This window comes from Plectrocnemia conspersa, unplaced genomic scaffold (assembly GCF_051122295.1).
Source record: "Plectrocnemia conspersa isolate PC_06_02 unplaced genomic scaffold, ASM5112229v1 ptg000013l, whole genome shotgun sequence".
Lineage (NCBI taxonomy): Eukaryota > Metazoa > Arthropoda > Insecta > Trichoptera > Polycentropodidae > Plectrocnemia > Plectrocnemia conspersa.
Genome location: NW_028277177.1, coordinates 28311606 through 28860380, shown reverse-complemented (window position 1 = coordinate 28860380; position 548775 = coordinate 28311606). Strand labels below are relative to the sequence as shown.

Genomic DNA, 548775 nt, shown 5'->3' with positions numbered 1-548775 from the left:
GCTGACGCACGACCATACGTCGTGACAGCCGAGGCGCCTTCAGGTTATTTATACACAAAAAACCACGCACGGCCATAACACACTTTTATTCGGCCATGCATAAATATATGTAAAATTGTCGGAACAATAATAATTAAACTAATAATAAAAATCAGTTTGATGTGTATATTAGTATAAAGAAAAAAATCTTTATTATGTACATTTGTCGCTATGATTGGTTAAAAGCATAATAAAACTAATTGCAATATTTATTTGTGGTAGAACAAGTATATTTGTCACGCCGGCATTATACAAGCATACGTGATCGCCTATTTAGGCGGATTAGGACCACTCGAAAATTCATATTTTAAACGGGTATATATGATACAAAAGACTGACGGGTATATATGATACAAAATAGCATCTGAATTTATTGCCAGTGAACCGCTAAGAAATCTTGTGCAACTTTATTTTTATCAAATTTATAACCAGCACGATACAACAGTGGTATAAGTCGGTTATTAACACCTGAAAAACCTGGGTTTGAATCCCATGTAGATCCTAGTGTTTTTAAATAATCTATCATATCTGATAAATCGAAATTTGATTTCAGTTTGTCGTCTCATTTCTAACTTAGTAGTTGTTAATTTAAAATTAATAAAATACCAATGGAAAACCATGGTATTGAATACAATATTTAATACAATATTTTTCAGTTTTCACAGATTATTTTGCTGGTGCGTGGCTGGTGCGTCGTATGTATTATCATAATTCTTATTTCCGCAGGGCCGAACTCGATTCAAATTGGCAAAATAAGGTCACAGGGTAAAAATGACGAAAGTGCGTCGTAAAAAATCGCGAAAATTACCGACGAGACTGGCGCTCTCTTTACGCCCTAGGACTTAATCGCAAAGCGTCGGATTCAGGGCGCCTTTCGCCCAATTTCGCCCCTCTGTAATAAAGTTAACACCTGTCCAAAGAGCTACTGCCAGCCACTCTTGGCTTCCTGGTTTACTGAAGTATGGATCTTTGTGCCTAAGAATTTATCTCCCCCTCGAGGCAGCGAGAGCCTCTCGTTTTTTCACGACCCGCCGTTTAAATTTAAGTCTCGAGCAAAATAATAATAAGGCAGCACTTGCTGCAATAACGAGATGAAGAAGCTTCTTTGAGGAAGCGCTTCGGAAAAAAATATTGCGCTTGTACATGATGAAAGTTTAAATGTATGAGCGAAAAATACGTGGAAGAAAACGTTCTTTATTAGAAAAATATAACGTCACAATTATTGTATATAATATGCTTTCATATGAATTCTTGAGCAAGATTTTGCTTAGTTTTTGTCTCAGTTCTAGAGAGCAGCGAAGATATTATTTCTAAGTACCTTAAAAATTTTGCAAAATCAACGATATCTAAAATAATATATTTAACCTTTTCGTGCAAACAACTTGTTGAATATTGTTATTAGATATTTTTAACAGCGTCTAAGACGTTACAATGATCCTTCATAAGACCTTTCTCTCAAACCTGTCGTTTCGGAAGAAATATTGCCGTTTTATGTTTTCTTTAGTTTATTCTGAAAATAACGATAAAAGTATATATTTATGTTGTTTGATCCATGAACAGAAAACAATAGTAAACCCACATTTTACTCAAATGCTTAATCCTCGTCGGACGTCGAAAGTCACGCAAGAAAAATAAGTGTGTGTTTCTTGTAAATCGTGAGTGAAATCTATGGTACATTACTTAAGCCTTTCGATATATTCAGTTAAACTAATGCAACTGATTGATTTGTTTTTAACATCTTGTTCCAAAAGTTAATCAATCTTCTTTTCATCTGCGCCGAGATATATGTCAAGCGCGATATGAGTTAAAAAGTCTGAATTAAAGTTTTATAAGATATTCAATACGCAATTACAGTATACAGATTGTCAAAAAATAAACGTTAAAATTCAATAAAAGCATATTGCAATACATGTTATATTTATTAAAAACATATAAATTGAAACACCAATTATGTTTCGAAAGCAATATACATCGGTTTTGAAAAGGCGTTTGATAAAGTCAATCACGATTAACTTGTGAGAAAATAATCTAATTTATTCTTAAATTACTTGATTAATAAATATTGTCAAGTATGAAAGCTCATTTTTTGAACGATACAATACCGCAAGGATTCAACTTGAGTTCATTACTATTTCTATTGTGCATAGAGATGCCATTAATGAAAAATACAAACAGCAATGAATCAATTTATTAAATATGCGAACGACTTGAATTTCTGATTCCCTAGATCTGCAGGTATACTTCAATTCTTTATGGAAGTAGGCTTTCGATAACCGATTGCCTTTCAGTGTTATAAATTGTTTTTATTACACAATTTTATTCTCAAGGGCATTTATGCAGGCGGAATACTCCTACCATCCCGGTGGATATATTATAGACAGGCCTTCCTTCACTTAAGACTTCAATGTGATGTTTGAGTAGCACTGTAAATTCAACCTGCACACTGGAAAGAGCCGCAGTAAAGCAATAAATTTAAGAAAACTTTAGTATTGTGCACTCTTTATGATGCCCTAGTCCACAGGACACTAGAAGCTGGCTCAATTGTATGTCAATGCAGTGAAATGTAAATCAAAATAGTGCAGTATTTTACTTGAAGAAATACGGATAATATCTAGGGATTTGGGGAGCGCTGTAATAGATTTCATTGTCAATGCTCAGAAGTGTTAATGTGACTGAAAAATTTTGGAAATTGTTCAGAAGAATAGTAGACAACCTTTCGGGGTTCCAGCAGGACATTGGAGGGCGTTCATTTTGCGTAAAAATCGCCTTACATACATCGTTGGTTGAATAATTAAGCAATGCAATTGGCCCACCAACATCCGCATCTGCTATTCGACAGAACTAACTCGAATCAAGGGTATTAAATATATTATTTACACATTGTACCATTGGCAGACGATCACACAACTTGAAACAAGCCATGCGCATATCAACTTTTACGAAATAAATATCAAGTTGCCTTATTAGTTTTAACTTTTAATGAATTATCAATAATTCTTTCGATGTTTACTAACAGGTAGCAATAGTAATGATGTTATTTAGTAACGGGATATTTTTTGTTCGTTATTTTCAATTATAAATCAACAATTGCAGTCGAGATAAAATAATCTCAGTTAAGCTTTATGAGTTTCAACTCGGTCATAATGCGACAAGAGCAGTTGAAAACATATGTAATGCAATGAGGATGGATTCCATTACATTTAGAATGTAGTTCTGAAAATGTCCATTCGGGAATTTTGACATTGTTAGTGAGTATATTAGAGCTGCTATTAAAGCAGGTGCGAGATTATTGATACGGAAGCTAGCACCTTAACATGCCATCTACACCAGTTCACAGACATTTAAAAATTTGTTAATTTGCAGAATATCGCATAAATTTTTTGCGGAAAACTTCGCGAAGCGAAACGCAATCTGCTAATAATTAATGATTTTAGAACAAAAAGGGTTATTTTTGAAGAATTAAGAAGTGGATTCTTTACTTTAACACGAAACCTAATAAACAGTGGTTGTATGCCAATCAACCCCTAATTAGGATTACATCCCAAAAAGATAATGCAGAGCATTTGGTGGGATATGAAGGGCATAATTCATTATAAGTTATTTGATTATAGACAGAAAATTACAACAGACATATAATGTGCTCAGATAATTTGTTTAAAAGCAACTCAGACCACAAAAGAAGGGTCATTTTACTGAAGTAGCTCGTCTGCATATCTAAGAGGACAATAGAAAAAAATCAATGGATTTTCTTTGGAACTCCTTTCTCACCCACCGTATTCTTCAGACATTGCTCCAAACGACTATCATCTATTTAGATCCCTGCAACAGTTTAAGTGAAAAAAATATTTTATAAAAACGTATATAAAAAACGTCATTAAAGAATTTATTGCTTTCAAAAATACATTATTCTTCGAATCAGATTGATTTACATGTAAAGAATAATTGTAAAAAAGATGGAGAATATATATTTAGATAAAAGTATTACACGTTTTAATTTTCAATTAATTTAACCCGCATCTTAAAAAAGGCAAAGACTTAAGAAACAACATGATATTGTATAGACAATATAGATTATAAAGAATGTTGTTAAGCACCCATAATTCATGGGGTAGATATTGCAATTTCTCTTTTCACTAGAGCGTATTTATCTCAATAAACTGTCACGAAATCGAATGCTTTTACGTATGCCATCGAGCAGAAGAACTGCACATCTAATATATCTACGTATGTATGTGTACTCGGCACTACCATGGGACCGCAATGTTTTACATTAAAATTCTGCATTTTCTTTGCGCAAGATTGATGTTCCACCAAGTGTTACGGAACCGGGAAGCCACTTGCAGCTCCTTCCCATTTTCTCCTTTTGCAGCTTTAACCACACCATCTATCTTTGTCCCTTTTTGCAGTGCAACAAAGTGACCGCGATGCTTTCCCGGAGCCGAAAGGTATTAACGTTGTTTCTTAACGAACGACCATTATTTATTTTCATTCAGTGAATTATTTTTGTGCGATGGGTGCATTTTCATGTTTTATCATGTACCACTTGGCTCGTTTGCGGATGAAAAATGAACGCATAAAAGCGCGAAAGCTCCACTCGGAGGAAGTCCTCTTCATATATTTGCCCTTAATATTGAAGATTTAATGTGAAGAGCTATCCCCTCTGACGTTTATAGTCACTTTTTTCTCCGCAACTGAAGCATTAGTGCGCAAGCTTTTACGGTTAATTTGATGTATTGCCAGTGTTTTTCTGATTCTATTAATAAATTATCAATATTTAAATAAAAGTGAAAATTGTCAAAACAAATCTAAACTGATTTAACCAATAATTAACCATTTTATCAAGGGATATATATATATATATAGCTAACTAGGCTTACTTTAAGCCAATGAAACTTTAAACCAGGACAGCTAAATAAAAGGTTATTTCGGATATTTTTACATTTTGAGATGTGCTAGGTTGGAATGCAGCTAAAAAAAGTAATTTATTTTAGGATTTTGAGGAAAAAAGTCTCGGGACAATCCCGATAAAACTGGAACCGACGGTGTGAAATCGGGACGTATGGTTAGCTTATATATACCACATCGTTACCATATATCGAACGACGTTTTCATATTGTAGATGCAAAAAATCACTCTTTAACTCTTTTAGAGCTAACAGAAAATTCAGCAAATATTTTTAATACTAATTTTTAACAGATAAGTATAGATACTGAGCTGCGATCGGATATTTTTTCATTTATAATATGTTCAGTTCAGTAGCATTTTTATTATTTATAATTATATTAGCCTATATTGAATAAATATCAAGAGGAAGTTTGGAAGCATTTCAAAAACTAGAAAAGGAGTCAGCTCAATGCAAAATAAAGGATTGAATACAAGTGGATTATTCGCTCAATGAAATTATCGCTTGGCTAGCTGCTGAAGATAGTTTGTCAATTGAAGCGATCACAAATAGTGCATTCATTCGAGAATCCATTGGGCAAAAGGGATACCATGAAATTTATTTAAATTTTTTATGATAAAAAAAGAGATTATTAGTCAAATAAATAATCTTAAGGAGTAGGGTGCTTCAATATATTCAATATTGTCATTCACTTTGAAAAAAATAAATTCACGACTATTTTTCATATCAGAAAGATATGATTTGATTGAAGAGCCGTTTGGAAGAATTCTGAATTGTGTTTAAAACCGAAATGATGGAGCAGTGTAATGAAAAAATTTGGACATGAGAATTTTGATGAAAATCAACTATACAAATTCATGTAATTCATCTAGTTTTATACCGGAAAAAGAATGAAAATTCCGATGAAGAAGATAATTAGAAAAGTGATTTTGAAAATATTGAAAGTACAGCAATTACAAATGCAAATCTGCGTTTGAAACCGATTTTAAAAACGCCTGAAATGCAACTCATAAAATTATAAGTCCCATGAAAAATTCAATTTCACAAAAAATTAAAATAAGAGTAAATTTAATATCGAACCTAATTAATGTTTAGATGTTAAGAAAAGGTAGAATTCCTTAGTAACAAAGAGCCAAAGATCAAAAAAATACGGAATTCCATTAAGAAATCTTTGATTGATCTTGATACTGTTCATATTTAGAATAAATCGAGCATTTGTGTATTGTAAAATATTACATAAAAATAGCAGTTAAAGCTCTGAGTTGTTGAGATGTCACTTTATTGACTTCTAAAATTATTGTTAATTTCCTGTTGAAAAAGTTGTTAGAAATCAATGCAAATTTAACGCAAGAAATGTTTTCAACTCTAAAAGCTCAAATAGAAGAAAGGGCACCCCGACAAAGCCGCGCAGGACAATCCCGCGCCGTCAAAACAAAATTAATTTTATAACATGGTTTTTATTTATTAATAATTACAAATATATATAGGAAAAGAGAGGCGTCTCGCTACCGCTCGCGCCGACTTTCACTGTAGAACCAAACAACCTAACCTTTTTTTAATGACATTGTATTGATTTATTTTCATTTCGGTATATTTTGTAACTGTCCAGCATCATACAATTTATGACTAACTGTTCAAAAAGCGAATCACTAGTGATAGAGCTGTCCACAAAACAAAATAATTAGAATTAAAAAAATTATTTACTTTAATTTTATTCAATTTTATAATTTTGATTTGCGTGGCAATGTTGGCGCGGCTTTATCGTCGCGGCAATGTCGGGGTTGTATTGCGCGGCTATGTCGGGGCGGCTTAGTCGGCGCGGGATTGTCCGGCGCGGCTTTGTCGGGTCCCCAGAAGAAAAACAAAACATGTAACTTATTGTTTTAATTTATTTGTTACAAAACTCTATTTACGTTATCAATGAAAACAATTTTTCAAGTTGTCCCAGAAAAGTATGTATAAAATATGGTAAAGAATTATTGAGACGATTTTTTTCCGGTGTAAGTTCAGATATATAAATAATCGAGGAAGAAGAAAGCACTGATGTCGATTAAAATATAATTAAATGAAAAATGAATACACTACCAAAATATTTATTTAGGACTAAAAAACAGTGTCTCGATTCCCGGGAATTTGAAAACCTCGAGACTTCTGAATCCATAAAACAGACTAGCTCCTCGCAGCTGATATAATAAAATAATATGCAATGCCAGCGTATTAAGGAGCTAGATGGCGACAAATATAGGCGAGTCGGCTTGTGCGGATAATAATTTAAAATAGAAAAGCATTACTAAAATGAAGTAAAATTATAATATACAAAAATATATGGTTTATATACAATAAATGATTGGCTCTTTATGTATCTTTTATAAAATAGCATATATATTTTAGAAGCCTGACTTTTATCTGCTATATTTTTAACATACTGATTATCCAGTTCACATTTTTTTGGGAAATATTTGTTAATAAATTACAATATTCTAAAGCTTGTTAAGAAAAATACTTCGGACAAATAAATATTCACACTATCCTAAATGTAATTGGGGATATATTTAAAAAATTCATGCTGCGCGGCTAAATTAATCTTTAATTAAAATATCTAGCAAATAGTCGTTCCTCCATGATTATTTAAGTAAAAAAAATTCATTATATTAAAATTTAAAAATAGTTGTTTTATGTCTTTACTTTGCAACTGGAATCTACAGAATCTAAATCAGATATGCAAGTACTTTTATTAGTTGAACTTTTATAAAAAAAAAATATCATGTATGTTGCAAATATATCATGTTCATAATTTATATTTAAAGAAGTACTTATATTTGTAAGCAACTATTTTATTGTATTAAGCATATAAAAAGTAGAATAAAAATAAATAGTTCAAAGATTTTCTAAAATATTTCTTCATCTATATTAACTACCAATAGCTATTACCAATATCAAATTAGATAGATGTATATACTATATACATACATGTGAATAATAAAAAATAGGCACAGTACTGTCATTAATATATTTTTCTTGTTAAATTAATCGTATTCCTTAGACAGAAATTTAGAATATGCCATGCGGTAAAAAATCGTACCGCTTAAGTGTTTTACTAAGTCACAAATGGATCTAATAGATACAAAACATATCTATAGATAGATATTTTCATATTTATATTATTAATAAATTCAAATATAGTTTAGACCTTTTTAGGGAAATGGCAATTACCGAAAGTGGTTAAGACAAATGGATATTAAACGTTTCGAGTTAAAATGTCGCGATAATTATCGCCATAAATCACTTGCGCAAAACGCTCAGAATTTTAATCGAGTGAACGATTGTCGTTATTTATATAAACATACATACATATTTATGTATATATTCAGAGTTCTATGTATACATGTATATAGGGATTAGTGTCGTGATTAAACAGAGAGTGTTCGATATCCATTAAACGGTGCGGAATTGGAGATTTATCGCGCGCCCCCGTTCGGGTCGGATGAAAACTTTTAATGCTAATTGTGAATAATGGCTAGAGCTTTGTTATAACTGTCCGGGGAGGTTTTAGCGGAGCTTTAAGCGCCAGTCCATTGGGAGCAATTTTATGGGGAATGGCCTCAGATTGACCGAGATGGCCACCGACGGGTGTCTTTCCGAGCGACCCGATCCCGCTACGGTTAACATACATTTTCATAATTAAATGAAGGTGTTTTGGGTCGCTTTGCAGTGTCTTTTGAATGGAGGTGTTATGTAGTAATGATCTATTTGAGATGTGGTGTTTATACAGATATATGTTGCATACTTACATGCAATAGTTCAATGTTTCGTATGCTTAAGAAATTAGTCACAAACACTACCATGACAACCGTATGACGGTTAATTATCTAAAATAAAATAATTTAATAGTAAACAAAACATATATTGATATTCATTTCTTTTATTAAATTATATTAAATAATTTATAAACATGACACATTTACACATACAACTATATACATATATAATACGACATAAAAACAGAAATTTATGTAATATGTGTGTACAAAACTGTTCAAGCAATAAAATGGAACCAAAAGTAAGTAAAACATTAAAATATTATTAAAATGATTGACATTGTTTTTGATCTACAATTTTTTCAAGATCCTCCTCCATCGAATATATTTCAACTCGAATGCAATTGTTGAGCCTTTCGTCACCATGACGATGTTCATCATTTTGAAAATAGTTGCTCACAGAGGTAAGTACTTACTATTTGCCTAACATGTTTACTTATCAACGGTATGCTTCCTGATTGTAAATAATATGTGTTAAAATCAAGGAGAACGACATTTTAAAATTTATTTTTTAATTCGGTTTTGCAACATCTACTTTAAAAGTATAATTTTCTCATAACACTTTGAACCAATAATCAAATTCTTATCCTTTGTATTTCTTCAGCATGTTTTCTTGTATTCAAACGTCTATTTTTTGTTCAAACCCATACTTAACATAAGTTCTAAAGCTAATTATAGTTTTAAAACATTCATTAGGTCAAGTCCAAAATATTTCCCCCAGGGAAAAATAAGCGTAAGAAGTACAGACAAATGTCGCATCTCGCATATTGCTTCAATGTTTTTCTGCACTTGGATATTACACTAGGTTTTAAGAATATGATAGTCATCCTTGATATGTGATATTACTACAGTGTTTTCAAACCAAATTTTGGTCAATAGGAGGGCGCAAAAACAATTATCACTTCTCAGAAGGCAAAAATTCACGTCAAAAGCAATAAAACCGTGTCGGCGCCGTCGCAGTGGGAACGCTCGGTAACGAGCGTTCCCACTGCGACGGCGACGGCACGATTTTATTGCTTTTGACGTGGATTTTTGCCTTCTGAGAAGGGATAAATGTTTTTGCGCCCTCCTATTGGTCAAAATTTGGTTTAAATGTGCTTTATTCGAATCTCACTCGTAATATTGTTATAAAAAGTCTTATTATAATCGAGGCGATAGGGAAATTTTTTTAACATTTGAGCTCGCCTTATTCTTGCTTACGTAATAAAAAAAGACACTCAGATAAAAAAATGTTAGTGCCAGGTGTTTAAAAATATGCACACTTTCTCGGAAGATCGAAAGTATTTGAATAATTAACAACTTTTTGCAATTTTCTATTACTCTAACCGGCCGGCGGTTTTATTTTTGCTTTGGTGATCTAAGAACCCGCTCTTGATTTGGGGCTATTATTATTTTTCGATAATCCAAAAACGTTTTTTTTTATATTGTTTTTGTGAAGTAGCAACAGCTATTATTGACAATGGTCTCACGATTATTATTGACAGCTGATAGGACTTTAAAATTGATGTTAAAACAATTGGAAAGTATAAATTCTGAGCTAAGCTCAAAATTTCAACAGACAATTAGAGAGAAAATATATAATTAGTCATCAATTAAATATTTGCAAAATCCAGAAGCTTTCACCAGTCAAAAACAGAATGACTTCCTTAGTTATTCCTCAAAAGCAGAAATATGTAAAATGGGGAAAGAAATTGAATTTATAAAAATTGCCAATTTGATGATTGATGTGACAAAATTTGACTTTTTATTAATATATTTTTTCAAACAAATTTTCCTGATGTAAAAGTAAATGAGAAACAATGATTTCTTGTTCTATAGTCTGCATCACATCCTTGACTAAAAGTCCCGATATTCATCGGTGTATTAGACATGGTTCTTGCTTTGTCTGTTGATAATCCAGCGATATTTTTTACTGGAATTATAAATCGGCAAAAAAACATATCAATTATTCATAAATATCTACTCAAGCGATATTTATTTTTAACGGAAGCAAGGATTCTAGTTCTTAGATTAAATTAGTACACAAAAATCAGCAAGTAGTGCTGTATCTCTAATGTCATGATTTTCATCTTAAGCTCGAGATTTAATTCTATATCATTTCGTCAATTCTTCTTACAACCGAGATAAACTAATTTCTGAGATCGTTTCTTTTTTGTCTGGGAAAGCATTATCTATCACGGATTTTAAACATCAAAAAATGGTTTCATTTTTTTTGTTATGCCTGAACTACACTCTCTGGAAGTTGGCCAAGGTCAGCCAAGGACGGAGAATATAGTGGGTTAATTTGGTCGAGTTAGGTTCTGCCCGCTCTAAAATCTCTCGGAAGTTGTCCGAGGTTACCGAGAACGGGAGTAAAGTGGGGTTAATTCAGTCGACTTTCGATTCTTTCCCTTTCACTCTCTGTGTTAAGTGACGAAAGTGAGAGAGATAATGATATGGTGTTTCGCAAACTGAGATAGAACGAGTAACTCGCTTCAATTTCAGTATGCGCGTAGGCGTCCTATGGTTAGCACGCATGTCGAGCGCTGCATCGTGGTCACGTGCTCAAGTTATAATACCACATGCTTATCGGGGACTTCAACAGACTCTTACTGACATCTTTGAATATTTTAGGGCACCAAAAGGGATTAATTATATTTTTGATAGTATATTCTTCTAACAGATATCGTTATTATATTTTTTTTCATATAAAATTAAATAATTAAAAAAAATAGTGGTACTTGATTTTGTTCAAAAAAATCGTTTCGAATATCCTAATGTATTTTCCTAGATCGGTTTATATAAATGTCACACCATAACGAATTCTTATTTAGAATCGATGGCGACAAATTCTAGGATAGTCACAGATGTGGTGTTCGTATTCTGAAGTATCATTTTTATGCCTTATGGCATTTTGCAAAAGCTGACAAAGATTTTGCGTAAATTGAATATTTACGACCGAAAAGTTTTCACTGATATTGTATTGGTGAGTACCCACACAAACTTTTATAATTTTCAGTAGCGTAATTTTAATAATATGACAATTTAAAAATTGCGATTATTTGGCACATTTTTCGATCGCGCGCAAATATGCCAGCTGTACATGACAGCAGCCGCCGTCCGGACAGCATATGAAATTTGTGGCAGTGTGGCCTCTACTCGGAAGTCGGCGAACTCGGCCGACATCCGTTGAACTTCGGTTCGGACAACTTTCAGAGAGTGTAGTTCAAGCATTACAATATAATTTTCATGAGCTGTCGTATCAAATGACAATGAGGCCATTTTGAATATATTTATTAATGAAATTACTGTAAAGGCTTTAAGGTAATTAATATTTTTGTCGTTAACGTTCTTTCTGTTGACTCTAATTAAAATGATGTAAAAAGAGTTTTTAGTTAGAAAATTTGTAGTGGAATAAAAAGATTCTTTCTTATATTTAAAAGATAATTTATAATCTCTTATTAATAATTTTTTGACCAATATAGAAAATATTCCCAATTATAAATTACAGAGCGAAGCCTTAAGAAAAAAGCTCGACAAGGAAACCATAAAAGCTAATAATTTTTATAAGTAAATAATTAATTGTTTTTTTTTTAATATGAACTTGTGCATTGTTATTATAGTATTATTAAAATAGATTTTATTTTACCACTCTTATTAAGTAAATTACTAAAATATGAGAACTTGTAAGCCATCTAAAATAGTATTTAACTTTTATTAATTTGAAACTTTAACAATATATCAATTACAAACTTATGGTTATTTTAAGACATGGACTAAACTTATTCTAAGCGTAAGCTTTTCTTTATATATATTTTAATATATTGTTGTGACCTTAAATTGATTTATATGTACTACATATTGTACTTGCAATTCTCTGTTATCATTATTAAATTTAACGCTTTAAATATATTTTCTATATATAACATCAACAGAATTAATAACTTATGAAAACTTATTTATTTAGACATTGTTCAAGCGTTAAAGTTCATGCTTAATAATATTTCAAATATGTGCGTTGATAAATGTAAGAGAAATGCTAATGAAAAATTAATAAAAATAAATACTGTTCTACAAGTTTTATACAAGGCATATATCAAGTGATTTGATATATTATGAAGATCTTAATACTTTCACATTAATCAAAATGTTCTAAGGAAGTAATTAAGATTATCATTTACTTTCATATTATATAACGACTAAATATTGATTAAAAAAAATTGAAGAGAGTCAAATTTAAGGATTATCTAGCCTCATTCAAATATCAAATCATTTGGCTAGCAGACCCTTTAAACGGAACCAGTTTCAAAACGATAATGGCGCGATAGATATCATCAGATGATATCCTTGTGAATTATTGATACACCTCAGAAATTGGCCGCTCCATTGTTAATTTGACACTTCAATTAACGTTTGGGACCGATTAGCGATCGTTTAGGCTTTGATTTAATCACGAGCTATAATACTATGTGATAATTAATCGTAATTTAGCGAATGGCCATTTAATGGCGTTTTATCGCCGTTAGTGAGAGTTAGTGTCAGAATCTAAAATAAAAAAATATAATATAATTAAAATTATTTTATTGAATAACTGTAGTGTTGTAAGCTCTTGCTAAATTGCTCGAAATAATTATCCATAGATAAGCCTTTAATCACTTTCGGTTTTGTAGGAGTTTTGTTGGATCAACAGCATGGGTACTACTAATTTCTGTCATAGGTTATTATTAAAAAAATGTTGTACTGAGCAACAATTTGTTGAATTATTATTATATTTAATTGCTAACTAGCGTTACTTATATGAACTTATTTCATATGTCGAGAGGTAAATCGTTTAAAAATATACAATAATGTATCAGAGTGAACTTCCATCGATGTAATTGGTTTCGTGGTTCACACACGAGTGCTTTCGATTGCGACACGTTATCGAACCTGTCAAACTTTGGACTTGTCAAGTCGAGCATTGGAAGTTGACGCGTTTGTTACAGCCGTATTTGAAGTTGGTAGTATATGTCAAACTGTCCCAACTTTTGAAGAATATCCAAATGTGCGACAGGGGGCCCGCTTTGAAATATCGGAATTTTTCATGCTGCTGTTTCCTGGGAAATTATTTACATTTAATCACGAGTGGAAGTTTTCCTTCATAACGGATCAGAAAGAAATGTTCAAACAGAAATAAATTTGACACGAACAATAATGTATAGCGAGAAAAAGTATACATTTTTCCGACCTTTCGTGGAAGTTGACTGTATTTATTATATATTATATACCGTTTTCTTCATGAAGAAAAATTATTTATTAGCCAATAAAATAAATAAAATAGAAAAATATTCTCGTCTTAAATGTGTATGAATTGCTATTGTTACTAAGCGTATTTATTTTTCTAATTAGTTTTCTATATTGTAAAGTGCTTTTTCGGTTAAAAAAATTGTTTAAGGGCCGCAATGGCAGCAAGCCCCTTGAACATAAGTTTCGCAATATGTTGAGTTTACGCTTGGAGTTATTTAATGAAGTTCCTTGTTAGCTTTTGATAAATGAAGGCAATGGTTTTCTGCTATTTTCATTCAATAAAATAATAATTATGGTTTTGTACTTTATTTAAGACCGTAAGAACTAGTTATGATGGTTGTGCCAATAACGAACCATGTCCCTGGAAAAACCCTAATTCAGGGCCTCATGACAAAAATGTCATTTTATATATTTTTTAACATCATAATATTTATTAAATAAATATTTTTAGGTACGAGTTAACTCTTTCTGCGCTAGAAATAAATATAAAAATTTGCCACCGTTGCGACATATATTTTGAAATGATATGCGAAATATTACCATTATGCATTTACCTGATAATTAGACGTGTTTCCTTTGCTACTCAATGCTGCCGTTTCTTGTTTCTAATTTCATCTAAAACTTTTGTAACTTAATACATATGGTAGGCGACTAAATTTAAAACGTTAAAAATAATTTTAAAATGCCAATATTCATTTTACAGGAATTGTCATCCTTTTTCCTGATATTTCGAGTGATCTAATTGTTTTTAAAATAAACATATCACTATACTTGGGGTACTAAGTTTAAAATAAGTGATAATTGAATGTGCATTCTCAGAAAAATTATCTCTTTTACCTCACATATTTAAAACTGCCTTTTATTATTAAAAAAAATAATTTTAATAATATAAAAAGTCACTTCTGAAAATATATATATTTATAATTTAAAACAATTAAAAAAAACACTAGCACTTGACATTGACGTCAAATGACGTCAGTAGCATCGAAAATACTTTGTTCCATAAAACGAATTGTTTGTGTATTTATTCAGGGATTTTTCTTCGCAAAGGATTTTGTCAAAGTAAAAGTAAAAAAAACACGATGAAGTTTACTTATTATTTTTTTTTTTTAATATGCTTAATTTCACTGGATTAAATATATATTTTAAGTATTTATATTATGATTATTGACAATATTGAAATAAAATGTTATTTAGAAAAATAATATATATTTGAACAAAAACCCACGTGGTTTTATGGAGCTCAGATTTGGGGTGTGACTTTCATATCGAATATCAACATTCTAGAGAGATTCCAGAATAAATTAAAAAAATAAAAAAAAAAAATAAAAAAAAAAATTCCAGTGTAAAAGAAACAATTACAAATATAAGTGAACTATATTTAAACATATTAAAAAGTCATCCCAATAATGTTATACATATATTTAATTAGCATAAGCATTATTAAGTCCACTAATAAAAGTATTACCATCTAACCTATAATAAAATAATATAGAGATTAAACTAAAATTTAACTTGATGGAACATTGTAATTTTATGTCAATTGTTCAAAGGAAGCCAGTGGGAGACTTTTTCTTCCCCAAGTGCTGTGAATAGTTGCTGTGAGATATATATATATATATATATATATATATATATATATATATATATATATATATATATATATATATATATATATATATATATATAAAATAAGAATTGCTTATTGTCCAAATGGTCATATTGAATTTTAATAAAGAAATAAATAAAATAAATTATATACATATATTGTATGATAATATCTCATTAGTTTTAAGTTGCCTTTTTGATGTAGTTTGCAATTCTTAAAATGAAGGCAGTATTCTATGTAATATTTTCTAATTAATTATTTATTTTCGTAATTAATAAATATCCTTTTATGTGGTATTATATAATATCTTTGTATAAATATATATTAATTAAAATCCTATATTAAAATTTACTAAAGCGTTATGTTCAATATGAATAAATATAATATTTAGTATTTTCAAACAAAATGTAATTATCGGGAATTAATCGCCAACTAATTATTTAGTTAATTATACTTTTCGCTAAAGGATTACCCGTTGTTTTATGTAATTAACATTTTAGACATAAAACATGTTCCATTAGTGATTACTTATTAAACAGAATCAGTTTTTCAATTATTAATATGCATTATTTATATAATGTCTGTAAAAACTTTAACGTATTACTTATAATATATAAAATAGTTATGTGTATTATTTTTAAATAAAGCAATACGTCAAAAATTTAATATAGAAATTATATTACTTAAAATTTTGCCATTGAATGTTTCGCAAATCCAGACACTTCAAATAAGCTCTAAAACGTAGTATAATAAATAAAATATTTTAAACTGGGCGTATTTAACTTTGAAGAACATAATTAAATATTTGCGAGAGGAGCAACTTCTTTATCATAATTGAAAATATTTCATTAAAATTAAAAGTTAGATCAGATTCATTCAAGATGTTATTTTTTATATACATATATATAAATATGTATTTAGTATAAACAGTAAACTTGAAATTGAACGGCGTAAAGTTTAATTTAATTTCGTAAAGCATGATGAAAACTTTTTTTCTTCAACCCTGAAATATATTGAAAATAATAAAACTGTCTGAAACCAACGATGCGTGATTGGTTATTTCAAATGGCTTTCCGATATTTTTCTCTTCGAAATAATATTCTATATAAGTGTTTTCAAACGAGAAACAGTATCGAAGCCAGTTTAACGACATCGGTTAACCTTGCTTCGATTTAACTGTCGGGTGAATCCGTTAACTGTGTGTTTCTAGTTTCTTTTTTTATCCGACTGCAAACCATTGGTCAGGGGGGTGAACAGGGCCGTAGAATTGCGGACTGTGCGATGAGAGACAAACCCTTTTAAAAAACGATTTTGTATCAGATTATCTTAAATATAAACAGCGTAAAAAACCTTAACATGAACAATAAGAGAAACACAAATTAAAGGTCTCAAAAACGGAATTATATGTTTATTTTTAAGACCAAATTTCTTGCTATTTAATTTTTGTTCAACAATTAAGATCGTCACGTATAGTTTGTATATATTAGTTATACGTAAAAATTTTCGCGGAACTCTGAATTCGAGTCGTTGAACTGGACTAGGTTATGCGAAGAGAGAAGCGGTGGTTTTTATGATCTTAAGTTTGCGTAAAAGTATGTTCAAGTGTGAATGTTAGTAGGAGTGTCAGAGAAGATCTTTAAGGGAATGTTGTCCGCGTTTCCATATTTATACCTATGGATTTTTCTTTAAAATTTTTGTTAGACTCTAGAGGTGGATTACGATGCATGTGCACCAATGCATTTCAATAGATATCTTTCTAATACCAGCATATACCAGCACGATAAACGAGTGGTATAAATTGCTGATTATTGATCTGAAAGACCTAGGTTCAAATCCCATATGGACCTTATTGTTTTTAAATTATATAATTATAATTTTGATAGGCTTACTCAAATTTTTTAATTTCACGGATATACATTTTAGTAATTGAATATATCTGCTTATAGACAAATTTTTTATGTATATTGTACAGTAATAAAATTCATAGCGCGTACTTTGACTTAATATTCAAAAATGTTTTCTCACGGTGGTGTCCCATTTTTGTAAAGAATCCCTATTTTTTTTTGTCTGAGACGTTTAAAATTCATCATTGTATATCGCATGCCGAACTTGGTGTTTTCAATGGTACGATTTATTAGCATAATATTTAAATTTTCAAGACTAAATATTGCTGAAAGCTTTTCGACCATTTGATTTAATCAATTGGTGGCTTAATTTTTAAATAATAGGGTAGTACAATTGACAAATATGACAATTTTAAATCATCTTTAACAAAGTAGGCGATAACCTAATTCGTTACAATGTGTTAAACATAGTCATTCTGGTTTCTCGATGTTTTCTAAATCACGGTAAATTAAAATTCTCATTTTCACTTCTTGATTTTTTCGAATTTAATTTATAAAATATTTGTAATAAATATATCTAAAAATCTATAAGAAAACACGCTTTGCATGGAAATCCGCAGATTCTAAAAATGTATGGGAGCCTTTCACAGAGTAACGCCATAAAATTTGCCTATTGGTAAACTGAAATCTCGTTTTCTCGTTAGAAATATGATAATATCATATAAAGTAGTAACAGCTTACATATTTAAGTATGAATACAAAAGCCCAAATTTTTTTTACACAACATTTAGTGTTGAGTAAAAAATTTTAAGATAAAAAACTTATTGTGATTATTAAATAAAGGAGATTTAATATTGCCTATAGGCAAATTTTATGGCGTAACTCTGTGGAAGGCTCCCATGCATTTTTGCAATCTGCTGATTTCCACGCAAAGCATTTTTTTTATATAGATTATTATATTAGCAAAGCAATAATAAAGCCTAATATAGTAGTTGAGAAAGTCGATAACAATTTTTTCCATTCAATTACTTCTAACCTCTAGCATATTTCAGACATATTTTAGACATCTGGCATAGATCCACCTTTTTATGCAGTGGTATAGAAAAAATGCAGCGGTTTTAAAAAATTCAAACAATCTTGCAAATTAAATTATTAGCTTAACAGCTCTTTTAAACTAGCAAAAGTCACCAGAAAGTAGCCAGAAGTTTGTTACAAGAATTGCAATAATCACGTATGAATTAAATATGTTTATAGCATTTAGTAAAATGCTTATAAATTCACAACAAATTGTCAAACCAAGATATAAATAAATTGGCAAAAATAATTCAGTTTAAAAATAGTAAAAAAAATTAAAATTGATATGCAAGCGAACGTTAAATCCACAAAGAGAAACTTTTTGATTTCGGTCCTTTGAATTCACATCGAACGGAAAGTTGCTTTTGATGTATGTATTTCGAACGTTAGTATATGTTTTGATATAATATGATATATTGCATATATTTCGCTATGAATACATAAAAAAAATAGTTAACTTTAAAGACGTGTAAAGTTCCAGCCATCTGCTTGTGGACGTATAAAGTCACTCGCGACATAAAAGTGCAATTTTGTATCACAATATCATAAGTTAACCATTTTACAGCGCCTTATATATGACAGGAATATAAAGCTGTGTCGTAAATAGTTATGGTAAATCGTAAAGGAAGTTTTAAGGAATATAATAAATTCTGATACATTTTATAAATTTGCTTTACTTAGGAGCAGGTTTCTTGTGGCCATCCGAACTTTCACAAGGGCAGCATCTGACACTATCGGAATGTCATTTGTAATCGATTTTCTTTATAAATAGCCTTAAAGCTTCTATATTGATAATTTATCTGTTTTATAAATTTACTGGACCATTATTTATTTATACAGATTAATTTATTATAGCAAACCTCGATTTTAATTTTCTTACGAATCGGTAACTAAACTATTTTTGTAATACATAATAATATTATATGTTTGTATATAAAGCTAGTAACAATATTTCATTACTTTTTCTTTAATATATAAAAACAAGTAGAATTGTGCATTTATTTGATTTAAGCGATAATATCAATTGCAGCACGTTCATTTTATTCAATTAACATAAAAGATGCAAAGAATTGTACACGATAAATTTATATTAGATAAATAAGATTTGTGTGAATTTTAATTGATTTATTTTTTTATGAATATAAATATATTTTTTATTATACTATAAATTGCAAAATTATTTTAGATTACTATGATATAGTATAGATTTATTAGTCTGTCATATTTTATTTTCAAAATAAAAATAATAAGCTGTAATGTTGTATTTTTAGATTTAGATTAGTAATCGATTCATAAAAAAATGTTTAGATATTTTCCTGACCTTCGGGGGTCAGATAGTTTATTCTTGTTAAGGCAAAGTTTGTTGTTATTGTTTTTATTTAATCAGAGGTTAGAGAGCTATAGAAGACGCCATGAACTCAAGTAGAAGTGTCGAAGCATCTGAGAGAAATGAAGTGATTCTTGGTTCCCGTATTTATATTTCTTTATAATGGGACAACCAATTACAGAAATGAATGAAGCCTGAATGCACGGTTATTTTTTCTAGTGTGTACCTAATGACTCAAGCTGTTAATAGGGTTTTCACGGTGGTGTCGCATTTAACCGAAGAATTTCCTTTTTAAAACGATTAAAATGCTCGTATCAAATTGACCTTCTTTATAATTGTATAACATAAGTATTGAATAGAAGAGACAATTTTATTAGTATGATGTTATTTTTATATAGTACAGAATATTTTATATTTAATCTCACGAGTGTACAAACTATAAAAAAACAGCTCATAAACAAGTCCTTAAATACTCATATATACATACATAGATAAAAGACGCGAAAAGACCTTAACGTGAGTGACGTCTATAGGTAGAAAGTTCTTTAAGCAATAAAATAAACCATCAATAAGTTAACCAATGAAAGCTGTTCTACAAATAGCTGTAGTTTAAGAATAGCTTTCTATATATTTTCGGTTTTATAATGGATGCAAAATATGTTTATTTTTTTAATAGAATTATATTTATTGAAATCGTTACGTACCGAAACAGGCAGACATTGGACTTTTATTGTATTATTTAAATATAAAATAGAGGTATCAAAAAATATTCCAAATTACAGAAACGGAACGTTCAACTAGCAGTCGCTTTTTCGATTTTAGCACACAGGGCAATTATGCAAGAGAAAGTTCGCAACAATTCCTACTGATTTCGTTATGACTCTCGAACTCGAGTGCACTCTGAAATTCAAATTTTGCCTACGTTTACAGCTTCATTATTCTGAACAAATGTTGACGGTGAATTTTAATGTGGACTTCGGTGGTGAATATGGATGCAGCGAATTATCAATTGAAAAAAATGTTCACACCGAAAGGCTCTATAAACTTGACCACAAAGTTTAAAAATAACACATGGAAAAATAATATTTAAGGAAGAGAGAAACAGGCTTTATTTTTTTTATGCTTTCGAACCCGCAACCTCAAAGTTACCAATCTGAGGTGTTACGCGATTCTGTCTTTAAAAAAAAATATTTTATCACAATATCTTCCTTTAAAGCGGTTCCGAAAAACACAGTTATAACTTATGGGTGGCAAACGGTCGCCACAATAAAAATTAAATAAAATCGTTAACGTCTCAAAACATCCGAATACCTCTGATTTTTTTTCTTTTGAAAATATATAGACTATGTTTTTACTAATTAAAAATTCAAAATGCTTTTCAATCACAAGTTTTAATATTATAATATTATTTCGCGATAGGTACCTATGAGAAAATGTGACAGGATATATTAGAAGAAATTTTTACGAGCGGTCAGCGTGAAAAGGGTACGAAGGGTGAAAAAAAATATGATAGGTTATGTTTGCATGTTTTCGCATTTTGGCGAAATTTATTTCAGTTGTAAGCGAACCCGCGGCCGCTTGTTTGGCCCAGGCGTGAAATTTATACATGTGTACTATAATATGTGTTATATATATTTTTCGCCGTGCATAAATATGATTTTTTTGCGGATTCGGAGAAAACTCGTAGGTTATGTAGGAAAATTTGATAAACTTTCAATAGTGTGAGAAAATCTAATCGAAGAGGGAGGCGAGCTTTTTATATAAAAAATATTAATATACAGCTTTGATTTTTTATATTTATATATAGCAATAAATAACACTATAACAATTCTTAACTTTTTATAAATGATTTCATGATTTCAGCTGAATTAGCATAATATTTTTTTTTAACACCTTAACAATGACATTTTTATAGTTGATTGTAGTGTATATTAAATTATTTAAAGTCGAGTTTTAAGCTTCGGACTAAAATTATAAATCTATATATATTTTTTCAGTTACAATCAGAAAATATTCGCGAGCAGATAGGTGAAAGAAAAACTTGCCTTTATATATTTAATGATTAATTATCTCGCCTTGCTGGGATATCACGCGATATTCTCTAGTAAGTGTACTAACATTTACTAACAGAAACACTAACGAACCAACTGCGCCTCGCAAGCAAGCAGCACATGATCATGTTAATTATTACGTCCAACTTTATCAGGCAACTGTGTGTATCAGCCAAAAGTCTAAACCGGTTAAGGATTTGTATAGTGTTCGGTTTACTTTGGCCCAGTATAATAAAGCACAGGTAAACTCGCTTGATTGGGCTTATTGTTGTCGAATTTGCAGTACGGCGAAATTCGCATGAACTACTGCGAAAAATGGTTCATGTTTATGGTATGTAAAATATCAATACTTGCACAAAGTATTATACATGCGAGCGCACCCGCCTTAGAGAATACCTTAAACTCCCAAGTCTCGAGTTTCCTCTTATAATTGGATTTCCTTCGTCAAGAATTACCCCCATCGCAAAGTTAGGGCCTTGATAAATCCTAGTTATAGTTTTAACAAGCCAATTTTCTCTAATTTGGATCACCCCACCAAGAAACGCGTGCGATCATAAATTTGCATGCATAAAATATCATATTTGTGTAATTAAGAAAATCTTTTAATTATTTTATTTTTGTGTATAAAATAATTAAAATAAAAAAATCACATGTAAAAATATGATAATGAATATCTGTGTTTATTTTTATTCATTTTTTACGTTACAGCAATCAATATTACAGTTTTATAATTTTGTTTTGTATTAATTTAGACATGATAGATACGTAACGAAGAGTCATTATAAAGCTCAAGTGAATGTTACAGTTTAGTTGAACTAAATCTGACGATCAAGATGGAAAGGACTTTAATAATGTCTGTCGTTTTAAAATACTGATTTGTATGTGGCAATTTGGCTTGAACTGAATGTAAATTAATACTATTTCTTTGTCTGTTTCTGTAAAGAGATGAGTTATCTCAAATGTATGCATTCCTTTTATTCTTAAAATACGTGTTAGGACAACAATAAAAACCTCTTTTGAAAGCATTAATTATCATTGAATTTTCGCCGTTTCTTTTATGCATTTGCGTCGGAAAAATATTATATTTATTATGTCGATTATATTTTCTTGACGGCTAATATCTTGTAAAATTAAATTACAACGATTGATGCTGATTATAATACGATGAAGGCCGTATAAATAAACAGTGCCTAAGAAGCATATATATTTTTTTTTAATTTTATCGATTAAGGCTTGAATTATATTGAACAGAGAACATTTATGTTTTTTAGCCTGTATTTACACACAAAATATTTACTATTATGTACTTGAAAATGAGGTATTGTTCTCATCCAACCGGGTAAAAAACACGACACCCTACTAATGTACGTAGTGGGGGCACAGCGAGCTTGCATTACAATGTACATATATAAAACGGTTTCTAAACCAGGCTAGACACACTCGACTTAATTATAGGGCGAATACGATCTGTAAGTTTTAATAAAAATAACTTTGATATACAAATAAACCCTTGACTGAGAGATCAGGAGAGAGCTAAATAAATTAATTATACCCAAAGACAGTATTTAAATTAAAATTGATTTTGATGTTATGTAAAAATCAAACATCTTTAAAATATGCGTAGACATTCTTTATATGTATAGCTAAAGTAGAAGAAATACTTATTAAATGGATTAAACGATATTGAAGAATAGTGAAGTAAATAAATTTCTAAAAGCCAATTGATTTTGGGTTCCTTCTTACATATATTCCGGAAATGAAGGCACACACTTGATAGATATTTAAAAAAAATCAATTTTATCCTTAATGACTAATAAAGAATCTGAACTATCGTAAAAAATAGCGACATATTTTTATACTGCGCAACTATTTATAATATAATATAACAATTTATTTACCAAAGATAGCGCTTTTTTAAATAAAATATTTATAATAATTAAAATATAATTAATAGTTTTTTTATTTCATACTAATTAAAAAAAATCTTTGTGTGAGATATTTTTAACTTTATTTAAAAAGTCTGCTGACACCTTCCTTGAAGTTGTCAGTAGATTTTTTTTAAAATATTAAATAAATATTTCATTTTTACTACATATATGAATATATAGGTAGTAAAGATAGAATATTTTTAATCATATTATATATTTAATTAGATAGAATATTTTTTTATCAGAAGGTCAACTTATCTTCAGACTAGCGCAAATTACAAAAGCCGCTGCTTCTCTCTTCGCTTCCATTGATTCAGCTTGACGTCCGGAATCCAGAGTTTAGCCCGCATTATAAACGTCTGAGCCTTACGGATGCACTCACGGACAAAACTTCTCAATTTTATAATAAAAATATTACAAATTTATGGAGATTAAAAATAAAAAAATAAAATTAGTGATTTGTTTAAGGGTTTTTAAAGAAATTTATAATAAATATGTTATAACAATGCCGATGATTTTATAAAAGCAACTTATTTTCTGTTTCGAATTTAGTCTGAAAATTAATTTTATTAACTTAATCCCATTCATAGATTCTAGAGTCGTAGTTCATTCGTTGGCAGCGCACATACCATAAACAAGGAGAAATGCTGCACTACACACCAAAAACAGAACGATAAAAATTTTAAAAAGCAATTGTGACACATAATGACTTCCTATAAACAATTATTATACTTCTGCGCTACACTTGCAACAACAAACTTCCGAGTCCATAAATTTCCCATTCTCCAAATCGACGTCCGCATTTGCGGCCACATTTCAAAATCCGAGGCTTTGAACCAAACCCGGCAGTACCCTACGGTACTGCAGTTACACTGTACAGTATATTGAAGCAATCTCTCACACAGAATTACCATAAACGTCCCACGATTCGACTCATGGCACCGTATTATCGTCGCCTAAATATAAATTATAGCGTCATATCCATGAAACAATGTTACTGAATGCACCCGCGAAGATATATTAAACGACCATCTGCAAGAGCGGTTCTCAAACTTTGCTCGGAAAAATTTGGCATGCTCCAATTGAACGAGATACACAGCAATTAGGATGGGATGTTTGGAAACAATTGCGACAGTATAGGATAAGAAACTGCATAAAGTGTTTGTTGCAGTTTGCAAAATTTATGCGGTTGTATTGGGTTGGGGGTGAAAATTTGCTGTTGCGAAATGTGTGCACATTGTGTTGAACCACAGGGTGGTTATGAAACGTGTTTCGTTCGATGTTGTGTGCGGAAAACATTGCGAAATGTATGAAATCACTGAGAATAATTAGATTGTTTTGTATAAATTTTGTGCAATATCTTAATAAGCCACTTCTGGACACGTGCGTTTTAAAATTAAACATTCTAAAATCGTATCTATTTTTATGAACGGTGTATAATAATATACATAAACAAAAGAAATTTAATTATAATTAATAAAAATATAAATAGAGTTTGTTCGATTGATTTCTGAATTCTGTTGTTTCGACCAATGAAAAATAAGCATTCAAATATAAAACAAGATGGCCGACGGTAACTTGACAACCGTTGTAAATAATTTTGCTACGCGACAATAATTTTCATTGTTTTGCCATGAACGTTGTTCGATTTGAATATAAATATTCGGATTGCAAATTAACCAGGTATGTTATAACTATGAAAATGAAATATATACATAGTGTATGTAAGGATTATAAGAATACATTAATTAACTAGATAAACAACCATAAAACAATCTCCGTAATGAAATCTTCAAATTTTGAATTCCTGTCGACGGGCTCCAAGGTCGATAAGTGAGTTTTTTCTTTTATAAATAATTGGATTGCAAATTAGCTAGGTGTGTTATAACTATGAAAATTAAATATATACATAATGTGTTTAGGATAAGAAGAATATATTGATTAAATTTGTTACACAAGGATAAAACAATCTTCGTAATGAAATCTTCAAATTTTGAATTCCCGTCGCCGGACTCCGGAGCCGAAAAGTGAGTTTTTATTTTTATATTACATAAATATTATCATTGCTTCCGATTTAATGTACATATACGTTAGATTTTAAGAATAGTAAATAAACCAGGTACGTTTTAAACGTGAACTTGTAATATATTCTGAGTATGTATGAGCATTGAAAGTTAATCTCGATCAAATCGGCGCTGTCGCAGTGGGAGCGCTATATATATCAGCCAACGGACAGCTTATATATGTGTAGTTTCTTGAATTTTATCTAATAAACGACCTTTTACAATGATTATAAATATGCGATTGCATACTTGAAATAATCGATAGCCAAAATATCTAAGAGTGGATTATTTTTAATTCTGATGTGGCAAAATATGTATACGTCATGGTTTTTATTCAATTTTTGTTCTGTGCCATCATTCTTATTTCGGAATAGCCGAATTCAATATATTCAGCTACATCAAACTTATGTAGTAGGTTTTTTATAAAAAGATAATACTTGCTGAGAGTGACTTCAACATGGGAAGATTCACTCTTTGTTTATATATACCAATTCTACGTTGCAGCCATATAGGTCATCAAATTGTTTCATCATTGCTTCTAAAAAATAATTAAAAACAATATGACATTTATCAAGAGTAAACATTGAGCACATTATTACTACTAATATAATGAATAAATTAAATTTAAACGACACCCGTAGAACAAAATTAACGGAAGTTACTGTAGACTCTACAGTAACTTCGTGTCTAATCCTCTACATTGTAGAGGATTAAACACGTAGATTGGCATCTCTTCTTCTTCTTCAATGTTGTCGCAATACATCATATTTTAATTGTTTGCTATTAGTTCTTTCATTGCTTCTGAAAATTAACTGTAAACGATACAGTGGGTAAAATGTAACTTTTTGCTTACACTAATATGAGATTTTTCATTATTATACCATTGTAATATGTTTAATTATCTTTAATTGCTAAATCACTGCTGTGTGTTTTTATTTATTTGATCCAAGAAAGCCAATAGTAATTTTGTTAGAATAACAATTTGCTGTAAAAGGATTTATAGTTTTTTCATATTGTACTTTGTGGGATAATGTACGTCGGAAAGCATTAATGATGAGTAACGGTCTTGAATTTTAACGTTAGTTGCTTGAAGGTATTCTTATTCGTAATGTTGAATATTATTTTTAATAAAAATATAAAAACATTAAAATGTTAGCATACATATTGTAACGGTCGGTGTATTTTTTTAAGGTTTCGCTACCTGCTTCTTGTAAGCGGTGAGCGGTGAGTGCTGACTTTGTTCTTTGAAACGTCTATTATGCGCGTAACAATAAAAATGTTTTTCTTTGTTTGCGATACATTTGATATTGAAAATTTATGTGCGTGGTCATATTGCGCTATTTTAAATCGAAAGCATTTCTTTATTTTAAGCATAAATTTCCTTTGGATTTCCTTTTTCAAGATATATACAGATTTTATTAGCATAAACAATATTTGCAATAAAATCTCAAAGATGTAGGGATTTGTCTTGCATCAATTAAAAAGCTCAAGGGAGTTGTGTGCCTTGTATAATTTGAAAATTAATAGTTGAGATCCATTCAAATTGAATTTTTGGCTGGATAGAAAATAATCATGCAATAAAGCAAGGATCTTACAAAAGACAAAAGAATTTCTCGCTAACAATTTATATAGAAATAGTGCAGAATACCCAGTATTGCACAATAACACCCATGACCATTGTGTTGAAACGCACGTCAAAGACAATAATGTCCAGTCTGTAAAGCCGTGAAATATATTTTATAAATTATTTTAACACTATACGCGATTTTATATTAATTTTTCCTCACGATATTCATGCAAGAAATTAGGAAAATCTAATGGCATTATAGAAAAAAATGTCTTTCATGTTTTATTTACAGCATTTATTGTACTGTTATGCTTTTAGAAAGATATTTATTATTATTTCACTCTTATTAGCAAATGTTAAAGGATCGATAATGTTAAGCTATTGGACTTTATACATATAATATACATATACATTTACAAAATTTCTTTAAATGTCGGTTGCGTATTAATAATTGCTTTGCCGCGAATCAGAGAGAACATTATTGAGTAAACAATTACAATTAGTTAAAACTCGCATACGTCATCAATAAAATTAGTGACGCCCCAGGGAGGCATTTCTGCGAACGCCACCAACGTCTTTTGTAATTGACGACAGTTTAAAACTACACTGCGACAAATTGCCCCCTAGGACATGTTGCAAATGTGAATATATCATATTAGTAGGCATTGTAAAATTAACTATTTAAAAACTGGCAAATTCTAGATAAACAACTATGATTTGAAATCAGTGTGCAAATGTTATTGCATGAAATTATATTTACATTTTATTAAATGTCATTTAAATGAAGTCATAAGAAATCATTTTTGGGTTGTTTCTTAAAGACAAGTTTATTAAATAAAAATAAAAATGTCGCTTTTGCTTTGGAAAATTAAACTAATACGAAATAAGCTAAAATAAGTAAAAATAAAAAAAAATATTTTTGACTCGCGCCATTTTTATTTTTGCTTAAAGACGTAACAGTATTTTAAAAAATATATTCATTGTACTGAAGTATGTAAAATTATTTTAATAGTCTTTGTCAAAGGGTCGTTTGATATTATACCGAAGGTGAATGAATCGGTATTGAGTTTACGAAGTAGTATGATTAAATATTTATTGTAATTGCTTAGAATATATTCTAATGTTAAGAATTTAATACAAGTTGAAAATACAAAAGCGTATTATTGTCTTAAGCATCGTCTAATAAATATATAAATTATAAATAAAAAATATTGCATGAGACCCGGTCAATGCTTGAAACTTGTTCTCAAACTTGTTGGATATATTCTGATATGTATTTCATGATCGGATGAAATATATATATAACGTAAGTCCTTTTTTGTTGATTTAATTGCCACTGCTGGGAGAAGATGTATTGTTCTGGGGAATGCAGCCAGATGTAAGTGCGGCTTCCTGTATAAAGTTTATACAATAGTGAAACTAAACTAAGGGTAGGTAGATTTATATCCATATGATTTATTTCCCACTTGATTTCGCTCTGTGTTTTGAGTATATTTTATTAATATATTGCAAATGTAGAAAATTTCGCTAAAAATACAAGGAGGTTTTATTGAATATCCATAGAAAACAAACCATTAAATCAAATTGTTTATCTGTTTTTTTAGGACAGAATAGCGTAGTCAGTAACGTCTCAGACTAGTAACTCTGAGGTTGCGGTTTCGAGCCCCTGCAGCAAAACTCGAATTTTTATTTTAATAAAAACTGCGCTTTTATTTAAAAAACATGCCCCACATGCAGTGACATCTATAGGTTGTAAATTATATTACACATTTATAATTATTAAAAATGTAGATGTCACCGATTCATAGACTTTCAATCTGGTGGTTAATACTTAATTGTAGGTATGTATTGATTATATCTGATTGACTCAATTGGTACAGAATTATCCCGTTGTAACGCATTGGGCTTACGCCTGTCAGGTTGTAACGGAAGATTTATTAAAATAAATAATGACAAAAATGGCATTTTATATATTTTTTAATATAATTTCTTAAATAAATAATATGTACAAGCTAACCCCTTCTATGCTACAAATAAATATAAAAATTAGCCACCGTTGCGACATATTTTCTGAAATCATATTTTATGCGAAAAATTTTAATTAGGCTATAAAAATAATAAAAATATTTACTCATAATATTTAGTGGTCTTTTCTTTGCTGCTCAGTGTTGCCATATAGTGTATTTCCAGTCCAGGTCAAAAGCAATAAAATCGTTCTACCGCGGTAAAAACGCCTTTTTATAACACTATTACATGTCAGAATCGAATAAAGCACATCTAAACCGAATTTTGACCAATAGGAGAGCGCAAAAAGCAATTATCCCTTCTCAGAAGTCAAAAATCCACGTCAAAAGCAATAAAATCGTGCCGTCGCCGTCGCCGACACGATTTTATTGCTTTTGACGTGAATTTTTGCCTTCTGAGAAGTGATAATTGTTTTTGCGCCCTCCTATTGACCAAAATTCGGTTTGAAAACACTTTAACCAATGCTCTGTAGTAATATCACTAATGATGACCATCATATTTTTAAAACCTAGTGTAATATTCAAGTGCAAGCAAACAATAGAGCAATATGTGGGATGTGATGTCTGTCTGTACTTAATTTTTTTGCTTATTTTACTTTGAGAGATGATTTGGCTTAATTTGTATTTTAGACTTCTAATTATAGTTCTAGAACTATAATTAGTTTTAGAATTTTTATTAGGTTAGGTTTGGGTTTGAACAGCAAATAGATGTTAGTCTGTCGCAATATGTAATATAATTAAAAAAAATCTTACTAGTTTCCATTTGCGTCTTACTGGGTGCGAAGTCACACACTTTTGAGGGTTACCGAACCTTAAACACTTATACATATACAGGCGGCCCTCGACTTTCGCACATACTTGGTTCCTGAAAATGTGTGAGAATGTTGAATGTACGAAAGTCGAGGGAAGTAAAAAAAAAAAGAAATTGTGTGTATTTTAAAATATTTATTTATCAAGTAAATATAAGAGGTTTAAGAGGCGTTTAAGACACACGTTTAAGTGGGGTTTTCCTTTGAAAAGTTATAAAGAGTTAACTGTTTTCCACTATTCTTTCTCTTTTCTTCATATAGTATTTTATAACATGCTATGTTTTTATTGATCGCCCCACGCACTTGAGATATGCGTTCTCCATTGGGATCACAATCTTCCGTAATATTTAAAAATTTGTCAATATGAGTGAAGGCTTCATTCATATTTTTCATTATTAAGGAGTTCTCCAAAATAAACCTGTCTCATCTACATTAAATATTTGGCTAGAGGAATATTCTACATCTTCAATAATTTTGGATAATTAGGAAATAAATTCTTTTGCAGCATCTTTATCCGCATCAGCCGATTCTCCAGTAAATTTAATATTATGAAAAGAATACCTCATTTTAAAATTGTAAAACCAACCGTTACTTGCTTGAAAAATCGTGTTAAAATATTTTTTTGAATCTATCCTTCCAATCTTTGTGCAAACTAAGAGCTTTTGCTTGAATAATTGAAATACTCAGAGGGACATCTTTTTGATGTTGGTCATCGATCTACGATGAAAAAGATTTTCCATTTCATCCATGTTTTTTTGGAAACATATCATTAAAGATTGTGGAAATATATCTTCATTTTCCACTATTTTGAACGTATCCTTTAATTATATTTTTATTTTGAAAAATTGAACATATCGTAGACCTGTTTGTGTCATACGAACGTCCGATTAAAGCAAAAGATTCACCGCTATCAGAACGTTTTTTAAAAAAAAATTAAATTAAGAAAAATGTTTTTTTTTTAAATGTGCGAAATAGCGAATTGTGCGAAAGTCGAACGTTCGAAAGTCGAGGGCTGCCTGTAATCACTTATTTCTTCAACATTATTATTTTGTCTATTGTTTCGAAACCTCTCTTGAATTCCAAGAAAACTGCTTCAATTATTTTGTTAATATTCTTAGCCAACAACCAATCACTTATCACTACTTGAATGTATTCGCAGTGGAATGATTTTTTCTGAATCCTAATTGTTGTTCACATGCTTTAAGATATATCGTAATCCTTAAATTGTGTGACTATTACTTCTTCCATTACATTTTCCATACAGAGCACCATGTTAATTGGTAACATGTTAATTATCAGATACAAAAAAATATATATTATATGTCGCTTTATAAATGTAGTATGCATTATCCCAGATTGCGTAGAATTCGCTTCTTGAATATGTATGGCTATATTTGTTTCTAAAAAAGGTTGCCCACCCCTGTCGCATACACGTTCGTACACATAAAATAAATACACGTTGAACGTTGTTCTACTGTCGGAGATGGGTCCATGAATAAAACGCGGCCGTGTTCTCGGCTCTTTTGAAATACGATTGCGGAGCGAAACGGACTCGGTATGAAAAAATAATACTATACATAATATACTACACAGTTTTTGTCCCGCGCTGGAAGTTTGCATTAGCGATGCACGGGGCGAGAAATTTACCGTTTTGATTTCGCCCCCTTAACGCGGCGCCACTGCGCGCTTAGTGAATGTTAAAAACGAGTTATGGACGCCGCGCGCTGTTTATGGGTCAGTTATGCCGGAGTGTATCGGCGGATGCGGAGTGGGCGTATTTCGAATAGGGTAGTTTTTAAAATGAGATTCGAAAAATATGGATGTTCGGGTGTTTATACAAGTTCTATGGTGTGATTTTACTTTGTCCGTTATGCATAGTATGTTCTATGAACCATTGACAATACTAGAAACTGTATTTCATTGACAGATTTGATCAAAGGCGTGTCCAATTATTACATTGTTTTATATGTCATATGTATAATGTTACAATTTGAGGGATAAGGGCATACTGATCGCATGCTCTTATCTCTCACTCACTCTCGTCGCTTAGCACGCGAGCGATCGAGAGGGAAAGTATCTCACCGCCCGCGCCTGATATGAACCAATATTGCAGTATATTCAAACTCATTATTTTAATAACTTAAGTATAAAGAAACATTAATTAAAGTTGCTTAAAAAATAATTTAATATTACATATACTCACATTTATATTGACGTTTGATTAAAAAGTTTAATATCTATATTTAATTTTGCTTTGGAATTACGACTTTTTTGAATTTAAAATGTGTTTTGCATTATCCCGAAATGCGATTTTGCAACGCATGAACGTGATGCGAAGCAAAAATTATAGCTTTAAGTCTAAATTAGCAATGTAAAATTTAACAAAAAAGTTAAAAAAAAAAATTATTTTATTTATTTCGTAAATATTTGTTTATAACTGAACATGAAATAGTAACTTATAATTACGATTCAATATAATCATTCTATGTATTAAACATATTTATAGTTCAACATATATGAAATTATCTTAAAATAAAAATATATGTATAATATATTAGTAAAAAACGAAATCAGCAAATTTATAATCGATATCTGATTAAGAAGTTTTCCAACTCCCTGAATGAAATATGTAACATTTTTTCCTTTAAGGGTGTATCAGATTTTTCAAAAAAGTGTTTAATAATAATATTAGGAATATTATACTATTATTTTTGTGAAATATTTGAAGGTTAATGGGTGATCGATTAGTAAATAATTATTCAAGGCGTCGATTGTTGAAGTTTTCCATTTAAAATATGAGTAAACTTTGACGTAACCGAAACTTTATATTATAACTTCTAGCAGTTAATCGGTAATATTTAGCTAATAAGCTGGTTATTACGCACGTATTAATAAATTACGCAAAACCCGCACATTATATAGGTTATCATTACATTATATAAATTTTCTAATACCCATAGATTACATTTAGTCGTGCTAGAGCTGGTTTATTTAGGATTGATGAGACAATATATTGTGTACTGATAGATTTAGTCGAATTATCTCATCGTTTGTTCTGGTCAATCAAGGAGATATTGATAATCATATTAAGTGAAATACGTAGCATAATAATACTAATGTATTGACAAATGTTAGATACAATGCATATTATCGAATGTATGGTTTTATTTTATTATATGTATATTCTGAGTGTTATTTTGGCTTTTAGTTGTATAATAGGATATATTTTGTATTGAATTGAAAATAAAGCAAATTTATACTAGGTCAGTTTGCCTTTCGGTTAAGCTTGCGTCGTTAACCATTGTTCGGCGCTGATGTATGCAAGTTACCGCCTCGGCGCGCCATTGAAACAAAGCCGTAAAGAATTTTAATGTCTTCAAGAGTATAGAAAATTTCTTTTGAAGCCAAAGAGCACGGCGGCCATTTAGTGAAAGAAAACAATACAAATTGTCAGGCCGCACAGAGCCATTCTCGGCTGGCATTAAAATGTATTAATACCGGGCGTCGGAACGCGTCCCTTCGGCGTCGTAGCTTTCTTTATTTTTTTCTTCTTTAAAGTCTCTTAGGGTCAAACGGCCGTTATATATGTTAACGAAAGTCAAGAGAGTGAAAAAAATAAAACGTGTTTATAGGATAAAGACGAAAAAAGACGCAGTGTGTTCGATAAATCGATTCTTTCGCGGGCTTTGTTTCTTGTCTCGGCAGTTGAAAGTTATATCATAGTACACACACATTGACTGTTCAAAAAGTTAACGAACTTTTAAGCGAGGTTTAGTTAGCCGCAGTCTTTGCAAGTATATCGTTACATAACATTTAAGCGGTAGTCCCTAAGATAAAATATTCGGACGATGCAAGACCGCCTTGCTAGTTTCAGTATTCATTCTGACCCATATCTAATAACGTCAACGGTCTAATTCCTTTTTTAAATATAAAAGATCTTGAATAATCAATTTTAAAACATAAAAAAATCAAAGAAAAAATTAATTTAAAACAGTATTGGAACATTTTTTACGGTTTTTAGACCGAAGCTGGTAACAGTTTATTTATTATAAACATATATAAATAATAATCATAATTTCACTGAAATGACCTATTTTAAAAAATATGTCGAGTCTGTTTTTTATAGAATTTCTTTTATAGATATACTGCGTATGACTTTGGTATTTTTAAGCCAGAAACAGGGGGGTTATTTCAGCCTTTTTCAGGGGGGAGGCAAATATTTTCTTAGTATTTTGATTTCAATAAAATTCATAGTATTTTAATAAATTACATGCATTTTTAATGCCAAATTCAAGAGGAGCAAATGCCTTCACCTGCCCCCCTTCCTAAATGACGTTTCCGTCTATGTAAAAAAATAATATTTAATGTATATTTATTATTTCAATTATATACTGATTATATTTCTTTAAAATATGTTTTTTTTAAAATTTTTTCATATCTGTATTATTATTTTATAAAATTAAGGTCTCTAATAATATTTAAAAAAATAAATAAAAATAAAATAAAATACCTATTTTAAATTAAGTTGAAAAACTTTAAAAACCAATAGTATCTAGAGTATTTCTAGTCTAATTTGAGTACTAATAAAATAAAGATAACCATCATTTTCCAAACAAACAAAAAATATATTCAAAAACGTTTCACTGAGCAGGTAGCGAAACCTACAAATATTCGAATACAATTCTTTAAAAATAGTCTTATAATATAATCATGAGATTCCAGTGCGGCATAAATATCCCATTATTCATAAAGAAAGCGCGGAAGAGGATAGTTGTTGATCTTCTTTCATTTCACAGCATGAAAATCACTTAAATTCCTGATCATTTCTTGTGTTTCTGACTCGCTACCAGTGCAGCTAACAATGCATCGACACAGATGATCAAGTAACGATAGGCATTTTAGTTTCACAATGCTTTGCTTTTCTTGAGAGTTCTAATTTTTATTTCTTGATTTTATCGAGAAGAAAATTTCAATATTATGATGATTTGATTATTGTAGATTTATTTTAATTATTGATGAAGATGAACAGAGAACTGATTTATCGTTTATGAGAATATAGTGAGATGATTTGCTCGCAAATAATTTAAGGAATAGAACGGATTGATAAATTACAAAGCGTAGAATTGCTATATATCTCTTTGGATTATTTAAAAAAACGATATTTATGTTCAATGACAAGAAAATTTTATAACGTAACTCTGAAAAGCTCCCATACATTTTTATAATCTGCCGATTTACACGCGGGAGGGTTCTTTTCTTATCTGATTATTATTTAAGTTTTTAGATTACAAACAAAATAATAAGGCCGATTAGAGTAGTTGAAAAAATCGTAAATATTTTTTTCATTCCATTCCAATACTTCTGACCTCTCATAAATGATTTCAAGAAAACATGCATATTTCCAAACATCTGGCACAGACCTATACTTTTTATGTAGTGGTAAAAAATGTTGTAGAGATTGTAAAACATTTAAAAATATTTGTGCATTTTTTAAACAAAAAAGGCTCAATGAAAATTTTTGAGACATCAGAAAATATATTATGAAATGAGAATTCTTGAGAAAAAACACGAAGTTTAAGTTCAGAAAAACATCACTTTTACTTCGATCTTCGATTTGATCACTTTTGATTTTATGATGCTATAGCCACAACCTGAAAGGAGTGTCAAATTTGCAACATATCTAGATATAATATAATAAAATTAAATTATTGACAAATTATTTTCATTTCTAATTTTTTCATTAAAATTTTCTTAGGTTTTCCCATCCCCTAGCTATCTAGTGACACCGTGCCGTTTTCAGATATTAATCAACGCCGTTTCATCTGTCGTATTTGTATTCTTTCAATGGCGGTCGCTTTATTTAAGTGATAGTATACGACAGACAGCAGCTGGCAAGGGAGAGGCAAATATTTGTGTCTAGTCGTGGTCGTCTCTCAAAATGGACCCGTAAATTATTAATCCGATGCCCGAAGTGGTGGGTCTAATGGAAACTCTTTTTTTTCTTTAGTTGAAAAGCGCTCGCTTTACACAACAAACATCTCGGCGACGAGCGTCAACAATACAGACAGTATTTAAAGCTTTGAATTGCCAATGTATTATCTGAAAGCACACATGTACACTTAAGGATTTTATAAATACTTTTGAACGTTCTGAAAATGTATGACTTCAATTCAGATGTCTACAATGTAGACAAATTATGTAAAAGACATATATTTTTACCATTGATTCAGTGCATTTTCGACTATTGTAATTATATGCTTGACTCACTGTTTCATAATTTTTGTAAAAATATAATATGCATTTATGAAATATTGATCATAGATCGTTTATGTTTTTAAAGGACATTTGATCTCTAATATATAAAAAAGATTTTTATGGGTAGCAGTAGTCTCAATAGGTGACCTGGTTAAACTTTTAAAATGTCTGTGCCTAATTAATATTGTCAAGAATTTTTTTATGTTTTTTAATTTACATGATTTTGTGGTAAAAATGTTGTGTATCTCTAAATTAACCTTATTTTTTATGGTATACTGTTTTTCACTCTTTAGTTTTAATTTTTGACATACGTTAATTTTTTAAATAATAATTGAAATGTTTTATTAACCCTTTTAGTAGTCAGTTAATTTATACACATTTGTTAATTTGTTAGTATACACCCGGGAGTGAGTTAATTTTACTTATTTTTCCATACTTATTTATATTGTTATTTATTTAATATTATTTTATTTCTATTAAATTATAAAAAAATCAGCGATTCTCAATGTTTTATTGCTTTGCTTTATTTTACAATTTTTTGTATTAGCATGTTAATTTATTTAAGCACTTTTCTATTATTCAATTTCATTAAATTATTTTATCATATTTTGAATATATTATTTGCCTTTCGTGGATTTTTTTATATAAATTTATAGGCTTTCAATATTTTTTATAAAGACGGAATAGCGTAGTCCGTTACGTCTCAGACTAATAACTCTGAGGTTACGGGTTCGAGCCCCGGCAGCAGCACTCGAATTTTAATTTATAAAAAATGCGCTATTATTAAAAAAATGGCAAAAACTTCAGTGACATCTATTGGTTGTTTTTAATTTTTATAATCATTAATATATAATAGATGTCACCGATTCCCAGACTTTCAGTCTGGTGGTTAATATTTGTAGGTATTCATTATATCTGATTGAAGTTACTCAGTTGGTACAGATTTATTCCTTTGTAAGGTATTGGGCTTACGCCTCAGGTTACAACGGAAGATTTGATAAAAATCATAAAAAAAATATATATAAAATATTAATATAAATTTATTTATTTCGTACTATAATTATTTTCTATAGAAATCTTTTACATTAAATTAAATTAAAAAAATATTTTATTATTATAATATTTATAATTAATTATCTTGGGTACCTCAAAACGGTGAAAGATCGCCACTGTACATGTACGGCGATACCACTTTAAGGAAAAAAATCATTTTAACCCTACAATAGAATCGAAATTATTACTTTCATGCTTTAATAATTACTTTACTTATTTATTGATTATATGAGACAGATGTTAATTGCGATGTTTTTGTTCAAGATTTTAATTAACGCTGAAATATAGTTATTTAGAAAATACATTTAAAAGTTTTTAAATTCTTTGAGCGCTTTTGTCCATTGCGCATTTGTCGGCGCTTTTTTGACGGTGCGCTTTTGTCTTACTCACTTTTTTGGGTCGCTCGTTAAAATGTAACAATTTATGAATAATTATTATTATTTCATTACCAGTTTGAGTAGAACAATGTTGAAATATATACCTAAATAATTTAAAGCAAATAATCTCAAGCAATAATATTTTTACAAAATTAGTTACAAATGTTTTATTAATACGTTAATTTGATGACTGTATTTTGTGTCTCTTTTATTATTATGTTAGCGTATGATATTTCTTTTTTTTTTAAGTTAAAACAGTATTCTTTAATGACGTATTATTTATTTTGGTAATTCTCAATTTAAATGGCTTCTGTATCAAACATGTCTTATTTTTATCTTATTAATCTTATTTTTGCTACTCTTTACAACAATTTTTTTTTTGCCTGTACCTGTGTTCAACAACGCATTTTTTAGTTAAAATTACAACATTTAAAATGTAGCTGTGCAAGTTGTGTAATAAAATGTATATTATGATATAAATATGACTTAAAGTCGACTCTAAGTTTAAATTTAACCCATGGAGAGGATCAATCTAAGTGGAAGTGTCTATTTTATATGCACTTATCTCTGTAAATTCAGTGAAAGCCATATGCAATAAAAGCCATGTCAAGCAAAGAAAATGTAAATATTATGTTAAATCTAGAAAGTTTTTATGGTAGTTATTTTTTACATTAAGACTTATAAACTCTATTAGTGACTAATCTGGATGACGATAAGCCGATAAATATGTTAAATTATGTTAAATACATAAGCCTATTCCATCTATTAAGCAAATAATTTTGTTTGGGTTTGCATTAATTTGGCAACAATAGAATTTGTGGTTCCGCTACCTGCTTGTCTTAAACGTTATTTTGGGGTGCACGTAATGTATCGTATCTAACTCACATTATAATATATACCGTTTTAGAACTTCGCTATTGTTCTATAGTCCTTCGTTATTTTGGGTAGTTCGCTGTTTTAACAGATAATGTACAAAATATTTTTAACGCGACTATTATTTCTACAATCTAACCCTCATTGTGCTGGTACTAAAATCGCATATTATATTTTATTTTTCATTCTTTATTCGAATCGAGTTTCCTAAAATATTTTAATATTTCATTACATAATTATGCATAGTACATATATTTTGATTATTCTATTTTTTATTGCAAATTTGATATACATTATATTAGCAATAAATATATATTTAAACATAAAAAACTGAATACAGTTGTGGTGCACACCTAAAATTGATGAGCACTATCCCATATATAGCCAAAACATCCATATGTTTGACGTGCTCGTAGAGAAGCATTCTCAAGCGCTGACGTCCTGGCCACAAAGGCCAAGAACAAGGGACGTGATCGCGACTCTAAGGTCGTCGAGCAGTGACGCGTTGTCAAAGTGCTTAATTAAGTAAATGCTACAAATGCAATAAATTGTATTCCAACGTTTTTAGCAAAGAGGCACTAAGATATAAATATTTTATTTGCTTTTAAGATACATATATAAAATTATATGTTTAATGTATTTATGTATAAGACACATTAACGTCAAGCTATTTTGATATATACAAAATAAGTTAGTAGCTGTCTGCCTCATATTGAGAGCGAAATCGCGAAAATTTGCTTAAAGTGGATACAGCAAGAAGAAAATATTGTGTTAGCGTAATTTTCAGTGTGTAAATCGCACTCTTTACGCCGTGGACCCCACATTCATTTAGCACCAGGAGCGATTTAATCCACTCTTATCCTAACCAAAGATCACCGTAATACACGTGATACATTACTGCGTGTAATATATTATGTAATATTTACGTTACATGTGTATATTTCGATACACTTTAGATATTGGCGCCCGCGGCGGCATATTCACAACCGTCGACAAAGATTCACTCGGTTAACACTGGCAAGATTACAATCTAACCATAATAACGCTAATCATCCCTCGCGCTTCCCGTAGGGTGGATTTGTCAAACCGCAGGGAGAAAAACTACCCCCCGGCCGGGTGAACGAGCTCGGCGTGTCATCTTAACTTGGCGTTGCGGGCGTAACATGCCTTGCTAATAAATTGTTTTATGATGTGTGCTAAAACAACCTGCTTAAAATTACGAGAATAACCGTATTAATAATAATAATAAAAAAAAATTCAATTAAATATTTATGATAAAAATGAGAAAAAAATATTCGATTATAAGTAACTTTTATATTGTGTCATGGGTGTCAATATCAGATGGCGGTGTTGAATGCGGAAGAATCAATTGATCCAAAAGAGTTTCTAGCTTCTGAGCTGGTCAACTCGTGGGTCGATCGGTATTTTTGAGTATCTGCGTTCTGAGTCTGGTCTTTGAGTACGTTGCTGTGTCACCCGGGTGACCTTTTATAATGGAAGTCATTATGGTCGCTTCCTGATATGGATGAATGATACGATTAAAGATACTTGAGAGGTACAATGAGTATTGTTCGACGCGTGCCTTGAATATCACAATACATGTAAAGGTAGTTAGTGTTTAACAATGATTATAACTACTTGCTTTTACCTTTGCGTGATTTTTAAATATAAATCCACTGAATTTTAGCATTAAAAATTGATGCATAAAAGGGCGTGCCGTACCAGATGTTTAAAAATATGCATGCATATTTTTAAAGGTCGGGAGTGTTTTAATGCCAAAAATATGTTTCCACTCCATTTTGGAAATTGGCACATTGCAAATATGTAAACTTCTTAACGAAAAAGTACAAATACGACCGATTCCATTTTATATGGTACATATTTTTTAAAATTTTAGAATAGTGTTATGATATACCTAATATTATGTATTATTAAATTATATATATTCAACATTCTTTAAATTCTTTTTTATGGTTTAGTAACCCAAAGGGGCGTGACTTCGTAGCCAGTGAGACACAGGTAGAAACTAGTTAGAATTTTATTACATATATTACGGCTACTATGGTGGGTGAGATCGTTATTCTCCGAGCGGTGGTGGAGAAGCTGACGCAGGGATGATGTCCGTGAAAGATCCTCGGGGGTCTTGTTAGTCTCTGCAGCGACAGTGTCTGGAGGCAGTTTCTCTTGTTTTGAAGTCTCACGTTTGTCGGTGGGGGCGCGTCTGCCAGGTGGGATCTGCGAGTGACTGCTTGTGACTTAAGTATCCAGAGCTGCAAAGCTTATTGACCAATCACAATCATGCGGAGATCATCCAGTCAATCGCTGCAGTCGCTTCTTAGAACAAAATATGTATACGCCTTTAGAAAGCGACATTTACTTGATGGTTATCTCCGAGGTGAATTGCGTATGTGTTTAAATGGTTTTATTCAATGCACCGAAGAATCCTTGCGTGTTATTTATGAAGGAACCCTTTAGTTCAGGTCGTAATAAGAGCTATTGTATAATCGCACTATTGTTAAATAGCAGTAATTTCGCGAATTTAAAGAAAGATCCTTTAAAAATGTCGACATATGTGTGGTTATTGTTTCTCTGGTTCTTTTTGTAATAAGGAAATATTCTTTCAATGACGGATAATATTTACAGTATGAACACTTGCGTGCTATTTATGTGATTCTTTCTGCTCGCAACGAAGGCTATTGTGTGGTCTAGAGTCTCCAATTACTCGAACCATCAACTACTCGAGTATCGAATATTACAATTTTAAAATACTCGAGTACTCGAGTACTTTCGAGTATTTACCAAATGTACCAAAATAGCTATTATTCAAATTCGTGCACATATAAATAAATAATTAAAATACTTAGTATGTTAATTTTTACAATTATTTTAACTTCACGAACATACTTTTTAAAAACAATAATGCAAAAAGTGTCTCGAATTTAATATTACTGCTAGCCTTTGGTTTTATTATTCCCGTTATGGAAAAAACCCTTTCCGTTGCTGTTGATGTTGGTCTTATTGTCATTAACGCGTTGGATAAGGCTTCTAATTTATATCTGTTCGCTTTTTATAGATATAAAATTTTTTGAACTCTCTTTTTATGTTCTTTTCTTTCATTCCCTTCTCTGCTTTTCTCTTATTTCCTTCGACTATTGACAAAATAGCATATTGTAATTCTTCTTGAATCGATTTTTTTCTTACCAATATACAATATTCTACTCCTTCTGATTAATGCGAAGAATTTAAATCTATATCCTTCGAAGATGTATTTGGGTGAATCCCTTTCACTCTAGAGCTAAACGGTTCGCAAAGAACTGACTTTACTTTAAATGCCTTTAAAACACACAATTGTTTTGATTTATATTTTAAGCTGAGGGATCAGTATAAACAATTTACAACACTTTACGCTACAACTGCACAGTCATAAAACCTAAAATTTTTTTTGTTGATATTTCATATTGTTCATTGCCATAAATTAGATAAGTCAGGACTGTCGAACAGAAAACACAAAAGAAATTTCTCCGTCGTACCCACTAACATAGCCGACGACCGGAACTATTCAACTATGAAACTATGAAAAAATTATACCTGATAGTAACCGCTCTAACTCGGGACTTCGGGCATAAACGCCAAATAAAAGCAAGACGTTAACCTTACGAGTTAAAGTTATTTTTGTTTCTGAAATATTTCAAATTTTTTTAATTTCGAGTATTAATCGAGTAATTTTCAAAATACTCGATTATCAAGTACTTGAAAAATAGACAAAAATACTCGAGTATCGAGTACTCGGTTACTCGAATTGGAGACTCTAGTGTGGTCCCATCCTTTACCATATTGTCTTGTTTTCTTGTTAATGTATGATCATTTTAGTCATAGTAAATTAACACGAGTTTTAGGAATAAAACCCTATACTTTTATATTTTAATTACTAATTTACCTGCTGAATATTGCCAAAAAATTATTGCAAAAATAAAAACAGCGAATATATTTTACATGTTATACTGTATATTTTTATTTATCAATTTTTTTAGAAGTTTTTTGAAATTATTATTCTATGTCTATTTTTACAAAACTCTATATATTGTCAGTGAAGTGTTGCTATTGATGTTTTTTCTATTGTATATGAGAGATCAATGAACGAGGCGCCGCCGGTCGTAGTCTTTCCGTCGGGGTCCGCCAAATAACGTGTTGCCTTCCGCCGCAGTCATGTCAGTTCGCGATAGTGAATAAATATTTATCCCACACGACCGATAAAAATAAAACCAACGATAACAAAAAAATAGTCTATAGGTAAAAGCTAATGTTTCAATAACAAATGTTATACTTTTAGTATTCATTTATATTAAATAAACATTATAACAATCACATGTCAATTTAGCTGTCCTTAGTTGTTCTATTATTGTTTTCAATTCACGATAAACATCATAATAAGCTAAAATTCTGAGAACCGTCTCATGCAACGCTTCACTAAACCTATAATTTACAGACACAATCTAAAATCTAAATCTAAATAACGCTTTTACACAAAACGTTCTATTTCGCATCAAACAAACGAAACAACACTTCGCGTGTAGTAAATATCATCATTACGAGATGATAATACACCGCGTTCTTTTAATACGTGCCGTATTTCACGGGTTTTAAAAACTGCCCCGTTTTAACGTAATATAATTTTTCTACCGTCTACATTTTTCACACACCCATTTGAAAAATTATCTGTATCACTCATAAAGCCCGAAAAAAACGCGCCTCTCCTCCGAGCGAAAATATTTGAGAATTTGCGTAATTTTCCTCGTGTAAATCGCGCTTTTTACGCCACAAAACTCTCATTCGAAATATGAATAATACTACTAACCATAGAAGCGATTTAATCCACTTTTATCAAGTCAAAGATCGCAGTAATAGACGTGATATATTAATGTGTGTAATATATAATAATAATATTAAAGTAGTGTGTCACTCATTGAATAATAAACGTCATAAACCAGTTTAATAAGTGCATATGCTTAACGCCATTGTGCTGATTTAAATTATACTGTTTTATTCATTGACTTATTGCTTAGATCTACAATCAATATTATTTGCAATCTGCATTTTTAATGTTTAGTACATAATTTTTGTTCCATCAGACTTTTTATTTTGATAGTGAATCAATGTATGATTTTAAGATACATAGCTTGTTTGTAGCTGTGTATTTTAATAATTAAAATTCAATCGACTTTCTGATAACAGCTTTAAAATTCTGCATTATTATTTACTATACAATGATATTCGTGCTGTTTATGCACTAATTTTTATGATATAAAACGGATTTTTAACTATCTGATCAAAATAAATGTAATGGACAATGGACTGTCGGTGTTTAAATGTTTAAATACGTCATAAAAAACCGTTTCGCTTTAGATCAACTATGATTAATTAAGGAGTTAGGTAAGAAAATCATTGATTTTCTCTTTTTTTTTTAAGAACATATAAAAGCCAAACCGCTGCCAGAGTAAAATCAGTTTAAGCAAACATTGAAATATTTAGTCCACTGCTCGCCACCAGCGAAACCCTCATAAAATCGACTCAGACGAACAGAAAAACAGTTTTTTCCACTTTGATCATCAGATTTAGTCCAGCCATGCAGATTTTTCATAATCATCAAGAGTTTATTGTAGATATTTTATATTATAATATTTGAATATTTTTAAAATTTTTATTTAAAATAAATTGGTGCCAAGCCTAAACAATATATTGTACCTCGTATAGTCTAGTATCATGTTAATAAAACGCCGTCCCAGTAATCCCACAAAGCTTGGTCACCCTCACACGCCCGTCATTCGGTACACGTCCATTTGTCATGTAGCTGTCGGTTTGCGGTGCATCGCAGCACAGTTGGCGCACACGGGCCGCTTTTTTCTATCCCTGGCCGCAACAAACGTTCATTTTTCATACTTAGCCCGGAGCAGACACGCGTGACAACTTACATTAATTGTGTGATGATAATTTGTCGCCCGACGATGACATATCGCAGGGCTGATCTCGCGTGACAAACCACTACTGGTCCGGATAGAAAAAATTGCGCTAATTACCACTAAAGTACCATTAGTGAAAGCATTAATAATTTCAATATACAAGGTTGTAAAAAATACAAAGTGATAACTCGTAAACCCTAATTGATATAAAAAAAAAACAGATTCTATTTATATTCAATGTCATTGGACTCAATGTTAATTTCGTTAACACTTTACCTACCGCCCACGCCAATTGGCGTCCTGAGTGTGCCGAAAGTTAAACACCGCAGACGCCAATTGGCGTCCTGTGTATGTTTTCGTTTCCATGTCGAATTAAAAATATATGTTTAGTGTTTTATTTTCTTTTTTTTAAGAGACGACTAAATAAATGTATGAATTTTCATTTTTTTTTTTTTTTTTTTTTTTTTTAATTATATTTAGACAAATGCGAAGGTTTTATAAATATATTTTATATTTCTTTCATCAGGCAGTTTCACTACCAGACAAACTTTTGTATCTTTTGATGTGGTCTGAATATTTTAACAAATTTTTCTAGACATGTTATAAATGTAACAATGCATGAATTCAAGCCATTATTAAGTGGTTCTCAACATGTGGCTCGCCGGAAATAGAAATTAATTATTACATTTCCTTATTATTAGATTTTAAAATTGATTGATGATTTTAAAATTATAAAAGCAAGTAATCTAGGAATTTAAATAAAAATAATTTAAATTGAGTTAACCAGCGGTTCTCAAACTTTTTCAAATTTTAAAAACTTTTATCCAGCACACTTTTTTTTCGGACGGTGTAAAAAAAGAAAAAACATGATATTTTATACACAAACATATAAATATGTATATTGAAAAATAATTTATTGGGTAAATGGGTTTATTTAGAAATAAAGTCAAATTACATAAAATTAAAAAATACGATGTACATATATAAAAAGTACAAGACACTAAAAATGTATCATATCATTAACCATTAGATAGTATTGGATTACTGAGAATCTCAAGATTGTCAGATTAGTAAGATTCTATTGTATTTTTTTCTATCCTGTTATAAGGAAATTCCAACATATTTTTTGTGAGTAAATATTATCTCCCGTCAGATAATACTGGCTTACTGGAAATACCGAATCTCAGTGACACATTATTTTAGAAAGTGGGAATTTTTTCGAGTTATTATTTTTGAATTATTAGCACGATACACATAAAAACTTATGGATAAGAATTAAGTTTAAGTTATACTATCGTGTGAAGTGCATCTGGTTTTCGTGTGCTCGAGTGAATATTCGAAAAATATTACGAACTGTTTATAAAACATTTTTTTTAGTTAGATACGAGTGTAGAATCTACGTGAAAATAATTACAGTTTATGTTATTTAATATAGTGTTAAATATATATAGATATTCCAAGTGACAATGAAAATTATAGTGATAGTAATTCAGACTTCTCTGTTCATGAAAGAAATCGTCCACATGCTATGATGCTCATGAGCAATGAGGAAGATGAACAAGAAAAATATTTAGAAGACACTTTACAAGACACAAAACTTTATTGAACTTGTTTCCCGTTATTGCAGAAGAAACGAATAGACACCATAATGAACACATCAACAGATACAAACTGCAAATAAAATCTAAAAAATGGGTGGATGTAACGGTACCAGAATTAAAAAATTGGTTTGAGTTGATATTGCTAATGGGCCTGGTAAAAAAAGGCTCATTACACCTGTATTAGACAATAAGTCCACTAATAGGAACCTTGATATTTAAAAAAACCATGAGTAGAAATAGGTTTTATCAAATATTACGTTACCTGCGTTTTTCCAATAATGAAAATGTTCCTGATAATGTAGGATTACTGTTCAAAGAACAAAAAATAATTGATTATTTCTCCGAAAGATTAAAAAAAATGTACAAACCAAGCCAAAACATATCTCTGGATGAGGGTATGATCCCATGGTGTGGAAGATTAAATTTTCACGTATACAACCCCAGTAAGCTGACAAAGTACGGTATAGTGATAAGAATGGTATGTGAATTAGTGTCAGGATACATATCGAAATTAAAAATATATTCAGGACCTGGAATTTCGTTACAAGATTCAATATCACATCTAACATCAGACAATAAATACAAATGGCATCATCTTTATATGGACGATTTTTATAACAGTGTTGAAATAGCAAAAAAAATATATATGAAAAATAATAGAATCTGTGGTACCATAAGGAAGAATCGGGTTTTACCAGAATATCTGAAAAATGCAAAATTACGAATATTTGAAACCAAATATAAACGATATGGGGTAATATTATTGCAATTGCGAAAAACAGTAAAACATCGAGACACTTTAAACTTTCATTATATAACTAGTTATTGTGAAAAGTGATTTACACGTGAAAGACAATGTAAATTATCTGTGTTTGTGCCTGGAAAATTTCACATTACGATGTAGTGAATTACAACGGTTAGTGAATATTTTATAGCAAATGAATTATATATCAGTAAACTCGTATTAGTAAAAATGTCACAATACAAAAGAAAAGTTTGCTTGAAAAAAGTTTTTACAAATTTAAAAAAGTTTGAGAACCGCTGGGTAACTCAATTTAAATTATTTTTAATAAAATTTCCAGGTTATTCGTTTTTATAATTTTAAAATCATGATAATCATTTTAAAAATCTAATAATAAGGAAAAGTAATAATTATTTTTTATTTCCGGCGAACCACATGTTGAGAATCATCTAATAATAACTTGAATTGATGCATTGATACATTTATAACATGTCTAGAAAAATTCAACGAAATATTTGGACCGTATCAAAAGATACATAAATTTAAATAAAAAAGGTAAAATTCGCGAAGTTTTGCGAAAAGGTGCCGGTATTTAGCGTAAGTCTGGTAGTGAAACTGCCGGTCTACTTGTGCTTAATTTTTTTGAAATAATAAAATGCGAAATATGATATAAAGGTCATGATCTTTGCTCAATAAATATTATCATTAAGCATTGTGTCTGACGCTTATCAATAAATTAAATACAATAGCAGATGTCATTGTTAAGCTTCTAAATTCAAGCAATTGTATGATTCATGATATAAAATATGAATAAAAGATTGGATATCATGATGCAATCTCTGTGACATTAAGAGTAAAAACATTTCGTTGGTTTAAAAATAAACTTATTATGTGTGCACTTCGAGCAAAAATATTTTTTCAATATTTCTACTATTCTCGTAATATATTTTACGTATATCCATCATACAGAAAAAGCTTTCTTATGGAAAACATCCCTATTTGCTTCTTTAAAAAAATGTGTTCAAACCTCATTATATCATTACATAATTGAAAGCCACGTGGAACTATGGCATTTAATTTTTTTTACGCGGTTTTTCGAGATACCATTGTCAGAACAATACTGGTATTATTAATATAAATTAGTTTTTATATAGTACGGAAATATATGTTTATTACATAAGCACTTAAATTGTTGTATTTTATATTGTGATGTATATTGATTGTTTAAAATTAACAAAATTGACGTTACTGATTTTAATGTTACTGGGTTTTATATATTTTAGTTTAGTGTGGTAAATGTCAAAGTCAGAATAGACTGGTAAACCAGAGGCTATGGGCTCGAACCACGGCAGCAGACTCAATTTTTTTTTTATAAAAATGCACTATTATTAATAATCGGCGTCATCGGCAAAGTGATCTATAATTATTTATATAGATGTCACTGATTCCCAGACTGAAAAGTCTGGTAGTTAGTTCATACATATATGTATTCATGATGTCGGATTGACTTACCCAGCTACTATAGATTTAACCCCTAATACCGCATTGGGCTTACGCCTGTCAGGTTACAACTGAAGATTAAATAAAACGGTGTTTACTTCGTCGTTATACATTAATCTAACGCCTGTCAATTTAACACATATGATTATTTTAATTCTCAAGTATTATTTGCTGGCACAAAATTAAATATCGAAATACTTGTATTATAGTAATATTAAATAGATAAATTATATTTTCTGTGTAGAACAAAAATAATATGATTATTGATTATATTAACTGCTTGTACGATTGTATTTTTAACCTTTTGCTAAATATTTGTTGAAAAATTAAATATTGATTTTCGTTATACCATAATTATATAAAGCAAACAGCTACGCAAAAACTTTCAATGATAATAAATTTTATTTTATATTAATACCTAATTTTATTATGTATTAATTTATTAAATAAATTGTAAACTAAGATTAGATTAATATAAATTACGTTAATAAAAATTATTAATGTAGATGTTAATCAAAATATAATTATTTAAAGTTAAATTCCATTAAAATAAAGACAAGGCAGTTAATAATTTAAGTTTGAGGCAACTTTAATTTAAATTGATATTTTACGATGTATTGAACCCTTTTTAAATTTCTTATATCATTGTTTTTCTCAAATTAAAACTAAAAATTCTATTTTATATAAAATTATAATATGGTAATAAATTTTTTTTTTATAGTTATATTAACATTATTTTTGTATTTAAAAATAATAATTATGCATTGTTTATAATGATTACCCGTCCCTTTTTTATATTTAATTACTATTATATATTTTAAGTACTGTGTTTTTGCCTTAAATAATATAATTAAAATTAATTCAAGTAGATCATTTGAATTTTTGTTTAAATCATTTTATTTGAATTAAAAAATATTTTTTAATAACATTTTGAAGCGATTTATACACAACACTATTTAAAAGACGCGCCAGACGCGCGTCTGTAGTACCGCGAACTGTGCCTATGAACCTAGCAGCTGTCCAGAAGAACGCTGCATTTCTACTACCCTCTCCAACGTTCGAAAGGGGTAGTAGAAATGTGGCTAAACACGCTAGAGACCAGTCATTATAGTGTGAGCTCCTTTCGAAGAGAAAAGGACTCTAGAGGGGGGTAAGCACAAGCTCATGAAGGTGCGTTTGTCTTTAGTTCTTTTACAAAAATGCTTGCTATTGATGCTCGGAAAATATACTAAGTAAAATTGTACTTCTGGATGTGAAAATCCAGATGCCCAGAATTGTAAGGCCTCAATACTAAAAATCTAGTAGAAATTCCTAAGTTGCGGCTAGCACGCTTTCTGGGCTTATGCCGGCTCTGGCAGTGGTGTTATGGATGCAAAAAGTAACCCATTGAAGCGCACGACGGTGTATATTACACGGTACAAAACCGGACGCTCGGACTATTACTTCTCCCTAGTTTCTTGTTTGAGCAATTACCTCCAGGACATACGCTTGAGAACAAGTACCATCGACTTCTAGAATGAACTATTGACGCAACCAAATATCTAATATCAAAGCGCTTCATTTTTATTAATTTAATTCAAATATTAAATAATTTAGATAATAATTATTGTATTGAAACATAATTTTAATTAAATAAAAAAAAACTTGATTAATTAAATTTTAATTATTAGTTAATGTAAAATTAACATTTAACACGTTTAATTAAATATTAAAAGTTAAACGCAAATGAAGCAAATTGTTTTCTAAGTAGAGTACGCTCGGGATAAGGATGCCGGTTTGTTATTGTGTGCGTGTATGTATATGAGAGGGAGAAGCGATGTAGCGTGTACTTCGTTGTCTCGCTTTCTCTTTTAAGGACAGTCGCTGATTCATCAACGCTGTATTCGTCATTAAAGTGCAGTGTGGCACAGAAGTTTGATCTTCTCTAGTGATTTATTTTAAACAATTTTGTGTTGATATTGGTTTAAAACCCAGATATGCCCACTGTCCCATGGGTGGGTCTCTAAATTAGTGTCAGTGTTTTTTATTTATAAATGAAATTTTAAGAGAACGAAATTTCTTGGGCATATCTGAGTTAATTGATATCAAGGCTTTAAATATACACTGTAAGTTATTCGTTCTCTTACCCGTGGATTAAAATATTTTTATTATTTCTCCATTAATCCGTACGTTGATGGTTTTTTTACACTATTCTCTGTAAGGCTTAAAAAAGTTATTATTCTTATCGTTGCGCCAATGATAATTTTTTAATTTATTCAATGGATTCTAATGATTTAATAGAGTCGTCGAGCCATTAAACAATCTGCGAATAATTTCTTTCCCCATTTTATATCTTTTTGCTTTTGAAGAATAGCTAAAGACTTCATTATTTTTTTGACTAGTGAAAGATTTTGAATTTTGCAAATATTTAATTAATGACATCAATGTCTGGTTTCTTCGATTATTAAATATATTTTTAATTGTCCGTTGAAATTTCCAACTTAGCTCAGATGTGTGTATGTTAAATAAACATATATTTTCTTTTAAAATAAAAAGAATTAATATTCTGAGCGAAATTGTTTTGAGCCACACAGTTCACGCACACAATAACAAATCGGAATCCCTATCCCGAGCGTACTCTACTGCTACTATTTAGTCGCAACGATTACGCTTGGTCCCGACAGCAGTATAATAATATTTAAATTTTTGCCACAGCAAAAAATTTTATTATTATTATACTGCTTATATAAAGTTTACAATAATATTATCACTATAATATGATTGTAAGCTTTACATAGTTAATTTGTTTTTATTTAATTTTCTGTATTCATAATTAAAATAGTGTTTTTTTTTTTATAAAATTAAATCTTAACATACAGTTTCAATTTGTTCTCCTCTCTAGCATGATTAATTAATATTTTGCTCTCTTCTTGCCGATATAATTTAAAGCGCAATCGCTTACAGAGATTTTTTAAATTTTTTACATGATTCAATGTTATAAAAGCAAAGATAAACAAATAAAATCGTAAAAGTAATTCGAAGTTGATGTTTTTGAAAGGCGCAAAGATGAGCGTCGAGGAAGCGGAAACCATTGAAAGAGTTTACCGACGGTGCGGTTTTCAATTAGCGTTCATCTGCTTTGTTTGCCAAGTGGATGGATGCTGCAGATGGGATATCTGTTCTAGGGATTACCGCGGTTTAGACATAGACATCTGAGTGCACGAGTTGTACGCTGCAACGCTGCTTATGAGCTTACTTATCCATTAAAAGTGTTCCAACAAGTAATTAGAAACATTAATCTTGGTAAACAAAATTCGTTATAATAATTATACGAACTGCCATAGAAATATCCATTATAATGAAAAGAAGCCACACTAAAACATTTGATAGCATGGCAAAAATAAAGGAGCACCTTAATATATTTTTTTAGAATATTTACTAAATAAAAAAATATTTTTATATAATTAATTTAAAGCAAACTTTCATTGCTTTTACTCACAACTAGAATCTTATATACACTAATGATTTAAATAGTCTAGTTTCAAGTAATGGAGTCCCACTTTCTTGACCCTTTTGCTCATAGCTTATGATGTATTAGCCCGTAATACTGCCGACCTATATTAAGAAATTAATATTTCTTAAATAACTGGAATCTGTGTATATCAGTATTCAGAATACCGGTTTTAAAAGCTCCACCAACGAGTTTGTGTTTAAGAATTTCGCTCATGAGAATTTTCGAGATTTTCCGACCCGGGGCGCGCGCGCCCCTTATTACAGCGATGAATCTCCGCCAGGGCCGGCAAGATGGATGTTAATACTGTTTTAATTTCGGAGGTGCTTTGCCTGCACAGACAATTCAATATGACGCCGTAATGGCGGCCATTCATCAGCCGCGAGATAACCGCGGGGGTAGCAATTTTTCCAAGTTTTCCGCCCCCAGCGGATAGGCCTCATTTGTTGCCCGGCTGCTGCCGCTCGGCTATAATGGCCGTGATGAAAACAAGTTCTCACCTAGAGAACACTCTCGGTTCAAATTAATTATAAACACTGTAACGAGTAGAACCAAACCCAATATCTTTCAGAACAGTGCTACTTAAACCACTGCCATTGCGGTTTCTAGTTAGGTTTTATCCGAAATCAAATTATCACATAAATACGTTCCTTGTCAATTTTAATTAAGTACAAGTTTCGTGACCTGAATGTTCATTATTAGTTAAAACATATTTTAATGTGTAGTATTTTTACAACAAGGTTTTTCATTAGCTACTTCTTCAGCGTTGCGATACAATTTATTGTATTTTCAGCGTAGCGTCTTTTCAATGAAGCACTTTTTAAAGTCATTTCGTCTTTATTTTGTTAATAATATATTTATTGGTTGTATCTACTATGACCGAAATATGCAGAATTCGTTCGTTGACAGAAGCAAAATTTTGCAGAGGCCCACTTTTTATTATCGTTTAACGCGTATCTCAAAAACAGGTGTGCGTCGCAAATTTTTGTAAATCTTGTTATGTTATGTTTTTATTTCATGGTATTTCATTGAATGATGTGCATTTTTCTGACAAAATTTAAGGAGGGTTAAATGTTCCCATCTGTCCCTCCTTCAAAGAACGTACCTTACAATTACTGGTACTGTACAAAATAATCTTAAACCAATAACAATGTTAAGAGTTGATTTATTTTATTTTGCAACTGTATGGGTAAAATATTTTTTATTTCAATATTTGCATCACACATTGATTTTAAATGTAATATTTCTTCAGATACCAGCTCACCAAGATTTTTCGTAGTTTTTTTGCCTTTTCCCGAATCTCATCATCATTTATTTATTTTTCTGCATAAAATATAGTTGTCAAATTACCGATAATACAATCTATAAAATTTAATTCAGCTGTGGTGTTTTTGCTTCTTTGTTATTTCTTGACTTCTTCCATTTTCAGTTCAAATATATAAATTTACTGTTACTTATTTATATTCGTTAGATATTTCTTCTCAACTAAGTCTAATATTTTATAAGGTTCAGAAAGCAATAAAATTGCAAACAAATTGTGACATAAACGGAGCCGCAAAAAAAATACACTTTGTTTCTTTGATTAATAATGCTTATAGTAAAAATACTTCCTAGAATGTGAGTGTTTTTGAAGGCAATGTTCCACACCTTTTATTTATTTTAGTATGTATAAAAAAGGCAAAAGAATCTTACACCTGAAATACATACATGGCAAATAACTAGTTTAATTTGGATTCGTTATATATATATATAACGATATAAGACCCCTACTGGAGTACCTCAAGGATCCAATTTGGGTCCATTGTTGTTTTTATTGTTCATTAATGACATAGAAACAGCAATAGAGCATTCAGATTTTTTATTATATGCAGATGACTTGAAAATTTACAAGAAAATGCATTCGATTTCTGATTCCCTCGACCTACAGGAGGATCTCAACTCTATATGGAAATGGGCTTGCTATAAACAATTGCCTTTCAGTGTAAAGAAATGTCACACAATTTCATTTTCAAGGTCGTTAACGCCGGCAAAATATTCATACCATCTAGGCGGATATTTTGTGGAAAGGTTTTCTTCAACTAAGGATTTAGGAGTGACTTTCGAAGAACGTTGGAAATTTAGCCAGCACATTGCAGAGACTTATAGAAAATTCTTAAAAATGCTCGGTTTTATCTTGAGAAATGCGCGCTACTTCAGGAATACTTTAGTATTGCGCACTCTTTATGATACTCTAGTCCGCAGCATACTAGAAACTAGCTCCATCATTTGGATCCCAGGCGTAGTGAATCAATGTAATGAATTGAAGCTGGAAAAAGTACAACGTATTAGGATTATTTTAGGAGCCTTGGGATACGTTTCTTTGTCGACTCGCAGAAGTGTTTATGTAATTAAACACTTCTGGAAATTGCTCAAGGGCATCGTAGACAATCCTTCAGTGCTCGAGTAGCTTCAAATGTGGGCTCCTGAAGGTGGTTATAATTCTCGGTCGCGTCCACTATTCTTGCCTGCTAAGTCTAGAACTGGAGCACTTGCCAACTCTTCTCTGGCCAAGGCTATTTATCTGCTCAATTCTGTCCATAGTAATATTGACATTTTTTCTTGCACATATGGAGCTTTGGTTCAGTTCGTATGGGACAATGCACACCTGTTGAGGTGATATGTGTCTGTTGTTTTGTCTTGTTTATATTTGTATGTATTATGATGTATTAGTAATTTTGACTATCGTGACGCATTGGGTTTGCCTGTCAGGTCACGATGGTTATAATTTTAATAAATAAATAAAATATATATATAAGATATGTGTGCTTATAAATATTATGTTAACAATTAATAATTTACAACTAACCATAATTCCATATCTGATTTTTTTATTATTATTTAAATTTAAAGCTCTATTAATAAATATTACTAATAGTTAAAAAAAACTGAGCTTAATTACTTTATATACTACTCAAATTCCTTCTTTTAACAACAGTATCGTAGGTAAACAAGACCGTTGAGCATTACTCTTTAATAATCAAAGTACACTGCCAAGTAAAATTTTACAATTGCATAGTTGCTTGTTATTATTTATTTTTTCTTCGCTTTCAACTGTAGCTCGCCATCTTTTGTAGACTACGTCCGCGAGTTAAAACTTATTCAAACAATTGCGTTAAGTATTTGAAGTCTTCTTAAAAAAGTCTGAAAGCAAATTCCTTCCCCTTCGTTTGCGCAGCTTCCTTTACTATACACAAGAGTGTGCCATTACCACTCGTTAAATCGACAGAACAAAACGGAGTAGCCGAGCGGAAAGGAAACGTTCTTGCTAAGTCATCTTAGGGAATTGTTGGGAAAAAGTTTACCTCGCAGATAGTGCCGTCGTCTGGGATGAGTAAATTTATTTACCCTCTCACAAATGTCTTGATTAACCCTCTTCTGTGTAAACTTTTCGCGAACACATCCTACACGCCGCACTGGTGTGTTTTTACAAGGGAAATTCTATTATGCCTCATGCAAAAAAAAACACACACACACACTTTGCGTATATGAGGTTGTGTAATAAGCGATAACTTAAAATGCTAGAAAAACTTAATTATCGGAAGTTGTCTTCAAGTAAACAAAAAAAATATATATATACTATTTTTTAATTATATGTTCCATAATACATTTATATTTTATTTTAAAGTCATAAATAACTCACTAAATTTTAAAAACATTGCAATTTACAAACAATTGACATTATTTATTTTTTATGCAATAGAAAAATTAAACTATGGGTACAAATCATTAGATTTTATTTAATTTCTTTTTGTATAATATAAATAATTTTACAGACATATTAATTAAATATAATACACATACATGTTACTGGTTTATAACAATTTACATGTTTACAATTATTAGCTGCAATTTGAAAAAATAAGAATATGAAACAAAACGTTTGTGGTTATAAATTAAGTGAAAAAAATAAAAAACATCTTACAATTTAAACGAATGAAAATATAAATTCGAAAAACAAAAGAAACAATAAATTTGAGTACATTTCAATTGATAACTGAAATTATTCTTATGTTGTCTTTAACCTTTAAAGCAATATGTGCTTTGACATTTTGTGCTTGTATTTACACAAGATTAGTGGGTTAGTGTGTTTTCGCGAGATAATTATAATGGTATGAAAATGACATTGTTTTTTTAATTATTGCTATTTGATTATTTAAGATTATTATATGCATTTTTTAAGATTAGTATAAAAGTGTGTAGAATATATTATTTTATTCCTTTATTATGAATGACTTGAATTTAGAAATAAAATATTACTAGTGTTACTCCACACCGGACAGGCATATGTTAAAATGGGTCTGATTAATTGTTTCTAGTGAAAAAAATTATAGATAGCGCACTTTTTTTTATTAGTGAATATCGATCTAAGGACTAATGGCAGCAAGCCAATTAAAGCGAAGTTGCAAAATATGTTTATTATATTTAAGTAAGCCCAGGTATTTAACGCTTGTTTTACATTTGACGTTATTGCTCATTTCATTAGTGAAAGGTGGTAGCAGAATTTATCTACGTTTTGTAAAAATAATTATTTCTATTTTAATTTTTCACCTCTCAAAATATTTCCAAAGATTTTCGTAATTTATTTGCAAATGGTTTAAGACCGTAAGCACTAGTTAAAATAAATAAAAGCATATTTTTATTTTTAGGATATCGTTCGTATACACAATCAAGAGGAACGGCCCGAGCAAATTTCCCTGAAGAACTCTAGCTGGAATTTTACGCGGGATCGAGTGTTCATTATTTAGAGCAACAACATAGCTTCTACTTTTCAGGTATGAGCGTTTTAAACATAACAGATAGTCAGGGGTTTTGTTTTTGTACGATTTAAGTATCAAACCGTCATGACATACTTTGTCGAAAGCTTTTTCTATGTCTAACATTAAAAGTCCCGTACTTTTTTTCAAATACAATTAAGCGCATATGTTCATTGTTAAACCATTTTCGCGGAAAACAAACTGTTCTTTAATAATTTTATACCCCAAATATTCTTTTAAACGCATATAATTTTTATATTTTTTTTAATAAATAACACTAATAACTAATCTGATTTGTAGTATCTTTATTATGTTCTTTTTCATTAAGTGAATTTTAGCGGTTTTCCAAACGGATAAAAAATACCCAAAAGATAGGTAGGCGTTAGACTTTTTTTAAGTAAAGAATGCAATGTGTTTAATTGACGTGATATGTAATCTATCTACTTCAGAACTTATTTTATTTTTCAAGTTCTTACTAAAATTAAAAATTTTCCGTGAGCTAATTTTGCAAATTAAATAAAATAGCTGGTTATAAAAATTGACAAGTCTTTGCTGGAGTGTCAAGTTGAATTATTTTCGGCTGTGATCTGCATTGTGTAAGCTTGCGATAATGCTTGACTATCCACTGATGTGCTTCGTGCTTTGAAAGTAAAACTTCTAGCTGACCACTTTCGGCGATCAATACCAAGGCGGTAAAGAACAATAGTCTTTTTGCGCAGGGTAGAATGCATTGTCTATCGTGCAACATTTTCACATTAAAGGGTAGATTTTTGAAGTACTTGTTTGTGATTGCGATTGAATACGTCTCAGGACGGATGGTCCGTAAAATAATAACAATTATTAACGCAATTGTTTAGTCCCAAGATCTTTCTTCCCTTTTTTTTTATTGTTAGACCTTACTTTCCAAAATGGTCGTAAAAATTAATTAAATTAATTTTGCGGGGGATTGGAATTTGTATCATTTTGCAATCTTGATGAATTTTTTAATGCAAAATTTGACAAAACAAAGAACCTGTAATTTTTCTTGAACCTTTCTGCGAGTCTTAAAGGCTAATACAGTTTTTATTTATTGCGATTTTAGTAACGAGTGTATGCGACAATTCATTTTCTCGCCGTTAACGCATATTTTAACTGGCATTCTATATGGCCAGGTAGTCCCCAAATTAATAGTAATTTACAATTTTTAGCATATACCCATTTGTACTTGAGCAAAAAAAATATTACAATAATTAATAAATTAATTTATATGTCTTTTAACCCTTTAAACGCCAGCGACTTTTTAATGAGTCACTTACTATTTTTATTCACATGTCAGTATCTCTTTCTAAAAATAAACACAAAATAATTGGTTTACTGATAAATGAAGCTAGTACTATATTTTTTATTAAAAAAAAAAATTGTAAATAATTAATTTATTTGTTGTGTAAAAATAATTAATAAGAGACTCACCAGTGAGTCGTTATTCTATTGAATGTGATATGTGAATATATGGATTTCTTGTTTGGCTGATATATCCATGGGCCCGATCCTTTGTATTTGGCACTGACCTTCTTGGCTTTGTTAAACTATTTTTTTCGAAATACTATATGTTTAATGGATGGCTCAGCAACGCAATGGTTTGTTTTACAAATCGTCTGCCGCAACGACCTTGGGTGAATGTCTTATATTTGGTAGAACGGTGCTGATAATCTTAATGAAATAATGAAAAGTTCTCTCGTTTTTTATAGGGAAAGAGTAAAGCAAATTAAGGTCCATTATATTATTATTATTTTATTTTATTATTTTATTAATTTATTTAGCTTAATAGCTAATCTTTACATCTAACAAATTTAGTAAACATATATAAAAATATATGAAAAAATACATAACAGAAAGAAAAAATAAAAATATACAATAATAAAGTCTTAATATTATAATTTATTTCTATATGTACGAAGGTGTTTTTTTATTCCATTTATGAAACCCGTTATATTTTTGCTGTTTCGAATTTCTCTTGGAAGACTATTATATAAATCAAAACCTCCGTACATAATTCCCCTAGCCGTACTCGTTTTCTTATACTTAATTATCTTTAAATTTTCTCTATTTCTAGTATTATATTTATGTACATCTTTATTTCTTATTAAATACTTATTAAAATATTCTGGTAACATATTATTTTCTAACTTATATATAAATACTAAAACATTCATACTCAATATTTCTTGAACATTCAACCATTCTAATCTATCAATCATACTTCTACAATTAGTTAATCTATTTTTATTTAAGATTACTCTCATTGCCCTATTTTGTAATTTTTGCAACATTTGTTTATCTAATTTATTTAACATATTTAATAGTGCTGCACAATAATTAAAATGGGGCAATATTATACTATTGTAAATTTTTTTTTTGTATTTATACTAAATATATTTCTTAATTTAGATAATAAACCTATTTTTCTACTAATTTTTTTTAATATGTAATTACAATGTTCTTTAAAATTTAATTTTGTATCAACAATTACTTCTAAATATTTTATATTATCCACTATTTCTATACTAGAGTTATTTTTTACTATTTTGGTACTATTATCTAACACATTTTTATAATTAATAAACATACATTTAGTTTTATTCTCATTTAATTTAAGTACATTATTCTTTAACCATATTTCTAATATACTTAATTCATTATTTAAATTATTTATAATTTCTTTAATGTTATCACCTATGCAATACATTAATGTGTCATCCGCAAATAGATGAATTTTACATTTTTTCGTTTGATTATAGTGATTAATGCTTAGCACAAACATAGATCCAACGATTATAGCTTTTCAAAAGTTTTGTGTTAGAAATTTCTGTTTTTTTTTAATTATAATAAAAAAATTGAGGATTTAAAATATATATTTAAATCAATAGTTTAGTAAAAATGTATTGAAAAAATATTTTTAAAAACTTTTCAAAGGCAAAAAACGAAAGTTTTCATTGATTTGAAATCGTTATCGAATAAAATGAGTTATTGTATCTTTGTGAAAAATTATTGATAGACTAATGACTATTGCTTATTTCTACAGAACGCATTTTTATATGTTACATATTACATGAAAAAATCACTTCTAGAGGAAATCAGTTTTTGTTGAGTGAATATTCCCGATTTATGAGTAATTAGCTTAGTAACTATACTTAGTTGTTTTCAATATTAACCGTATCCTATAGACATCGCTACCAAAGATTATTACGTCCTTGGCATTTACTTCAAAGAGGCGATGCGAAGAAATACTTTCAGGTCCGTTTAAGAACTGGAGAAATGGTATTTTACGCTGACATTCCATTCTCTTATATACATACATATATGTATAAACATTAACATAGAATTTTGAACGCAAACTTGGATTAATGCGTATAATCGCGGTAGGCTTTATTAAAAGTATCAAAAGCTCTTTACAGCGAAAAATATAAAAAAGCGATGTCGGAAGTCGACGCGAACAATATCACGCGTCGGAGCTTTTCCGTCAATTTTACGGAAAAGCTCTCTTTACGCATACTTTTTCCAGAGCCGTTTTAAAGCTGGTAATATACATACATTATATTTTCGTTAAACGTGAATATATTAGTGTATGTATGTGTAATATATATTATACATAGGCGTCGTACAATGGGTCCGACGGAATTAAAGGGATTCGTCAGTCGTTGTCATGTTTGAGCTCACAATGGATACTCTCGAGTGTGTATCTCTATTTGTATCGCAAAGGATAGTTGGTATTTGAATGGATTTCAGTCGTATCAGACTAACTTTGTGTGCTCATCCGCTTATTGAAGTATAATAGCCTCTTTGTTAAACATTCTTCGTCGAAAACACAATGTATGTATGTGCTGTGCCCGTTAGAGGTTTTGATTAGTAAATCGTGCGTTATGACGAAACTTAACTGGTAAGTTTGTGTGCTAATTTGGAAAATTTCAATTGCGAATATAATGCTGTTGACTATTGAGAAATATTTTGGGATGAAAGTAAGATAAACGCTGTTGAAACAATGGATTATGTTAAATGATTAATTTTATTGTTTGACTAAATTGTTTATTTACTATTTAAGCTTAAAAGATAAATGTTATTTACCTAGCTAAATTACAATAATTAATTATTTATTTATTCTGTTTACTTGTGTGGTTAATAATGGCTAATTATACGATAAAATATTTAATTTGTTTATCGAAAGGAGTTTGATCTTGTCAAATATATATATTTATATATATTTTTTTGATATTTCTGTTTTGTTAATAGATAAATTACGAATATTATTTATAGTATACATATTAAAAATTAATAAACTGTCTGATTTATAGAATATAGCAAAAATATTCCTACACGTCATGATTGATATAGTGGATTTTACGTTTCAAAAATATTTTTTGTTACTTCATTATTAAAGTTTTTTTATTTTTCGTATCGTAAACTCTAGATCCAGAATAAGGCTGTGTTAAAAAAATTAATTATTATTTGTAGATTTTTTCTCTCTGAGTTCATAAGAAAATCTCTAATTTTATGGATGCAGTATATTAATATATTTTTATAGATTTTGAATGATTTATTATAAATTATAACAAAGTATAAGTTAAAATTAATATTATTAAACATTTTTTTAGAATTTTTTCTTTTAAATATGCAACATAATACAGTGAAATCTCTTTGTAACGAATACCCAAATAACGAAATTCCCAGTGTAACGAATCTTTAATTTGTCCCCGAAAATCTTTCATACAAAAATATTTTATTGGCTTAAGATCTAAGTAATCAAAACAGTTCATGTACATGAAATGAAACTTATTTACGTATATTACATATGTATGTATATACAAAATTGCAGTTAGTAATTTAATTAGTAATTATTAAAAGCACGTATTTTTAGCAAGTTTTTTATTATAAAAGTATTTTAAAAGAAAAATTCCGTTCATCCCTAAGCTTAATCGTAGAAGTCGTTTTGAAAAATTCAAACCACACTTTAATTAGGTGCAGATATTTAACATAATTATATTCAACTTTCTGTTATGAATAAATTTAGCTGTTCTGGGAGGGACCTGCATTTAAAATCATAAATATTTTGACTGCTTTTAAGGAGTCTGTTAAGCGTTTTTAGCAGTAGCTTTAGTTTTAAAATTAATATTGAGAAAAAATGGAGTAGAATTAAAAAATAAAGTAATATATAAATAAATTAATGTATTAATCTCTAGAAAACAAGGAATACCAGCTATACTAAATAAATATGTTTTATTCTTTTAAATTACATTTACTTATTACTTACTTAATACATTTAAATCATTTTCCATGAAAGACACTTGTGAAAATAATCAGAATAGTGACAATGAAATTTACGATCTTGTAAATGCACCTTTTTAGAAGCGAAAGCAATTAAAAAATTCTAGCTAAAAGTAAATATATAATAGAAAAAAAAACTCTTAAAAATCGTTTAAATAATGATTAAATTAAATTTATTTATGCACATTTTAATAGAGCGCATAAACATATAGATATTAGTATTTTTTTTAATTTTATTTATTATTTATATATTAAGGTGTATTTTTATAATAAAATTTTAAATAATGATTATTAATATACACCCACATATAATATTTGTATGTATAATATATAAGAGCATCGTATTTTTTTCAACAACGTTGCAGATTTTGCACATTTTCAATGTTAAAAAAATATACTTATATATCTCAAACGTTATTAAGGGTGAAAATATACGCTGTAGTTGACTCAAATAGGGGAAAATTCAACCCCGACGTAGAGACCCGCTAGCTCAATTGGTAAGAGCAGCAGACTTTTGTAAAGGCTGTCGGCTAGAGGTTCGAATCCTCTGCGGGTCGATTTTTTTTTTATTTTTTCTTTATTTTTTATAAAATATATAATTGTTATGTAATTATGGTAATATTTTTTTGCACTTTTTTGCATAATTTATTTTTGCTTTTTAAAATTTTTTAAAATTAAGCAATTTATATTAATATATTTTATTGCAAATATCCAACACTATATAAAAAATAATATTTGCAATTTATTTATTATGTATTTATTTAATAAACAAATCTAATGTATGCAGTAAATATACAATTTATACCACGAATCTAATTAGAATTGATATATTCATTCGTATAAAATTTCGTTCGCTTAGTTCTGATACAATGTTATTTGCTTGCATCAGAAAAGAACTGTATTTATTCGTTGGCTTACTAATAATTTGCAATAAATAAAGAATTAATATTATGACAATAAAAAAAATTAATGAAAAAAAAATACACATAAAAAAAAATAGAAATGCTTTTTCAAAAAAATAATTTAATTAAATCCTTAAGACACTAACATACATAACATCACTTATCTGGATCCAATTTAAATAAAGATAACTACACTTTAATTATATTCAGCAATTTCAATTTCAAAATAAGAAAATACTAATTAAATATTTTCGTTATTTTTATCTTAATTTATATATAATATATTGTATACAATATATTTTATTAGTCTTTGTCAAAACATTGGAAATGTTATAAGTGACTTGACTATTTATCACTTTTTAGCAACTCTGAACTAATAACTTAAAAATTTTCATTTTGGTATAATCAATCAGCTTTGCAATTTTTATTTTTTTAAAATTTATATCATACGTCTCACTAATCAACATTAATATAATTATAAAGGTATTGTAAGACATCTAAAAAATATTTCTTATATCCGTAAGGCGACTTTAAATTCATTATAAAGTGCAGTACTATTCCACGCGAATGAATTATATAGTGCCATCTGCGCAGAGCAAATTTGCGTCTTGGCTGTAAAGTGATTCAACAGCAATGAATTTTTATTATCTGTGAATAGCATAACACATCTTCACTTAATGTTATCGCAATTTTAATGTCTATTTATCTTCATATTTTTTTTAATTTTGCAACAGCTAAAACTTTTTTCAATTGTCTGCAAAATATGGGTTTTAATTAGAGCAGCGGAATATGCCAACAATCTTAGGCATTTTTATTTTATTTTTAAAAAATACGTTAACCCCTTGCCGCGTGGATTTACTTTTCGTTGCGAAAAAATATGTGTTAACAAATTATAATATAGAACGCGTGCATGACACCCAATATTGCACAATAGCCACAATATACACAATATATTACCGCAGCCATGCAAATTTAAATACTTGAAAAATGCAAGAACGATACAGCACTGCAAAATGATACATTTTTGACAGCTCTATTTGTATATTCTAAAGATTTGCTGCATTTCCAAAAAAATATAATTGAATTTTTAAAAATTATTATTAAATAAATTATTTTAACTAATTGGTACTTTATTAAATAAATGGTTTTAACACGGAGTAATTTTGTCATAATCAAAATTTATCACCAAATCATCATAGAGCGACAAAATAACTGTCGCGCAGTTTCTCATTTCCGTAGCGAAATAAATATATCTCTCAATCTTTTACCGCCTTTGGAGCTCTTCTTCCGCTATCTGCAGCTACATCGGTCCATTTCCCCCGGTTGTCCCCCGTTCGGGAGTGGAACGGGCGCAATAAATTCCCGCCGGTCCCGGCCGGTTATTATTTAAACTCGGCTCGAATTTAAGGTTATTTTACAACAATACACGTAGCCGGGCGCGGCTATTACCGTCAGTAATCTGCGATAAGCAAAAATTAAGCTCAAAGTTTTACTGTTCGCTTCCCCCGCCCCTCGTTTCGTTCTTCATTAAAACTTGGGAGATACGACATGATATGTTAACTCGCTTATTGCCCGAATACCTCCTCTTTCAGCCCGTTATTAAACGAGAGACGCTTTCCTCAGTTGGCCGTTTATCTGCACTGTTTTGTTGAATAATGACGTTAACTTATTTTATGTGCTGTAATAATAATTAAATTTTTAATAGTAAGCTTTATGAGACAAAAGTTTCAGTCGATATAAAAATACGATCCAAGTTATTTGAATGCAAAAAAAAATTGATTTTATCTTAAATTACTTTTTATTAAATATTAAATGTCAATGTTGTATCATAGGCACTCGAGAATAATCTAATTAAACATTGATTTTTAATATAGAGAGCTACGATACGCGGAGAAAAATCATGTTTCTGATACAATAAGCCTGATCAGGCGCGTACGGTGAGATACATTTCCTTTCGCTCGCTCGCGTGCTAAGTGACGAGAGGGAGTGAGAAGAAGTGGGCGTGCGGAACGCTTGTAATGCACGCCCATGTATGTACCTAACCGTACGCGCCTGCTACAGACAAACTTATAAATAATAAATTGAACATTATTTTGTGACAATATTTACTAGCTCAATAATGAGTTATATGAAGCTTATTCGAAACTACATATCAAAAATATCCCTTGCTTGAAAAACTTTTAAAAAGTATGTTCTTCTTTATTTCGTAATTTTGTTTTTATTTAGTGCAAGGTCTGCTTTTCAAGCTTTCAAACTTTTCGATTTAAATAAACTCGGTCGGTAGTATCAAGCCGGGTCCGCGTATAATTGAAAGGTTATCTGGAAAGTCCGGACGGGTCTCTCCCTCGCGGGACAGTAACGAGCCGACTCGAGTTTGGCAAACACAAATAGCGGCTTGACCCTTTAATTAATTTAATAACTTTCGAAGAGGTCGATCGGCACACGCTGGACCCGATTTATCTCATAATTGACGGCGGGTCTAACTCGGAATGGAGCTCAGTTTCGGCCGACGGGTTAATAAGTTTGTTTCGCATTAACTAAGAGAGCTAATTTATGAATGATTTTACGTCTATATTGAGGATTGGAAGTATCTACAATTATTTTAACCAATGAGATAAACAGCTCTTAGCGTTTATTAGATAGGTTTCCAATTATAATTTCTGATTTAAGCTTTAGCAATTTTTTCCATTAGGTGTCATTTTTTGAAAGATGATTTAAAATATGTTTTTAACCCTAAGGGGTGTGACTTCGCAGCCAGTAAGACGCAGGTGAAAACTAGTGAGAATTTTATTTGATTATATTACATATTGCGACTATGATTGGCGAGATGTTTTCTCTGAACAGTGGTGGAGAAGCTGGCGCAGAGTTGATGTCCGTGAAAGATCCTCAGGGGTCTTGTAGGTGACAGTGACATATTCCAGAGGCAGTTCTTCTTGCTGCGATGATCGTGTTCGGGAGTCTCAGGTCACATGTTCGCGTCTGTTGGTGGGGGCGCGTCTGCCAGGCGGGTTGAATCTGCTAGTCTCTTTGAGTGTCTGCTGGAGTCTGCCCAGTGACTTCCTGGGGACTGACCTTTCCTTATTGAAGTCCAGGCTTAAGTATTCAGGGCTGCAAAGCTTGCTCACCAATCACAATCATGCATAATCATTGCACTCGCTTCTTAGAATAACGAAATAAACATACGCCTTTAAAAAATGACATTTGCTAGATGTATATTTCCAAGGTCAAATTTTATGGTCTTACGGTGCTATTTGTCTTCCAGTGATATATTGTTTTCTGTGACCGTTTCGTAACAAGGAAATGTTCATTCAATGCACCGGAGAATCCTTGCGTATTATTTATGTGAAACCCTTTAGTTCTAGTCGTAGCGAGGGCTTTGTTGAATCTATCCTTATTGATGAATGATTATTTTTGGACACAGATTTTATTGTGAGTTTTAAGAATAAGGTAAAAAAAATGCTCTTTGACTATACTAGCTTAAAAAACAAAGTCTTTTTCAGTTTTATTTTTAAATTGCTCAAGTTAATGAGATCGTGCCTCAATATTGACGTGCTTTTGAAGTCTTATTTTGTGTTTAGCAGAAAACGTTTATTAGCACGTCATCAACACCTGTCTTTATCGCGAACATATCATGGATCATTCACAATGATCCGTAGTACTTTACCACTTTTTTTGGCACATCCGCAGAGTTGTATGGCATATATCTAAACTGGTTTCAAGATTTGGTTGTATATCTTTATTTTGCGGTGAAGTTGTGGTCAGGTCCTGTAAATGGTTTTTGGAAGTTGGTATCTTTTTTGGCGTGTCGAGTTGTAATGTGGGACAGTTAAGATCTAGCATCATATGTTTTCGTGATTCTTGTGTTGATGCAGTTTCCTGGCTCGGCTCTGATGTTGTTACTCTGTGGCGTCTTCCCCTTCTGTGACCAATTGTCACATATTTTATAATGCTGGTTTGAGACAGCTAAGGCGTAAATACATTCGAGATATAGAAACGGTCCAGATGCTCACTCCAGTGATCGGTAGCCAAGAGTTGAAGAACAATAGTAATGTGAGCATGGTAGAGCGTATTGTATTATTATCGGCAAAACGGTTTTCAAAGCACATCACAGCCGACAATAATACAACTCGACACACCAGACTTGCAAGACCTGGTATTTCAATTCTATAGCATCTTAATTTCTTTATGAATGTAGTAATTTCTTTACGTGTAAATATTAAACACCTTCAGCCTCAAATCAAAAAATAAAATTTTTTCAATTGTATATAAAATTAGCATGTAATATTTAATATGAATATTTTATTTTTTTGCAAATTTCTTATTTAATTATACACATTTCGAAAACTAGGACATTTTCCTTTTTGAAAATGTTTGCGGATGTAAAACTTTCCTATACATTCTGAAGTTTGCATACGCTTTAGATGCAGCGTACGCTCTAAACGCGAAAGTTACCTTATCTAAAAACCGTTAGCTACGCCGTTTACAGTTTAATTTAACTGATGTTTTTGCGGGCGTTAATGTTTCATGACACATTTGAAGTAAGTCAGGTTGCTAAGTAAGTGCATTTAAATTAAAACAAGGTTGCACTTCTACAAATTATAATTTTAAATGCCTTTTCCTTCAGAGAAGGTTCAGCTCAAAATATATTTAAATAAATTTATGTGAAAACTTTTTTTTTACAAAATATATATAATTACCTGATTTATTTAAAAAGTTTTATTACATTTCAATATATATTTGTGTTCGTTTACAATAAAAACATTCGTGCATTAAAACGTCAAGCAAAAATGCGTTATAATAATTTTAGGGTATATATTTTGATGTTTTCCCTCAAAGTGTCATAAACAGTCAACCAATGACATAGTAACCAGAAATATTCGCAATTAAAATGAAAACACGCTATACAAATTCATATGAATGGAGAAAGAAGTCAGTATTCATCAGCGGTAGCTCTCGGGCGTTACAATTGCTAATTAATGCACATACAAATGCATGTACTTTATGCAATACATATGTGTTTATATTGTGCTTCTCAACAATATTTTAATTAATTTATTTTTAATCTTTAAACCCTGACTCTTGATCCTTGGATGTTTTTGCAAAATTCATAAGTATATATAAACATTAAATAGTAAACTTACCAATAAAACAATTTTTTGGTCGTGTTTTATTGACAATTAATAATGATAATAGTACCGGTATTGACTTTTTTATTTTTCAGTAATACCAGTATTATTACAATTGTGTTGTCTAGATAATCTTTTACTGGAGTTTTAGAAATTAAATTTATCAGTTTGTACATCATGCCTAAATTCGCATTGGAATTTTGTTCATTTTTTTTCGTATGTGACACATGTCAGCCGCCATAATAGCGTAACCACATTAATCCATTGATTTAATTAAATTAAATTACAACTATAAATTTTTTCTTTTATATATTGTAATAAATATCATATGGAAAACGATAAATATGTATTTTATTTAACCGACATTTCACAAACAAATATATAGCTTAGATTATTGCAGCTTATATTATAAGTTCAAAACTTAGCGTGGTACTATAAAATATTATACATATAATATAAATAAGCATTGTTAGTTTTTTTATAACATATATAAAGTTGTTTTAAATATAACGTAAATTCAGAAATTTATTATTAGTCTTTCAATAAGTCATATTTATTTTACTGTTGATTATTGGTTTAAATTGCAATAATTATGTATTATTGTTTCGTTTAATATCAGTAATATTAGCACATATTTGTGAGATTTAATTGGTTAGCAAAGTTTTACATTTAATTTATTAAGCCATACAGCATTTGTAAAATATTTTGCTTTATTTGAAGTTTTATTGGGTACTATACGATTGCTAATTGTGTATTCACAGACTAGAGCAGCATATAAAATTGCTTGTTTTAATCATGTTTTGTTAATTAGTCGTTTATTATAAAGTTATGTTTATTTTAATTATTTAACAATTATTTGAATATTTGCAATTGCAAATCTATTTTTTTAATTATAGTAAGTACAAACATTAAAAGTTTACTCATGTGTCAAAAGCTAATGTTTTTTTCTTCTACGAGAAAACAATTTATAAGAAACTAATTTCAAATACCATAATTAGTTTTAAATTTTTTATTCAGTCAAGTTGGGTCTAGTAAATTCGTTTAGATTGATAGATATGCAGGGGCGTAGCTATGGGGCTGGCGGGCCGACCCGGGCGGCACTTGCTTGGGGGCGGCATGTTCGCGATTGGATTGTCTAGTGGGGTTCCACGAATAACAAGAGCTTAATAAGAAGCAATTTATTATTTTAAGAAATGCTGATTTTATGACCATGCAAAAAATGTATGGGGGGGGGGGGCAAATTTAAGGATCGCCCTGGGCGGCACATACCCACTGTAGATATATGGCATAAAAGTAACAAATATGGATTGTATAAGCTTGCATTATTTACTTTTGCTTCAATTTGAGAAGCACAGGTTCGCTCAGCAGAACACGCAATCGTATTCAACACCCCGGGGCCTACCTTTGCAACGTTAACTCGAATTAGATATTGGTGTTTATGGCCGAATTAGGCACGCTCTCCGCAACGCGCAGTGCAACTGCTATTTTGTGGCTTTGATTGCAGGTGTCGACAACATTGGTCGACGTGCGTGTTACGTTTTTAGCGGTCAGTAATAAATTTATTACGCTGTTATTATTATTAATAGTGGAAGCCGATTTTGCTTTGAGCGCTTGATGAACGCCGATTGGTTATTGGTATTGCAATTATTGATATAATAAACAGAACTCAAATTATGTCAATATATTTTTACATGTTTGTATCTATTAATTTTATGTAATTATGACATTATTTAAATAGTCGTATTTCGTTAATTTGCTTATAAAATCAGTCATTTTTTTACATGCTTTATTATACAGTATAAATACCTTTGTATAAAATGTATTTATTTTACAATAAATTTATCAAAATACTGAGGTTTTAACATTTCAGTTGTTTAATGTTATGACCTTCAAATTAAAATACACCTTTCTCTCTTTAATTCATTTATTTCAGGAGTTTGAAATTACCGGGTTGTAAAGTGGATTTACGGTAGCAGATTGACCTTTGCCGTGCAAAAGAATTGGACCTATTCGATTGACTGTATTTTCAATTTATTTTCAATATATCTTAATTTTAATTTCGCTAGAATTCAAAAATTGTAATAAATTATACCGGGCAAACCATAAAACAGTCACTAAATTTTATTTTATTTTGCAAAATACGTTGAAAATTATTTTGTCCGACCGTTTTATGTTGTGGTAAAGGGTTCACAAACTTTCAATCAGAATTTTTATAGTCAAAGACAATTTTAGGAATAACCTCAATCTCATCCTCTATTGAAAAAACAGGAAGAGCCGGAATGCATATCTGAGATTTAAGCATTACCATTAATTAACGCAATATCTAAAATTGATGGCGTCATGCGATTGTGATTTTGGAAAGTTTAAAATCGTATCCGTGTCGTGCAACTAGTTAAAAAGAGTCATACCGTCATGTTGGAACAATTCTAATGCACGTGTCTAGATTTGAGATCATCGAATTCCCAAGACGAAACACTGCATCGAGATCGCAACAAGACAATTCACATCCTGGGGAACTATATAATATGCGACCGTGATATTTATTAAAGACAGAAATACATTAAGTTTTTTCTGCATGCAGATGATTTTTAATTGTTAAAATGCATTTGATCTTTTGCAAAAATTTTTTTTTTAATTATCTGTGGAGATTGGCTTCCATCTGTCTTTTGGATGTGCCATACTGTGTCAATTTCTCGATCCCGTTTATCGTTAGATTGTTCCTATGACATTTTGCATAGAAAAACTTCCACTGAAGATCTCGGAATCACTTTTGAGAGCAAGTGGAGATTCTTTTTAAGCGATAAATCTTATAAGATGCTCGGCTTTGTTATGAGAAATGCATTTTACTATTCATGTCCTCAACATTCTTGAATCGGGATTTAAAATTTGGAATCCTCTATTGGTTAATTTATTTGATAAAATGTTACTTCTCAATTAAAAAAGTTTTGGCATCCTAGAGCCTTTCGTTTAAGAGCGTTGGGATACGATTCGCTAAGTTTTTGCATAAAGTTATAAATCGCTAAGAATTTCTTTAAATTTTTAAAGTGTGTTGTCGACAATCAAACTGTTCTTAAAAAATTTAATTTATGGGTTCTGAAAATCACGATCGAGAATCACAATCGCGTCCTCTTTTGATGCACGTTAGAGCTAGGAAGTTTGCAATAGTTGGCTCTATTATGGCTGTCGCCATCCGGCTCCTTAATACGCTGACAATGTACATTGATATTTTTGGTATCATTTAATTTCAATATTTTTTTATTAGTTTATATTTTTTTACGATATGATTTACAGTGATCCAAATTTAATTTAAATCCTAAAGCTCAGCTATATTAAGAAGAGATCCTGATATAGACAATAATGTTTATAAAAAAACATTTAATTTTTAATTAGATTTTTAATTTTTTTTTAATGATCCATAGTTAATATTTTATTATTTTTTTAGTCCAGTGTTGTAATTAACTTTTTCTCTATAGTCGGTTTTATCAGGGAAAATGGAAAATGTACGTGAAGATTGTTTGCAATATAGCTAAACTCGACTTTAAATTAAAAAAAATATTAACCTTGTATAATACTTGGTGGCAAAAAACTTGTATAGTGTTATTTATGTACATTTTCACGTAATATTTTTTTTTAATAAAACTTCGCAGTATAATGTCTTGTAAAAAATAATATCATTTTCAGTGTAAATACGAATAAAAAATAAGTCCTTGAGAAGTACAATACAATTTGGAAGCAAGTATTCAATTTAATTTAAAATATTCTCATAATCGAAGGATGAGATCTGAAAATTTTAATATTACAATAATCAAAAATATCTTATTTACTTTTACAATCCAATAGTAATTGATAGCTAAATGTAGTAAATATAAAACTACATTCTGTATATAATATAATAGCTTTTAAAGTAGCTTTGCGAGGAGTCACTTGATATTCGTTAAAATAAATTAGATGTATACATTTAAAACACCTTTTAGTTTGACACATATACATGTACATAATATACAGCTAAAAAAGTGATGTAAAAAATATAAAACAATCCATAGAGAGACTAGGCAAATTTTATTCCATTTATTATTGCGAATACATTTTAAAAATAATCGCAGACATAACACAGTATTCAAGAGTAGAATGAAATAATAACCTTACATATATATTCTGTGACATTTTCAGGTTCAGGAAAATCCTTAAATTTCTACGAGTTTTCCTAATCGCCTTTCGGTTTATCGTACCGTGTCGTAATTTCCCGCATTATATGCTACAATTAACTGCACCTGATTTTACATTAAATGAACCGTTTATGACGCTCAACCGAGCCCTGTTTAACAATTCCATCACATTATCGAACAATCTCCGCAGATATCTTGTCTTAAGCCGAACGGTAGCAAACTGTCATTTTCCCAAAGCGGCACGTTATGGTGCTTTTCCGAGTTTTTTAGAGCTTTTCCGCATAACGCTAGCCGACTAGCGCTTATGCGTCATTTTGAACTAAAGAAAAAACGTTGTATAAACTGAAGTTAAGCGAGCGTGTGTTTAGCTTGATTAAAAATTATAATTATATGAGTATTGTGTGTGCGTGTAGTGTTTAAATTCATAAAAAGGGTATTTACGTGCATTCTTATGTACGTGATGTGAATGTGATAAAAAATATTGTTGATAAGAAGCAAGTAAGGTTAAATTTGTAAGTATATTAAACCATGATTACGGAAATTCAATGTAGCTAATTTTTTTAAATATATTAAAAAATAAATGTATTTATTTTTACTGTAGATGGTTTTAAAACATATATATTTATTTAGTAAATATATAATTAATAGCTTTCTTACGGTATTTTTATCATTATAGCTATTATTATGAATTTTTCCCAATACTTTGCTATATATTGTCTTTGATCTCCGATGTGAATATTTAAAGTCTGTGTCAGATGAAATGTCGAAGAGAAAATTCAATGATGGAAAGTAATCGGATGAAATGTCTGAGTAAAAGTGATTCCTGGGAGCAGGGTCCCAGTATTAATACTTCAAGCCCCTTTTTGGTAGACTTTGTGGTCCGCTAATTTTCAACGGAACGATTGGTGAATTTCTACGAATATAAATTTATGTTGGCCGATAAGACAGATTGATAGTTAATAATGGTTGTAATTTTTTATTCTCCATTACTTTTCGAAGCACTCTGCCTCACAAAATAATTAGTCTGTAGCCCCACTGGGTATGTTTATAATTAAAATTTTAATCTAATAACAGAATATTACAAAAATTGGTCCTACAAAAATACAGATCGTTATTTAAATTGTTGAAAAAAATGGTCAAAATCTGAATAAATAAAAGTAAAAGTCGATGACGTAAATTTCATGTTTTATGATATTATTGTAGTATGTTAAGATTTAAAAAGAGTTCTAAAATTTGATAAATTTAGGTAGATTACCGTTGTTTGGTTATAAGCCCCAAAATAATTTGGATTAATATTTTTTAGGAATTAAAAACAGTATAAAATTAGCAAACAACGTTTATCGAGTGTTGAATGATCTCGAAAGCATCTAATAAAAATAACTCAATTTGCTTTATGAAGAAAATTCCCTAACTAAAGATTAAAAATTATTTGTAGAATAATATATTTTAAAATTTTTATTTTTAGTTTTTCCAAATGCATGATATAGAAATATTTCATCAAAAATATTAAAACTATGTTGGTTTAGCTAAAAATACACATTGATCGATTGTTTGTTTTAATTGACACAAAATGACAGTGAGAAAAGGACTTGTCGCATATACGTGTTATAAAAAAGCCTCACCGACAAGTGCATTTGTACAATAGATTTCAAAGGATAAGCATACTTTACAAATGTTATTATATTGTATTGACAAGCGTAGAAGTGGAATATCTGTTGCCAAATTTTTATTTGGGATCTACTCAAATAGTCATACTATTATGATCATAAAAATCAACAAATTTATCTGCACTTAAAAATTTTCGTATTCTTCAGAAAATCCTTCTTCACAAGAGCAAACATATATAGGCGCATGCATACGCATATTGTTTACTTTCATTGTGATTATGCTTACTTCAGCATCAAAATGAACTAGTTTAGCTAAACTCTCACAAGTCGGAGGTCCGGGATTTAGAAAATCAAAAAAGCAGCCGCTTCCCTCTTCGCGTCAACTACGGTCCAGCTATAAAATCCAGAGTTCAATTAGATTTAAAATAATTTTCATTGATTTAGGTCAATGAAAATTATTTTATTTTATTTTATAAGAAGTACATTTTTGTTTATTTTTTTATTATTCTTTAATTTATAAAAGAAATCTTTTATAAATTCACACAATTTGTCATAAAAATAAGCAAGTTGATCACTAATGTTGAAATTGCAGTTTCTATATATCAATAAATTGTATAGTAATAATAAATAAAGGTGAAATATTAACAAAAAAACATTGAAGTAACAAAATATGTCATATTAAAATTATCGTTATGCTAATTATAAAAGACATTACTAATGAATTTTGTCAAACGCGATTAGATGACTGTAATGTCAGATGGCACAAGCGATGCACAGCGGATTATGTCAATCTTTTGCCCCACTCTAGACTACCGATCCACCTCGGTGTTGCCAGTGTAGCTCCATGGTTAGAAACTGCATCGAAAACCACTGATTTTTAAAGTGTATTCTATTTCGCTAGAATTGGATTCCCAAAATATAGAAAAACAATATAGTACTTAAGCGTTTTGTAAAAATGTTTAATTATTTAAACACATACAAGACAAAAAGCTTTTAAGATAAATCGAATTTCTGAATAGTACATTAATTTAGGAAGATTCATTACTTGCCTTTTCATCGATTATAATAATAAATATTGTTTTGTAGTACTGAGATTTCAATGTTATATGAAATATAAAGGACCATATATTTTCCATTTTTGCTCTTTTTATGTAAAATTCAAGGTTAAAATTTAAATACTCATTAATCAAAATCTCTTTTGTTAATTTTAATCTTTTGATGAAATGTTTATTATTATTTATATATTACGTATTATATTAATTTTTTTACACTGCTTATTAGCGATTATTCTTTGACTAAAATGTTATTAAAAGTACGAAATACTAATTAATTATTATATTGAAAATATGTAGCACACCATATTACATTGATTTAAATGTAGTTTTGCGTAGCATTGCGACACTTTGTAAATGCAAATTATGTACTATGAAAGCTTCGTAGCTACATACATATATTCAAGTTGTTAAAATCGTGAATTATACTCTAACTTTGTGTGAAACACATAGTGTGTAGATTTATTTGAAATAAAACAGGTTTTATTATCGAAAGCTATAAATTACTTTTTGACCGAGTGAACCCTATCAATTTCTATTTGTACTTAAATGGCCATCACTTTAAAGTTAATTCGGGCAATAGAAAGGCCTCGAAGGGAAACTAAAATTGATAGATGCTTAGTGATTATTCTTTAACGTATTTTTATCGATTCTTATACACAAGTAAATGTCAAAGTGCACGATATTCCTTATAAAAAAATATTTTTACGGGAAAACTCCATTAGCGGCCGTAACAAACGGCCACACGGTTCACGGCCGTAAAGTGTAGCGTTACCAATTATTTTCGCAGAGGCCTTTTCTCCTCGGAAAATGGACGCGAATTTAATAATTTGCATAATTTGGTTGGAAAGTTCGCGTGACAGACAGTGCGGCCCTCTTCGGGGAGCGTTTTAAAAGGAGAATCCTCGGATGAATAATATTAAAGCAACTTTGACATTGGCGGAATACTTTTTGCCGCTTGATGTGCAAATTTGAAATTTAAATCGCAACCTTAAACCTCCGACCCGACCGACCTTTCGGTTGACGAATACGCTTCCTGATATTTGGAAAGGGGATAGAGAAAGGAGCGGGTGATGACCGGATTTGTTAAAACGCTAACTCTCATTTTCACTTGTGAATTTTACTGACGAGAGTAACAGGTTAAGTTGCTGATACACTTAAGTGAATATTTGAAATTTTATAGGCTATTTTGTTTTAACAAAAAAATTAAAGCACCTTCGGCTGTCAATAATAATCGTAAGACAATTGTCCATAGCAGCTGTTGCTGCTTTACAAAAACAATATAAAAAACCCTTTTTGGATTATCGAAAAAGAAAAGTAGTCCTATAGTCAATTCCCATGCAAAATTTTGTCGTATCAGAACAGATTCTTAGATCACCAAAGCAAAGATAAAACCGCCGGCCGGTTAGAGTAATAAAATATCGCAAAAAATTGCTGGTCGTTCAAATAATTTCGATCTTCCGAGAAAATATACATATTTTCAAACATCTGGCACGAACACATTCGGAAAGATTTCTTATCTGAGTGTCTTCTTTTATTACTTAAGCAATAATAAGGCAAATTTGAGTGTTCAAAATTTGTTAACAATTTTGTGTCATTCCTTAACCCATAATAAAATCTTCAATAAATATGCATATTAGCCATAATTTACTTTATGCAGCGTTATAAAAAATGCAGTTGTTGTAAACCTTTTAAAAATATATGTACAAATTAAATTTTTTATAATAAAAAATACAAATAAAATGAGAATTCTGGACTTTACATTTTTCTCAAGAAATTCTCGAGAGTAAATATTTTTTTATATTGATTTAAATTCACTACTTTTACGGCAGTTAGACTAGTAAAAAATTACTGTTGCTCTAAAAAGCTTATTTTTGGTTGCTAATTTCTAATTAGAAAATGTTATTTATGTTTTTGTTTCGGTAGTTGATTGGTCAATACAATTAAATTATTAAAAACTGAGGATTAAGATTTGTGTATTGTTTAACCCTAAATTAGTTTTTATTAGAAATAAAATAAATATATCAAGTCTATGATTTATATACCTGCTTGTTTTATATAAAAGAAATTTAAATGATTGATTTCCTAATAATAATCAATATTGTTCTTATTAAAGATATATGTAAATAGACACTGATTTTATTAATTTTATAGTACAATTTAAGGTATGGCGATATAAGGGGTGAAAATAAATATATCTGCATTTTGTTCCGAATTAACAACTAGTAAAAAAATGATGTTGTTCTTATAAGTGTATTTTTAATTGCTTAATTGTGTATTAAATATGTTGTTTATGGTTTAGAAATTTCCGAATTTGTGTTACCTGTTATTAAACAACTTGTTGGACATGACTTTTATAATAGTAGGTTAGGGTGTCTATGATATGTTTGAATTAACTGAATTTACCGCAGTTATTTTAACGGTTAATTTATGGTGTCTAAAATTTGTTTGCATATTGTTTCGAATTCACTATTTTTAGTGAAGTTTGGCTTAAAAGTTAGTTTAGACTAGACTTTTACAGCAGTTAGGTTAGGGTGTGAAATATTTCTGGATTTTACAACTTTTACGAAAGTTAAACTAGTAAAAAAATATTAATTGCTAATTCGTAATTAGAATTTGTTATATATTTGTTTTGCTACTTGTTTGGTAATTGAATTAGTGAATACAATAAATTATTAAAAAACCCAATGATTAGGACTTTCATATTGTTAAACTCTGAATTAGTTTTTAATGTCCGCGGGTTAGAAATAAAAAAATAATGTAAGTTTATGATTTATGCTTGTTTTATATGATGATTAGTTAAATAATCGGTTCATAAAAATATTTTTTTTTTTACGAAAATATTTCAGTATTTTTTTCTATATTGTATAGTTTTTAAGATATGGATAATTTAATTATATGGCTTCTTTAAGAGTATGGCTTTTGCAAAATAAGTACTTTTATTGTAATACTGTATTTTATAGGACTGCTGTCTTGTGTCTCACAACTAAAACCTATACTTTTTCCGAATTACAAGTAAAAACGTTTTCTAAAATTAACACAAATTTGTTACTAGTAGCGTTTAGCGCTATTCTCAAAAATTAAAAAAAAAATATTTAGGTATTATTTTAATACTTTTTAAAAAAAACCTTTTGTTGAAATGACACTATTTTCGAAGTTATTCCTAAAATGTATATTTAAATAAATGGGAAGATTTATTAAAACGACTTTTTTCTAAATTATGTAATTTGGAATCCGAAACTATAGAATAGACGATTTTTGTACTAAAAATAATAAGCTTTATAGTGGCAATATTTTAAAATAATATTGCGAAATCATTTTTTTACGATTTCGGTTTCACTGCATATAAAGATTTTACACCTAAAATTTTATAGCAAGCTTATCCCCAACTTATTGCTGATTTATTTGCGATCAATGGCGTATCTGGGTTCAGATTATTTTTGAAAATGGCTAGTTTATTTTATTTAAAGAAACCAAGGAACACATAAATTTTTTATCGTTCTGTAGTCGAATTTTCTTGGAAGCATGTTTTAAAATAATCTTAAATGTAGTATTTCGACGAAAATGGTTGTCCACATTGTTTTGTAAATAATACACGGTTAACAGAGAATATGTCATAAGTAGGATTATTGAGATAAAAAAATATTATTATATATTAGCTAAATCTGTAATAATTTGCGGACTGTTTCGCGCCGCATTTAGAGACTATTAAACATTTGATAATATAGAAGAAGTAATTGTCTAGGTGGAACATATTTTGTTGTGATGGATTGTTCCTAACGGATTGTTAAGAGCAAATATCCGTATAATTAGTTCATTTTTAAGTTTGATCTCTTCTCATTAATCACTTCAAAGCGCACTTACTACTTTTAACTATGCTTCAGACTCGAGATGATCTGAAAATTCTATGACACAATTTATTTTAATGGCAAAAATGACAACTGCTGTAGGTTTAACATAGTAATATTAATTTTATCTTTAAACATATATTCCATAAATTAGTATCGCACATCTTAAATCTTTTGCTTTGGCAAAATATACAAAAACCATTTTTGAATAGAATATGTATGAATGTTCAAAATATATTAGAGTGCATGTTGTATGTTGTAAAACAAATAGTATATTTTAGTTATTGGAGTTATTAAAAATATTTTTTTTATGTATACTATTGTGAGTATAGAACTCTTAAATATGTATCCAATTAGTCGCTTAATATTTCCATATGAAGTGGATAAATAAAAATAAAAAATGATTTAATAGCGTGTCATGTGATTTCATTTATATAATTTTTAATGTTACCATGTCAATTAATGTCGCTAGTTAAGCTTTTAAAAAAAGTTTAAGTGTAATGGATTACTCTCAAGTCTCCCTCATAAATATTAAACAACATAATATAATTTTATTAGCGCGAATTAAAAAAATGTTGTGACATCATTATATATACAAAAAAATACGTTTTAATAGTGGGACATTAACGAGATTTGCCCCCCGGAGAACGTTATTATTTATCGCATTAATTACCAAATACCAGCATTTATTTTTTCTCTTTAATCTCGACAACCGATCTCCGTTTTTGTTCCCCAAATCCAAAAACACATTGTAAACACAATATATAATATTTATTTAGATACGCGAATGTAATGTTGCGCCGTTAAATTTGCATATAATATCTTTAATTGAATCGCAGCTGCTTGGAAACACAATGTTCGCGTTGCGAAAGTGCTTAACTTTGAAATTATACGACTTTTGCCATAATTAAAAAAATATATTAATCGGTCGATAGTATGGGCTTTCCGGCCGCGAAAGCTCTTTGATATTATCTTTTATGTTTGTTTTATAATGTTGTATTTCACGGCGGTAAAAATGCAAAACGCGACCAGGTTTTTGCCGAAATCGTCGCGTTTATGGCTGAGCATTATCCGATTTGCTTGGATTTTTTCTTCTTGATAAAATAAAAGTATAAGATGGAAAGAAAAAAGCTAAAATCCCCCCCGGCGGCAGTGAGGATTTGTTCCTTTGATAATTTTATAAGTAAAATGCGCGAGGCGGTAGAGAAAAGGGCAGAGAGTGAAAAATAAAATTAACAAGTCGGCTTTTATTGTTTTACTTTTAAGGCGTCAAAACATATTTTGTATTTATATTTTTCATTGATATAAAAAGGTTGAGTTTATAATCTCTCGTTTAATTCTGAGATTATTTTTATTACAGTCGTGGCTTAAGATCTAATTAATATGAATTCTAAACCGGTGGCAGATGACACTATATTATTTTTATCTTAAATTATTATTGACTTAATTATACTATAGTAAAAAAAATATACATTTTTTAATATGTACCGTTAAGTGTAAAAATATTTAAAATTGAATAAAATAAAATATGTTATATTAATTATACAATCAGTTCGTAAATCAAAGCTTAATAAAAGCTTACTTATTGTATCTAATTTGTATGCAATACAAGAGAGCCAAAGAATATTTACACACACAATTCAAAAAGTGGTTCTTTTGAAAGAGTCTTTGTTCAGAAATCACAGTCAGTAAGCAGAATTTACTGTTTTATCGACACTCGCATGTGCATATTTAAGAATACCGGTTATTAACAGATGCATTGTTGCTGTGTCAGGCTTTATAAAATATGTAAAAATGAAATATTGTAGTTCGTATGAAACTAGCAATTATTAAGCATTTAAAATTAGAAATATTTTAAGTATACTAAAAATAATATCTAGCTTGTTAAATATTTTTTACTCTCCTTTTATACTGTGGGTTATTTTTTATTTTTTTTGATTTTATTGTTGCATGTCTGGCATATTTAAAAAATATAAAATAAATTATAATCGATAATTACAAATGGGAATGTAGTATATACACTGTCACTGTTTTAAAAAAGTTCGAGTTGTGATAAAGCACTATAACCGTCTAAGAAACTATGTATTTTTTCATTAAAATAGGATACCACCGTGTAAAACATTTAACCAGATTAAGTCACAAAAAGTATTAAAATATCTGTCGGCTTGATAAAAGATTAAGCGTGCATTCGGGTTTGCCGTCGAAACAGCCATTCCTAATCTGTTTTATCAGGCAACGAGAATTAAAAAATCTGATCAGCCATTTAAAAAGGTGAGGTAAACCAAACCATTATGAAGGGGGCCATTGATATAAATATAGAAACGCAGACAACCACAAATCACCTACCCTCAGACACTTCGTCTGAGGACTTTCTCTAAGACACTACTACTCAGAGACTGACATTCACATTTGAACTTTCACTTCAGAGTTCAACGGCTCTCTAACCTGGACATTTCGCTTTCACTGATACACCTTGAGATCTAGACTCCCGCTTTGGAGACGCCTGCAGCCTGCGAACGCACTTAAAAAAACATTCTTCAATTGTTGCACTATGAATTAAATCATAAAAATAACAACAAACATTGTTTTAACAGAATATAATACCTGACCCGAAGATTTGGATAGCACTATGTATGTGCTTATATACGCTTGGTCTGACTGAGGTGAGGTTTCATGCTCGCTCACATTCGATAAGATGATTTAGAGGTGTAATAGTAGCTACTTATTTCAATCTGCTTTCAATTAAAAATTTTGCAACCTTGCAATTGTCATTTCACATTCAAAATGTCTGTCAATGTATTATATCAAAATTTTTTAAGCCCCAAAAGACCGCGATGAATGCTTTTAGCTACTTCACATAAAAAGTGCACTATGAAATTTGGAACGCAGGGTTGTAAAATGTAATATTATTTTTTTTATTTTAACTCTATAATGCAAGTTTTTTCTCATAGTCAATGCTTCAATTTCGATAAAAGCTTTATAGCTGACTAGATGATCTCAGAATTACAAATATTTTTTTATTAAAAAAATTGCAAAATATTAAAATATATATATTGTATATATGTATATAGTATGTGTAGACTTGTGCTGTAAAGTATAGGAGTGTTACCCAAATATTTGCTGCTCTTATAACGCTTAACACGTACATTGATTTTCCATTTTCATTATATAATAGTCTATTTTCTTTTTTTATGCAGTAAATAAAGGACAATGCAATTTATTTTTTTGAACCCTCTCCCCACATTTTTCGAGGAAAAAAATTTACTTTGGATTATAAAAGTGTAGCTAGTTTAAATGTATCAAAAAATTTATCTATAATTTCATTGCTTATTAATATTATGTTTCACGCCTCTGTAATGACATATTAGAACAGCATAATTTTACTAGTACCTGTTATAATTTTTTGCATTTAGTATTTATTAAAGATGTGTATTATTTAATTACATGTTATATTGAAATAATGATATGAAAAAATTGTAGACGAGGCGCCGCCGGTCGTAGTCTTCCTGTTGTGGTCCATCAAATAATGTGTCGCATTACGTCAATCTCACGTTAGTGTTACTAGTGCACCGCCTAGGGATCTGATATAATTTCATTAAAATGCAAGTGAAATCTACCGTCATTGTGACATATATTATTTTATTTTTTTAATTTCCTAGCATTGCTTAAATTATTAATTATCCAACTTTTAATGGGACAGGTGTTAGGTATAGTATGTACAAATATGTATGTATGTAAATATTATAATTTATTACATATGACTCATATTTATTATTCAATTTTATTTTAAATGGCAATTTATCATTAATATGTCATATTGAAAAGCAATTTAAAACAAACGGTCTTTGTGCAATGTTAGACAATATGAAAGAAATATTATATTGAATACGAATATAATAATAGAAGAAAGGGAAAACGTAAAAGGTATGACATACATACACATATTGTCACATTTTCATACGTACCAAAATAGTATCTTATTGAAAGGAAAACTCATATCTAGAAATTTATTTAGCAGTCAGTCTGGTATCATAAAATTTTCATTGTTTATGGTCTTAAAAAATAAATGAAAAACTGGAAATTTTATTATAAAATCATTTATTTCTTCCAATCATTCTGTACACATAAATTTTCATTATTTTTAAATTTATTTACAAAATTCGTAGAAATCATATGTATCCTTTCGCGTCTATAAAAAAAAATGATCAATTTAAAGAAAACATTCATACATACGTAAAAATAAAAACATATGGCTTAAATTGAATACATTAAAATTATATTATACGGTACAATTTTCGTATTTACAATATTTTCTTCATCCTTAATAAAATTGCGATTTTTTCAACTCTCGTTTAAAACTTGCGTACGTTTTTTTATACAGTAAACTGCAGCAGAGTTTATAATAATTATACATTTAATTATATTTTTTGATCCTCATATACCGACCGAAATTTTCAACGAAAGGACAAAAAGGACGGTATAAGCGAATCCTTTGATACGATCTTACGGGAAATCTGCCGCTGAGTGAAAATAACGAATCAGTCAGTCAACTTAACTTTAATTATTCATTAAATATCGCGAAATTACCATTGATTTGATCGTATTTGTGATGTATTAAATACATCGCAATGTACGACTTTTAAAATAATGAAAAATAAAATAACATGCGATGAGTTTTCATTCTCTTGAGACACTACATAAAATAAGCACATCTTAATACCTTATAATTACAATTGTAATCTATTTTTTTATACATCCATAATATATAATTATATAATCTTGATATGTATTCAGCGTTCTGAATTATTTTTAAATATATATATATTTAATGTATAAAAAAATGTAACGAGTATTAATGGACAATAGATTATTCAGTTAAAAAAGGCAACATACACAGAAAATACATATCACATTAAAAAAGGTGGGGGAAATTTGTTAACTTTCGTATTAAGTACATTAAAATAATGACGATATAAAAAAATATATATAAATTAAAAAATACAAGATGTGATTTTGTGCAAGTACCGCTTTTATGAGATCTATATAATATACGCATATCTTATTTATAAGTTACATGGACAAAATCTGAGAGAGTATCTATTATATATTTATATATATATTTTTATAATAATCTTTTAAATCTAATCTCGCAGAATTTGATCCAATCATACAAAAATATATTTAAAAATTTATATAGTTCGCGAAGAATACGATACGGTACTTGTACAAAAAATTTATATCATTAAACATATGTTTGAAATAATATTTACAGATTATAAATGGCGAAATAATTAATTAAAAAAATAATAAAAAACAGTAAGTACAAATGTATAAAAAAAATATTTACATAAAAATCGATTTGAATGATTTGGCACCAAATTTGTTGATAAAAATCATGTTTGTGAATAATATTTGTGATCATAATTGCTTATGAAACGAGTGCAAAATCAAATCGAAAAGTACAAAAATTAAGCTACTTAAAAATAATTAAGTGTTTATGTATATTATATACATTGTCGAAATTAAAATAAATACTAATTAAAAAAGTAGTACAAATTTGTGAACGAATTAAAAAAACAAACAACAACATAATCAACATTTGTGACGATCTGAAAATTTGCTAAATAGATAAACGCTGAAAATATTTCGCAAATTTGCGATCGTCACAAACACTTGTCAATCGCAAAAATATTAATCGCATATTCATTTCTAGAGCTTCTCAATCGCATCGAGAAGCTCTCGAACTTTTGCGATTTTTTTTGAACATAAAAGTAATTTCAGCACCAAAGGTACATAATACATAATCATATTTTATCGCATCATACCAAACGCCGCTTACTCCACTTACAATTAAATAATTCAGTTTGTTCACAGTCCGAAAAAATTATGGCATTTTTTTTCATCAACTTAAAAACTATTTTTTTTCATCATTCAATCAATAATTCGTCGAACGTTATTTATTTATTATATATATATAATTTATATTTTTATATATGATACTCGTACACGCGCGTTTCGATACATGCACACACACATATACAAAGGCATTATATATATATGTATATATATTCATTTTATAAACTATGGCAGTCTTCGGGGATTGCGCAATATAATGACCGGCACTCAAAAATTCCACTATGGTCACTTTTAAAACCTACAATAAAAATCAAATCACAGCGAATTTTCATTTCATTTATTCGTTCGTATTCGTAGATGTTTAAAAGCACTGGGAGGTCTATTCCGCGTCTTTTCGCGTATGTGTCTGTATATCCTCCACCACCAATGCGGCGGCTAGGGGGCGAGATTAAAGCCTGGTTCAGACAATGATCTCCCTGATGACCCTGCGCGTGCGAGAGTTTGGCGTCGAGTAACCGCTCTCTAAACTTTCGTCGTAACTTAACGACAGATGCTGGGGCGGCTTTTGTTCCTCAGTCTCCATCTGATCCATGTATGGGTCCGGCAAACCGCTGACGTCATGATAAGGCGATTCTAAAAATCATACAAAACAATCAAAATTACATAAATAAGAAATGACATGTATTATTCTTTCAGCGTTTCGTCGTACTAGCATAACTAGCTAGCAATATAATATCTATATGGTGGTCAATCTCTGCAAGACCTCAATTTTGGGGTTCTGAATAATTGATATTTAAGCGAATAAGTTTAAAAGTTATTATGCATTCATATCTTTTACGTAAATTTGAACATACATTGTGTTCAATACAGATATACTATATTATAAGCATTTTTAACACTACCTAAAATTTAATAATAATATTCTAAGATGTACGAAACATGACGACTGACACTTTTAATGACGCCAGAAGTTCACTAATGTAATAGAGATAATATTATAGCTTAAAATGTATAAAAATTCTACTCGACAAAGTTCTCAAAAAATAAAATAAATTTTTGTATTAGTGTATAAAAAAAATATTTTTTACATTATTTTATTATTATTTATATTTTTAATCTTAAGAGCTTAGGCGGAGTTACGATTTTTTTATGTATCATTTTAAATTATATTTTTAAATGATTTTTACCTATTTTTTTTCTCTAAGATCATTTCATATACTGAATATCCGGTATTTACAGTGTCTTCAAATTTCATTATATCTAGTGTTTTTTCTCGAGAATTTCTCGAGAAAAATGTCTTTGAATAATTGAATTTGTACAAATATTATTAAATATTTTATAACTACTGTGTTTTTATACAGTTGCATAAGAAAGAGTGAATCTGTGTCAGATGTTTTAAAATATGCATGCTTTCTTAGAAGCTTTTAAAAGGGTTCAGAAGTATTTTAATTTAAAAAATACTTTTTTTATATACGATTTTCTCCACTACTGTAATCGGCTTTATCTTTGCTTTACCGATCTAATACATATATTAAAATTTAGAGAATAAAAATCGCTCTGCGTGAGAATCAGCAGATTGCAAAAATGTATGGGAGCGTTCCAAAAAGTAACGCCATAAAAGTTGTCGGCAAACCTTTCTAATCCAAAGTGTTGCCTAAAGCATTTTGAATACATATATTTAATTAAATAATTTAATCAGCATTAAATATATTAAAAAAAATCTATATTATATAAAATAAAATATATTTTGGCAAATAATTTAAAAAAAATAAAATGTATTCATTAATTAATTTATTACTAAAATTAAATTTTTAGTTCATATTTTTTCATATACCAATATAAATCTTAGTTCATATACATATAAATCTTATTAGATTATGAAAGTTTATTATATATAAAATTTGTTTTATTAATTTATTCTTTTATTATATTATATAATATTCAAAATACGTTTTTTTAATTATTTAATTTATTATAGTATTATTAAAATATAATTTTAAATATCTTTAGGCAGAGAACTATAAAGGGTTAAATCTCGTTTTTACAATAAGCCAAAGAGATTTTTTTTATAATTATCTTGCTAGTACCATTCTTTAAAGTATTTTAAATTTTAATTACTATTAATAATATAATATATATTACATATATTATTTTATTTATCAAAATTTCTCGAGAAAATCTATAGGTAAAAATAAAAATTCCTATTTCATAAAAAAATAAAAAAAAATATAAAAATATAATCAAAATAAATGTAATAAAATACTTTTTGGTTTTTATTAAACGATATTTAAAAAAATAGTGGATTAGGTGGAAAAACGATTATTACAAGGTTTATTTTTTAAAAAATGAGTTGTGAGTTAAACCAACAAAAAGCGCAAAAATACGAGCGTAAAGCGCATACTTATAAGCACTTTACACTTGTATAAGCATCGATAACGAGCATCTAAAGCTAGCGTTATTATTTATTTGCTAAATAACGCCGGTAAACAGCAGCGCGAAATATTTTAAAGATTAGGATTTGAGCGTGCATTAAAAAAGAGATAGATATGCTTTGCTTTGCCTGAAAAGTAAATAACAATCCACGACTGTTTACAACTATTTAGATGTCAAACTGCCTTTGCAAATGAAAAATATTTGGCAATCAGGAGTAATAAGTCAATGTACGCATAAAATATATTGTATTTAGTTATGTACTCGTACAATAAAAACAATTGTTTAATAGTTTTTTTTTTACAAATATGACTATATGTGCTAATAGAAATATAATATGTTAAGCATGTTTCGTGACTTTCTAAGCATTTTTTGGGTCATTTCTCATTTTGAATCAGAAATGCAAAGCTTAAAGATAAGTAATATTTTTTTTAAATAATAAATATTGTATTTCAGGGATTAAAATATTCTTTAATATTTGTAGAAATATAATTGTATGTGGTAATAAAAAAACCATATGGTCATTTTTAGCACAGTTAAGATTTTTTTGTCGTATTTCTTATTTTAAAAATGCTGAAATGTTAAGTGTAACAAAAAAGCTTGAGAGCTTCTCTATTTATCATACATTTTTTTACTCTTTTATGGGAAGTTATATTAATTTCATAAGCATAAAACTTAACATAAAATATATGCTTATAAAGTTATTAAATTAAATCTTACAAAATGCAAAAAATTGTATGATAAACCCAGAGAAGCTCTCAAGCTTTTTTGTTACAATCAATATTTCAGCATTTTTTGCGGTGTTTTTATTCTGATTCAAAGTGAGAATTCCCACAAAAAATCTTAATAAATGACCATACGATATTTTTTTATTAGCGCATACAAGTATATTTGTACAAATATTAAAGCATATTTTTAATGCCTGTATTTAAAAAAAATAATACAAATATCTGTAAGCTTTAAATAAAATGTAAATAGAATATATTAAAATAAACCTTAAACATACTTGTATTATTTTTTTAGTAAATAAATATTGAATTACCGGCAATAAAAATATGTTTTATTATTTGTGGGCTTTTCTACATATATCGAATTGAAAAAGCCGTATCAGGATTATATAAATGTAATAATAGTATTTATTTTAGTAAAATATTATTGTATTAACTTATATGCTTTTAATGCGCCGCTTTGTTGTAATGCAAAAAGGCGGCGAAATTTAGCGTACGCACGAGGCAAACTAGTTAGCGTCAACCACTGGTGTGTTTATTCTTAAAAAAGCATACAGATTTGGCCTAAAAACTTTCTCTCTCATATAGCGAAGGTCGTGTCTAGATCTATAATAGATTATAAAAGAGCAGCTTACCAATGTGTTGGTCCATCCTTTTCTTCGGTTTGTGTACCGACGCGTAGGGATCTGTGCAGTACTCTTGCCTTGATGGATTCTGGCTGCCTCGCATGTTGTATTCGTCAGCCATGTTGGTCTGGCTGTTGTGGGTCATATGTGGGTACGGCGCATAGTCATCGATGGCGCCGTAGCCCCCGTGCGCTATGGGGTCGTAGCCGTAGGAATTTTGTCTGTCGATGATGGCGTGAGGGGCGTTCATGGTGCCGACGCCATTGTTGGCGGCGGCTGCCATCTTCATCTGCCATAAGGAGTCTTGCGAGTTGACGCTGCCTCCGTTGTTGGAATTGCTATAACTATTTTCCATATACCCCATATTCACCCCTAAAACAATAAAGCAACAAAAAAATATTATTTGAAAAACTACTTCAGATTCATTATCGGTGTGATGCAAAAGTGATTTATTAAATATTATTAAGCGAGAGATACACAAAAGTGACCCACAGTGTGGTATTTTAAGGCCGTTCTTTGACACATGGTTTAACTAGCATATTTATTACAATATATGTTTTGGATATGTAAGAAAAATAATGATAATCAGTGTCGAATGACTTTTGCATAACACCATATTTTAAAATGGCTGTGTTTGTAATATTTTATAACATCAGATTTTATATCAATGATTGAGAATCACTGACTCGAATTTATTATGTGTAAATATTGTATGTTATACATTTTGTGACAAACACACTCACAGTCATACATCGTCTCAAAAAGCTGCAAAAATACTATCTTTTACGAACTTTGTGAAAAAATCCAATACTATATTTTAAAACACATAAAGGACGTGACGCAACAATCTGTATTCGCATGCACAGAACGACAAAGCAACAATCATAATGAAATTACCTTTCATGTTATACCGACCAGCTAGTCCTTTTAGTGCAAGGCAATTGGAAAAAATATCAAAGTTACATTACAAAAATTTAAATTTAGCACTCTCGTTTACAATTCTTGCTCTCTCTATGTCAGTTAGTAGTACGTGACATTATCTTATAACATGACAATATGAAACTTACATTCGCCCCCGTTTATATTTTGACCCGGATGGCCTTGTACGTTGGGTGCCACGTGGTAACCGTAGCCGTTTTGCGTTGCGTATACAGCGTTCTTGGGATCCTCCATGGACATGGCCAGCTCCATGGAATGCTCCAGAGCTTTGTTCTCCAGCCCTGTCGTCGGATAGTAGGGAGGTGGAGCTTGATTTTGAGCCGCTACCATTGAAGGCCTGACCGATTCCATCTCATAGTCCTTGGCGTTCTGCTTCTTCGTCTGATTTCTCTTGCATCGGCAAAACATCAGCAACAGTCCAATGAACAATATAAACACTATGAAAGACACTATGATGGCTATCAAAGTCGGCGTTGTTATAACTGAAGCTTCTTTGATGTACGACGGTCCTACTGAAAATAAAATAAAAATTAAAATCAATTCAGCAATCATTCATAAGCTTGATTATTAAAGCACTTGATACTTACTATCGGCTTCTGTATATTCTCCGCAATGCTCATGATTGACCCTCAAGCACAATTTAACTCTGACTCTCGGATTCAATTCGTCCACTTGAGGCACGCCCGGATTATCGTTAGATTCATCTCCTAAAGATCTTCCTCCGTTTCTGCCCATTCTGTTCGATTGCGCCAGATGATCTATGACCATCTCTTTATAGGTAGGCCCGTTTCCAGAAACGTGCAGAGGAATCGTGTCTATGACTTGCCACGTGGCCATTGCGGTATGTCCATTGACTAACGATTCGACGACTCCGATCAATGCCAAACAAGTAGATCCGACACTGACCGATAAGGTCTTAGTGCTTGGATCAAAAGTGACTTGGTCGGGAAATGGTATTTTATCTACCTTCGTGGTTGTCGCTATTTCGTTCGAAAATTCGCTGCTGCCTTTAGCGTTGAATGCTTTCACCTAAAACACCAGAATTCCAAATTAGAAGAACGCTCATAATGCTCCAAAACATAAATATTCCAATATCCACACAGGTGCATGAGTTAAAAAAATGCGTGAAACAACAAACTAAAAAGGTTATTATTCATTAAAAATGAAATTTATAATAAGCGTTTCGTTAATTTATTTAATTCATTTGTAGTTCTTGTTCTCTGTTGGTTTACCTTGAAAACATAAGTCAGATGCTGTCGGTTGCAATAAAAAAATATGAATCGTATGAATCAATGGGAATTACATAAAAATCAATTATCTATTATATTAGATTATTGCACGTTATACATAATTAGTATGCATCAACCTAATACTATAGACAGAGATGATGGCAGCGATGTTTTAGTTGCCAATCTGTTTAATAATTACCTTGAATATGTAGTTTTGATGCTGATCTAAAGAAGTCACGTTGCAAGGTACGTTTCTCTGGCAGTCAAACTCCATCCATTCTCCGTTCCTGGACGTCATCATGGAGCAGTCTCCAGTAACAACTTCGTTATTTGGCATTGCCACTCTTCTGTACGATACGAAGAACTTCGTGTTTTGCAAGCCCCCGTCGAAACCAGGCTCCCAGAGTAGCGTGACGAAATTATGTCCGACTTCTGTGGTTTGTAAATTTCTGGGCTTTTCTGGTGAGCCTTTAGGTTGGAGTTTAATTTGGGCTTTCACAGAGCCGATCACGTTTATCACACGGCAGTAATAATCGCCGTAGTCTTGGTGCTTTATGTTCGACACCTTCAGAACGCTGGTGTACATGTCGTTGTTGTCGGTGGTCGTGTTTATTTCGTAATGGCCTTCAGACGACATGAAAAGGGGAGCCGTGTTCGTGCCAAAGGACCATTGGAACTCTGGTTTGGGGTAGGCTTGCATCTTGCACACGACTTCGGCCGTTTCGTGGAGATCATACGCCACTTTGTTGTACTGATGAAGAATTATGGGCACATCTAAAAATCATAAATAAGATGTTTAATGTAGGGGTGTTGCGTACGAAACGTCGGATTTTTAACGTTTGCTAAAATTTATTCCATCAATATAAAATTAAAAGTAATGCTTTTAAAATGTAGTATCTAATAATCTATTTTTTATTACAGACCACGTGACCTGACAGGCTAACCTAATGCGTCACGATTGCCAAACGTATAAAATATATTACAATTTTAAAATAAATATACACATAAGTAAAAATACGAAAACAAGACCTCAAAAGGCGTGCATTGTCCCACACGAATTGAACCAAAACCCACGAGAAAATATCAATATCTCGATGCATAGTATTAAGAAGACGAACGTCCTTTGCCAGAGAAGAGTTGGCAAGTGTTCCAGTTCTAGACTTTACAGGTAAGAACAGTGGACGCGATCGAGAACTATAACCACCTTCCGGAGCCCACATTTGGAGCTGCTCGAGCACCGAAGGAAGCCTTTGAGCAATTTCCAGAAGAATATAATTATATAAACACTTCTGCGAGTTGACAAGGAAACCCAGGGCTTCCAAAATAAAAGTACTGGGAAACAAGAACGGATAATAATTCAAGTATAAATATCGAAGAAATTTACGCTGTACTTCTTCCAACTTCAATTCATTACATTGACTCATTACGTTTGGACTCCAGATAATAGAGCTAGTTTCTAGTCTGCTGCGGACTAGAGCATCATAAAGAGTGCACAATACTCAAGTATTCCTGAATGAGCGCGCATTTCTTAAGATAAAACCGAGCATTTTTAAAGAGTCTCTGCTGGCTAAATTTCCAACGTTCTTCGAAAGTCACACCTAAATCTTTAGTAAAAGAAGACCTGTCTAGAATATATCCACCGAGATGGTAGGAATATTTTGCAGGCTTCAACGACCTTGAAAATTAAATTGTGTGACATTTCTTTACACTGAAAGGCAACTGGTTTATAGCAAGCTCACTTCCATAAAGAATTGAGATTCTCCTGCAGGTCGAGGGAATCCGAAATCGACTGCACTTTCTTTAAAATTTTCAAGTCAAGAATGATGCATTGCTATGTCATTAATGAACAATAGAAACAGCAACGGACCCAAGTTGGATCCTTGAGGTACTCCAGTTCTTATATCGTTTTATACTTGATGAACTGATATTTATTGGTCAAGTAATTTGAGAATAGGTTTATAAGACATTCAGAAAATCCGAAATTGAATAATTTTTTCATATGTAAAGCATGATTAAGTTTTTCGAATGCCTTTTCAAAATCTGTGTATATGACGTCTATGCAAAGATAAAGATTTTACCTAATATGGACAGACATAAATATATTAAATTACCTCGATCGATGAAGGAACAACGAAAAAGAAGGAAGAATAAACATAATTTATTAGGAACCATTTGAAATTATACATTTATAAACCATATCTAAATATATTTAATTGATCAACAGCATGGTTTCCGTGACTTGAAATCAGTAAAAACGAATCTGCTCTGCTTTTTCTAATTTTGTGATGAAAAATCTCGATATAAGCAATCGCGTAGATGTCATCTATACTGATTTCGAAAAGGCTTTAGATAAAGTTTGTTATGCCTTATTTTTTAAAAAATGAATAGGTTTAGGTTTTTTTTATTAAATGATTAAATTTTATGTTCAATTAGAAAAGTACATTAACCGGAGAGTTTATTTATTATTTAAAACCATGAAATGTCAGTTAATATATTAAATTTATTAGTTTGTCTGAAGCGATAAAGTAAGGATCTAGAACGATTCATCATTTTTTAAACTATTCTCGTTTTATCCTTTTTTTGTTTAAATATTTTTATTTTTTGAATTTACGACAAAATCTAAGCTTTAAATTTACTTAATAATAATGCAATGTAAAATAATTGTACATAATATTTAAATAATTATTTACGTAAGTAAATAAACAATTTTGCCAAATTTATAAATAAATAAACAACAGAGCAAACGTTTCAAGATATGGTACAGAAAAATAATTCGTTAAGATTTGTTCTAATAAATAAAGATTAATTTAAATATAAATGTAAATATAATAATAAATAAAACACATATTAAATTATTATATAAAAATATCTATAGATTAAAAAAATTAAATGTTATTATAATAATGAATTTATTAACGATGTTGAAAAAAAAACATTTTTATGAAACATATTTGAAATATGTATGAACTATTTAACATTTTAAAACCATCCCAATTGATTAAAGTCGTGAGAATAATATTGTTGTATGTTATAAAATAAGATATTATTTATTGATCTGCAAAAAATACTAAATAAATTTATTTGACTTTTAAAATATAGAAATTTTTATTAAAATAATCTAAAATGACATTTTATCAAACGTTAAAATTTCAAAATTATTATTAATAAGCAATTTTTACTTACGTTCGATTCTCAGATGCATGCTTGATTCGACTCTCTTAACTTCATTTTCAAAAACGCATGAATAAACACCCCTATCTTCTGGAAGCAATTTATTACCATCGCTCCTTGCTTTCCCACTAAATCTGAGCGTACTCTGGACGTTTACGACTGAATTCCTTCCGTCTGTGGCTTCGGTCCTAACTTCATACAAATTCGGCTCAGGTGTAATTTCAGCTCCGTCCTTCAACCATCTCACTGTAGGTTTAGGTTTTCCGTGAGCGCTGCAAGTCACTGAAAAATCTGCATCTCCAACCCTTCTGGTGGTATGGGGCTGTAGCTTAGTTTGGAATCTAGGTGGTTGATGTACTTCCAAGCTGATCGAAGCCATTTCTCCGTGTCCTAAAACGTTGGTAGCTTGGCAATGATAAGTTCCCTCGCTTCCTAAATGAGCGCTCGGAATCGAATATCTAGTTCCCATGGCTAGGACCACAGGTTGAGCTCCTTGAGCGTCACCGTCCCTGAACCATTTATATTGAGGAGCTGGCCAGCCAGGGGGACTTGCCGCACAAGTCAAAGTGACAGCAGATCCTTCTTGAGCTATAGGTCTATCAGGGCTGATTCTCGCCTTTCCTGGCTTATGCCTAACTAAAACAGCCACGGAAGAAGAGCCATATTTCTCAACCCTCTTACCACCAGCTGATGATATAATATTCTTGGCTTTGCAAATATACGTTCCGACTGAATCAGCGGTGACTCTGGGAAGTCTCAAAGTGTCACCGTTCTGTCTGAAATCAGGTTTATCTTCTCTCGTCCATTCTATGGATGAAGGTTCAGGGTTCGATGTCACGTTACACTTAATGCTGACCATTCCACCTTCTTCCGTCTCGTGAGTTTTAGATTCAATCACAACAGCTGGTGGGTATAAAACATCTAAGAACACTTCCTGTTCTCCCACTTTGCCTAAGCCGTTATCAGCTGAACATGTGTATTTTCCAGCATCTGAAGTCGATACTCTGTGCAGCGTGTGGGTGAAGGATGTAGATATGTATCTTCCGTCTTTGGTCCATCTGACGTTTGATACTTTGGGCTTAGCGTCTACTTTGCACTCCATTGTGATAGTGCCGTCTACTTCGACTCTCAATGGGTTTTCGGGTCCGACTTCGACTCTCGGGAAATCTGAAACAAAAATAAAATAACATTTTAGTTTTTTGAAACGTTTCCATTTGCAGGTTTGTTTGTTAGTGTTGGGTGAAAAAGATAAAAAGCGCCCGTTTTATATATCGTGATGGACTAGCTGAACTTGTATACTGTTTCATGGATGGTAGTGCATTAATGCTCGCTGGATGCAAGCTGTTTGCTTATTTCAGCGACGCCGACTCCGAAGCGTTGGGTATTCAGCAGAATGTGGCCATTCATACTAGGCGCTTTTTTGTGGAGTCGGAAAAAACGTTCTCATTAATTTCGTTCTTGACACATCAAAGGGGGACTGTTAGGTGTATATAAAAAAAATATGTAATTTCAAAAGGGCGCCCATGTGATGTGTTACGCTCGAGGTGCCTTTTGTGGCGTTCATGCTGTTTAAAAACTGATACAATAGTATATAAAAGTCGTAAACTCATTATTAATTGCCATTTGAACACATAATATTTTAAAGTATCGACAGGATATAAATATAGACCATCACACTGTTTTATTTTTTTTATAAAACATTTTTAATATTAAAGATTGAGAATGCATAGATAAAATAAAAATATGAACTCGTTTTTTTATATATACAAATTTAAATATAGTCAACTTGCAATTTACTAGTCTTATTTCATAGCCACTTTAGTTCATGCTGCGATCTTAAATTTGTATTTCGTAGAATTAAAAAGGCATAGTTCAATACACAATTTTCTCTCACAATTGTATTATAATATATCATTCAGTCACTATTTCCTCATTCTGTTTTTAATGAAATAGACCCTAGCTGCCCTTAAATGACTTCCCTGTTTAGAATCTACATCAAAAGCAATAAAATCGTATCGTGGCAGAAAAAATATATTTATTGTAAGCGTCTACTGCAACGTGACATACGTTGGCCAAATGCGTTACGACTAGATAAACACAACCAACAACTACTAAAGTAAGTAGTAAGACACGATATTAAAATCTATTTGATTAACTATAAACTAATAACATAGCTTACATACATCACGATATTTATCCGTGAGATAAGAAAAATCTAGGAAAACTTAATTTATGATGATCGGTCTAAATTATAATTATATAATAATCACTAAATCCGATCTCTCAGACACGACAATAAAATAAAAAAACATCAGTGCTATTAATCACATACTTGAGTAAATTAACATATATTTTCACTTCTTTCTAACCCTACAAGTTATAGTATTTCATTAAATGACATTCTAACTAAATACATTCCCTTTTTAAAATCCACGTCAAAAGCAATAAAATCGTGCCGTCGCCTTCAAAATTTTTAATAACAATACACGACTTACAATTAGTAAGAATAGCATACTAAACCGAATAAATCCTACTCAGAAGTAAAAAATTCATGTCAAAAGTTGTCAAAAGCAATAAAATCGTGCCGTCGCCATCGCAGTGGGAACGCTCTAGCGCTCATATAACGACTTTATAATAATATTATAAATTTAATGTAGCACATCTAAATCGAATTTTGCTCAATAGGAGAGCGCAAAAAACAATTATCCCTTCTCAGAAGTCAGAAATCCACGTCAAAAGCAATAAAATCGTGCAATCGCTGTCACAGTGGGAACGCTCGTTACCGAGTATTATTGCTTTTGACGTGAATTTTTGACTTCTGGGAAGTGATAATTATTTTTGCGCTCTCCTACTGACCAAAATTCAATTTGGATACACTTTGACTCTCATACCAAAAGTCCGTTATTAAGTTCGTAATTTAGAATTGACCTAATGAACCTATTAAAATTGTAAATTGTAAAATAAGTTTTTGAACTGTCATTAGGTCAAGTTGGATTTGGTTAATTCGTATAGGTTAGGTTTGGGTTTGTACAGCAAATTTACGTTTCGCAACTGGCAAATTGTTTTTTGTTTTAAAAAAAAGCATTTTATTGTTTGTTTTAAAAAAAAAAAAATTTAAAACAGCATATAGTTTCACTAGCGCCTATTAGTTAAAGTATATTATCGCTAGTAGAAATATATATCTACCAGTGAAAATGTATTTGGATTTCACTAGTGAAAATATAACTTCACTGAAAAATATATTATGTAAATAAATAATGATAAGTATGTAATTAAATTAAATTAAGACAGGTTACCCTAATGTGCCACGATGGTCGAAAACAATAATTGTATTATTTCAATACATATAAAGAAGCAAACAAAAAAATAATATATGAAAATTAAATTATATTATACGAACCAGACCAGCTCCTCGTAGCCGACATTAAACGGGTCAATGTGCAATGCCAGCGTATTTAGGAGTCGGATTGCTGTATTATGTGTATTACTACGTATGTAAAAGTTAAAAGCATATAATTTTACTAGCACCTGTCAGATAAATTATATTTTTACTGGTAAAAAATATATCGGCCGGTGAAAATGTATTCCGATATGATTTCATTAAAATTTTTTTGCGGAATAGATTCGTGACTGTTTTTTTTAGATTTTCTTTGAGGGATAACCTTAGAATTTCTGTTTTGGAATCAAGGACTTTATTTATGCTTTTTCCAGTGAGAGGGAGGAAAAAGTTGGCTAGTCAGTGATCGTTTTTTTTAATGGTTTGATATCATTTAAAATTTTAATATTACATTAAATGACACGCATTTTTCTGACCAAATTTAAGGAGGTGAGGCAAATGATTTTAGATCCTATTATAAATGTGCTGCAGCTACTGTACATTTCACATCACGTAAAAATTGTATTGCACTTTGAAAGAATCAATTTAAAAGATGATTCTAGATGGAAAAAAATGTTGAGTTTGCACTTTGGGTTCGCGCACTTTATTAAAACTATTGCCCTGAAGATACGATGTTCAGATGACATTTGGAGAGATGGAATTTAGGAACATGTCAATCAGACTACCACTAAACGAAAGAGAAATGATTCGTGGATTTCGCAAATGAATTTAATTTTTACCCTTACTGTAAAGATAAAAATATGATAAATTTTATTTAATTTTTTTATGCGCTTAAATGATATTTGAATATAATTTTCTTTAGTAAAAAGCTTGAAAAGAAGTGAGTTCCGTTTTTTTTTGTTCAAAAAAAGCTCTGATGTAGACATAACACATATATTCACACTATCTCTCGACATGCCAAAGCTATCCGATCGCGCTAATGCACGTTAATTTTTATGTTTCTGGATACCAAAGTATTTCGAGAAGTCTGGCGAGAGAATCGGTTTCAGATATAAAACCGGCGTTACTTCGCCATTCAATTAGGCACAAGCTCCGTAACAAACGATAGCCCATATGCCGGTCGGGCATTAAAAAGCTTATCTAAATGTGAAGTCAGCGGTGCTCAACACTCGAGAGCCATTCGTTATGGTCGACTTTAAACCCAGAGAAGCTTTCGCTGTCTAAACTCCTTGAAACACTTGCACGGTATTAATTCATAATAATAATACCACACGGTCGTTAAACCCAATCTGGATGAAATACTGAAACAGTGTTATGTGTATGATGGGAGATTGAAGAACCACTTGAAACACTTTCCCACGAGCGTCATGATTCTCATCGTTGGAGAAAAAATATATCCCACGTTGTGCGTTTCATTAGCACCCTCGATATAATCATGTTTTTAATTATAAATGGTCCGATATTATTCTTCAATAAATTAAAAAAAAATTAAAATATTATTTAAGGACTAAATAAAAATAATGACATTGTAGCAATGCAGGTAAAATAAGGGTTTAACAAAGTCTTGTCGTACAGTGTAATATACTTTGTGCTAGTAGGATGCTACTCAAATACGCCCAAGAATAAAGCAAACAAAACGTATTCACGTTTCTAAATCCATTCATGAGCCATGTGTGTTTTTCTTCCGACCTATTAAATCTCGTGTTTTGATTTACGACTGCAAACAATGAGGCCAGAAGGAGCTCGCATACTTTTGGGCATAGCAGCGAGCTTTGGGATTGTTTAATTGAATTTGGGCCCAACAAAGCACCGACGGAGGGTTTCTGGAGGGTGCTAAGTGCAATGCAAATTAACTCCGACCTGGAACTAATTAAGCGTACACATCCGTAAATCGGCTATTTATGAGGACACTCCGGGACCTTTGACTTTCTAGAAATTCCTCTAGCTGAGCAATTAATTATTAAAATGTGCATATGTGCAATGTGAACTACATACTCAAGAGTGAAACATATAGATTCTTATATAGTTCATCCCTCAAATATGTGCTTGGAATTTATGTAGGTAGGTGGATCAATAAACCGTGAAAGGATTTTTGTTATAAAATATATTTTATGTCTTATATATATTTTATATAGCTCATCTTTCAAATATCCCTAATTTATTCACTGTTTTTTTTTGCTAGATTATATAGGCTCCGAACTTAGACAATATTTTTTTAGTTATAAAGCTAGCTATAAAACACAATAACTCTTATTTTCCGTCAGCCAAAAGGGCAACGAATTCGCCCTAAAAATAAATATTAACAAGACAAAGTGGCTTGTTGTTAGCAAAGTGGGGGAGTGTCGGATACTTTGAAACTTTGAAACACGCAAATCGAGTTTCATCTTTCAAATATTTGGGATGCCTACTCAATGAAAGTTAAACGACATGAAGGAGAATCGATGCAGAGAGAAATAATATTTGCAGGGTGGATGGAAAAAAGCGTTTTGAATGGCATATATAAAAATAAAGCAAAAATGTTGCTTAAAAATTATTTAAGGTATAATTGATGTAATTTTTCGCCTTTTATATATTTAAATGTCGAGACGGATTGTTAATAGATGTTTGGTTGAAGCTGAATTTAAAACGCGAAACCCAACAAAAACACACAGCATTAAAATAATCGCCTTAAATAGGCAAAAGCTCATCGCCATTGGACCGTCGAAGATTGGAGAAGAGTGGTTTTCTCCGACGAATACAAATTTAATAAGTTTGGAGCAGATGTGATGATCTGGGGGTGAATGACAGATTATGGATTGTGCTTTGTAAATTTTGTCCAGGACACCATGAATGCAAAAATATATAAATTAGTTGTATAAAATGATTTTATTCCAATACTTGAAGAACTTTCCCAATATACTGCTGAACCCAATTTGCAAGACGATTCTGCACCATACCATCGAGCTCGTTCTGTGAGTCCAATTATAGTTTTTCACTCAAACTTTCACTAAATTAGATTACTCGAATTCCAAGGGGTTAATAGGAATCAGATCATTAACATGGCCAGAAAACAGCCCCGACCTGAATCTAATTGAAAATTTATAAGAAATCATAAAACAACAATTAATAAAAAACAATCAAAAAATTTAATCGAGCTGAAAAAATATATCATGGAAGCGTGGAAAGAGGAAATCGATCTTAAAATAATTAAAAATATGTATTTATCGATACCAGGCAGAATACAAAAAAATATTAAAAATAAAGGAGACTTTACATCAAAATAATTTTGTTAAGATGTTATAAAAGTGTTTGATCCTACAAGCTTTTAATTTTTAAATGACCCTAATATTGCTTTTTATGAAAAGAACAAAAAAGGTCCCGCGCACGTGTTGAGTTGGAGGCTCGCCATTATGCACTTGCTAGGACGACAAAAAAATACACCTTTCCCAGAATTGACGCAATTGTACAATTTGTATCAATTTTATAAAAAATATTGAGAGCTTCAATATTTTTTATAAAATTAACTATCTGGGGTACCACAAAACAGTGAAAGATCAACCACCGTACATGTACGGCGATAATGCACAAAGGGTTAAAATAGTTAAAAAAAATATTCTAGATAACACATTTCCAGTACCATTTTTATTATTTACGTCCCGGCACAATATGTCGGTCTTTCTAAGTACATTAATTATTCCCTAATTTATCTAAACTGTCTTTTAAAGGTTTGTCGCTAATATTTGGCTCTCAGTTGCTCCAAACTTTTATGAAAAAACATACTATTTTAGTTTTAATATTATATAATATGTACATATAATGAATTATTTAATTTTTTTAAGAGCAATTAACAAAGACGATCTTCGGCTTAATTAAATTATTATTAATAGTAGTTAAATTTTCGATAAATTATTATTAATAGGTTTTGATGCATATTTTTAATATATTTTTACGGCACTGACATATATTTTTTTCATTGAAAATATTAATAACTATTGTTTTTTACTATTGAATCATATGAAGGACAATCTAGCGAGATAATAGTGTAATTATATAATCTATATAATTGTATAATAACATCTGTTATTCTCACGATTCATAGTGTTTTTTTTGTATATACATTGCAACAAAAATACTTTCAAATATTTAAGATTTAAATTAAAACAATTTCTATAGAATTAAATATTATTTATCATGAATAATATGGAAAAATATTTGTTGATTTATTTAACAAATACATATAAAACTATAATGGTTTATCTTTTTACACGATTTTTAATCGTTGAATAAAAATATAACTTTTATTTTAATATCAGAAAGGTTTCACCCTATTTTTATTATTTTTTTTATTACCATATATATATTTTAATTGCTTATTATTATTATATACAATTACACCTATTAACAAAATTGTGACGTGCATTTATTACAACCGAACCAATTATACAATATCAATTTTCAATATTTAATATTCACTAAATCGCTTTTGACTCTTTCCACGTTTCGTCCAATTGATCCTTTGTCAAATCTGTGAAAATGTAGGTTGCCAATTAAGCGCTCTTTTGTATCGAAATACGTGAAAATTTAATAACAAAACACAAATTTCCTCCGGGCAAAAACGCCGAATCAATTACATGTCACGTGTCGTTGAAGTTTCCAATTTTCGTCCAATTTCAGAAATCCGGTACCACTCGATTCGGAGGCGAAAATCTTTATTAATCTCTCCCTCTCTCTGTTGTTATTATTATTTCACCTTTTTTCGTTATTAATTTTTCCACATCCAGACGAGGAATGTATTTTGTATACTGTGTTCTTTGGGAATGTCAAAGGCCTTTCGACAAAAGTCCCTTCCGTTTATTATTCGGCAGGGTTTTTTTTTTGGGACCTTAGATATTCCGGAAGAAATCCATTCGTCCATCCACTATACTAACACGAAAGACGGGTCTAATCTCAATTTTGAAAAGGAAACGCTTTTGATCCGCCGTCCGTCTTCTTTTGATATAAATCATTTTATTTTTCCTTTCAATTTGCAATGAAAATAAAACTCTTAAATATTAAACGCGCGGGATTGTAAATATACGCGAGCTATAGCAGCTTTCCAAATATTGTGAAACAAATTTTATTGGTCTCGTAAATGAAATATTATTTAAACTTCGAAATACATTTGTTGAGAGCTTTAACTGTAGAATTAGAAAACAATATATTAATAATATATAAAACAATAAAATATATCGGGCAGATATATAATTAGCAAAATGGAAAGATCTGGATTCGAATCCCATATGGACCTTAGTGCTATTTAATTTCTTCGTGTCTGGAAGATCCGAGTTAGTGATTATTATATAATTAATTCCAATCGATCATCGCAGATTAGGTTCACCAAAATTTTCCTAATCTTACAGATGAATAATTAAAATCGAGCTAGGTTGTACATAATTAGTTTTGAAAATTTTCTAATATTATGCTACTTCATAAAAATAACATCACAACATTTTTGTAATGAATATTTTATTACTATTCCTCCTTATTTAGTATCTTAAATATCTGTAAAACAATTCATTTTTAGAGACATTTGCTTTGTATCATCAATTAATTTTAAACAATATTTTTGGTGCTAGATTTTAAATATTGATTTTTATTGCAGAATTTTAAATGAAATTCTTAGTAGTACTATTTTTCCTAGTACTGTAATAAGTTTTTAATTGCATTTATAAATTATCAATAATACTTGAATAAATCATTGGCACGATTATCATTTAATTTCTATAATTTAATTCAAAATTAATCATTTTTCAACAGTTTTTCTTTCATTTAATTCTCATAAATAATCTTTAGCTGCGTTTCTATTATTAATTTATAATTTATGGCCTATATATTTCATTACATTCAAGTTGATCTTTGGGCTATAAATAAAAATTATGGAACGCTTATGATCCCATTTTATAAGATTATTTTAAATAGTATTTGTAAGTGGAAAGATTTTAATGCTACAAATTCGTACTTTTTACTAACATATTGATTTTAATAATTTTTAGAGTGTAACAAACACTAAACGTTTTTTTGTAAAAAATCAGTCACTACATCACTACGATAAAAAACATTTGGTTATGTAAAAATTAAGCAAATCTAGTAGCATGTTTACTTTTTAGAGCATAAAATAAGTTTTATATTTGTGTTAAATAGAAAACATACTTTTTTACATATTTACGTTTAAAAATACCCTGAATAAAAAACCATCGTTATTTTTACTACTTTTTTAATCACAGAAGCGTACATCTGGAAGATTTACTTTAAACATATTATGTTGGTGTTTCCAAGAAGCTATGCAATCGGCCAACTAACATCCACATCTGCGATTTGACAGAATTGTATTGAATCACCAATATAAAATATGTAACACTTGATTACAGAAGGGCAGATAGAAAAATGCAGACGGAAAAAGACGTCTTAGCACGTGGCACATCAGCGGATAGATACAAAACTTAAATCATTAATATGATGAAGGAAAATTCATATTAATTAATACAAGAGCGCAAGTACAGTTTACTAAACTATTTAATTAAATAAGCGCTTTTCACAGCCGTACATAAATTTCCGCGAAATTAATCAAAAACAACGCTAACTTTGAGCTTTCAGCCACCCCTAACCGGAAAATGCACCCCGTTACGGATAAATCGCCGGCCATTTTCGCGCGTTTCAGTCACGCGATCATCACTCTTTCTCGCCACCCCTGGCTTAATTTAATTTCAGCATCGGACCAAACAAGGTGAGCTCCTCTGTTGTTGTCTGGAGTCAGCCTCGTTATCTTGGCACGCCGAAGAATTTTCACCACCCACCATCGGGGGTTGACCGCTCCGGATAAAGCGCACTCGTAAATCCACCCGACCCCTACACTACCTATGTATGTATTTTACAGCGGCGATAAATTATAGTTGAAATTGTAAAATGGCTGCATTTTACCATGCAACCGACTCGGTTTCGGCTCACGAATGTGTTTGAAACTATTTCACAAAGTTTCCATAGTCATAACTCGGTTGGCGGTTCTTCAGCATTTGGATAATCTTTGAGATGGGAATTCATGTTTGTACATGTAATTTTTAATGCAATTTGATTTTATAATCTCTATCTTAATTATAAATTTTATTATGACCATCAGTAATAATAATAATATTGTACGAAAAAATGCGTAACGATTTAAATGGCTTTCAATACAAATATCACGGTATTCCAATCATTTGGAAATAATGGAAATAAAGGTACTTTGAAATTATTAATTTAACACACTTGATATATGGTGCATAAATATTATGAGAATTTAAGCTGTTAAATAACAAATAAATCTCAAGAGATTCCTGGAAAAAAGTAGTGTTTATAATTTATTATTAACATTAAAATATTATTATTGTTGTAATATACTAAAAAAACACCACAGTAGTGTATTAATCTAAATCATTAAAAAATTTCTGTTTACGCATATTTTCATTAAATTTTCACGAAACTGTAAAGGACAATCCATCGATCAACAAGCCTCACCGTTGGCATTATTCCATATAATTTGCATTTATGGCAATTCAATTAAACATAGGATAAGATCGAACACTATTTAGACTCGGAGCAGAGTGTTTGTTCACGAAAATGAATAATTGATTCCTTAGCCCGGGGCTGTCCCGTGTCTCCGCGGTTTCCGAGCCCCCGACCCCTAATTTTATAACAATGCCAGACCCTAAGGGGAGGATACAGGCTTCGCCCTCTTTGTTTCGGCACAAATCAAAACAATCGGAAGGAGTTATTGGTGCTGCGACGATATAATCGATCAGGGAGAACCTTCGCGTGTACTGTACAGAGAGAAAACTGCCAATGTACGTTTTAATTTAAACTTTGTTTTTGGCTTCGAGCTTTAGGCGATTTAACCCACGCAGATAATAAAGTTCGTAAATACAAGTGCGGAAAGTTTACCGACGAATTTGTTTTTGTGTACACAAATAGTACGTACAGTGTAATGTATATATAATATCATATATTTGTATATATAAAAGGTGTATTGTATATGAAATTAATAATGTTTTTTTAGCTATTATATAATATAAAATATATATAAATAAGATAATTGCAATATAAAAACATAATCAATTGGATTAAACAATATTCGGTTTTATTCCAGTAATATATACATTTTATTTGTTATTGTGCTAAAATTTTATGTTTTTATGGGTAATATGGAAAACTTTTAAATACAAATCATTTATTAGCGCATTTAAAATTCTTTATCTTATTACAAAATATTAAAATTGTTATATTTGTGTATAAGTTTAATTAAATAATATTTAATAACAGTAATAATATGTTACAATAAATATTTTTATATATTATATAATGAAGCATGAAGCTTTTTCTGCAACATTTTATTATATGCTATTATCGAGATACGTATATTCGTACGTATACACGAGAAAGCAAAAACATATCTACTATTACATATAATACTTTTAGGTCAATATCCTAATCTTTTTGAGTGAGAAATTTAATTAAAATACAAGATTTTGTTTAAAAGAGCATTAAGTATCGGAAGAGAACCTAAAATTGCACAATAGCCACGCAGACATTTTTCTCATAAGCATCGAATCTATAAAAAAACATTATTGTTCTCGTATTGAATAAACATTATAAGAACTACCCTTTGTCAGAACCATAATTTAATAAAAAAATTTGTTGGACATGGTTTCGTACATACTAAAATAATATTATTAAATAGAAACATAAAAAATATTTTATACTCAACGAAATATTAATTTTAATAATGCGTCACAAAATAATTATAATTTTTCATTTATACTTTTTCACTAAAAAGGATGATTTAGAGGTATAGCTAAAAATAAATGCGATTGGTTCTCGATTTGCTTCTTCTGCTATTAGCCCAAGCTTTTTATAAATACCATTATAAAATACGTGACAGTCTCTCATCAATATTGTGAGCAATTTGCGATAGATGCTTAAATCGTAAAACATGCAATAAAATGCTAAAATTGTAAATTTTTGAGAAAATCACGTTTTTTTACTTTTTTAATCATTTTTTTTAATGGAGATACATTGTTTTTTAAGCTCACTTTAATTTTGCATGCACGAAGCATGAAATCAAATTAAGAAAATTGAAAAAATAGATACTTAAAATAAGCGTCTTTACTTAATCACCAATTTAATCATCGACGACGACAGCGATGACTCTCTCAAGACTCCGCCGCTCGATATAGACATCAATATTTTTCTATACATATATTCGTTAAACTATGTAATTTGTACTACTAGCTAATATTGATTTATAAATTCACCAAAAATTTTGTCCTTTTTTATTTAAAAAAATTACTTTATTAAAAAAAATATTTTTTAAGACATATCTGTGATATAACTTTAAATCATATTGAATTGCTATATATTGAATTGCAAACGATTTTTATATAAAAATAATTATAAAAATCGTTTGCAATTCAATTTGAGTAAAAATTACGATACAATTGTCTATTATCTATTACGATATCTATAAGATTAATTGTTAATCTGTAGATTAGAACTAGCCATTGGTCTAATGACAAGAGAAAAAATAAATGCAATGAAACATGTTAAAAGTAAATATTGAGTGAAACTACGATTGTGATTAAGTGATAAGCGTAAAAAATTCGGTACAAACACCAGACTGTTTTTGGATAAAGAAATAGTGACACCCTTTGATGAGAGCTAAAAAATTTTAAATGGTTCAAATGGGGTGCAATACGTTCATGAAAAATGTGACAAAAGATGCAATGAAAAAAATCTCCAGGAAACTGTTTAGAATCTAAAGAGCAAAATAATCTGGAGGTGCTTCTTATATTTCAGAATGGAAGGTATCCACCTCATCGATGGAACAGTAATGGCAATGGATTAAAAATCTTTTCGATGGAAAAACACGTAGATTAAAATTTAAACTGCGCTCTTTTACCAATCTTACACGAAGTATGTTATATTTTTGTACGATATTGTACTTTATGCAGTAATTACAATGCTTTGCTTCCAGCATTTATATATAAATCCCACAAAAATCTTACATCGTTAAAAGGTTTTGTTAGAAAATGTTTAGCTACAGAAATCGATACTGAAAACATCTTAAAATAACAGAACATAAAGCGTACAATCGAAAATGACTAAATAAATACAGATTTAAATATTACTTCATTTCATTGAATAGTAAATCACTCTGTTAAAGATAAAACTTAACATTTACGAACAGCAATATACAATATTCCATATATTATTAATCTATTGATGCGGGAATCGAACGATCTCAAAATCGGTATCCTTAAAATAGATTCAGCTTTCGAAATGCGTCATCGATATCGTTAACCCGCTTTTTAATGAAGATAAATCCACACTTCCGGAATTCTAGCCGCAAGTTATAAATTAGGAATAATCGCTTTAGAATCGCTAGACGATTGTGTAGAGTAATAATGCAATCGTGTTATGTTTAACCGAAAAATTCCTAGAATGTTTGTCTATCCGAAATAGAGTTAAAAAGTAAACGCATAACGCGTCTGTGTAATAAAATTTACGAAAGTGGCCGAGTCGATCGCTAAAGCGTAATTTATTGCTATAATATAATATTATTTATAATATATAGTTGAAGGTTTAACGTTCGCTGGCGATCGTTTGATATATAATATGTACTTACTGTAATTTATGCTTTTTGTGCATATATTTGTTGAAAAACGATTTAAAAATAGATTTACCTTTTAGGGTATTATTTGACAAAAGCTCTCTCTACCGCGAAATCTGTTTGTGTATGTCCATTTTTAAAGGAGTATATTTATTCGAGTTGATAAAGTCAAATAGGTATTATGAAAAGCGATTCAAGTTAATTCATATTTTTTTTTTAAGTTAAAGAATAATATTTGAGCATCCTATATTAGGAATAAATATTATTACTAAGAAAAAGACACGTTATAAATATAATAAACAAATACTTTGCTTCTATGTTTATCATCATATAAAAGAAAGATTGTATTTAATTCGTGTAAATATTCGCTAAAAATATTGAAATGTAATATTGTCCAAAAAATAAATTCTAAATTACGCACAAATTTATGTAGTGACCTAAAATGCATGTATATGTATAAAAAAAATTCAGCGTTAAATCACGCGTTTAAATTTTTAACCGTATACTTTCAGTGTCAAAGCGTATAATTTAATGGAGTGAATTAACAGCTTAAAAACGAGGTACGTATCCTGCGGCGCTAAGCACTGGTTAATTACGACCTTAGTGTGATAAATTTCTCCGGTCCTGCGCGAATAAAAGAATATAAAGCTACGAAAAAAATATAAAACAACCAAAAAAAGGGGAAATTCGGCCACGGTCGCGCTTTTTACGATGTGGAGCTTATAATCTGGAGGCAAAGCTTCAAAAGCTCCGGCGTGTGAGGTAGATTTTAATCAAAGAAGCATTTGATTTAAAAGCTCGCCGCCGATTGCAAATTCATTGAGGTGACACGCAAATTAAATTTGGTTTAACATAAGTGCATTATTTATTTAATTTAAAGTACTAGTAAGTTTAAGAAACATTTTTATATAAATTGTTCTACGTCTTTTACTCCTTAAATTCACTTTAATATAATTAGCAATTTATTTTTGAAATAAACGAACCTCATACTTGGCAGTAATTTATAACATACATTGAAAGCACAACCTTGCTACAACTCTGCCAAGTCGCTTACAACTATTAAAATAAGATTTTTTGTTACTCTCAAGTATGCAACATAAAACGAAAAACAATATATCTTCCCAAGGCATAACTATAAATTATATTTTTTAAAATACAGAACCGCAGAAGAGAGAGATTGGCTCACATAATTTCTTTTATTGCTCATAATAATAACGTCGGCTTAAAGCACAAACATAAAGGTAATCCTTAAAAAGCATCGCGTATACATTTTCTGACTCCCATTTCGAGAACGGTATTTGGGCTTTAAGGCTTTCGATCCATATAACAATATCACCTGCGAGGCCTTGGACTAGTTTGATTCAAAGGGCCGTAAAACCTTCGATGGACATAATTTCGATTTCATACGCACAATACAAACCATCGCTCCAAGTTTTTTTTTTATAAAAAAAAACTTATTCTAATAGTAGGAATTAATACTATATTTTTGACACAAATGTAAAATATCTGAAGGCACACGAAAAGTGAATCATTAGCTTCAAAAAATTAAAAATTGGCATTTTTAAACATTTTTGTCCAAATAAATTTATAATTATATAAGATCAGAGTTTAAGTCACTACATTGTAAAAATTAAAAAATGATGTAATTATTTTTTTGTGTCATTTTTTACGTCTAATTGGGGCAAGGAACTATACGTATTATCCATGAATAAATTTGATTATATTTTTGCTACATAGAGTAAAATTTAATTATTAGTCCCTCTTATTTTTTATTTGTCTTTTACTAAAAAAAGTATTTCCTACCAATTTTAATTTAATTTTTACTCATTTATAAAAATCCTTATCTTTGATAATATAAAAAAGAACGATAGCAAAGTCGTGGGTTCAAATTCCACATGAAACTATAACGATTTTTATCTGAGAGATCGGAATTAGCGATTCTATATTACAGTTCCGATCGATCATCTAAGATTAAGTTCTTCTAACAACATAGATGAATATCTAATTGATAGTAATTAATTTAAATCGATAGTATGTTACAATGCTATTAAGTGCGATGCAAGAATAATAGTAAGCATAATAAAAAAATATGTTTCAGTCAATAGATGGCGAACAAAACACTACCCTAAAAAATCACTAGTTTTAGTATCGTAGAAGTCGATTAAGTATCCATTCCATAGTAAGATAATTAAGTGAATAGTAAGAATAAAAACTAATTTTTGATTAGTGACTTAATTTTATGCAAGCATGTGCATATTGAGAGTGAGTTAATTTAAAGAAAAAAAAAATATATAAAATAAAAATATAAAATAAAAATATTAAATCATTATTAAATTATGGAAGATAAAATCAGTGGCTGTTAAAATTTTATTGTAGGGAATCACGTATTTTTATTTTATTTTGCTTACACTGTTAACTAAAATTAAACAAATATATTGATCCTCAGTATTTATTATAAGATTTTTTCAATGCAATTTTTATTTATCATATAAAAATAAATAAATTATTTTTGTATGAATATGTGCTGTTTATAAATATTATTATTTGATTAAAAATTACGAACGCAACGTGTTAAATGTAATGTGGTCATTAGAGTGTCGCCGTACTGGTACGGCCGTACTGCTCAAAAAGTTACGAAGCCGCTGTTGCGGTATAAAAATGGAAAATGTGCCACGCCGAAATAAGTAAGCTAATAAAATGGGAATATTAAAATATAAATATTGCAGATTGAACGCTATAAAAAATATTCTTCATTAAAACTTTTCCCTATAGTCCCTTAAAGAATATTACAGGTACTAAATCCTAGGCGCGTGTGCTCAAAATATATATAATAAAATACATTCACGCAAAATTAACAATATATAAGCACATAGCTGGTAGTAGGTGAAGGCGATAACGCTTTGCTGGAGTGAATTTTGCGACTTTTATGCGCAAAGTTAAAAACGTTCGCATAATATAACAGTACACACACATATATACAATAAAAATTTACAAAATTTCCTCTCCGTCCCATGCCTTTATGGCTCTTTATGCTTCATTTTGTACTGGGGGCATTCATAAGTCTTTTGCTGCTATAGCACAACTTCTGACTAGCAAACAATCCGATGCAGTATAAAAAAAATATAACTACATATATACATATACGAACAATGCTCCTGGATAGGACCTAATAATGGGTCAGATTAATCTGCAGTTAGATTGCGGTTCAATCGATTTGACCAGTATGTGTTTTTGTGAATTTTAAAACTGATTTACTCACACTCTACATTAAGAGCAATACCATAAGTTCGAAAGCCAGTCGATTTTGATTGATATATATTTTTAAATGCAGCCCCTAAGAGCGGCATCTGTTCCGCGTTGAAATAGGGTGTTAAACCTCCCCACGAGAAAGTTTCTCTCCCGCCGATCAAACGATTTTCTGGTACAACTCCAGAAGAAAAGAACGGGCGTTGTTTTAATAAGACGGCTCGGAATTATATAGAAAGGGTGGTTTTCGCTTTTAAATCGACGCCTCACCCCAAATGTAATAAAGGAGTAACTTATTGTGAAATTCTCGGACGTTAACGACTTTTGAAAAATAAACCCTCAAAGTCAGACAAACAAACGTATAATACTGATTCGGAAACGTTGGAAATTGGAGAAATAAAAAAATGATGACAATAAAACTTACAGTTGACGTTGAACGTGACTGTTGATTCCAGCAGCATGTCTCTGGGTAAAGCTCTGTTCCAAACTGTGCATCTGTATTGTGCTCCATCGTCTTCCCTTCCTGGGAAAATGGTTAAAGTTGAGCTGCTGGCTTCGGATCTGGATGTAGCGTTGTAGATCATGGCGGTTTCTAAGGGCTGAGGCGATCCTTCTCGATACCATCTGAAATTTAAAAAAATATTGCTTAGAATGATATTTAAATCACATATCTAAATCTTAGCTATTGTTTAGACATTTTAATAGTATTAGTATATATTATAAAATATTCATAGTAACTTTTTAAAAAAAAGTCTTTTTACTTCGAATTACGATGTGTTTTATAACATACAACATTATTTTTAAGCAATATATTTTTGTTTATTTTATATATAACTTCGTTGGTTTTTCAATAAAAGCAGCTGTGAATTAATGCATTATCTTTCTTATTTAATAAATTTATAATTTAGACTGCATTGTCTATATAATAAAAAAATAAATAAAATAAATACATGGCGCAGTTAAAAATAGCTCAGAAATAAGACATATATAATATTATTAGTGCGTATCATATTTTTTGGCATTTTTCTTTGTATAAAACACAGTAATACATATTTATTTTAATATTAAGGCAAATATAATGTATTTTATAGTGATTTATTTATTATGAATATAATATATTAGGTTTTAACGCCCAAAAAGATTATCAGTTACAATTTTAATCTAAATAATTTAATGATTTTAGAGATTTATTTTTATTTTTAAAATACTGAATAAAATAATTCCGAGGGATTAACTAAAAGTATCCTCAACAACTGTTTTGGACCTTTGAAAAAAAAATTGTATTGTATTGCATTGACAAACGGAATGCAAAATAACAAGTGTAAGGTTGCCAAATCTGATAGTTACATCAAAGTTTGATAAATGTAATAACACTCGCAAATATTCGTAATTCCTACCGTCGTGTTGAAAATGGGCGATTAACACATATTTCCTTACACTCTTATATTCGGAATTTACTTCCGGCAAGAACTTCAATTCCACTTAAGGAACAAGTTTAAGTAAAGTCTATGCCAATCATCGACCACGATTAAGAATATAGAAAAATGCAGCCGCTTCCCTCTTCACGTTAAGTCTGGTCCATCTATGATCTAATCGTCAGTGATGAATGGATTCTTCAGAAGCAAGCAAGACTATGAGAACATCGTATATAAGTAATAATTATGCAAATTGTACGCGACTCAAAAAATTTTCTTATTAAAAATAATTTATAAATAAATGGCTTAAATTTACTATATAAAATAAACATATTTTTAAAGTTGTTTGTAATCACGTATTATATTGCATATATATTTATATATGTATATCAATTTAAATATATAAATAAGATTTATCAATATAAAATTTGTCGTTAGATTTTTTGTAATATTAAATTATATTATTTAAATAAATTTGTATCGTGTATAATATTAAACACCCATGGGTTTAAAATAAAGTTACCAAAAATTGCTTAGCTATTCTAAAATTATTAATATTTAATTAAAAAGCCGCAGTATTTACGTAACTAGTTAAAAAGACAAATGTTTTTAACAACGTATTCAAAATTATTTTAATCCTTTTAACGGTCAGTATTTTTTTTTATGTATTTTTCCCAATCTCAATATAAGCTCTTATACTCAAAGTATTTCCTAAAATGTCCGCTTCCTTTTCACACAAAGAGCTTTTAAAAAAAGACAATGCCCAAAGAAGCGTTGCGTTATTTGTTTTATGATCAAAGTCCGAGAAACGGTACCCATTTTATCTCCATCCGAAAATCTTCTAGGTGTTTGGCCTCGTGTCCTCTTCTTCCTGTGCTTTGAAGTACAAAAAAATAAGATATTTTTTAATTTCGTCCTACACGTGGCTTTCGCAGATCCTTCCGGTTCGACGCTTGGCATTGAAATTAAATATTCTTCCGGTGTTGATTAATTGCGGAAAAGGGCCTTCCCTTCGCTCGGCCCGGCGTCATTAATAAGAAAGTTTGTCAAGGCGGAACAATGCCTCTTGCGTAATTATTCATCCGAAATCGCTTATTTATTTTCGCATCAATCATGGCTCGGCTCGATACAGACCTTGTTGCTGTATGTATACATTAATGCTATGGGGATTCGAACGAATTAATTTTCTTGAGTTTGGTTTGTGGTCTGCCTTTAAATTGTCTTGGAGTTGTGTTATTTTGAGATTGAGACGTTTTGCTTTATCGATATAAGTGATTGAGTAAATTACATATTTTTGATGAATACGGTACATGCTATATTTAGATACAAAAATTAAGTACAAGTTTCATTGTCAAAGATCCAAAAAAAATATTATTATTATTAGTTAATTAAAAAGCGTAATAGAATACCAGACAACTATCAGGTGATTATGCAGCTTTTGAGTAATTATTCAAGATGCAACTTTAAAAGTCTTGATATTACCGTATAATATACGAGCAAAGTTAACCGTCTCACAGCTAATTAACTATAAAATATACCCATCGGTACACAAACCATGTTCGAAGATTTTTAACCAAAACTACTATTATTTGCAAGAGATCAGTTACAGAAAGACTATATATTAAAAGCCTTGAACCTATTACTTTACTAAGGGTTTATTTACTGACACTTCCCACAGTATTTAAATATTTAGATGCGCCCTAAGTTTTGAGTGTACAAAGCCATAACTGTATGTAGTTAATTCATTTCTGTTACGAAATCGAGCGTCGAATAGCAAAATTCGCTATTATTTCCACAGCCCTTTGTTCGAGCGTTTCCTTTGACGTGACGTCACTGTACTCCTTTTATGCGGGATGGACTCACTCGTACACGGAAGAGGGAGAAAGAGAGTTCCTTTGAGCGGTACACATTTTTGCCATTAGCCCTTCGGCTGAGGTCCCGGCGGAGGATTCTGGCGCTTGTCGCGTGCTTTATGACCTCCGAAAGGGAACTGTGTGTCATTGTGACCCCAGCTAAGAATTTACGATCATCATCGACCATTGTGGCGCGGCTGGATGCCACAAAAGGCGCAGGACCTTTAAAAAAGAGATAAAGATATTGTCGTAGGGTCTAAATAAATTTCGCGCAGGAGCATTAGGCAAATGTGTGTTTTTTATTACACAATTGTGAACTTACAATTAGCATATTATTACACATACAACTGCGACGATTTGTATACTGCTGATTCTTAACTGAAGCCGAGCAATAAAGTACGCGAAATCCATATAATGTGCGACATCTTGGCGTGTAATATATTCCCGTTTCCTTCGTCTCCGGCAGTCATGAATATGCATTTATTGCGAACGTTCAACTTTATTGCGACTACATTCCTGAAACTATCGCATAAATATTAATTTGGAGCGACAATCAAAGCGGGACGTGCGCTGAGATTTCTATAATCTCGAATTTTACCCTTAGGTATGCTTATTTTTTATGGATCATAAAATTACCATTAATATAGTAAACAAAAATCGATCGATTGTATCAAATTATTTGAGCAATGTATGAACATGGGAAAATGTGTTTTAATAAAACCTTTTATATCAGGGTGAGAAACGCGATGACTGACTTAATATATGTAAATTGCTGTTTTTTTTTTAATTTTTAAAGTTCACAAAAAAAATTATATAATGAGTTACACAAAAAAAAAACAAGGTTTAGAGTGCAAAGCGTAAGATTATGAGAAGTGCGAATTTATAAGCGCACAGCGCGAAGCGAACCCCAACAGAACTAGATCGGCGCTATCAAGAGCATGCACAAACGTCTTAATGTTTGATCTACATTATAATAAGTATAAACAAATAAATTAAAAGCACTTTTAAAAGAAGTTCAATTTTTTGAAGCTGTATTTATAATATACATATGTATGTATATGTAGTAAAAATACTGAAATAATCTAATTTGTCTAATTTTTATACTTTATCCGCGGGTTTCAGAAATTTTCATTCTTTTTTAGTCTATGCGTTACCATCTGGTTTTTGAATATTTTGAATATTCTGTGCTTTAAACTCATAATATTATTAGTGACATATTTTATTAAATGTAAATATATTTATTGAAGGGAAAAGATCACTTGCTCCACATATGTATCTTGTGCCGGTCTACTCCACAGAGGTATCCGTGCCGTTCGTTGATGAACTATTAAATACCATATTTATATCCATAAACTGTGTAAAAAAATACAATAAAAATATAAGTTATATTTTAAGGAATATTTTTGAATTATTAAGAGCAGATTTTTACATCTACGGATACTACAATAAATAGTGAATAAAATTGAATACAAAGCGCACCAAATCGCCAGCTATTAATCAAAAACTGTCGATTTGATTCTAGTTCGCAGTGTTAATTGGCAATTTACAAAAAAAATCTAAGAAAAAAAAATTAAACAAACAATTAAAAGTAGCTCTGATTTTCCGAAATGTAAATTTTAATACTAATATTGTATATGGAATTTATTTACAATTTTTAATTTAAAAATCATGTCATGGATCTTATTTTTGAAACTCGTGTTAATGAATGTGATTAAAAATAAATATTCATCGATAAGGATAAACTAGACAATAAATAACACGCAAGGAATCTCCTGTACATTGAATAAATATTTTTTTGTTACGAAACGGTCACGGGAAACAATATATCACCAGAAAACAATAAGCACCACAAGGTCACAACATTTCCGTTGCCGTTACATTCTCGCTTTCATGTTTATAATAAATAGAAACAATTTTATAAAATTAAAATATAAATAAATAATATTAATTAACAAATTACAATGAAAAATACTTTCGAGCATTTAAAATTAGCCATAGTTTTTTTTTAATATTTGATATTGAAACAATTTATAAAAACAGCATGGGAACAATACTGTTGTATTTTATGAAATCAGACAGATACACATTTAGTATCACTATATAATTTAGTTTTTTACACATAAAATATGAAGATATCTTTGAGTCTATATATATTTGTAAGCTAGCTTAAACATTTTTAAAACCACAGTTAAAAGTTTTCTTTTAACAATATTATATGATATTATTTTAGATAAAATATTTAAAAGCAGTTTTAAATCAATTTAAAAGCAATAAATTAAACTGTAAAAATTTAATGATCAAATAGCAAATTTAAATGAAAATTAACTTTGATAAACCATAATTTATTAATAAATATTTATAAAATGATTAAAGATATTAAAGGAATTAAAAAAAACAGTATAAGAACAAGATTGCTGTATTTTATAAAATCAGAGATACATATTTTATAATTATACACATAACTATCAATTTTTGAGCTACAATAATTAGAAAGTTCTTAAACCATAATTTTATACTAAAAAATATAATTTATTTAAGGGAATATTATTTAAGGGAACATATTCGAAAAATACCTGGAATGTTTATTGTAAATAAAAGCAATTTTAAAATATAATTAAAGCAATTAAATTTAATTCCGAAGTTATTGAACAGCAATTAACAAATTTAAGTGAAAAATAACTTCAAAGGCGCATTCAAAGTAGGATCAAGTATCTAAAATGTTTAATATAATAATAAAAAAACAGACTATAGCGTAAATAAATAAATTTATTTTTTATATATTGTTAAAAAAAATACTGTATATTTGAATGGAAAATTATTAATAATAAAGTAAAATAAAACTATTATATGTATATAAATACAAATAAATTCATACAAAAAATTGGCTATTGAATAGAACTATTTAAATAGCATATTTAAGTTAAAATTTAAAGCATCTAATAAATTTAATGGAATATTATGATAATTAAATACATTAAAACTTTCATGTTAACCAATATATTTTATAAATATTTAATATTATTTTTACATGTATATTACGCAATACTTAAAAGGCAAAATAAACAGCGTGACGTATCAATTATTAAAATTTATCTAGTAATAACAAATTATATTCTAAATAATCGTACGCCAGATAATAAGCAATAACAATAATATTTTATATTCAATAATTAAATTTGCATTATTCGAATATAGCCATAAACAATACAAATAGTCACGCAGAATATTAACAGTATTAACAATAAACATTCGACCCCTAGCAATAAAGCCACTATATCAAATTTCTAATGGCATTCGTTTCATTCCAGCTACATAAAGAAAGTGTATTTTTTTCCACCTAATCCATTGGCATTTGAACCGGCCGTTTCGGCTATTATACAAATTGGCCAGAATTGAAATTTACGATCTTGTATATTATGCAAATGAAGATAAGGCTGTCGATATCTGTGATTGCGGTTGTGGGATTAGAATCCGAGGGTTTGGGGTCTCTAGAGACCTCATGGGTCAATCGACGGTTTCTAAGATTTTCCGAGTGCAAACATAGGAATGGATGATATGTGTGCACAAACTACCCAACCCTTTTGTAATGTGACGTTGTATTAGATATACACAAATGCTACTGTAAACGTTTCAATTTTAGGATTTTTTAGTGTGTTACTTCTAAACACAAACATTTATTAAAAAAAATATATTATGTAATCCAAAATTAAAAAAAAATCAAAAACAAGAACGAATGTAAGGTGAATGAAAAGACAAACAGAAATATTGATTTCTTTCCGGTCCTCTTAATAAATTCGTCAAATATACATTTGTATGAATCAACCAGACGTTTTGCATGATGTCCAATTTTCAGTCGTCGCCGGTGGCGCAAATATTGAAATAAACCCGCAGAAAGAATTCTCAATGGGGGAGGAGTGAAATCGCGACGTAAAATTGATTTTCCGGCCGTGGGTCGTCGCGTTTTATGACTTATTCCGGCACATTTTCCGGGCGTTCCGTTTCCGCTTTTCCCTTTGGCCTTATCTCCGCGTTTGATTATGTATGGGCGAAAAATAAAAATGCAACTCTCACGTACGTATGTATATATTATATATCTGAGGAGAAATTCAATCTCATCATTGGCGTTGCGTCATTATTCGATGACGCGACGGGGGCCTTGGAGGCTGAGAATTCTTGAAGAGTGACGCAATCGGCGAAGGTTTACTTGGAATTAATTGGCAGAGAGAGGCGCCATATCAGAGTACGTGATCTTGTTAGATCGTTTTAGAGAATGTATTGAAGAATCACAGCGAACAATAGGTTCGTTGAGGAAAAAATGACGAGAACGAGAGATTTCTACATAGGCAATTTTCGATCAAAATTTGATTACTTAAAAATGATTAAATTACTAAGAATTGAAATACAGATATCTTTGTTGCATAAAATGGGATACTTTTAAGTGCGCCACTTAGGTATGTTTCACGGTAATAATTGGACTAGGAGTAATAACATTTTGAATACATAAAATACTAATTTGAACACTTTCAAAGTAACAAATCTTTGTGTTGTTTATCAAAAAATACAGCGTTAAATAATATTTTTTTATATAATATAATGATAAGATGTGTAAAATAATGTATTCATTATTAATTCTTTAAAAATATAGTTTAATATTTTAAATTTTGTTTTAAAAATTAATATATTTTCTCCAATAAGACATTTTTATTTTTTTGCTAAAATTTATCATTTTTCAACACATCTATGAAATATTTAAAATTAATTTTTAATTGCATTTTTCTTATCGATATTAATATATATAATAGTACGTATTGAATTATTTATAGATGAGATTTAGACTCTACATTACAATTATAATTAAACTAGCTGTCGGTATATCACGATTGTGAGGTACCGACTAGCGAGTGTGCGAATACCGGACCCTCAACTTTTTGGGTTTTAAATGTTATTTTTGCTTCGTTCTGATTTTTTAAAATATATTTTAAAATTTAATGGTACAAATTTTACATTATTATTTAGGATTTTCAATGATAGTCAAAATGGTTCAATCTATAAAAAACTACTTCAATTCATTTGAAAATAGGTTTACAACTTGACTAAATATTTCCAGAAGAAAACGACACGAAAACGTGAGCGATTATAAGTCATTGATTGTGTTTTAACGTATTTTAGGTGTTTGAGGGCCCGTTTTACCGCTGCATATTACACAATGTTATCATAAATTTAAATTTTAGTAATAAAAAAGTTTTTTGGTTACACCATAAGTTACTTTATAATTAAAATATGTTTTATGTGTAAATATAAAAGTCAGTTTTTAATTACATTTACTAATTAGAAAGAAACAATAAACTGAAAATATCAAGCACCTAATCTGTTACTTTAGACCAAAAGTGCGCTTTAAAAATATTAATAATTTTGAGTCTATTTTTTTTTAAATAAATGTTTTTTTCTGCGTAGTTTTCACTTTATTTAAAATAAATAATAAGCTTAACATATTTAAAATCTATAATAAATTAAGAATATTTAAAATCCATAATATAATAAAAAATATTTTTAAGGTTGAAAATATATTTTGAATAAATCTCAAACATTATTCTAAAACTTTAAAATTTAAAAAATATTTAAATTAGTGTTATACAATTTTGTGTAAATTCCTTTCAAAGGCGCCAGAAAGAGGGGTTTTTGCAATACTATGTGTTTAGTAGTTGGTTGGTAATGAATAGTACTTATTTTGAAGCTTTGCCCCTTTTTGTTGAAAATGTTTTTTCAAACGAAATTTTTAAAATTCTCTAAAAACTATTACTTTAAATTGCCAACCTTCGTTAAAATGTAAGTACATATTTTTTCTGTTAAGAGAAGCTAATACAAATCCACATTATTTATATTATATTTTAAATACATATAAACTAAACATATTTAAAAAAATATTTTTATTAGAATTTGATGATTTTTATACATATATTGATAAGTGTTTTACAATTTAAATCGATAAAATCAATTTCGTAGTTCGTTCTCAAGCGCGCCCATGAACCGGTATTTCCCCGGAATTGCTTACATGTGACAGTTCTTCTGTCATCAGTCAAGCGCGCGCCGGGATACAGCTTAGTGCGATTAAATAAACAGTGAAATATGTTATAATCACAGAATTTTTCTTACAAAGTTACAATTAAGATGATTCAAAGTGATTTAGCATTTGGAATAGACTATATAATCGAAACTATAAATTATGAGTGTGCCAGTAAGTGTTTGGTTATATGAATACTATATCATGGTTATACCATTGACTTTCCAGGATCTAATATTAAAAGACAAACAGCGGTGATTGGGCAATTAAAGGTATACATACCAAAGTTAATTAAACATATTACAATGCTAGTAATAATGAAAAATCTCGTATTGGTGTAGACAAAAAGTTATATTTTACTCACTATATAGTATCATTTACAGTTAATTTTCAGAAGCAATGATAGATCTAATAACATTTACATATGGCAAACAATTAATATATTACTTATTGCGACAATTTTGTAGAAGATGAAAAGATGTCAATCTACGCGTTTAATCCTCTACATTAACTTCCGTCGATTTTGTTCTTCGGTTGTCGTTTAAATTTAATTTATGGATTATATTAGTAGTAATAATGTGTTCAATGTTTACTCTTGATAAAAATCTTATTGTTTTTTAATTATTTTTCAGAAGCAATGATGGAACAATTTGATGACCTATATGGCTACAACGTAGAATTGGTATATATAAACAAAGAGTGAATCTTCTCATATTGAAGTCACTGTCAGCAAGTATTATCTTTTTATAAAAAACATACTATATAAGTTTGATGTAACTGAATATCTTGAATTTGGCTATTCTGAAAGAGGAATGTTGGCACAGAACAAAAATTGTACATATTTTGCCACATCGGAATTAAAAATAAGCCACTCTTAGATATTTTGGTTATCGATTATTCCAGGTATGCAATCACATATTTATAATCATTGTAAAATGTCGTCTGTTATATAACATCCAAGAAACTACACATTTATAAGTTGTCCATTGGCTGATATATATACCGTTCCGATGCGACAGCACCGATTTGATCGACATTAACTTTCAATCCTCATACATACTAAGGATATATTACACGTTCACGTTTAAAACATACCTGGTGTATTTACAATTCTTAAAATCTAACGTATATGTGCAATAACTCAAAAGCAATGATAATGTTTATGTAATATAAAAGGAAAAACTCACTTTTCGGCCTCGGAGCCGGGCGACGGGAATTCAAAATTTGAAGATTTCATTACGAAGATTGTTTTATGATTGTTTATTTAATTTAATCAATGTATTCTTCTTATCTTAAACACATTATGTATATGCTTAATTTTCATACTTATAACACACCTAGTTAATTTGCAATCTGATTATTTATATAATGAAAAACTCACTTTTCGGCCTCGGAGCCCGTCGCCGGAAATTCAAAATTTGAAGATTTCATTATGAAGATTGTTTTATGATTGTTTATCTAGTTTAATCAATGTATTCTTCTAATCCTCAACGCATTTTGTATATATTTAATTTTCATAGTTATAACACACCTAGTTAATTTGCAATCTGATTATTTATATTCAGTCAAATGACGAATTAATGAAAATTTTTGTCACGTAGCAAAATTTTGTAATTAAATAATAATTATTTAAAACTGTTGTCATGGTACTGTCAGCCATCTTGTTTTATATTTGAATGCTTATTTATTATTGGTCGAAACAACAGAACGCATTACCGGTGCCTCGGTAAGCAATGAATCAAATTTAATTTAAATTTTTATTATTATTATAATTAAATACATTTCCTTTGTTTACGTGTATTTATTATACACCTTTCATACAAAGATTTTTATTATCGATTGTGGAATATTATTTTATTAATTTATTTAGCTAATATTGCTATATATAGTTTGCATTGATATAATGTGCAAATTTAAGTGGTATAAAACAATTTTATTAAAATAGAAAAAATGAAATTATTTATAATATTTTATTTTTTGTGTTTAAATTATGCTTTTATAAAAATAATATAAAATCATTTTCATATAATTATGATATATAGTACAAATTGCATTAAATTAAAGATAAGATTTGACTCTAACAGGCAATTATGAATAACTTAGTAGACAAAGTGAAATCATTGGATATCTTAATATTTTTGTTAAAAGCAGTTATTTTTAATTATGATGTATAGTGCATTTTATTATACATTTAATTAATCGTTTTACAACACAATATATTATATAAAATCAATTGATCAATTATTGAATCCAACATATATTATATAATGCATTACTTTAAAGTGTTAAACTTAAGTTAAGTTAAATTTTTTTTAACTGAAAATATTATATTTTGATTTTTTCTGTAAAATTAATCTCTTCAGCACAATAAAAATAACTTTAAATAAATTATATAGTAGTGATATAGACTTTATGTATTATAATAATTAAGGCAGCTATTAAATATATTGATGAAATTTTATTTTTTGAAAGGCTTACTTGTGATTTTCTAGCTTTATTAAATATAAAATTTCGAAGCTATTCATAAGTGTTCTATTAATCTAAGAATGTCGTTTGACAGCTTATAATAAATTTAACTTATGTATTTCAGGGCTTTTATAACCATTATAAGAATAATAAAAAATGCTTGTTAAATAATATTAAAAGACACACGCACGTATTATTTACACAATTATCTTAACTTCTATTTACTTAACTTTCACAAATACGTTGACATCCTTAAAAGGAAATTACTGTGTATTTGACATACTTTTAAAATTTATACTGCTTGATGAGAATGACTAACAAATGGCGTCATTGTTTATAAATATTTTATTATAAAAACTATCATTGATTCACATCGAAAGAATTGTAGTTCAACAGTCCTACAATCTGAATAGAATAAGTTCAAGGCCAAGAGAGAAACTCGTTCGTTCGATACGGATTATAAATTTTCCGCGATTTTTCCGGTAGCGGTTCGTGAAGCATCTAGATCTGAGTCAGTGTCTAGGTCAGAGGTTTCGTTCTCGGAAAACGACATAAAGAGCATAGTCCCAGGAAAGAAAAAATCTAAAGCGTAACATAAAAGGCGCATTCTTTTTTGCATAATTACGCATCAAAGTGATTTACGACCCTTTGGCGGGGAAGAAAAAACTTTCAGAACAATACAGCGCCGGAATACCTAATGGGGAAATATTTAGCATATCGTTGAACTTTCACTCCGTTATAGTAATTTTCTTTTGTGGTGAATTTTATATGAAAAAAAACTTGTCGCTGTAATATGTTCTGCGCCAGAAAACGTACCTGTTGAATTTTGAACAGTTTTTTTCAATGTGTGTGTGTAGAAAACCCAATCGCTAAACTCCGTAGCCGCGTGATTTATGCGGCGTCGCGAAAATTGTTTCCTCGCGATATGATGAATGGGGGTGAAATCAGCCCTAGAAGCAGAAGGGATGGCGCCTGTGCGTCTTTTGGGGAAAAGCTGATTGCTCCCTCGACAAATACCCTTCCAATTTGCAATAAATAAATTTAAATCCTGTCGTTTGAAATTGGGTCAAAAGGGACAGGTACTTGAGGTTTTTTATAAAAATCTTGATATTTGACACTGGATTGAGTAGAAATCAGTGGCGTAACTTCAGTCGAAAGTATTTGACTATGAAAATAGACTGACAGTATATTACTATAGAAATAAAAATTAATATTTTTTTATTATTATATTTAGCATTCATAAAATATTTATCATATACATTTTGACACGAACACTAAAATTTTATTATAATTATCAAACTACCATTAAAGATTAAAATTGAGAAGTCAATCGTAATCGCTCACAGTGACGGCAATAAAACACCCTAATTATACACTAAACTAAATTTAAATACCCTACCTTATCACACGGCAAACAATACAGTCGTAATTTTGATTTAATGTATTAATTACTGCTGTGTATGGGCTCGTTTGAATACGTTCTTTATTACGCATAATTAACAAATTTTGCGTGCATAGTTCACATATATTATAAAAATGAGAGGACTCACTTCTTCCCATATATTATATTTTCTATAAGCAACAGGTATATTTTAAAAATGTTATACAAAATACAATAATGTACTCAAGGGTGAGATTTTGACGTTTGAATATATTAGTGAGGTGACACGCGTAAGGCGTTTTTATTTCGGTGACCTTTGTATGTGTACATTATTTTTGTATTTTGTATTATATGATACACGTTACACACACAGTTATATTTTGAAACGCGCCCTTTGACGGGACTATTTATTTTTGGTCTTTTATGCGATAACATTGGGACCCGAGTTCGAACACACGCACGACCAATATTGGGTTATTATTCGCGTTTCCAGCTATAATAATTTTATTTTTTGTATCGGGCCAAAGTATAGTAAATGGATTTTTTTATCTTTTAAGAGCAATATGATTGCGTTGGATTCGATTAATTGGAGTGATTTTGTGTACTTTTTTTGTACGAGCTTTCATAATCGCAGGGTTTGTGTGTATTTTTTAACGTCTGGAAATAATTAGTTTTCATTTTGTGGTATTAGAAAAAATGCTTTATTATTGGTTGTTAATTTGATCGACAACTTTTATGTGATTGTTAGCTAGCTTAATCTCGTAAGCTTTCAACTTGATAGACGTACAAACACGCACATGTATTATATGTAAATAAAACAATTGTTTTAGTACAATATATTCTTGTATTTTAGGGCTAAGCTAAGATAATAAAAGTAAGATCAAAAACGTGTAGTGCTATTTTAGAAATTTTTTACTCAGGAATTTTTGCAGAAAAATGCAAATTTAGTATTTTACAAAAAAAAATTGAATTCTAAATATTTTCTCTTGTGAAAAACTAAATTCATAAAAATATTTTTGTATTAACTGCAACTCAGAAAATACGCATTGGTTTAAATCCGCATAATGCACAGCTGAATTCAGAGCAGATAGTGAAAAAAGGGAAAGAGATTATCGACTAACACTCCAAAATATTGTTGGACATATTTTATGACCGACTAGGAATAACTATTACCGCTCATTTTATTTGGTCAATTCTGTGCTTATTTAAAAAAATTCTTATTAAGAAATTTTTGTAGAAAAATAATTATTAATCATTTTAAAAAAAAAATCTAAATATTTATTATTTTTATATTATTTACAATAATTGAAATTTAGAAAATGCGCAGTAAATTAAATCCGCATAATTTACAGCTACATTCAGAGCAGGTAGTGAAAAAAAAAGGGATAACGGATTAACACACTTAAAATATTGTTTGAAATTATAAGTTTTATGACCGACTCTATGAAGTACGATAAACGCTCATTTTATTTTACATCTTATCATCAACATAAAATTTAAAAAACAGGGATTTGAAAATAACGGAATATAATAGAGAGTTGTCAATAATATTGTATTTTGCGTTTAAATGTAGTTATAAACGTATGATTTAAAACGCGTAGTGTTTATATTCGAAAAATCTTACTCATGAATTTTTGGGGAGCAATGCTGATTTATTATTTTACAGAATAAATTCTAAATATTTATTATTTTTATATAGTTTACAACATCTGCAATTCAGAAAATGCGCAGTAATTTAAACCCGCTAAATTCACAGCTGTATTCAGAGCAGGTAGTGAAAAAAAAACAAGTGATTAGAGATTTAAATTCAAAAAATATTGTTTAACATAAGTTTTATGACTGACTCTAGGAATTACTATTAACAAACATTGCATTTTGACATCCTTTTACAAACAAAAAATTTAAATACAGGGATTTTAAAATAAAAAAATATATTAGAAAGTTATCAATAATCTTGAGTTTTGCGCCTAAGTATGATCGAAAACGTGTAGTGTTTATTTAAAAAAAAATTACTCAGAAATTTTTGTGTGTAAATTATGATTAGGCATTTTACAATTTTTCTTAAATATTTAATTTTTGTTAAAAACTTCGAATTTATGTTATTTACGACAATTGCAATTCAGAAAACACGCAGTAATTTAAATTTGCTAAGTAGAGCAAATAGTGAAAAAAGAAACGGGAATTACAAAAATATTGTTTGATAATATACATTTTATGACCGACTCTAGGAATTACGATTACCACAAATTTTGTATTGACATCACACGGTCAACTAAAAAGTAAAGGGATTATTGATTAAATATGATTATGTTAATGTCTTTAAAAAGGATTAGTTCAATGACTGAATAATAAAGTGTCAATGTTTTTATGTAAATAAAATATTATGTTGTCATGTTTTGCAAAATACGAGAGAAAATATTTAATTAAATATGCATTAAATATTTTATTTAGAATTTAAATAATATCTCATTTCAGAAATGTTTTATTAAATAATTTACTATTCTTCGCGTTTGTTTATATTTTAATTATTAATTAAAATATAATTTACATGCATAAATATTGAGTCAAGTTCTTGTAAGAAAAATAAAATAAATTACCCATATAAATATATATATATATACTGTAATAGTAAAAAATACATACTATAAACTGCATATATTTTTTTCATATGTCCTAATTTGTTGATAATTCTCAAATAAAAAAAAGAGAAATGAGACACTTGTCGCATTTATCGACAGAATAAACATTTTAGAATGATATTAAAAAACTATCTTATATATAATATTTTAATTAAAATAAAAATGTTTGTTTAAAATGCACTTTGCCACCGTCTTTGACTTCTTTGGAGAAGCACAAATTAACTTACATTTTTTTTAATATTATAAAAAAATAAATCCTTTTTTTATTATTTTAAATAATCAATACAAAAATCTTACTTTATGATGGGTTGAGGAGATCCTCCAACGCTCGAGCAAGTAATATTCAATTCTTTTCCTTCTGTGGCAGCGATCCTAGTGCTGGGTGAAATTCTCGGTGTTTGAGGCGTAGTAAGGACAGTCAAAGCATGCACTTGAGTATGCACGTCTTGGCCTGATCCTCCAGCTTTCACTCTACATTCAAATCTACCATTATCCCGTTCGTATGAAACGTTCGAGATAGTCAGATCGTAGCGACCTTCCGTAGGCGAATAATCGACCCTGAAACAAAAATAAAATAAAACGTTAGTTTACTCACATTGGTGACCCCGACTATATTTTTTGCGTTGCAGCATCCGATGCAGCATATGCAGCATTCGAGATATATTGCGATTGAATTTCGCGCACGTGCGACCGCAAAACAAGAGCATCGTAAAACGAGGAAGGCTCGTTTAAAATTTTCATCACCTTTTACCGATATCGGTCTGTGGTGTTTACGATACGAGTAAAGTTTTCACGATTACGACTATCGTAAAAGGCGCGCGATCGACTCTCTGGTCTAATGCGAACTCGGTTGGTAAGTGGGTACGCTGTTAATTTTCATGGCTTCATAATGGGTGATATTTATTTTTAATAATGCATATGGTTTAATATGGGTTTAAATGGCGTTCGTTACCATATTTTGCAACGCTAAGAAAAATTGTACAGTAAAATTAATTTTACAAATTAAACATTTAAGACTTACAAATATTTCAGGATTTTTTATATCTCAATTTAAATTGATCATTTTATTGTAATGGCATAACATATGGTCGATCCATATTTAAAAAAAATAACATACTTGATTTCAATATAAAACATAAAAGATGATTAAAATTATCAGTGTCGGTTTCTCGTTGTAACGAGGTACCGTAGTAAGTACATATACGCTTACCGATTTATCTAATGTGCGCGAAATTCTACTCTCACATAAGTGGTCTGCAAAATATAAATCTAGATTGCATATATCGACTTTGCAATAAAGCACTAAGATATTTAAATCGTAATAAATTTTCCTATTCTTAAACAAAATAAATTGCTTTCCGGTTCACATTTTTTATTTATACAAAAAAATGGTGGAGCTAATTTTTTGGCTTTGATTTTAAGCGAAATAAAAAAAGTATCCGTTTTTAGCAATCCGGTCACGTCACGTGACCCGCCCTTTTCGCCCTTCTTTCTAAAGAAAAAAACTTTTCACGCGGCATTCACACGCTTAAATTATTCTTCTTTTTTATCTTTCGAAGAGGCGTAAACAAAATATGTCCCTTTTGAGATTTTTTTTATTATTATTTTCTCATTCACAGCAAACGAGTACTACTACTGGCTTGATTCATAAACGGCCCTCCCATTATTCATCGCCATTCAGAGCGCTTTTTGCATCTAAGGGCCGATGGGGGTCAAGGTGACCCTGCGAATGAAAAATTACCCCCTTTCCTGGAATTATTTAAATAGGCGATAGTTATTCTTGAGCGCCGAGCAAAAAAAAACATACACACAGTACAGTAATTTAGATCCGCGATCGAGATTAGAGAATGGCGATTTTTCTACCGTGCCTAATGGGACAAGTGATTTTTTTTTACTCAAAGGCCGTGAAGGTGTTAGAATCGTGCTATTTCGTCGCGTCGTTAGCTTATCGTCGACGGGGAAAATTATACGCTATCGTTGTAAAGAAATTGAAATTAAACTAAAGTTTAATGTGCTTTTCGAAGAACTTTGCTTATCGACTAGATGCAATAATTATAATTTATTACTTTGTGGCCAGTTAGAGTAGAGCTTTTTGAACAGTTAACAAATGTACGAGTACAAATTAATTAGGCATATTATATTGATAGCGTCAAGCTCATTATTATTTACAATATGTTATAAGGAGCTTGAAAAAATATATATTTCTACAATTTTATAATGGTAATGTATTTAAAAATAAATTACTCTAGAAAAGATTAATAATAACAATAAAATATAAATTATTAGAAGTCACTAATATAGCAATAATAGTTGTTGATGATATTTTATGAATATTTGAGTTGGAAATTAGGATGATGATATAAGGATTCAATAAAGATGGATCAACCAATCGTTAAAGTTTGCTTGAACCTTGATTGTTTTTTATTTTTATAAAAAAAAATTTAACGCAGAACAGTAAAACCTCGGTTTAATTTAATTCGTTGCGGAAACATGCTCAAAAAAATTTCACAATAAGAAAATTAAATATATTAATTTTCTAAACTAGAATCACTAATAGCTCAATGAAATCATTTTCTTTACATATAAATTTTATTAAGAACTTATCCAATAACACTTGCTTTTGCCTTCTTTTGAGGATTTGGCGAAAATGTGACATTGCTTTTGCACTGTTTCCCACATTTTACAGATATGACTAATCTCATTTAAAAAGAGGGGTATCTGCTCTTTCTCTTCCTTCTTAGATAAGATCTTCTCTGTTGACTTATAAATTAAACAAAAAAAAAATAGGCTAATCCGCATGTATAAAATCGAGAGAAGAGAATTAGGTGAAGTTTTTGCCGTAATTCTTATTCAGGATTATGGGACCATTTTAAAATTATAAAAATATTAAGTTTTCTCAAACAGTTTACCTTTTTCCATTGTATTCTAAACTGGTACTTATTAAAGAAACAAAAAAATTTGCAAACAATAAGCAATTACCTCTAAAATTCTATAAATAGACTGTTTTATGAAAATTTAGTTTGTGTCAATGATAATAAAAAATTTGCGAAACAAAACAGTATAGGTTGTTTTTTGTTTATTGTAAAAACGAGCCATGTCCACTCCTTTGACTCAAAACGGGCGATGTCCACGTCAGTTTTTATTTTTAATTATTTTGATTGTACAATTGTTGTTATTTTTTTTAATCTTTTTATATATCATATTTTTAAATGTAAGCAATATCAAATAAATTATTTTTTTTAAATTTAAAAAAAATAATTTTTTTGCTCTCCTGTAAAAGTTTTAAGGACATCTAAATCCACTTTTTATAAGGAAATTTTTAATTGTCAAATTGAGTTTCATAGATATTTTGAAGTAGCATATAATTTCACTAGCGCTGTATTTTCGCTAGTAGAAATATATATCTACTAGTGAAAATGTATATGGACTGCTGAAGTTCAAAAACTTTCATTAGGTTAGGCTTAAGTTGAAAAGCAAATAGACGTTTCGCAACATTTTAGAGCAGCTTAAAATTTCATTAGCGCCTGTCAGTTATTATATTTGGCTAGTAGAAATATATATCAACGGGTGAAAATGTATTTGGACTAGTGATAATATTATATTACTTCACTGAAACATACACTAACATTTATACAGTGTTTGTGAATAAATAATGACAAGTACGTAAATATATATATTACTACGTATATATGTATAATTGAAAGCATTTAATTTTACTTACACCTGCCAGATCAATTTTCACTGATAAAAATATATAATTTCACTGTAATGACATATTTAAAAAAATATTTTTGGGATAGGTTTTTTAAGATGAGGATAACCCAAGAATTTATAGTTTAGAATCAGGGACATAATTTCAATTTTTCATGAGTTGGGGGGGGGAGGGGCTAAATTTGGCCAGTCATAGGTCGTTACTTTAATATTTCGATTTTATTAAAATTCATAGTATTTCATTTAATTGCATACATTTTTCTGGCTAAATTCAATGACACATTCAATAGAGCACATAAAAACCAACATACACCAAAGTATAGACGAGATACCTAAAAAGTACGATAAAATATTTGAAAATTACATTGAAAGAATCAGTTAATTTTTAATGGCTTTAAATTTGTGTTTTTTTTTAAATTAATCTGAAACTGAAATTGGATCACCTATATGATAGCATGAAAAATGTTTCTCAAAAATCTATCGTGCAACTGAAGGGCAACTATTGATTAAAATAAAATACTAAGCGCAATTTATCCTCATGACACAATAGACTATAGGACACAAAATAATAATTGATTTGTCAACACCAACTTGATGATTCGGAATTTAACCATTTGAGCGGTATGGCCGTACATGTACGGCGGTCGATCTTTCACTATTTTAAGGTACCCCAGAGAGTTATATATTTACATATATTACTGTAGATATAATAAATAAAAAACATTATGTTTATATATTATTTTTTAAATTTGATTTAATATAAATGATTTTTATTGAAAATAATAAACATGACAAAAAATATTCAGTTTTATTTATAAAAATATTAAGAGCTTCTGAATCGATATAAAAGCCGAATAATATATAAAAAATATTTTAAATAAATTATTGAAATTTAATAATATTTTTTTAAAAAAAGTAGTAAATACAATCGTAACAATTATTTACTATAAATGCAATATAAAATAATAATTAATAAAAAACATGGATAAATACATAATAATAACCCGCTCCAAGGTGTGTACAGACTAATTAACAAATGTGTATAAATTAACTCACTATTCAAAAGGTTAATGCTCTCAAAATATATTGTTTAAATATTGAGTTAAATTAAAAACAGTAATTTAAATTATTTAAAGAAAAATTGTATGTAAACGTAAAATATTTTTTTTAAGATTAGGAACCATGGATAACATTTTACACATATAGGTTTTAAGCGGTTGGTACAGATTGGGCAAAATATTATTTTCAAATTCCATCGATGGATTAACAGATTTTACGATTAATTGAATTTTAGTAATTTAACATTTCCAGGTAAAATGTTTAAGAATGAATATATATTTTTACTGCAATATATTGATAGAAGTATCGATGAATATCTAATGAAATAAAATACTGAAAATTAAAAAAAAATAGAAAATATATTGGACATACCTTTGGTCTTTTAAAGGTATAACATTTTACACAGGACGTACATCACAAGTTTGACGAAAGATCACTTACGATCATCTACGTCACGTCTCTCGCATTCATCACCCTTTCTGGTGTAATGGATCGTCATGCACGAGAGCAAAAAAACGTAATTTACTCGTGTGTGTTTTTAGAGGCTTGACATTTCCGACCACTAATCGCTTTTCCGAGTCGAACGGATTTTCCGGCGGAAAAGTTTCTTTGCCCGTTACGTTCAAAATTTAATTAAGAGCAAAGAAAAAGCCGGCTCGCTGCAATAATTCTTTATTCTCGGTTATAAAAGTAGAGCTTTCTGGGTGCCGGTGTGGGCTGGGGCCTTTGAATCGGGCAAGGGCTAGTACTACGTTTGAATTAAGAGCCATAATTTGGAGCGTTTGCTTAATTAGTCCAGCGAGAGGATTAGTTACTAAGTGAATTTCATACCGCAACCGCTGGGGGTTTCAAACAAAAATCCTATGTATAAGATCAAATCGTTTCAAAGGTATTATAATGATATAATATTATTATCACCTTTTGCTAAGAATATAATATCAGATTATAGCTGGTATTTTAATATATTATATAAGAGTTATTTTATTATTTTGGGGTTACTTTGAAATTATATAGATTTTAAATAGATTTTAAAGCAATTTGACAATTATGCATATTTTTTTCATTAGATCAATAATCATTGCATAATATGTGTTTATTACAGAATCATTTAATTTTCACTTATATTTTTTATTCAAATTGAATTTCGTGTCTTGACTTTGCGTCGATATCGTTTCGATCGCTTCGAATACATTCTTCACAAGAACGATTCAATTAGGCTTTCAGAAGTATTGTCGATTCTTTAATTTCATATCGCAAATTGCCCGTCTGTTTTTTAGATCTCTTCGAGGTCGGATCAGATTTTTCCGAAACAAGAAATACATCGCATTTTTCTCGACAAAGCATCGGCATTTTCTTATCGCTCGTTGTGTGAATTATTCTATTTTTTCGCCTCTAGAAGACACGTCTCGAATTGAAATCGAAATCAATTGATATGCGCCGGCGTCCCTTAAACGTCGCTCGCGAAAAGCCATTAAAAATTTCATTAGAATTTCCATAGCGACGAAAACTTCCCACCGCCGCAAAACCGTCTCCGTTTATAATAAAAGTCCCGCCGAACGAGTGTTGTTGATAATTCCGAGGACGAGCGCCGGGAATGGCAAATGAGCCAGTGGCGCCGCGTGCCGGGAATTCCTTGCGCCGAAATTCGATAATGAAAAATAAAAAAAAGGACCTCAGCCTCGCGAAACTCTCCTCTTACATATGAGGAGAATATGGGCTTTTATTACATTGTGGGATAAAATACACTTTGCATATAGTTTGAGGGGGAAGCGAGTCTTAGTTTAAGAGTCTGACAATGACCGCGGTAACCCAATTCTATATACAAATAATTTTATCTACTTTTAAAAAATCACAACATTAAATTGAACAATTATAGATCAATGATCGTCAACATGTACTATTCAGATATAATAAATGTCACAGGAGTTACAAATAATTTAGCGATATACTTTGAATCCGATTAAAACAATATCAGATTTCATCAAAATTTTTTAATGTTATATAACATATAGTATATGAAAAATATATTATCTAAATAACACAGAATATATTCAAGTGGGCAAAAAATCTGACTGTATATTGTAAATATGCCTACCTTTAGCTAAGCTTCTTCAGTGTATATAAAGGAAACTACGGTTACATCTGGCTCTATTTTCCAGAACAATACATCTCTAAATATATATTAATTTAGTAATAAATAAATTAGCAAAAGGAGTGCTATTAAAATTATCATAATTTCAAATTTTCTCAGGTATATATATATATTTAAAAATATAGTTTCGCAAATATATATTTAACTAAGCTTTCACCTGGTTATATAGCATCTAGATACTAGAGTCTAGACATTATTCAACGGAAGCACACTATTAAGCTGTAAAATATGTACTTTTTACAACTTGAACCACTCCAATTTAATTATACAACTGCAATAACTCATCTGGCCAAAGTCGCCGAACGTTTTACGGTCATTATTTCATCGAGCGTGCGTAGTACGTGAGAAACCGAAATATTTTAGGTGTAAATTAGGTCATTCGTAGGTACTGCGTTAAAATCGAAATACCCTCCCTTAAAGGGTCGAATTGCTCCGGCAATTCAGAGCCGTAACTCAATTTGAACACGTCTCTCCTTTGAGGTATTAAGCATACATAATAATAGTAACATATGTTTCGAGCAGAATAAAATAAAAATGTATCTTTGTATAGTAAGAGTGAAGATTGCTGCTTATTATCAGAAAGATTTTCTTGTTATAATTTTGATTAAAGCACCCCATAACACAATCAATCAAGCACTCGTTAACAACAGCCTTTCAGGCACGCAAAAATGAACCATAAAAGAAGAAAACTCCAGATCAATTATCAAAGGTACATTGTAGGTACAAAGTAGGGCGGGCGTTGGTTATATCATCGATCATTATGGAAATGCTAAAGGTTGTACAGTTTAACATTTCCAAAGAATGGACGCCTATACCTAAGTGCTCAGAATGCGTTCGCGAGATCTATAAATAAGAGGGGTCCCCAAATTGCCGGCCAAATGAAGCGTGTCGTCTGCCGATGGTAATTTAGATATATAGGTATTCGGGTACTTGAGAGGAGTGGATGTAGGTAGGTTTCGCAGATGACCTTTCGCGACACCTTCCGCCATAAATATTGAGCATAAACAGAATAATAACGAGGCGGCAGGTTGGTAATGCGATAAAGTGTTACGTGCAAAATGCAGTAAAAACAAACCCGATCGGGTGTAGCTGTGGCTAGAAATAATAGCGTTTGATCGATAATTGGTTGTTTGGGTAGAGTAAAGCGGCTTTGAAAGGGTTAAATGGCTTTTGAATAGCGTAAAGCGATGAAAATTGTTCAATTACATTAAAATAATTCCACTACGTAAGTGATCTTTCTATCATGTTCAATTTTTATATGTCAATGCATGATCACCGCTAGTAAATACAATCAAAATTTTTGTTATTAATAATTATTATGCAATAATGTACTCAAGTAAACATTGTATATTTTAGTTAAACTCGTAGTAAACTAGACCAGGATTGACGTGAAGAGAGAAGCAGCTGCTTCTTTGTCTTCGATGGATCTAAAATTGATCGTTTTACACTTAAATGAGTTTTTTAAAACTAAAAGAGATTTAGGGCTTATTCACTTTTGCTGCCCCAGCTAATTACTACTTGGGATCGATTGAAAGTTTTTTTAAGCGTCACAGAGAAGATTGAGAGAAAGACTGAAAAAACGTTTACTTCAAATAATATTGGGTATATCTTTTAAATGTGGGAAACATTGCAAAATTTCGTGGAAAAGCAGCACCCGAGTTATGTTCTATTTAAATGCGATATTTACGTCGGTTTTCAGATACTAGTTTTAAAAAAACGAAATATCGGTATTTCGGAATCTGAAGCTAAATCGAAATTTGATTGAATATAATAAATTTAATTATCGCAGTGTTAATTAATCGACGGATGGTTACTTCCTGCTGTAGGCGTATCGGCACGTGTCGATAATAGCTTCAGAAATAAATATAAACAAATAGCAAACGTGATCAAATTCGTAAAATATTATTAAAACGTAGAAAGATAGTGAAATTATTTAGCCATTAACAGTGTAAAAACCATTTCATATATTATTTATACTTGATCGCCAATAAAATTAAGCGTAGAAACTCTATGTATGTTGCAAAGAAGCAATTCTTTTGAAAGCAGATTCTAGACTGCTTTTTTTATTTAAAGAGTTGAAAAAACTGACTTATTCTATAAGCAATGACCCATTTAAATTATAGATTCAAGAGGGGCGAACTGACATTTTAGATGTATTCAGATGAAAACATTTAAGGACTTTAATCAATTCTCAGAAATATTTCAACCTATCACAAAATCAAAATTAATAAAAATAATCGTGAGCCTTCTCATTTAATCCACATTGTTGACGTAGATGGAGAAATAGGATTGTACCATCTGGATAGCTCTCTTTCATTATAAGATACATTATAAAAAACAATATTCGATGTGACTTCAGACAATAAAAAAACTTACTACATATTTTAATAAAATTGTTCGCCACGAGGAAAGTCTAAATTGAATCTAAAAAAATCGTGACAAATACTGAATAATTAACTAAATACTATTTACGAGGATAGAGCGAAACATTCTTTCTTTAGTCATTGCATTCTTGGGTGTATTTTTTTCAAGTAATGGTCCCAACATTTGGAACGGGTATACAGGTATACCCTAAATAAATATGTACTACCTGCACTAAACTCTCTGGAAGTTGACCAAGGTTGGCCAAGGACGCAGAATATAGTGGGTTACTTCAGGATTAATTCGGTCGAGTTCGGTTCTGCCCGCTCTAAAATCTTTCGAGGTTACGGGAGGAACGGGAGTTTCAGTCGACTTGGTCAGCTTCGAGCGCTTCCGAACATTGTCGGCAAAAGGACCGAAGTCGGAGCTGCTCTTTCGAGCGCGAGCGGTGAGATACTTCCCCTTTCGCTCTCTCGCGTGTTAAGTGACGAGAGTGAGAGAGATAATGATATGGTATTTCGCAAACTGAGATAGAACGAGTAGCTCGGTTTAATTTCAGTATGCGCGTAGGCGTCCTATGGTCAACACGCATGATGAGCGCTGCATCGTGGTCACGTGCTCAAGTTATTATTCCCCTTGCTTATCGGGGACTTAAACTGACTCTTACTGACATTTTTGAATATTTTAGGGCACCAAAAAGGATTATTTATATTTTTGATAGTATATATCGTTATTATATTTTTTTTCATATAAAATTAAAGAATTAAAAAATAATTAGTGGTACTTGATTTTGTTAAAAAAAATCGTTTCGAATATCCTTATGTATTTTCCTAGATCGGTTTATATAAATGTCACTCCATAACGAATTCTTATTTAGAATCGATGGCGACAAATTCCAGGATAGTCACAGATGTCGTGTTTGTATTCTGAAGTATCATTTTTATGCCTTATGGCATTTAGCAAAAGCCTACATAGATTTTGGGTAAATTGAATATTTACGACCGAAAAGTTTTCACTGTTATTGTATTGGTGAGTGCCCACACAAACTTTTATAATTATCAGTAGCGTAATTTTAATAATATGACAATTTAAAAATTGCGATTATTTGGTACATTTTTCGATCACGCGCAAATATGCCTGCTATACGTGACAGAAGCCGCCGTCCGGACGGCATATGAAATTTGCGACAGTGTGGTCGCTTACTCGAAGTTCAACTACTACTCAACTTCAGTTCAACTTAGGTTCGAACAACTTCCATAGAGTGTAGTGCAAGAATTTGACTTGCCAAAAGCAAAAAGGAATAATTACAAAAAAAAAAAAAATTTTTTTTTGATGAATTCATTCATAAAATCAAATCAATAAATAATACATATAATATATCCTTTACCATGATTTTTATTTTTTTATTTGTTCTTTTAAAAATTAATTATAAATATTTCAAATGTATTTTTTATATTTTTCTATATTTCTAGGCAGAAAACAAAACAGTTTTAACTTCGGTTCGGACAATTTCTAGAGAGTATAGTGCAAGCACAAAAAGCGCAGGGAATTCAATAATAAAAAAGTTTTTGTCCGGTTAAGGTTAACAAATATTTTCAAAGAAGAAGTAATATTCATTTTAAAATCATTTAAAAGTAACCCATGAAATTTAATTTTATTATAAAGTTTACTTTGTACATTTATGTATAAAAATTTAACCGAGATAATAAACGCACAGTTTAAATATAAACCGAAACAGATTTATATCACTAATTTGTCAAACGACAATCACGCAATCGTGAACCGCATACTGTAATAATAGTAAATCGATTAACGACATCCGGGAAAAAAGCAACAGTAACGGTGGCGCGATTAAAAGTAGCCCACGCTCGTTTTCCTTTGCAATTAACGATCGTTAGATATTTTTTTTTCATTCAGTCCAAACTACAATCGATTCACGGTAGATGGTTTTTGTATAACCGTTTGACTCTGAGTTAACTCCAATTACGCTCTTGCGGGTAATTAATCGGTAATTGTTAGTTGTCATTGGTGAAGATTGTCCCGGAGGCGAATCGAAACGATTCACCTGTCGCGGCCCGAACAACCGTTACGGCCGTCGATCAGTTATGAAATAGTGGCATCCCGGCCGGCTACCACGCAACAGGAAAGTGGCACATCGCCCATGCCACGCCATCGTGGCACTCTTGGCTTTACCGTTAAACCTCAGACGGCCATCGAGTTCTTCGGCTTCGGCGAGGTCAAAGTTGTAAGACGCAACACACGCACGTTAACCCATTGATGTTCGATGGCTTGGAAGTGCTTTTGGGTGTGTCGAGATAATGTAGTTGAATTTATGCATTTTAAACTTTGTACATTTAAACGATAAGGACATGGCTCTCTTATGGGGTAGGGATGGTAACCTTAGGTTCATAATAAGCAAATTTTTATATCCTTAATATCATATTTAGCTTACTTAACATAATACTAAATGAACCACTCTCATGTCTCTTAATCTCTTTAAATAATTCTTACCTCCCAGATACAATGTAAATTTAAAAACATTAGGTATTAGGTATTTAATAAATAAAGCACTCTTCTTAGGAGAAATGCCTGAAAATTTAAAGATTGCTACTATTGTACCTATACCTAAAATAAAAAATAGTAAAAAAGTTGAAGAAATGAGACCAATCAACATGCTACCGTGTATAGAAAAAATAATAGAAGAAGTAGTAATCAAACAATTTAAGGAATTTATTACTTCTCAAAACATAATATGTGAACAACAATCGGGATTCAGAGAAAAGCATTCCACTGAAACTGCATTACAAGTAGTGATAAATGATTGGCTGTTGGCTAAAGATACAAGCAAAATCATTGGAGCAGTTTTCTTGGATTTCAAGAGAGCCTTCGAAACAATAGACAGAAAAATAATGTTAAAGAAATTGGAGAGTATAGGTATAAGTGATATAGTTTTAAGATGGTTTAATAATTACTTATATAAAAGAAAACAAAAAGTTAAAATAAATAATGTATATTCTGAAGAGAAATTAGTGTCTTATGGAGTACCACAAGAGTCTAAATTGGGACCATTGTTATTTGTTTTGTATATTAATGATATAGTTAATAACGTGAAAAAATGTAAAATTCATCTATTTGCGGATGACACATTAATGTATTGCATAGGTGATAACATTAAAGAAATTGTAAATAATTTAAATAATGAATTAAGTATATTAGAAATATGGTTAAAGAATAATGTACTTAAATTAAATGAGAATAAAACTAAATGTATGTTTATTAATTATAAAAATGTGTTAGATAATAGTAGCAAAATAGTAATAAATAACTCTAGTATAGAAATAGTGGATAATATAAAATATTTAGGAGTAATTGTTGATACAAAATTAAATTTTAAAGAACATTGTAATTACATATTAAAAAAAATTAGTAGAAAAATAGGTTTATTATCTAGATTAAGAAATATATTAAGTATAAATACAAAAAAAAATAATTTATAATAGTATAATATTGCCCCATTTTAATTATTGTGCAACACTATTAAATATGTTAAATAAATTAGATAAACAAATGTTGCAAAAATTACAAAATAGGGCAATGAGAGTAATCTTAAATAAAAATAGATTAACTAATTGTAAAAGTATGATTGATAGATTAGAATGGTTGAATGTTCAAGAAATATTGAGTATGAATGTTTTAGTATTTATATATAAGTTAGAAAATAATATGTTACCAGAATATTTTAATAAGTATTTAATAAGAAATAAAGATGTACATAAATATAATACTAGAAATAGAGAAAATTTAAAGATAATTAAGTATAAGAAAACGAGTACGGCTAGGGGAATTATGTACGGAGGTTTTGATTTATATAATAGTCTTCCAAGAGAAATCCGAAACAGCAAAAATATAACGGGTTTCATAAATGGAATAAAAAAACACCTTCGTACATATAGAAATAAATTATAATATTAAGACTTTATTTTTGTATATTTTAATTTTTTCTTTCTGTTATGTATTTTTTATATATATTTATATAAGTTTACTAAATTTGTTAGATGTAAAGATTAGCTATTAAGCTAAATAAATTATTAAAATAATAAATAATAAATAAATAAATAATTAGTCATTAACTTATATGAAAGATCAGGCCCGCCTAGAGGGGGGGAAAGGGATTTGATTTCTATTTATTACTATTATTATTGATGTTTGTATTTAGTTCTACGCATAAATAGATGTTTATTTAATGCTAAATATTTTTTAATGCACACTTGTACCTATTATTATTATTATTATTTACTCAATAGATTTTATTATGATGTTAAATATACTAGTACTAATCATTTATTTAAGTAGATTGCGCTCGGGATAAGGATTCCGGTTTGTTATTGTGTGCGTGAACTGTGTGGCTCAAAACTATTTCGCTCAGAATATTTAATTTTTTTATTTTAAAAGAAAATATATGTTTATTTAACATACATACATCTGAGCTAAGTTGAAAATTTTAACGGACAATTAAAAATATATTATATAATCGAAGAAACCAGACATTGATGTCATTAATTAAATATTTGCAAAATTCAAAATCTTTCACTAGTCAAAAAAATAATGAAGTCCTTAGCTATTCTTCAAAAGAAAAAAGATATAAAACGGGGAAATAAATTATTAGCAGATTGTTTAATGGCTCGACGACTCTATTAAATTATTAGAATCCATAGAATAAATTAAAAAAATATCATTGGCGCAACGATAAGAATAACTTTTTTAAGCCTTACAGAGAATAGTGTAAAAAAACCAACAACGTACGGATTAATGGAAAAATAATTAAAATATTTTAATCCACGGGTAAGAGAACGAATAACTTACAGTGTATATTTAAAGCCTTGATATCAATTAACCCAGATATGCCCAAGAAATTATATTCTCTTAAAATTTCATTTGTAAATAAAAAAACAGTGGCACGAGTTTAGTGACCTACCCATGGGACAGTGGGCATATCTGGGTTAAACCAATATCAACACAAAATTATTTAAAATAAATCACTAGATAAGATCGAAGTTCTGTGCCACACTGCACTTTAATGACGAATACCAGCGTTGACGAATCAGCGACTGTCCTTAAAAGAGAACGCGAGACAACGAAGTACACGCTACATCGCTTCTCCCTCTCATATACATGTACACGCACACAATAACAAATTGGCATTCTTATCCCAAGCGTACTCTAGAATTAATAAACTATAATATAATTTATAAATATAGCACATATTATTAATTCGTTTTGATTTGTTACAATTTTGGACATAATATTACTTTACATTACACGAACTTATTATATGTATAGTTTAAGAGTTAACTTTCCCATTAAATCATTAACTAATTTAGTTATAAAACCATTTATAATTAATTAAAACGTAATAATACTTTAATTATTTTCAATTAACGATACAATAGCTGTAAATATTATATAATATAATGCCCATAAACAGCGTACAAACACACAGGTGTGTTGACAATGTCGTTATTGTGCCGTGGGTAAATTTGCATATCTACTCTCCAGCGATTATGCGGCATTTACATGTCTATAAAATCGTTTTTGCACTCTAATTTAATTAAATAATCAAAGTAACTTTGGTTTTATTGTAACAACATTCATTAGTTATTTTTATACATATACATCAAAAGTATACAGTCTGCTAACTTTGGCGAAAGTTTACAAATTAAACAATCCAGGGTCTTTATGATGGTCGAATAAAAGTACTTTCGAGGTTGACTATAAACTTTTATCGTCTGTCCGAGGGAAGATCCTCCTCGAGGATCGAAAACAATAAATACGTCATCCCTCGTCATATTCGCGTGCAGCTTTTTTTGGGGTCCGCCCATTTAGACCCCAAACCATTCGCCAGCGCCAGAAACTCCCGCGGGTCGTAAATGGTTAATGGGGTGAAAGTAGTTTAGTGTGCGTTACGGTGGTTGTGTATGATAATGGGGTGTTTCCACAGGAGTGGATATTATCGCTCGGTAAGAGGTGAGAATAGTCATGTGCGTATTAAGAAAATTATATGTTGTAAATTTAGCGGGCGTTCGAGGGGGCGCAGTTTTACAACGAGAGCGATTTGAGGGGCGAAACTATGTTTTATAGGACTTTAAGCTCCTAATTTACGATATTTTAAACGCTATTAATCAATTTTAATGAATTTCAAATTGCGTTAGATACATATTTTTTAGTGAAATTGATTTGATGTCAAGGATCAAAAAAATTATTTACAAAAGAGCTTTTTATAAATTGTCAATAAAAAAATACGATAATCGTCTTTATCATAAAATAATATAATCAGATGACAAATGATAAATGACTTAGGTCTAGATCCGAACACGATTATCCCCTTTGGCAATCATAAAAAAATCGTCACTGTATAATATATTACATTTATACACACGTATATATTAAAGGGGGGAGGACATATAAAGATTTTTTTCGGATATGAATCCTGTTATTCCGGATATGAGAAAAGACCGAGAATTGCCGTTCCAATTTATGTACTACGAATGACATATATAAAAAAAGATTAAAGTCACGCGACGTTTCTTTATGTCGCGGGGTATTATAGAGAATCGATTTCTTTGCCAGCAGCGGTTGAAAATGTCGCTTTTGATAAAAAATAATAATAATAGATCCAGGTTTCGGGGCAAAAACTTGGGGCTTTCTCTCGGCAGTGTTACGCTTCGAGACTTACACGCGGGGTATTCAAAGTTTCGGCCAACTTGCGGCCCGAGAGGTCAAATATTCCGATGAAATATGGTGAGGAGGTTTCGAATATTACTAAGACCCTTGCGGTTTTAGTTCGCAGGGGATAATTGTTACATCGATGCCTAACTATAATAAGATCCTAATTAAATGACAAACTTATAATAATTATTATTTTACTCGACTATTAATTTTCGTATTATAATTTAAATAAAAAAATGTCCAACTTGACATATTTCATTATGACATGGCGTGTAAAAAAACTGTACTCTTCTTCACCATAAAATATTATAAAATAATGTAGTAGACATGAAACTTAATAATAACAATAGTTATGCCATTCATTTTAATAAAAAAGAACATATATTCGTTTCAATTAAATAAAAAAATCAAATTAATTATTAAAATCAATTTCAAGATATATGTCAAGGAGAGAAAAATTAAGATATTCAATTATATTTTACGGAAAATAAAAAAAAATATGCGTAAATACTTTTAAAGTAAAGACTAAAAACATCTATATTATATTTAGAGCAAATACTTTTGAAACTATTTTTTGTGCCGTATACAAAAAGCAATTATTATAAGTCTGAAAGTTTCGTAGGCTATGACACATAATAAATATCAAGATTATTGTTATTAGTTTATATATGTATATATATACGAATTCGTGCTCACTCGCCGGGAGACATATCGAAGCTTTAAGCTCACGCGAAAGCTCGCCCAATTAAACAATTTTCGTGTTTGCGTCAAAACTTGTACTCGCTTACGTTTTGGTCCGAGGCAATATAATTTATTATATTGCCGCTTTGTTTAACCCATTAATCACCAAACACAATCGGACGAAGCAGATCTTGGTGTATTAGGCTCAACTTATTTTATATTTCGCACGCGAAATTTGTACTATAATACATATAGTATATAGCTATATTTTTAATAAAAGTCGTAAACACTGCGATTTCCTACATGTATAAAAATTGAATTAGTTTATATTTTTTTATAATATATTTTGATTAAACTTTTATTTAATTTACATTTATGGTGAGCTTTTTTTTTAGTGTTTAATGTTTTTGCTGTAAAGTTTTTATAATGTTCGATTAAATGTTGATTTTTAATTATTACAAAAGGCATTGAGAAAGAAACTAAATGGGTTTTATATGAAGTTTGAATGTCATAACTGACAATTAAAATTGATACAATTTTATATTATTTTTTTAATATAAAATAAAACTGTTGGGAAAATATAGAAGGTGCAGAAATTTTATTATAAAATATTTTTTAGCACTACTTGTATAATACATATTCTTAAGATACATATATTTTAAAAATATAATTATATATAAAATATATTTATAATTAAATAGAGTACTAAAATAAATTTATTTGAGATCGTGAGGAAAACGCAAATTCATATTTAATAAAAAAGAAGAACTTTAAATATGTATGCAATAAAATTAGTAAATATCATTAAATTATATTAACTAATTGTCGGCGTCACACTGTTGCGAGGCACCGCAGTACGTGAAAATCTTCAAAGCGTCACAATTTTCACAGAATTCAATAAGATATTCCTAAACTTTTTTGGTCATTTTTGATATAATAAGCGCTCTTAAATGTCTATTTTTTTAATGTCATATAATACATTTATTGCATTAGCAAAGTTACTGATATCGACCCATGCTAGTACACGCGCTACACACAGAATTGAACCGCAAATATTTGAGCATATCGATTATAACCCGCACATTTTGGCACACCATGATAGATACGATTTTCAGTCACGTTTTGCAGAGCGCAAATATTTGCATCCCGACCGAGTTTCGCCACCACTGTCATGCTTATATCATATTACATTACATAAGTATACACATACTTTGTGTATTGTATAATATACATCCGCGCGAAAAATCCTGAAGAGAAGAAACTCTCTTTCTCCCAGGACATAAATCATCCTTTATACTCGAACGCGCTTAATTTGTTTTTGATGACGGTCAAATAACAATAATATATGGAAGTGGTAGGAGTGTTGTCAATAATAATAAAAAACGCTCCATCTGAGCTTGTTTGTTTGCTGCCTGGATCGCCATTGGGGGTGGATTTTCTTTATATATAATATATAGCACCTTGATGGAAAGCGCCCTTAATGCTGTCGCGTTTCATAATTGATGACAAACACGAAAGTAATTAGGTAAATCTTGATAAATATACACTTTACGGGGGTGTCTTTTCGTGTCGCTCACCATGAATTCCGACGACGTGGTCCAATTATAACTTTTTTTTTCGACGGACGGGTCAGACGAATTATGGTGACACTTCATTTTCTTTTTCTTCGCATTGCGTGTTAATTCGCGTTGAGAGCTTATATGGTTAATGAATGAGCTTGCGGTTATTGACGAGATGAGTAGAAAGCGCTTCTTAGATGTGTGTGAAGATATGAGCTTCGTGTCATCGCTGAGTTTAATTTGTCTGCATTCCAACAATAAAAGTGGCAACGTCACACAATTATTAAATTATTTATATGCCTAGATCAATTTTGTATCAAATTATGTAGGTGTAAAAGAGCAATTTTTATTCAAAGATATGCAGCAATAAAAGGAGCAATAATGGAATTGTTGCTAGGATTAAATATACTACTCATTAAAAATAAAAATTTGTCGTGTAAATTACTGCTTTTGAGAGGTAACTGCGATTTCAGAAAAAGGTAAATAGGAGCAGTAGTGTAAAGATCAGAAATTTATGAAAAACAGTATTTTTTTTTGTCAAATGATTAAATTGTAACACAGTTATTAGTGCCTTAATAAAATTGTGAGATATTTAAAAGAAATATAAACTTAAATACTCTACTATTATTAGATTTTCATAATTCAGATAAATAGTCAATAATAAATTCCTGTGAAAAATAAAAATAAATGATTCTGTTATTGCGTAACGAATTAAATAGTACGCAATATATTTTAATCGATCATCGCCTTTTTGTATAATTATATAAAAATAATTACATTATACTGATAATTGTGGCGGCTACCATGTGTCACACAGACAGAAAAATATAACCGACACTTAGCAACATAATCCATCGATCTAAGTCGATGTAGTCTATACTGACTCAAAAATTATTCGACAAAATTTGTCATGAGCTTTTCGGAAGTCAAGCAAATTTGGTTTCTCGAATGGTCTGGTTTTATTATGTGAGATATAGTATTATATATTTTTCTCAATCTGGAGTACTACAGGGATCCAATCTGGGCACTCCGCTCTTTTTGCTTTTCTTCAACGACAAACACGCAACAGTTAAGAACTCAGAATATGTATTTTAAGGTTTGAGAATCCTAGGGGTGTGACTTCGTAGCCAGCGAGACAGACAAAAAATGGCGAGATGTTTTCTCCGAGCGGCGATGGAGAAGTTGGCGCAGAAATGATGTCCGTGGGAGGTGATCCCTCTTTGCTACGGTGGTGCTCATATAAAGAAGTTCCGCGGGCGGTGGACGTCTGCTGGTCTCTTCGAGTGGCTGTTTATGACTGCCTTCTCCTCATCAGAGTCCAGGCTCCAAAGCTTACTGAGCAATCATAATCATGCAGCGCTAATCCAGCCAATCGCTGTTTAGAACGACGAAATAAGTATACGCCTTTAGAAAGTTACATTCGCTTGATGTGCATTGTCCAAGGTCGTATTGTATTGCAACGGGAATATTTTGGAACCGGTGATTTGTTATATCCATGACCTTTTCGCAACTAAGAAATATTCTCTCAATTGCAGAAAATATTTACAATAAGAACCCTTGCGATTTATGCGTTTTTTCTGGTCGTAACGCAGGCTTTTGCGTGTGACATATCTTTTATGATACTATCTTGATTCCTTCTTGATGGATGATCATTTTGGTCACAGTAAATTAACGTAAGTTTTGAGAATTAGACCATTTCAAACAGTATTATATGCTGATGAGTTGCACAAAATCGATTGTCTATCAGTTGTCACATTTTCTAGATCTTGCCTCGCAGAATTTTAGTTAGGTTACATTTTTTTGTATTCGTGGCTTCGCGTTTATTCAATGAAGCACTTTTTTAAATTTCTATGGGGCATTGTCGATTTTAGTTGCGAGTCCCTGGAGAGTCCTGGTAATTTAGTGAAGTGGTTAAGATAGGAATTAAGAGTTGGGCCCGCCGTCTGAGCTTCGCCCTTGGCCGATCGCTCCTCTCTTTTTATCATTCCTGAGGCTGAAACTCCTAGAGCTGCACCAGAAAAACTAGGCCCAAAGAGGGCTTGCAAGGTAGAGAGCCACCATAATTATTTGTTTCAATATATGTATACTTTAAAAATTGCATTTTACTTGGCACTACACATCATAGTATCAGAAATATTGATCTAAGAACAAAGACATACGAGTAAAAAAATCTAATATAATGTAAATTTTACATTACCCCTTAATTATAGTGGGCGTTTTAATTTTTTTTAAATAATGACTACCCTAGTATACGTATAATAAATAAAGCTCTGCAGGTAAATTGACGTTTTGGCTCAGCACCAAGTTGATTAATATAATAAAAAAATAAAAGTGGACGCGCTATATAAAACAGTCGTTTCTGAGTACTGACGGACGGGCCCTTTGTGCCACGGGGGCCCCCGAAAGGTCCTCTCGCGACACAAAGGGTCCGAGAGACAAACATGCCAATCAAATACGTTAAGGCAAAGTTTCACACGCAGCACGCGTTTAAACAACAATCAGAGCGACTATGCGGAATTATTAATTTGCACGATGACAGTTTTTTTGAGCGAGGTAACATACAAATTTTGTGTCTGGGTTAATAATGTTTGGACGTTTTGTTATATATAAAACGGCCTTTCACTAAGGCTTTGACTTCACGTCAGTCAACTAAATACAAATTTGAAATAACAATTGTTTTAGTTTAACACAAGCGAAATTTAGTTATATAACTGGTGGGAAGGTATAATAAATCTAGCATAAATAGAACACAACTTCCCTCGAATATTGTTTAAATTTACTCGCTGACAAATTTTATTATCCAGAGGATTTTCAATGCCTTGTTAAACGTGAGGGTTAAAATGGGATCTTATGAATATTTTTTAATCGCGTATAGTTAAAAGCTCAAAAATAATATCAACGGGTAACAATTTAATTCTTGTGGCACTCCTTTGAGTTTACTCAACGAATCATTTAAAATAAAATTCAACAACTTGTTGATTAAGATTGAATGGTTCACATTTTAAGGGACGTTTCACCTCAAATAGAAGAACGCGTAAGGTTAACGGCCTATAGACTATTTTTTGTCCCCGACTTAAAAGCTGACCTTCGTGGAAAAAATATACAATAGTATCTTTTTGCTTCCTTTACATAAACAACTTCAGAATATTTGTATATTATATTAATAGATATTGAGAGTGAATTACAAGAAAGGGATAATATATTGTATGATAATTCAATATTCAAGGCCTCGACTCTATTTTGAGCTCTAAGCCCTGTTTTAAAATGTATCAAAATTCGCACAAATTTATAGATTGCTAATTTAATAATTACATTCCTTTATGGTTATTTACATGCAGCACACCCACGTCGTGCTGCAGCAATGGATTAACTTCCTAGTACCCACATCATTAAGTATACTACGTTGCCGCATTCTCAGCGTATAAAGTAATTTAATTGAACTTACGAATAGTTGGTGGCCAGCGGAATATTCCCGATGGCAACGTTGTCGTGCATTGTCGGGTTGTTCCGCACCCAGTAGTAGGTGAGGCTTTCTGGCGAAGGCGGTGGCTTGAATCGACATTTCAATGTCACGTTTTCTCCTTCCCGTGTGTCACGCTGATCTTCGCTGCAGAGACACGTCGACAGCAGCAAGATCACTAGAACAAAAAAATAAGACAAACTTCAGAAATATGCTAGTGAAATTCATTATTAAATTTTAAAACATATTGCCTCAAAAGTATGACAAAAAATCCAAGACAATTTTATAATCAACCGTCGATAAAATTGATACCCTCCATTCCGGAATGTATGAAGCAACCCCCGCTCACTTGCTTCACTCTGGATTTCGCACATTTCCTTAGAGATATTTTTCACTACCTTAATCTGAACAATAGAAACGTATTTTACTCGAATTATAAAGCGTCACTCTTCTTCAATCTATAACAGTCAATTGGTCAGAAGCATTTATTCGAGCAGTAACGGCGTTTTGGCAAGTATACAACTGCATACATTTCCTTTCCTCAGCCAAAGATTAGCTATATGTATTTCTTTATCAAAGATTACAAATAAATACTCACTGGAAATATTTACGGTTTAACGTAAATTCGATCTTGACTAAATATATAATATATATTTTTACACCTAACCCGCTGGCTATATACTTTTTTGCAAAATGGAAGCTAAATTTCATAGTATTATATATAAAAGTAGAAAGTTGAATATATCACAGTTCACTTAGAAATGACAGCTAGAATGACATATGCAAATGTCACATCGCTACCGTTTATAGTTTGGGAGGAGTTCTTGTGACAAACAGATTTTGACACATCTAGCGTCACTAAAATAATTCAAAATTTGATGGTGCACTTAAAATTTCTTTATTAATATATAACATCATAAATTGAAAATTAAAAAAAGTAAATAATAGTAATAAATTATGTAAGATAAGCAATTTTTAAATTTAGTAAAATAATCATAGATGCATTAGATTGAGTTAATGTTACAGTTTAGGAACATATTTAGTGTAATTAAAATAGTTTTAAATATGTAATGTGCTTAAAATTAATTCACAAGATAACAGTATGATTTGTGTTAACAAAACATTGTAGGTACTTTCTCGCTTTATAAATTTTGTCTTTAAAAGTTTTCAGGATTTACCTCAAGTGTCATTCAACGACAAAGTATACCAAAACAAAAGTAACCCGTACGATAATACTACGTCAAATAAGATTATTTTCACAAGTGCGAAACCATTGTATTACTAAATACAGCCGTTTGTGCAAAGTTTCAAACAATTGTCAGTCTTATAATGAATACAATCAAGAATGAACACTTCTACAAAAGGAGTGACCATTTATCCAGCAATTAGCTTACGGTTGTGCATCGTGGCCCGAATTAAAACCGCTCGAATTCCGAGGCTCAATTTCGAAATCTTTAATCGTCGCTCCGAATTCTACGCGCAGGGTACATGCACATTAACTTCTAAGAGGTACTGTGTACTTAACGAGAACTACCGACAACAGCCTCGGGTGGAGAGAGCATTCGAGTGCCACATTCCCTTCCATCAACAAAGCGGGAGGTCTTTCTGTACATACATACATACATGTATGACGTCACCAAACTCCGTGAAAGGTCCAATTATTGGGACACCTTTGGGGAAAACATGGGGTCAAAAATTAAAAATTTACACAAACGCATGTCCCGAAAACATGAAAAAAAAACACCAACAGGGGTCGGTCCGACATAGGGTTCGTTAAAATGAAGAATCGCTGAAATGTAAATTCGGATCTCCTGGCCAGTGGTGGCGGAGCGTGGCGCGCGAGCCGCGCAAAACTTTGCGGGTAATCAAAAGTTTCGCTCTATGCTTTATGGTTGTGCGACTTCAGCGTTTTTGATTTGATTTCGCATGGCGAATCCGAATAAGAGAGGCTTTACGGTTGGCTGTGAAAGAATAATGAAAAGTTTCAATGTTGGATGTGTCGAGATCGTGCTGGGTCGTTACCCTGTCCAATTTCATATTTTGCATCTTTGGTACGTGAGCTAAATATTATTTATAAGTTACTATTTTTTTTTAACAATTTATTGATTGCGTATTTTTACCATTTTCACTTTCATTTGCAAACTACATTAAATCAGGATTGAAAATAATTGAAAATAAGCATACAATTTTAACGATTTAAGAATATTCGGAAGAAGGTAATAAACTATTTTTTGTCTTGGATATTTTTTGGCAGCATGTGTGATTCTATGTATGACCTACTTTTAGTTCTTTATTAGCGAATTTAAAATATCATATTTCATTACAATATCGTCAGTGAGATTAAGAAAAGCTAGGAAAAACTTATCCTAGAAGATCAGAATTTAAATTATAAGATTAATTAATCCAAACTCGCAGATAAGATAAAAATTAAAAAATTCTGGGGTTTATTTGCAATCAAATAAATATATTAATTTATGTTTTTTTCGAGTTTTCGTCTCCAAAAGTTCGTCTCTGGAAAAATATTACATAATGGCGCAATTTAAAAGTAGCCCAAAAGAACATACATATAAAAAGCTTATCAATAATAGTTCAAAACTATATTATAATATTATATAAATAGTGATATAATATATTAAAAATACACTGTGGCAAGTAAATAAGTATTTCCGTACACAAAAACATTAACTGATTATAAAAACGAAGTGAGACCTTTTTCGCATTATAATAATAAATTCAGGATTTGTGGCTTATATTTAGAATTATTTGACCAATTTAAAACATTGAAAAATGACAATATAAACAGATTTTCTCAACATAAGAACTTTTTCGCATTATATATAAATAATAATGAATTCAAAGTGTGAAAAAGTAAAATGCATTTTTATATCTTGCACTTTACATTGTTAAATTATTAGTAAAACACAGTAGATTTTTGTACTCATTTCTATTGACTAGAAATGAGCGCAAAAGTGCAACGAATTAAAAATATAATATTTTATATGCTATAAAAAGCATTTGTATTCAATGATTATCAAAATATATAGATACATTTTTGATAATGAAGATTTTTACAATATTATTAATCATTACTGGGCAGTTAAAAGTAGCCCGCTGTATTAACATATGAACTTGTGCAAAATGAAGTAGGTTTTAAGACTTATTTCTAAAACCTAATCTAATCTAATGGCAATATTCTAGCAATATAATATAATACATTAAATTATGAAGTAGGTAGTTTTTCGCAAAGGAAGATTTTTGATTCAACAAATATAAAATATGGTATTAAAATGTAAACTTGGGTTATTTTTTGCTATATATATAATAATTAAAATTATGTTTTTGGGACTTTATCTATATAAATAAATTCCGAATCTAATCTAATAAAAATATTCTAAGATGTACGAAACACGACGCGCGACACTGAATCTCAATTGTTTTTTTATTCAAATCTTAATTCTTAAAAAAATAGTAATATTGTAATTAAATAATTAGGTGTCAATTAAAATAAAAAAAAAAAGTTTCAATCGTCAATCGCAAAATTATAACAGTTTAAAGTAGGGATAATTCACTAACAAATTTAAAATATAGAATATAATGAAATTATGTATTAGATACTTTTTGGCTAATGAAGATTTTTGACTCAATAAAACGTGTCAAAAGAGATATTTTTATTGCTATTTACAATAACTAAAAATAGGTTTATTTAAATAATGAGTTGTGAGTTTCTAACAAAAAAAGCTGGTTCTCAAGTAGATTATAATTATAAAGTACAGTGACAATTTACTACCAAATTTCATTGGCCAAAAATCTTGTTTACTAAAGTTAAATTTAAAGTGAGATTTTTGGGACTTATTTGTTTAAGTAAAATCATAATATAACCTACAAAATATATTCTAAAATGTACAACATTGATTTTTATCTAAGCATAACGTTTATCTGATTATTATATTACTATGATTTTTATTTGATAAAACTTTCCAGTTTCTTAAAAGTTTCACTAAAAATATACCAATAAATAAAAATAATTAGGTACCAAAAATCTTTAGTAGTCAATAACACTAATGAATATATTTGACTTAACAATTATAAAATATAGTATAAATATAAACTTGTGCCAAAAGGGATAGATTTTTTTATATATATTATAATTAAGGTGAGATTTTTGTGTAAGTAAAATCATAATCTAATCAACAAAATATATTCTAAAATGTACGAAACACGAAGCCCAATATTAATTCTTATCTGATTATTCTATTTTCGTGATTTTTATTCTATAACACTTACTAATTTCTTAAAAGTTTTACTAAAAAAATACTAATAAATAAAAATAATGGAGTAGCAAAAATCTTCATTAATCAATAAGATCAAATATTCTAAAATGTACAAAACAAGATTAACATTGATTATTTTCTAAGCGTGATTTTTATATGGTATTTTTTTCTATTATCCTAAAAACTTACTAAAAAGTAAGCAATAGATTTTTAATCATAAAACGCAGGAAAAAAAGTTTGGTATAATTCACCTATATAAAATATTTAAAAAAAAAAGATTTACGACAAAATTAAATAGGCATTTTTACGCTAATGACGTTTTTCGAATACAAAGTAATTTTGGGAGAACATTTAAAAGTAGCCTGTTGGATGATAACTGTGTGTCATAATAAAGTGGGTGTTTCTTTGCTCTAAATAAAATTTGGGGTTTGTGACTAATTTTTTAATGCAAGTTAAAATCTCCAAAAATTAATCTAAAAATAATAGTACTATAAAGTAATTATTATCCGAACGATAGATATAAATGTATACAAATTTAAGATGTTAATTAGAATGAAATAGGTTATTTTTTTTGGTATTCATTTATGGTTTTGGGACTTCTATATAAATGTAATAAAAAATAATAATTAAAATACCCCAATTCTTAGCTTAATTAGGGCCATAAAGTTATGAAATTAGTACGTTATATATTTTGATTATTTTTACGTGAACAAATTTATTTATTATATGATAAGGATTCCCAAATATAATCGTAAAAATCTATACATGCTATTGATATTTCCATTGTTGACCCAACAATGCCATAATGATGCATTTGATTATACAAAATAGGTCAGTCAATACGGTCCTTTGAAAAATACATAAAACATAATTATTCGCATTAACTAGTACTAAGAAGGATCACTATCACTATTGAATTTTTACGAGGTCCTAAGCCAAAAATGTCATAAAACGGACCTCGTTTCGTACGTTTTATAAGGCCGTATGGATACTGGCCAAGTCGCAATTAATACTATTTATTACCGACAATGATCGAAACACACTTTGGATATCGCTGACGATCCGTGAAACCTTTACGGTTCGTTTCAGGCGGCGACCTAATTCCGAATATCTCTGTCCCGGGGCTGAAAGTTGAATCTTTTCACAATTCAACTTGTGTACATTTACAGCACGCGTATCTTCCTCTATCAACATTATTCAAGAAATATACGTTTCTTTCTTGCTTTTATGAAATGCAAATATTGAAGTCTAACAACATCGTTAAATATGCTTTTGCATTATTTTTTTGATGACACAACCAAGGTTTATTTTGAATGCTCAGTAGCAGAATAAATTAAATTAAGAAGACACATGTATGCCTTTTAATATAAAAATTGCAGTATGATTTTGCACATATAATAATTAATACAATAATGTACTAGCATTAATTAAAACGTTAATTTCACTCGCTTGCCACTTGACGTGTCGCTAAATTGAATTTTTTGAATACTACTTGTGACCTCGTCGCTCCGCCATTGGGATGTGGGGACTAATTTTTTTTTACATTTTGACCCTTTTGTTACACGGCGGAAAATGTAGTGTCTCCTATGGGAGCGCGCCTCCTACACAAAATTTTCAATCCTTTCATAAAAATTAAACATAAAAAAAAACACCCACGCATAACAACTTAATGAAATTATCGACTTGAGCAAGCAGTAGCATAATAATTAAATATTACCGTCAGTGATTTAAGAAAACATTTAACTTTAATTACTTTCTCACCTTTCCAAACGATTGCGTGACAATGCTTCATGTAAAACGCGGTTCGACGACTGCCGTTAAGGCACGTTATCGGATCGTAAATGGTATATACCTAGTATATACTTAGGTATATGTGTGTTTGTGTCACACATACCATAAGCCGCTTTCAGCTCCTCATTTCGCTTAATTGCATAACATGCGGCGTGTATGCAAAGCGGCAGAAGTGGAAATTACACCTAGGATAACGACACTGCAAAAGTGCTGCTAAATATTTATGCGATTCTATTTTTAATGCTACTACGTGGGTAGAGAACCAGTAAAAACTTAATGAAATGCTACCTATTAACATCCCAGGATGATCAATATATATGCAATCTCGGATTTTTCGATGATCAGACGAGAATTTTTTGTATTTGCTTAGAAAATCTATGACAATGGGATGTTTATGATACGTATTTATTCGTTTCTCAAAAAAGTTTTTGACATGCTTTAAAGTGCCACAATAATTAAATTTTACTACATAGCTGCAGTTGTAACTTCAATTTTTTATTATACACTAACGAATTAAGTATATTTTTGGTTTAATTATTATTGCCATTATTTTATTTAAAACTGCGAAATACAGAATTATAATCCAAAGATTGCAAAATTTACTTTATTCTTTTAAATACATATGTAAAATTGCGTATTTAAAAATAGGCCGAAGTCAGAAAAAAATAGTATTTATTAATTTATATTTTTGATTGAAAAGAATTATATATTTTAATTTATTTAGGGGCTATATTTGAATGCACTATTATATTTTCTTAAAAAAAGTCCCATAAACATTTTTTTTTTTTTTAAATAAAAATTTATTAGTTTTATGTTGCTTTTATCATTTAGATTAGCAGTTATGAAAATCCTCTTCATTCAATTATAATTTTGCTCATTATAAGCACATCTAAACCTAATTTTGCCCAATAGGAGAGCGCGAAAAACAATTATCACTTCTCAGAAGTCAAAAATCCACATCAAAAGCAATAAAATCGTGCCGTCGCCGTCGCAGTGGGAACGCTCGTTACCGAGCGTTCCCACTGCGACCGCGCCGACACGATTTTATTGCTTTTGACGCGAATTTTTGACTTCTGAGAAGTGATAATTGTTTTTGCGCTCTCCCATTGACCAAAATTCGGTTTTAATATTCTTTGATCAGCCCTCTTATATTATAAGTCCATAGTAATATCGGTAAAAATAACTATTATATTTTTAGATCGCAGTGTAAAAACGAATTGCAGACAAACTATGGAACAATATGCAGAATGCGACGTCTGTCTATACTGTTTTATTAATTTTTCCTGAGAGTTGGGTTGGTTTAATTTGTATTTTGGACTTGGTAAAAGTTCTAAAATTGTAATTATTTGCTAATTTTACGATTTTATTGCTTTTGACGTGAATTTTTGACTTCTGAGATGTGTTAATTGTTTTTTCACTCTCTCATTGACCAAAATTCAGTTTGAATATAAGTAGATCATTGATCTTTGATCAGCCCTTTTATATTAGAAGTCCATAGTAATATCTGAAAGGATAGCTGTCATATTTCTAAAACATAGTGTAATATCGAAATGCAGACAAACTATGGAGTAATATTTGAGATGCAATGTACTTATTCTTCCACTTATTTTCCCCTAAGCTATGAATTGGCTAAGTTTGTATTTTGGACTTGATGAAAGTTTTAAAACTATAATTCATTTCAGAACTTTCATTAGGTTAGGTTTGGGTTTGAACAGCAAATAGACGTTTCACATCTGTCAAATTGAGCAGCATATTAGCGCCTATCAGTTAAATTATATTTTCGCTAGTAGAAATATATATCTACTGATGAAAATGTATTTGGACTTGACTAGTGAAAATATAACTTTATTAAAAAATACACATTTACTGTAACATTTATACATCAGATGTAAATAAATAGTGATTAATATGTAAATATATATAATACTACATATAGAAAGGTTGAAATCATATAATTGTACTAGCACCTGCCAGTTAATTTATATTTTCACTGGTAAAAATGTATTTCTACTGGTGAAAATTTATTTCGATATATTTTTACTGAAATTAAATATTTAAAAAAATATGTTCTTTTTGCATCGATTAGTAACTAAAGATAAAAAAATGCTTGTTCTTAACAATATGACATAAACCCAAGAAAAACTTCATTAATCAGCTCTAAAGCTGAAAGATTGCAAAGTTACTGTTTTTTTAAACGCACTCAAACGCTTGTTATTGATATCAATTATAAAAATTAAAAGGTTTATAGAAAGTGTTAGTTTTTCACCATTAAAAAAATGTAATTGAGATTCACTTCACTATAGACCTTGCACATTTTGATTGTTATTTATTTAAGGCATTAAAATTATTTTGGATAATAATAAAAAAGGGTAGGTAAAAAAATATCAATGACCAAATATTTTTTTTAATGCTATAAATGAGCTTATAAGATAGATGAGAAAACTATGAACACTGTAGTAAATTATTTAATTTAATAAATTGATTGTGAAGTTTGCAGAAAAAAGTATTTTTTTTTATGAACAAACGTCAAAACAATTTTATTAACCGAATAATATCGAATATTTAAAAAAATAAGATTTATCAATGTTACTTTGAAAGGAGCGTTAAAATTATTTTTATAAATTTGCAAAGCATAACAAGCGATATAAGATCGGTGTTTTTTTTTTAATTAAACATAAGATCATATAAAAAAAAAAATATTACTATTAAAATTCTGGTGTACTAATTCATTCAGAAGTAGAAGGCAAAATAAAAAAAATACTAAAGATATAATGCGAATAAAAAAATTAAATTTCTTGCAGAGAAACTCAATTTATCCATAATATTTTTTTAATTAATAATTGTTCTGATAGTGATCATAAATAAGAAGCTCTAAATAAAGAGTTTGGTGTATTTTAAACTACTGGTAAAAAGATAGACTTAAATAAAAAAAGGGATGCCATATTTACGATTAAGCCTATGTCCAATAAAAATGACTAAGATTTCTCGATTGCAAATGGTTTTAAAACTAAAAACTACTAGAATAAGCAACTCAATGTTAAATGCTTTGTTTTCTAAAACATTTATATTCTTAAAAAATAAAAATTCTAGAGCAAAAAATAAATATTATAAATACATTTTTTATAACACACATTCAGAGACAAACATCACAATTTTCACTGATATTTGCAATTGTCATTATTCTGACAAAACTAAAACATTCTGCATATAAAAATGTAATATTGTCTACTCCACCGAATATATTTAATCATTCACTCGGAAATGTAATATCGCGAACCTAAAAAAAGAAATAGTACAGATCGTAACAAAAACTTTTTCGAAACGTCAATAAAATGGTGAACAATACCAACGTACATACGTGTACGTGGTCGCATATGAATAATGTATGTAGAAATGCAACAAAGGATATACCGTCGAATCCATAGGTATTATGCACACACACACACACGCAATAGACGTTCAAAGAATAACAGGTAACCAATAATAATGGAATTCGTTCTATCCGTTTTCGACCTCCGGTAATAATTTCCATTTGATCGAGCGTTTCTGGTTTCTAGCAAACACAGAAATCACATTAAAGCATAGATATATAAGGGTAGGAAATAAAAGGATGTTGTAAAGGGGGTGGAAAACTTTTAACATATTGCCGTTATACGTGACAGGCCGTTCGGCCTCAAAGTTTAAGTGGCATCAAAAGTTTCTTCTTGCTATGTGAATTTTTTCTCATCTCTACTACTACTAATGGCAAAGTATTTGCACTGCGAAACTTTTCCGACACCTGTTACGAGCGCCGCAATGAGGCGAAATCGAATAATTGAAGGTCTGAACATTTTATTGTGTATTTATGTGTTTATATAATGTTATATACAATGTGAAGGGAGAAATTCGACAGATGCAACGATAATAACGAAGGCTTTATAGGGATTTTATGATGAATTTTAACGATTCTAAGATGTTATACGATCGTTTATAAACTAATCGTTTTATGTGAGAGCGTGGGTTAAATTGTTCGAAAATGGAAGCTCTCCTAATTAGTTATTTTAGAATATTTTTCAAAAGCGTATTAAAATACAATAATGCTTTGATTTAATGCGACTGTGCTATTTTATAAATTATAAATTAATACATTTTTGGTATTTAAGCTGAGTCGTAAATATTTTAAATCATATAATTTATAATTAAATATTTAAACTCTCACATAAGATTCTTTTGAAAAGAGTCATAAACGATAGTAAATATTGTAGCTTTAGAGTCACAATTATAAAAATATTATTTTTTAGATGAAAACTAACATGTATAATAAACTTATTTTATCACGTCATGCGCGTTTGAAAGTAGCTAAAAGTTTCACGAATTATAATGATGATATATTATTTCTTTGAGCAATAAAGCGTTTAGTATTTCGCCTCTGAGAAAAATAAATAAGATAAGTATCATAAGGCTACTTATTTTTAAGCGATCCATTAAATAAATATGCTTTGATAAAGCGCATATAAAAATTGTCTAGTCACACAAATAAAATTCACGCATTTAATTTCCATTAAAATGTTATATACTATTTTTTTAATGTGAATGTTTCAAGTATGTATCTTAAGCCGTCATAAATTGATTTTAAATGTTATTTTTAAAAGCCCCAGTTTGTTTGCTTAAAAATAAAAGCATTTAAAAATAGCACAAAGTAACGCAAATAATAATTTTTTTCTTCGGTCAAATACGATTTTAAATTGAAACGAATTATGTTGATATATTAAAAACATATTAAAATTTATCTAGAGGCTACTTTTAAACGCCCTCATATTTACCTTAAAAATGCGCATTTAAAAGACAAACAAATTCGGTCAAATAGTAGCATAAAGTAATTTTTCTTCGAGCAAATATGAATCATTATTTTTTACTATTAATTTTTGCAACGAAACGAATTATGTGGATATATTAAACATATTAAAATTCATTTAGCGGCTACTTTTAAGTGCGCCCCTGTGTTTACTTAAAAATTGCGCATTATTATTAATCATTTTTTTATTCGGTAAAACAGAAAAAAATAGTTATATTGATTTTACTTTTTAAATAGAAATGAATTATACAGATACATTAAGCGTATCAAAATTCATTTAGAGACCACTTTTAAGCGCCTCCATATTTATTTTAAAAAGGCGTATTTAAAAGTAGCCCGAAGTTAAAAAAAATAAAATAAAAAAATTCGGTCAAATAGTAGCCCAAAGTAACACAAATTATAATTAATTTTTCTTCGATAAAATAGAAACGTATTTTTGCTTTTACTTTTTAAATATAAACGAATTATGCAGATACATTAAACGTATTAAAATTCATTTAGAGGCTACTTTTAAGCGCCCCCATATATATTTTAAAAAGGCGCATTTAAAAGTAGCCCGAATTTAAAAAGAAAAAAACAAAAAAATCGGTCAAAGTAACAAATTATAATTTTTTTTTCTTCGGTAAAATAGAAAACTTTTTTTGCTTTTAATTTTTAAATATAAACGAATTATGCAGATGCATTAAACATATTTAAATTCATTTAAAGGCTACTTTTAAGCGCGTCTTTATGTTTCCTTAAAAATAGTGCATTTAAAAGTATCCCGAAGTCAGAAAAAAACATCAAAATAATTTCGGTTAAATATCATCGTTTAATTTTTAGCTTAAATTAACTATGCGAGTCTCAATAGTGTGGGGGAGAATTAAATTAAATTCAGAGGCTACTTTTTACATAGGCGATTACAAATTGATAAACTAAAATACACATATTTTCCTTTGAGCAAATAGGAATCATTAGCTTTTTTGCTTTTATTTTTGAGATAAAAACGAATTATGTAGATATATTAAACATTTAGAAGCAAATTTTGAGTGCGAAGTCAGAAAAAAAAATTTTGGTCAAAATATTTTTGATTGAAAAATAATATATATTGAAATTTATTTAGAGGCTACATTTGAGTGCACCATCATATTTTTAAAAAATGGCGCATTTCAAAATATGTAACTCAAATTCATATTTTCGATCAATTAGGATTTATTAGGTATTTATTGCTTTCATCGTTTAGATAGAAAATAAGTATGTACATATGTATCATTGGCAGTCTTGAATTAATTTTAGAGGCTAATTTTAAGCGCAATATTATGTTTGATTAGAAATGGGGCTTTCAAAAGTAGCCCCAAGTCATATAAATTCTAATTTATTAAAATAGCATTTATTAGTTAAGTGTTTCTTTCCTAGATTTTTTATTTAGAGATGATATTTTTGCCTATTTTTTAATATGTATTATAGCTAGCTTTAAATTTATTGTATAAGCTATTTTAAAGTGCGTCATTATATGGGGTTTCTTGGACAAAGCACTTTCTTTACTATTTATTTAACGTGTATTTATTATAATTTTTGTAAATTTATACGTAATACATATATAATTAAAATTATTGTAACGGCGGAATAAATTATTTTTCAATCATACAGAATTACAAAAATAAATAAAAAATATATATATATATATATTCCAATACTAATAAAAATAATATTTATTATAATTAACCTGCTGTTTAAATTTAGTTAAGTGCATAAATTAAGTCAAAAACTAAAAAATTAGATTAAATAGATTTTAATCTAGATTAATTCTTATCAAGATTTTTGAAATTGAAAACTAAATAACATTAAAGGTTACTTTAGAATGTGCAAGCTTGCACATTTTAATGTAACCTTCAATCAAAGTTTTTCGTATTGTGGTTTTATTGTATGCTATAATTTATATTTTAAACTTCTAATGAGCCTTTCTTAAACTATTATTTAACTTCAAGATTAAATAACGACATTTATATATTTTTATTTATTTATTTAGCATATATTTAAATTATCCAAGAAACGCCTAAAAGTTTTATACGCACTATAATATATCAACAGTAAAATAAAAACACACATAAAACCCCCATTACACATACACATTCGCGAAGAAAGAAAGTGTCTTTTTTCCCATGGCTATCGATATACTATACCACAGCTCGGCTGACAAGTATATTAGGTTTCTTTTATAGTTTCAGACCGTCTGTCCCGCGCAGCTAACAAATTGCCCGGGCAAAAGTTTATCCTGACCGATGGCACTTATGCTCTTAATTAAACGTCGAAGAAATATGGCACAATGTGTGTATGTGTATGTCCCGTTTATCGCCTTGTTTTACCGCCCCTTTGTGCCCGGATTTATAGGCCGAGACGTAAAAAGCGGCCCGCGGGCACCGGCCGGCTCTTTTTACGGCCCGCGGATTTGATGTTCATAAACTGGCGTGTTGTTAATTAAAGGTGCGCAAAACGCCTCTTCGAGCTGATAATGGACGAATCGAGGAAACCGGACTGGGTTTATGTGCTGTGTAACATTTAACTGTGCTTTATTGGGGTCTGACTGGCCAAGTTAACGTGAGTGCGGGTTTTGACTGGAGGAATAACTGCTCCAGGGTTTGCACGTATTTTTCGACCTGGCAATTGAATTTCGGACTAACGCTACTGGGAAATGTGTTTTATGACTGACGAAGACCTTCTGGAAATTACTGAAACCTTATTTATGAATTAGTATTGTTGAGTTTTTTAATAGAATAATTCTATATGAAAATGTATATATAAAAAAACAAATTAACTATATATCTTATCCAAGGAACATATTTTTTTTAAATATAATATAATAAAAACTGAAGCAGTGATTTATTTTAGGTAATAATATATTAATTTAATCGTTGTGGCAATTATATTGTTGTACGTTACAAAATATGTAGCAAGAATCATGTTAGATGACAGATAAAAGCGCTATTTATTTGCTTATTTCGCAAACGATTTCAATATCAAACGTCTCCGGATTGCTTTATGCACGAGTCACCCCTGCAATTTCCACAATAAGCTGTTAAGATTCCCGTGAATTGCACTTTTGCGGATGCATTACAATGCGCTATCCCTTTATGGCCGATTCGCGAGCTTTTCCGCCCGCTAAGTATTATTGCCCCCGGTGAAAAATCGTCCCTGGCGGGCGACTAGATTTACTTTTACACCTTTTGCTTTTGACACCATACCTATGTCGGATAAAGCAAAAATCGTTGCTATTCCTAGAAATGATGCGCTGCGAATTCAGGTTCTCCCATTGTCCGCATTACAAAAATGACGCGATATTAACAAAGAGTTATTACAACCTCGTGGGATTCTCTCACGAGAGTGAGACAGGAAGTGAAAAGGAGTTATTATGTATAAGCATACATTTTGTGTAAAATGTATAACAAAAAAAGATGCTGCAATGGTATATTATATCTTTCATATCTTCTCTGTTCAAGAATGAAAAAGTATTTTCCTTCTTCTTGATGAGCTAGCGTCCCGTTTATATTATCCCGCTTTTCGTAAGGTTGAAAGTGTTTTGCCATTGTGTGTTATTATGAATATGAATAGCCAAGTTTACATATAAGTAAATCGCATTGTTTGAATTGTAATAAAAAAATATATATTAATATTACTTAGAAGTGAAAGCATTGATTGCTATGTGTTGAAATTGAGTCATAAAACTTAATAACGTGAATTGGTTGCGTGATATATAATTTCATTCTTAATTAAATTTGGAAACAAAAGGAAATTGAGAAACATTTATATATTGTAATGGTTGTGAGAAGCTGTATGTAAAATATTATAATATCGTAGAACCTAGTTTTAAACTTTCTTTACAATCAAAATTAAACTCAATTCTAGCAAAACAATATTTTATGGTTGCTAAAGATACAGATATATGTATATATCAATATCCAAGTTATGTTATTGGTTAGTAACATATAATTTTAATAATTCAAGTAAATTACAACAATCATATTGAATATTAACAGCTTGGCTTAAAACTATTACAGGCCTTTTAACCCTTTGTAGTCCAAGTTCCAGTCATTTTGAATGAATATATTTAATTAAATTATTTATGAATATATTCAAGTAAATATATAAATATAATATAAATAGTATTTTATTTAAAAACACTTTTAAAAGAATAAATAAGAAAAATAAGAAGCATGTAAAATTAAAACAATTATATTACTACAATTGATAGCTTCATATGCAATATTTCACGAATTCTATTATTAAAATGTATTCTTTCCTAGAACTTATTCTAATGTATTTTTTTATGATCAAGTGCATCTATGGTAATAATTTACAAGATATTTTAACTTGAAAAGCCTTCTCAGTTGCACGTTAGTCTCGATTATGTAAAGACAAACCAAAAATCATGAAGAGATCGAAACAGATGTCGATCACAGTAAAATCTAAAATAATAGCATATCTCGAAGAAAGGGTTTTAATTCTAGCGATAGCGCGAAGAGTGGGGTTTAATGGTTATGTTATTCGAAAATGTATTAAAAAATATCGCGAAAAGGTGCAAGGGGATGATTGAAAGCGTTTGATTTCTGCTCGAGAAGACCGCAGAATAAAAATATCGATTCAAAACTGCATAATTGCAATCTACTTCAAACCCGAATTTTTCGAGACAGTAGACGTTTGGTTGAAGCTGGATTTAAAGCGCGAAACCCAGCAAAAAAACACTATTTACTGAGAAAATGAAAAATAATCGCTTTGAATAGGAACAAGTTCATCGCCATTGAACCGTTGAAGATTGGAGAAGAGTGGCTTTCTCCGACGAGTATAAATTTAATCAGTTTGGAGCAGATGGTAAGCGACTGTTTGCCGTAGAAAGAGCGAAAGATTTCATCCCTTGTGTATTAATCGATTCATCAAACACTCACCCTATGTGATGATTTGGGGGTGAATGACAGATTATGGACTGTGCTTTGTAAATGAATGCAAAAATATATAAATTCGTTGTATAAAATTACTTTATTCCAATACTTCCCAACATACTGCTGAGCCCAATTTACAAGACGATTCTGCGCCATGCAATCAAACTCGTTCTGTGAGTACAACTATAGTTTTTACATTCAAACTTTTACTAAATTAATCCTCTATTTATAGATCACACAATTCAAAGAATTCACGGGAATCACATCATTAACATGGCCCGACTTGAACTCAATTGAACATTTATAGGTAATCATAAAACAACAATTAAGAAAAATTTAGCCGAGCTGAAAAAACATATCATGGAAGTGTGGGAAGAGATCGATCTTAAAATATTTGAAAATCTGTGTTTATCGATGCCAGGCAGAATGCAAGAATTTATTAAAAATAAAGGTGAAATTACGTCAAAATGATATTGTTAAGATGTTATAAAAGTGTTTTATTCACAAGCTTATAATTTTAAATTTCCTAAATATTGCTTTCTATGAATAGAACAAAAAAAAATGTCGCGCGCACGTGTTGAGTTGGAGGCTCGCCATTATGCACTTGCTGGGACGACGAAAAAAATACACCTTTCCCAGAATTGACGCAATTAATTTTACAATACCCTACACTATTGCATATTGTTTGATTCACAGACTATAAATATAAACTATAATAAGACAACTGATAACCATTATTCATGAACGAGACTTCAATATTAACATTTTACCTACCGATCACATCAATTGGCGTCCTGAGCGTACCAAACGTTAAATACTGCGGACGCAAATTAGCGTCTTTTGTATATGGTTTTCACGGAAAATTAAAAATGTATATTTAGTATTAACCACATTTTATTTTGATAAAAAAATTATATTTAGACACAAAGGTCCATTTAAAAAATATGTATTCCCTCAATTTCAATATCATGACTAGAAAAAATCGAACCGTATCAAAAGATTCATACATTTAAATAAGAATGTAATATTTGCGCAATCTGCGAAAAAGTGCCGGTATTTAGCGTAAGTCTAATAGTGAAACTGCCGGTAGGTAAAGTGTTAATATAAATATTTTTGATCTATAAAAAATGCTTAAATATAACTCGACTGCTTTATTTTGAGTCGCACACTTATTATACAAACTTGCTGTCGATAAATCGGTCGGTTAATCGCGCGAACGAGTTTAACCATCCGATTAAAATTAACCCGGACGGATGTTCACTCGATCCTATTGGTTTTGCGAATCGATTTTTGGGTCAAGTTAATTACTACGCTCTTGACTTTTCCATCGAAAGATAGAGGATGTGATAGTTGTATATCGACCACACTAATCCGAAACTTCCTGTTATTATCCATCATTTTTATATTCCGGTAATAAATATTTTTACGGTAGCTCACCGTAACCCAAATAATACAAAGTTACGGTATAATTTTGCATACAAATATCGATTCGAATTAATACCATTCGCACGCCAAAAGAGAAACTCGATCTGACGGTTTAGCCTTTAATTATGTCGCATATTTCATAGTCCTACGTTAAATTTGTTTCGCGGCGTAAAAACGTGAATTATTTACGTGCAAATCTATTTATACAATAATATTATTATGGCATAGAGTATGACTGTGAACCGTTTTATATTTACGTTCGTAATATTTATTTTTGTATTGCAACGCTTACGTAAAAAACGTATATCGCACGCCATTTAACGTTTACGTGTAAGTTAAGCTTGAAAATCCGCGTTACGATTTCCTGCGTTAAATAATTTGCCCTAATCGCTTCCAACGTTTGACCCTCGAAAAAGTAAAAAAAAAAAAAGAAAACCCCCTTTTTGTCCTCAATCCGTTGCGTGCTTTTTATCGACAAACATCGCTCAAAGGAAGGCTTCAAAGGCTCGGTTTCCTTCCCAGATTCATTTCTAAGCTTTTGATGTAATATCATTTTTAATTTTTGTATAATTTATTTGTGCCACGATTATAAAAGTTTTTTATTTATATATAAATGGTATATGTTGCTTTGTGGATCAATATATAATTTATTTATAGTCGATCTTTCTTTTCAAAGTCAGGTTATTAAAAATATATATAAAAGAAGAATATTTACATTAAAGAAAAATATATAATTTTATGCTACATATAAACATATTATATGACTGTATTTGTTGAAAAAGTATAACCTTAAAATCCGAGCAATTTAATATCAATATAAATTATTTTTCTATGCATATTGTTTCACTTGTGACTAACTTCATGCGTTACTTACAGATTCATGTGTTTCATATATTAATATTCATGTATAAAATAAGTCGTGTATGATGTATTCATTCATTCATATTATACGGTACACACGTGAGAACAATTAAAAGCAACGAAATTTAATTACTGTTGGGCGTTGTCGGTCCGCTAATCGAATACCGTATCTCTGAATATGACCAAGCAGCACTAATGCGGCCAACTGAAACGAAGAGACCCCCTCGCATTCGAATACGGCCACAATTAATCGGATAAATATGTAGATATCTAACCCGTAGGCAATTTGGGTACGTCGGGTACGGCCCGTGAACTACTACAAGCTTTCAATTATCGCCCAGTATGACGGATAGCCGATTTCTAACTACTCGGAACAATAGGTTACAGAATCAATCAATACGTTAGATTGATTGATTCTGTAACCTATTATATATATTAGGTTAAAAACCATTGAAGAATAATGAAATTTAGTATTATCACTATTCTATTATTATACAAATACATTTCTACCAGTAGATATATATTTCTATAAATGACATGAGCAAGAGAAATTATATTCTGCTCTAAAATGACTATGAAACTCAATTTGACAGTTGCGAAACGTAAATTTGCAGTTCAAACTTGAATAAAACCCAAATACAAAGTTCTAAAATTACAGTGTCCAAAATATCAACTAAGCCAACCCAACATTCAGAGGAAAATAATAAAAAAATATAGACAGACATGACATTTGGCATATTGTTGCATAGTTTGTCTGTAATTGGATTTTACACCAAGTTTTAAAAATATGATAGCTATTCTTACTAATATTACTATGGACTTTTGATATGAGAGTATTGGTTATAATGTATTAAAACCGAATTTTGGTCAATATGAGGACACAAAATTAATTATCAGAAGTCAAAAATTTATGTCAAAAGCAATAAATTCGTATCGGCACCTACGGTGACGTCACAATTTTATTGCTTTTGACATTAATCAACGACAATATATCGACATTGACCGCCACAATATTTTTATTTATTAAAATTAAGATAATCGTAGCCTGACAGGTTAACTGAATGTGTCACTATAGCCGAAAATATAAAAAAAATAAGCAATTTAAAAATATATAAAATAAATAAATATGAAAGAAGGGCAGACACTAAACACTTTAATTGATGTGTATATGAAGTAAGCCATTTTCCCTTAAGTGCAATATATTGATTCATCATCGCCAGAGACGGTTTTGACAGTTCTTTATTCCTAGCCTTTACAGGCAAGAAAAGAGGACGTGACCAAAAACTATGACCGCTCACTAGAGCCCACATTTGGAACTGCTCGAGAACCGAAGGGCTGTAAACTATGCCTCTGATAAATTAGCAAAACAACGAAATGTAAAAAATAAAAGCACTGGAAAACAGAAATGAATAGTTCCCGTATTATTTCAAGTAAAAATACGCTGTTTTGAATCGCAATTCATTGCATTGGATCATTACATTAGGAATCCATATAATGGAGCTAGCTTCCAGGTTCTTTTCTAAGGACTAAGGCAGCGTAAAGAATGCGCAATACTATTCTTACATTTCCAAAGATACCGAACATCTTTATCTGTCTGTTATGTGGGGGGGTTCTTCTTCGTAAACTCGTGCGAAAAATCACCATAACCACGATAATTACAGGAATGAAAGTGACAATAGCGTAATATAAGCAAAGACTGTAACTGATCGAACCACCACAATAGATCTCATAATGTCCATATGAAAAAATGATCATTTGCACATAAATGTCTCGAAACGCAGACGAAAAAATATTTTAATGCATAACGATTGCATAAATAAAACGCCATCAGGCGACAAAAAGCACCGTTGCATGATTTGATCTTCGAAAATACCCATTAAGCAAATTTCAATGTCTATTTTTGAAATAAACTTTTATAAAATAAAAAAAATTTAGAGATATATTTCGTTGGTCGAATAAGCGAGGGCAACAATTGTTTAAATGATTTTTGCATAATGATTCGTTGGAGAGTATTCCAACCAACGATACATAAGACCGGTCTCTAAAGGACGATGAGTAGAAGGCAAATAATTTTGGAATAACTTTAATTATTTACAAAACTTCTTTAAAATTAAGGATATTTACGAGGTAATCATTTGATTGAAAATACTTTAATCTACAAGTTGTGGAACGGAGTGTCATCAAATGAAAATACAGTAGCTTTCATATAAACTAAGAGGACTTTTAAGCTTAATTTTATAACTAGATTTCAAACAGGCCAATTTGAGACTTGCAGAAGAGTTAACGCTCTTAATTGCTTGGTTTTGAAGATTTAAAACGCAATTTTAGTGTCGTGTAGAACTATTGAGCACACTTATACATTCTGTATGAACAAAAAAAAATATTTTTTTTACAAAATGGCGGCCAATGTAAAATTAAAATTGTCATAACTTTGCGAAATCCAATCTTACTGAAAAATGTGGTATGCAAAAAGAGTTTAAAAGCTTAATTTGCATTAAAAATTTTTTTTTTCAAACAAGTTTTATGGCAAATTGACCGGGCCCCCATACGAGCTTGAATTTTTGACACAAAATAGAGCTTTCGAATATATTTACGATACCGTTTAAAAAAATAAAAAAAAAAGTTTTTTTTCCAAAACACGGTTAGGCCGGTTTCACACGTGCCGGATGGATTCACCCGGCACCGGGCCGGCGCCGTTTACAAAGCTTTCACACGTGGCCGGTCTCTGGCCGGTTTCTTCCCAACCCGACCTATACCCCGTCAACTGGTGCCAGTAATTTAGGATTAACGGCTTCACATAAGTCCTTCCACATATTTCGCGTTATTTTTTTTATTTTTGTATGTATTCTACTAAGATAATTAAAAGAGATTACATTAATATAATTAAAATTTCGAGGTCTATTTCTTCCGCTATTGCCTAAACACGAGGAATATATTTAATAATTTTATTACAAGATACCACAATCACTGTCAACGGCCCGGTTCATGTTTGAGTTTTACCCCCACCACACTCAACTCGGTACCCGGCGCCGGACAGTTTAGTGAGCGCGGCCGGCGACAACCCGGCAGTCAGCGTCGGGCCGGCGCCGGGTAGATTTGTCCGGCACGTCTGAAATGATAGGTACTAGCCCATACAACACCATCCCCACTACACGGCGCCGGCCCGGTGCCGGGCAAATCCACCCGGCACGTGTGAAACCGGCCTTAGAGTCGATCGACCCACCATACATACGCTTATAAGACTTGCAATATAGTAAAGGTCAGTATAAGCTTATTTATACAGATTTAAAGTTGAATTTTGGTGACAGTGTAGAATTATTAAGCACCCTGTAAATGTTCGCTAGCAAAATACGATGTGTCAATTTTTTGCAAAATGGCGACAAGTATAATAACTTAAACACTCGTAACTCAGTAGGTTTAAATGTTAACACAAAGTCGCTATGCATGAAACGTTTAAAAGCTTAAACTTCATCTAAATAAAATATAAAAAATAGTTTTTTGCTTCAAAACAAGCGGTGTATCAGTTCGATCGGACCCACATACGAGCCATTTTGAGACTTGCAGAAGAGTTAACGCTCTTAACTACTTAGTTTTGAAGATTTAAAACTCAATTGTTAGTATCGTATAGAACTACTGAGCACCCCCTATACATTCTGTATGAAAAAAAAAAATTTTTTACCTAATTGCGGCCAATGTAAAAATTAAAAGTGTCATAACCTTGCGAAATCAAATACTATTGAAAAATGTTGAATGCAAAAAGTGTTAAGAAGCTTAATTTACATTAAAAAAAAATTAAATTTTTTTTTCTTGAAAGCAAGTTTTATGGTAAATTGACCGGGCTCCTATTATTGAGTAAACGATTTTATAGATATGAAATAAAAAATGTTTTTTTCTATAAGCTTTTGCCATAGGCGAATAAAACCATATGCTTAGCTTCGCAGTAAGAGCAGCATCTTATTGCAAGGACATGTTTTAAAGCAAAAACTAGACTTCAAACAGTATAGAAGAGCAATGCGAGATGATCCTCAATCTTGTCTGAACCTTTTGCCCTCCAGAGGATTTTTTAAGAGTTGAATTCAAAGCCAAATTAATATATTATATATTAATAATTTATCAGAACTTCCTCAGCGACATTTCCAAACCGATCGAAGGAGAGCGCTCTAACCGAGATTAGTTAATTTAACTTAAAACTCGATACGTCACGCGGCTTTGCCGCTCTAGAATTCACCTCGTATTAATTACTTTGGTGTCCATAAAAATCGTTCAAAATCTAGTCAGATAAGCCAAGACGACCCAGACGATCCTGAATTGTGTTACGCCCGACGAGACGCGAAAGAAAGCCGTAATCCTTTAATAATATATTTGTCACGGGATGGAAATATAAAAAAAATATGTAGTAGTAGTGAAAAGGATTACCGTGACAGATCGTTAATTAGTATTTTTCGTGGAGCGTAACATAATCCGTAATTAGTTCAGAGCCAACGGCCGTGACGTGCCGCGGTGACCGAAAAGGTAAGGGATTGACGAAAAAATGGATCATAGATTAACGTAGTTAAAATATTTTCGTTGCAAGGGATAGATGATAAGTATATATTATAGAAATTTGATTCAAATTAAACGATTGAGCGAGTTCTGGTTAAGATTTCAATAAAACTTAAAAGAACAGATTGAGATAATGCAGCGTAATAAGTCTCGGTATTCCAGTTCAACTTTAACGACATTTTTACTCGATTTCATCGATGAGTTATTTTAAACCGGATTAAACAATGATCGCGCAATTATTCTTAAATCAATGTTACGTTAATACTGAAACGTAAATAAAAATATATAAATAAGAATATCCCTGTATCGTCTAATAAATACATGAAAACCTAAAGATTTTTTTGTATTATGTAATAAATACTAAATCATAACTTATTGCTAAATTATTTAAATAAACTTAAAATAATGCAATTTTAGATATCTTTGATATTAAAAATATATTATAATAGCATTGAATTTTATCAAATCAATAAATTTTTCTTCATATAAAATGTACAATCATATTGATTGAAATTCATAAAAATAATATTATAAATTCAATTACAAAACAAAGTGTTACAGGTTATCTTTAATCTATGATTCTGTGATTTTTAAAGCAATCTTAGAAAATCTTAATTCGCACTGAAGCTTTAATCCGATCCGCCTTGCGTTTACTGCCATTAAAATATATTTTTCTCTCGGCTAGCAAGCTCAAACAACAAAAAAAGCTCTCCATCTCGAAACTTAACGGAAAAAGCTCGAGACTTTTGATATTACGTTATAAAATTAAAACGAACACTTTGAAGGCGTCGGTCGTTAGTGCGTTCGCAGATATCTTAATTAAATAAATCCGGTAACTTTCGGGACGCACGTTTGAATTTAATTAAGTCTATAATTAAAACGTCGTCCCCGTATAGGCGATTAACACGCCGTATAAGGTGGTATGATTAAACGTATTTCATGGAATCCTTTTAACCGTTAACCGGAGTGACTCCTTTCAGTCCGTCTCTAAATCTTCGTCTGATCCTCTTCTCTCTATTGCTTTGCAGGGATGGGGTAATTGAAAGGACATGATGTGTTATATATACCCTTTTTTAATATACATAGATAGTTATTAAGGGAACCTAATATATTACCAAAACATGTTGGTAATTTTCCTTTTAATGTTTTACATGAAAAATGAATTTTCAATACATCATTAGCATAATTCACAAATTTAGTAAAATAAGCGTTTATAAATAGTTTTATTATTTAAAGGTAAAAAGGTAGAGAGATATTTTAAAATAATTTATATATAAACACACATATTATCTAGATACTATTACACTTAAATCTTATAGGAGGAAAATATCGTTCATTTTAAAATACAAGAATATGTATTGAAATATAAAAATCAAAAAATAGTAAAAATAAAAACACTCAAGAGCTTAAATATATCCTAAATAAACTCTGTTTCGTGTGTTTAGAATGAATTTGTAACAATCTATTGGATTAAATAAATATAAAAAATCGTTGTATGAAAATTTCGAAAGCTTTAAAAAGCTCGAAAGATTTTTCAAATGAGCCAATTGTATTGTATTTAAAAAGATAATTTAATATTATAATAATTATTATTTTAAAATAATACTGCTAGAGATGTATTTCATAATTTAAAAGGGTTAAAATATAATATAAAGAATCGTTTTATTTTCATCACGAGTGCCAACTTATTCGTGGCTATTTAGAGGCACTCTTTTTCCCCATATCAAAAAGAAATTCACTGGAAGGCATAGAGTTCCGAGAAGGTCCTTTGTTCTCCTTTTTTAGGCGTGGGTACAATCTTATCCTATACCCGAAGTTTACGCATACAAAGGCTTGAATTTTTATAAATAAAAAAAATATAAAATAATAAAAAGGTCAACAGCCAAAACCATTAAGAACTCAACAATACAATACATATTTTAAATTATATTTATAAATATAATTTAATTTAGCACATTAAAAATCCTGACCACAAAAGGGTTAAATACCCACGGCAGGACATAAATTCGCCCTTAATGCAACACAAGAGCTCGGTTAGGTTTAAAAAGGTGTTATTTACATCTCCGCGTTTTGTTGAACATTTTAAAAATTCAGCGTCGCGATACGCGTATAACGTAAAAACGTATAGTTTTACGTTGCACGTAATATCTGGCCTAGAAGCCGTTTTCTTTACGGCTTAATGCCCGTAATGGTATTATAAATAGAGTCACAGGAGCATCTTAATGCGTTTAATACGATGCAGCGCATATTGCGCCACTTGGCTCAGGTAAATCGAGCACGTTTTCAACGAGTCATGGCACACGGCCGTAAATCACACCTGAGATAGAGTATAAAAAACTCTTGAAGAATATGCAAATAAGGTAGGAAGATGGCTTTATTCTATGTAGGATAAGATATTCCGATATTAACTAGCTAGTTGAAGGATAGATGCTGACCAAGCTAGATGGTTGTTGAACCGTGAGTGATAAAGCCTAGTTAATATGTAGGCTTTTAAAGGAAGGAATTCTAATCAGTGTAAAAATCTAATAGACATATAAATCAAATAATTGTTTTTTTATGGCAAAAAATGCACATAATATAAAAAGCCATTATAAATTATTACACTCAAGTTTTAAATAAATTTAATATGTATATTAAAATAAATTATATAATGCAAAAAAAAGGATTGGTACAGACGTTTTAAAAAAAAATAAACGGTATGTAAAAATAAGATTTTAAATACATAAAATAAAGGCCATAATGACAAATTGTGCCAAATACAGTGATATTTACATAGAATATAATACCAAAAGTTCTTCATTATGAGCCAGTCCTAGTTAGTTATTCATTTTAAAAAGTAATGGTAATATTTTTAATAAAGGTTTTTGGCAAATTTTCCTCTACTTAAAAAACAGATAGCATACTCAAAAACGTATCTATAACAAATTGCAAATTTATATAAATAAAGAAATAGTTTATACTAGACACTTGAATTTAATTGTATAATATGTATTTCAATTGCACCTATAAATAATATTATGTCAAATAAAGATATTTTTAATTTAATATAAGATTGCCAAACTCCGTTAAAATATTATTTAAAAAAAATATTTTAAAACACTTAACCTGCTGGTGTTTCGCTAAAATATTTCTAGTGCCTTCAGGGACATTATTATTGTCATTAATGGTTCATCAATAAATGACAATTATTAGAGCAGATACCTCTGTGGAGGAGAACGACACAGGATACATATTTTATTTGGTTTCACTGTGTTTTTTATGATCCGGAAAGTGATAAAAAAACTGCGACTGTTTATATTAAATAATATTTGATGAACGTGTGCTTCTTAATAATTTAACCAACATTTTGTTAATTCTGAAAATTCTGAAACACATTGTAAACGCGAAAACTTAATTTTTTATATTTCATAAAAAAATACTGTTAATTTAGAAGATCTTTAGTTAAATACTATATTTTTAAAAGCAGCGCATTTAAAATTAGCCCGGAAGGCATATTTAAAAATTTTATAGAGGAATTATAAAAAAGACTATTAAACATTATGTTATTACAGTATTTTTTTTAGAAAACTTGCGCATTTAAAAGTAGCCTAGAATACATAACGCACGGACACCCACAATTTGACCTAAATATTTAAAATTTTGTTAAAAACATTAAAGTATGATTGCGAGAGTATAAAGTAATTATAAAAATCACTATTTCAAATTAGGTTATTATAGTATTTTTTGTTAGAAAACATGCGCATTTAAAAGTAGCCCAGAATAAATATTTTTAAGAAAATGAAACGGACTGCCACAATATGACCGATATATTTTAAATTTTGTTATAAACAATATGATTGCGAGACTATATAAAGGAATTATAAAAATCACTATTTAAAATTAACATATTTTAGTATTTGTTTCAAAAAACTTTAGGTAAAAATCTATATTTTTGAAGACGGCGCATTTAAAGAAGCTCAAAATACGTATTTTTTTAAAAATAAATGGGGAGTACTGCTATATGACAAGTTATATTTTTTATTTTGTAATAAAATTAAAATATAAATAATCAATATTTTTTAGAGCATCGAATTAAAAAATAGCCATAAATACATAAAATTAAAATAAATACAAACTACCGCCACAATATGACAGAAATATATTTAAAATATATTTTCAAAACTACGTAAAAGAATCATAAAAATATATATTTTAAATTAATTTATTTTGATACTTGTTTTTAAATATTCAGTTAAAATAAATATTTTTTAGAGAAACGCATTTAAAAGTAGCCCTGAATTTTAATTTTTAGAAAAATGCAGTTTCGCCAAATATTTTTTTAGCAAACTTGTATTAATAAATAGCGCACAATTAAATTTTAAATTAACTTTTGAGTTATGTTGTTATCGAAACTTTTTTGAAAAAATCAGTTAAAGTTACTTCACAAATTGAAAAACTGTTTTATAAAATTAAATTAAAAATTTATAAGTTGACACACATTTTTAAGGAATATATGACATTTTAACTGCAAGTCATATAATGACAATAGCCCAGAATCCATATTTTTAGTGAAGCGTTTCAAAGGTTATTTAAAAAAAATAAGCAAACAATATATATTTGATTTAGTTAAGGATCAGCTGTAACAAAGTTGGAAAAGTACATTGAAAATATTTATTACTTTTTAGTTTTTAGCTCTAAGTGTCTAAGTATCAACAGATAATAAATATGTATAAACAGACTTAAGGTAATTAATTTATGTGTATTTAATTAAATGTTATGTTTTATTTTTATTACTTTTATTCTATCTTTTCATTTTTTTTAGTAAACTTATACTCAATTTTAATGTATTTTATATATACAAAAAAATAAATTCATAGCTCCGATTAAAAATCTATATTAATTCATATCATAAGTAAAGTTTTAAAATTGTTACGCACAACATATTTATTATTAAAAACTTACTATGCCCTAAAATATTTAACAGAAAATACAGTATGCACTACATATTACAGAAATCACGGTCTAAAAAGCTTGCAGACTTTGGGATCGATATTTAACAGGAAAAATAATATAATTATAGCAAATAAACATTTAATGAAAACGGTAATAACAAACCATAACCATAATCATTACCCAGTATATTATGCATTTTTATAATCGTACAGATTATAAATATACAAATATTACGCGAGACGATAATGAACCATTACATCTAAATTTAAATACACTCTAGAACTAGTTTTCTTAACCACAATGATTTAAAATATTTTTTAATGTATTAATTACTATTTTTAAATCAGATTTCTACCTCTACTAAAATAAATGCTTTAGCACCTCCACAGTATTTCTTAGCCGCTAATCATGCATAGCACGCGTGCATGTGAGTATATAAATCGCGGCACTTTTCAACTCAAGTTCGTATCGCCTGAACTGGATTCCGTTTTATTCCTGTCGGACACTTTACAAGGCATAATGACACGGGAATAAAACGAACCCCGTCCGCGGTGGTTACGGTTAGGATTTTCCGAAGTAGAGCTTGCACGACATCGCAAACGGCAATAAAGGGTAACGATACAAATATTGACGTTTTATTGCGCGGAACCCCTCGAATCACGGATCATCCGTTATTATTATTATTATTATTACTATATAGAGGTAAAATTGTGAATATTTCAGCGGTGGTGGGTTTTTATATGCCGATGCCTGGTTGGTCGGAGTTAATTCGAATGCCATTTACGTGTGCCGGTGCCTTTATGGGGCCGTTGAATTATTAGCGGTCGTTATTGGACCCAGTTGTCGCGTGACAGAACGCGATATTTGACTGTTGGCCTCGTTTTGGATTTTTCTTTAGCAAAAATGTTCACCCTGTGTAGATATTGGGACAAATTTTCGATGCGGAACATCCTTTGCTTGCTATAATAGATGAGGTGATTTGATTAGTCACGAATTTCACATATAGTCCATAGTAAAACATGTCTGCTATTCTCTTATATTACCAATATTTATAAATATATGGCTTGATGTAAGAGCAATCAATCACATTTTTAAATAGATTTGCCAGGATTTCAATCCTAATACTATCATTTAACAGAAGAAGCAAACGTAAAATACTAGAGTATACAACTGAACTTCTTATCAGCTAAAGAATATAGCAAAAGCTAATATATTATATAACAAGTATTTTTATTATGAACAAACTAATAAATTTTGAATGCCATTAATTAAAAAGACATTACTATAATGATATTAAAAAATACTTAAAATATTTGAAGTGTAATAAGAAAGCTTGAAAAGAAATTAAATAATATTTATCAAACCCTTTATAGGCATACATTCTTATTTCAGTAGGTTGAGTAAATAGAAATAAATTTCACTGAATAACTTAAAAATAATACAGTTCCATAGTCAAAATGAAAAATAGGAAAACAATATAACAAGAGACTATTTGAAGCGTTAAAAATATAAAGGGCGAATTCAACAAGATATTTATATATAATAATAATATTTATTAAACCTTTAAGAGTTGATAGTAAAAATTCGGTTTAAGAATATATTAAAGATTATAAAATAATAAATTATTTTGCATTGCATAAATATGAAAAACGATGTTTTTTAAAACCACTTATTATCATAATGAAAAATAGAAAAACAGTGTAATATGAAACCATTTGAGGCAATTAGAATATTAAGAGCAAGCGTAATAATGTATTTATTATTTCGCAATAATATTCCTTAGTAAAAATTTGTTTTAAAAATATAAGGTTTATGAGATAAGAAATAGTTTTGCACCACAGTTAAACTGTTTTTAAGTCTCGCGACTTAATCTTTAGAGTAATAGAAATCTATTAAAGTAAAGAAATATAATATATATTACTAAATAATTTATTAATATTACTATAAATAAAATAACACTGCCATAATCATACTGGAAAATAATAATAAAGAAACATGAAAAGTTACAATATTAAGAGCACACTTAACAGGCTGTTTTTATTTTTATTTTATAACCTTAAATAGTAACAATAAAAAATCAAATCCAGATAATTATTATTTCTAAATACATATGTATTATTTTATATAGAATAGTAAAAAAGGTGGGTTTTATTTAAATGTATGAGTTTAATTGGTCGTAATTATTTTTAGTTACAATGTAATGTTGATTATTGTATATATTTGCTCAATTTTAAATATTTGGTATATTTACACGAATTTTAAATATTAGGTATATTTACACGAATTTTAAAATCTATGAAATAATAATCAATATCTATATAAAGCTCATTTTCCTTCATATTTTTTAGTTGACATGATTTAGGTTTTTCTAGTAAAATTTTTAAAATACCTATGAAAAAAATGGATTAAAACTATTTATCCTAAATAGCTATAGTAAAAATAGATATTGTATATGTATAAAGTAAGATTGTGTAAATTTCATGTTTTGTTCCCTACAAAATCTATTCCTTAAATATTCTTGTATTTAAAAAAAAAGTAAAAATCCAAAGCAGTCTATAGCAGTGGCGTAGCTATGGGGAGGGGGGGCGGATGGGGCGGGTCGTCCCGGGCGGCACTTGCTTGGGGGCGGCATATTCACGATGCAAACGTCTAGTGTGGTTCTTAGCCCTGAATGCACTAAAACATATATAGATCCACGAATAACAAGAGCTTAATAATAACCAATTTATTATTTTAAGAAATGCTGATTTTATGACTCTGCAAAAAATGTATGGGGCGGCGGCAATTTTAAGGATCGCCCTGGGTGGCACATACCCTAGCTATGTCACTGGTCTATAGCATTAAAAAATTGAATATGTTTTTGTTCTTAAAAAATCTATAACATAAAACGAAGGCAATTTCCCAAATCTTCTTGATAAGTTGAGGAAATATCATAGACAAAACTATAACTATTAATACTACTGAGCTTTTAAAGAGACAGGTATATCAATACTAAAAAAACAGATTAAAATCTAGGGCAACCTATTGCATTTGTTGCAATTTACAGACTATTAGTTGTCATACAATGAAAAAGCTCGAAAAAATATTATAAATCACACGATTTTTTTTGAGAAAATATTATAGATAAGCCAATGACAACTATTAAGCCTACTAAGCTTTTAAAAAGAAACGTATGACAATACTAAGATAAAAAAATTAATGCAATCTACTGCATTTTTAGTAATTTACGGACTATTGGTTAATATGCACTAAAAAAGCTCTAGAAATTATTTCATAAACTACCTAGCAAAGTTATTATTTAATTAAAACATATTATACACCAATAACAACTTTTTAGCCTAGCTTTTAAGATAAGTATGTCAATGCTAAGATTATTCATACTAATAAAAAAATAAATTATATATAAATAAAACAAAACATCAAAAACTAAAATATTTGCTAGATTTTTTTTTTAAAAAATAAAGTTTTTGACATTGGTTGTTTTTGCATAGGCCTCATTTAGATTAAACCATATAAAAGCTCGGGGAACAAAAAAACAATATAAAACGCAACACTATCGAAAAATATGAAATTGCACCGTCTGTGTGTTTCGCATTCGCTCTCGGAGAAAATTAAATTAGTATATACACACAAAAAGCTCGCTTTCCGCTTGGGCTGAACGAGATATTAATTTCATTACAAGAAAATTGTGAAAACCTTCAATTTTCCACTCCTACACCAGACTACGCGTGTTTCCCTTCAATATTGAATGTGCAATCTGCCTCGTATTCTTTTTGTGCGTACAATATTATGTATTTATATCGAAAAAAAATGAGAAAAACAATGCATTTTATGTATGATACAAACATGAAGTTTGACGCTTGACCGTTCGTTATAATTGCTAAGAAATAATTTGTATAGATGCATTTGCTAACTTAATATACATAAGTACTGATTTAGTTTAATTAAATTTATAATAAATTATTGCAACGCTAATTTAATTAGCTAATAAATTATTCCTGTAACATTACTTCCAAAATTAGTTTAATCACTAATTATTAAATACTAAGAAAATTTCTCTGCATAATTTTGGGTCTTTAAAACAAATCGCCAATTATTAATATCATTTGTATATTGTATAAACATTTACGTTCACAATTAATGCATTCGAGGCAAACAATAATAAAGGCGAACGATTAAATTTAACAACCATTCGCCACGAAAGCTTCGTTCGTGTCTCGCCAAATATTTTTGCGCAATTTGACATTGGAAGATTCGACTGAAATTATTCAAAAAACGCATCTGGGAGTCGGAAAAATAAAAAAATAAAACGAACACGTTAACGTACACGTTTTAATTGCCGCCGTTGATTTACGATGTAGCTGCCGGTCCGTTAATTAAAACAATACAGGCACGGTTGAATTTTTCTGGTGTTTCGTCAGAGTTTATCTTTTTGACCGCCCTCTCGATGTTTCGCTATTGGAGCTTTTTTATTATTTAACAACACCACTTTGTTTTGACGCGAGCTTTTCTCCCCCGGCGCGCTATAATAACGCAGGGGTCATTTTGCGGCATATTTTCAGTCGTTATGTATTTTTTTTTTCTTCATAAAATGTAATGTGCAATTGCTTGTAATCAACACGTGAACGTTTGAGCTTAATTCGACTTAACGTAAGTTAGAATATGTTAAGCAAAGTTAAAACATAGAGGTCAGGGCTAAGAATTAAATAATTGCAATTTAATCTAGATTTTTTTAATAGCTAATACAATTATTTTTTATCGGAATATATATTATAGTATGTAAAATTATAGTATAATATATTAATATGAAGCAAAACATATATGTAGTGCATTTAAAAGCAATTAAACAATAGTAGTTAAATATCGTTTTAAAGCTACGATCATGATTCATAAATATGGATATTAAAAATATATTTTCCATCAAAATTATAACATGTTAATCATAGTATAAAAATAAATAATGATAGAAGTGAGAGACAAGCAAAGATAAACGACTAATTAAAAAAACGACATTCATTTCAGAATTACCTATTTTATAATTATTCTAATGCGTCAATATAATAATTAGGATTTTCTAGTTTTCTTTGCTCTTCTGTGAATGTGAGTGAATCTTCATGATTAAACTTCTTCAGTGGACAGAATGGAATGTTCATATTTTTTTCAAACGTTACATATAAAGACACTAATTGATCTCATTTTTATAATAATTGAATTACAAGAAGTATCCGTGTCCAGCGTAGGAAGAAGCGATGCGGAAAATTTGTTAGAAAAGTCGTTAAATGAATTTTACTTGCCGCGTTTCGCTTGCACAACGGAACCCCGGGGTTTTAATATTTCATGATTAATTTAACTTTTTTTCTGTCCCACGTGGACTCGAAAAGAAAAAGCTCTCGCAGAGAGAGCAAAAAAATCAGTAACGTTTCATTTCGAAACTTGAAAGAGAGCATAACCGCCTTTATGTAACTTTGGCCCTAATTCCGATGGAACGGGTCGAGCCCTTCGACTTTCGGGGGTTAAACATTTCCATTTAGTTAAAACAATTAAAGCTTTTGCCAAGTGGGAGAGAGGGGCCCGACCTTTCGTGCCCCATTTTTATTACCATAATATTTCGCAGCTTTTGTCACTCGGGCGACGGACCGGTGAAAGAATGGAGGTGACGAGCAAAAAAATCTCGATGAAAAATACAAGTTTTTTTAAAAAAAGAAGAAGTAAAATGAAATTGTACATTAAGAAGGAGAAAGGAGAAAAAGCTCGGGCGGGTATGAGATTTTCCTTAATTTTAATATATTTTTCTTCTCGGCTAGAGCCAAATTAAAAACGTCAGTCGAGTGACAGGTAGATGAAAGCGGAATGAAAATTTTTCGAACATTAATATTTGAAAGGGGCGTAATGAAACGGGCTATTAATGGGAATTTCAAACAATCGGATAAATCTCATAATTGATAATTCGATAATTTTACGAATATATATTTTTTATTTATTTTTTTCATAAATAATATCAATTGAAAATGTAGAAGCAACAATATTTTTATTTTAGGGCTATTTATATGAGGCTTCAGATGATGATGACTATTATATTAATATTTTCGAATATTCGAAGACGTTCCTGATGTAACTGACTATATTATACAATTATCCGCACCACATATAATATATCTCAATTCAGAGGAGAAAAATCCTAGAAATCGAGTTTAATGAGTTATGCAGTATCAAGTGATTTTTTTTATTAATCTTTTGTTATGTTTTAACCTAGCAACCGTAAGCCCAATGCGTTACAACAGGGTGAATCTGATGCATCTGCATAGTAAATCAGATATAATGAATAGATATATAGATAAGTATTAAAACCACCAGATTTTTCAGTTTGGGAAACGGTGACATCTGTATAATTAATTATAAATGATTGTGTATTATAATGTATATTCAATATATGTCATTTTGCAGCTGAACCCGGTTTTTAAAAGGCGCAAAATCGAGTTTACTGCTGTTGCTCGAACCCGCAGCCTCTGAATTACCAGTCAACGCTATTCCGAACTTAAATAATAATAATAATCCTGCTTTAATTTAGTTAAGCTCATTTCACCATCATGTGCAGATGTAACAAAGAATTAAAAATGTAATATATTTTTTAGTGGCATAAATAACACAGGTACAAATTTTTAGAAAAGCTCTGTGGATTTTTTTTTTGGAGTAATCGATTTATATGAATTAAAAATTATTAAATTGGAAAACTATTTGGCATAATTTGACAAATGTCACTTAAGCCTAAATGATCATAAATGTATCAATTTTTTAATAATATAAAGAGTCTAATATTGCTGAATGCATTTTTTGATAAAATATTTTATTCTCATACTGTTTTTTTATATCTAGAATTTATATTCAATAACAGATCTCGATAAGTATTTGAGAACAAGAACCACATAAATTACGACGAGATATGAGAAATAGCGTATTATTGCAAAGCTTGTAAAAAATATCTGGCTTGCTTTCAGGATATTAATATAAAAAGTTTCACTCTTAACGGAATTTAAAAAAAAATATATGTAAAAAAATGTCTCAATATGAACTATACAGTCATCATAATTTAAACACTATTTTATTTATATTAAAACCTGTTTTTTATTTTGTATTATTTTAAACATAATTATTGACAAATTCACTGAAAATGGTTTGGCGTTACTAGAAAACTTTTGAAAAAACCTCTGGAGTGTAAAGAGTTGAGAAATACCGAATTCATTTTTTTTGGTTTTTTAGCTATGATTTCAACTGTATTATATTTTTTTTTGTACCAAACATAATTATTGACAAATTCACTGAAAATATCTGGAGTGGCTGGAACACTTTTGAAAAAAACTTTTGGGTTAAGATATACAATATTAATTTTATTGACATTAATTTAATATATTTAATTATTTTAAAGCCCAGTTTTTGACTTTGAATTTAACTGTAATATAATTATTGCGTATTAAACATTAATATTGACAAATTTACTTAAAATGGCTTGGCGTTATTGGAAAACTTTTGAAAAAACCTCTGGAGTACAAAGAGTTAAGAAATACCGTATTAATTTTTTTTGGAATTTTTAGCTTGGAATTTTTTTGGAATTTTTAGTAATATATTTTTTTGTACCATACATAATAATTGTCAAATTCACTGAAAATAGATAGAGTAGCTGGAACACTTTTGAAAAACTTTTGGGTTAAGATATACAATATTAAATTTATTGACATTAATTTAATATATTTAATTATTTTAATGCCCAGTTTTTGGCTTTGAATTTACCTGTATTATAATTATTTTGAATTAAACATAATTATTGACAAATTTGCTGAAAATGAGTTGGCGTTACTGGAAAGCGTTTGAAAAAACCTCTGGAGTGTAAAGAGTTAAGAAATACCGTATTCATTTTTTTAGGAGTTTTTAGCTTTGAATTCAACTGTATTATATTTTTTTTGTACCAAACATAATTATTGACAAATTCACTGAAAATATATGGAGTTGCTGGAAAACGTTTGAAAACAATTTTGGGTTAAGATATACAATATTAAATTTATTGACATTAATTTAATATATTTAATTAATTTAAAGCCCGGTTCTTGGCTTTGAATTTACCTGTATTATAATTATTTTGTAATAAAAATAATTATTGACAAATTTATTAAAAATAGTTGGAGCTATTGGAACACTTTTGGAATGCAAAGGGTTAAGAAATACAATATTAAATTTATTGACATTAATTTAAAATATTTAATTATTTTAAAGCCCATTTTTTGGCTTTAAATTCGATTGTATTATATTTATTGTGTACCTCAAAAGTCATCTGTCATGCTTTGGATTTAAGATAAAATAAAATTCACATAATTTTAGTGTTTTAAAACATAAGGCACGTAAGCTAGTAATTACCATAGGTTATAAAGAAGATATATATATATATATATTTAGCTATCTGTTTATGATTAAAGGTAAACACCTCTTTACAATGCTGAACTTTAACGTTGTTAAAGTTTAAATATATGTGTTTTTAAAAATAATTTTAAGTAAGTAATGCAAATAAAAAGATACTTTATAAAATAAATATTTTAGCATATGTTAAGTTACGCATAATACTTGTACATTTGCATATGTTAACATTAAATATTGCTTTCGATTAAACGATATTTATATTAAAAAAAAAATTGATTCTGCGAATATTGAGTTTTAAGATAATGCTCTACAATTATATCAAACAAAAACACTCAATTTCTACCCACGTTCAACTTGATCTAAATGAAAAAATATAAATAACATGTTTATATTTATATTGAGTGTTATTATATTTTTTTAATATAAACATAGTCACTACTGTGTCACTTTGTGATTCAAAGTCGCAGGAAACACCTGCTTCCACCGTCGAACGAATCTCAAGGAGTCGACAGCTGCCAATCTGGTTCGACTCGCTACGTTTTCCTCCTCGTTTTTTTTTTACCAAGAAATTAATGACAAAAACTGCTGCACATCCAGTACAGATTTAGGTTTTTGCCGCATTGGCTAGCCGCAGCCATTCACGTTACAATTTCCGAACCAGTCGTTCAAGCATGGCATGTTCACTTTCGAACTTCGCCAATTAGTTTTGCGGACGTACGCTTCGTTCGATTCCAATTCTGCAGTTGTTCTATCATCTATCCAATTTAAAAATAATCCAAGTACACACTGATCGATTATGTATTTTTCTGAACGTCCTGTATCCTGTTTCGCACATTATGCGGGACTCTGTGGTCCAGATTGGATGTGTATAAATCGCGTTCGGTCTCTGGGTTAACCCATTCGATTCCAGAGCAGCGTTGTTATGACGTCCGAGAAATATTATCGGAGGCTTCATCGCGCATTTTTTGGGTCTGGAACGAGTGGGTCAGAGTCGTTGTCTTCTTTTTCAATCAGGAGCACTCATTCTGAGTAGTCTTTTGATAAGACTTGTTCTCTTTTATATTGATGAGAAAAAAAAACAAGAAGAGCTTTATAAATTTAAAATTAAATATTAAGTTTGAGTAGCGCATTTATTGTGCTTTTTACAATATTAAAATTATTGAAAATATCAACCCTATCCGATCGATCAAGTGATTTTGCCTGATATATACTTTAGTTTAACCGTGATATTAATGCAATAGTAACCATATCTAATAAATTTGTATCTCTATCGAATTCAATTAGTTAATTAAATATTAACATTGGTAACATTGAATGCGTCGCAGTGCTCGATATTAAATTAACATTATGAATATTTCATGTCATTAAACTATCGCATATATAAATGTGTATAGTGTATAGATCGTAAATCTAGTTATGTGTGTATATATTTATTTCTATTATACACATTAAGTATTGGAAGTCTTCGTCAGAGTGGCCGGGAGTGGAAACGGCACTCGAGAGATATTGGATTTATGTTGGGTCGACTCCAGAAGGATAATAGGACTTGTAAAATGGTATCGACGCCATTACTAATCAAGCGGCATTCGTATTCAGAATCTGTAAACCTTTTTATTGCCCTCCGACTAAAACATCGTCCCAGTAGGCCTAGGTGCTTTTGATTAAATTTACGCCGACCGCCATTATCGTTACACGATCTCTCATTCCGTCACAGTTTCCTGTGCGAGAACGAAAATGGAACCTATAGGACGATTTTTTTAAGAGTAATATGTATATGTATAGAATATACCGAAAAAGGGCCTTGTCGCGGAGTAAATCTTGTGGAAAAATCTCTCAATGTAATTTGCTTTCGATACGGTGAATCGAGAGAAATTATTATCATCGTGCAATGTCGACTCGCCTTAGAGGTTTATAAAAACAAACTGGAATATCTGGTTACTCGATGAGCCGTCTTTATCGGAAGAAACATTTTCTAAAAATAGTCGAATTGAAATCTTGATTGTTATGGTTATAAAATTGTATCGACGTGACTTAAAAACAGCTTTATGTTGCACATTCAAGAGTAATCCTTTAAATACACGAATGATTCTTCGGTATAATTATTTTTTCTATGCATGAAAGATTACTTAAAAACCAAGATATATAAAATGTTCCATAGACAAAAAATAAGTGAAGTAGAGTACGCTCGGGATAAGGATTCCGGTTTGTTATTGTGTGCGTGAACTGTGTGGCTCAAAAGAATTTCGCTCAGAACATTAAATTTTATTATTTTAAAAGAAAATATATGTTTATTTAACATACATACATCTGAGCTAAGTTGGAAATTTCAACGGACAATTAAAATATATTATATAATCGAAGAAACCAGACATTGATGTCATTAATTAAATATTTGTAAAATTCAAAATCTTTCACTAGTCAAAAAAATAATGAAGTCTTTAGTTATTCTTCAAAAGCAAAAAGATATAAAATGGGGAAAGAAATTATTCGCAGATTGTTTAATGGCTCGACGACTCTATTAAATCATTAGAGTCCATTGAATAAATTAAAAAAATATCATTGGCGCAACGATAAGAATAATAACTTTTTTAAGCCTTACAGAGAATAGTGTAAAAAAAACCAACAACGTACGGATTAATGGTAAAATAATTAAAATATTTTAATCCACGGGTAAGAGAACGAATAACTTGCAGTATATATTTGAAGCCTTGATATCAATTAACCCAGATATGCCCAAGAAATTTTGTTCTCTTAAAATTTCATTAATAAATAAAAAAACAGTGGCACGAATTAGTGACCTACCCATGGGACAGTGGGCATATCTGGGTTAAACCAATGTCAACACAAAATTATTTAAAATAAATCACTAGAGAAGATCGAACTTCTGTGCCACACTGCACTTTAATGACGAATCCAGCGTTGACGAATCAGCGACTGTCCTTAAAACAGAGAAAGCGAGACAACGAAGTACACGCTACATCGCTTCTCCCTCTCATATACATGTACACGCACACAATTACAAACCGGCATCCTTATCCCGAGCGTACTCTAATTTTTACATTATTTTCTATTCCATATAAATCGAATTCATTGATCAAATTTGTGACAAATCCACAAACACAAATTAAAATAAATTTTATTAAGAGACGCCTCTTAATAAATTCATTGCAGCATTTTAAATATTCTGTTTTATAAAATAAAGATAAACTGCAAAAGATCGACCCCTGAATCAAAATAATCTGTAATTTTTAATACCGATAAAAATAAACAGGGCCGCCAAAAGCGAACTCGGGACCTGGGAAAACAATGATTCCGGACCTCATGACAAAAATGGCAACATCGTAATTTAATTTCTTGAATAAATAATAATAGGTACGAGTTAACCCTTTCCATGCTACAAATAAATATAAAAACTAGCCACCGTTGCGATATATTTAATGCAAAATATTTTAATTATGCACTAAAAATATTTAACCATAATATTTATCTGATCATTAGTAGTGTTTACTTTACTGCTCAGTGTTGCCATATAGTGAATTTTCAGTCCATGTCAAAGATAATAAAATCGTGCCGCTTGATTATCAAGCGTTATAACAATATTATGAGTAAGAATCGAATAAAGCACATTTAAACCAAATTTTGTCCAATAGGAGAGCGCAAAAAACAATTATCACTTCTCAGAAGGCAAAAATTCACGTCAAAAGCAATAAAATCGTGTCGGTGCCGTCGCAGTGGGAACGCTCGGTAACGAGCGTTCCCACTGCGACGGCACCGACACGATTTTATTGCTTTTGACGTGAATTTTTGCCTTCTGAGAAGTGATAATTGTTTTTGCGCTCTCCTATTGACCAAAATTCGGTTTGAAAATACTTTGATCAGCTCTCTTATATCAGAAGTCCATAGTAATATCACTAAGAATAGCTATTATACTTTTAAAACACAGTGTAAAATCGAATTGCAGACAAACTATGGAGCAATATGCGAAATGCGACGTCTGTCTATACTTTTTTATTATTTTTCACTGAGAGTTGGGTTGGCTTAATTTGTATTTTGGACTTGACCTGATAAAAGTTCTAAAATTATTTGCTGAGTTGGGTTTTGTTTGGGTTTGAACAGCAAATTTACGTTTCGCAACTGTCAAATTAAGTTTCATGATCATTTGAGAGCAGAATATAATCAGTTAAATTATATTTTCGCTAGTAGAAATATATATCTACTGGTAAATATGTATTTAGACTTATTTATAACTTCACCGAAAATATAATAGAAAAGTAATTGCTAAATATCTGTATTTTTCATTGCAAAAAAAATGTTTTTACTCAATTGCAAATATCTCCTGTTCTATTTGGCCGATTGCAAAGTATTTTATATTAAATTGAAAGTATTTGAGCTTCTTATCAAATACGTGTACAAAACTTTCAAATCAGATTATTGGTTTAGTATATTTTTTAGCTAAATTTAAGAAATAAAATTGATTATACTGTGACCGATTCATAAAAAGTGACAGAACTACTTTTAAGCGCTCATAAAAATCAATCAGGCTATCCAGATTAACTATATTTAAAGGTGCATATAGAGAAATAAAATAAACACTAATTAAATATAAATTTAGCATAAATTATTAATTATATAGATCTCTAAATCTCATTTAAGATTAATTTTAAAAACACAGTTGAAACATATTCCACATAAATACATATTTGCAATATTAACTTGTGTTTTAAGATAAATATTATACTCAAAGGTGTAAATTTAATTTTTATTCAATCAATAAAACGCGATATTAAATTTATGATAATTTCAAAAATTATTTTATTTAATAATGTAGTAACTTGAGATTATTAAGATGATGTTAATTCGAATGAAAAATGTTTTACATTTTTTTGACTAATTCACAAAATTATGCGTCGTTTACAAAGCGCTATTTTACGTTAACACCTCATATTTTCGTTATGAAAATTACAATATCAATGGGAATATATTATAATTATAATTAAGCATAAATTATATTAATATTTAGGAAATCCCTTTAATAACAAAATTCTAAACGCGACATTTATATGCAGCAATAGCGCCGCTGATAAAAAGCAATTTAAATATGCATTTATGTAAATGTATACAGGGATAGACAAAAGCGAGGCGGCCAATAAAAAAACAATAAAATACACCGCATAAACAACACCCAATTAATATTTTGTGTATTACGTACATACAAACTTAATATTGTACGAATTTTATTTCATTTATACGACGTCGTATATAACTGAATTTCATAATAAACGCGTGAATAATTAGACGTGACATGCCACGTAAGTTATTAAAACGATAAAAAAACGTACGTATTTGTACTATATATTTTTACTTAAGTCGAAGAGTATTTTAATCAAGCTTTATAGCGACGTTAAATTAAAACTTGAAATATGTTAATAAAATTCACGACCGATATACTCACAAACTTGTTGTACGATTTAACTCGGCTTTTAATGGATTTAACTTGGCGTGTTTGGCTAATATCGATTTAACTATGTTTGTTAAATTTATGCACGAGAAATGTGTATGTTTAACTACTCCGTTAATGTTATCGCGATCAATTAGTTTGATGTAATTTTGTGGAGAAAATTTAATCGGACGGTAAAGCTTAACTGTCATCGCTCACATAGAATCAATCTAGAGCGCCGGAAAAATTCTTTAAAAGTTTAACGTGTAAACCAGCAAATTGCAGTTTAACTTTAAAAATGTGCATTAAAGAGAGCGCCTTTCGACTCTAAACAAGTTTACTCAACGAGTATTAAAAGATTGCAGAAAAGAAAACAGATGTTGAAAGTTTATAAGTTTAAAATTACCATAAATACCTGACCAAATGATTAGCTCCATGATTATACAGAAATGGGTCGTTTCTCACCTGAAATAAAATAAAAATACACGTTATAAATTATTGTGTCAGGCACATAAATAAAAAGGATGAAGGAAAATTGTGAAATTTATTCGATTTTCCTTTTGCGATATTTTTTCTTTGAAAAATACGTCGGAAACTAACCCATATTCGCAAGAATTGAAGCAATAAAATCAAAACGACCGGACGAAAGACACGACATGACAGTTTATTTAAATCTGACAAGAAAAATGATGTAATAAATTGTGGGTGATATACAAATATAATAAAAATACAATGAAAACGCATGTTAAAAATACTATTGTATAATGGCGATGAAATATACTTTATTAATATAAATTATTTTATAATAAAAATATACATTGATACTTCATATTGAATAAAAAAAACTCAAAATATTAAGAATCTAGGTTAAATTAAATATTAAAAGTTGATGATATATGTAGCTATTTATATGCTTAACCTAAAGTTGTCAGGAAAATAAAAAAAATCCAACGTTCTTGAAGATTTTTTTAAATTGTAAAATATTACAATAATTATTGTTTATATATGGCTATCATGACGCATTAGAAACACCTGTCAAGTCATGATTAATGTAATAAAAAATAAACTGACTTGTACAAAATATAAAATTCTACTACGAAGTTCTTGCATTTTGTATTAAAAATGTGCAGTTTAAAAATTTTTTTATTAAACTATTTAATTAAAAATATTTAAACTGCGTCTTTTTAATACAAAATGCAAGATATTCATAGTGGAATTTTATATTTTATTTTTTATTACATTAATCATGACTTGACAGGTGTTTCTAATGCGTCATGATGGCCATATACAAACAGTAATTATTGTATATCATATAATATAAAAAAAATATAATACAATTATAGTGCATACTTTATATAGATAAGTATCACTCCACTTATTTTTTTAAAACTTATTTGTGTTTGGTAAGCTCATTGAGAAGCCGGATGGCTCGAGTGCCGCATCGGCAAGATTAAGGGACGCGATCGTAACTTTATGGTACTATAAATATGTAATATTTCTGGTACTATTGCATATGACACTAAATGAGAAGCTTTTGTGAAATATATACATATATTGAAACAATTATGGTAGCCCTCTACTAGCGCCTTTCTTCAAGGGCGTATATGTGTTTTATTTTGTAGCAGTTCTAGAAGCTAATGGTCTCAGAGATTAATAAAATCTCCACTACAAATTTTTGTGGCTTACAGAGGAGAATCGACCGGCCAAGGGCGAAGCCCCGGCGGCAAGCTCAACTTTTAAATCTGCTCTTAACCATTTCAATGCCACTTTAAAGCTTGCCCCTGAAAGTTGACGAGCATTGTCGAATTGTCGACACCGCCCCTTAGCAACTTTCATTGAATATAATGAATTATATCATTTATCAAATGTAATGAATTGTATCCTTACGCTCTTTGCAAAAATTCAACAACAATAAGCACTTTGCTTATTTTGATTTTCAGACAATGAAGCTATATTAAAGGACGTATTCCATAGCGAAATGTACAGAACGCGAATCGGCAATAAGCTATTTAAGAGACACGCGCTCTTAAGTAATTATTTTTGGCCGGTAAGCAGAGTTATGACGTTTGTTGTAGGCACTGTCATATAGTATTCTGTACCATACGGTCTGCCAGGACACTGATAATATCGATTTTCTCCTGAGTCGTAGCAATAATATTTATTTTAATTTGTGTCAATAAGTTTTAAAAATAAATCTAGAAGTTGCAATCACCGAGAATTTAATTAAAATACCGCAAACCTTACTTGAATTCTTCAACGATAATAATATATATATATATATGATTTCATATAAGTCAGTAAAAACTAATCATCATTCATCCTATGTTAACAAAATAATGGATCAGATGGACGTAACTATTTTCGTTCATTCAAATGAACGATTCCTCGGACTACCACAACGCTGATTAAAGTGGAAATTTTGAACTTTTCCCATGGTCTATTTTCAGCGATCGATGCATTATCACGGGACAGGGCCAGGAGGAGCAGATGGCAAACAGGGAACTCAAATGGAATCCTGACTCTCACGGCACGTTGGACTTGGCGGTGTAATTTGCGAGTTAAGATTGAGTTTAAGCAGAGCCCGGATCGGCGGCGTTCCGGAGATAATCCGCGCGTGTTTGATTTGGGTCTTGCGACCGTTAAAACTTTGACATCTCGGACTGGCTGCAACCAAAAGGAATGCTCTCTCTACCACGCTGACTCTGTAGGGGCTCTGGTCGTTGATTACAAAAGGATTCTATTTGTTCGACGGAAAAACCAATTCCAAACTGCAACTGAGGACGCCAACACATACTAGAACTACGCGTATAGGATTTTATATAAATATTTTATATGCACTAAGGTGGCTTTTATCTGAATGAATTCCTATTAAAACTACAACTAACTTGATGATAAAATAAGACTTTTAAAGACAGACAAAAGTCAGTAATAACATATACATATTAATAAACAAGATATATTTATTATAAGCAATGTACGAAATACGACGACTGACATCGATTATTATCAGATTTCTGATTTTTTGAAAATTCTTACAGCTACATAAATAATTTAAGTTGGAAAATAATAATTTAAGTTGGAAATAAAAATAAATTATTTACTTTAAATTCGTAATCATGACATGAAATATTGAAATGTGTGTCTACCTCAATGAAATCCAGCTTTAAAACATATTTTACAAAATGTTTGTATGTTCATCTTATTTGATTTTTTACTATAATGTCTCAAATTTTAGATATAAACTATGATATATTAATAAAAAAATCAAGTTTAAAATTCCAAATTACATTTATGGATTTTAAAATATATTAAGTTAAATGTTTGATATTTTATATTGTTTTTTTTTGTATTGTACATGAAAAAAAAACAATATGAAATATTCGATGCTCACACGAAAGACACTATATATGAAAACTAAAATTTTGCCTATAATAATCTACCAAAACTAATAATGGTAACCAAGAGGGAAAATCGATTATATATACTAAATTAAAATTAAAATAAAAAATAGCTACAAAATTATGAAATTAAATCTGCCGATTATTAACATATCCCTCAAGTTTGGCACAACTGCTTTAAAATATATTGCATTTAAATCTTTTGCCTGCACTACACTCAAGGCAAACATTGGCCAAGGACGGAGAATATAGTGGGTTACTTGGGTCGAGTTCGGTTCAGCCCGCTCTAAAATCTCTCGGAAGTTGTCCGAGGTTACCGAGAACGGGAGGTAAAGTGGGGGTAATTCAGTCGACTTAGCCAACTTCGAGCGCTTCCGAACATTGTCGGCAAACGGACCGAAGTTAAAGAAACCGAAGTCGGAGCTGCTCTTTCGAGCGCGAGCGGTGAGATACTTCCCCTTTCGCTCTCTCGCGTGTTAAGTGACGAGAGTGAAAGAGATAATCATATGGTGTTTCGCAAACTGAGATAGAACGAATAACTCGGTTCAATTTCAGTATGCGCGTAGGCGTCCTATGGTTAACACGCACGTCGAGCGCTGCATCGTCGTAACGTGATCACATGCTTATCGGCTGACTCTTACTGACATCTTTGAATATTTTAGGGCACCAAAAGAGAATAATAATATTTTTGATAGTATGTTATTCTAACAGATATCGTTATTATATTTTTTTTCATATAAAATTAAATAATTAAAAAATAATTAGTGGTATTTGATTTTGTTAAAAAAAATCGTTTCGAATATCCTTATGTATTTTCCTAGATCGGTTTATATAAATGTCACACCATAACGAATTCTTATTTAGAATCGATGGCGACAAACTCCAGGATAGTCACAGATGTGGTGTTCATATTCTGAAGTATCATTTTTATGCCTTATGGCATTTTGCAAAAGCCGATAAAGATTTTGCGTAAATTTAATATTTACGACCGAAAAGTTTTCACTGATATTGTATTGGTGAGTGCCCACACAAACTTTTATAATTATCAGTAGCGTAATTTTAATAAGATGACAATTTAAAAACTGCGATTATTTGGCACATTTTTCGATCGCGCGCAAATATGCCAGTTGTACATGACAGCAGCCGCCATCCGGACGGCATATTAAATTTGCGACAGTGTGGTCGCTTACTCGAAGTTCAACTACTACTCGACTTCAGTTGAACTTAGGTTCAAACAACTTCCAAAGAGTGTAGTGCAAGCATTTGACTTGCCAAAAGCAAAAATGAATAATTACAAAGAAATTAAAAAATATTTTTTTAATGAATTCATTCATAAAATTAAGTCAATAAATAATACATATATCATTATATGATTTGGTTTTCCTTTACCAAGATTTTATTTTTTTATTTGTTCTTTTAAAAATTAATAATAAATATTTCAAGTCTATTTTTTATATTTTTCTATATTTCTAGGCAGAAAACAAAACTTTGCAAATATATAATGACACAATCGTGTTTGATTTTTTTTTAAGATTTGTCTAGAAAATTCTCTACCCTAAAAACAAACCCGCCGTTAATTGTTAGCAGCAAAGTTTTGTCGTTGAGCCAAAGTTTTTGTTTATCGCGTTACGCCCGCCAAAGGGCCGCTAAACTTTGGTCCGTCTTGAAAGACGGTCGTTTTTCGGGGTAATTTTACTTTACTTCATAATTTCATATGTTTAGTAGAATCGAGAGTATGACGGTGTACATTTAGGTGATCATATTGATTAAATTACACCTCACATAAATCGGACCAGCTCCTCATACATATCGCCGAAAACATATTTATGTAATATAATTTTAAAAAATCAAGACTTAATAAAAACGATTTTACTTGCATGTCGTGAGCACGCCACGTGATCGTTTTACGCCATTCTTTTTTAATGACTCAATGTAAAACGCTAGTTCGAATTTCAAACATACACGTTCGATAGCAAAGCTGGGGACACATTCCGCGAAACTAATTAAAACTTTTTCTCGGCCGTAAACCGTTGTTAAAATACGTTATCGGGTCCGATAAGACCTCACGTCGCGTGCAACAGTTCAAAAACGCTCATTGGTTTATCCACACAAACAACACCCTGTATGTTTAAAATCAATTCTTAAACGGTGTAAAATAAACCCGAGATGAACTGTAACTATGAACGACGGATTTTCATTATATACTATATATTAATCGAAGTAGATTTTTAGAGGTAGTAAGGAAACAATAAATCTTGAGCGCGTTAACGACGCGCGCCCGCATACGGTTCTCGCTCGACATAACTTCCACACAATGGTTCAACTTCTCACGTACATTTAACTTCCGCTTCATATTTATAATACCTAGTCGCTATTATTGTTGATGTATAAAAGACTAATAAATACAATGGGAAAAGAAAAAAATAAATTTAATACAAATTATCAATACGAGTAATGAGCATTTCTCACACAGACCATCATTTTGGACATGAATATCCATTCGATGGATATTATTCACAAAATCTCATTATGTATCAAGTTTAATTAAATGCCTCATTGGTTTGTAATGAGGCCGCATGTGTATAAATGCAATTAATAAACTATTACGATTGCAATTATTAAAATCGCATGTATATAATTAATAAAACTATTGATGTAATAAGTGTTAAGGCGATTATTTGATGTTCAAAGATATTGAGAAATCTAATTAATCGAATAAAAAAATCGACTGTCGCAACCACTTGTAGTTCAATTAATATCTACCATATTCCTTTTGTATAAATTTGCATAACTGTTCGCTTTGATATCTGACTAAAATCCGCTCCAAGTTTTGCTAATTAAATTACAAAACGAGGCAGCTCACTTTAACTATCAACTAATTGATTAATAATGAGTATTCATATGATGCAATTTTGCAGTAGGTTAATACTTTAGGATGTTGGCTCACACGCTCTGATTGTTCGCTGCAAATTACTGTTCGGAATGCTTCTAAAATTTGTATCGACTGGTATGCAAATAGACATGCATTCGTTGCATCCAGTACCTGTGTTACAAAACTCAACACGTAACCTTATACCAACGTCATAAACTTGCGGTTAAGCTAATATGGCGGTTTGGTTCGTTTGTAGGTGGGGCAAGTTCGGTACCCCAGCCAAGTTCCAATTCTTGCTGACGGGCCTTTGGCTCGGCTCCAGGGATATACCATGCGCCTTTTTGCTCCCAGCCCGTCCCAATCAGGAACAGTTTCTTTCCTCGAAACTGTGAAAACGTTTTCCATGTGAAAATTTCGCCACAGTGAAAATATTATATTTTTTTTAGAACGAATGAAAAATTGTCGGTGTGCTTCATAAAGTAACGAGGCACTTAAACCACTCGAAACATCAAACAAGCCGTACTGACAAAGTGGAAGAGAATAAAAGTTTGTGTAAGAATGACGTGGAAGGTCGAAAGCGGGCACTTTGAAGGAAAACTTCTGATTAATAGGCGAAAGAGGGTAACAAAAATATATAATAAATCATGACGTGCTTGTGTGTTTATAGCAACAGCGTAAAAAAACTTTTGTAGTGGATTCAGTACAGTGACTTGTAAAAAATGTATTATTGCAGTAAAACAGCAGTTTAATTTTAAGATTAACAAGCCCGTAATTAAATAAGCTAATTAATTTTAAATTGATAATAATTTTGTACTAAAAGTATGTGTTTCTTTGGTGACTAAGATAATTTATTTTTAAATGTATCATCTCAAAAATAAGACTATGTTTGTTTATTCTCAAAAATTTCATTTCAGAAATTCTCGAGAAAATTGTCAAATAAAAAAAATATTTCTCAAGAAATTTGCTGTTTTTTCGAGAATTTTCATAAGGCATTTTATATTAAAAATTACATTTGTACGAATATTTTTTAATATAAAAAAATAACTGCTGCATTTTTTATACCGCTGCATAAGAAAGGGTGGGCCTGTACCAGATGCTTAACCCTTTGCACTCGTAATCGTTTTCGTACTAGGTATGTCGCCAGCTCGGGAAAAATAAAAAATGTTAAATTCTTTTTAAAAATTAAAATTATATATTTAGAGCATAACTAGGAATAAACTAATATCAAAAACGAAGAAATCAGAACAAATACTTGCATTTCTCTAAATTATATTTTAATTTTTTTTGGTTCTCTCAAGTACCATTGGTTGGCAATCCATAACAATAAATTTACACAATAGGGTGACGACCCTTTTTAAAATATTTATGGGACCGAAAAATGTTTAAACCATAAATATACACAAATAACAATATGCCGCTCGGTTTTAGGTTTAGATATATCTACCTGCGAACGAAGCCAGCTTACATCGCTCGCAGAATTGCAAATTGTACGTTTTTTCCACAATTAAAGAAACCCACAAGATATCTATATTTATATAAACTAATATTAGTCTCATCGCCCCATCGAAGGGCAAATGGAACGTTGCAGTTAGTGGCATATTATTTTATATATTTCTTAATTAAAAATAGACAAAACTTTTATTAATGAATAGCTGTATGGTAAATATGTATTTGTTTGTAATTTTATACGACGACGACGGTCAATTGGGCGATGGTTTATTGGGCGACAGAAATTAAAAAAAACTTGCACGCCTTGCTTTATTGTAAATATTAATAAAATATACATTAACTATTTATAGGACACCTTGAACAAAGTGGTACATGTACATACCACCAAAATTAAGGTTTATTTTTCCTATGTTTTTTTTTTAATAATGAACCTAATGTTACAAGAGCACCCGTGATAACGTACATTGGTAGGTCAGTTTACCATTCAATATAAAGTTGACTTAATTTAGAATATTGCAGTCTAAAACGACAAATAAGATATTAATTCATTTTTAAAAAATGTAAATAAAACAAAAATATGTGTCCTATAAAGGGTTAAAACGAAAAATTATATTAGAAATTCCAAAAGATTGTTCTCACAGTAATTTATAATTCTCAAAATATAAAAAATCGCGTGAAGGGTAAAATCTGCGATAAGCACTTATCAGCGCTAGTTCTGGGTTATTATATTTATATATAACTACCCTATCCAGTTTAAAATAGATAACGGTAAAGTATGCGATTTTTGGAAATTCCAAAAGATTGTTCTCACAGTAATTTAAAAGTCTCAAAATATAAAAAAATCGCGTAAAGGGCGAAATCCACGATAAACACTTATCAGCGCTACTTCTGTGTTATTATATTTATATATAACAATCCTATCTAATTTAAAATAGATAACTGTAAAATATGCGATTTTCGGGAATTCCAAAAGTTTGTTCTCACAGTAGTTTCCAAGGCTCAAAACATAAAAAAAATTCGCGTAAGGTCCCACTATAAACATTTTTTTGGTAGGTATTTATAATAAAATTACCGACTTTAGCCTAAGTGTTTTATGATATCGAGTAACTCTTTTAAATTCTTGAATAAAAAAATCAAACTGTTGAAGTGATTAAATATGCACAAATGATAAGTGAATATACATATACATATATCTTATGTAGGTATATTATATTTTGCTTAGACCGAATAATGTTTTCATCTTTTAATTCTTTTCTAAAAAATATTACTTATATTTTCGTATGTATTTAATTACGTTAATTATTTAATTAATTATAAGATCATGATTTGCATCACATTTATTTGTAATGCATTATTATTGTATCGCCCAAAAGACCATCGCCCGTTTGTCTGTCGCCCATTTTGAATCGCCCATTTGACTGTTGCCCAATATACGATTATACACTATCATTACAAAACATATCTTCACAATCACTATATTTAGCCATAGCACTATTTTTTCACAATAATATTTAAAAAATAACTTTACAATAACTTCACAATAAAATTACAAAATAAGTAATTAAACAAAATTATCAGTCACTATATATAGTTTCACTTAGACACAAATTACGGACAACCGAGCCACTGTCGAAAACAGAATAGGTAATAAAAACGTCACCGACGCGTGTCAACCGAAAGGCGATCGCCAACTGTTGCCTTTGGGAGAAGCTACGGCAAATCTGCCGTTAAATTTAGTCATCAAAAAAACCCCGACTTATCCCGATAAATAAGCTCTCCCCGGCTTGATTCAGGTAAAAATTATATTTTTTTGATAAGGTATGACTCTTGAAACTCTTGTCTACAACACTGCAAAAACGCCATTCAAAACATGCACAGAAAATACCCGAAAATCGACGTTATATTTCATTAATTGAAATGGTGCGTCTGACGCGCCTGACGAGTAATATAGACCCAAGTACTGGTGCGTCTCACGCACCATACGAGCGGAAAGGGTTAAAACTATGAATATTCTTGTAAATTAAAAAACTCGTAAATATTTGAAAAAAAATATTAACGAATTTTTCAACTACTTTGCCATATCTTTACCACATTTACTACATTAATAATCAGATACTGAAAAACCGCTCTGTATGAGAATTATCAGATTGCAAAAATGTATGAGGGCCTTGAACAGATTTTTTTCCATTGAAAATTCACAACAAAAAAAGATTCCTCCTTAAAAAATATTTTAATAATGTAATAATGTACCTACTAATAAATGTTTTGCTATTTTTGATGTTTTTTTTACATAGATTAAGAATTCAACAATAAAAAGCTATATTAATATAGCATACAATATGTTACGTATATTTTTTGTTTATAAGAAATATCGAGAAGTAAAAATAAGTCCTTAAATTTATTTCTAAATAAAGGTATGTACATTATCGTACAAAAAACAATACGAATTTAAGATATATTTGTAATCCGTAGTTCCTGTAAGTTTTTATCACTCTTTTAGGGGTATGCCTATATTGTTTTTAAGTAGTTAACAAATCAATTGAAGTCACCTTTTGTGCTGAAAATATTTATAAAAAAAATAGTTGCAAATCGATATTATTGTGTATTCCTCAATTAGGTTATCGACAAGACAATTTTTACAGTTTGTAGGTTATAACTTTTAACCAATTTTTTATAATGAAATAAGTTGTATACAGTTGTATACGTGTCAAAAAAACGCAAGTTGAACTGTTTTGGATTGACTCGTATAAATAAATTTATCAAATCACTATGTTCAATGTCAAAGTGGCAAAAGATCTGGGGGTGCTTCTTATATTCCGGAATGGAAGTTATCAACTACGAAGTAGCAGTAAAAGCAGCGGATTTTTTGTATAAATATTGTTTAAATCTAAATATTATTCAAGCTCAAATACATATGTATGTACATAATATGTTATTCAATGTCGATTAATGGTACTCAATCATCATGTATCGCAGATATGTTCAGGAACAACAACAGGCAATATCTCGCCGGGGCTTACGTGTAACATTTATTAGGTTATTACGGCAATTTGTTACGTGCCAGAGTTAACTGAATACAAAGTCGATACTTTGCATATTCAAATTGCGCTACGGTGGGCAAAATTTTAAGTTTAACGACAATAAATATTCGGAGAGGGTGGGCGGGTGGTCGAAACGCACCGCCACCCTAAATATGGGCACCAACACGCAGGTGACATTCTACAGATGTAATAACGAATATTGGATCCTTCGGGAACGCCGGGTAATTGCAGAAGAAACGGTAGGTGAAGGAGAGAGGGAGAGAGAGAATTATTAGATGACGAGTCATTCGGAACGAAAATTTGTGGGATGAGGTGGTGGAGAAATTGGCATTTAGGCCGCTATTCTAAGCGATTGTTTCATGAAGCGTTCAAGCATGTACTTTCTAAGAAGAGTTCTTAAATTGAGCTTTAGAGACGGATAGTAAGGATTCGAGGGTAACGTGTTATCTTGCACTAAAAAAGACTATTATAGTTATATTATGCTAAAATTATTATCTCACAACAAGATCTTTGTCACAAAACAAGATCACTTCAAGCCTAATTTAGATGTAACAATAGCCTTTCAGAATAATGAACATTTTTTTTAGATATTATTAATGAAAAATATTTGCAAAATTCGTAAAAAAACATGTTAGTCATAAAATTTAAAAAATGATAAATATTACAAAGTTTATTTTGCTAAAAAATAATTCCGATCAAAAATATTAATAGCTATGAATCAACACTGATTCATAGCATAATCAACATACAGTATTTGAGGATACTTCTATATAAAAAATACTGTCTGTTATCAAATATTTCATATTTAATATGTTGAAAACTTTTTCCATTTTCAAAATAGCTTTAGCTATCAACCGTTAAAAACACTTTACCCATCAATATTTCATCCCGGCCTTATCTTACATTTTTATATAACACACGAACATAAAACGATAAACGAGCACAATGCAATATTTTAAAAAAACGCACCGCGGGGTCAAACAGACCCCACGAGTTACGTAATAGGCGATTGTCCGCGAACGGTAGCGCTTTTCGCACGTTCCGAATTTGCATACAATTGGAGAGAAGTCGGCGGTTAATGGGCATATTAATTAAATAAGAGATAAGATTAAAATTATTATTATAAAGGGTTAACCAGATCTGTATAGATATGATGAATATTATAATAAAAAAATAGATCAACTGAAAAAAAGTCCTTCATAAATCCGTATCCGTGTCAATTTATCCGCTCCGGGCATTATGGGCCCGGGTGTTATCCGGGCGGAAAACTTTATATAAGTAATTTGACAAATAAGATAACCTGACGCCGGGCCTGATTTTTCATAAGGCCCGAGAGAAAAGAGCCGGCCCTCGATACATCCGATTACGTATCCTAAATAAGCAAGCCGGATATTCTTTGCGATGATTGCATAGAGTTTCTCACGTGAGTGTATTATGACAGGGGTATGAAACCAGTGCTGTATAAAAACTTCATTTTATATGATGTTTTTTTAGTTACATAGCTATAATATATAGCAAGAAACTTTCTCTTGTATGAATATTTTTCTCCAATCAATCGCTTCTTAAATAAAATAAACATAAAGCTTATTTGAAGGTGAACTGTGTTTTTATTTTAACCATTTATCACCATTTAGAGGTCACCATAATAACCACTTGAACAACAAAAATAAATATTATAAACTCTCATGATCCCGTATCGAAAATTTAGACACATTACAACAACCACAAAATATTAGCAGCAACAATTTTAAATATTGCACGGGCCACCTATTATTACCGTTAAAAAATCTTTTTGTAAAAATAAAATCATATGCAGACCATTTTTATTAATTCTAAATATTGAATGTATGGATATTTATTCGTGAAATTTGTGATTTTTTAAACCGTTTCCTGATGTTTCTAATACAAAATAATTCTAAATAATTTTAAAAACAACTTGAAAAAAATATCTGGCCCGCCTCGAGATAAAAGAGTTCAAAGGATTCAGTTTTATCTTCACTTAAAAATAAAAAGGCGTTTCGGTAGATCTCTAAAATTAATCGAATAAGACTCCTTCCGTAAATTGATTCCTTATTTATTTAAACGTTTCTCTTGATTTGCGATAATATAAAAAGCAATAAGCTTTTCACCAATCTAGGTCAAAAGTTAAATTGAAATTCATACACAAAAAAGGGGAAATCGCATCAAAAGGTTTCTTTTCTACATAATAAAACATAATCAATTAATTTCTTTCATGGAAAAATCGACTCAGAACGGAGAAAAGTCGGGGCGTGGCTCTTCCGGCTTTCGACAAGCAAAAAAAGGCTTTTCCAGGGCCACACTCAGAGGAGGGGCAAAGACGACAAAAAAGGGCGACTCTCAAGACACGAAGGAATCGAGCGTTTGGAAACAACTTCCGGCCCGTGTCCCTTTGTCGGGCCGGATAAAAAAAAAGTTTGACAATCGACCCTTATTGACTACGCGCGATGCGACTGGATAAAATTGCCTGACATGCTCTCTTTCGGTGTAAGAGAAGATAGGTCGTGTCAGGTGTAGGAAATAAAACATCCATTTTATGGATATATCGAAAGATTCAATTCGAAACATATCGTTTGTGCGGCTAAGCGACGTTGAGTTCTACCTGTGATCTAGTTTTCTCTCCCCAAGTATATGTAGAAAAATTCTATTAAATAAAATAAATATTATCAAAATGCATTTTATAGTTAAAAAGTAAACGTGCAATACCTGAATATATTAAAGTAAAAGTCGCTAAAAGAGATTTTTGAATATCTTTCTCGCAGCTAGCAGTTCTTGAATAAATTTACAATGCATAAATGGAAAGTGTAAGACAAGCTTTAAGTATGCACATCGAAGTTTCGCAAGAAGTGTCGGTGATAAATAATTTTTCAATGTAATACGTACGACGCAGCGTTTTACTCGCGCAGCATAAGAATGAGGTTATATTGCTATATCCACATATCATCCACTAAATCATATGTTATGTTCCAGTCTCTGAGAAAAGCGTATGTGGAACTTTTCTGCATTTCGAATTTCACGCTCGGTCCAGCGGAAGAGCAATCGGAAAATGTGCTTGTTGTGCTTTCACGGATATGAGATGCCATTATCATGTGTACTTTTAATATTTGATTTGAATAGTAAAAGTTAGTTTAAAATTACGCAGTATATAGAGTTTTGATATTTAGAATTTAATCTATTAATTTAACTAAAACGCAGTGTTCTTCGCGCAGTTGATTCTGTAGATAGAGGTAGTTTTCTTAAAGTTTAATAAGTTTATTTACTTCAATCCACGGCACGTACCGACCCCATTATTCAAAATTTCCCGTAAAATCTCTTTGTTAAACGGAAACCTCAGTTCGGTGGTTTACAAGGGTAGGAAGTAATAGTCCCGTAGATCCTGCGAATTTCCTAGACCTTCAACTTCGTAACAACATTGTCAGCGGTTCAGATAAGGTCATTCGGGAAACTTTACCAAATTACGCGCGTTCCTTTTATAAGTGAATTATTATAATATATAATAATAATAAGAGAAAAACTCATTCAGTCCGACCCTGATTTGTCAGTTGTGATGTACGACAATTGAGCTTTCCATTAGCACAATAGTCTGATCCATTTATCATACGACCATCGTCGCGTTGATCGTAATTAATCGCGCAAATTAATTAAATCTGAGCTCTGGAGGGATAAGATGGAGAGAAAAAAAATAGAAGCGCACAAGATTGTATGAAGATGTTGGGATTTAATATTTTTTGGCACCGGGCCATAACGAGCTCCATCAGTTTGTTATTATGAGAGGGACATCCCGTCGACGATGGTGGGCGGTACAATAAAGAAAAATCGACGCCAATAACTTTTTTATTTAAAGTAATCAATTTGGGGTAATTTTGTTATGCCTAGAATTTTTGGGTGTGTATAATTCTAAAGCTAATGGCATTGCTAAATTTAAAATTGTAAAATAAATAAATACATTAATCACTCCTTTAAGAAAATGAGGTTTTACATGCTAAAGATATTTTATAATGGTACTTTGTATACAGAATCAATAAAAGCTATTCTCAAATTTATACTATTGGAATAAAATATTTAATTTACAACTCTGCATTCATTCTACATATTTTATTTACACCAATAGCAAAAATATTGGCGTGAAAATTGTATAAAGTCCATGCAATAACAACTTATGTCAATATTTTCCTAGAAACTTATAATGTGAATAGAGTTATTTCACAATTTTTTCAGTTTGCAATTTAATATTCTCAATTCAATATAATATAAATGTATCTAAAGACTGGAAATATAATGTAAAAGTAATCAGATTTATTTTTAAACGAAAGTTCCGGGTGCATTAAGGATTAAGAAATTGTAAGGGAGTAAAACTCATTTACATTTAAATAAAATGTAATACAAATTAAACTTTTACAGTTAAAAATATCATTTGAAAGTTCTATTTAGAGTTTACAAATATTCGTTATTTTAAACTATTCTAATATTAAATAATAAACGAATATATTTAGAAAGCTAAAAATATTTTTTAATAAAGAATTTGTATAATAGATACAGATTCAAACATACATATTTTTATGTTAACACTAAAAAGTATCAAGACTGTTTAATTAAATTATAAAAATAATAAAACATTGAACGTTTCAAAGTAACGAAATTTAATTATAATAATTACTGCACCAATATAACCAAAATCAAGAGCAACTAAATGAAGAGAAGAAGAGATTATTTTATTGCTAGTATTAGGAATGTTTCGTTTTAGTTTTTTAATGAATATATAAATAAAGACTCATTTAGTTGTTGATCTGGATTATATTATCAACAATGCGATACAGCAGCCAAAACTCAATATGTTAAAAAATACCACAATTAAGATTGATTTCGGAATTCGCTTCCGAAAAACTTGTACAAAAGCTCTTTAACTTGAAACATAATAATTCGTACGAGCTCGAAACTAGGTGAAACTACGGTGACCATTATCAAAGACGGAGAAGATTAAAAAAAGCAGCCGCTTCTCTCTTCGCGTCAACCCTGGCCCAGTTACAATGTCCGTAAAATAAAGTTCAAACCGAAGTTCTACACTATTGTTCAATAACATTTAAAACAAATTAACTTTATTTTGTATTAAAATAAAAACTACCTTGTACAAAATGAAACTTATCATTAAGAAATATGTTAATCTAGCGTTATCTACGCACGAGTGATAACAAATTTCTCAAGTGGGTCGATAAAGGCAATGGCCAAACTATTGTCATTTTTTTAAGCTATCCTTCTCACCCGTCTACGGCCATTAGTTTGGAAATAAACGCCTTTGATATTCCAAACGAATAAGCATTTCACATGCTAAAGGAGCGACGCTCTAGGTACCCCGTATAGTGGCATACAAATATGCGAAGGATACGGGGAAAGAGGAATCGGTGCCAAATAATAATGAAGGGAAAAAATACACACTAAAAAATAGATTTACCGGAAATAAAATACACCTATGTATGTTTATTATAAGCGACGTCGTTGGTAGGGAAAGATGTGTATGGCTATTTATCCATCAATCGATTACAAAAATATATTTCAGGTCAAAAAATACTACGTTCCACAAATTTAGGTATTGAATTTTAAGCATAGTTACATCGTATATAGCCTTGTATAATCACTTCAGGCGCAGTATCTGATGGATAAAATTAAAAAGAGGTTTCCTTAAATGTTTTTTTTTTATAAAAAAAATACAAACACAACCTATTCGTATTCCCCAAAAATAACGATAAAGATAAAAATAGCTAAAAACGCGTTAGTTTGAATACAATTGAAAAAGCTTTTGGTTGTATAATATTTAGAAGAACTTTATTTTTAAGTCTCGCCAGAATAGAAGCGTTCAAATTACTAAATATGCTTAAAATAATTAATTTATAAAGCAGAAGTAATAGATAACTTCCAAATAAGTATAACAATTAGTTTTTTAAACATTGTCGTAAAATATTTTGTAATTCTGTTTTTACAGATTTTTTATATTTTATTGCATTTTTTTTATATAAAGAAAGTCCATAACTAATGAATTTGTAGTGTGGAGGTAAATAATAAATATTTATATTCTGATTTAAAGTAGCTAAAAATTATTTTTCTTAGTCTATTGAACTACATACATATACTATAATATTCCGTAATATGTTTTATTATCGGTCTTAATCGATTTGGTGAATGTAAACCCTTTTAGTTCACCGATCTATCGGTCTTATCGAATATGCAAAGAATTTCACGCTTCAAATTTTTCAACTTATTTTTATGCTATATATTTTTGTGTAATCAGAAAAAATGTAAAAAATATAATAATGTATTTACTGTATTATGTGGTTGTAGTATCACTTCACAATTATTAAATTGTATTGTATTATGTGCTCGAAAAATATTACAGGGCGACCAGTTCAACGTTAGAGACCCAGTCAGATGAGCAAAAATAAAAATAGGTACACAGTCGGGAATGTGGTTAAATTTATATTTTTTCATGTTCTAAAATTTATTTATTTTATAGAAAATTAATTCAAAAAATAACAAGTTCATAATTACTATTATTTATGGTTCAAAAACAATTGTAATTATATTACAAAAAACATATTTATATAAACTCACAAACAACCTGTGTCTGTGGTGACCGTTTGCTATGCCATATGAGATAACACCGTTTCTCAGAACCACTTTCAAATTTGTTTTCAAGATAATGGCGAAATTTGTAAAAAATGGATAATGTATTTACTGTATTATGTGGTTGTAATATCACTTCAATTGTATTGTATTGTATCCGAAATATGTCACTGAGTGCGATTAGTCTAACGTTAGAGGCACCCGGCCAGATGAGCAAATGCAAAAGTAGGTAAAGTCGGGAATGTATTTTTTTTTTGAATTAGTTCAATTTAATTTTTTTTATTATTTCTAAAATTTATTTATTAAGTCAAGTCTATAATTATTATTTTTATGCTTCAAAAATAATTGAAATTAAATAACAAAAACATAAAAAAATATTAATAAATTAAATTTATATAAATTCACAAACAACTTGTGCCTGTGGCGACTGTTTGCTACGCCTAATAAGATAACGCCGCTTCTCAGAACCATATGAAAAAAATTCAAGATAGATAGAAAGTATAAATTGCCGAAAAATATTTTAGTGAGTCAGTTTTTGGTTCCGAGAAAATCCACCAGACGCCAGAAATATCAGCAGAATTTTTTTATCTTTTGATGTAAACTGATTAAATAAATCAGTACCAATTGGTTAATTCTATCAGACACAAGCAAATACTAACCACCTGACTAAAAGTCTGGGTATCAGCGTCAGCTATTAATTATTAATTATAAACAATTATGCATTATAATACACAAGCAATAAATGTAACATTGCAGGTGGTGCCGGTTTTTAACTTTTTTAGTGCCAAGCTAAATTAGGCGGTTTATGCCAAGAATGCTAAGCATTTTTTGGCATATTTTTATAAATATGTCTGATTGTTTTTGTTTGAACTTCTATTTATAATAGGAATAAAATAAAATCTAGTTTATATAAGTAAGTACCCAAAAAGTAGTAAAAAACAATATTTCATAATTTTGCAAAAAAAAAATACAAAACTAGGAACGGATATCAGCGTCTTAGCGACATTCATTAATAAATAATCGAGTCTGCTGCAGAGACTTGAACCCATAACTTGTATATTATTTGTCAAGGATTACGATATTCCGTTCCTTGACAAAGTTCTTACGTGTTTGGGCCGGACGCCAGAATTTTTGTCAAAGTTTATAGCAAGTCAGCACAGAAGTGAGCGGCAATCACAAAGCAATCTTAAAATCCTAAAAGCCTACAAAGCAAATGTTTATTACCTGAGTATATAACTGAACTATAAACTTCAATTGAATAAGCATTAAATTGCGCTTCAATCCATTGAGACCATAAGACCGATATTTAATAGGAAAAGTGCGGTCACAATTGAAATTTTCGGCTTCAATAATTGAACAACTCTTATATTCACAATTGGAGGGATTAGCTTATACTATTTACTACAAAAAACCCAGATAGTGTTTTAACCGATTAGGAAAAAATATTCGTTAATTTGCAAAAAAAAATCATTCCACATTTTTAACTTTCAAATAATACGAAAGCAATACAACGTTTTATTCTAAATTTCTTAACAGATGATTGATTTTAACTATTAAACAACACTGTCGTTACCACATCTCACTTATTAACCTGAACTATCACAACTACAGCAAAATTAAACTTGAATTTAAAAATAAATACAACATTGCTTAAACACAAATTTCAAAGCCCCAGGTCAGAACAATTAAATAAGTTAGATATTAGTTGATCTAAACTTAACTTTACAATATTGATTTTGTGTACTCTTTCTGTTTCAAGGTTTCGTGTTTAGTTCAATATAATTTCTGATATGAACTAATGAACTTTAAAATGATTTGCTACAAATTAATGCGTAAAACCTCTATTTAAATAATTTGTATATAGTCCAGTCAAATAAGGCGAAATAAAGGCTAAATCTCGGAATGAAAGATAACAAGCTGAAATTTTGCAAAGACCTTCGTTTTGATGTTCTAAGGACAGGGTGAAAAGTCTCATAAAATATCGTGTCTGCTAATCAAGATATCAAGGGTCAAGGGTCACAAAATTTGTTTTTTTTCAAATATCTCGCGTTTTATGCGTCGCACGTCATTAGATGCTTTACAAAACTTGTAAAGCATAAAATTTTCTACAAGTTTGGTTATAATATTTGTTTTGTATCATTAACCGTTTTTGAGATATAGCGCGAAGAGTGGGAGGCGTACATCCGTCTATAGAATCCAGCGAGTATTTCTACCTGCTTAACTTGGTATAAGCTTTGAAAAAGACAACAATCGTGAAAAAAGTGGTCTCGGCAAGTCGTTTGAACCATAATTTTATTACTTTCTTCATTGTATTATTAGGAATTAAGAATGAAATATTGCTCGACAAGAAATTTGTGCGAAAAAATTGAAAGAATTGAGAGATGTCCTTACGGAGTATGTACCAGATGATAAGAAAATCATTTCCAAATAAAGAGAAAAATATTCAACTGATATTATAATTACAACGAAGATTGGATCATTCCCTATTTTTTCTTTTCGCAATGCTCAAGCTTAAATTTTATCCATAGCTTGGTATGAAAATAAAAAAGGCACTTCGGAAGAAGAACACTTTCGCGTAGTGGAAGCTGCTGCGGCGATTATTAGAGAAGATATTCGATCTTCTATTGTTGAGACCAAGTCCTATCCGCCCCCGAGTAAAATATTAATGAAGAAATTCCGAAAACTTTATTACATTTTCTGTTATAAAGAACAGAAAAGGAAAGACGGGGCATTTTAAAACAAAATACACAGCTATAAGTCATGCTATAATGACTTCCATACGAAAACGGTCCTTTTCTTCGCAGTTATTAATAGGCCTATCTGTATTTCTTCATAGAAGAAATAAAGATAGGACAAACATCCAAAAAGACTTATGGATGTTTTGTCAAGTTTAGGTTTTTTCGCTTCATATAGTGATACTGTAAAATGTTAAATTTCAGCTGTTTATCACCCACAGCCTCGTAATCAACCATCAGAGTCAAGTGCCTTAGTACAGTATGCAGCGGATAATGCAGAAAATATTTATACTCTTGATGGCTATAATAATGTTCATATAATGGGAATGATAAAAATAATAACTCCAAAATCTGAAGTTATATCCGATGACCGCATAAAGAAATTTACATCAAAACCAAATGCAAAGGAGTTAGCAGCACTATCACATATACCCCTTCTAGTGTATGAAAATCATGTCGTACCCGGATTGAGCAAGAGATTCAAGTTCAAAAGTTTAATGATGTAGAACTAACCGAACAAATATTTAATGTAGTTGATTTGTTGTGGATGTACGGAAAGTGGAAAAATATCTCACCGTTGCCAGGGTGGAATGGATTTATTTAACAACTTACAAAAAACAATGAGAACTTTGTAACTTCTCGGATTCTGTTTCTTACTTTTATTCATCATCCTGCGAGTAATATGGACACAATTTACACCATATTACAGTGTGCTATAAACACTGCCAAGAAACATGAACAAAGAACATGCTTAATAACTTTTGATCAGCCGTTGTACATAAAAGCACGTGAAATCGTAGCAGCTTCAGATGCTAACTCAGACTTGTCCAGAGTAGTTGTGAAACTAGGAGGCTTTCATATGCTTATGTCTTTTATTGGATGCATAGGGTATATAATGAATGGAAGCGGAATCAAGGAAGCTTTCAATACAATTTATGCTTCGAATTCTGTCGACAAAATGTTGGATGGTCACGCTTTTGCAAGACGTATCAGAGGCCATACGCTATTACTTTTTGCATTATCGATGATGATTTTTGAAGATATGGAGATTGAAAGTTATAATGCTTCCACAGTTTCCTATGAAACTGTGGAAGAATGTGCAGGTAACTCTGGCTCCGTAGTTTACATAGCGTTATCCTATAAACGGATGCGCGCTTCCCACTCCCCGCGCTATATCTCGAAAACCATTAACCATACGAAGAAATAAATTATGACAAACTTGTAGAAAATTTTATTTTCTATAAGTTTTGTAAAACATCTAATGACATGCGACGCAAAGGAGGCGAGATATTTGCAAAAAAACGATTTTTATGACCTTTGACCTTTAATATCTTGATTAGCAGACACGATATCTTATGAGACTTTTCACCCTATCTTTAGAACGCCAAAACAAAGGTCTGTGCAAAATTTCAGCTTGTTATCTTTCATTCCGAGGTTAAACCTTTATTTGACTGGACTAATATTGATTTAAAAATTAAACACTAAAATACTACGATGTTACAACAATTTCAAGTCCCTTTTCTTTAAGTGATATTTCGCGACTTTATAGCAAAAATAATTGATTACCCACGTTCTTAACAAGAAAGTCAAGCAAAGTTATTCTTTGTATCAGACAAAATTCTGTGAAGAGTGTCTTTGCAACACCATCGATCGTAACGACCGTTATTTACGATTCAATATTCATATATCAGTGCGGTAAGAATGCGCATTGTGTCCGACGTTTATTGCGGTCGCGCATTTTAGCACACGGGTCATGTTTTGCGGAATCGACAAAGGGCTGGGTAATAAAGATTTAACGCGGGCGAACGAAAAAATCCCGGGAATTAACCCGGGGCCTAATTGTATTTATTCGGGGGGCGTGCAGGTGAGCGGGGCCGCTTGGGGCAGACCAGAGCCGGACTGTGATTTATTCGATTGCGATCTACGTGTTACGTTTGGGAAATCAAAATTCATACACACAAGCGGTTGTGAGGTCGGAGTGCACTATCGTAATGCCGATATGCTGTTCACGGATCGGACCTAACTAAATTAGTCTCATGCACTGCGCTAAACATCTGCGCTGCCGCGTTTTTGCATCACTGATGCGCTAATTGTGATGCGGATTTGATATGGCGTTACGCGTCACGTGAATCGGCCCGTGAACGTATACGGGATGTACTTGATATATAATTTGTTAATTCCTATCCCCTATTTAGATTCTTCAAATTAATAGGTGAATAGATCGTTTCTGTATATTTTATTTTCGGTTTACAACCACTAATGAGTAACATTTACGATGACCTTAAATTAATAATCGTCAATTACATAGAAAGATCTGCTAAATCACATACAATTTCATCTCTGAGATATGCGAACTAATGACGCAGTTATAAAATAGTATTAAGACGCTTTTATATGATTACTTGGAATTTTCACAGTAAAAATGTAATAAGAATGGTGAGAAAAAGAAGCATTAGTAAATAATCCGTATCTTAAATTAGATTTCATCAATTTATCAGTATATTTATAACATAACGGTATATACTTTTACGTAGTTATGTTATTATTAGCTATTATATGCATGACTCGTTAAATTTAGTTACATAGTATAATACGCATGACCCATTTTATTTATGTTTGAAAAATGAATTAATTAATAATGTAACAAACTCCGCATCGCCTAATTATTAACTGAATTATTGCAGTTCTATATAATAATTTGTGGCGACCACACATATAAGCACATTTAGAAGGGCGATTGTCTCATTGTTAATGACCGTGACCAAAAACTTTTATTATTTTAACTCGCTTTCGGAAATACACATCTGATTTCTCGAAATCTAAGAAGTCACTGCAGCGATTGGCTAGGAGATCGATGCACAATTGTGATTGGCCAGCTAGCGTGCATCCCCCAAAAGGATATAAGCCCAGATCCGACGAGAAGAGGGCAGACGGTCAAGAGACGATCGGAGGCACGATACGAGACGGCCCAGACAAGCAGAGAGCCAGCGACGCAGACTGCTTGGAGACAGCAGAGACGGGCACAGACGACCAGAGAGCCAAGATCTACCAGCAGTCATCCGGAGGAATCCAGTACAGACCAGTAGATCACTCCTGGAACTCCCGTACCACTCATCGCGAGAAACGTCGTCCATAGTCATAAATGTAATTATAACTTAATAAACAATCTAATAAGATTCACCGAAGAGTCTCATTGGCCGCTAGGTCAACCACCCTTATGGTTACGCCCCCTAAAATTTATAATTTTTTCACAAAATTTACAGTGGTATTAATTCTGAGTGGTAAGATCATGTATTTTGGTATTTATTAATATTGTACAACAATTTGAATCACGTTAACGTAGGGTTCAAATGTTTATATACACGTAAACTAAAACTAAATCCAGTTATCTCTAAAATGAGTTAAATCTCGTGTGAAGGGGGAAGCGGTTGCTCTTCAATATTATCCGTCATTTTAGAGACTATTTTTTAAATATTCGCTACTGTGAATCTAACGTTAAATTAAAAACCAAATTTAAATATATTTGTATATATAAAAGGGGGTTTAAATTAAGTAAACTCTTTAATAAATATATAAATTGAACATTTATTTGACAAATTAATTATTAAAATTAAGTGTGATACTTTTTTAAAGCAATCCCTTTAAAGAAAGCTGGATATTTTTTCACACACTTTGTAACAATACGTCGTTTCTTATCTTCCTTTGCGACTTTAGGGTTCTGGTTCTTTTTAAATATATATTCTAAAAAAAAATATTTTACCAAAAAATGCAATTTGGAACAAAAAGCCCGTAACCAAAAGGCTTCCATATTCGGAACATTAAATTTAAAAAAATTACTAATTTTAATATTTAATTAAGTAATAAATTATAAAATCATTGAAATGTAAGCGCAGTTTAAATAAGAATGTATTACTGCGGAAATACTGCGGAGCGATCTTAGGCAGACCATTTTTAATTAGTTCCAGATGTTGAATGAATAGGTATTTGGTCGTAATCATAAATTTGTCTCTTTCTAAACCATTACCTGATGTTTCCGAAATAAAAAAAATAAAAAAGTATATTTAAATTATTTATTAAACTGCTTGAAAAAAATGTCGAGCCCACCTTGACACTGAAGTTGCTGGTAAAACAACTAATGTCGAGTCCACCTCGACATAGAAGTTCAAAGGGTTGAAATAAATAGACTTTTTTGTAACAAGCAATTATCTGTATTTATTAATCAGATTGATTCTTCATAGCTTTAAGAATTTATAGTTTACTACTCGATATTCGAATAATGGAATATTCGACTTGAACATTTTAGTCGGGTACTCCTATTGGTTTCGAGTTTGGACAAACTTAAAAGTGCTGGTAAATCAGAGCTTGCAATTTGCAACAACAACAGGAGAGTACTGATGTTTTAGACCCTGAACAACCACATGGTTGTTCAGGGACCAAAACATAATTTATGAGATTTTGTGCTCATCTATTTTTTGCTCCAAAACTTTGCGTTACGTTTATTAAAACAGGTTACTTTATAGTTAGTATAGGTTTGGAATGTTATTGTGATGCATTTCAGAATTAAAAATTATTGGAAACCGACACTTGACAGTTAAAAAGATTTCGAATGGCTATTGTCACGTACGGTCTGTACTGAGCGCTAAGCGCTAGTGGCTGGAATGACAAAGTCTTTGTTTCTCAAGCTCCAAAGGCACCCAAAATTTACATTTAAACTGTTTGTTTCAATGTTACAGAAATAAATATTATTAGTAACATGTATCAGATATTTTATGAGAGTCAGACATTTGTTCTTTATATATTGATCGATTCAATTAGAGCTTGTATACATTTTTATGAGGCTCTCTGTACATATTAAACACACCTATAAAGATACAACGAACGGAAACGATGCGTTTCCGCTACGTTAATCCGATATACACCCGAATCAGAGATCGAAGCCCAAGATATAAAAATAAGGGTGGAAATGGGGTAGTATCGGTAGCCTGAATTCGAATTTCATGTGTAAAAATCGGTATTAGAAAGGGTCGTCATCGCACTATAACAACCTATAATGTGCCGACGAACGATTCGAGTGTGGAAATCGCCGAGTTACGATAATGGCTTGTTTGAATTTTCGACATTGAACAAAGGGAACATATCACTCTATACCCGGGGGCGTATGCATAAGAGATGATGATAAACGAAGCCGAGAGCATTCAATGGACCACTTGTGCAAAGAAGACGCATGAAAGGGCTTAATAGTGTAAGGCGTTTAATTATGGTTTCGAGTTAACTGAACTTGATTTGATTATAACGCTCGAGCGGTGATGTATGGTCGTATCGGGTTTTGCTTTGCTTCGATATTTTATTTTTTTGCAACTGAGAGATGTTTACTAAAGAAAATATCTGTTTTAAGCTCCCAAGTGCTACTGAAGTATAAAGAACATCGTTATTTTCTTAGTACAGCAAAGAAGAGTTTTAACTAAAATGATAATTTAAATCTATATTTAGTATAACTTTTTTTATTATCAATATACTCGTAGAGTAGAGTAGAACTAAAATACATATTAATACTATTTTTTGTTAAAAAGAAACACTATGAAAGTATCATACGCGTGTGTCAAACTTCTACTATAAATCTCTAATATATAATATAATGAAACACGCTTTATTTTTCACTTATTTAAGTTTGTAGGAGATATGAGGAACATTAAGGTTTCAATCGACTTTATCGTATCTTTATCTGACGGCAGATTGATTCTATGTTTACTATACTATAACTTATGTTATAGTGATAAGTGACTCAATTATTTAATCTATTGTAACCGAGGAGCAGGGTCGCTCTATGGTCGTAACCTAGTAACATCTTTCAAAGTCGATTTTAAATGCACCACAATGTAATTTATTTAACGAGCGTTATTATTATGCATTTAGTTGTTGAAGTGAAACAAAAAAAAAACACAATACCCTGCAAATCCAGTGGGTGGAATTAATTTCGCAGCGCATCTTTGCAACTCCTTGTAATGGATGCAATTATTTTCCGCTTCCATTATGCTTCATGGTGAGAGCAAAATGAAATGGAACAATTTCCTCGCAGTTTTATAATACTTATAATATATTATATCAGAGATGGAATTATGCGGCATTACGTGTAATTCAAGAGGGCAAAGCGCGATCGGGCTAATTTGCCACGCGAATATTGAATGCCCAAACGTTCGATAATATCTTAATATCCCACGTGGCCCGAATTCGTGGCCTCAGTTTGATTTGACCCCCCTCCCCCGAAAAAGGTTTTGTGGGGGTCAAATCTCATTAACGCTCGCGTTCAACTATAAACACTTTCATTAGCCGAGGTGGACGATAGGTATCGCAATAGTGGCTCGTATTTCATTCAAATGAGCACCTTTCTTTTTGAAACCCCCAGAGGCGCACCCTGTTCCTAATCCACAATCGGGGACCTCTGATTTTGATGTAAGTTTAAATATAGTAACTAATAATTTTATATAAGCCATTACCCACCTCACTATATTTTTTTATAAAAGTCAAAAGTATGAAAAAAAAAACCGGAAAATTCCCAACGTTTCAGTATTTTGATTTGCATATAAATTAAGATGTTTATGGATTCTCGACTTTTTTTTCAATATATAAATTTCAAAGCAGGATCCATTATGCAAAGAAACAAAGGACAAAGGAGAGCGCAGTCCCTTTCAATTACTTCCGAATAATCGCCCGTGGTTTTTTTTTTGCTAAGAGAAAGGGCGAAAAGAATTGCAAATTGAAAACGAAGAAAGAACAACACGACCGATTTGACTCGCCCCAAGGATTAATATATAAATGGAAAATGGACGTTCTCGCATAGAAATATGTACATTATCGAAACGATAAGGACTTTGATTAATTCGGCGATATGTATACAAAGACAGTAGTCTCGAAAATATTGATACAAAAATGTTTCACAAAATTTACATATGTATGTTTATAACTAATAAGCTCTGTTCAGAAATTACATATTTGAGAGTACAGATGTATTTAAATTCAATAAATATGATTTATCAAAAAATTTGTATAAAAGTAGCAATCATATGATAATAATAAATAAATAATATGTGCCCTGATAATGATTAAGTATAGTAGTAGTTCTTAAAATATAGGTTTAAAAATATTCTTTAATCACGCCGTTTATTTTTGTATTTCACGCAATGATAAGACTAAAAGGTTTCAAAAGAGAATTTAGAACATACGTATACTTTTACCCTAAAGCTTATTTATTTATAAATAATACAAATTAAATTAATTCTAAAAATTATAAACTTCAAACATATAAATTATACCAATAATTTAAAATTTATATATTGAATCTAGGGATGTAACCTACATATTTTATTACAAGTTATCATGTCTTTTAAATTTCAGGTTACCCTAACAATTTCAATCTCTCTATTCCTTACTAAAATGACAGCACTTCACTTGAATTTTCATACTAAAAAATTCGCTTTTTTACTAATATTTTTTGTGGAAAAAACATCAAACGTAATCCCATTATAATAATTCATTGAAAGCCGAAAAAATGATTTCATAAAAAAATATTAACCATTTTTTGATTGGCACAGAAAAAATATATTTAAAAATAACTTAAAAGCAAATATTAGCATTAAATTTGTTTTACTTTCACTACGTATCATATTTTAATCGAATTTTACTTTGGGAATCTTAAAAAAAACATTGATACATATTTTAATTTTACCGAAAGTTAAATTGCTTCATTTATATTTAAACAAAATTTCCAAGAAATCCTTTAAAATATTAATATTTACTTACAATTTTGAAGGTCAAAAATTTGCTTGACCAGTTTTATATATTAGACGCACCTGAAACAAATAAAAAAAAATAATTAAAATGAGTCATAAAAATATAATTGTTTTAAGATATTGAAAAAAATACTAAATCGCCGCTAGATGTCTATCTATTTAATTTTTCATATCAAGTAGAAACGGATCGTTAGATTATATTTTTTATTTATTCCTTGAAAAAATAGACTTACTTATTCAAAAATCAAAGTGATATTAAAAAATCTTAATCACAGAAAAATAAAAAAATGTAAGCAAGGGTTCATTGTTAAATTTGATAGAACTCGATAAAAAAATTTTCTATTCAATATCCATTTCTCGTATACTAAATTATTGGTGTTTCTTTTTTACCTCCATATAAATTTAATCTGTCCAAAAGCTGGAAAATTTACTTAGCAATTTTTTTTAAATAGCACGTTTAACATATTTTATTATTAAAAAAATATTATTGTAATTACTTTGCGTGTTTGTCTTTATATTATTCATTCTTGGAGTAAATGAACGTACGAATGAGTTTACATATGCATGTAGGTGTTAAACGTCTTTAGCATTTATGCCAGATTTGCGAGTTTGCATATCTAAAGCAGAAGTTTAAGTGTGTATGAAAAAGCCGCTGTCTACGACGATTTCTGGATACAATGGGCACGAGGGTGCGGCTGCAACACGGAGAGGTCTCAGACAAAAGGTACAAGCTGGTACCCACCTGAACGAGAAGAAAGGGGCTTCGTTAACGAAAACAATTAAATTATTATGCTGCAAGGCACTCACAACTATGCAGGCGCTTTGCTTTCGGATTCGTGACCCGACAAATCGCTGGGATTTATTCTTATGCCGGCATATTGTTGCCGGCTATTCCGTTTTGCGGAATTCAAAACCCTGCTAAAACCCTTGCTGTGTATATATCTTGCGCCGCTGCTGGATTTATTTTTTGGGTCAACATGGAAGGCCTAGATATACAATATAATGTTTTTTGTTAAAAAAATATATTTCATTATAAGAGGTGAATTGCATTTTATAACGAGAAGAAATGTACTATTTAGTGATTACTCATAATCTTTTAGAATAGGGAATAATAAATAAATAATCGAATGCCCTTCCTAGACTATCGATCGCGATCGTACATTTACTACATTGCTCTTCACTGTCATTCATTGTATTGAAAAGTCATTGAAAGTTTTTCTTAATTAGCTTTTTGGCACTTGTGATTTACAGCTGTGGCCAATTGAAAGTTGATATGGCGGTTTTTATGCCTGCACTACACTCTGGAAGTTGGCCAAGGTTGGCCAAGGACAGAGAATATAGTGGGTTACTTCTAGGTTACTACTGAATGTTTCTGAACATTGTCGGCAAGCGGACAGAAGTCAAAAAAACCGGAGTCGAAGCTGCTCTTTCGAGCGCGAACGGTGAGATACTTCCCCTTTCGCTCTCTCGCGTGTTAAGTGACGAGAGTGAGAGAGATAATGATATGATGTTTCGCAAACTGAGATACAACGAGTAGCTCGGTTCAATTTCAGTGTCCTATGGTTAACACGCATGACGAGCGCTGCATCGTGGTCACGTGGTCAAGTTATAATACCACATGCTTATCGGGGACTTCAACAGACTCTTACTGACATCTTTGAATATTTTAAGGCACCAAAAGGGATTAATTATATTTTTGATAGTATATTATTCTAACAGATATCGTTATTATATTTTTTTTCATATAAAATTAAATAATTAAAACATAATTAGTGGTGCTTGATTTTGTTAAAAAAAATCGTTTCGAATATTCTTATGTATTTTCCAAGATCACACCATAACGAATTCTTATTTAGAATCGATGGCGACAAATTCTAGGATAGTCACAGATGTGGTGTTTGTATTCTGAAGTATCATTTTTATGCCTTATGGCATTTTGCAAAAGCCGACAAAGATTTCGCGTAAATTGAATATTTACGACCGAAAAGTTTTCATTGATATTGTATTGGTGATTGCCCACACAAATTTTTATAATTATCAGTAGCGTAATTTTAATAATATGACAATTTAAAAATTGCGATTATTTGGCACATTTTTCGATCGCGCGCAAATATGCCAGCTGTACATGACAGCAGCCGCCGTGCGGACGTCATTCACGCATATGAAATTTGTGGCAGTGTTGCTGCTACTCGGAAGTTGGCGACCTCGGCCGACTTCAGTTGTAACTTCGGTTCGGACAACCTCCAGAGTGCAAGCATTATACGCATTTTGATTATTTAATCACATTTGATACACTTTTACACGTTTTTGAATTTTCTATAATATAATTGTTCTAATAGTAGATAATTATAATAACTTTCGTTTTCCGTTAATACTGTTAAAAAAATATGTACAAATACAATTCTGGAGAAGGTGCATTTTTTTCTTCGTCCCAGCAAGTGCATAATGGAGCTTTCTTTGAAACAATTTCAGATTTTATTTGATCAGAAACCACCTTCTTCTCTGCAGCGCAGTTTCAATTTGTCATTTTTTGAAAGTGGAATCTTTCTGTAGAGAATGAGAAGGGCTGATTAAACGAAGTCTGCAACTGTCTCAAAGAGAGGTGGAGGGCTAAACCGCGAAAGTGGTAAGAAGTCGCTTGAGAAAAACTTTCCATATGTTTGCACAATGAAAGCATTGTATGTTTGTGTGTACGTGCATAGATTTCTCGAATCCAATTACTTCAATTCGCGATGCTGCTTTTATTATGGCAGCGATTTAAATGTAGAATCGAGAGCTGTATTATTATACGCGAAAGGCAATCATCTGGTTTGGTTGAGTTGCATTTTCGAAACGTCGCTCTTTGGCAAAGACGACGACGTAAACGGATTCAGTCACAAATCAAGGCACAAGCGCTGCTCTCCAGTTCCATATAAGAAGAATATAAATATAAAACGCTGTGTGCATTTCGCATAAAAATGGAAAACTTGCCACAATCGCGAATATTGGTATGTTCGCATGGAGAAAATTGCTAACAGCGGTGAGTCCCCGGAAGAAAGCTCGATTTTTATTATTATTATTTATTTTATTAATTTATTTAGCTTAATAGCTAATCTTTACATCTAACAAATTTAGTAAACATATATAAAAATATATAAAAAATACATAACAGAAAGAAAAAATAAAAATATACAATAATAAAGTCTTAATATTATAATTTATTTCTATATGTACGAAGGTGTTTTTTTATTCCATTTATGAAACCCGTTTTATTTTTGCTGTTTCGGATTTCTCTTGGAAGACTATTATATAAATCAAAACCTCCGTACATAATTCCCCTAGCCGTACTCGTTTTCTTATACTTAATTATCTTTAAATTTTCTCTATTTCTAGTATTATATTTATGTACATCTTTATTTCTTATTAAATACTTATTAAAATATTTTGGTAATATATTATTTTCTAACTTATATATAAATACTTAAACATTTATACTCAATATTTCTTGAACATTCAACCATTCTAATCTATCAATCATACTTTTACAATTAGTTAATCTATTTTTATTTAAAATTACTCTCATTGCCCTATTTTGTAATTTTTGCAACATTCGTTTATCTAATTTATTTAACATATTTAATAGTGTTGCACAATTATTAAAATAGGGCAATATTATACTATTATAAATTATTTTTTTTGTATTTATACTTAATATATTTCTTAATCTAGATAATAAACCTATTTTTCTACTAATTTTTTTTAATATGTAATTACAATGTTCTTTAAAATTTAATTTTGTATCAACAATTACTCCTAAATATTTTATATTATCCACTATTTCTATACTAGAGTTATTTATTACTATTTTGCTACTATTATCTAAAACATTTTTATAATTAATAAACATACATTTAGTTTTATTCTCATTTAATTTAAGTACATTATTCTTTAACCATATTTCTAATATACTTAATTCATTATTTAAATTATTTACAATTTCTTTAATGTTATCACCAATGCAATACATTAATGTGTTATCCGCAAATAGATGAATTTTACATTTTTTCACGTTATTAACTATATCATTAATATACAAAACAAATAACAATGGTCCCAATTTAGACCCTTGTGGTACTCCATAAGACACTAATTTCTCTTCAGAATATACATTATTTATTTTAACTTTTTGTTTTCTTTTATATAAGTAATTATTAAACCATCTTAAAACTATATCACTTATACCTATACTCTCCAATTTCTTTAACATTATTTTTCTGTCTATTGTTTCGAAGGCTCTCTTGAAAAAAAAGCATATTTTTGTGAAATTGTATGTTAAAAATATGTGTTAAATACAAATGTACATTTTAAACTTAAGCTTTAAGTATAATCAGATTACGAGCATTGTCTCAGAAAAATCTAACTAATTATCTGGAAATTGGCTCTAAAGTTACATTGCCAAGATCGAACTTTAAGATTATTTTATCAAGCACGAAAATCCCGAATCTTTCGCTTCAAGATCATTAAACTTCCCACAAGAGTTTAAAAAACTTTCCTTTCCAACAAATTGAACTAATTATTAATTTAGGTAAATTAGTACAACTCGCAAGATCGCAAACGAATGCAATTATTCTTTGCATGTTTCGAAATAATAGGGCGCACTTCGCCTCTGTCGCAACTCTTCAATGATAAAAATGATTTATATATATTTTTATTTTGTATATATGTACATATATATACATAAATAAAAGTTTCAGATCCATTGAATAATCCGTCGCATGTGTAATTAATCTCACGTCAGATCCTTAACGCCCGGCGTCTAATTAGGTTAATCCATCACACAACTTTTTTATCGGCAAACTTGGTCCGAGAAAGATCTGATGGAGCGATATGTATACTACGTATGGATATAGAGCTAGGCTAGGGATATACCAGACGTACCAAATTGAAAATAAATGTCACGTTATCAAAGGAGAGAAGGAGCGGTGCGCTCGTACGTCTTGCGAAAGTGTTGAAGAAGCTCAGAGTTCCGAAAAGTTGGAACTGAACCAGACGTAGTGTAGGTAGAAGCAAAAAAGTTGAAATTCCGGCACCGGCGAGACTTATCGTAAGAAAAGTGGCTTTTATCTAGTGAAAGGGGTGTGAGGCATTAACGACTGTCAAATCATATATATACGATATCGGAGCGACTAATGGGTCTGATCCATTTCTAGCGAGACGTGAGCACTTAGACAATGAAGGGTTTTCGGCAATAAAACTTGTATTGTATTCAAGAAAAATGCATTATTCATGAATTGTCTCGAAATTAATCGCGCATAAATTTGTACCGTCTAATAATAACGAAATCGAGGTTATACGGCTCCGTCGTATAACCGTGACTGGTTAGATAAAACTGATACGTGCATCGTTTAACATAAGCAGTAAAGCGGCAATAACGCGGTTATATGTACTGTCATGCGAAGTTAATTAAATTATTTATTGAGAATTTTTAGTTTAGTGTTTCAATCAAGCAAATGACTAATTGTAAATACGCCATTCATGATTGAAAAAAATAAATTATATTTTTTATACATATGATATTCTCTAAAAAAAAAAACAAACAAATTGTAATGATCGATCGGAATTAGAATTGTATAATAATTGTGGGGGTTACAACCACCATTTGTTATAATTTAGAGGTCATTCTAACGACCATTTCGAACAAACTAAAAGAGAAATCAACATGCTTTAAAAGTAAGGCAACACACAGTATTTTTCGCAACAATGGATCACGTGAAACTAATTGGGAATATTGAACGGACCATCTAATATACGTTAATCGCCTATAAGCACCGCTGAAAAACTACTCTTTGTTTGGAAAGAACGTGCGCTAGCTAGATAATATATTCTATAATAAATATGTAGAAGAACCGAAAAGTAATCAACATTTTTCAACTGTTTATTTCAATACGCGGTCTAGTAATCACATGAGTTTTTATCATTATATTAAAGTAAAAACCGTAAATTTATGGTTTAAAATTTTACCCTTATGTAAAGGAATGTCAAGGCCAACAATTGATGAGATGCATTTGTGCCATTATATGCTGTTTTTGTTCGACCATGAAAGAAGGCTAACGAAGCAACACAAGTAATCAAAAATTTGGGTCCCGCATGAATTATCGAAAACAGCGCTCGACTAGCGCCGTAGAGTACGCTCGGGATAAGGATTCCGGTTTGTTATTGTGTGCGTGATTTATGTGGCTCAAAACAATTTCGCTCAGAATATTAAATTTTTGTATTTTAAAAGAAAATATATGATTATTTATCATACATACATATGAGCTAAGTTGGAAATTTCAACGGACAATTAAAAATATATTATATAATCGAAGAAACCAGACATTGATGTCATTAATTAAATATTTGTGAAATTCAAAATCTTTCACGAGTCAAAAAAATAATGAAGTCTTTAGCTATTCTTTAAAAGCAAAAATATATAAAATGGGGAAAGAAATTATTCGCAGATTGTTTAATGGCTCGACGACTCTATTAAATCATTAGAGTCCATTGAATAAATTAAAAAATTATCAATGGCGCAACGATAAGAATAATAACTTTTTTAAGCCTTACAGAGAATAGTGTAAAAAACCAACAACGTACGGATTAATGGAAAAATAATTAAAATATTTTAATCCACGGGTAAGAGAACGAATAACTTAGTGTATATTTGAAGCCTTGATATCAATTAACCCAGATATGCCCAAAAAATTTTGTCAACTTAAAATTTAATTTATAAATAAAAAAACAGTGGCACGAGTTTAGTGACCTACCCATGGGACAGTGGGCATACCTGGTTTAAACCAATATCAACACAAAATTATTTATAATAAATCACTAGAGAAGATCGAACTTCTGTGCCACACTGCACTTTAATGACGAATACCAGCGTTGACGAATCAGCGACTGTCCTTAAAAGAGAAAGCGAGACAACGAAGTACACGCTACATCGCTTCTCCCTCTCATATACATGTACACGCACACAATAACAAACCGGCATCCTTATCCCGAGCGTACTCTACGTATATTTACTATATAATAATCCTGTACGAAAAAACAATCGCTTTCTTCCGAGCAAGTACCTGTTCCAACCCCTCGACCACCCCTAACAATAAAGAAGGTATTTTTTGTGTATGATGGGATTTCTCTGGAGTGATACACTATGAGTTACTTTAACCTGGATAAACCGTTACAGCGATTGTGTATGACTTTTAAAGGAACAATCTGTTTTGATAAATAATAAGCCAAGAATTTTGCATCATGACAACGTATGCTGCAAAATTGACTCAAGAAAAAATAAGGGATGTTGAGTTGGAAGTTTCACCCCATCCCCCCAAATTCACCAGATTTCGCACTGTATGATAACCATCTATTTAGGTCAATAGAACTTTCTTTACGAAAAAAAATTAAAATGTAAGCGAAATAAAAAAAATTTAGAAATGTTTTTCATTTAAAAACCAAAAGAGTTCTGTAAAAAGGGAATTGAAAATTTGCCTACACGTTGTCAAAAGGTCATTAATAATGATGATTTTTTTTAAATTAGTATTTAATATGATCTTGTAAATAAATGTTTTCTGCAAGCAAACAATAATTTTAATTACTTCTTGGTCCACCTAATATAAGAGAGATTGTAAATGGGATTCAAAAAAAAAAATCCATAGAGACTGCCTTACAAGTAGTGATAAATGATTGTTGTTGGCCAAAAATACTCATTGGAGCAGTTTACTTGGATTTCAAGAGAGCTTTAGAAACAATAGAAGTACAATGTTTAAGAAATTAGAGAAAAAAGGCATAAGTGAAATACAATAGTTTTTGATTAATAATTATTTAGAAAAGAGAAAACAGAGTTTAAATAAATTATGCTTATTTCAAAGAGAAAATAATATCTCAGGGTGTACCACAGGGGTGCAAATTAAAACTTACAAAATATTACAAAAAAAATGATTTTAATACCTTATAAAAAAAATCTAAATGATTTTTTAGTAATTTGTCAAAGCAAGTATTAAAATATATAGTAGCGAAAAGTAATCAATCAATGACTCATTTTTATTTTGTAACTATAAATCGTAAAACAGAGAACCATCTGATTGATATATTTACTAATAAATTATTTCATCAACTTCGCATACAAATTATATGATTTTTTTACTAGAATTGTCAAATAATAGATCAATAGGATCAATTTGGGTTGTAAAAAGTTCAACTCAAACGTGTTAAGATACAATTGATGCGATAATAGTAAATATGTATATTATCTTGTACAGCATAATACACAATACAAACAACCTTTTGTGGTCGAATTTATTGATCCCATTGCAGCTTTTGTGGTCCACATTATTTTTAGCTCAGAAAATGTTTCATGGCTAATTATAGACATATTTTTAAATGCTTATTCCATCAACAATTTATTTTAAGAATTTTAACAAACACCGTGCTTATAATTAATTAACAATTTATTGATCGCGAAATTGTTGTCTAAAATTTTGTCAACGCCTTTATATAATTTATGTAAATAAAATTTGTCGCAAGATGATTTTTAAATATACAGAAAAAAAACACTGTTTTAATGTATATTGAGAATAAAAAAAACTATATAATTCGAGCCACATTATTGGCTTGAAAAATGTTCCAAAAAAACAGCATAGTTAGTTAAAAACGATTTAAATAAATCGATTGGCTCCATCAACTCTTTCATTGCCTATTCATTAGATGTGCTAGTATTTTTTTGGCTATCTAATAAATTATATTGGGAAAAAAATCCGTAGTAATTAATAGTATACAATTAAATTAACCACAGCGAAAGCATTATAATAAAATATTTTTATGTTAACATTTATAAATATAATTAATTTATTATATTATATAAAATATTGAATGTTTAAAAAATAAGACCTTAAAGGAAAACTTTTCGTATAGAAGTCGCGTGTTTCCATTGTCTGGTTAATTCTAAACTTTGGGGGACTTACAATGTCTTAAAAGAAATTCGATTCTAAATAAAGGTCTCCCTAATGGACTTGGCAGCCGAATGATAATAAGTGTGTATAATATATAATATAACATTCCATGTGTGCTAGCGGGAGACTGATGGCCATGACTCTGGGTCCATTACCCGGAGCCAGAGGCTGTAATCCGGCTTAAGATGGGATAATCGCAACGACCTAATTATAACAGTTGTTTGCCCCTTTCAGACAAAGTAAAACCACCGAATAAAGAGATCGATTAACAAGACAAACACTGTCCGTCTGTACTGACAAGTGGGTCACCGTTCGACCGTTAAGGAGATTAGCTGGAAAAGCGAAATGGATATCGTCACGCGTTCTTCTGGCAAATAAAAATATTTGACAATTTGATGGGAAATAGCGTTATGATTGTTTATACTGTTATTCTGAAAAATAAGAGATAATATCTTATTTTAAAACATGCTTTGTTTATAAATTATATACATAATAAAAACAACTATTCACAAAAATATTAACGATTCTTTATCTCTACGAGATTATTTAGATTTGTGATAGATATGGGATTCAGGAAACGCGCTTTGTAAATCAGGAATGTTGTAACGTTTTTTATAAAGCCTGCAAGATTTCCATACGATCTAAAATATAATAGATGTTTTTTTATTGAGATTCGCAGTTTAGGTCTCGGGTGATCAGTATTTGTAATAAAAAATATGAATCGATGTATGTAAAAAAATATGGATTAAAATCAGTCATTCCATTACGCTACATTATCGTGTGCTTGTATTATTCTTTGTTTAATAAATAACTTATAGGATTAATTCAAAATATATATTTTATGTCAACACTTTTTCAGAAAGGCGTCTAGGGACATAAGCTTTATTTATTATATACAAAATAATACGACACAGAAACGAGCACAATCCAAAATTGGCAATTGAATTATTGTGTTGTTATTAACAACATTATTAAAATTGCTGTTGACATTCACTTTTGTTATTACTGAAATTGGAGGATGAGCGCGAAAGCTCGGCTCGGCTCTTCCTTCCTTCCTTCCTCGTTCGTCTGCGTTGTTTGCTTTTAATTTGCAATTTTATATAATTAGATCTGTATTTGTACGAAGTGGAGGTGGTATTGTCGCGGAAAGTTAACAACATCTGAGGGAAATTCGCAGGCGAAAAACAGGCTCAGATAACGAGCGAGATCAAACGCTCGGCGCGACGCCAATCATACCATTGTTCCTTGGGAATCAATTCAAGTGCCTGTACCTGTATTAGGAATTATTGGAAATTAGCCATAAACGTGGACTATCAAAAGAAAAACGATGCCGCGCGGAACCCTTTGATGGGAGCCAATCAATATCGCAAATGTCCGAAAGAAGAGAACGGTTGTGTAATCGAAAGGTAGACTCGATGCTTTGCGATTTGGAGTGTATTAAGCGCCTACCTTAGATTTGTTGCTGTAATAATTGAGGCAATTTGTTTTTGTGTTTCTTTTTTTTCGTTCGTGGATGTGACTGTGATCGATGAAGCAATTGCCCTTAATAATATAAATAATACTAACTAAATCAACTGTATGAATTAAAGAAATGGGGTACAATATCACAACAATGTCTTTCTTTATCAAGTAATTCAAGTCTAAAAATATTTTTTATTATTTCAATATGAATACTAAAATACATGTACAATGTACAGCACTAAACCAATTAATTAAAATCAAGAAGTTGGTACGATGATTATTTAAAGAACCGTTGACATTTCTTCAATATACAGTAATGTGAAAAAAACGTATTACTTTTCTAAATCATAAAGAATTTATGATACAGTGTACGAATTGTTCGTTGATAATTAAAAAAAAAATTATTTAAAGAGCGTATTAAAATAATTTATCTGAAACTTTTGTTGATTGGAAAAGCAAAATAATCTAGATTATTTGAGTGGACTAAAATAAAAAAATCTTCCGTTTGATTGTTAAGATCAAAATGAGCTTTGAAGATTGGTTCAAAAACAAATAGGTTGCTAAATAAAGCAGTATTGCCAATATATTTTGTTGAAACTTAACTGGACTTCATCGACCAAAGGGGATTCGAATATAATGATGTAATCGTACCTGAATTTTAAAAATATTGTGGCGACCACACAAATAGGTCCAGATTTAAAAGGGTAATTGTCTCATTGTTGATGATTCATTAACAATGAGACAAATATCATGGCAAAAGAGGTATTTCTTTTGACCACACAACACGAGTCGTTAAGAGAATCTCTTTTGTGACAAAACGGTACGGACAACGCAATAAATCACCACATCGCAAACCCTTTCCAAAGAATTTGAAAGTGTGGACAAGCAAAAAACTTGCTTTCGAAAATGCAACATCCGATTTCTCGAGTTACAAAAAGCGACTGCAGCGACTGGCTAGAAGATCGATGCACAATCGCGATTGGCCAGCTAGCGTGAATCGCCCCAAAGGATATAAGCCTGGACTCCGATGAGGAGATGGCAGACGGACCGAGATACGAGACGGCTGAGGCAACAGACGAGAGACGGCCGGAGACAGCAGAGAGCCATCCGGAGGAAGCAGCTACGCGCCCTCACCGACAAACCTGAAGATCACACCTGACACTCGCCGCACGCAGCCACAAGAACCCTGAGAATCATCTACCGACATCACCACCTGCGCCACCTTTACCATCATCGCGAGAAACGTCACGTAATCGTCCATTTGTCACATGTAAATATCACAGGCCATTTAGATTCGCACAAGAGTCTCATTGACCGCGAGGTCAACCACCCCTTGGGCTACGCCCTATAAAATATTTTGAGATTCTCAAAAGCAAAGAAGAGGCAAATATTTTTTAATAAATAAAAATAATTATAATCTGTATTGTAATCCTTGGTTGGTATTTTTATCACTCATTTATGGGTATGTCTATTTTGTGTTTGAGCAGTTACATATCAGATTGACTGGCAACTTTCGTTGTAAAAATATTTATAAAAAATATAATTCTAAATCGTCCACAATTAGGTTTGAGTAAAAAAATTCGATATCAATGTCTATCCGTCAATTTCATCGAAAAGACAAATTGTATAGTCTGTCAGTTATAACCAATTTTTAGTTCAAAGAAAAAAATCAGATTATGATAATAATAACTACCGCTGGTGAAGATTGAGTGATACTACGAATGTGTTTATGTGATAGGCATAAAGCTACCGTGGATAATACGAAATTTACGAAACCCTTGATTTTATAAGAATAAATTGCAGTATTCAGTCGTACATTTGCTAAAAAAAACCGTTATTGCTCGTAAATGTCCAATAGACACAAACACTGAAATATTTTTAATTGAAGAAAAACGACCCTTACTCTCTAGATTTGAGCCTGTTATTTTTTTAGATTTTCTTTGAGGGATAACCCGGGGACTTCTGGCTTAAGATCAGCTTTTGTGGTGCTTCTTATATTCCGAAATGGAAGATATTCCCTTCATTGAAGGAACAGTGAAGGCACGCATTAAAATACTGTCCTGGAACTGTGTGCAACTTTATGCATGATTTTTTTAATTGGACTGTTTTAGATTGTAAAAGAGTGACGCTGACGGTGAGATACATTCCCTTTCGCTCGCTTGCGTGTTAAGTGACGAGAGTGAGTGAGAGATAAGGGTGTGCGTTACATGCGATCCGCAGGCCCACTTCTTCTCACTCGCTCTCGTCACTTAATACGTGAGCGAGCGAAAGGTAATGCATCAGATGTGGTAAACTAGGTTCGTCGTCAATGTGGCAAAAGATAGAGCGAAATATGTCTCCAGACAACTATGCGAAATCTAACGATTTAAAGGTGCTATTTAAATACCGCAAAATCCGTAATAAAAAAGAGTAAAGGCAGTGAATATGAAACTGTCATGGAATTTTTTTCATTCCAAAAGCACATGGACTGTTGTAGCAATACATCAGGCAAAAATCACGTTTTTTAATCAATTTAATCAATGAAGTAGATGTGTTTAAAAATAAATAGGAAAAAAATTGAAAGTCCTTAAAGAAAGCGATAAAATATCTTTGTAATCACTGAAGTTTACTACTATATAATTTATTTTAATAGTTTTTATTAGGAAAAAAATATATGTAATATTTTTATTAAGATTTAAAGAGTCTGAAAAAATATTGATTTATTAAAAATATAATATAATTTTAATTATATATGAAATATGATTATTTTGAAGGGCAAGCTTATTTCCACGCTAATAAATGTACAAGATTAATATAATTAGTAAATATAAATATTAAAGAGCTTACAGTAAATAGAACTTCCTTACGAAAACGACGGAATTTTTCACGGTAATTTAATACACAATTTAATTCACATGGTCTATATTATAAACATTAAATCAAAATTGCTAGTAGGTATTTATTATTTATTGTAAATAGCTTATGTCCTGAAATATTTTAATGATAAAATAGAGCTAAGATTCGTTTCAGCGAAATATAATATAATACACGGAAAAGTCGCGTAAAATGCAAACAATCTGTTTAAGAAATAATGGCAGAAACAGTATATAAAATTATTGATTAAAGTAGTCAGTTTAAATTTAAAGGAAGACACACTTTATTGATAAAAAGTATTTCTTGATTTTCTGTCTACGTGAAATCAAATTTGTCTTGAAATACAATTACTCTCAGAGTCGAAGGATATGCATAAACGAAAAGCTCGCGGTTATAAATAAGACTTTATTTCTCAATTCAATTTTGTTAGTTTACCGAAACCAAAGTCGCTCGTTTGTTTGTTTGTTTATTTCAAGAAAACTTGATAGAAACTCTCTCTCTCTCTCTCTCTCTCTTTCTGTGCTGTTAAAGTCGTTTTGGGATTTTAATTATTTGCGAGCATCTACAATGCCAATTGTAAAATATTATGACAATCCTTTTGATTTTCGACGCGGATAATTTTATTCCTTATATAAATACATACATAATTTACTTCTGTCTATAATCCGCGATTATTTTATTATTTAGAATTAAAAAAAAATATAAATAAGTAAATCATATTGTTTGATTACATAAAAACCTTTTTTTATTATTCACGCCCTTATCGCTACGAGCACGTGCCTTGACAAAATAAGGGCGTGGATGTTATGGGTACATAAAGGTGCTAAAAATCGTCAACAATTCATAATTTTACCGTTCGATGCGGTGGCGGGTGATTAAAGCTCTAGTTTTGTTTTATAGAGCAAATTACCCAAAAATATGGCAGCGTTCCGTTTACGACCCCATAAATGCTCTACGGTCGATCAATCATTTTTGAGGTCGTTCCTTTCGGAACTTTCGTGATGTCGCGATTGTTTAATTTGAGAAAAAATGTAGCGAGAAAATGCAAATTTATAATATTCAGAAGCAAATTGGAAATTTCAGAAAATTGCTCTATTTTCCAGTGCAAATGTATAATATATAATATTATATGATACAACAAGAAGTCTAATATTACAATTATTATACTGAACAATTTGGAATGAAGATATCTTATATAAATATTGAACTCAATTATAAAAGCGAGTAATTAACGTACATCAAAAAACACGCAAGGTTTTTAAATGGAAAAGGTAATTCGTAATTGTGTTGTTTTTGTGAGCTATTTTCTTACAAACTAATTTAGAATTATAATCGATTACATTGTTACATTTTTTATAGATTAAGCAAATAAAATTTCGATCTGCTACATTAAGGAAACGATAAAACCATGATTGACGATCAAGTATTAGTTTTACCTATAAATAAATATTAAATGTATGTACTATTTTAAAAAGATCATAAAATAAAGACGAAGCAATTATATATTAATAAAAACATTGCTTTTTATATCTCTCAACTGTTTATTGAGTGTAAGTTGAGCTTTAAATGTTGATACTATCATCCTGTGTAAATTTTATTAATTTACACTTTAATCTGTATTATATTTAAAACTGTGATATAGTGAAATTTTAAGTAAAAAATACTAAAGAAAAGAACATTACCAAAAACACAGCTAAAATAGTACGCGAGATCTTATTAAATCACTAAATTTCCGAATCATTGTCTATAAGAAGATCAAACTTATATTTAACCCTTTGAGGAGTATCGCCGTACATGTACGGCGGTCGATCTTTCACTGTTTTGAGGTTTCCCAGATAGTTAAATATTTACATATAAAAAACATTATAATAATAGAATATATTTTTTTGTAAATTATTTCTATACAAAATATTACCAATAAATTACCATAGCGAAAAATATTTAATATTTATTTTATAGAAACATATTGAAAACCTTCTTTTTCTAAAAAGAAAAAATACATTTGAATATAAAATTTTGTTTGAATTTCGAACAATATTCGAGAACGCTACGAACTAGCGTATCGTACAGAACGCGAACTAGCGTATCGTACAGAACGCGAATTAACAATAAATTATTGAAATGACACGCGTTCCTTATAACGAAGTCGAGCATCTTTAATGCATTATCGTAAATTTTAGCGATGTGCATACAAAAATTTAATCCTTGCTCGGACGTCCCTCCCAAGACATTAACAGAATTATTTATGCTTAAAACATATTTGCCTAAACTGTAAGAGAATTCAGACGGACATGGAGATAAGATAGTGACAGTTGTGAGCAATATCAGATAGTTGATCTTGGCAGTTTCATAGCGTACTCTTTTTTTGTGCCACCATTAAAGGCCTTATAACAGAAAAACGCTATAAAAGACTTGGTCCTAGACCGGCCGTCTGCACTGCAGACTCCGGAGCAAAGTTTGCGACATTTTTTAAAAATTTAATTTTTTTTAAAAAAAAATTATAAACATCAGTGAGAAATAGAAAAACTTCAGTGTTGATACGAATAAAAAGAAATCAAGGACTCACACGATTCGAGACAAAGATGGAAATTATTAGACGTTCTGATAGCGGTGAATCTTTTGCTTCAATCGGACGTTCGTATGATACAAACATGTCTACGATATGTTCAATTTTGCAAAATAAAAATATAATTAAGGAATACGTTTAAAATTGTGGAAATTAAAGATATCTTTCCACAATCTTTAAAGATATTTTTCCAAAAAAACACACAAAAAAAAAAACATGGATGAAATGGAAAATCTTTGTCATCGTGGATTGATGACCAACATCAAAAAGTTGTCCCTCTGAGTATTTCAATTATTCAATCAAAAGCTCTTAGTTTGCATAAAGATTGGAAGGATAGATTAAAAAAATATTTTAACACGATTTTTAAAGCAAGTAACGGTTGATTTTACAATTTTAAAATGAGGTATTCTTTTCATAATATTAAATTTACTGGAGAATCGGCTGATGCGGATAAAGATGCTGCAAAAGTATTTATTTCCTAATTATCCAAAATTATTGAAGATGGAGAATATTCCTCTAGCCAAATATTTAATGTAGATGAGACAGGTTTATTTTGGAAAACTCTTTAACAATGAAAAATATAAATGAAGCCTTCACGCACCTTGACAAATTTTTAAATATTATGGAAGATTGTGATCCCAATGGAGAACGCATATCTCAAGTGCGTAGGGCGATCAATAAAGACATAGCATGTTATAAAATACTATATGAAGAAAATAAAAAGAATAGTGGAAAACAGTTAACTCTTGATAACTTTTCAAAGGAAACACCCGCAAATCTCACTTACACATGTCTCTTAAACATCTTATATTTACTTGATAAATAAATATTTTAAATTACACACAATTTCAATTTTTTTTTTTACTTCCCTCGACTTTCGAACATTCAACATTCGCACACATTTCATGAACCAATTATGTGCGAAAGTCGAGGTTCCTCTTGTTTTTCCTTCTAAAAAAAAACATTCCATTTTTCCAATATTGCACTGGTTTACTAGGCAGTAATGGAATATGATTACACTACAATATATTTTCTAATATGACTGTTTTCAACAGATAAATAAATATCTTGATTTCAGCAAGAGATAACTCGAATACCTATATGTGATTTTCTATGGAAAATAATTAGATGTAGTCTTTATCCTGTTGCTTTTACTAGAAATATGATAATGTATTATTCGTAACCGCAAATTATATTATTTATTATGGAAATGGTAGACCACACGTGTTCGATCAACCATGATTATTCAATCAATTGTTTTGATAACAAGAATACGATCATGTTTTTGTTCGACCTACTTAAATTCAATCCACATATCTTTCACGATTATTTCCTCCATTATTATTATTATTATTTAACCGAAACGTAACACATTGGAACAAAGGAGGAAATATCACATTATGACACGTCCATTTGTTACAAGCGGTTGACAGAATTTGATACAACTGTATATTTAGCGGCGCGTGTTAGCGCCGGCCGGCACGTGGACGAACCGCCGGTTTATTACCCCTGATCGAGATATAGTTTACACCTACGAAGGTGTGACTGTGGAGGTATAATAATCGTCAAAGTGGCAATATATCCACGTTGTTGCAACAACGCGAACCGAAGCCACGAAACTGGTACACGATTATTGCGCAATCAGTGAGTGCTGTGCTTACTTTTTTTTTAATATGGTAATAAATTTTATTTATTATATGTATATATATATACATATATACACAATGAATTATGTGTGAAGCGTTTTCGGAAGCGAACAATAACGCTGTTAAACACGGGCATTTTGAAAGCAATCGAGGTACGCCTTGGATGTCGGCCAAGTTTGTATCTGGAGAATTTCTAGCAATATGTTTTGCATGATTGAAAATTTCGCATTGTATGCTTATACATGTGCGGAATATGGGTATAGGATTCATGAAAGGAAACTAGTGATATTGAGAACAGGGTTAAATGCAAGAACGTCTCTCTCCTTCACATATCTATTCGGGAAACTAACGAAAATCATTAAACTTATTATAATAAATTTCTATTCTCGAAAGCATTTTTTATATAATTTTTAAATTTAACCTACAACTATATATTTTAAAGTTTCTCAAGGTCTTTAAAGTGACATGCTTAATTTAAAAATAAAGACAGACGCTTTGTCTGTTATATTTTTTCATAGTTGAATGGTTAGATGTTGAAGATAAATGTATTTAAGTTAAAAAATACAGGCGGCCCTCGACTTTCGCACAATTCGCTATTTCGCACATTTAAAAAAAAAACATTTAAAAAAAAAAAAAAAAAATATGAGTGAGAAATGTAACCACTTCAGTGTTGATAGGAACAAAAAGAAATCAAGGACTCATAAACTTGGATGAAATAGAAAAATCTTTGTTATCATGGGTCGATGACCAACATCCTCTGAGGATTTCAATTATTCAAGCGAAAGCTTTTAGTTTGCACAAAGATTGGAAGGATTGATTAAAAAAATATTTTAACACAGTTTTTAAAGCAAGTAAGGGTTGGTTTTACAATTTTAAAATGAGTATTCTTTTCATAACGTTATATTTACTGGATAATCGGCTGATGCGGATAAAGATGCTGCAAAAGAATTTATTTCCTAATTATCCAAAATTATTGAAGATGGAGAATATTCCTCTAGCCAAATATTTAATGTAGATGAGACTAGTTTATTTTGGAAGACTCTTAAACAATGAAAAATATGAATGAAGCCATCACGCATCTTGACAAATTTTTAAATATTATGGAAGATTGTAATCCCAATGGAGAACGCATATCTCAAGTGCGTAGGGTGATCAATAAAGACATAGCATGCTATAAAATACTATATGAAGAAAAGAAAAAGAATAGTGGAAAAAAGTTAACTCTTGATAAATTTTCAAAGAAAATAACACTAAACATGTCTCTTAAACGCCTTTTAAACATCTCATATTTACTTGATTTTAAAATACACACAATTCCAAATTTTTTTTACTTTCCTCTACTTTCGAACATTCAACATTCGCACACATTTTCAGGAACCAATTATGTGCGAAAGTCGAAGGCCGCCTGTAATATGTTTTCAGAGTATTTTAATAAGTACAGAAAAGCCCCCTATAGCGTATTCGGGAGTCCTTCCTATAGCGTTCCCCCGTATAGCGTAGTTTTTGTTACTGTTTATCCTTTGACCTCGCTAGACGAAAGATGGCGCAGGCGAAACGCCGCCGCGCTATTACATTCCAGGTATATTCATTACAATACAGTAAGAAAATTTATTTTTTTGTAAGGCTATGAGAAAATTATGATCAAGCAAATCAATGTGCACGTTTTTTAATGCATTATGTATACACTTTTCAGGGGGTTTCAATCATTATATTTTTTTTATAATATTTAATCATGTAATACATATCTATTACAAAGTATTGATGAAACATAAAATATATTTTAATATATGATATAAGACATTCTATATCCAACATACAAATTTTAGTGCATTTAAAATAATACGTAGTCTTTCTAAACTTAGCTAATTTTTTATTTCAAAATTTAAATGCAAAGCCCATGTAAATATAATAATTTATTCAATACGATTGTTCCACAGAGCAATCTGCCGAATTAAAAAAACAATAAGAAAATTGTCAAGCGCCATATTATAAAATTCAAGAAGAAATGCAGACAAAAGATAATAAGGAAGTAACGATGCAATTAAGGTATTTTATTTGTGTTGAGAATTTAATTAAAAATAAGGTGTGAACATATAGCGGAAACGTTTGGTTTGATGACTTGTTGCTTTAACACTAAAATTATTATTAAATTCATTTAGGAATAAAAACAAATTGTAAGATAAGGATAAAGTGTATCTTCACTTAATTTGTCTTGGGTCTCTAATATTTTTTTTATACTATTAGAAGAATACTAGAAATGATTTGTCTTGGTTGACGCATTTTCGATGTAAAGTTTGCGCTTCAACGATCGGCAATAGATCGCAAAAAAGATCGACAGACGTAAAATTACTACGTGATTCCGTTCCGGTGAAGAGATTCGCGGCATCCAAAGTCAAAGTGCTCGAAGTTTGTCATCTCCCGAATGTCTGAATTTGTAATATCGATATAGGGTTTAATTAAACTGAGGTTCCAAACGGCGTCTGCGGTTTGCGTTATGGATTTCGCGAAACGAGTTTCAATTTGCGATCGTTTCGACGCTGATTGATTGCGGGAGTGAAATAGACTTCGGCGAATCTTCGCATTGTTCGAGAAAATGCTTATTTTATTATTTATAAATTGGAGACGGAAATGGTGAAAGACGACGTATTGAGCATTGAAGCCTGAAAGGGGAATTTTATTTCATGTGGAAATCTAATGTGTCGACTGTGCGTGTATTTTTAACTGGAAAATATTAGGTGTCGAAACGTTGGATAACACAAAATATCTATATAAAATATTTGCCTCTCACCTGCAATATAAATTTAATAAACGTTTTGTATTCCTTGTATTTTGAAAATCATCAGATTCAGTGAAAACGTATAAGTTATGCACAGATGTTTTAATAGTCTTTCTATATTTAATTTTTTTAATATACTTAACATCAATAAATTTCTCTATAAATACTAAAAAATGTCAACATTTTATTGAATCTATCCATAAAACTTTAATTAGATGACATATATATAGCTTGAAATATGAAACTGGCGTTGAAAAGGAATTCCTTATGAACTAAATTTAGTGCTATATATAATGCAAGTTCTAAATGAAGCTTTGGTTAATTACTATAAATTTAATTTATGTATGTGTACAATAAAATTACGTTTTAAAAGTATTTATTATATTAATAAATTTGATCTCATTAATTAATTAACGAAATAATTCATTTTACTTATGCAATTTTGAAGAGCAAGTAATTATTTCAACTTTAATTTTTTAAAGATAAAATCTGTTCTTATTAATTTTTGAGCTTTAATGCTTAATAATTTAATAAAATAAATTTACAATAATATGTTGATATTATATGTAAATAATTATTTAAAAAAATATTATTTTTTATGTAAAGCAATTTGTTAAAACAAATAGCGCTAAACTTAAAGCTCTTAAATAACCAAGTAATGTATATTTTTTAACTTTAATGAGCTGGAAAAATGTTAATAAATAAAAAACATTTTTTAGACGTGCACTTATGTATCAATCTGAGTTTAACCAGATGCTTTTCAAGAGTTAACCATTATCGAGCGCATTACGAGCGAACAGTCGCTTCACTGATTGCCCAAGAAATTTAATCTACTGTAATTTAAGTTAATACACAATACCCATATATAAATATATATTATTTATTTATATAATTAATCATGTGGATGCGTGTTTGCGCTATATAATTCATTTTTAACTCAGATTTACGTCACCCAGTTTTTTGTCATACACCGGGAAAAATTTGACGTTGACGTACCGTAATTGACTGAGGTTTGTTTCGTTATTTATTTACATCGTTGGGGTATAGACAGAAAGGGCGAAAGAGAGAGAACAAAAAGCTTATTCGAAAGCTTTCGATTCATTTAGCTCCGCAGCTAAAAAAAGCTCAGATCCAACGGGCAGATAGTTTATCAGGCCGTACAAATCCCCGATTCCACTTATTGAAATTACATTGAAATCGGTTTGTAAAAGCAAGATTGAGTGATAAAATCTGCTGGGTGTTGAGCGTGTGTGTATGTTTCTATACACGAACAGGCTCGTTCGTAGTATTTTTTAATTTGAAAAGTAAAAAAATTGGTAAACTCACTCTCGGTTCATTTTGCGCGACTCGGTTGAAAGTTTGGTTTGCTACATACCTGAAACAAATTAAAAATACATATCGTTAGTGGTGAATAAACATAGTATTACATATATTGTGTTTGTATTTCATCAACGATATATATAATAAATAAAGGGTGTACCCTTTAGGGAGTTTATTATATTATAATGCAGTTTGGTAAATATTTAAATTTGACAATGTTTGCATTATGCGTTGATCAAATATTTTAGTGCCTGCTCCAATGAAAGCGTGTAATTATATTTAGTACATTTATAATGATATATTATATATAAACTATCATTAATTATATTGTATTGATTAACTACATATATTATTTAAAAAATAAAAAAAATAATTGATTGAAAATAAATAAAGTTGTTCTTTAACATTTGTCAGAGGAGTTATAATGATGCTATTTTTTATAATAAAAACTAACTAAAGACAATCTAAAATAGCTCATTTGACTCATAAGGAAAAAATGAAACATATAAAGTGAGTCGAAATAGGTTTCTTTAGGCTTCAATTAAGTATTTTTTTAAAGAGCAAATTGCAGAATTTGATACTTTTTATTTAAAGCACCTGCTTAGCTGCTATCTTATTAAAATAATACATTGATAAAAATAAGTTGACTTAATCTTTATACGTGTTATTTTTTTTTTATTTGTATGAAAAATATGTTTATATATGCGTACATTTATAATACTATAAATAATTGGGATGGTTCATATTTATTGGAACTACTTTTTAACGCGCTTTTTCAGTTAAAGATCAAATAAAGATCTTATATTTGGATATTAAAAATTAAGATTTAAAAAAATTTGAGAGGCACTCTATAGCAAAATTTGACCCTCGATTCTATGTAATATATCTACAAATACATATGTATGTGTGACACATAGGTAAAGAGTATATTTACATGGTAAAGTTAATACACTTTGGCCACGCCGAACATCGTTATGTCATTAACAAGGAACCGTATACCCCAATGAAAAATTAATGAAACGTACACAGCAACGACATCGGTGATAAATGGCCGCAAATCAATCCGGCGCAGATAAAAATACACTTATGCGGCGATCCATCCTCCCGAGTCCGCCTCTGGCTCTCATACATAATGCCCGTAAATTAATTTTCGGAGGCCCTCTCATACGCGCACTCGCTCATACGAAAAACAAATTATCGTTTTTCACACGCCGAGGAAAAATTGGCCGAGCATCAATCCGGCGGAAAATGGTAGTCCGGCCCTGTCACGAAGACGTATGACTTAGAAAAAATGTGTTTATTTTTGTTTTTTGCCTTAGGTCCCTCTCTATTGTTTGCAATATGTCATGTCCTTTCTCGGGCAATATCCAGTCGGAGTCTCCTTTGTTGTGACATATTTTTCGAATGACGAAAATCTATTTTTTTAACCTATCCACTGCCGCGAGGATATTATAATTTAGCATCAATAGCTAAAGAAGAAAATATGTAAACATTGCGGTTAATATATGTTAAGACTGTGGAACGATATATGAATTTATATTCTTTATTTTTCCGGCTAATAAAACAATATTTATCACATCAATATATAAATATATATGAATGTATAAATACCATATAATAAAAATAAGCAATAAAATAAAAATCTATGTGCGATTATTAAGTACGAAACATACAAAATAATATCTTCTTTTTAAGAGTCGTATTGCTCTCGTTAATAGCTAATTTTATGCTTGTACTACAATATCTGAAAGTTGTCCGAACCGAAGTTCAACTGAAGTCGGCCGAGGTTGCCGACTTCCGAGTAGCGGCCACACTGCCACAAATTTCATATGCCGTCCGGACGGCGGTCGTGAATGATGTGCCAAATAATCGCAATTTTTAAATTGTCATATTATTAAAATTACGCTACTGATAACTATAAAATTTTGTGTGGGCACTCACCAATACAATATCAGTGAAAACTTTTCGGTCGTAAATATTAATGAAAAATGCCATAAAGCATAAAAATTCAGAATACGAACAACACATCTGTGACTATCCTATAATTTGTCGCACATCGATTCTAAATAAGAATTCATTATGGTGTGACATTTAAATAAACCGATCTAGGAAAATACATAAGGATATTCGAAACGATTTTTTTTAACAAAATCAAGTACCACTAATTATTTTTTAACTATTTAATTTTATATGAAAAAAATATAATAACGATATCTGTTAGAAGAATATACTATTAAAAATATAATTAATCCCTTTTGGTGCCCTAAAATATTCAAAGATGACAGTAAGAGTCTGTTCAAGTCCCCGATAAGCATGTGGTATTATAACTTGACCACGTGACTACGATGCAGCGCTCGACATACATGTTGACCATAGGACGCCTACGCGCATACTGAAATTGAACCGAATTACTTGTTCTATCTCAGTTTGCTAAAAAACATATCATTATCTCTCTCACTATCGTCACTTAACACGCGAGAGCAAAAGGGGAAGTATCTCACCGCTCGTGCTCGAAAGAGCAGCTCCGACTTCGGTTCCCTTGACTTCGATCCGTTTGCCGACAATGTTCGGAAGCACTCGAAGCTGGCCAAGCCGACTGAATTACCCCCACTTTACCTCCCGTTCTCGGTAACCTCGGACAACTTCCAAACTTACGCAATGATGGGTTAAAACAGAGTGCGAAAACACAACGCATGAGCGTGTTCTGCGGTAAAAAGCTACATTTTTGCAAAAATGTTTGATTACAAATGTATTAATACAATAAATAAATGCTAATTACATTCAACTAATATATATGTATATCTGAGAAAAGGAATTAGTGATAACTATATTATTATAATTTCAATCGATCATCACAGAATGCTTAGATTTTCTTAATTTCACGGATAGATATTTAATCAAATCAAGCTAGGTTGCATATACTATAAGCTAATTATAATTATTTTATAATGATCTATATAAGGACGGAATAGCGTAGTCCGTAACGTCTCAAATTAGTAACTCTGAGGTTGCGGGTTCGAGCCCCGGCAGTGGCACTGGAATTTTCTATTATAGAATAATATAAAATTGTATAACACATAATAATTTATAATTAATAATATATATGACATCAATTCACAGACGTTTAGTCTGATGATTTAATAAAAAATATCTAATATGTATTCAGCATAAAAACGTGCTCAGCAACCGACGCTTTAAAATTATTTTTGGATATATTGTTATAAATAAGGAATCCTTTGCTATGGAAGCATTTTTCAAATAAATTTTGTACCAATTGGTTAATCAAAAACCGTCTTAGTAGAGCTTTATTAAGACGGTGAGCTTTATAACACTACCCAATAAAATATAGATTGAAAAAGTATTCACATTCCCAATAAAATATTTACTATTATGTTTCATAATAAATAACATTTTTACGTATTTAAGATTCTATAATATCCATCAATATTATAATAAAGTATTTTTTCTTTTAATTTTAGTTATTGATTTCAATAGTTTTTTTAATTAGTCAAGCTATTTACTAATATTTAATCAGAGCAAGTGTTTGTAATTTTGAAACCATGTTATGACTTAATTTATTAATTTGGTTACACTACTCGTTTTAATATATTTAAAATACTTATAAGAAGTAGAAATGGTCTTCTCCAGAAGATTACTGATAGTAAGAGCGCAAAAATATAATGTAATATGTTTTACACAAATTTACGGGAAAGACAGTGCATGTTTTGAGAAGCTTCGCTCTTGAAGAAAATCCTTTATCAATTTCCTTCTAAAGAAAAGCCATTTTAACGTACAACCGCGTCGAATTTTATACAAAATTTATTAGCGTCCGCAGAGATAATAAAATAAATCGCTTCTTTAAACGGCGTGAAATTACCGCTCTCCTCCGCTACCGGTGTACGCATTTTCTTTTTCAGCGAAAAAAATGTTGCTTGACAAAAAAATGTACGAGAATTGAAAGCAAAAAGGAAAAAAATGTACATACAACATAACGACGATATTACGATTCGTGTAACGGTATACGAAGCGTAAAAAACGCGAGATGAACGGACAAAATGAACGCCTTCCGTTGCTGATCTTTCAAGAAGAAGAAAAAAACAATAACAAAATAAATAAACTATAATAAAAAAAAACGATGGCAACGAACTCACGAACTTTTCAAGAGTGAGTTTTTAACGGCGAAAATCGGCATCACGTAAAACATGAAAAAACTTCGATTATATCTTTCGGAGCTTTGTAATTGTTCGCATTTGAAAGCTTTCGTATAGAACAAAAGCTCGTGTTCCACGTCTTGGACCTATTTTTAAATGTCCTGATACATATTGAGGTCATATCCGCGTTCGTCTATTGCGAATAACGGATATTGCAGTTCTTCGAATTGTTCGCCATGTCACACAGATCCGTGTCATTCGAGAAAACAAGTCCTGTCTGCTTCCAGACTTAACTGGTTATCTAACGCCGTTAACCGAGCGAACGTATATTAACTGGAGAGAAAAAAATACGTTCTTTTTCATCATCATAAACGTTAGCGTAATAAAACCATCATTAAAAAATAATATTACTTTTCGGTACAAACAAAAAAAACTTATGCAATAGTCAAACACATTAATGGATAATTTAGTTGTCGAGGAGTTATTATTATATATAAAAAACTACAGTTAGAATACTTGGTTAAAAAAAATCTGTATTAAAAAAATGTTATCTGCAATATAAAAAATTGGCTAAATTTTGAAAACTGTGAAATGAATTCTGAAGTTTTTAATTGGAAATTTAGAGTTTAATAGTGCATTATTAAATACCCTAAAAAATAAGTAAAAAGCCTATTTTTCTTGATTAAATAAGAAAAAAAATTTTGTCCTGTAAATATTAAATATAATATTAACCTCTCAAGAAATAAAAATCTGGGTTTGATCTCTGATGGCGAATCGTTATGGAAAAAATAGTTTTAACTTAGATACTGTTAACATATCTTTTACATGCTCTGCTCGAATATTCTACACATGTTTCTATATGATGTAGGCAAATTATGGTTGTGTGCCGCGATATTTTTCACGAAATCGTGATTCTTTAGCGATCACGAAGGTCCGCGCGGTGTTGCGGAGTCGTTCAAAAGATACGTGATCGAAACAAGTGGTTTGTTTCTTTAGACAGAACGTGTCTCAAAAGTGGTTATTGCTTTTCATAGATAAATTGCCAACGATTCTCTTCTCAACAGTCGGTGTAATTTAGAAGTTTCCCAAAAAAGAACCAAAGCACGTCGAACGTGGTTTGAAAGAAAAAATCTCTGGAATGCGAGTCTTGAGATTTTACGAGGTTACATGTACTAAGTAAATGTGCTTCAGAATGCTTTAACGCTTTCTATTTTAAGATCAACTTGCTTATTTATATAAACAGCCCTTTGAACCCCTTGAAGGATTACATCATACTGTATTATGTATTTAAATGTAGCCCACAGCTATAGTTGACTTGAAACTAAAATACAGTATTGCTATAAAAAAAAAGCTTTGAAGTTAGCAAACAATTGTATAATAAATTAGACTATTGTATCTATTTTTTTGGATTTGGAATAATTTATATAATTGTGAAAAATATGTATATGTCATTATCATATATTGTTCATACTGAGTATTCGTTTTCCGATTTTAACGCTTTCATAAAAATCGAACAAAACTTTCGCCATCCACCCAGAGTCAATTCCGGCTTTGAAAAGGCCCTTTTAGTATACAAAAAGGACGGGGTTAAAAGTCGCACATAAACGTCAGAGTGCATTCCGAACGAAACATATATTTTCCAGCGTTTCCCAAACACACAAAATTTCGATGCATTGATAAAGCCCGAAAAATGCATTGTGGCGTAAAAAAAAGTCTCGCCAGTCCAACGAATTTTTGCGAGCTTTTCTCGTTGTTGTTGAAAGCTCGGCGCTTAATAAATCTCTTCTCTTTCATTGTGCTCTAAGCGAGTATATTTAGTATTTATACGTATATAAACTAAGTAAATATATACATATTTATATATGTTTGTACTTAAACACACATACACAAAGACCTCTTTGATCGTTTAACATAATGGATGCTACATTATGTCATGTTTATTATAAGCAAATAAATGTCGGTGACATGTGAAAGGGATGACAACTTATCAACATCTTTCGAATTTAATAACCCATCTTTTACGTAAAACGTTTTCATTCGTATGGCATTCGAATAAGCAATTCATTTTCATTGTATCTCATAAATATTTTTCGTTTATCGAATACGTATACCTTTTTATTGCCATACGTTTCGACGAAAGCAAGTCATAATTATAAAGGGCTTGCGTATGTATGTATAAGAGGCGCAAGTCTGAAGTTTCTACGACCGTAATTGTCTTCCATATTTAATCACTATTGTTATATAGTTCGGAGTCAAATACCCAGACGCATATAATCGTTTTTGACCTTAATTGTAACTAGCGCAATATAGAGAGAGTAAGGCACAAAGAGTTTCGGCACGAGTTTTGCGCTCTTTGTTCGGCGGACTTTTGTTTTCAAAAAGTGCTCAAGATAAAAGTCGAAGTTTCAGAGGGAAAGGGGTTGTAACGTTTCGGCCCGTTTCTTATCAATGGAGAAAAGGCTCTTAGGAGCTGGTAGAAAAAAGTTTATTTAAAACGAGCACATGAGAAAAGATACATTAGGTATCTGCTACCATATACACATATAATATAACCTATAAACTCAGACATATCAGATGAAAATATATAAAATTTTAAGAATATATTAAGTTAGTTAAAATTATAATCAAACCATATGTTCTTATTATATATTTTATATATCAAAAATTTCAATACGATAGTGTGAAAGCATCTTATACTTTTATGAAAGTTACAGATACAGATAATAGTTCTAAATTGTATGTCACTGGTTAAATTAAGAAAGTTTATAATGAAATTTATGAACGTAACAGAAGAAAAAAATATATAGTTCAGGTTATAAATTTTAATGCAATCCACATACGAACGTCGTTAAACTTAATATACAGCCTTCTATTTCCTGTGAAACAATTTCCAAGCCGGACAATTCCCCGTAACGACTCTATCAAAGTATCCACGGGAGATGGGGGTGTTCATAAATTTTTACGCCACAATATTTGTGTCGGCATTTAAGCCGCGGGAAGTTCCCGGAGCAATCCATTCACAACGAACTAGGTGTGGTGGGCGTTCTTGGCGCATCCGCACGTGGTATGGGGTGGTGGGAGGTAGGGAGGACTTTACACGTGGAAGGAACTTAACAAATGTCAGCGTACGCCACGTGGTCTACGGTCGCCAGGGGCGGTGCGCCATTTTACGGCGACGTTTATGGAACGCGACTAATTTCTGGCACCGCGGGGCATCATGCCTGAGATGTGTACTATACATATTATTTTGACACCGAACCTATAGATGGCTCCATCTATCCCAATTTTCTCGCAAAATATTTGTTGATTGGAATGTGCGGTTTATTCGAAAAATATGAAGGGTACAAAATCTATGTTGGTATTCTCGATAATAATACACGTTAAAGACATGATTAATATTTATTTCTAAATAAGTTCTTAACGCAAATATATTTTTATTTATAAAAAACAGGCAGACGCTACGTCAGTGTTGCCGGTGTGCCACCTAGTTCATAATCAACTAAATAAATCAAAATTCACAGTACTCCTACCCTAGCAATATAATTGCAAAATACATATAGAAAAAACAAAGACTTTGGTGGTTTTTTGTGACTAAATATTAACAATTTACGGTTCACAAACAGCGCAAACTTGTTTAATATTTTTTTTAATAAAAATAAAATTGGGGTAAGTGGAGCGTACAATTAAGATGTTTTACTTATTAACTGTTATTTTCTTACTGTAAGAAAATTTAAAAAAATGTAATAAAATATACACTTTTCTGCAAATAAAGATATTTATACGTCAAAACGAAGTAGACACTTCTTAGTATTAAAATAATAGATTAGGATTTTAGGACATCCTTTTTAATATAAATAAAATTATAATAGTAATTAAGAAACACAGTAAAAATTGACTTAACAACTTGAAAATATGATGTAAAATGCTATGTCACTAGATAATCTAATTCAAATATTCGAGCATTAAATATATTTACTATTTTTTTAACTATATGTTATTTGAATAATTGCTTAACTATTTATAAAGTATTTGGAAATATTTGTAGTGAAATATTAAAAAAATATATTTCTAAGCACATCAAAAATCGACCAACTATTGAGTTTGTATTTTAACAAAGCATATTCGTTATACGAATATTTGTCATATTTGTTTTATTTTTAAAAACATTAAAAAACCAAACAATTTTAAACAAAGTTGAGTGTTTATGAAATTCATAAACGCAGGTATTAAAGGTATCTTTTGCCCAAATGTGCCCTTTTTTGTTTAGTGAAATTTGTCTTTTTATCTTTGTTTCATTTATGACATATTTACGTAAGTATATTATATACAGTGTCAATGGCATTAGCAAATAATAGTCGACAAATAAAATAACAAAGAAAAAAACACTTTGTAACTGCGGAATTTTCAGATATTACTCATATTTCCAAGTTAATATTATGCAGCTGTGGACTTTTTCAATGACTGGTAATTATTAAGAACAATATGAATAATGTAGTAATTTATTTTGTTAATATTTTTTAAGCATGTTAAATAAAATCAATTTAAAAATTAAAAAAATTATTGCCCTAATATTTTTATATTTAAAATAAATAGTCCTGATAATTTTTTTTATGTATTTGACGAAAGTTCACATCTTAACATAAATGAAAAATATTCTCTAAAACCAATTTATTAATACTTAAGGTTAAGTCATTTTGGCACATTTAAGAGTAGCAAATAAAAGGATTTTAAAACTTATTTCTAAATATAAATAGTTAAATTGAATTGGGTGGAAAGTTAGGTTAGGATATTTTAATGTAATAACAATTTTGATACAATCTTAAACCATGTTTTATTTAAATTAAGAAATCTATAAATTATTTGTAAGCAAAAATATACATACATGTAGGAAAATATAATAAATATGTATACATTTACATATGTTTAATTTATTAAATAATTAATAAATTGAACTCATAGTTTATTGAACTATTATATGTAAAGTTGAATTACGTAAAACTTAAAATTTGAATATTTGGTTTGATGTCAAAACAATTTTTATACTAGCTTTTATGTCCATAAAAAAGTCTGTTGTCATTTTGGAGCAAAGTTTAAGAGAAGCCCAGAGGAAATTATTATATGTGCACTAAAAAATAAAGAGTTATATCCTTATTACAAGTAAGTGAAACAAAATAGAGTGATTTAGACCTTTAAAGCTTCACCAATATCTAAGAAAAAAAATTATTTGATTTTTTTTGAAGAAAAAATATATTATAATAAACTAAGTTATTTTATATATTTTACTTCTTTATTAGAACTATTAGTAAAATCCCTATATAACAATTCATAATATGTTTTTATTAATTCTGTTTTTTTGTTAATAGTAAAATTAATTATTTTTTAATAAACTGAATACAAAATTCTAATAATTTGCTGATTTTTTTTTATAGTAATGATATAATCTGACACTAAGAAAAACGTTCTAAGAAAATTTATTTATAGCAATAGTTACTATAATATTTTGATTTAAAAAAAACTGAGCAATCTATTTATAGTTATATTTTTGTACTAAATATTAGTATTTTTAATATTAAAAATACATAATTATTAACAAGACCCTAAAACTATTTTTTCAAAAGAATATTGCATACCTAAAAAAACCTAAATTTATTTATTTGCTCCAATTTTAGTTTTAATAAATATGGAATATAAATATATATTACAAGAACAATTAATCATAATTTTAAATAATCTATCTTTTTGTGGCGCTTCTAAAAGTAGCCCAAAGCAATTTTAAGCGCATTATTTATATTTTTGTAAATAACTACTGAAAAGCTCAATTTAAACAAAATTTACGTTCACTTACTATTTCGCCAATTTTCTCGGTTATTTTAATAAGTTAGACGCACCTGAAATAAATAAAAATAATATGTTTAGTACAATTTAATATTTTTAAAATAAAGATAATGATATATATATTCATACTTAATTTATTGTATGTATAATAGTAAGTTGATACAGATCCAAGTTACAAATATTTTAAAAAATTAATTCCATAGACACATCTGGTGGTCACTTAAAAATTTAATTGCACGTCAAACGTGTAACAAAAGTGAAATTCGTTACAAATAAATTGCTTCATGACTATTCACCACCTTTTTGATATTTTACATAAGTCAATGATGACGATTTGTAAAAAATATCTACATGTATGCGAACTTTAAAAAGGTCAATATAGTTCAGTTAAACTCTCGGTCTAGACAAATTATTATTTTCCATACACAATAAAAGGTTGGTTTGACATTTTTTTATTACTCTAGTGTACTATGTCGACATTTAAATTGTCACTTGAAAGAGGAGCAATCACGAGTCCCCATGGATTGGTGGGACGGCGTTGATATTTCTAAAAAAAAGAAGAACAGTATATTTTTCCTACCGGAGCATGTCTTTTTTAAACAAAAAAGCAGCTACATCGCACAGGGACGGATTTAATGGCGCCGTAGGGCGAGGGGGCGGTTAAAATTAATTGTCAACCCCCCGGCCTTAGATGGATACGCGCCGTATGTAAATGTTGACATGTGGGAAACGTTACGCAAGAGATACAACAGCCGAAACGTTTCCCGTGTTCATACATACGTACAAGAGTATATGTGTATGCATATCCAGGACGTGTTTGAACATACACACAGGAAAAGTCAAGGGGTGGTGAGCGTGTTAAAAAGTTAGGACGCGAAGAGGTCGAGAAATCGTGATGCCATCTGCGTGAGGAACGCGGACCGGAAAATATATTTCAGATTGATATTAATCGGTTTATTTTACTAAATTAATAATAACGTAACCGTGGAAACCAAAAACAAGTGTGATTTAAGAATAATTAATATTTAAAATAATAATATAATGTTGTATCTATTTATGTTTATATTATTATATACTACGTTTGCGTATATTCATAAATAAAATACTGGTCATAATATAAATAATAAAATTAAGTACTGAATTATCTAACTAATAGAAAGTGGAGAAATAGTACTAAAACTAAAGATTCCATCGTAACGCCAAATGTGTTTTGATATCGATCTTTATGATTCGCAGTAGCTCGTTTCGACTACAATAAAAATCTACGATCATTTATCTAAAACATTTCTATTAGACTAAAACATATATTACGTTTTTTACCCTACTTTATGACAATCTGGCTAGACGCATTTCAGAACCAACGACACGTGTGTAATATCACGTAAATAAAAAATCTGTCTTTCCAAATATTTTTTGGGTAACAATTGTAATTTCGAATGGAAAATATAATACATCAAACAACAGCGTGAATAATTCCGAAAGGCGGTATATTCAACTACCAATTTAACCAAGCGATCAAAACGTCAAAAACCGCAACGCCAATGGCTTTAATGAAAAGATGAATAAATAAAAGGGCTGAAACTACATTTCGGCGTGCGACATGTGCCGAAACCGGGACCGTTAACGCGTAACGTGAATAATTTATTAAACACATATAGAACACTACGTTACTGAGGCGGCGAAATGAAATCATAGCGGACGATTTTGACGGGACACGTCAAAAGGATTTTTGTAAGAAATGTAACGCAAAAAGGACCTTACATGTATATATAAAAATAGGTTGATCAAAAAGTTTCTGAACTTATAGCGCGATAGACCCTATTGTTTAGGTCGTCTTTGTATTGGCAATTTTTGCGATGATCGAGTTTCATGAACATTGTATAAAAGCAAATAGAGATGATAAAATAAGTTTTGATACTATAAAAAGAGTTTTTAAATAATTTACAGATAAGTATAAAATGGCATGTTTTACATACCTTAATGTTCTGAAACGTTTGTAATAAAATTACAGGAAAAACATTCAATTTGTGGAGAAGCAAAACTTTTTCTATCTATAAGACTCTAACCTTGACAATTATTTTTCAAAACTAAAATTTTCAATAAAAATATAAATAAAAATAAATGACTATTATATTAAAATATTTACATTGATTACATAGGTTAATAAAAATATAAAATAATCAATAAGTAAAATAAACACAAGTCCACATACAAAGGGAATCGAACGAATGTGAATGTATATAGTTCATACATATTTTTTCATTATTTCATTATATCGAACCAGGTAATTTACATACGTTCTTGATTAGAGAACACGAGCATGTTACGTTGTCATTTTTTCCACCGAGTAATTTCACATGGGTATAATAAAATGAAGTCTGTTCCGTATGTTTATTTTTACGAATGTGTAAAAATATACAGAAATTCACTCAAGCCGAGTGAAAAATCTCCCCTTGATTTGCATACATGTTAATGTTGAAAAAATAATACTAAAAATGAGAGTATATTATCAAAAACTCGCGAATGCACTCACTAACGATGATTGACAGGGATCCTAAAGGGGGAAGGATATATTTCATCAAGGATTAAAATATGGGGCGTTCCTACTCTTGAACGCCCTGCCCTGGCAAGCTTCTGCATAATATGGAATCATTAAATATATGTATTATTAACTAATTCAATTAAAATGACTTACGTCTAATTTAGGATATTGCTTAATAACAGTTTGTATTGTTATTAGAAAACATATAAATTAATATTTGTGTTCAACAGGAAATGTAGCATATGGTTGGTGTTCAAAGAGAAAAACGCAATGTAAATGCCATTGAGCAAAAGGAAATGTCCAAGGTTGTGTTATTCTATACAATTCTAATGACTTTCATGTCTTTATAAAAATAATACTCGTATATTATTATAATGTAATATACACAAGGCTCACCGATAGAATATTTTATAGTTAGTTATGGAACACAATATCCAGCGGTTTTTTTTAGACAGATGATATAGCTATAAATGTTGTCCTTGAGATGTTACATTTTTAGTAGAGCTTAAACTTTTCTAAGAAGCACCACAATATTGCTGTATTATTCCTATTATTATTAATATATTTGTATCGTAAATTAAGTTTTTATATATTTATTACTCATAAAAAATATTTATTGATCAATGTCGCTTGAAAATAATGTTGTTGTAATTTATAAAATGTGGCTTATTATAATAAAATTGTTGATTTAAAAACAATAAGTCAAAAAAAATATTTAAAAAAATAAGTCAATAAAAAAATGAAATTCTGAAATATCATTTAGTAAAAAAATATTTTTAACATAATAAACAGTAATTGTGTAAAGAATCATAATTTTGTTGCATTGTCTTTAAAATACGGTAAACCTATGAGTTTATGGTTTAATTCAATGTGGCAAACTCTTTCGATCACTTATATATTTTTTTTGATCGTTGAATAATGCAATCAATATTTATTTTGAACTATGGCACAAATATATTCTATCGGTTTAATTAAGAGCTATTTCAGTGTCATTTTATGTTCTGAAATATTTAAGAAAAGTAGTATTTATTAATAAGTACTACATATAAAAAAAGCATTACTAATAAATTGCATACATTGACAGTGTAAAGCCCATTGAAAGGGTGAAAAAAATCAAGGACAGTTTAATATCCACTGCCTTCACAGTTCCTTCCATTCCGAAATATAAGAAGCACCCCCATATAATATCAGGCTCTCTGATATTCGCAATCTTTCAGATATTTTTCAGTGTATTTTTCGTCACATTTATGACGAACTTAGGGCACCCCATCTGACACGTATAATTTTATTTTACTTTTATGAATTATTTAATCCATTATATATACTCCAATTTAATTTAAAAAAAAAATGCTTTTGTATCGATTTTTGTTTAACGTTCCAGGTGAGGAATTTATACACATTTTTTCCTGAGCCACAGTAAATTTTTTTAAAGCAGCTTAACACCTATCCGCAATAGCTAGATCTTAAACAAGGTTGTCATCTTTAGGACAGTTGCTTAAAGACATTTCGCTGTTTCTTTCGCTGCCTTGACGAAGAACCTTTTCCATTGCACGAATGAAAAAAAAAGTAGGACAGCTTAAAAATCCACCTCCACAAACATTAGACCGATATTTGTAAATAAAAAAACACGCTAGCTATAAAAATTAAAAAAAATATTAAGACCTATTTTCACCCATGCCTTTCCGGTGTGGAGTATTACTAATACTATTTTTTTAATTACAAGTGATTCAGTATAAAGCCATAAAATTAATATACATATAATACACCTTTTTAAAAAAAATATATAATTCCATATTAGACTTAAAATACCCACTATTAAAGACCACTGTAATTTTCATACCAAAAAAAGTAAAAATATTTGCGAAATCACACTAACCCACTAATCTAGTGTATCAGTGAATACGATAAAAATAACCTTATATTTCAATACAAGAACAAAATGTTAAAACACATATTGCTTTATAAGTTAAAGTAAAAATATCAATGGTTCTTTAGTAAAATGTACTCAAATTATCACCTAATTTACAATTTTTTTTCTCTTATATTTTTATTTCGCCTAATATTTACCGGATAAAAAAATTTGCGCCAATCATAAATTTTCTATTTCTTCAATGGATTATATTGATTAAATAGAGTTGCGAGGGTCCTCAAAATTTGTCGAGCCTTAAATTTTTTCCCCATTTTACATAATTCTGCTTTTGAATAATAACTAAAGAAGTCATTATTTTTTTGAGTGGTGAAAGATTTTGGATTATGCAAATATTTAATTAATGTCATCAATGTCTGAATCTCAGCTCAGAATTGATATTTTTTAATTATTTTAGCAACAACTTTAAGGACATTTCGGCTTTTAATAATAATCGTGAGACAATTGTCAATAACAGCTGTTCCAAATTTACAAAAAACAATACAAAAAATCCTTTTTGCATTATCGAAAAATAAAAATAACCATAAATCGTTTTGCAATCTCCCGATTTCCACACGTAATTTATTATATTCGGAGCGGGTTTTTAGATCACCAACGCAAAGATAAAGCCGCCGGCCGGTTAGAGTAATAGAAAATCGCAATCAAATACTTTCGATCGTACAAGGCATGAACCCGCTTTTACTTATGCAGCGTTATAAAAAGGCAGTGGTCTTAAACATTTAAAAAATATTCATACATGATATAAAAAATGCTCTATAAAATTTCTCGGAAAGAAACACTAATTAGTATGTTTGTAAAATTATTTAAATATATTGTTGAAATCAACGTATTAAAAAAAAATAGTTTTTTACACGCTATTATGAATAAAATATAATAAATACATTAAATATCATAATAACGTGTCTCCAAGATTTTTATAAAATATAACTACAGCATATTTTATAATATATAATCAATATGATACATATGAGTTATAAATATACCTTTCAATACATATACTCAAAATAGTGAGAATATCTGATATAATAATCACATGTGCACACGAGCTACAAGCATATGCTTAAATATACTTTCTCACGGTTCACATTATACATAGGTATTGTGGTTATATACGAATGCATGCTTTTTGCGTACGCATTGAATTTCATTCTCTCACGACTGAAGCATATATAAAAGCACGCATGATCGATTGCATTGCACAACTGCAACCTCACTGTTGCTTCTGTTAATATATTATATTGGCGATAAGTGCAATTCGGACTAACTGATGTTCAGTGGAAGATGTGAATAATATATTGTCGAGTAATCTGTATCTCAGTACCAATACGCTCTAACGGACTCAAATTGGAAAAAAAGGATCAAGCCGAGTTGTTAAGATTATACACAATCTATTTTATGATGTTGTAGTTATACTAAGGGTTTCGTGCTAGTGGGCGTTTTTCCGCCCACGGTCAGGGGCGCACCTACAGTGGGAATGATTGCTTAATAAGACGACCGGCGAGGAGGAAGTGGAAGAAGAAGGTGGAAAAGGCGGTGAAATAGTGCCGATTCGGAAAATGGAGCGACCCGGGCAAAAATGGCACCCGACGAAATGGGAAAGTTGTAATAACTTATGAGGGTTGGTTGGTCGACGAGAGAGAAAAAAAAAGAAGAGCCGATGCGAAATTTCGCCTGCCGAGGTTGGAAATTGGGTTCAATCTATTGGTGAGTTACTCAATCACCGAGGGGCGCCGCCTATTATATACGTTTTGAGGCACAACAAAGGGCGTAATTTTGGGCGAGGGAAATATGGAACCACACATACATACATATATACGTTCACACGTGAATCATCGATCAAAGAGAAATTTTCTATGAAAAAATCAGAATGCGATGTCAAAGGTCGGCGTTATTAACGCAAATAAATAGCGTCGAATATTTTTATTCAGATTTTATTACTCCATATAACTATTAATAATAATTATAATTATATGATATAAAATATTTTATATAATATAATAATTTTAAATGGAATCGTCGCGACGCATCTTGTTGTGTCGTCCTTAAAGCCCCAGGTTCTTTATAGCCATAACAATGCTAATTGTGTGAAAGTCAAAAGTCGCAAACAAAGACGAATTTCAACGCCCTTTTCCGATTCGCGCCGGTCATAGGGAAATCCAGGTGTCACCAACCGTCCCGCAAACGTATTATAGCGTGGAAATGAGCTACAGCCGACCGGATGTTGTGAGATAAGCCGTTCTGGCGAAGGAAATTGCTGCGTCAGTTAAATTCAGACACGTTAAATTTTACGTACGTATACCAACCCTCATTTCTATACATATATGGGTCACGCTTTCGAAGGGCTTAAATCCTCCGACGAAATTTCTCACGACATGTCCGACTTGCTGGCTCTTTTTTCTTCTTGAATAGGGATTTTCCGTGCCCAGGATTAGGATTGAGTGTGACGTTACAAGAAAAAACAAGGGGTTTTGTTCGAACGTCGATAGTACCGTCGCAGAATACTAATTTGATAATATTATGTATAATATGCCACCTCAACAAGGATTTAAATGGCCGCAAAAGGACTTACATTTTCGAATACAATAATGGTGTACATGTATCAATTTGTCTGCGGCACAAAGGTGGTCGTGCCGAATTAAGTTCGGTTCGGTTTATCTCCAGTAATTGAATCTAGTTTATCGGGATTCCGTCAACCTCTGATTAATCCCTGAATATACCCGCGGGACGTTCTCCAATTACGGGGAAGAACGACTAGATCGCTCATATGACGACGATCGAAATTAACTGTTAGCAATAATATGATACCGATAAAAGGATCAGACCCATGACACCGAATCGCAAGGGAGTAATTTTAAATATAATTAAAAAACTATTCAAAACAAATGTTAACAAACATTGTGCCATAAAATAAAAAAAATGCGGCGCAATTCTCAAACGTCTAAATCTCTCAAAATGGCATCGATGTCGTCCAATTTGTATCGAACGCGTCTGGCGTGTGTTCCATAATATATCACAGGAGCAAAGAGAGAAAACCAGGTCTGTGAAGGATCAAGCCTCTCCATTCCGCAGGTCCGGATTCGCAATGGGAAAATTGCTAATCGCCGTTCGTTGAAAAGACACGAAGCGAAACTTTTCAACGGCAATCGAAAGATAAATGGGAATCGCGCGAGCGGGACAACTCCGCCGGCGCTTTTTGTGTCGCTGCTGACTTTCTTTTCTCTTCCTTTTCATCTCATCCCAAAGGAGGAGAAGACGATACTCAAACCAAGTGGGAGACGAGAGAGGAAACGATCCGTGAAAACATCTTGTAGTGCTCAGAGTTCAGATGACGCAGATCGTGTGCGTAAAATTTGGACAATTAGTGAGATTATTATAAGGTGCTTCAAAACTGATAATATAGTACTTTATGGTATGAATATTGAATCAAAGATGGCGACGGTGGACAGGGAATTGAACTCGATGAACGTATTGATCAAACGAAGTGCCGCCGTCCAAAAACAGAAATAAATGTGATGAATTATAAACATGGATTATTTCTGTAATGCTATCTATATATATATATATATATATATATATATATATATATATATATATATATATAATTATTTATATATATATATACACTCATACAATTTAATATAATTGTAGTCCTATGTTATACGCTGAATGATAATATCAAATATGATATCAGCATATAAATGATTATTAAAAAAGCTTAAGAATCAGCTAATTTTTTTTAGTTTATTCGGATACTATAATATTATATCAAAGTTATCACATTATAACGTAATGGTTAATGTTTATTTAGTCAATATTGAAATTATGATAGTCAGAATTTTAAATAAATGGTCAGTATATATAGTATATTAAATAATATTGCATACTTAATATTTATATTAAATGGTTAGTTTTATTTTGATAGATGATCATGGTTATCTTTATAATTGTTTAGGTTCAACTCGGTTGACCTAATTGAAACCGATAGATAATAACACCAAAGATGGCTACCGAGACACTTATTACTAATTGTTAAAATATTTTATATGTGCTTTATTGTTTTATTTAAGACCTTGTAATTGAATTATAAAAACTGTTCCAAATGTATTGGTTTTATAATCAATTACATAAAATTAATTAAGGGTTATCATTATAAAAGTTTCAAGTTAAACTAAATAAATAAAAATAAGCTCCGATTGCAGATTGCAACAATAAAAACATAATTCAATTTATGATAGACATGCAACAACTCTGAGAATATGAACGTACAACGCAACGGTTTAAAAAATTAAGCTTGGAATGCAAACGGTCTTCGACTAAGACAGCATGAACTCATCATATAAACAAATTTTGCTAATTATAATCATATTTAAACGATAGTCTTATTGGAACTGAAGGTGAAACTGTGATATTAGTGAAGTCAAATATAAATCACAATGAAGTGATTGTATTAACATAGAAGTAGCAACGATAGAAATGCGAATTAATGCTAAATAATTATATAATATTTTTATTATTATTATATAGTGTTATATACATTTTAAAAACAAAACTTTTACAAACCCAGATATGCCCACTGTCCCATGGGTAGGTCACTAAAATCGTGCCACTGTTTTTTACAATTATGACGTTTTTATTACTTTTCCATGAGTCAGAACGTTATTGAACTCATAAAAAGAGTCTAATAATAGCTCCTAAACAATAAAAACTGGAATATTGTTAAGTCTAGTGTTGTTTGTCGTCTGGTGAAGTTGTGCTGTTTTTTTTTAATTTGAAAAGAGCAAAATTTCTTGGGCATATTAAAGAATACATACGACTCTAGTATTTTATAAATAGATATGTTACCAAAACATAAAATGCCATTTCGTACAGGTGACTTAAAAAAAATTATTAAAAGGAAAATAATTATTGTAATTTATTAATTATTAAAAAATATGATGCTTACAAGCGAAACTGAAGAATAAATAAAGCTGTGTAACAAATATTTTAGAAGTAGTTTTTCTATTATTAATATTTATTTCTTGCATAATATACAAATATTATTTTTAAAAACGAGCATTGTAAAATGGTTTGATACTTTTAATTGCGTCATCTGAATAAAACATTTTTTTTTTAGGTAATTGTTAAATCATATTTAAATAAAAATTATTTAAAAACGCAGAAGTGGTGCATTTAAATGTAGCCCCCAAATATTTTTTACTTTAAAAATGCTGAATAATATTATTTTTATAGTAATTTTCATCGACTGTGATTTAATATTTTTTAAAGGATATTTATAGGTCTTTCATTATTATTATTTAGAAAAACCTGATCATATCTATTAATATCAAAGTTTAAACAAAACAGTGATTACAAAATATTCATTTTTTTTATTTAATGTGAATTTTCCTTTGCAACATAACAGGCATAAGCTTGATGTATTACTAGCAGTTAAACACAATTAACAACCACTAAATTGAGAAACCAGAATGAAAACAAAAATATAAATCACTGATATCTATTTTATTAAAAATTAAAATGAATTGATGTAAGATGTAATAATAGTTTTTTAAAATTTTAAAATGTGATGTTCGTTTGGAATTATAATTATATAATAATCACTTCGATGTCCCACAATGGAAATTAAATAAAATTCAAGCCCAGGTATATTTTAACTTAATAAACTTGTCAGGCTTATATTACTTTTTTATATAACATAAAAATATATTTATATAATATAAAAATCGTTAGAATTTAGAGCAGGGCGAGTAATTGTTTTTAAATTACTTACTGATAGAATCATATACCAGTCGTAAACAGTGTAGCAGATTAAATTACCTGTAACAAAGAGAAAAATATATATTAATTAAACTCGCATAATACAGACGTAAAACCATCATAAGCGAATAAGTGGCGTTAAGTCGTCGTTCCGTAACAATTTAACAAACGACTTTGCAATTATCAAAAGCAGCAAAGGGTAAAATTCAGGTGGCGATTATGAAACGACAATAATCATTTGTTTAGTACCTACAACACAGCGGCGTCAGATTAAACGAGCGCCATCAAGCCGAGCGTGCGAGATAAATGGTCCAGATTCTCTGGATGCTGAACGGGCTGCAGAGCTAATTCCGCGATAGAGTTCGGACCGATACAAATAAAAAATCGATCCGACATTATTACGTACGTGGCTTCGAGAAAATAACAGATGGTTTCTATTAACTGCACACCTTCCAAACTGTATACATTTATTTATAAAGGCGTCGAATAGAAATTCTTAATAAGAAAATCCATTGATAACATAAACGATTTTATAATAGAGAAACTAAACCAAACTTTTAAATATGATATACACATATACTATTAATAATGAGAAAATATTTAAAGAATGTAAAAAATGTCGAAGCTAGAGAATAATGGCCTTAAAACTTATTAATCCCTTTATTGGGTGCTCCAATTGTTCGATGGAAGGTTAAATTAACGATTCGACGAACCGATTCAATTTAATATTCATTGTGTCAACGTATGTTCAAAACTAGAACAGAGAGAGTCAGTCGCCAAATGTCTAGTTAAGAAATAAGTAGTCTAACCAATGGTAACTGAACTAATGCGTTCTAGGAAACTAGAAATGTAATTTATATGTGCAACACGATTAGATGAAATGCTCTCCGTCTCGGATTTCTTAATGATTAGCATATCTAGAACAGTCAACGATCGAAACTATAGCATAGTCGTGACCGCGATGAATGATAAACTATCAAAGTGTGCCCAGAAGGGATCGACAATCAGTCCCTATTATTTTATAATGTATACGCACTGTGCACGTGTCTTATAATATCTTATTCGATAGATTCTTACGAATAACTGTGTATATATATATATATATATATATATATATATATATATATATATATATATATATATATATATATATATATATATATATATATATATATATATATATATATATATATATATATATATATATATATATATATATATATATATATATATATATATATATATATATATATATATATATATATATATATATATATATATATATATATATATATATATATATATATATATATATATATATATATATATATATATATATATATATATATATATATATATATATATATATATATATATATATATATATATATATATATATATATATATATATATATATATATATATATATATATATATATATATATATATATATATATATATATATATATATATATATATATATATATATATATATATATATATATATATATATATATATATATATATATATATATATATATATATATATATATATATATATATATATATATATATATATATATATATATATATATATATATATATATATATATATATATATATATATATATATATATATATATATATATATATATATATATATATATATATATATATATATATATATATATATATATATATATATATATATATATATATATATATATATATATATATATATATATATATATATATATATATATATATATATATATATATATATATATATATATATATATATATATATATATATATATATATATATATATATATATATATATATATATATATATATATATATATATATATATATATATATATATATATATATATATATATATATATATATATATATATATATATATATATATATATATATATATATATATATATATATATATATATATATATATATATATATATATATATATATATATATATATATATATATATATATATATATATATATATATATATATATATATATATATATATATATATATATATATATATATATATATATATATATATATATATATATATATATATATATATATATATATATATATATATATATATATATATATATATATATATATATATATATATAAAAGTATATAATTGGATTAAATTAGTGAATTGATAATAAAAATTGAGTATAGTCGGACCAGCTCCTCATAATTACCGCTCAAAATATGTATTAATTTAACTATCGCAATTTCATCTAAACATACGTTTACTGATTAGTAATGTATCTACTCTACTATTTACCAACGCGGTGCCATTCACACTATGTAAATATGGAATGTGTATATTTTACACAGTAGCCATAATATTGAAGTAGATTAGCATACTCGCGAGTTTAGTCGATATTGATTCACCACTTGAACTGAGTCTAATTCAACATTATCAACTAATAATTAAATAATTTCAAAATAGGCTTTTAATTAGTAAATGTCGCATAATAATAGACTATGACACATGGTTAAGTTTGAGAGGTCTAAAGAGATGATCCACCTAGAAACTGTTTAAGACAGTTTGTGTGGAAAAGTGTATCTCAAAAAGTGCTTGCAAAAATGCAATTTTTTTGAAGATCAGGCGTAAAAAAATTGACAAGTGTAAAAAAAATGAATAATATATAATTTATTAAAATTATTACACGTTTTATTTTTTGACTCATTTAATCTGCACCTTAAAAAATGTTCTCAGTTATATTTATATGGTTGTCAATGTCAAAATTTAATTTATGTATTAGGGCTTCTGTATTTTATTAAATGTGTGAGTAATTAGTTGTTTGTGTTGATTTAGTTTTAAAAATAAAAAAACACACCCTTCAAATGTTTTGTTCTTGTATAAAAATAAAGTTTTATGCCTCCACTACTCTCTGGAAGTTGGCCAAAGTTGGCCAAGGACAGAGAATATAGTGGGTTACTTCGGTCGAGTTCGGTTCTATCCGCTCTAAAATCTCTCGGAAGTTGTCCGAAGTTACCGAGAGCGGGAGGTAAAGTAGGGGTAATTCAGTCGACTTGGCCAGCTTCGAGGGCTTCAGAACATTGTCGGAAAAAGAACCGGAGTCAAAGGGACCGAAGTCGGAGCTGCTCTTTCGAGCGCGAGCGGTGAGATACTTTCCTTTTCGCTCTTTTACGTGACAAGAGTGAGAGAATGATATGGTGTTTCGCAAACAGAGATAGAACGAGTGACTCGCTTTAATTTCAGTATGCGCGTAGGCGTCCTATGGTTAACACGCATGTCGAGCGCTGCATCGTGGTCACGTCAATCTGCTTATCGGGGATTTCAACAGATTCTTACTAATATCTTTGAATATTTTAGGGCACCAAAAGGGATTAATTATATTTTTGATAGTATATTCTTCTAAGAGATATCGTTATTATAATTTTTTTTCATATAAAATTAAATAAATAAAAATAATTAGTGGTACTTGATTTTGTTAAAAAAAAATCGTTTCGAATATCCTTATGTATTTTCCTAGATCGGTTTATATAAATGTCACACCATAACGAATTCTTATTTAGAATCGATGGCGACAAATTCTAGGATAGTCACAGATGTGTTTTTCGTATTCTGAAGTAGCATTTTTATGACTTATGGCATTTTGCAAAAGCCTACAAAGATTTTGCGTAAATTGAATATTTACGACCGAAAAGTTTTCACTGATATTGTATTGGTGAGCGCCCACACAAACTTAAAAATTGCGATTATTTGGCACATTTTTCGATCACGCGCAAATATGCCAGCTGTACGTAACAGAAGCCTCAGTCCAGACGGCATATGAAATTTGCGGCAGTCGTAGGTCTCGGCCGACTTCAGTTGTAACTTCGGTTCGGACAATTTCCAGAGTGTGTAGTGGAGGCATTAGGTTGCTTATTTGCTTTAAACATTTTGCTTACTTAACATTGCTTATATTTAGTTGTCATCCCAGTTTAATAATAAACGTCGAGATGCCTCCTAGGCGTTTTTACACAAATATGTAAATCAGCTTGAACGTACGCCGCGAAGCGGATAAAAATGAAGATTATATTTTTGATTAGACGAATGTGTCCCGGGACTTTATCCCGCGGGACACAAACGAGATTTTTCCGGGACGATCTTGCGACAGCGTTCGAAAGGGGAAAATTGGATCGCGCTGTAAAAAAAATATGAAAATTCTCTGAATAATGCCTCGAGAAACCGTCAGGTCAGAGTGGCGATCAATCTGCGGCTTTGAGAAATTGATTAAGATTTCAAGACGCCTCTCCGGAGAGATATAGGAAGAAGAGGAGAGAGAGGATCGAATTAACTGTTCGCATAACTTACCCTTCGATTGTAAGACGGGGATATTGAATTGGAGAGTTTAACGAGCATTCCTCAGGTGACGAGAAGTTAAGGGTGTTGTCGATTATGTAATTCTGCCGAATTAGGACTCGAAAGGGAGAATGGCACGATGGAAGCCCTCGGGGGAAAGGAAATGGGTATTAAAAGGATTGTGCGTGCGTCGAGGGTCCGCATCCCAACATATTGAAGTCGTTTACGTAAACTTTAACAGTCTTCGCGTAATCACTGTCGGTTTTTCGGCTCAAGTCATTTGTGACTTGCCTCTCTCTTTGGTAGTGTCCTGGAAAGATAATGGAAGCAAAGCACGCGAGGACTATTGGATTAAATTGCGGAGGTGGTTTTATTGAACTACTTTAAAAAGAAAAATTGCACATTTTTCTTGATATTTATATTAGATTTTTGAAACGAATTTATGTATCATATTTGTGTATATATACTTAACCGTTTAGCATACTTCAATATAATGTTTATAAATATCAAATATTTACATTTTTCGTCTATTTTTGGCAAAAGAGCGAATAGATTATTTATTACACAAAAGCAAACACTTGCTGGTCAATAGCGCCGTCGAAAATATGGTTTTTGTGTTTATTATTATCAATTTGGATGGAAAAAGTAGGACGAGTATGTGCCGACGCTAGCGTCTTCCTCGCCGAAAGGACATTGGGTGTATAACTTTGGTATATGTGGCAGTCGTAAACACAACATATAGTTTATATGGTAGGCATTGTGCTAAAAAGGCACTTTTTGTGTCGACCGAACCGAATTCATATGCATCGACCGCTTTAATGGTAACTTTATTCCGCCGGGTCGAAATAAATAACGTAATAACGTATTATGCCAGACAAAGATAAGCAGGATGTAGGACAGTAGGGAATGGAGACATTCATTCATTGTGACAACAGAAAAAATACGGTGGGATAAAAAAATATTTTGTTGGAGGTTTAGATATTTGCATACCTTTCGGAGGATGGTTTCGCGAGAGTTTCTCGACGTTTCTGGACGTTTATAAATTAAATGATAATCAAAATATCTCTGTAGCTCTCATAAATAATATTTTATAAATTTTACAGTATTTAAAATGAAGTCATGTCAATTTACTTATATTGTTATTAATTTAATAATAGCTTGTTGAATTATTAAAAATTATATTTAAACATCTGAAACGATCATACTTGCTGCGGTACCTCACACCAGTGAAACACCAACAGCTAATAAGTAAAATTTTCTAAATTTTATATTAAATTTTATATCTCTGTAATTCACATAATTTTACAGTATTTAAAATAAAGTTATGTTAATTTACTTATAATGTTAATAATTTAATAATAGCTTGTTGAATTACTAAAAATTATATTTGAACATCTGAAACAATCATACTTGCTGCGGTACCTCGCACCAGTGAAGCACCAAGAGCTAATAATTAAAATTTTCAGATAAAATTATAAAGAACGATTAATTTGTACAGGTATTAAAAAAAATATCGAATTTTAGTATATTGAAATAATTTTATAAAATAATATTTCGTAATAATACACTGATTTTCCGTAAAAATGGAATCACACATTTTAACAAGAATGGTTTTTCTGCACTACAGAACTATATAAGATATTTGAGAATGCAAGGATGGATTTAATTGATAGTATGATACTTGATTCATAGTATCGAAACATATTATATGCAAACATGAAGTCATATATTTTGAAACGTAAACCATCAATAATTAACTTATTTTTTAAACATATACTAACTAATTGCTCTGTTAAACACAGACGATAAACAATCCCCGGTTTTGTTACCATTCCCTATTTAGGTATTCATACGTCGTAATTGGTTTGTAAATTTTTCAAAAGATCCTCGCTTTTAAAAAACACATACACAGAGACGTAACCCTTTCCATTGGCCCCTCCGCCATTGTAAGGGCTTCTGTATTAAAAAGGATATACGCACACATACGATCCCTGGCCGTATTATCCCGAGCGCATAATGAATCCTTAACGAGGATAATGAACCTTACACGCACTTTATGAATATTTGAACGCCTGTCTTGGCTTGGATTTCGTTTCGCCGCGATGATGCTGCATCTCTCTGGACGCCGGAAAAGGGTTAAGGGAATTTCGGCTTTGAGCGCCGTCGAGTGGAGAAAGTCGAAAGGAAATTCTTGACATTCTCGAATTTAATGTCAAAGAAATTGACTTTAATTTTGGACACTCGAGTCGGTTGCTCTTCGTTTTGTTTGAAGGTCGAGAGTTTTGCCCGGGCAGAATTTTAATGCCACATAACCTACCTTTTACGCTAAGAAAAATTCTTTATAAATATGACATATAATACATAAGACACCTGTAATCTCAAATGCGTATCAATTTTTTCTTGAGGTTTGTAATCATTTTGACAAAACTTAATATTTGGTTTAAAAGTTTGAGACTATGTACATAAATATATTCTAGAAAAATACAAATATAAATGAAAATACGATATAAAAATTATCTGAATTTTTTCTTGGAAAGTAAAATACACTGATTTTGTAATCGAATAAACGAGTATTCAAAAATAAGCTAAAAGCAATTTGTACAGAAATGTTATTTGGATTTACATACATACATACATATATCGTACAAAAAATGTGATAATTCAAAGTCGCTGAAAAATTTAAAATAAAAAGATTAATTTTAAATTTGGATCAAAGAAGTATTCGAAGAGTTGGAAAATCGCAAGAAAAATTTAATACCTATATTATATGCAAAAATCGCCCATTTTTAATTATTTGTTTCTTTGTAGTGAATATTTAAAATTTTTAGATACATATTTCGCTTATGTATTTTAAAAACGCAGGTTTATTTTTGTTCACAATGTACCGCTGCAGCATCAACAGCCTATTACGCCCTTTATCTGTCTTGCAAAATAGATTTTTTTATCTCTATGCTATTTATTACAGTCATAGCTATAATAGCTAAAGATCGACAAGCAAGCAGCATACGTAACAAATAAAGAAAAAAACACTGTAATTACCGAAATTTATTTCCGAGTAATTATTATGCAGTTGTAAAATTTAATAAGATTTATCTCGTTGTGTTGTTATAACACAACGAAAATAACAGCAGGAATAATTAAAATGGAGCATTTACTGATCTATTATTTTTAAAATAAAATAAAAAGTCTAGATACTTTTTATTGTAATAATATAAAATATTCGAATATTTAATCTTTTACTATTAGATATTAAAATAGTTTAATATAACGAATATTATAAAGTCACGATCTTCATAAATGAGGATACTTTAAGCCAGAAGTAGATAAAGATGCGATCTTTTACTAACTAGGGTTTATAATTTTGATGTCTTAAAGCAGGGAGTGAGGGTACTTAATTTTTTTATGGGAAAGCTTATTCGGATTTCTTTCGATTGTTACTTTCATTTTCATGTCGCGGTTTAAATCTACTAATCTCTAGAATCACAGTATAAACAAAAAAAGCCAGGCAAATAAATAGTTTTTATTAATCATCTTTATCTTATTTTTTTATTACTATTGGCCATATTTTTTTTGATTTCCTTAAACTAGAAAATGTTTATAAACAAGCAGCTTGTACTTTAATATACTGTATTATATTTATTATGTCATATCAAGATGTTTCGATAAAATCGAGAAGGGAAAATAAGAATTCTCATTTTTTCAGTAATAAAAATACATTTGTGGCTAAATAATACACTTATAGTATAATTATATATAGCACGTAATTTATGACTTGTAACTATAGACAATCCACAGTAACAAAAAAAATGCACACGCTTGCGAAAAAATTATATTTAATGGATTTTCTCACGTAGCTTTAGAAAAGTTCAAAATATTGTGTTAAAATGTAATTAAAAAACATTTTTGAGTGCTACATTGTTTAGTCAAAGCAATGCATTTTTCATACTGCTTAAAGATAATATCGATTTAATCCAAAAAATGAAACATTTTAGAGAAAAGAATCAATGAGTCATTCTACATAAAAATCGAATTTTTATCTTGATGGAAAAAATATTTATATACAGCGTGTTGTTTCATGCATTTTTATACTAGTTGTTCAACGAAAATAGAGGTTTAAAAATAACATTGTTTTAAGTAATATTAAAAATAGCTCGTGAGACAAAAAAATTCGAAAAGGACTATTTTTTCTTGATCCATCCTGCACAACTTCGGAACAACAAAAAAAAACTAATTAACAATCCTATGGGTTGGACGAATAAAACAAATAAAAACACCACCTAGAGATACATCCAACCAAATAGAGATACACGGTAAAGGTGTATTCTGTCGAAATTAACTCTGCTTTGGCGTGCACCGTCCCATCCATTTCTCATCAGGCTTACTGCCGTATATGTGGTCAAGTTTATTCCCCCCCCCCTCAGTTTCTTAGGTACTATACCTACACCGCCTAGATTTTATATACACTCGTTGATTATTTTTCCGTGCACGTACTGCGGCTTAGTGAAACAGGATACGTGATCCACGCGGGAGATCCTCGATTGGTTAAAGTGTGCGGTTGTTTCCCAACAGCCACCACCATCTCTTCAGAGAGACTTTGTCTCTTTTTTCTGCTCTCGTTCTATAGACCGAGCCGTCCGGCAAACTCTCGCCGAGTTTTACCTTTGGGGAGTTTTGTTCGGAGATCGAGTTTGAGAAACACGCCCGAGGAGATAGCGCTCCCAGATCAGATATCGCAGTCTGTTAAATGAGCATCTTCTGGGAATTTCGAGCTTTCGTCATCGTATTCTCCTCGCTGATAAAAATAAAAGATTTGCCAATCTCGATTTCACGACATTGCTATTTCGGGCTAATTAAATTCGTTGGGATAATCATACATACAACGTACTTTTATCCGGTTATTGTTTTTGCAGTAATTCGATATTTTGACAATCCGATACACGCTACGCAAAATCCTTGTAATAATAAGGATACAAAATTAAACCTTCGAGGAACTTCGAAACTTGGGAGAGCAAATAATGCGCGTTGTTGATAACACGCGTGTGCTGATTATCTGAATAAATTTGTTTCGGTATATAGTGCTTGTTTAGTATGCAGAGTGGGTCATGTATAATTGTATAACCTTTTAAAAGCCTGATAAGTTAATGGGTTATTTTTATAGAAATTTGATATAAAACAAACGTGAGTTTGACCGTGAGATTTATTACATCCATAAAACATATTAAAAGTATCACGATAGCATCGAAGCCCTGCAAATGGTTTTTATATTTGTATACGTACTTAATAGATGTTTCTTGTTATATTTTTATTAGGTTGTAGCATGTTTCATGGCACATATACATTTGATTAAACTCATAACTAAATAATTTTAAAATATTATGTTATAAACCCCTTAACTATATCTGAACATACTTTAAAGCAATATCATATCCAAAATTATTGTATGACATAAAATATAAAATTCTGTTAGTGACTATTATGAAGAAACTGAAACTTTTTTATCAATAAATAAAAGTCGTAGACTTTTATTTATTGATAAAAAAAATCCTGGTTTATCTCAATGCAATTGAGTAAATGTAAATGGTTGTAATTACATTCAGAAATAACGACTATTTTCTTAAAGCATGAACGAATTGAAACAAAAATACTACAATATTTTTTAAAGGCTATATTGAAAATATAAGTAGAAAAAGCAAACAACTACGCCAATATGAAAATTACGAGATAATCAATTTGCAAAAATTAGAAAGATAAGTAAAAGCGTTTTTCAGAGTTGATTTATTTATATCACATAAAATAATTTTGATAAAAAATATTTTTAAAACTATTTTAGAAAATCAATGATTTCTACAGATTTTTTTGAATATTACATTTAAAAAATAATTATGATTCAATCCAAATTTATAAGAGGATCACCAAGGATCCTTAATTTTGTATACAATACCGAAGAAATTGTTGTTGATGAACCGATTGTCAATTATAAAGGTAGAATATGCTTCACAGTGTTTATACTGTAAATATTCTCCGTCATTGAAAGAATATTTCTTTGTTGCGAAACGACAACGAGGAACAATAAACCACACGTTTTCAAAGAGTCTTATTTTCAAAACTCTTGATCAAAATAATCACTCATCAACAAGGAAACAAGACAATAGCGTGAAAGATTGGGACCACACAAGCCCTCGTTACGACCAGAAAAAAACATTCAACTAATATTTATTTGTTACGAAACGGTCAAGGATATAATAAATTACCAGATCCACAAGATTCTCGTTGCAGTATACGACCTTGGACAATGCCCATCAAGCAAATGTTGCTCTCTAAAGGCGTATACCTATTTCACTGTTCTAAGAAACGAGTACATATATTGGCTGGATGATCGCTGCATGATTGTAATTGGTCAGGATATTTAAGTTTAGACTCCGATGAGGAGAAGGCAGTCACTATCAGTCACTCGAAGAGAGCAGCAGACGCCCGCCGCCCGCGGATAACATACTGTCATGGGCGCTCACATTCCGAGAGGGACTCCTCCGTACGAGCATCACTCATCATCCTTCGTTATACTGTCGCTTCCACGCCATTTACAAGACATTTGAAGAACTTCCACGGACATCATCCCTGCGCCAGCTTCTCCACCACTGCTCGAAAAAAACATCTCGCTATTTATCGTCTATCACTCTATCGCATACTACAAAGCTACAAAGAGAGGTTACAAAACTTAAATTTGAAATAGTTGATAATAAATATATTTAGGAGTAATTGTAAATAAAAAAATAAATTTTAAGGCACATTGAACATAATAAAAAAAAGTATATTATCTATGATTAACTATAAATACAAAAAAATCTTTCAACAAAAAGACTTTCACAGAATGTAATGTAAAAAATATAACTTACTAAAAATGAACGTATACTAATATTATATTCAGTATTTGCATGAAAGGACAAGAAAATTGTCAAAAGTGTGCACTACGCGTGACGCGGTCCTATTCACATATATCAAATTTCTATATTATGTAAAAAAAAATGAGATTTTAAAAACATGTGATCGAAAATTGCTTCTAAGAATATCATACTATGTACAAATATAACCAAACATCAAATATATGGATATATGGAAGTAATTGTAAAATATTATAATAAAAAACATAAACTAGGTATCATTAAAAATGTATTGATAACCACTGGTGTTATGTAAATTATAATAGTGATCAATTAACTAAATACTACAATATATACGAGGCATAGAAATGCACATTTTTGTGTGTTTCTGCTAATGGTCCTAACATTTGTAAGAAAGCAAATTTTTGCGGTTAAATAAATTGAAGCGCAGTGGACTTGATGATATCAAAAACATTTTTGACCTCAAAGGGCTAAACTTTTTTAGTAGCTTAAAACCAATAGAATTGTTCTTTCTTCTTCTAACATATTTAATAGTATTTCTATATAAATTTTCTATACACGACGATCAAGGGTTTTAGTGGCTCAATTTGATTCCCAATGTCGCAATCGCGAATTATTAACATAACCACCTCATAATTCACGGCGTTTGACGTCACAAAACCACCAAATACGGTCTTCAATTATTCTTAATGGCCAACGTGAGTTCGGCGCAGTTTGACGTTAATATATAATTTATATCGCCATACCCATGTATGTTAGTAGTACGGTTTCGTATACCTACGTACACAAGAAGAAGACCCTTGGCAATAAACGGTTTTAAATTATCGCAGATGATTCCGTGACCGGCATAGGAGGACAATAATAATAATTTGAATCGATATCGAAACTTTGGGGACCCCGGAGAGGTCCCTTCCCACTGTCCCTGTTCTCGGACTTGTCCTCGCTTTGCGTGTCGTGACGCGGAATCCAATTCCATCGGAAATTGTCGAAATTGGTTTTCCGCCCGTTTAAACATGTACCTATCGGTACAGTGAATTAGGGGCATGTAAACACGCGGATTTCCCAAAAGACCCCAGAAACGCGACTCCCCGGAGACGCACTCCTCTTAGAGGTGAGGGTAAGCGACGCCTAAAACGGAAGTTTCTTGAATCGTGGCTATGAGAAGGTAAACGTATATATATGTGGCGTTATCAAAAGGAAAGACGTACATGTCATATAGTATTTTAAAAAAAAAATGAGATATTTCCAAGGGGCATTTATTATATATAGTATGTATGTGTTAAGTTGCTGGAAAGTTCTTCATGATATGACAATCAATTGAATGATATATGTGTACAACTCAACACAGTTTTAATTAGTAAAAGTGAAGGGTATACCTTACAATTTTCAACATTTAATGAATAAAGTATTTCAATCACGTGGCCTTATCTGATTTTCTTCTTGTGTGTATGCGTGCGTACATAATAATATATCAGATGTTGTTAACCACGCTTTAAACGATTTGTTGACGCTACACGCTTCACAATGTCCTGGGAGGAAATTAAACTTCGGGCCGCTTTTCAGTTTAAATGACCCAATTCGCTGATAACGCTGACCCAAAGCCTTTGCCCGTCGCGAAATGTATGAATTTTTTAACAATTCGTCGAAATGTTGCGTTCACAATGGGTTGAAAAAAATGGGTTTCAGAGCATTTATTAAACGGACATAATGATGTTACAGAAACGAAGCGTCGAATATAAATAGATATTGTAAAAAAAAACAAATAAATTTTGCAAATATTTTCTGGATTTATATTACATATTGTAATATATGTATTATTTTTTAATTAAGTAAAAATTTATGTAACTATAATAACATATAATAATGTGTATATCTTATACTCAACTATGTAATAAGCATTTACATTTAAGAAAAAAAACGAATTTCCATTGTAATATGTAAAACTACTTACTACGTGAAAAGTTGCAAATTTTCTTGTCTAGTTTGATAATCGAAATGTACCTGAAAAACAAATAAAATAAAATAATTAAAATTTGTCTATAAATAATAACGAAATGTATATATTATAATAAAAATATGCAATAATTTAGGGATTGAACTAAATTATACTAAAAAAATTAGAATAATGAAATAATGTTCCGATAATCGCAAAACTTAAAAACACAAAACAGTAATTCTGTTTTTAATATATTCATATTTATAAGTAAGTCACATATGACAAGCAGTAAGTGACATAATAAATGCAAATTATTTCTGTATTTCTTCTTGTGATTTAAAACTATTTTTTAATTATTACTAGACTCTTTTTCAATTTGTAAAAAGAGCGGAATTCACAAGTTGCGCATTTAAAAGTAGCCAAAATTAGGTGTTATACCTGCACTATACTATCTGGAAGATGTGCGAACTGAAGTTACAACTGAAGTCAGCCGAGACCCACGAATTCGAGTAAGCGACCATACTGTCGCAAATTACATACGCCGTCCGGACGGCGGCTTAGATAATTAAAAACTTTTGTGTAAGCACTCACTCACTTTTCGGTCGTAAATATTCAATTTACGCAAATCTTTGTCGGCTTTTGCAAAATGCCATAAGGCATAAAAATGATACTTCAGAATACGAACACCACATCTGTGACTATCCTAGAATTTGTCGCCATCGATTCGAAATAAGAATTCGTTATGGTGTGACATTTATGTAAACCGATCTAGGAAAATACATAAGGATATTCGAAACGATTTTTTTTAACAAAATCAAGTACCACTAATTATTTTTTAATTATTTGATTTTATATGAAAAAAAAATATAATAACGATATCTGTTAGAAGAATATACTATCAAAAATATAATTATCCCTTTTGGTGCTCTAAAATATTCAAAGATGTCAGTAAGAGTCTGTTCAAGTCCTCGATAAGCATGTGGTATTATAACTTGACCACGTGATTGCGATGCAGCGCTTGACATGCGTGTTGACCATAGGACGCCTACGCGCATACTGAAATTGAACCGAGTTACTCGTTCTATCACAGTTTGCGAAAAACCATATCATTATTTCTCTCACTCTTGTCACTTAGCACGCGAGAGAGCGAAAGGGGAAGTATCTCACCGCACGCGCTCAAAAGAGCAGCTACGACTTCGGTCGCTTTGACTCCGATCCTTTTGCCGACAATGTTCGGAAGCGCTCGAAGCTCCCGTTCTCGGTAACCTCGGACAACTTCCGAGAGATATTAGAGCGGACAGAACCAAACTCGACCGAAGTAACCCACTATATTCTCCGTTCTTGGCCAACTTGGCCAATTTCTAGAAAGTGTAGTGCAGGCATTATAGAATAATAAATTAAAATATAGTATCATATTATAGAAACAAACATTAAAACTGAAATAAAAAAATCGGTTGATAATTCTAAAATATGATAAGACATGATCTATAATGATTATTTAAATTAATTAGTAAGGCTACATTTAAATGCACTTTACCATCATTTTCACTCTTTATGTAGTTATTATTGTTATGAAGAAAAGTAATGTAAGTGATGTAAGAGTTTTGATTATAATTGTCATAAATCAATAAATATTAAAAAGTTACTTAAAATGTGGTACTTTCAATAGAAAATTAGGGGTTTTAAACCTGTGAAAACTAAAACCAGTTTTTCGGTCTTTTAAAAAAAATTAGAATCGACTTTTTTATTTAGTTAACCAATTTTTTATGATTATTTTAAAATTAAATAAAGAAACTTAATTTACAAAAATTATAAAAAACACGATGAAAACATGTCTTTGATTAGTGCATTAGAAAAGCTCTGCTAGATCTTATTGAGAAGATTTATATAATATAATGGTATTTATTTATTTTAGATAACGTGGTAGACGTTCTAAAACCATTTGAAATTGCCGTTAAAGAATTAAGTAAGAGTGATATTACAATTTTACAAGCGGAAGGAGTAATTAATTTTCTATTTGAACAGTTAAAAAAAATGCCGTAACTCATAGAATATTAGAACGACAAAATAAAAGTTTAATTTCCTTGCTACAATATTTACAAACTGCGATTGTTTATAAAACAGTAGTTAATCCAACGCAAATATGTATTTCCAAGGCTTCCATATTTTTTTTATGCAAATGATATTAAAATCACTTTTTTCAAAAGATAATAAAATTTTAATAGAAACAAGCTAATCATCTCGATCTCTATGTTCAAAAAAACTTACTGTTCAAAAAAAAAATCGATCTGTTCCAAAAAAAAATCTGTCGTCTGCTTGAGATTTTATGGAAAACTTTTAATTTTTTAGCTAATTTTAAATTCTCCACAGCTCAATTTTATTAGCATACTAAAGCAAAACTATCATAATCCATACAACTCTCGTTTCAAGCATCAGCATTAAATTATCATTGTAACTTTAACCTTTACACACCGGGCTGAATCGCTTTTACCGTTGCCTTATATCGATATCTTAACCGCGATATTCACCACCCTTAGTTATTTAAATATAATACACATGTATAAACATATCTAGATACAATACATTTGTATGTATATTTAGTCGACTTTTCGATTCGACACACTCGGAGTGCTTTTACGGTCGGTCCTAAAAACAAATGGACTTGCAAAATCGATTTATTCCACATAAGATTATGGTTATTTCACAGCCGAAAGTTAGACATTGTAAACTCGGAACACATCTCCGGGTCGTTTGTATCGGCTTCGATGGGACGTTTAAGGACACACTTTCGAAGGGACAGGGTCCGATGAGACTATTTTCTCATTCTCTTTACGCGCCGAGAGACGTGCGAGTCTCTTACTATATACACCTTTTCACGGTCCCTGGGGTCTAAAAAAAAGTAATATTGTTCGATAAATATGTATGAGATCAGACGATGCATAATTGAATGAAATTAAAATGGCTCAACTGCCCTTCGAATTGTGAAAGAATTTAGTATAAAGAATAAATCTGTTATTGGATTTAAAACAGCCTAAAGAGCTTTTATGATAATATTAAAATAACGGTGATTCATAATTGTCTGTATAAATAACCAATGGCGCATTTAAAAATAGCCCTTTTAATTAATTAAATTAATAAAAATATTCAAGTGGTTTTAATCTTAATCTGTTGCAATTTTAAATAGTATGAATTCTGCATACATACAGAGATTTTTACTCTTTCAAGATGTACTCGACATAGGTTTTTTACCATCAAACTCTTTTTAAAATAATTTAGAGCTATTTTGATATTTTTTAAATATTATAAAAATATTTTAAAGTTGTTGAAATTGGTCTAGAAACATAAAACTATTTTTTATAATAAGCCCGTCTAATAAAATATGAAAATAAAAATCTAACGCGTTTCAAAGTAAGCACATATACATATTTTTAATATAAGTTAACTAACATAATCCTATATAGCATATATATTATACTATATTATCCCATTACCAGAATCCCTAAAAATCATAACCGTGTACGCAATAAGTATTACGGCTGCCGTATTCCATAAAAATCGCACATAATAGTTTCGATATTACTATTCGATCCGATTCCAAACAATCATAACCGTTATTACACGCCAACCATTGTATAATGACTATTACGCCTTTATACACAAACGTCGATTTTTTAACCATTTTTTCCACCGCCAAACTAATAATCATAACCGTTTCACCTCCAGACAGCCGAGGCAGTTCGTTTCCAAATCGCGTGCCTAAATTCAATAATATTCCTTCGCCTAAACCCACAATTATTTCATCCGAGCCAAATGTTTAACTCTTACCACTCGGCTATCGAGCATAATAAATCGCATTAGCTAATAAAAATCTTATTACGCTCGCTTTGATTCGATTATCCTTGGGCGCCGCGTTCGATTATGGTTTCATTTCCATCCTTTTTGCGCCCTTTGAGTGTATGTTACATATTTTTTTGCCAAGTGTATAATTTAGATATCGGGCCCGGATTCCCGGAACCGAACGTGAAAACATCACGCGAACGAACGTAAAAACCCTTCATCTACGGATCGGATAATTATCAATTCCTGCGGGCCCTAGCGTTTAGTGGAAAAACTATATCCATTACGCACGTTAGGTAATTGCGTTTACGCGAGGAATTGTCTAATCGGATGCAATCAATCTGTTCATATAATTGTTTATATTACCGAATCGATTGCCTTCTCAATATCTAATTAGAGCACACCGCTGTTTTTCATGTGTTGTTTAATCTGAATATGTATGTAGCATATCGACTTAATAGTTTGATGGAGCATTTATGCGCTAATTTTAATATGAAAAATAGTACGGGCATTTAATATTAGATATCGAAAAAGCTTTTGACGCGGTTTTTTTCATAAACTATAAAAATACAAAACCACCGACTATCTGCTGACTAAGAAAAAGCTATTCTGTTTCACTAAATAATGAACACTCGATACCGTGCCATTTCTTTATATCTTGTTTATTAAAAATATCGAAAAAATACGCGTTTATTTATGTATGTTGACGCTACAGATATTTAAACGAGTGCTAATGGTCTTAACCGTTTCAGTGCCGTGCGAGACTTTTGACGCTTGATGCGGTCACGACGCTAAATTTTTTTTTATCGCAAAAAACTATTATTTAGGCTAAAAAAAAATATTGCAAGTCGTGTTGGGTTTATAGTGTCACTTATGAAGAAGCATTAAAAATTATGATAATTTGAATAGCGAGTTTTAGAACCACGAAAATATTTTTTGTTTCTTGAGCGTCGCCAGGGCTGTCAGTAAATTTATATATAATATGTCGTATGCAAATAAATATAAAATTAAGATCAAAAAAACACGTGCTTTCTAAACGTTTATGAGCTGTTTTTTTAATACACATTACGGCACCAAAAGGTTAAATAAATATGGCAAATAAATAAGAATAATCTTTCTACGCAATTTTATTACAAAACGTAGACAAACTTTGCCATCGCCTCTTCAAAGTGAAAAGGGGAGTAACCTCTTTCTGGAAATTAGCTATAAATGGCTTGCTGTCATTGCGGCCCTTAGACTAATAATTAATAAAAAGAGCGCGCTTACTACAAAAAATAAAATATTAATATTTAAAAAAAGTAACCAGACACATACGAACATATGCCAGTATGTGTTTTTTTTATAATTTGATAGAGATTCAAAATAAAGTTTTAAATTTAAATATAAACACATTTTGCATTAGATCAGGGCTATCCAACCCGCGGCCTATATTATTAAATATTAAATTAATAATAAAACTAAAATTTATTTTATTATTTTTAGCATGACTTCTACAAAAAAGTTATATATATAATTAACTAACAATAAAGTTTTTTTAAACATTCAACTAAAGCAACATATTAAAATGTCCAAAAATGTGGAATAAAAAAAGTGTTTTATACATAATCTATAATCTAATAACTATACTATTCACGAGTTTAATTCCTGTATTTATTTACCTAATGCTGATTCTTAAACTAATTCCAGTGTTGAATAAATCACTATAATAATTAGGCATACGAGCCATTGTTCTTTAAGTACACAAAAAAGTTGCTTCCTGCTTTACATCCAAAACCTATATTTTCCTCTCAGATAAAAAGAGCCTCTCTGTCAACGCCGCCGCTGACAATTGAAACTGTCGTGCATCAAGTGTCCGTAGAATCAGACACGGAGATTTTTTTCCTACTAGATAATAAGCGACAAAGAGATCCGACTCGGAAAAGTGTCTCAACGAAGAATAAGAAGCTGGGTCATTCGTCTCGGTTCGGGTGTTGGTTTCGTACCTTTCCGGTACATTTATCGGTGGCGACATTCATTGTCAGTGTCGTGATCGAGATCGTCTGAACAAACACGCGCGTGCCACAAAGCATGACGATCACTTCGTTAGTAACATGCGAAGAATGAACGGATTAAAAAGTATCCAAAACACGAGCCACGTGCAATTCATCAAAAGTCGTTTCGGAGATTAGATCGCATTAAATTAATGTTCGTTTTTCAGATAAAATATTATTCAAGGGATTATTTAACTGGAGCGGCAAAGGAACCGGAAGGGGTTAAAGCACTATAAAGAGATTTGTTCGTGGGGTTGACCGCGTGTGTGGAATATCTATGTATCCGTATTATATATGTTTATGTATCATAGATGTACACAGTCGCGAATAATCCCCGATTATGAGTTACACATGTTTGCTGAGTATTTTATTTAAAAACAGAGATGAACTATATTTAGAACATATATTTAACTATCCATAGCATATCTTTTACCTAAATTTAATATTACTTGACAATCACAATTTATTAGATATGACGTGCAATATTATTACCCATATGAAATCTGTATTTTGCATGAGATCCCCCGAAAACCTTTTGGAAAACGCATAGCTATTGCCAAAAGCCATTCATAAAAATTTTCGATAGACTCGTAAAACACACGATCTTCAGATAAATATCACTTTCCCGATTCACCTTTTACCTTTGGCGAGATTTTTTACAAATCCTCACCATCGAGGGTTCAAGCTTCCTTTGCGTAAATCACAGATTTGCGAAATGCGAGTTTGAATCACGGCTCATATCCATATCTCTTTCTAATAATATAAATCTACGTATTTACGTATTTTTTCTTCACGTAAACTTTCACTCGTGTGAATCTGCCCATCGATCTCTATTAAACTTTGCATGTTAAACCCTACCGACCGTAATCCAATTAGCCAATTAACTAATTACCACACAACATCCTCTACCTAGATAGCACCTTCTTAACTATTACGTAAACTTATTAGTTTTATTTTATAATATAATACATTATAGTCACTTTATATACTTTCCGTGAACGCTTCACCTTATCGATTCCAGCGTATATTATTTTTTTTGTGTATGTTTATTTTTTATACACTTATAAATATGTCTTCCGCTTGTCTTTCACGTGATACGACGTTCTATCCGCATTCATATTTAGAATAAATATATGTATATATACGTGACGTATAGATAGATATGTTAGTATGAAACAAACGTTTTTTTTTCTTTCACGTCGTTACGGTTCTTATCCAATTTATGGTATATCACAAGCGTATTTCACAAAACGCAATATGTATAAATTTTTTCCTTCATTGTTCTCAAGAATAATATATGAACATGTGGATACATTTAACGTTTATTACGCGTACGTACTTTTATTGTTATGATGGTGATAGTTATATCTGAAATTAATCTCAACGTTTGTTTTCCATAAAAATATTTAATTTTTATTACATATCTAAGTTTCACCAATTAGTTATGATGGTAATTATAGCAATAAATATTAAAAAAATATGATGCAAATAGATGAGCACCATCCCACATATTTTTCCAGCACCTCATAGCTATTGATTGGAAAACTGAATGACTCGAGCTAGAGAAGCGTTCTCGAGTGCTGAAGTCAGCTTTAATGGTGCAAAAATTGATCTTTGGTACTACCAGTATTACAAAATAAAATATCGGTAGAAGTAGAAAAATATGCCCATATTACTTAAAAGCAGAAGCGAAGACTAAAATGATTGTAGGAGATTAACCCAAGTAGTTTTATCGTGGTAGAGTATTAAAGTTGAATAATATTATAACTTTTAACCACCCAGATAGCCAAAATATTGGCTTACTATACCTATGTAAAAAATCTCATCAGCCGATATTTTGGCGCAAATTTTTAAAATCTACTTTAACATGATCGATATTATTGTACAATATAATAATACGCGACGCGTCAACATTTGCTTTATCTCAGGCAAGTCTAACAGTACCTAGCAGTTCCCAGTAATTTTGTTATGTAACAGAAAAACGACCGCGCCGCCGTGGCTTGCCGATCCATTTTTTATGATAGGGATGGCTGGCGAAGTGAAAACAAATGCAGGTACATATTGCATACATGAAATTCTTTATAATATTTGTACATTTTTATCACAAATAGGTGTTAGATATTAGCAATAAGTAAGTCTCAATATTTATAATTAAATAAAAAAAAACGTATTTGAAAAATTTTCGTAAAATGCATTTTCTAAAAAAACTTTTTTCATTGAAAAATATTGAAATATTATATGTTTTAGTGTTACTAGCTAAAGATAAAATTAAAATAAGTCATAATTTAAATGTGTTAACGTGTCCTTATACATCACACATTTTTTTAAAGTATATAATATGAAAAATATAACCTTTTTTGTTGTTGTTTTTATTACTTTACATAATTGAGAGCACCAAAAAGTTTTAAATTTTTAAAACACAATATTTAATTTTTGAAACATTGTACACAGCATAAATATTTTTATTAAAAAAAATGCAAATCAATGATTTATCAACAACAAAAAATCGTATATGTTAGGCTGAATTATTGAGACTGACTTATGCAGTATTTACGTATTTTTTATTCTATAATATTATATTTACTTTAACATTTATAACTGAAATGTAATCAATGTTACATTGAACATGAGTAGAATTAAATAAGAGATATTCTTAAATCAATATTCTTTAATCATTATTTAAGTTTTTTACATATTTTTTATAAATATTAAAATATTTGAAGTTCTTTTAGATAATCGTAACTGACAAAAAATAATGAGTTATATATTTTATTGGAAAAAATGGCTTTTAAAGACAATGTTGTCATAGATGTATTGTTTAAAAAGTATTATCCAAAAATATTTTTTATAATTTATGAAAGTGTAATTAAAATATTTAATATATCGAAACGATAGTTGCCAGGGTATTCGAATGCCTTAGTTTTGCTTATTTATAAACATGGTGAATCATGCGAGCGGTACTAGGACTATTTTTTCAGTCAATTAATTAAAATAATGTCAATACCGGTAATACCGGTATTGACTGTTTTTATTTGAAAACTAAAGTTACTTAAGTTATGAAGTAGTAGCTTATGACAAATGCTCGATATGTACTTTAAACAAAAGTAAATTAATATGTGTGTTACAGTGAATCTGTTTTACCACTGAAAATATATTTTCACTGGCTTTTTAGTGAAATCGTATCAGAATAAATTTTCACACAAATTTCTACTAGTGAAAATATAATTACACTGCTAGTGAAATAATATATTTTGCTCTTAACTGTTATTATACTACAATCTGATTTATTAAAGTCAAGTCAAGTGTTTGCGATATAAATGTTTTTTTTTATTTTTATTTTAACAATAAATTCTATAAAATGAAAATTATAAAACTAACTAAAGATTAACATAACACAGATAAAAATCGTTTTAAAAAATAGTTGTAAGCTAAAAAATAGGGGTTTGACTAATTCGTTTAGGTAAGGTTTAGATTTGAACAGAAACTGTCAAACTGAGTTTCATCACATAAATATAAGGGTCAAAATGAGCACTGAAATAATTTGGTCATTGATATTAAAAAGTTAAATTATATATCTACTATTGAAAATATAGTTTTACTAAATAATACACATTCACTGCAACATACATATGTATGTATATCCAAAAAAACTTTTAATAATTATACAACTTTATTTATGTAAATGTATGCTACTTCTCTACAATCTTAGTTATCACTAAAAAGTATCCTAATATATTGTAGTGTGTCAGTTTGTGATTGATCTATTAAATAATTGTTTAAAAATATATTCGAGTTCTATATATATACTACAGAAAATCAAATCCTAAAGAACACATTACACACAAGTTAAAAAACAGAGATTGGGTTTGCTTTATTTGATTCCGGCCCACTAATAAAATTGGTACTCATGACCTTTCGCTAGGTAAATGATGACTTAATTACTCAATTAAACAAAATAAAAGTATCAAACAAACTCTCGAAAGTTTCGCAATGCGGAAAATTCATATAATTAATTAGTAAGGGTTTCTCGCTAACGAGGTTTAGGCAACAGGTACCGCGTGTATTGTTTTGCTTTTTTCCTTCGCGGAAAATCCTGTATCCGAGACGAGGGTGCTTACTCTGTGATTACATCAACGTCAGAGCTCGAGGGGTTGGTGTGATTGTTGATTTTTTCACATACTACATATATATCCATCATCGTAAAACGTCAACAAGTCGGTGGAAGTGTCGGGGAGAATGATGCAGTCGATAAGCAACGTTGTAATTAATGATCGTTAGTGTTTCTATTTTTTTTAACTATAATTAATAACTAGCATTAAACACATATAGTAGATTGATATATCGACAAGAAAACTGGTATTCGAACGGGAAATTTCCATCAAATTACCATCACATCGTAAATTATACGTGAAGATTTAATAAATCTTAGATTTGCTAATAATACACCGCTCATCATAGTTCATTTCAATGCCAAGAAAAAGACGTTTGAGTAAATGTCAACCAAAAAACGTAATAGATTAAATAAAATGTCAATGTCAAATAAAAAAGTTAATTCATTCAATATAACAATAGATTTTTAGTATATTGCTTTTTAAATGGAATTGTTTCGAATAATCATTGATAGTAGTTATAATAACATACTGTATGATTTACAACAATGAAGTACAACAATATTATTCTTAGTGTATTATGTATTATGAATATTTTTATTAAATTTGGAAATAATTATGATTTTTTAATCAAAAATTGAATTAAAATAATTGGTATCAGCAATAGTTCTATTTAAGATAAAAATAGCGGCTTTAAGACAATTGCACAAATTTGACTGTATCTCGTTCCAAAAGTATACGAAATACACTCTGTTGGATTACATTTCAAAAAAATACTCATATATGAAAGAAGCCTCGTTTGAATAGGCATTTGTGTGTTTGTGCCAGTGTGCGTACGTGTAATTCCTCTTCATCTTACGTCAGGTGTTCTGGCAGCGGCTGCCTTATTGGAAACGGTGACATGTACGCAAAGGGAAATTTATGGTGAAATGAACGTCTAGCATTATTTTACCATAAAAAAGCAGCGCGGCCGTGGCCCGGGCCTTTGAGAGATTATATTTTTTACGCGCGTAAAACCCATGCATCATATCTCACCTGGACGGGGTCGCCAACCATGAAAAATTTATGCGATAAATAACGAGACGCATGTTGACCCCGTAATTTGTTTCATACTCACAAGACAAAACGCTAGATCATATTTTATGCATTGAATCAATTACTAAAATGGGTTTTACTAGACTGAAATCGTAAAAAAATGTACGAGATTTCAGTACTCGTATTATTTTTTAACCATAAGATAACTAAATAGGGTATTTAAACTATTTAAAAGCATGCAAATACTTTCTTACATAGTACATGATATTAACCGTACTATTTATTTTTAATTAAATGTAATAAGAATCAGATTCTTCGATGATAATTTTCTAGTTCATTTGAAAGTAGCTTAATAATATACTGGACATAAAAATAAGAAAATGATTTTAAAGTAAAAATAATATTTATATGTAAATAATAATGTTTTAACATAATAACATACTAAATATTTAAAAGTAATCTTGGAACAAATTGAGAATAAAATCTGAAGTTAATAGATTAAAATTTAGTATATATATTAAAAGTAATTGCATAGATTTTTTATTTTAATGGGTTTTGTGTAAAATGTTTAAATTTGGTAAGCGGCTCATTAATATGTAATATAAAGTTGTTATTGATTAATGGAGATTATAGTTTAAATTTGTATTAGTTTAACTCATAATATTAATTTTTAAAATACCATTAATTTGTATTTATTTAAAAGAAAAAATGCAATTTTAAACTATATTTTTTTATTGAGTAGCAAAATTATCTTTGAAACTAATAATTTTATAGCTCACTTAAAAGTAGCATGATAATATTGTTGGCTATTGTTTATTTACAAAAATAAGTTATATGCATATTAAAAATAGCCTAAAATAATTTCATATTGAAATTTGTTTGTAATAAAATTATTAAAACGTTTTTTATGCTTTTATATAATAACAATAAATTTAAATATAACCTGAGAATAGTTTTAGAATTAATTTCCAAAAAGAATAGATTAAAGTTAATTAAAAATGGTTAAATTAATCGTACAATAGGGTTTGGTTCATAATAATATTTTTTTGGGGGAAAAGTTTGAAATTTTGTAACCGGTGCAATCAGTAACATAGGATTTTTTTATTTTAATTTAATAACAGAAATAATGGAAATAAATATATGAGATTTGAGTTTAAGCTTGTATTAGTTTTTAAGCATAAGGTTACTTTTTAGGGTAAAAACGGTAATATGTATTTTATTTTCTCATAATTATTATTCAAAAATTAAAATAAAAAATACAAATATTTTTTTATTGAGCTTTAGTTAATCTTAAAATTTAATGATACTTTTATAGCTCACTTAAAAGTGTCCTGATAATATTAATGACTATTGTCAACTTACAAAAAAAAATTAATGGCGAATTTAAAATTCGCCTTATTGATTTTTATTTGTAAACAAAAATATTGGTCAAAAATATCAAAACGTTTTTTATGTTATATGTTAATATTATATTATAAAAATAAAAATAGTTTTAAATAAATAATTTTAAAATCAAAATATTTAAAACTAATATAAGGATAAATTTCGATTCAATTTTCGAAAAAAATAGGTTAGAATTTGGTGATGTTTTTTTTTTATAAATTTTGTTCTAAAATTAGGTTAATTTTTTTTAATAAGCGCATTTAAAAGTTTTGAAAAAAATTACGGGAAATTGGCTGTCAAAAAAAATAAACTCAATAATTTTTAATATATGATCAGTACTTTTCTCATAAATGATCCGTAACTTTATGATAAGCAGTCATTACAAATCTATGGCATCAGTAATAAAACTATAAAGTTATTACATACATAAGTAAACCATGCGATAAATCCAAGAATGAAATATGAATATTAGATTTATTTATTTAAAATTTTAAATTAGTATTAAATTAAATTTTAATTATATCTGCTGCTAAAAAAATATTACAATAATAAATAGCTCTAGCTAAACTTTAAATTAAAAATCGCAAAAACAAATAATACCAGCCATTAAGAAAGTCCACAACTGAACAATATTAACTCGGAAATATTAGTATTTTTTGAATTTTCGGCAATTAAAGTATTTTTTTAAATTATTTTGCTTGTTGACTGTTAGTTGTTTTAAAACCATGACTGATTTAACCCCGTAAGTGGATATGTCGTATATATCCGTCATGACAAAAGTACTTGCAAAGTGGGTATGACGGATATATCCGCATTTTGAAAATTTTAGCAAAATTCAATGGAAACGACGGATATGTCTAATAATCTAAATACTGGTGTGAAGACTGCAGCAGATCACCACTTTGCGCAGCTTCATGTCTTAAAATATATCACACCAAAAAATAATTTTTTGGTGTGTATATATCCTCTAGCAGCAAAAAGTTCATGTCACTGCGGATCACACTTTCAACAGTGAAGCATAACGTTGAAGGGGTTAATTAACATAAAAATAGATAAATTGTACAAAGCAGAAAAGGTACAATTGGACTGCAGATAATGTTGCGGTGCATTAAAAAGATATTTTTAGTGTCGGTTTTTGGTGCTCTTAGAAATTTAAGATTAACCAATATTTTACTACAAATATGAACCTATAAGTAACGAATAGCTGCAGAATTATTTAAATAAGAAATTTTTAAATATTCTGGCGATTTATTCGAATATTCGGATTGGAGTCTCTGATATGGCAGCCGGTCAAAACAGCGTGCGTCAAATGAGCGCGGTCATATAAGCGCTGCATTGTTAGCGCTGCGTCATAAGAGCGTTTACCAAAGTAGCGCTGTAACAAAATAGCGTGCGTCAAATGCGCAGACAGCCATATGAGCGTTTGACAAAAGAGAGCACGTCATAAGAGCGCAAAAATACTTAGAGAAAATCAAGTAATGAATATTTTAGGAATTAGGTATACAAAATATATGTAAATTGTGAGAAATTTCAAAAAAAAAAAATTCACGACATATAGGCGGTAAAAGTAGTATTTTATACAGCGCTACTTTGTTATACGCTCTTATGACGCAGCGCTTATAATGCAGCGCTCTTTTGACGCGCGCTCATTTGTGACGTTGCCCTCTAATATTTACACAACTATCAAGATTATAGGTGATTTTTATATAAGCATATTATTTATTATATTTTTATTTAATCCATATATAGCAACGCTTATTGTTTTAAAATACCAAACTTTGGTCAGAATATAAATAGACATTATTTTAAAAATAATTAGTAAATAAACACAATCCCATATATTATATAGGTAATAAATACACTACTGACCTGTTTACAACTGACTATTTAACAAACTACTGACAACCGTTTAATTTAATAACTGATAAAATTGCTAAGAAATTACAAATTGTTTTTTTTTTTGTAATGTTAATTTATATCAAAACTAAAATGTTTGCAAATAAAGTGCTATACGTACGAATTATTGTACATGTAACTATTTAAAATTAGCTTGACTAGAAAAACAGTTAAATATTTTGATAAAATCGGTTTAAATAGCTCAATGATAAACTTTTAAACTAACTTTCGTTTTTATTTAATATTAAAACTAAAATTTTCAATACCAAATTTTAAAAGGAAATAATAAAATTCATCCAAAAATATTCAAAATAAAATTGTGATACTAATAAAAAAAATTATCATACTAAACATAAATCTGATTCAGTACTTATCTAAATCACAAAAAGTTTAGCAAAAAAATTCTAATTTTGTAAATAGATATTCAATAAAATATTATGGTATATATATAAAATATGCATATAAGGCACTTACTTTGTCTCCAAATTTAATGAAAGTAAAAAGAGTAGATTGACATACCTGTAAAGAGAAAAAAAATATAATTAGTACAGTTACAAATACTGAATATTTTTATGATATATAAATATAGCAACGGTTGCGAATAACTATTTCTTTAGCCACAAAATTGAGATAAAATCAACGGTAACCGATTTGATATTATTCTAAAGGTCAAAACAATACCTCTAAGTGTAAACGTATCTTCATAACATAACGTCACACTTACGTTAAGTAGTCCGATTTACATTTCAAAATAGCTCAATATAACATAAAGGTGTTATTCTGTAATGTTGTAATATTTAATATCATAAGAGTTGACGATCGCTATCGATGTTTGTGACAATGAAACCGGCAGTGACCGTCGACCTTTTCCTTTCACGTTTGTAGACTCATACCAGTTTCTAACGATCGTACCGTTATTTTTCTGACACAACGCTTCGCCTTGCCTTCAAGTTTTTACGCTGTTATTAAATTTGTCAACATCGAAAATGTACATAGGCATGTACACAAGACCGGTGTGTCTCGTATTTTCTTGCAATTTCTCCGTTTTGCCCATTTTTAACGGCCGATTTTGGGCAAAATTAAGAAGAAGAAGAGAGAATGGAACGCACCCATAAACGACCGGTTCGCTAATTAATGTTACTTTTAATGTCCGCTTCTGGTAAACGCTTGAAGCACGCCGTTTTGTGTGATTCGCTTTCTAACGAGCCGTTTTGAAATATGGAAGAGGCTTCTTAATGAGACAGTAAATTGCTGATTTATATGCTGCACACGCTCGCAGTATATCGCGATCTGAATAAATCGCATTTTGGTTTATTAATCGCAAGAATGTTGAGAAATTTACGACAATTTGTCGAAAAGATACATTTAATTACTGTAAATGTTTATTTTTATTTTACTCAATTTAATTTGAGTAAAAAAATCGATAACATATTTTTTTTAAATTAACTGATCTTGAAATAAAAAATAGGTAGATCGTAAAATATTTATTTACTACCTAAATATTTTTTATTAAGAACGAATAATTTTAAGCAAATTAAAAAATTTAATATTCATTGTCATTATAAAAAAAAATATTTTAAATTGGGCCACTTTTAAATGCGCCACCAATTTCATCACAATAAAGTTAAAACGGTTCCCACATGTGGGCGACACACTTTCATTAGCGTCGTTTAGGTTTAACCAAGGTTATGGGAAAATTAAACATTTTTTTTCAGTCGTGCAAGTAAACATTTCATAAACCTTTTGAGGTCATAATTTGTACGACAAACATACTAACACCTTATTTAGTAAAATATATAAAATACTGAGCTACTTCTAAAAGAATAATTAAATATAATGACGCTTACAAAGACGTTCATTAATATAAGTATAGCTGACTAGTAATATTATATTTTCACGTGAATATTCAGGATTAGCTTTATACGTTTTAATTTAATTATATATTATTATTCATGAATTACTAAAAAATTATCAAAAGTTGAGAAGCTGATTTAAAATATAATAAAAGTAGTTAATTTATTTACCGAAGACTAAATCAAACTGAGAACTATAATTTTGTGTATTGAATTAGTCGCGACAAATCCAATGAAATCAAACCGTCTATTGGCATGAAGCGAATTTATGTCCCATGTCATTTTTTATTATCGTGGTTTCACACTATGGCCTGAGTTCGTTTTCCATTACAACCACCACAGAACCTTTTCTTATGTAAATTCTCCTCTTCAGGTTTTAGAATTGTGCTCATGTTTTTTTTAATACACGCACGCTCACAAAATATTGCGCCGTTCTTTATATCGTTGTTGTGTATTATCTACGTATATTTTTTTTATTATTTCGTCTGTCTTTTCATATCGTCCTTTACGCGCATAAAAACACTTAACGACAACGCGGCAAGCCGAGGGTTAAGTGTTACGATAACCGGGAAAGAATATATAAAAAGTAACATATTCGGATTATTTATGCCGAGATGGGTTAAGCGTTTTTAGATAACGCCGAGCATCATCTGCCGTCTGGCGAAATATAATATTTACATTATAGTGAAGTGAGCGTGTTAAAAGTTTGACATTCTTAGACTTGACCTTTCCTATAAACGGTACACATCGTTCAAAATATCGGGCAGATGTCGCGGATAACGTAGACTTATCTTATTCTAGTGAAATTTGAGTCTTATTCGCCGTAATTAAAAGTCTTTGAATGAATTGGCCTTGAAGTGGCAAAAGATGTTATTTGATAAGATAACTATCATTATTAACAATTTAGATTAGATTTGCAAAAATTGCACCAAATTTAATTGACATAATTTTTTTAATTTTGTAGATAAAAAAGGGTTTTAAAGAAATATGCTTCAATTACATTAAACAGCAATTTACACAAAAAAGGCAAAATTTTATGTAATATTATTTTTCTTAATTAATTTTTTGAAGGTGTGTATTGAAAGCAAATAATAGTTATGAATATAAAAATATAAAAAGTGACGCTTTCGATATAAGAATCATAATAAAAAATTATTTATTTTTGATATCCTACTAATCAATTTATTTATTGAAATAAATTTGTAGTATTTAATTTATTTATATTTTTATTTTAACCTATGTAACAAAATGTGTACTATAAGAATCTCATTTAGTTCCTGCAATTTTTTTTTTTATTATCTATTAGTATATATACATGACCTCATATATTATAAAGTGATTGCCATTTCAATATAATGTATATTATAGATATCATCAAATATATTTTAAAGAAAAAAATAAACAAGTTGAGAATTTGAGTTAAATGAATACAAAAAATGTAAAAAAGTGAGGTTACTATTTTTTTAATTGAATACGACTTCGAGTAAGCGCCCACGCTTCGCGGCGTGCATGACGTTCGGACGGCGGTTACTGTCACGTACAGCCGGCATATTTGCGCGCGATCGAAAAAAGTGCCAAATAATCGCAACTTTTAAATTGTCATATTATTAAAATTACACTACTGATAATTATAAAAGTTTGTGTGGGCACTCACCAATACAATATCAGTGAAAACTTTTCGGTCGTAAATATTCAATTTACGCAAAATCTTTGTCGGCTTTTGCAAAATGCCATAAGGCATAAAAATGATACTCCAGAATACGAAAAAAAAGCAAAAAAGCAACCTAATGCTTCCACTAAACTCTCTGGAAGTTGTCCGAACCGAAGTTACAACTGAAGTCGGCCGAGACCTACGACTGCCGCAAATTTCATATGCTGTCTGGACGGCGGCTTCTGTTACGTACAGCTGGCATATTTGCGCGTGATCGAAAAATGTGCGAAATAATCGCAATTTTTAAGTTTGTGTGGGCACTCACCAATACAATATCAGTGAAAACTTTTCGGTCGTAAATATTCAGTTTACGCAAAATCTTTGTCGGCTTTTGCAAAATGCCATAAGGCATAAAAATTTTACTTCAGAATACGAACAACACATCTGTGACTATCCTAAAATTTGTCGCCATCGATTCTAAATAAGAATTCGTAATGGTGTGACATTTATATAAATCGATCTAGGAAAATACATAAGGATATTCGAAACGATTTTTTTCAACAAAATCAAGTACCACTAATTATTTTTTAATTATTTAATTCTATATGAAAAAAAAATATAATAACGATATTTATTAGAAGAATATACTACCAAAAATATAATTAGTCCCTTTTGGTGCCCTAAAATATTCAAAGATGTCAGTAAGAGTCTGTTAAAGATCGAGTTTTATAAAAGTATGTGGTATTATAAATTGACCACGTGACCACGATGCAGCGCTTGTCATGCGTGTTAACCATAGGAAGCCTACGCGCATACTGAAATTGAAGCGAGTTACTCGTTCTATCTAAGTTTGCGAACCACCATATCATTATCTCTCTCACTCTCGTAGAAAGGGGAAGTATCTAACCGATCGCGATCGAAAGAGCAGCTTCGACTTCGGTCCCTTTGACTCAGAAAATATGCCGACAATGTTTGGAAGCGCTTGGTAAAAGCGACTGATTTACCCCCACTTAACCTTCCGTTCTCGGTAGCCTCGAACAACTACCGAGAGTTTTTAGAGCAGGCAGAACCGAACTAACCGAAGTAACCCACTATATTCTCCATCTTTGGCCAACCTTGGCTAACTTCCAGAGAGTGTAGTGCAGGCATAAGTTTTCATGATATTACTATTTTTATAAATTATATATACATAAAGGATTTTATTTAGGCCTGATGCAATTACTTTTATTTATAAATAATATAATCGCTATTTTTTTTTTTTTTATTAAATGTTTATTTCAAACATAATTTAGTTTTATACAAGTTATAAATTACATGTTTCTGGCTTTTAGCCATTATTATGCTTACAAGCGAAATTACAATAGTTTAAATAAAAATAGAGGCAACAATATGCAATATTTAATAAGTAAAATTTAAGGAGAAAATACTAAAACCTTTATACAATAAGAAAAAGAAAATAAAATAAATAAAATATAAGATACATAATTAAAAATAACACTTACGAACTGGGGCTCTTGAAGTCGTGGTTACAGATTTGCTATCAAAGCATTATGTGCTTAGGCATTTTATGTTTATACTTGAAATTTAGTGTGACTTTGTCATAGTTACCAATTTAATATAATCGCTATATTTAATAATGTACTTTTCGTCAACGATCTTAAAATTCACAAAGTAATTTACAATTCAGATGATTGTATATGTCTTCAACAAAATTTTAATCAGTTATCAAATTGGGGTTTACTTAATAATCTCAATCTCAATATAGTTAAATAATTACAGTTAAGAAAATAATTACTTTTAATTATTCATTGAATACTGTTAACTTCTTTACGATGTAGTAAATTCTTACTAAAATACATAGTATTTATTTTTAATAAATAATATTTATTCTATAATATATGTTTATATATTACAGTATGTATTTGTTTATTCACAACTTATTATTTAATATATTAATATTGATTAAGCATTAAAAATAATTTATTAATTTAAAATTATATCTAGATATGTATGTAGATGTTATAAGAACATAATGGTTACATATAAATGCGTAGCCGGGTTTTCATTTTGCTGTTCTAGTATCTAAATTATGTTTTAATAATATAGAAGGATTTTATGTAAATCATTATACTATGTAGAAGCTATTGAGTCAAACTAGATTTTATTCAGTGATTAATATAATTATACATATTAAAAAGTAAATACATACACATCAACATGCTGAGTTAATTGTGTGAATTTTTAGTTCATATACATATTTTTATGAAACTCATCCGAAAAAACCCTTCGTTTGATTGTATGCTAATTTTTATACTTAAATTAAAATGACTGAATTTTACAATATATATGTATATACATATATATAGTTAACGCCTTTTTTAAAAAAAAAATGCTGTTTCGACTGATGATACAACTTTTTTGCTATCAATCATAATACACACCCAATTCTAAATTGGCGGTTACAATACGATTTTTTGTCTCAGACACGCCATAAAGTTAACCGCCGAAATAACGAGCGGTTACTACTACGTACCCGATCGAGATTATCGCGAACTTCCAGCTGCGATCAACAAGCGGCACGCGTTACCCGGAACTTCCGGACCAACTTCCTATATAATATTCAAAGTTCAAACCCCGCTACTACAATATTTAAAACGATCGCCGAATTTTGCGGGGCAATTAACTCACCCCGTTGCCGATAATAATAATTGCCAGTTCGGTTCACGGCGACCAGTTAAACGGCATTCTCTAAGAATTCGTTCTCCTACATAGGTTAATTTTATATTATATGATATTATCGATAATATGTATTTTAATTATTTATACGCGAATTTAATTAACGTCTAGCGAGTTATGAATAAATAAAGTTATAAATTTGTCAACTTGAATCTAGTATACTGTCGAATGCGTGAGCATTTACCTATTTTATAATATATTCAGACCGCGTGCTGGTTTTGTGTTGTTGTGGTAATGTAGATAGAATGTATATAGACAAATTGGAAAACTATAAACCGCAAATTAATTTAATTCACGGTATATTAGCAATTATTAACGAATTTGTCGAATGCAGCGGCCATATAAACCAATGATAATTATTAATCAATAACTAATGCTCTGAAGCGCACCATGAAAATTTTAGTCACAAAAAATTTCATATAAAAATATGTTTGCCACAAAGATAAGATAATCATAGATATGTATAAAATAATATAAGAGTGTTTTATCTATAATATCTCATTGTTTAGATATATCTGTTGCTTTAACAAAATAATTAAAAATCAGTTCAGGTCATTTATTATATATTTTTTTTATATTGGATAAAGCAAAATTCTGTATTATGATTATTAACATCAAATATTTTTTGCATATGCATTACTAGCAAATTCGTGTTTTTATAGCATTTTTTCCCCCAAAAAAATAATGCTAATTTTAAGTGTTATTTTTTACTGGCACGTAGTTTACATAGTTGTCTCAAAAAATCTACATGTGCTAAAAATAAACTAATATATTAAATCCCTGCTTAATTAGATATTTAAATTTATTGAATCTCTGTCACAAAAATATTATCAGTGCAAGATTATTGCACCTCGTAATGTATATGTTATTGCATCTCAATTTTACCATCAGTCGCGCAGTTCTTTAATGTTCAATTAATTAATTCACATTTTAATTACACTTAAGAGCCAATCGTGCACAATTATGAATTCAAGGAATCACTTTAAAAAATCTGCATTTTCACCAGACGTCCTTTGAGGCACAAGATACACGGGTGGGTACATCAAAGTACGCTTCGTCGAAGTTTTTCTCCAAAAAATTTGCAATTCATCGGACGTAACGTCAATTTTAGGCGACGACGTGCCTCAATTAGTCCCGAATTACAACAAAGCGATTATGTTAATTTCAAGGCATCAATGAATTTACATGCAAAATTTACAACGTCAAGAGATTACATCAGTTCATTTTTGCCAGCAAATTGGTTCGTGAGTTTTGCTTTATGGTCAAATTTATGCTTCCAAGCTTGCGGCGACGACATGTAAACTAATGTCCACGTTTCGTGGTATATCGGAATCTGGCGTCGTGACTGGATATAATTGAGTTTTATAACAGCCTTTTATTCTAATGGTTTGCGTGCCGGCCAGGTGATGCCCAAGGATTTGCTGGACCTTTGTTAGCAAAATTAGAGACTGTGTAAACTGAGCCCCGAGGATGTGCGTGTTTTTCTTACACTTTCGGGTTACCTGCGTTCCTTTTTCACCTGACGCCGACAGCAGGTAGCAGGCCAAAAGTGTGCTTTTTGCAGTCTAAAATTGGCACTTATTCTTTAGAATAATAATAGATTGAAAAATAAATTTACATTAGCTCATTCATGATTGGAGTTAATTGAGAATGTTTGGCGCCGGAAGAGCGTCCCTTCAACTGTGCAGGAAACATTGTGGAGACAATGTTTGAGCCGGATATACCGTGATATGTGTATTTCCATATGTGCTATTCAATTCGATTAAATATACCGTAAATATATGAAATAGTGCATAAATTGTAGTAATAATTTCCTGGTAGAGAATCTGAACCATTGAATTTTAAATCCAACACGATTTTTACATATAGATTTGTATGGGATGCCTAATTATTTGCTACCCTAAAAAAATCTCACAATACATAGAGCAGTGTCTTCGAAAATTGCTTTGCTAAATACTGAATGTGGCAGTGAGATCATATGAGCATTTGAAACAATTAATGGTTAGTTGTGTCACGATAAAAATAAACCAATATGTGAGGAAAAAAATGTATATCGAAATTAATCGTTATATTAATTAAAAACATGCTGGAAATGTAAACATTGTATTCTAAAATCCATCATTAAAAACTTTCTACGTGGTGTAAAAAAAATCACTGGACTTATACATGATAATTGAAACTATCCTGTCATGATAATTATACAAGATGTGTTTGATTTATAGCAAAAACTTCTTAAAGCAAAAATAAAAACCAGATTTTTAAATTAAAAATTATTTATATACTACTTATTAATCTGAACTTTGGTTTAAAAATGTAAGTAACAATTATAAGTTAAAAGCCAACAGAAAAATCCCACGGTTGTGTTTTGAAAAAGATTGAATTTGCCGGAAAGATAAAAATGATTCTTTGAATCTTGAATATTTTTAAGACATTTGCGCTTGCTCATAAGATAATAAGGATATTTAATATATGGTACGAGTAGTTTCTTAATGAACTTAATGAAGACAGGAAAATGATATTAGGTATTATTAGGTAATTACTTTTAAATGCTAAAATATGTTCATGTCTTTAAAAGTACGTTAAGTGAAATGCAAAGTAACATATTCTTGTCATATTTTTTTTATTGTATCGAAACTTATTGAATAATAAATCAAAATATGAATTAATTTAAATTAAATATGATTTTACCGAAAAAGATCCTTCATAAAAAAATATTTTTCTACTGAGTTGTGTTTTTATTTTATTTTAAGAAGTAATTTAAAAGATTTACTTAAAAAAGTCGAATTTACCTCTAAGATACTTTTAGGGACTCACAGAGCTTAAAGACTGTAAGGATATTTAATATATGGTACGACTAGTTGCTTAAAGAAGAACAACCCAATTAAATGCTAATTAGCTGTAATATATGATTAAATACTAAAATGTTTTTTAGCCTTCAAAAGTATACTAAGTGAACTACAAAGTAGCATATTCTTATCAAAAATGTTTTTTTATTGTATTAAAACTTACTAGAGAAATAGTAGGAACATGCATTAATTTTATTTTACATATAAAAATATTTGTTTTCAATGAAATGAGTTTATTTTTTATTTAAAGAAGTTATTTTAATGCTTAACATTAAAAAAGTCAAATTTAACAGTAATATAATGATAATTATAAACATGTTGTATATCTATTAGATATTGGGGCTTTTTGATAGTTGCTTAATGAAGGGCGAAAAGACAATAAAATTAAAATTAGCTATAATACAGTATGTCTAAAATGTGTTCTAGTCTTTAAAAGTATTATAAGTGAACTACATAATAACATATTCTTGTTAGAATTGTATTTTTTGTATTGTATCGAAACTTATTAGAGAATTAGTAAGAACTTATTCTTTATTTAAAAACATATATTTTTGTACTGAAATGTGTTTCTATTTTATTTTAAGAAGTTATTTTAACGCATTTAGAATTTAACAATAAGATAATAAGAACCTGTTAGACTTTTAGACTTGCGAAGGACTCACAAAGCCTTAAGACAATAAGGATATTTAAGATATGTTACTTCCTAAAGAAGACATATTTTTTAAAAGTTGTTCAAAAATAACGATTTTAATTTCTTATTTTTTATGTAATGAATAAATATTGAAAAAACACATTTATATTATATTATAATAATAATAAAATTGAGCAATATAGATATTGATTCATAACACATAATTCCATCTATGAAAATAAATCCCAATTAAATTTAATTTGATTTTCAAAGATGGAATTAAGTATTATGACTTAACCGCATATGGACCCATCTATAAGAGGCGAACTACATATTTTTGCCATAAATGTGTTTGCAATTGTATCAAAAATTACCGGAGCATTAGTTAAGACATGCGTTAATTTAAATTAAATTTTATTTAACTAAAAATATAAGTTCCCGGTAAAAAATTTTTTTATTAATTTAAAAAAGTTGTGCCCATTAAACATAAGACTTAAAAAAATATTTACCTACAATAAATTGAAGGTAAAAATACATCAAATTTATGGGTTTTTTTCAATATAATTGGAATTTTGAAATATCTCAAAAATACATATATATCAATTAATTATTGCTTTTAAGTTAAATATTTATTACATCTGTTTATAATATATATTACTGATTTAATAAATAATGTGCAATACATAATACTTTATTTTATTGTATCAGTGATTAAAAAACTAAATAATGTTTAAGCACAATATAATTAGGGTTAAAGGACAGTGTATTTTAACTAAATACTTATAAAAGTATGATTATAACTTGTAAATGTTTGTTATAAAATAATATTTTAATAATTAAAAATTTACTATTATAGAATTTTTTTAATGCATTTAAAAATTGGTACAAAATAAGTATATAGTATAAAAATCATATTGCCTTAAAGAAACAGATTAAAGTATGTCGCAAAAGTGTTTTTTTTTTTAGTATATTTAATAATAACAATTATTAAAGATTTTCCCTTTTAAATATAATAAAAAAGTCAACTCTACTCTGCGAATACTTATTAGCGTTAACCAAGTTCCTCAAAGAATATTATACAATGATATTGGATCAGTTTTAAGATGAACTACTTATTGATTAATGAGAGGTTTGTCGTTGAAAAGAGCAAATATATTTCCATAACACAAGTGAAAGCTCAGTGCAAAATCAGCAAAACTGAACCATCTGCCCATCGATAGCAAAACCGGTACAAGTAACGTATGATTAAACATGAGGTTTTACAGTCCAGCAGCACCATCATCAGCCTGTTATTAAAAATTGAATTCCTAAGTCTTCGCAGCAACATATGGTGCATCTTCTGCAAAAACCTGACGCGCATCCTACGAAATCTGATATGGGTAAAACAAAAAAGCTGCAGCTGTTGCAAAGGCAGATGTTCGACTCTGGTATTAAAAAAATAAGCACACGGCGAACTTAGTTTTCGAATATGGCCATAAATAGTAATATTAAGGATGTTTAAAATTAACAATAATGATAAAATTGTGAGCGAATATGGCGACATCGGCCATTTTGTCGGCGAGCGGGTTTCTGCACTCTCCGCGCGTCGAAGTCGCCTGGAACTTGAAGCGAGAGAATGAGAGGGAAATAATGCAGTTACAAATCCAATATTTCCAGTTCATGGGAGAATGGTGGCTGATGAGCGAATCTGACCCGAAATGGAGAAGGAAACAATGGTCAGATTTGATTCGAGTCAAGATGCACTTAACCGCAAATGTGCCGGATAAAATGCCAGATATGAGTAAGTGTATGTATTAATTTTTATTATTCATTAAAATCATATTTATTAGCCCTTCACTCTCAACACATTCGGAGCATTTTAGCCTGTTACTCTCAAAACATTTGCGTATGTATATTCATATGAATACATGCATACGTTTACGTTTGGCAGGTAAACATTTACATACACACATGAGATAGGCAACAAAATTTACAATTCCTTTCAACGGTCTCTACATACACAGGCGCAGATAATAAGCATGCTGTTGATGCGTAAAAGAGATAGAAGCACGCACACACACTTACACCCGCGCAGAAGTCGCTGGAAGTCACGGGCGGCGCGTGCCTCGGTCATTTATTAATTTCAAAATAAAAAAATAGCAACAATAAATATTTCAAGTAAGAAAATATTCACCGTGCGTCGAAAACGCAAAGGCGGGTTATATTAAAAATAGCCGAATAAATCAAAGAGACAACTATTTGCATTTTTCCCGTGGCGTACCCGGAGAGAAAGCAATAAAACTGGGAGTTTCCATATCATTCGTATGTGTATGTACGTTTGTCGCGTGCGTGCTCTCAGAGGAAAAAAATACCGAGCGAATTGAACGGCGACAAACAAATGTATCACGGCAAAAAATCATATTTTTCACGTAGCCCCACGTGTATATACGTGTGCGCGAGTATAAACGGCGGGGGGATCGAAAACGTAGAAAGCAATTTTTGCGACTAGTGCATGCTAGAAGCCAGTCGAAAATACGTATTATTAACGATGACAAACGTTAACGGCAAATAGTACATATATAAATATTTTATGGAACGAAGGGGAAACACTACTTGTAAAAAATAAATGCATTGAATAATATTCTGGTATTTATTATAGTTAGTAAAGAAAAAATTCTCACTACGCGACTTTGATCTTGGAATTTTTGGACTATGAATTTAATTTTTATAATTTGTAATAATCATTATTGTATCTATGAAATGTATTTAAGAACTACTAGTTCTTAGTTGTATAACTTTCATTATGCCAAATTAGGTTTGAGCTTGAACAGCAAATATACGTTTCGCAACTGTTAAATTGAGTTTCAATGACAGTTTAAAGCATCGTATAATTATTTTATTAGCGCATATATTTTTACCGGTGAAAATGTATTCGGATATAGTTTCATTATAACGCATGTAAAATAGAACTTCACTGGTAATACAAATTACAATAACATATGTATATATATATACTTCAAACCAGAAACTCTCAAAAACTCATAATATTATAGAATATGTCTTGATGGACTAAGACGTCATTTGCCCTCTTTAAATTTGGCCAGAAAAATGTATGGCATAAAATGAAATACATGTATGTATGTTCAAAACTGTGGAAATTAAAGATATATTTCCACAATCTGATAGGTTTCCAAAAAAAACATGGATGAAATGGATGGATCGATGACCAACATCAAAAATATGTCACTCTGAGGATTTCAATTATTCAAGCAAAAGCTCTTAGTTGCACAAAGATTGGAAGGATACATAAAAAAAAAATTTTAACACGGTTTTTCAAGCAAGTAACGGTTGGTTTTACAATTTTAAAATGAGGTATTCTTTTCATAATATTAAGTTTACTGGAGAATCGGCTAATGCGGATATAGATGCTGCAAAAGAATTTATTTCCTAATTATCCAAAATTATTGAAGATAGAGAATATTCCTCTAGCCAAATATTTTATGTAGATGAGACAGGTTTATTTTAGAAAACTCTTTAACAATGAAAAATATGAATGAAGCCTTCACGCATCTTGACAAATTTTTAAATATTATGGAAGATTGTATTCCCAATGGCGAACGCATATCTCAAGTGCGTAGGGCGATCAATAAAGACATAGCATGTTATAAAATACTATATGAAAAAAAGAAAAAGAATATATGATAACTTTTCAAAGGAAACACCCACAAACCCAACTTAAACATGTCTCTTAAACGCCTCCTAAATATCTTATATTCACTTGATAAATAAATATTTTAAAATACACACAATTTCAAATTTTTTTAGTTCCCTCGACTTTCGAACATTCAACATTCGCACACATTTTTAGAAACCAATTATGTGCGAAAGTCGAGGGCCGCCTGTACTACGAATTTTAATAAAATAAAAATATTAAAAAAACGGTCACTGACGGAAAATTTAAGTATGGAACGTCTTTGAGTAGTTATTATTTGTATGAAATAGATTATAGGGGTCCACATAGTATTGCAGTTAACGCTAAGGACATTTTAACGACCATTTTAAACGTAAGAAAAATAAATAAAAGCTCGTTTGGATAAAAGGATAATATTAAATATCACAAGATAATGACCAGAAAAAACTACCCCTTTGTGCATAAATGATCCAATATACAATGCGTCCATCTAGAATAAAAACCATAATTGTGATATACCCCTTTGAAATGTGTTCATCTTGGTTGGATACACAAGCAATACAATATGTGATTTGCCAGAGACGTTTCAAATTAAGAAAATAAAAAAAATCTGACACTTTTCACATGTGTAGATGATCTTGCGATTCGAGACGAGAATGTCAGAGACAATCACACGCATCGAAAATAGATTAGTACACGATTCGAGACGGCAGATAACCACGAGAGACTGAATACATCTCTTATCTACCAACTTCTCCACTAGCGCTCAGTCTACAGACTATTTACAACTCAACAATATTTCGTTTTTGATAAAACCCGAAAGGATTAATTTAATAATCGTGATTTTATTGAAGTCTTAGCAATTTCCGCAAATGTATCGCTGAATTATAAAGAGATAAAACAGTAATAAAACATCATTTAAAGTTACTTCAACGTTAATAATTATAAACATGTACAGATTTAATAGTTGCTAAGAATGCTGACATTAAACCAAAAACGATAATAAATTTTAAAGGTTAATCTATGATGCGCTTTAATGAAAAATATGTTTGTATCAATTTACGACTACTAAATTATCTAAACAGGAATTGAAACAGTAATTTAAGAAAGGATGTACAATAAATCACTTAAAAAGTTTAAAACTGGTCCATCGGTAGGCAAAATTATTTTATTATTTTATTATCATGATTATAGCAAGTAAAATATTATAGGTTTAACAATAAGCAACATATAAAATTAATAGTTTCGTCGTTTTATGATGTATTTCAATATATCAATGAAAATGTGAAATTATTACTAACAGTAACAAAATTATAATATTAGTTCTTAAAACTTATGATATTTAACTTGAAATAATAAAATAATTGATAGTTTTTTTTAACGCAGAAACCTATTCTTTTTTCAATGGTAAAAAATCCTTTTATCTCGAGTAAAACTGGCCTTTTTTAGGATAATATGCGTTAATCCTTCCGTCTTATTATAGATTGATGAGTAGATCAGATGATGAACCCGACAATCCCTTTAGCTATCGTGTAGTATTCTTATCAATATAATCCCTACTTTGTACTAATTACTCCTTATGTATGATTTTAAGTAAATCTTTACCAGATTGATTTTCAGAACACATTCTCGTAACAATGGATCGTATTTTTTCAACATATGGACTAATTTCTAATAACATCTGTTTAGACTTTAGAGTTAATTTGGGCGTGATTATATTTAGCTATGAATCTTTCTAAATTATTAGTGCTTAAAACTTATGATATTTAACTTAAAATAGAAGATTAATTTCATGAAATTAACGTAAAAGTATATAGTAATGGAAATAGGTCATTTATACAAGATAATAGAAAAATATTGTTGTCACTACTATAATGTTTTATGACGATCCTTACGAACGGATTTAGACAAAAAAGTCGCTTTCAATCATTGAAAAGGGTAATTAAAATAGGTTAATTAAATTAGCATTTGAGCTTAATGATATGTTTATTTAGTATAATTTAAGTCTGTAAATCACTTGAATTTATTGAACCATATATTTAAAAAATATATAGCATTATGCCCCCCACATAATAATACATTACTAAATAGCACTCAAAAACAATTTTTACAGTTTACATTAATAAACGTATTTAACATGAGTAGGGTGGGGGAGTATGTCATGCAAGGTATTGTACAATTGCACATATATAAAATAAACTATATTCCTTTTGAAAAAAAATCGAAAAAAGCTCTGTGTATATGGTTAAATTTTAATGCGCTTTTACCAGCGCAAAAAGTTAAACTGAAACGATCAAAAGTTGGTCAATTCGGCGTGCCAAACTATCACATTATTCGATTGCGCAATCCGGGCGGACAATTTTGGTTTCGCGCCCATGCCAAATCGGCGAAAGTAAAGCGGATTTGGCGCATACCGCGAGCCGCCACTGGCTCCGCTGTAGCGGGCGAAGGCAGACACCGCGGGCCGCCTCAAGGTGCGCGCCAGGTAGTGAGTAGGTATATAGTAGGCCGTTGCGACGTTGCCTCTCCGAGCCGCTGTCAACAGCGGCAACGGAGCCAATGGCGCACGATGGAACGGCAGTCGGTTCAACAAACTGCAACCACCGCTGGCGCTGGGGTGAACAGAAAAGGACGATCTACAACCACAGGAAGAACTTTCAGAATGCGGGGATTGGATTGATGGATCCATGAGATGATGGAGCCATGAATAAATAACGATAAACTTCAACCAAAGTTGAAGAACGTAGAATTATATATGTGATAGTAGATCCAGATACTATTTTTTGCATCTTTTTGATTTTGCGGCATATCTTCAATTAAAGACAGAAGTTTAAGAAAGTAGAATTTGTATCTGAATTGAATTAAATGTTGGTAGAGATTTTTTTACCAGCTTCCGCTGGTCTAGCCGCTGAGTATTGAGGTTAAAGTCGGACGAGTTCGACACCTGCACCTGCTTTTCTTGCGCCAAACTTGAACTTGAGTGCTAAACCTTTTTTCATCTGAGTTAAAAATAATAATATATTCAAGTGGTGCGTTTATAAGTAGCTTGATTTTATATGTATTATATACATATATTAATAAGATATTTTTTTTATTTAAATTAAAATATTATTAAAAATGGCTACTTTAATCTAAAGGCGCGTTAAAAATAATCCTAGTGATTTTTACAGAATATGTATTCAATGCTAATTAATCCATTTTTGCCCAAACTGATTTTTTTTTCCAAAAAAATTATGAAAATTTAAATTAATCATAATGATACATGACACAACGAAATATTTTATTTTATTTGGTTATAAATGAGTTTTTCGAGATGTTCCTAAATTGTAACACTGGAAATACAATGAGATAAATATTAAGGAGCTAAAATAGGAAAATGTTTATTCAAACACAAACATTATGATATTAAATAAATATTAATATTATGAAGATAAAAATATATCACATAATATTCAGTGGTAAAAAAGTCTAAAATTATTTTGCAGGAACACAATTGGTTACATAAGTTGCTATTGTACCCATTAAAATAACTATAAAATCAAAACGTTAGAACTATCAATTAAGGTAATTTACACATACAACACGCATAAAGGATGGACGAATTTAATTTTTTCATATTATATACAAAATTTAGGCAGAATTGTTCGCTTCATATAGATAAATTTAGGCGCGTTTTTCTGAAATACTGCGAATGTTGAAAATAGAACGGATCATCCGTTCCTTTCTCAACGTTCGCAACATTTCAGAAAAAACGTATAATAATAGGTGAAATGCTAATACTTAAGAAAATATTTATAACGGTGTTGTTTTTAAGTCTTTTCCTAGAACAGCGTTCCGGAGAGTTTCAGTTTCATCCCTTATAATATCCAGTATTTAGGCTACTCTTAAATGCGCTGAATTAAATATAAAATAAATCTTATTATTGTCTACCAAAACTATAAAATTGTTTTGATAGATAATAATAATAAAAAGGTGTTTAAAATTAGAAAAGATATATTTTATATTTTACAAATAATTTTAAAATCAATTTTGCGAATTATTTGTAAAATATAATAATAAAATAAATACCATATTTAATATATATGAAATTAATCTAGAAGCGCAGTTAAAAGTAGCTTTATAATTAATGAGTTAAAGTTTTATTATTGAATAAGAAGATTTTTTAATAATAAATATTTTGTAAACACAAAAAAAACAGAATCGATTACCTTCTGTGTGACGCAGTTTTTAAAGGCACTAAATCAAAAATTGACAATTAAAATTGTAAATTAAAAAAAAATCATTTCACTTAACAGTGCATTTTAAAGTAGCCCAAAAAATCGTTTCAATTTCAAATAAGGCATTGAGTTTTTATTTTGGTTTACTGAAATATTTTGTATCATATCAGCATATATTAAATTGCGCGTTTAAACGTTAAGCGTGAGGGCTATTTTAAAATACTAATTTTTTTAATAATTATTTAAAGAATATTATAATATATAATGAGACGAGAAAAGCTCTAACAATTTTGGCGTAAATATGAATATGCGAAACTTTTTTATTTATAATTTAATTAAACGAATCGACAAGACAGCTTAAAGTAGCCGCCATGTCCCAGCAAATGATTTATACATTAATTTAATGGCTTAATTAAAAATAGCCCGTTAAAAGCATTTTTTTAAATATTTTTTATTAAAAACAAATTTGATTAGATATGTTTTACAGAAGTCGAAAAAACATCTGACATTAAAAAATGTATATTTAATTAGTATATGTGAAAAATCAATTTTCTAGCAAATATACAAATGCAAAAGTTTTTTATTTATAATTTAAATAAACAAATTGAACGAGACAGTTAAAAGTGATTAAAAAATGTTCCAATAAATTAACTATAAATGTATTAAATGACGCACTTAAAAGTAGTCCGACAAACGTGTCAGTTACAAATATCACTGTTTGTAAATTTTAAATTATACAAATATTATAAGAGAAATATTTTACAAAAGTCGAAAAAAACATTTGACATACATAAATATCTAACATTAAAATAAATGTATTAAATGGCGCATTTAAAAGTATCCCAGAGTTAATTTTTTTAATGTGTTGCATTTTCACCACATAATTATAAAATGTAAAAAACCTTAGCAAAATTAATTTCTTAGTAAATATATAAATGCAAAAACAATATTTATAATTTTAACAAATAAATTTAATGAGGCAGTTAAAAGTAGCCTATAATTTTCTAAATAAAATTGTAAGTGTATGTATTAATTGGCGCACTTGAAATCAGTTGTATTTATATTTTTGTAAAAAAAATTGTAAAACAAGAAATATTTATTAAGACTTGAAAAAAATGTGACATAAACCATCAAACATTGAAATAAATATATTGAATGCGCGCTTAAAAGTATCCCAGTACATATGTAAGGGTTTATTTTTTATTGTATTGCATCGTGATCTAATTATAAGATATGAAAAACCTTAGCCTACATTTGTGCAAAATTATTTTCTTGGAATGCATATACAAAACTTTTTTAATTTTTATTTTAATGAGACAGTTTAAAATAGCCAAAATTCGAAAGAAATTAACAATAAATATTTTAAATGGCGTATTTTATTAGTTCATTAAATACGTTATAAAAAATATCCTTGTTTTAAATAATGAATTAATAAAAAATATTTTAAAATAGAAGTTGACATAAAACGCTCAGCATATTTAGTAGGATTTCTATTTAAATGTTGAATTTTCAGGACCAATTTATCAGATGAAACACCTTAGCATATATTTGTGCAAAAGCATTTTTTTTATGTATTAAATATACATAGCTTATAAATTAATCCATACAACCAAATACTAAATGATATATGTATATGATAAAATATTGAGAAAAATCATATTACTGATATGTAAGTCCAATATTTATTAACCATAATCTGGAAGCTAGCGATTTTTATTTTTTTTTCTTGAACGGAAAGAGTGGACGGTTTTATGATTCATAAATTGGTTTATATACGATAGCGTGATAACTCGGTGATAAGTAGACTTTCTTTAAAACGGATCGTTTGATATTTACGGTGCTATTCCTTCTATTTTGTTACATATCCATTTATCTCTAGCTACAACATGAATACTCTCGATATAAAACTATAACTAGTTTCAGCGGTGTAACGTCGTTTTTAAAGGTTCTACTGGGTGTTTCGAGACAGTTTTAGTGTCGACACTTCGAAAGAAACTGCCCTCTTGGCATTTCAACTAGTTGCAATTGCAAGTAGTCGCTTCCGAGGAAACTAAAATAAACCATATGAAAACTACATCATAGTAAGTAAACCGAGAACTATCAATCTACGAATACGCGTCGCAATTCCGCGACATTAATATTCAGAATCTGATTTAAATTCACAAGGAAACACGTCTACGAATACTACAATACACCATGTGGTTTACAATGGATGTGTGTCGTGCCAGTTTCTATGTAGATTCCATAACAAAAATAGAACACAATAAACGCGCCAGATAATGGGTGTCATTCGGCCGCTGTTGTGGCATTTGGATCGAACTGAATAGTATGAGGATCAATGGTAGTTATATTTATATTAAAAAAATATTAATAATATGGCATAAGAACGTGAACCAATGGTTTAGTATAGCTGCTTCACCGAGAGGTTTCAAGCCGCAGATGGTCCTACAGATTCGAGAGGGGGAGAGATGATGATGATGATGGGGCGAAAGACTAAAAAAACATACACACCCAAACTCGGGATTGTTACACACGTGCATTTAAATTTAGTAATCACGATTTTAAATTGGAATATTTTTGGTGGGTGTAACTTTTTTTTTATGGACAACCCCGAGTACTTTGCTGCCAAATGTCATGCGAAGAACGAAGATTGAAGAACAATGTCGACATACCTGCAAAGAGACAAAGGGTCATTGTTAGTAAAAATTGATCGTTACAATAACAAATTGATGCAAATTAATGTAAATCGACTAATGAATAGGCAATTTGTAGAGGTATTATGTGCATTCAATTTGCATATTGACACATTATTATGAATCAAATAGCGGTCATTATGGAAGTTAATTGTATTAGATAGGTTCATACTTTAGGTTTTAACGTGGGATTCAATTGCAGATTTAAATTTGTAATTGGGAGAAAAATTAAAATAAAGACTCTTTATTGAATGCATGAGCAGTAGTATTTTTTTATATATATTATATAATAACAACTTTTAATAAATAGCAGTATATTCAATAAGAAACTATATAAATAAATCAGGTTATAGCATATCCATGACAAAAAAATTGCAATTAAATTTAAGCTTTATGAAGTAATAGACTTTTAATAATTACAATTACTTCGTTGTACACAACACAAGTATTAAAACATTTAATTGTAATAATTAATAAAATGATTTTTGAGGTTTCAATGTAACGAAGAGTGTTAAGAAACAATGAATTTGTCAGACTTTTTTGTAGCAATAATAGTATAAACTATTTCCTCAATTGGGTAAATGTACAATTTGTTATATGTGGTTATGTTTTTAAGTATGCTATCTGTATTTAAGTGGAAGAAAAGTTAGTAAAAGATTTCTATTGACAATGTAATAAAATTCTTGAGAGTGGAGGTATAATATATTACATTTGTGAAGTGTAATTATTGAGTTCACTTAATTTATAAATGTATATATATATACATATAATGATAATATAAAAATAATCATATCAATGATACTTAAATCTACCATAAAATATTAATCACTATGCCATTTTAATAATTATATTTAAATAAAATTATATTAAATTCCATTTCTAAAAACACAGCAACAAACGTTTACGATTCGTGTCATGTGCGCTTTGTTACCGTTTTCTTTTTGCCCACAACACTGATCAAGTGCATTTTGGCCCTCTTCCAAAACACCACATAACCTAATAACGGAAACGAAATACATTCTCTGTATGCCCTCGAACGTACCACCGCAACATCCATGTTTATTTATCAAATAACCAAAAAATAAATAAAAGTTATTCGACAACTCCGTTGACATTTCTATGGACTAAGCACTAAATCAGTCGTCGAGAGTTTCAACCATCCGCGGTTTATCTCGCGGGTTATCTTTGGGGTGTATGCAATAAATAAGCGTGAGGAATGTTAAGAAGTCACCCTTCTTATCTCTTTGTAGGCACTGAACCGAAATAGAAATTAACAAAAAATAATAATACATGGTCATTCGATTCATGTGCAACATGAATTACACACTGTTTGCGGATAAATGCATCCTTTGTTTGAGAATTGCTCACATCCTCTTGTGTTCTGAGAAGGAAGCGTCCTTTTTTGCATTCGCTGAACATGCCAACCATATGCCGATCGCATCCTGCTTCATATACACTTGCAACAACATTCCAATATGATCTAAAAATATGGAATATCATGCAAGTATACATTCTACTCATATGATCCAAAAACGTCATTTATAATATAATTAATCGTATTAAAAAACTGTTCTTTATTTTAAACATCTATTTCTAAACCATTTTGTAGATTAGTTTTTCAATATTCATTTGCAGTTTTATGTTCAAAATATTTGTTTCGCAACCATTATGGCCATTATATAATTATTATTTAAAAAAAATATAATGCACCCTTAAAATATATCTGTACCATCACATATAATTTTTTTCGTTTCCCGATACATATCGCTGAAAACATCCATTTGTTTTAAATTCTTATTGAGGAGCTGAATGACTCATGAATGAGGATGTTCTCAAGCGCTAAAGTCTTGGCCGCGACCGTAAGAATAAGGGACGCGATCGTGACCCTCTAGAGCGCAGCTGAAAATCGCCGAAAATTGACGGAATGTCGATATTGCCCCCTATCCCAAATGTATCTTAGATTTTTTTTAATTTTCTTTAAGATCAATGAGTACTTCTCTTGGAATTAAACTATAGAGCTATAATCAAAGACGCTACGAAGTAGCGTATTGTACAGAACGCAAATCGCCAATAAATTATTAAAGTAACTTTAATACAAAATTTTATGGAAGTATTTATACTTAAAATACCACCGCCTAAACAGTAAAAGAATTCCTCCGAGCAAAGGGATCTAGAAAATGTGACAATGTGACACTTCGTGATTTGATAAAAATCACTGTAATACACCAAAAAATTAAAAATGATTAATAAATACTATCAAATTATCCACAAATTGCCAATTACGAAGAATTATGATATGGGTGATAGTTTAGAAAGAGTTTAGAAAATAAAACGTAATTATTAAATCCGAATGTTTTGACAGAATCATAAATTGCTACAGACTCCTTTGTTCAATCTGTAACTGTATCTTATCCCTAACTTGTTGGTTATACATACATATATTCATTATTTTTTTATTAAAAATAATTGCTTACTAACAAGCTTAACATATTTTCATGCACAACATTTATTTCCTACATTAGATGCTGGCAAAATATGTGAAATGTTGAATTGGTCCAATTATTTTGTCACACCCCTGTATGGCTATTGAAAGTACTCAAATCAGAAGCATATGAAATAAGTTATATTATTTCCTAGATTGTGGCGACCGTTCGAAAACAAGATAACGGCGTTTCTAAGTAAATATATTTTTTAATTACTTTCCAACCTTTTTCAAAAGCACTTAAAATCTTTTACCGCACAATATTTATTTCCTATATTAATTGCTAGCAAAATAGCAAAATATGTGAAATGTTGAAGTGGTCCAATTATTTTGTCACACCTCTAAATGACATATTTTAAATAACAGTACATACACGAATAAATAAATATTGAATACTTTCATGGTCCTATTTAGTTAACCACATACTTCTATCTATTGAAAGTAATATCACATTACTCAGTCAAATCATAAGCATGTGAAATAAGTTATATACGATCGTTTTAAAGAAATCTAATGAAATTTTGATCAATCACTTCCGAAAGTTCTCTTCCTTCGCCAGATGCCAGGGATATCATTGGGTCAACCAGCATATAAAAGAGAGGGCATTTTATTTAATCCTAAACTTGTCAAGCTATTCGTTACATGTCTCTTGACAGGACAACACTGCAGCGTGCTATAATTTAAGACCTGACGCGAGCTCTTGACTTTGTCCGGTAGACCCTCATTAAAAGAATCTTCCAGAGAGAGGCTCTCATCTGAGACTGCAGCCTATATGAGTCTATGTTTACATTTATAGCATGAATTTCTTCAATTAAACTTTGAAAATTGCCACTTGTCATTTTATTTTATACTTCAGAGAGAAATATAAAATATATGCAAATGCAAAAATATTTATGCGTGCTGTGGTGTGAACCGGTGCATTTGTCGCGATGAAGCGGAGGGTCGTGTTTTTGAATGTTAAATAGAATACATAGGGTGTATTGATTAATTAAAATATATGTACGTTTGCATATATTAATATCGAAGCTCGGTGACCGAAGCGCCTGTCCTTCTCACCCTACGTTCCCGAGTCTATCCGCCGAAAGCCAAAGCCTAGCCGTGAATACTTAATGAACGAAAGCCCCGGCGTGTCAAAGCATCGTGTGTTTGTCAACACGTGAATAAATAGCGCCCGGGATGCGTTAAAGCTCAAAGCTCGCGGACGAAATTGACTCTGAAATCTTAATTTCAGCGACGAAGATTAAAGCGGTGTGCGGCGAACAGTCAAACGTTAAAAGGTTTCACGGGGACCTCAACCCCTTCGACACCTAACCCTTTAGAAGCGTTTCGCAAGAGATCGCCAATCAAATAGAGCCGAAGTAATGACGGCCAATCAGATAGAGTGAGTTGGAAGTAATCTTAAAACAAACAACGAGGACCATCACAACCTATCAAGCTATCCCTTCTTTAGGAACATGTGATGACTTTAATATATATATATAGAAGACAATGAGTGTTGTTATAACATTATATACACTTTTAATCTTTCATCGTAAACGTTGTGCATCAATCAATCTGATCAAATCCGCGCCTTTCAACGAAAACGACAGGCCATTTCTAGGGAAACGGCTCCAACAAATCGCCCACGAGTCACGGCTGGGCTGTCGCAATTTTGCACACATCATTTATATCTGGACCCTATGATATGACCCACCCCCGGCCGTTTCATTTCCGCAAGGCTCGTTTTCGGGAAGAGAGAGTGAGAGCAGAGAAAAAAGGCACGGGTCTGGACCTCGCGACCCGTGAACCGGAGATCTATAAATCAATCGAATCAACCATAAATCTACGAAAAAATGACCCCTCATGCGGCTCATTGGATGGCGACGCACCGACACGAATCGAACACGAAACATACTTTCATTATTATAAAGTCAATATTGCGATGACGTAACCAAAGATATGTTCCTCTAAGAAGTGCTTAATCATTGCAAAACAAATATGTAATTAAAATAGCAATAACATGAAAGCCATGAAATTCAACTGCTTGCGTAAGTATATTGTGATTAAAACAATGGATCATATCACAAAGTTTTAAAACAATATAACAATCTAAAAAGTATCCTTGCTTTTGTAAAATAAATATTGTTCGCACGTCCATTGGTATTGTTTTGCGTTTATCGGTTAATTTTAGTGTCTATTCAAACAATGTAAATTTACATTCGACTTCAATTAACTGACTAAATTGACTAAATTAACATCAAACCGTTTTTATTTGCTAGACTTTATCTGGTACAAATAACTCTACAATATACATTGGTTAATGTATTACTTAATGAGATTAATATCAGATATCGTTGATTTATGTATAAATGGCACATAAGATGTATTTCTCAAACTTTGCTTCAGTATTTTGAAAGCGAGAGTTGACTTTTAATCACACCATTACTTCTCGCCTGTCGCTTTGAAATTGAAACGTTTCGTATTAATTTTGACATTGTAGTATTTCGAGCGAGCTTATTAGATTAGAACAAAAAACACACATGTTTCGGTTGGATCAATCTTCAACAACGCGGAAAATCCAATGCATTTAAAATCTACTTATAAAGCATAATAGCTGTCATAAATTATGCCTTCTTGCGAATCGAGGTCGGGGTGAAGAGTGCTACCACCCCATGTAATTTTTGCAGCTGTTGACATAAACCCCCTCGATGATAAATATCAAATCGATGTACAATGGGCACTCTAGTGGGGTTGAGCTTATCTACAGCTGCTATACGAATTATCCGCCATGTTTACTTATATTTAAACTCACCGCAATATTTAATTTCGTCGGTCACGGTCGATTTTGAGTGGCCGCAATTAGCGAAATGCTCAAGTTATTCATGACTAGCAGAGCGGAATAGCATTGGTTTCGTTTTTCGGTTATATTAGGTAAAAAGTAAAAGTGTCGAGTCCAAATCTTTAGGAACATCTCTCAAGGATTTGTAAAGTGGTGCATAATGTTTCGCAACACCGGTCGGGTTGGCTCAATTGGCAATCAGATCAGGCAGGTGCGAGCGAAAATTAATTCAGACAGAGAGAGAGGTACATATATATATGAGAGTACATAGGAGACGATGTCCATGGAATGACTGATTGCCCTCGGACTCGTTTTCAGATCACAATGGAAGATTAATACACTCTGTGTATATTTTTATTAACCCTTTGTCCGCTCGTCCAGTATCGACACATTTCATAGCGTATGACACAAAAAACGATTTATAACGCGTGTTACCGGTCAAACAGTGCCAGGTGTGGTGCTGTACAGTAGATGGGTTTTTGCGCAGTGATGTAATGAAATTATCGGTATTTTTTTTTCATTCCAGTATTGTTCCAATTCGACCACGGTTCAGTTGATGTAGTAGCTCTTTTCCAAATTCGAAATTGCTCGACTGTGTCGCGGGTGAGGTTAACCAGCATTAATTCGTTTTGGCAAGTGTTGGACTATATCAGAGGCCTTCAATCTGTGTTCCACGAAACCCATGGGCTCTACAAAATATTATATTTCACTTTGTCGAAATAATAAATTGGCATTAACACATATATCAAATACCCAAAGTAGATGAATACTCATATCAACAACAGTTGAAGTGTTGAGATTGAAAAATCATTTTATATATCACATGATTATGGGCAATTTGGTCCATATCAAAGCTGCCAGTATAAATAATGAATGAGAAATATAAACATTCAAAAGTCGTTATTCTCATGAGCACGCGAATCCTCGTTTCGCGATACTTATCAGTTAAAAACGCGAGATGAAGACGAAATTTTTTTGTACAGCGATGTTGGAATTTCGCTCATGTGTTACAATTAGAGTAGGTAAATCTAGGAGAATTCAGAATTAAAATTATACAATAATAACTAATTACAATCTACCAGATACGATAGAAATAAAAAAACATAAAGCTTCATATGGGATTCGAACCGAGGTCTTTCAGATATTAATCAATGACTTAGCTATAGGTCTATCGTGATATATATTTTTTATTTAGCAAACGTAGGATAAATTGATTGATGAGCAGTTTGTATTTTTTGGTTCTGCAAAAAATATATTTGTAGAGCAAAATATACTGTTCATTTATTGTTTATTAAAATGCTGACAATTAAGTTATTTAAATATTACAAATTTATTTTAAGTTTTCTAGTTTCTAATTCTCGTCTAATATTAGGATATCTTTGCGAATAATCGTATAATGGCAGTATATGTTATGCCTGCACTACACTCTCTGGAAGTTGTCCGAACCGAAGTTACAACTGAAGTCAGCCGAGACCTACGACTTCGAGTAAGCGACCACACTGTCGCAAATTTCATATGCCGTCCAGACGGCAGCTTCTGTCACGTACAGTCGTCATATTTGCGCGCGATCGAAAAATGTGCCAAATAATCGCAATTTTAAATTGTCATATTATTAAAATTACGCTACTGATAATAATAAAAGTTTGTGTGGGCACTCACCAATTCAATATCAGTGAAAACTTTTCCGTCGTAAATATTCAATTTACGCAAAATCTTTGTCGGCTTTTGCAAAATGCCATAAGGCATAAAAATGATACTTCAGAATACGAACATCACATCTGTGACTTACCTAGAATTTGTCGCCATCGATTCTAAATAAGAATTCGTTATGGTGTGACATTTATATAAACCGATGTAGAAAAATACATAAGAATATTCGAAACGATTTTTTTGAACTAAATCAAGTACCACTAATTATTTAATTTTATATGAAAAAAAATATAATAACGATATCTGTTAGAAGAATATACCATCAAAAATATTAATAATCCCTTTTAGTGCCCTAAAATATTCAAAGATGTAAGTAAGAATCTGTTGAAGTCCCCGATAAGCATAACTTGACCACGTTACCACGATGCAGCACTCGTCATGCATGTTGACCATAGGACGCTTACGCGCATACTGAAATTGAACCGAGTTACTCGTTCTATCTCAGTTTGCGAAACACCATATCACTCTCGTCACTTAACACGCGAGAGAGCGAAATGGGAAGTATCTCACCGCTCGCGCTCGAAAGAGCAGCACCAACTTCGGTCCTTTTGCCGACAATGTTCGGAAGCGCTCGAAGCTGGCCAAGTCGACTGAATTACTCCCATTTTACCTCATGTTCTTGGTAACCTCGGACATCTTCCGAGAGATTTTAGAGCGGGCAGAATCGAACTCGACCGAAGTAACCCACTATATTCTCCGTCCTTGGCCACCCTTAACCAACTTCCAGAAAGTGTAGTTCAGGCATTAGAAAAAAATATTCGCAGCATAGAAAAAAAAAATCATATTTTGTATAGCATAATATTTATGTCCTGTAGGACATTTTCAAATATCATTCCGTACCACACGGTTCATCAAAACACTGATAATATCGAGTCACCCGAATCACAGTTAGCTCGTAGCAATAATTTTTGAAATGTTAATATAGGAATAATATTTAAATATAGATGAATTATGCATTAACATCTTAAAAACAAGTAGTTGAAAAGTGTACATAATTGAAAGACTCAAATGAGCATTATCAGAAAGCATTAAACAATCTCGTAGATATAATTATTTTATATCATGTCACTCAAGTTAATCAATAAACCTGAAAGCTAAGAAGAGCTACCGAGAGTTTTAATTAGAAGACCTCAAACCCATATCGAAACCTTCTACGACAACTTGAACCTGAAAGCTGAGAAGAGTCGTCAAGTTCAAATCGAATACTTCAGACCCTCCTCGAAACCTTTACAAACACTGGAATCGACACATTTACAACAATAGAAAATAAATCGTACTGTGCTGACAAATGTGTATCAAGATTTTCTTCAAATAAAAAATCGCAATGCGCAATCTCAAGGAAATGTATAAAATTCTGAAAAACACATCAAAATATATATTTCTATTAAGAAGCTCAAGCAAAACAAATCACATAGTAGCTCGATTCCGTTGTCTACAATCTTACTCTCAGCACAGTTGCCATGCACAAGCACAAAATAAATGCACGTACTCTACATGTATTACGTATGCTTAGCGGGTCAGGTTTTTTTTATATTCACACAAATGGGATAGCATCTAAACGAATGCCGAATGTATACGTCTCTTTGCTAGAAGAAAAACCTTGAATACTAAATAGACTGGCAGCATTGTTTTATGCTCCAACCGCCTGACAAGAATACTGAACTCTTCCTTAGAAGACCGTTTCTTCGTCCTCTGCGTTCATCCGCTTAGAAAACATAGGTATTACTGCTATATTTATTATAAATGATGTATGTCAACGATTAAAGACAATACTGTATTAGAAGCATTGAAGTATAGAATATATAAATCTATATTGAAATTGAACAATCAGTTACAGTAATTTGTATGTCTCCGGTGTATGAGAGAGAGCTTTGTAATATAATAATAATATTCGCTGTGTCGAACAGTAAAGCTCGAAGTTTGCGCTTCGTTCGCAAAGTTCGCGCGAAAGTAAGTCTGGCTTTGCGGAGATAAATCTTATGCAGTTGAACTTTTAACGAAAGCTCGCTGAAAACTAATAGACCACGGATTATCAAACAAGACTGGCGGCTGTGTATTTATTTCTTGCTTCAAAGTTTAAGCACATTGACACTTTTCTTAGTTTTACTTAATTATAAACAAGTAAACATGTTATTTGTATTACATATAAATATAATAAAGACGTATCTGAATTAAGTAAAATTATTAAAAAATATATATTAAGGATTAATTAAATATACGGATACAAAAAGAAAGTCGGTGTTAATTATTATTAAGTACAGGTGTTACAATATCGACTAGTGAATGGCGCTAATTTATTACAGCAATAAAATATGTTTAATGCTTTAATTAGATTGCATATAAAATAAAGATAAGATAAATTATCAATATCCACGAAAGCTCCTGTTTGGCGTCGAACGCTCATCTGTTATCCAGATTTAGGTCAGTTATCAGCCGATATGTGAGTTGCTAATTAATTAAAAAGTAAAATAGTGGAAGCTGCGCTTCCACAGTCTCTATAGACCCACTATTATTGATACATATGTACATAGATGAATCGAATTAGGTCATCTTGAGTTATAGTTCGGGCCCAAAATGCTTTATTACTCTCCTCGCTAAGTGCGCCCATATAACCATTATTAAAAAACTTGTTCGTAAACTCTCAGATAAAAAGACTTTCTCCAATCTATTCTTAATCCTCGTGGCGTATTAACAGTGCATCGGTCCGAGATTTATCGTGTTAGCTCAAACGTCCAACAAAAAAATGTGGTCAATTCGTCTGTATCCACCAGACCGCGTCTATCTGAGAGACGCCGATGAAGACTTTGGTCTATTATCGCCGGCTTATGTCACTCAACTCACCAATTCTCGGACATTAGCTTGGTATAATCCACCTTTTTTGTCGCCATTGTCTTTGTAGAGTTGAACCAACTCGCCATTCCCATGTGTGTATTATATATCCACACATCCACGATTCCCCTACTTCTTGCGGTGTTCTTCGTCTTCGTTGGATGCTCCGCGTGTGAAGCGAAACCGGTGCTTGTATAGGTGTATGCGTTGTTGTTGTATTTATTAATTTTATTATTCAGTAGCATCCGCTATGTACATTAGTCAGATCCCAGGCTTCCCACCTCACCTTCTCGAGTCATTGTGGGTGGGTTAGAGTTGAGAGGAAATCTTATGCGCCGAACACAATGTCTCTATCTATTTTAATGTCCAAGAAAGCTCCTCTATGACTAAATTGCCTTCGTGTGCTATGTAGCACTTAATGATTTAATAGTTATAAATACAACGTATATTTCCTATGCATTTTTAGAGACATCAAGATTGGCTCTTGTTTTCAAAGAATAGAACTCCATTGAAAAACTCAACTAAATGGCGCTAATTTCATTTCTTGCTTTCGCACAACTGCTTAGTTCGGTAGCGGAAATATGAGGCACAAGAACCCGTACTGCGGAGGTGAAGGAAGGGGGGATTTAATTTTTATATTGCAACGTTTTTTCCAATGCAAATTCTATAAATTCCACATGGTTTCAAATGCATATATTTTAATAGTTTAACATTAAGGCAAATTTAACTAACTCAGTTAAATTTAAAAGCTTTACGATAATTGATATGTTAGCTTTTTAACCTTTTAAACCGAAACTGAATCAAGCATATAATAATATATAATGATATTTTTTAATTATATGTTAATCTACAACAAATTAGGGAATAATTTTTTTTTCAAACACAGCTCTACTTTTTTTCATATAATGTAGGTATTAGAAAATCACGGAAAAGGATTTTCGGTCAAGAAAAAAACGGTTTATGTACAAAAAAAATATTAATTTTTAACATTTTTTTTCATCTATATATATATATATATATATATAGCAAATATTTGCTTAAACATAAAAATAATATATTTGAACTACATGGTGAAATTTTTCGCTAAGACTTGCTAAAAATTTATAAAACTAATTACTTTATTTGGACTTTCCGAGAAAGACTTTTTCTAAGCGTTAAAATCGGTCTGTATTACTTGCAAGCCAAATGGTCGGTGTAAAATACAAAGGAATGCGTTGTATAAGGCTTTCGAGGTTATACATTTCTCGTAAGTATATCTTCATATAAACTACATTGTTGCCGATTCTACTAATATAATGTTTATTACACAATAAAAAATAGTCTGTCTTAAATCATAGCATTGGTGAGATAATAAAGAACAAGAAAGGCGTTGGCAATGTATACAAAGTCAGAATTTGACACTGCCGTCACTTCGTTTCCAACTTCAGAAGAGCACCAGGAAAGCCAATTTTCTCTCTCACATAAGACCAGGTAGTGACTGGAATTTCAAGCGTGACAAAGCGGCAATAAAAAACACGAATTTATGTTATTTATTTATTGTAAGCCTTCCGTACAGAAATAACAGCGTTCCGTACAGCGTTCTCAAGCGCTGACACTAACGCTAAATATGAAAGCTATCTATCTTTATACGCATTGATCATGGTGCGACATCGATACTCGCGGTAAGGCTATCTTAACGAAACTTCGAAGGACCAGCGAAACACTGCAAAGCTGCCAATAGTAGCAAAATCAGGGCTGTTGGGCCGTTAAAAATTTTATCGACTACGATTTTAACAATTTTAATAAGATTATAATTTATCAGCATATTTTGATAGCAATAAAAATAATGTCAATTAGCACAAAAAATAAATTTAATAAGACAGATGAACAATTATCAGTCGTAAGCAAAATAAATAGCACATAACAATATATATTTATATGTATTTATTTAGGTTTATTATGGCCAAAACTTGGCAGCACTCTGGCAAGACTAGCATGACGGATTCTCTCGACTGGCAACCTCGGGCGCGTTCGCACGCTGCCGTTGTGGGGCCGCGTCCCGTAAAAACATTTATAAACAGCATGTAACTTCTTCTTTATCGCAATAAACATACTGCAGCGGCTCAATCTGTGTCTAATTGCCACCCGTCGCCAAAAATATATGATCCTAGCAGTATTCCAGAGAATTTGCAATGCTCAATTTTAAATAGATAAATTCTTGGATAATTCGAATCTTTCACTTTATCAAAAGTATTCTCGAAATCTGTATATTTTACATATATTTGAATATTAATTTCGAAATATTTTATCACATCTTTAATGAATTGAAAAATATTAATGAGAGTTTAGCGAATATAAACCCAAATTTTTTATTGAAGTACATGAGTTGAAAAAATTACTTAGTTTTATTTAATATTGGGTAGATTTACGATTATTTTATTTATTTAAGATTATTGTAAATAGTAGTATTTACATTAAATAAAATTATGGAGTAAATATATTTATTTTCGCACAGCTACTCAGTTCTATGTTGCTACTTTTCTTATTAGTACCCGAACAACCAAATTTGATTAAGTTCCCATTAACACCACAATAGAGATACTTTAATTTATGCGTTGCCTATCTCAACAAAGCTTTTTTTCTGTACAGCCTAGCAGTGCAACCCAAACCTCAATCATCGCGCGCTCGGAATCGACTCACGAGAGGCTATCCATCACAGCACGCAGCATCCAAAGAGCGGTAACCTCATAGGAAGGTAAGAAAAGGAAAATTGTTCCAGAAAGGGTCGTTATTATTAACACCTACCGTCCTATACGGACTCCGCCTATACGAAGCGAACAAAGGAGCAGGTCAACCGAGGCGAGCAGGCCAGAAACAACGCACGCCTATCACAATCAAAGGATGGAGAAGTTAATGGGGCTTTTTTACCCCTGGCAATAAAACGTGCTCGACCCATACACATACACACAGGTGTATTATATATACAAACTGACCTTTTTATCTCTTTTTTTTTAAACAAAACCAAAACGGGCAAGATTTTTGACTCGAAATGAATCAAGTTCGATAATTGCTTCCTTTGATTTAGGTGTGCACGCAGCCATTATTCACTTATATTTGGTTCTGAGATTCGCATGAATTCGAGACTGTTTTTATTGATTATAAATAGTTAAGATAGCAAGCTAGACGAGCTGGTGTTTTATATCTATTGAATTTTATCAATATTTTTTCAACTGATGCGTAATCAACTTTGCATATTTTTTTAATTTAAAATATAAATTTATATGAAAATCGTTTTAAAATTTCAACATGCAAAACTTTATGCATGCATGTACATATGTAATGACATTCGAAAAAGGAAACTCCAATGTGTGAACACACCTGCGCTTCCTTGTCCTCGAAGTCGGCGAACCAGAACGCCAACGGGCAAAAGTAGCATACATAGTACCTGCCATGAGGTAAGTAATAACGCTCTTGGATGTATCCATCAAGGGTCGTGCACTGTGAATACTAAAGCCGTCACAATGGTGAACCACCAATTTCAAGAACAACAACTGCCGGCAGTCACGTGCTAACCCTATTTCTCCGCAGAGAAGCAGAGAGCGAACGCTTCCACGTAATTCTTCACAATGCCTTATTTTTGACGCCGTGTTTTGATACTCGTCCGAGGACAAGATAACGTCGACTTATCTTAGAGAAACTGAGCGAGCGTTAAACGTTATCTGGACACAGAATCTCAGCGTTATGGACTTGCTCATTTAAATTTAAAACAAAAAATAGTAACACCAACCTCTGGAAACTTGGACTGTATTCTTAAATTTAAATACATATAAAAAACGCAGGGTAAGCGATACAGGCACAAAGGAAGGCTCATATGTATGCATGCCACCACCATCCATATTTTAAAAGGGTTGAACAGCGCAATAAAAAGTAAAGAGCGTCTTCCCCAACTCAAGTCAAATTTGACCGTACCTCGTTATCGTCATGATGACTGAATTAGAATATCCAAGAAGCGATAGATCGAAGTCAATCAAGACCTATCACGATTTTTACTCTCATTACAAATCTCTTCTGAGAAATGCCTTTTAGATTCGAAAGGTTACTTTTAAGTGTGATGCGTCACTATTGAAGTTATTGTCAATTAAGGCGCGACACATTTACGTTAATTCAATGAAGCAGTTTTTTGTTCTTGTTTTTATTTTAATGCAGACAATTCAAGAACACGACCTGATGCGTAGAATATGCAATTCTAATTCACACTGCCTTTAACCTTTACCGGACAAATACTTTTTTATTATTTAATCCACTGTGGTCCAATTTATTCAATCACAAAAATAAGGCTCCTTATCTATTATTTATATATAATTTATCTACCGTTCCAGATGTTGGAACCAGAATCTAAAAAAAACACCCAATACTGCAATGACAAAAGCACGTATGTTTCGCTCTATCCTTGAAAATAGTATTTAATTAATTAATTGTAAATAGTAATTAGCACAATTAATGCTTTTAATCGCACGGAATTTATGTTTTTTTTATAACCTTGATATATGAAACACTAAATATATTTATGTATGTACAATACATTACATACTTGAAGTTTGATTATATTTGTCCGTCATATAAAGATATGATTTTGAATTATGTTTTTAACACATTGAATACTGGGCATTATTCCTAAAAATGGAGCCGTGCGGCGGGGATTATTTGCGAAAATTAGGATACAAACTTATTTTTTTTAAAACATCGTAACTCTTTAATTAGTCAACGTTTTAACGTCAAATTTTAAAAACAGATTTATGATGATCGTTTTTTTGTATTCGCAATGATAAAATCAGTAGACGTCAAACTGTGGATCGCGTACTAATAAAATAAAATATAATTTTTAGTTTAGAATAACCAAATATATATATTTTTGAATAAAAACAATAAAGATAATAATAAAATGATGATAAAATACTGTTGTATATAATAAAAACCGAAAATATCTAATTTTGTGACCTATACAATCAAATCAAAATTTTTAACACTTGACGGTCAAGTTACGCAGCGATATTTGCACGACACCCAACTGTCCAATTTCGAACAAACGTAACGTTTGCCTATGGCTAAATGTAATATTTTATTGTTTATGTATTATTATTTTATATTTCTGTTATAATTTATGTATTATTTTTAGTATATTTAATATAATTAAAAATTATCAGTGATTCTAAACATTTTATTGCTTTAATATTATATATTTACCACTTTTTGTATTTTTACCACACGGTACGCAATGTGCTAAAATAATGAAAAACGCGCACTTACTGTATACTTCGCATCCAATAAAGACTCGAACCACCAATGTGCTTGGATAGTTACACAAATTAAAGTCCTAATTTTTGCAAATAATCCCCGCCGCACGCTCCATTTTTAGGAATAATGCCCGGTATTCAATGTGTTAATAATTGAAAACATGTTGAGAACAGTTTATTTAATTTGAACAGATCGGGATCATTTCAGGTCTAAATATTATAAAATATCACATTTGGGATTGATGAATCTGCATTTAAATGCCCACGATACCTCTACATACATATATATAACAGAAAATAATGATAAATAAAAAACATTATATTTTATATTATAAAATTTTGAATTTGATTTACTGTAATTTATTTCTTAGAAAATAGTATCAATAAATGAAGGAGTACGAAATAAATAAGCATTACAAAAATATATTGTAAACCTAACAAAATATAATAATGCAAAAAGTTGTAAAATAAATTAACGCAATTAAAAGTTGAGAATCACTGATTATTCTGTTATAATGGTTTGGGTTGATAATATGTACTTAGATATTAGGTCTGGCTCAGCATATCGTTTTTTTATGCGGTTACCTTTGAATATTTTGGGTTTCTTGTAATTTTGTAGAAAAGAATTTCAAGAAACATATCTCTAAAAAAATTACCATCTTTACCTGAATCAAACCGATAAGGTGGGGTTTTTCGGTAACATTTTTATAACAGCGTGCGTTTAGCCTAACGGAAACGTTACATTTGTTCGAAATTGGACGGTTGGGTGTCTTGCAAATATCGCCGCGTAAATCGACCGTTAAGTGTTAAAAATTAATTAAATATATTTATATATTATTGATACGTGATTCGCAATTTGGTGTTGAGTGATTTCACTATTTCTAATAAATAATATGTGAGATAATTCCATAGAAAAAAATTGTATATATACATGTAAACATACATCTTGAAACGAATTTATTTTACCCGAGTTTTGAGCCTCTGGAATTTAGAATTTCTACTTTTTTGAACTATTTTTAGTTAATATGATATTAGTAACATCTGTAGGTAAATCCCTAAATAAATACGTTACAGTAAATACGCAGTTTACGTGGGTTTTTTTCGTATGAAGTTAAAATGACGAAACGCACAAATTTGTGCACACCGATGCAACGGAAGGTTTCTGAAACGCACAAATTTGTGCACACCGTACGCAATGAGTTAAGCTTCTCTATATTTTTTTCCCGCCAATTTTTACATAATAAAAGAATTTAATATATGGGAATAGTACATATTTAAGAAACCATGCTTAAATCACATCGTGACGATTTTTTTATTATCGAGCGTTCCCACTGCGATACGATTTTATTGCTTTTGACGTGATTTTTTGACTTCTGAGAAGTCATAATTGTTTTTGCGCCCTCCTATTGACTAAAATTCGGTTTGAATATACTTTGATCAACACTCTTATATCAGAAATCAATATTATTATTAATAAGGATATCTATCATATTTTTGAAGCATAGTGTAATATCAAAGTGCAGAGAAACTATGAAGCAATATGTGAGATGCAACATCTTTTTGTATTTCTTCTATTATTTATTTTCTTCTGAGAGATATATTTTGTACTTTTAAAGTTTGGTTTGGGTTTGTACAGAAAGTGGACGTTTCGCAACTGTCAAATTGAGTTTCATACATTTTATACCGGCATATAATTTCACTAGCGCCTATCAATTAAATTATATTTTCGCTAGTAGAAATATATATCTATTGGTGAAAATGTATTTGGACTTCACTAGTGTAAATATAACTCTACTGAAAAATACATATACACTGTAAAATTTATACATTGCATGTAAATAAATAATGATTAGTATGTAAATGTATATATTACTTCGTATAAAAACGTTGAAATCATATAATTTTACAAGCATCTGCCCGATATATTATATTTTCACTAGTAAAAATATGTATAGCTTACGATGAAAATGTATGTCAGTGAAATGACATATTTTAAAAAATATTTTTGGTATAGATAAGGCACATAATTTAATGACAGGGGGCAAAAGTTGGACAGTCAATGGTCTTTTTTTGAATACTATTTCTTTACGATTAATAATATTTCATTAAAAAACATCCATTTTTTGGCAAAATTCAAGGAGGGGCTGCCAATATCATGCGATTTAGCGCCGTTGGAGCACCTAAAAACCAACATCCACCAAGTTATAGTCGAAATACCGCCCAAAATGTACGAAAAAGCATCGAAAATTACATCTAAAGAATCGGCTGCTGTAAAAATCCAGAAAAGTTCATTCAATTGATATTATTTTTCATAATTAATGAAATACATCATATGTTCGAATAATAAAAAAAAGTTCGGACACTGAAGTTGGATCATCCTTTATATATGATATGCTTCAACTGAATGACTACTCTTGATTAAAATAAAATATTCAGAGTAATTAATTCTCGCGACATTAAAGACCTAATATGGCACAAAATAATAAATATATGACATTGATTCGGCAACATCAATTTCACGATTCGGAATTTAATACCCACTAAATATTGAGTTGTGATTTATTTAAAGAAAATATATAAGTTAATGTAAAAACAAAACTTTTTAGATTAAGAACCATGGATACAAATTTACGCGTTTAGGTTTTGAGGAGTTGAAACAGACTGGTCAAAACATTGTTTCCAAAATCAATCGATGGATTAGCATATTTTACGACGAATTTTACTAATTTAACAATTATAGGTAAAATGGTTAGGAATTACTGAATATTTTTAACGTAATATTTCGATGAGTAATTAATGAGATAAAATACTGGAAATTCATAAAGTTATTTAAAATGGCTTTAAAAACAGAAAATATATTGGGCATGACACAGATGCCTTTGGACTTCTAAAGGTTATTTAGAACAACTGTGCCAAATAGATTATATATGTTGACATATAAATACAATAAATGTTGTTATTTGATGTACATTGAACAATTATTTTAATTAATAAAAGAGCCTAAAATTGATTATATACTATAAATTACAGTCTATCATAATAATTTTCGCGAGCTTGAAAAAAGCTTCAACTTAAACTAAAAAATCTATTTTATGTCAACTAATAACTAATAGCTTATAGTTCAAATTAATCTAACGAATAGTCTAAATAATAAAAATTTACTACTACAGATTAACGTAGAAAAACACAGTGCAAAAAAGTTTTACCCTCGTCTCCCAGTTTAACCAATAAGCGTTGCGAAACAAAGATTCTTGTCTCTCGTATACAGAGTTAAAAATGGATTCTATGTGTACAATTTTTACATATACATAAATCTTTGTGGCAAAACGGTATAATTTAAGTCAACCTGGTCCAATTACAACAATGCCCGATATACGTACATTATGCATAATTACCGTCATAACTTTATCACTGAATAGCACTTTTTACGCAGGGGATCCTGCGAATGCCTCCAAAATGCGGTCGCAGGTGCGAAAGCCGAGAAAGATCTATTAATAAATGAGGAAAAAGTACGGAATAATAAAAAAAAAATGAAGACGCCCCTCTCGCGAAATTGCCCAAATAATGAAAAATAAAAGCCGAAGCATTCCCTCCTCACGACGACGACCAATTCAGTTAGTATTTCCGAGTACAAAAAAAAACTTAATTGCCCTTATTATCAGTAGTCTTGGAAGCATCAATAAAATTTATAACCTTATTATTAGGTCGGTAATATTTATGCGCATCAAAATGAGAAATTGTAGTTGACCCTAACCCTGTTATATCGGCGCCTAGATCTGGTAACATCCCCGAGGCTATCCGATTGTTACATCGCCATTGTTACAAGGGCTCAATAACGTGGGCCGTAATTGGTACAGGCCAGCGGGATACGTGTATTTATACGTAGGTATATCACGACGGTATAAGAGAGAGAGAGGGCCATCTTCGGTCAAACAATCGTTTCCAATCATCACCAGGTAAGAATCTCCTAATCCGGGCTGTTATTAACCGACCGAACCAACATGGCTGCCTACCAAATTATCGGCTCCTAAATATAAACACAAAAAAACATGCATGTACCTCAGAAAGGAGAGAGTTATTGTATGACGATAACGACCCGCCACACCAAAAGGTGTTTTTAATTGAATGCGTTATGGGGTTTTCTGAATAAATAATAAGCACCCGAAGAGGGTTTTATTTTCCAAATTCCGATAAAACAGAGACCAGTATCTGCTGTCAGTAGGATATAAAGTCGATAGTAAAAATAGTATTTTATTGATTTGGTTTAAAGACGATTTCAAAATCGTGAGTTGTTTTGAAACGTCAAAGGTGAGAACGAGCATAACTTATTTTATACACGGTATTAGGGTTCTCTATAATAAAAACCTGGACTCTCGACAGTTTATAGTGTTTTTTGATAATTAAAAGCTCCACCTGATTATGACCCTTTTTTAATACGTTTATTTCACTAATACATATAATTTTACAAATATACTAATTATAATTCTATATAATATAAATTATTTTTATAAAATTTGATAAAAAAATAATAACATAAAATAAAACATTAGTGGTCGTAATTTAAGAAAAAAATCTAAGAAACCATTTACAATTTAAGCAAAAAAAAAGTGAAAATTTAAGTACATTTCACTGAAGATCTGATATGTGTTATAGCATTTTATGCTTCATGCTTTTTATGTGTTCATTATCAGTATTTAATTAAACAACATAGCTTCTACTTTTCAGGTATTAAGCGTAGCAGATAGTCAAGGGATTAGTATTTGTACAGTTTATGAATCAAACCGTCATGCAATACTGTGTCAAAAGCTTTTTCTATATCTAACGTTAAAAAGCCCGTTTGTCATTATATAAAATAAATGCTAACAAAAATCGCTGTAGACGTTATGATGCTCGAAAAAAATTGTGAGCTTGTTCCCCGTAAGTTTGACAATAGCATCAAACAGTTTCTGAATGAATTTAGTTACAATAATGTATAGGAAGAACCGATAGATATGAGAAAAATAATAATTTTCAAAAAACCGTTGGATTGAAAGGGTTAAATGCATTAAAAATTTTTTTTTTAAATATTACACTAAGAGATTTAGTCAATACATATATAGTAGCACCTGATTAGAACGCCAATAGTGTTTATGTTATTCCAATTAAAAAAATGTTTATTAAGATTAATCCACGATATTAAAGATCTCTATGAGTAAAGCCTAAAGTATTTTTTTCATAATTGTAGATCCACATGTTTAAAAATATGTTAAGATTTAGTCAAATCGCATCTTGCAGCTTGAAAAAGTTTGTTCATTTCTGAGATATTTATTTTGCAAATGTATGCGTTGACTTATACATATTCTAACACTAATGCGACTATTATTTTAAAATGATATAAAGAGCCTTATATTCTTAGCTACACAATGGAATTTAATTATTGTTATATTTGCATTATTTTTATTAAAATAATAGAATATTATGAATCGAATAAATAGTTTGTTCCATGATATTAGGGTTCTCTATAATCTAAGCCTAAATTCTGGACAACCTATATTACTTTTTTTTAAATGAAATGCATCTGAACACAAATTTGCTTTCTATGATTCTATTTAAGAACATAAATAAGTTATTAGTTTTGGCAATATAATACAGAATTATTTTTTAGCTACATAATGGATTTAATCATAGTTGCCTTCAATTTTATTGATTTACGGCAACGTATTTATTTAGCCATTTAGCTAAGGATGTCGCTAATAATATACTAACTAAAATTGAAAAAATCCTTTTGATACGCAATTTATTTTAAAGATCTTCTGAAATAATACTACGCAATGCACAGTTTAAGATTTAATGATTGTACAATTTGAAACACAATAAACAATCATTTAATAACAGAATAACAAAAAGCTTGTTACTAATTTATTGCAAAAAATTTACAGCTAATGGTCATCACTTTTTTATTGTTTTTGTGGCATTAATAGTGCGTAGATAAGATTAAAAAAATATAAATAAATAAATTGCGAATAAAGTATAAAAAACCGTATAAAAACCCGCCTATCTTAAAATTCCAGCGACGACAAAAGGAATTCCCTAAAAGTTAACGACATATTATACAAAATATTGTCGTTTAAAAAATACGGATCCGAAAATTGCATCATAAAAATGCCGCTTGCAGATAAGAGAAAGGGACGAAGAATACAAAAAAAGCGTTTTTCAACTTTTAGTAAATGTAATTTTTAACAAAGTGAATTTATTATACTCATTATTAGCAAAAATTGGTTGTAAAAAAGCATGAATAAGCAGAGCAAATGAGCCAATACTCAACAATGCAGTCAACAGAGAGCAGCAATAAATTTTATTTAATATATCAGTGGACCATCTGTCTACACAGAGTTTCAACAATTGCTTCAATAACAATATAAATAAAATTAGTCCAAAGTTTTTGAGACTAACTAAAATTAAAAACCGTTATACCAAAAGAAGTGTATGATAGATAAAATTATTACTCACTAATTCGACTATTGCAAATTTTGATAACATGGACATACCTGAAAATAAATAAAAATAAAATTATTAAGTATAGTATAAATATATGGTATATATGATATAACTTTAAAATAATATATATTGAAAGAAAATGGTACTAATTGGTTTTTATTCTATCTGGCTGGTATTTGATTATATATTTTTTCCTCGCAAATATTTCAGTCGTACTTATGAAAATGTTATTCTTGAGAAACCCGCCTCAAATCATGTATTCTAAAATACATTTTTTTGATATGTTATGGATCAAATACCCTATTGTGCAGCGTCGAGTTGAGATTGAACGAATTTGATATTTCAATTCGAGCTCAACAGCAATCACCGCCGAACGAAATAACCCTTTCATAACGGCGGCGTGCAAAAGCTCTCCTTGTTGCTCTTTTTGAGACTTTCTACAACCAGTCAGCGTGATTCTTGATATTTTATGTCCACTTTTTTATCTTATTCCTCCGTTGTGCGCCTTTCACTCGATACTGTATTTTGCCAAGTTCGACACGGCTGTGGTACAAATCGTGCCACCGTTTGAAAGGGCAGTTGCAGCGAACAAGACGCCATTGTGATTTTGTGATAACTTCGACGTGCAATTCCTTTGGCAAAGCCTTCCGCTTTTGCGAAACTTGCGACAAAGGAGCGATCAGCCAAACGATTTACTTTTGGAGCCATTAAACGTCTACCTCCCCCATCGAGAAACTTGACTGACTGCTAATCAAAGAAAGCTCAGAAATCCACAAGCACCGTAAAATGATAAATCATGTATTTATATATTTTACATAGCAAATAAATTATTCAATGGTAAAGTAAAATACGTCATTGTATAACACAAACGAGTTTATTTGTATTTTTTCTTTGGTATACATATTGCGGAACCCCTATTGTTTGCAAGTAAATAATAATAAAAATTCCTTTCCCTCAAGTCTTACGGGTAGCGGAGAGTAACCCATTCACTGCAAGAATGCAAATAGGTGCGTATCCAGTGCAAAAGGTTAACGTCCTAGGCATAGTTGACATTATCAATCCCCTTTGCTATTGTCTGATAATAAAGGTCATCTAGCCAGATGAAAAGGGTAGCTTATATTATATTTTTTAATGGCATATACCAGCATATGGTTAACGATGAAGTTACGTCAGTGCATTCCGCGACCGTTACTGCACTTCGCTCGAAACGAGGCTAAGCTGTTTTTGAAGTTCTATTGCAAATATTGCAATAATGTGCATTAATAATACCCATAAGTGTGTTTTTAAAGCTGTTTCATACGTGTTATGTCCACTCTTGATATGTTCAATAAAATAACTGAGTAGCAAAAAATATTTTAAATATAGAATCAAGTAAATAAGTACGTTTTATTAAAAACATAATCTTTGCAAGTAACAATAATTTTTGTATTATTAGTAAAACTGCCGATGGACACATTTAACAGTCATATCGGAATATATTTTCACTGTAAGATATATATTTTTACTAGTGAAAATAAAAATTATCTGGCAGGTGCTCGTAAAGTTATATGATTTCAACTTTTCCATACATAGTTATGTATACACACTTACAGTCCGTCCAAGATATGAACGCTCATCGTCACAGTATTGTTGAGAAAATATAATAGGGTGACCATGTGAAATTACAAGTGCAATTAATTTTTACTTTTTTAATTTAATTTGTTGAGGAAAGTGTAAAATATCACTTTCTTAGTTATTTTGTTTATTTATATACATATTTAACTCAAAACCATGAGAGCAGTTTTGGTATCACTCTCCAGGTTGAATATCTGCTCAATATAATATTTTTAATATTACTGAAATTGTTTTATTGATTACAAAATACCACAATATGACAATAATTTATAATAAAAATATAACACATTATTCTTTTTAATTCAATTTCCAACGTATAGTCACCCTACCATTAAAACAGCCCTGATTTAGTATTGGTAACGTTCTCCTATCGGTGTAAACAAATTCGCGGAAAACTGTGTATGTATGCATGCATGCGTACACGCACCCTTATTACCAACACAACGATGATGAGCGCTAATACAGTGCGATGTATACATTTTACAGTGAATGTGCATTTTTCAGTGAAGCTATAATTTACTAGTGAAGTCCAAATACATTTTCACCAGTAGATATATATTTCTACTAGCGAAAATATAATTATATAATATAACTGATGGGCGCTAGGGTACTTGCTGCTATAAAATGTATGAAACTCAATTTGACAGTTGCGAAACTACCATTTTCTGTTCAAACCCAAACCTAACCTAATTAGTTCTAAAACTAATTGTACTTTTAGAATGTCAAGTTTAAAAGATTTCTCTCAGGGGAAATTAAGCGGAAGAAATACAGAAAAAAGGCGCGTCTCGCACATTGCTCCATAGTTTGATTGCACTTCGATATTACACTATGTATTAAAAATATGATAGCTATCCTTACCGATATTACTACGCGATTCTGACATAAGAGTATTGGTTAAAGTATATTCAAACCGAATTTTGATCAATAGGAGAGCGCAAAAACAAATATCACTTCTCAGAAGTCAAAAATTCACACCAAAAGCAATAAAATCGTCACGATTATCATAGCATTTTGTTATAAAATTAAATTTGTACGAATATTTTTTAATGTTTTACAACGATTGCATAGGAAAGGGTGAATCCGTGTCATATGTTTTTGAGTAATTTAAAAAACAAATACTGTGAACGGGAAGTGGTTAATGATATATCATGAATTCTAATGAAATTAAAATATTAACCGCTTTTCTGCCACGGACGACGTACGAAGTTCTATTGAGTCGCGAACGTATTGCCACGAGCTTCCTAAGAAGCTCTCATAAAAATTCGCAATTATGGTTTGAAATGATATTATTTAAAATTAAATGTTTACTTTTAAACGTCGCCAGGGCTGTCACAGGCAACGTTTGTAATTTTTAATAACAATTACGCCAATGTACTTTGGCACATCTAGTCAAATTTTGCCCCATACTGAAATTCCTGCCGAAATATCATTGATTCGTTTCCAGCTGGTAGTAATATTATATTAGAGCTAGAAATAAACATAGCAAAGATGAATAGTAAACAAGATACAACCGTTGGATTTTAAATGATCTTTATCCAGATTCACCAGAATGGGTGGAATATAATGCGAAAGCTTCAACTACATTAACAAAGATCTTTCAAAGATGTCTGATTGTTTAACTGGATATATAAAAAGTCACTATTTAGGTCCAGATCGATGATAGATAATTCTGAAATGCATACATTGCCAAAAGGGAAGGAGATTTAGATGTATGTTTTATTGTACTGTTATTCCGAAACCGTGCAAGAAGATTTCATATCATAACTCAAGTAACCCTGTATCTCCCCTTTACGCCCGTTTTACCAATCGACTTTCCATCCAATCTGTCTCGCCCAGATGAACTTAAGGCCCGTAGACAATCTTATAAATCCATTGTCGGCGATAAATCCCAGCAGCATCCCGAAGGGAGAGAGACGGCACGAGCTCCGACAGAATTCAGCGGCCGATTTGCACTCGACTCGGCCGCAAGTTAACTTCGGCATCAGAGGGAGAGATGTGTGTTTGCAAACCGCTGGCGGCTTACCGGTGACAAATCTTACCGGTGGATGCAAGGGAACTCCGGAGCTAAATAATCGAGCATGTTACGCTGGCTTGAGCTTGGTTAAACACGGTGAATTAAAGCGTTAAACTCAGTTAAGTTTGCCGGATATGACGTGACAACTCCCGCGAAACTATACCCCAACACCCATTAGCAAGCTTAGCTTAGCGACTAATTTTAACTGGAGACAATAAAAATGAGCGTAACACTACGCAGAGCAGTTAAACGCTTGCTTGTAAAACTTTCTGGCGCACAAGAATGACTTTGCGACAGTTAATTTGCCGTTATGATCCTGAATGGCGAGAAACTATTTGAAATGTGTATCATACTTAATGTTTTAGGACAGCGATGATGGTAACACTTTTGAAAAATCAGTAAATTATAAATGCATCTTCATACAATGTTAAAATAAATCTACGATGTACTGACAGTTTGTCTACATAATAATAATAATAAAAAATCATTCCAACATTCTTCTAAATATATGGAACGGAAACTGCTATGGAAAAAAGAGAAACACGATAGATACACTTGAAATGTGATGCTGTTTACGTATGACGCACATCCTGTGGATTGCGATACTTATATAAATATCTCATCTTTGAGACTTGCATAGCAAAAACAAATATTAATGTAGTCGGATCTACATGACTGCTAATCAAAGGAACAGTTACTTCCATTATAGAACAATAAATAAATATTCATAATATAAAGTTTATAAATATTAACAATATTTTTGCCCACTTTTCCTTTACTAAAATATAGAGTGCATACTCAAAAGCATAATTGTACATTTACGTAATTAAGGAAATATTTTATATTAGACACTGAAGTAAAATTAGAGATCAAGAGCATCTGTAAGAAAATATTTATAGATAGCTATATGTCTATATTATAAAACAGATGTGTCACAAGAACAAATGGTGAACGACGTGACATTTGCACATGCCATTCTGGCTGCCATTTCTATGATATTTTCAACTTTCAACTTTTATTGATTAAAGACGATTATATGCTACTGCAATACGTACAATAAAATAGATAAATTTGTAATAACAGGATTAATAAAATTAATAAAGAATGAGTTTAAATCTATATTGGGCGAAGCTGTGTATTGTATATAAACTCTCAATGATGAGATATTTATCAGTTTATGTAACTCAATAGATTGTGCTTAAATCATGTATACATGGCAGTTAACATTGCTTCCACTTGAAGCTTATTCAGAAACAATGTTTTGGATGTGTTGTAATTGTAGAAACCATGTCGTTGATTTAAGCCATGCAATTCAGATGTCAAAAAAACATTTTTTTTTTTAAATTGTACCTCGTATAAATAAGTAAATTTGTGTGTACACTTCATAAATGAACGAAGCATCGTAGATGTCAGTCATTAGTAAAGTAAACATACACTAACCTGTTCAAGGTTTCAAACTGAATTAATGTTTACACGAACATCGATTTGCTCAACGTCTATTAATATATTATTTACAGAATATCCTAAACTAAAAAAATGTTTTTCAATTCAGTGACCCTGGCAGTGAACGACGAAAGACGAGCTCGTCAAAAGCACAAAGGAAGTGTTTGAGGAAACGATGAGTCACTCTACATATACAACGATGGTAATTAACACCAGGTGAGAGCCGAGTGCTTCCCGGAATCGTCTGAATTATAATAAATAACGATATCCTCGGATGGGGTACCCTAGTTTTGCATATCACGCGCGCGACAGGGCCGAACTGGAGCCGTGAGAAAAAGTGAAGATCCAGAGATAGTTAATTACGAGCCCTGGGGAGCTTTTAAGCTCCTTTCGTCGATCTCGTCAGTGAGCGGGAGCTTTCGGGTTTAATACCGGCAGATTTTGAAACAATGCTTCGGGAATTTTGCGAAACACACACTGCGAATTCTGCGTAGGTATTTAAGGGATTTAGTTCTCCATTGTCCGATTGCCAGATATTATTATTAAATTCAATGCGGCAGGATTTGGACAAAGTAAATAGCCACTTAGTCTGTGCGGCGCACGTTGTGTGAATAATTATCGGGTGATCGTTTTGTATCCTCGGGTATTTGCAGCGAAACTTTGTTATGTTGTGTTAAAGGGTTTGAGTTATTTTAGTCTATGAGAAAATGTTAAGCACTGAGTAAATAATTATAAATCGCTCCACATAATTCAAAGCAAGTTTATAATAATTCATTACGTGAAACTCTAGTTCAAAGCGCAAATAAATTAAAGGTCGTTTGCTTAGGTGTAAATATTATTTTTAATTAAAATGTATTCGACCGATCACTTTGATATTAGATAATGCTTTTCTAATCATATAATATAGATAATATATGAATGATATGAGCATTTTTTATCTAATTTACGGGGGCAATATGAGTTTTATGTAATAATTTATTCCGTGAATTGAATTATTTTGCGACTAGAGGTAGAAGATGTCTTATATCATGTTCTTCAAAGAATTTTCCAGCACCAGTCTCATCTCATCTCATTGGCAATCTTGGAAAAGCGAATAAACACGGAGGCCGTCGTGAAAAGTTTGACGTTTCTATCACAACGACAGAATAAATCTTTTTATTCTAGCGCCGTCGCCGAAAAGAGGTCAGCGTAATGGTTATCCATATATAAAATGTGACCCCATCCAGATTTTATATATTGTGCGCGATCCCGAGGATCGTCTCGTGTCTTTTTTGAATTTTGCCAATGCGAAAAGGGAGACACATTGGAAAATCGTTTCCGACACATACACGGCCGCAAAATACATATTTTTATATAAGCTATGCATACGTATAAGTTAGGATTCGGATACACCAAATCGTCCACGTTGCATATTTCAAAATATTTCGTCAGCGTGTGTTATCTTTTCAACGTCAAATATCACAATGGAGAATCGGAAGCGCGGTTTCATACTGAAACGTGTCACTTGAGAGTTGAAATCTCATATGCCAACCCAGATTTGACGTCCCCGTCTCTCTGTCGTAACAAACATATTTATATCTCTATAGAGAGCTTTTCGTATAACTAAAGTTCGTCTACATAGTTAAAAAGTTGGAATATTTACCAAACCATGTGAGAATTATTTATTATTTGCTGATTAAATACTAAACTTTTTTACATTGTAAATATACACTAAGACGATAAATTATATATGCATATTGATATGTATATATACATATATATAAATCATCGAGGTAATCTGTCATGTCATAATTGATAAATTTTAAATAAATAAATAAATTAAATAAAGATTGCAAATTTCACAAAAATACTAAAAATAAATTTGAACTCACTTAAGGCGAAGTTTTCGGCTTTAAAATATTATGATTATTTAAAGTATTGTAATTGTTTCATTTAGTAATATATTTGTTTCAAATTTAATCAATTTAACTGAAATTGAACTCGATTACATTATTTTACTACAACGATTATATATTTTAATTTAACAAAACTGTATTTATCTAAACCAATATTAATATACAAATTAACAAAAAATACATTTTCTATACAGTTTTTTCATAGATCGAATATAGCCTTATGCCTGCACTACAGTCTCTGGAAGTTGTCCGAACCGAAGTTACAACTGAAGTCGGCCGTGACCTACGACTTCGAGTAAGCGACCACACTGTCGCAAATTTCATTTGCCGTCCGGACGGTGGATTCTGTCACGTACAGCCGGCATATATGCGCGCGATCGAAAAATGTGCCAAGTAATCGCAATTTTTAAATTGTCATATTATTAAAATTACGCTACTGATAATTATAAAAAATTGTGTGGGCACTCACCAATACAATATCAGTGAAAACTTTTCGGACGTAAATATTCAATTTACACAAAATCTTTGTCGGCTTTTGCAAAATGCCATAATGCTTAAAAATTATACTTCAGAATACGAAAACCACATCTGTGACTATCCTAGAATTTGTCGCCATCGATTCTAAATAAGAATTCGTTATGGTGTGACATTTATATAAACCGAACTAGGAAAATACATAAGGATATTTGAAACGATTTTTTTTTAACAAAATCAAGTACCGCTAATTATTTTTTAATTATTTGATTCTATATGAAAAAAAATATAATAACGATATCTGTTAGAAGAATATACTATCAAACATATAATTAATCCTTTTTGGTGCCCTAAAATACTTAAAGATGTCAGTAAGAGTCTGTTCAAGTCCCCGATAAGCATTGACTACGTTACAACGATGCAGCGCTCGACATGCGTGTTGACCATAGGACGCACACGCGCATACTACAATTGAAGCGAGTTACTCATTCTATCTCAGTTTGCGAAGCACCACATCATTATCTCTCTCACTCTCGTCACTTAACATGCGAGAGAGCAAAAGGGGAAGTATCACACCGCTTACGCTCGAAAGAGCAGCTCCAACTTCGGTCCCTTTGACTTCGGTCCTTTCGTCGACAATGTTCGGAAGCGCTCGAAGCTGGCCAAGTCGACTGAATTACCCCTACTTTACCTCTCGTTCTCGGTAACTTCGGACAACTTCCAAAAGGTTTTAGAGCGGGCAGAACCGAACTCGACCGAAGTGACCCCGAAGTAACCCACTATATTCTCCGTCCTTGGCCAACCTTGGCCAATTTCCAGAGAGCAAAGCCTAATAAGGAAAATAATTTGATGGATTAAATACACGAACTTCTACTTTATAACTAAGTAAAATAGAAAACATCGGGTCATAAGTCTTTCATGGTAAAGAAATATCCATAAATGTATACATAAAACCTACCATAAATGGCAGTTTATTATCAAGTTTGTAATATTTGTATATGTATGCTATAAAAATCTTATATTTTACCTCAAAAGAAAAAATAACTAATATCTAAAAGCCCAAATTTAGCTATAAATCAAATAAATACGTATCAATTATAAAAATTTAATTAAATGTAATTTAAAAAAAAATGTAATAAAATCTACGATATATTAAATTGCAAGATCTTATATGAAAGTTAGTTATTTATTCTGAAAGCCAAATTATTAGATAGACTATTAAATACAGAATGCTTTAGTTCATTTTTAATAATAAAATAGAAGACATTAGGGCAATTCTAAGGTCTTGGTTTAGAAATATCTATAAATGGTGACTTGATTATTGCGCAAACAAAAATTACGCACAAGAAAATTGCACATTCTAATTGTCTGATATATTTTACTTTTGTTTTCAATTGCTTTTTTTTAAGTAGAAATTTGTGTAATTATAGGAATTGTAATACAAATTACTAATATAATTAAAAATATTTTTAATAAATGTTATTTGTGAATTAAAATTATAACAATATATTTTATATATACAGACATTATTATGTATATTGATTGACGTATTCTTAAACATATGCTGTGCGCAATAATCATCGAACCATAAAAATGTATAGTTAAAACCATTGATTTATTATTAATTTATTTTGTATATAAAAAATATTTCTCTACTATGAAAATTTACGATATATAATATATCAATAAAATGCCTGTTTACTCCCAACATTATATTATACATATAAGCAATAAAATCGTACAACTCGAATTAACATAATTATTAGCTAAAACCGAAAGGTTTTATAAATTAAACTGTATTTTAATCCATTATAAAAATGTAAGATAAGTTCTTATTAATTTAAAAAAAATACAATTAAACCGACGATATCTAAAATAAAAGTTAAAATTGTAATATTTGTAGCAAAGCCTGAAAATAAAGGACTCTAAATTATTTAGGGGATTAAAGACAGGATTCTTAAGTTGCTAATTACATATATAATAAAAGGCATTGGGGCAAAAGTAAGGTGTTTCATAATTCATATATATCAATAAATCTATAGTTTATCATAATTAAGATGTATCTATAAATCCATTGATGTAGAAAATATTATTTTTCCTACTTCAAAAATCTATATAACGATAAAATATATTAAATGCTTATTTACTACCAACATTATGATCGCAAAACAACATATTTATTATCTAGAAGCAAAAATTCAGCTTTAAATTTGTTAAATACGTATTAGGAATCATAAATTATCATAATCAAATATAAAAATGTATGTACATAATATGTAAACGTATTTTTTTTATATTTTAAAAATGTACGATATGTAAAATTACCAGAATTTATATCAAAGTTCTTAAGCAAAATTATTTGAGAGATAAAATAAAGGATTTTTCAGTTTTTAATCAAATGTAAAATAGCAAGATCTTTCTTGGTTAAAATATATCCATAAATGTATAAATAAAACTATAAATCAATCATAATTTTCTTTGAAATAAAACATTATTTTCACTATTAAAAAAATTAAATATTTATAAAAATAAATGCCAGTTATCTTTAATTTTAATTAAAGGTAAAATACAAAGCATTTACGTTTAATTAAAGGTAAAATACAAGGAATTGGGCCACAAGTAGGGTCTTTCTAAATTTAACTATATCTATAAATGTATAGGTAAAACCATTAACCTGTTATTAAATTATTTGGTAAGAAACATTTTTTTCCTACAATGGAATTAAATGCTAGTTTTACACACATATGCAATAAAATCAATCTTAAAAATTGTGAGATCTTATGTATATGAAAAAAAATAGTTTAATTTTTGTAGCAAAGCCTAGAATAAAGGACTCTTAAACCATATATAATTTGAAGGAATAAATATATAGCATTTGGCAATAAATTGAGTCTTTCTTGGTTTAGAAAAATCCATAAACGTACAGGTAAAACCATAAATCTATTACTATTTAATTGTACAAAGAACATTATTCAAATAAATGCCAGTTTACTGCCAAAATTATGTTATACATACACATATAAAATAAAAACCCACATCTTATAACAACATAATTTTCATTAAAAAATTAGTTAATCACACTTTATTATGATATATTATTGAATTGTAATTTAATGTCATGTTAATATACGATTTTCCTTTTTTTTTAAGTATCTAAAAATCAATGGTTTTTGTATTTTTTTTGGCATAAAAACTGGATCATCCAGTACCAAATTAATGGTAAAATTGAAGGTGTTGGGTCATAGAGTCATATATCGTATGTTTATATTTTACGACAGAGTAAGGTATTCGAAGAATAAAATATTATATTTAATAATAGTCCGTTTATATTACATGTATGTAGACTATCGATCAAGAACCTCCGCTGATCCGATCATACATGGGCCGCTTTTACATCGTCCCTCAAAGGGCGGTGCGAATTTTGCGGACGTCCGCAAAAAATCACGTCCGCCACGAAAATTTCTGCGCAAAAATGAAATAAGCCTTTGCGGAGATGGGTCTGGCGGCAAATCCAATCAACAATGTTGTCAGGATTCCGATCCTGGAATTGGGATCAATCGGACTGACGTCGTGTATCTCCCGCGGAACGATTTCTAATAAACTTTTGCCACTCAAAGGAATTTTGTGATTTACAACGGCATTCGTACGTAGACATACGTATAAATAATACCTCTAAGATTTTCCTCAAATACCCAAAGATAGGAACAACAAGATTAGACACAATTGAAAATATGTACTTAGTGTCAATTATATTGTATTGTATTACAAAAACTTACTTCTATCAGATTCAAGTAAAAACCTCTTTTCACAACTACATTTTTAATATTGCGTAACGTCAATCTCGAACACGTCTTATAGAGTCATAAAATGTTAATTAAAAAAATATTTCCTCATTCACGTCTCTTGCGTGGCGTTAATTACCTCGTCTAACGGTGATTTTATTATAATGCGATATATAATCAAAATCGAAGTTTTTTTCATTCAACGCGATTGTTCGTCGTAGTTTCTCATTATTGAAAAAAAATCTTATGCAAGTAGCGTGCCTCGTTTTTCACCTGTCGATGTGTGCGTTTTTTCCCATTGAGCGTTATTTTGCCGAACAATGCCATCGGCCGCTGGCAATTAACCGAGAGTCGTGAGCTGTTTCACGTGTGATAGACACGTATTGCAATTTTGCAACAACAACAACGGCAAAAAAGTGTGTAGTATGATATAAAACGACGTGTGAAACTGCGTTTTGATCGCGAAACGAATTGTATAATATAACGCGAAAAAGCTTTCTCAAAATTCAATTAATTTATCAAACTACAATGAAATTATTACAATTAGAAGATCAATTAATTTAAAATTTGTCATTGGTTATGTTTAGACAGTAAAAAAAATAATACGTGCTCAAAAGTACAGATATAAAACCAGCTCGTAATGTGCTATATTTTATCGTAGTCGTAAAAATACGAATAAAAACTGTACATGACATAAATAAAATATTTATAATATTACACTAATAAATCTATAATAATATAAATTATCATTTTGTAACAGAAATAAAAAATATTTTTATGATTGATTACATATCACGCTTTATGTTAAAACTGTCGTGTCCATCAATTGAACCACTGTTTCATTCAACAATTGGACCACACAATGAGAGATAGGATAATTTACTAGCGCGTGAATCTAAATAATTAAATCATAAGCCCCATAAAATACAAATATGTGGTTTAAACGTCTTAGGTAAAATGGGACACCACCGTGAGAAAATCTCTTTTCAAATTAAGTCAAAGTATCCGCCATCATATATAGAAAAAAATTCAATACAGAGAGTTATTTATCCTACTCTTTTTATTATGCATATATTCTGAAACCATATTCAAGGAATCGCTTCAGGGACAAAAACAAAAAAAAATCGGCGGTGAGATAATTAACAATATTCGTTATGCTGATGACATAGAAATATTTCCTGATATAATTGAAGACCATCAAATATTCTTTGATAATGTATAAAATAAGGGCTTACAAATAAACGTCGATAAAACAAAGTTAATGGTTAAAAGCAAGCTCCTTGTAAACCCGGTAAGCTGAACATTAAACGGAGATTGAATTGAGAGGGTAAAGCATTTCAATTACCTGGATAGTTGGGTAAGTGACGAAACGAACCTTAACGCCACATCGAAACTTTTAGATCTCACTAGTGTTATATCTGATTTTAAAATAAAATGGATAACTGGATTTTAAAAAATAATACAATTAATAGACTATAAGTACGTGGCTTTCTTTATGTATGCTAAAAACTGTTCTCTAAATGGCCGATTTATTTTCATGATGTTCTTCATACCTTAATAATAAGAACAATTATAGACAAGGAAAAAAAATGAAATGGTTGTGAAAGATACGTATATAGACAGATATGATAGTTAAATAAGTGAACACTCTATTATATTTCTCGCCAATACTGTGTCGATGAGCGTTCACATCTTGGACGGACTGTACACTGTGATGTACAAAAAGTCCCAGTGAAAATAAATCGAAAATGGCTACAAAAACAAGCAATAAATTATTGTGCATTGCATTATGCACTGGCTCTGAGGAGGTTAAGCCCGCAGAAGCTGCAGCTTCTCTCTTCGCATACTCTGGTCCGGAATTCAGAATTAAACTCACATCGAAGACGCCCGCGGCACGTATAACTAACATGTATAAACTATACGTAACGATTTAATTTTTTAGCAAAAAATTAAAATAAACACATTTGACACAAATGTCAGATAAAATAATGATGTTATTATTTATTCGATTGGTAAAAACAACGCATTTTCTTAGTATTCAAAATTATGATTCATAAACGCGATACAAAAATTGTCTCTACATTATATGTATAATATAATAATATATTTGATTAAAACATAATTACGAACAAATTTCTAAAACAAGCAGGCTACTCCGATAATGCTTACGTCGCCAGTGTATGTATGTATAATATATTAAATAGCAATACAATTTTAATCCTTCAAAAAATTCGTCAGTCGTAAATAATGACGTAATTGCTCGTTAAACGAAAACCGTCGCTCGGCGGATTCGCGACAATCGCCCCTTCGTAATTAAACCCCTAAATTGCGACAGGTATGTGTGTATTATACGCCATATACACGGGTATATGTTAGGTACATAAACGTCTCCTTCAGTCTGTATAGGGCGTCGCGATGATACACGCGAGACGCGTTATTTCGTATGTGATTAGCGGCGATTACGTACGTACGAGTTGCTGCTATGTAGGGCGCTCGTTTACAGGGCCGCTCACGTAATACATTCGCGCGCACATCTGACACGGAGGATGACATCTGATGAAAAACGTGGAACGTACCTGTAACAGAAGAAAATGGAAAATATGTTAATGAGGAACGCTATATGTTTGTAACAAATTATACGTTGGCGTGTGGGGAGGGCGAGAAGAAGCCGGTTTATACTGTTGTAAAATTTACATAAAACTATTAAACATACAAAAGTATTACCACATATGTACACGAATGTCATGTAAAATAAAAATAAATATTTAAATATATAAAAGGGTGCATACTATCTCATGTAATTTGTTGTAGCTCATCGTAGCTATTGCCAAAAACAGCATTGTATCTAAAAAGCTCGTTGAGAAGCCGGATGGTTCATGTAAGGTGAAAAATTTTGAGCGCTGATTGTTCTAGCAGCAATGTGTAAGAATAAGGGTTGCAATCGCGACTCTGTGTGGGATATAAAAACCGTCGATTATCGATGGATTGTCAACAGTACTTCCCATCAACATGATAAGCACAGGGAATGACATAGGACTCAAATTTGATCCCTAATTGGATACTACATAACGAAGAAAATACTTGTATGCCTGCACTACACGCGAGCGGTGAGATACTTCCCCTTTCGCTCTCTCGCGTGTTAAGTGACAAAAGTGAGAGAGATAATGATATATTGTTTCGCAAACTGAGAAAGAACGAGTATCTCGGTTCAATTTCAGTATGCGCGTAGGCGTCCTATGGTTAGCACGCATGTCGAGCGCTGCATCGTGGTCACTTGGTCAAGTTACAATTCAACATACTCTTACTGGCATCTTTAAATATTTTAGGGCACCAAAAGGGATTAATTATATTTTGATAGTATATTCTTTTAACAGATATCGTTATTATATTTATTTTTCAATTAAAATTTAATAATTAAAAAATAATTAGTGGTACTTGATTTTCTATAAAAAAAATCGTTTCGAATATTCTTATGTATTTTCCTAGATCGGTTTATGTAAATGTCACACCATAATGAATTCTTATTTAGAATCGATAGCGACAAATTCTAGGATAATCAGGGATGTGGTGTTCGTATTCTGAAGTATCATTTTTATGCCTTATGGCATTTTGCAAAAGCCGACAAAGATTTTGCGTAAATAGAATATTTACGACCGAAAAGTTTTCACTGATATTGTACTGGTGAGTGCCCACACAAACTTTTATAATTATCAGTAGCATAATTTTAATAATATGACAATTTGAAAATTGCGATTATTTGGCACATTTTTGAATCGCGCGCAAATATGCCAGCTGTACGTGACAGAAACTGCCGTCCGGACGTCATTCACGACCGCCATCCGGACGGCATATTTTTGAAAATTAATATATACTACATCGACTTGAATTTTGATATCCAAAGATTTTGCGAAGCGTAAGAGTAAGTGATAGTGAAGCGACGCAGACGAAAACCGTGTTGTTGATCAACTAAGGCCTGCTAGCAATGACCATAAATATTTGTGTAATACACGCTTTATCACCATTTTTGCTGATCAGAGCGATTTTCGTGCATCTACACGAATCAGGAAACAATAAAGATATTTAATCAATTAATCTATTTTTATGAACTATGTTAGCATTTATTTATATAAATCAAAAATAGAGTGTATTATATTCAAGTACAAGTATTGATTATTTATTATAAGCATAATTAAATACAAATATATTTTATGTAACTAATTGTTCATAACGGACTGAAGCAAAAATATAATAATACTTTATTTCAAATTAAATTGGGTGACGTCAACAGCTTCGTCAAACGGAATACTTAAATTTAATTATTTTTAGAAGTTCTTTTGTGAAATTAAATAAATAAAACTTGCGACTTTATAAGGTTTCTAATATATATCAAAACAATTTCACCGCAGATAAAATATATTACAATAAATGATGAAATATATGGCATTGATTTCAGTCTGGTGGCAAACTATTTACTTTGTAGTTAGTTTACCCCGTTGTAACGCATTGGGCTAACGCATCGGAAGATTTTATTATGATTTTATCAAAATGCAATATAATGGAGTCGCATATATACACGATAAGGCAAACTTAATCCACAAAAAGCTATTAGTGTAATATGAATATGCATTATTTTATTTACGTGTAGATAAATATATTGAATATAATTCGAAATACCGTTCCATATTAGGCGACATTCCCCGCGCTCGCGCGTGATATTGCGTTTCTGATCATTCCGAGACGAGGCACCTATACCACAATATTTTATTATAAAATCGCCATAAAATCGGCCGTTTCTCAAACGTAAAAAGATCCTCACAGACAACGGGGGCACGCCGTTCTCGTACAAATTGGGGGAATTTGTCAAATATTTCCACGTGCCGTCGTACGTTTGGCGAGGAAACAAGCCGCGCAACGAATACCCAATGAGCCGCCACAATTCAAATTTTGGGATTCACACAAATCCAAATCCAAAAGCGATCGCTTTGACAAAACAACGACCATAGACGAAGGCCGAGAAAAAAACTACCGGACTATTGAAATTGAAGAGCAAAGTAATTTTTTTCTTACAAAATTATTATAGCTATTAAAAAAATACCAATTGCCAGACTTTGATTATTTGTTCGAATTATTGTTACACACGCTGTATAATATATATTTTTTAAAAGCTCACGATAAGCTCGTAAATTAAACGATGCAGTGCAGAAATATATCACAACAAATTATTTAATTTAGGTATATCGCATTTTACCAGTTCAGAAATTTTTCTGCTTCATTCTTGTGATATATGCATACAAATGTGTGTCGTTTAGACAATCGAGGATTTACACAAAGTCAAAACTTTTGCACAAAGGCAGATTCGCTAAAAGACGGCCGTCCACGTCGTCGTCGTCGTCTTTTGACGTGTTCCAGTAAAGGCCAAAAGGCTTGAAGAGAAGGAGCATCTGCAGTATTGCCGCGGTTTCGTGACCGTGGTTATATATACATAGATACTATAATATATTTTTAGAACACGGCCTTAAAAGTTTTATCCTGGATAGCTGCTGCTAGCGAGCGGCATGGGTTGGTACGAGAACAAAGAGCTTTATACATACATTTTTTTGTGTGTTGAAGAAAATTTTTGCACTATGCGGTGAATGCGAAAGTAGTGTAAAGCAATAAATGCAAATGATATCAAAAATATTTCGAATAAAATTATGCTTTAAATATTTAACACATAAAGAGCGGCACTCGACGGTACAGATAGTAATTGAATTTTAATATACTTGAACATAGATTATTATTTAATATATTTTATAAAAAAAATAAAAATATACTAAGCTATAATATGAATAATTTGGGTAACTATTTCTGTGATATGCAGACGATTTACTTTTAAAAACAAGCTTACTAGGAAATTTAGTATTACAGCGTATTGTCTTACAAAGTTTCTCGCCAAATGTATTGATTCAATTATCATATGAAAAAGATATTTAAAATACGCTTCAACTTATCTAATTAGTAAATGCATTAAATACTTTTTGTACGCCCAATATTCTTGACTTTAAAAAAATTGTTTAAAGAACGAAAGGATTAATTTCATACAATCAATCACTGACTTGTACTGAATCAGCTTAAAAAATCGAACACATTAACGAAAATGTTAAAAGACTATTATTATGCAACTTTTAAATTCGTCATCGATATTCGGAGTACTATTTTTTCATAACAATATTCCAAGAATCAGATTTCACGCTATTCTGTACTACATCGTCATCATCAGTCTTGTGCAAATCTGATTCGGTAATTGACAACGGCAACACAGCGTGCAGATTGCGGGTCAACGACAGACAACGCCAAGACGGCCGCCATCTTGCTATAAAAACAAGACCAGTATCGCAAATCGACAACCTTTTTTAACCTATGATTTATTTTGCGCTTTAATGAAACTATAGTCCAAAATTAATATTATAAATAGGGCAAAAATAAGTTAGCATGTGTTGATTTTAATACATATTTCAGAGGCAAACATTATTGATTGGCGCAAAACGTGAGTTCAGGTGTTAAAACTGCCACATTGATATGCAAATGACAATGTTGAGTGTCAGGAGATTTTCTAAAAATATTTAGATTATGCGGATGGTATGCGCCATAACCTTAATTTATTGCATAATTAATGTTATGGAACGATGTTTTTTCATTATGTTTATTTTTAGAATAGGTAAAAATATTTTTAATTTGAATACCATTTATAACCTATTGAAATATATTATATAATATTAGGAGAGATAAGTTATGTTACTGAAACGAAAATTTTCTGCAGTAGTTCCTTTAAAAAAATAATGATATCACTAGTTTTGTACATTTTTTTTATTATTAAAGTTATATAGAATTAGTTGAAATATCATAAAAAAATAAGTAATGTTGATAATTAATTGACAATTATTTACTAATATTATTTTTATAATGCATATGTATGTTAAATGAAAAAATGCATAAGCTATTGCCATTACATCAAAGTAAATTAAATATATAATAAAATAATATTTGAGTATTGCTGCTATAAAATACTTTTTTTTATAAATAGATAGCAACAAATAATAAAATTATACAAAGTTTTAGTCGTATATCTTAAACGTACTATGACAATAAATTGAGATTAATCAAATAAATTAAAGGCTGAAATAAAGTAATAGAAAATCAAATACTATGATATTTTTTTCACTTGCAATGCAATATTAGGACCTATCTATTTTGATGGAAATTGACAAAATTATGTTTAAATCATGAATATAAGATAAGAACTAATAAAATATTTTTAAAAAAAATATGATTTTTTCATATTTTATGCTATTTTTGCGCTTTATAAAACGATATAAGGGTTTGTCTATTTTTATAGAAGTTGACAAAATTATGTCTTATTCACGAATATTAAAGTTTTTTAACAGTATTTACTAAGAGGACAATTGCAAGTAATTATTTCAATTAAATTAGAAAATAAAATAATATTTAGTAAAAACTAAGTTTTTTCCTATTTTAATGATATTTTTGCCGCTTTATAATACGATATAAAGATCTATTTATTTTGTTAAAATTTGACAAAATTGTGTATTATTCATAAATAATTTTTTTATTTTCTTAAAAGTATTTAATCATATTACAATTAAGTGTAATAATATAAATTAAAAAGTAATGTAAAATATTTTAATTTTTTTAATTTGTTTTGCAACTTTTGTAATTTTGTAACTTTACTTTAATTTTTTAGAAATAATTATCTACAAATATTAAAATTGTTAATTTTGCTACAAATCGATATAATTCGAAATGTACAATATTTGTTTTTTCTTTAAAAAAACTACAGAAATTAAAGGTAGCAAGACTTTTTATGAGCTGAAAATAAAAATACAAAAAAAAATATCTACAAATATTAAAATTGTCAATTTTGCAGTAATTTTTATAATTCCAAATGTATAATATTTGTCTTTTCTTTAAAGAACTACAGAAATCAAAGGTCACAAGTAGTTTAACAAGCTTAAAATAAAAATATGCTTTTATAAGTTATTTTTGTTATTTAGCTACAACCCAAATAACTATCAGCAAAAAAATATAATAATAATATATAATCATTAAAAAGATAAAAAAAGATGAGCTTTTAAGCAAAACATATTTTAAATGCAATTAAGTAGAGTAAGAGTCGAAATTTATATTTGGGAGAACTTTTTAAAACTTAATAAATTAGCAAAAATAATATCAATATTTATTGAGATATCATATATTAAAACTAATGTTTTAGTTTATTTTAATTCCTTTAATTAAGACATTAAATCATAACATACATATATACAAAAACTGAAAAGCGTTAGCCCAATGCGTTACAACGGGGTCAACAAAATCAACATCTACAGGTTAGTTCTACAAGTCAGTTAGTTAGTTCTACATCTACAAGTAGAGTTCGATTTCATATTGATCATTCATCACGTCATTTATACATAATATTAGGAAAATCTAAGAAAACCTAAACTGTGACGATTGATTGAGATTAAAATTAATTCCAATCTCTCAGATACGATAGAAATTAATTAATTTTTATTGTATATATGTAGTATGTAAATTCAAAAAGCTTTGAGTGAAAATATACAGCGATTATATATACATATATTATTCGAAATTAAATTTATTTAAGTGATTTTTTTAGTAAACATATACTTGATAATTATGAAATAAAATTGTGTACCTATATTTATATTTTTATTACAATATATAAAATGCAAATAAAATATATTCCACTCCATGATCCAGGTACTTTAGAGGCAAATTTAAAAATTTTGCTTCCACATTGCGTGCATTACACAAAGTGGCAATTTTGAGCCAGTACTTTATTGGCTATTATTATCCTGAGCTTAGCTAAAAGCATCGATATCTCACCTTAAGTGGGGCGATTTCCAAAGAATTCGTCTTTGGAGAATAGCTATCTGGCAGCAGATATAAAAGTAAGCTACTATATTCAGTATATCCAGCGAGGAATTGAACATTTTGGGATTTATCCCCGAAATTACTGGTTGATATGGCGAGATATTTTTTTGTGCTATATCCGCGCCAGTAAAAAACGATCCGTCATGGACCGTTTCGATTCGCCTCCGTAGTAATAAAGGCTTTGGCGTTTAGCTCGTGCCACGAAGAGCTCGTGCTGCTTGGCACATAATGTGCTGCAAAGCTCCGAGGCGGCGGGGGCAAGGTATACACAACAACCGGTGAGGCTGGTGGTAGTAGTAGTAGAAGTTAAGGACAAGACGTGCATCGAAGAAACTGGTTGGGCGAGTGGTTGACCGCTCGTGACGCGTAACAACTCCATGGAAGCGAATTGAGGCTTCTGAGTGCCGCCGCAGCCTGCGGAAACATTGAACTCGAAATTTCGAAATTTTGGACCCAATAACGATGTCAGAATTAAGAATTGTATATACGATTTGGATGAGAAGTTCTAAGAAAGCTACGTGAAATTTCGATCCTCAAAGTACTCAAATAGCATAAACAAGAGTAACGTTAAGCGGCTCATTAAAAAGTACGTCAGAGGGAAAGATGTTTTCAGAGATAGTTATGAGGAGCTGATCTAGGTAAAGAAGGATGTTATGTTTTATACATAAATTTAAATAAATCAAATGCAATACAACAAAATCATTGTGGGATAGATTTGAAATCAGAATATAAAAGAGATAATTATGCGACACGTTTAAAAAAACTACAATAATAAGCATCTTTTGCGGCATTGAGAATATTAAAGACGAATATAACGAAAGCATTTTTGGCGAATGGATGGCGACGGGTTGGTAATAGATGCAGGTTAGCCGTTGCAGAAGATTTGTTGTACGGTTAACATGTTAAATATTGATAGAATTTTTTCCGTTGCATCGCCAAAACTCCTCCCACCTCCGTGTTGCCAGTACAGAGTAATAAATAGCCAAATAAATCGCCCCCCACAGCACGTTTAGAAATATTTGATTTAAAAAGTATAAGACATTTTTTATTGGGGGCTAACATATAAGATCTAATTACTATTTATCAATATTCGTATTGAATTTTGCAAAATTATTTCGAATTTTATAAGACTAATTTTTACACATAACTAAAAAAATAGTTTTAATTATAGTTTTAATCTTTTAACATTAAAATGCATAATTATAGTTTGGAGCACAAAACTTGAAGTTTATAAAATATGTTCAAGAGAAACATACTAAATATTATTTTTACACGCAATAAATTTGATAAGATTAAGACAAAAAAATAATATAATAATTTTTGTACATAATTACAATTAAGGACACAATACTCAGCTAAAAATTAATACAGTACAAGAACAAATATAAATTTGTAAAAAAATGTTAAATAATTTTTTGTAATAAATTTAATACAAAAACTATAAATAATGTTACGATCATCAGCAAGAAAATTAAAAAATACATAGAGTACAGAAAAGTAGTTCCAGAATAATAAAACATATATAATATCTACCCTAAATTAGCACTTTACCTATCGGTCACACCAATTGGCATCTTGAGTGTGGTAAACGTTAAATGCCGCGGACGCTAACAGGCGTCTTTTGTATTTCAATTATTTTAGAATATGACTAAATATATGTATGAATTTTCATTTTAAACTACGCGTTTAGAACCACATAATAATTTAATCGATGCATTGATATATTTATAATATAATATATCTATAAAAATTCATTGAAATTTTCGGATCGTATCAAAAGATACAATAATAAAAAAAAATTCGCGCAATTTGTGAAAAAGTTTTGTTTGGTAAAGTGTTAATACAATATGTATTTATATCAAAGCAAAAATAAATATAAATTTTTATAAAAAATCTAAACTACTAAACTAAGCTTTTGTAAAAAAGTTTGATAATTTTCATATAAAAAATAAATAAATATTATTACGAAGAAACTTTAACTTTTTCTAATTTAAAAATACAAATGTAATTATAGCATATAGTACAAAAAAGTATCATAAGTATTAAAGTATCAAGTAATATAATCTGTAAGTATAACAAATCAAAAAGAAATATGACTTTGTATAAAAAAACTTTACTACAATAAAAATTGATATTTTGTAATGATTTTTATACAGAAAATATAATTGATTTATTAAACATTCAAGATTCAATAATTAATTATGACATACCTAGGGCTTTCTAATTTTTATCTCATTAATTTAAATCTATTCAATAATAATCACACGTGATTATATATATAATTAAAATAATTCCTCCTGTTTACAATATATTGAACTTAAGTATCTCACTGTACGGTTCAAATATTTGAGTGATCCCAGATTAAAAACTTTTTGACAGATTCAATTATATAAATATCAATCATATAATCCGAACATTTCAGAAAATCTTAGTTCTACGATCGAACATTTTTAATGACTTGAATAATCAAAATATCTTTCTGCTGCCTAAAAGTAAGGTGCGTGTCAAAAAATATTCATAAACCCTTTATTAACGTAACTCTGATGATAAGCTAATTATTTTATAAATACGTATGTATATAAATATGTATTTATTTTTAATAAAAGTAATGTGATAGCATAAAATTAAAATCAAATTAGACAATCATGCATGTTTCTAATTCGTTGATTTTAATAAATAATAAGATTGGTTTGGTTATTATTTAGGTATTTTTCATCGAAAGATAAAAATACGCTTCCGTCTTACGATTTACAAATAACTTATTTGCACTACTAATAGCCATTTTTCTGCCATAAATCTGAACAATACATACATAAATACAGCATTTGACATAAGCCATCCACGTTTACAGTTACGCAGGCTATAAAAGCGTGACGACATCTCACTTAGCGACTGTTTGTCCTGTCCCAACACAAAATATTATGCCGTGATTTATTCTTGGGAAGGGAAAATTCAGCAGGATCGTTCCATTAACTGTGTAAACATTGCCGCACGAAGCAATACAGTAAACAAAGGAGGCGTTTGTCTTAATAATTTGGCTGAAAAACGGGGAAAATAGTGAGCAGGGGAAAAAGGGAATCGAGCCCCATTGTGATGCTCGGGATTCCTAATCGCCAACAATGAAGGCGTGTTTTAACAAATATCTACGAACATTTAGATAAGAGCCTATGGGCTAGTTCATAAATTAGTGTGTCGTCATAAACCAAAAACATTTGTAGCTAATTCAGAATCAGACGCAGAAATTTTTCATTGGCTAATAAAAGCTGCATGATTCAAAGCATGCATGAAGTCAGATTAAAAAAAAATTAAAGACTCAAGAGAAGATTTGGTTGAAGAAGTTAGAGATAATCAATAATGGGTAAAAAAATTTACGCTTCGTGGGTATTATATTTACAGAAACTAACCCTTGTTTTTTTCAATAATAAAAGTTACCGACCACTTTTATATGTTTATGTGTACTGTCACTATGTGGACTTCTCACGGTTTTTTTAAATCGAGTAGACCGCAGTGCCCAAAAGTTTAGCCTTCCCTGTTTTATTTAGAAATATATCAGGAATAAAGTTGTTGTGACATACGGTCTATCCGTATATACTGTGCGTACAACGCCGCCGGGCTAATTACCTGGATTTTTATTAATTTCGTCAATTTAGCGTATGCCAATTTGGCCAGAGGCGGGTTTTTATTTTTTTCACCGCGGATAAAAGGATCGGGTATTTTTCGGTGCCTGAGCTGAGTCGACATAACCCTTTCGCGCACATAAAAAAGCAATTAACACTCCGCTCGATTGACACAGGTTTTATTTTATTTTTATTTTATCGCCGAGTTCTATACACGTCGCCAGGTACGTATTTTTTGAGCAATAATTAAAAATGGAAGCTTCGGGTTCAAACGATATTTACATGTTAGCATAAAGGGGCGCACACGTGGAAAGATTAAAATGAAGGGCGTCAAACGCAGATTTAATACGTACTCTTTATGTATAAGCTGTCGTATTAAAATGTATGTTTACATTAACTACTCGAATTGGAAAATGTGGTTTTAATAGGCTAGAAATAAGTAATAAGTATGTCAAACTTATGTACATTATAAAATTACTTTTGAAAAAGTCCACTGACACATAAAAATATAAGCTAGCCTCACCTTTAGGTTTTATAAGGTTAGATTCATATTTAATCTAACCTCACATATACACACATAAGTTATGCTATATGTTAGTTTAATTTTAAGCAAAGCTCACCTTCGGGATGTGATTAAATTAATTTGTAATCTAACTTCACCTTTTGAATGTGTTAGATTAGATACATTTTTAATCTAGCCTTACAAACATATAAAGGTTAGCTTATGTTACTTTCATTCTTAAGCTAACCTTATATTCACTTAACATATTATATCTTTATTTTTAAAAGCATTAATTTATTTTAAAATATAATGTATTGAAAGATAGTGTTGTGATTTTAAATTAACCTTAAGTTTAGATTCTGTAGTTTCATTTATTTTCAATATATTGCGGAAAGGTTTGGTTATTTACGTTAAATTTAAGCTAACCTCACGATTAGCTTAAATTGTATTGAAGTAAAAATTATGTTTAAAATTAGATTTTAAGTTAAATTGAAATCAGGGCAATATATAAACTAAATACATTATTTTACATATTGTTTTTGGATTAAAATAAAATATTTTAATAAATTATTAAAAAATATCCAAGGAAAAATATCAATTCGTTTTTTAACCATAGTTATACAATATAAGTTCGTTTATAGTTAGGGAAAATATTTAACCTTTTGAACGCGGAAATCGACTAAAGTCACCCAATTGATTTTTTTATTACTTTACGCAAAAATCAATAAAAAAAAATGCTTTTCAAGAAAAATTTTTTTTTTGTGAATAAACATAAAATATCATTTTAAATAAATAAATAACACAGTATCAAGGTGAAATTTGCATTTTTCAAAAAAAATAAAAAAATTTAATATTATTTTTGATTAACTAGTCCAAAGGGTTAAAACAAATATCTAGGGTTTGTTAGGTTAAATTATTTTTTAAATATGTATATATTTTAGATTGAAATATTTTTAATGAAATTAAGTTAATTTTTAAGTAAAAATTGTATTAGGATATGGTAAAATTATTTATGTAATATTTTTCATCATTATTTAATTAAGGTTAATATGAGGTTATGTTAATATTTTTTTAGATAAGGTTTAATTCATTATTGTTTTAATATCGTTTTTGGATTAAATTATTTTTTAAATAAATATTGTTTTAGGTTATGGTAAAATTATTAAATAAAATACATTGTTTAAGAATTAATTCGTTTTTTAACCATAATTATAAATAAATAATAAATTCACCTATATTTTAGTTTAGGTCAATATTTGTATTAAAAAGATATATAAGGTTATATTAGTTTTTATTTTAAAATAGGTTTAATTGTTTATTGTTGTATTATAATATCGATTTTAGATTGAATTAATTTTAATTGATTTTAAAATTATGCAAAAAAAACATTTCAGAATCAGTCTGTTTTCTAACCATAGAATAAGTTTTTTTATGTTTGACAAATATTTTAAGCAAATATATTTCTAGGTTAAATATATTTTAAAGATATATGAAATTATGTTTATTTATTTTAGATTAGGTTAAATTGTTTATTGTTGTATTAAATTATATTTAAATAAATATTGTATTAAGTTATAATAAAATTATTCAATAAAAAATATTTTTTTAGAATAAATTCGTTTTTTAACCATAACTATAAAAATATTACGTTCGCCTATATTTTTAAATTATTTATAAGATATATAAGGTTATGTGAGTTTTTATTTTAAAGTAGATTTAATTGTCTATTGTTGTATTATAATATCGATTTTAGATTGAATTAGTTTAAATTGCTTTAAAAATTATTTAAGAAAAAAACATTATTTTAGAATCAATCCGTTTTCTAGCCATAAATTTATGTTTTTTTATAGGTTAGACAAATATTTGAAGCAAGTACATTTCTAGGATTTGTTAGGCTAAAATTATTTTAAAGAAATATGAGATTATGTTAGAACTTAATTTAAATAAGTTTAGATTTGCTTTAATTATTTTTTAATAAATATTGTATTAGGTTGTGGTAAAATTATTTATTAAGAAAAAATGTTTTAGAATCAATTCGTTTACGAAGCAATTCTGTAAGAAATTTTAAGTTAAATATTCAAATAAAATGCATTTCTAAGATATAATAGGTTAAAATTATTTTTAAGGTATATTAAATTTTAATAGTGCTTATTTATATACAAAATGTTATGTTTAAATTTATCTAAAGTTATGCGACTATTTTTAAGAGATTAAGTTAAGTATGCTATAAACTATTTTTAATCAATTAATTAACTATATTTTGGTATGATTCATTAGGAAAAAAACATTGTTTTAAAAGCAAATTGCTTTCTAACTATAAATGTAAGTTATATAAAATTTGCCTATATTTTACATTAGAGCAAATATCTGGGATTTGTTAGGTTACAATTATTTTAAATATATATTAGGTTATAATTATTTTTTAAGTACTAAGTCAAATTATGTTGTGATGAATCGTGTTAATATTAAAATACATTGGATTGATCAACAATTAAAATACACTAATATATGTTAGCTTAGGGTAATATATTAACTAAATATACTTTTAAATTAAGATATTTATCATTTTGGTGAGCTCGCAATTAATTTTAAATAATAAGATGTAATGACTAGGCAAAGTGGCGATGGAACGATTTGAATTCGAAGGAATTCGGTTAAAAAATCCTAAATGATTTTCAGACAAATTCTTAATACACTCAAATAAATATATAAACACGCGGAACAACAATCGCGAATACCGCTAACGATTTCAAGCGGAAATTCCGGCAGAGTTGATGAAAATATAATGGGGTCGTTTAAATACCTGAGATGTGTTTTCGAGTTTCCGAATTGGGGTCTTGGAATTTCTGTACGTATTGTCGCAGATCGTTAATGTATAATTGCAAATAAAAAAAATATATACACTTATTCATACGAAACGTTGGCGCGGTATGTAATTAAGTAATTCGTCAGATTCTGGGCGATCGGACAAGAAATAATTTAAATAATTGTAGTGTGTTTTATAAATACGGCAATTTGGAACCATTTGAAAGCAGTTAAATAGTGTATGTGTAAATTATTTATTTTTAATTTTTATTTGTAACCCTTTTCACCCCATTCTCCCCGACCGTTTCGAATCACATTATCTTTCTGTCGAACGATAACGAAATTGAAAATTGGTCACTAATAGCCGACGATTAATAAAACGAAGCTTCGATAAAGTAATTGTCTTCTAATAACGTGCTTCCCAAATTGCGTCGTTATCCTCGGAGAGAGAGAACGGGCGTTAAAAATCGTTCAGAAATTAAAAAATGTAACCATGAAACGGTAATCAGCCGTTTTTAATACTCGAACCCTGGCCTGCGGGGTTAATAAAAATTCACAAGGGCTGTGTGCACAATACGATACAAAATAAGGGCAACGAGAAGATTATTTGAACAATGGATTGAGATAAAAAATACACGATCCCAAAAAGGATATACGGGGATTCGTTAATTGGAAGCAAATTGAAAACGAGACTTTGCCTTTGAGCGGTAGGAGCTTTAGTACCCCTGGTTCGATTGCATATGTATTGCATGCACACATATACCATAATAATGAAGGGCGATTATCGAATCTGGTTTCGCCGTGGAATTATACGCCAAAAAATTTTACCGCTAGGTATGGCGAAGTAATGATTCTTCAAAGATTTCGTATCCGCCCACTCTGAGTATCATTACGACATTTTGCCATTCAAAGCGTACGCATAATGACAGCACAGTAAAGACAATAACTGAAAAAAAAACGTAATGCTCATTGATCGATGGGTAGAATACCGAAAATGTCTACGAATCTATTCGAAGCATATAAAAAGGTTTCTTGCTAACATTCTATTATGCATTCGGTACTTCAGCATTTCAATATTACGAGAGAGTACCGGCGGAAAAATTTGCTTTTACTAAAATTAAACAGCACGACACAAAAGAAAAGCATCTTGGAAAAAACAGCAAAAACGTATCAAACGAAGCTCTTAGTATATAGCATTATACGTAATACGTTACATGCAAAATAAAATGCTGAAACGTCACAATTTAATTAAATCAAAGTATAATATGTTATCTTCTAAAATATATGAAACATTTATTGATATTATTAAGAATGTGTTTATCAACGCATTTTAAATGAGTATAGTTCTAGATATCGTCATGTTACATTTCAGGTAGTGTCAAATAGCTTTTGAAAGAAGAACCTATCGCTATGTATAATAATATAAAAATATGATATGCAAAATAAGTATGATTTTTAAACTATGTTTGTATACAAAAATATAAATGAAATTATAAGTTTTTTTTGTGGAACCCTTGAGTAATATTTCACCTACAATAAATTCTTTATCTGAATTTTTATCATGTCATTTTTTATAATTATGCACATAGGTCGTATATCGAGAGCTAAACGGAATACTTATGAATCAAATATATCATTTTTGCCCCAATTCATGAAACTGGTTCATCACAATAATTCGTATGCACAAATTGAAATTTATTTTTATATCTCCAAATTGTAGGCATATGCGCCTAGCACATAAATATTGTGAGTAACGGTCGTTATTTAAAAACGGTCGTTATATTCTAAACCTATTCGTTAGTCCAACGACGATACGACGACGTGTCGTAAACATAACTTTTGGACATAGAAAAAAATATCGCGCCAAAACCGGTAAAAAATCGATGTTTTTTTCTGGTCTGTCGTTTTTTGACTCGTGGCCAGTAGTCGTGTATTTTTTTGGCCGAGTACCTCGAGGCGCTTTTCCTGGTTCGAAACCAGTTTTGAAGAAGGCACGCGGCCATTTTGTCCATTAGCATAAAATGCGCGTAAAAACGACACATGTGCATGACTTGAGTCTTGAGATGTGTTCATTTTTGGACTTGGACTGCTCTTGGACTACAAATTATAAGTTGCGCCAAAATACAGGAAACAAGAGTAAAAATAGCCCGGATGGAATAAATATAAGTTTTGACAGATTTATGCCATATGCTCTGCTATGATCAAATACCATTAGCCACGAGAAAGTTTAAATAAGAATATTAATAAATTGTATGTGTCCAGTCTTCGATATGTTGTAAAATACACTTTTGATTTAAAATGTATAACATTGACGCCAAACGCCAAAATATAATTAAGAATCGATTATACTATTGTGATTATTATTTTTAATATAAACAAATATAGAAACAGAGTTATTTTTATGCCAAAATATGTAATATAATCTAAATACAAATACTTCTATAGATGATTGAAATAAAAAAGCCTAGAAAATAAAACGTGTTATTAATTTAGTATTCACTGCGAGAAAGACATTTAAATGTAATTAATTAGTGATTGATGCAAAGGCAACAAATATAAGGAACTAATATTTACAGATGATGTATTAGTATAAAAAATGCTCATTCAAAATAAAGCTATAAAAAATACGTAATACACCTTTTTATATTAATATTAAAAAATGCATATTAGCTTTAAAATACTAAAAATTAAAGAACATACCAAAACTAATATTCATATCGTAAAATATTATAATACAAAAGTATTTCGCGAATTCACAATAACCCAATAAACTCGTGTATCAGTGACTATGATAAAAACAACCTTAAATTTAAATACAGGCGCAAAATGTTATAGCACATATTGCTTTAGACATGTTTCCAGATCTTTAGTAAAATTATTACTTAATTTATTGGTTTTTTTCCTGTATTTTTATATTTTTCCTACTAAATATAGCTAATAACAATGAGAATGGTTGTAAACTAGTAGCATGTATAGTATATATAATAAGTATGTTTATAAAATTATTTATATTATTGAAATAAACGTATTAAAAAAAACATGTTTTTTACTTTAGTATTAAAAATAAATATTTAATATTTTTTTAGTACAAACTATTTTTTATATTGAAAAATGGTTTGTACTAAATACTTTGATACAAATGGTTTTACTATGTTAAGAAAATCTACAAAACATAATTTGGCAAAGGCCGCAAAAAATAGTATATATAAAAATATAATTGTAAGAAAGTATTTTATTTGTTAATTAAAATAGTACATATAAAAATATAATTTTCGGCTTCTTTTTTTTATTTATTTATGTTTTCAATTACCATTATAATTTTTTTATGCCTTTTTTTATTCTTTTTGCGTTAGAAATTCTTAACGAAATTAAGTAATTTTAATTTTTCCCCGCCATTTTGGAACAAGATGGCGGGGTTGGCGAAATTAAATTGGCTAATGAATTTATCTTAGATATTTAAAGCACTATGCTTAAAACAAATTTCATTCCGATATGATTCAAATTTTGTTATTTCCGATATGAATAGCATAAAAGTATTTATTTATTATAGTTTTCATTATAAAATGTTTTTTTCTCTAAGATATTTTTACCTTAGTTATTTTTTAAATAGCCACTAATTAAAAAGAAGACATTTTGAATATCTATTTTTAGAACAATTTTTATACGGCTATAATTGTAATCTGCAACAAAAAAAAAATACTTTTTTTCTTGCAAATTTTTTAAGGCAGTTACGATTTTTTAATTTTTGAACAGCCGCCATTTTAAAACAAGATGGCGGAACAGGCTAGCTAAAACATATAGCTGAGATATTTACAAAAAGTATCCTCAAATTTTGTTACATCTCACGTGAAATATTGTACAAAAATTAAACTATTTTTTTAATTTCCATTATAAAACGGTTTTACAAGATTTATTTAAAAAAAAGTTTTGTAGAAATCTACTGTAATAAAAGCTACTGTCCTCAGTTTTTAAGAAATTTACCTAAAATTGTCTTAACTCTATTGTAACAGAAATGAAAAATATCTATTTGAATAATTCAGATTAAAAAATAAAACTGATAATAAATTGATAAGAATTCCTATAAAAATAACATGAGATTTACATGTCATAACAAAAATTTTTGTCCTTCTCGTACAGTTGACAATTATTAACTTAAGAAATTTATATTAAGTCAATAATAACATATATAAAATTAACACTAAATCTCCTATTAAAATATGTAATAATTGTTCCTCATATTTTTCAAAGTTAAAAAAACTATAAAGCTTAAAATTATGCATTTAGCCAATTTACACAATAATCTCAAATAATCATTTAACTAAGATCTTCCTAACAATTTTCAGTCTGTCATTATATTGGTTTATCTTACTAAGAAAAAAATATCATAAACGTCGTTAAAATTATATATACTATATAGATTATTATTTGAAATTTTTGAGTAAACGCAAATATTTTAGAAAAATAAATTGAAAAAATAACACAGTTTTTGCTCCTTAATATATTCAATTTACAATTAGCTCGAATAATATCCCCTTTCAATATAATTTTCAATACTAAAACAAAACTAGCGAATTATATACTCAACGCAAATTTTTAGTTCAACCCTATTTTTTAACATACAATAAGATATTCGACTGAAACTGCATTACAAGTAGTGATAAATGATTGGCTGTTGGCTAAGGATACAAACAAAATCATTGGAGCAGTTTTCTTGGATTTCAAGAGAGCCTTCGAAACAATAGACAGAAAAATAATGTTAAAGAAATTGGAGAGTATAGGTATAAGTGATATAGTTTTAAGATGGTTTAATAATTACTTATATAAAAGAAAACAAAAAGTTAAAATAAATAATGTATATTCTGAAGAGAAATTAGTGTCTTATGGAGTACCACAAGGGTCTAAATTGGGACCATTGTTATTTGTTTTGTATATTAATGATATAGTTAATAACGTGAAAAAATGTAAAATTCATCTATTTGCGGATGACACATTAATGTATTGCATAGGTGATAACATTAAAGAAATTGTAAATAATTTAAATAATGAATTAAGTATATTAGAAATATGGTTAAAGAATAATGTACTTAAATTAAATGAGAATAAAACTAAATGTATGTTTATTAATTATAAAAATGTGTTAGATAATAGTACCAAAATAGTAATAAATAACTCTAGTATAGAAATAGTGGATAATATAAAATATTTAGGAGTAATTGTTGATACAAAATTAAATTTTAAAGGACATTGTAATTACATATTAAAAAAAATTAGTAGAAAAATAGGTTTATTATCTAGATTAAGAAATATATTAAGTATAAATACAAAAAAAATAATTTACAATAGTATAATATTGCCCCATTTTAATTATTGTGCAACACTATTAAATATGTTAAATAAATTAGATAAACAAATGTTGCAAAAATTACAAAATAGGGCAATGAGAGTAATCTTAAATAAAAATAGATTAACTAATTGTAAAAGTATGATTGATAGATTAGAATGGTTGAATGTTTAAGAAATATTGAGTATGAATGTTTTAGTATTTATATATAAGTTAGAAAATAATATGTTACCAAAATATTTTAATAAGTATTTAATAAGAAATAAAGATGTACATAAATATAATACTAGAAATAAAGAAAATTTAAAGATAATTAAGTATAAAAAAACGAGTACGGCTAGGGGAATTGTGTACGGAGGTTTTGATTTATATAATAGTCTTCCAAGAGAAATCCGAAACAGCAAAAATATAACGGGTTTCATAAATGGAATAAAAAAACACCTTCGTACATATAGAAATAAATTATAATATTAAGACTTTATTATTATATATTTTTATTTTTTCTTTCTGTTATGTATTTTTTATATATTTTTATATATGTTTACTAAATTTGTTAGATGTAAAGATTAGCTATTAAGCTAAATAAATTAATAAAATAAATAATAAATAAATAATTATTAAATTCTTTATTCCATAAGCATCTTAACTATAAACGGAACATCCGTTGAAGCAGCAAAATTTCTTATAGTAAACTATGACTATAAAATTTTAACAACTTATTATGTCTGAAATTCTCAAGTTAACCTAACTATTTTTAATACGTTCTATGAAACTTTAAAATATATAGTACACATTAAATGTATCCAAATTCTGGAAGCAGCATCATAAAATACAATCAGTTAAGAGTTTTCCATATTTTTTGATAAAATGTAATTTAAATAATTAAAAAATGACATATGTTATATAAAACTCGATTAAATAAATATCTAGATGATGCCTGATTGAGCTATTGAGTTATCACGTATTATATTAAAAAACTGACCCTATTACTTTGCTAAAAAAATTAGATTTATCCTGAGAGGGCGGAGACTATAATACAAGTGACTACGATTCAAGGATATACGAAATTACATATAATAATTTCTAAGATTGATAAATAATCGCTGAAGCATCTAAAAACGCTACCGCCAAATATTGATTGGATAATTTGATTCGGACTATTATTTTATATGTGAAAAAGTATTCCATCAGCGCTCACTTTTCTCAATTGAACATTAGAAGCCTGTCTGATGATTCAGGCATTAGGCGAATTATTTGTTCTTTTTTCTATGATTAGAAAGCATACACGTAAATTTTTGAAAGGCTCTCTAACGATCCATCTAGCTTAATTTTTGTTATTCCATCGGGCGGGTTAACGCTGAGCATGGGGTATTATAATATAACGAGAATTTTTATGATGATAAGCCACTTCTGTTTCTCGGCCATAAACCTTGATGGTTATCGAGAGAAATCAACTTTACACTCGCGCTTTCCGAAGTCGTGAAGCTGGAAAGTTTCGCTGAAAGGGCCTCATCAACACCCTTCGGTTTAATTAAGCAAACAAAAAGGGAATAAACATACAACGCTGGGTCCCTGATATAAAACATAAAAAAAAAATCAAACGCACAATTAGTATATTTTCACGAATGAATGTATACACCTTCATATACTATTTATAATCACCCTAGATTGGGAAAAGAGTGTCTATTCTACCCGTGTAACGAGAAAAAGAAATTAGAGGGCGGATGAGGTTAAATAAATTCGACATTAACACCGATCGGAGTTTAATGAAAAAGGGTCGAATATAGAGATGTTATCGTAGTACGGTAAAACCGTAACGGCCATACGCGCGTTAATTTAGCAAATTACAATTTATGAAATTTGACAGTACTGAAAACCGAAATAGGAAGTTTCAATTACTGCTTTAGGTACGAAACGCATTAGTGCTTATTTTGCCATGATTTACTAGAATCGGTATATCTCGTTACTGTTTGTTTTGCATGTATATTTGTATACGTGAATGTTGAAAAAGATAAGAGCTGTTTACAAAATTGTTATACTTCAGTGAGCAAATAATATTATAATATTTAATGATATAGGTTGAAAGATTTATTATAGTTAAACTTAACAACTTCATATTAAACTGAGTAAATGTAAGATAATTTAATTCAAGTAAAAATCTGGCAAAAACAAGAAATTTTTATTTTGTAAATATCATTCTCACTATAATACTCACTATTGGAATCTTGCAAATTTATTTGCTTAATTTGATAATTTGGACATACCTGAAACAAACAAAAATAAAGTTAATAAATATCAATAAAATTATGCATCGTTATTTTAAAAACATAGGACCATGTTGAAATTATAGATACCATCGATTTTTATATTCAACTTAACTGAAGCCTAAAAAAATATTATGCCATCACCAAATTGACACGAGAGTCTTCGCATAATCCGCACCCTGTGGCAGTTCTCCATTGAGAGCCTAATAATATTAAGAAAAAAACTCTAAACTCGCTTAGGCTTTCGCGGGTCTTTCCTAACAACGTTTGCTCCATGAACGCGCGTTTTTCTTCGTTATAAACTTTTTTACCGATGCTAACCATTGCGCCGATGCGAAATTCCTTTATACGGTTATACGCGCGAAGTACATATATACGAGTATATATGGTTTTAGAACCACCTTTACCTCCCTTCAAAAACACCTGAAACATCCACGGGAAAGGTGAGCACTCCATATTTCGGATTAATCAAATTTCTCCATATTGAACTTTGCGCCCTCGGCTCGTTTGTTTATTTATGCCCAGAGTATATAATATACACAGCGTGTGTGTGTATAATTTTGATACGCTTCCGAATCGATGCCTCACTTATTCCAAAAAGCACATTGAAATGATGAAAAAATTATAAAATTAATTTAGACGAGAACCACAAGGATGCGTATTGGGACCATTCGTGTCAAGAATCGTTGTATTTTAGTGGCATAATGGGTTTATGAATTGACAGAGCAAAACGAACAATGAAACGCTTAGACCACGAAATGTTGACGATTACTGCCAGCCGCGAATGCAAATGATTCATTGGTGTGGCAATTCTGAAAAACAACACAAACAGCTCTTCGGTATTTTGTCATACTTCTTTTGTGGCGAGCGAACAATGAGCGAGGATCATTGAATTTTTATACAATTATTACGCATACTTGTCTTACTTATTTCTAATGCTTATGCATCGTATTATTTATATATGTATTAAACTGTCAAATATTATGAACATTAAATCACATTTAAAAAAGATTTGACCCTTTCTATGTTTATTATAAATATTTTGAGTGCTCTTAAGAGTTGTCATGAACTTTTTTCATTATTTTGTAAATTAATACCAGCGATCCAACTTTTCGATGTACGTATGTATGTATTTATATTGAATTAAAAAAAAATGTTTGATAAACGTGGATCAGAAGGCACTAAATACGTATTATAGTCACTTCTCCACTTATGACTGAAAAAAAAAATATTTAAAAAACGTGAAAACTTCCATCAGAGAAAGCAAGTGCAGATTTAAATCTGCAGAAATTTTCAGAATGAAATTATCTATATGCAGGAATAAATTTTTAATGTAGATGAAACCACGCTGTATTGGAAAACATGCCGGACAAAACATACATTCAAAAATAAGCTAAATGCATGTTAGTTTTAAAGCGTTTAAAGATCATGCCTCCCTTTTGTTAAGTGGAAATGTAGCTGGTTATAAATTTAAGCTATTTATGATATTCATTCGCAAAATCCAAGAGCCTTGAATGAAAGTTTCAATAAGAAAGCATGGATGACACGATGTATTTTTAATGACTGGTTTAATAACTACTATATTCCAAAAGTAGAGAAATATTGTGATCAAAAAAACATTGCCTTTAAATTTGTTTTTGATTTTTAACGATGCTCCAGGCCATCCACCACATCCAAGCATAAAAGTAGTTTATTTACCTCCTGCACTCAAAAGAGCAAAAACTAGCTATTATATGTGGTGGTTTTATCTGTTTGGAAGATTTTTTTAAGAATGGACAGACAAAAAGCGCACACTCGTGCAAACGTGGTGCTCAAATCTGCCTGTCTTTATCCGATTTGTTCGTTTTGAGCACGGACAGCAGGCAGACGACGGACAGATAAATCAGTGTCTTTTCTCACCACACACGATTTGTCTACCAGGCACCCTCAACGGGCAGATCCGTCAGATGTGCCCGCGCGTGTATGGCCAGCAAATAAATACTATTAGAATTTTCAAACTGGTTAACAACTTTTTCGGTCATTAAAAAACGAAATATAAATAAATAATATTTTTTTTAAATTATAAATAACGCACAAAATCGATTAATAAATTCCTAAGCGATTTCTCTGAAAAACCGTTCCAAAGAGCGTTTCTTCGGGTCAAATTTTTTTATGAAATGCTCGGTGAGTACCTGTTGAGGTAACTATTAAAATAAGTAAGTCTCTACTACTTTTAAAATATATGAGTTTAAATATTTATTACGTACGGACGATTTTTAAAAAATATGCATATTCGTTTTTTTAGCAAATCAATGCAATGACGTGATTTTAATTATTTTGGAGAAAAAAAATCGTACAATCGCATTTTCACAAAATCTCTTTTGTGTCATTTTCAAGTTAAAAAATCGTTTAATTGTTCGTGGTATTTTTTAATAGTATTTATGTATTATAATATTTTGAATACATTTTCTCCAAAATTTGGCTTTGTATAAAATAAAAATCCATTAGTATTTTTCTTGTCAATAAATTACTTTTTGTCCATTAAAATGGATTTTATTCCAAAATTTATAATTTATTTTGTACATCTACTATGCAAACAAAAATAAAAATGTATGTATATTCGCAAATACAATATAATACATACTTTTTTTTGCATTTCATTATTCATTTCTGGTTATTTTACCACGAATATTATATAGAATATTTTTTTGCATAATTTTAAACAAATATTTACATATTTATTTTTTTAATACAGATTTAAAACATACGAAATATCTCAATTTTCCGAGGATTTTGAGTTGTAAAAAACCGAAAACCCGTGTTTTTGAGTGCATTATTTTATCACTTTTTGCTCAAGCAATTGCGGTAACAGAACAAAATTTTTGGAAAAATCATGACATTCTTCAAGCAATGAAGAATGTTATGATTTTTCAAAGGCATGGTGCAATGTGACGACGAAATGTATGAACAGCATATGGAAAAAATCCTTGAAAAGGTGACTAATATTATTATACAAATTGCTCAAAAACTCAAGCTGTAACTAGACAATGAAGATGAGAATCAAATTTTTGAAAATGATATGGAGGAACTCGCAAATCAAGACTTGTTTGAAATTGAAAAACAGAGTTGCAGGAAACATAAAATGAAGTTAAAGAACTCGATGAACACGAAGAAAACCATATATAAAATTTTTACTAAAAGAAATTGCTACACCCTTCTATCCAAATTAATGAAGCAATAAACATATGGACAAGACAATGATAGGAATTCAAAGGTATAACGCAATATTCACTTAGCACTCGCCTGTTATAATAATCTATAACGAAAAGAAACAACAAACTGTCCAAATAAAATTGGACATGTATATAAGCAGTATTTAATGCTATTAATAAAATTGCTCCTATTGCGAAAACTCGTAAGCCAATTCACTCTCACTCTGAGGTCTTACCGTATATGTTTATGAACAACGGTTTGAAATCTCTGCATTTTTATTGTTTGGCAAAAATTAAAAAATCATAAACAAATACCTAAATTTTACTAGAACTATGTATCAGGATCGTTAATATACACAATGTCTTGTAGTGTTTGTTAGTAATGTAAGAAAGGGTAGTGACGAAATACATATAATTTGTAGATTTTTTGACTCGCCCTGTTATTAATAAAAAAATGTGTTCTATTGTATTGAATCACAATGAACATAAGATGTAAGAGGCATACATACATTTTTACGATGTCTATCGAAGATCCGCAGAATCCGAGTCGAGTAATCGGATTAAGCTGTAACCTGATAACCGCTAACTGTTATCTATTGTCGAGATTCGCCATGAAATGGTTACAAGCTCAGCCTTCGGCCAGGGGAAGGGACAATCAATTCGTTCTTTCGCTATTCTCTCACCGACAAAAAGGAGCCAGAGAATAGTCGGCGCGTATTTTTACGTTGTTAGATTTAGGATGCTGCGCGGGAAATTCGCCCGCCCGTCCCCCCCTCCCTTGGTGCGTGGATTGTCTTAATAAAATTGCCCTACAGGGGCATGCGTTCCCTCCAATAGCCAATCTACATTTTGTATATATCGCAGCCAGGTCGCCGAGAGACTCTGGGAAAATTGTTTATTTTCCCTCCCGTTCAAAGGGAAGAAATTGAAGATTTATTATCCAGCGGCTTTCCATTTGTACGCGCCCTCTCTCTCTCTTTCTGCAAACAGTCGAAAAACCCCGAAGAGAATAAGCGATGATAAAGCTTATCCAACAAATATGCCCACTTTCGCGGTTAAGGCAATTCAGATTACAATCTCGACGGCTGTCGGGAGACCGCCCCGACGGGAATCTCTCGCGAAATCAGTATTTTGGTAAACGCTTTTCTGAAATATTAGGAGATTTGCGTACAAACGGACATTTCTATTAATTATATCAACCCTTTTGCCGATTAAACCATCGATTTAATAGTTATACACAAACTATTATGCTATAATAATATATAAGTAGGATACCCCTATTAATATACCAAAGATGCTTAGCTGTTATTTCCTTATAATATTAAATACACTTTTCATCGATATTTACTATATAAAAGGACATGCATATTTGTAACTTTTGACAAAGTAATGCAATGTTTCTAAATGTATTTTTACTGCTAAAAAATGGTTGAAAAGCAATAAACGTAGTTGTAACGATATTCATGCGTCAGTTTATGATCTTTGACAATCGATAGGAATTATAATTAAATAATACAATCAGCAGTCTTACCTCCCAGACAATATAGTAATTTAAAAATGAAAAGTCCATATGGGATTCGAACTACAATTTTTGTGCTGGTCAAATAATGATTTTTATAATTAATGGCGATTCGGTATTAATAAAAAAATATATTAAATTATAAAAAATTGTTTTTAGTGCCTATATATTAAAGACATATATACTATATACATTTTGCTAAATTAAGATACCTTCGTCCTTCAAAATTTACGAACCGAGCAAAGCTCTTCTGCGATATTAAATCCCAGAGTGGACATTCGGCCCATACGTGAACTCGTTCCGGACCCGCAGTCGGTCGCCAGAGGGTTAAAATCAAAGGGGTCACGGTCTGAAAACGCGAACATAAGGGGAATACAAAAAAAAAGAAGACCTCTGTCGCTAAATATGTACATATGCATGTAAAGGCCGGGGATTTTCGAGGCATCTTTTCGGGCATGTATCTTTAATAATAATTGCCTCCTAGATCCCTTTTAAAGTGGGGCAGTTGAAACAATCGGACTGGCTGTTGTGTGTATAGTATATTCAATATTAAATGATTCAGGGTGAATAGTTAGGGAAAGGCAGGGCCGGATTCGACGGAATGAGTAGCACAATAATTCTGGAGTTAATAAACTATTCACATTCACATTATACGTCCAAAAAAATATTTTCTGTTACAACTACGATTTATTTTTAAAATTTAATATTTATGAATATGTAAAATAAAATAACCCTTGCTCCGCTAGTAATTATAGAGAAGCTCATCGCAATTATTCAAAACTAAGCGCTCGCTTAAGGTTTAATTTAATTCCAATACAAATATCGATCTTTTTCACGCAGAATAAATTAGCAAGCTTTCCAGTTATAATACTCTGTATAATCCATCGTCGGTCTGGCAAATCACGATTCGTAAAATTCCCACAGTACCTATCACCTGAGCCCTTAACTTTAAGGTACGTGCCTAATCGCTGAACAATGTTATCTATTTCGGGAATCCCGAGATAAACTCTTTATTTACAACCTGTCGGGCTTATTTTGCAGTGGCAAAAAAAATATGTACCAGATTTGAGCATGAGAAATAAATTTACACTATTAATTAATAACTTAACATTTTGCTTCGGGGCAATGAACGCATTTTATTTGGTTGAAGCGAATTCGGCTTTTGATATATTGTATTAATCAAATTCACTCATCACATAACACACCTAAGTTAATAGAAACGCTTTCGGTATATATAATATCTACTTACTACGGGTGTGCAAAAATACTGCGCACCTAATGAAGTGTGCGAAAGCTTTCTTTACAAACACAGCTTTTCGACCCTCTAGTAACACTTGATACTTCCGCAAATGCGGGTCGAAGAAAGTAACCAAAATCGATCATAGATGGTGTATATATAATACATACATACATAGGGTGGCCCTTATTTCTTTTGAGACATCCCTTATTAATGCTACTAGCTAATAAAAGTTGAGCGCGTAAATTAAAAATTAAAAAATATTAAATGAGATGATTTTAGGATCAAATTGGAAGAACTTTAGGATTAATGAATGTGCGTACGAAGGTCGATAGATGGTGGAATTCTTCTTAGAAACTTGATATTTCATAAATTACTCAAGCGATTTTAGCAGCATTTTGTGTACATATTGTTACCGTTGAGTCTTTTATATGAAACGGTGGGATTCAAAATCGATTCGATGAATAATTCTTATCGATTAAATCTATTCATCATCGCCGTATATATAATCCATTGTTGGGTTTCTCACCTGCGAGCGAATAAATCAAAATAATTGACGATAGCTTTTCAACGGTTCCGTTCGTGCGTTTAAACGTTATGTTTATTGGCCGAAAATCGTGATACAGTGATAACGCGATAGGCGTTAATAAATTGAAAACGTGTATGTATATTTTATATAAATAATACTAAAATAAAAACGGTCCATATATTTACGCCCAGTTAAACACAAAATGCTATGGTGACAAACAAGCAGTTATTAATTTTAGAAAACAAACTATAATTGCAAAATGTATTACCAGCTAGAGATATTTAATCGTAAAACATTTTATAAAAAGTATTATGGTTTAATTAAGAGCACCTTCTATATATTATGATTCTATATGCTACTTGGAAGGACACATTATCATTGCTGAAATTGTTTTCCTTTCATTACATGTATTTCCAATTTTGTTGTAAAATTTCGCTTAACGCTTTAACATAAAATAACGAATAATATTGTTTTTATACAGATACGTTTAAATTTTGTTTTAAATGGTAACGAATGACGCAGCGAAAGATAACCCTTGAACGGATTGAAGATTTTAATTTTACAATAATAACTTTTAATTTCTTCATATTATTTTTAACCAATTTTTTTATTACTGCCAATTTTATTCGTTGATTCGAAAATATAATAGCGCATTTAAGAGTAGCTCGAAATAGTATTTATTTATTATTATAGAGGCAGGTGTCAAATTATAGCATCATTTTCACAATACCATGAGGCGGAATGAGGCGGAATGAATCGGATTCCCAAAGAGCGTTTAAAAACACATTCTACAATACACACTAGGTGCTCTTTTCACTTTTTACCACCGCTCGTATACTGTTATTTCGATTGCTTTCTATTTCCGAGTTTAATTACGCGTCCGCGGTCAATACAGCGTATACAATAGAACTCGACTTTCTTCTTCGTTCACCACTTCCTCTGGCAGCGGAAAGAGCTCATCTATGAAATGATAGATGGCTCAGAAGTTAATTATTTCGTACTACCAATGTATCTGCATTTTATTATCTTTTTCACGGTCTCAAGTCGGAGGAGCGCCCCAACAATGGGTTTCTTAATGAACCAAGTTCAATGTCTGCAAGGCATATTAAACCGTCTGGGACGAGAGCGCGTCGTCCAGCGTTCTAAAAATACTACTCAAATCCGAGAATATATTCAGGATTTCCTCGCGTTTTTTCCTGTTTTCTTTTTTGTGGCAAAGTGGGAATTTCGCGACGTCTGCGACGAAGGGTTTAAATTTAACTCTCGGGTTGGCGGAATTAAACGCTCGGAGGCAATCATGGGGCAAAATGGAATGTTTCCAATGTACTATGTATGGTAATGCTGCAAAGATACGACGGGTGGCGCGTTTAAAAATAGCCCGGTAAATTAATTGAAAATTGTCGTTTACTCATTCATAAGGAGTTTAACTAGATTTTACGCTATAATTTACCAAATTTTTGATTACTCGTATTAAGATTCCACATATACGGATTTTAAACTATCTCAGCAATGATACTTTTAGGTTTAAGCTTTTTACGATTTCTGTTTTTAAATATATTGGAGGTTCACTAATCACCGCAGTTAACGCTGAGGTCATTCAAACGACAATTTTGAACTTATGAAAAGTAAATAGCAACGCGTTTTGACAAAAGGCCTAATATGCGTAAATTAGAATTGCAACAATGGTGCTAACTAATACCATTTAATAAGAGATTTCACCATAAAAAACAACCCTTCTGTGCATAAAATACGCAATAGACAATGCTACTATCCAGTGTAAAAACCGCATTTTTAAATGTGTTCATCTTGCAGTTTTATTTATTAAGGGCGTGAACATATTTCGTTAAACAAATATATAAGCGATGCAATTGGCCAACCGATTTCTTCATCTCTGATTCGACAAAAACGACTCGAATCAAAAGTATAAAACAATGTTCTCAAAGTGGGCAATACTGGCTCCGGGGGGACTCTGGTGGGCGATGGAGAACTCACGGAGGGCGACGGAGAAGTGAGCAAAAAGTTGATTATTCAAAAAATAATGTTATGCGAAAATATTTTAGAGATTTTATATTTATAATAAGGTAAATATCTTTTGCATAAAATATAATGCTATTTAGGATCTTTTGAAAGTGTTCGATGTGATTTTTTTTTCAGGTGTTTACCTTACATATTTTAATTTTTATTAAATTGCAAATACTGTTTTTATGAAAATATATTCATATTTTAATAAGTAGCAAATATTATAAATATATAACATTTAAATTTTTTTACTTTAATCTAACTCGCTGTTTAAAATTGCATGAATATTTTGATGTAATTTAGAAAATATATAGTTATCGCTATGTTTGCAATTTTTTTGTATTTTATTTTCAACTATTTTTTTTTAATTATGTGAAAATTTGTAATATAAAATAAAATAAACCATATGCTTTTGGTTATGTTTTTTTTTATTAAAAAACACAAAAATAGTTTTTCAACACAAATTTAATAAAAAATGCAAAAAAATTAAGTCGAAACACGCGAGCGTCACTCGGGTTGGCGCGAACGCGAAAATTTATCTCATGTTCAAAAGCATAAAGTAGTTAAATGATACAGAAATATAGTTTTCCAAAAGTGGGGGATGAAAAATTTTGTCGTTGAAAAGTCGGAGATGAGTCAATTAAGTTTGATAATCTATGGTATAAAAGATCTGACACTGTCGCATCAGCATGATTCAATGATTACATGATTCAAGACGACAGACAACCAGACCGAGACCGAGAACAAACAACAACAACAAACCTCAGTGGATCATTAAAAATACATAAATTCTGTATCAACGCTCAGTCTACAAAATATTTACAACTCAACACTATTTCGCTTTGGTGAAGTATACCTAGCAATCAATTGTTACCAGTTTTTTCCGGCATCTAATTTGGCTCCAGTCATAGCAATTGTAACATAAAATCCGATTTTTTCCTAATATAAAGCTTTTATTTTGCTTCAGCATAAAAATAATATTTTCTTATAAGATGCATACATAGAATAAAGCAACAATTTTAATAAATAAAATGCCTGCATTATTTATATTAGCATTTACGTCCGGTTACTGATTTAACTACGTGTCGCATTTTTTTGCAAACAAAATTTACAAATCAAACATAATAAATTATAACTTCTATTTAACATATTCAATACCCGGATATCATTTTTTATCCAAATTAATTTGTGGATGACTTGGCATTATACTTTTTATGAATATTTCCACCACGAAGACATACAGTCAATTGGCTATGGAACCACTCAAAAACAGTACAGACATACCCCTAATTGACAGCTAAATGTTTCAAAAAAAAATCCAACCGAGAGTTAAGAATACAGTGTACTCTCAATCATCTGTGCTTGAAATTATTTTTTTAATTCATTAAAATATGAAATCATTTAAAGAGCGTATTAAAGTCATGTGTTGCGGAAATGCATCTGAAACTCTTAAAATTCAACTTTGGAAAAGCAAAAAAACCTAGATTATTTAAAAGGATTTCTGTTAATTATTATAACAAAAAATGAACATGGATAGATTAGTTCAAAATCTAATGAGTTAATAAGTGAATTTAAAAAAAATGGTTACTACAGAAAGCAGTATTGGTAATAAATAATGCTTTTGATCCAAATAATAGCATATTGAAACGAACGATGGTCTTATAGTCTCAAAAATTTTACAGCCTAGTGTCACAAGTTAAATTTAACTCATAGACCAAGGTGATAAATTATCAATGAAACAGCTTTACCGTGCTAGTATTCCCAATCTGGATGCACAATCTTGGTCAAAACTTCAAAAATAAAACATTCGATCTAAGAAGTTTGTTTATTATTGCGATCATAGATGATCAATATACACATAAGTATTTTAGTAATTTAGATTGGTAAAATGCTTTGAAAATGTCGATTGAGAAAACATTAAGGAGTGTTTCAAATGATTCAAATGATCCAGATTTTCAATGCTTCAATGATTTTAGTGTCATTTCTATTGTGACTTAAACAGAAGAGGAAGGAAGTGATAGTGAGTATACAAAAGAAGAAGATTACATTAGAAATTACATTAGTCACAAGACGGCACTGACTTATATTGAAACTTTACTGGACTTGATCGACAAAAGGGGATTCGAATATAACAATATTAAATCACTTAAAAAAATCGTACTGATATACAAAAAATATTGAGAGATTCTTAGAAGCATATGAGAATCACAGCTTTTCTTAATTAATAAAAAAAACTGATAACATATATTGCTTTCCAGCATCAGCCCAGATAGTCAAGAGTATATATACTGTATCGAATAAAGTTTTTTAAACAAATAAAGACATAGGGTTGTTGAAATTGATATTATTGATTCAAATTCATCCTTCAAAGTTACAGCATCCCAAATCATGACCTCATAAAACTCGCACAGAGCCTCGCAAATCTCAACAATTCACTCATGACCCGATCTTTTGACGAGCTCCATCCAATTTCTGCGAGGCAATATGATTCATGACGGCGGGTGTGTATACTATATATGTATTTTTCTATTATTGCCACCGAAAAAAAGGAGCAATTTGAAGATTGATCGCCGAGAGGAAGCGCCGCGGACTCATAACTCCGCCACGGCGTTCTTCTTCTTCTCCACTCCATCCACTAGGAGAGAGCCAGGATGGGGTTATAAACGAGTTCGCATTAAGAGATACTCCACCGGCGGTAAATTTTCCCTCAGACTTTGATACAAGCGCCCGTTTTTCTTCGGCGCCGCTCATTCGGAAGACGTCTTCCTCCTCTCGGCTGAGATCCCTCTCTCTAAATTACAACATTTGATATGCCGTAGGAGAGCGATTCTCCAACCGACCGACGAGTGCTCTCTCTTTATATAAACTAAGTTAACGTCGAAACGCTTGAACTCTACTCTGCATAGCGCAGAGAAAGAGAGATACGACCTTTGGAGAGCACAATGCATTCGAACCGGGATTAGCGAAGGTAGTTGTTCGTTGATGAGATGCAAGACAAACGAGTTTTAGAATATACGAACCTCGAAAAATAATAGATGGCATCTACAAAAACTGTTCAACTGCACTGCGTCAACGAAGCTGGACTTGTTCTTAATTAAAGTATATAAGACATAGTTCCACACACACACACACATACATTATCTTATGCTCGCTAAATGAGCTTCGTTTCTTGATCGAGAGGTAAAAAATGACCAGTGGGTGTTATAGGATGGCTTCAATGCCGTAAAAAGTCTGTCACGATGTTTCGGTCCAGGTTTAATTGAGAGCTCACGGATGACCAGTCGCGTGGTCATTCAGGGACACCTGATTCCGTGACCGACGAACGATCTGATCATAAAAGAACTTATTCTCAGAAGACAGTAGAAAGACGATTCTTTTAATTGATGGGTGGTCGTTAGTATTCATGAACGAAAGGGCCATATTTTACAATAAAATAGGGAACGCCCTATGAATGAGCGAAGCGAGACATAATAAATAATAAAAATGACATATTCGAGCTATTAAAATAGTTCTATGGTCTACAAACGACCGTTTAATTATCTGCGTTGCTGTGTGCTCATTAGCGCTTGCGCAAGAAAGGGGGACTTTATGTGTGTTCATTGTTAATTTTTGACTGTATGAGAGCGTGTTTTACTTTATAATTATGCCTATCGAATAACTTAGCAGTGGTATGTTAAATGCAAAGAATTTAGGCGAGAGAAATGATTTGAAAGATGAAAGACATACTGTGATCAGATTTTGCACATAACTCATATTGTAACATTTATAATATGATCTTATAGAAAATATTTTCTAAAGATAATATATGCTGTAGACAAATTAAAGGAGGTTTATAAGAATTAAGTAAAAAAAACTAATATTTAATTAGATAATAATTTTATATCTAATGCTTAAAAAATACCTATTGCTTTGCACATACATTTTTAATCTAACAGCTTAAATTTCACACGCACCTGACGCGGACGTTTCGCAACTGCAGTTTCTTTCATCCTCATGTCGCGACCTCTTCATTGTCCGAAGCGTGAAAAATTCTGTCAAAACCTCTACTCACGACTATTTTACACTGTTTACGCAAAACGTCAGCGTTGAGTAAGCTTAAACAAATGGGAACGCATTAATAATTCAAGCGCTTCATTCTGGGCTATTTTTTTTTTCAAAAATGCAATAATTGTTTTCTTGACACTTGGTGTACAATAAAAAAAAGTCCCCTAGATTTTGTAAGCGATAAATAATTGAATTAATCGAACGCGGTCACGACACGGTTAGAACGTGACTTTTGAATAATGCGCACGGGCGCGGCCGGTTAAATTTAACTGTGCTTTTATATCCATCTTTTAAAGGCATTGTAGTTGATTTTACGACACGTGTTTCTTTATGTAATATATAAATAGATGTTAGATTTATATATTTTCAACAAAGATATATATATTTTAGATATTTATAATCAAAAATTCATCTCGTCAAATATATATATATATATATAAGTTGAGCCAATCGGTCATACAATTAAATATATTTATAAATAGATAATAAAAGTAAACGCATGCATTTGCATTAGAATACAGTTATACTACTACTTTATCGATTGAGGAAACAAATAACTTTAGTCAACGATGCAAATACTAAAGATATAACTACCGCATTAGAACACGTTAACCACGGAAACTGTAACTCAATCACCAATTTATGCACATAAAGACTATTATATTTTCAATTTCATATTTACTGTTTTAACATTTACCACAGAAACGCGTATATAGACTTATAATCACTGAAATTCCGCCTGGATGACTCACACATATAATCTGTCCCTATCTATCATATAACAAAGAGAACAACATATCTTGCAAAACGTCACTTAATACACTACATTCTCACTTTAAATATAATATATGAATATAAATGTAGTAGATCTAATTTCATGCACACAGAAACACATTTTCACAGTGAAGAACATTGACACAGGCTTCTCAAATATTTTAGTACAAATCCAGATATTGCAAACAAAATTTTATTTAGAGATGAAACTCAAACAGCAGTGGTACCTACTACATTACCGAATTATTATTAAAACGCATACCTTTGAGTTTCTCCCCTCGATGTTAACGACTCGAGGCATTTATTATATTTTTATATAAAGACGGGAGGGGGCGCCGTTGCATTACATTTTTATGATACCTGGGGGTCGGTAAGCAGACACGCAGAAGGGCCCGCAAGAATTTAATCATCCATATAAAACAAAACTCCCTAATCGCCCAATATATAAATACGCACCATGATTAGAACATTTCGTGGGCTGCAATTTAATCACCTAAGAAACTTTTCTCTTAGAACATTTCGTTCTTACACTGATTACCGTCGAGTTAGTATGTGTTAACGGTTCAAATTATATGCTATTAAAAACTCGGTACAAGATTTTTTCCACCAAAATAATCATATATCAAGTAGTGATATAGAATTTCCAGATATTCTTTACTTTCAACTATTCGAATATATTCGTAAAGTTATGTAGAAGCAAAAAAATCGATTTGCATAACAAAGGTCCATACATAAATTATTCTAAGCTATAAAAAAACAATGATTTATTTTAATTTTAAAAATAAAATAGCATATAGCGTTTCAAACTTAAGATCAGTAAAAAGTTGCTTCGGAAAGACATATTTTAATAATAAAAACCATGCATTAAGAAAGTCCACAGCTTCACTCGAAAATATGAGTAATTTATGGAATTTCGGCAAGTATACAGGATTTTTTTTCATCATTATGACCGTGTATGTTATAAATAACATTAAGATAAATTTCGCAAAACAAACATAGGTACAAAAATGACCCAGAGATACTTCTATCACTATTTTTTTAAATATGTCAGTTTAGTGAAATTATATTGGAATACATTTGCATCAGTAGATATATATTTTTACCAGAGAAAATATAATTTATCTAGCAGGTAAGATAATATGATTCCAACTTTTCCATACGTCGTAATTAGTGTTTATTCTAGAGAATTATTTCTCGAAATAAATGGCAAATCGAAGCATTTTTTGTAATACTGTGGGGAGCATTTGAAGTTAAAAAAAGTTGAACCTCATTTAGAAGAGAAAACTAATAGATGGGGCTCAATGGAGGAGAGGCTAGACCGCTTTTTACGAATTAAGCAACATATTATAAATGCACTGAGTGACCTAAATTTCAATAGTATTTGATTATTGCCAAAGGGGTACTGAAAACAGTCAGCAAAGATCACTGCAAAGTACCTTAGTAGAGAAAGGTTACATTATTGACAGCCGAAGGGGCCCCCTTATTTTTTTTATTGAAACATTAATTGGAAAAATTTTAATTCTAAGCTTAGCTCGAAATTTCAACAGGCAATTAAAGAGAAATTAAATAATCGAAGAAACCTAGAGATCGTTGTGATTAATTAAATTAAAATATATGTATATATTTTTACTGGCGAAATATAATTTAACTGATAGGCGCTAGTGAAATTATATGTTTTTTTTAAATATCGATGAAACTTTATTTGCCACAAATATTTTAGTTCAAATCCAAAACTAGCCTAATGAAAGTTCTAAAACTAATTATAGTTTTAAAACTATCATTATGTCAAGTTCCAAATATATCTCTCAAAAAATAAGCGAAAAATAATTTTGAATAAAAATTAAGTTTTTAGTATCGTATAGAACTACTAAGCATCCCCTATAAGTTCTGTATGAAATAAAAATTTATTTTTTTTTACAAAATGGCGGCCAATGTAAATAATAAAAGTGTCATAACTTTGCAAAATGAAATCCTACTGAAAAATATTGTATCCAAAAAGTGTTCAGAAGTTTCATTTGCATTTTTTAATTTTAAAAAAAAAAAAAAAAACATATTACAAAAAATAGGGTAAATAAGTGAAAGAATAATTACAGACAAATGTCGCATCTCGCATATTGATCCGTAGTTCGTCTGCACTTCAATATTAGTGTCTTAAAAATATGGCAGCTATCCTTACTAACATTACTACGTACTTTTGATATGAGAATTGGTAAAAGTGTAATTAAATCGAATTTCGGTCAATGGGAGGGCGCAAAAACAATTATCACTTCTCAGAAGTCACGATTTTATTGCTTTTGGTTCGGATTTTTAACTTCTGAGAAGGGCTAATTGTTTTTTCGTTCTCCTATTGGTCAAAAATCGGTTTAGATGTGCCTCATTCGATTCTTATTTATTATAAGTTGTAGAGTACGCTCGGGATAAGGATTCCGGTTTGTTATTGTGTGCGTGAACTGTGTGGCTCAAAACAATTTCGCTCAGAATATTTAATTTTTTTTATTTTAAAAGAAAATATATGTTTATTTAACATACATACATCTGAGCTAAGTTGGAAATTTCAACGGACAATTAAAAATATATTATATAATCGAAGAAACCAGACATTGATGTAATTAATTAAATATTTGCAAAATTCAAAATCTTTCACTAGTCAAAAAAATAATGAAGCCTTTAGCTATTTTTCAAAAGCAAAAAGATATAAATATGAAAAGAGATTATTCGCAGATTGTTTAATGACTCGACGACTCTATTAAATCATTAGAATCCATTGAATAAATTAAAAAATTATCATTGGCGCAACGATATGAATAATAACTTTTTTAAGCCTTACAGAGAATAGTGTAAAAAACCAACAACATACGGATTAATGGAAAAATAATTAAAATATTTATGGGTAAACCAATATCAACACAAACTTATTTAAAATAAATCGAACTTCTGTGCCACACTGCACTTTAATGAGGAATACCAGCGTTGACGAATCAGCGACTGTCCTTAAAAGAGAAAGCGAGACAGCGAAGTACACGCTACATCGCTTCTCCCTCTCATATACATGTACACTCACACAATAACAAGCCGGCATCCTTATCCCGAGCGTACTCTAATATTGTTATAAAAAGTCTTAACTGCGATGGCACAATTTTATTTATTTTGACGTTTGAGGTAAGGCAGACTTGGACTTGCATCAAAACGCATGCACCCAAGCATAATCTGCGTCTGTTTCAGCTTAGGAAAAGAGTATAAAATTATTGTGTTGTCACAATTAATGAAGGAATTTAATATAACTAAAATCGACCAGGTAATCGCACGGAATGCGAAGGTACACTACAGTGTGTCTCGAGTGGTGGCACTCCGACGGATGACACTTGTCATTCTCGTGTCATATGATAATTTCGCATCATCGGCGGGGGTCCTCCAGACCCCGGGGACCGCACACCTGGCCGCATACGTAATCGCAAGAGCACATAATCCCAGGTAACAATGCCATCCCTCACGGAGCTGCGGTCTCGCAAAATGGCGTATTAGCGAGTCCTCGCTCCGTAGCCAAGACGCTTAATGCAAATAGATTACACACTCGCACACTCACACGGGTTTGCACTAAAGATATAATGTCTGGTACGTTGGTATAATACGATGGCGGAAGATGGCAATTGTATTTTGTCTCGCGGTAGTTTCTGGAGTTGACGGACAGGGATAGGCGCGAAACACCTTCATATAGTTTCATGGGGGCAAATATTTTTAATAAGACTAATAAGCTAAGGCTTGAAGAGTGTACGAGCTTATTTGATATTTAAAGTATAAATCTGTAAAAAAGTTGAGAGTAAAATATCATATACTCATTGCCTTCTACGCTCAAAATGTATAATATTTAGGGATAATTCAAGTTTCAATTTTAAAAACCACTGTTTATATTTTGTAAAAAAAGAAAATTTAATAAGAAAGCCAAGTAACCGAGTTTTTTTTATACATACACGTGCATATTTTTACATAAGCTAATGCAATGTTTTGTCACGTAAACGTTCTGCGTTATCGCGTAGCGAATCTTATAATACACGGAGCGTATTGAATAACAAACACCGGTGCAAATATATCTACATGTATGTATAATACATAACATATACTTTAAGTTATGATCCACAATCTTAGGCTACTGTCGTTTATTTGTAACAATATTTATAAACATACGTAATTGTGATCCATTGAAACATAAAAAATGTCGCTTCGGCTTCGACAAATATTTCAGATCAATAAGCAGTTTTATTGATTGATATTGACTTACAGTTGCTACTCAAACTTGAAACAAGCACGTTAGATTTAGGTTAAAATATTGTATGCAAATTTCCAAGTCGATACATAATATCAAATTTCATGCAACTTGATCCAGCTCGATCCATGTATTGCTTTTATCCGTACGAGCGTTGTTGGTCTATGCGCATACAAGGTTCAGATGTATTGAAGACAGTTACAAAACAAAAAAGCACGTCAACTAAAACGAGAGCAAACTACACAACACAGACAAACCCAACCGACCACTAAATGTACATCATAACACTTGGTGTTTCGCGTAACGACACCAGAGCATGGCGCTGAAAAATCTCTGAATTGTTTCGCAGCACCACGACTATACTAGGTAATTGTCTCTTCGCAAATTCAGACCGCTAAGTGTTTCTACTACACCCTCTCGTTTGGCGGCGGAGATCAGAGGAGGAGAGGAAAAAAACAGGAGGAAGAAAATAAATTAACAAACTTGGCGTCGGAGAACGCTCCAATAAAGTTGATCAGCCCGCGCGAAATAAATCAAGCAGGAAAGCCTCGAGCAAATAGTACAAAAAGAGGACCGATTAATAGGTCTAAAGGGGGTTGAAAGCTCGGAGACAGGCTCGAAGGCGGATGCTGCTCTAGGGGCTGGAAAATAATGTTTTTTTTTCACCTCTCGCAGTTCGAATTGCAGAGATGTAAGATACGATTAAATTTAATTTCAGCAATTCCGCAAGAATCCATGCGCAAAAAGGTGTACGTTAGAGACGCATTCTTTTGGAGCCATTTTAAATGTAATATTCGTAAAATTTGAATGTTATTCATAAAGCTGTAAAACTAAAAATATACAAGAAATTTTTAAATCTACTATATTTTTTGCAGATTTATAGTTGTAAAAGCTTCGATATTCAAAGTAAATCTCAAGCTATAAGCAATACATACAAAAGTCATTACAAATACTTTTAACAATATCACATATTTGCTATTATTTGAGTATTTTTTTCCCTTAATCGTTCAATAGTGATATTCTACTATATCGATATATAAAAAATGGCATTTAAAAAAACACAATTGCTGTTTTATCTGTAAATAATAATTTATATTCCTTCAATATATTCAATTCAATCAAAAACCATATGTGTTGAAATCTTTAGAAATCATTCATAAATTACAGAATGCATTTATAAAACACGATATTTATATTTTAATTGTAAAGAACAATTTATGTTTTTTTATATCTTTTTTTTACTAAAGCATTTTAATCAAAAACCTAAAAAAATTAGAATTTATTTAGCCATCACTTTATTTTTATAAATAAAATAATGAATTTAAAAGAAAACAATTCATGTTTTATTTATATGAAATAATTTATATTTCACTTAATTATTCTAAATAAAAACACAAAAAAATTGTGTCGAAATCTTTCCATAAATAACAGATTTTTTTTTAATTAAGCAACTCCCAAGCCATTTTCAGGGAATTTGACAATAACTATGTGTAAAATAAAAATGTTTTAATATACATATATGAAAGGGAATTTAAATTATGACAACTTTTTAATATTTACCATTATTTTTATAAATTCAAGAAAGTGTGATACTTTGAAACAATCCCCTGAAAAAGAAGAAAGACTGCATTTTTCACCCTTCGCGGTTTTTGCGGTTCTCATTCTTAAATCATTATCGTAATTTGTTATTGCCTATATATATATTGCAAATAAATTACATATAAATAATAGCAATATTTTTTTTTATGAAAAAAAAGCATTCATATTTAGAACATAAAGTATTCTCATATTTATAACTCCAAGAAATTATTTCGACTTTAGTGTTATTTAATATGTCAAGTACAGTTTTCCAGCTATATTTTTCAGAAATGTATTAAACAGCATTCCCATAAAAAAATCGAATCTGTAACATTAGTTTCAGTTGAAAAAATTAAACCAGGTTGATAATTGTCCTTATTTGTTACATGTGCATTTAATCAAGATTACATATACTAATATTGAAGCAGAATAATTATTATCTTCGCTGTCATTCACTATTAAACAAGGCCAGACGGCATACACGTGACGTCATCAAGAAGAGGTGAACCTATTCCACAATTTGTTTCTTAACACTTTGAACGAGAAATTGACCAAAGTCGCCCGATTGATTTTTTTAATCTCTTCGCAAAAATCAGTGAAAAAACGATTTTTAACCCATTAAACGCCAGCGACTTTTTATTTATTTCTTTTAACAGCACAGTATCTGTTTCTAAAAATAAATTTAAAATACTCGGTGTACTGATAAATGAAGCTAGTACAATATAATGTAATATAATTTGTAAAAAAATAATCAACAAATGTTTAAGTGGCTAAAAATAAAATTGGTTATTAAAAATAAAATATAATTTCAAATAAACAAAAATTAGAAAAATTCAAATAAATTTAAACTATATTTATAGTAATAGCTACGCTTGCCCTAATGCTTGTGACGTCACCACAAAGCTGCAGCTGAGCTGTTTGGCCTTTATATCCATAGTTTTCTAGGAATAATTGAACTTAAATTATTGTAAACTACTTTTACTATGGATTGAAATCCATCATATATGGTGTGGATAATAGTAAAGTAAAATCAGTTTCATGATGAATATTTCAAATTGTTTTAAAGCTTCGTCTAAAAAATCATATAATAGTCATCATCATCAGAACATATAAATTCATTTTTGATAATTAGAGACATTCTTCCGGCCTATAAATTTAAGAATAACACTCTAATTTTAATATATAACTAACTAGACACAAATTAAATTAATTACTGCAGATATACACAGGAAGTTTAAAGCGATACATCGCGACACAGACTATTGTATCAAGCACTTGCTACATTGGCCAAGCAACTCTCAGATTTTTAAATATCAGATGTTAAATGAATTGGCGTTTGATCGTAATTTCTTAATAAAAATTTGTTTCTTATTAAATCGTTAATTGATGTTTCAAATAAAAAAATAGTAAAACACCTCTAAATTGCTTTAAAAAAACAGCTTCAAAACAAGCGTTATTGAGTCCACCACGACATTGGAGTTAAAATATTTTAATTAAAAAAATAGTATAAGAAGCTATAAAGTTTAGAGTTTAAATATTAGCTTAAGGATTTTTTTTGTAGAAAATACTATTTTTTGAAAATTGGCAAGCAACATTTTTAGACTGAAACGTGGATTCATTTTCTTAATTTTGTACAATGATTTTATATAATAGTAAAAATAAGTGGCAGATCATCCGCGTTTGTGATGAACTTGAAGAAAAAATATTTAATAGACGATAGAATGTAAAAAAATACACAGAACTAATATTTATAAACGGTTACTGAATCTCTATCTCTACTAATTGAAACTAAGAATTTCTATCACAAGCTTGTCGAATGCTTTGAGATCCATACTAAATTGTGGATAAATAAATAAAGGTTCTCAAGTATTATAACGGTATTTAAACTCAATCTCAAAATAAATTTCTGTATAAATATTTTTAGACGTAACTTTTCGATAATAAATCATTTGCGATTTAATTGTAAAGTAAAGATTAGTTTTGTATTACTAATTTTTATTAAAAGAATGAAATAATAAATATACTTTTTTTTGGCATACTTCCTAATTTCTGGCAGTGTCGAGAGTACACCATAATTTTACACATTCATAAAGGAATATAGTACAAAAACAGTACCAATTAATACATATAGGGTCTGATGAAAACTGTGAATTCTCTCGGAAAAAATATATTTCTCTCGTTTCTTCCTTACATTTTGTAAATAGCCTTCTTTTTTCGCACTCAACACTTGGCCGTCGAGCTCTTATTTTAAGGAATTATTCCAACGTTTCCGAGAGCTGTGGGTGAAATAAATCTTGTGCTGATAAACACTCTCCGGAAGAGCGGAGAGGAAGAGAAAAAATAAACCAATACCCACAACCACATTATAAATATTTGGTGTTGCCACATAAATGATACGGTGTCAGTTAAAATACAATCACACGGCGAACGCGGTGGAAATAACAAATTGAAAGACTAAAACCAATCAAATTTCAATAGTGGCCGATGGTAAATTTTACAAAATAGATTGAGAGGTATCGGGTTTGAAATTGATTCGGGAGTGAAAATTCGATAAAACGCTAATCAAAATCGATGCTCGAGAGGATAGAACAGGTGGTTATGGCGACGTGGTGGTTCAAATCCCATTACCATTCGATTTTCATACAGTTAGACAAAGCCGACGATTCCCGTTCTACTTATCAAGTATCAAAGGTCTTGAGAACAAATCCAACTTCAAAATTATAAGATTTAAAGAAAAAAAAAAGTATTTATAATCAAAGAGTAATATTTCTTAAAATAAGGACCGTTCTAATATACAGTTATATAAAGTGGAATGTTTAGATATAAAAGTATACCAGGGGTGGGAAAAAACGATATCGATTAATTCGCAAAATTTCAGTGTTATGAATATGGCATACGATACACATAAAAAGGCGAGCACTAGCGAAATTTGATGTATCCCAAGGGTTAGATAAAAACGGGCACCGGACAGAAACGACACACGGACCTTTTATATTACGAGACTAAATCATATTCCAAAGGGCCGGGGCATGTGTCCGTCAAGGGCTCAGAAATCTGGTATTCATGACGTTTTCCCTATAAATCTCGCGCGTTTATCTAAGGACGGGTGCAGCGGTCCACGTGTTGCATCTACATACACAGAGACACCACTACTACCATATTTATTTCGACGGATAAAATATTCATGAATGATTCATCCCGGTGGTTGTGTGGTGGATAACCGAATGTGTAATGTGACATCTTTGGAAAATGGGAGTTTGGAAAAGTTCGGCCAAACGTGAAGCGGGCGTTCAGAATTCAAAGCTATCTTAAACATTTTCACGTATGTGACACTCTTGAGGATACTGGGAGACGGTGCAAGCACAGCGAATCTGATTTAAAACAATATCAATATTTTATTAAGATATGGATATAAATAAATAATTAAAAATAAAAACCGGTAATATATGTTCAACTTTAAAATAATATTAAAAAAGTTTAAGAAACCCTGGTTTAATATTTAACAAAACCGAAAAATTTATTACAATCAAATTACATTAAAATTTTCTGAATAGTCAAATCAAATAAATTAACAAGGCTACTTTTAAACGCCCTATCCATACAATATTTAAAAATAAATAAAACATCACTATACAATTGATTAATTAAAGGATCTCCTAAGTAACGTCTTTCAAGTAATTTAAATTAACCAAGGAGCTATTTTTAAATGCGCCACGAAAGTAAAAAATTATGATGATGATCTAAAAATAACTAATAAATTCACCAGGCTACTTTTAAATGACTCACTTTGAGCAATAAGTACGTATTTAAAAAAATTATTATCATAATAACTCGGGGTTTTATATAAAAATTACTGTTTTTTAAAATAAAAAATATAAATGCGCCTTTAACCCTTTGAGTAGTATTGCCGTACATGTACGGTGGTCGATCTATCACTGTTTTGAGGCACTGCAGATAGTTATAAATTTACTAAATAATAATTAAAAAGCATTATATTTATAATATATAATATTTTTTTAATGTAAATGATTTTCATATAAAATAATACCAAGTAAGAAATAAATGAACATAACAAAAACTATTTTATTTAATTTTATAAAAATATTGAGAGCCTCTGAATTGATATAAAAAAATCCACAAAAGCCAAATAATATGTAAAATAAAAATGAACGAAATTTATTAATAGAAAAGTGTTAAAATAAAGTATTAAAACATACTAACACAAAAATGTAGTAAAATAAATAAAAGCAATAAAATATATTTTATTATAATTTACTATAAATGCATTACAAAATAATAATAAATAAATATCAACAGAAAAACATAATTAGGGAAAAATAGTATACTAACAAATTAAAAATAGGTATGAATTAACTCACTACTTAAAGGGTTAACAATAATCCAAATAAACATATAAGTCCAAAATCAAACAGCAAAGTTATGTTATGCATATTTAGAATTAGCCTAAGAACATGTTTGACCCTTAGGGCTACTTTTAAATGCGCCATTTTAAACTCAAATCGCAATATTACGTAAAAATCAGTCGTAAAAGTTATGCTATACAAGTTTAGAATCAGCCTAAAAAATACGTTGGGTTACTTTTATATCGAATCATACCATATTTTTGAAGAAAAAATATTATCTTAGTGCGTCTTTAAAAATAACACATAGGGCTACTTTTAAATGCGCCACTCTAAACTCAAATCAAAATATTAGCAAAAAAAATTGCTATTAGCAATTTTTTTTGCTAATATTTTGATTTGAGTTTAGAGTGGCGCATTTAAAAGTATACATTTAAAAGTTAGAATCATACCTTATTTTTTGAGAAGAAAAAATCCAAATAAATGCACAGGGATACTTTTAAATGATTCATTCTAATCCCAAATTACAATATTACAAAAAAAATCAGAAAAGTAATTACAGAACAAAATGTGTCAAGACTACTTTTATATCGAATCATACAATATTTTTTGAAAATAATAAACACTACTCAAAAATAAAAATAACATAAATTAGCACATAGAGCTTCTTTTAAATGCACCACTCTAAACCCAAATCACTATATTACAAATATTAGCAATCATAAAATTATGTTATGGACATTTATAATCAGCATCACAAAATGTGTCGCACTACTTTTATATCGAATCATACAATATTTTTGAAAAATAAAATGTATAATTGAAATGCGCGATTCAATAACCCAAATAACCGGGTCACTTTTAAATGCGCAGCTCTAAACCCAAATCACAATATTACAAAAATCTACCAGAAAAATAATGCAATGAATATTTAAAATTAGCATAAAAAAAATATATTTTTGGAAAATAATAAATAATCAAGTGCGTCTTAAAAAATAATACAAATAAAAATACAAATAGGGCTACTTTTAAATGCGTCACTCTAAACCCAAATCACAATATTACAAATAAATATGAAAGTTGGTGTGCACATTTAGAATCAGCGCTACTTTTAACACGAATCATGTTTTTAAAAAATATGAAATATAACTCAAGTGAACTTTAAAAAACACTAAGGGCTACTTTTAAATGCGCCATTATATATTAGAAAAAATAGTAGTGAGTATATATGTTCATTCACAAAATGATTCGATCTACACCACATGGCATACATTTTATTTATTATATCATTGCATATTAATTTAGAATTTTGGCTTTCTTTCAACTATTTTAAGAGCAGTATATTAAATAAATAAATAAGTTATGGAATGCACAGTTTTTGCATTCGATCAATTTAAATCACTATTAAAATTAGATGACTTCGATTCTTATAAATGTTATGCCCTAAAGTAGGACAATCTCTTGATCTATCTAGGTTACGCGTCGAAGTCATTCCATTTCCATCTATCGAAGAATTCGTCATACAGAAAACCACAGCAAATGAAGAATTGTTTTAGTCATGGAACTTTGCGTCAGTTGCGGTGTGATTTGATGCCAATTCCACAACCGCAACTATACTCATCGATATATCTACGAATTTCTAGTTTAAATTAAATGAAAAATTCGACAAGCAAAGCAGGCGCAGGTATTTTTTCATTGTTATCTCGGAAATATAGAGTGGATGCGTTCCTTTGTGCACGAGACCCAGGTATACGTCCCTTTTTGGAGTTTATACACTCCGGGCGAATATGTGCGCAAATATCTACTTTTAGTGTGGTTGTAAATTGTAAGCGAATTGTAACACGATTCGTTTTGGCGCGATTCAATTTCCTGTGTTTGGATTGCAATATACTGGCAAAAACACATGCGGATCATATTTATACACACTGGAGAACGAATAAACACTTGCACGTGTATTTGTTTAGATTACGACAGTATGTTGATTCGATTAATCACTACCTCGAATTAGTCGAATGTGTGTTGACAATAAAAGAACTTCGCCATCGAATTCTTTATACGGCGATGACGAATCGAATCGGAATTGCAAATAATTTGTTTGTTAAAATTAAACCGATTTCTAATTGATGTATGTAGAATTATTTCTGATTTATCAATTTTTTCAATCAGTAGAAGCGTGTTTTAAATATTAAATAAATAGTTAGCGATTGTATTTTATTGATAGTTAAATAATTATAATTGCAAAGTTAGTATGAGTATGAAATACAAATTTAACGATCGAGCGCATTTTATACTCGTTGAAAATATCCAATGCAAAGCGTATTTAATTTTCCTTGATGCTTTAATATTTATGTTAAATTTATCACGAATATGGATGTAATAAACCAGTACTTAGTATTAAATAATAAGGTATGTATTTCTCTGAATTTATAAATAATGTAAAAAACCTTTTAAAAATAAATATCCATAAAAATTGTTTTTGAGATAAGTCAGTATTAAATATACTTAATAAATTTAAAATGTCGCTTTTAAAAGTAGTACGTAAAAATTCATATTCGAGTAAAATTTATAATAAAAACATGCAGTTGATAAATTTGATTTTAGAATTATTTTTGTATTTTTTTAATAGTAAAAGTCACACAGTTTAAACGCCTTTTTGTGAGGAAATGCGATAAGTAGAAATATAATAGGATGACGCATTTAAAAGTAGCCTGTTATTGTTGAATATTTTTTAGCTAACAAAACACATTTTTATATTTAATATAATTGATTAACGCACGATCGGCTATTGAAATTTCACAATAAAAACCACTCATCGGTATATCAAAAATTGCTGCGCTTTTAAACCACGCATTCTATTCAACCGTTAGGGACAATAATAGTTGCCATAGGGATGCGCAGCTGTCATCAAAAAATCAATAATATAAAATAAAATACGATAAGCCTTCGAATAAATATATCGGTATGCGTTCGAAAGTTTATTTTATAAGGCTTACTTTTACGGGAAAGTTTGAGTGTTGAGAGTGAAGGTCAACAACTAATTAACCTATTCCTTTCTAAGCGTTAAATATACAGTAATAATTAATATCAAAAATTACCGTTAAAAACAAATGAAAAATATTTTTACCTGTTAGTCTCAGCAGAAGAGCAGAAGCCTGCGAGCTCCCGCCTCTGACTCCCATGATGACAATCTTCGAAGGTAGAACGATTATATTTTATTATTCCAAATAAAATATAAACAACACTATATACTACTGAGTCGTCACCACACCATCGAAGTGGAGGGGGTACTTTTTAATGATAATATATTTTTTTCAAAATAAACACTCGTGGGGGGCACAAATATTATAACTGTCGCACTGAATTAATATGTCGTATCACTGTTCACACTGTATCCATGCTTTGTGGAGGTCGTCGTTTGGTTGTTTCGAGTTTCGCGCAGTTTCGCGCCCGGAAACTGTGGCCGTGAGCGACGCACGTCCCGCTCGCGCAACGGTCGCGTCGAGGCTGGCGAGTTGTCAGTGGCGACGCGTGGCGGCGCCACAGTCGAAGCACGCCGCTGCACGGGCAACGGCGCTAATTCGAAACGCGGCCGTTGCTGTTTGCTCTAAGATAAGATTGCGAATATGAACTCAACCCTTTGCACTCGCAATGTGAGCCAGAATCACCATTGCATTTTATTAATATACTAGCGGTCCCGGAAATTTTGAATATACATACATATATAAATTATATAAATTCATTTATTCAATTAAAATGATATGAATTAAATTGTGGAATATTTTTTTCTTCTGTTTTATTTTTGAAAGTATTTTTCTTCTTCAGCTTTAGCGCCATCTGGATACATATTTTATGAAATCAATAAAATATCAATTCAATATTAATTTTATTTGAATTAAATAAATTAAAATGAATGAATTATTTACTTTCAATATAATTACAATGCTCTGGGATATAGATGTTTTTGGTAATTCCATTTCTTGCATATACAAACAAATCGCTTGGTTTTCCTACACGGGAGCATGCAACGTATAATCGACTATGAGAAAAACACGGATTCTCCAAATTCAATCCACATACAGATGTGGCCAATTGAAAGTTGACATGGCGGTTTTGATTATTTTATCAACATGTTTTTGAAATTATAATAAATAATTATTATTGTTCACTTTTGTTTTCCGTTAATACCGTTAAAAAAATACGGGTATATTTTTGATAGTATATTCTTCTAACAGATATCGTTATTATAAATTTTTTCATATAAAATTAAATAATTGAAAAAATAATTAGTGGTACTTGATTTTGTTAAAAAAAATCGTTTCGAATATCCTTATGTATTTTCCTAGATCGGTTTATATAAATGCCACATCATAACGAATTCTTATTTAGAATCGATGGCGACAAATTGTAGGATAGTCACAGATGTAGCGTTCGTATTCTTAAGTATCATTTTTATGCCTTATGGCATTTTGCAAAAGCCGACAAAGATTTTGCGTAAATTGAATATTTACGACCGAAAAGTTTTCACTGATATTGTATTGGTGAGTGCCCACACAAACTTTTATAATTATCAGTAGCGTAATTTTATTAATATGATAATTTAAAAATTGCGATTATTTGGCACATTTAACGATCTCGCGCAAATATGCCAACTGTACATGACAACAGCCGCCGTGCGGACATCATTCACGCCGACTGTACATGACAGAAGCCCACCGTCCGGACGGCATATATATATATATATTGTGGCAGTGTGATCGTTACTCGGAAGTCGGCGACCTCGGCCGACTTCAGTTCAACTTCGGTTCGGACAACTTCCAGAGAGTGTAGTTCAAGCATTATACGCATTTTGATTATTTTATCACATTTGATACATTTTTTACACGTTTTTGAATTTATCTATAATATAATTGTTTTAATAATAGATATTTATAATTGTTAACTGTCGTTTTCCGTTAATGCTTTTAAAAAAATACGGATATTGTAAAATTAGGAATGTATAATTGCGTCAATTCTGGGAAAGGTGTATTTTTTCCGTCATCTTAGCAAGTGCATAATGGCGAGCCTTCAACTCAACACGTGCGCGCGACCTTTTTTTGGTTCTATTCATAGAAAGCAATATCGAGGACATTTAAAAATTAGAAGCTTGTACATAAAACACGCTTCGTTGTCAACTCGCAGAAGTGTTTATATAATTAAACACTATTGGAAATTGCTCAAAGTCATAATAGACAAACCTTAGGTGGTTATAGTTCTCGATCGCGACCACTGTTCTTGCATGTGAAGTCTAGAACTGGAGCACTTTCCAAATCTTTTCTGGCAAAGGCCGTCCGTCTGCACAATACTATACATATTGACATCTTCTCGTGTACATATGGGGACTTGGTTCAGTTCCTATGGGAAAATGCACACATGTTGAGGTGATTTGTATTTGTCCTTTTGTCATGTTTTTATGTTTTTATTTTATTTTGTATGTATATATGCAGATATTTGTAGTTTTGCTAATTTGATCACACATAAAGATACTTAAATATTTATATCAATTTTTATAATTATAAACTTAGGTTAGGTACTTAATATTTTAAAAACAGACTATCGGTTGTAAAAAATATATGTAAAGTTATTGATATTTTTTAAGACTTCTTAAATTCCTGGAAAATGTTCAAATGTGCTAAGTATATACCCGAGGGGCTTCTTATCTTCATAAGAAACGCTTATCTCCGAGTGGCGTATCAGTTATACGATTAAAATTCACAATATACCTCATTTTTATTAGCATAAATAATTTCATTTAAATTAAACAAATAGATAAAACAATAGTTTTACTTTATTTATTATAATCTAAATTAAAAATTACAAATAAATTTATCTGTTTTTTGTAAAATGTAAAGTTTGTTATAGTAAAAGTTTATTTTAAACTGTAAGATTAAATTTTAAAGTCTATCAATAATTAGGATTATACATATTCGATATAGCAATTCGAATTGAGAGCTTAATCAAAACATTTATAAAATATTTATTTGATCGTTGCTTTTTAAGTATACTGTCAAAATATTGAAAGGATATTACCTATAAATATTCTTCACCAAGATTTAAATACAATTTACCCTTTTCTACTATGCTTGAAAAATTAAATATGGTGTTAATTTAAATTCTTTAATAAACGTATTTTAAAGATAGTAATCGAAGTAAAAATATTATTATGGTTATCGTCAAAAACAATAAATAAAGTTTTTTTTATTATTTTTCTTTCATGCTTAAGTTTATCAGTCTTTAATTCTAATACATATGTTAAATATAAAATGTATTAAAAAATATAATAACAATAGTAATAATTTAATATTAAAATCGATATTGACATATTTTTATTTTTAGTTTAAAATATAGCGAGAAATAAAAATTAAAAAATAAGTTTCAAAATACGGAAAACCGAGCAAAATATTACTCCACACCAGGGGTTTTCAATACTTTTTAGTCCACGGCTTACAGTAACTCGCTTAGTTATGCTTTTTCCCTCCACACATATTTACAGAAATTTATATATTTCCTGCGACTGCCGAATAATCCCTTAAAATACTTTTTGGCCGCAGATAATGATACAAATTCGGAAATAATTCGCAGAAAATGATTCGGTAGCCAGCGTTAAATGACAAAGTATGTTTAGTGTATCAATATTACTCGATATAGAAAAATGCATGATGCACATTAGATAATTTTTAAAAATCTATGCACAATATTATTTTTGCTTAATAGTTGTTTTAATAATATATTTACACAAAGAAGCAAGAAAGTGTAGTGATTATTATGTTATATACAAGTCAAAAGACACGGCACACGGGCATCTGAAGTCCCGCTAGCGGTGCCTGCGGACCTACCTCTTCCTCGGATTATTCGCATGACGGTGTATATAACGCGGCACAAAACTGAGCTAGACACACTCGACTCCATTACGCCTCGCAGCTCGGACTACTAATTTTACTCAAAGGACTTATGCTTCCATGGCCTCGCCTCATCTTGAGCATCAAGCATTTGAAAATAAGTATCGACGATTTCAAGAAGGGCAACTACATACGATTGTAAACTTCCAAATCATCGACAATCAACCATTTAATTAATAAAATAAATGTATATTAAAATATGTAAACCATAGAACGACAAAATATATTTGACTTACTTTAAAACTTGTACGAGAATCGCATATAGATAAATTAATTCAAAAGGAGAAAGCTACTAGAGCGTAACTTCATCCTCTTTTCTGCCGTAAAATTAAATTAAATATTTAAAAGCAACTCCTTTTTAAAATATTAATAAATTTAAAATTCTATATTCTTCTCGCTTAGGGATGGATACGACGTTAAGAAAATACGTAAATATACTTCAAGCACAACAAAATATTTCACTTACAATGGCGAAAAATACATCGTGGTTTGTGCGCAATTCAATATTGAATACCGATCTTGGAGTGAAAACCACTTGAGAGATTAAATAAAAAGCGTCGTCTAAAGTTCAATTGACATAAAAAACGCACTGATTTTTTATTTGTTCTGGATCTAGTCCGGCTGACAAACATTGCTTGCATAATTGTGTGGTGTTTGGTAAGGGAATGTGATTATTTAGTTTCCCAATATATATATTAATTATTCATCTCAAATAATTGAGTAGATAAGAGACGAAACGTCTAAGTGTAACTACCAATAAATATATTAAATTGCTTTGCAGCAAATAGCAAATTTTTACGCAGTAAAATGAACCGCAATTGTAACATGTAGAAATAATTTATATTTTTGTAGATTTTTTTTGTTTCATGGATGAACACGTACGTTTTTTTCTTCAATACATAATGCATTATAATCGACAAAAGATTTACGTATCTTTTTTTGTACGAGTACAAACTGAAAAGAATTGCGGCGCAGGCTACGAGGTAAATCAATTTGGAATTTGGCGAAGGTACTGTTAGTCAAGGAACTACAAGCACCATATGCTGTTGATGAAGAAAGAGTGAGAAACAGTATTGAAGCTAAAACACAAATTTAACAATTTTATACATTTTTTATTTATTCGGAATAATAATTTCAATTACCAAAGTGATATTATAAATACATTTGACAACTTCACAACCTCTAAAAATAAGGATGTTTATAAATAATATATTCATCTATTGCTAAATCGATGGCAAAATCTAATTTCTGTAGATGGAGCATATTTTATTAATTAAATCATAAAAAATATATTTAAATGGTTATTATTAATAATAATTGAATACGAAAATAAATTACTATTATCATTCATTTGTTATATAACATTAATCGAAACGTAAGCTTTTTGAGTTTTGTTTACGATATAATTCTTTATACAAATGTGTTTTTCTAAATTAAATTAATAACGAATAAAAATTAAACTCAAGTGGAATTGGGGTAAGTGTTTATTGTCAATTTGTATCACACAAAACTGCGAGTACGAAAATTGTGGACAAAGATGATCGGGCACATATTTTATGATTCATTAAATTTAATAATAATTTATTATACATATACATATATATTTATTTGTACACAAAAAAAAAATATTTATTGTAAAACAGGGGTTTTCGATTCAGTTGTGTTTGAGAATCTAACTATTCATAATTTATTTATTGTACATATAAATTGCTAAAATAATTCATGGTACAATTCATTAGGGATAGTAGCTTTATCGCTTAAAAATAAGCACAAGCTGACGCTTTTTCTATAACGTTCGAACTCACTAAAACTTCAAATAAAGTAAATATATTGATAAGAAAAATATAACCTTTTGCGATGGATAAGGATTTAATTTGCAAAATAAGCTTAGGAGAAACTAATTATAAATTTTATTTAATTTAAAAAAATATGTTCTGGAATAAACAGATTAGTAAACACGATGATTTTTTAATTTATTTATTTATTTACGTAATTTCGCATGAGTAAGAAATAATTCATTCTGCTGCTACAAATTCATACATTATAATTATACATTTAATACGATTACATTTACAAAAATATTTATTATTCAATTTTAAAAGAATAAATAAGAAAAATAGGAAGCATCTTAAATGAAAATAAAAATAATAATTATATAGTTATATGATATATGTATTGTTAACCAACATAATTTTATTTAATTAAAGTTGCACGAACTAATTAAAAAAATATTTTTAAACTACTTTGCAATTATTCGTAGTTAATTTTGGTGAATCGTTAAATGTTTTAAATGCAACGTATTTTCAAGAATTTGTACTAAGCTTCACAGAAAATGCTTGAGAGATGTGTAAATCATTGGTAGATCTAATTTCTTAATTATGTAGCTCTTTCCTAAATTTTAATTTAGTATTTATAATCGATTTTGCTGTAGCATTATTTTGGTTACAATTATTAGTTCATATTTTGATAAAATAGTTATAGAAAAATGTCTTTTGTGTGAGCATCGAAAGGCAAATTTAACAATTTTTTATAGTACTATTTTGAATCCCCTGAAGTGATTTTAATTTAAATTTACTTGTAAATCCCCAAAAGCAAGACATATGTATGTATTATATGACTATGAATATGTGCATAATAAACGTTTAATCTAGTTTTATACAATACTATATTTTGAAACACGTAATAAATTTTTGAGGTTGATACTACTTCTTATATTTTAAAATCATTATGGTTATAAAAATTTATTCTCTTATCCAATTCTGGACCTAAGAATTTTATCACTTTTTGTAATTAGAGAATTATTTACAGTGAGTGTGATATAAAAAATATATAAATTATAAGAAATTATAGAAATAGATCAAATCACTCTGCATTTTTCTTTGCATTTCTTAGTATATTTTATATTATTTGCATTCATTATTTAACAAATATCTTTAACGCTTGCTTATTTTATGGGTTTCTCCCAACTATTTGGAAAACCACTAAAATATTTATTCTATATGGACCCCACAATTCTGATTAATTATTGTCCAATTAGTTAAATACCATCATTGAGTAAAATATTTTTAAAAAATATGCGTTTAAAAATTTTTTATGGGAAATAGTATTAATAGTGAACAGGTTGCTTACACAAAAATCACTCAACAATAGTTTAGTAGAAAAATAACTGAGCATATTTGCGCTAATTTTAATATTAAAAAGAGTACGGGTCTTTTAATGTTGGATATAGAAAAAGCTTTCGACACAGTATGGCATGACGGGTTGATTCATAAATTATACAAATACAAAAAAAATCGTAGCATGTAGAGTATATACAATAATATGTTTTTAAAATCATTTATATTGTTGAAATTTAAAAAGAAAATTGTGATAAAATTTAACTGCAAAAATTAATCATGTAAAATATTAGACACGCAATATATTTCATACTACAGTAATTTTACATTCTTTAGTAACCCTTTCACTGTGCATATAAAATTAATATTATATTAATGCGCAGAATTTTTGTGTTTGCAAACATCTATGTTCGGAATTTTCCCTGCTCACCATTTTCGCTTTATGCAGTAATCCGGTCTCTGTTTATTATAAATACTGAACAAATACACGTAAGTCATTATAAAATGCTTGATGATTGTATAAATTAATTTAACATTATAATAACATGTACCATATGGTTTAATAAATATTAATCACAAAATCAGCAGTAACTGCATCACCATGTATTAACTTTGAACTCTTCATTTTTTAGTGTATTATGCTTATTTTTTTTTTTATATATACATTATTATTATATTTTATTAGTTAGTAAGATGCAGTTGCATTTATTTTAATACATAAAGGAATACCATGCATACTGTATTTAATTGCTCTAATGACCGTTACATAGCATTGAATTGAGACTCCGAGACATATGTTTATGTTTTATTTTTATACTTTGGATAGGGGCCCTATAGGTATATCCGGTGTGAGGCAAATGGTGAGTAAGGGGCAATTACGGATATTATTCTCAAAGAAATGCAAGTGTATTGTAATACAATATGCATAGTAATTTGATGAAAAAACTGCAATATATTTTATAAAAAATATATCCATCAAGCATTTTCTGTAAATTTGTCACAATTTTTTAAAAAAAATATTGCATTTAAAACCTTTAACGATTCACCAAAATCAACTAGGAAGAATTACAAATAAATTATATTTTTAAAATAAGTTCAATAAATAATGCTATTTTATTTATTTATTTATTCTTATTTTTCTAATTTGTGTACTTATTATATTTTTCTATATGTATACGTATTATATTTATAATTTTAATAAGAATGAGTTATTTCTCACTCATGCGGAATTACGTAAATAAATTATTAATAAAAAAATATATTGATATAAAATAATTTATCTTTATATTTTAATCCTAATTTATTATCGGAAATATTTTTAACACATACATTAATCAAAGGTATTAATTTTAATTTATTTCCATATCAGAAAATTGTTATAATAGGTACTATCATACATTGATACCAGGTCTAGCTGCGATGCAGGTAAGGCTTGTTGTCCATTTGAGGTCTAGCTGCATCGCACTAAAAGTTAATCTATGGCACAATATAGGCTTTATGAACATATGACTAGCTGTCTATGCACATGGTCTTAGCTATACGTTCCTTGCTAGCTATATAGCTCATTGGCTATAAACGTGAGTGCCTCGTGGAGCCAACCCAGTTTGTCGGTTGGTTATCTTCAGAAAATAGGCTGACGGAATTCTGTGCCAAATAAGCGGTAATTGTGACCGTGTGGTTTATTGCTAATTAAGGAATGTTCAACCACAGGAGTGGTACGGTTATAAATATATTATATATACAAGCGACGTTCAAGGAAAGTTTAATAATTTTCTAGATAGATTTATATAGCAGTACTAGCGAGCACAACAAAAACATGGTTTAAAATCAAGTAAGCAATAGCCTATAATATATAATAATATACCTTAATTTTGTTTATTAAATCAATAGATTTAAGACATCTGACAATGAAATGTATAACAACATGCATAATCGCAGTGTTAATTGATTTGGGTATCCTATTTCAAGTGCACTACAGATTCCATCAGCATATAGAAAACATATGCAGTAAGGCCCAGATTTGCTTTGTGTACTTTGTAAAATCTTCTAATAGAAAAATTCCAATAAAGGTTTCTCAGTCATAAAGTAATATACATAAGAATGGATATCATTTTATTACATATTTAAAAAAATACTATTGTATTTAATCCTAGTGGAAAAAGTAGTTACGAATTATATTAGTGAGTGATTAATTTCAAGTTGTCTTTATATTAAAAATAATATATATTAGTATAATCTATCTTTCTAGAGAAGGCAAAGCTTACTTTTAATTAATTAATATTCATCATTATTTTATGAAATCATTAGGCACACTCAACATTAAAAAGGAAATGCTCCACATCAATATTTCACAGCGCGGATTTTTCGAACAACCCTCTTACAAACGCCATAAATATTATATTCCATCATTGTACCTACCACTCATCGTATCGGCAAACACGACTCCCCAAATCTCCCAAAACCCTGATTCTCCATCGGACGTTTACTCCCCCATTAAACATTAAAGTCAAGATTCACCAAACTGGGATTATGGCACTGACAATCGTCCGAAAAGGAGGCGGACTTCACGTACATACGTACAATACTCACATATATTTTTGGAAAAGTGCGGCTCTTTTCCAAAGAGCACGCGCTACAGATATCCCTTGCATTAATTATTTATTCCATATCCCAAGAGGAAAAGGGTGGGATCTCTTGCATACGACATATAAAGAGATGTTGTAAAATTCAACCATAAAATTTTGGCGTAAGCTATCATACACAATTTTGATATAAATCTTATATTCAAACACTAAAATACAATATATTTATTAGTTTTCGGTTAATGATTTGTGCTATGCGCTCATAAACACGCGCTTTGCGTTCATAGTTTCTCAAGAATTCCTGACAAATTTGAACATATAATAACGTATATGTAATAATGCAGTATGTATTTATATTATTAAAGTATTATTCTTTATATAATATTTAAAAAAAAATAACTGATTTTATTTACAATAATTTAGGTCAATATTTACTTAAATAGTAAAACATTTATTTATATATTATATAAGTACAAAATTATTAAATCTAAATAAAATTTTAATATGCTTATATTTACGACTAAAATATAAAATGCATGTCAATTTTACGGTATTTCCATTATAATATGACAATATAATATGATTTATATTAGAAACATTGACTCTTAGTTCTTTAATCTAAAAATCAAATCCCTGCCAATGACATTTTATTAAAATCATTTTTAAGTTAAAGATCCTTATATTTTTAATTTTATATTTACTTCCAAATGTTCAAGAAAGTCAAAATAAAATGTTTAATAATCGTAATTGTTATAGTTGGTCATAAAACTTATGCTTTCAAACAGCGTTTTCTGAATTAAAATCGGAAATTTCTGTTCATTTAAATGCGGTTGTTAATTAGATTGAAACCACTATATTTTTAAAAACCATTTTAAATTATTTGTATAAATTTAATTTTTACCAAAAAAAATTACTTCAAAAATAATTCTCGTGGAATGTGAAATTATAATTTTGCATTTTTCTCGAAAAATTCCTGAGAAATGATCCTCGAGAAGAAACACTTCTTGTAATAAATTCTTTTTTGTATTTATTATACATTCTTCCAACGTAATGTACCTTAAGAATTGAGCTTTCACGAAGATATGGATTTAAGTTGGATCTAAACATTAACATATTGGCTCTTAATTTGCTTACTCTTAGGCTTAGATATAACATTTACTGATATCACCCATCACTCCCAAAGTTGCTCACCGATCAATACCTATTTAATAGGTGGAATCTTTCGACAATTACGCGTTGAGCTTACTCTTGGACTCGCACTTCTTTCAAATTCGACTTAGCAAAAAGGCACGAAACCAAAGATCAGAGCCACTTGAATTTCACAACTACGAGGTCCTATAAAACAGCTCTTACGATTTATATTTCGCTAAAAAAATCATTCCACTCAGCCACTAATCTCTAAAATAATTTCACTTGAGACTAAATTAGAAGCATTCAAAACATATATGTGTGTTTAATATTATGGGATGCCAGTTTCACGCGGACAAATTTAGCGTACACACGGGTCGAAACAGTCGGCGTCTACCGTTCAAACGGAACGGTCAAATTCCTAAACACATATTTGCAATAAGCATTTTTTCAAACAATCCACGTATAATAATATTAAACATATAACTTAGCCCAGTTAAGTGGTCTCTCCATTGATTTTTAATCATATCATGTTTATATTTACATAAAAATTAATTCTAATTACAATCAACATGAAGCTTATTCTCATATTTGCATAAACAATTCGATTTCTCACACCAAAAAGGGATTGCTAATCCTAACAGCTCTCGCAAAATCTCTGCTAAGCTTCACATGTAGTTTCTATTGCCACCAACTCCTATTAGCATGACGTCTTCCGTAAATTTTACGGATTTTCATAACGCTAGCTCGTGTTTCGAATACACAAGATGGGCAAAATTTTCAATTAGCCGCCGGACACACGTCCAGACGATCCGGACATCCGAACATTAACTAATACGGAGCAATTATTTAATAAGCGATCCGGGATCTAATCTGGCCCGGGACTAATCGGCAAGTACCGGGACCTGGTGCCCGCCGTATTAGCGGCGAATTAATATATTTAAATCGTGTTATCCTAACGCATTACGCTCGCCAGAAATGTAAATATCCGAATGTTTCATGAATATTTCACGAGACACACGTACGCGCGTTTTAACGGATCTCATCCCTTTCCTTTCGGGATATGGAATAAATAATTGATGCAAGGGATAGCTCCGAAGCGCGTGCCTTTTGGCGCGAGACCGCACTTTTATAAAAAAAAGTTGACAGCCACTGGTTGAATTCTGACGATGTTTAAGATTATGTGAAGTAGGACAACTGCGTTTCTACCCCCATCAACGCCTTTGATCTATCCACCTTTTGGAACTGTAGATTTGGATTGAACCAAATGTAAAATCTCAAATGATCAGTTTTTATTGTTTCTCTATATTTTCCATTTTTCTAGCATTAAAAATTGATTCCAATTTCTCAAAAATTAATAATGTTAATCGGATATCCCTGTCCTTTTTCGTACTACCTGCTCTGAACGCAGCTGTGAATTGAGGCAATTAAAATCAGTATTTATTTTAAAAATTGTATACCATTTAAAAATATTTATATAAATTTAATTATAAACAAAAAATATTTTATGAGAATTCTCGAGAAATGAAAAATTATTATTTGGCATTTTTGTCGAGAAATATCTGGCAAAATTCTTTAATTGGACTCTAAAATATTCCCTAAAAAATGACCAAATTTTACGACTGTATGCAATATTCAATAACGACAAATCCATGCGTTTAAATTGTCAATAATATATTTGTGTATTTTAGATAAAATCTTGCATTCATAGTTTTTTATATTTTTTTTTTTAATTATTATATAGTATAGTTTTAGTATAGTATAATTGGTATTAAATATAAATTGTTATTTAATTTCTTACTAAACGTAAACACTCATAGATGTCAATAGTAGTGTACTTAAATAAATCTACAGATGCTCGTCGAAGGAATTCGCAATAAAAAGTCTTTTGCGAATCACTCTTAAAATCTTCCACATCGTTAAAGTCCACATTGTGACCTCTCCTTGGGGAAAAGGTGAACGGACAAAGGCCCACGGGACACTTTTGTTGAATTTCATGCAGGTAGAGGGACGTGTAAGCAATAAACGTGCACGGTATATAATATAATGCGCAAAACTCCAACTGGATAAAATATGTTACGGTCATCCCCTATTGTCACGGGGATGACATCCGCTGGGCAAACATCGAATGGCCATATTTAAGCCTTTATGAATTTTGCCGCTCGACCATAATATAATGGGATATAAACGTAAAGCATGCGCCGAATAGCTCGGACAGCAAAGAGGACGAATTTGTCAATCATTGAAAAGCACCAGATTGAGGACAAACTTTTGCAATTGTGATTGAAGGTAATTTTATGGTTAATTTATTTTTCTAATATTTAAATTGCAGTTTTGCCCAAATTTCATTAATATAAATGACGGCTTTCTAAGAAAATATTTTTAGTTAGAGTTTCTAGAGCCATGATAAAAATAATCTTGGTTAGTGGATTTTGTTTATTATTGCTATTTATTTATATAAAATTAATTTATAAAGGTTTGCTTTTTTAATCTGGTGACCCCTAATATTTATTGAAAATTATTTTTTATAAATTACATATTTTTACATAGCTTTCCAAGCCTTTAAAAATCGTTCAAATGTAAATAATAGATACACAAGGGTAAGATTATCTTTATAAAAAATCCTTATGTCAGTTATATAATATTTTTCATAAAAAAGTTTAAATTAATAATAAATCAATTTCTATTGATTCATAAGAATTTTTATGTTTTTGATTTTGTTATTTACTACAATTTAATAAAAATTAAAAAATATTTATTGTGATTTCAATTTTATTTATTTATTATTTTGGGTATCCCCTCACCACTTAGGTGGGAAAATACCCAAAGGATAAACAAGTTTGATATTTAAAACGTAATAAATGCGAATTATAAGTATGTATTAATTAATTTGTCAATTCAAGAGGATTTTTTATTTTTGAATTTTTAATGACATAAATTTCCCATGGGTTATCTTTGCAAATTTTTACTTTATTGTGATGAATATCTAGCAAAGTCAATGGACAAACAGTAATAAAAATTACGCTATATGGGGGAATGCTATAGCAGAAACAGTATAAGGGAGTTTTACTGTACTATTTAATGAAAAATAATACATTAATTATGATTTTTTCAATACACATTACATAATACGAGTCAAGTGATATGGCACATGCGCGTTTTAAGTCACGCGAACGGTGCCCGCGGATCTAGCAGTCGTCAAAAAGTACGCATCATTCTTACGATCCAATTTAACGTACCGAGTAGGGATAGTATATACTCGCATGTGGTAATCGTACAATTTTTGAGACGATGTTCGGCTAAAATTAGTGGTAAAATAAAATATATATGTCAATTTATCAATTTACAAATACGATAGTAGTAAACAAGACTCTCATATGAAGATTTCGAAACGAGAATTGGTGTTTATCGGAATTTAATAATACATAACAACACTGCTTCTATTAATTATTATTTATGTATAAGAGTTCAACTCCATTGACACGAACGAAGAACGCAAGCAATTCAATAAAGTTTCATACACTGAAAGTTATCATTGAATTAAAGGATCAAAGGTCTGCTTTGGCGAATGCAAATTAATTAGAGTTTAATATAATAAATAAATATTTAATATAATGAAAAATAAACGAAAGGCTAAAAATTTCGGTTTAATTTATAATTTATTATTTAAAGGATTTTTTGCGGTTTCGCTTAACTCCGTTGTAAGATTTTTTTAAAGAAACTTTTAATCAACGATATCGCTTTTCTTGTAAAGAAAATAAACTTTTTTTTATAAAAAAAAGGGTAATAAAAAAATCATGAAAGTAAATAAAAAAAACGATCAAGTATGAGAAGACTTTGAAATATATTGTTATAATATATTGTTTATTTACTCTAAATTACAAACATCCAAAATATTATATAAATGCTATCTTTGTATAGATAATATATTTTCAATTAAGTTTGCTAAGATTCAATCACTACTTTAAAAATAATAGATTACGTTATAAAGAAAAATCTGTTAATATTGATCTAAATAGCAAAAAAATAACACACTGAAAGTAAATAAGATATATTTGGTACAAGTCAGAGCATTGTATTGTCGACATTGGAATATTGATATTTGATATAAGGACACTTACTGTCACCATCAGGCTAACCCTTATGATAAAGGTAAAGATAAGTCTCGAGATGCCAACGGCAGTCTCATCACCTCCTTACCGTCGAAGATCCTCGCTAAATGAGCCTTTCGACGAACTAATTAAACAAGAATTAATATATCTTATGAAGCAATTCGAGTGCTGGGAAGAAGTGACAATTTAATATAATACTATAAATAATAATAATATAATAACAAACGTAAGTAGATACTTGAATGTAATACAAATTTATTTAAGCAAATATAATCAAAACCAAAAATAATAATATTTATTTAAATTAAAAAAAACACAGTATTTTCTTCATAATAAATCGTTTTTTAGATATGGTTAGATATAATAGATATAACGTAAATTTCCCCACAGAATCCCTTCAGAGAGCTGCTTTCTAATGTTACTTAAATGTTATACAAACCATAACACACATGCTGACCAAGTATATTATATTAAAAACATAATCCAAAGTTATAAATAGTAAATTATCAATGAATAACCCCGGAAGTTTGTGTCTATGCGTTTAAGAAGTCACGACACATAACGTGTTGACATTTATGCCGTTTTATCGCTTATTTCCAGGGTTTTATTACTCGTCCAGCGATGGCGAACCTTTCGATTTTAGTGTCGCGTTTACAGCGCCGATAAATAACGACTACTAGCCCAAGTTATTATTCACGGGTAGAAAAGATTTTCCGCTGATTTTTTTACGAAGCTCGTCGTAACGCTTTGACGAGACGAAGAAAAACATTTCGATCAGATATCTATTTATGATTTTATCTATTTATTGACGCCTTATTTTTCTTCGTCATATTTAGTATCAATAACGCTTGTGATCTGTTGGTACTAAATTTTCAGGAATATATTTTTTATCAATTACCATTATATTTTAGCTAATTTTCAGATGTAGGGGATGGTAATTTTTGTTATAACAAATAAGATCGTCACGTATGTACATTTTGTATTTGTGAGTTATACTTAAAGTTTTCAGTAGGTGCTTCTATAGACTTATATAGACTATTGTTGGACCAGTGGATGCGAAGAGAGAAGCGGCGGCGCACGGTGGGGTATTTGCTCGATCTAGGTGACCAAAAGTCGATTATGAAAATTTAAGCGCAGGTAAAAAAAAAAAATGCTCTGTAAAGCTGATAATTTTGCACATAATAATCAACAATTCCCCACTCCTTGCATAACGCTAGCGCCCCCACGATTGATCGGAAGTCAGTCATCCCTTCGAGTGCACTCATCGTTGTCTTGGCGTCGATTGCATACTCATACATTGGACAATTATTATTATTTTTTTTGAGTACAGTTAAAAATTCAAACCATTGATTGTGATAAAGCAGGTAAGTGTTTCTACGTTTCACAGCTCTTTGTTGCAGATGCTGTCATATTAAATACACAATATCGTTTTGAATAAGTACAATATTTTTTAGTACTTTTTCCTATTTTTTTTTCTAATTTTGAGTTCATTAGTTATATTTCCTACCACTTTTTAGTGTAGATTTTATATAAAATATAAAGCTTAGGTCTTTCTCTTATGATACATGTAAAATTGACTGCGGGTTTTTGCTGTTTTTAACACATTGCATACCATTATTCTTAAAAATGGGACGGGACTTAGTCGCGAAAGTTAGGACCTAAACGTTCTAAACTATTATAACTGTTTAATCAAGTGACGTGTTAACGTCAAATTTAAAATACAATTTTATAATGATTATGACTTTTTAATAATATGATCATCATGGTAAAATCAGTAAACCTCAAATTGTGGATCGCGTACTAATAAAATAAAATAAAAAATTATTTAGAATCGCCAAATATACATATATTTAAAAATGAAAACAATACTGAGTATGATAAAATACTAGTCAAATACTTTTTCTTGTTAAAAAACAGCAATATCAAACTTTGTGACATATAAATTTTGTGACATGGGATGCGAAGGGAGAAGCGGCGGCGTTTGCGATTAAATTAAAGATGTTTATATTATTATATAAACAGCAAATTTTGTAAGCAAATAACAGCTTAATAATTCTTTAGCATGCTTCTTTTATTCATTTTTTACTTTGGTAGTTCGAAATAATAAAATATATAGGAAAAAAAATAATAGAATTATGGCAAACTATAAGACTCAAAAAACTAAACTAAATCAGGCAACAAAAGTACTAAAAAAAATTACACCAGAAATCTATATATACAAGATTATCTGAAGCGACTAATACCCACAGATTACTGTATATTTGCTATGGAAGGACACTAAAATATGAAACAGCCTCAAATACATATTCTTACAGTTCTAAGGGAAAACGGAAAATGGTCTAGAAACAATAAAGAAAATGCAGATGTTTTTGCCACAAATGTGGCTAAACATTTTGATTATATTCCTATGGTTTTAATTTAAAAATACCGTGTATTAAAATTATTTTACAGTTATATTAGGTATTTAAATTGACATATCCTAAAATTACACAAATTTTAACTTTAAAATATATAAAAATATTAAGCAGTTAGAATTAAAAGTAAAATATTTATGACAATCAAACAATCACCTTTATTTAGAATTTTCGCTGTGTGAAATTTTCGTGTGAGCAATTTTCGCTTACGCAATAATTTCTACGATATTTTATACAATAAACGGTACGAGCAAGATTCGTGTCTTTCTAGTATCTTTTTTCTAGGGGCGTTGGGATGCATTTACATATTGACATATAGACGTCGCATTTCGCATATTGCTCCATAGTTTGTCTGCAATTCAATTTTACACTGTGTTTTAAAAATATAATAGCTATTCTTAGTTATATTACTATGGACTTATAATATAAGAGGGCTGATCAAAGTATTTTCAAACCGAATTTTGGTCAATAGGAGAGCGCAAAAACAATTATCACTTCTCAGAAGGCAAAAATTCACGTCAAAAGCAATAAAATCGTGTCGGTGCCGTCGCAGTGGGAACGCTCGGTAACGAGCGTTCCCACTTCGACGGCGACGGCACGATTTTATTACTTTTGACGTGAATTTTTGACTTCTGGGAAGTGATAATTGTTTTTTGCGCTCTCCTATTGGTCAAAATTTGGTTTATATGTTCTTGATTCGATTTTCACGCGTAGTATTGTCATAAAAAGTCTCAACATAAACGCTTGATAATGTAGCGTTTTCACTACAATTTTATTGCTTTTGAAATTGGACTATATGGCAACACTGAGCAGCAAAGAAAAGATTTTTTTAATAATCGTTAATACCTAATTGAAACATTTCGCATAAAATATGATTTAACAAAATGTTTCGCAATGGTGGCTAATTTTTATATTTATTTGTACCATAGAAGGGGTTATCTAGTAATTATTATTATTTATTCAAGAAAATATATTACTATCTTAAAAAATATATAAAATGCCATTTTTATCATGAGCCCCGTTATCATTGTTTTCCCAGGGCCCAAGTATATTAATCGTATTAAAATACAGACAAATATATAAAATTTTCTCGCAAAATTAACCATAACAAGTTTGAAAAAGACTCATTACTTTCCGATACCCCTAACATTATATTATGCAATTAATAATTCAATGCAAATACCATAAACGTTCACGGTACGTTACCGTAACGTGTACGTACCACGTACCATACATAGAATATCGAAAGCAATTATTTTGAAAAACAGCCAAGCGAAAAAAGCACATCCTCTGCTTGTAACGATATAGATTTTTTACGATTATGTATTTCTCTATATAATAGATACGATAACCCGAAAAGGAGACACGTTTACCGATGATAAATAATAGTATTTATTTATACCGTATTTTAGAAACCTCTGGAGACACGTGCGCCGAAATGATTCGCGGAGCGTAAAGCGTAATTCTTTCCGGACATTAATCGTACTTTGTGAACTTTTGCTAAAAAAATACTAAAAAAACAGCATACGCGTATAAAACGTGCAAATATTGGATTAATCTATAAGTATAATTTTTTTGACAAAAAGATATGCTTAAGGGACTAAACTGGTAATTATTAAAATAGATTTCATAAATCCTTAAACTGATTTCAGTCTGGTATCTTAATATTTTTGTCTTCATTGTAACGTATTAAGCTTACTCCTGACATGTTACAACAGAAAATAATTAGCCATAAAAATCGTAAGACATTGAAATAATAATTAGTTTGCTCGCAAAAATATTAAGATGAATCACAGATAACAGTCGATCATATCGAAGTTTTCCAAAGATACGTAATTGGATATTCAGATAGTACAATTTTGTATTAAAAACTAAATTATTGAGGTACCGATGCTTTAAAATATATTTTGATTAAATATAATTTTAATAGAGTATACAGTAATAAATAAATTAAAATCTAATCAAACAGAACATTATGTCCGATGATACTGTTAAGACAACAAAAGCGTCTGTCTCTCTCTCTCTCTCCAGAGTTGGCACCTCTGCAGTTTCCAATTTCATGAGAGGACGCTCTTTGGCTCTGTCGATTTTGTTCCAAATTGATGGGTCGCATCGAACCCATTGTATCAGTTATCATCTGGACGATAAGCCGCGGTGTACAATGCAATCGAGATGCTGCGAAAACTTCATCTACGAGACGTGTAATCTCGCGCCATTACATTGGCGCTGTCTTGTCCCGATCGCTTTTTTGTGTATCTAATAACGTATTTAAGGGAAAAAGTTTTCGGATCGACGAAGATACCAAGTAGAAAAGTTGTATGTTTGCAAAGTTTTATTTTTGATACAGTTGGGTTGTTTTTTTTATGACCCGTGACCACAAAAAAGTGTCTTGAGATCGTCAAAGTTCGAAAGTTCGCGGATTGACGTAAGTGCGGATTGGGGATTACTTTTTATCTCATGTTTTTTATTTAGTTATTTTATCTAGTGGGTCTTTTTAAGATAGCTAAAATTACTATTTTATATTTCTGTAAAAATAATTTAATTTTAGGCATATTTATAACAAGTAATTTTGTTATTTATTAACCCGTTTTCCCTCTAATAGATTCATTTAATTATATATGTATGTACATACATATATGATGAAATAATTAATTTAACGTACTTTTGTAATAAACGTCTTATTTAACTCTTAAGCAAACCACAGTTAATACGTTCAACATTTGTTAGATGAAACAACTCCTACCATGTTAAACTTGGATTTCATTCCAAATTGCCTAAGATTTTATATTTGTTTATTTCGCTTAAGTTATCAATTATAATTATAATTATTATTAATTATTTAATGTGTAAAAAAATATATTTTGTATTAATATAAAATCTGTATCGTGTTACTGTAAAACTAAAATGTAATCTTAAGTTACAATGTTTATATTTTAATTATTTATATGTAGTATTTTTACAATTTATTAAATTTAATATAACAAGCAATAATAATGTTTTATTTATTAAAAGTATTGTATATATTATCGTTTTATTTTACAGTCGTATTTTTTATATTGTAGCTAATAAAAAACTGTAAGCATGCAAGTGGTTATAAACCGGTAATTGTATATACGTATGAAAAAAATATAAGTATTATAACATTTTATATATACAATAATGTGCAAAAAAAGCAATACTTTTCGATTATTATTGGTTATATTTTTCAGTAGTTTTTATCACTTTTTTGTCATAATAAAATTTAATAAAAATATAATGCTGAATCAACCTAATTGTTATACTAAAAACATATTGAATGTATTGTAAATAAACATTTTTAAAGCATTTATACATTGTTTTAAATGTCCCTTAATATAACTTTATTGATTGAAAAAAATTGCAATAATTATTATTATCAATAAAAAATAAATAACATATTAGCAATATAATTAAGAAAAACATGTGATACTTATTATGCACAAAAACATATATTATGATAATTCAAAAGACTATGTCATTTTAATAAATTAAAATTATTAAAAAAAAACAAGTCTTTAATTGCTATGTATTGATTATTTTTATGTTATATTGCAGACTTATAAAGCAGTTTATATTGAAAGCAAAAACTTTAATTAGAACAAGAAAATATTTTTCAAAATAAAATAATAACTTATGGACCACCTTGTATAAAATTTCTAAATTTTAAACACAAGTTGAACTCGAATATTAAATATCAAGGTTTCGGTTTACGCTGTGTTTTTGCGAATTTTATGAAACTTGATAAATTTGTTCGGCGTTGTTTTTTAGCTTTAACATCTTATCTTTCAGTTGCGTAGTCAAATGTCACTGGAAGGTCTTACTATTATTTTTTTCTGGTTTTGTACTTTGAATTTTATCTTAGATAAAATTAAAAAGTAATTAAATAGCGCGAATATATAATAATAAAGTCAAACAAGCAAAATCTGTTTAATCGAATTTTTTAAATACTTTAATTATTCATTGGGGCGCATAATTGGCGAATGCTTTGACTAATATAAAGAATTTAATTATGCTTACAAATAACCACATCAATAAACTACTTATTAATTAAATAAAATATTACTATAAAAATCACAATCATGACCAGATTTGATTATATTATAAATGTACAAATTAAATGCTTTTGGACATTTCGGACACAACACAAAATCTGATGGCTCAGATGGATATATTACTCCTGCCACATTTATCATTCCCAACGTTTCTATTTACAGCTTCGCCTTTAAAGCTTGTTTTTCTCTATACAGTATTAAAAGCTAAACCGCTGCATAAAATTAGAGGCATCTGGGTCAAACGCGATGGAAACACATTATATTTAATTAAAACCCCCAGCTCTGTTCATATACGATCAACAGCTCTGGAAAGACAGCCGTTTGCTGTTTGCCACTGCGTTTGATCGGCTTCCGGAGAACATCATTCAAAATAGTGCTGAACGGAATAAATTGAATCTGTCGGTTAGTGCGGCGTGAAAACAACGAAAATTGAAATAAACCGAACGACCGATGGTCGGCCGTAAAGTTCGCGGATCGGTGTCAACCTTGTGCCAAGTTTGTTTTATTAAATCCTGACATACCACAGTCAAAAATAATAATTTAAAATATACATATAGTACTAAAACTCTGTTTTACACAATAATTTGTAGTATCAATAAACATGAAATATACGCATATTGAACTGTTTTATTTTACGATAAAGATTTTTTAGTTGAAAACACGCATAACAATTCCAAGTAATTAAAAAGTTCTAGAGCACTTAAAACAGCTAATAAATAATAATTGCAGTTTTTAACGCAAAAAAAGATCCATTTGTTAATCGCATGTGCGAAGAAAATTGCAACATTTGCAATAAAAAAGGTGGTATGCACAATGTTTAGACAAAAATAAAATTATGGTGGCTATTTGGTACATTTTTTCAATTCTAGCGAAAGCTATACAGATTGCGTATTTTTACTTAGACTTTTTAAGTTGCAACCGAAAATACATTTTAAGATTTACAGTGTCTAATATTTTTTTTTTCAGTTCCTGGCCAAAGCCATTTACCTGGGTATCTATTAATTGGTTCTCACTTTTATTTATTTATTTTTAGGGCAAAAAAAAAAGTAAAAAAAAAAAAAAAACTTTGTTTCTTATTACGTTGGCTAGCACTTTTTTTACAAATATTCATGTTACCTTATTAAGGTTTTTAACTAATGGGTTAGAATGATTTTTATTTCTGTCATGGTAATTTACTTTAAGTTTATCGAAATAATCGCGTAATTTTAAGATTTATCAACTCCAGAACTGAAATAAATAGTAAAACTTGTTACAAACGCAGTTTAGATTATTATCATATATTTTACCAATTATTCTAGATTATTTAAAGTCCAACTGTGAGTGTCCCATCTAGGGATTACAATAATACCGGTATTAGCGAGAGGAAAAACAGTCAATACCGGTATTATCGGTAATACTGGTACTGACATTGTTATTATTTTAATTAATTGTACGAAAAAATAATCAGAGTATCGCTCATAATGTTCACCATGTTTATTGATAGCAAAACCATAGCACTCCTTGCATCTATTGTTTTGATATCTTTAATATTTAGTTACAAATTATTTAAATTAAGGCAATTTTATTAATTAAAAAAAATATTTTCGTAAATTCGGGCGATAAATCTTTCTTATTTTGGAACAACAAATTTAGAACAACATCGTCGATCAGAGACGATATTTTATCAAAATGCTTTAAAGTTTGAAAACCCTAGGGGGTGTGACTTCGTAGCCAGTAAGACTCAGGTGGAATCTAGTTTGAATTTTATTAGATTAAATTTACATATGTTGCGACAGACAATAATCCTAATGATCTGAGGTAGTAAAAGGCAATAATATTTAATTGCTCATATATTTTTTATATTTACTTATTCAAAAAATATTAAATTAAATTATTAAAATATTTTAAAATAATAAATTATTAAAATATTTTAATTATATCGTCTAGTACAATGTTCCTTAACCTGGTGGTCCGCGGACCGCCAACGGTCCGCAAGAAATTATTGCCAGTCCGTGCAAACTTTCACCCGTTTCGGGGATACAAGATTCGGGGAATCTCCTACTGGTGCGACACAGCCGTTCCAGAATCCAAATGTTATGCCTGCACTACACTCTCTGGAAGTTGTCCGAACCGAAGTTACAACTAATGTCGGCCGAGACCTACGACTTCGAGTAAGCGACCACACTGCCCCAAATTTCATATGCCGTCCGGACGGCGGCTTCTGTCACGTACAGCTGGCATATTTGCGCGCGATCGAAAAATGTGCCAAATAATCGCAATTTTTAAATTGTCATATTAAAATTACGCTACTGATAATTATAAAAGTTTGTATGGGCACTCACCAATACAATATCAGTGAAAACTTTTCGGTCGTAAATATTCAATTTACAAAAAAAATCTTTGTCGGCTTTTGCAAAATGCCATAAGGCATAAAAATTATACTTCAGAATACGAACACCACATCTGTGACTATCCTAGAATTTGGCGCCATCGATTCTAAATAGGAATTCGTTATATGAAAAAAATATAATAACGATATCTGTTAGAATAATATACTATCAAAAATATAATTAATCCCTTTTGGTGCCCTAAAATATTCAAAGATATCAGTAAGAGTCTGTTGAAGTCCCCGATATGTATTATAACTTGACTACGTGAGCACGATGCAGCGCTCGACATGCGTGTTGACCATAGGACTCCTACGCGGATACTGAAATTGAACCGAGTTACTCGTTTTATCTCAGTTTGCGAAAAACCATATCATTATCTCTCTCACTGTCGTCACTTAACACGCGAGAGAGGGAAAGGGGAAGTTCGGAAATGCTCGAAGCTGTCCAAGTCAAGATCAACTTCATATTTGTTTGAAAATACTTTTTCATCTATGTCAATAAAAAAAAACAAATATAGGAATAGATTGGGTTTTAGTTCAGCACTTTGTCTCTCAGAAACAACGCTGCAACCACGTATATTAAATTTGCTTGCAAAAAAGCAGCAGCACTAACAAAAAATTGTAATTTTATAGCATTGAAATAAAATTATATCTGACATTGGTTTTTATTTTGGGTTGACGTCGGTCTGCGAAATATTTTTCCCAGTTTTGCCGAGCCGCGGATGTAAAAAGATTGAAGAGCACTGGTCTAGTACAAGCTATCTTTAATTGCCAACATAAAAGAGTACCATTGCATTATTGTATAAAAACTTTTTTTTCAAAAACATACATTATACGCAATTTCATAACATACGTTTTTATTTAAATATAATTATTAAGACTTAATCATTGCTAATATTTAACAACAAAGCTTATTTCCTGAACTATTAGGGCAAATTTGTTTGAATGGGCATAAAAATATACAAATAGAAAGAATTTCGTGTATGCAATAAATACCTGCTTTTGTTTTTACTTCGCCAGCCATCCCTATCATATTAAGAAATGCCCGATTAATTCTCTGTTACATAACAGAATTTCTGGGAACTGCTAGGTACTGTTAGATATGTCTGAAATATACAAAATGTATTCCTTTAATGGTGGTACGTCGCGCATATTAAAAAATACAAACATATCGAATATGTTAACAGCCTACTATCCGGGGTTTTTTTGCCGAATTTTTCTCCGTGGCCGAACGATTTCGCAAAATAATAGCAAACAATTATATGTTTTAGTAAATTCTCTATAACCTGTAAACCAATTATGATATTTTATTGAAATTTAATATGTAGCTTCCTTATGGTTTTTTGCATAAATATATTTAGACATACCTTTTGAAAATTCATTTATTAATGTATATGCTGCACCCCAAATTCGGGATTTTTGTTAATAATACAACAATTTCAAATAGTACAGATAGGCTGGTGAAAGTGAAAGCAAATCTTGATGACTATTCAGGCAAAATCGTTCCTTGGATGAGGTAATGATTCCATGGTTTGGTAGATTTATTTTTCGGGTGTTCATTCCTCAACCAAATATAGAATGTTGAATAGAATGCTTTACGAATCAGATACCTGTCATATTTTCATTATTAAATTATACACCGGAAATGCAAAAAGATTAGTAAACACGGTGATGAATGTACTAAACCCTTACCTGGCAAGTGGCGCTGTGTTTTTGGAACTGCCGACTTTGTGGAACAATCCAGAAAAATAGCAGCCAGATGATATACACAGGAAAGAAACCAGAACGACCGGTCTTACAATATATAAGCCTCAATTTATAATGAGCTGTAATTAACGTATGAAAGGTGTTGATAGTGCCGATCGCTATAGTTACCAAATATTTAAAAAAAAACAATGGAATAAACAAATGTTTTTTTTATTTATTTCAATGTGCATTGTTAAATTCGTTCCGTGTTAAAATCTGAATCGTAACAGCAAAATTAAATTCAGAGATTTTATTTTAAGTGAGGCTAAAGGATTCAGTGAAATCTATCGATTCTGAAGACAATTCATCAGATTCGACTACATCTTGCCATGTTGTCGATCCACCAGCAAGGCATTCGGATAAGCTGCAAAATCATCAGCCAATAAAAATAAAAAGTGGGAAGAAATATGTGAGAAGATGTGTGTGCTTTGCACGTGGAATACAGCATACATGTGCAGAAGTTGTGAAATTCATATTGACGAGTGTTTTTATACGTATCAAAATATATCGAAATAGATAAACAAGTGTTAATAATAAAATGATATAGTGTGGTTTATAAGTGTTATTAAAAAAATAAATATAAATAAAGATATAGTGTGGTTTATAAGTGTATTTATAAAAATAAATGTGTCAGTGACAGTTGTACGCAGAAAATGGACGCCGAAAAATTTGGTGAGTGCAAATTATATTATATTATAAATAGATATTTTTTTATTAATCGCTTATATAAACATTTATGGAATGGTTTAATCATATATATTATTAAAAAAACAAATTACTTGTTTGCAACTAGTGCAACCGTTTTCAATTTACAGAAAATATTAGGAACGAAAAAAACATATTTATTCGTTCATGATTTTATTCCTCAGATATTCTTTAAACGCAATAATATTTTTTTTTCAATATTTAACTCAGTGACGGCAATATCCTAATACGCTGATAATTTTTCCCCCTGGTTTCTTAATCTGTGAATCATTGCGGTTTCCAAATGTGAGGAAATTTCAAAATAACATTTTTGCTTACTGAATGCCACTTTATGCAACCTCCCTAGCTTAAACTATTTTTTTTAATTGTTATTCACATTATATACTTATATTAATTATGCAACCCCCCCCCCTCACATAAATTATGCTTGAGCGCTGACGTCTTGATTACAACAGTAAGAGCAAGGGACGCAATCGCGTTTTTTTTATGGCACTCTACAGCCGCAGCTAAAAATCATTGAGTATCAAAGTTCGAAGGATTGTAGATACCACCTCATTGCAATGTTAAAAGTGTCTTACTTTAAGATTACGTTGAATTGTATTCCAACGATCAAAGAAGCACTGGCAAACAAATACGGATACGAACCGTACTCTCACTTGTAATATATTTGAGAAATTTTCTTTTAATCCTCGCTAATATTAAAGTATACTTGGCTTCGCTGTGCTTCTAGACAATAGCGCAATATTTGCAGAGCATCTGCAACGCTTTTTCACAGACTTTAATAGTATCAAAGACGATTTAACTTATCAACAAAACGACGTTATCAAACATTATAAAATCATGTGATTTTTTTGTTAATAAATGTAGCTGAATCAATAGATTTCCATTTAATTTTGAATAGACGTATATTGGGGGTTGCGTATATATGTAACATCTTTATCCATAACTGATTTAAATGGTATACTGTATTGCTGAGAAGTAGTATAAAACACATACGCGCCGGGAAAAGTGCGCTTGTGAATATTAGAGATTCCGACCTATATAAAATATCTATGTAGGCAACACAACAGTATCCGGCTTGCTCGGAATGAAATTCTTGTAAAAACGTTCAGACGTCTAGATTATTGCGAGTCAGGATACATAGTGCTCGCCAGTCAGGATACTAGGGTACGTACCCACAGTTAACACCGAGTTGTAGCCCCGGGGAAATGATCGGCGCCTGAAAGCGGGCCTCGAGGGGTCGTATTCGCATTCGACGCCGGATTTTGACAGTAAAATAACTGGACCTGGTGCAACTATAATATTTTAGAGCTTTTTGTTTCATGAATATTATCAACATGGAAGCAATCTGATTTTTTTCTTTCAACGCATTGAAAAAAATGATATAATTTAAATGAATAATTTGTAGATACTAAGATTTTTCATACTGGTATCCCGATACTTATTAATGTCTTAAAACATGAAGTATTTCAGTAAATATGTATTCGTAATAAAAAAATCTGGGTAGATAATTTTTTAAATATTTTTTTTCTAAATGGAATTCAACGATGAATACCTAATTCGAAAATTTTACACAAATTAGCGTTTAGCACTACAAATTTACATAAAGTAAACAGCTGTACATAACTTTTTTAGGAATAACCATTACATTTTATTGCCCATTTCCGTGTTTTATAGACAGTATTATCTGTACAGTTTTGAAAAGTATAAAATAAATTTTATATTTATGTATATAGATATTTTTAAAATTATGTCAAACTGATTCTTCTATACTGAAAAATGATTAATCCAATAATAAAAAACGATGATTTTTGCCGTGGCTCTGCGTTGCAAAATCTCTTAGTTTCAAAACTTTTCGTCTCAAAACTTTTCGAAATTTGAAGAAAAAGGGTAAAGCGAAATATACAATTGCAGTGGAAAGACTTGGGTGTTTTTCTCCATACTTCGATAGTGTTGACTTGAAGGTCTAATTCGTTAATAAGCATCACTGGTAACGAGATCAGGGTCTAAGCTGTAAGTAAAATGAAAATTATTTTCTTGTCGCTCTTCTACCTAATTGGATATCTTTCATTTTCTTACGTGACTTTTTCTTTGCTCTTTAAGTTGTGCAATAGAATTTCAAGTAAACTTTTGACAACTCGAAGGCAACATGTTGGTCTAATATTTTTTGTAGTCTGTAGAAAATAGTTACTTAGATTTATCTTTTTATTTATACATATATAGTCATACATGCAAAGTTGTCATATGTCAATGTTTCGATTTATGAAGGAAAAACAAAATTTGAAACACCGGACAAAAACACCTACCACCCACTAGTGGGCGGTATAGACTTGTCTGTACAGGGCCGCTAAAAGTAAAATAATGAATCCGAGCTCCATGAAAAAAATTTAATTTTACGTTTTCTTATCCATCGTAAATTAATTCCTTTAATAAATAATAGTAGGTAGGAGTTAACCCTTTCCATGCTACAAATAAATATAAAAATTAGTCACCGTTGGGACATATTTTCTGTTGATTTTGTACAGATTTCTAGATGAAATCTCAATTTTTGAGCTACCTTATTAAAAATATATTTTAAATTCTTTGCATGTCAATTGAAGTATTTATTACAAATATCAAACCTTTAGTATTCGACAGTGCTAAAATACAAAGAAGCATGTAATTAATAAAGTACTGATTAATATACTCGTGACATATCTTTGCATCACTTCTATAAATTTTTATTTGCTCGTTAGGTTCTGCAATTGATTTTTTCCCTAATTTTCTCTCAAATAAATTCGATTTAATTACATACTACTTCAGGGCTCGCTAAATATTTTTTACATATTTTTATATATTCTAAAATATTTTATTTAAGTATTTTTTAAAATAAGAATATACTTGTATTTACTGCATCGATAAAATTTGCAAAAAAATATGTTCCTGACTAATTCTGCCTGATAACAGAATGTAAAAACATCCATGAAGTTGCAGTTTATATTTGAGCTTATGTGCTTTTTCATCAAAGGGATTAAAAAAATCCTGGAAAGTTATATAATTCACCGCTTTTGCTTTCATTAAAATTTGGAATCTAAAAAGGACTCTTAGATCACTTGGTTCTTGCCACTTTGACGATGATGATATTACATCATATAAATTTATTTTACACTCACCAGAGTGTCTCTTATCTTCTTTAATTCATAAAAGTTAAGATTGTCTGTCAATTGTTCTATTTCATGCATTATGGAGTAATTTATTCAATCAATAATAGACACTCCTTTCATTATTTTTAAATGCTTTGAAATACTCACTGGTAAGATCACTCAATATTAAGAGTATTTTAATTCAACCGATTTTTTACATCCATTTGTACAAGTTTTTGAACTGATGCTTGGTTATAACCGACATAATTTTTGTCAATAGCATAATTGAGGTATTTACATTAGCATCGATTTTTTTACATAAAGTAAATTGTAGACGATTTGGTATTATTTCATTAAATATTTTTATTACGAAAGCTGATTGGCTTGGTAACTACTTAAAATATTAAAAACAGCAACGTCACAAATAAGCGCGGACAAATGAGCGTGTGTCTAAAGAGCGCTGCATTATAAGCGCTGCGTCATAAAAGCGCTTACCAAAGTAGCGCTGTAACAAAATAGTGCGCGTCAAATACGCAGACAGTCATATGAGCGTCTGACAAAAGAAAGCACGTCATAAGAGCGCAAAAATACTTGAAGAAAATTAAATAATATATATTTTAGGAATGAGTTATATAAAATATAGGTAAATTGTGAAAAATTTACAAGGAATAAAAATTCACGAAACATAGGCGGTAAAATTAATATTTTATGTGCCAGAGCGTATTAACGATTAAAATGATTTGTCAATAAAAACATTATTATTTATGAATTATTACGTACATACGAAAGTATGGCTCCCCATTCCCATACGTACGATATACTTTTATAATTTGTACTAAAATGAAACGCTGATTTAAAATTTATCATTACATTTGTTCTATAATGTTTGATTAAATTGACAAATAATAATATTATTAATTAAATTATATATTATAAATAAAAATTTTAAATTATTAATAAAATATTATTATTTATCGACTCGACATTCAATGAATGCGTATAATAGGGCAGGTATACGGCCCCTCAGTAGTTAGATATAATTTCTATTACTATTACTATCACAGTAATAATCACACAGTTAATATCAAATTCATCGTCACTTTCTTAAACATCTATTATTATATCGTCATTCGTAATTATATGGATAATTTCTAAAAATAAATCAATATATGTATTTATAAATAATTAAAACCCAGATTACTAATTGTTAGTAATTTACTAGCTCGAAAAGACTAATATTATTATTTGAGTTGCCGCTAAAAATGTCGATACCCAGGTCGATAGTTGTCAATCGCTGATTTTAAGAAAGAGCGAAATAGCGAGCTCTGCTTGCATCTCGCTCTTTTTTTCTAATCGTTTTTATTTCATAACAGACACACAATACTAAGTAACAATTATGCACAATTAGGGCATATAATCCCGTTTCATCCCATATCATAAAAATATAGATACCTTTGAAGGAAAAAATCAGTTTAAGACCTATAATTAATAACTTAAAACTGTCAAGTAAGCGTTATGCGGTCTTAACACAGCTCGATTCGGCCATATTCCGATGAAAAATTTTACATTAAACTTACACTCGTAAATTTAAGATTATTGACTTATTTGCATAAGCTTAGAATTCAATATTACTTTACTGTGTCTACCAGAAGCTTTTTTACCATTAAAAATAGAAATTGGCAAATTTAGCTCCAACACAAAGCCAATAAATGCATTGAAAGTTTTGAGTGCAACGCTTGGAATACGATGTTGAGTTACTAGCACAAAGGGTTAACTATATGACACAGAAAATTCCAAAGACATTACCTTGTTAACCGCATGATGCCTAGAATTGTAAATATCGGCGTCAATCGGCGTCGCATCGGTTGCACGCTGTGGAAAAACACTGATGCAACGGTGCCTTGCATAGTAACAACATAAACACTAATTTGAATTATACACTGCTTAATTCTAACACATACACTATCACTTTATAATTAAAAACATCGAAACGGATATTATTATAAAAAAATATGAACGAGAACACTTATTCGAGAAAAATGTAACGAAACAATTTATTCGACCGTTTACGACCGAGGTCGCATATCTACTGGTCTTTTTTTTAAATATTTCTGGATGCATCCAGACAATTCAAGGTTATGCTTCATTAAAAATAACAAATATCATTCACCTCTTTGTCTATTTTTAAAATATTTATCTCTAATTCGAATTATTTTAATGCAAGTTGTTTGTTTATTTTTAAAATATCTATCTCTCGTTCGATTTATTTTAATGCGAGAGTGACACGAAGGTCACCTTTGTTGTTGACTTGTTGACCTTCTAAAAGTATAATGACGACGATTTCAAGTTTTATATTATTTAAATCTAATTTATATGTGCCAAATTTACGACATTTTCAAATGACGTTCTTTCGTTGAAAATAGTGAAAAATATATACTTTTATTACATATTGATAACATGAAGGTTAGGGGGGGCTGAACAATACTACATTTTGAAATTTATTTTCTTTATTTTATAAGCATATTATGTATTTATTTTTATTGAAAATTAATTTTATTCGACGCACCTTCTTACAAAAGTCAGCAATAACCGCATTATATAATCAGTATATTGTCTTTCTTTAATTTGTCTAAATGTTTTTTTTCGTTTGATATCAATGCAAGAGCTGACAATCTATTCTCACTTTTTTAATAATGTGTCTGATTCGCTTAGAAAATACAATAATTCAACATAGTTCATTTACGGTATTATTATTTTCAGAGTGTCCTCGAAAAGAAAGTTCTTGTTTAGATAAAAAACAAATCACGTCAATTAATTTGGAAATAATATATCTGTTTGCAGTAACTTTCTTATTATTAAATTTAACATTTGCCTTAAATTGAGCACTGAAGAAATCATCGATACGATTTTCATCGATACGAGGTTGAGAGCATTCGTACTTTTTACGAGCTTCACTTAAATTGTAATAAATTTAAAAATATATTCTTTATTCCCATTCCCCCTATTTTACGAGTTTCACCTAAATTGTAATAAATTTAAAAATATAGTTTTTGTTCCTATCCCCCCTAACCGCATGCCCTGTTTCAAAGCTATCGCACGACACTGATATGCATATATCGCATGTATGGAAATGGGGAGCTATACTTTCGTATGTACGTAAAAATTAATAAATAATAATATTTTTATTGTCTAATCATTTTAATCGTCATTGCGCTCTGGCACATAAAATACTAATTTTACCGCCTATATCTCGTGAATTTTAATTCTTAGTAAATTTCTCACAATTACTTATATTTTGTATACATAATTCCTAAAATATTCATTACTTGATGTATATCAAGTTGTTTTTGAGCTCTTAGGACGTGCTCTCTTTTTTTAAGCGCTCATATGACTCTCTGCGCAGTTGACGTACGCTATTTTGTGATAGCGCTACTTTGGTAAACGCTCTTATGACGCAGCGCTTATAATGCAGCGCTTATATGACGGCGCTCTTTTGACCGGCTGCCATTAAAAACATATCCTTAAATAAGTAATACTTCTCGAAATTATAAGAATAATCTTATAATTTCGAGAAGTAATGCGTTATTTTAATGCTATTGTGTGTTAACACATCTCAAACAATTAAGCAGAATATTCATGTTAAAATAATAAATTTGTAGCTAGAAAGTAGTGTTTTAATTATATGTTTTCTTATAACGTAACAACCAACAATATAATTTTACTTCTGGTACATAATAAAATTTAAAACATTATATTTTGCTAGATAAGTAAGACAGTGCATTTTCTGTTGGACATGACAACATTTCATGAAAATTATAAATGTCAACTACACTGTTTAAAGTTTTATCTTTTTAATCCTTTATGCATGGTTTTTTCTTCTTTGAAATTAATGTCATATTTTTCTTCTCTCTGAATATTTTTATCTTTACAGGCGTTTATAAACGTAAACGAATATAGCATTGCTCTTTATCGTATTAAGAGATCAATATTTCATTACTATATTGCTTAAAACGACAATATTCAAGACCCAATTAATATGTAATATGTCAACTTACACACAATAACACTATAATTATTACAATTTTTTTTTATTTAATTCGTAAGTATTTAAGTTGTGTAATTTACATTAAGTAGTGAATTTTGTTCAAACCCATATGTAGTATAATATATTTATTTACTATTAAAATATTTATTTTATTTCAGTCACGACTAGGGATTCCAATCCCGGGATCCCGAACGATTTTCAATACCCGATGAGTCCCGGGATTATAAAACATAATCCCGAATTTTTTGGATTGATTGATTTATCAAGCACAATCGAATTATTATTGACAAAATCGTTATATTTCGTATACAAACTTGCGCGAGTTGCACGTGTCATCTGTGAATCTTTGAGGCTGTGAGTCTGAACGTGCTTTTTCAGCTGCAGGCTGCTTAGGAACCAAAATCAGATCAAGGCTAAATGATGAAACGCTTGATGCTTTGATGTTACTTCGTGAGTTTTTTTCCAAAATAATGTTTTCCATTAATTGTGTCTATGAATGTACATATGTACAATCATTGTCAAAAGTTCATTTTTTATCTTCTCAAATAAATAAATAAGACCTTCCCTTTTTTATTTTTATTATATTATTTTCTATTTTAAGTCCAAGACTAAAATTATACGTACTTTATACATTGTACGTTATAAAAAACGGATGTAAAAAAATATTGTATTATTCATTTTAAATTATTTTTATTGATAAAATAACATGAAAATTATCCCGGGACTAGTCCCGGGATCCCGGGATCGACTAATTGCAATACCGAAATCCCGGGATCAAAATTTTGGCCCGGGATTGGAATCCCTAGTCACGACAGATTAGTTGCATTGCACATGAATTGTGATTTTTATTTAATTCACAATGCTTGAAATATTAAATGACACACTTGATTTGTTCAGAATATATCGTCTGTGATCTTTTTATTTTTAAGGTTTATTTAAGTTTACTATCAAAGATCAATCTGAACGAATCTATGTTAATTCGCTATTTTATAAAGTTTACCTTATTGTAATATTAAAGCAATCTGCACAGTTTGATTTCTTAGCTCAAAGAAACCTTCTAGTTATTTTCAAGCATATTAAAGCTTTCTGTGAAAAAATTCAACTTTATTTATTAAATAATATATATTTGAAAAATCAATCATCTTACAGAATTGCTGTAATATATATACTATATAGCTTTACTTGAACTTATATCTATGGAGGTATTTCTTAATATGTTAGCAAAGTATTTAATACTCGTATGACACGGCAACACTAAGACAAGCTTAGGAATTAATATGTTTCACAAAATCCCATAAGAGAGGCACCATAGTAAATTATTCAAAAGTATATAGCGTTAATTTCGCTTTGAATAGTGAGGTCATTGTATATAAAAATTCCATTAACGGTTTTAAAAAGTCTATTAACGAGCGTCAAATTCTTTCACAAAGTAATCTATTTCTATATATTAAAGCTTTGATTTTTTATTTTGTGCTCGATATATTGAAAAGTAAAAAACAAGAATTTGTATTGAATTTTTTTTTACTGTGTTTCAATATGCAGACACGAAACGAAGAGTACGTATCTTCAGATTGATCAGAGAATTGAAAAACTTTGACTTTACATGAATAAAATTTAAATGTATGCATAGAATTATTATTGTGTGTTATTTTTTATTTGTAAAAAAATAAAATTGGAAAATCAAATTATTTTACATAAGGTGGTTCATAAACCACGTGATCAAAAGGTGGTTTATACATTATGGGAGCAAAAAACCTATTCCATATTTCGGCATTATAATATATTTTCTTGGTATATGCCATTCAAATTAGATACCGTATCTTTTCTACGTATATTTTTTTCCAAATATTATTTTTAATGTAATCCAGGCACTAAAATGTACCTGTGAGAAAGCCTAGGTGAATTGAAATGGCATAGCAGGTCGTCTAGTTATTATTCCAAAAGTCGTGAATTTTGTTTTTTTACGATTTGGTTTATTATGACCAATTAGCAGTTTGCTCTACCTTTGTTCACTAAAGAACTTCCCTGTATTCTAACACGTGTGTTTTTGATATATTATCTTATAGCTTTAATGTATAAAAACGAGGTATGCACCTTGGAAGCATTGGAAGATACTATCGAGTAAATGTGTATATAAAATATGGATATGGATAAAGAATAATTATTAACGCACTATTATGATAGCAATCAATTAAAATATGTATAAAAATACATTAATTAGATCTCAAGTCACAAATGTCTTATATATTTAGCGGCCCTGGATGTTTCATAACAAACGAGAACTTTGCATCTAATAAATAATCTGAAAACGTTTGTATATAGAGCTAAATTTGCATGGGATGCTGTGAGGTCCGCTAGCTCAATTTGTTAGAGCAACAGACTAATGATACACAAGACTGTATTTTTATTTTATTATAAAATTAAAATATATTATTTGTCAATATTTATATTTTTTAATATTATGCATATTAATTTGTGACATGTATGATTGTTTTTTTAATAATGTATAACTACGTTTCTTAGAACTAAATTTTGAATTGCTTTCCAATGATTAGTAACACATTTACGAGTGCTTCCGAGAATCTGCTCCCTTTTCCAGGCGCCAGAAATATTAAGCCATGCAGGACAATTGATTTTGGGTTATCTATCGGAACAAAGTGGACAATAAACTTATTTTTCTTGGCTCATCAGTCATCACATCGAAGTACTTTTTGAAAGTATACACCAAAGTAAGTTTTTGTCCTTGGCCGTACGTCCCATTGAAGACTCCATCTCATTTGTGGGTTTACATTGAAGCTCTCTGAGACATCAGCCTCCACGCTGTCTTCGCCGTCACATCCACATTTATGACATTCTCTAGAGAGGAACACAAACTGCATTCTCATCTGAGCATACAGAGCTGTTTTCACGTAGTGAGGTCAGTCAGAAGTTTGCGCCACTTTATCTTCCTAAAAACGATAACTTTATCTGCGCGTCTGTATTTCGCGACATTGGGGGGCCGCGCCCCCGAATAATATGCTCAGTAACCCATGTCCACAGTAACGTTTCCTTATTATTTTGTTCTGTATATGTTCATTATAATGTAATTTTAAAATCTTAATTATTACAAGGTTCCCGTCTCCACAGATTTTTTTTTATAATTTAAAAAAATAATTTTATTTTTTTTGTATGTAAACCCAACATCTCGCGGTTGCTTTACAAAGAAGGTGTGCCTTAATTTTACACAGCATTACCTAGACTTAATTAATAAGCCGTACATATCGTTAGACAGTTAAATTAACGTCGTCTTTATTATATCCGACCGAGTTCGAGTGTGTTGTACGTGGCACATGAAATACGCGTACGAAAACGCTTATCTTTCTTATAATAAGGCAATTAATATCAAAGTAAAATATGTGTGTAACGGTTTAAATATGTATACGCATAATAAACAGGTTCTTCGAAGGAACATCCGCGGAAAATGAGTTTGTGCACAGTTTGGATTCCACCCCTCTCTCAGTACCTAAGCGAGAGATTATTATTTAATCAAGGAAACGAACGGCGACATTGTATTATGTATTATATAATACGAATGGGGTTGAAGACTGGTAAATTATAATTAAGACTCGCGTTTAAAACGATAAGAAAAACATTAAGGAAAATTAATATTTTTTAAATTTAAAAATTGATTAAAATACATTTGAGTAGGTGTATTGATATCTGATTATAAAGTGTATTGAGAATTCAATATTTATTAAAACACTTTGGGCATATATATTTTAAAATAAATAATCCCAAATGAGACGTTTAGGACATTAAGAGTTTATGGGTTTAATTAACAAACTTTAAGGTCAGGTTATTGAGTGGTTTATATTTATCTGAATTAATATAATATCTTAAACGTTATATTCTAAAATAAAATTTTCACTATGTTACTTATTGAGGTTTGAGGAATACTATTATAAAATAATTGATTTTTAGTTCACCGTCAATATTTTACGCATCAATGAGCAATTAAAATTAAAAGGGTGAGGTTAGTTATGAGGTTGTAAGTTTAACTTAAATTTTGAATACAATTTATTTGCATTACCTTCTATATAAATATTAATGTAATGATAATCGTTTTGCCGTAAGTATAAGGTTATTCGATTTACATGTAAAATTTTATTACTTTTTGGATTTAGGTAATTTTATTTTTGCATTTTTTATCATGCTTTTACATTTCAATAATCATATTTGTGTTGAATTTAATATATATTTATAGAAATATATGAGCTCCATCGATTATGGTTTCTAAATATCAACAAACACATTAGAATGTGGTTATAAATAATGAGGAATATATTCACTATTTACTGTGACAAAGCTTTTTTCAAGTCTATATATAAGACTGAAGTCTTATTTCGATCATTTAAGTTTTGTTGTATTTCATTTTTTAAATTAAAAGTTGCATATTTTGTATTGGTTTTGATTCTAAATCCGTATTGTTAGTGAGATAAAAAAATATGTTTTTTAAAAATTAATTTAATCTAATAGCTAAATTTTTTGATAGAACTGGAAAAACAGATATAGAGTGATATTTCCTTTTTCAAACATTTATTTAATAATTTTATCAAAATAGTAGCAATATTGCATTGATTGTTTTAACTGTTATGCCATTCGTACCAGGCGTTATTTATTAAATTAATTTATTTGTATATCTTGTGACTTCTTCTAATTTAATTTGAACCATATTTGTAATAATGCTCACATCATCAAAGTCAATTCGTATTTAATCTAATAATCCAATCTTTAATAAATTCATCAGCAATTTTTCTTGATTTGTTACAAAATTTCGATTAATATTAAGAATATTTTATTTTTATTTTCTGGACTATTTTTTATAATTGTATTGTATAAAATATTTTTCAATGTTTTAATTTGGTTATTATTAGCAGCATTAAATATTTTATTATAGTAACCTATTTTTATTTTTTCCGATAAGCAGTTATAGCATTTCAAGACTAAAAAATCTGGATTAAAATAATAATAGGTTCTAGTTTCCACTTATAATGACAAATATCTATATATTTAATTAAGATATTTAGATGCTCATCAATACATAATACGTAACCTATATTTTTATCATCTGAACTTTCTGTCAAGGTTTTATATCTACTTTTATTTGTAGCGGTTTTACTTTTATTTATAAAATTATTAAAGACTTAATTGACTTAATTGAATTAATTTTCTAATAATTTAAAATAAGAAGCTTTTATTATATTTTGTAGTTGCCCTTAACTATTCTACAAAAATATTAAAAAAAATGATAAGTCTAAATGGATAATTAATTATAAATACTAAACATAAATTTAGAAAACATCTTAATTATTATGAAATTAGATCATTTTCTGTGAAGCTTAGCACAAATTCTTTACAATATTTTGCATATAAAGTTCATAGTAAATTAGTAAAACCTTTATTGATTCACCAAAATCAACTAAAAATATTTTTTAAATAAATTAATGCAACTTTAATCAAATAAAATTAATTAGATAAATGACACAAATGTATGTATATATATATCGTATCATTATATAATTGTTTTCCTGTACCATTCTTTTTATTTGTCTTATTTGTTCCTTTAAAATTTAATAATAAGTATTTAAGATGTACTTATTATATTTTTTTAATATATTTATAATTTTAATGTATCAAATTGTAACGCAGAATGAGTTACAATTTTTAACATTAACAAAAAAAGCTTCTACTGAAAGTTTTGTTTTAAAATACATTTTTACACCAAAATACGTTTTTTTATGAATACTGTTTCACAAAAAAAAGTACCTAATCTGACTATGGTTCCAGATGATTAGGCCATATTCTTGAACCCATTAACTAATCTAAAAAGAAATTCAAGTGACATGAGGCTTACACACCGCAACAATTATTAATATCTATATGTATGCATGTCATTAATAGGGAATAATCTCCTTATTAATAATATAAATACATGTATGTATATCATTAATAAGGGGAACAATATCAGTGGACTCAAATTGAATCCTTGCGGTACTCCAGGACGAGCAAAACCGTTTAAGATGATATTGCTAATGTTTATAATTTAAATGAAATTGTTTTTATTTTGTATATATTATATATATATATATATATATATATATATATATATATATATATATATATATATATATATATATATATATGTGTGGTTGAATGCGTTTTCCGAACTCCGAATCCGAATCCGACTCCTAGAAATATTAACCATATATATATATATATATATATATATATATATATATATATATATATATATATATATATATATATATATATATATATATATATATATATATATATATATATATATATATATATATATATATATATATATATATATATATATACATATAATATATTAAGGTAATAATATTTTCTTTTAAAACATAAAAATAAAGTGCGTAATTTTTAATAAATTAAGTGTTTCGTAACTGCCAGTTCTGTATTACTTGTACACGTCAATTCAGTTGCCATGTCATTCGTTATTCATCACTTTTACGTGTTTGATTTTCGTACGATTTTCCTTTTCGCTTCGTATTTTTTCCCCGCTGAAAAATCCGAGAAAGCGCCCCCGCCTTTGTCGGCGCCCGCGGGAGTGTAAAAATAAATATTCCGAAGCAATGTTTACCTTCTTCGGGGAGTTTTTAAGAAGATTAAGAAACACTTTGATAAGTTTCTCGACGATGTAAAAGCGGGGTGGCTGACTGGCGGTGCTGCAACCCACTTGCTTTTTTCATATGCATCGCCCTTCGGGGAAGTTGAGCTCGAAATTTAATTAATATTAAATCGAACATACCTTTCTGCGTATTGAAATATTTTTTACACCCCTGTTATATGATGTTTTGAAAAGCCTAAGAATCGATCTTTGCGGGGTGTGTATTAATTTATATATGTACATGTTGCAGTAAATGTGTATTTTTTATAGAAATATAATTTTACTAACTAGGCCAGTGAAAATGTATCAAACAATTGATTTATAGTTTCACTGGTTTATACCAATAATATATAATATTTTAAATATTTTTTAAAACGAAATTCATCAGGATGATGGTAATCTAAAGTTAGTTTTATAATTTTCATCCCAAATGACATTGGTAAAATTGCATTGTCTGTGCATTAGTGTGATTCGTAAGAATAAAACAAAAAACATTTTATCAATTCATAAACACGGGTTCTTTTAAAACACGGTATTGTCGCCAGTTTAGAGCAGTATCTAATTGTCAGTGAAATTATATTTTCACTAGTATAAATAAATAGTTACTAGTGAAAAGTATTCCAATATGATTTTGAGAGACTAGTAAAAATATATTTTACTACATAGAATATCATTACATTACAGTAGTAGATGTTATTTTATTACTTTAATTTGTATTGGTTTGTTTGTTTCTAAATCACATAGTAAATACAAATACCGTTAATACCGATAGTAGTAATACCGGTATTGGGTCAAAAAATTGACTTTAGATTCTAATGGTATTCCTAAATATATTTTTTTTCAAATCCTTCCCCAATTTAATTAAATTCTTTAAAAACCATAATTAATCATCTCTGAAAAATTATCTGAAAAACTGAAAACCTCTTTCTAATAAATATATATGCCTACTAAATATTTATGCAAATATTATATTATATTTAAATATTTATTGCTATCTCATTTTATTGTTAGTGTGCGTGGGGTATCATATAAGTTTACAAAGTCCCTTGAATTAATAAAAAAATATTATATCTTGCGAGAGGATTTATAGAACGTATGCCTCGATATAAACTTACACAAGTATTACAAACTTGGCGTTGGAAAATTTCGCGTTTTTTCCAAAGATAGCTTATGGTGATGAGGTTATGTCAACAACACGCGTCTTTGAATTTTTGTTATAAGAGATTCTAGGTCGAGCGCGAGGGTGTGAATGATGATGAGGAAAAAAATGTTTTCGGCTCGGGAAAAGTGGCTGGGCAATTTTTCATGTATGAATTATTATATCCAGTGAACGATACGGATTCCAAATTGCTCTTTGGCATTTTAATAAATTAACCCTGTCGGATATATATATTTTGAATACACTAAATTATTTAATGTAATGCTTCTCAATATAATTGTTAAAGCATATTTACTTCTAAATATTTAATTCAATTATTTAACTTTCTTCTCGAAGTACCTGTCGTAGTTTCTTTCGTCCATCTACCTGACTTAACTTCTGCAAGGAATTTCTACGCCCGAGTACTTAAGTTTGTTCACCTGTATAAGCATTTTCCCTCGAATGATAATTTTGCAGCCCTCTTGACTTTCTCCGTTGTTTTACCAAAACATTAAAGGTATATAAATCAATGGCATAATTTAAAAGTAAATATTGAATTAAGCAGTAGTTTAATGATTTCACATAAAGAAAAACTATCGGAAAATGAAATCCATTTTTTTATTCAATATTTATGTAAATTTATTTATTGATTGTTTTTAGTTAAAGGCGTTTTTAGAATAGACAAATATACAGCGTGGGGCAATAAATAAATTGTATGGATATGGCTGAGAATTAACATATTATTATATATTCTGATAATATATTACCACTCAATTTTTCGTGGATCTGACATAAAATAAATTGTACGTGTATGATGTTTTATATGTAAAATATAGCAGCAGAAAAAAACTACATAAATCTTAAATATCTTGTTTCTTTATTTCAGTAAAAGGTAAACTACGCAGTTTTTGTCCTTCATGAAATTTCATCAATTATGGTACTGGACATTTACTTTTTAAAAGAGAAAATCTAAATATTCAATGTCAATTTTTCAGTTTTAAACTGTTTCACAGCTTTTTTGTAGCTTTATACAACAATTATTGTTTAAGATTAATCATTTATAACAGTAGAAGCTTTTTAAAATGTGCTCTATAAATAAAAATATTTTTATTATCAGTACAGTATTAATTCTATTTTTTTTATATTTCAATAATTTTATTTTAAAGTGAAGTACCAAATTTACACTTTGCCATTATTATTCTACAATAACATATCATAAATTAAATATTTATAAAGGTATATTATTTATTAATAACTTATATTCTTTCGGGTTTCGAGGGGAAAGGGGTGTAACTTTATAGCCAAAATAGACGGCGAAAAAAACTGGTAACAGCTTATTGTTGAGTACAATTTACAAAAACAAAACAGTGTTGAGTTGTAAATAATTTTTACAATTTACAAAAACAAAACAGTGTTGAATTGTAAGTAATTTGTAATTTGAGCGCTAATGTAAAAATGATGTTTTCTGTAAGTGGTCTCTCGTGATTGTTCTCGGTCTCGGTCTGGTTGTCTATCGTTTCAAATCATGTGATCGTCTTCTTATGCAAGTGTCATATATTTTATACTCTTGATTCGAAACGTTTCTGAAAAATTACAGATGCATAAATTGGTTGCAAAATTGCATCCCTTGCATATTCGATCAACGTTATATGTTTACGCCTTGAATAAGTGAAACTGTAAGGTGAATACACTTTTAAGTTCGTTAATGCAAGGGGTATATTACAATAAAAAAATTGTACGCATTGTCTATTGTATCATTTATACACAAAAAGTGTTGTTTTTTATGTTGCTTAGCATGCGGTTAACGGGAGGTGAATTTTATAATAATTATGGTATCTGTAAGTACCATTATTGCGATTGTGGTATTGAGTATTCTCTTATTGTTATTAAGCTTTATGTCAAAACGTGTTGTTATTTCCTTTTCATTAATTTAAAACTGTCGTTTGCATGAGCTTAGCGTTAACTAAATAGCTAAGCGGATCTTTCAGAATTCCTTGTACATATTTTCGTAATAAAATCATAACACGTCTAAATGCAGATCGCAAATATAGACATACATACATGCAAATTTCAATTTTATTAATAAGACGTATTAAGCAGAAGGTCTGAATCTGAATTAATTTATTAGAATTCTTTAATTAAAAGATAGGAGCCTCAAATCCTTATATTGGCAAAAATATTGTGAAATAAGAAGCTTACGAAAATTAACGTTATACTATATTTGCGTTAACACGGTCAGTTCGAGAGCTATCAATTTCATCAATATTCATAAAAGAGATTACAAGTTTGGGTTTAAAAGCACACTATACAAATAAACGATCGATATACTTTTCATTACTCCGATTAATTGATAAATATAAAAAAGGCTTAAGATTTTAATTTCTATAAATTAGCTCAAAATATGAACAGGAGTAATAATAAGTATATCGAACGTATATCCGTATCGTGTGCTTTAGAGCTAATAATAAAAGCGTGAACTCAAACTTGCCTTTTAATGATGAAGTGGGTAGCTCTCGAACTGACTATGTTAACGCAAATGGAGTATAGAGATCGACAGAACACCCAAAGTTTCAATATAATCGAAAACTTTTAATTAGCGTCTATACTACAAAGGCTCTTTTAACACTATTTTTAATCAAAAAACACAAATGGCATCGCATAAAATAATTACTGTTTGAATTATCCTTTGTAATTATCGAACGGTTGCCTTACGTTGAGGCTTGAAACCAGTTTTTAATGTACATTAAAAGTGTAAAATAATATTATTTATTTATTTTAAATATATACATATATGATATTTATATAAAAATCAATTGTTAATTTGAATTTCTTACACAAAACAAAAAGTTATACTAAAATATCAGTATTTTTTTAACAATCTGGTACTTTTAGGTAGGTTCATACCATCGAGACAAATAAGATTAACATAAAAGGTTACTAAACACTTACTCATCGAGCAAATAGATAGAATGTATATTTTGTCTTAAAAAAAGGATGAGACATGATACCAAACTTAAGAATCCAATTATATTTGTCCAACAAAATATTCCAATTAGATTAAAACCATCCCTCTTCACATTTATTTATTTTTCTCTTTTATAGAACGTAACTTGAATCTCTTTCTTCCCCCGCACTTCTTCACCCATTCACCATATTTATTCAGACCCTCGTATACACGGTATGGGCCCCGCATAGACAAGGCCCCGTTTGTAACCCTAGCCGCCCCCTGCATTGCCCAAATGCACAATGCTTTTAGTATTACACGCTCGGCAAACATCCAAACCAAATTCGTCTCGAGTATCACAATCTCGAATATAACAATGCCCCACTTCGGAGGATACCTTAAATACTGCGGCGGCGCTCTCACTCTGATACGGCGTTGTTCTCAAATGTTGCCGAGAACAAATGCAAAATTAATTAGCGCATTCAATTGGAGAGCTAATAGAATTAACAACACTGTGAATCAGGATGTATGTATATGTATTATAAATAGATATATTTATTTATTTATTAAAAATATGACCATCGTTACTAGATAGGTTTCCCTAAAACATATAATTTACGAACATATATTAATTGTAATTCACAAAAAAATCAAACGTTCAGACTTTTTAACAATGGTATTACGCCGCCCGACGTAATGCATAAATACCGTAGTCTTTAAAAAACAAAAAAAAATTGTTTTTGTTTGATGCGCCACATATCAACTAATAAGAGAGCGCGCGGGTTATTACACTATATTTCAACCCTAGATTCATAGCTGATACAATTAATTTATACAATTTAATGGAACATATTATAAATGGAATTGCATCATTTTTGTTTGGTATTAATTTAAAAAAAGTTGCAAATCTAATAATTTTTGCAAATGTATGTGGCGGAATGGATTAACAGATGTTGCGACGAATTTTATCAATTTAATAATTCCATGTAAAATGGTTATTAATTATGAAATATTTTTACCGTAATATATTGATAGAAGTATATCTGAGTAGCTAATGAAATAAAATACTATAAATGTTATTAATAAGTCATTTAAAATGGCTTCAAAAAAATAGAAAATATATTTGACATGACATAAATGCTTTTAGACTTCTAAAGGTTAAGTAGTCTTTATTTATATAAATATAATCGGGTTTATTGTCTGGTCCGTTGAGACTATAATACCTGAACTACACTCTCAGGAAGTTGGCCAAGGTTGGCCAAGGACGGAGAATATAGTGGGTTACTTTGGGGTTACTTCGGTCGAGTTCGGTTCTGTCCGCTCTAAAATCTCTCGGAAGTTGTCCGAGGTTACCGAGAACGGGAGGTAAAGTGTTGGTAATTCAGTCGACTTGGCCAGCTTCGAGCGCTTCTGAACATTGTCGGCAAAAGGACCGAAGTCAAAGGTACTGAAGTCGGAGCTACATAATAAATATCAATGAAACTTATATATTTTAATAGTAGTAGAGACTTAGTTATTTTGATAGTTACCTCAACAGGTATTTACCGAGCATTTCACAAAAAAATTTGACCCGAAGAAACGCTCTTTGGAACGGTTTTTCAGAGAAACGTCTTATCGCTTAGAAATTTATTCATCGATCTTGTGCATTATTTAAAATTTTTAATAAAAAATAATATTATTTATTTTAAAAATAATCGTGAAAATCCGGTTCGTTTTTTTAATGACCGAAAAAGTGGTTAACCGGTTTGAAAACCCTAATGCCTCTGTAAGTTGGCCAAGGACGGAGAATATAGTGGGTTATTTCGGTTTTGCCCGCTCTAAAATCTCTCGGAAGTTGTCCGAGGTTACCGAGAACGGGAGGATTAATTAATAAGTGGGGGTAATTCAGTCGATTTGGCTGGCTTCAAACGCTTCCGAATTTTGTCGGCAAATGGATCAAAGTCAAGGAAACCGAAGTCGGAGCTGCTCTTTCGAGTGCGAGCGGTGAGATACTTCCCCTTTCGCTCTCTCGCGTGTTAAGTGACGAGAATGAGAGAGATAATGATATGATGTTTCGCAAACTGAGATAGAACGAGAAACTCGGTTCAATTTCAGTATGCGCGTAGGCGTCCTATGGTTAACACGCATGTCGAGCGCTGCATCGTGGTCACGTGGTCAAGTTATAATACCACATGCTTATCGGGGACTTCAACAGACTCTTACTGACATCTTTGAATATTTTAGGGCACCAAAAGGAATTAATTATATTTTTGATGGTATATTCTTTTAACAGGTATCGTTATTATATTTTTTTTCGTATAAAATTAAATAATTAAAAAATATTTAGTGGTATTTGATTTTATTAAAAAAATCGTTTCAAATATCCTTATGTATTTTTCTAGATCAGTTTATATAAATGTCACACTATAACGAGTTTTTATTTAGAATCGATGGCGACAAGTTCTAGGATAATCACAGATGTGGTGTTCGTATTCTGAAGTATCATTTTTATGCCTTATGGCATTTTGCAAAAGCCGACAAAGATTTTGCGTAAATTGAATATTTACGACCGAAAAGTTTTCATCGATATTGTATTGGTGAGTGCCCACACAAACTTTCAAAATTATCAGTAGCGTAATTTTAGTAATATGACAATTTAAAAATTGCGATTATTTGGCACTTTTTTCGGTCGTGCGCAAATATGCCAGCTGTACGTGACAGAAACCGCCGTTCGGACGTTATTCACGATTGCTGTGCGACAGTGTGGTCCCTTACTCGAATTCGTAGGTCTCGACCGACTTCAGTTGTAACTTCGGTTCGGACAACAACCAGAGAGTGTAGTGCAGGCATAATATTTACAATCTGATCCTTCACAAAAATAGTTTTCTGACCACTGTTATAGACTAGCTATTAATTGAAATAACACATTTGCACAAATTTGAATAACAATTGACGCACGGCTTCAGAGTGTTAGTTTGCAATGCTATGCTATAATTCTTGAGGATTCTTTTGACCTTAGTAAGAATTCACCATTGTTCACATAAGATAAAATTTTTAATTTAGTATTTAAAAAAAGAAAATAAAAGAAATACAAAGAATATATTTTATTGTCAATGAAAGGTAAATCCTAATCCTAAAATTGTTACAGGCAGCTGTTTCTTTTTGAGTATTAGATGTGACGTTAATGAATGTGTCTAGAATATTATATAAATTGTTGTGGGTGGAAGGGAGAGAGGACGTGTAATCTACAAAGAGTAAGTAACTGGTGAGAGGATGACGTGTTTTTGCTGACAATGGTTACAGAATGTTACTCTATTTAGCTCTTTGGATCATTTTTATATTCTCTCTTCTAGAAATACATTTGATGTATAATATCAATAACAATTTTATTCTATTGAATCAATACCGGTCTTTTTAGATATAGTATCAAAATACTTGTATTTGGTTTAATAGCAATTAAACCCCTGATCTCATTAAAATTTAAGAAAATAATTTATATTAATATACTTATAAAATACAGCAATTAGTAAAATCATTATTAAAACAGTACACCATTTCACTTTTTTTTTCTGGTGTCCTCTCAGACTCTTCCACCTCCCCCAAATAATATATATGCTATGTTTATGTGAAATCGTCACATTCGTATCGCAATAATCGTTCGTTCATTTCATGAATGAAAACAATAAACACTTATTATTTTTTTATCTGAAATCTGGCACACGTGAGCGCCGAATTTATTCAAGATCGTGTTTGGCCGGTAATTCGGTTCGTGGAAATTTCGCTGTGGAAATTAAGCGCGACGCGGGAATTAAGGCGTGGGAAAACTTCGAACTGCACAAAGTCGCGCTGGATTTTCCGAATCTGGCGCTCGTTGTCATTCGCCTCACGTGCTTCGGCGGCGGACAGGGCCGTATTCGAACGGAATAATTATATATTTTACGCCGACCAACAATTATGTGCCAGTAAACTCGGATATAATTTATTATATCGCTCTCCCCGGCGGGTCGTTACAAAATAATTCAGCACGAGCGAAGAGCGTTTTTAATTGTGATGTAATATTCCTTTTTTTCGCAAATTGGGTCAAGATAGAACGTTAAAAATTGGTCTTATATAAGTTATATGTTTTAATCAACATTATACTATAAAAAAAGTAATTGCAATTAAATCATTTTCAGGATCACAATGTTTATTTTGTTGGAATCTCAATTCTATAAATCAGTAAAGTTTAGTATAAATAAGCTCATTCAAAATTTTGTAAGCACGAGAATAATGACTATTAGAAGTTACGAATCAAAATAATTGCATTAAGCACTGCTACTGCTTTATACTTTATTTATACTTGAGTAAAGCCGTTTTCTTTTAAATTTTGATGAGAAATCAGCTGTTTTGGTTTTATATATATAAATTTATATACAAAAATATATACATATGTATGTTATAGAATAGTAGAAGCTTTGGTTTTTTAAAACATAATTTTTATTTAGATATTTTATTTATTTTTTTCCAAAAATAAAATAAAAACCTCATTCATACTATTTATAATATAACAAAGTTATAAATTAGATTTTTAATTTTTTTTAAATATTAAATTTATAATTTATTAATTTTAATTATTTAATAATTTAAGATCAGCAACATTAAATTATGCAATAGCTCATTAATATTATTTATTCTAACCATAAAAATAAAAGGTGAAAATGAAATTTATTACTAAACATGAAAAGCTGAAAAGTTTATATTTTATTAAAAAGCAAAATATATTTATTGCATATTAACCATCAATTTTATTTAATTTAATTATTAATATATATAGTATTAATCCAAATACATAAGTATCATTTCATTTTGTTAATCACAGTTTTATGAATTATAGAGCTATCTGAAATAAATATATTGAGAAATACCCTATCATGTATTGCATGATATATTTATTATAACATATGCAGAAAATGTTCACCTTTTTGTGTTAACGCGATGCCACGATTTAAAAGTATTTAATATGCATATTTGTATTCATCTTTCCCCATTCTCATATGTATGTATCAATATCAGTTTATTTTTAAATTCAATTTAATCCTTTTATGTACTTGTTTTTATCTAAGGTTTACGGTTTGCGATTTAGCACTCGATCATCCCTTCCCCTCTTTTTCGTTATATCTTTATCACTTTTAAAATGTTTGCACACGCATCCAGGTATCCAGGGGGTATATATATACTATATACACGTGAGTAAAAATCCTGTTAGGAAAGCGTCACGTACGTTCATTCGATTTGCTGTTTTCCCTTATGCAAATTCTATAGGAACGGCAGAGTAGATGACTTCCCTTTGAATTCGTTCAACGTCATGGCGTGTGTAGCTAGCTAGAAGAGAAAAAAAATAAACACACTCGGCGAAAGGTTGGCGACCGCTGTTATGCAAAGTGCGCCGGCGATTGATTCCGAAACGGAATTGAAGTTCCTGTTTATCCGGCGAAGATGTTGAATGTTCATATTCAATCTTTCGAACCGAATGTTTCAGACGAGAACTCTTGAATGGGGAATTTATTGAAACCGATCCGCGTTTCCATCATGGCTACGGGTTCGATTTGGATATTAACAAATTTATAGAGATTTCTCAGACGCTGGAACTGAGCTCAAATCAAATTGATAATTTATTTAAAATATATAAATTGAAATACATCTATCAAAAGAGTGCAAGAGTAACATATTTTTTAGATGTTTATACTATTAAATAATGGTCTTTCTCTTAACTTACTATTAAAATTTTGAACAGTCAATATACTTAAAACATGTTTATGATATAATTTTTTTACTGTTGATGGGATTCGCACCCATATCTTTTAGTTATAAGTCGACTGTATATAGCACTGGTTATTAAATTATGGGGGCAGTTTTCATTTGTGCTTTTGATAGAATGTTTTATTAAACATATAATCATTTTTTTTAAGTTAAATTTTAATCGATTTATTTAACCAAGTTTTTCATATTATAAAATTAATAATATTTGAGTTTAAGGTCTGTCCCTTTAAATACTATTTTAGTATAATTGTTTTTAAGTAAAAATTAAATAGTTTATCTTTAATATAATTTATCAGAACATTCCTCCTAACACTTGGATGTTGATGCTGATGTGCCATCACAATCAATAACAAATTCACAATTTTTGATTGGTTGATTCCTATTTATAATTGATTATATGTCGGTTTTAATTTAAAAAGTAGTTGAATATTTATCTGAATCTAAACTTTTACACAGGAGAATTGAGTTTCAGTTAAATTTATCGTTCCGATATCTCTTTGTAGTTTAAATGGGATTTCAATGTTTTAAGAACGCGACTCACAATTTATAGCGATAAATTGTAATTGACATTTCAGTTTATTGTTATTTTTCGTAAAATTTGTATTGCTTTATTAAAAGATAAATAAATTAATAAGTGTTGGAAAAAATAATATAGAATAGTTAAATCGCAAACGGTTTAAATATTCTTTATTATTGTTACGGTAAAATAAAAGTATTTATTTTATCTTCCATAATAACCGACGAAAAAAATACTTTTTATTTTATAAGAAATTGTTTTTATTACATAATGATAGAAATAATGAATATTATTATAAAATAAAATACACTTTGTTGAGTTCGCTGTTAATTTCCTACACCTAGAAACATATTATGGTTTTACTTTACCATATGTAGTAAAAGTTCTTTTCAAGGTGCTTTACGAAATTATGAAATAAATATACTTTATAATTCATTAAAAATGTTTTGTCGCAACATTACCCAATGCTTTACAACGGGGTAACCACAAACAATATCTTCTAAATAAGCATTGAGACACTAGAGAATTTTTTTATCAACCAGTTGTTTGTGTTCATCGTATGTGCATGTGTCTGCCGTGCAATTAGCCAAGATTGTGGTAACCAACCCCTTTGGAGGTGAAAACCGGCAGATATTTGCGCGTAAGTAGCACAATTTAATAAATAGTATAAATAGATTGATTAATATAATATATAAATAGTATAAGATAGAAATAATTAGTATTGTTACATAAAAAAATGGCCGATAGCGGCGTGAATATAGAGGGCGTAATTACGCCAGAAAACAGAATAAAAGAAATGGATGAATTAAAAACAAAATTAAGTGTATTATTATCAAATGGTAATATTCTATCAAAAGAAAAAAAAACCATTATAACTAATACATTTGATATTATGTATAAACATTTATTAGATGTGTTAAAAAATAATAAGGACGATGTAAATAATAAAAATGAAAATAATAACTCAATATTTGAGTTGTTAAATGAAGTTAGAAAAGAAGTTTATAATATAAAGGATAAACTAAATTTAAATAACAACATTATTAAAAATAAAATGCAAAAAAAACATTATTCGGAAATCGTAAAAAAAGGAAAAGATATTGCGATAATTATACCTAAAAATTTGCAAAATATTGAGCAGACAAAAAAGGATTGCAAAAATTTAATTAAACCAACAGAATTAGAAGTTGGAATACAAAATATAAGACCAATAAGCAAAGGAGGTATAATAATTACATGTGATAGTAAAGAAGATGCATCGAAAATTACGACAGATGCAGTAAAAAAACTAGGAGATAAATATAATATAAAAGTAGGAAATTTAAAGAAACCAAAAATAAAAATAATTGGAATTTCTGAAGAATTAAAATATGATCAACTAAAAAAGTGTATAATGAAACAAAACACATGTGTAGAAGAAAACAAATGCTATTTAGAAGTAAAATATATTAAAAAAAACAAATTTAATAAGTATGATGCTATTATTGAAGTAGATGTTACGACATTTAAAAATATAATGGATGTAGGCAAATTAAATATTGAATGGGATAGGTGTAAAGTATATGAAGACATATTCATATACCGTTGTTATAACTGTTATGGTTATAATCACAAAGCCAGTGAATGTAAAAATAAAAAAAATTGTATAAAATGTGGTTCGGAAGAACATTTAATAAATCAATGCAACAAAAAAGAAAACTGTGTGAATTGCTGTAGAGCAAATAAATTACTAAATCTTAATTTGAATGTGGAACACAACTCCATGGATAGAAATTGTTCAATTTATAAAAGATACGAGCAAAATTACTATAATAAAATACAATATAATATAGTATAGCAATTAAAAAAATCAAGTTCATATGGGAAACAAGAATCAGTAACTGGGATATTAATCAATGCACAAGGTTATTTAAAACATAAAGAGGAAATAGAATTAATTACTGAAAAGGAATATCCAATATTTTTAGGGTTAACTGAAACCCATATCACAAATGACATTGAAGAATTTGAACTAAATATTGGCAATTATAATATAATTAGATGTGATTCTAATTCCAGACATACAGGAGGTGTTATACTGTATATTAGAAATGATATAAAATTCAATACTATATTTAAAAATAATCAAGATAAGACATACTGGTCTATCACAGTTAAGATTTTTATTGAAAAAATTCCCATAATATTATGTATAGCATACAGATCTCCAAATAGTAATCCGAATTTGTTCATAGAATTTATAAATAATATTGCAGAATGGAGTTTTGATCAAATTTTGGATACTGTTTTAATTGGAGATTGGAATTTTAATTGGAACAAATGTGAAGATTTTTACACAGCAAAATTAGAAAAAATATCAAATATATTTGGTTTAAGACAATGTGTCAAAGAAAATACAAGGACTAATAATAGATCGAGCACATTAATAGATTTAGTATTTACCAACAACAAAAAAATTTATTGTGAAGTAAAATCAACTCCAAGAATAACTGACCATTCAATTGTATATATTTATATAGAAAAACATAATGAACTTAAGTTTAAAAAAACAAAAAAAATTGATATAATTAAAAAAATTAATTTTAATAAATTAAGATTAGAATTACAAAAATGTGACTGGAATGTAGATAATATGGATGTTAATAGGATATGGAACAAAATTTATAAGAATATAGTAGATTGTAAAACAAAAAGTCAATATAATTTTAAAAAGGAATATCGTTACAACCCAAAACCGTGGTTTAATGATGATGTTAAAAATGCTATAAAGAAAAGAGATGAGTCATACAAAATTTTTCAAATATTAAAAACAGAACAAATAGAATATAAAGTCTTTAATGAAAAATGGAAAACATACACACAATGTAGAAATATGGCAGTCAAAGTATTAAGAATGGCTAAAAAGAAATGGTATGAAAAATTGATAGATGAAATACAAAATGATCCAAATAAGATGTGGAAATCAATAAAACAATTAATTAATCCAACTCAGAAAAACGACATAATAAAAATGGAAATTAATGGAAATATATATCAAGATCCTTATATAATGGCAGAAAAGATGAATACATATTACATTGAGAGCATAGAAGAAATTGTAAATTCAATACCAAGGATTAGTAATTTAGTACAATATAATAATAAAACATTAATTGTAAAATTTAGTAAATTTAAATCAGTATCATTAGATGAAATTCATAACATAATATGTAAATTTAAAAAAGGAACTAGTACTGATGAACTAGATATAAATATAATTAAAGAAACATGGGAAATAATAGGAACTAAATTAAATTATTTAATAAATAAAGCACTCTCATTAGGAGAAATGCCTGAAAATTTAAAGATTGCTACTATTGTACCTATACCTAAAATAAAAAATAGTAAAAAAGTTGAAGAAATGAGACCAATCAACATGCTACCGTGTATAGAAAAAATAATAGAAGAAGTAGTAATCAAACAATTAAAGGAATTTATTACTTCTCAAAACATAATATGTGAACAACAATCGGGATTCAGAGAAAAGCATTCCACTGAAACTGCATTACAAGTAGTGATAAATGATTGGCTGTTGGCTAAGGATACAAACAAAATCATTGGAGCAGTTTTCTTGGATTTCAAGAGAGCCTTCGAAACAATAGACAGAGAAATAATGATGAAGAAATTGGAGAGTATAGGTATAAGTGATATAGTTTTGAGATGGTTTAATAATTACTTATATAAAAGAAAACAAAAAGTTAAGATAAATAATGTATGTTCTGAAGAGAGGTTAGTGTATTATGGAGTACCACAAGGGTCTAAATTGGGACAATTGTTGTTTGTTTTATATATAAATGATATAGTTAATAACGTAAAAAAATGTAAAGTTCATCTATTTGCGGATGACACATTGATCTATTGCATGGGTGATAACATTGAAGAAGTTGTGAGTAATTTGAATGATGAATTAGGTGTATTAGAGATATGGTTAAAGAATAATGTACTTAAATTAAATGAGAATAAAACTAAATGTATGTTTATTAATTATAAAAATGTGTTAGATGATAGTACCAAAATAGTAATAAATAACTCTAATATAGAAATAGTGGATAATATAAAATATTTAGGAGTAATTGTTGATACAAAATTAAACTTTAAAGAACATTGTAATTACATATTAAAAAAAATTAGTAGAAAAATAGGTTTATTATCTAGATTAAGAAATATATTAAGTATAAATACAAAAAAATTAATTTACAATAGTATAATATTGCCCCATTTTAATTATTGTGCAACACTTTTAAATATGTTGAATAAATTAGATAAACAAATGTTGCAAAAGTTACAAAATAGGGCAATGAGAGTAATCTTAAATAAAAATAGATTAACTAATTGTAAAAGTATGATTGATAGATTAGAATGGTTGAATGTTCAAGAAATATTGAGTATGAATGTATTAGTATTTATATATAAGTTAGAAAATAATATGTTACCACACTATTTTAATAAGTATTTAATAAGAAATAAAGATGTACATAAATATAATACTAGAAATAAAGAAAATTTAAAAATAATTAAGTATAAGAAAACGAGTACGGCTAGGGGAATTATGTACGGAGGTTTTAATTTATATAATAGTCTTCCAAGAGAAATCCGAAACAGCAAAAATATAACGGGTTTTATAAATGGAATAAAAAAACACCTTCGTACATATAGAAATAAAATATTGTAATATTAAGTCTTTATTATTGTATATTTTTTCTTTCTGTTATGTATTTTTTATATATTTTTATATATGTTTACTAAATTTGTTAGATGTAAAGATTAGCTATTAAGCTAAATAAATTAATAAAATAAAATAAATAAATAAATAATTATTACAAATTACAATTAATTTATGTTATTATAGACGACAAAGCTTGATTTTATTTAAGTAATATATAAAAATAGTCATGATTGAGATTAGGAAAATATAGGAAAACCAAATCTGTGATGATATATTGTAATTTCAATTATATGATAATTATTTTGTGCCATCTCCTATACACGATATAGTCCATATGGTGTTGGAACCTAGGTCTTTCTGATATTAGTCGCTGACTTACACCGCTTCACTATCACTACATGATCTACATGATCAGTTCTTCTAGCATGTCATCACGATAAATAAATCTAATTAGCACGCCATTTAATAAGTCAAAGGTTAAAACATTAATTAAAAATGTAGTTCAAAAGATAACGGTTATTTGCATAGCAAAATGGACAAATATAATCACATTGAAATAATACCGCTCAGGTTAATAAGTGTGCATTCTATAGATATTATATAAAAAAAAATGTTGACATTAAAACGGGATTATTAAAAAAGTTGTGGCAGGTAGAAAAACCCAAAAAGTTTTTATTAACTTTCGTATTATTATATATTAATTATAAAAACTTTTTTTATACCATAAAAAAATATGGTACACACCTAAAATTAATGAGTATCAACCCACATCATAGCTATCTCCAAAAACATTATTGTAAAAAGCTGTATGGCCCGTGCAAGAGAAGCATTCTTAAGCGCTGACGTCCTGACCGCGACAGATAAGAATAAGGGACGCGATTGAGATTCTCAATTGCATTTTAAAGCTCGCAGTTAAAATTTGCAGTAAAAAATTGAACTAGGTCATTGGCCCACGACGTCCCTTAGATAGAAAATGGTAGTTCAGCACGCTGATGCTTGCTTATTCCACTAGGTTTGACCTTATTCCTGTTATATACTTTGTAGTATAATATTTATAATATATATTCAAACAATCTTAACCCATTTACTGTGAATATATTTACACACATGGCATTGCCTACTTCGATTCAAACTGATATCTCCTTTCACAACTTTCAGCATCTATTTCATATTTCTAAAAGTTTCACACATAAAATCTTTTTTCACCGGACCAGCAGCACGATAACTTTCCGAATCCCCAGCTGTATGTGCACTCGCGCTTTTTCGGGCGTCCTTTGTACCAGGGCCGCATCGGGCGCCGTATCAAAAGGTGCACTCGGCGGCGTTGAATTCTTGACGGTTCAATTTCGTTTTTTATAAAGTTGCGAAACGTAGCAACACAACCCCCCTTAGCTGGGGGAGACTCCTCGGGGGCGAAACCACTCAAATGTGACTGCAAACAAAGCCCGGCTGTTGCGGGGGATCCGTGTTTTTATTTGTGTAAGAATTTATACGTTTTTCAATATATTGTATGTATAAAAATTCGGAGCGTCTGAAAAGTTTTGCGAGTGTTATCTTATTTTTTTTTAAATTTAAAAGATATATCAGCTCAAGCTTTTTCTGTTGGAACTTAAACTCTCTCATGGGATTTAATAATTCATATTATTTTTAGAGTATGTAAATTTAAAATTAGATTTTCGGGATTAGTTGCCGAGTGACTTTTGCAGAAAAAGTGTGCAAACAAATTTAGATGTCAGTATCAGATGGCAGCGTCAAATCGGAAAGTCATAAGAGTTCATCGAATAGATTGGACGAATGAAAGATGAGGCAAAATTGAGAGATAATTAAATTAGTTTTTAGCTTTTACTCTATAATAATTAAAGAGGATAGTTATATAATAGCCACGAATAGCCACGCAGACTTTTGAACGTCTGCGTGGCTATTGTGCAATTCCGAGTGCTCTGCCGATCTATGTTTTGTTTGACGAAAAAATATTTTTTCAGCTTTTTAATGGTTATTGTTGAAACCCCCGACCCACAAAATGTAACAGCTTAATTGGCCATTATGACTTTTCAAATCATGATATATTTGTAAAAAACACGAAAATAAACAAAATATTTTCTTTCATAATATTTTAAAAGTAAATATTACTATTATATGTTTTGTGCCTTAAAATATTTGTAAAACTTACAATTTATACTTTAAATATTAAAATATAATATATATTTTTATTTTCGGTATTTAAAAAAAAAAATTATATAAAAAAAAATATATATTAATATATAAAATATTTAAAACATACAATATGTTTGTTGTTGATTTAATGCGCCGCTGCTGGTCTTTATGTGAAGGCAAAGTCAAGGGTAAAGCCCCGGTGTCAGGCCTCAAGCTGTTAGTTTTCTCTGTAGCGCGCGGTTCCTCTTTGACGTAGACCTTTACTGTGAAATTCACTGTAAACTGTCTGACGAAGGAAATAGATTATTGCAAGTAAAAGTTTTTAGATTTGGACAATTTCTTTCATGAAAGTCATTTAAATTCCTAATCAAATATGATTATTTTATTATATTACGAATGCTTTTAAAATAATTAATGTAGTTATAGAAAATATAATTATTCAATATTTTCCATTGGTAAATTTAATTAAATTATACTTATTATATAAATCTTTCAGACACGATAGAAATTGAAAAGCACAAAAGCTCATAAAGGATACATTTTTTTTAATATTAAAAAACTTATTATATTGTATTCTTAACTAAGCAATATTGTATACTATTCTTAATATAATTAACACTGAATAAGTTTAATTTGCGAAAGTTTATATGCAGTTCAAAGCAAAATCGATTTTTAAAATATAAGATTTTTTTGCTCTTAAAATTTAAATACAAAGTATTAATTTCTCAGATATTTAAGTATTAGATATTAGTGAAACATTTACAGAAAGGATGTGACTGATTTAATCACACTTTAAAGTAAATTTTAAGAAATAGTAAAGCACAAATTATTTAGATATATCTGATAATATAAATAAAAAGAAACGTTTTAATTGAATTAAAATAAAATATGTAGTGTATACACGAAATTCTAATGAAACCATTTTTAATGTTTAATATTTTATTTATTTTTTCATTATTTCATGGAAACTTTTTACATTGCTTTCGAATCAAATGTGGAGGTTTGAGCTTTTCAATTTAGGAATAGTAAGTAAATTATGCTGAAGTTCCAATGAAACGAAGTAATAAGGAAATAGTGGAAGAAGAGATATTTCTGTATGAATTGTCAAAGGATATATTTTTATAGAGCATTAGAATGTTTCTAAAATAATCTTAAAATGGATCACAAGCTCCATTTCCTGCTGTATATTTCTATTAAAATTCGCCTACTACCTGTAAAGGTTACTTCAACCAAAGAAAAATATTGATTCTAAGATCTTTTCAAACGTCCCTCGTAATATATGAAATGTATTGAAATATCGCGAGACGGGGGTAGGTCTTGAAGCACTTGAAGCAGGAGTGCGGGGTCCCTCCGGAAGCGTCTGGATGAATCCCAGGAAAGCGAACCCGTCGACTTATATAAAATTCATGCTTATCAAATCAATCGTTCTCGTTTGCTACGCACATGCCGTTACGAGATTTGTTCAATATTACGTACATATTATTATTAATATTATTTATGTATGTTTTGAATCGAGTCTAAAAGAGTTATCTTAAATAGAAATGGTACGCTTGACCTTTTTTGCTTTATAAAAGGGAAGTTTTGTATGCGTTGTATTATATTATAGATAGATTAATCTTAAAATAACCACTGAATTTTGAGGCTTATTAATTTAATCAATGCAATGATGTTTGTTATTTTGAAATATACACTTGTAATTTCATATTTTTCTCCTAATTGTACATGTATTTCTATTTCAATGAATTCATAAAAGTATGTTAAAGTATCGCATATCATGTACATATAAAAATAGATTATGATATAACACTGTTACGAACACAAAGAATTCATATATCGAATGCTCAATAGAAATATATCAACATACATTTAATTGAACCATATATATAAATATCAAATCTGAGGCGGTGGTTCTAACAATTGTTAGTTAAAATATCTATAAAAAAATAAGATAATGGTAGTTCATTAGTAAAATATCATATAATTCATTATGAAGTCAAGAGGAATTATTTTATAGTTACGTAGTCAAATGTATAAATAGCAAAAACAATAAACTATAACATATTTGTGGTCTTTGAGGTTAGCAATTTTTCTGCAAATTATTTATTCCTTGTAAAGGTAAATCGATTCTAAAAGTTTGCGTACCTTTGCAATATATCGCTTGGATACAGTAGCTTTAACTTAAGGATAAAGTTTAACATTGCAAAGGTTAATGTCACATAAACACTTGGTGACAAATGTGAATAGACTATTGCTATTATAACCATCGACAATAAATATCTTTTTAAAAAATATTTTATAATTCATAGTTTTATAAAAAAAAATATTGTTACGTAAATATTTTTAATTTATGTTCATAATATTTACTAAAACGTAAAACTATTACGCGTAACTCAACATTAAAAACGTTTAACTGTTATACTAACTTTTGTGAGTTATATCGCTTATCCTGGTTATTGCAGATCTAAGAATATAAATTAAACAGTTTTACAAAGCTGAATAATTAACCTAGATATTTTTTGGGTACATGTGAATTTGGAATTATTACAATAGTTAAAAGAGATGGGCTTCAATTTAATATCATTTAAAAGTTCGCACTGACGCGTTTTAGAGCTGATAGATAAAAAACGAGATAGTAACTGATTTTAATGGTCCTTAAACAGTAATAAATTCTGCGACAAGTACCTACTTTCACTACCCTAATAATTCCTTCCTTCGCAGATTTTATCTGACGGTCTTTCGTTTATAATCTCGAAATTGGCCCTAACTCATTTAAGTGCAGCGGAACAGAAAAACTTAACGGATCTATTATCCTACTTGAGTTTAGTCACAATAAAAGTTTAAACATAAGCTTATTTATTCCGTTATTTTAACTTGCTTTTAGCACTAGATGTATAAAAACAGTTTGACTACTTATTATATGAAAAGATTTCTGTCAAATAATGTGTATTATATATTGTATATTGATAATTAAACAGCATAATTTATTTTTTGTTGAATATATCTGATATTTAGGTAAACCTAATCAATGATTTTATTTATAAGAATCGCTAAGATAGAAATACAAATAATCATTGTGATTCATGTGAGTTTTAACCTTAGTATTTTAGATTAGCAAAGTTTATTAAAAATAGCATATTTTTACTTGTATGTTTTAACTGAGCTATTTAATAATTTGTACAAGTATAACCATTTCTCATTAGGTAAGTGATTATATCTGAAGAGCGAACTATCGATATTGCGATTGCTGTTCAAATTTATTAAGTGTTTGTTCTCTCCACATTTATCCGGCAAAGTAGTGGATATTGGAAAATTATGATATAAATTTAATTTCATGCTTAGTCGAGAATAAATAAAAACATTCTAATGGTACGCTTTTCTCGGACATAGTTGTATATATTAAATATATACAATATATATATTTAGTATTTTCGTCGCGAAACAAGACCATTTGTATTGTTGTTTGTCATGTCTGTTTTTATACACACAAATCCGGCGTGTGTACAGTGAAAAAGGTTACCGAAAATCTTTTTGAAGGATATGTTATATTCAATTTATTTTTAGATTCAGTTCAAGTATTTTTATCGAAACGTATGACAATAAGCAGCATATTTTTCAATGAAAAATATGCTGCTTACTGATTATTTTACAAATATGAGCCATCTAAAAGTAGACTTTTTTTTATTGAATACAAATAATGTATAGTAATTAATTTAATAAAATATTAAATATATCAGGGTCAGCAAACCTATATAAATACCAGTGTAATAATAATTTTTAAGACCGATTTTTTTAAGTTAAACTCCAGTTTTGAAATTTATTATATTGTATCAAAATCAAAAAATACTTATTAATAAGTATTAATGTTAAAAAAAATTGGACATCTTTAATCGGATACAAGTAGATTATTTAGAAATGGTTAAATATCATAAAAGTTTTGTTTGGATTTTTTTAGGAATTAAGAAGTTTTAGATAATTCATTTTGTAACTTTGTTCGGTAAAATTTACTGAAAATATATTTAAATGTGGTATTTTGTCTTTGATTTTATTGGACAGTGTCCAAAACTATACTTTTTTGAATAGATAAAATAATTAGTAAAATAAAACTTTTTTATCTGGGCTCATATTTCGAGAATTGAAAAATAGAAGAAAGGATAGAAAGTATTCTTCAAACAATTATTAAAAATAAACATACAAGATATCCTGTATTTAAAAAAAAATAATTTATAAAAAGTAGTTTTAGTATTAGGCGCTCGATTTCGAAAAATATGTTGTTAAAATATAATAATTTTGCTTCCAAATAAATTCAAACACAAAAAAACGAATTACGTGAGCAAAATATTTAGATGCTTTACTTAAAAATCATATAAATAGAAATGTATGTGAAGTAATAAGACCCTTGTATATATCAGAGCTTTTTTTACTAGTAACTGATATTTACGTAGTTCATTAATAGTTCAAAAATATTTTTCATAATTATACATTTGTGCCAATTTAATTTACGCCCTATCAGCTCCAGTATATAGAAAGTAATAGGTGTTTAACCAATTTGTAGCTCATTCAACCCATTTATGACAACAGCAAAATTAGTTTTTTCGGCAAAATAAATAATAAAAAATAAGCTTTGTACTTATTTAAAGCTTATAAACTGTATTTCAACAACGCATGTATTCAATTTAATTCTCTGATATACCGTTCCAGTATCTACAGCTATGCTATTTTTGTTATGCGAAATGTATATTCTAATCTTTATGTTATTTATACAAACCATGGTAGAATACAAATTAATAAAAAAAAAGTACACTTTTTAGTGCCGAAATTCCAGAAATTACTCATTTGTGGACTTTTTCAATTGCTATTATTAAATTTCCCTTCTAATTTAAAAAGAATGTAATATTTTTAGTATGACTTTTTATTAAAAGTCTGTATTAATCACAACAATAAACGGCTATTTGTAAAAAATACATTTACTAAATATATGTTAGAAAATTACAAATTTTAATTTTTTCTAAAATTTAGAATATAATTTTATTAATTATATATTTGTCTATAATTTATTAATTTGTATATATATCTATATTTGTATTCGAAATCTTCAAAAAATAAATTGAATTTTTTTTTATAATATTAAGATACAATTTATTAAAGACATTGAAAAATTAAACATTATTTAAAACACATTGCTTTTTAGCAATAGAAGTATTTTTAGTAATATTTTAAAAGTATTTTAAGAGTTTTCATATTTTGACAAATATATTCAAATACTATAAGTATATTATTGTGCAGTATTTAGTATTCAAATAGTTATTTAAAGAATATTTAGTAACCAAAGTTATGCCACTAAAACGAAGATTAGATAATGTTGATTAAACCATCTTAGAGAATGTTAGTTTCCTTACTGTTACGAAATGGTCCATTATAAATTTTAACCACTAAATAGTATGGGGCAAAAATATTTTCTTTTGCAAGTCCTTGCATTTTTCAACATTTTTCAATACCTATTAACACTTCACAATTTTAGCCAAAAACGACAATTCCTTGATGTCGTTTTTATATATTTTTCTATTCATGCAAATATGGAGAATAGTATAATAAAGATTCACAATCATAGGGGAGGAACGGGAAAAATAAAAAAATATATAAGAATATAAAAAATTATATTATTGATACAAATAACTGTAAAGAACTTGATAAAAAATACCTTAAAAACGCAGTCTTTAAATTAATTGGTTCTAGAAATAATGAAAATCTGAGAAAAAGTTTGTTCCTAAAAAACTTTAGAAAATAATAATCATATTTTTAGTCAATTAATCTTGATATTTATACCAATTCGTCAATGCTTAAAATATGTTACATAAGCAATTTCCATCGATTAATTTAACTAACACATATTGCAAATATATTTTGTAAACAAATATTTAGATTTTTTCAATTGTCATGTATATGTGTATTTTATTTGACACATTAATATTGTAACACTTATTTAAATAATAATACTATTTCTCTGAGAGTAGATAAATATATGCCATTAGATCTATTCATTTTAGCAATGTGAAAAAGGTTGACGATCGCCCATCACATCCACGATGCCATCAGTTGCGTATAATGGTTTCATTGTGCTAAGAAAGTGATACAAAACGGGCCTTTATGTATGCGAATAAAACGTGTTTTGTATCAATGCTATTGGGGAGGTCTAATAAATTAAAATAAGCATACAATAAGTACGCGTGCGTACAGTAAGGCGGAGACACAAAGAAACGCATTGTTAATAGAGACAGACAGACATATTAAATAACTGAAAACATATCAAGTTCTTAATTAAATTGATCCCTTGCCAGAGAGCGGGTCTCATAATTAAATTGGTTCGGTGGACCTTTTTAATTTAATTATTATCTGATACGGTGAAGTTCGAGTTTCTATGCATTTAATTCTATGCTATTTGGATACGTGACTGGTTCAAACAATTTATTACAAATAGAGTTAAAAACGAGAAATTTTCACAAATAGATAACAGTATCTTATTTCTGATTCATTAGAATAAATTTTATATTGTAATATATTATGCATACATAAATAGCTGTGTTTCAATATTCGAATTAAAATTTTATATTTACAAATTACTGCAGTTTGTATTATTTTAGCAAACACATTACATGGGTATCTAACAAAAATAGTGATAGCGATCTTTAATGAACTGCAACGTCATGTGGAACTTAGCGGAAATGACAGTGTTGGCAAACAATAATATACTTCGCTATATTATAACCAGCTTTGTATCTTTATTTTCCTAATATTAATAGTGGCTTTTTTATATGAATATTATAATATATCATAATAAACCACTTTTCTTTTCCCATTTATTAAAATTAACTATGAAAAATCGGTCTCAAGGAGCGTGACGAAAAATCAATTAGTTGTTGGCATTTTGATAGGGGTGAAAATGGCATATTTTTATTTCCAATCCACGCCTTTTTCCTTTCAATCACATGTCGTATATTAAAAGCATTTAAAATGCCAAATAAATGTACTTCATAGTATAAATGTAAAATAATATTTGTGTATAGGAGAGGCTCATATATACTTTATTAGACATACAAAAATATTTATATATGCATTTATAAACAGTTACTTTTGATTGTGTCGTTTGCCTTTTACTTTTGTATATTTTCGAATATGTAAACGATTCTTATAAAAAAATCTTACTCCACCCCAAATGTTTTTTAAAAATAATTTAATATAAATGTATCTGAAAATCGCTTTGGAACATTTTTTATAAAAAAAGTCTGTTTCAATATGAGGTAATCATATAATTTATTTATATATTGCTAAATATAACCTAGTGAATTATGCATATAAGATAAATCAAGAGACACGGTGCACGCGCGTCTGAAGTCCCACAAGCGTTGCCTGTTACCGATCACTACCAACGTACATAGTGGGGATACGGCGCACCCGCATGACGATGTATATAACGTGGCATAAAACCAGACTTGACACACTCGAATCCACTCGATGCTCTACTATTAATTCTCATCGCCTCGCTTTCTGTTGAGTATCACCTCCAGGATACGCGCTCGAGAACAAGTACCGTACATTTGCTGACGCTAGACTTTTGAAGCTACTACATATGACTTGTAAGCTTCATTTAGAAATGTAACACCCAAATCGAAGTGAAAGGAAGCTCTTTACTATGCATATAATAATCAAAACAAAGTGCTGTTTCTGAACTAGATTACTATTTTGGTAATTTATATTTCCTTCATATATAATGTTCCATTAAACAAGAGTATCACCGTTAAAGGATAATTATCGAGTGTCCGCGCGCGAACTCCATAATTAAAGCTCGAATGTGCCGAAATCTCCCGGAGCTTTCGATCGATCTGTTTACAATGTTTTTTCTCTTCTCCGAAGGGTAGGAAAACCACTTATCTTCGGTCAAACAATGCTTTTAGCCGCGCCAACGTCGAAACAATTAATCAAAGGCCGGGAAATAAGGTTTCGATTGGGAGCTTTCGGCAGGTGTTTGTAATTAATATCGCTTTCACGTGTGCGCTTCCGAGAGGTGGCCGCGTGAAAGCTTTCGCGTGTTATTTACGCTTTTCCCTCGCTCTCGAGGGTGTTAAGATTTTTTGGGATTCGCGAATGGATATTTTTCTCTTTCTCTCCCGCTAAATGCAAACTCCATTAATGCACTTTGATTATTTTTAAGAGCTTATTTTACGACTAAAAGTGATATGTACATGGAATATTTGTACCACTCTGACTGCTATTTTTTTATCAAAATCTGATTCAAGTCCCTTAATGTGCCCTAAACTCTTTATTTATTATATCGATATTATTAAATTTCTTAGACTCGTATCGAATACTTGTTTGTGCACTTGTATAAATGTATAATTATTGGTACATTTGTTAAGAGCACCAGTAGTAGAATTTTGTCTTTATTATTTATATAGGTACCACTTGAACAACAATTCAATTATCTATATATTTGTCAAGTATATATATTATAAAATATATCATAAAAAATAAAATGGTAATAAACATCACAATAAAAAAAAATCGGTCGATTTTTTTTCACACCCCAAATACCATACATAAATTTGTTCTTTGCCGTATGGTACTCTAGACAGAAAGCATATACTGCCAGATTGCGCAATCAGATCGTAATGACGTCATTCTGGCAGTGCATTAGAGCAACCTCTTTGCTACCAAAAGTGCAGTATGTGCAATGCAGTTGTCGAACTGGCCAGTTAAGCGGTGAATTACGGTTGGGAATTTGATCCGAACGGTATTTTATAAGTGACCATTATTTTTCTTGTGGCGCCCCCTGCCCGTGGCCGCCTACCTGGCTCTATCCCAACACGTTCGGCCGAAATCTTTTATGGCCGACGATGTGTCAAAGCTATGTGCGGACGAAACTTTTCGTATAACGGGGCTGAAACAGAAACGGACGAAATTTTCCGGGACGGTTTCGTGCGCTGAAAATTAAAAAATAGTGCAGTATTTTATCTCTTATGGTTTTAAATGTGTGTCGTTTGAGTTTTGGAAACAGTTATAATTGAGTGTAAAATTTAAATGTTCAAATTTTAGGTTAATGGAATAATTTTGTTAGTGTGATTCTTTTTGTGGATAGAGACGTAAAAGTTTTTACTGAAAAATGCCTACAGAACTATTAGTAAAACACGAAATTCGTGCCACTGTTTAATAGTTGTGTTATTATGGCGTTAGTCAAAATGTGAATGATCACGACATAATAATCTATAAAATAATTATTTATTAGATCTTTTTCAAGTTCAAGTTGTGCTTTTTTCGTATTGAAATTATTAAGGATTAGTCGTCTAACAGGAGTTATGTATTCAAAGATTATTGTAAGTCTAAACTAGTAGATTTTTATTATTGTTGTAAAATGCTGTACTACACATAGAACAATGAAAACAAGTTCTTAACTGTTATTTTTATTTTATTATTAAGGACAATGAATACACAAAATAGTATAATACTTAAAATTAATTTACAAAGAGTATAATTATAATTAATTAGTTCTCAAGATATTTTATTTTGTTAAATATAAATGAATATGCAATAATCTATAATTAATTATTTGCATCTAGGGCTATTTTTGTCTGAAGATGAACTGACAATTGGCAATTATTTAAACGAAATTACTAGTAATGATAATTTTTTATTTAGAAAGATTAAATATAAAAAAAATAAAAAATGATTGGAAAAAAATAATTACAACATAAATTTATAGAATAATCAAGTACGATACTTAAATAAATAAATAAGGATTTATGTTTTATTCAAGTCCATGAAAATTCTTAAAAAAGTTCTTAAAAGTTAAAATTTTCTTGGCATGTTTGGGTTAAAAAAACATTTAAGGATGTTTCAAATGAAAATTTTAAACGTGAGATAGCAATTTAAAACCATGCGCTATTATCCAGTTGATTATCAACAGTTTAATATGTAGTCTAAGAAGTATCTTATACACATAGGTAGCAGAATCTTTGACTAGTACAATAAAATGTCCATCGCACTAAAAGTATGCAATTTTTTATTATCTTCTATTATAACCTGACATGTGTAAGCCTATATAAATTATAACTAATTGGTGACCAGTGAATCAGTGACATTGTTACAATAACTATAAATTATTATTTGTATTATAATTAATAGTTTAGGCCGCATTTTAATAAATACAACATTAGTTTGATGCCGGGGCCAGAACCCGTGGCCTCTGGAATATCAGTCTAGATCTTATGGACTACGTTATTCTGACTATTATTACTGTACGTTCAACCTTTACAACAATTCATTATTTGTACTGCTTAAAAGGTTTAAGTGCAATGAAAAAATGCAGCAGACTGTGCACTAACACAAAATATTTTTTCTCAACCTTTTTAATAAAAATCAATTATTTATAAAAAGGTATAATTAGTGTTTCTGAGACATAAATGTTGTAGTATTGCTTTTTATTTTAAATGACATAATATAATAAATAGTATCACTATGAATATATTTGTGTTATGCAACCTTTTTTCTATATTTTTATGATAATGAAGCATTGTTTTTCTAAACTCAATGAGCTCCAGTTTTCTGCTCGGAAGTTCAGTGTTAAAAAATTAAGCACATAAATTGGGCAGGGATACTAGTTTAATTTTATTCATATTTTATTTTAAATAGTTTGCTTAGAAAGTCTCTCAGTATGAAATATGTTGCTTTATTTATTATTTATTTTATTTTATTAATTTATTTAGCTTAATAGCTAATCTTTACATCTAACAAATTTAGTAAATATATATAAAAATATATAAAAAATACATAACAGAAAGAAAAAATAAAAATATACAATAATAAAGTCTAAATATTATAATTTATTTCTATATGTACGAAGGTGTTTTTTTATTCCATTTATGAAACCCGTTATATTTTTGCTGTTTCGGATTTCTCTTGGAAGACTATTATATAAATCAAAACCTCCGTACATAATTCCCCTAGCCGTACTCGTTTTCTTATACTTAATTATCTTTAAATTTTCTCTATTTCTAGTATTATATTTATGTACATCTTTATTTCTTATTAAATACTTATTAAAATATTCTGGTAACATATTATTTTCTAACTTATATATAAATACTAAAACATTCATACTCAATATTTCTTGAACATTCAACCATTCTAATCTATCAATCATACTTTTACAATTAGTTAATCTATTTTTATTTAAGATTACTCTCATTGCAACATTTGTTTGTCTAATTTATTTAACATATTTATTAGTGTTGCACAATAATTAAAATGGGGCAATATTATACTATTGTAAATTTTTTTTTGTATTTATACTTAATATATTTCTTAATCTAGATAATAAACCTATTTTTCTACTAATTTTTTTTAATATGTAATTACAATGTTCTTTAAAATTTAATTTTGTATCAACAATTACTCCTAAATATTTTATATTATCCACTATTTCTATACTAGAGTTATTTATTACTATTTTGGTACTACTATCTAACACATTTTTATAATTAATAAACATACATTTAGTTTTATTCTCATTTAATTTAAGTACATTATTCTTTAACCATATTTCTAATATACTTAATTCATTATTTAAATTATTTACAATTTCTTTAATGTTATCACCTATGCAATACAATTATGTGTCATCCGCAAATAGATGAATTTTACATTTTTTCACGTTATTAACTATATCATTAATATACAAAACAAATAACAATGGTCCCAATTTAGACCCTTGTGGTACTCCATAAGACACTAATTTTTCTTCAGAATATACATTATTTATTTTAACTTTTTGTTTTCTTTTATATAAGTAATTATTAAACCATCTTAAAACTATATCACTTATACCTATACTCTCCAATTTCTTTAACATTATTTTTCTGTCTATTGTTTCGAAGGCTCTCTTGAAATCCAAGAAAACTGCTCCAATGATTTTGTTTGTATCCTTAGCCAACAGCCAATCATTTATCACTACTTGTAATGCAGTTTCAGTGGAATGCTTTTCTCTGAATCCCGATTGTTGTTCACATATTATGTTTTGAGAAGTAATAAATAATAATAAGTAATAAAGAAAAGTATTATTTAATACTTTGTAACTCAAAAGGCTGCTTATAAATTTGTATGCGTAAAAATAGATATTTTGCAAAAACGTATATCGTGATAGCAATATTTTCAGAAGAAGCTATCAACTCAGAGATATTATTTATATGTAAAATCAATGAAAGTTGAAGCAACAATGCACACATTTAATAAGATGAAGTACAATTCTTGGAACTTTATTTTTCTATGAAGCATACAATAATTCTCTGAATACAAGCTTGTTAAAGGTACGCTGATAATTTGGATATACACATGATGCATATTACACAAGAGACTATCGGAAGTTGTATATCAATATGTACAAATTGAATAAACAAGCACGGTTTTTAAAGCATCTGTATAATATAAATCAAAGTTTTCACCTCGACCATCCGTAACTTTTATTGTGACAATATTCTTATGATGTTTATTGAATATTACAAGTACAGCAAAAAAATAAATATATTTCGAATCAAATAAGGACATCGTTCAGGATACACACAAAGGAGGGAATGGGTGGCGGTGGTTTCGAAGAAGGCGTTTGGCAAAATAAACTTGAACTTTTTGGTGAAATTATCCTCTCGCCTGCAATGGGAAAAGCTTCCGTCTCTTTATTGCGAAACTTTACTTCACGACACCGCGGAGGCAAAGCAAATATTGCTTTGGTCGTATAAAACTATTTCATACTGCATCAAAATTGCTTCAACTCTAATAATTCTTTTATTGAATGCGCAAACAAATCTCTTTTCCCGCCGTTCACTACCGTGCGAGCGAGCTTTCATTGTCTGAGCTTAATTCGCTGCAGCTTTTAAAATGACTGCTTTCTTAAATGAATACCGTCGTGAATCCTAACGTTTCGCATGCGAAAATAACGAGTTATTTATATAAATATAACTGAGTATTATTTATTTATAATTTATTTATGTTGTGAATACACGAAAATTATTTGACATGATCATCATAACATTTTGACTATAAGAACGATTTTTATTATCAAAAGTTTATTAGTACTTAATGCTAATTTATAATAATTCCACGAAAACTCAATGAATAATATACAGGTGGAAGCTATATGTATAGAAAGGTATAAAATTATCTTTAGGTACATAAATATTTTTATCTGCATGAAAAATCATGGCCCAGTGATGAGAAATGTTACAAAGTAACAATTCAATTTTCCATTCTGCTTTTTCAATATATTTATTTTTAACTCTGAACTTATTTCTAGACCTCGGGCCATACCGAGTCCCAAAAAAGTTCTTTGTCGTTCAACGTGACGGATTTCGGCACGGTGGGCGTCATAATCTAAATTGATATCTTAATTGGATTTTGATTGATTACCTTATTTATATATATAAGTAAAACGGGAATGGCTTGTTTCTCGTGAAAGCCAAAAAATACGTTATACCACGCATAGTTCCTTCGTCAATAAATTTTATGGCGTAAAAATAATGGGCCTTGTTGGTAAAAAAACGCGTTAAATTTGTTTATATTTCTTTCCTTAATAATTAAAATAAGTTATTATACCATTGTTCGTTTTGTAAACTTCCGCAATCAGTTATAATAATCATTATTAATATGTTGGTAATCAACAATTATGTTACTGCGCTACTAAAAAAGTTATAAAACTTAAAGAATTTTAATGATACGACAATACAAATAAACATAATATAATAATAAACTCATTTACAAACAACTTTCAATGTGTCATCTTGATTTTTTATTTGTGACACATTGTAAAAAATATGACAATATTGTAACATTATTCAATTGAATTTGTACTAATATCAGGTATAAGTGTCTGGGAAAAACCTAATTAAAATTTAAATAAATACATAAAATGACTTGAATTTCAATAGAATGAGGTTTCAATTTAAATACATTTAAATTTACATAAATAAAAATATATATAAATTAAAAGTAATTTAAATAAATTTAACTTAAACTTTACTTTAATCTATCAATTCTGTTTTTTCATAATAATATAATTGTTTAATTATATTAAGTTTTCAGTAATAGCGAAGCTTGTGGTATTTTATTAAGAATTTATATAATAAATTATATCTCCTAATTTTTTCAACATATGTTTTTCTTTATATTATAGATTAATAATTAACTCTTAGATGCACAGGAAAACGCTATTCAAACCTTTTTAATTTTAAAGAAATACTTTTATTAAATTGAAAACTTAATTTTAATATATGTATATACCATATATACATATTACAAACCAACAGGGTTGTCATTTTATATTTTTTATGGTGAAGGGTGCAAAAGTTAGCTAGTCTGTAGACATTTTTTAATATTTCGATTTCATTAAGATTCAGAGGTGTGAAAATCCTGCCTCCCCTTGAATTAGCAAATTGAAAACAATGTTTATGTTACCGAAGAAGCTTTTTTTTGAAGCACGGTATTTGGGGGCACAGACCATTGGCAACGCGCCATCTAAATCTGTCGTTAGTGAAACGGGATTTAGGGTCTCATGAATACAAGGTAGTGCGGACTTATGGATGAGTCTCTAAAGCGAGTCTCACTCCTGATAATTGCAGTCTCTGGTGGCACAGATAGATTGTCTTAAATGTAGGCCTGGCCGGCCAACGACAAGCCATCTGAAACTTTTAATGAAGAGTTGAAAAGCCGACAGCAAAAACTATCCCATCAGGTCTAAGGGCGTAAGCTCTTGTCTTAAAAATCCACTGACTTTTCTAGGAAAATTTCTAGGAAAGCAGTTTTTATCTGATTCGAAAAAAAATCATTGTATCCTTCAGAAAACAGTGAATCTACTTTAAGTAATTGCGCTTATTTGCCTTCAAATTCTAAGGACAGTTCTCAAAATAAGTTTAATAAATATCTCATATTGAATTTACCATTACAATCATATCAAAAAATTAAAATACAATATCAGAGAAACTGGAAAAGAGGTGGAAAAATATTTATTGAATTTTTTTTTGAATGAAGAGATGAAAGGCAAATTTTTAGGATTTTTTATGAAAATATCATAATATCATTGTTTTCAATACAATTGTATATGAGTTATTTATTAATAAAAGGGTTGATAAACTGTGATTAAAAATAAATTGTATTTGTGTAAAATATTTAAAAAGTCAAATGATATGAATATATATTTTAGAGAAATTTATCACAAAAACATTGACAAAGAAGTAGCCAGATATCTTTAAACAGATAACAGGTATCTAGAATTCCATTGTTGCCAGAATAATACCAGACCCACCTTATTAATGACGTGTTGACAGAGATCTTTAATTGTTTTGAATTTGAAGGTCAATATGCATTTTTTAAAAAGACATATATAAAAAGGTGTTTTAAATATTATTTTATATATTTATTTGGAATAGCTTGCAATTTAAAAAAAATAGTATTACTAGTGTTGTTCTACATCAGGCAAGCATATGTTAAAATCAGTTTAATTAATTGTTTATAGATTAAAAAAAATACATAGTTAGCGCGCTCTTTCTATTAACTATAAGCTTAATGGACGCAATGGCGGCAAGCTCTTCAATATATGTTTATTAAATTTAAGCTTGGAGTCTAGGTGTAAACCCAAGTATTTAACTCTTGTTTTATAATTAACGCTACTGCCCTGTTCATTTTGAATAAATTGTGGCAAAATTAGTCGTTTTGTGAAAAAAGTTATTTCTGTTTTAATTCGCTTTATTTTAATTTTCCACCTCTCAAAATATGTATTTACGTATTTATAATTTATACGCGATTGGTTAAAGACCGTAGCGCAGTAACCTTAATTATACTTTTCTGGTCTTATTGGCCAATAATTAAACTAACTCACTTTCAATTGAAATGGTTTTTTACACGAAGTAATATTACGCATTTTTATTTTCTATAAAATTACTACAATATATGATGGGATATAATTTCTTTGAGTTGCATCAACGAGTGTACTTGGAAAAGGACTTATTTAAACTGGTTAATATTTAAGAGCTTAATTTCTGTGTACCAGCTAATTACCAGAGCTTGCGTTTCAAAGTGTAGTTTGAAGCGCATTCAAGATTATGATTTTTGCACTCCTTAATAAGCACAGATACGTCTTATGAAACATCTGTCAGATAGTATTGATTTGTTTTTATGTTTAAATTTACAGTGGTTTAGCCATTAATGTTTGTAGTAAATATTTTTTATTTTGTTAGATTGATAGCAATACAAATATTTTGACATGCTTTTAAAAAAGGTTTGTAGTCCCTTTTATAACACAAACAATCTAACACACCGCATGTGAAACGTCACTTTGATCACGTCCGTATCGCATTTCGCACCGACAACAACAGCAACGGTTCAACGCCGAATCCTTTTAAAATTGGTTTCTAAAAATCTCTCGCCATATACATGTTAGATTTCAATTGTTCTACGACTGCACATATCGTTGACGATTTTCAACAAAGTTGTCAATTTGTCAGGGAAGCTTTTATCTCGCGCTTCCTGGTCGGAGAAAAGAGAGAGAACCTTTCGTTTTTGAGAGCACTCAATCTTTGGAAGTTTGCAGAAACATTTTACTCGTAATGGAAGCAGAATCGACAATAATTCTCACACAGCAGGATGCAACCGTTGTTTTTCCTCTAGAATAATATTTATATTCTTGACGTACATAGGTTGTTCAAAAAGTTTCTAGACTTTTAAAATAAGTATATCTTAGCTATACGTCTTACGCCGCGTTTTAAAAAAATTGGTTCCATATAAAAACCTATACCGCAAAACTCGTCAAAATTAATTTGCGTATATTAAAATTAATTTAGTATTATAAAACAATAATATAAATATAAGTACAAAAAATTATTGAATAACTCGTGTACTGTGGATGTACATATACGCATAGATACGTATTTCAGGCGCGTCGGTTCGACTGAAAAGTCATTTATCATTTTTGAGCATCGATGAAGGATAACATCTGAAATTCTGATACATTCACGCCTTTCAAAATCTGTCTGTTCAACGAGAACCTTTCAAAGATGATCACAGTGTGCATTAAAGGCGGATGAAAAATAGATTCGTTTGTCAACCGTTTTGTAGACGTATGTGTTGGCGTCGCAAGATAAAGGAAATGGACTCACAATGATGTACACACACACGGGCCGTGTGCCAAACAAAATCACTTTGCGTGCACATACACACACTTATATATTAGAAAAATGGCGAATAAAAACGATTTGTTACGCGAGAACGCAATACATCAAATATCCATTTGCGAGCGGTAAAAAATCGGCTGAATATTTTAAGTTGGATCCGGGAAAATCCGTGTTTGGCAAGTGTATCGGTTTTTAACTCTCGATATATGCGCGAAGTTGTATAAATAGAAGTATTGTGATCGAATGAATAATTTACAAACGTATTTGTATCAAAATATAGAAAAAAGTGCGCACACTTCCATATTGAATCATCCTGACTTATTAGTGTCATAATTTAAAAAAAATAGTTGTTGAGTGTGCCTTTTTATTTTTCATATACTTGTCATATTGTAATTATTCATTCGTGAAATTAAGAAAATATGAGAAAAACTAATCTGTGACGATTAATTGAAAATATTTTTTTAAGGTTTGAGAACCCTTAGGATATGATTACTTTGTAGCTAGTGAGAGTCAGGGTGGAATCTAGTTAGAGTTTATTTTATTATATTTATATATGTTGCTACGTACGATAAATGGCGAGATGTTTTCTCCGAGCGGTGGTGGAGAAGCTGGCGGTGGGATGTGTGAATACATGATCGTATGTTATCTGCGGACGGTGGGCGAGTCTTTGAGTGGCTGTTGGTGACTACCTTCTCCTTATCAGAGTCCAGACTTAAGTATCTAGGGCAGCAAAGCTTGCTGACCAATCGTTATTATGCAGCGATTATCCAGCCAATCGCTGCAGTCGCTTCTTAGAACCGTGAAATATGATTACGCCTTTAGAAAGCAACGTTCGCTTGATGGGCATTGTTAAAATTAAATCCGGTGATTTATTGTATCTATGACTGTTTCGCAACAAAGAAATATTCTCTCAATGACGGAGAATATGTACAGTAACTCGTGTTATTTATGTAGTCTGGTCGTAACGAGGACTGTGTGGTCCAACTCTTTTACGCTATTGTATTGTTCCCTTATTGATGAATGATAATTTTGGTCACTATATAGTTTTGTAGACAAAGACCCTTTCAAACTATGTGTGGTCACCACATTTTTATAAAATATTTACTTATTTTTATCTTTCAAAAACGATAAAGGTCCAAATGGGATTTGAACCTATGTTTCTTAGGTATTAGTCACTTATTTATACTTAAACTTAAATATTTGTAGTGACTATCATACATTGACGTATATTAATTATTCTCAATATATATTTCTAAAACTAAGCAAATCATTGAATATATAATAATATACCATTCAAATTATATAACGGCTTTTGAAATGAGCCGCCGAAAGGATGAACGTGAAATTTGTGTTGATATTAAGCTTTTGAAATTATTGCTTAAAATAAATTTAAGGAACACAGAAATAAATGGACAAAGCATTTAAATCAGAATCAGAATCAAATTTTATAACATCCCCTTTGCGTTTTCACTTCCGCCTAGACAAAGTTCTTACAAACTCTTTAACAATTGGCGAACGGGTTTATCTCACTAAACATCCACTGTCATGGCGCGTGTGTATTTCTACAGGGTGAAAATATTTATTTTAAGTCAATTATGTGTTTGCACGGCCAGTACGAATAAGTTAAAATTCTTTTAATTTTTATTTTACATGATAAAATATCCCGGTAATAACTATATAGTATTGCAAACTTTTTGCAGCTCTTTTAGTGTTAATTCAACCAAAAATATATTTTCAGATAGAAAGTATAATCAAAAAATACTTATTTTTGATATATTTATAAGTAAGTAATAAATGCATGTTGTTGCACAAGTGATATTTCACAAACGATTATCTCCATATTTATACTAAGTTTCCCATCGACATATCTATATTTTTTTATGTATTATATACTATGTATGCACTACACTCTCTGGAAGTTGTCCAAACGGAAGTTACAACTGAAGTCGGCCGAGACCTACGACTTCGAGTAAGCGACCACACTGTCGCAAATTTCATATGCCATCCGGACGGCGGGTTTCTGTCACGTACAGCCGGCCAACTTCCAGAGAGTGTAGTGCAGGCATAAAGGTTTTTTACAAAATACAGGTAGAAACAAATTTTAGTTGTCAAATATAAACGAAAAGGACAACACGTTGCGACAATGTATATAATATAAAAAAATATCAAGGTGTGATAAAATTTTTGTAAAAAATGCGAAATTAAAGAACGCCATCTTGACGTACACAGTGATTTTTTAATTTTATATTTAAATATGTAATGTTGTAGTGAATATGTATTAAATAATTTGGTAATATTTAAAATTATTTTTTTATTAAAATTTGTAATAATCATTATCAGTATATTTATAAAATTGGCGTACTTTACCATTAATCTTTCAACAAAGAACTTCCACAGATTTTTAATAATATTTTCATCAGTTGGATAACAAGTTACCATTGAGGAAACCTCAATATTTTCGCCTGAAACCAATCTCTTCCGACACGGCTGCAATAAATTGGCACATTTGTTCTATAGAAATATCCAGTCGGAACCGTTCTTGAATTTCTAACTTTAAACTATCTATATAAGATTTTTCGAAATTAAATTTGAGCTCGTTCAGTCAAACTTTTAAATAAAACTTAAAGTATACACATATTACATCTGATATAAACAATACAATAATTGTATTGTATTTAAAATTTATTCATATTCCAATTACTCTACGTTGTTTAACGGTGTAACGATCGCATTGTGTTTATGGAATAATTACCTAATGAACTATTCATAGCTTCAAACGTCTATTGGTGTGTAATATTGTTTGTTATAGCAATCAATCCAAAGCACACTTACATGTGTGCATATGCGATGTATGTATGTACAATATATATACATCGAACTCCAATGGCAATAATTATTATCATCATCGTCAGTTTCGACAATAATGTGACAAATTCATTCAGCTTATAATCACGATGAAAGCTTTCGTTAAAAATAAGCTTTTACTCGTAGGGGAAAGGCAAGAAATTTTATACTGAATTTTCACGATAATCGAAAGGGAAACAATCGATCGCGAGTGTGAAAACACGTTTCCGTCATGCAAACAAAAGCCAACAAGTGATTGGAAAAATGGCCAAATGGTACGAACATAAGTGGTCATGGTTACGTGACCCAAAGGTTATGTTTCGATACTATATTATATATATATGGATATATAAAATATATATGTACATATACGTGACTTAATGTGCGTCGCGTGTGTAACGCTCGAAGCAAGAGTTTTTTTTTTAGAATATGGATTTATTATGTTAGATAGGACGGTGACTTTGGGATAGGTCCTTATAAGTTTATTTAATATTACATCGTACAAATTCAAAGAATTTTATGCTATGTACTCAATTACATTTCAATTTGTTTTTATTTTTAAAATTTAAAGATAAATATCGAGATCAGTTACATATATACTTATGATATACAACAAAAGCTACTTTAAAATACTGTTTAATGAATTTCATTTTAAATATGTACATGTATCTCTTTTATAGTCTCCTAAAATTTGATTCACTATTTAGTAACATTATATAATATTATATAAACAACTAGCTTAATGTACATCCATCATTTTCAATAGACAAACTTTGGAGCGCGAGCACCAACAACAAAAGTTTTTCATCGCTCTTTGTTGATATGGATATTGCACATTATACACAATAGTTATGTAGGTCAGATATTAAGACTCTCCCGCATCTTAACGATAAGCAGACATAAAAGCTCTAAAGTTGTAAATATTTTAACTTGCAGTATAAATATTAATTCTGACGCTACGCCAACACTTCTTCCTCGATGTTTTATAATGATAAGGATTGTGACAGTTACGGCCTAAAACTATTTATTAATTATTTTCTCCTATCGCCACATTATCTATCATATAAATATTTTACCACTACATAGAATGGGGAGTTTAAATTTATTAAATTATTTAATATGCTCCTAGTGAGTTACGAATTATTTTATTTTACATTTAAATTTGTAAAATTCATTAAGAAGTGTCATTTAAGCAAATATTTATATAAACATCTCCAGACATAGAAATTCACACACACGTTTGAAAACATAAAGATAGGACTATTTAAAAATACTTAATTTAATCATTGTGGTCAATATTTATGTTATATAATATTTATGTCACATCAATGCAATATAATTATCCTCGTTAATATTATTTTAAAATTGTCAGATAAATTATTTTATTATTATTTATTTGTAATAATACGTATTTATGGATTGGCACTCTATAAACCACAAACGCTCCGGATAACAGTAATTAAAAGCTAACGATCTAATATGTGGGTTGGTGCTCATCTATTTTAGGTGTGCACCATAACTTTTTTTTGTTATTATTTTTTGAAAATGTTTATTATTGCTAATCACCATTATGACACATTGGGAGAATCTATCTAGTCATAATGGTCTAATTTGTAATAAAAAAATAAATAAATATGAATATAAGTCATAGAAAATATATGTACATATGTGGTATTATTTATTTTAATTTTAATAATTTATTTAGCTAATATATAATAGCTAATTGTATATACACAATTTGTATTATATTATATTTCTTAATATAGCATGAAGGTGTTTTGTTATTCCAATAAGGAATATCACTACATTTTTATTTTTGCGGATTTTCTTGGGAATAATTATTATACAATTATTATACTTTTTTATACCCATCTATCTTAAAATTATCTATATTTTTAGTATTAAATCTATGTACATTTTTATTTGTTATTAAAATACTCTGGTAACATATTTTTTTTCAACTTATATATAAATACTAAAACATATCCAACCAATTCAAATTTTTCATCACACTTTTACAACTTGCAAATTTATTTTTACTTAAAACTAATCGCATTGTCATATTTTGTAATTTTTGCAACATAGTCTTATCTGATTTATAAGGCATATAAAATTGTTGCACAATAATTGCAATAGAGCAATATAATATTATTGTAGATAATTAGTTTTTGCGTTTATTCTAAGCATATAATTTATCCTGAATATAATAACTATTTTCTATTATTTTTTTAGTTATATATTTAAAATATGTTATAATATAGATATCTAGAAATATTTTTATAAAAATATCAAACATATATTTATAATTAATAATCATACATTTAGTTTTGTTCTTATTTAGTACTTTAAATTTTAAATTTTTAAGTACTTTAAATTTTAACCATCTCTCTATTATACATAATTCGTTATTTAAGTAATCTAAAATTTCTTTGTGTTTTAATTTTTCTTATATTATTTAATGCCACTAGAAGTAAAAAGAGCAATCTCAGTATTTCATAGTCTTACAGTACGGCGCTTTTCTGATTTGGGTATTTCTTCCGCTGGTTTACTATTCCTTTCTGTTATAATTATGAATAATATTAAGTGATCTACTAAGTTTCGTGTATAATATATGATCAGTTATTTTTCAAGGGCCTTATTTATTTTCAGTCTTTGTAGAATATTTTTTTTTAATATTTATACATATTTAAAGTGCGTAAATTGCACTTTAAATATGTATAAATAAGCTCACACTGACCTTAACTATATTGCAAGTCTTATGAGCGTATGTATGATGGGTCGATCGACTCATAATACTAAACGTGTTTTAGAAAAAAAAAAACATTTTTTTTTAATTTAATTTTTTTTTAAACAGTATCGTAAGTATATTTGAAAGCTCTATTTCGTATCAAAAATTTAAGTCTATATCTTTAATAGGAACCAAATAAGAGCGTTAACTATATGCCGAGTCGCATAAAAACTCGTTCGGGGGCCCGGTCAATATACCGTAAGACTCGGTTTTTATTAAAAAAATAATAATTAAAAACTGTTTTTAAATGCAAATTAAGTTTCTAAACACTTTTTGTTTACGACATTTTTCAGTAGGATTTTATTTTGCAAAGTTATGATACTTTAAATTTTTACATTAGCCGCCATTTTGTAAAAAAAAATTATATTTTTTTTTCATACAAAACGTATAGGGGGTGCATGGTAGTTCTATACGATACTAAAAATTTAATTCTAAATCTTTAAAATCAAGCAGTTTAGAGCGCTAACTCTTCTGAAAGTCTCTAAATGGCTAGTATGGGGGTCCGATCGAACTGATAAATCGCTTGTTTTGAAGCAAAAAACTATTTTTTTTTATATTTTATTTGGATGCAGGTTAGTTAGTAAACGTTTCATGTATAGCGATTTTATTGTTACCATTTAAACCTACTGAGTTATGAGTGTTTGAATTTTTATACTTGTCGCCATTTTGCAAAAAATTAACACATTGGATTTTGCTAACGAACATACACTAATAATTTTGGTCACGCAAAATATTTTGTGAAATAACATAATCAATTTTTTGTTTGATTACTACTTTTTCCAACACCTTTTATTAAAAGGCAACATGTTAATTGGTATCATTTCCTCAACCTTTATCCTATTTTTAATTTTAAGGTGTGATAGTAGCAATCTTCAAATTATCAGGTATTTCTATTTCCGAGATTGCTTTATTTAAATAATAATTTAATTTTTTAATTATATTCATATTTAATTCATCATTTTTTTTAATTTACAAAATATATTTTGAATTTCTACTAAAGATACTGATTTAAATTCTCAAAATATTACATTAAATGTTTCATTATTGTATTTTACTAATTTATTGAACTGAGGTATTGGATTCACAATCTCTTCTAATATTATATTATAAATAAACAATGCGGTAGTTTATTTTAATACGGTGGCGATTCAATAGTAATCAGCTCAATTAAAATCGCTAAACATAATTATTTATATCTGTATTAAATTTAATATTATTAAAAAATTATATCAGAATAGATGTCGCTAATTCATATTTTTTTAAAGTTTAATGCATTAAAAAAATGTAAAAATATTAGCAAATATTATATTTAAATATAGATAATTTAGTAATAAAATAAAAATAATGTTTATATTACATTATTAATAAATAAAAAAACGGCCCGCAGAGGATTCGAACCTCTATCCTACAGTCTTTTGATTATCAGTCTGTTGCTCTGACCAATTGAGCTAGCGGGCCTCGGCGCGTTTTGGGCAAATTTAGTTCTAATATACAAGTTTTTATAATTATATTAAGTGCAAAACTCATATATAATAAAATCAAATGCAAAACTCCTGGTTGTTGCAAAACGTTTTGCGGTGACAAAAAAGAGACAGGACTTAAATATTTGTATGTATGTAGTATGTATATATTTTCTTTCTTTTAGGTTTATTTATGATTATTTAACCCATAGATTGTTCATGTAAGACCGTATAAAATTATTTAAAAATAGTGTATGAATATTTATTAATATCTTAATTTTTTAATATGTTTCCTGTTATTATCGAAATTAAATACATAAAATTTAATTTAATACTACTGATTATTGTAAAACATTTAAAGGCGACAAAAAAAGGGACAATCCTTTTTTCATATTCTTTTATATTTTTTGTACGAATCTTGGGTGAATGTGATCATATTTTTTAATTCCCATTTTTACTTGTCGACATACGTTAAGTTGACTTAATGTTCCAAGCATTTTCTTCTAATGTATCCGAGATATTTGAAAATACTTTTTACATCTCTATCAGAAGCGGATAGATTACTAGCACGATTGACCAGTGGTACTGTTGGCGACTAATATTTGAAATACCTGGGTTCAAATCCTATATGAAATTTATGTTTATACATATATACAAAAAAAGAGTAGTCGATATCTTTGTGTTAATCACATTTGTAGTTGTACATTGCGGTATCGTAATTTTCCACTACTAACGAGCTTCAAATGCCTGCGTCCAAGAAATCCAGAATTCTATATAGTTAAGCCTCGTACTTTGCTGGGGAATAATTTCGGAAATTGTTACCGCGCTGCAATAATATTATGACGGTCGGTGCAAATGCAGCAGACTGGAATATTCGATGACAGTTAACTTGGTCGGTTTGCTGAGCAAGGATCGGATTGGGAAACGAGATGTTGCCAGCTGAAGCACATTCATCATCTTCCCATTCAATGGGCAAGGGGCTGTTGATATGATTGTGTTTCGCCCGATCGAATTCAGACACAGCACAGCTAATACCGCGGAGCTTTCGCGTGTGCAGTATTACGTGCGAAACACCTGATGAAAGCTCGAAACTGGATGTTGGATGCAGCAGCTTTAGGCGAGTGTATTATACAATATATGTATGATGTGTGTATGAATTTGCCCATAATTCTATTTTAGGATGGGGTAGTAATTCAAATTGGAATTACATTCAACAGATATGAGCTTATGGTCGGTCATTGCTGTTGTAATACGTATCCGATGTAATTTACAAGGTTCGGTAGGTCCTCGACAGCATCTACTTCACTACATTTGAATAACATATTAAATTAACAGTATTTAGAATAAGGTTATTTATTATATTATTATATTTTGTACATATACGCCTTAGTTTACCTTCAATGTACATAATAACAATAGGCTATGTGTATTTTTGAGTGAGTTTGAGGAAAAGTACTGAGTAAAAAAAAATCTTTAAATTATTTATAGGAGTGTTCACTTTAAATTGGCTCGGTATGTATCTAATCTAAGAAATGGTTATAGTATTGGATTTAATTTAGGTTTTTAGGCAAACTTGACTTTTACAAAATAAATTCTTTATTTGCACTATGCATTAAAAATTGTTTAATATAATTGTAAAAAAACAAAATTGTTGAATTTTATTTTTTTTACTATAATAAATTTGGACATTTATCAAATATGTAAAATTTCTTATTTTCAACATATATATATTATATATATATATATATATATATATATATATATATATATATATATATATATATATATATATATATATATATATATATATATATATATATATATATATATATATATATATATATATATATATATATATATATATATATATATATATATATATATATATATATATATATATATATATATATATATATATATATATATATATATATATATATATATATATATATATATATATATATATATATATATATATATATATATATATATGTAAAAAATAGTATGTATTTATATTATTTCAGTATAGTAGTTTATTTTTTGTATGTATAAAATCTTTTTGTTGATATCATTCAAAATAATTTGAGTCCATATTTATGCATGTGAATTGTTATGCTTGCAATACACTCTCTAGAAGTTGTCCGAACCGAAGTTCAACTGAACTCGGTCGAGGTCACCCGCTTCCGAGTAGCGGCCACACTGCCACAAATTTCATATGCCGTCCGCGCTGCGGCTGCTGGCATGTACAGCTGGCATATTTGCGCGCGATCAAAAAATGTGCCAAATAATCGCAATTTTTAATTGTCATATTATTAAAATTACGCTACTTATAATTATAAAAGTTTGTGTGGGCACTCACCAATACAATATCAATGAAAACTTTTCGGTCGTAAATATTCAATCTACGCAAAATCTTTTTCGGCTTTTGCAAGATGCCATAATGCATAAAAATGATACTTCAGAATACGAACACCACATCTGTGACTATCCTAGAATTTGTCTCCATTGATTCTAAATAAGAATTCGTTATGGTGTGACATTTATATAAACCGATTTAGGAAAATACATAAGAATATTCGAAACGATTTTTTTTAACAAAATCAATTTTAATTATTTAATTTTATATGAAAAAAAATATATTAACGATATCTGTTAGAAGAATATACTATCAAAAATATAATTAATTCCTTTTAGTGCTCTAAAATATTCAAAGATGTCAGTAAGAGCCTGTTGAAGTCCCCGATAAGCATGTGGTATTATAACTTGACCACGTGACCACGATGCAGCGCTCGACGTGCGTATTAACCATATGACGCCTACGCGCATACTGAAATTGAACCGAGCTACTCGTTCTATCTCAGTTCGCGAAAAACCATATCAATATATCTTAAAATACTTCCCCTTTCACAGCGAAAGGGGAAGTATTTCACCGCTCGCGCTCGAAAGATCAGCTCCGACTTCAATCTCTTTGACTTCGGTCCGTTTGCCGACAATTTTCGGGAGCGCTCGAAGCTGGCCAAGTCGACTGAATTACCCCCACTTTACCTCCCGTTCTCGGTAACCTCGGAGAATTTCCGAGAGATTTTAGAGCGGGAGGAACTGAGCTCGACCGAATTAACCCACTATATTCTTCGTCCTTGGCTAACCATGCCCTACTTCCAGAGAGTGTAGTGCAGGAATTATATATTTATTAATTAAAATATAAACAAACACGAAGAATTTGAAAACATTAATTAAACTATTGGAGTACATAAGTATTACAACATTATAATTTTTACTATAATATAAAATGCATGCTTAATTAACGGTCACTTTTCATCATATATTTTGCCAAGCATTGTGCAAAAATGACAACATCGTATGATTTATAACACTAAAATAAAAACTTTGACTTTTGTTTACTTTAGCCAAATAATATTATCATTTTTAATGCATTATTATTTTTTTGTTGACCGGAAAATGTCCAAGGAAGTCAAAACGAAATGTTTTTTAATCATAAAACGTTTAATCTCAAAGAATGTTTTGAAGTGTCAATCATAAATCTCTGTTCCTTTCTTTACGACCTGCATAAGATGCAGCTGAATAAAACCACTATTTATGCATAATTGCAGTAAAGATCTAACAAAAAAATATTTTATGAAAATTCTCGAGAAGTTATCGAAAAAAAAACCATTAGATAAAAATCCACACAGTTATCAAAGTAATTTTATTACTATTCATAATATAAAATAAATTATTTTACAAATATTTACTTTGAAAACATGATACAATTCGAAAATAAATTAAATTTAAATATTAACAATACTCTGAATTTAAAGGTTTCTATGTACATATGCGAAACAAGTTTTCATATGTAATTCGTAACTGGTAGAAATAAGCTTAGAAATATATTATTAAAATTATATGGCGTGTAAATTATTATTAACCCTTTCTGCTCGTAAGGTGCGTAGACGCACCAGCGTTTGGCTCTATATTACTCGTAGGGTGCGTCAGACGCACCATTTAAATTAATGAAATATAACGACGATTTTTGGGTATTTCCTGTACATGTTTTGAATGGCGTTTTTGCAGTGTTGTAGACAAGAGTTTCAAGAAGCATATCTTATCAAAAAAATATCATTTTTACTTGAATCAAGCCGGTGAGAGCTCATTTATCGCGATAAGTTGGGTTTTTTTCATGACTAAATTTAAATGCAGATGTGCCGTAGATTTCTCCCGAAAGCAATCGTTGGCGATCGTCCTTCGGTAGACACGCGTCGGTGACGTTTTTATTGCCTATTGGGTTTTTGACAGTGTCTCGGGTGTCCATAATTTGTGTCTAAATAAGACTATAATGATTAATAATTTTGTTTTAAATACTAATTTTTTAATTTTTTTTAATTTTATTGTAAAAAAAAACAGTGCTATCTATTATGCAAATTATTTGATACGTCTTCTAATATAATAAAAAAATATTTTTACTAGAAAATATTGCTGGAAATCTGAAATTGAACCGAGTTTTGAACATAAGTGCTGATTTAGATTCCTTGCAATTAAAAAATAATATATTTACATATATATTTGTGTTATAAATAAGGAATCAAATTTCATGCCTGAATTGCTGTATTTTAATTTGCCATAACTTTATTTATGTGTACTATATACTAAGTAGCATTTATAAAATTGTGATTGGGTCGTGTAAATGCTGTTAATTTAAAGCTTATGATATATATATTACATATGTTTATAGATGAACGTAATTTTTACTGGATGACCTTTAAATATTGCCCGAGATGTTCTTCCTATTTATGATAAAAAAAAATAGTTTCAGACTTATTGTAAATATTTTCATTTATTCATAAACATCATTGACATAAGTGACTTATTCTTTAGAGATTGATTCCTAGAGAGCTGAAATATTTTTGTAAAGAACTAGAAATCGCCAGCAATCTATGAGCGATGCACAACTGGTGTTCTGGTGTGACAAGGTTTATGCAGTAGTGTCACACAAATATTGAAAAAATAATTTATTGCCTTATTTTCATACATTTGGCTATCCTTAATATTATTTTAAGGCACTTGGAATAGATTTATCAAATTAAAATATTGTTTTAACATATATTATACATAACTACGCAGGTAGCTTTTTATTAAAATTTAACCGTATAGTTACTATTAGTTATATCGTGTTGATTTATTTGGTTTTGATTTTATGAATATTTTAAGCGTTATAATGGAACGGTAATGTTTTACATACGAATGTGGGGTGTTAACATATTACATTTACATACTAACTATATAAAGAATATATTTTTATACAATAATATACTATTTATTTACTTTGCTATTGAAGTAATATTCATAATAATATTAATTTTAAGTGCCCCACTCAACATTTATTCGGCTGTCATTCATGTATGTTTCGCAACCAAGACATATTTTTTCTGATCCAAAAGCTCATATTTCGGACCTCAAAGCATGTGTCAGAGGTACTCATTTAGTCTATGTAACTTTTAGCATATGCATATGAAGCCACATTTAAAACACTGAGCAGACATAGCAATTTAAGAATATAAAAATTTCGAAGAAATAGAAATTCTTTACGCTTTCAATTCTATCTCTATCTAATGATAAACTCACCGGATACACGAGGAGCTTGCTTTGGCCCTTTCTTAAACATTCTTTATTTACACTATCTAGAGATCTTTAAAGGTTGTCAATGGTATCAGAAAATATTTCCGTGTCATCAGTATAACGAATATTGTTAATTGTCTTCCTACTGATTTTTATTTAGTTTTGTGAATATGATTTTGAAGTATAAATTGCTAAGTAGGAGAAAGAACACATGTACTGAATTTTTTTCGGTTGATCTATCTCAATGCTTATTACCAGGTTTTTTTTCTTATGTAATGCGGTGGAACGGCGTTCCGGCACCCTTTTTTACGTTACTTTTGATGTTTAAAAACCGATTGACAATCTGCGTAACATTTTATTTCTTTATTTTTACATAAATATGACGTGTTCATTTTTATTTTATTATTTTTGAGTGTAAAAGTTTAATCCCAAGTTTAGCAATGAAAGAAAATTTTGGTTATTTCTCAATCGCCGGTTCCATTAAAAAAATACCATAATAATAACTGTAACGGAGACGGAAAATATGGTAATATTTGTATGATAAGAAGCTACGATTTAATTCACGATCTTTTTACAATATTACGATTTTCAATGAGTGATAATTAAATGAAGAACAACTAAACCAAATTTTGACCAATAGAAGAGCGCAAAAAATAATTATCTCTTCTCAGAAGTCAAAAATCCACGTCAAAAGCAATAAAATCGTGTCGGCGCCGTCGCAGTGGGAACGCTCGTTACCGAGCGTTCCCACTGCGACGGCGCCGACACGATTTTATTGCTTTTGACGTGACTTTTTGACTTCTGAGAAGTGATAATTATTTTTGCGCTCTCCTATTGACCAAAATTCGGTTTGAATACACTTTGACCAATACTCTTATAACAATAAATTTTAAAATAAATAAATCGCTCATTTTTTATGCGCTTCGTGGCATGGGAAAAGCTGCTTTAAATATAATTTTCTTTAATAAAATGCTTGACAAGAAGTGAGTTCCGGCACCTTTTGTGTTAAAAAAAGCCCTGCTTATTACTGCTGATTGATTTCAATACAGATTTTTGAGATTGAGATATGTTATCTCGCCCGAGATAACATAGGTCATCTATAAATTTATCATGTTTTATGCGATTGAATGCTCTCTCAAATATTAAGCAAATATAAACAGGTTTACGAACTTTTCTAAAGTAGCACTTGAATGAAGAGAAGCGCTTCTCGTGTACCTAGGACTTTCTTAAACCCAAATTTTTTCCTGCTATTAGCTTCTTAGGAACATGTGTAAATTTTTGCGAGTCATTATTTAAGTCACTGGACACGTTCAAATTACTTTTTTTTACTAAGGGAAAAAATGTCGATCGCAACCAGTTCTAAGCTATTTTTCTAGAGTAATATATTTTCTTAAGGAATTTCGATATTTCAATAAATTAAATATTAAAAAATATTCTAAAGTATTTATATAATTTTGTAAAAAATAATATATTGTAAACGTATTTATATACCCATATAAAAGTACTCAAATAGTTTTTTTACAACCAAACCCGGGGTCAACTAACGATTTAGTACACTATATACAATTTTTATAGCATACAATGTTAAAAGCTATACATCGTTGACCAGTTGACCCGTCCCACCTGACCGACCGCATCGGTAATTACTGTTCATCTGCATCTTCAATGAGCAGCACCTGTACGACCGGTCCAAACTGGTTCTCCTAGAAGCAAATGATAAGCTCACCTACATACCACAGAGGCTACAATTTAACTGGCAACAGTTAACACTTGCACTCGCCTACGTCTATGTCCTTCGTTACAACTCATCCTGTCCCGTCTGTAATTTCAACCCCACGTAAATTGCTCCAGCTTCCTGTCTTGCATAATAGGGACAATTATTACTTCATTTTGTTTTTGTTATTGTTGTTGTTATTATGTCGTACTCAGAGCATCCTTTTATCGAGATTAAGCCTAATTTGTGTAGCATCAAATATTCAATACCAAATTTACATACTGAAATATGAAGATTAAGCCTTTAAATATTTACGGGACACAAAAATAACGCGAAATTATTTCGTTTCGCGACTCGTGACACGTGCGCGTTATTTAATAAGATTATGCTCCTCACGTGCGTTTTTTTTATGTAACAAGAAAAATAAATGTATTGTGTATTGTCCAGAGCTTGTATTACTCTATTTAACTCTAAAGATTAAATTTATTTTTATATAAATATTAAGGCAAAATAAATTGTCCTCTCTTCGTAATTGCATTATTTTTTATTAAAATTTATTATTCGACAATACAGTATAATAGAAAATAAAAGTACGAAGAGAGGTCAAAGAAGTAAACCAATTTAAATTTTCGACAGTTCTCTTTCAAATGTAATATTATTATCAAAAAATATTATTTATGCCAACTACATTACATATGCTAGATTGTTTAACTTATAAATAATACGATTTTACAATAAAAATAATCAAATTTAACACATACGTCACTTAATCTCTAACATTGTAATAATAAGGAATGAGATGAATACCATTTTCTTTCTAGTTTAGTCTGCTTTATTCAAAAGTTTGATTCATTTTGTGTACTAGTATATACCAGACATCATAGTACAAAATATAAGAAAATGCGAATAAACCATTTGTTGATATAAATAAAGTAGATATTATAAATGAAATGGTGTTTAATTCATTTTCTGAAAAAGTGTACTTTAAGTTAATATCAATTACTGATTTTTTAGTACAGTTTTTTTAGCTTATAAAGAGACTATTTCATTAAGTCTTAAAATCCAAAATTAAGGATACTTCCGTTTCAAATACTTCCTTGACGTATTTCTACTAAATTTTATTGTTTTTACACTGTGAGTGGCGAAATAATTTAACTGTCTTTATATTTTTTTAATATTATTTTACGACTTTGATCGTTCGCTTTTTGTTTATATTTATTTATTAATGTATGATCATTATCATTGTAATCAAATTCTTAATATTATTATCGATCTCGTGTGGTATAATTATTATTTTTTTATTATCTCACCGATTAAACCTTTGTGTCATTCCTCCACACGTATTGTACATCTGTTTTTTATTGGCAGTTCCTATGTCCATAACTTCTGGACATTTAATTAAAATATATTATTTTTTATATAAATACTGCTGTATAATTTAATAAATAAATAAATAAATAAAATATTTTTTATAATCTAATAAGAATAATATTAGTACATTTCTTGAATTATTATCAATTAAATTCCAATCGATTAAAAAAAATATTAAAAAAATTAAATGTCTAGTAATAAATATAAGTATTTTTTTTATTATATACTATTTATATTATAAATACATAATTTAACTTTAAAATTTAATTCTGCCAAAATAAAATATTTATTTCATATAATGTACACCTATATAATATACATATGCAAAATAAATATTTTTTTACTTTTTATTATATTTAATGATCATTAAATTATTTAATTGAATATATTCATTCAAAATGGCTTGGAATTGTTGCAACACTTATTAAAAAAAATAAATGGACTACAAAGTTTGGACCATCAGTCGTGATAATCTGTTCTCTTGTGTATTTTTTTTCTACGAGTTCCACTTATTTTTCTGCAGGCATGGAACCGTGCAGTCAAGCAAGTCCAAGGTTGCAAAAATGTTTATTACTATACACATTTATACTTAAATAAGACGGTTTTTTATTGATGTCCACTCAGCAAAAGTCTTGACAGTCGAATTATTTTAATTTCATTTTTTCGCGATTTTTTTATTGAATGGTGATTTTGGTAAATTTATTATTCCTATAGCTATTATCCCATTATTAATTCTGATTTTACTTCAGTTTTAGATACATAAATACCGGTATCTGAAAAACGACTAAAATTCTACTCTAATAATAACAGCAAAGAAAGGAGTAGAGAATTGTTGTCGAACTTTGGAATTTACTATGAACATTTGTCTTAAATAAAATAAATTAAATTTATGTTATGTTTAATAAAATATTAATAAGATGTGAGTTTCGTCACATTTTTTTTAACAAAAAAACTGAGTAAATTAATCAAATACTTTTTTTATCTGTATTATAAACTTAATTAAAATTTTAAAAATTAAAATCATCATGTGTTAATTAGATTATATTTTATATCTAACCATATAAGCTTTTGTATATCTGACTAAAATACGTGACTGCAAATATTCATATAACATTATGACTCATATATGACGATGCAATACGCATTATGGTGAGATAAGAGTTAAATTTCCAATGCACTCCATGAGGTCCGCTAGCTCAATTGGTCAGAGCAACAGACTCCTAAATAAGACTGTCGGGTAGAGGTTCGAATCCTCTGCGGACCGGTTATGTTTTTTTAATTATTTTTTTATAATATTTTTATTTTAGTATTAAATTATATATATTTAAACAAAGTTTATAATAAATGTATTTTTAATTAAATAATATTATGTTTAAAATGTTTAACGACATCAATTATAAAATAATTTTTTAATCAATAATATTTTTTTTAGCACATTCAATTTGTTATTGTTATTTTTAACTTGTTTATGTTACAACTTAACTTAATTAATTTATTTTATTATTTGCTTATAACTTATATTTTTTATTCACACATACATAAAAATGTATGTTAATGCTCAATTGTTTATATACATTTTTGGAAGCTAATATTGAAAATAATCAAACGAGGCCAAAAATGTAATTTTTTTGCATATCAGAAAAATTATAAACTTGCTTTTTAAATACATATACAAATAAACAATATTCTTTATATCAATCTCTTATTGTATGTTTCTAATCTTTAAATGATTACAGTCATATAAAGTCATGGCTATATAAACCTTATGCTTCCTCTACACTCTCTGGAAGTTACCGAACCAAATGCTTCCTCCACACTCTCTGGAAGTAGGCCATGGTTGGGCAAGGACGGAAAATGTAATGTGTTAATTCGGGGCTACTTCAGTCGAGCTCGGGTCTGCCCGCTCTAATGTCTCGGCGACATCGACCATATTCGGTAGACCTTTGGTTCGGTAACTTCCAGAGAGTGTAGAGGAAGCAAAAGGTCTACCGAATACGGTCGAGGTCGCCGAGACATTAGAGCGGGCAGACCCGAGCTCGACCGAAGTAGCCCCGAATTAACACATTATATTTTCCGTCCTTCCGCCCAACCATGGCCTACTTCCAGAGAGTGTGGAGGAAGCATTACAATATTGACAACAATAGGGTTTTTTTATATTCTAAATATATTTGAAAGATTGAAGTAAAAGTTTTTAATGTACAACTAATTTTGTTATTTTTATTTAACTAATGCACTATTTAGATAAATCATTTATGTTATACTATAAAACTTAAGAATTAGCTTAAATTAATGTACACAATTTTTTTTTTCCGATTGTTAATTTAAACATAAGTAAATAATAAGTAAAACTGTCTCAACTTAAAATATATGATTCTAACCATTTCTACTGCTTGCGCTACACTCTCTGGAAGTTGTCCAAACCGAAGTTTAACTGAAGTCAGCCAAGGTCACCGACACTGCCACAAATTTTATAGGCGGGCGTGAATGACGTACGCACGGCGGCTGCTGTCATATTTGCGCGCGATAAAAAAATGCGTCAAATAATTGCAATTTTTAAATTGTCATATTATTAAAATTGCGCTACTGATAATAAAAAAAGTTTGTGTGGGCACTCACCAATACAATATCAGTGAAAACTTTTCGGTCGTAAATATTCAATTTACGCAAAATCTTTGTTGGCTTTTTCAAAATGCCATAAGGCATAAAAATGATATTTTAGAATACGAACACCACATCTGTGACTATCCTAGAATTTGTCGCCATCGATTCTAAATAAGAATTCGTTATGGTGTGACATTTATATAATATAAACCGATCTAGGAAAATACATAAGGATATTCGAAACGATTTTTTTTTTCAAAATCAAGTACCACTAATTATTTTTTAATTATTTAATTTTATATGAAAAAAAATTAATAACGATATCTTTTAGAGGAATATACTATCAAAAATATAATCAATCCTTTTGGTGCCCTAAAATATTCAAAGATGTCAGTAAGAGTCTGTTGAAGTCCCCGATAAGCATGTGGTATTATAACTTGACCACGTGCCCACGATGCAGCGCTCGACGTGCGTGTTAACCATAGGAGCATACTGAAATTGAACCGAGCTACTCGCTCTATCTCAGTTTGCGAAAAACCATATCATTATCTCTCTCACGTCGTCACTTAACACGCGAGAGAGCGAAAGGGAAAGTATCTCACTGCTTGTGCTTGAAAGAGCAGCTCCGACTTCGGTTTCTTTGACTTTGGTCCGTTTGCCGACAATGTTCGGAAGCGCTCGAAGCTGGCTAAGTCGACTGAATTACCCCCACTTTACCTCCCGTTCTTAGACCGAACTCGACCGAAGTAACCCACTATATTCTCTGTCCTTGGCCAACCTTGGCCAGCTTCCAGATAGTGTAGTACAGACATTACTATTAATGATTAATTATTCCTTTGTGTTATAATTATGAATAATATTAAGTGATCTACAAAGTTTCCTGAATAATACATAATCAGTTATTTTTAAAGTGCCTTATTTATTTTTAGTAATTGTGGAATATTTTTTTTAAATCTCTATTCATGGTCACGCAGAATATTTTGTGAAATAACATAATCCTTTTTTTGTTTGATTACTACTTTTTCCATCACCTCTTTTTTACAAGGCAACATGTTAATTGGTCTCATTTCTTCAACCTTTTTTAAGGTGTAATAGTAGCAATCTTCATATTATCAGGTATTTCTATTTCCGAGATTGCTTTATTTACTTGATAATTTATTTTTTTAATTATATTCATATTCAATTCATCATTTTTTTAATTTACATAATATATTTTGTATTTCTTCTAAAGATACTGATTTAAATTTTCAAAATATTACATTAAATGTTTCATTATTGTATTTTGCTAATTTATTGAACTGAGGTATTGGATTTACAATCTCTTCTAATAATTTATTATAAATAAACGTTACGGTAGTTTATTTTAATACGGTGGCGATTCAATAGAAATCAGTTCAATTAAAATCGCTAAACATAAATATTTATACATGTATTAAATTTAATATTATTAAGAAATTATATCAGTATAGATGTCGCTAATTCATATTTTTTTTAAGTTTAATGCATTAAAAAATGTAAAAATATTAGCAACTAATATATTTAAATATAGATAATTTAGTAATAAAATAAAAATATTGTTTATTTATATTATTAATAAATAAAAAAACGGCCCGCAGAGGATTCGAACCTCTATCCTACAGTCTTAATTATCATTAGTCTGTTGCTCTGACCAATTGAGCTAGCGGGCCTCACAGTGCATGTTGCAAACTATGGCCAACTTGCAGAGAGTGTAGTGCAGGCAAAAAAATATGAACGGTTATAATGTTTACATATATGAAAACACTATGCATATAATATTATAATATAATAAAATACATAATTTTCTTCATAGCTTATTTAAATGAATTTTAAATAATTATTTTATAAAATAAAATATTTATTTTAGCTTAAGCATAAAAAAAATTAGTCATTATCTTATTTTTTTTAATAATAAATAAAAAATATAATAATGCCATTTAGTTAGAAGTTTAATTCATAAATATTATATGAACATCCTTGAACATTTTTTTAATATATTTCTAAAGGTATTATACATAAATTATTGTCTATGAAATTTACGTTGTATACCCTCCCATTTAATCAAAGTCGAACGCAAAAAAAGTATTACATAACAACACAACAATAACGCCTCCATAAAATATGTATCGGTATAATTTAAAATAAGAATTATGCTTGTATACGTATATATGTATAATATATACAATATTTATTTTTTTGTATGGTGCGGGAGCTCGTCCCTTTTACGAGGCCGGCCGCTAAAGGGATCAACATTCCAAAGGGTATTATATTTTTAACACGTTAGGATTGGATCAACACCTGTACAGCTTCTGTGAGCAAGGGCTCTGGTAATGAAAGCATTATAAGGCATTAACGTTAACCCGAGGCAGAATAAAGGTTGCGACCAATGTTGACTAATTGCCGCGGTTTTTTATGGTTAATTGATAAAGGCGAAGTAAGTACTTATGTTTATTTTAACAATTTGCACTACATTTATTACAAGCATGTCGGACTTTTAATAAAAACATTGTTGAGTTATTGATAAGCAATGACAGTGAAACCTATTTTAGAAAATTAAATAGAAAATAATAAAATTCAATTGAATCAAATAAAACATATGCATATATGATACATTGTATATGTACATATATACAATTATGATTTATAAATAAATTAAAAACATAAAAAAACAGCATGCAAAAATGTTCAAATTGTCGGTCGTTTGTATTAAACATATTCATGATTTTTTACTCAATATTTAATCAAAAATATATGTAGTATTCATACTAAAAGTTTGTTTATGAGTTTATGGCTAATGGATTTCTGTGAAAACTATTAATAAATCCATAGATTCTATGAAACTCTTAATGGTTTTTATAAACCAATACTTGAAAATCTATACAAATCCACTTTAACCGCGACAATTAATTAAATGAACATCGATTTCCATATACACCACTAATGAGAAACGCGCCTGACTGGCAAAATCACATTAGCTGGTAAAGGAAATATACCCAACCGTGTGCGGTTACACATTGAGACGAAAGCCTTAAAGCCCGGATTACGCATTATTTAACTCATCGATCGGCAAAGGATTGCCAAATTGTTCAAATAAACATAAGTACTACACAATTATCAATTTAACTGTTAACCACGGCAATTAGTCGACTTGCGCTCGACCTTCATTCGTCCTGTCTAGGGTTAACATTATGCCTTAATATGCTTTCATTAAAAAAGTTTACTCATATAAGTTCTATGTGCTAGAAAAAGTAAATAATTTCTTTATTTAACATTATTTTTTAGGAGTGCTATTGCCATATAATTGAATTTAAGTGTCTAATATAAACTATTTCTTAAATGTACAATTAGTTATAGTTGTGTTTTTGTAAGCGGAGAAAAGTTTTTTTGACAATGTAGCTCTTATTGTTGATTCAATGAGATAAATATATGTTTTTATTAAGTAACGCTATAATGAAAAAATTGATACAAATTTGAAATAATTTTAGCTGTATCATTAGTTGTTATGGAAATTTTCGATTTTAGCTTTGCTTTGGGAAAATAAATAAAAATGTTTTTTTTTTTAAACAGGGAATTACTTTGAGAGATCTGTGCATTAAAATACATACTTTGTTCTAAAAAAAAATTACGTTAAGTAAATTTTAGCATTTTTTCTATTCATTAGGCCACTCGTACCTATTCTGTCCAACAGTAAATGCTGAAATAATTCGTCATTTGCAACAATTATTTTTCTCTTTAAAAACCAATGCCTATAATATTTTAAAAAAAACTAATAGTTGCTTCTTAAACTTGATTGAAAATTTTAGGTTTTATTTAATAAATTCTAGAAGTAAGTCGTTGGTCATTTAATTAGTATTATGATAAAAGTAGATTATTTAGAAGATACATGATACATGTTTATTATTAATCCGGACGACGATGGACAGTGATCTAGATAGTTTTCGTAGGAAATATTAAGTAGATTTATAGCAAAATTAAAAAATCGCGGCTATTAAAAAAAATTGTACTTCTAGTAAAAAAAAAATTAAAAAAGTATGATAAAAGTAGAAAACGTTTAAGAATGCATATTAAATTATTTATTTTTACAGATTTTTCGTTATTTATGTGGGATTTTGAACTCCCGTAGCTTTTATCATATCAACATTTTTTTTAAAACAAACCTCACAAAAAACTATGTTTGTAAGACAGTGTGATTTTAAGAAACACTAAAACAATCGTTCATTAAAAAAAGGGGGAAAACTATAAATAAATATATTTTTAATCCATTTTTCGGTTACTTAGGTGAGATTTTTATAAGACGAAAATTAGCGTAGATTTCATTATATTGGCATCAAACTTTTCTTAAAAATATCAGCCAATATTGTTAGCTGCTTGATCCGCCTTGTTTCAAAATAGCTATTATTTTATATAAAAGTTGTTACTTTTTAAGAAAAAGTCTTTGGGAAAATAGTAAATAGGTTTTTATTTAAATTTTTTACGTGTTTATAATTTTATGTGTTTATATTTGCCGTAGTTACTAATATCGTCATAGAACTTATTATAAATAGATGTTGAAATATTTCATAGGTTTGCTAAGCCATCAGCAAATGGCGGCTTTTAAAAACGCTACAACATAAACTAAATAAAAGGCAAAAACATTTACAATATAAATTAATTAAAAACTGTTTTTAATTTAAACTAAATATAAAAAATCTTAACTTCAAAAAAAAACCTTGAAGAAGAGTTTAAAAATATTATTTAAAAAAATTAACAATAAAAAAAATTTAAATTTAAAAAAAATTATTGTATAATTTAAGCATTTTTGAGAACACAATAAATGCTTTAGTTTTTTTTTATAAAAACGTCATGACACTTATTATAAAAACAGATCTTGTAAAGTTAGTTTGCCAGTCTGATTCGAAATATTTTTTTTTCAAAATATGAACTATTAAAAAAATTAAAAATCATAACTTGGTTAGAAAAAATCTTTAAAAAAAAATTAAAAAAATGTATTTTTTTTAAAAAGAACTTTTTAATAAAATAAATATTAAAAAATATATTTTATTTATTTTTTGTCATTTGTGTAGAATATAACAAAATTTTAGGACACGATTACTTTCATAGTTTTATCATTTTATTGACATGAACATTTGTTCTAAAAATAGCTCTTTTTAAATATCTCGTGTAAATTCGTTAGTAATCAACTATATAGTTTCAAAATGGCGAATAATAAAAAAATCAAAAAAGCGAAAAATATTTTTTTAAATATTTTTTTTTAATTAAAAAAATAAGCTTTATTAGAAAAAAATTCTTGATTTAAGATATAGAAAGTCAATATGTTTTACAACATATTATTTTACACACATTTATTTACAGAATTTTTTACTTGCGGCTTTTTGGACGGATTTTTTTGGTATATTATTATAGTTTCTTGCTATGGTTTATTTTATCTCACATAATTTTTTTTTAATTCAGTTATTTTTAAATATTACTGTAAAAAAGAAAACATGTCATATCAATTAGCACTGCAATAATTATTAATTTATTTATTTTAACAATATATTTCAAGCTCATTTTTTTGTTCCCATTTATTTTAAATTATTTTAAAAGAGCTGTTTAGAAAAAGCTTTGCAAATATTTTGAAAAATTGTTTAAAAAATATTTATCTACTTTAAAATTTATTTCAATCAAACGTTCACAAAAAAACATTCAAACTTATTCTGATTAACTTCAGAAATTCAGAACATTTTGCTTTAAAAAAATAACTAGCAGATACGTGAGATTATTAATTAATATGTGACGTAAAAAAGATCAATAACTTACTAGGAAGTTCGAAAACCCTAAACAGTAATTTTCATCTAAAATAAATATTGAGGCTTATTGCATAGTTATATCACTTCAGTGTGTAATAGCTTAAAGTAAATTGCGTTCATTATCCATTTTATTGTAGTACAAAATTTTAAACAATCAAGGAACATTTTTTTACTTTTACAAAGAACATTATTGAAATGCAAAACATAGTTGGCGAAACGCTGCACTAGGCGATAAATTCTTAAAAACATGTTATGTATAAATCAGATATTTTATTCTTTATAGTAAAATATGTTATAAAGTGTAATTCTAACGAAATAAAACATAAATTTATCCTTAAACTAATTTTTAAATTCCTAATTACAATCTAGAGCGCATAACTTATAATTTGAATTTATGTAAAAATAATGTTATTTATAGACTTTTTAGAAATAAAAATCATCTATTTCTTATGAAAAAAATCAATCTGTTACAATTAGCATGCATTTTACATATACTTCAGTTATTTTATCTGTACAGAAAAAGCATTTAAAATTTTATACTTTTAGTTATTATTTAAGAATTGATATGTTATGAATATCACAATGCGGATTTTGCTAGCTCTTGAACTATCAAGTTAAATAAATCCTTAAGTAAATATGGCTTTGTAAGACATTAAGTAATTTTTATTTTAATATTTTTATGCTCTTATGTATTGGGAATATATGGTTTTTAATGTACAAATAGGCTCTGTCTGGACTAGTTGTCCAACAATAATTCAGTCTAAAATAACATGACGTTTGGAGTGGCCTGTCGGGAATATTCCGTGAAATAATTGGTCGTAGCTAGTGCAATAACTCCGACATTATCGTGGCGTTCCGTGAAAACCGCTCAAATGTCAAAGCAGTAACTCTCGCGGTTAAATCGTAAACCCAACATTCAGCGTACGGTTAAAACGCTTTTTATTTACTTTTTCCAAAAAAATATTACACGTGCACAATGTAATGGCAAATTAAATTAAAAGAGTCATATTAAAAACATAGAAATTAATACTTTTTCGTAAATTTAGATAACCGTCTGACATTAGCAAAGGTTAATACATTGGTAGCTTGACCTTTTATGTAATAATAACGACGATTTGTTTAAATATGGTGGCGTTTTATTTACTCTGAACTCAATATTGCGACGAAACATGTTGCCAACTAATATAAACAACCTTCAGTTATATTAGAGAGTTGTATTTATCGAATTTATAAGCAACTCATCTGTTTTGTGTAGTTAAACTTTACTGCGAGGATTATGTTCGCGAATTATGTAAGTCAAAGTTTAGCTATTAATTGTTAACTATGAGGCATGTCATAGCATCATCATTGTTGTTAGAATCAACATGGATTGTTTGAAAATGAGCAGTTCACTTTAAAGTGTTGTTTATGTTATAATATAGAGCAAAAATTTATATGAAGCGTGAAAAATATTAGGGGCAATAATAATATTTCTTAAATCTCAAAGAGTAGCATAATAAAAAAAGTTGTGCTTAAACCGCTGATTACATTCAAAACAGATTTGCGAAATGTTTTTTATTCTGAACAAGCTCACAAGATATTTCACAGAAAATCCTGTATACTATAAACTTGAATGAAAGTTTATTTTTATATTAAAAGTGTGCTTGAATAATTAATAAAAATCTAAGGACACATATGTTTTAATTAAACCATAATGCATTTTTAAAACGTTAATGCAATTACGGTAATAAAATTGTCTTGCATGGTATAATCTTCGAGGGTGTAACGTTGATACCCATGTGCATAATTAATAAACACAGAGCACAACCGTGCGGTACATACGTGATATGGACAACAACCCGGTTTAAAACAACGTGTTGCAACACTTTTTAATTAAAAATATTAAAAGTACAGCAGCCAGAGCATAGCGAAGCTCTCAGTTTTAGAAAATAGCAAGACAAAGAACACGTCTGGCTGAGCACTTATCCGTGACCCGGTTGCCAGAAGCAGATCAAAATTTACGTAAGAAAAGCGCAGTAATTTGTCTTTAATTAAGCTACAATTATATAGACAGAAAGCGTGGGGGTCATTAGAGCTTTTCGACTTATCATTATGTAAAGGGAGTTTAAATGTTTCGAGCGTTAAATTTAAAGCATGGAGGTAATGTTTTGACTCACATTAAAAACTAACTGTCAAAGGAAATTCAGAAGGCAGGCTGAGTTTATCCAAGATAAAGTTTATTTCGAGCTCGATAAATGAAAGTTTTTTTGTAAGATGATTAATAAAGGACAAGAGGTGTATGTATGTATAGAGTATTTCTCAGATAAACATTACATGACATGAGACTTGAATCTTTCATAAACCAAAATAATTAAATGAACTAAATTTTCCACTGCTACCCAGTGGTTTTCGAAATTACTTTAATGCTGCTTTTTAAGAAAGATTTCTGGCGTATATACCATTAAGTATATTGTTCTTTTTAGCTCTTGATTCGGTGATCAATGTCGATGATTCAGAGCGGAACCAGATTTAATTTTTGGCAATATATAGCGTGTAAAAATAGGTAGAATAAAAATCTGTGTATTTGTCAATGTCGTCATCTTCTAAAGTGCCTTATCTGCGGATTCTATGTCTGTTACCTGTTTGTTAAAGATATATTTAAAACAAATCTTTAGGAACTTTTGATAGACTTTTATATGAATACGCTTTTAAAATACTTTATACGTCAGCTAAAAACTGCCAATTCTTATCAATACTAATTTAGACTATTTAGAATTTTTATTCAATCTTTTCTACAAAAATGATAATAAATATTTCACTCTACTAAATTTCACAATATCGATTCATACTATTGTAGGTAGCAATTCAATGTATGACTCGCAATTCGCATCACAAATCTCAGCTTTTTATAGCCTTATTAGAATATTGACTGAGAGTTAAAGTTCAAATTATTCTCATTAAACAAAATGCCGAGATACCCTTTTGAGAATAATTTTATTAAACTCTACAAGATATACAATTTGAAATAAATTCAGAGCTCAAGTGGGACTTGGGTTCAGGATTTTTATTTGGTGAACAATAGCTTGTGCTGGTTAAAATAAATTGTATTAAATAAATTATTTATATTCATATAAATTAGATGTAAAATATTTAAAATAAAATAATGTTAAAAATATACCATTAGCAGATTTATGACATGTTCACATATGTACTAGGAATTCTGTCTGAGTTTTCTCGATTGAGCTTTCACATGAAATATTTAAAAAAAATCTTTGTGCTTAAATTTTTTTATCGAATATATAACATATATTTCTTGAAAATATAATAAAAAGCAATTGTACTACAAGTAATGCTGAAAATTTCTATCGAATCATTAAATATTATGATATGCTATATATGTTCAAGGAAAATATTTTTTTATAATTTGCAATATAATTTATAACCCTAAACATATAATTTATTTATTTAGCTTAATAAACCTATTTTTTACATAACATATTTTTTAACTAAACATATAATAAATAATATTAAAAGCCTTCTTAATGCATGAAGGTGTTTCCTTTTTCAATTTAGGAAACCCGCTGCAGTTTTATTTTTGCGGATTGTACACATTCACACCTCCGTACATAATTCCCCTGGCTGTACTCGTTTTCTAATACCTGACTATGCTTAAATTGTCTTTATTTTTAGTATTAAATCTATGTAAAATACATATTTATTTCTTATTAAATACTCTGTTAACATATTTTTTTCTAACTTATATATATAATAAAACATTGATCTTTAATATTTTTAGTATATCCATTTTTATTGAATACTACTCTCATCGCTCTATTTTGTAATTTTTGCAAAATCAATTTATCTAATTTATTAAACATATCTAATATTGTTGCACAATAATTAAAATGGGGCAATAAGATACTTTTATATTTTTTTGTATGTTTATACTTTTTTTTAACATATTTGTCATTCTGTAAAATATACATATTTTTCTACTATTTTTTTAATAAGTAATTAAAATGTTCCTTAATTTTTTTTATCTACAATACAAACTATTTTTATAATATTATCTAACATATTTTTATAGTTAATAAACAAGTTATTCATAAAATATTATTTTATTTACTAAATCAAGATCTTTAGTTGACAAGTACTGACAATGCTACAATTTTTTTTGAAAAATACAAATTTTTATTCAGTGTTTTTACTTATTAGTAATGAAAATTTTAATATTGAGTTAAATTAATAAATAAAATTAAACGCCAAATAATGATACTAATCGCATAAAACGATTAAGTGTTTTTTCATATAAAATATATTAAAAATAGATACAATAATTTTTAAAAGGGTTTTTGTCAAAAAAATAAGCAGATATTAAAAAAATTAGTGAACCATATTATGAAATCTTATTAAATACAAAAGGGCTTAAGCTTTGAAAGCTTTCGTTTCATGTTTATTTATACATATCAATACAAATATTTATTATCTGATTTAGATAACCCCAAAGGGAATTTATAATCATGTATGTTTATAAAAAAATATAGAATCTCAGAAATTATTGTAATTTATAAAATATAGCAACTTAAAAAAATACATATTATCTTATTTTTTAAGAATGCTCCACCGATGGGAAATTATAAAATATCAGTGAAAAAGTGCCTTGGGAAAATTTTTCACCTGATAAAAAAATTAGAATTATATTGTACAATATATTCTTTATATTTTGCATAATACAAGAGATATTTGGAATGTAAATGAACATAGTCCAGAAAATATTAAGATGATTGAAATAGAATATTCCTTTATATATTTTTAACCCCAAATGCTTTAGAACAATTTCTCAAATCAAACGTCATAGAATATTATATGAAGAAAGTTATTTCTTTATTATGAACGTCACTTATTTCTCCTTTAAATTCAGATAACAATTTGCTATTTTTTCTCCGTATTTTCCATTAAGAGAAAAAAGTTTTAGCACTAGTATCACATTTCACAGAAAACAGGACTTTAAGTTGAGGATTTATCTAGTCATTTTATATTCATATACTTCGTATATTAATTCTCAATTTATCAACATAGGTGATGTTCTATTATAATAAATAGTTCATTATTTCATTGAATTATGTACAACAACACCGCTCGAACGTTGCATAATAAATATATATTTACACAATCGATTCTTCCACAAACAAAACGCCATAATACATTATACTGTTGGCGCTTTGAAATAAACTTCACATCAATTAACCAAGCCAATTTAATCTCTTGTGCGAAAGAATAGCAACAATGTAGTATTTTGCGACGATTACCATTTCAAAGAGAGTCTCTTGCACAGAATCTCTTCCACAGTCTATTGTGAACCTAGTGAGGTCGATTAAGCGAGACTCAAAAGGCGAGACACAACGATTGCTGAACGGTAATGACTGAAATTTAAGTACCGGGAGGAAACTCGCCCCTTTGGCACTACAGCGATTTACATAAGCCTAGAAATATTACGCAGAGGCGTTATTATGAACGAGGGTTTAGTACAACAGTGGCACTTTCTGTTATGCGTTTAGGATGTTGACTTGTTAGATGGACTATAGTTCATATATAAACCATTTTATATTGTAAAGTGTTTTTTTTTATTTACTTTAAGTTGAGGTACATATGTATATGCGGTCATTTTCATTTGCATTGCTCTGACCTACTCGTGTCTAGCAGTAGCATTTTTTATTAGTCTATATGGATGGTACTATGAAGTAATTTCGGATCAAGTTGAATTCTTGGAGGTTCACAGTAGTTTTTTGGCGAGAAAGGACTGTTAGTTTCACTTGATTTGTATATTCCAAATTTGAAGCGAAGTGAATGAAGTTCTATTTACCTATATACGATCGGAGAAAGGGGAGGCAAACAATGTCCATACTATTCCTTGATCCTTTGACTAATCTGGGTGCATTGACGCAAAACTAAAATCTTTATTTTTATTTGATAATAATTCTTTTTGACTATTTAAATAATTAGATCAAGAGTGTTTGATCTTTTTTGTGTAATTCAGCAACGGTAGATTTTTTACCTGATTCTTAGGAGACTTTGTATTGAATATAACGGTTGTGTTTAAAGACTGCACATTTTTTATTATTTTGTGTCGCGTAAATATATCTCGTTTTAGATTTTTTTTTTTTGAGGCAAGACTAGTGTCATTTCATTGCAAATGCAAGATCTTAATGAGGTCTATCTCCGGAAATTTCTCTAGATGAATTCAGTCGAAATATTAGTAAATGGTGGGGTCTTTTGATGAGGGCCCTGAGTAGCCAAGAATTAAAATAATTTTGGCGCTAGGCAAATTAAAATAAAGTGCGCTGTTCTCTGCTCAAAAATCAACTGTCTACGCCTTTAGAAAGCGACGTTCGCTCGTCACTATTGCATTTTCGAAACGGTCACGGATGTGGTGATTTATGATATCCGTGACCATTTGCCTCAAAGGGATTCTCTTAACGACTTAGAATAGTCTCTTGTTGTGCGGTCCTCAAATCCTTTTACGCCATTATGTTATTTGTCTCCATTGTTATTAAATTATCGTTTTTAGTCACAGTAATTAATGCGAGTTTAAGGGTTTGAGACAATGATCCTATCTGTGTATAGTGCTACATTAAATATTAAAATGAAATAATACAAACTGAACAAGATCCTCGTAGCTGATAATAAACAGAGCAATTTGCAACTTTGCGGAGAATCGCCGTACATGTACGGTGGTCCATCTTTCCCTGCGATATAATATTATTATTATATTTTATTTAACTTTATTTAATGTAAATAATTACTATATTATATTTGCGTTAACACAGTCAGTTTGAGATCTATCTATTTCATCATGATGGCAAGTTTGGGTTTACGTCTCTACTGTTAGCTCTAAAGCACATGATACGGATATATGTTCGATATACTTATCCTATATCGTTTTCGAGAAAATCGCCCTATTATTAACGGTGACTTATTTCACAGTGGCACTTTGTATTTACACAACCTGACTGTCGCTGCTGTAGGGGGGTGTTGGTTGGTCGTCGCGGACGTGGCAAGTTCACAAACGCTTGTAATGTGGCAATGTCCGTTGTTTTACTGCGACATTCGCCACGGACGGCGACATGGAATAATTGTGGTGTCTGTCCGAATGCACAGCACGGATATCACACCATGTAGGAAGATTTCAGTTTTACTGTTTTCCGGTTGCTGGACGCGATGTGACGATGTCGTGTGTGGAAACTTGGTCGTACAAGGGATGTTCCGTACATCCAACGTCTTACTAACAAGGTAATTTTAAACCAATGTTCGTAGCTAGCGACGCAAATATCTAGATATAAATTTAAAATCTATAGTTTTTAATTTCACATTTTTTATAACAAGTTCATAAAGGTATAAAATGTTCTAGTGAGCTTTATATTATTATTGTGTTTTGTATTTAGCTAATTAACATCTAATAATAAGCCAAATCAATTGATTGTAATAATCATGATTTTATAATTTAGAAAAATTATCGTAATTAAAATAATTACTATGTGTAATAAACATGACAAGTATTATTTTGAGTATAAGTACCGAGTTTTTGTAGTAGTGTTTAATTAAAAGCGTTTTATTCAAGTTAAATAAAAGTTAGTTAATTGCTGTTTTGAAGGTTAAATAAAACTACACTATAAGAGCGGAATATTGTTCTCATTGGACTCGTCTTAGATTGTTATCCTAAGAATCGATTAACCGTTCTCGGAGGGCAAAGTCATATAAATATAATGTAGTACTTTTGCGAAAAGTAAATGTATACAAACGTTTCAAACGATGCTGGGAAAAGGTTGTATATACATATAAACTCGACTAATTTAATAAATAAACATTTTTTTATCGTTCGTCAAAGTTGTAAAGGGCGAAACTTTTTGCGAAGAATCGTTCCGAATTAATTATTGTTCATTAGCATTGTGTTCGATTTCGGTTTGTGCGTCCGTTGTTTCGCAAACGTTCGAAATTTCATTGTCGTTCCGCACAAACACCTCGTTAAAAAGTTTCCCTTTGTCGGATACATGTCCAAAGTACGAAAAAGAGTATAACGAGCGTTCGTTTATTACAACAAACTGATACAAGTATACGTTTGTTATGTGTAGCGTATCGGGTCAAACTGCAAGGTTAAGCAAATTCTAGATTAATTTCGAATCTTATGTATGTTTTTTAAAATCAGAATTATAGTAAAAATAATTTGATACATAAACAAAAAAAGCTTTAATTCAAATTTAATGATTAGGTGAGAATGACGTTTCATTAAAAAAACTAGCAAAATCCTAAAAAATGCCTCAAAAAAAATTTACATCTTTATGTTGACTAAAGCAATGTTAAGGACCTCTTGCTTAATTTGTTACAATTCACCTTAATTAACATTTGAACAAATGTATCAGAGAGATTGAATCGACTCAAAAGTGGAGCCATACAATATATTCATAATGTGGCAATTATTGAGATCTCGTGTTCTCAATAATTGCCACATCCTTCTCGAGACATTAATCATTTTTATGTATTACTCTTTATTGGAAAGAACGCACGCTAAACAATACATTCTACCTTGCCTAAACTACCACTGTCCTTCGAATCTTCTGTTAAAAGTGTTTTTTTAAGGCATATGCATGTCTTGGTGGTATGTCAAAAAAGCGATGCAATTGATCCGCAAACATCCTCATCTGCAACTCGACAAAGCTGTCTCTAAAGTGAATGAAGACTACAATCTAAATATTTTAATATTCGGGTTGCATATTTTTAAGCTATTTGCTATTCAAATATTTGTCCAATTATGTATGCATATTTGTAGTGAAATATTTTTATTTTATTTTTAAAAACACTGCAAATCAACGAATGCTTAAAATACAGTTGTGTATTATTTCTTGCATTACAGCCACATAGCTAGTTATTTTTTTCTTTGATGTACAGTTGCATTATAAACAGCTCAATTGCGCTCTTTTTTTGTTTTTTAAAGTTTATCTTTCTATCTTTGTTATTTACAACAAAATTTTAGATGACAAACAAAATAATGATAGAATAAAAAAACACATTTTAATTGCTGAAATTCCAGAAATTACTCACATTTCCGATCTAATATTGTGCAGATGTGGACTTTCTCATTGAATAATATTTTTTTTGAAGTGTCCCTGTCAAACTATAGACTTGCAATGACAAATTCGCATAATTTTAAACATTTTGTTTTTCTAATATTTGTCCAAAAATTCGTGTTTTTTCTGAACTAGTGATTCCGAATTAAATATTAAAATATTAAAATACCAAATAAACTAGCATATTTTTTTCAAAATCTTATTCAAAAGTGTATTTAACTAATAATTTAAAATCAAAATTTCATATTATAATTTCAAAATAGTTTAATATTTTGAATTTCTAAAAACCGATCAACTCTAAAATTTTTGCATTTTCTATAGTTTAATTGTGCTATATTTTTAATTTTCAATCTTTATATTATTAACAATAGTATAAGTAATATTATTAACAATGAAAAATAAACACGTTTTTATTGCCGAAATTTCAGAAATTACTCATATTTTCAAGTTAATATTGAGCAGCTGTTTACTTTTTCATTGGTTAGTTATTTTTTCATATTTTTTAAATCAATACGAATAATAATTGATGTAAAGTCTATTGACTTTGATCTAATGTTAAAGTATTATGGTATTATTTCTTTTTGGCAAAAAGCATAATTAAAATTAAAATTTATATTTATTCAGATATAAACTTAATATTATCTAATTAAAATAATTGTCATAATACTTTTTTTGTATGTATTTTACGTTAGTTTTATAACTGTATTAATTATTCAAACTGTGTTTTCGATTCTAATTAATTATATGAATACATATTTGGAACTTTAAAAAATTAAAAGAGACTCAAAAATAAAGTCAAAACGAATGTTTAGTTGATTTTTGTAAACCTTAACATATTAAAGATCGTTCTACATAAGCTATTTAATATTTTTACGACATTTACCTTAAAAATAAGTAACCAAACTAGCAAAAAATATCTTTGTGATAAAAAAAAAACTATAATTTGTAACGCTTCTGAATTTATTTACGTATTTTAATTTATTTAATTTATAAAACTTTTATAAAAAAATATGTAGCTCAAGTAAAAGTAAATTTTTTGTAAATTAAATCGTCCATGAAAATTTTTCACTGAAACCATCGCAGAAAAATGTAATGAAATTATTTTACTGGAACCATCGCCTCAGACTTACCTATTACTATGTCACATTACATTACTATTAAATTATATACCAATGTGAAATGTTATTTTTTTAATACGAGATAGCGTCACACGCATAAATCTCCATTTAAATATTTATCACATCTTTTATACTAAACATATTGCGTTACGTTCCGTAAAATATGTGTTTACGTTATTACGTCTGAAGCGAAAGCTAAACGCCTCGGATTTTTCCGCGTCAAATTTGATTTCGCTTTATTTCTCTTCAGTGCTGGGTTGTTCCATTTTAATATTTCACCTTTCACATCTACGGTGACAATGCTGTGAATAAATAATTGCATTTTAATCGCCTCGACACATACCCATTGTGTCTTGCTGTGAACAAATTGTGTTACGGGAATAATCAACGGGTTAATTAATGCCGCGGCCGCTTAGAGGCATTATTACCAGGCTGTGTAATATGGTATAATACATCCAGGAAGAAAGCCTTTGTTCGTTTCTAAAATGCTACATAAAGATAAACATTACATTTGGAGTCTACTATAGTGTAAGTTCTGATGAAGGCGAAAAATAAATATTGATACTATAGGATGTGAATGAAAATCATCTCCGCCATTCAATTTGCTTACTTGATAAAGCTAGTTTTTATATTAAAGTTATATTTTCATGGAAGCATAAAGCAAAACTTGTAAAGAAGAATATCTTTTTTTCAAATATTAGAGATAATGATTTTATTACATTTAATTTTGATTATATTTTATGTAGTAATAAATTAAGATAAATATGAGTTTATTATAAATTTATTTTACAAAAAAAACAAGGATTTTGTTAATAAAACTTTTCAATTAGTCACTTTTTTGCAAGGGTGATTTTTTGTCAGATGCAACAAAGTCGAGGTTTGTCCCTTCTGTGTTTTTAGGGAGAGTTTGTCATCTCCAGAATTTTCCGGCGGGGTCCGAATAATAAATACTCTCATTGATAATTTACATAATGAGGAAGCGCCAGGATGTTTTTATATATTGTGTGTATGTATTATATAAAAATATACAACTTTCCCCTCCGGTAGCGTCATAGTAGGAATCCTTGAATGAGTAATGGAGAAAATTATCTACGTTGCGAATTTTCGTCAGTTTCCGGGACAACCGGGAAAAATCTTAAATTCAAATCGGATCAAGATAAATATTTCTTTATACTCTTGAAAGCAAATAAGAAGAAAACTCTTGCACGCATTATCGTTGGAAATCTTCTTTGCTTTATAATATTATATTAAGTTAATATAATAAATTTAGTAATAATTTTTAATTATATGCTACAAATTAAAAATTTAAAACATTTATTTCAAATGGGTCTAATATTTAATATTAATCTATGATATTTATTTAGAATATGCTTTAAATATATTTGATTTGATTAATTTGAAGCAACCCTTCAATCTGCCAATTCTTCACATTCCCCTCGTTTATATTGTATTCAATTCCAATATGTTATCGTATGCGCTTTTCGGTTTAACAACCGGAAAAGTCAATATGTACCATTTTTGTATTGCACAAGTATTGAAAATAGAGAATCGCGTCTAACGTCTTGCAGATAGAAGATACGTGGCACGTTAGTTAAGGGAGGGTTTGGGGGTGAAATGCGCCCGAGGTATACGATGCAACGCGTCGATTCCATCCCCGTCGATCCGGCATTGTTGCGTTATCGTAATTGCTTTCTGAACACGAGATGTCTCGTAAATTCACTTATGGGATATAAGTGAAACTAGAGGAGCAGCAAACCTTTGGTTGATAGAAAAATATAATTCAATTACATTTACTTAATATTAGGTAATCCCGGAATTAATGTCGTTTTTTTAATAGGCAACTTTGGCTTAGTATTTTTGGGTCCGATGAGCAGTGAAGACGTGCGTTGTAATTTTTTTCTTCTCTGTGATCCTTTGCCTTTCTTTTAAACAAAAAAAAACTTTTCTACCCCATTTACAAACAATGGCAGAGACGTGTCCTTCGGAAACACATTTAAGAAACTGTATGCTGTTTTCGTTTCATTAAAAAAAAACTGCGACAGAAGCAACAGAATGCATTTATGACATTTACGATGATATACTGGACAAAAGAAAGTGCCAAAGTGGGTTCAAAAAATTTCCAACGGGCAATCTCGATTTGAAGGACGAGCTTCGAAGTGGACGGCCCAGTCTAGTGGATAGTCTAGCTCTAAAGGCGGAAATCGAAGCAAATCCGATTATGACCATTGATGAATTATCGAAGAAAGTCGGCACATCACGGTCGAACACCCATCGTTATCTTGAGAAACTGCGAAAAGTTAAAAAATAAGGTATCTCGGTTCCTCACGCGCTCACCGACGCAACAAAGCTCAACGCCTCAACACATGCAAAATACTGCAAGAAAAGCAACATTTTTCCCCGTTTCTCCATGACTTTATCACCAGAGACGAAAAATGGGTTCTTTATCATGATATAAAAAAATAGAAACAATGGTTAAATCGAGGTCAAACCCCAATTCCAACACCAAAACCAGGACTACATCCTCGGAAAGCATTATTGTGTGTGTGGTGGGATTCGAAAGGTGTAATTTATTATGATGTTTTAAAACAAAGGCAAACTGTTACTGCAGCCCTCTATTGTGAACAGATGGACAAATTAAATACGACGTTACAAAAAATTAGACCTGCTCTTGTAAATAAAAGTAATGTCATTCTTCAACATGATAACGCCCAGCCGCATGTTGCCGATATTACCCGTAAAAAAATCCAGGACCTTAGCTGGGATGTTTTATTGCATCCACCCTATTCTCTGGACTTGGTACCGAGCAACTTTCACTTATTTCGCTTTTTAGAAACGCAATTAGGGAACAAAAAATTCGACAATTCGACAAAAACTGAAATCGGGTCTTTCGGAGTTCTTCGAATCTAAACCAAAAGCCTTTTATGAATAAGGAATTTTAGATCTAGTAACAAGATGGCAAAGAGTCGTAGATAACACTAGAAATTACTTTGTATTAAAAAAATATTAAATAATTGAAAAAAAAAATAAGTTTGAGTTTTAATAAAAAACGACATTAATTCCGGGATTACCTAATACAACAAATATGATTAATTAGTATAAGTAAAGATAAATCATCTCATGTAAAAACATATAAGATATCTAACAGTAAAAAGTGTGTAATATACGAGATATTAAACGTAAATTAGGTTACTATAAACATGAATTTTATCGAATGCGTTATTTTAATGGCATGTTATTATTTTTAAGTTATCTAGACCAATGCTAACAACCCCTGACTATTCCGCTGCTGCTCCTTTGGTGCTTGAACATATTTCTTATCGTCAACTGCAAGACGGGGAACTGTATTGAGGGAGATCTATTTAAAAATTGCACGTGTCAATCTCGGCTTCAGAAAGCGACGATGGTACATGTACATACATTTATAAGAACTGACTTCAGGGGAAGCGATGCACTAAATTTAAATTTCCTCCTGAATGTATAATTAAATCTGAAAAGTAACAACGATAAAATATGTCAGCGTACATAAATGTTGAACTATATTATATATTATAAGTGTAAGGCCCCAATACTGTTACAAAAATAAATCCAAGTATACCATTAGTGACTTCCATGTTTATACATGTATAGACCTAAATAATGAATTTTATTTTACACCCCTTTTGGTTGACCAGCCAATTAAAAAAAAGTGACAAATTTTTGGAGCGGATTATGAACAGTTGTTTGAAAAAGAATTAACAAATGCATGTGTTATAATCGCTTATGCCATTTGCGACAAATACTTTTATTTTTTAAATTTCATGGCAAATACTTTGACATAATTCTCAAAAAAGTTTTCTCACGGTGGTGTCCCAATTAACAAAAAATGCAATTTTTGTCTAAGTCGTTTTAAACAGGCATTTGTATAGTGTATTGTATACATATTGGCTGGCTTTATTGCGATTTTTATTGTTATAAAAGTCTTAATATAAACGGTTGATAATCGAGCGTTTTCACCACGAAGGCACGATTTTATTGCTATTCAATTTCATATGAAATTCACTATATGGCAACACTGAGCAGCAAGGAAAACACGGCTAATTATTAAATAAATATTATGAGTAGAATATTTTATTAATTTTTATTACCTAATTAAAATATTTCGTATAAAATATGATTTCAGAAAATATGTCGCAACGGTGGCTATTTTTTTATATTTATTTATAGCATAGAAAGGGTTAGCTCGTACCTATTATTATTTATTCAAGAAATTATAAAAAGTGCCATTTTTTCCATGAGGTCCTGCGGCCCTGACTAAATGAATGAATAGTTAAAATTTGGTTAGTGTAAAAATTAGCAATGTTAGTTAAATATATTAATAAATAAAAAATAAATAATTTTTGATCGGTAATTATTGCGCAAATAAAAATTGCGCAAACGAAAATTGCGCACATCGAAATTTCCGATCATATATGATCAATATATACATATATATAAATTTAATTTGAATTAAAAAATATGTTTTAAAAATATTTTATAATTATGTTAGCAATTTAGAATCACAATTACATTTTCTAAATTTACACAATGTTTTACTTAATTAAAAATTAAGAATAATTTAAAACAGTTTGAGTTAAAACTACAATATATTTGCCAATCGATGTTGTTGTTTGCGCAATAATCCGATCTCCATCGTCAACATATAGTTTGAGTTAAATATTACTTTTCTGATATTATTTAACTAAGCAGAAAAAAAGTTTTTTTTATCACATACATACTCCTAAATATTTTATTTTATGTATATATAGTATATACATACATGGTAGAAAGGTATAAAAAACTAAAAAGCCATACAAGCATTAACTCATCCATTAACTACGTTTTATTGGTTTACTAATATCTCCGTCGACATCTGTTGGATGCTGTAAATCAGATGGACAAAGTAGTTAGGATGACGCGCGTGGGACTACCATGACGTAGGAGGGCTCCTTTCATGACGTCCAACGTGGAGTACCAGCATCCGCTCATGTGTGTACGGGATGTTCACAAAAAAGGCATATGAATTGAAAAAAAATCATCTAGTTTCGAGTGGCCATTACACGTTAATATGCGTACCGAATATGAGGAGAGTTAACGCATGACTAAACGAATGCGGTTTTGGTTCTGGTTAACTTTTGATGATATAGTATGACAAAAAATGGTATACACGTGGTGTGGGTTTCTAATCTTAAAATAAATCTTTATATGATCCAATATATTTTTTAATAGTTTAATTATATTCTGAATAACTGATGCTTTTGTAATGCAATAAAAAAAATAACAGTTTACAATGGAACGTTTGATCCAATTCGTTTCAAGTTCTATTAAATTTATGTTTTTCAATTAGAGTTGAAATTGTTACACACCATCGTAATATAACTTGCGGTTATAATATGATTATGATATGAATAAGTAGATTTAGAGTAGAATAAATCTACTATTTTATTTTATTTTTACAATAGACATTTGTATCTCTATTTATTATTCAGAATCTTACCAAATCGTCACGAGATATTGACATTTAAAATGTAATTTTACTTATGAATTGGAAAATAATATAGACTAGATTTAGAGACACCTTTGTTATAGATCTAAAAAATTAAATGTGTATCGAACTAGCTACAGGACTTATGACAAAGCTAAATATATATAATTTAATACTTTGCTAAGATATTCATATATGTTTTAAAGTCGCTGATTATAAGATACTAAAGAAAATTCATGGTGAAATATAAAAAAGTCATATCTGTCAAATATCAGGAAAGCCAGAAAATAACCAATAATAAATGTGTGGGTTACTATCTTTGTCAAGTAGGTAATAGCGAATAATAGTACGTAGAATAAATATAAATAAACATAAAAAGTAATTTATTAATGTAGCAATAAATAAAGATACAAATATATTAAAGAGTGGTGTCTATTTTTTATGCAATAAAAAAATCGATGTCTGCGAACAAAGCTTTTGTCCCTCAAAGTCACTAGCTATATATTCGCTGTCATAAAATTTAATACAAAATTGTTACTACAATAGCTGGCAATATACCGAGATCATCTCTGCGGATATACCTCTAAAGTTGGCTGGCAATAAAAATCGCTCGGCGGATCGGTCTAATGGCGTCTGGCGGGACAAAATAAGAAATCCGCTCACTATGCAAAGCCTTTGTCCACGGCCAGTTGTTCTCAATCTTTACGGTGTACCTTTACGGTGTTGCCATAACAGGCTGTCCCCTTCCGAGCCATTTAGCCGGAGGGCGGGGATGAGCTTCCGCCCAGGAAGCGACCGGAAGTGGACCGGAGCGACCTCGTGGAAAAGCTCTACTACTTGCCAGTAGGATGTATGCTCGTGATGAAGGGTTCACGAAAATTGCTTTTTGCCCGTTGATCCAATGCAATTAGTCGGTCTTTGTATTATTCATAGACTGTATGCGACTACTTTTATCTGAATACATTAAAATTATTATATATGAATTTTTCAAATAGAAATAAAGCGCTTCATATCTCTCGTCTGTACTTTATAAACGCGATTCAATAAGTTATTTGTTATAAAATTATAAAGTAATATAAATTAGGTCTAAAATATTTAATTTAGCAAAAATAAAAATGTAGATATGAATTGTTATTGAGAGTAGGTACTGTAGTCGTCGTTGGTTGAAATAATTCTTCGAGTGATTGGCGTTTTAAAAGTTGAACGTTATGCTTTATCATTAAAATAGTACACGTTATAATTAAAACGGATACAATGTACAAGATTGGGTTTTCATACTGTGGTAAATATTAACTATTGATGGTTTTTGAAAATTTGATTGCAATTGTAGGTGATATGCCGATGTATAATATATATTGTTGCAGAACCGTTTTAATGAATTATAATGTCATTCTAAAAATCAGAACCATTGTCGTTTGAATGAGTTTGTAAATTAATTTAAAATGGCTTAGTATCACTTTTATTAAACTCATTTAAAAATGAGAATCTTATGTTTAATTTTCATAGAAAAGTAATCAACAGTGATTTATTATGCTTTGAAAAGTAAAAGTAGATATTAGACATGCCATAAAATGTTTTGTAAAAATTTAATGAACAAAATTTAATACAATCCAAGAGTGATGTTGAACAGAACATGTTTATTAAAGTCATATTATCAACAGTATATTCATACTGATTTAGGTACTAGGAAAAATATATAAAATACTAAGCAGCTATGGAAGTGATTGGTTTTATTTATTATCATAATTTTTAGATTCGAATTAGACGCACAATATTAATTGAAATATTGATAAACAGTTTAGTTAAAAAAAAACATTATACCTAATAATATTTAACCCTTTCACCGCGGCTGATATTTTTGCGCGCCATTGCGAAATTTGTAAATATGTGGGGTTCAATAAATTCAAGTGATTTACAGACTTAAATTTTACTAAATAAACATTTTATTAGGCTTTATGGCACCTTTAGATGTCCAATGAGTACTGGCGATTTTCTTGATGACTTCTATAGAAGCCATCCGCGGTGAAAGGGTTAATAATGTAATTTATTTAATAGACAATAGTGGGGTCAAATATATTCATATTCCGATGTAGCTTTTTTTCAACATTTTTTCATTACCTAATAAGTTTACGTAATTCATTAAATTTGATTATTTTCTAATACCAATCTATTTATTTATTTTTAGTAATTATTCTATGTTTTTTATATATTTATTCTTTAATTCTTATTAAAAGACATTAGTTTCTATCACACATTAAAATACAAAAACATTTATTCTTAACATGTATTGAAAATTTTATTATTTTTCAGTCATACTTTCCTTAACTAGTAAATTTATTTTTATTTAAAACTATTTTTTTACAATCTTGATAATTAAATTAAAGCAATAAATTACTATTAATGATTATTTTTTTGTATCTACACTTCATATATTTATCATCCTATATATTATTGTATATCTATATATTTTTGTTAATATAATTATAAGGTTCCTCACAAGTATTTTTTATTTTTATTAAAAATATATATTTTTTTAAATACTATTACTGAAAAAATAAATTATAGAAAAAAAATCCAGATTTTTTAGTCTAGTGGATAATATTTTTGCTATTTATTATGTCTTAATAAATAACCCGATGGTTCAAATTTACTCCATTGTAACGCATTGGGCTTACGCTTTTCGAGGTAACAACGAAAGCTTAAAAGTTTAATATTTTTTAATATTACTTATTATAATTATAATATTATGAGGTTTAGCAAATTATTTAACTTTTAATGCATTAAAAAGCTTTAATGATCCACCAAATCGACTAAGAAAATATTTTTTTAATGAATTTATGCAACTTTAATGAAATAAAAAATACATTTACCACATCATTAAACTATTGTTATTTTATCAATAAGTTTTATTTTAATGTATTAAATTGTCCACAGAATAAGTTTATTATAATTTTGTAATTTTTAATATTTTTTAATAATCATAATTATAATTTTTATATTATTTAACAAATCTTCTTAAAACTCTTTTACATATAATCTCTAATTTACTAAATATTAAACTTTTATATAAGTTTATTTATGCATACATGTTTTAAATTATGTAAAATTAAATATTCAATATTAATATTTACTATGTTGTTGTGATTTGGTAAATTTTGCATAACTCTAGCTCCTAGCTTTATATTGAAAGCTGATCTCAGTATAAGTACAAATATAAGAACATCTAAAAACGACCTGACATCTGCTGTTTTTTTTTAAGAATTTTCTTTGTATCTATGGAGTATTTAATCGTACTTTTATTATTTTGACCGTATCAATAAAAATAATAATATAAAAATGCCTGGTATTTCAGTTCATAAACATTAATAAGACAATATATTTATTGTCTTATTAAAAATATTACTTTTATAAGTAAACATTTAAAATATTTATAGTATATAGTCTAAATAACCACTTATCTTAACCGGCTACACAAATCCGTACTTATACAAAAATAATAATTAATGAAAAGTGAATACTGTATCAACGCCACCAATACAATCTAACTTTAATATTCAGAAAAAGAATATTAATATTAATTTAGATGCAAATATTTAATTTAATTTTATGTATTGTTCCTTATTATATGATTTCACATTATCGATCTATGTTCTAATAATATAGATACAAAAAAAAACCGAAATTACATTAAGAAAACGCAATATAAATTAGCAATAAATAGAATACTAAGATTTTTTATAGGACTTAATTTATTAAAAATACATTTTCTGTGATCTTAGGGAATTATAACAGAACCACTATTTTGATAAAATGGTACAATATGACATTGGGAACTTGGATTGAAAATAGTTTTTTTATTTTTTTCCTTTTCTTTGCGTTACGTTTCAAAAATTTATGCCATATTTAATAAAATATTTATCAGTTAATCGGTAAGCTTTTAATAAGCCAATTAATTAGAACATATTGATGTTATGTATAATGATGTGTGTAAACTGGAAGTTTACGAATAACCCATTCGGGTCAAAAATACGTTTCCGTAATTATGCTACCTATTAATAATAAATTTTATATTTATCGATACATATATGTTTATGGACATATCAACCCGTACCAGTAAAATTTAAAGGTAATCACGCACCCGTGCACTTCTTCTCACAATGTTATAACCTAGGTATTTTCCCACGTACCTTAAATCTCACACGAGGTTAAATATTCACAAACCCATCCCAAACTAAACATACCCGGCGTACTATAAAAATCCCTAAATAATATTTCAATTCCAAAATTGTACATAATGCATAATCCTTGTCGGACATTCCTCTTTCCGCACGAGGGCTCTCCAGAATCTTATATCCTGGAGATCGCGGAGCAAATTGAAGCGTCAATCATCCGGGAGGAATTTCGAGCGGAAAGTCTGGCATGTGGTACACACATATGGATATAAAATGGGTATTATTAACAAACCGATAACCATTAAAGGTTTAATATTACCGATATCTTTCCGGAAGATTATGCTTTGAAGCTCCTGCGGTTAGGAAATTAGTGGAAAAGTTCGGTTCTAGCAAAATGTTATTGAATGGAGCTCAAGTTTTCCTTGCAGCTGATTTTGTTGTTGTATCGTTGAAATTTGAAAAGATCGGGCTTATCTTTAGTAATGTATGCAAATTAAATCAGGTTTTGATTATGGATAATGTTTGTGTAAAATATGCAAATTTTAAAATGAGTTCATGATTTTCTCATGCTATAAGAAATTCTTGCAAGCGATGACACATGAATATGGCGAAAATTTTATTATAATTCACCTTAATTAAAATGTTAGTAATACATTTACTGTGATATTTTTATAATTAAAAATATATTTTTCACATCGTTAACATTTATTATGTAATAAAATATTACATATTATTAAAAAATCTACAAAAGCAAATGCAATGTCATATTTCTATTCTGACTTTAATTTAAAATATACACTTATATTTTATTTCATATTTATTTTTATGAATTTTGCTTTCGTAAAACGATTTATTTTTATGTCACTATAATTTTATAATCGATAGTATTAACACTATTCAATAATATTTTTACCTTACTGATAAAATAGTCTTACCTTTTAATTAAAATTTATAATTTATATGTACAATAATATAAATTCTAATCATAACTGTATTATAATGTTGCCCCATATATACAGTACTCTATCATTAAGAAATACTTGGAATTTTACAGCTGAAATCGTCGTGTATTTATATAAATTATGATGTACGACTATAGTTACTTCTGATCTATTTCTAAATAATAAAATACCATCGATCACGTTTTCGAGCGTTATAAAATTGAAATTCACATTTTTATTTCGCACCAGATCGCCGCGAGAGTTAATAAAAATTTAACCTCGCCGAGAAAAGTGGTTAAAAATTTCAGTTAGCGATATATGATCCGGGTTTAACGCCTTCCAGTCGCGTGCGACTGCACCGATATTGTTCTTTTACTTTTCATTAATAATAAATACACTCTGGAATTGATTTCCGGGTCGTTATGAGAAACACGTTACTGGTTTAATACTTTTCTGTGCATGCGACATTAAAGTTTGAAATCCCATCAACTGGTTAACGATCGCAGCTACCGAAACGTCAAAAATTGTGGTTCTCGCTTTTGGAAATAGATTGCATATGCACACATTACACAGTTCAGTTTCCTGCTTTCTGTTTTTAAATCGGATGATTTACGAGAACTGTGTTCTTTGTGTAACATGTTCAATAATAGATTTATGGTTAGTTAAGCTGCGGTATCGTTTTCAATACTAGTAATGCGTCTGAGAATGTATTTCGGTTTTGCTTTGAAATAATGTTATATTAACTCTTGAACAATGTATATCATTGTAAACTATTTGAAGATTAATGTTATAGTTTCAGCTTCCACTGTTCTCAGATCAATGGTTTACTTTAATCATACATTGTATTTAGCTCTCTACGCTTATGTTTTGATCTTGTTACGGACTCCACTAATATTTAATTTTAAGTTAGGCTTTATCGTCGTTCGAAAAAATATATGAACGGCGGGCGTGAATGAAGTCCGCACGGCGGCTGCTGTCATGTACAGCTGGCATATTTGCGCGCGATCAAAAAATGTGCCAAATAATCGCAATTTTTAAATTGTCATATTAATAAAATTACGCTACTGGTAATTATAAAAGTTTATGTGGGCACTCACCAATACAATATCAGTGAAAACTTTTCGGTCGTAAATATTCAATTCACGCAAAATCTTTGTCGGCTTTTGCAAAATGCCATAAGGCATAAAAATGATACTTCAGAATACGAGCACCACATCTGTGACTATCCTAGAATTTGTCGCCATCGATTCTAAATAAGAATTCGTTATGGTGTGACATTTATATAATATAAACCGATCTAGGAGAATACGTAAGGATTTTTTTTAACAAAATCAAGTACCACTAATTATTTTATAATTATTTATTTTTATATGAAAAAAAATATAATAACGATATCTGTTAGAAAAATATACTATCAAAAATATAATTAATCTCTTTTGGTGCTAGCACTAAGGTATTCAAAGATGTCAGTAAGAGTCTGTTGAAGTCCCCGATAAGCATGTGGTATTATAACTTGACCACGTGACCACGATGCAGCGCTCGACGTGCGTGTTAACCATAGGAGCATACTGAAATTGAACCGAGCTACTCGCTCTATCTTAGTTTGCGAAAAACCATATCATTATCTCTCTCACTCTCGTCACTTAACACGCGAGAGAGCGAAAGGGGAAGTATCTCACCATTCGCGCTCGAAAGAGTAGCTCCGACTTCGGTCCGTTTGCCGACAATGTTCGGAAGCGCTCGAAGCTGGCCAAGTCGACTGAATTACCTCCACTTTACCTCCCGTTTTCGGTAACCTCGGACAACTTCCGAGAGATTTAAGAGTGGACAGAACCAAACTCGACCGAAGTGACCCCAAAGTAACCCACTATATTCTCCGTCTTTGGCTAGCCTTGACCAACTTCCAGAGAGCGTAGTGCGGGCATTATAGTCCCGGCGGGCCAGACAATAAACTCGATTATATTTATATAAAAAATTCTACTTAACCTTCAGAAGTTTAAAATCATTTATGTCATGCCAAATATATTTTCAATTTTCTTAAGCCATTTTAAATGACTTAATAATCAAATTTCTAGTATTTTATTTCATTAGTTTTTTTGCTACTGCTTTTTTGTGTAATTTAAAATTATTTAATCATTCAATATACTTTTATATATTCTTAAGCGTGGGTACTGAAGTTATTTTGGCTTGCTTGAATACAGTTGTTAAATAATGACTATTATTATCATGCGATTAACCACTGGACAGGATACGAAAATATTCTTTAAACCCTTTCGATCAGAATTAATATAGTCAAAGACCCCATAAGAGCTAATCTTGACATTGCTCTCTAGTATACAAAACAGAGGAGGGTAATCTGAGGACAAAACCTGGATGAATCCATCCATGTTTTTTCCTCGGATAACCTTATAAATATGCAATAGCACATTTGAGATCTGAACTTTACTCTTAAATAAATCAATATCTAAAATTGACGGCGTCATGCTGCTGACAATGGTAATGCGTTAGTGATTTTGAGAAGGTAAAAAGCGTGTCCGTGTTGTATAAATATTTAAAAAGCGTCATCCTAGATCGATTTGCGCTTGAACAATTCCAATGCATGTCTAGTGTTGAGATTAAAATTATCGTTAGATTTTGTTGCTTGATAATTTTAACCAGAGATCTCAACACTACACATGCATTGGAATTGTTCTAGCGCAAATCGATTTTTGTATTGAGCCGACGCTAAAAAAATGCAAAAATTATTATTTAACCTTCAAAAATAAAATACATGTTCGACTAAATTCATATCGAAATCTCCTTAATTTAAAAAATATTTAATTTATTTTTATTTTGTAATATAAACTTATTAAAATCGTTTGTGATAAAGTATATAACGAGTGGCATTTAATTGTATTTAATATATAATTAAATAAATAATTTTAAATGTAATGAAAAGGATCGCATTTACAGTTATTTTATCTCCTCGTTTCGACCTAAAATGTGACTTTAAACCGAATAACGCTACCATGTCATCCAGAAGCTTATGCTTCGTTAAGGACCTAATACACGTACGTTGACGACCGAATCGTTAAGCATATCTCACATTACAACATTAATTAACGACGTGTGTATCACGGGGCATTATTGAAACACACAGGTTGATACAAACTTGTATATCATATATAAAATACAGTTTCAAAAATATATGAATTTGGGTCACACTGTGTTGTCGTCGAAAAATTAACACAACACGCCCGAAATTATCGACAGGCCATTATTAAGTTATCAGTCGGTCGCATAATATGTGTATGAGCTTTCGTTTGAAATTAATGAATAAACATGTCACGGTTGAAACTGACACTGTTTATATTTACAGATAATTGATTGACAAGCGAATAGCAAAACGCTTTTTCGAATGTGGGCCACGGTGTAGTAACGCAATATAGGTTTATTTTGTATATGGACGATTTGTTGTTTTAATAATGTGTGGTTTTTAAATAATACCATAAGCTGAACCAATAACGCCAGAATGATTGATGGATATTCGCTTTCAATAAAATATATACAGACACTTAAAATTTTTGAAAAATATATAACATCCCGCCTATCTAACCTTTTGTGCTTTCGCTTAATAAAATTTTGATAGAAATTAATAAAAATAACAAACTTTAGCAACATTTATTTAATTATTTAATTTTCATTTATTTTAAGTTTAAGGTTTTCCAAAAACTGGTAGATATTGTGAAGTCTAGCGAAATTTATAGCCCACAATTCACCGCCAGCAATTTACCGCCGCGTCAATTGATCGTATAAACAATTTATAGCCTCCAGATAATCGCTAGCATATTTACCGGACAATATTAATGATATTAATTGACGGTTTGGCAATTCTATGACTTTTTTATCAATGTATATAATAAGGTTTAGGTTATATGCTATTCTAAAATGTCTATAAAACTCAATTTGCCAGTTGCGACACGTCTATGTGCTGTTCAAAAACTATACTTAGTTTTAGAACTTTTAAGTTGGAACAGAAAATGGACTTTATGTAACTGTTATAGTAAAGTATTATTTTTAATAGTATGAATATAATTTTACTGACTCAGTCATATGGAATGCATCAAAGAATTTAATTATAATTTTACTAATAAATATCAGTGAAATTGTTATTATAAAAAAACGGTATTTTTAATTTAAAATGATTAATAAATAAATTGCCTAGCGATAAAATATGCTATCGATTACTTGTAGGCTTTAAACAGTTTATGCGAGCAATTGACGCAGCATTAAACTGCTAGCGATTAATTGCTGGCGATACATTTTCCAGTCTCTTATTTAATTTTTTTTTCAATAATATGATGAAAACATATTTAATGTACAATTAAACACATGACTGTTCACAGTTATACACAATATTTAACCGTTAATAATATTTTATTTAATAAATATTTAAAAATAGTTTTCTCATTCCTATTAAATTTTAATTTTAAAATATTGAAGCTCTTAATAAATGGATGCTGTGAAAATTATTTTAAGCACTTTTAAATATATATAATAAGGACTGAGAATAATAACTTAACAAACTAATATGCTCAGTGATAATTTACTTTTGCAAGTATTGCAATATTATTATATAAAAATATTTATGACGGTTATACTGCAACTTTATATAATAATAATATATTTTTGTATCACATTATAATACTAGAGGTAAAATAATAGATTCATAAATGTAATTTAGTTATATATTAAAACATAATACGCTTTGAATTTCGATATTCCACACCCAGTGAACGAATTTACGCCGAAATAATTTTTAGCCTACTTTACATTTTTCTTTATTGCACTGTAGAGTAGAATTGACAGATAATTCCTTGGGAATAAAACGCCGTGAGCTTGAATGATTGATATATATAATGAGTCTGACAGACTTCAGAGACATACCGTAACCCAATTTCGTTACATCCATATAATTGCCTATCCAGAAAAAAAATATATCATATTCGAAGTAACCTTTAAGTCGTTCACGTAACATTATTATGCTCTATAAATATATACTCTATCTAGAATTGCAACAGGAATTCAATTTCTGCGATTTTTTCATGCATTATTGAACGTTTTATAGCTCGGCTCTCCATATGTGGAATATGTGCGAAATGTATGAATTTTTAACGATCGCCTCGGCTAAAAGTGCACGATTCTCAATAATGCACCTGTGAGCTACGGGAACTTTTTAATTGAAAGCCTCTTCGTTCCGTCCGAAACGATATTGCGATTAAATCGACACGAACCGTAAAACCTTTATGACTTTTGACAATAAAACTCTTTCTATCCACCAATCCGACCGTAAAGCTCGGCGCAAAATGTCTTTTCCCAGAGTCAAGTGATCAATGTACTAGCTTTTGAAGTGTGATTTTTAATGTTGTGTCAGTGATATTTTTAGAGTCTAGAAAAGTTTTCCCACATTTTGACAGCAAACGTATTATTTTTTTACTGAATATTTTAGTATTATGGTGTGCTGTACATTTTATTTAATTTATCTAGTCAAGAATTTCTGCCTTTCTCTGCATCCCTCAAAATATCCAAATCGATGGTTTCTCTTGTTGCAAAACGTTCAAAGAATAATTGGAATATCTTCTCAGACACGTTTCGATAGAATGTCTTTGATCTAAAACTTTCTATGGGGGTTTTAGCGACAGAATACAAAGTGTGTCAATTTAATTTAGATGAATGATATGTATTACCACCACTTTTATTTATTTTATTGCAATTAGCGCAACCTTATAAATGTTTTATAAAAAGCAGAAAATGACAATTTAAGACGCTGCTTTAATTCTTCTCAAATAAAAATAATAATTTGAGTATATTTATAGTATGTTTTAAATTATCAAACGTACGTTAGTACGTTTGATAAGTTAAAACATATCAAACGTACTAACTTAAGCCTTAAAATACAAATTAAAGTGCTTTGATAATCAGTGGCGTACGGTGGGTGTTAATATTGGGTGTGCTATAAAAAATTAAAAAAAAACGTACATTTTTTCATTTTTATTAGCCGAGGTTTTGGCCTGCCTAAACTGCCTTACAGCTTTTCCCCATATATAAATAAATAAATAAACATCAAACCTAATCTAAAATAATATTATATAAAAATATCAAATTTCCAATAAACATAAAATTATAATTATTTATGTATAAAATCTAATCTTCTTTCTTTAATCATAAATTTTTCTATCACGCTGTCATAAAAAGTGCTCTTCTTTTTAATATCCATAAGGATCCCTTTTTCTATTGAAATCAATCTAAGGTCAAATAGCCTTTCTTGGCCTTGGGTACTTCGATAACAATTATTAATTCGTTTCAGAGCAGAAAATGAACGTTCTGCTGAAGCAGTACTGCTTGGAAGAGTTAATATTAGTTTGCCTAATTTATCTATTTCCTGAAAACCTGACTCAAGATTATTTGTGTTCATAAATTGTACAAGCTCAAGAACAGATTTCTCTGCAAATTTAGGTAAATGATAAAGAACAGCCAGCTCATTTTTTAAACTTATATAATCAAATAATGTTCCATAGAGTTGTTGCAGTTTGGTAAGTAATTCATTTGGAAATTTTCCTTTATATTGCTCATATTTTTCTTTCTCCAGAAGGTGAAAATATTCCAATTTTTTCAATTTGCTTACATTTATTATCAACTATTGTATTAAATAGTTGGCTAAACGCGTGCTTTTCTTCAACAAGCAAATCATTACCCAGTCTTGGATAATTTTCTTCCGTTACATAAGAATCCCATAATGTTTCATAATTATTTTCCTGTTCATGTCTGAGTTGTTGCAAAATTTCGGTAACTTTCTTACAGCAATATAATATGTCAAAAGATTTGGATTGTAAAATGTTGTATAACACATCAGATTTTCCAAAAAGGTTTGAAAATATGTGGAGAAGTTTTCTTGTTTCAAAATCTTCCAAAAAGCTAAGAAAACCTCGTGCTTTTATTACAGTGTCGGGGTCCCATAGTTCACAATTTTTCACGACGTCTCGAAAAAAGTCCGTAAATTCATTTCTGTATTTTTGCACTGTGTTACTTAACCGTGATGTGTAATTCCATCTTGTAGGTGTAACAGAAGGAAGTCTTCTACCTACAAACTCTTGTAAAGCATTTACTCGTTTGGAAGATTTCGAAAAGAATGCAGACAATCCATTTAAAGTTTGAAAGAATGATTTGCACACTTTTATATTGGAAAGACCTTGTTGTAATGTTAAATTCAACATATGAGCATAGCAGTGTGTAAAAATGGCCAATGGATAAACTTCTAAGTCTGTTCAACTAATTTTTCTTGAATTTGAAATTCTTCAATTATATTTACAACGTGGCAAAATAAGCCATCGTCTGTTTTATCAGAGCTAACGTCTGTAAAGCCAATAAACCGCTCGTAAACTTTACCTTCATAAACAAAACGCAAAACTGTCGAGAGCTGTGAGTTCGTCATTATATCTGAAGTTTCGTCAAGAATAATAGCGACAAAATTTGCTGAATTTACTTCTTCCTTAATATGATCTTTAATAACATCACCAATTGATTCAATTATGTCATTCTGTATGGATGGGAAAGTACCACGAAACACCGTTGCAGTATTTAAATGAGTATCCAAAACAGAATCGTATTCTCGAAGTGCATTTAAAAATTCAAGGTAATTTCCTTTGTTTAGTGAATTACAGGACTCATCGTGGCCTCGAAAAGGTTCTTCTTGTTTTCCTAGATATACTACTGCGTCAATCATTCGTTTTAATATTTCTCTATTTTTATGAACTTGTTCATTATGTTGACTTATATTAGCTTTACGTTGAGCGTCAATCATGACTTCAATTCGTTGTTTTCCAAACATTTTGAGAGAAAAAAATTATTGAACGTGTGACTGCGCTCTTTTGTGTTTTTTCAGTGCCGTTATCAGATGACTAAGGTCAGCAAATCCACTTTTACTCCACACGCTTCTTTCTTTGGAAAACAATATACATGGCCAACAGAACAATCTAGATCGAAGTTCGCAGCCTGTTAACCACTCAGTTCGTTCATATGATGAAAATGAAAAATGTCTTGTATATTCACATTTATTGTCTTTATGCTTCATAAATAAATTGTGAAGAGGTGGACGTGGTTTGGCAATTTTGATTATCTTCAATTTAATTTCATAACTTCTTTTTGAAAATGGATTATTCAAAATATCTTCAACAGTATTCTTCATCATTATTGGGGTAAATAAAAAAATATAATCTAGAATAGAAAATTAAATATTGATCATATGTAAATAAGATAATAAACTATTTTGAGTGACCGGTTATTGTGATATAATGTAATAAAAAAGCAGCAACGGACGCAAGAGTTTTTGAAGTACGCGCACCAAATTCGAGACCAATTTTACTACTGAGCGCTGCCAGCCGACAGATCGACTTCAGCCGTTAAATCTCGGAACAATTTACTTTAGTCAGCCGCCGCACTCAAGGTCGGCGCGCCACATGTGTAATACATAGCGTGTCGGTCGCGCGGAAACTTTCAGAGCGAATGACAAATACCAATGCATACTATACACTGCATATTAAAATTTTATAATTTTGCATACTACTGTATGCAAAATGATGTCGCTTTACGCCCTAAATTTTCTAAATTTCTAAATTTATATTTTAGATGGTTTGGCGGGTGTGCGCCGCACACCTAGCACACCCTGAATATACGCCCCTGTGATAATATTGCAGACAGGTAATGAAAGCTTATCTCTAATATGTAGAGAGGAGTCCACAACAGAACGAATGCATTTATATAATTTTAAATCATCTGCATATAGAAGAAAACTTGAATTTGTATTTGCCGTAATTAAGTCACAAATAAATAACGTAAAAATCAGAGGGTCCAGTTTAGATCCTTGAGGAAGTCCCGAAGGCGTGAAATATTTTTTCGATAACTGTCTACGATCGCTTAAACAATTTAAAAATAACTGAAAATATATATTGATATCAACACAATGGTAAAGTTCAGACAGACATTAAGCTATTTTTCACTTTTCTGCAATACTATTTTTAGTTTAAATTCATTACTTTCATTTTATTCACGTGAGTTTATATAAAGAAAATTGACTCATAACAACCCATTAAGCCTTACACATTTTTTCATAATCACACTCACCATTCAAGTAGTACATACGAATGAAAAACGAGCGTGCGTTACTATAATGGAAAACGTATTAAGCTTAGGATAATCATCAGAGCTTTCACACCGTCAGAATAAACAGGCTTTACCTGTCGACAGCGCAAAATTTCGACGCTTTTCAACATAACCAGACCAAGAGCCATTTTAAAATGAGCGATTTTTGCGTTCGCATGATTAATGGCCTGCCGTATTGTTATTGAAGAGTCTGTTACCGCGCGATTTTTCTTTGTTGACAGCGCGTAAAATGTGAATGAGAAAAACTGGTAAAACGGGAAAATACTGGTAATCGATGGGATGGGGATGGATACGAAATGAGCGTGATTACTGGGAGGTATTGCAATATTGTTCGCCATAATACTGTATAAAGCTCGGTTCGAACGGTTCGATTGGTTCTATCGAAGGCAAAGCCGGTCTGAACGGTAGATACAGGGTGTTCGTTGTGTTTTATGATAATGCGACACTCTTTGTTATCACGCCTGAATTCTTAGTTATATTCGATTGCTTAGTAACACAGAAATTATGTTTGTAATTTTATAATTGGTCATGCGCAGAATTAAAAATTTTGTAATCTGACAATACTTTTTTTCCTATTCCTTACCTCATTGAGGAGGATCATGACTAAAATTTACAGCTAAGCTTAATTCTTCTTTAACTATATTTACGTTGTATAGCCAATGATCCATAAGGGAAAAGAACCATCTGAAAAATTTGGTTCCATGTCATCGGCATATATATTGTGCTTAACCTTTTGGACTCGCTTATCAAAAATAATATTTAATTGTTTTTTTTTTAAACAAAATGTAAATTTTACTTTGATACTGTATTTAAATGTTCTGATTTTTTATTTTTTTTATTTAAAATGATATTTTATGTTTATTCACAAAAAAAAATTTTGCTTGAAAATCATTTTTTTTACTGATTTTTTCATAAAGATAAAATAATCAATTGTGCGACTTTAGTCGATTTCCGCGTTCAAAGGGTTAAATTTGCATTTTTTTTGAGTGCCCAATTATTTTGCATTTGATTTTGCCAAAAATAAAAATAATCAGCACGGTAGATATATAGATAAATACCTATGCTTAAATCCCATATGAACCCTAATGTTCTAAAACAAAATTGTGTCAAGGATATCGAATAAGTAATTATAATATAATTATAATTCGGTTCCATCTTCACAAACTAGGTTTTTGTAGATTTTTCTAATTAAAATAAAATCAAACTAGCTTGTACAAGTTGACATCTATCGACTGTATAGCTGTATTAATGGTTTTAAATTAAAAAAATAATATGTATCGCTGATTTACAGACTCTGATTTCAGTCTAGTGTCTCACAACCAACTCAATAGTTTTTTATTGTGTTAACCCCGTTCTAACGCATTGGGTTAACGCCTGTTTTCAAAGGAAGATTTATAATAAATAAATAAAGAAAATATCGAATGTATGAATAACTGTTGCATACTTAATTTGGCTACATAGCTTTGACATGAAGGCAAAAAAACTACGTTACACGCAAAAATGCAATCATTGTTTTTGAATCGATGCAAATATGGTGTATGCGATTCGGATCATGACTTTCTTGTCTAGGCTTTTGTTCGCTCGATTAAGCCTCCTGAAACATATTTTTTTCTTGGCGTATACTTTTAGAAAAAATAATGGAAATAAACTACAAGAATATTACTAGCTTGGAAAACAAACAAGCAAAACATTCGTGGTACTATCTAAAGAAGAACAAGAAAAAAACTCCTGAATATGACAAAACCAAAGATATCGAAACCACATTTAATATGCATCAACATACAGCAAAATATCATGCCACTTAGAGCTTTACTCGATAAAATAGCAAAAGGAGAGTATTTAATAAAACAAATAAATAGAGAGAAAATCAAGGTGCATCAATAATGCTTCAGAGTTGTACTGAAAAATATGCATGCAACAACTGACATCAAAGAAATTTCTCAAAACATAAAGTAGCTTGAGTCGCAAACATTAAAGAGTCTAAAACAAAAATAAAACTTCCCATTTAACTTTTTCTTGAAACATATTTATTTCAACTAGCTGTCGGTACCTCACTATCGTGAGGTACCAAAGCTAGCGAGTGTGCGGATACCGGACCCTCAAATTTTCCAATAATATACATAAATTTATAGGCATATTCATTAAACATGATATAAAATTTATCGTCCTTAGATGTGGCTAATCCGTCTTTAGACGTGACAATGCAGAGAAGATATCGAATATTCTTAGAGGAGATAAATTGTTAAATATTATACTGGTCCCGATTTTATCATTTTTGTCGCAATAAGGTGGGTCTTTACTGAAATCCCACCTTAGATTGTTGCGACAATAATTATAAAATAGTGACCATTATAATATTTAACAATTTAATAACGTACATATGGAATTTAAATACCAAATCATTGATTCGATGCTGGTATTTAAATATTTAAAAAATAATCGAAATACAGGCATTAACAGCTATGACCATATAATGAATTTAAGCCTGATAATTTATAAAATATGCATTGAAATGAGGTTTGATTATCAACGCTCAATATTAAATTAAATATTAATCGTATTAACATGTAGTGCGTGTCTTTTTTCTCGATCGACCTCCATTTCCGCTATAGGTATTTTTATTATTATTATGTGCATACGTTACGTAATACGGCAATAATGCGTTCCGGGAACGCGACGTTAATAAATAAACAGATAGCTGCAATGCAGTCAGTGCACATATTTTTTACGTTGTCGATGCTAATAATCCATTAAAATCACTATTACGACTAGGCGTCACGTTGTTGTCGCGTCCGCATGACACATAGCCGACCGTTAAATGTCACGATTATTTAATTTATTCATTTTGTAATAAGCGGCGTTAGATATTTTCGCATTAGCCTATTACGGAATCGCGGATGGAAATCGCTTTGCTCACGCTATCGTTTCATTCGACGGCACGCGCTTAGTTTCACGCCATTTTCAGAAGAAAAAAAATGGGAAAATTATTTTAATAAATAAATCAAAGTTAATTTAATAAAAGCGTTTATTGTCGGTGAACGGCGACGATAGATGGTACATAATAGTACAGATAGCGCAAAAGGCGTAAATTGCAATATCTCATTAATGAACGATGTTGTCGAAAAAAAAATGTATGTATGGGTTTAACCTGTAGGGTCTTATTTTTAAAAAACTGTGATTAAAATAATCATCCATCATAAAAAAAGACAATTGCGTGAAAGATGGGACCACACAAAAGCCCTCGTCACGACCAGAAAAAATCATATAAATAACACGCAAGTGTTATTACTGTAAATATTTTCCCTCATTAAAAGAATATTTATTTGTTGCAAAACGGTTGGGAAACAACAAATCACTGAAACCACAAGATTCCTAATGATTTCCAAGACAATGCACATCAAGCACATATCTCTTAGGCGTATTTCTATTTCGCTGTTCTAAAAAATTATTATGATTATGATTCGTCAGAAGGTTTTGCACCCCTTAGTATTTAAGGTATGTCTACAAGGAGAAGAAGGTAGTTACAAGCAGTCACTCGCAGACTCCAACAGACACTCGAAGACGCCCGTCCGCCCACCGACAACATACTGTAATAGACGTTTGCACCAGAGTACCGTACCGTAGCAGTGAGGGATCCGCTATACACCCCCTGCCACGCCACTTACAAGACCTCTGAGGATCTTCCACCGACATCATCTCTCTGCCAGCTTCTCTACCATCGCTCGGAGGGAGAATTAATTAATAAACCAAATTTATGTATCAAATATTAAAATTGTGTTTTTTATTTTTCATATCTTTATGTTCGAATATTCCATTATTTACTATTCGATACTCAAAAAAATAGAATTGTTCTTATTATATAACGAATATTTGGAAACTCTAGTCCAAAGATATGTTAATGCAAACAAAGAGACTAATGAACTAAATATGACTAAATATGAAAAAATTGTAATTGTCCTTATGGGAAATTAAATAATTTGTTTGTCTATTTAGTGGCAGGTGGGTGAGTGATCTATCAGCGATTAACTTGGCAACTGAAGAAAGCATTTTACCCTTTACTTTATAAGATTTTCTCCCTCTTCAGGTGTTTCCTGTATTGGATTTTTGTTCAATCCTTTGAAAGCCGATTAGTTTTGTTGGATATCAAATATGTCAAAATTATTTACACATCCTAAATACTAATTTTAAAGATATAGTTCAACATGAGACGTACTTTTATTTTATTTAAGTACAGTTGCAAACAACGGTAATCTCTACATACGTACATAGTATATATATATATATATATATATATATATATATATATATATATATATATATATATATATATATATATATATATATATATATATATACATATAATATAAAACTCGACTCAAGGTATTATTGGAGTGTAAATGTTAGCCCCTATAAAAAAATACTAGCCTTCAAAGCAAAATCATTACTCAAGGAACGTGTCGACAAACAATTACTTTGTGTAGTATGACAACTTTTAAGCTGTCATAATTTTTTTTTATGAAGTTTACTTCACTGAAAAGCCTATTTTTTTATATTCGATAAAAAACAATTATTTTATTGTAGGGCTAATGTTCCGTATATTTTCTGTCATTCTAATAAAAAATTGCAAATGAGATTTTAAATACACTGTAAAAAAATACAGAAGAATTTGGTCACACAAAAAAAACATATTTAATTATCTAACCTATTAATTATTATTTGTGAAAAAAAATATTTAAAATATTTTATTCTACTTTATTTTTAAAATATATTTTTTCTAAAATAAAGAATTTTTCTTAGATTTTATATTACATATTAATTTAATTATATTGCTTTTTGTTTATATTTATAAAATAGTAATCTTTAGAAATTTGGCAAAAGCAAAATTTTGTCCTAAAATTTTTCTTTGCTTGTATTGAAATTCTGAATAATGAATAAAAATATAACTGAGATATCATATATAACCTAATACATTTTTAGTAAAAAAAATTTTAAATTTTATATATAAGCAGTTTATATTGTGTTTGATTATAAATGCATCGTAGTGTGAATTTTTTAGTTTTTTATTTTGGTTATTATTATTTCAAGTTTTTACAGTAGACTCCCCAATAATACGGTAAATTGTGGACGTGGTATTTGAATACCCGTTACTTTAAAAAGAAAGGATATCTCACTACACGCGCTTGATTCATACGTACGTATTACAAAAAAAAAATTAAGAATATTTTAACGTGAACGGCGACGATAGATGGTACACAACAGTACAGATGGTGCAATATATCTCATTAATGAACGATGTAGTCGTAAAAATAGTATAAATGGCTTTTATCTGTGGGGACTTATTCTTTAAACTCGCGCTAATTTACTGACACTAAACTTATCATCCATCATCAAGAGAACAAGACAATAGCGTGAAGTATGGGATTACACAAAAGTCCTCGATACGACCAGAAAGAATCACGTAAATAACACGCAAGTGTTTTTACTGTAAATATTCTCTGTCATTGAAAGAATATTTCTTTGTTTCGAAACAATAAATCACCGGATCCACAAGATTCCCGTTGTAGTATACGACCTTGGACAATACCCATCAAGCAAATGTCACTTTTTAAAGATGTATACATATTTCGCTGATCTAAAAAACGAGTACAAACAAGCGCGTGTGGTGAGAGGATATACCACTAGACGCGCTTGAATCGTATGTATATATTACAAATAAATTATGAATATTTTCTAGTCCCCCAACTACACGCACCCAAATAGCACGTTCCCAATTTATCGTCTTATTGGGGGGCTTACTGTTTATCTAAAGCTAAAGTTTATACATTTAAATGTTTTTTAGTTTTATATTTTATTTGTCTATAACAAAAAATATACAGATTTTTTTCCCAAATATATTTAAAAAAATATGGAATAAAATATGAAAAATATAGAATATTTATTTTTTACTTGTCATAAATTAGAGTTGAAATTGTTCACTTATAGATCGTTAAATACCTTAGCAATAATACTTTTTTTTTCATTTTTAACTAAGTTCATCAATGACAACAAATGTCCTTTCATTCTCATTTCCTTCAGCTGAATTTAAGTTAGTGTTCTAATAATAACGTCATTATAATAGTTTCTCATTATGCTCAGAACAATTGCTTACTGGAACAAACTTTGAACTTATTGGAATTGGGAATTAAAACTTAATACAAGCATATCGTTGCGGCGATTGAGGCCTAGTTATCTCATAAAATCATGAACACGAACCCTTACAAGAATTTCCATACTTTTATTGTTAGGACTACTCACAATCTTCGCGTCTTAATTCGCGTACAAGTCTGTTAAAAGAGTCTTTAAAACTAATTGATTTTTGACTTTAGCATTTGCTGTGTTTAAAAGTCTTTCCAAGAGAATCTTAAAAACTGAATTTATTATGGTAATTGATAAAAATGATGGATGCTGTTAAATGAAGTCTTATGTACTGGGTATTATGTAATAAAACCTAATTTCCATTGAGGCCAAATATACGCAATCCATAACAAAATCATTCAAAAAATCGTCTCAGAGCGAGCAGGTTGCTGTACGTTACTGAACAATCCTTAGCAAATGTACCGTACGATATTGATAGAATAATCTACTGATAAATGTATAGTGACGGGTTGGTAATAAGACATGTATTAGCCGTTGCAGAATATTTATTAACTGTTTAAAGTTTACAAATTTATAAAAAATATTATTATGTAGCTGTTCAGAGGAGTCGCCTTTCAGAAGACGATTTTTCATCGCGTCGCTAAATTTATTTTATTTATTTAAATTAAATTAAGACCATCGTGATCTAATGCGTCTTGATGCTCTAGAAACAACACAAATCATATTAATTTGATATACAAAAAAATATAATATAAGTGTTTTGAAAAATAAAAAATAAATAAAATAAAAATCCGGAATTTAAAACTAGAATTCTTTGGGAATAGTTTAATTGTTGACAGCATCTTTTAGTAATTTAAATTCATGCTTAGCGACATATAACTTTCTGCGAGAGCTCAGTGAATCGTATCACAATGCTCCTAAAAAAGAGGCAATTTTATACAAGAAAAAATAAACTCCTCCCGTTGCCACTTTGTATCATTGTTGCCAGCGTACTTTTAAAATTATGAAATAAATCGTTCCCTTTACAGTCTAATTAGTATTTTTTAGATAAAAATAGATTCCAGTTCCACCCTAATCATCCAAATTGCTCGAGGAGCCGAGAGTTGTTAATCTTGTCTCTTTTTCTGATTTCAATTGTACTTTTTTAAAAACAATATTCGTCAAGAGAGTATAAATTAAATATTAAGTAATATATTGAAAATGTCCGTGCATATATTAACGCCTTTCCGGGTTAATTGCTCATCAATTCAAACAAGAATCGCGTTTAAGATCGAATTGAACCCATAAAGGGCAAGAGGCAAATTTTCGCGAACAATAAAAAGTTTTAAACGCGCTCAACGCCGCGCCAAAAAGCGATAAACGTTCGAATATTTACATTGGACAAAATAAAACGAGAGCCATTGTAAAAAGCTCTCAAAAGCCGGGCTTTACGGCTCGAGTGTTGTGTGTTAAAATTTTAACCGCTTCACTGGCGCACATAACGCTATTTTTTGAAAATCTGAAAATTTTGCGCTCCGAAACGGAAGAAATTATTGTACCAATAGTCGTGCGGTGTCAAACTATAGTTACAGTAAATTTATAGCAAATATTAAATGAATTGGTGAATAAAAATACTGGTAGATAGGAACAGATTATATAAAATAATATATTTAAGGAATTTAAGAAATGCTCTTAAAATTTTCAAAATACACTATACTGGTTTGGCAAAATATACAAAACCACTAAAATAATAAAAACGAGACGTTTATGACCTTTGATGAATAATATACCTACACATCTCAAACGTACATTTTATAGCAAAAAATAAAATTTTATAAAGCTTATTCGGAAACTGCGGTTTAGTTAAATCATTAAAAATCTAATATATTTGACGTAAGTACATATTTAAAATTTTAAAGAGCACATAATGACTTTTTGCTCTAACATTCAATAAAATCCTAATTGCCACTTTAAAAGTTTAACGATCGTCTCTATTGCAATAATCAAACGTGTTTATTTCTTTAATCGAGCGCTAGTTATTTTTACTATCTTGTATACATTTATGAGGTTAATGTAATATTAAATATTTAAAAAATATCCTAAATCCCACTTTTGATATGTATTATTAAAAAGAAATATTCCTGGTTGAAAATGAACGCTCAATTAGCTTTTAAATAAATATTTGAAAACCCCTGGAGCGACACACGCGACTATTGAAATAATTGAGTATAATTTGTCGACCGATTCAATTATCGTTTTCACATATCCAATTTTCAGCGCCTTCCAATTATACATTTCTGGATTCGCAATTAAAACTAGTTTAAGGTACGATTCTGTACATGTATGTATGTATTAGACTTTCTTTGTGGTAATTGGACTAAATTAGCTCTAATTTCTTTGCTTTATAATTTACAGGAATATTGATTAATTATAACCATTTTGTAATGCAGAAAGTTTTTAGAGGCAAGAAACAGTAATAATTTAATTTAAAATAATAATATGATTGATTTAGAGTAAGTTCAGAAATGCAGCAAAATATAAAATTAAAGAAAGAGTTTCCACAATGATTTTATATGTCTTTGATTAATTGGTGAAACATAGATTTAATAACTTTTCTGGCAAACAGTCGCAGAAAAAGCTAGAAACAGATTATTTTTATAAACATATATAAATTACCACATACATACATAAAATAATATAGATGCGGTGGAGATGAAATACCAAGTCAGAGAGTTTTACTATATGAATTATTGTCAGCTGTGATGTCTGTGGAATATATTTGACAAAAAGGAATCTTAAAAGTATATGCGTCAATGGAGCAAAAATATTATATGAAAGACACATTTTGCTAGACCAAGAAATTCTTGAGCAAGAAATAATATTAAAATGTTCATATGAGACATAATATCGCTACAAGTCTTTTTATCAACAATGGATATTAATTGTTAATTTTAAATTCGATACTAAATGATTTTTATGTAGTGGTCTAACTTGATTTAGGCCATTTAGCCAGAATATGATATCGTTTATAATCCATTTCTTATCGCAGGTGAGGATTTTCTTCTGAGAAAGAATGAAGAACACAATTCAAAACTTTGCTGGTTTTGTCTTTTAGTCAGTTCGTGCTGTACCCATTCGTCTTTTTACCTTTTCTTTGGCATCCAGATATCATAAATGGTTGCAAGAAAAGTTGTCTGAATATATTTTTTTTGGTTAGCTTCAACAGTGTTTCTCAATTTCTCATCAAAATCAGAAAGAGATCCGACATTTTATATTGCTAGTAAAAAATCAAGAACCATCGCATTACTATAAGCTATTCTCTGACTAACAGTACCTTCACCAAATCACAAATTAATATTTATCGTGTTCCAATTTAAAAAAATGGATATGTAATCATTTTTTGTATAATGCATAAGAGCAAAAAAAAAAATAAACAAAGAACAGTTATTTAGGCAAAAACCTTATTTCAATCACTGAAAATCGGCTAATAATTTAGTCGAAAATAATTATAATGTAGTAAAAGTTAGGTATTGCAATAAATTAAGCTATATTAGCTATTTGAAAAAAAAGAATAAAATAAATTATTAAATAATAACAACTAAAAATTAATGCAGCGCCTTAATGTTTATATTACATATTATTTTATATAATATCAGGTATTATTTATTTTGTTGTTTCGTAATTCTACTCTGATATTACAAATGTAAACGAAAAATAAAATTATACACACAATTTTTATTATTATTTATATTTTATATCTTACGTAATATTTAAACTTAAGAATTTAAGAAATATTGCTTTTAAATATACAGCAGCGTAATATTCAATATTTTATTATGAATTATTTATTTTAGTGTTTCGTATAATCAATTAAAATATATAGCATTCATATAGGAGAATAATTTTACTCTGATTTATTAAACATGCGATTTTCAATTTATTTATATTTCCTGTCTTATGTAATATTTCTAGTAAATAATTATTGTTCTTATATATACACAGTATTATTTTTAATTTTAACGCCGAGACTTAATATCAAAGAACGAGTAATTAATTCAAATTAAACCATCTCAACTGTGAAATCATAAGCTTTTTACATTGTATGAACCGTCTAATTTTATTACAAAGCTCGAGGATGCGGTTTTGGTTAAAAGAGTTATGTAGATAAGAAGACCGCAATTTTTATTTTTTTGAATTCTGTATAATTTGGCACAAGAACCCGGCATTATAGAATTAATTAAACCATAAGACGGGGTTAAAAAATTACGGCACTAAATCACCACCGACTATGGTTTTCGTATTTAATTATTATATTCTACAAAGTAGCATTACAAGAGAGAGATTAATTTTTTCTTACACATTTTTTTTTACAAAAAAAATGTATATTCAACGCAATTGTTTTCTCTCTGTAAACGAAACGAAGAACCGCGTAATTATTTGTAAATTAAAGCCAAAATTCAGACCTTTAATTACGTGTTGTTCGAACGATAATCGATCGTGTCGCGGTCGTTTTGTGTGAACTTAAAACACATTGTGATCGTAAATCTATCACGCGAGTTGCGTTTTTTTTCACATTGAGTAAATTACGTAAATCATTTTATTAATAACGGATAATTGCACATGATAAGAGCTGTAATGTAATGTAAAACTACTAGCATGTGATTTTTAAACGCTAGAATAATACATTTTTATAATCCTTAAATGCCCTTGAACTAAATTATTGTATTATTATGTGGCAATCGATTATATGACAAAGAAAACATATTACGATGTCTATAATACATACACGTGTCTTATAGTTACATATTAACATCAAATTAAATGATTTGTCAAGCGAAAACTTTTTGAATACTTTAGATAGTGGTTCTTAACCGGTGCACCGCGGTGCACCAGTGCACCGCGAGCCTATTGCAAGTGCACCGCGAGAAAATTGGTAAAAACAAAAATTCCGCAAAATAGTAAAATTTTAATGTTTCAATCAATTTATATTTTATTAAAGTCGTGATACCCCACAATGGATACATTGATTACCAAACGAAATTGTGAATAAGAACAAAATATTATTGACACTGGGAGTACAAGTGGAAGAAGTAGTGAAGATGTTACTAGACATCATACGTCTCATACAAAAGAAAATATATCCAGTAAAATAAAATAAAAAAATGAACAGTATTCTGAAGAATATTTACGTTTCAGTTTTACTAGCATCAATGAGGAAGGATATCACATTCCACGATGTGTTGTATGTGGAGAAAAACTGTCCAATAGCGCGATGTATACTGACAAGTTAAATCGCCACTTCACTACGAAACACGCCGATCTTGCATCAAAAAGTAAAGATAACTTCAAAAGATTGTTAAGCATGCAAAATAAACAAGCGAAATATTTTGAAAAAACTGTTAAAATTTCCGATAAGGCACAACTGGCGTCATACAAAATTGCTGAATTGATTGCTGTACAATTAAAACCACATACTATAGCAGAGTCTCTAATTTTACCTGCATATTGTGAAATAGGAAAAATTATGTTTGGTGATGAAGCAAAAAGGAAATTATGAAAATTCCTCTTTCAAACGATACAATAATAAAAATAATTAAATATGTCGGATGATACTGAGAAAACAGTTAACGATAAACTTTCCAAGCGATATTTTGTTTTACATGTCAACGAATCTACTGACATTAGCGGTAAAGCACAAATACTAGGATTCGTTCGTTTCATAAATGAAAACAAAATAGTGAATCAATATCTATGCTGCAAAGAACTTACCGAGCATACGACAGGACAAGATGTTTTTGATCTTATTTATTCATATTTAGAACAATTTAAAATATCATGAGAGTTATGTGTAGGAATTTGTATGGATGGTGCTCCTTCAATGGTAGGCTCATTTAAAGGATTTGTAACACTTGCAAAGACAAGAAAACCTAATATTATATTTACGCACTGTTTTTTACATAGAGAATCTTTAGTTTCGAAAACTTTACCAGCAACACTAAAACCTGTACTAAATCAAGCTGTAAATATAGTAAATTTCATAAAATCAAGACCTTTAAAAACACGCATGTTTTAAAACTTTGCATTTCTATGGAAGCTATGTACGAGTGTTTGCTTTTTCACACTGAAGTCAGGTGGTTATCTAAGGGTAAAGTTTTATGCCGATTCATAGAACTTAAAAATGAATTGTTAATCTTTTTTCGAAATGAAGGTATGGATGATTTTGTAAAATGTCTTCAAAATAATGATTGGTATGCTAAAGTGGCATATTTAGCAGATATTTTTAATTACTTAAATAACGTTAACACAAGCATTCAAGGAAAAAACGAAAAATTCATGACATCCATTGACAAATTGACAGGATTTCGGAGAAAAATAACTCTTTCGAAAAATCGAATAATAGAAAAAAAAGTAGATATACACTTAACGAAAACATTCCCAAGAAAGTTATTTCCGCAATAATAGAACATTTGACTTTATTGGAAGAAAAAATTTCACATTATTTTCCATTCTTAAATATAGAAAATTATGACCGGATACGAAATCATCAAATTAGTCTAATTGTCGACTGATCGTACTCTAAAAAATAAATTTTCCGAAATAACTGTGAAGAATTTTTGGATTACTGTCCAAGAGGAATATTCAGTTATTTACATGAAGGCACTGAAAATTTTGTTACTGTTTTCAACATCATATTTGTGTGAGCTTGGTTTCTCAACAACAACTAATATGAAAACTAAAAAAAGAGAAAGAGAGAAAAAAATTTAAACGAAGAATTCAGGGTAACTACATAAAATATTCGACCTAATATTTCTGATATCTGCAAAAGCCAACAAGCTCAGGTATCACAATAATTAATTTTTGATCGATCATATAAATTCCATTATGTTAAGCAGGAACGTCATTTTGGGTAAACAAAGGGGGGAAAATGCACCACTTAGATTTGCCATCCAAAGAGCACCTTTAAATATTAATACAAATATTTTTAATAAAACACGTAATTAAGAATTGGTTCTAGGGCAAAATTAACTACCTAAATTTATTTTCAATACTAAACTTTTTTATATAATTTAATTTAAAAAAATATGTAAGAAATTTGTATGTAACTTTGTATGTAACTATTATTTTTTTTAAATATGTAATAAAAATTATGTCCACATATTTTTTTCGACCTCTTAATTCTGGTGCACCGCCACTTTTTCCCATGATCAAAAGTGCACCATGACTTTGAAAAGGTTAAGAACCACTGCTTTAGAACAATGAAGTTGTTTTACAAAAAAAATATTACATACTCATAAATACATTTTATGCCTTCACTACACTCTTGAAGTTGTCCGAACCGAAGCTACATTGAAGTCTGCCGAGATCTACGACTTCGAGTAAGCGACTACACTGTCGCGGATTTCATATGCCGACGTTCGGACGGCGGCTGCTGTCACGTACAGCCGGCATATTTGCGCGCGATCGAAGAAAGTGCCAAATAATCGCAATTTTTAAATTGTCAAATTATTAAAATTACGCTACTGATAATTATAAAAGTTTGTGTGGGCACTCACCAATACAATATCAATGAAAATTTTTCGGTTGTAAATATTCAATTTACGCAAAATCTTTGTCGGCTTTTGAAAAATGCCATAAGGCATAAAAATGATACTTCAGAATACGAACACCACATCTGGGACTATCCTAGAATTTGTCACCATTGATTCTAAATAAGAATTCGTTATAATGTGACATTTATATAAACTGATCTAGGAAAACACATAAGAATATTAGAAATTATTTTTTTTAACAAAATCAAGTACCACTAATTATTTTTTAATTATTTAATTTTATATGAAAAAAATACAATAACGATATTTGTAAAAAGAATATACTATCAAAAATATAATTAATCCCTTTTGGTGCCCTAAAATATTCAATGATGTCAGTAAGAGTGTTGAAGTCCCTGATAAAAATGTGGTATTATAACTTTACCACGTGACCACGATGCAGCGCTCGTCATGCGTGTTTACCATAGGACGAGTTACTCGTTCTATCTCAGTTTGCGAACCACCATATCACTCTCGTCACTTAACACGCGAGAGAGCGAAAGAGGAAGTATCTCACCACTCGCGCTTGAAAGTGCAGATCCGACTTCGGCCCTTTTGACTCGGAAAAAATGCCGACAATGTTCGGAAGCGCTCGAAGCTGGACAAGTCGACTGAATTACCCCCACTTTACCTCCCGTTCTCGGTAACCTCGGATAACTTCCGAGAGATTTTAGAGCAGGCAGAACCGAACTTGACCAAAGCAACCCACTATATTCTCCGTCCTTGGCCAACCTTGCCCAACTTCCAGAAAGTGTAGTGCAGGCATTAAGAAACAGCTTTGACGCAATTGTCAAAATTTATTATACAGGTACAACAAAGTATTCAGTAATAAAATATATTTTATATGATTATCTCAAACATTTTTGATACTTAATAAATTAATTTTTTTTTGTGTAATTGTTCAGGGTTTCTAACCCTAAGGGATGTGGCTTTGCACCCAAAAATAAGTCGATGGAAACTGGTAATAATTTATTACATACATAATATTACATATATTGCGACAAAAATTACAAAATGGGCTATGGGAGTAGTTTTAAATAGAAATTAAATAGAAAAGTCGGTAAATAATTGAATAATTAAAATTAATAGAAACGCTTCATATTAAGTATTACTACAAACTTGATTTTTAGAATACAAATTGTATATATAAATCTACAATCATTACTAACCTTTATATTTAAAACTTGTAAAAATTAATTTAATTTAACTCATTGATCATTATAAAATTAAAGAATAAAGCCAAAAAACATTATATGTATTAATATACTAAGGCATTCTTTATTTGAAATTAAATTTGCTCCGAAAGGCTTTGTCCTTTCTCTTTATATTACATGTCACGTAAAATGTCACACTCGTACTTTTCAAGAAATCTTCATCATTTTTACCATAGCTGCACACTCAGAATACATTAATTTATCTTTTTAAAATTACATCTGACGTGTACTCAGCCAAATTGCCACTTTGGAGTTATCCGTTTGTTAGCATTCGACTTTTCGCCAAATAAAAGGATTAGAGCTTATTAGGAGGAAGACATATTTTTTCTAAAGAAAACGTCTCACGGTCCTTTTCTTTCTCATAAACAACCGGTGTTAATGCGATTATGAAAGGATTCTTCGAAAAGCACGGGAACAAAGAAAATAGGCTTTAATTAATAATACAAACTTTCGGACACGAAAATGCTTTCTTGTTTAAAACAAATCATTGTCGTTTAATTTATTCAAATTAATTTAAAAAAACTTTTAACGAACGCCAAAAAAATATATATACGTGGCGCATAATTAAAACGGCAAATTCCCTACGGTTTGGCAGGCTTGGTGTTTTTTTTTTCTTAAAAATTATTAAAACAGCGCATTTTTCAGTTAGCTTAACCGAAAGTTTAAGTGTTTATTTTCGCCGGTAATTTTTAAATAACCATATAAATCAGGCATTGTGTTTGGATTCCGCAGGGAATAGGTGTAATTTATATGATGGCAGTTGAAAATCGGGCTAACTAGAATATTCAAATTGCGGAAGGATATTTAGAATAAATTTGGTTGCTTAATAGTGCCATACACTCTAATAACTGTGGTTATCTGTATCAATCGCTGGTTAGGTGATAAGTTAATTAAATTTGTATAATGTTTGCTTGATGAATTAAATCAAGGCTTTATTGCGTTTATGGTTAGCCTAAAATTGTAAATATAAATTGCTATATTAGATATTATAATGTATAATGTAACATTTTAATAAAATATATTGATATTTATATTTATAAATATATATATTTTAATTCATATATATATTTTTACCCTATATACAACCGACACGCGACCGACTCCGATATGAAGTAGTTATCATATTTATATATTTAATTGCGGGGCAAAAAGCGTTGTCAAAGGTCCGGGTGTTGTTTTTTTTTCACTTTTCGTGCAAATGGCTTGGCGTGCTCCAGGGGCGTATTCAGGGTTGACGCGTGTTGTTGGAATAGATTTTCAAAAGCAAAAACATTACACACGTGCTCGTGTAAAGATGTGTAATTTGGCCGGGCAGTCAGAATGGTGCTCACGTGTTGATTAGATCGTTAAGAATATGCTTCTAGTTACTTATATTATACTTACGCACTATAATTCTTTGGTAAATTAACTGAATAATGGTGGAAAATTTATTTCGAATGCATTTGCCCAAAATGGGTAAAATATTGTTGTATAATATTATTGCCTAATAGACTGTAAAAGTACAGTCAAAACAAATTGAGTTAGAAATCACATGCACATTTTTTTATAATTAATCAATCTAAAGAACAATTTGAACTAATAAAAACAGAGATCAACCAGTTCGAAAGTATGGCCAAACACAGTATTTTCACAACAATTGGAGAGAGATATTGAGATCAAAAAATTGCGTTACTGATTGAAAATATTGCATGGACTACTTAATAGCACATCCGCCCAGTTTATCACCAATAATCACCGCCAAAGAAACTAATCATTGTTTGGAAAAGATGCACGCTATATGATTCATATTATTTAGTTACCGAACGCTTGGACCGTTTCTGTTTAGGCATAAATAAATTTGCGGGTGTGTCTAAGAAGCGATGAAATTGGCTCGCACATATCCTTATCTGCAATTCGCCAGAGCTGTCCATAATCAGAATTAAAAAATATATAACAATGACGACACGGAGAGACGCTATGGAATCACAGCCAAGCAGTAGAAACGACCCAAGATCGTCCAGATAGCATCACGATAATACATCACGCCAGATTCTAGGTACTCCACAGACATCACAGCTGACAATAATACAACTTGACAAGCCAGCGAACAATCTTTGACTACCAAAACAGCCGTTTCAATTTCATCACCTGATAGCGGCAGCTAAATTTCTCTACATGTGTAGTAATATATGTTTTTAAAATAAACCGTTACTAGCTTTCCTAGCATCAATTTGGCTAAAAAATCACACCTCTTTAGCAACAAAAACTGAAGATAATTAAAAAAAAATTTTACTACACAAATCACAATTAACCTTAATGCAAATAAATCATTAAAGCTGATCAATATATTTACCGAACGAAAACTCACAATGCCTTCGCGCATAAACAACGAAATAAAAATAGACTGATTTATTAGGTACATTACCTACACTCTATTCATTCTCTAGAGTCAGCAGTTCAACCAAGAACATGAAAAATTGATCTAATCAGCAAAAGCGGCTGAATTAAAATAAATAAATATTTTTTTTAAATAAATAAAACAGCAATTATTTTAGAAAAAAAGAGCACGTAAATCAAAGTCCAGGATTATAATAAATAAAACATAAATAACTGTAGCAATAACTGAGTTATCATAATTGATTTTGGTAAAACTTTTAAAAAGCAGTTTTTAAGTAATTTTTTTTGTCTAATTACTTAGCAAAAACGATGTAAAAGTCTACAAAAAATATTTTTCTGATTACAAAATTCATTAAAGTAGCAAAAATTTAGCAATTTTAATAACCGTACCTCGAGAAAAAAAAATATAGTCCCTCTCAACGAACATATAAGGATGGAATAGTGTGGTGCGTAATGCTCAGACTAGTAAATCTGAGGCTGTGGGTTCGAGCCCCAAAAGTGACTCGAACGCACTCGAACCGACTCGAATTTTTATTCATAAAAAACGCGCTATTACTAAAAGCAATCCAATTTTATTATTTAAAGTAATTTAATTTCTCCTGAAACCCAATTATTTTTAAAATAATTTAGGAATAGTATAGGTGTTAGAATAATTATCTTTTACAAATGATTTATGTATATAATCCAGCATACTTATACAATAAAAGTACAATAAACGCTTTCAAAACAGATATTTATTGTAGGTCTAACATTTTTTTAAATACTCAAGTACGAGAAAATGCAGAAATTTAAAATAAACAAATAAAAAAATCAGCAAAAACTACCGTAAATAAAGAAAGAATTATATTGTTTTTCGACGTTTCGCTTGACAGGCAAATTTTAGCGTAATTTATTTTTCGCTGCTAAAGTCAGGTCAGAAACAATATTTTTTATAAATAAATAGCAAATTCAGTACCACCAAAATTATTTTTAATTTAATACTGAAGATAGAGAGAGAGAGGATGTGCCTAAGAAAATTTTCTTCTTCTATCATTTCTCCCAATATAAATAATCCTAACCCAGGGAAATCTATTTCCACTTATATATTTGTTTAAATTTTAAGCCTTCATTAGAAACAGTAAAACGCTCATTATGAAAATTACTACACTTTACTTTTGCCTTGTAGCTACACTAGAGCTTAGACTATGACCTCGTTAGTAATTAAACTAACGCCTAATACAAGGTCAGACATAGGTCTGTAAGAGCAGGTAGCGTAACCAATCCAATTTGATCCTTGGTCGTTACAACGTTTATGTAAACATTTTAGTATTAAAAATGTAATTTTTTAGTATAGAAAAATAATAAAAATAAATATTTTATGTGGCAAAACAATTATTCTTTTTATTTTCTCTAACAAAACATAAGTCAGAACGCTGCATTAGAGAATTAATTAAGACGAGCACTTTCAACTCGTTCACATCTTACGTTTCAACTATAAACTACAGTCGACCTTGAGCTCGTGAGTTGAACTTAACCTAATACGATACTAGACTTTTAAGCCGACACCATTAAAGTACGAAGAAAGGCAAATTTTTCACATCAAACGTCAGAGTTTTATCTAGCCCAGTCATTACTTTTGAGTAGCTAAGAGTCAAATCGATCTTTGAGATGAGATTTTTGAACAACTGGTGTAACGTGAAAATAAGTGAATAATTTTTTTCTTAATAAATTAAACAAAGATTAGCTTTTATTTGCTTTGCTTTATGTATTTATTTTTATTTTATTTATTACTAAAATAAATATTATTATTTTTAAAATGACTAAAATTGTATCTCAGATTAAGCAAATGTCTAATTAATTTATTATTTTATATTGGAGTCAAGCCGGAATAGTAATTATCTAATAAAAAATAATACTTAATACCTATTACAGCGATTAAAATTTTTTTTTTAAATATCTTCAACAAATTTTCAATAGTCCCTATTGCACAAATATGAACATATCGAAGGGCTTCTAAATTTTTATTCAATTATAAATTTTACTCCGCTCTATATTCTTATTGTACTAAATTTGAGAGATTATTTATATTTATCGCCAATGTTTATAAATATTATCTACCTGAGTAAACCATTAAAAATGAACACAACACGCGAATTTTTAAAAACTGCGAGCTTCTAAAATTTTCAGTCGTACTTTTTTTTTGTTAAAATTTTCTCGGCAAAGTGCTTTTGAAAATTAAAGCGAGCTATATTTTTTAAATACTTCATTTGCATAATGCGGCTGCAAAGCCGTACAGTTTTGGACAGAGAGTTCGCGAGCGAAATTTCAGTAAATTTTTGGGCTTAATCCCACCGACTGACTAGTTTGTGTGCGTCAAAAAGTCATTTTGCAGCGAAAGGGCAAAGGATTATATGAGTGTCACATATGAGCCGCCGGGATTTACTTACCTCGGAGTTTTAATTAACTTCCGCGACGATCGTCGTTTTTGTTGCTTTTCAGCTTTCATCAACCGTGTGTACTCGCATGTGTGTAGATTCTCGCGTGAGCTCGTTTAAGGTCTCATTTCGCTTTTAAGACTTTATATTCGTAGCCAAATTTGGTGAAAAACTAAAGGAAATTGCGACACAAATTTATTAACAGAACATATTTAAAAAGAGCAATAAACATAATATTTTTAATATTGTGCTTACCTATCGTTTATATTTTTACAAGGTATTTTGGTGATTATTATACATAGGTCTTCCAAGATCGAGCTGAACTTTAAATTTTAGACTTTGTACTTGGACCAGAGATGAGGTGGAGTGTAAAGCGGCTGCTCCCACGTCTCAGTCGATGCTCGGCGTAGCTCTGCTTGATGCCAATTCGCATCATTTTTGGTTCAAATGGAGGATCCTGTGTATAGAAAATATACTAATTATTGATTTAATATTTTCATGTACGCTATATACGCGCTATACATGCTTTTAAAAATAGCAAAAGTGTTTTTGCTCTTCCTACTCTCGACGTTTGAACTAATGTGACAATTCGGGGGTGTAAATTTATTTTTAAAAATATATTAAAAATTTATTTAAATAAATAGCTTTTAAATGTTTTGAAAAGAATACCTAAATTTAACATATAATAATTGTAAATATAATAAAAAAATCTAATGAGTTTCTACAATATTATTAATTAGTTCTAAATTATACTCTATACTATTTTATGTTTTAATTAATTTTACAATTTTGTATAAAGATTTATATTCTCATATTAATTAATATATCTAACCTTTTTACTTTTGTTGATAGAATTTAACTTAAATAATGTATTGTAAACGAGACCGCATAATAAGCTTTATTAGTTCATGCTATATAACAAATTCAATAAATATATTTATTAAATTGTTTTATCAAATTACGCTAGCTTTTGATTTGAATTTTTTTTATTAGTACTATAATTAGTTTCTGTTTTGGTTTTATTTACATAAAATTTAATTTAATTTGAAATAAATAAAAAAAATTCGGGACCACCCATTATCGTTGATTCAAAATTAATTTTTTTATCGAAAAAAGCAGCTATGTGTATCTGTGTGAATGTCCATTAGCGGTACCAATCAGAAAAAAATATATTACACATTATATTTATTTACAAAATATTAAACAATAAAAATAAAATGTTTTCTCCCTGATTGTTTGGACTAAAATACATGTCATGTTGGGTACATTTGGTGTTAAATACCAGCATGAAAGTGACTGACAACATATACGAAAACAACACGTGCTTGTAATTAAAAACCGTTGGACCTTACTTTAACATAAAAAATCAATGAACATTAAATTTATCATCACGCTATCGCAAACCAAGGAATCTAATAAGATAAAAATAACTAATCTTGTTTCGCCCCGAATCATTAGCAATAGTTTAGGGATTGAGAATTTACAATTTTAAATAGTCTGAAGAGTTTTAATATTTTTTCCTATTTACAACTACGATTTTGCTTCATTATACTGCACGGATTGAAGCTAGGCACGACCTCCTACCTAGGCTGTCGCGCGCAGTCGAGTAAACCTACAAAAACGAATCAATAAAATGAGACGGATAAGATAAATCAGGGATTCAATGGCGAGAAGGGAATAAGTTAATTATTCCTTAATCAATTACGCTCCGCGTTCTTAAAATAAAAGTATATATTAATGTAATAACGGGCACTTGAAATGATTCAATATCAAAAGCGAACATGATTCACTGAACAACTTAAATTAACCGGAAATTCAAAAGTTAAACTTTATTTACTGGAGATTCATAATGCAAAACTTTAGAATAGTTCAACGCGACCGTGTTTTAAAATATTCATGTGCTTATCAGACGCGACTTTATTTAAATTAAATAAGATATTTTCTTTGATATTAAAATGAGCGCAATTTATATTATACAATAAAATATTTCTCAGATAAAGTGTCAAAGTATTTTCACAACAAATACAAGATGATCGACTGATTGGTTATTACTTTAAAAATTATTATATAAACTATTATTAAATTTAAGTTAAAATAATACGGTTTCAAGTAACCAGGTATTTTTTGGTATTTTCTATTTATTCCATAAACATATAACATTGTATATTTTAGCTTTAAGTTAAACTATAAATGTTCTATTATTTTAAAAATCAGAGCACAACTCAAAGTTTTCGAATCGTTTTCCTTCTCTACCATAGTTTTAATTTACTATACCACCGCACGATGGAAAGTCTTCTTCGTCGGCTTGGTATAAAGAAAAAAGTCTAGGTGTGATTTTTCATCCGGTCCCGACTCTTTTCGACATCTCGCGTAACCTCTCCGGAGTCTGTGCAAACAGGAATCTGTGTCTTTTTTTATCGCTCTTCTTTGCGAGCTTTTCTCCCCGCCGGCGTTGGCGAGTGCAGAATAACAATTTTCCCAAACAGCCGCCTTTTGAACAAGAGCGAGAATATTGTTTTAGATATTAATTCCCGACACAATTTTTCCCTCGAAGAGGAAAATGCGAAAGACGCAGCGAAATGGAAAAATATTTTTAAATATTATAAGCGTCGACTGAAAAAATCATTGCGAAATTTAATTACGGAACTAGGTGTTTATTTTTTACTTGTGCTATTTTTATAGAAACTAAAATATTATTAATACAAATAAAAGTAAAGTATTTACATATTTAAAATCATTCTCCGTTGAGAAATATATTTTTATTTATATGAATTTTGAATGATATATGTATATTTTTTAATATTATGTATATAATTATGTATATTCTGAAGAGAAATTAGTGTCCTATGGAGTACCACAAGGGTCTAAATTTGGACCATTGTTATTTGTTTTGTATATTAATGATATAGTTAATAACGTAAAAAAATGTAAAATTCATCTATTTGTGGATGACACATTAATGTATTGCATAGGTGATAACATTAAAGAAATTGTAAATAATTTAAATAATGAATTAAGAATATTAGAAATATGGTTTAAGAATAATGTACTTAAATTAAATGAGAATAAAACTGAATGTATGTTTATTAATTATAAAAATGTGTTAGATGATAGTACTAAAATAGTAATAAATAACTCTAGTATAGAAATAGTGGATAATATAAAATATTTAGGAGTAATTGTTGATACAAAATTAAATTTTAAAGAACATTGTAATTACATAAAAAAAAAAAATAGTAGAAAAATAGGTTTATTATCTAGAATAAGAAATATATTAAGTATAAATACAAAAAAAAAATTTACAATAGTATAATATTGCTTCATTTTATTTATTGTGCAAAAATATTAAATATGTTAAATAAATTAGACAAACAAATGTTTCAAAAATTACAAAATAGGGCAATGAGAGTAATCTTAAATAAAAATAGATTAACTAGTTGTAAAAGTATGATTGATAGATTAGATTGGTTGAATGTTTAAGAAATATTGAGTATGAATGTTTTAGTATTTATATATAAGTTAGAAAATAATATGTTACCAGAATATTTTAAAAAGTATTTAATAAGAAATAGAGATGTACATAAATATAATACTAGAAATAAATAAAATTTAAAGATAGATAAGTATAAGAAAACGAGTACTGCTAGGGGAGTTATGTACGGAGGTTTTGATTTGTATAATAGTGTTCCAAGAATAAACCGAAAAAGCAAAAATATAACGGGTTTCATAAATGGAATTAAAAAACACCTTCGTACATATAAAAATAAATTAAAATATTAAGTCTTATTAGTGTATATTTTTATTTTTCTATTGTGTATCTTTTATATATTTTTTTTTATATATGTTTATAAACTTAAAGTTGTTTGATGTAAAGATTAGCTATTAAGCTAAATAAATTGAAAAATAAATACCAATTAAAACAACGTAACGTGTTATTAGTGTTGCATCATGATACACTTGATGCATGAGTATTTTAAATAATATTTAAAAAAAAAAAAAAAAGTGAAATACATATCTTAATAATTTATTTTAATTGTTCGTGGTATTTTTTGATATTTTTGTATTATATTTTTTTGAAAATATTTCCTCTAAATGAAAATAATAATTTGTATTTTTAGAAAACCTTGTAAGAATTTTATTGAAAATAAAAATTTATAATATCTATATTCCCTTATGTAATCTGATAAACAAATTTAGTACTTTTTCGGTTGCGTTATTTGAAAACCAAACTATAGTAGTATTTATAGACAAAAAAAAGAGTATTAAAAAATATTTTAATTTTGGGGTACTTTTAGATACTCTTTTGAGTAATACAAATGAAAAAAATATTGGGATATCGTTTCTCTACAATACTACTTAAAAATCTTACGGGAAACTCGAGCTTTTAATAAACAGATAAAATCGTTTAATAAAGGCTTTGAACTTATTTAAGTTATCTTTTCATTTTTTTATTTGCATAAACATTACACACATATTCATAAGTTTTATTAAGTAATTTATTAACACTTATGAGCACCTCAAATTGGTATTTTTCGTCTCATTGTCGCTGTTAAACTTTAATTAAAACTTTCGCTTAAATTCCTTGCAAGTTTTTCGACAACGGTTTAATCAAGCGCTTAAAAGCGCGACTCGAGCACCCGACATATCGCGTATTTGCGCCATTCAAACATTTTAAGCTCGAGCGTGCGCGAGCTTTCGACTCGGCAAAGATCCTTGTAAGACGAACTAATTTAGTTTCAGCAAACAGCGCTGCCACTTGATGGCCAAACATTCGGGATAATTGGACGAGCGTCGCTGGAAGAGCGTTTAACTGAGCGACGATACAATCGGGATACTATGAGGGTGTGAACAGCGTCGATAATTGGCGAACGTATCGAAATTGACGGAGGAACTTTGTCAAAAGCTTCATTTCTTGTGAGTTTGCCTTATTGCAATTGTATAAATAAACATAGTTATATATATATATATATATATATATATATATATATATATATATATATATATATATATATATATATATATATATATATATATATATATATATATATATATATATATATATATATATATATATATATATATATATATATATATATTATAAAACATTAATAAATGAAAATTAAGCATACATATAATAACTGATAGTTCACAAACATAAAAGAGATTCATAGCATATGTATTTATAGCTTATTTGAAATATTATTCACTCAAACAATGATTTTTTATACGTATTATAAGATCATCATGTTTCAAAATTTCAATCCGCATTAGCAGAAAATAGAGCAGTGATGTGAAAAAGGCGGCTCACGAGCCAGATCCGGCCCGAAAATATATTTTAATTTTGCTCAATTAAAATATTAAATAAAACAAAGTTAATCGAAATAAATTATTTAATACACATTACCATTCCATTAAGTTACGAGGTTATATAATGTTACGTAAAGAGTATTTCGTATCTTAAACCATGTTCAGTAAAAACATGTTATATTTTACATACTAACAATATGTTAGAGTTGTTCTAGTACAGAGCTGTTGTATACGTGCATCATAATTATGACTTAAGTCGCATGAGAAGTGGTTATTTTAGATTTCATTACAGCGATATGTATGAAAATATATTATAATTATTTATTTACTTCGTAAATAAATAATTATAATATATATCAATGACATTGTACAAAATGTATCATTTTAATTAATTATAAAAATGCTGTATATTTTGTATGAAAGAAGATACTGCTTAACCTTCAATAAACAATAAATAAAAAATAATTTAAGAATTAGTAAGCTTACGAGCAATGAAAAATACTTCTACAAGCGAAGATTTATTGCTTGAAGTTAATACATGTGTTACTGATTTATGCATAGGCTTGGAAGATATTATCGATATAATAACATATGGTTGCCCAAATCTAACTAGAAAAAATATCAGGTGAAAAGAATCAGCGATTAATTCAAATCAATCGATCCAAATAAGCAAACTGTATTTTGACATATTTTATATAAAATAGTTTTTAAATTGAATTATGAGATGAAAGTTGCGACTGTTGTTGTGGTTTTTATTAAAAGCGAGTCATCGCCAATTTGTATAAATTTTATGCCTGCACTAAACTCTCTGGAAGTTGGCCAAGGTTGGCCAAGAACGGAGAATATAGTGGGTTACTTCGGTCGAGTTCGGTTCTGCCCGCTTTAAAATCTCTCGGAAGTTGTCCGAGGTTACCGAGGACGGGAGGTAAAGTGGCGGTAATTTAGTCGACTTGGCCAGCTTCGAACGCTTCCGAACATTGTCGGCAAACGGACCGAAGTCAAAGAAACCGAAGTCGGAGTTGCTCTTTCGAGCACGAGCGGTGAGATATTCTCGCGTGTTAAGTGACGACAGTGAAAGAGATAATAATATGGTTTCTCGCAAACTAAGATAAAACGAGTAACTCGGTTCAATTTCATGGTCAATACGCATGTCGAGCGCTGCATCGTGATCACGTGGTCAAGCTATAATACCACTCTTACTGACATCTTTGAATATTTTAGGGCAGCAAAAGGGATTAATTATATTTTTGATAGTATATTCTTCTAACAGATATCGGTATTATATTTTTTTTCATATAAAACTAAATAATTAAAAAATAATTAGTGGTACTTGATTTTGTTAAAAAAATATTTTTCAAAATTAATATGTGTTTTCCTAGATCAGTTTATTTAAATGTCACACCATAACGAATTCTTATTTAGAATCGATGGTGACAAATTCTAGGATAGTCACAGATGTGGTGTCCGTATTCTGAAGTATCATTTTAATACCTTATGGCATTTTGCAAAAGCCTACAATGATTTTGCGTGAATTGAATATTTACGACCGAAAAGTTTTCACTGATATTGTATTGGTGAGTGCCCACACAAACTTAATAAGATAACAATTTAAAAAGTGCGATTATTTAGAACATTTTTCGATCGTACGCAAATATGCCAGGTGTACGTGACAGAAGCCGCCGTCCGGACGTCATTCGCTGCCGCCGCCCGGACGGCATATGAAATTTGTAACTTTGGTTCGGACAACTTCCAGAGAGGGTAGTGCAGGCATTAGATACTATTGAATCTGAACATATAGATATTCCTTATTACTCACATATAAAGTGGTTGATCCTGGGACGTGTTTTTATCCGAGTATGGAAATTAAAGGAGAATATAATCCTATTTTTAAAAATATAAAAGAAGACTAATGATTTTCCTTATCTAAAACAGACGATAGCTAAACGGTTTTTGCTTCTCAGTTGATATTCTAAATTATTTGTATGATGTAATAATAAATTACAAGATAAATAAAAATTATTTTATGTCAAAATTATATTTTTTTCTAAAAAGTTCAGAGAAGTTTCCTAATAATAAAAAATGTTACAAAAATTTTAATACCACGATTTTTAAAATTATAGTGCAATTATTTTAGAACTTCATGCAGAATTTGACCGCTGATATTAACAGCTTAACGCCCGAGGACTCGTTTACGAGTCTTGAAAAAACATTGTTTAGTGGTCGTAAACTCAGGCATGAGTCATGTGTCATGCGTTTTCTTTTATTAAAAAAATACTAGGATACCATCATGTGTGCCTTAATATGATAATCAGAGACGGTAGTATACTATTTTTATGTATTATTAAATAAAAAATAAATTATATTTTACTTCAAATTTTTGTAAAAGGAGTCGTTTTATCCCATTGCGACGCAATGCAATATTTGGGACACGTGAATTTTTTTATGAAGTGTATAAACCATAATTATTTCTTTAATATTAAAAATTTTATGTTACACTTCTTGAATAGAAATAAATTTTATGGTCAAACTGTCTGACTAGGTCAATCCAATCAAAAGAAATCGAAACATCCTCATTGATAGTACATCAATTAACACATTTTTTCAATCTAAGACTCTATATGTTATAGCAAAATTAAAAAGTAAAGTCGTTACGGTATATGTAGAAAAATTATATAATACAGTAATCAAAGAACTTTCAAAAAATATCATCCAATAATTTACGAACATCTTTATCGGGTGTTTGTTATTTTGAAATTTTCTCAGCATTTGGAAAACCGCAATGATTCACAGATTAAAAAACCATAGGAAAAACTACAATTCGGATAAATTATCACCGTAATAATTTATTGTAAAATAATTTAAGAAAATAATACTATTGCAATTAAAAGAATTTCTGAGGAATAAGATCATGAACGAATAAATATATATTTTTCATTCCTAATATTTCATGTAAATTAAAAATGCCTGCAATGGTTACAAACCAGTTACTCATAATTTAATAATATTTATGTTTAAATGCTTCTATAATTTTTTATCCGTTTATAATATAATATAATTTGCACTCACCAAATTTTTCCGTGTCCTTTTTCTGCTTACGACTGTCACGGACACATTTATTTTTATCATTACACTTTTAAACCACACTATGTCTCTATTTATATTTATTTTTATTATTTACACTGTTTTATATATTTCACTATTTTTTGATACGTATAAAAACATCCGTCAAAATGAAAAGAAATTTTATAATTTTGGCACATGTATGCTGTATATTTCTTTATTCCATGTGCAGAACAACCACGATATTTTCTTCTTACATATTGGCTAGTGGTTTTTCAGCTTATCCGAAAGCCTTTCTGGTGGATTTACAGCAAGGACAAGGCAAGATGTGGCAGAAATATCTTCAGAATCGACGTATTCCACTGAATTCTGCATTCTACCATTAGACATACTCAAAAGAAAATCTTTAAATGCAATTTTGCTGTTACGATTCAAATTTTAACACGGAACGAATTAAACAATGCGCAATAAAATAAATAAAAAAAATTGTTTATTCCATTGTTTTTCGAAATATTTGGTAACTATGTATGTATCGATTGGTGCGATAAACACCTCATACATATATTGCACTTATATATTGTAAGGCCGGTTTCACACGTGCCGAATGGATTTGCCCGGCACCGGGCCGGCGCTGTGTAGTGGGGATGGTGTGGTATGGGCTAGTACCTACCATTTCAGACGTGCCGGACGAATCCATCCGGCACTACCCCCACTAGACAGCGCCGGCACGTGTGAAACCGGCCTAAGGCCGGCCCGTTCTTAAATGTGAATACTACAGAAGAATCATTCTTTTAAATTTGCGATACAAAATACTCGAAAATATTTCATGTAAAAAGACACCACCAATATTCACAAATATGACTTAATAAAGGAACGCTCAATGACGTATGTATTTTTCAGGAATAAAAAAAAGCGAAAATAACAATGATTGTTATGATCATTAATAAATATCGGGGATTTAACAAATACCATTTTTTTAAATATGTTGGAATCAGATTATAGCTTATGAAATGTAGTTTTAAATAATATATATATATATATAATCATTTTAATGTGTGAGTAAAACATTTTAATATTTATTCAATAGTACTTATCATATATTACGCTGTTGATGTTATTAATATTAAATAATATGGTTAAAAGTCAATTTGTACATATATTATGTCAAATAAAATACTAACTTTATTATTCTTGCATTGGCAACTCAATTGCTAAAACCCGTTTATTTGGCGCAAATTCGCAAAGTTTTGCATTAATGTCTCGTTTGCAGTTTGACGCAACGAGAGCTGATTTAAATAAATTAATATTAATGTTTATGTAACGTACGTTTGATGAATATGTTTAAATAACCATTAAATTGTATTTTGCACCGTTATTTCAAATAGTTCTGTGAAATAGAAATGTTTTTTGGAATACAGCTTAATTTATACTGATAAATTATAAAATAATCAAATATTTTTGTAGTCAAAATAAACATTAAATTAACAATGAAAAGCAAGACCAAAGCACTGTTAGTGACATTGTATTTATTTAACAATACTATATGAACATTATGCAATATGTCTTGTATTTTATATTCACATTTATA

At 29.9% G+C, this 548775-nt stretch overlaps 1 protein-coding gene and 2 non-coding genes across 4 annotated transcripts; all 3 read right to left on the bottom strand.

Annotated features, from left to right (window-relative positions):
- Positions 1–85033: 85033 nt before the first annotated feature.
- LOC148227766 (nephrin-like) lies at positions 85034–390920 on the bottom strand. Of its 2 annotated transcripts, XM_088203014.1 has the most exons (16): positions 287790–287834; positions 273041–273090; positions 259842–259888; positions 249616–249658; positions 239626–239674; positions 218042–218091; positions 190523–190581; positions 148690–148882; positions 127293–127553; positions 111605–111804; positions 93953–95107; positions 90969–91543; positions 90128–90569; positions 89669–90052; positions 88611–88973; positions 85034–85450 (listed from the first exon to the last, which is right to left on the bottom strand). In XM_088203014.1, the coding sequence occupies exons 7-16, from the start codon at positions 190551–190553 to the stop codon at positions 85278–85280; spliced, it is 3777 nt and encodes a 1258-aa protein (XP_088059140.1). In that variant the 5' UTR covers positions 190554–190581; positions 218042–218091; positions 239626–239674; positions 249616–249658; positions 259842–259888; positions 273041–273090; positions 287790–287834; the 3' UTR covers positions 85034–85277. The 2 variants fall into 2 exon arrangements, with proteins under 2 accessions (XP_088059140.1, XP_088059139.1); XM_088203013.1 differs by lacking the exons at positions 190523–190581; positions 218042–218091; positions 239626–239674; ... (2 more) ...; positions 273041–273090; positions 287790–287834 and adding an exon at positions 390539–390920.
- An 80974-nt stretch (positions 390921–471894) lies between these two features.
- On the bottom strand, positions 471895–471975 carry TRNAI-GAU (transfer RNA isoleucine (anticodon GAU)). The gene has a single exon. It is a non-coding gene; the product is annotated as a tRNA-Ile (tRNA).
- A 12907-nt stretch (positions 471976–484882) lies between these two features.
- TRNAI-AAU (transfer RNA isoleucine (anticodon AAU)) lies at positions 484883–484964 on the bottom strand. Its single transcript is given in 2 exon segments — positions 484883–484918; positions 484927–484964. It is a non-coding gene; the product is annotated as a tRNA-Ile (tRNA).
- Positions 484965–548775: the final 63811 nt, after the last annotated feature.

What these genes read in the sequence shown, in the direction of transcription:
- LOC148227766 (XM_088203013.1), bottom strand. Translation starts at nt 390,593, where the DNA reads ATGGGAGTCAGAGGCGGGAGCTCGCAGGCTTCTGCTCTTCTGCTGAGA. An exon ending in CCGCTGGCCACCAACTATTC is followed by an intron (nt 127,554 to 148,689) that starts GTAAGTTCAATT and finishes TTTTTGTTTCAG; the next exon opens with GGTCGATTATTCGCCTACGG. An exon ending in AGAATATACAGAAGCCGATA is followed by an intron (nt 90,053 to 90,127) that starts GTAAGTATCAAG and finishes TTTTATTTTCAG; the next exon opens with TAGGACCGTCGTACATCAAA.